The 501,754-nt window shown below is 40.9% G+C and overlaps 21 protein-coding genes and 3 long non-coding RNA genes across 62 annotated transcripts; 17 read left to right on the forward strand and 7 right to left on the reverse strand.

The window, feature by feature from the left end:
- Positions 1-11,725: 11,725 nt before the first annotated feature.
- Positions 11,726-56,432, reverse strand: tbc1d4 (TBC1 domain family, member 4). Of its 4 annotated transcripts, none has more exons than XM_032566882.1 (23): positions 55,110-56,432; positions 45,626-45,754; positions 45,308-45,539; positions 43,902-44,146; positions 41,780-41,869; positions 41,247-41,351; positions 41,033-41,165; positions 40,827-40,918; positions 40,555-40,665; positions 38,558-38,680; positions 37,974-38,033; positions 35,825-36,042; positions 35,235-35,372; positions 23,146-23,303; positions 21,791-22,003; positions 20,596-20,760; positions 20,325-20,483; positions 18,967-19,067; positions 18,722-18,865; positions 15,575-15,734; positions 15,277-15,446; positions 14,302-14,478; positions 11,726-13,688 (listed from the first exon to the last, which is right to left on the reverse strand). In XM_032566882.1, exons 1-23 carry the CDS (start codon positions 55,497-55,499, stop codon positions 13,458-13,460), a joined length of 3,744 nt encoding a protein of 1,247 aa, XP_032422773.1. In that variant the 5' UTR covers positions 55,500-56,432; the 3' UTR covers positions 11,726-13,457. The 4 variants fall into 4 exon arrangements, with proteins under 4 accessions (XP_032422773.1, XP_032422774.1, XP_032422775.1 ...); XM_032566883.1 differs by having other exon boundaries at positions 20,596-20,757; positions 55,110-56,431; XM_032566884.1 differs by lacking the exon at positions 35,235-35,372 and having other exon boundaries at positions 55,110-56,431.
- Positions 21,900-35,905, forward strand: LOC116722694 (uncharacterized). Its single transcript, XR_004339822.1, has 3 exons — positions 21,900-22,012; positions 35,514-35,598; positions 35,816-35,905. It is a non-coding gene; the product is annotated as an uncharacterized LOC116722694 (long non-coding RNA).
- On the forward strand, positions 25,263-26,285 carry LOC116722693 (uncharacterized). Its single transcript, XR_004339821.1, has 2 exons — positions 25,263-25,587; positions 25,906-26,285. It is a non-coding gene; the product is annotated as an uncharacterized LOC116722693 (long non-coding RNA).
- LOC116722692 (uncharacterized) lies at positions 31,799-33,928 on the forward strand. Its single transcript, XR_004339820.1, has 2 exons — positions 31,799-33,230; positions 33,549-33,928. It is a non-coding gene; the product is annotated as an uncharacterized LOC116722692 (long non-coding RNA).
- A 4,522-nt stretch (positions 56,433-60,954) lies between the features above and the next one.
- On the reverse strand, positions 60,955-64,581 carry LOC116723350 (uncharacterized). Its single transcript, XM_032568177.1, has 3 exons — positions 64,316-64,581; positions 62,399-62,541; positions 60,955-62,310 (listed from the first exon to the last, which is right to left on the reverse strand). Exons 1-3 carry the CDS (start codon positions 64,485-64,487, stop codon positions 61,144-61,146), a joined length of 1,482 nt encoding a protein of 493 aa, XP_032424068.1. The 5' UTR covers positions 64,488-64,581; the 3' UTR covers positions 60,955-61,143.
- A 542-nt stretch (positions 64,582-65,123) lies between these two features.
- commd6 (COMM domain containing 6) lies at positions 65,124-68,632 on the reverse strand. Its single transcript, XM_032568178.1, has 7 exons — positions 68,468-68,632; positions 67,460-67,518; positions 67,086-67,151; positions 66,909-66,985; positions 66,597-66,765; positions 65,782-65,934; positions 65,124-65,687 (listed from the first exon to the last, which is right to left on the reverse strand). Exons 1-7 carry the CDS (start codon positions 68,490-68,492, stop codon positions 65,637-65,639), a joined length of 600 nt encoding a protein of 199 aa, XP_032424069.1. The 5' UTR covers positions 68,493-68,632; the 3' UTR covers positions 65,124-65,636.
- A 2,801-nt stretch (positions 68,633-71,433) lies between these two features.
- Positions 71,434-75,692, forward strand: uchl3 (ubiquitin carboxyl-terminal esterase L3 (ubiquitin thiolesterase)). The gene is made up of 9 exons (XM_032568617.1): positions 71,434-71,583; positions 71,779-71,790; positions 72,146-72,274; positions 72,427-72,583; positions 73,456-73,541; positions 73,661-73,708; positions 73,811-73,886; positions 74,865-74,923; positions 75,064-75,692. The coding sequence occupies exons 1-9, from the start codon at positions 71,542-71,544 to the stop codon at positions 75,151-75,153; spliced, it is 699 nt and encodes a 232-aa protein (XP_032424508.1). The 5' UTR covers positions 71,434-71,541; the 3' UTR covers positions 75,154-75,692.
- A 1,276-nt stretch (positions 75,693-76,968) lies between these two features.
- lmo7a (LIM domain 7a) lies at positions 76,969-138,052 on the forward strand. Of its 12 annotated transcripts, none has more exons than XM_032568527.1 (30): positions 76,969-77,631; positions 87,375-87,445; positions 90,158-90,227; positions 97,328-97,434; positions 105,999-106,029; positions 108,704-108,817; positions 110,643-110,859; positions 112,324-112,573; positions 118,521-118,550; positions 119,149-119,263; positions 120,381-120,520; positions 120,839-121,496; positions 122,465-122,728; positions 122,949-123,063; positions 124,206-124,367; positions 125,136-125,320; positions 125,929-125,992; positions 127,305-127,346; positions 128,100-128,125; positions 129,402-129,512; positions 130,574-130,657; positions 131,084-131,475; positions 131,646-131,702; positions 133,421-133,476; positions 133,597-133,740; positions 134,930-135,113; positions 135,340-135,654; positions 136,815-136,923; positions 137,282-137,384; positions 137,454-138,052. In XM_032568527.1, the coding sequence occupies exons 1-30, from the start codon at positions 77,560-77,562 to the stop codon at positions 137,474-137,476; spliced, it is 4,311 nt and encodes a 1,436-aa protein (XP_032424418.1). In that variant the 5' UTR covers positions 76,969-77,559; the 3' UTR covers positions 137,477-138,052. The 12 variants fall into 12 exon arrangements, with proteins under 12 accessions (XP_032424418.1, XP_032424424.1, XP_032424421.1 ...); XM_032568533.1 differs by lacking the exon at positions 127,305-127,346 and adding an exon at positions 126,967-127,023 and having other exon boundaries at positions 76,970-77,631; positions 125,220-125,320; XM_032568526.1 differs by lacking the exon at positions 127,305-127,346 and adding an exon at positions 126,967-127,023 and having other exon boundaries at positions 76,971-77,631.
- LOC116723519 (LIM domain only protein 7-like) lies at positions 113,234-117,522 on the forward strand. Its single transcript, XM_032568539.1, has 3 exons — positions 113,234-113,785; positions 114,680-114,826; positions 115,240-117,522. Exons 1-3 carry the CDS (start codon positions 113,559-113,561, stop codon positions 116,030-116,032), a joined length of 1,167 nt encoding a protein of 388 aa, XP_032424430.1. The 5' UTR covers positions 113,234-113,558; the 3' UTR covers positions 116,033-117,522.
- Positions 138,053-165,020: 26,968 nt separating the features above from the next.
- Positions 165,021-169,086, reverse strand: kctd12.1 (potassium channel tetramerisation domain containing 12.1). Its single transcript, XM_032568732.1, has one exon. The coding sequence runs from the start codon at positions 167,585-167,587 to the stop codon at positions 166,727-166,729; it is 861 nt and encodes a 286-aa protein (XP_032424623.1). The 5' UTR covers positions 167,588-169,086; the 3' UTR covers positions 165,021-166,726.
- Positions 169,087-171,507: 2,421 nt separating this feature from the next.
- Positions 171,508-175,886, forward strand: acod1 (aconitate decarboxylase 1). Its single transcript, XM_032568598.1, has 5 exons — positions 171,508-171,662; positions 171,843-172,004; positions 172,173-172,262; positions 172,493-172,692; positions 174,488-175,886. The coding sequence occupies exons 1-5, from the start codon at positions 171,651-171,653 to the stop codon at positions 175,446-175,448; spliced, it is 1,425 nt and encodes a 474-aa protein (XP_032424489.1). The 5' UTR covers positions 171,508-171,650; the 3' UTR covers positions 175,449-175,886.
- A 125-nt stretch (positions 175,887-176,011) lies between these two features.
- LOC116723572 (glutamine amidotransferase-like class 1 domain-containing protein 3A, mitochondrial) lies at positions 176,012-179,336 on the reverse strand. The gene is made up of 4 exons (XM_032568599.1): positions 179,102-179,336; positions 177,632-177,803; positions 177,308-177,506; positions 176,012-176,471 (listed from the first exon to the last, which is right to left on the reverse strand). The coding sequence occupies exons 1-4, from the start codon at positions 179,297-179,299 to the stop codon at positions 176,276-176,278; spliced, it is 765 nt and encodes a 254-aa protein (XP_032424490.1). The 5' UTR covers positions 179,300-179,336; the 3' UTR covers positions 176,012-176,275.
- Positions 179,337-180,278: 942 nt separating this feature from the next.
- On the forward strand, positions 180,279-183,690 carry cln5 (CLN5 lysosomal BMP synthase). The gene is made up of 4 exons (XM_032568778.1): positions 180,279-180,498; positions 181,507-181,681; positions 181,927-182,152; positions 182,881-183,690. Exons 1-4 carry the CDS (start codon positions 180,395-180,397, stop codon positions 183,366-183,368), a joined length of 993 nt encoding a protein of 330 aa, XP_032424669.1. The 5' UTR covers positions 180,279-180,394; the 3' UTR covers positions 183,369-183,690.
- A 1,272-nt stretch (positions 183,691-184,962) lies between these two features.
- fbxl3a (F-box and leucine-rich repeat protein 3a) lies at positions 184,963-193,401 on the reverse strand. The gene is made up of 5 exons (XM_032567584.1): positions 193,128-193,401; positions 191,747-192,119; positions 191,506-191,628; positions 190,418-190,589; positions 184,963-189,190 (listed from the first exon to the last, which is right to left on the reverse strand). The coding sequence occupies exons 2-5, from the start codon at positions 192,116-192,118 to the stop codon at positions 188,550-188,552; spliced, it is 1,308 nt and encodes a 435-aa protein (XP_032423475.1). The 5' UTR covers position 192,119; positions 193,128-193,401; the 3' UTR covers positions 184,963-188,549.
- A 1,148-nt stretch (positions 193,402-194,549) lies between these two features.
- mycbp2 (MYC binding protein 2) lies at positions 194,550-266,998 on the reverse strand. Of its 14 annotated transcripts, none has more exons than XM_032567862.1 (84): positions 266,316-266,998; positions 263,627-263,702; positions 252,813-253,028; positions 249,330-249,483; positions 249,023-249,219; positions 247,839-248,081; positions 247,608-247,679; positions 246,575-246,671; positions 246,402-246,475; positions 244,767-244,905; positions 244,518-244,594; positions 242,549-242,753; positions 242,299-242,463; positions 242,029-242,187; positions 241,694-241,898; positions 241,442-241,587; positions 239,340-239,426; positions 238,914-239,018; positions 236,904-237,023; positions 236,744-236,825; positions 236,459-236,576; positions 235,280-235,638; positions 235,003-235,175; positions 234,558-234,683; positions 233,970-234,097; positions 233,715-233,806; positions 233,454-233,588; positions 233,284-233,367; positions 232,622-232,718; positions 232,327-232,519; positions 231,324-231,598; positions 231,020-231,241; positions 230,161-230,352; positions 228,663-228,869; positions 228,406-228,543; positions 228,131-228,309; positions 227,909-228,051; positions 227,716-227,816; positions 227,412-227,630; positions 227,112-227,334; positions 225,998-226,116; positions 225,478-225,565; positions 225,317-225,366; positions 225,053-225,225; positions 224,378-224,522; positions 224,046-224,252; positions 223,236-223,291; positions 223,051-223,166; positions 222,855-222,952; positions 221,636-221,752; positions 221,015-221,155; positions 218,611-218,688; positions 217,075-217,299; positions 216,045-216,177; positions 214,958-215,083; positions 211,588-211,797; positions 206,999-208,636; positions 206,742-206,911; positions 206,385-206,632; positions 206,127-206,294; positions 205,497-205,654; positions 205,214-205,413; positions 204,985-205,134; positions 204,748-204,908; positions 204,481-204,637; positions 204,171-204,395; positions 203,482-203,547; positions 203,008-203,247; positions 202,814-202,903; positions 202,646-202,726; positions 202,296-202,562; positions 200,704-200,987; positions 200,521-200,617; positions 200,230-200,349; positions 200,040-200,141; positions 199,824-199,952; positions 199,217-199,349; positions 198,958-199,061; positions 198,227-198,415; positions 198,019-198,126; positions 197,672-197,881; positions 197,477-197,584; positions 197,162-197,327; positions 194,550-195,966 (listed from the first exon to the last, which is right to left on the reverse strand). In XM_032567862.1, exons 1-84 carry the CDS (start codon positions 266,591-266,593, stop codon positions 195,851-195,853), a joined length of 14,268 nt encoding a protein of 4,755 aa, XP_032423753.1. In that variant the 5' UTR covers positions 266,594-266,998; the 3' UTR covers positions 194,550-195,850. The 14 variants fall into 14 exon arrangements, with proteins under 14 accessions (XP_032423753.1, XP_032423758.1, XP_032423752.1 ...); XM_032567867.1 differs by having other exon boundaries at positions 217,264-217,299; positions 239,340-239,450; XM_032567861.1 differs by having other exon boundaries at positions 239,340-239,450.
- A 7,669-nt stretch (positions 266,999-274,667) lies between these two features.
- On the forward strand, positions 274,668-289,206 carry scel (sciellin). Of its 7 annotated transcripts, XM_032567117.1 has the most exons (41): positions 274,668-274,797; positions 276,003-276,034; positions 276,693-276,789; positions 276,960-277,022; positions 277,136-277,207; positions 277,861-277,893; positions 278,082-278,105; positions 278,242-278,274; positions 278,540-278,599; positions 278,715-278,783; positions 279,021-279,083; positions 279,174-279,242; positions 279,348-279,404; positions 280,556-280,612; positions 280,745-280,798; positions 280,888-280,956; positions 281,062-281,118; positions 281,515-281,571; positions 281,704-281,757; positions 281,847-281,915; positions 282,021-282,077; positions 282,479-282,535; positions 282,668-282,721; positions 282,811-282,879; positions 282,985-283,041; positions 283,443-283,499; positions 283,632-283,685; positions 283,775-283,843; positions 283,948-284,004; positions 284,400-284,456; positions 284,590-284,646; positions 284,796-284,840; positions 284,926-284,982; positions 285,068-285,115; positions 285,203-285,244; positions 286,118-286,168; positions 286,257-286,295; positions 286,387-286,473; positions 287,155-287,263; positions 288,122-288,224; positions 288,327-289,206. In XM_032567117.1, exons 2-41 carry the CDS (start codon positions 276,016-276,018, stop codon positions 288,341-288,343), a joined length of 2,319 nt encoding a protein of 772 aa, XP_032423008.1. In that variant the 5' UTR covers positions 274,668-274,797; positions 276,003-276,015; the 3' UTR covers positions 288,344-289,206. The 7 variants fall into 7 exon arrangements, with proteins under 7 accessions (XP_032423008.1, XP_032423010.1, XP_032423012.1 ...); XM_032567119.1 differs by lacking the exons at positions 281,515-281,571; positions 281,704-281,757; positions 281,847-281,915; positions 282,021-282,077; XM_032567121.1 differs by lacking the exons at positions 281,062-281,118; positions 281,515-281,571; positions 281,704-281,757; positions 281,847-281,915.
- A 673-nt stretch (positions 289,207-289,879) lies between these two features.
- slain1a (SLAIN motif family, member 1a) lies at positions 289,880-301,704 on the forward strand. The gene is made up of 9 exons (XM_032567125.1): positions 289,880-290,583; positions 293,271-293,407; positions 295,589-295,705; positions 296,763-296,873; positions 297,055-297,204; positions 298,397-298,726; positions 299,342-299,530; positions 299,625-299,958; positions 300,837-301,704. The coding sequence occupies exons 1-9, from the start codon at positions 290,138-290,140 to the stop codon at positions 300,910-300,912; spliced, it is 1,890 nt and encodes a 629-aa protein (XP_032423016.1). The 5' UTR covers positions 289,880-290,137; the 3' UTR covers positions 300,913-301,704.
- A 3,128-nt stretch (positions 301,705-304,832) lies between these two features.
- kbtbd7 (kelch repeat and BTB (POZ) domain containing 7) lies at positions 304,833-308,519 on the forward strand. Its single transcript, XM_032567126.1, has one exon. The coding sequence runs from the start codon at positions 305,159-305,161 to the stop codon at positions 307,046-307,048; it is 1,890 nt and encodes a 629-aa protein (XP_032423017.1). The 5' UTR covers positions 304,833-305,158; the 3' UTR covers positions 307,049-308,519.
- A 1,051-nt stretch (positions 308,520-309,570) lies between these two features.
- On the forward strand, positions 309,571-313,165 carry LOC116722810 (ras-related protein Rab-33B). The gene is made up of 2 exons (XM_032567127.1): positions 309,571-309,852; positions 310,839-313,165. Exons 1-2 carry the CDS (start codon positions 309,595-309,597, stop codon positions 311,283-311,285), a joined length of 705 nt encoding a protein of 234 aa, XP_032423018.1. The 5' UTR covers positions 309,571-309,594; the 3' UTR covers positions 311,286-313,165.
- Positions 313,166-313,843: 678 nt separating this feature from the next.
- Positions 313,844-322,085, forward strand: katnal1 (katanin p60 subunit A-like 1). 4 transcript variants are annotated; one of them, XM_032568669.1, is made up of 11 exons: positions 313,844-314,020; positions 314,457-314,631; positions 316,164-316,318; positions 316,531-316,678; positions 316,955-317,079; positions 317,171-317,276; positions 318,417-318,575; positions 318,690-318,816; positions 318,990-319,124; positions 319,247-319,373; positions 320,872-322,085. In XM_032568669.1, the coding sequence occupies exons 2-11, from the start codon at positions 314,470-314,472 to the stop codon at positions 321,068-321,070; spliced, it is 1,443 nt and encodes a 480-aa protein (XP_032424560.1). In that variant the 5' UTR covers positions 313,844-314,020; positions 314,457-314,469; the 3' UTR covers positions 321,071-322,085. The 4 variants fall into 4 exon arrangements, with proteins under 4 accessions (XP_032424560.1, XP_032424559.1, XP_032424558.1 ...); XM_032568668.1 differs by having other exon boundaries at positions 313,844-314,003; XM_032568667.1 differs by having other exon boundaries at positions 313,844-314,000; positions 314,455-314,631.
- A 1,828-nt stretch (positions 322,086-323,913) lies between these two features.
- Positions 323,914-337,332, forward strand: tspan7 (tetraspanin 7). Its single transcript, XM_032567713.1, has 8 exons — positions 323,914-324,213; positions 332,060-332,248; positions 332,502-332,576; positions 332,662-332,757; positions 334,560-334,715; positions 334,905-334,988; positions 335,090-335,175; positions 335,272-337,332. Exons 1-7 carry the CDS (start codon positions 324,148-324,150, stop codon positions 335,156-335,158), a joined length of 735 nt encoding a protein of 244 aa, XP_032423604.1. The 5' UTR covers positions 323,914-324,147; the 3' UTR covers positions 335,159-335,175; positions 335,272-337,332.
- A 12,908-nt stretch (positions 337,333-350,240) lies between these two features.
- Positions 350,241-351,779, forward strand: LOC116723543 (mid1-interacting protein 1-B-like). Its single transcript, XM_032568567.1, has one exon. The coding sequence runs from the start codon at positions 350,577-350,579 to the stop codon at positions 351,084-351,086; it is 510 nt and encodes a 169-aa protein (XP_032424458.1). The 5' UTR covers positions 350,241-350,576; the 3' UTR covers positions 351,087-351,779.
- Positions 351,780-356,111: 4,332 nt separating this feature from the next.
- LOC116723364 (cyclic AMP receptor-like protein A) lies at positions 356,112-429,817 on the forward strand. 2 transcript variants are annotated; one of them, XM_032568198.1, is made up of 13 exons: positions 356,114-356,270; positions 359,813-359,865; positions 363,265-363,319; positions 365,205-365,261; positions 365,353-365,413; positions 370,217-370,304; positions 374,884-374,973; positions 375,329-375,367; positions 382,783-382,861; positions 387,394-387,441; positions 394,474-394,556; positions 413,408-413,555; positions 428,246-429,817. In XM_032568198.1, exons 1-13 carry the CDS (start codon positions 356,199-356,201, stop codon positions 428,411-428,413), a joined length of 1,041 nt encoding a protein of 346 aa, XP_032424089.1. In that variant the 5' UTR covers positions 356,114-356,198; the 3' UTR covers positions 428,414-429,817. The 2 variants fall into 2 exon arrangements, with proteins under 2 accessions (XP_032424090.1, XP_032424089.1); XM_032568199.1 differs by lacking the exon at positions 370,217-370,304 and having other exon boundaries at positions 356,112-356,270.
- A 12,791-nt stretch (positions 429,818-442,608) lies between these two features.
- Positions 442,609-485,035, forward strand: bcor (BCL6 corepressor). Of its 2 annotated transcripts, XM_032566944.1 has the most exons (15): positions 442,609-443,574; positions 453,133-453,753; positions 455,472-455,553; positions 456,367-459,495; positions 462,051-462,107; positions 462,658-462,832; positions 463,799-464,086; positions 466,018-466,305; positions 468,526-468,851; positions 469,907-470,185; positions 479,827-479,993; positions 480,960-481,105; positions 482,739-482,816; positions 483,858-484,011; positions 484,107-485,035. In XM_032566944.1, the coding sequence occupies exons 3-15, from the start codon at positions 455,551-455,553 to the stop codon at positions 484,435-484,437; spliced, it is 5,421 nt and encodes a 1,806-aa protein (XP_032422835.1). In that variant the 5' UTR covers positions 442,609-443,574; positions 453,133-453,753; positions 455,472-455,550; the 3' UTR covers positions 484,438-485,035. The 2 variants fall into 2 exon arrangements, with proteins under 2 accessions (XP_032422835.1, XP_032422836.1); XM_032566945.1 differs by lacking the exon at positions 462,051-462,107.
- The last annotated feature ends 16,719 nt before the right edge of the window (positions 485,036-501,754 follow it).

The raw sequence follows: 501,754 nt of genomic DNA on the forward strand, positions 1-501,754 counted from the left end.
AGAGAGGAGATGCGAATGTGATAGCAGGTGAAAGGATCCACCATGCTGCCGAGAGTGCACCACACTTCCCAAGTCTGCCCAAGACTTAAAAAGCAGAATGTACTCAGTGGGTTTAACTAAGAAGAGTGAAAAGGTTAATGAAGCACAGTGGGAAATCAGCCTTAAGGTGTCACAGATAGAAGATCAGAGTAGATGGACAGAGAGTTACAGAGACAGAGGAGGAGAACAGTGGGAAGTAGGCTTTGAGAGAGGAGAAAAATTAACCTCACAAATCCCTTTATATAAAATTTGTTTTATTTTTGATTAACTTTGTCTTTGTGTATGCAAATGACAAACTAGGCTTTTTTGTGTGTCATTGACACATTCATAATGCACTTTGATTACCTGTAACCTATTCACTCCTGAAAAAGAAAAAGATAAAATAATTTAATGCAATCTAATGTAAGAGATGGTATTCCTAAAACAAAGATTATAACACCTTTAAAAGATTTTTTTTTTTTTTGTCCAAAGTACAAGGTGAAGCTTCGCATGAAGGATTAAGGAAATAATTTCCAAAAGAAGACTGTCAAAAAAAAAACACAAAAATGACTAAGAATCTGCTCTGAAACACACTGTTCTGATCATCTCTTTGGTCCCATCAGTAGCCCACACAGACCATTAAGATGTGAACCCTGTTTAATTCAATTTTGAAAAAAAAAAAAATCTATTCAAGAAGACTGATTGGCAGGAACGCGTCATTCTACCTTCTCCACCGACGCAGTGCAGGTTGTTTTCTGGTATCCTAGTGGCAAGAAGAGCGGAGGTGAAGATTTGAGTCTGAACATGGATGGATGGACAGGTGGGAGGGCTGACAGAGAAGTGAGGTGAAAAGATGAATAAATATAAAAAAAAGGGTGTGGTGTTGTTTTGAGAAGCAATGTAGGCGGGAGGGAGAGAAGCAGGGCAATCTGGAGCGAGGCATGGACGGAGGAAGAGGCGAGGGAGGCTGGCATTAATGATGGGTGCGCCCGAGGCCACACAAGTACAGCTGTCTCCTCTCCCAACTTCAGCAATGTCAGATTGGTATAATAAAGCTCGGTGCGCTGGTCTGTGCTTGTAGCTGGGTGGCTTGGGATGGAGGAAAAAAAATAAACAAACCAAATCATTTTCATATCCAGCTTAGATTTGTGAATGAATCCACAATACAGTGACTGCAAACATCTGTGTGTCTTATTTTTATTTCATTTTACTAAGTAGTGCACACTTGTAAAGTGAAAGAAAAAATGATGCATGGTCTCCGTCATCTACTATGAATGAGAATCTGAAAAGTGTGGCGTGCTTTTAAATTCAGCCTCCCTGAATCAGGATTGTTTAGAGCAGGGGTCTCAAACTCCAGTCCTCGAGGGCCGCAGTTCTGCAACTTTTAGATGTGCCTCTGCTGCACCACACCTGAATAGAATAATTAGGTCATTAAGGCTCTGGAGAACTGATCTACACAAGGAGGAGGTAATTAAGCCATTTCATTCCAGTGTTTTGTACCTGTGACACATTTAAGAACTGTAGAACAGCGGCCCTTGAGGACTGGAGTTTGAGACCCCTGGTTTAGAGCCACCATTTGCTACAGGGAAACCTGGAAGTCCAAAGAATGTAGCTAAATGCAGACACCATTGTCACCACATTCACTGCGCCTCTTGGAGAAAATCCCCTCAGCATGATGCTGCCTGCACCATGTTTAACTGTAGCGATGATAGTTGGAGTGGTGTGCTGTGTTAGTTATGTGTGAAATATAGTGTTGCATGCAGGCCAATTTGTTGTTTGGTTTGACCTGTTCTATTATGGTATGGTCTAATGAAGTGCAAGTGTGTTGCTAATTTGGTATAAGACCAGTAAGATTTCAAATGCTCCAGATGGATGTCAGAGCCTTTAAATAAATAAGCAAAATAATAAAATTCACCATAAGAATCTGGAACTGGTGGCTGATGCTGTTCTTTGACCATTTGACTACACTACCTCACACACATGCACAATTTCTTTTTCAGATTTTGATTAGTTACAAAGCATGTCCAACCACTTCATTATGCAATACTTTATGGTGGGCTGTCACATAAAATCCTATTAAAATATGTTGAAGTTTGGGGTTGTGCCTTTTAAAAAAAATGTATGAAAAAGCTAAAGGTGTGTGAATACTCGGACAAGATACTGTATGCTCTCACAGATAACTGCAGCTAAGACTGACTGATGCTCTAATTTGCTGCCACCTCTGTTAGAACAAAAGCGCTTGCTTTCATGGAGTTTCCTGTGGCTGACGTCAGAGTGCGTCCAGAGTGCACTGAGTCAGACATAGATGAGCTCGGCCCACCACCTTGTCTTCGTGTTGTTCTCCCTTGTGGCCTCATGAAAAGGTAAAAACATCATGTCAGATGTTCCAAACTCAAGTCACACCCGGTCTATTATCATTACGCCATACACCCAAATCCTGCAGGGCTTGATTATGGACACACAAGCAAATAGAGTCAATCTAAGGACTGCCTCTGCAGCCTGTACTTGATCTTTACATGCACTTTTATTTGATGGACCGATGTGGGAGGATATCTGCTTGTTTGACTCACTCCATGTCTGTCTGACCACCCCCTCCCTCCTGGCCAGTACTTCAGTGTTGTGTCTTTCTCCTCCTTTTCTGTGTTTTTTTTTTCCTGATCACTGCTTTGGTGATGTGGTCCAGGCATGTAGCCACTGGATAATCTGATTAGCGCAGGCTCAGGCATAAAGTCTCCACTCTGATCACTTGAGTCACCTGGGACTTTGGTCGCATTTGTTTGGGGAGGGGATCCCCGTATGGGGGAAACAAATACGCTTGTGAGATCTTCTGACATGTTTGTTCTGGTGTGTGAACTTCACCTTCTTTTAACCCTGCTTTAAAGTACTCTGTGCATTCGCTTTGACATTTTTTAAATGCATATTCTGTCATGCAACAATCACAGATGTCTCTGTTTTCAATTGGGATTTTCTTGTGACAGACCATCACAAAATAATTCATAACTGTGAACTGAAGGAAAACATTGAGCTCTGAACATCTCTTAGAGCACTGTCAAACCCATCATATGATGAAATAGCACCACTACAAACCTACTTAGAAATTCATAGGTGTGCTCTCTTCCTCCCACAAAACATAAACATAAACATTACTTTAGATGTAATTGGTCTCTTCAGATGGCTCTAGGGTGTTTGTGAATGGTCATTTTTTTTGTGTGTCTCCATGCTGACCTGTGATGAACTGGCGACTCTGGCCCAGTCACTGATGGAGATGGGACAATGGAATCTGTTGGCCAAAATTGGTTGTGCACTCCTTAAATCTAGCCCTTATGGCCATGTGAAAAGTGGTTTGCAGTTTGTCACAAGCCACACAGAGGACGGAGGTGCAGAGAGTAAAATGCTACTCTTTTACTTACATGCATGGTGTAAGTAAAATGCACACAATGCATGGTGGAAAACCAACTTTGAAAATCACCCAGAAAACTCGGTCCTTACAATGGATCATCCTGGGGGAATGGAGTGGGTGTTCATCGTCCTGCAGGAAAACAGCCTTAAACGTTCAGCCAGAGGCACTTTGGATCAAAGTGTAATCAATTGTTAGAATGGTCTAGTCTCTGAACACACTTAAATCCAATTGAGAATCTTTTCAAGAGTGTAAAATTGATATTTGGGCATACCCCGAAAGACTTGAAGCAAAAGTCGTAGCAACATAGGGTTCTACAAACGATTGACTCAGTGGGGCTCGCTACAGTGTACTGGTCTGTCACATAAAACTTTACCGTAACACATTATAGTTAGTGGCTGTTGTGTGCCCCAATATGAAAACTTTCTAAAAGAAAAAAAAAAAACTTTTGCAAGGCACTGTATGGGGAAAAAGGGAGCAGAGGGGGGGTCAGCTTTCCTTTCAGAGATTGAGTTGCATCCTGATGCACTGTACAAACATGTAAATCTGTGATTCCCTTGCGTCAGAGGATTCAAAGTGTGTTCTTCAGGCCTCCAGAGGCTCCACAGATGTACAAAGCTTTTCATTAGGTAAGCCAGGCGTTATTCCCCAGCATGTTCTGCAAATGTCCCCGGGGGTTTTGTTGAGAGTGTGTGTTGTCAGACCGCTGAGGGGAAAAAGGTGGAGAGGGGAAGAGTGGCTCTTGTCAGGAAAGAGACAAGCAAGGCTTAGACATGACAGACATCTCATTAATCACAAGACTCTCCAGGCAGTATTTGTGGCCCCACACCTCCTCTCTGTGGAGGAAACCAAAGGACTGGACTGGATTGGCAATCGGAAGAGCGCGCGTGTTGGTTTAGTGCCCCGTTTCTTCGGTGGCTTCATTATTGCCCTTTTCCCTCTGTCATTCCCGGCAATGGTCGTGCACCATCAGCCCCTCTGGCAGCTCCATCCGTGACAGGTACAGACAGAGAGAAACACTCTGTAGGAAGCAAATCTGTCACTGTGCTAACTAAAACATGTCAGAGGGAAAGTGCTGCGTGTCTAAGAGCAGCGGTACCCTCGCTGCGTGGATGGCTGATTGGAATTCAGGCTGTTACAGCCAAGTGTTTATTTCACAGCTTCAGAAGAGGAGTAGACAATGAAAGAGCTCTGGAAGAGATGGAGCAGCCGGTTGCATTGGGGAACGAAAGATTTGGGGGTGGGGGAAGAAATCAAGGCACAGCTGAACTGTATGGCACAGTCTGCATGTGTGTGTGTGTTCCTGTCCTCAGGGAAGCCTGCTTCTCTCTCTAGGCTAGACTGAGCTCACCTGAGGCTCTCCTCCATCCCGGCAGCTGTTTCACTCACTAACTACCTTCACATCTCACCCCCAGTCTCCATCAGTCACACCAACTCCTGATCGCTTGTGTCTACAAGCCTGGCACCTCTCAGCCAGGCCCTCTGACATGTAGTGGTGTAATGTTTGAGTTTCTTCCACATTATTGACTTGAATCATGGAAAACTATGTTGGAACGTTGCAGCTGAACAGCTGCTGGGATAATCCACGACCTGTAATACTCTGCGCTGACGACTGTGGCCATGTGTTTTCAACTGAATTCACTCCAGCATGTAGACTGCTCCTCAAGCGCAGCGGTATAAATTCCCATATAAGGCAGGAAGACCCTTCCTAACCTCCTCCTCCTCGCTCTCTTCTCCCTCCTCTGACCCATAACTCCTTTACTGAAACTAGCTCATATGGTAACCTCCCTCAGACACACACATAAACACAGTCACATCATACAAAGAGCTGAAAACAGTTTGATGTTGAGCACCGGAGCTTGTTTCGGTGTGTGTCGCTATAAACCAGATACGGCTCGTTCTCCAATAGATCAGACTCTCGTTCTTAAATGGGTTCAAAAGCTCAGAGTTTGCCACATATTTAGCCTTATGTTTATTGAAGATGTTTTCAGTTTCCAGTTAGTTTGGAATCGGCTAATCTGTTTCCACTATTAAGACGCCTCCCCTGCTGTATTTATATACTCATCGGTTTTAAGGTTTGGTTTGTAAGTCCAATTTGGGAATCGCAGCACATCTGAATAGAGGGTCTACTTGGTACAAATTAGAAAACTACTGGGATTTGGGAATTGTTGTGGTGGGTGACTGGGCTATGGGCGTATTGCATATTCACATTAATGTTGGCATTGTTTTGTTTCTTCTCACAAAATAATGAGAAGAAATTGTAAACATATGGTGGACCCCTGCCTATTTGTGGATGGATTCAGCTATTCGCTGATTTTTCTGAGGCAAAGAACTTGAAATTACTCACAGAAACTCCGCCTATTTGCAGAATTTTTTGTAGCGCATATTAAAAATATTTGAAGGAAAGTGCAGCTAGGGAAACTTGACATAACCAGGTGCAACGCTACTTGACTCTACTGGCTGGCATTCAAAGTCACTTAAATCCTATTTTGTCACATTCTGATGCTTGGTCTGAAGATCAGCAAGTCTAAACGCACTGAGGCAGGGATTCGTTATTTGTGTTAACAAGTAGCTGGAACTGGTGTATCTAATAAAGTGGCCAGAGTGTTTTTAGCTGTAGCTCACATTCATACTTTAGACATCACTCAACACCGAAAAAACCGTCTTGACCTGAAAATGACCTGAGCAGATATTTTCACTTCCTTTTTAATGAAGACCAATATATTTTATGCGGGTAGCTCCCAACCAACTCTGCCTATAAGGGCACTTTGCAGTTGTCGTATCAGCAATAATATTGACCACAGCATATTGATGTTATTTAAACTGTACTGCTGCTACAGAGTATGGCTGACTGATTGGGTTAATTAAATAAATTATGAAAACGAACAAGTTATTGCTGCAGTGAAAACTCAGAAATAGACTCCCACAGGTCATCTGTCATCACAGGTTTTCAGGTTTTTTTCCATGTAATGTAAGAAACAAAAATTGAAAGCCTACCTTTTCAAATAATCATAGTGTGTAACAAACACACAACTGACTGTCTTTTTGTTGTCGTTCACTTTCACACTCTCTGGGGCTCTCTTGCCAACCAGTGGGAGGCCAAGGGTGAAGCACACGTTCATGACGTCGCCCAGCAATGGTTTCGCAAACAATGCAAGTTGGTAATAACATATTTCTCCCTACTTTATGTACTCAAACGCTGAAGGAATATACAGACAAACAGAGGCTATACAGTATTATATTCAACTGGTGATACAAACCATCAGAAAAGCAAATTAACAGTTTACTTGAGCAACTCTTGCTACCGTTATCTCCATGGCAGCCATATTGAATGCAGACTTCTGACTTTGGTGGGATTTGTGTTTAATTTTCCATCTTGTAACGCTGAATTTTTATTTATTTTTTTACCTCCAAGTACAAATCACACCATTAACATACGATTTTAAAGGATTTATTATACCATGAGTGAGTTTCACAGCACCAACTGCTAAGGTATCGCCTACAAAAAAAAATAAACACACTGGGGTTCAATGAAGTACCAGACATTTGTGCACACAAAAAAAAACAAACTTGAGCATAAGCTATTTAGTATGGAGGTAGCTTCATAGTCAGAGCTTTCTCAACCTCTAGGTTAACTAAGAAAATGTTTCTTTAAAAATAGAATAAACCTTGCTCTGTATTCTCCACACCGTTACATAAGAGCTGACTTTGTCTTGGGTGCTTTACAGAAAGACCTTGACACATGCTAATTGTGTTAACTGGCTAAAAACTTAACATATTTGTGTCCTGTACATGATTATGAAACAAAGTCCTAATCAGAAGGTCAGTTGTGGACGTGTGTTCGCCATCAAAAGTGTCAAAGCATCTTCCTCTTAAAGCTGCATCGGAAAGTGATCAATACCGAAGCTGGTGGGATGGACGGAGGAGAGTGGGAGCGCAGTGGGAGGCAGGGATGGGTTGAAGAATGAAGATAATAAAAAAAAAACACACAAGCAGAGCTGATAAGCCTTCAGCAGAGGAAGTGTTGTTCTGGGCCAATTCCCCCATGGAGACCCTGCATCCCACTGCTGCCCTGCTCCAGGATGTGTCCTCGTGTGGGAATACACAAGGAATGCGGCCCCTTTTGTTTAGCGTGCGATAGGCTTCTGGTTGGCGGTCATTTGTGTGTCTTGTGTGTGACGAGCTCCAGGCTTGGCAGAGGCTGATCAGAGCGACACTCCAACAGTCCTTTCTGGGTAAGGCCCTCCTGGGAAAATGATGACTGAGCTCATAGCTGCTATCTTTCAAAGCCCCTCCTTGGCCAGTTAGACACATGGTGGGTTTTCTCTCAGTTTTTTTATTTATTATTTATAAACCACACATTAAACAAATGGATAAGAGGGGATCTAAAGCTTGCCAGTATTTTTTAATTTTTTTTTTTTTGTTGGAATCCCCCCAAAGAGCCAGAAGAACTCAAAACCTTTCCCTGACACCTCCCACAATGTTCCACCAGTATGAAAGTTTTTAGAACTTGACGCTTCTCCTTCCGTCTGCAGCTAGTCTGTCTCTTCGGGTTCGCCAAGGACCCAATGCACATTGTGCTGAAAAATGCAAGTTTCTGTCTAAATAAATAGTCAGGAGTTACTTAGTTGGTGCTAAAACGCTTTGACTGTTGACTGTTTGACTGTTTTTATGGATACAGCGAACCTGAAAGGGAAAAAAAAAAAAAAGTTTGCACAATTTGCTGCTAGTAACAAAGCACTTCAAGATTTTTTAAAAAATGTCCTCTTGGCAAAGGTTGGATGTACTCCTGAAGATATTTTATGCTTAAATTATATGTTTAATAGCAAGAGGAATAAAAATAGAACGCCCATCTTAAAACAGCAGGGTATGAGGAATATGCTGACAATAAAAAGCAACCAATCTATAAACAAGGTCTTGACTTTCAGCAGTTGTATAAAGCTATTGCTCACCTTTTCTCAAAAGACAACAAGAGTGAGATTTGTTGGCAAGAAAATACATAGAAATGATGCATGGCAAAAAAAAAAAAGTAAAAAAATAAAAAATAAAAGTAGAGATTCTTTCAAGATGGAATAAGGCCTGTCCTGGATAAGGTGATAAATGTTTGCAGGCGTGGGAAGCACATAACTGAGATAAGTTGCACACAGTGTTTCCCAATAAATTTGTCTTTGGAAAGTTTAATTTTAAGTATTCAGTAATTCCAAAACAGAGAAAGTTATATACAGATACTGATCTTACACATTTATTTCTTCTAATTTTAAGGAAAAGCCTAAATTTGAATCGACTGAAAGTACTGCCCAATAGGCCTACATAAAAAAAAGAAAGAAAAAAAATCATTTATTTTGTCTAATTAGATGTTTTCATGAAAAAAGCATAGTTTTGTCTTTTAGTTTTTTGATTTTATTTACTAAGAGAAAAGAACATTTCAAGGATATTCTATTTCACTGAGATGCAGCGTCGGAAAATGTTTTACAAAACAAGCTCAACTAACCACATCATGCCTGGTGTAAGGAGGAGTTAGGAGAATCGTCAATAGTTTCTGAAATATTGAACAATCAGCCTTTTTAGAAAACAATGTAGCAGCAAAAGAAAGGAGGCACCAAACAATAAATCAACAAAAATCCACATTAGATAGGTATTCCTTTTGACAAATTACAATATATTTACAATTTTATATCAAAACCGGTGAAATCTGCCTCACAGTTTCACCTGATTCTGAGCTTGGAGAGAAACAAACCGGTGCAGTGAAAACTCCAGCAACACTTGAAATAATGATTAATCAACTTTGCTGTTACTGAAGATTGTTACAAGGCATTCAACGTGTTTTAATTCAACGTGGCTGAATTAAAACAATTCTGCATAGAAGAGTGGTCCAAAATTCTTACACGGCGATGACAAAGACTTTGTGACAGCAGGTTTGTGATTACTTTCATCAGGTCCTGTTGGCTCACATTGCGTTATTCCCCTTAACAATCAAAGCATCCTTTGAAAACAACAATCTGTATTCTGTCAGGTTATCTTTTCTTCCCACAGTGAAATTAACTTTGTCTGACATATTCAAGCGAGGGAAAATACTTAGTCACAGCGCTCTGTGACAGGACTTTCTCACAAACTAACATTTAAAACACGTGAAACTCATTGCTTCGTACAGAGCAGTGAGTCACACATGGTCGGGACGGGAAGTCAACTATTTGATTTAATCTTAAAAGTGAACAAGGCTAAACCTTTGACTTCTATTGAGATTTTTTTAAAAATAATCTTTTTTCGTACTTTCAGCTCGATGTGGAAATACGGTTTTATTTACCCAAGTTGCTGAGAAAAGAACAACTCCTAATAAAAAAAGCCTTTATATATGCTCATTGTGGATGTCAGCTTATGCTGGTCTTTAAGCAAGGTAAACTTGGAGTGCTAAAGGAACAGAATTTCTTTATTTGAGGTCGTGATGGGAAGGAAATACAATGGGACATACGGAGACGGAAAACAAGGCAAGGTGAGGTTTATTGACGTATTCAGGACAGTTTCTTTGCTTCAGTGTAGCCCTCATGTTGACAGCTGAAGCACAGTGATACAAGCACTAGTCAGCAGTCGAGATGCTGACCCCAACAGTGAGATTCTTAGGCTGACACGTCACCTCTATAGACCACACACAGGGTTCCAAAGCAGTCTGAAAAAGTATGAAATGTATTTTCATAAACCCATCCATCCACTATTCAATTTTCCATTTGTTCCGGTCAATCTTCCATAATTTTGACCTCTCGCTTTTCTGATTGTCCATTTATCCATTCATTTAGCTAATTGCCTATCCATCCATCCATCCATCCTTTTTTTTTTTATTTCCATATTAAAACCTGGGATTCTGTCATGAAACGCACAAGAACCCTGCATATAGAGCATTGTGTAGCTAAATAAAATAAAAGAAATGTGTAATGATGATAAAAAGACTTGACCTTGTTTTTTTATCGCTTACTCAAGTTTTTGTGACCAATATTTGGTATTTCTTCAAGTTACTGTTAAAAACATCTAGAAAAAAAAAACATGAATAAGGGAGACAGATTTGTTGAAAGGACCTGTAAAATATATAAAACACTGTGCCTTTTGGATGAATCCGTTCATGTATTTCCAGGAAATAAAGCACATCTTTGGTTCAATGGTCTTACATCTAAGACACACAAATATTGCAGTAGTACAAACTAAAGACAAAGGCTTAGTTTCCTCTCTACTGCATGCATCCATTAAAAGTTGTTGGTTTTTCTTTTTTTTTTTAAAAATGAGCCATTTGATATGTTTTGCGGGGTAAATCCATGCAGCTCATTTTTCAATAACAACTCAATCAACAAATTAGACGTTTGTTTTAGCCGGGAACTTACGGCCTTATTTACATGACAGCTAAAAACACTTTATGCGAATTAGCTGATATCACTCTCATGTAAAGACGTGCGTATGATTGATAAACAAACACATTGCATTGGCTGCCATTACCATGCATCTTCGGGGACTGAAGTAACAGAATAAAAACACTCAAACCAACACAAATATGTCACTTGTCTCCAAGGGCAGGACGACTGATGAACAACCTCTTGTTTCACGATAGAAGTCACCCTAATTTAATTGTAAAGAGTCCCCCCCCCCACACACACACACACACCTTTAAAGGACGAGGACAAGTTTTCACTTGAATAAAAAGAGATGACGGTGATTCAGACCTGGAGGTGGCAGAAAACAAAATCAAAGAGGGAGCCAGGGACAGAGCTTTAAAAGCATATAAACCGTCTGTCCATACAGTCCACCACTTCACTGCAGTGTGTGTGTGTGTGGGGGGGGTGGGTGGGTGTGTGTGTGGGGGTGTGTTGGTGTGTGTGTAGATGCAGTATATAGAATCCAAGACTCATTATCGTTGAGAGGGCAACTCAAGTGCCCTTAGGCTCATTTTAGCTCCTTTCTTATTTCTCTGCTAAACTAAACTCTCCAGTTTTGGACATTGTGCACGGACAACAATGCATCTAATTGAAATCTTGAGCACAATAAAGTGCCTTTCAAAAGTATTCATGCCCAGCAAATATTTCTGTACTCAATTTATTGTACAGATTTTAGATAACAGACCAACCCAACGTAAAGGGTAATTTGGAAGTGAATGTTAAAATTGCTTATTTATAAAAACCTGGAAAATGTGCTATGTACTTGATAAACTACAGATAGTTCATTATGTGATTCTGAAGGGAATTGGCTGTACCGCAATTTATTTAGGGGTATCAGAGTAAACAAAATCCACACTGCAAAAACACAAAATCTCACAAAGTATTTTTGGTCTAATTTCTAGTGCAAGTATCTCAGTACCCTTGAAATGTGATAAAACTATCTTACAACTGTTTTTTAGTGAGATATAGAAGTTTATTTTAAGTCAATAATTCCTCAATATTTGTTCCAGTGGCTTATTATTTCACTTATAACGTTTGAAAAATGTCTTATCATACGTGAAATAATCTGCTTGTGTAATTAATACGTTTTTGTCAATATTGAGGAATTATTGACTTAAAACAAGCTCCTATATCTTGCTGGAAAGTTGCTTGTAAGTTAATTGTGTCTTATATCAAGTGTACTAAGACATTTGCACTAGAAACTAGACTAGACTACAATACTTGGTAAGATTTTGTGTTTTTGCAGACACACACTTTTTTTCTGTTGAATGGCACCTTTGACTTTCTGCAAGATGGTTTCCAGTTTGGAGTGGTTTTGCTCTCTGTATGTTTGTATGTTCTCTTTGTGAATAGGTGGATTCTATTCAGGTACTCCAGCTTCTTCTCAGTAAAAAAACACGACTGTTAGGTCAAATGCCAATTGTCTGTTCTGTGCGTCACTCTCTCCCAATACCACCAGTACCAAACTCCCAACACTCCACCCTCCAGCCCTGCCAGCATAAGGGAGGAGAGTTGGATGGGTGAATGCTTCAATTTCCTCCTAATTCACAATTACATGCAAATTGCATTGATGTGTCAAATTCAATCATGAAAAAATACATTGTAGTTGTCACTGACACAATGTGAAACAGATCGACAGCTATGAATACTTCTGAGAGGCGCTGCAGAAACTAAAGCGATAGTGACTTTGCAGAGCTTTTTCTTTTGTTTTTTAAGTGCAGCAGCGTGTACATTCAGAACCCGTCTCCACCTCAGTCTGTTTAGTCTGCGCCTCCCGGGGAGCGCGAGCTCTGCCTCGGAGTCTGAAGGCGGTGCTAAAAGAGAGACGACTGACGTCTTACAGGAAGCCGAAGAGGCAGGCGACCTCACATCCTGCCTGAGATCTGGAAGAGACGTTTCCTGAGAAAACTGCACTCTGAACGATCTCTAGCGATGCCACACTCCAGTTCTGCTGAAGAGTAACGTCGACCTTCGCGGAGAAGAGAATGAACGCGATTAGAACGACCCATGAGGAGAAGTTACATTCATAAAAACTTCAAGTGATTAAAATGTAATAAAGCGAAGCTTTCATTGGAGACAAAGGAGTAAAAGAACAACAAAATGCTCCCCGATCAGACACTGGTAATGGCTGTAAATAGACCTCACAAAGTCTGAAAAAATGATGTCTCAACAGGCAGCTTCTGTGGAGTTACTCTGTCAGGCAGTAAATACATCCAGGCAGTGTGAATAAGGAAATTCCCCCATGAATAGAGTCAAACCTCCGACCATTGCAGGACGGTGTGGCCGTTGATTCTACCTCCTAAACGGTCGTGAATCAGATGAGAGAAACATTGGCTTTTCTGCGCTATGGAAACCCTGAAATCATCCTCCCACCACTCTTTTTATCTGCTCATCAAACACAACCAAGATGTTTCCCCATGCAGTCTGTCTGTCTCAAGACTTCAAACATTTACAAAACGCAGCCACACTTCATCACAGAAGTAAAGTGGAACTCGTCAGCTTTCCACCACTGAGCAGTCTTCACTTGACAGTTTGTGGATGTGAGTCGCTGCATCTGCCCAAACGCAGCCAACCCGCCTCCACCCCCCCATCCTCCCTCCATCCCCACCTACTCCCTCCTGTTGCCATCAGGGCTTCTTGGCTGCGGTTTTGGCTTTCCCGTTGGGTCCTGTTTTGATCTGGGTCATCTCCACATCTGTCAGGGCATCAGGGGGGAGGCTGAAGCGCATGCGTTCAATGGTCCTCTGGTAGGTTGCCCTCTCTTGCTCCAGGGAGCGAATCATGTGCTTCATTTTGCTCTCCCGAGAGAGGAAGTTCTCCACGCTCGTCTCCAGAGTCTGAATCTTCTGTCTTGCAGCCTGCAGGACAGAGAGAATGCACCTCAGTCGACGCTGTTGCAAAACGGACACTTAAATCTGAAAATCTTGAAGACTGCAACACAGGAAGTGCAATTTCGCACAGCAGCCTGGGAGGATAATGTCAGTAATCACCGTAATGCATCTAAATGTACATTTCATCCACAGTCTTGAAATAACTTGTTGAGTTTTATAGGAGTCGCGTTTCAGCTTCCAAAACATTGACCCTCTAGTGATTTTCTCTCGCTAAATCAGACACGAGAGCGCCTGAAGAACTTTTAAACCTCTATTAATATGAAGCTCATCAGGTGCGACTTTATCAGTCCTCCTCCACAGATTCACACTTCACTGAAATGATTGAAGTACGTGGAGAACATAACAGCTCTCAGGCCTTTTGTGTCTTCAACAGTCTCTCATTACCGCTGTTTTCCACTGATGTATTACTGCCATCTACAGGCAATCCGAGGCAATGACATTTTGCAATTACACACTTCTTCTAGATTGCACAAATTGGCATTGTTTCAACGAATCGTGACTCTTTGCACAAGAATATATCCTCTCAACAGTATTCTGGTTTACCATTTAAACATGTGATACTGCACTTTATCTCCCTTACTTGAAGTTTTTCCAGCAGATCCATGTTCTGTTTCTTCAGCTGCACGTTCGTCTTCTCTAATTTGTCGAGGCGCTCCGAGTCGTCGGGTGGCGGCCCGGCGTCCAACATCTCATCCTGCAGGACGTGGTACTCAACTTCATATGCATGCAGCTGCTTGGAGATGTCCATCTCCATAACCTAGTGATCCAGAATAAGCTCCCAGTGAGGTTGTTAATCCTTAACTTAAAAGTGTAAATTTTTCTACACTTTTTGTTTACACCAATGTTTCAGACATATAAAGCCTGGAGATAAAATGTGTATTGCAATAGCCTTATTTTGTTTGTAAAACATTGATTTTTGGGGGGCACACCTGTTGAATTTAAAGATGTCTAAAGTCCAAAAACATATGACATTGCTCTTTTTGATTGAGTCAGTGAATCACAATAAAACTACTGATGGGTGTCATGCTAAAGTTAAAGTATGCCGTTTGTATGTAAACCAAAATAAAAACATCTTAATTGTTAAGCTATGTTGGACTTTTGTTCTTTATACAGTCAAGAGTTTTCAAGGTTCTCTAGGAAAGCAATGACAGGTCAGGTTGAAAATTTTAAATGATCCATTTAGAGGCACAGCAGATGTGCTCCAGTCAGATGAAACCAAAACTGAACTTTCTGGCCTGGACCCAAAGTAAAGTGTTGTGGTGACAGAATCGTGCTGTGGGAATGATTTCAGTTAGTAAGAAAAAAAATATTCCCTGTCTTGATCCATAAAAAATAAAAATCCCAATAAAATTACACTAAAGCTTGTGCAAGGGGAGTGAAAACTTTTACAAGGTTCTGCATAAAATACATGTAATTGCATGTATACTTGATTTTTTTTTATATTCGTGTTCGGTGTTTGTCTTCACAAGTTGGCAAAACCAAAACAGATGCTCAATAACGAGAAAATTGTAGTATTACTTTGAATCAATGCATTGCATTAAACCCCTTACGGTACCTTGGTAATGGTTTGCTCCATCTGTGTTTGTGTGAGCGTGGGGAGTGTAGTTTTCAGGTAGTCCACGATGCTCTCGAAGCTGTCACATTCCACTATCTCCCTCTCATGGCTGCTCAGCAGACAGAGGGCCACTTTAAAGATCACCTCAGTACCCTGCACAAACACTAAATCTAACCACAAAAAACAGAGAAGAAGCATCAGAAAAGCGTTAATGCACTCTCCAACACTGGAGATGAAGCAGATATAATTCTGCTGAGGCATTTGGCTGCAATAAGAGAACCCTATGTTCTGGCTTTACCAAAGATGCGGGACACGAAGCCAAGGGGGAACTGTGAGGCGAAGAGGGTGAGGAACCAAGGCGCGGCGTAGAGGCTCGGCCCGATCTCGTACTCCTCCAGGTGATTGTAAAGTTCCCGGTGGTAGTCGTGCAGCAGCCTGGAGAGCTGGTACATCTGAATCTGGAGTACAACAGAGACAAAACGGCAACCTCAGGTCAGAACAAACTGGTAGAACTGGATCTGGAAGAGACAAGTTTTCCATAAGAAATTTAAGAGTCAATGAAGGATTTTTTTTTTTTCTCCCCCATTCAACCGCAACGCTGGTAAAGTGAAAGCAGTGTTGCTTTAAGGACTTGCTCAGACAAGGCTGTGCGTCTGATGAGCTGCAATAACTCTTTTTACAGTATGAGACAGCAAGCAGCGAAGACAGGAGAAGCAGAAGTTAGCTCGGGCTAAAATTAGACTCTCTGCTTTTACAATTTCCTCAAAGTAACAAAGACGACAACCGATACCTGAACCTCCTCCTGAAGCACAAAGGAAACAGCACAAATATGTCAGGGAGCTTCTTTAAAGACCAAGACCGCTGCAGGGAGGGAAACAGCAGGCTTCTGCTCGGCTGAACGGTTACCTGGAGGAGATTAAACATTACCCCCCCCCCCCCCCCCCCCACCCCCCACCCCCCCCCCCCCCCCCCCCCCCCCCGTCGATGCTTCAACTATGGTGAGGTCAGCTGATGTTTAACTGGAGCTAACAGAGCAGGTGTGGTCTGACAGAGAGGTGGAGACACGCTGCTGTCAGCAAATCACACCAATAAAAGGTGGCAGGCAGATGACCGCTATAAAACGAATGGAGGAGTACACTGTGCATGGTTTTAAACAGGTAGTAAATGTGATTTCTTTTTGTGTGTGTGTCTGTGCATTCAAAACACATTCACAAAAATGGAATCTGCACTTGTCACTCCCGTCAAAAGCAATTTTAAAAAAAGACAATAAAGACAAAAAGCATAAAACTGTAAGAAAGTATTTTAAAATGATACATAAATAATGCCACAAAGTCGACAAATGTTTGGTAAAACTAAAATCAACTCAGAAAGAATTCCTGCACATTCTCAAGCTTGTGATGGCATTACACAAGAAAACTGGGTAACACTTTATTTGACGGGTTGTGAATAAGACTGTCATGACACCGTCATGAACATGAGTAAGTCTTCATGAATATTTATGACTGTTGTCATAAAGTATCATGACACTTTTAATACAAAGTTGACATTATTCAAAATGTCTTTATTATGACAACTTGTCATTAACCAAGAAATCATGATCTGACATTATTTTTTTTTATAAAAGTATCACTGATTAAACTTTAAAACTTATGTAGCTTTATGTTATTAAAGCTAAAGTTTAATCAGTAATACTTTTACAACAAACGACCCGTCAAATAAAGTGTTACCGAAAACTGAATGGTGTGTTTCATCATCTTGTCTTCTCCACTTTTGGTGATAGAGAGGATCGGGCGCTGTAGTTTTTACAGTTAAATGTTTCAGTGTTTTATCCATGGCAAATGCCTAAAATATTTAAACTATGGGGCAGGTCTGGACTGCTGGTGTGCAAACTCGGGTTCTGGGCTGTTGTTAAGTTGCTCTAAATGTGCATTATTCTTAGGAAATAAATTGAAGCCATGTGCATTTACTGGATAACAGTACTGATTATAATGCAAACCACATTGTGCCTTTCCTTTTCCACTTGGAGAACGCAGGAGCAAGTGAAGAAGTAGTTAAATGTTTATTTGTTTACACAAAGAGTAATTTTCTCTCAGTCTCATAAAGACTGAAATGGTTCTGTCCCATTATTTTCTAAGGATTTCCCTTGTTTGTGAACAATGTTATGGAGAACTCAGCAGAGATTTTATTAATGAACAATTTTAAATGCTTAAAAATCTTAATGATTCAGTATTCATTATTGCAAACAGCACTATTTGTTACTGAGGGAAAATTATTTTGTTCAATGATACTATAAAACATTACAGTTTTGTTTTTTTGTAATTAATATCATCAGCAGCCTTTATCGAGTGTTTGTGACAAAATGTCCAAAGTGGCCAAACAGCAAGCAGGAAGGTCAACACAGGTCAGAACCTGAACCCTTTGGCAATGTTCCAATCCCAGCTGTTCATCCAGAACGACTCATCAGGCCCTCAGCAGTCGGACAAAACTGTCCCTGCAGTGTTTTGTAAAAGTATTCATGCCACTGGAGCATTTTTTTTTTATTTATTTTGTTTAGGGCCAGAATTTTAATGCGTTAATTTTGATTAATTAATTACATCTATTTTAACGTGTTAAAAATTTTTACTCTTTTTTTTTTGTTTGTTTTGTTTTACAAGCAAAAGCAAAAGACAACGAAGCCGCTTGTCTTGGACCTCTGGGGGTTGATTTTTGCCTCAATAAGTAACCTGATAGGACTCTGGAAGAGGCTGTTGTTGTGTGTACGTTGTGCATAAAGGAGTCGGCCTGTAACCGAAGCTACTCAAGCCCAAAATGCCATCTAAATGCAAAACATGTTGCCGCAGCACAGAAGTACCCAACGCTAATGCGAGTGTCCATGGTGCACATTTCTAAGTTTTTTTTTTCCAAAGAAGTTCCGTGAATGCTGAATGGATATAACAATGCTTTTGCCCGAATCTGATGGTTAAATAATACAAATAACAGATGAAAAGCAACAAATATCTTTGATGTTCAGCTCCTACGTCTATTTATTCAATGACGTAGCCGCAAAAAGGGTTTTTGAATTAAAGATGTTGCTTAATTCGTCAATATATGGTCTTCAATCAAATTGTGATCAATTAATTACAAACCTTGAAATTAACTCCATTAAAAATTACCACTAATTTCGTTACAGTACAAACACAAACTTTGATTAATTGTATTTATTATGTGAAAGACTAAAGCAAAGTAGTGCATGATTGAGAATAGCTGATGGTTTTCAAGATGTTTTGTTTTAATAATAGTAAAATAAAAATCCTAAACATGCAGACAATGCTACAAGAGAATATAAAAAAAACGCTTAAGTGCAAAAGCCTTCACCAGTTTTGATGTGAAAAATATTTCTGTGCACTCATGAGTTCGCTTTTGTTCGAGTGGCATGTCAAAGCAGCCGATCAGTGTGCGCGCTGACCTGCAGTGAAACCATGTCGGGTCGGTACTGCCGCCTGATGCCCAGGTCGTACATCAGGAACTTCAACAAGTCGAAAGCTTGCTCTTCCCTCATGTGGAGCAGCAGCACTCCGGCCACAAAGCTGATGCCCTGGCAGTAGCCAACCTGTGGAGAATAAATGAGAAAAGGACGATTTATAATGACGTTGAGGAGATCCTTTAGTATGAATGTTTTTGCGAGGAGAGCAAAAAGGACTAGAGGATTACCTCTGTGTCCATCAGAGAGTAAGCCTTCAGCAAATTGTAGAGGGAAAGTTGGCCTGCTCCAAGCTGGGCTGAGAAGTACTGGTGGGTGGGGAAGGTCCGGCCTGAGAAGGGAGTTGGATTTACAACTACAAACTTTTGTTATAAAAACAATGCTTCATGTGAGATCTTAATAAACTATTCGCTGTTTGTAATTTTATGCACCACTGAGTAGTGGGACCACAGTTTCAGTTTTCCCATTGAATTTATTCTACATCACAACCCATTTCACCGTGCACAGCTTGCAGACCTAATATAGGAAGTGACTGTTGGATTTTTAATCTAACCAATCGAGGTAATCACTAACAATATTAGTGGCTTTTACCCTGTTGTTGTTATAGATAATACGAGGGACTATATTGGCTGCTGCACCTTCCTCCAGACAGCTGTTGGTTTAGTGACGAGTGGCACAGAGAGCAGCTGAAACACTAGTCTTTAAATCTCATGGTGGTGAAATTCAAGTACTAAGTTCATAAACCTTTAAATAAGCTGTATTATCAACAAATTAAAACAGAAAGTAGTAACATTTTAGACAAGCACTTCAGAAATTCAAGACAATCCTGGAACCATCTGGACTGTGAGTTAAGTTGGAAAGAATTTAATTTCTAATTTAAACCATGTTTTGGAGTACTCTATGGACTTTGAGAAAATAGTAATTTCTGCTACTGTAACTTTAAGTATTCAGCTTAAGAAATGCAAGAAGCATTCAAATTCACTTCAAACTCAAATTCTAAAATTATTTATTAATCCCAAAGGGAAACTAAATAACTACTAAATTGTTATTTAATTATTTAAAATAATTATTTATATATATTTAATTACTATGCATTTAATTTAATGATGTAATTACTTTAAATAATTTAGTTACTAAATTCAATACTCAAGAATTTAGCTCAGCAGCAGATTTGCATTTGTGTTTTAAATCCAACATATTAACTAAATCTCCGCTCCATGTGTCAAAAAAGAAAATGTCTTTCTTCCTACAATTGTAGCAAAAAGAGAAGCATCAACTTCCATGTACCTCCGTTGTTTTTAGGTGCTTTTGAAAGCTACACACAACTGTCATCCGACTTCCTCACATCTCTTTCACCCTGGCAAAGAAATGTTTGCACAACTCATCGCAAGGAAAATCAGTCACAATACTAAACAAGACACACGGAAAGCTTTATTTCTGTTTCTTATAGACTTTGTTTTCTGATGAAGACTTCTGGTCGCTTCTGCCTGCAGTGGGGCATGGATGAGAATATTTCCCCTTTTGTTGTGTTTAATCCCAGTGGGGCCGCGTGGTTAAGCAGAGGTCACCTAACGGTGAGCACGCCCACCTAAGTCCACCAGAATGGCGTGCTGCTGTGCGGTGAGCTGCTTCAGCAGGTCGTAGTAGGGGGTGTCTGGAGCTTGCTGGCGCTGGGGCAGTCTGTGCTGCAGCCGATGCTGATGGGAAAGGAGTAACCAGACCTCCCCGCGTCTGCTCTTTGGAACTCCTGCAGAAAAACAAACAAATAAACCAAGTATAAGGAAGGTAACATTTAATGACGTTAGCCTTGTAAAGTGCATTTCAATCCACGCTCACACACCCATGCGCTTCCCTCTCACCCTGGCAGACGGCTCTGTATATGTCCTCCTTGTCCTGCGGGTTTGTGGTTCTGCCTGGAGCTGTTAGCTTTCTCTCCCAGAGCGCCTGAGCCTCCTTGGAGCAGGTACACACTTCCTGGTAGTCGAGCTTCGTTTTGCGGATGTGCAGCTCATCTCGACTCGCTTCGGTTGAATCAGGAGGACGAAAAACAGATAAGGGAAACAAACTGAACATCGCTCCGCTAAAGAGGGCATAAAAAGGACAGGCAAAAACCACCAGGAGAGGATGCAGACCATCAACCGTTTAGCTAAGATGGAAACACAAGACACAAATGCCACAATAACACCAAATAGAAACTGGAAAAAAAAAAAGTTGATCACCCCCCCACCGCCAACCCCGTAACATGCAGAAAAAAAAGGAAAGATGAATTGAATGACTCTTACAGCTAGCCACTAGTATCATGCAAAACCTCTTCCCTGATCCCAAAGGCTTCTGTTATTATGCTTACCTTCTATAGAAAACAGTTTTGTACTGTAAGGTCCTCAGACCAGCATTGACGTCAAAATATCAGACAAACAAGAAGAGATGTGTTGGTGTTGGATTAAAGTGCATTAAAGTGATGAACTCTTTTCTTAACATCAGTCTGTGTATATAATGGGATTCACTCAGTAGACGGAGTTTGAATAAATTAACTTTTCAAAATTATCTAAATTTATTGAATACTGTACAGCTATAGCAAATCTTTAGTTCATGATCTCACATTCAAGCTGCAGAGTTTGTTGACATGTTTCCTCTTAGGATGTTGTTGTGCTAAGCACTGATATCCAGGTTTGGATTTCAAACACAACATCATCGCTAATTGGTAACATTTCAGCTAATTTCTCAGCTGAGCTCTTTTTTTCCCAAGCTTTTTTCATATAAGTATAAGTTAGCCTAACAATAAGCTAAAACCTAAACATAGTTGAAAAGTTATTAAAGAATGACCATTTATGCTCTTTAAGCTGTGCTGGTGCAATGAAACTTTTTATACAGCATGTTACATTTTTTACAAGCTGAACAACAGGGAAAGAACTACTAGTGAGGGGAAAAAAATTCCTGTTTCAGCAAGTATGAGGACATCATAAGCACCATGTGTCCTTCATGTGACCAGCAAAGAATGAGCTGCAGGCTTTAAATGCCACTTTTTGGTGCAGTGGAGAGGGGATTTACGCTCACCTTCCAGCCTCTGATTCTCCTTTTCCATGCGCAGCAGGAGGATCTGCTGGTGGATGGCAGTTTTCCAGAGAGCTCTGTAATCGGCTCCTGTCTTCTTGGGCTTCTTATCGGTCGGCTGATCAGATGCCGGGGATAAAAGGCGCCTCAAAGGGTCCAGACCCGGGTCCGAGGCACGGGGAGACAGAGGCAGCAGCTCCGTGGCATCAGAGCCGTCTGCAAAAAGTGAGTTAACACAGGAACGCGTGCTTAAAATTCACTTTGCTTTTCCATATAACAATATGTATGATTTACTAGCAGTGTTGAGTCCGCAGAGGATTTTAGAGGATAGCGAATGCAGCTCCACACAGCTGCTTTTAATTTAGGATTTGTTGTCTGGAGTGGTTCTCAGCTATTAAAAGCACCTGCTTTCACACAGACAAAAAAAAATACTGACAAAAGTATTTAACTTATTCCAAAACTGACAGAAAAAATGGAGCATTTTGAAGTAAACAAAGATGTTTTCTGAACCCAGGGGATATTCAGTCAGAAACACACAGACAAGATACCAAATTAAAATCAGAAGGAGATTTATTTAATTTTTGCCTAGTCTCACTGATAAACAATAATGGATATGACTCTCATTGTGGTTCATTAGTCCGAAAGATGGCTTTGTAACCCTTTCAGTGACTTTGTTTCTTATCAGTGTTTCAGTTTCTTTAGTTTAGGGCAAGGTATGTTTCTTTTTGGGACATTATGGTCTTCTTCATGTTGCCAAACAGAGTCTATTTGGCTACAGGTCAGGTCAGTTACCAGGTCTAGTGAAACTGAAGGGGAAAAAAGTTAACTCTTTGTAAGTAATTACTGCATTAATGTGTAATCTTTTGCATAGACGTCTGCTGTGGTTAGTTTATTTAACTGGAATTACTATTGCAGTCTTTAAAAACGCATGTGCAGATTTATCAAATTTAAAAGTTGTCGCATTTATTTATATTTCATTTCATATTGATTTACAAAAGGAAATCTCACCGAGACACAAAACAAAATATTCTCTAAGAACAGAACTTTTGTATTGCAGAAAACATTTTCTGTGCACCACTACTCAGAGCACTGATATAAAACTGAGTGAAATGACAACAAATATTTCAATAACTCTAGCAATAATACTGTATTTTTGGAATATCAGCCAAAGTATACGCATATTATCAAAGTACCTTAACTTCATAGCTCTGTCATTACACTGACATTTGCACACAATATTCATGCTACAACATTTTCCTGTCGGTACATTGGCAACTTTCATTAAAGCAGAGGACACCGATTACATGTTGCACATAATGATTCCTTGTAAAACAGCTTAAAGGATTATGTTACCACACCTGTGTCCTGCATAGATGCAGATGGCTTGTTCATGGGTGAGGCGACCCGCAGGAAGATCTTCTGTCTCCAGGAGACCCTGCGTGGGGTCAGAGGGAGACCTCCGCTCAGAGAGTCATTGCTGCAGCTTGACAGCGTCCTTTTCCTGCCTTCTCCATTGCTACAAGAAAGGACAGATGTGTCAGAGACACCTGATAAAGGAGTCAGGTGTCACATTACACCAACTCTCTTCAACCCCTCTAATAATGGCAGACACAAACCAAACACAAGCACAACAGGAAAACTGATCCAGCTTTCTGGACAGCTCAGTTCATAAGTGGCGAAGCTGAACCCTCCGAAAAAGCAGCAGCCACACACCGATTCCCCAGTGTCCGTGTTAATAAAGCAGCAGTAAACAGAAGAGACATCGGCCACGGCTGAGGCGCATGCACTTCTGTTCTTTCTGAAAAAGAAGTTGATTGTCAGCGAAGGAGAAGAGACCGGTGATGAGAGTTTCCTAAAAACTTTACGTTCACAACCTGTCTGCAGACATCCCAGCTGTAGAAATACAATCTAGACAGTCTGACAGAGGTGGGTAAATACAAACTTCCACAATCCTGGTTACTAGAATATATAAAAACTTTTATGAATCCATTACTGTAAGACCATGGGCGGGGAAGGGAGAGGTCAGTGGCATAGCAAAGAGCATAGGGGAAGGTCCTGCAAACTGTGCGCTTGGTCAGATGTTCGGACTAAGCACACAGTTTTCCCAGAATGCCATACTGCACCTTTTATTGACGTGGAGGAATTTATTTGCACAATATTTACTTTGCGCAAATACATTTAGATATGTTAAATGTCAAATTTATTGTTTCTTTATCTAATCTTATACATTGTAAATCATTTTCCCTGACACTATGAGGTTTTTGAAGAATGAATTCAATGAGTGACAAACATTCAAAATAACTAAAGCCTTTAATGGGAAAGGTCAGATCTTCAACGGCAAATTGATTTCCAAAAATTAAAAAGAAAATTAACAAAGAGAAATAATTATTTCCACCTCTTGCTGATAGTCACAAAACGCTTGAGCAATCAGTAAGCATTGTCAGAACACAAAAACCTGCCTGAACATGTGAGCAATGGGAAACAGGAAGTGACCTTGGTTCAAGACTAATGTCACTGACACAAACAATCCGGCTCCGACTGCTACTCCATGCATGCCCCAGTCACTCCTTAAAATTCCTCCCATGACACATTTTCTCTAACGTTTCTCTGCTGTTAACTCAAGCAGGGCGTCGTCAGAAAAGCTTTGGGTGCCAAAAGGGTCTCAAAACACAATCAGAAAGAAAACCTCAGAGAGTACAATTCATATTCAGCACATTCAAAAACCAAGGCTAAAATATCTGATCCATAATCTGGGAACGACGCAGTTCAAGAATAAAAAGTTGATTCTTTGGATGCCACCGTGAAGTCTGGGTGCTCGGAGAGCAAACAACACCTCCCGGTCCGCTGCGCTGCATCTCATTTCTAATGGAAATGTTAACCTTTACTTTCTGCCATCTGGACATCCGAAGAGAGAGAACCCACTTCTCAGACACACCGAGGTCTATCCTGCTTTCATTGACTAACCAAACACGGTCATTGATTAGCCAAGGGTTGCCAACGACAACCTTCCAAAATGAGAAAAAAAAGAAAGAAGAAGAAAATCGCAAAGCTTGTTAGGTTTTGAATTGTGCAGCATCTTGCAAAAAAACTTCGCATCCTGTGTTGTTAAAACCAAAAACTTCAATGTGTTTCATGGTACCGATGAACAACAAAGTGCTACACTGTTGTGAAGTGGAAGGAAAGTGGTATATGGTTTGAAATATGTTCTTCAAATAAAAACGAGAAAAGTGTGATTTACTCTGATACCCCTAAATAAAATCTAGAGCACCCGTCTGCTTTAAGAGTTCACCTGATTAATAAGTGGAATTCACCTGTATGAGATTTAAAGTTAGCATAAATACAACAGCTCATAGAGAATATTAAGGAATATTCAGCATCATGAAGATGCAGCCTACAGTTCAGGGAGGAAATGGTGGAAGAGTTAAATGCAGGATTGGGTTTTAAAACAATATTCCAAGCTTTTGTAACCCACATGTATATGTGTGGTACTGTTAGTGGTATTTTATTTCTGTAGGATTTTGTTTTGTTATTTAATGTTCCCAGCAATTTAGTTATATTTTCATTTTGAGTTTTCTTGTCATACCAGAAACCGCCAGCAGGTGGCTTGTGAGTTACACTCTGGTTTAGACAGCAGAAAACTATTAGAAGAAGAAGAAAACCGTAGCTGGCTGTAGCACGTTGTGCGAATTACTGCATGCTATAAGATAAATTCTTGATTAATTCCGGTAACGGTTAAGAGAAAAGAAGATCCGTGACCTGATCCCTGGCAGTAAAACACATTTTTACTGTGATTTTCTCTGGTGAGTGTTGTAACGTGTTTTTGCAACCGAAATTAAGCTAATGCTAACTGGCGTCATAGGCATTACTGCTCATATATTCCGACAAGGAAGAACAGAGAAACGTAAATAAAACCAATCGGAGGAATGTGTGAGATTAAAATGATGATTTTCACTGTATTGCATTTTTTGTTATGTACAAACTAAGAGGTCGGATACAGTGTGATACGTTTGTTTTGCAAGCTTGCCATTAGTTGAATATTATTTTTGTGATAAATGGAATTTATTGCTTCCTGCATACTTTTGAAACTTAATAGTTAATTAAGTTCTATATATATGCAGGTGGGTTTTTTTAGAACCCCATTCAACTTTGAAGACTGTCCAGCTGCATAGCATCGCAGGCCTGGATTGGATTGCTGAGCTCCAGGGTTCAACTCAAGACCTGGGACTGCTGGATCCGCTGCCTACTTTGCACCGGATAAGATAAGATTTTGGATCCAAAGAAACACATGGCCATTTAACAAAGACTTGACTGACTGACTTAAATTACTGAACTAAGAAAACAAAACTTCCAAAGGACGAACTGAACTATAAGGAATCTGAACCAAAAGAAAATACACTGCCTGATAAAAAAGGTGGACACTTTATGTTGGAACAAAAAAAAAACTGTACCGTAATATTCTGTTTCAAGTTGTATTAAATAATCTGTTCATTCTTGATAATATGGTTGTTTGTACTTATTATCCTCCTTTTTGAACTTAGAAAGATAGACTAACTGTAATTTCAACATTGAAATCTAAGTTTCTCAACTTATCTATTCGTAAGTTACACTAGTTGGTTACATAAGTGGCGAGCCAGCCAGGAGGATTTTAGGCTATAAACAACCAATATAAATAATTGATTAGTGATCAGTGTGATCAAATATTGTCTGATAATAACCAGACAAAATATGGCTTCTGTTGCTGACATTGGTAGCGAGCATGGTGTAAATGACAGAAAATCAATCCTTTTGAAGGGCATACTTGATGATGACACAGATGGAGACATTGTAGAGGCTGTATCATTATATGGTAGTGTCAGTAAAATAGTGAGACTCAAAGACTTTCAAGTGATTGTTGAGTTTGACTCAGAAGAGTCGCTAAAGCTCATCAGTTTCCCCTCTGTGATACAGTCTCCTAAGAACCCAGCCTCAAAATGGTGTTTGGACAGAGTTGAGGTTTTAACTACTCCCACACAATCACAGTCAGCCATTGATGAAAACCCTGAAGCCACATGTTCCTTTAAAACTGTGCAGAATGAACGGGGTAGCTCAGATAGTACTGGAAGTGAATCAGACAGCAGTGGATCATCTGTTATATTCAGTCCTCAAAAATCACAACCTCCACCCAGTAAGCCATTAAAATCTGTCTCCAAATCACAAGGTGGAACAGAGAAGCTTAAGAGGACAAGAAAGGGACAGGCAGTACGACCAAAGGAGCAAGCCAAGGGCACTGCCACAACCCTAGACTCTGACATACTAAACCCACCAGATGTGCAACGAATAATAGTGGAGCATGTCATTAAGAGTGAAGCTACGACAGCTCCAGGCTCCAAGAGACTGCGTTCCTTCTCAGGCAGAGTTCCTAAACCGCCTGGTGAAGTGGATTTTGAAACATGGTGTTTACATGTTGAACTTATGTTTCAGGATGGCTATACAATGGATGTGCAGCGACGACTGATTCTGGAGAGCTTACTGTCGCCCGCAGCAGACATTGTAAAACAACTAGGCTCTCAGTCACCTCCTCAAGACTATGTAGAACTCCTCCAGTCAGCCTATGGCCTTGTTGACGACGGGGAGGAGATCTTTGCCAGGTTCCTCAGTACTCATCAGGACGCAGGTGAGAAAGCATCTGAATACATTCAGAGACTGCAGACACTTCTCAGCACTGCGATCAGACGGGGTGGTGTAAGTGAGGCCAATGCTAATAGACAACTTTACAAACAGTTTGTGCGTGGTTGCTGGGACCAGACTTTACTGTTGACCCTGCAACAGAAACTGAGAAATGATCCTGCCCCAAATTTTTCAGAGCTTCTTCTTGAATTAAGAACTGAAGAAGAAAGAAGATCTCTAAAAGTAGACAGAATGCAACGTCACCTTGGAGGGTTTAAAGCAAAACCTCTTGCCCAGTTTCATGGCATTCCAGATCCCACCCCCACAACTAATCAAGACACAGATTTAATGCAGAAATATATAACAGAGACTGAGAATTTAAGGAAACAAGTGGCTGAACTTAAACTACAGCTAACTGAAAAAAGAGCCCAAAGACGAAAGAAACACGAACAGAAACATGCCAGTGCTTCAGAACCTCAACCACCACATTTTACAGAACTGCAAGCACATCAACCTGTACACAGATCAGCTCCAAAAGCGTGGTTTTGTTTTAAATGTGGTGAAAATAACCACATTGCCCGAGAGTGCATAAATGCTCCAAACAAAGACCTTGTTGATAAAAAGAACAAAGAATTAAAGACGAAACAGCAAGAGTGGCAAGCTAAATATGCCCCAGCTTTAAACTGGACAGGGTTTCAGTAGAGGGACGCACTGAGGCCTTACCAGAGTTTAGTCCCAATTCGGAGCAAAGTCCAAAGCTAGCACAAGATAACCAAAAGAACAAAAGACTGGAACAAATAGATGACATTACCAACTCCTGTTCAGCATTATCGGAGGAGGCTCTTTTGAGTGCTCTGGTTGGGTCAAAACGTACTGCTAGCTTGACTATTGATGGGGTTCACAGCGTGTGTCTTCTAGATTCTGGCTCCCAGGTAACCACAGTATCAGAGACATTTCACAAACTACACCTACCTGCACGCCCGATTCAGTCTGTGGCCAAATTGCTTGACATAGAGGGCGCAGGGGGTCAGCAAGTACCCTACTTGGGTTACATAGAACTCAATTTGTGTTTTCCAAAAGAGATTACTGGGAGACCTGAGGAAGTGAATACCCTAGCACTCATTGTACCAGACTGCAGATCAAACCAAGAGATTCCAGTTCTCATTGGGACAAATGTTTTGGATGTGCTTTATGAGACATTCGCATCCTACAAAGAGTCAGACACAAGTGTCAGACATTGTGACAGCATTCCAGTGATCCAAACCATGTTCAACAGAATCAAAGTTGATAAGAGAAGTGGTAAAACAGGAAAAGTTAAGCTGTTGAGCAGAAAATGTGTCGCAGTACCAGCTGGTGAAAAAGCTGTATTGACAGGCTATGCCAGACATGTTGATATAAACCCAGGTAGTCCTCTGCTAGTAGAATCCACAGCATCATGCTTGCCTGGGGGTTTCCTATTTTGCAACTACATTATGACAGCTCCCTCAAAGGCTTCTTTTAAGCTTCCTATTCTGGTCAAGAACGAGAGTGCTCATACAATCAAAATCCCTGCTGGTCAAACAGTGGCTGAACTATATGCCCCCTTGTCAGTGTGCTCTTTAGCTTCAGGCTTGAGTAGTAACACAAGGACTAGCTCTCAGTCTCCAAAGTCTGTTGCTGAGTTTGATAACATCAGAACCACTACAGACAGCCCACTTAAGTTTGACTTAACTGATACTCCTCTCTCCGAAGAATGGAGGCAGAGAATTATGGAAAAGCTCAACTCAATGTCAGATGTTTTTGCCATGCATGATTTGGATTATGGACACACAACTGCTGTGAAGCATCACATTCGACTTTCGGATGCAACTCCATTCAAACAACGACCCAGACCTATACACCCCTCGGACTATGAAGCTGTCAGACAGCATTTAAAAGAACTTTGTGAGGCTAACGTTATTCGTGAATCTGAGAGTCCATTCGCATCACCGATTGTGGTGGTTAAAAAGAAAAACGGGGCCATTAGGTTATGCGTCGATTACAGAAAATTAAACAATCAAACCATCAAAGATGCATACGCCCTACCAAACATTGAAGAAGCTTTTTCAGCCTTAACAGGCTCAAAATGGTTTTCTGTTATGGACTTAAAGTCTGGATATTATCAAGTTGAGGTTGAGGAAAGTGACAAACATAAGACAGCATTTGTTACTCCTGTGGGATTTTGGGAGTTTAATAGAATGCCCCAGGGAGTCACCAATGCGCCTAGCACATTTCAACGTGTTATGGAAAAGTGCATGGGAAGTCTCAACCTCAAAGAGGTCCTAGTCTTTCTGGACGACCTCATTGTGTTCTCAAGTTCATTGGAGGAGCATGAGGAGCGCCTCATGCGTGTCCTGTCAAAACTCAGAGAATTTGGACTCAAACTTTCCCCGGACAAGTGTCATTTTTTCAGGAAGTCTGTTAAATATCTCGGTCACATTGTCTCAGAGAAAGGCGTGGAGACTGACCCTGAAAAAATAGCTGCCCTCACCACCTGGCCAAAACCCAGAAACATAAAAGAGCTCAAATCATTTTTAGGGTTTGCAGGCTATTACAGGAGGTTCATTAAGGACTACTCTAAAATCGCAAGGCCCTTAAATGATCTCACTGCAGGTTGTTACCCCCCCAGAAGGTCTAACAGAGCAGGAACAAAGCACAGCTCTATTATAGATCCAAGGAGACCTTTTGCTGATAAGTGGACGGCCAACTGTGACGAATCCTTCAACACTCTGATACACAAACTGACAACAGCTCCAGTTTTAGGCTTTGCAGATGCTAAACAGCCCTACATCCTTCATACGGATGCAAGCATTCATGGACTCGGTGCAGCTCTTTACCAAGAGCAAGATGGGCATCTGAGAGTAATAGCTTTTGCAAGCCGGGGTCTGTCCAACTGTGAAAAAAGATACCCAACACATAAACTGGAGTTCCTTGCCCTAAAATGGGCAGTAACGGACAAGTTTTTCGATTATCTCTATGGTGCCAAGTTTACTGTTGTGACGGACAATAACCCTTTAACATATGTCCTGACGTCCGCCAAGTTAGATGCAGCTGGTCACAGATGGTTGGCTGCACTTGCCACCTTTGACTTTTGTATTCAGTACAGGGCTGGAAAATCAAACCAAGATGCCGACGGTCTCTCCCGCAGACCTCATGTACAAGATGAAATGGACAACTCTGCTAAAGATGAGGACGACCGTATTGACCGGTTCATGTCTGACATCACTCAGAACGTGACTGTTTCTCCAGAAGTAGTACGTGCAATATGCCAACGACACATTGTCCACTCAGAATTTCAACCACAGTCTGAGTTGCCCTTCCTTGGCTTTATTGAGTGTGTTGCTATTGATGCAAATGCTATTCCACCAGATTACAGCCACACAGACATTTTGCCTGGCTCATGCACTTTACCACAAATGTCTCAACGTGACTGGGCTTTAGAGCAGAAGAAAGACCCATCCATCAGCAGGGTCATAACCTTGTTAATGGGGGGGAGGAGACCACCTCACAGAACGCAACAAAAGGAAGACAGAGAAGTCCAGCTCATGTTACGGCTATGGGACCAACTAGTTATGAGAGATGAAGTGCTTTACCGGAAAAGACTTCTAAATGGTGTACCATCTTTCCAACTAGTTCTGCCGAGGACTTTTCGAAATGAGGCTTTGGACAGCCTACATGACTGTATGGGACATATGGGTGTAGATCGCACCACAGATCTGGTTCGTGCGCGCTTTTATTGGCCACGCATGCTCACTGACATAAACAACAAAATACACACATGTGAGAGGTGCATCAGACAAAAAGCCAGAGCTGAACACAGTGCTCCTTTGGTGAACATTTGTACCAGCAGACCGCTGGAGCTAGTCTGCATGGACTACCTGTCCTTGGAATCTGATGAAAAAGGGTCAAAAAATATACTCGTAATCACTGACCACTTCACCAAGTACGCAGTGGCAGTACCCACAGTTGACCAAAAAGCAAAAACCGTGGCCAAAGCCTTGTGGAATAATTTTTTTATTCACTACGGCCTGCCGGAGCGTTTGCATAGTGATCAGGGCCGGGATTTTGAGTCCACACTGATCAGAGAGCTATGCAATCTGCTTGGAATAAAAAAAACAAGAACGACTCCTTATCATCCACGTGGCAATCCTGTGGAAAGATTTAACAGGACACTCCTTGCCATGTTGGGCACCTTACAAGAAGAGGATAAGTTAAGGTGGAGAGATTTTGTGCAGCCATTGGTGCATGCCTATAATTGCACAAAAAATGACACGACTGGATACTCACCTTATCAGCTCATGTTTGGAAGACAACCAAACTTACCCATTGACATTGCATTTGGACTCGACAAGCCTACTGGGAGGGGCGAAACACATAGTCAGTATGTAAAAGGCCTCAGAGACAGTTTGACAGAGAGTTACAAAATTGCTATTGAACATAGCGAAAAGACTGCCTCTTACAACAAACAGAGATTTGACAACAAGGTGAGGGAGTCTAAGCTCGAAGTGGGAGATCGTGTGTTAGTGAAAAATGTAGGTCTCCGTGGTAAACACAAGATTTCCAACAGGTGGACTGACACTGTTTACAAAGTGATTAAACAGATAGAAAACCTCCCTGTTTATGTAGTAGCTCCCTTTGATGATGTGGGTCCAGAAAGAGTCTTGCATAGAGACTTGTTACTACCCTGTGGTTTTCTGTCAGTTGCAAAAGAGCAACCTGAGCCCATAACACAAACCCAAACAAGGAAGTCTAAAAGACTGCAGTCAAGTGCGACAAAAAGAGGTGCTGGACATGAAGTTCCAGAGGATTCGCTGCTGGACAGCGAGGATGAAGATGTGGAGTATTATTACTATCCTCCAACAAAGATGGTGTCTGATGTTGGAACCCGAAACGATGATGAACAGGACAGAGACATGCAAATTGGATCTGAAGACCAAGTGTTGGACACAAATGAACTTGCCAGTGAGAGAACAGAAACTGACAATACAGAACAGGACGTGACAAACGAACATGTTTCAGTGCCATCACTTAATCCTGAAGCTTCACCATTTGAGCCACAAGAGCCAAAAGAGACCATATCAGAAGAGCAGCAGCTCAAGGGTGAGTTAACCCAGTCACCCACACCTCGAATGTCCATCCAACCACCAGACCATGTCATAATAGATATTGGCAACTCTGAAACATCTGAAACTGTTATCCCTATTGGAACGGACAACCATGAAGGGAATGTTGAAGTAAGGAGATCAACTAGAGAAAGAACCCATCCCAAGAGACTCACCTACCCATCCTTAGGAAACCCACTTGTGGTAGTTATGCAGTCTTTACTTGGTGGCTTAGACAACGCACTACAAATAGCCCTTGAACGTGACTTTTATGCCCCTGTATTTGATGCTTAGGAGATGTTGACATGCAGGGACGCATGCAATTAATGGGGGGGAGGATGTAACCCACATGTATATGTGTGGTACTGTTAGTGGTATTTTATTTCTGTAGGATTTTGTTTTGTTATTTAATGTTCCCAGCAATTTAGTTATATTTTCATTTTGAGTTTTCTTGTCATACCAGAAACCGCCAGCAGGTGGCTTGTGAGTTACACTCTGGTTTAGACAGCAGAAAACTATTAGAAGAAGAAGAAAACCGTAGCTGGCTGTAGCACGTTGTGCGAATTACTGCATGCTATAAGATAAATTCTTGATTAATTCCGGTAACGGTTAAGAGAAAAGAAGATCCGTGACCTGATCCCTGGCAGTAAAACACATTTTTACTGTGATTTTCTCTGGTGAGTGTTGTAACGTGTTTTTGCAACCGAAATTAAGCTAATGCTAACTGGCGTCATAGGCATTACTGCTCATATATTCCGACAAGGAAGAACAGAGAAACGTAAATAAAACCAATCGGAGGAATGTGTGAGATTAAAATGATGATTTTCACTGTATTGCATTTTTTGTTATGTACAAACTAAGAGGTCGGATACAGTGTGATACGTTTGTTTTGCAAGCTTGCCATTAGTTGAATATTATTTTTGTGATAAATGGAATTTATTGCTTCCTGCATACTTTTGAAACTTAATAGTTAATTAAGTTCTATATATATGCAGGTGGGTTTTTTTAGAACCCCATTCAACTTTGAAGACTGTCCAGCTGCATAGCATCGCAGGCCTGGATTGGATTGCTGAGCTCCAGGGTTCAACTCAAGACCTGGGACTGCTGGATCCGCTGCCTACTTTGCACCGGATAAGATAAGATTTTGGATCCAAAGAAACACATGGCCATTTAACAAAGACTTGACTGACTGACTTAAATTACTGAACTAAGAAAACAAAACTTCCAAAGGACGAACTGAACTATAAGGAATCTGAACCAAAAGAAAATACACTGCCTGATAAAAAAGGTGGACACTTTATGTTGGAACAAAAAAAAAACTGTACCGTAATATTCTGTTTCAAGTTGTATTAAATAATCTGTTCATTCTTGATAATATGGTTGTTTGTACTTATTATCCTCCTTTTTGAACTTAGAAAGATAGACTAACTGTAATTTCAACATTGAAATCTAAGTTTCTCAACTTATCTATTCGTAAGTTACACTAGTTGGTTACACTTTGAACGTATCAGAGAGCAACCTTTTAAAGAGTACAGCACAACTGCAAACCTAACATGGACGTGGACGTCCTCTTAAACTCACAGGCCCATCTGGTGACAGGACAAGTATTAGTCATGTAATCCTCTAATCTGAGCTTTCTGGAAGAAAGTCATTGTTGAATGAAGCCTATGTAAAGTCCAAAGGCAAAGCAAATGGATGGAAGAAGGTGATCTAGATGGATAAGAACAAAACTGAACTTTGGAACTAAGAAGTAAAACGCAATCACCATCTCGGTGGTGATGCACTGTGAAGGTGTTATGTTGTGGGGATGCAGTGGCAGCTGGTCCATAGGGGGCGCTGCCCTCCCTGATGTGGAGGAGAGGCAAGGGGGGGTTGGGGTCTAAAAATGATCTATAAACATGATTAAAAAATTTGTACTTTCCTTAATTTCTAGATCTATAGAATCTTATCACCCACTGACTCTCATTCATCAGTGAATTTTCCCCGACAGATTCCTGTCAGATAAAGCTGGTAGAGACAATCCGAAATAACTTACAGCCATATTTGCAAAGAAAGTATTGGTCACAGGGAATGAACACAAATTAACTCCATATCTCAGTTTCAACCCTTTTTACTAATGAAAAAGAGTTCTAAACAAGTTATTGATTTCCTTCCATTACTACAAAAATGTGATGCTTTGTGTTGGTCTATCAAAAAAAAAAAATCACAATAAAATACATTTTGTTTTAGCCTGGGAAAAAAAAAGCTTTAGTGATATTTTGCAAAGTACTGTCACGTCAGAAGAATGAAATGCAGTTAATGACGTTTGTTCATCTCAATGAAACACGCAGGAGTTTGTCGTGCAAAAAGCTTTAGATGCACATGCAAATGAAACAGAAGGAGGATGTATCAATATCCCGCTCTAAAGGGGAAGAAGGCCAGTCCATCTGTAGAGCCGAGAGGTGGGTTAAAAAAAAAAAGTCTTGAAATCCAGGAAACGAGAATAATAAGTTCTACTATCCAGTTGAAAAGAGACTGGAGAGTAGAGCTGCGAGTTACAAAGATTCAGCCAACACGGATTATGGCTACTGCCACCCCAGCAACAGGTCAGCTGTTCCCATCCCATAGAAGTCATATTCTTCATCATCAGCTGTCTGTTTATGCAAGGGAGGGGGGCGGGTGGTCCGAACCCCCCCGCTCACCTCTTGAAGCTCCCACTGTCCGTCAGGGACCCCAGCGAACCCTGGTAAAAGCTTTTCAGGAAAGTGGGAGCGGAGAAGGTGGAGGGGAGGCTGAAGGAGGACTCCCCCTCTGAAATGCTGCGTGTTCGGGACACGTGACTGGGCGGGCCCAGCGTGAAACGCCCACAAATAAAATAAAAAGAAAATAAAGAACAAACATTACATAAAGGAAAGGAAAACAGTGAGAAATGCATGTGGGTCCAAAACACTGACAGGAAACCTGTGATGCTATTGTTTCAGAGGACAGCAGGGGAACGAGGAGGGCAGATTTTAGACTGATCAAAGTGCTGCAAATAGATTACATTGTGTGCGCAGGAACCAAAAGGTCAGTGGAATACTTTGTTAGTTTTAAAGAGATTAAGGAGATTAAAAAATCGACTAAATCTCAAAGCTAATCACAACAGCTCATGTCAAAAGAAAACTGCAAAATGTGCAAAAGATTAATTCCTAAATCTGTAAAAAGAAAAAAAATAATAATAATAATGCACTTTCCTTTTTCAACAGTCTAAAAAAATAATGCACAAAACGACCAATTGTTTCAGGTATTTTACCTGGTCTGCAGCAGTTCTGGGTTGACGGAGTGCTGCCTGCGGAGCGGAGCCTGTTTGGTCTGGTTGGCCGGCTGGCTCTCGAAGGAGATGCGCTTCCTCACCGGCGGGTGGCTGAAGGTATGAGCACGCCGACGGAACTGCGGCCCGGATTCCAGCTCCTCGTCCGGGAAGGCGGGAGGCGAACCTGGCGGGGAGTGACCAGGAGACTCCTCATCCTGCTGGTTAGGACAAAATGCAAGATGTTGGTGTGAGTTTGCCGCACTTAGGTTGCAGATGTACCAAAATATTCTGCATAGTGACACAAACCCACAAAAAAAAAAAAGAAGTTGGAAATGAAATCTGCACTCACCTATTTCCTCACGATTAAACTGACTCCACGCTTAACTTCTCTACTCGCCACTATTGAACTCTGTGCCTCATGCCTGCTGGTACAACTCCCACATCTATTGTATTCTAATGGATGATGTCCTATGACTCGGAGCATCGCACACGATTGGTGGGGAGGACCTCACTGGTAACAAGTCAGCGCGAAAACCCTCCAATCTGCTCCTGTCCTGCCGTCAGAGACCTCCCTCTTGACTCCTGTCACCACGCTGGACATGCAGTGACATTTGTGCTGCCAGTTCCTATCTTTGAACACAAAATACTTCCATTTCAGTGCAGAGCAGAACTGCACAATAAACTGCCCTTTAATAAGGCCGTAAACAGAGACTCACTTCCATGTCTCTTTGTGTCATGATGAGGCTGAGCAGACAATGCGACAGACGGATCTCAGCTGAAATACAACTGGACATCCTGAGCGTTGTTTCCTGCTCGCTTGTACGTCCCATCCTCGTGAGGCACTCCGCAAAGCGCCTCATAAATCTATTCACGATGCAAACAGGTTTATCTGACCCACACAACATTACTTGGGAAAGCATCTCGTTTGTCTTCTACTGGGTAATGTAGGATTTTTCTGAGGAACTGTAAATCTGACTGAAGTATGCAAGGCAAAAAAATAAAATAAATCTGCAGCGGCTCACAGATTCTGAGAAGGTAGAAGATATGCGGCAACGATAAAAGAGTGAATGGAGTCTGAATTTCCTCAACTCGGCAGCTCCAGTTTTACTAAATATGATATGAGGAGTTTGAGGCAGGAGGTAAACTGGGTCATATCGGCAGATCTGAAGTGGAGGCTCTGCTGAGCTTCTGGAGATATTGCAGAGAATTTTTCTGCAGATTTCTGAGAAACGTTCTCCCGCTGATGAACAAACTCCACCAGGAGGAAACCTAAACACAGCGACGGCGTTGTTCAGCACTGCAACAACAATGTTGATTCTAATTAACCCGTTTTCGAATGGGTCCTCTAAAAACCGCTGTGAGGGCGGCAAATGGACACTCTTGATGTAGACCCTTCAAGTTTTTCCAGAAATGAAGGAAACGTTTAAAACTGATCTGGAGTAGTGTGACCAAAGTCCTACATGTACATATAAAGTCATATTTATTAGAACAACCTGCTGGCTTTGAACTACTTCAACACTTAAAACGCTTTTAAAATTTATGTCATGAATTCAAGAAAAAACTCACTCAATATATTCTCTCCTTATATGTATCTGATCATTTAAATAACCTTAAATGTTTATTTTGAGATGAAATCAATTAGGTCAGCAGTAATGATCCTGTATCTGCGGTTTGATCGAATCATACTGAATGCTTTTTTACAACCTCGATGCGGGTCATAAAAGCTACAGCGGCAGTGTGCTAAACGGACAAAATCCTCTTAACTTCACACTGACGGGCAAACGGGACTTCGTTTCATACTCACTTCACATTCTGCACAACAGCAACAAAATTCAACCGCTTGTTACAAGCAGCTCACTGACACCTCGGGTAAACACATTCCCGGTCAGCCGTACAGCTCGGCCTCTTGGCCAGTGGCCTTTAATCTTAAAAGCATCTGGAAACAACGCGGAGCAAAATCACGTCTTCAAGTTTGAAGAGCCCCGGAGAGAAAGCAAATCCATCACCCTGTTGTGATGCTCATGGCAAAGCTGGAGTATAAAAGGATTTAATAAGCCGGTGGGTTAAAAAAAAAAAAGAAGTGGGAATTCCCAGAATCCCCTGATAGACGCTCTGGGAATTCTCATGTTTCTCTCTCAAGGACACTTACTCTTTCGAAACTGCTAATGCTTCCCATGCTTCCCAAGCGGCCCCGCATTCTGCTGGCACCCTGGTGACAGATATCAAGAGACAACGTGAAACACAGTGCGAAACGATACAAGTGTTTGATAAAATAAACAATTAGGGTTTATATAAAATAACTGTTTTCTTTTTAACTCTTAACAATAAAACTGCTAAAGATCAAAAAAACGCACAGTCGTGAGGAAAATCTGAAATGGGAAGATACAAAGAGGGCCGATGTTTTCAGAGTTGATTGCATTCAGTGCGATTGCCGAGCTAAGGTCTAAGAGATAATAACAGATGGCAGCAGAGACTCTCTGAATGCCTGGATCCCTTCACTAAGGAATTATTGTGTTGTCTCATTGGCAGATATGGGTCAATCCAAATCCCTTTGGATGAGCGCGACACAGAAACAGCAAAGACTGAGCCGGGTGGGGCACCAGAGAAAAAAAAAAGGTGGTTACATCCAGTCAGGTGCAGAGCAATTGAAGAAACAGAAGCAAAAACTTGGAGAGAAAATATTTAACAAGGGGAAGGACTGAACTAAAAAAAAAAATCTCTACTTATTCCTACCCTTGCAAAGATGTTTTCCAGAGAGCTGGTGAGGGATGTGCGGGCTTTATTCTTGAGAATATCAAGTTTAAATCGACTGCCGGTGGCTGAGCCGTCTCCTGCAGCTGTGCTGTTTGCTGCATTCTGCAGAACATCAAGAAAATCATCATTAAATGACGTGGGGACGGTGGCCATTTTAGGTTAGAAAAGCATCAGATAAGAAGCAAATGTTAGTTGCCAAATTTAACATCCACTCCATTTTTTTCTAGTGTTTTACACCTCCATTTCTAAAGTTTAAGAACTTTACAGCATGAATTCACTTGAAGTCTAGATTTAGAAACTGTTTGTTTTAACAGAAACTTTCCCCAAACATAAGGGAATGTCTACAAGTTTCAAAGCTTAGTGCTATTTTTATTTTAGCCTCTCATATACTCACCCGATGATGAGCACTTAATGATAGTGGAGGGTTAGGATACTTGTCAACAGTAACATTAAAAGGTGTGTGATTCGATGGTTGGTAATAGGTTTCTGGGTTTCTCTTAATAATACCTGACAGAAAGAGCAGGGCGTTCTCTAAGCCTGTGGTGTAAAAAGCAGTTTTCTCCTCCCTGATCTGTTGCTGTGTAGAATAGCTATGAGTGGATTTACCCTGAACTTTTCCCCTTTGTTAAAAAAAACAACACCCCCCCCCCCAAATATCAGCTGTGGAAAACACAGATAGTCATGAGTTAGATTTCCTGAAAATCTGCCCATCTCGCTCTTTTTGGGTTTTCACTGCAGGGCCCTTTTTCTAGGAACCAGAAGTAGTTTTGTGAAGCCCATATTATTCCTATCTGTTTCCACTGCATTTACCAGATAAAACTAAAATAATACCAGGAAATAAACTTAGAAAAAGATGCCATGTAGGGAGGCAGTGTTTTTTTCCCATCTAACAGGAAGATTTAGCTAGATGAAAGACCGTGCTAAACATTTAAAATTGATAGATTATTTGCAGCATTCTAATTTACTCTTAACTCGTCAAAAGCTCATATTTTCTGTTAACTTTAAAAGTGATGTTAAAATCATCTGCATCTTTTTTTCAGGAATCAGTTGAGGAAAGGGGAACAAATTCTTTATTTTAAAAGGACAGCTCTGTGGTGAAAAGGAAATCAATTCCAATCCCAATGGATCATTGATGGATTTCTGACAAGCATTGTGTCGCCGTTATGTGTGAGGTTAATGATTCTTTGGGACACATTTCTCAGGTTTGCTTGTTAAGCATCTGTGAATACTCAAAGCTTCCTCTGACTCTGAAATGCTTTTAATACACTTTTAAAGTGTAAGCCCTGTGAAATCACTCTGTTTCTCCTTTTGTCTGCTGTTGGTACAAAACTTATGGCCTGAATAAAAAAACAAACAAAAAAAAAAACAACTTTAAAAATAGATCACAGTTACACCTTTCAGTGGATTTTATAGTGATTCCCTAAAAGAATTATAATGTGTCGTTGCTGCATTAGAATAATCAGTGAGAGATTCCTTTAAAAATCCCAGTCTATATTTTTAAGTCCTTGATCTCAGAGATAAACAAAAACCCTTATAAAGGTTTTTGTTTACCAGTCATTATACATCTGTGGATTTCACATTTTTGAACCCAAGAAAAAGTAAAAAAGCACAAAAGTGATGCATCTGCCATGGGACATTTTACACCCCCTTTCACAACTCGTGATTCTTCGATTAAATTCTTTTGACTAAATATACGTCATTTCTTTTCTATGTTTTCATTTAGAAAAAAAGAAAAACATGTATGATATAAACGCTAAATAATACAATTCTTTTCAAATATCCCAGCTTATTGGACTCATTGAAAACCATTCAAGTACTCAGTGCATCCAATGAAGGCTGGCCCTACTTCGAATCATCAGTAACCTTGAACGCAAAATGTTAGAAATTGCCAACAAGCATGAATGAGGGTAAAGTTCACTGGTTTAAATAACACTCCCATAACAGTTTTCAGATCCTTTTCAGCATAGAGAGCATACCTGAGGGGTTTCTCCGATATGAAGATGAGATTTCTGTTTGCTTTCACAGAGCTGCCTTAGATACATAATGGCCAACTCATTCTCCTCTTGGTCAGACCCAGGCTTCAGTCTCTGGAGAAACACACACACACACACACCCACAAACACCTTAAAGAAAACAACTAGAAGACGGTGTGCTTTGAAGCTAGTAAAAGGAAGCTGTGAAAACCTGAACAGCTCTCACCCAAAACCGTTAATGTGTCACTTATGGCAACAGGAGAGAGTGCGCTTACTTGAACTCGCTCGAAAATCTCTGCCTGCTCATTATCGGTCAACAGGGAGAGATATTTTTGGATTGCTAGCTTCGCTCGGGGTGGATAAAGACCTGCGGAGAGAAAACGGAGCTCTAAGAAACAGACTCATTAACGTACGGATCATCAGTACGAGTCGGGGACGCGGAGGGGTGATGGGGTGTGCTGCTCGGATTGCGGGGGCTCACCCTCAATCCTCTCGCAGAGCTTGTGCAGGTCGTGCATGGGGCACGCTTCGCAGAGCTGCACTGGGGTCTTGTTGCTCTGTAAGGCTGCGGCGGTGGAGAAGGCCTGCTTCAGGGTCAGCATCACCTCGTCAACCTGATACATAAACAGAAACACAAGCTCTTCACCTCTTGCGCTTCGGTGTAATTTTCACTGACATCACCCCGTGCAGCTCACCAGCGACTCATTGGCGCACTGGAAGACGTAGCACATGTACTGACTGGGACCAGACTCCGACTGGTCCCGGCAGATGAATCCAAAATGATCGGTCTGCTTGACGCCCTGTTGAAGACAGAAGCGAATAAGAAAAGTAATTTTAGAAAAAAACGACTTCGAAATGTATGTTCTCAATAAGCTAATGCTCACTCAACTGCAGTACAGAGTGAAGCATAATGGTTCACTCATGTCCCATTTTATCAGTAAATTACCAAAACCACAAGGCAGTCCATTAGCTCATAATAGCAGCCTCTTTTGATGCATTCAAAAAGCATTACATATGAAAAAAGGGGCCACATTTCCACAGTATTTCACAGATAAAAAGTTAATTCATTGTTAGTTTAAATGACAAACAAAAATCCATCTTGATCTGTGGCCTGGATCATCGTACTGCATTAAGTTACTCTGTTCAAAACCTGGAGCTGCAGCAAAAAAAATAAATAACAAATTAGGCTCTCCTGTGTAAATAATGAGAGACAAAAAAATGAACCAACCTGACAGCAGGATGAGATATCTTTGAAGTTCTTTTCCAGCACCACTGTTTTACTGTCTGGACTAATAAGGTTCACTTCAAAACGTCCAACCTGTGCAAAACATATAAACACAGATTCATTTAAAGCACTTAAAGGTATTCACCCCCCCCCAGAACACTCTGATTCAAGTCCTAGCTTCAGTGTGTTTTATTGTGGTTTTGATTGCCCAACAAAAAAGTGTGGCGTGGAAGTTAACTGAACGGAAAACATTGCAACAACTATTTTTGCCTTATGGCCCAGTGAGCTCATACTTTCTCTCCAAGTCTCTTGGGTTATATCTGCCAGCTTTGCACATCTAGAATCATTTGTCTTTGTAAAACAGCTCAAGTTCAGCCAGGTTGAATGAAAAGCTTTCCTATTAATCCTATCACATGAATATACTTTGATGTGAATCATTCCATCACAGCCCTGGCTGCATGTTTACAGTTGTGATCTCACTAGAAGGTGAAGCTCTCCCCCAGTCTTTCTAACCTATTGCAGCCTCCAACAGGTTTTCTTCTGAGGTTGTTCTGTATTTAGCAACCTGTTAAAGAATCCACACATCATAATGCTGTCATCCCCATATTTCAAGAAGTGGGTGGCACCTTCAGAGTGACATGCAACATTATTTTGCCACCACACACACGTCATTCTGCATGCAATTTGAAGTACAATTTTGCTTTAATCTGCCAATAGCCAGTCCCTCCAGAATGTTGCAATATTTTTTGTGACAGCTGCAACATTACTGACTTTTACAAAATGTTGCAAAGTTGCCAGTTTTTTAAAGCTTTTCTCATAACATTGTCTTACACACAAAAAAGCTGAAATTGCTGCTCATGGCCTTCCAAAAAGGAAATTATTTTAACATGGTTAAAGTGCAAATAATATTTTCAAGTACTTTTTGTTTAGAAATAGCACCGTTATTACAAATAAAATAATGTCCTGGAAGTTGTCAAAAGGCAAAAGAAGAATACCACATTGGCCATTAAAGTCAACATAAACTCTATACAGACTGTAAAGCAAAACCTACAAAACATCTCAAGATGCTTTTTGGAAAAAAAAATAAAAAAATTTAGAAATAAGTTTAGCATCAAACATGAAGGTTCAACTGTCAACGTAAAAAACAGTCAAATTAGAAACGGGCCAAGCAAAAAACATTAAGGTCATTTTTATCAGATTTGTATCTAAAAAAAAATTGCAACAACTGGTGAAAATTGCAACTGTAATTATTAACCAGGTGATTTCTGAAAACAATTGGTTGCACAGGATTTTATTTAAGCATATCGGAGATAAAGAATGACACTGCACACCACTGTTTTGTAATTTGTATTTCTAAAAATGTTAAAACCCATGTAGCAATTCCTTCCACTTCACTGTATGCAAACCTTTGTGTCGGTCTGTCACATAAAAACTCATGTAAAACAACCTTCAAGGGATATGAATAAATTTTTCTGTTGGCTGATTATGGTATTAAAGACATGGAAAAAAGATCTCCAAATCAAAATATCAAATGATACTAAATTGCTTGTTGATGGGCAGAAACACACCCGCTCCGACTCCGAATCAAGGCCAACGACACAGCCGGCCAATGGTTTTTCCAATAACTGGCCTCTGTGTGGAGTATCATATTGAGCGTTGTGCTCTAGTTTTTAAAATTAGCCTCATGAGGAAATGGGCACGGTGTTTGAGGAATGGCAGCTGGCTTGCGCTGCAGCCCCACATGTTTTCAATAAAGTGGCTTTGAGTTTACACAGGAGCAGGGATTTCAGTCGGGAGTTACAGCCGTAACTCCAGCAGGAGCAGAAATGTTGCTGAGAACAGAGCAAGTCTGTACATTACACCTGCCTGGCGCGTGAGCGTGGAAATGATTTGGCAGTAGAGTGAGACTGAGCATCCTGAATGCAGAGAGACTCGATGACAAGACGCAGCCAGGCACTAAGACAAACTCCAAGACAAAGTCCACAAAGAACGGACACTGCAAGCAACACATATATATATATATGTGTGTGTTTTTTGTTTGTTTTTGTTTTTTTGCAAAGATGCTTTTTTTTGTTACAGATCATTCAAATCAAAGCAACTTCTCTTTGATTTTTGTATCCTTTACCTGGAACAGCATAGTGCGGTTCTTGTCGGAATCGGACGGCTGGACGTTGTTCGGCGCACTAGCGTGTCTGCGACGCGTGGGACCCATGATGACTCCCTCCCCCGGCTTCCTCTGCAGGCTTCCAGCCAAGCTGCTGCAGCGCGTGCGAAACTCCTGAGGTTCCTCAAACCCAGAGTCCTCCAGGATGCACTCGGGGAAGGATCCTCGCAGACTGCTCTGACTGGCACTGCTGGGCAGACATATACCTGGACCAGAAAAAGAAAAACTTCACTCGACTTATTGCTTAGATAAAGATGAGGTTTTTCTTTAGACTTTAGATATCACTCTTGGGTATTTCTTGTTGCAAAGACTTGCTTGATTTGCAACCAATCAGACAGGTTTCACTGTGTTTAAACATGTTTCTTTTCTGTTAGAGTATTTGTTTTAGCATGGGAACGCCTGGCCTTGATTTGACGATAAGTGCTCAGCAATTTTTATTTTTATGCAAACTCAACTCAGACTGTTTAAGTACTGCATTTTCAACTTGAGCATTTTATTAAATTCTCTCTATCAGCCCCATTTTCTGCTTCTTTAGAAGTGAAAATGAGTCAAGTGTTTTTGAACCAGCTCCTGTTTATAGAATCGTGTAGCTATCTGGTTAATTTAAAAATTACCTCTGCAGCACAAATTGAGAGTAAGATCATCTAAACATACTGGCAGCAAACATTGTGGATCCTGAAAACATGAAATTACTCCACACGCTACACAGTAAGGTAGTTCTTGCTGATTATTTATACATGTTGAGAATAAAACAAACTGACTAAACTGATGGTCTTAAAATCTCTTCCTGTGCTTATTTTTGTCCTAATCCACTGCAGTTCTCCTCCCAAACAGCAAAAGGCACAACTGAAAACGATAATGACACTCCACATCAAAACAGTCCCCACAGGAGTTCATTCTCAAATGTCAGCTTCACCTGCACGGACTGAATTTTACTGACGCAAACATTTATTAGTTTACATAACTAGATTTCAGCTCAAAACTAAAAACTCAAAGCACCAGCATCACATCGGCCTACGGCTGTTAATTATGATGACTCACATGACCAGATATCAGTAATAAACTACATGGAAAATGTTCAGTATAATTAATCAGAGAAATTGCTTGAGATAAATGTATTTCCTAGCAGAAATATAAAATAAATATGAGCGATAGACCTTATGGCGTCTTTGATTGAAAATACAATGGCTCTAATCTGAGCGCCTCCCTCAGAAGTCTGACTTCATGCTGAAGTTAAGTTACTGCCATCTCACAACTACCCTATAGAATCCCACTTTAAAATAATTTGAGTTTTCTCTTAAACATGTGATTTGCAGACCAAAGGCTGTCAGTACTGATCTCTTCATTGATTGTTTTTTTTCCTTCACCTGTGATCAGGTCTTCTACTCCTGGAGCTTCCGGTTCCTCTGTAGTTCTGCTGAGGGCAGTGAAAAGCGGGTCTCCATCTCCAGCAATGAGTAAATCCACGGGGATGGTTTCTATAGACCCTCGCTGGCCGTTGAGAAGTCGCAGGCGCTTACGTTCAGTCTCATGTTGGCGAAATTTTTCCACGCAGTCATCAATGAGGGTCGACGAAGCTTTCTTGTGGCCCACAGTAACCTGGACATTGAAATCGGAAAGATAGACAACTTTCACCTGACGCTCATGAAACATGAAAATGTACGTCTGTTTATTCAGGGAACTACCTTGCCACAGTAAAGCACTTCAAACTTCTGAGAGTTGTAGAACGCCTCGTCGGCTTCCTGTTTGGGTTTGGCATCTTCCTTCAGAGCCGATTTGGACACTTGACGAATGCTGCTGATTACCTCTGGGACCTATGAGTAAATACAGTGGAATGAGAGCAGATAATGACTGAGGAGACCTTAAAATTTTTAATTAAAGTTCAGAAAATTACAAGAAAATATGAATAAAAATTATGGTTGAAACACAACAAATTCGAGAGACATAAATGTCTTTCCAACGCAAAAAGGTTTGAAAATGAAGTTAAACAAAGCCTAAAAAAATTGCTTTCATTGGATGATCACTTGTATGAAAAATAGGGAAATTATATTCAAATATTTTCTCTACTGAGTAAAACACAAACCAAAGTCAATGTGAATCACTAAAATTATGTTTTAATTTTAGTGATTCACTAAATCACTAAAATTTAGTGATTTAGTAACTTCCTGTATTAAGTCAGGAAATGTCCGACATTTCCTGACTTCATACATTATTTTGCATAACAAACATGTTACATAATAAATAACTTGATGCAAAAAAAAGAAAGAAAAACACCAAGGCCTTGGTGGAAAACAAGGCTCAAACAAACAGACTGAGCTCCAAAAGAAATAGGCAAGGAGTCATGGAAAAATCAATACGTTACTGGACTGAAGACAAAACAGAGGGCTGGAAGAAACCAGAGATCTGAAGGTGAGCCTGTTTGTGCAGCAGTGTGGTGGAGGAAGAGTCTGTGCTATCAATACACTCAGAGCAGCCTGGTAACATTCATACATGAGAAAAAAAATATATAAACACAGAAAACGTAAATTTTGTAAGAGAAATTCATGAGAGATATCTGGAAATGTAAGAGACATTTGCTTTGCTTCATATCTATACAAGATAAAGAAAAAACTGACCAAATACAAAATTATTATACAATATTGAGAGCTAAGACAGTGGATTTGTGTACTCTATAAATGTATTACAACACATTAGAGGTGAGACTAGTAGAAGCAGACGCATAAAACTGAAATGGAAGGAAAACAGGAAGAGGATGGTTGGGATTGAAACAAAAACATCCTGCAAAACACTTGACCGATTTCCCGTTGGGGCATCAAGAAATCCTGACAAGATTTCTTATAATTTTCCTGCAAGGAAGGGAAAGGGAGTTTGTGCCTTACATCTGGCTGCAAGGGTTAAAATACATTTCAAAAGCTGATCTGTGCCAAGATGTTGAAAGTAGGAAGAAAATTAGGGGTGGTCAGACATGCTTGCTAAGTGAAAAGAAAAGAAGTAATTATCTTTCTAGCGGATTGCAAAGCTTCTTTGTAATAATTCTTTGACATCTTGTGAGGCTGAAGAAGCCAATTTCCTGACATAAGTCATCAACGGTGGAAAAAAAGCTGAGATGAAATGAAGATGGCAACTTTTGGTCTGACAGACTGGACAGCAGACACCTCTGGTCTTTGAATCTAATCGATTCAAAGGCCTCGCTCAATCAAAGCAGCACTGTCTCCGCAAACCCCAAGGGGAACATGACTGGACCATTTTAAGATTTTAAGAAACTGCTTTACTATGCATGAGTAAGATGACGCAATAACACCATTTGGGCTTATCAATTATTTATAACCTACCCAAAATAGAGCCTGTAAAGCAGCTTGTTCCAGGTAGAAGGAGACTGACCAGGACAGAATTGGCTTTTTCCATTTAAAATCGGTTGAAATATAACCCCTATAATAACTCACTGTCAAGCTGATTTAACTTTCACCCATTTCTGCCTGGATCTGTGGAACCATAACAGTAATGTTGGGTGTGAGCAAGGAACTGTCAACATAAATGCCAGCAGTGAAGCCCAGCTTTTATAGTCCAGGAGAAAAGCAAATATTACATGAGCGGATGGATTGCGGGGTGAAATACTATGACCCCCCCCCCACAGTCAGTCGTAATAATATGAGATCATTTACACTGATCCATGCAGGATCAGTTTCTGCAGGCAAGCCAAGTTGGATTTCTTATAAAAATATAATAGGTTAGGTTGATACACAATAAGCATGAAAAAATAGACACTTGGATTGTCTATGTCCTAAATGTTTCAAATGTCCTTGTTAAAAGTCCAGTTTTAACAAGGACTTTTATTCCCAGTCCTTGTTAAAACTGGGAATAAAAGAAGTAAAAAAGAAGGTAACTGTATTTAAGATCCAGGATAATTAAGGAACTTGTATTTTTTTAAGGTTTATTATATTAAAATGGAGCCAAGGCTGCAACCTTCATGTCACAAAAAAAGACTAAACTGTTTCCTATTCTGCAGATGTGCTTCTCTATCTCAAGAACAGGCATTCAATGAACAGTTCAAAACAAGCAATAAAAGCTAAAAAAAAAAAACAGTTCTTTGCATATTTTACAACTGTGCTGAAAACATAAAACACTACATCACGCCATGCTTTATTCAATAAACACCGAGTCTAATTGCAGAACCAATGCATTCAGATTTCTTATTAACCATGAGCTGAAATAATCAAATTTTCCAAGACTTTGTTTGTTCCCCATATTTCTCACTGTTGTTTCAGCTAGTGAAGGAGTACCAACATTTTCTTCAAACAAAGGAGATTTTTTTTATATAGTATTTTGTCAGACAGCACTCATCTTCGCCACTGAAAATATGTTACGTTTTGAGTCCACGGACCCTGTCCAAATGTTATATTTACCAAGTTAAAAGTCAAGGTTGGTTAACTCATTTCATTAACCGCATCAAGCTTTCAACACCACAGTTAGACATCAATATCAATGGACATCTTTATGCAAAGGTCAAGTCACCTCTCACTTTCAGCCAGTTTCATATTTTTACAAGCAAAAGGCAACATAGAGCTCTCCATGTCTGTTCAATGAAAAACTGCTGAATGGGGTTGAATATGTCTTCTGTTGTGGACTTGCTGCTGTGCTTGGGGGCATTGTTCTGTTTCAGTGACACTTCAGCTGTTGCCTCACATCTGACTCCAAAATAATTCAATCTACAGAGGAGTTCATGGTTGATTCAATCACGGCAAAGACCTCTGGTACTGTAGCTGCAAAACAAACCTAAATCTTCAGGTCTTCAGCTCCTTGTTTGACAGTTGGTATAAGGTGTTTCGTGTTCACATAGTGTGTCTTGTTTTCAATAAGTAGTGCTGATAGTGATGCCCAAATGTCTTCAAGGTAAATTCTTCCAGAAATGTTATGGTTTATCCAGAAGGGTAGCAATGATTACATTTTTAAGATGATTCGCACTTTCCAAATCATCTGGTGACAACATAACTCAGTCAAACTACTGTTGTTGTTTTTTTTTATTGCAGCATCTAAATAGTATTTTAAACACTCCCAGTTTGAGTTTGGTATTTTTAATGAATAATTCAACTAGGTAATGTGTGGACTCGTTGTTTATGTTGGATAGAAACTGGTCAGATTATTTTTTAACTCCTCTTTCCTGAATCCACAAGACTGAAGACTCTGTGGGAAATGTCAAAGGTTACCTAAGAAGACAAATGGGGCAGTCGAATTTAACAACATTCATGTCCCAACATAAAACAGAAAGGCCCTTATGTCACCTTAGCACAAGGTGGAAGATTACAACATAATCCACAAAGATGGATGTGAAACAAAACAGGTTTTTTTATTTTTGTCATCAACTAATGTAAATATTGGGAGTTAAATATTGCGGCAGACGGCTATCGCCTCCATTTTCTATCGTCAATACTAAATTTCTTCATACTGTATGAGGCATCATCTCAAAATTACTCTGGAAAATGGAAATAGTTATGGGAACAAAAAGCACAACTAAATGCAGGTAAGAAAATTAGACAAAGAAACTACTTGTTCTGACTGACAGTGATTTAAAAATGAATCACAGACTACTGTATTGGACTAATTTAAGTGACTAATGGCCAAATGAATCATTGTGTGTGCGTCAGTTATTGTCTCAATAAAAAAAGAACAGTAATTGAGAGTTGGCCCATTTTACCTACTTTGGTCTATTAATAAAAGTTTAACTGTTGTGAAAATCTGGGTTTTTTTCAATATGTCACAAAAACTGCTAAAATGCCAAGCATTTTTGATTCTGTTTCAGCATTCAGTTTTCCTCTGTTACAGTTCATCTGATTTACCTAAAATAAAGTTCAGCGATGAACCTGAGTGAAGCGCTTCAAGTGGTTTTCAGAGTTCATCATAGCAACTAATAATATTTTCATGGCTTCAGAGGATGGACTTATGTCTGCTCTGGTCTTGTTAGATCTCACTGCTGCATTTGATACAATCGATCACAGAATTCTCCTACAAAGACTCAAACATGCTGTAAGGATCAAGGAAACAGCTTTGGGCTTGTTTTAGTCATATTTGTCGGACAGATCCCAGTTTGTTCATATTAATGAGACGTCTTCGTAACGCTCCAAGCTTACTTGTAGAGGACCACAGTGATCAGCGCTTGGGCCAGTTCTTTTTACTAGATGATTCCACTCATCCCAGCACACAGTATGGGATATAGCTCTTTATGCTGATGATACTCAGATATTTTTATCCATAAATCCCAATGAATCCAATAGACTACAGGCAACTCTTGGAGAAATAAAAACCTGGATGACTTGTCATTCTTAAATATCAACAAATAAAAAGCAGAAAACGGTGAGAGTTCAACAAAATTAATAGGGAGACATTATTTGTCAGTTCTCTACTAAACTGTAATCATGTTTAGCCGTGTTTGTGATTGAAGTCCCAGTTTTGACATTATAACTTGTAACTTGTAATGCAGCTTGACATTACAAACCCCTTTTAAAATACCCTTTTAAAAGGGGTTTGCACATTTTTGATAGACACTGCATAAATTATTCTAATTTGACTTCACAACAGAATTGTTGCTATGCCCTTTAATGACTACAACACCTGAAAAGCGACATAAATCGACATAGGGTGATGCCCTTTTGAATCTTCACTTCTCAAACAGAGGCAGCATGGCTGGTTATAATAATTTACTGCTCTCCACCTCTTAGTTTAAAGGAAAGGAAGTAGCAGAGTTCAATTTGTAATTAACAGTGAAATACGACTCGCCAATGCAGTACACTCCTTTAACCAACAACATTGGTAGTTTTCTCACTCCACAATGTTTCTTATGTGCAACGGCACGTGGTGCAGTTCAGACCCACCTCCGTTTTGTCTGAATATCAAGGGAGAATACAGATTCCAGTGGTCCAATTCCACTTCAGATCACAACTTAAAAAGCAAAGGAGCATGTGGCTTACGTGATGGGCAGGCTCAAGTTCTCTATTGTTGGCCTTATAATGCAACCATGCTATTGCAGGGTCAAAGTTAGATTTGTAACTGTGGCTTAGAGCTCCACACTAAATCTCGGAGGAGGTGAAAGGTAAAACTCAGTGGAATGTCTAACTCTGACTATGATGTTAATCTGACAAAACTCTTAAAGAAACACACCTCAAATATATTTTATGATTGGATATAAACTCTTATTTTATACATGAGAGCTAAAGTTGAAATTCAAGTCAAACCTGATTTGACATGTGACCAACCAAGTATAGAGACAGAACCTGCTTTCAGGGCATTTCCGAATGTTTAACTTTTTCTTTATGCATGCAAAATCAGATTTGCTGTTTGCCACAAGGCGTGCAGGAGGCCTCTCCCTATTTTATTTAACCTTTCCCTTGAATTTAATGCATGCAAGGACTCCTGACTCTTGCTTTACACAATGAGTTCCCACCATGTCCTCAGCTAAGAATAGATTTGGAAGCAGCTACCACTCTGTCAGCTAAAAGTCTGCAGCAATATTTCATTGTTTCTTTGAACTTTTCCGAGACAAACAGAAGCTTCCCAAAAGCACAAGAAGCTGGTTCTGAATAAACAGAGGATACACCTGGCAGATAATCGAATCAGTAACAATAGTCACAGCAGGGCGTTGTGCATGATGATGGCATATGGGTAGAAAAACCCGACCATCACACGTAGTCCACCTTTCATATGTTGCGTGCAGCCAGACCAGTTTTTGTTGCGTAATAACAGTGACTGAAGCATGTTCACGATGTCTCTCCAACTGTAGACTTCAGCTGAGAGGCCGCTAACAACTTCTACTCTTATTTTAGAGCGCAAAAGAGACTCTGTGCTCAAGCCCTCCAAATACCACTGGAAACATGATACAACACAGGCGCACTTGACATAAGCGCAAAACCCGAGCATATCCGTTTGTGAACATTATTTGTGAATGTTTCCCGGGTCACTGGGGAAACAAGACAAACACGACTGAGTGTGAAGCTTCAGATTGAGTGGCAGGCTGAGAAGGAATCGTATGTGAACATCCTGATGTTTAGATGTGCAAAAACAAACTCGCAAATTGCTCATTAAATTTGTGATTTTGTTTTTTATCCTTCTTTTTATAGCTAATTTACAGCCAGACAAAAATCCCAACATGCACCAGAGCTGCTGGGATGAACTCCTAAGCTCTTGGACTCAACAACCCGGTACGACCTTTCAGCACCGATAAGAAAGCAAGATAGCACATTGGTTTTCAAACACCAACTCCCACGTTCCTGGTTTTTGTAATGTTTTCAAAATTTCAGTTTATTACTCAAGACTGGCATGCTGATCAGCATGTAATTGTGCTGACTCAATATGGTGCCTGTTCAGATTTCAGGAAAAATGTCTCATCTACACCGATTGTGACAGCTCCAATTTGGAAAATACAAACCAACAACAAAGAGTTACTGTAGGAGAAGTGATAGGATGCTGACATCTGCAACAAATAACACATGTAGAGAGCCTCAGTGTGTTTCATTGGGACTAAACACCAGACTGTCACATAACAGTGAGTTATAAGGAAAATCATAAATAATGTAAAAATTTGCATTTGTACAATTTGCATTGCAAAGATGTACTTCTATTTAGCCCACTAAAGAGTTCTGTTCAAACGATTAACAATTGGGTATAATTTAACTTCAGCATAAATGCAAATAAATACGAAAGTTTGGTAGAGAAACGGGCAAGAGATTCAAGGTAACTCTGGAGGAGTTACAGAGATGTACAGCTCAGGTGGGAGAATTTGTTGCCAGGACAAGTACTAGCTCTCCATCCCACAAACATGACATTTAAGAAAGAGTGTAGGCAGAAAAGCAATTCCTTAATCAAGGAAAGACATAAAAATCCAGCTTGCAGGCAAACATTGCCAAAAGTCATGTAGAAGGCAAGCAAATATGTGGAAGAAGCCACTCTGGTCAGATGACACCTAAATGAAACTTTTTGGCTGTAAACCACTGAAACAACCATCACACACCTCCTGTAAAAAATGGTGGTGGGGACAAAAAATCTGGTTAGAGTTGATGGGAAGATGGAAGGAGCTAGCTGTTTTCTTGAAGAAAACAAATCAGAGGTTGCAGAGATTTCTTGATAGAAGTTCACCTAAATATTTTTCAAAAACCCAAGGTACACAGCAAAAGCTACACTGGAATGGTTTAGAGCGAAGCTTATTTATGTGTCAGATTGACCCAAAAGTGCAAACAAAGTCAAAGTGCAGATCTAAATCCAGTCAAGACATTTAAAATGGACATTCATTGTACTGTATATGCAAACTGCTTTGAAAACTGACATTTTTCTTCCACCTTCTTATTATGCACTACTTTTAGTTGGTCTACCACATAACATTCCATTAAAATACAAAATGTGGCAAAAATCAAGGGGTATGAAATTTTAAGCTAGTGCTTATTGTGGCACTGAACACCCAAAATACAGTTAAGCTTAAAAAAACAGCTGACCTACAAGTCATCATCACATGAAGTCATCCCAAAATGAGAAGTGAGAGCTGTAATGTCTGAAAGGCTTGCGTCTAGCAAAACAGCTTTACATGCATCACCATGCCCACACTTTTCTCGGACGCATGTATTTTATTGCTCGATTAATATCAATTATTGATATAATGCTTCCCAGTTACTATCAATTGACATCAATAACCCAGAAGGAGTTGGAAAACTATGCATCTCAGGACTGTGGAGGGTTACAGTGAGGATTTGTCAGCAAAAACAAGTAGAAAGTTCATTAGGTTGGAATCTGATTTGTGGCACAAAAAAAAAATACAAATAATTTAAAAAAAAATGAAGTATCTATTGCTATCTAAAAGCACCTATGAAATGTATGGGGAATAACAAAATACTGCAAGAATTGTTTGTGTAAAAAGGCAATCCAGGCAAATTCTTTAAAGAACTTTGTGTATGCACATATGTTATTTTATTTGGACTTTAAGGAGATTCCTAAACAAAAAAAGGACAGTGAATGGATTAACTGCCAAATATTATTCCCTCCAACCAGTGGCCTAAATACTTAATAGTACGATAAACATGTTTGGACTAAAGGCTAAAATAATACTGTGTTTGTGTGAGATTAAAAGGCAAAGTCTGTCACCCCATGGTAATCCCAACTTCCTTGTCTTATGTTTGGAAAATTATGAATCATGATAGATTTTTTTTTTTCAGATAATAGCTACTGTAACAATTGACATATTTCTTTTGGAAACACAAACTACACTTTGTGCACTTTATCTTGTGATATCTACCGTACATCTACTCATCAGTCTACAGCCTGTACAACACTTTAGACTATCATGTGCTGCTTCCATCCACCAGTAAAGTACAACATTTGATCATAATTACAGTTATTTATCAGTATTTACCTGTAAATACTAACACTTTTTTCCAAACATTGATATAATTATAATTTTCATTTGTACTTTTCAGAATTTCTGGAGACTTTTCTTTTTGTTGTTTGATGAAGATTATGTTTCTGAAGGAGACCCATGGGAAAAATTTAACTACAGGCAGACCTGGCCCAAGGCATAAGCAAACTAAGCCACTACTTAGCCCCTTCCTCCACAAATCATTGGGAAGCCTTCCATAAAATCTACATTTTAACACAAATCTAAAATGTCTTTGAGAATAAGGATTACATTGAATTTGGTTTGGCATTTTAGCATAGATACAATAAAATATTACAATTAGTTAGAAATGTAAACGTTTGTGGTACTAACATAATTACAATCTGATGCTATGACTATAAACTTTTCTTTGTGATTGACCTCAGCTTGATCACAAATATATCTTATCAAATAATAACCAATTATCTGTGGCTGTTTTTAAGCTCAGTCAATTAAACATGTGGAATATCACCTCCCAGATTTCACCAGATGTCTTGAACGCTACTAGCGGTGGTAATTCAACCGCCAACCCTGATTACAATAATTAACTAACTCATTAGCACACATAGATTACATATTTATGTATTACTGGAACACAACATTGACTCGTGTCTAAATTAGTTATGCATATTAACATTAAAATCGGGTCTATTTAACTACCAAAGGATGAAAATGGGGGTTGCATGTGGAGTGGCTCGCCCAGGGCGTCATTCGTGCAAGGATCGCCACTGGCTTGTGTGCCTAAACTTCAGCACGCCTACCTGGTTCGGGTCGCAGGCCTTGAAGACGTGACAGGACATCTCGGACTCCGGGTTGTCCGGCTGGCCCCGCAGCAGGTAGGAAAAACAAGTGAGGTCATTGCTGTTGTGGATGAAGCGCGAGATCAGCTGGGCTTTGTGCTCGAAGATGAAGACCGACGAGTTGCTGCTGTTGGAGGGGACGCAGCGGACGAAGGGGGTGTTGAGCAGCAGCTGAACTTCTCTGGGCTGCATGACGGGGCCGCAGTCGCCCCTCTCGCCCCTCCTGCGGATCTCGGCCACCAGCCACGGCAGCATGGGCAGAGTGGTGCGCCTGTCCAGCGAGCACCAGCCGACGTAAGTCAGGGCGAAGCGCTTGTCCGTCCTGCTCTCCTTCTCCTCCTGGATCTCCATGTCGACCCAGCACACTCTTCCGTACAAAACTAGCGAGACAGCGACGGGGAACTAAAAACACTTTCCAAAATATCCCCGTTGGACCATTCCCTGAAACCCCAATCCAAACGACGCTGGGTTTACTTTGTAGCAATTTCCATGTCCACATCCACACTCTAAGCCCTTGCAGCAACAACGGGGCTCTGCTACATGCACAACATGTGCTCGATCAGCTGCAATTCTCCATGTTATCCAAATGTCAAAAGTGTATCCGATGCACAGTTTTTCTTTTTCTTTTTTTTCCTCAAGGGATTTAAAGTAATCGCATGGGTGCAGTCTGATTCGCTGCTCCACTCCTGTTGGGTTAAACAGCTAAAAGTTTTCTGCACTGTGTGCTGCACTTCGTTCAAGATTGCCTGCTAAAACGTGGCTTTGGATGGTTCCTGTGTAAACACAAGGCGTTTGGTAGAACTTGATTTTCTGACGCGCTGAACGTCCCTCCAGGGTGCACAGATCGCGGCGCACTTACACCATCTAGATCCTGAAATCCTACAGCGCGTGGACTTGTGAGGTTGTATCAGTTCCGTGCATACGATCAATATATTGATGCTGGTAAATCGTCTTCAAGAACAGTCCCTTGATTGTGATCCTTTCTTCCCAAACGCCTTGGAGGCGGAGCGGCTGTGAAGCACCTCCCAGCCATCCCATGTGCTGGGGAAGCGGGTGGGTGTATGGCAGGCCGTTGTAACATATATTCAAAAGAACACCAAACTAACTTTTTTTTAAGGTCAAATTAGGGCCACACTAAGAAAATGTAAAAAATAATGAAGTCATCATATTACAAGAATGATGTTGTACGAGAATAGTCATAGCTGGTTTATTTTTTTTAAAGTTATGACTTTTTGCATTATTTCATTTTTAATCTCACAGTATTGTGGCTTTATTCTCATGATATTGACTTTAATATTGTGACAAAATATAACTTTATTCTCATATTATTTCAACTTTATTCTTGTACAACTTAATTCTCGTAACACAGAGTTTAGTCTGGTGATTTTATTTTTTATTAGTATGGCCCTAACACCCTGTTGTACAATGCCCTCCATATTTGCCAGGTTGTTCTGTTTGAGGTTTTATTTGGTCCTCCAGGTTTCAATTTGGAAATGAACAGTCAGCTCTTTAGATGCTCTTGGAGTTCATTCATTTTTGTCTCTGTGCACCACCCAGGTTTGTTTACCAGCTCCAGGTCCCGACCAGAACCCCTCAGTGTAAATTACCTTGAGGAATAATGAGATTTGGTTAAATAAAAAAAAACAGGCTTTAGTGCCGAAAAATGATTAGTGATCTGGAACAGATACAGAGTGACATCCACCATCCAGCGCTGGGCGTCACTTAGCACACCTTAGGGATGCAATCAAGTGAGGCAAAGATTGCAGTGTGAGTTTAGCTTTTATAATTCTCTGCAATCTGCACTCTCCCTAAAGTCTAGTCTAATCAGTTTCAGTCTGTTTACGTATGACTGGCGGCAGTCACACATTATGCGTGTGCTGATAAGAGAGATAGAAAAAAACAGAATCCATAACAATGCCCAGATGTTTGTATGCTGGATGAATGTCACTCTTGATTTGCCAGCCCTTCCCTTGACATCTGCACCGGTTCCACCTTGCTGGTCCATGATGCTGTCCAGCTAGATGAAAGACTGTGCCTCCTCCATAGGTTGTTATTAGAGTGATCTTAAGCATTTTGGTCTTCTCCTTGTGGTCGATGAGTCCAACCTATTCTGATGTGGCAGCCAACACATTTGTATTGACTTTTTGTATTCTGAAATAAACTGCTTCTTGTTATCATTCCGAATACATGAAAATACTCTGAAAATGCTGTTTAGTTGCTTACGACAGGATGTCCTTAATGACATTTCTATTTAAATGCAATATTTAAATGAAGTTTTAGATTTCAAAAATAAAATCATAAAGTACCAATAATTAATGTCATAATTCAAAAGTCTTGTAGCTGAAAGCTACAAAACACATAAACGAGAACATTTACGTTATGTCTTGCTTTTTTAACATTTTAGAAAGTTGAAATCTTTTGGTGTTAAATTATAAAATACCTTGCCATAGTACCAAATGACAGGACAGAGCTCCGCCTTTTCTCCAACAAAACAGAAGCTGTTAAATGGAAAGTGTTTCCCATGGCAATATGAGGAATGTTTGCAGCCTCTGTGGCACAGCTCCTCTGGGCTCCCGTTGGTTGTAATTCCTGAGGATAGTTTTTAATGAAAGCCATGTTTAAGGCCTATGAGTATTGAGTATAAGCTTGTAAACTATAGGTTTACTGTTTGCAAGCTACCCCTGCTGAATCATAGTATTACATAGCTGCTTTACGTAGCAGGAAGTTCCCATCTGCCAGACTACATAATTCCTAGAACTCCACCTATCCCTTTGCCATATATAACCTCACCAGTCAGCTAGTAGGGCCCTGCACACTAGACACCCCCCACACAGAGCTCTCCTATGTATCTTGGCTATCACTTATCAAGCACCCAAACAACAAAAAATCTTGGCTTGCATTTTATTGACATCTAGAAGAAATAATAAGGTTCCCTTTTTAGAATTTTAATACAAATTTAAAATACAAATTTATTAAAACAGAAGAGGCATTCTGCTCAAGTCTACACATTTCTGAGCTGGCAATAATATCCAGCACACACATTTACATATAAAATTAAGCTTTTATCTGTAAAATAAAAAAAATACTGCCGACTACCTCGCTTTGAACAGTCAAAGCTAAACTAGAGCAAAGTTCAGAGAGGAACAGTTGCTTTACATCACTCAGTTAAAAATGATCAAGCTCTGTTTTAGCTGCATAGATTAGGGGCCCGCACTCAAATGCTGTCACCACTGAGCTTTGAATGTCCAACTGTTTGGGAGACCTTACTACTCTGATTAAATACGGCTCCAAAACCTAAATATGATTTAAAAATAGAACCAAACACTGAGCAATAGGTAAAATTATTTATTTTTTTTTCAATTTCAGCTAAGACAACAAAAAGTTTAACTTCTCAAAGCAATTAATCCGAGATCAAATACAAATAAGATTTACATTTACGGAAGCAGTGCTCAATTAAGATGATCCACCAATAGAGGAATAGGCCTGCAACAGTTAAAAAAAAGAAAACAAAAGAATGTTAAAAATATTGTTTATTTACATATATGAAAAAAAATGGGAAAATTCTACATTTTTAATACAGTACCCAAGCTCCAAACCTACATTAATAAAGTCAAAGTAAACAGACATGATGTTTTTTATTGCTAAATTGTTCAGGCCTCAGTGGAATACAATATATCCTTCAAAAAGTACAAATTACTTGTGTCTGCACACAATCCTGGCCAATAGAGCTGACTCTGATTCCTAAGTGAGGAGCAAATTGTCCAAGTTTGGCAAATATGGATGATCCAGCTGATAAAAACAGTGACTATGTTTGCTTTCAAGCAGAGTGAGGCATTTACTGTAAGAAACCCTGAAAAGAAAAACAGATGAAACTGTGCTTTGTTCATTAACAAGGTGCAGGATAAAACAGGCACAAGTTTTTAAAATATGAGCCTCAATCAGGAATAGACCTAAATAAACCTGGAATGGTGAGAAAGAGAGTAAAGCAGAAAACAAGGGAGAAAAATTATATTATTCTATGATGTGAAGAGCAGCATGAGCAGGAGATCTGTTTCCACAACGACCAGCTGCTTAAGATGTCCCATCTCTATTGGCTGTGACCTGAGCACAGTGCAAGCTCCAAAGACTGAATGGTAAATGACGCATAATTGTATAGCACTTTATCTAATCCAGAAGACCACAAAACACTTTACACAACATTCAGTCACTCACTGATGGTGGTGAGCTTCGTTGTAGCTACAGAAAATGGCTGACACAAATGGAGCAGGGATTTGAACCTGCATCCTATCGGTTGCAACCAAACTCCTACCTCCTGACCCACTGTCGCCTCAGTACAAAGGAAAGAAAAAAAACAAAAAAAAACTGTGACATAAATTAATATTTGTGGTTCCAGCTTGATTCAAATGTGAAAAAATTCTAAAATGTATGAATATGTTCACATCCACACCTGTCAAGTCTCCCGTTTTGGCCGAGAAACTGGCGTTTTTATCGCCCTTTCCTGCCGTGCTCCCGTATTATTATTTTCCCGTAAATAATACACTGCCTGGCCAAAAAAAAAGTCGGCACCTGGATTTAACTAAGCAAATAGGTACAAGCCTCCTATTGGATAAGTTCTGCATAGGCGATTATCTTTCAGCTGGCAACAAGTTATTTAACCCCAGCTGATGCAATGAGTAACTCCTCATTTCTTAAACAACCATGGCAAAAGACACATCCTGTGGTCGTGGAAAAGACGTTAGTCTGTTTAAGAAGGGTCAAATCATTGGCATGCACCAAGCAGAGAAAACATCTAAGGAGGTTGCAGAAACTACTAGAATTGGGTTAAGAACTGTCCAACGCATCATTAAAAACTGGAAGGATGGTGGGGAACCATTGTCTTCCAGGAAGAAATGTGGTCGGAAAAAAATTCTGAATGATCGTGATCGGCGATTACTAAAAACGTTTGGTCAAATCAAATCAAAGAAAAACAACAGCAGAACTCAGGAGTATGTTTAATTGTGAACGCAAAAGCATTTCCACACGCACAATGCGAAGGGAACTCAAGGGGTTGGGATTGAACAGCTGTGTAGCCGTAAGAAAACCTCTAATCAGTAAGGCTAACCAGAAAAAAAGGCTTCAGTTTGCTAGGGAGCATAAAGATTGGACTCTGGAGGAATGGAAGAGGGTCATGCAGTCTGATGAGTCCAGATTTACCCTGTTCCAGAGTGATGGGCGCATCAGGGTAAGAAGAGAGGCAGGTGAAGTGATGCACCCATCATGCCTAGTGCCTACTGTACAAGCCTGTGGGGGCAGTGCTATGATCTGGGGTTGCTGCAGTTGGTCAGGTCTAGGTTCAGCAACATTGTGTGCCCAAAGAATGAGGTCAGCTGACTACCTGAATATACTGAATGACCAGGTTATTCCATCAATGAATTTTGTCTTCCCAAATGGAACGGGCATATTCCAAGATGACAATGCCAGGATTCATCGGGCTCACATTGTGAAAGAGTGGTTCAGGGAGCATGAGACATCTTTTTCACACATGGATTGGCCACCACAGAGTCCAGACCTTAACCCCATTGAGAATCTTTGGGATGTGCTGGAGAAGGCTTTGTGCAGTGGTCAGACTCTCCCATCATCAATACAAGATCTTGGTGAAAGATTAATGCAACACTGAATGGAAATAAATCTTGTGACACTGCAGAAGCTTATTGAAACAATGCCACAGCGAATGCGGGCTGTAATCAAAGCTAAAGGCGGTCCAACAAAATATTAGAGAGTGTGACCATTTTTTGGTGGCGACTTTTTTTTTGGCCAGGCAGTGTAATACGCTGTTATGTCAGTCTACATAATTAGTCTCGGACGGCGACATTTCCCGTTTTCTCAAGCCCAAAACTTGACAGGTATGTTCACATCACTGTGATGCAGGGATCATTGAGATGTAACATACCTAAAGTATCCTTTGCCAAATACCAGCTTGGAAAATCTACAAAGTGGAGGAGTTTCTGGGGTCAATCTAATTACATGGCATCACAGAGTTACATATATTGCAGAGGCCACAAGTGACTCTCATAATTTTATCAAGCGTTGACATCTTTACCGCTTGATCCGTGAGTAAGAACTTGATAGGAAAGGTGCTCCGTAAAATTGGGTATTTTTGCATTAGGTTGCCCAGAGCTCGGTCCATATTTATTCTAACTGATAAAAGTTTTTTACCTTCTGTGATTTCCCCATGCGGCAGCTGTTTGACACCTTTTGTGATGACAGGAACTATCAACCTCGCACCACGTAGTGCAACAATATCTTCAATATTAAACCCTTTGTTTGCAAGAACAGCATCTCCTGGAGCAAGATTGTTCAGGTAGCCACAGCTCTCCGTTACCAGCCGATCGGACGTACGGCCAGCCCATCCTTTGGATATAAAATTAATGAAACCTTGTGGCGTTACTGAAATTAAATACTTCATTGTATTGTGACTTTTATAATGTGAACTGTTTATGGTTTTGGTTTCAAGGTATGAAGGTCCTTCAGTTAATACCTCAAAACAGTCCAGTATCGAAACACAATCAGGATATGTAGCTTTAAAAAGTTGGGGCATTGTACTTTTTATCTGATCTCTTTCTGGCCAAAATACAGTAGAAGGAACTAATTTGATATTTAAAAAGGTGATCACATCAGAAAATGTTTTTGCAACTGTGCTGTAGTGAACTCTGAAAACATATGATAGGTATAGCATACTGACATTAAGTCTTAGCTTCATTAATGTCAATAAGCATTTGTGAAATGGCGATAAGGCCGAGTTTGGTTTCCGTAAACAAGGCATGATCAAATCCATGATGGTCATTAATGAGACAAATGTCGGTAAACCTGTGTAAACCTTTGTTTTTTCATCATTATCTTTAAACGATTCCTCAGAGAGGTCCATGATCTTTAGCTGATCAGTCAGCAGTTGTTTTTCTGAAGTCAACTTTTGAACTGCGGATGTCAAAATGTCAACATCTTCACCGCTCAGGTCAGTCTGAGCTTCCACACCCGTTTCTTCTTCCTCTTCCCCAGGCAGATCTGCTTGGCAAACCTCTTCGTTGTACAGGTCAACGTCTTCCCCATTGTCATCCGCTGTCCCACTGTTTGGTCCAGTCCCAGAAAGATCCAGCAGTGCAGTTGCAGCACTTATTATTTCAGTCTGAAATGCAACGCCAGCATTTAGACATTTTTATAACTTATGGCGACGATTTAAAATCAAACTTTTATATTTGATGCATTTCCCGTACCTGATTAGATTTGGTGCGACTCTTCTTCGTAGGTTCCTCGCTGTAGCTTGCTTCTCTTTTTATGACTCTCCTTTCAGCGGTTGGGGTATACGCAAAAAGAGAGGGTACATAATCCGGAGACAGAGGGTTGTTGCTTTTTTGTCCTGGAAGTGATGGCAGGAATTAAGCATTTGTGGACACAATCAAAAGTATCGTCCAATTTACTCATTCAGTTAAAATACCACTAATCAGGATTGTCAGGACACAAACCTTAAGAATCTACTAGATTCCAATTTTTCATATGTTGTGTCAAACCGGGTTTCCCTGCAAAGACATGTTTACCCACTTGTTGTGGTTCTACACATTTACAATGATGTATTAAGTCCGGGGTGCATTCAAGCAAATCTATACACTGAATTATCCATACTGAGCAAACTCCAAAATGCTTAAGTTTTGAAACATCTCAGCAAGGGTTTTTTTTCGGATTGCTATAAAATAAGATTCTTGGCTATTTCTTGGAGGCATTGGTTTTAGTAAATTATAAAAACACCACAGTTTTATGTGAGTCGCTAAGTTAAATCATGTAAATAGTAAAAAATGAAATCACTGCTTAAAACTTTAACAAGGTCTTTCTCTTAACCCCAATTGGAAGAAAAACCAACAGTTTGGGGAAGTTACATTGCAAAGTTTGGGAGTGTGTTACTTTACAACTTACAATTGTTTTTTCTTAGTATTTTTTTTTCTAAAATTCTCAGTTTTTCTCTGTCTACATCTCTTTGAGCTGTCAGATGAAAGAGAGTTATACTCCTGTCATACTATTCCTGTATCTGTGTTTCATTTAATGGCATAGAAAGATAAAGTGCTATAACAAAGTAAAGCCCCTGCATCACATTCCCACATATTTGTCTCTGCAGCATACACAATTTGATAACCAAATGCATCGTGCTCCCATTATTTTATTGAACATGTTTTATTGTCTGCTGTAAGTGTGTCACTGACATATTTTAGCATCAACAAAGAGTTAGTGCTAAACAAAGTCGATTCATGTAACAGCGATGACTAAATATTACCTAATCTCGTGCTATATTATGCTGTCTGACAGCCGAGTCCCTCAACTTGGGTTGGTGAATGCTTCAAACTGAAAGTGAAATCTACATCTTGACCTACTTTTTGATTTGGCTGAGAAATTACTTATCTCTTTGGTGCATATATAGACTATTTTGATATAAAGACAAAATTGTCTTTATGCCTTGGCCATTTCTTGGAGGCAAGATATGGCCTCCATATCTAAAATATAAAAATATTTTAGATCAAATATAAAATAAATATAAAATAATCTGATCCCATACCTCTGATCCCAACATAAATGGACCAATGTTAATCAAGGTACATCAGAAGACAAATAGGACTTTATTAGCAAACTATTACATTATTAATAATTAACGTTAATACTTAAGGATGCTGCTGCAGAAGTGTGTCATAATTAAAACAGGTGCTTTAGATGCTATTAATAAAAAACCTGCAGAAACTTTAGTATAATAATATTTTAAACATAACATTTTAAAATGTGTAACAGAAGATATTAGGTGTGAGTTTTGAACGTAAAACTGATCAATAATTCAAGAAGTACTGTACAATATTGTATTGACATTTGATGGCAAGAACATTTGTTAAAATATTCCTATAGATACCATAGTGAACACAGTGTACAACGTGAGGTTATCGGCCCTGAGCACAAAACGCGGTGCAGAGGCGCCATGGCGTGAGAGCAGTGCAGAGCTGGTGAGGAGGTAACTAGACGGTGGAACCAGACTCGACACAACACCCGTAACCCAGACGGTTAGTGAAAGCAATGTATAGATAAAATTATAAGTCAACGAGTTAACTAAATCAATCCAGCAGTATAATAAAAATATACACGTAGACTGGTATATCTACCCGAGATGAAATGTTTACTGCATATTCTGGAGTAGTCGGTGGGATTCCAGTTTCGGCGGCACACTGCTTGCACCCATAAAGTCCTCCTCTCTGGGTCTTTAGGAAAGCGGTAAAATGACAAGTCTTTTCTGTCTGATCGATTACAGCAGCCGACAGCGACACAGCAAGCCATTTCGTCTTCCTAAGACTTGTTCTTTATCTTCCAGCGCGTGTTGTTAAACAACAGAAAAAGGTATCCAATGGATATCCAAAATGGCGACTTAGGTCACGTGACTTGTGGTGTGATGACGTCGACACTGAATACATTTGGATTTTTTTCGACTTTTAAAGACCTTTAAAAGTCTTATATGAAACAAAGTAGAGAAATAGAAAATTTGAAATCCCAATACGAAAGCTTCTAATTTATTTCTCCGCAAATTATCTCTTTTGTTTGGCTTTGTTATTGGAATATTTAAAAAAAGAAAAGTCCGTCTAAAATTGACAAACCTGCACGTTTCTGATTCAGATTTAATATGACGAGTCGTTATTTTCCGCCTGCTTTGTTAAAATGTTGTTTTTTTTTACTTTTGTAATTTCTTACTCATTTTTATGAATCACAATATTTCACAAGTCCAAACATTAAATTAAACATTAAACATACCAACAACTTCCCCAATGCAGTGATTCAGGGCAACTTCTCTGTTCTGAATGCTTGGGCACACAACAAATTATTTTAAAAACTACAAATATTAGGTTTTTAAAAATACTATGTGGCACCCACATTTAACAAGGACCACTAAATGTATATTTTTTAAAAGTAAATACATAATAAATGGAACAACCACTTTATTATTTGTAAAGTGCATAATGGGTTACACAGAGAATTTCAATGAAGGCATCAAAACTGACAGAAAAAGCATACATAAAATGACGTAACAGTCATTTAACTTTAATAGAAATACAAAAATTGATATTTATGGCCAGAGTGCACAAATAAAAATATATTAGTCATAAACCAGTCACATTATGGACACATAACAGATGTTGCAAAACTAAGCAAACCACTCAGTGTTTTGCAGAAGAAGCAATAGGATAAATTACATAACCCTAAAAACTGCCTTTTTCAGCTGTTCTTATCTTAAAGGGCTTCAAATGCATCACGCAAGAGCTTATACAACCTGCAGAAAGAGACAAGCTGAGAGCTGACATTTACAGCAAGTCATGTCGACATTTTAAGACACCTGGCAAGAAAAAGAAAAGAAACAAAACAAAGATGTCAAGCTGTTCCTTCTTTCACTTTTATATAAACTGGTACTAACTGCACACTTTGGCTTTCTCGCCATCATACAGTCTCCATAATCGCTGCCATCTCCTTGAACTGCTTGTGAAAATTCTTAAGAGGCAAAAGCAAAAAAAGAAGAAAATCAGTGTCTGAATAATTCAGTTAGAATTAATATAGATCAAAGTCAATGTCGACTAACACCAACCTGGAACTGTGGAATGGTCATCTCGAAAGCCCTCTGGCAGATCTGTCCAGAGGGCTCGACGATCTTCAGCAGCAGAGACACGTATGGGGAGTTTAGAGACCGGCATGTGTCTGAACTCACCGCCATCCCCAGCTTCCACTGCATGTCCACAAGCTACAGCGTACACACAAATTAAATCTATACTGATTATCAGGACACATTTGGATACGTATTCATACCCTTTTAAGCTTCAGCTTGATCTCAAATTGTCACATTAAACCACAAAGTTCTGTTTGTTTTATTTGGGGTTTTACATGACAGACAAAGAACTGCGTGATTCTGAAAATGGAAGAAGTGATACATGGTCGTTCAACTTCACTGACACGCCAGGCAAGGTCCGGAACAATCAGAGAAGCAGCCAAGAGACCCTTGCTACACGTGAGGGAGCTGCAAAGATCTACAGCTTGGGTGGAACAATTTGTGGACACAACTGTTAGATACACACTCACAAATGTGGTGTTTATGAAAGAGAGAAGAAAAATGTTTTGGTTTTTTCTGACAAAACATGAGAAGAACCAAAGGTAGTTTTACAAAATATTACCTCAAACATCCATCTCTGTGTAATTAATCTATATGTTTGATTTATTATAAAGTTCCTAAAACAAATGGGCTGTGCAATAATATTCTAAATTACTGAATGGGTCTGTGATTTGAAATGCATCGTTTATACATATTTAGTACATAGAATCACAATAAGAAAGACTGGAGTTTGTTTTTGGACTGTGACCAAATGTAAGCAGTTCTTTAGATGGAAATGCTCTTAAGTTTGTGCGTACCTGACCGATGCTCAGCATGGACTGTACTTCCTGCTGAGCACGGACCGAGGCACCATGTTCACTCCACAACGTGTGCAAGATCTGAAGAGAAGCTTTGGACCATTTGCTGCTGCCTTCTTCCAGTTTGGACACAAGTTCGTCTGCAGAGAAGTTGTTCTTTCCAGCTGACCTGGAGATATAAACACCTGATGTTTCATCTGATAGCAGACTGATGTGCTCCTCTGTGTATGATTTGACATTTTGATTTGCTAAATAAAGACAAAATTAGCACTCGGCATCCAGTGAGGAAAAAAAAAACATGAATAATACTACCTGAATGTCAACAGAAGAAATCTGGTAATACCCTGGACAGCTTCATGATCAATTGTTACCCCGGCCCTCTGAAGGCTCTGTACAGATGATAAACATTTAAAGAAAATCAAGAAACAACTGGGGAAGACAGTTTAGAGGTTGTTTGGGGATAAAAGAAAGAAAGAAATCTTGACTCACAAGATCAATTTCAGCTGAATCTACTCCACTAGTTTGGCCTTGAAGATATGTCAGAATGTGCTGAGACTGTGAAGATTAAAAGATTTGCAGTTTAACCGTTCCAAAACCACATCCTGAGTGGTTTGTGCAGAAGGCGGCTGACATAAAAAAAAGCAATATTACTCAACTCTGTTTACATCCTACTGTTATCAAGGCAGACACATTATGCAGCAAATTATACCAGACATGTTAGAGTCTCCTTGCTTTTACTCGCCGCATTTGACAAGTTGCATGTGTGCAGTGGATGTCAGCGCTACGATGAAGAAATTACAACAAGTGTGCCGTTTCCCTTCACACCCAGAAATTAACTTAATAAGATGTTTCATATTACTTACTGTTTCAGTTAACACATATGGAGGCAAGCTGCAGATTTTGTCTACAGCTCTGCTGATGCCTGAAATTACAAAAGAACAGCTCCACATAAGGACAACTGCATTAATTATGACATAACTTACCATCTTTTCCCATTGCTTCAAGTGTCAGAAATTCTTGCAATCTTCTAAATTGATCACTTTTCAAATTTGGCTGCTTTTTATTTTGTCTTGTTCTTGTGCTTGACCATGACTGCATGTTGTACAAATTGTACTTCAAATGAGCAGAGGATATGAACAAAAGTCCACAAAAAGAACAAATCAGAACTAATGTATCAAGAAGCACTCGAACATACTGCCACCATGAGCAGCACGATTCGAGAGAACTTTCATTGCATTTCAAATTGGGTCATCTTGTTTATTTTTCATAGATGGTTCTTATCAAATTGAAACAAATTGTGTTTTAGTAACAACCTGCTACTAAAAAAGTGCCTAAAGATCCAGTTTATAGCAGGACTTGATGCAATCTGGTGGCTTCCTTAGAAGTAACACTTACCCACTTAACATCATAAGCCAAATTGAATTTGACTGCACTGCAACATAATCTGTCTATATGACTGGCTTATAATGAATTTATTTATACATTTCTATATAATTGGGTACGTTTTTTAACTTTTTGTCTTGTAAAGTACTTTGACAAGACATTTGTTGTTGACAGGCGCTATATTAACATAATGCAAAAGAATGAAACAAGGAAAAGCTTAGAGTAAATAACATAAAATGTGTCTGTTTTCTGTCTTGTAAATAAATGGAAGTGTTCTAGTGTATCTACAGTATATCCCCATTGTTTTGTATCGATGCATGGCTGAAATCAAAGTTGAGATCCAAGTGAGTGTTTCTATTCAGTCGGAAAAAAAATAGCTTCTGTCATTTTATTCTGAAACATTACAACCAAGATCCTACAAGTCTGTCACTGTTTCTATTTATCTCAGTAGTAAAGTTCTGACCCTTTTAGAGCCGTTCAGAACTCACCGTGTGATTCCTCTGCCGCTGGCATCGTTGTTTCACAGTAAAATACACTGTTTAAATTAAGAAGCTTTTTAAAGTCTAAACCTTTCTGTGTTTGTTTTCAATGAGGTACTGGAAACGGCAAAATGCACACTGCTGCTTCCCTAATGATTCTTCTTGTATGTTTAACTACATTAAAAACTGCACAGCGCCATCTGCTGCACGGGAGTATTACGACACAGGAAAATCCGCAATACTTCACTGAAAATGTTATTACTCTGTTTCTCGACGAAAACAAATATAAACTTTTGGTTTCACTTCAACCATCGGGCTGCCCAGTAAATTAGAATATAATTGAAAAGCTATTTAACTACTCAATTCAAAAAGTGAAACTCAGACAGTTTTCTGTTAATTCTTTTTATTATGACTTACAGCTATTGAAAATAAAATATTCAATTTATCAGAGAATTACATAAGGCTAACAAAGAAAGGTTTAGAATACAAAAAATGTCATAGATCCACAGATCTGGGATAGGGGCCTGGTACAGCTGCTCAACAAGCAGTCATTGAAAAACAAGGCTTAGTGCTAAAGAAAGACTTCAGGGAACCAAGAAGCAAATCTCACTCAAGAATTTGTGGAGACTGTGCCTGAAGTCAGCCCTTCAAGAGACGGCAGGCATTGACATAACATGTATGTTTCCTGCAACTGTCTCATTCAACAAGAAGCTCTGATTGGCCAACAAACTCTTCTGACATAAGCATTATATAAAACGTATAGAGTTTTGAGCAGAGGAAGAAGAGACACGCAAGACACAACAATGCAGACGGGCTGAAGGCCGCGATTGGTTTTTACAGCTTTAAAGCTGCCACGTTCAATATGGCGGCAGCGTTGACGTACGATGCCAAGTACACCTCGCTGCAGCAAACAGAATGGGGCGGGGACGGACAACTGTCAGTCTCATACCTTATATGGAAATGGGGGGGACGGACCACTGTCAGTCTCATACCTTATATGGAAATGGGACTATTTCATTCCGGAAATGAAGGGGGCGCTAGTGACACTATTTCCTGTACCGACCGTGTTATATTAATTATACTAATAATAACGTATTTTATTTGACAACGCCTTTTAAAACACCCAAGAAGACTTTCAACATTAAAAATACAAATTAAATAGTAAAGAAATGGCTACAAAACGTGATATGTCACGTGGTACTCTCCTCGTCTTCCATCGCCGGTGAAGCCCACAGTCTTTATATCACCGGTGGCAGGAAGAACACGTTACAACCGCAAAAGGAATCCGGTTTTCTGCCTTGAATGTTTTTGAAAATTTGCCTCAGTTGATCTCACCTGTTAATGAAAAATCGATTTCATGTAGTTGAAATCTAATTTCACATGTTTTAGGTGAAAAAAGTCAAAGGTCCTTACCATCCAGCCAAGCAAAGTGAGTCTTCTTCCTGAAAACTGGCTCAGACACAACGGCTTCAAAGAACTTGCAGGTCAATGCCAAGGTGAGGTAAGCTGAGTCTCCCTGTGCTGGTATCACCTCCTGGAGAACAGCTTCAAGAACATTCAGAGGCATCTGAAAAAAACAAAAAAACAAACAAAATAAAAAATCACATTGCACATTATGATCAGTAAAACAGTAGTTAATAATAGCCATTTCACCAAATACTTTGTTACTCTTACTAGTGTAGTTTATTGCAGTTACTTACTAAAACTATATTGAAGTAGTGCTACTCGTCATTAGAGTATCACATCTGGGTACTACACCCAAATATAATGGCTGCTGTTAGTTTATAAAATATATTAGACTTTCCAGAAATTTAACATTGGTGTACAAAACATATTTAAAAAGATTAACCTTTAAAAATAAAAAAATAAAAAACACTAGAAAACTGGTAAGTATGTAAAAAATATTTTATATTTTTCAAGTGTAGTTATACATACCGTTATGTTGAACCATAGCAGTTTGTGCTAAATGGTTCTGTAGCTTGTATGAGCAAAGGGAACAGCAATATTTATCTTTCATGTTGCAAATAGATACGTGGATCTGTATAATGAAAATAAAAATAAAGTTTGAGAATAAAATACATTTCTCAATTAAACATGTTATCTACTTTTCTATTTTTATCTAATGGTGTCCTGCGGGATAATAATTAGCTATGCTACATGCTAAAATTAGCCTTCCCCTGTATGAATTACGAATTTCACTAGTTTACAGCTGTAAATTGTATTTTCAACCTAATCTAGAAAAGCGTATTGATTTACTATGTGAAAAAATTTTAAAAAGGTAAAAATACCTTTTGTTGACTTTGTGAGTTTTGCATTGATCCGTGATCGTGCGCCGAACACCAGTGGAAGAACCTCAAACTTCTTTCTTTCTTCTTCCTTTCCTCTTAACCCCGCGTCTTAAGGTATTTATACTAGTGATTATGAAAATAGCGCCCCCTTCATTTCCGGAATGCAATAGTCCCATTTCCAAATAAGGTATGGGACTGACGGAAAGGTCCGTCCCCGCCCCTTTCTGTTTGCTGCAGCGAGGTCCTTCTCTACGATGCTGCCTCTACTACTCAAAGCTTCTACACGACACTTGAGCTAATCCTTAGCGCCCCCGTCTGGTAGCGAATGGGTATGAGCCACACACGAAAAGATATCCAATATCTAAATTTTTAAACTATCTAATTTTTTTTTCATGTACAATGTTAAAAACAATCGTGACTGAAACGGAATAATTTATGAAAAATAAGGCATAAAACCGAGGCATCTCTACAAACGAGCAACGCCCAAATTCTGGAATGATCCACCGTAAGGTTCAGAAAGGGGGTGTTAAACAGAAATATCTTTAATTTTACTGGAACAGTAGCCATTAAATATCAATAGAAATCCAACTATATTAATATAAAGAACGTAAAATTCGGAATCTTCTTAAATAATGTGTTTGTTGTGAGCTAAAACAATCGAACCACCCCGGTGACTCGCCTCCGGGTCAATGTGCACGGATTAGACACGGAAGCGAATCGCAGCTGTCAAACAGGTCTTTCTAAATCAGACTCAGCTCGCAGTTAGCAGCAGCATATCATCAAACTACACCTAAAATGGACTCTCCACGCTGGCTGCCTCTGGAGTCCAATCCAGAAGTATGTACCCCATCGGGTATTTTCACAGTTACAAGGTTTTATTCAAGCCATTCATTCTAAAGCGTGTGAGCACTAGCTACTGTGCTGGCTAGCTATAAGAACAAAAGCTGAGACCGGTGTAGGGGCTCTGCTAATAAATCATATTTATTTACCAATTTCTCTTTCTCTCTTTTATTATTATTTTTTTTTTTGCAGGTCATGACCAAGGTAAGCTCTTTTTGGTTCTATTTAACGGTAGTGCTTACAATAAAGAGTTGCAAATAGTGTTCAAATGTGCAAGGCCCACGCCACAATGATGCTACATTTACAGTATTGTTGTCATAAAACAATTTTTTTTTTAATCGCTGGTAATGCGGTTAAAAAATACTGCAGTGGATGTCCAAACTTAGGAAAAACATGTTTAAATAAATTAACTGTAAAACGCATTTCTGGTTCCACAACCTTAATATATGTCTACAAGCCCAGAAATATACTTTTTGGAGGGAGGGGGAGTGGGTTTTGTATTTTCAACCAGATTATGTAAGTGTATCTTATTGTGCATGCTAATTTACTCTGTATCTAGTTTGTCAGCTGTTTGGGCATGAAGCCATCTTGGCAGTTTGGGGACGTTTACGGGTTGGAACCAGAGCTTCTGAACTTGGTACCAAGACCAGTGTGTGCAGTGCTGCTCCTCTTCCCTGTAACAGAGAAGGTATGACATATTTATCCAGTTAGCAAACACATAGACGCTCTTGATTTTTAGGTGTCTATAGTTTATGTGCCATTAATGAATGTTGACCAGAAATATTGATGATCGTTTACATATTTCTTGTCTCTCTGCTGCTTTTTTTTTCTTGTGTCCAGTATGAGGCGTTTAAGCAAGAAGAGGAGGAGAGACTGAAAGGCCAGGGGCACGGAGTCTCCCCTGACGTATACTTTATCAAGCAAACTATTGGGAACGCCTGTGGAACGATCGGATTAATTCACGCAGTGGCTAACAACCAGGCACACCTGCAGTTTGGTGAGTTTTAACTACATGTGAATCACATTGGAGTGAAAAGTAGAACTGAACAAAAAGCAGGCAATTCACCTGGATCTGCTCACATTTTGTTGCACTACAACGGCAAACCTTAGTGCATTTAGCTGAGAGTTTAGATGAACATGAAGTGGTGCATAGCTGTAAGGTGAAAGAAACCTTTGTGGTTTAACAACAAGATTTGCACAATAATAAACATTCTGTGAAAATATGTAATGGTAATAGTAAGCATTTCAGTATTTAACACCATTTGTGTGAATATAAAAATGTTCCGTTGAAAAAAAAGAGAATATTTCCATTGTACAGTAGTCAGAAATAAAACAGTTAAACTGACAGCTGATTCAATACAGAAAACTGAACATTAAAAACAGTTTTGCCTAATCTTAATGTTGCCCTGATTAAATCAAACAATAAGAGAAAATTATAAAAGAAATGTCATCTGCTTTATTTTTTTCCTTCGCTCCATGTGTCCTGTCTTTCTTCCTTGTGTACTTATGGGCTTCCATTCTTCATACAAAGATACATACTTGGATCTTTTGTCCTCTTTGTGCCCACTATTTGTTCAATTCCTGTCCTTCCTTCCATCAACCCCTACCTCCTTCTCTTTCCTCTCCTCCTTTCTTACTGTTTCTATTTTTTATTTTTTTGGTCACTGTCTTTAGTATTTTCTCTCTCTTGCTTTTATTAATTTAACTTAAAGATTGAGAACTTCGGAAAGTTGCATCTGTAAAAATCTGGAATTTTTCCATAAATGTTTAGGAACCCTGACCATAGTAATAAGCGGTATAGTTTAAATCTAATCTTGTATTTTAAAGTGAGTAATCCTGTTCCGTTTATATTTTGCTCCTTCTTCACAGAGGCCGACTCTCCCCTTAAGAAGTTCCTTGAACAAACGGCAAAAATGACCCCACAGGAAAGGGCCACGTTTCTGGAAAAGGACGAGGTAGGACGAAGCTGAAGAGAGCATGGATGGACATTAATTTTGGAAACAAACCTGAAGGGACTGTAAAGGAGAAAAGTCAAATGACTGAAGTTGTTTTTTTGTTCAATTGTTTCCTCCAGAGCATACGTGTCACACATGAATCTAGCGCACAGGAGGGACAAACTGAGGTTTGGAGTAACTTTAACTTCATTTGTAACAGTAATTTGCACTGAATTTGACATGCATATACACAAATTAACCTCAACAAATTAATTTCTTGTCTGACATAGGCCCCGAGTTTAGATGAAAAAGTCAATCTGCATTTTGTAGCTTTTGTGAACGTCGGAGGACAGTTATACGAACTAGGTGAGTTCACCCCTCAAACCCCTAAATACAGCAGCATGTCATAAATTTTCATTGCAGTTTGTCACACTACAGCGCCCTACACAGGTACTTTCATGTACAAACTTTACTGTAAGTTTATTGTAAGTTTGTATTAAACTTACAGTAAGTTTAATACAAACTTATTGTAAGTTTGTATTAAAACTTACAATAAGTTGTAAGTTTTAATAAACTTACAACTTACAATAAAGTCATGTTTCTTTCAAGCTTACAAAGTCTCTCGGTGAAAAATTTAGAAAGGTCTGACTGTTAATTTGAGTTCATTTGTTTAGTTGGGCAAAAGAATCCCGTAAAATCATGGAGCCAAAGTTTGATACAGTAAAACTGATGCTTCAGTTCTTAACTTTTAAGTAGACCAGAGTCCCTAAGAGCTTTTATGCAATAATCCTTAACCTCCTTGTTCTGTAGGGAACAAATATGACGTTTCACAAACAGCCTATCAAAATGAGAAAGTAGGGCTGCACCGATAAATCGGCTCTGATTTTCCGTCATTTTGGGACATCGGTTGATCTCCCAAAACAATCTTCTTTATCTCTGAAAAGGATCTGAAAATCAGCCACTGTGCCTTTCTGTTATGTTGTGAGAGGGGGCTGCAGACAGACCTGCCCACCAGGTCACGTCTGCAGGTGCATGGTTAACAATAGTCACCATACTGTTTACAACTCAGCAACTTTGTTGCTATATTTAGTAGGCAAACAAAAATCTGTATCAGCCAAAATCGGAATTGGCAGATCAGAATTGTTAAAGATTGACGATCACCTACAAAACTGCAATTGGTTCACCTCTACAGCAAAGACAAGCATACGCGGTATTCAAGTAAGACTGGTGTTTACTGAAACAACTGAAGAAATAAGAAAATATCCACTTCCCGAAATGTATACACATATCTGCAGCCATGGTGATAATTAAAAGGTTTAAAGCAACAATTAATTTCATACATAGATGGAGGGAAGCCTTTCCCTATTGTCCATGGAAAAACTACAGAAGATACGCTCCTTGAGGTAAGATATTGCTAAACCCAATTACATATAAAGTTCACTTCTAGTTTTTATTATTACTTTTAGTTATTTATTTATAATGCTGGATAGTGAGAGTTTCCCTTAAATCTGTGGCAGTAAATGGTTCTGCTTGTGTGTTCCAGGACGCTGTAGAAGTTTGTAAGGTTTTCATGGCTCGCGACCCTCAGGAAGTCCGTTTCACCATCATCGCTCTGTCCAAAGACTCGTTCTGAGAAAGCTCTTTTTTCTTTTGTGTTTTTTTTTTTTTCAACCCCAGAAAGCAAAGAAAACATTACTGCCAAACATTCTGAAGTGCTGAATATATTATAAAACACAGTTGTTGTTGTTTTTTTCTCACAATGTTATAGCTAGCAAATCTTAAACTAAAAAAATACCAGGGATCAGAAATCTGCGTCGCTGCCTTGGATTATAGTTTTGCTTAATCTGTTTGTTTGAGGCTCTTTCTTGGGTGAACATTTAACTGCACTTATTCACTGTTTATTTTATCGTGTTTGGGTTTATTTTTGACAATTACTTCAATCACATCATGGAGATGATCGGTGCAGACACATTTTAAAATGCTTTAATTTCATTCTCTCAAAACACTTAAAGGATGATGATGTTTCATGAATTAATGCGTTATGAACCTCTTTAACAAAGATGACTGACTGTAACAAAGATAACAAACATCTAGTCTGAACTTGCGGGTGAACGGTGCCTACATTTTTGTTTAATTATGAGTTTGTCAAATAAAGGGCAAATTTAATAAGCACTTTTTTGTGTGTCCTTAGTTCATCCATGGACTGTGTCTTTATTATTCTGTTTATCTTCAAGTTTACATATAGTTTCTACTTAAATTAGCTCCCACATTAAATTAGGTTTAATATAAAAACTCCAAAAATGTTGTGGTTGTAAAAAAAAAAAACTGCAAGAGGCAGGTTTTATTTTTAGCTCTTATTACTATATACCCATAAAATGATTCAACCCTCTGAATAGATTTCTTCTAAGGAGCTTACATTTACAAATCAGGGTGTAGTCTCAGACATACCTGATGCTGCCAATCAAGATGCCTGTTTTAGAAATCTGGCTTAGTCGTGAGAATTATCTGAAAGGTTTAAGGGAAAATTATTGCATTGACAAAATGACACAAACGGACAACAAAGACTCTAAATGTTGATGATCCTAGAGATATTAAAAGTAGCCACGCTTAAAGATAAAGGAACATTGACTACGCCTCCAGGATGTGGCATAACTGACAAACGTCCAAGAGAAGTCTCTAATTGGCTCACTGTGGTATGAATTGGCATACAAGGTTATAAGATTATGTTCTGTGAATACAGCAGTATCTGTAGAGGAGGAGGACGTACTGTCATATGGTCAGATGAGGTCAAAATAAAACCTGTTTTTATTACAGTCTTCTTTTGCCATGTTTGGAGGAAGGAGAATTAGTACTACCCCAAGAACACCATTCCAACTGTGAAGCATGGGAATGGCTCCATCATGCTTTGGATGGTGGTTTTCTGCAAAGGGAGCAGGGCTAGTGTGTTGCTTACCCAGTCGCCACACCTAGACCTATTAAAACGTTGTTGGATTGAGCTGAAACTCTGGGTTTCCCAGCAACAGCCCCGAATCCTGAAAGATCTGCAGAAGATCTGTATGGAGGAGTGAGCCAAAATTGTGTGCAAATCCGGTCAAGAACTACAGGAAACGTCTGACCTGTCTAATTGGGAGCAAAGGATTCGCTACCACATTGTTTTCTATTGTATGAAATACTTACTTCATGCAAAAGAATGAACATTATTATTTTTATTCTGCCTCAGTTGAAGTGTACCTACGGTGAAAATGACAGACCTGTCCGTTCTTTGAAAGCGATGGATTAGTTTTCAGATCCTGTAATACTCAATTTCCTCCACTGAGTGGCGCTGTAAAAGCGCACGTCGCTTGGATGTCGATGGAGAGATCCGATGGCTGTCAGTTTTCCCAGGTGTTCAAACTTTTTTTTTTTTTTTTTTTTGGTATTTTCTTCGAGGGCCATCAGTCTACAGCTTGTACAATTTTCTTTTCAACGATTTTTGCCCGAGAAGTCTATTTTCTCCTTCTTCCTCCTCGCTTGAGGAAGAGGAAACTTCCGCACCTCTGATCTTTTGCGTGTTTTGTGTCGAAGCCCCCCTCCTCTGACGGTCTTTCTTGGGGTGAAATCGGGCTTTCGTGTTTACCTGGAAGCCGCAGGGGCACGGGTAGATACTCCCCGGACCTTGCCTCTCAGCTGCCCCCTCCCTGCTGCAGGTCTGCAGCTCTAAATGCCCTAAACTCTGTGAGCTGACGAAGTCGAGCTCAGGAAGACTTTGAGGACTCTTTTGATCGGCGCTTTGAAGAAAAGAAGCGAGCCACAGGTGTGTCGGATGAAAGGACAGGTAAAGCTGCTGCAGCGGCAGGGTGATGCAGACGGAATGTTCTAACCTCCTGTTCCACCTTGCATCCACCCTGCTGCAAAAGAACAATAGGAAACTTTTTTTTTTTTTTTTTTTGCTGAACAAGAGGTGTGATCACGAGGTCACCTGTATTTCTGGCTGTCCACGGGAAGACTTTTAAAGGCGATAGTTGTGATTGCATCTCATAACCTGGAGTGATAAGTCTAAATGATGGAGTGGCGTGAGCAGTCCTCCGTCAGCAGTGAGGAAGCATACTTAGAGGCGCAAAGATGGATCGAGGTAAGTCAAAGCCACCTGAGAATTGTTGTACTGAGGATGTTCTAACACTAGACGCTTTTATGCTCCGATGTATTAGTGATACTATTCTGGAAAGCTCATTTGTTTCAGTAATTCTACTCAAAAAGTCAAAGTAATTTATATTCATTATGATATATTTCATGCATTTACTGCTATTCTTTTTTTTTTTTTTTTTTTGACGATTTAGGCTTATAGTTAATGACAGCCATAAAAGTCTTTGCACAAGATCGTGTCATAATGAATATTACATAACAGAAATTACATATTATTATGACATACAATTCTGAAGAAAACCATTGGTTTAACATGAACTACTTGGCAGTGATGGTGAGCCCCAAAAGAAGAAGCTGCCTGTTAAGAGTCCTGTATCCAAACATGCTAATGGAAAATGCAGTGGAAGAAAAAAAGTGTGGTTTAAAAAAAAAGGTGCAGCTGTGGAGTCAGGGCTTCAAGAGCCTCCATACACAAATGAAGAACTTTGGGATACAACTGTTGCATTTGTTGTGTTAAGTCTTTGTAATCAAAGACAATAGTAGACGTGTCTTACCCTGCCTGGAGATTAAAAGGACTGGACTATTGCTCGACGGTCTAAAAGTCCTCTCTCAGATGAAAGTAAAGTATGCATTTCATGTGGAAGTCAAGGTTCTAGGGTGTGGAGGAGAAAGAGTGGAGAGGCAAAATACCTACGTTGCATGAGGTTAAGGGTGAAGCTTCCACTTTCAGTGATGGTTTGGACAGCCAGACAATCTCCAGTTGTTTGTCTACTGACAAGCTTTATGGCGATGATGAAGCTTGTCATCGCCATAAAGTGATGGCACTTTTCACCGGCCAGGCTTCCAAGACGACCAATATCTGCTTTAATGACAATGGTGACTGCTCCTTACTGGCCAACAAATTCTCCTGACCTAAATCCCATAGAAAATCTTTAGGGTATTGTCACGAGGACGATAAGTGACACCAGACACAACAATGCAGAAGGCCTGATGGCTGTTATTAAAGCAGCCAGCAGGATTGCAGCGTGCATTTCACCTAACATGGGTTCACATTTAGCCAGAGGCACGCGTATGGTGGAAACTGGCTTCTTGTAAAGTGTTTCAGTGTCTTTTAGTGAGATTTAATGTTAAAAGTTCAGAAGTCTTAACATATATCTAGGTCCATGCTGTTCCTTCTCAACAGGTGTACAATTTAACCAGTGAGATCTTGCTTCTGGAAAACAAAAGTACTTTCTCAGTGAACGGATGTCTTATCTTCTTAGAGAAAAGGTTACATTGTGTTGAACTCATTCCTCATTGCAGGCCTTGTCTTTCTTTAGATCTTGTCAAAACCTGCTCATCTGCTCCTCTGTTTTTAAGCTCCTGGGGCTTCAGGGTTCCAGTTTCAAGCAGAAAAAGATACAGAAGCATTAAGAAAAAGTGCAGCTTGTCCCAGTTGCCGAGATGTTAACAAATAATTTGGTATATTCTTGGTCTGTTTTGATCTCACACCTTTTTTGTGTGAGGAATATTGATGGAAAAATTCTTAAAGCAGTTGCACATCATGTCATGCAAATTGTTTATGATCAATTCAGGAAATTGGCGCTGTAGGATCACTGAAAATAACCGAAATAAAGAACGGCTAAGGTTTAGTAGTTTTCATGTTATTGGTTGATCAGTTGGATTATTTGATCCAGCAAACCTTGCAGTCAATTTTTTCGCTAACATGGTCCTCTTAGCTTGTCAAGTGTGCTTTTGAAGTGGTTTGTAAGAGCCATGACTGTGGATGTTTATTGCAACTGGGACTATTTTGTGAAACAGACAGAATGTGCTAGGGCAGCTGAGCAGCAGTGTGTAGTAGGTGGACTTTTTTCCTTATGATTAGGAAAAGACCATTCACTCCAACACTTTCTTTGGCTGAAAATGGTGTCTAAACCATACAAATGGTATGATAAAAAAAATGTTCTGTTTAAATCCTTGGAATACCTTAATAGTCAAAACACACTTCCCATTTCATGCAGTCAATACAATTTGACATATACCCTCTAAAATGCTAACAAATCTAAAATGTCACATTACATAAAGTTTCCACCCAACTTCTTGCCATACTCTTTCTTATCATCTAATTAGGGAGCCATTTTTCTTCCCCCCTCAATTTGCAAATTCTCCTCCCAGCGTGGCGGCACCGACAAGAAGCTGCTCCATGACTGTAATTAAACAAATATTGTTCTAATTTCATGAAGGGGTGAATCTGAATGCTTTCAATGTGACATCAGCGTCTCTCCCATTCACACACTGGCCCATTGTAGTGGCTTTGCCGGTGGGACCGGGGTGGGGGCCGCAGCGCTCAGCTGAAGGCTGCAGTACAAGAAGGTGAAGGTAAAGGCCATGGAGCTGCTGGATGAAAAGAATGTGAGAGAGGGCTGGCACAGTGGAAATAAAAGAGCAACAACAAACCATACTCTGGCACTAGAGGAGCTGTTTTCCCCCCTCAAAGAGAAAGTTTTTGTTGCTGTTGGATTGTGCCTCTGAATGATTAACAAGCTGCTTGACTTCACAGAGCTTTAAACCGAGGCATGTGTGCACTGCGAGGTTGGTGGTGGTGTTAAAAAATGAGACTAAATGGTCTGGAGCCTGTCACATGGACACATTCCAGGATTTGCTGCCATGGCTGTGAACGTGGCCCCCTCAGAGGCAGTCGGCTGTCAGCACAGGGCACGGGATTCTTCGACCACAGGGCTTGTTAGAATAATGGAAGCTCTTGTTAATTTAATAGAAAACTCTTCGAGTGTAACTGTTATGACGACCCTGAACAAGTGGTGGTGTTTGTGCAACTTATGGGTCAGAAGAGCAAGCATATGGCTGCTTGTAATGACAATTAGTGATAATAATAGTCTCCTTTCATTGAGATAGGTGTACTCTACTTCTGTTTGTTGTTTATTTTTTCAGGGATTTTATTTTTTTAGTATAAGCACTAAGATTGCCAAACTCCATTTTATGTTATACTTTGACCTGCTCATACCAATTTTATCTTAGTTAAATTTCTCTTTAAGAGCTGTAATTATCAGCATCCATGTGTTTTTTTCTTCTAGCTCTCTTGTAGTGAGAGGTTGTTTGTTTATATGAGAAGAGGTGACAACGTGCTGTGAGAATAAGAAATGATACTTGTAAAATAGAAAATTTGTATTTTTAAATTTAATTATATTTTTATGAAGTTGTCTTTCTTTTTAAACTGGTGTTAGCATCTTATATTAGCTATTAGCAGGGCTAGCACAGCTGGCATTACATAATAAGCAGTCCCCGTGTGTATTCGCCACAGAATATAGATCATTACTTTAACTCTTGAGATATCCTGGACAGACAGAGCTCCAAAGGATTAAATAAAGCAGTTTGCTATACCTCTTTATCAGCTTTCTTGCTAGCATCTAAAAGTCTTGCTCTCTCACACTCTATTGGAGCCTGAACCGCAGCTACGATTTGTCTTGTTTTTGAAAATAAGATTTTTTTTTTCTCAACAGTTTCTTAAATCTGCATCTTCTGAAGGTATTATATCACTCCACTGATACTAAAACTAATGTTTGAGTCTTATTCATCTTGCATTATAGTGAAAGGTGTTGCCGACTGCACGAGCTGCTAGCTGATAAGCTACACTTCTCTGATCATTAAAGAAGATTAGAGTTTTAATTTTTTTCCTATCAGTGGTCAGGACCAATCAAGATGAAAACTGGATTGTCCCACACAACCACTGATTTCTCAGCAAATGTATAGAAAATGTAATCCATCTTAAAATCTAACATGGAAAAGAACACACGTGCAAATTTTTGACCAAATTTTCTGTTTTTGTGATGTAAATATTTTAAGATGTAAAACATTTTTAAATTCGTTTGAAGTGAAAGCAGGAGCACAATTCAGAACGTTGAAAATGCAAAAGAGATGGTCCGGCATGTCGGTTTTATCAGTTTGTCAGGTTACAATCAGATTTTTCACTACACTGATAAGAGTACTTTTCATTCAATTTCTGCATTTAGCAGTGAGTTATTCTAATGCTTAGTACTTAAAATATATTAATATGTATATGTTTTTAGATATAGGCACCCCAAGTTTAAATACATAATAACCTTTATAAAAATAAAATTAAAAAATAAACATCATACTGAGTACTGCAAGATCTTTAAAATAAAAATTGGAAACTTATTTTATGAATATTAGAAAACCTTTATGCATGTTTAATAAACAATGTTGTGGAGCAGAACTGTTCTACTACAGAACCACACCCTACACTCTCATAAGTGTCATTAAAAATTATTTCATACCTTCACATTTTAAAATGTATCTGTAAAGTCTGAAATTGATTAGAAAAAAAAAATATTTTCTACACATTAGTCTGATGCACTTGTTTTTGTCCTGCAGCCAGTGTCAAAGGAAATACTTCACAGATGAAGGGAAAATTGATTTCCCTCCGTCAGTGGATCCATCTATTGTCTTCTGTTGTTCTCAGTGGGTGGGAACCCGGCAGTTGAGCTGGCTGAGAAAAAATATCTGATTTCCTATCTAAGGTAATGATCAAAACATTCCATGAGAAACAGTGACAATATAGAGTGGGCCTGTATAGCAATACATTATTATTAAAATACACTCAAATCAAAGAATATTAACCCAAAAAACAGTAGATAGTATTTGCAGAATTTACTAAAAATCTCATGGCATATGAATCCCTTCGCAGCTGTAAGAAACGGCAGATCTTCGGGCAGAATTTTAGTTTGTTTTATTCTCAAAAATGCTCAAAATAGTCAAGAATAGAGTAGGTTTTCAAGAGCAATACAAGCTGGTGGATCTAGAATTCTGAGTTGTATAAAGTTTCCTTCCTGTCCATATTATGCAGGAAACGAGAGACTTACCCAAGAACCAGCGTTCTGCTTCTTAATGTTACAAGGACTTATTTTTATTGGCTGCTATTCCTAGAATTGGGAAAACAAAGGTACTACCAGATTTAATGGCGTCCCACGCGAATCTTTCTGTCACTACCCATGAAAACTGAATGGAAAGGAAATTTACAGCTCCTCCGAAGCAATGTTTCCTGGACATTTTCCCGAATAAATCACAAAATATGTTTTGAATGGCTCTGCATTTGGAACAAGGTAGTATCAATCAAAACAGTAAGATGTCCGAGTTGATCCGTCTCGGTGGACGTTTTTTTTTTACTGGGTTTAGGGAATTAAATTATTAATAACTTGGAGAGGAAACAACTCTTCCTCTCTGGAGCTGATGTTGCTGTGTTGTTTACCACCATAGAAATTTTGATTCTAGACTGGCCTTTTGTCACCCTGAATGTTCCCTTTTGACACTTTTGACATGAAGTAATTAGTAATTGCGTTCAGAATCATCAACATGAAAACAAGCCCTTGCACAGGAAGCCACTCACTTTGGTGTTAAACAGTTGTAGCTCCATTGTAGCAGCGGTGATATTAATGGATTCCACAGCTGAATTTTTGTTTTCAATTCAAACCCCAAAGCATGTGGAAAAATGTTCCCTCTGTTGACCCATACTTCTATGCTCGAGACACAAAGAATGTCAGGAACAATTAGTGGTTGAGTGCTACATCAGTAACCAGATTGGCCTTGGTGTCCTGTGTGAATAAACATGGGCTCCTCAGACTCTTCATGCACTATCTGGCCCCCTGTTTGGTTTGCTGCTGTAATAATTACTGTTCCTTGCAGAAGTATTCATATGCCTTGAACTTTTTTCCATGTTGTCATGTTACAACAATGAACTATGTGTCAGTCTATTATGTAAAATCCTTACAATCACAACAAAATAGCTTATCATTGTAAAGTGGATGGAAAAGAAGGCGTGGTTTTCAAAATACCTTAAAAAGAAAGACTCCACCTTTTCCCTGCATTTACAACTGCAAGTCTTTTGGGGTGCGTGTATACCAGCGTTGCCTGTCTATAGAAGCAGTTTTTGGCTATAAATAATAAAGCAAAATAGCTCTAGCTCAGTCATATCATGATGGAGAGTTGACAGAGACTAACCAAGCCATTCCAACATATGGGTGAGTTTCTGGTTGCTGACCTGGAACTTTTAGATGCAACTGGTCCAAAGCAGTTGAATGAAGTGGCTGGATTACTTACTTAGCCTGAATTCAAGTTCTAGATATTCCTGCTTATTCCTAATTATTCGATTCAAGTATTTTGAGCAGATCATCCTCTCAAAACCCATGAGGACTGGATTTTCAGACCCCCCCAACTAAAGAATCCTCACCAAAATTTGTCTCACCAAAGAGGCAAATGCCTTCTTCCATCTAATCACTGTTTTTGTGTCACAATTCAAACTGAATTTCTCTAGGCTTTTTGTCCAGCAGATTTCAGAAGCTCATAACCAATTGTTTTCCTGTTGAGAAATTTGGCCACCTGAGCAATGGTGGGTTTCTTTTACAGTTCCCCCAAAGCTGCTATGTGTTTCTTGACAAAGGACGGACAGAGGGAAGGCTTTTTTCCCTTCACTACTGCATAACACTTGGTGTTGGGCTGGCACATTAAAACCAAATAAAATGCATTAAAGTCAGTTATTTGGAACATAATAAAATGTGGGAAAAGACGAAGGCATATACAAACTTTTGCGAGGCACAATTGTTTTGCTCGGACATCTGTCTTTACCCATGGTGAACCGGAACCATACCTCTGGAGCTTTCTGCATCGTAACTCAGTTGTTGATTCTGCTCCTATGTTTCGTCTCTGATAAAACCAGAGCGCCCGTCTGCCGTTCCAGATCAGACCTGTTGATCTTGATGGTTGATAATATCTCTAATGATAGTGGAGCAGACTGGTTTCCTGTTACAGCACATCCAGCTTTGTGCCAGGGTGGTTCCCACACCTAATACCCTAATTGTCCTCTTTCAATCAGATTAGCCGATGTCACTTTTGATTAGAAAATGTGAGGGGAGAGCAACATCAAAGTAACACCCTGTGGAAAGAGGATGAAAGATGTAATGGTTCACACTGAGCTGTTTCCTTCTCTATTGTTTATTTGCATGCAAGTGAATCCCAACAACTTGCCCGCGCATCCGTGGAACAGTAGGGGTCAGGATTTCATATGCTAAATGCACAGCCTGGCTGACTGCTGCAAGTTGCATAAGGTTGTTTTCACTCCTTATAAAATAATGGCTGCTCTCCGTGCCTCTCTCATCTTCCTGTTTGTCTTTTTTTTTTTCTTGTCTGAGGGTTTAGTTTGGATAGTAATTTTGTGAATGATAAAGAAAGAAGCAGACTGAGCTGAAGTATTTCTTACCATGTAGCTCGATTCCATCGTGCAAAGACACAGAAGTAGGCAGTGGAAGTGTGAGAACTTTATTCTTGTTCATGTATCTTGGCATGGTCTAATTCTCTTGGAATGATAAGCATTTGAGGCTGTGGCCATCTCTGGTTACCCAGGGCGTGTTCTGAGGTGTAGCGCAAATTGTTTGAAAATAATAATAGTCACGTTTAAACGCCTTTAACTGTTTCGCTTTTTCCTGTCTTGTCCCTAATTATGTCCTGTACTTAACTTTGCAAGAGTTTGTCTCAAGCTTGCTTTAAAACATTTACATAATCCTTAATTGTAAATGCCAACAAGCCTGCTTATTTTTACAGTGTAATATAGAACACCCTTTTATAATATGCTTGAAACCTACTTTTTTAAGGACATTTATTTACTGATTTAAGTAGAGAGTGTTGTTGCATTTTGCTTTGATCCTTTTTGAGCTTTCTTGCAACACTTTGTTTTTACACCTAGCAATTCTGGTTTAAAACAAAAACAGAAATCACAAATCAAAACCTTTCTATTTCTAATTGACCGATAGGACGAAAGGGGGTAGACGTCAGCACACCTGTGTTACACCCCTGACTGACCATGGGAGGTAATCACAGGCCCACATCAGGCGGGAAAGTCTTTGCAGGGAAAGGGAGGGATGAAGTGAACACATATAGTTTCTTCGACTAAGCAGTCACAGGACTGGATAGTGCAAACAACACTAAGAAATGATTTGTAACAAGAAGAGCAAGAAGTTCTTGGATTCAAAGTAGAAGCATTAGCTCAGCCAATAGCAGGATCGTTAAACTGAGTTCCTCTGCCAGCGTTGTTTTGAAGAGAAGGGAAGCCTTCTTTCCCTACCCCACACTTTATTTTTGCAATTTCACAGCATTGCAGGACACAGCTGAGTCCACTTGACTTCCCTGGCTCTATGTGTATTTTTGCAATAACATGAACATCACAGGAAGTGCGGAAGATTGAATTTAGCTGTAAAACACGTCAAGCCACATTATAAGCATGGAGGAGTCAACAAGCAGTCAGAAGCTACTTTTTAGAATCAGTCCGCATTGAACTCTGTCCGTCAATCCGTCTGCCTGTCATGGTACACAGGACACAAATAAAAGACATTTTAACACTTACTCTTCTATAAAAGCAAACATTGTGAAAGTAGTTATAAAAATAGATTGAATATTGGTCCATATTATCTCTGTGAATTAAAATTCCACCATTTCAAATGAGTGTTATGAAACTTTAATGTTTCGATTAGGGGTGCATCAATTGCAGTTTTCTGGCCAATCAGTGATCTTTAAAAAAAATTTTACCTGGTGATTCCGATATTGATTTTTTATTTCTCCAGATTTTAACCACAAACGTGTAGATATGACCTGATGTTTGTCAGAGTAAGTCAGGAGGGAGAGTGACTGATTTTCAGAACTTTGCAGAGGCACATGAGACAGATTTTATTTGTAAGTATTGGCTGATCCCAGATCTCCCAAAATTAAGTAAATCTGGTCCAATTTGTCGATTCACCCTACATTTTAAAGTTCCCAACATATTTATGGACATTATTTATGTAGCTATTAATACTATCACTTTTTATTTATCAATCTATTTGCAAATTCAAACATTGTTTTAGAAGCACAGTGTTGTATTGAAAGCATTGAGCAGGACTGCTGAGTAAATACAGTTTTTTAGTCACTTTGTATTCAAGAGATCCAGATTTAGACTTTATTAGACCAGGAAGCATTCCAACAAAACACTGCAGGAATCAGGGAGTGGCTAACATCATGCACTTTGTTGCAAAACATAAAAAAATAATTGTGCTTTTTTTTTCACATAAAAATGCTGCATGAAGGAGAAGCTGCACAGGAAATGTAGTAAATGCACGAATCGCTGTAGAAGTCTTGCATGTTTTTTTCAGTTGCTCCACTTCATATGTTCTTGTGTTTAAGGCTGCATGTCAGGCGTGCATGCAGTGTCCGTGTTTGCTTACATAATGGTTCCTGGTGTTTCTGCAGCGGCGGTTTGAGATCATGGGAAAAGCATGAGACTGTAACACAGCCGCTGTGTTCCTTCAGTGTTCCAGCCTTGTGGCTTCTGCAGACTGACTCCAGTACAGTTTTAACACAGCCCGCACATTTCCCAGCAGCTTCCAGCACTAAAGTGAGAGGAAATCACCCACTCAGGACCCCCCCAGCTCCCTGAGGAATACCTGGAGGACCTTACTTAACGTTGGCCCTCAGAGACAGTGCAGGAACTCAGAAGGAAATACCTCTGACTTCCTCTGCTACTGTTCTCAACATCCTACCTTTATTCTCCAACGCTCCCCACCCCTCATCACACTCTGCCCCCCAGACCCCCACCTCCTCCTCCTCTCCTTACCCAACCCTTGCTGGCTGTTTTTGCTCACTGTTCTTGTATTCTTGCTTCTTTTTTCTTTTTGTTTTTTGTTTCTCTCTCCCCAGGCAGCAACCAAGAAAAAATTTGGGAACGGCGACTTCCGATCAGCCCTGGAGAATGGAGTTCTGCTGTGTGAGTAAGTACTCCTCTTTTCCCAGGCACCTCTATTAGGCCACTCATTCATAAGGAATCCCTCCGCTCTCCTCCACGTCTGCTCTCCCAACGTAAGTGTTGCTGATATTTCCCAGGCAGACCCCCTGCCAGGCCACTGTTTGTTTGTTAGCTTGCATAAACGGAGCCAGGGTTGTCCAGACGGAACAATGGAGGCAGTTATTTGTAGTTATTTGATGCTATCACGATCAGACTTTCTCTCATGCCTTGCTGGATAGGAGAGCAATGTCTTTCAGTTGTGTTGTCTGTTGGACAGATGTTATGGATCTGTGGACTGGGCTGCGTGCCGTCCTCGCTGTAATGAGAAGCTGTGCAGTGGATGAAAAAGTTTCAGTTTTGACCACAGGAAGGTTCAAAGCATGCTGCTTTCTAATTTCCCCGAATGGATCTGGGATGAGCCAACAAGTCAGTTTTAGGAGTCCTGTCTTTGCGACATTTGCTTTTTTTGCGTTAACTCAATAACTCTTGTCAGTCAGGACATTTGTAAGGCAGAGCATAATGAAGCAGCATGCATATGTGCAAATTGCTTAACGGACACTGCGATGGGATTTGCACATATCAGCATGAGGCTGATAATTAGCAGCAGCCCGTGCAGAGTTGTCCAAACCTTTATCGGCAGCCGCTCGAAGAAGAAGAAGAAGAACCGCCTCGCTCTGCTGATTGGGGCCTGACTCTGACGAACAACACCGTCTGCAGTTTTTTTTTCGTTTCTTTTTCTTTTCAGTCATCAAGCTGTCCGTGTTTTCTCAGCACGAGGAAGAGGAAGGCAGATTAAATCACCTTCACCTACAAACCCAACCCTCCTGCTCCCATTGTGTTGCAGATATCTCAGTTTCTTGCCCAGAAAGGAATGTCCAGTGTTGCTCTCACATGATTATATCCTACTCAACCTTAAGTATGTGTCTTATCTCATGAAAATCCATTGTTTTGCTGTTAAATGACCAGCATGAACCCAAGTGCAGCCCCCCGACCCCCACTCCCCCTCCACACTCTTTCTTTAAGTCTATTGTCAGCCTATCCCATCCGCCTACAGCCAGAAAATGGATTCATCTTATATGGAGTTCAGTTTCTTTAAAACAATGGCTTCTTTAGTTGCATGTTTTCAAAAATATTCCCACAACTTACTTTTTAAGTTCATTTATGCAGTTGTTTCACTATAACTAGTCGTTGTGGAAGCCGTGCAAAATATTTACTGTGCAATGACTGTATGATTAGCATTTTTTGGGAAAAAATAACATATTTTGACTTGGATCGTTTTAATAGAAGACTTGAGAGCTAACTTTTGCTTGAATTAAAGTACATTGGTACATGCCTAAAAATGTAGATTAGACAAATATAGACATATGCCTTTTTTAGCTAAGTTCTTTGTGCTTTATGGTTCCAACTGCTGTGTTATCCTGAAGACATCGAATGATTGATTTATCTCCAAAGTAATGATCAAAACACCGATACTCAATCATACTAATTGGATTAAGATAAACTAGGTTTGGTGGTTACACTTGGTTAAAATAAGATAATGTACAAAAATGTTTCAACTATCAGGAATAGTCATGGGTAAGTCGGCTCAGAAAGAGAGTCGGTTCCTTTTGGTCTTCGGTCACGGTTCTCATCTAGAAGAAATGGGGTTCCACATTCTGGAAACTCATCCCAAGAGAATGACTTCTGAGGAATGTTGCTATTTTCTGTTCAGCCTTCTTATTATCTGCTAAAAGTCATTCTCTCTTGGACTCTCACATTAATCACAGACATGTCCCAAAATGTTGTGGAAAATATCAATCCTTTTGAATAGCTTCTTTTGTGTCTCTTGTGTTTCTTTGGCCTCATTACTAAACATCTCATTGTTAGCAAAAATAGTTAACTTCGAGTCCTGGCTGTGCTTATATGTGGTGGGTTCTTTTGTCAGAAAACAGACTCACAGGTTTCTGATCAGGAAGTCACTTCTTGATCATCCGGGAGCATCAAGTTAATTGTCATCCTATTTCAATTAACAGCCCATTTCTCAGTGTATATCTCATAAATATCTTAGCTGGATAATAAAGACTAAGGTATGTTTGACTTTCCCCTCCTGATCTGTTAGATGTGCAACTTGATCTCATATATGCGGAAGATGGATAATTACTGAAGTAAATTGTGCTGGAAATATACAAAAGTACAGATGAGACTGTGAAATTATCTGTGGTTAGTTTCTGTGCTGTTGTTGTGAAAAACAATTTGTGCAGCAGAGTAAAAAACCTTCTTAAACAGCCTTACTACAAAGGTTGTCATTGCATGCAATTGTTTTTTATATATATCTTGTTTTATATTGACTCTTACTCTATAACTTTCTTTCAAAGTGGTTTAAACGGCACCACAAGTCCATTATCCCCTACCTAAAACCATACCTGTTTTCCGACTTTAAATGTGGTTGTTCAAGTTTGTTTTGAGGTTACTTCTGCTGTGGAGGGCATGTTTTTGGAAGCACAAGGGCCCATTTTTGTTTAAACCATGGCGCGGCACCGGTGATTTACTAAACTGAAGCCAGGTGGCCACCATTAAACCAGGTCGTAAACACACAACACCACCAGGACTGTGCATCAAGTCCTGCTCATTCCTTCGTAGCTGAGGCAACAATGAACGGGTGCTTTCACTTACCTTTTAATTTCCCCTGATGTTCTGCGTCTCTTTCCTCTGCTTACAGTCTGATAAACAAGATCAAGCCTGGCACCATCAAAAGGGTCAACAGGCTCCCTACACCTATTGCTGGACTGGTAAGTTGTCTTCTGTTCTTGTTTAGTCTGGGATTGTGTTCTCAAATTATGTCAATATAGCCATCAGTGAAAGCATTTCTAAGCTTACACCACATCATTTTCTCACGTATTCTTCATGTTTGTAATGCTCCTGATGTTCGATGTTGTGAGTTAAAGCAAAGGGAATATGAAGTTTGACAGGTTAAGGTAATTGGATATGTGCTTCTTCATAGTTGTCCAGTAAGTTTGGTGAATGAGGAGCTGCTTCAAAGGATGCAAATCCCTTACTTAACTATTGTGTTATAATTATGTCAGACAGTCTTGTATAGTAGGATTTACAAAAAAGGAAGCCTGGTACTGATTCATTCTGAAAATAGGTTATGATGAGTCCCCTTTATGTTGGCAACATCCAGACTCTTTAATGACAGACAGAGATTAAAAGATGAAAAGGATAAGACAATCAAAAAAAAAAAAAGCAGTAGTTGCAACAGCCTAAGTCCTGGCTTATTCCATCTTGGTTAGACAAAACATTTCCATGGTGGGATGGAATTAATTTCCTCTGGCAGAAATAAACAACTGCAGCAATTGTAGTTGAGCCAAAGTCTAGATTTTGGTTGTTGCAGCCATTATGAACAACTGAAATGCTGACTTTGCTTCTTCTTCCGTCAGTAACAGCCTTCACACAGAAGAGGGTGGAAGTGCAACACAGATTGACTATTACAATCTGATTATTCCCAGTGGATGCTCTGTTCAGAATCAAATTTTTGAGTTTCCAACAGGTTGGTCAATTTTCAGGACTGGTTGGCCCTATGGGTTCGATTACATCTTTTTTATTCGCCTCATCTTCTTTGCAAGGCACTAAATCCCAAATTGAACTTCATGCTGCACAATTAATGTATGAATGTGTGTGGATTTGTGAGTGTGGATAGCTGCATGTGACTCCAGTGTAAAGGTGTTTTAATTGGTCAGTAGAGATTCAAAAGTGCTATAGCTTAGTCTGTTTCCCATTTAATCAAGTGCATCTCCAATGTAGTCCAGTCAGGTTTTATCTCTTTCTTGAAAACTGGGCTTTTGAGTGATGGAGCAGTGTGTCTTTTAAACTCTTTAAGATGCAACATCTTCCAGTTATAAATCCTTACTGGAAGATGTGGCATATTGCTCATCTTCCAGTTAAGGTTTTTGGGCCACCATGGCTCTCTGCAGATGGATGTTTTGGGAGTGCCTGCAAACAAGTTCTCGGGAAGTAGAGGCTTGAAAACCTACCTAATACCCATCCCTGAGAAAGCCCTTTCTAGTGGGAGTAATTGAGTCCAGCTGTCTAGAGGAATTATGAACATAACTCTCCCAAGCAGTGTGTGTGTGTGCGTATGCGTGTGTCTCAGCATGTTCACGAGACAACGAACGTCGTCAGTAAAATAAACAGACTGTAAATCATAAAGTGTCATATGTGTTTTGTGACAAAATCAACTTTTTTTTTCTTTTTTTTTGCCATTTGCTGTGTTGACGTAAAGGCTGGGCACCTGCTGAGGTAATGGGTACGGCTCCATCGCAGCATTTGTGTGGTATTTCCGAGACTTGGACGCAAACCTGAAACCACTTGATCATAAATTCCCCCTTCCAAAAGCTTCTGGCTGGCTTGAGGCTATCCGTTACTGCCGGCCACATGGAGCGAGGCTGAATGCTCTCCCAACAAACATTACTCACTCTCGCTCTGAGAGTTGTTGAGACTTTACTCCCTCAGCAGTAAAGTGGTCTTCCTATCTCCAGTCTTTAAAAATAGCAGTGAGTGTGAGAATGGCATAAAGTGTTAGGCAGTGTTTTAAGTAGGGAAACACCGATCACTGACTTCCAATCTTCATTATTGTGAAACTCTGATCTGTTGAGGGCAATTTTAGCTGGAATGTGCCACTGTATGCAATGTTGACATAATGAGGGCTTCAGTTGGACTTATTGGGCTATTTTTCTAAACAAGCATTTTTCCTTCATTCATAAAATTAGATCTACATCTGCAAAATATCTTTTATTTCAAGCCAGAATACTCTTATACTTATGAGCCACCAGCTGATGGTGATAATGTTTGCTCAAACAACAAAATTAAGAAGAATGCTTTAAACATGCATGGCTAAAGTGGAGCTAGGCTAAAGTTTAAATGCTACCACCTAAAATAATGTAGAATCTTAACAATTTGTGCTATTTACAAAAGGCTGCCAACATTTCCAAGTCCAACATGTGTCAAAACAGAATTTAAAAGTTCAAAAGGATAAAACAGAGCAGCTTAGCTTTAATGTATGTTTAGCCTACATGACATCTGTTCATGTTAAATTCGGATCAGTTCATCTCTTTGCCAAGTGGGTGAAATTTCCTCACAGTGTTATGTGGCAAAAATACCCAATCAAAAGGGGAAAAGACAAGAAATGGCAAACCATTTGTACAGTTCCCACCAGAAAATTGTGCTCTCCCTCTGCATTTAGTGGGTGGATTTGTCAGCTGGGGGCGGTAGCTCTTCTGATTGATCAAATTGGTCAGATTTTCAGTTTAAATCCATTCATAGTCTGCACAGGAGAAGAAAAAGGCAGAGGAAGACAAAGAATAAGAAGGGTAAGGAAAAGGAAAGGATAAATCAAAAAACTTTCCTTTTCCTTTCCTTCTTAATCCTTTTCGTCCTCCACCACCTTCTCCTCTTCTTCTACACTTTGATTCCACATCATGTCCCCCACTACTCTTCTTACAGCTGACCAACAGGAAAAGGAATGTTTTTGGCTTTTTATTTCCTACTTTGTCAGATTGGTTGTTACTTAAAACCAATCTGACAAAGAAGAGCTATTTGTAACTACGCCTCATTGCCACTTAAATGTGAACATTTGCCATCATCATCATCATCATCATCATCATATGTTCTTTTGCTTTTGCTGTCTGAAGGATTTTAAATGGCTCAAATTGATACCAGCTTAAAACTCTGGCAGAGCAAAATGCCAAGGGAGGGATGGGAATATTTAGCAATGCTGGCTCCCAACCTGGGTCTATTCTTTGGTTTTACTTGTGTCCAAGTGTTTTTTTTTGTTTTTTTTTCCTGTCAGCACATTTCTGTTCCTGAGTACTCTGCAGGCTGTGGGTTTGGACCATCTCAGCCTCAGCTTTGGGCCTGGTTCTGCCCACCCAAAATACACAGTAATTGGTATGGTGCTGGATGTCCTTTGCACACATCAACCCCTTGGTGAGTTGAGGTACCAGAAGGAGGAGACAAACAGGCAGTTTCGATAGGCCCCAGGGTGTCTTTACACATGTAGATGTGTGTGTAATCATCTGTGCAATGACAGGCTTTCGACCATGCTTTGTTACTGTGTTTATCTTCTATGGGTGCATGTTATGACTGGATAGGACTGCTGGAACTGTCTGTCTCAATAAAGCCCTGTTTGAGGAGTGGCAGCATGTCAAGTATTCCATCTCCTCTTAGTTTCTTTTCCCAAGATTTGGAAATGTGTAGCCTGATATTTTAAGCATAGTTTTCATCCTCTGTTTGCTTCCTAGGTCGTGTGAGAGTAATCTCAGAGTAATCCTTGTTCTTAACCCAGTGAACGAACCAAGGGAGATCAAGGTGCACATTTAAGGATAAAATGCCAAGTCAGACATCTGTGAGGCAAATCTTTTTATTCCTTGTTGTGAAGTGCTTCAATCAGGGTTTTTCGAGTGTCGAGATTACCCTTTTTCAGCGATACACTGACTAGACAACATGGATAGGTAATGAAATATGAACTGCCGCTGTTAAAAAGGTTTTTTAAATGCCCAATAAATAAAAAAATAAGTTCCATCTCCTTTTTATGTGCTTGTGTCAATTACATTGGTGCACAAGTAACCAGCTGAACAAAAAGTGTTGGTCAACAGTCTGGCGGATGAGAGACTTTTGACCAATTTTGACGTAAATTCTGTTGCACTTCAGTCGCACGGGGTTCAACTTTACATGTTTGAACCACAATTTGACTCCAGTGACCTCTGAGCCTTGCTAGATGTCGCCGTAGAAAGCTAGGATAAACGCTAACAAGGACATCACCCTTCCTAATAACTTGAACTTCTACTATTGTCGAGCGATAGGATTTTATTAAAAACGTGAAAAAGAAATGGGAAACAAAACACAAAGGATACATATTTATGAATGTGCTCAAACGTAATTCCAGTAAGTTGCCTGCTTCCTTTTGTGGCATCACAGGAGGCATATTGGTTTTTGAGAGGGTGGGTTTTTATTTTATCTACTGACAGTTTTCAACAAAACAGAAAGACAAACGGGAAAACCGGACAATGTAATGTAGTTGACGAGCTATGTAAAATGAGTTTGACTGATCTGATGGTTTGCAGCTTTAATATGTTGGGTCCTTTTATATATAATTATTCATAAATAATTATGTTGACTTGAAGATGTTTGTCATTTTTTCAGACAAATCCCCTTTTCAAATTTCTGCTATGCCAGAAAAATGACAGAAGCAAAGTTGAATCTGAAAACAAGTTTTCTTAAGTCTAGATGCTGCTTCTGATTTTGGTACCGCTTGACTTATTAAATAGGAGTCCTCCAACTCTGCATTCGAACACAATGGCTGAATTACAAGGAACAGGAAGAGCTGCAACCCATTGTCAATAAACACCACAGATTGTTGGCAAGTCCATAAGGACAAAGGGAAGCAGTTAAGATCCTGTAATCAAGGAAGAACAGAAAAAAAAACAATATTTTGCTTTCGAAACCACACTGACTGGTTTCCTCATATTCCACATACTTGCATTGTCTGTAAAGATGGAGGGTGTGCAACACAGTTGAAAACATCCACCTGTCCTTTCATTTTCCTTGTTGTGTTTTCAGTTCTGTGTGTGTTTGTGTGTTTGTGCTGGATTTCTAATGGTTTAGTTCTGGAGGTGGAGTTGAGTTACAGAGGCCACCAAGTTTTTAATGTTTCGAGGTGTTGATGATTCCGCTTGCCTTTGAAAAAGAATCAGGCCCCAACATCTCAGGTCCTCCACCATACCTGACCTTTTTAATTGTCAGTCAGATTGTAGCAATTGGCAAGTTTAGGCAAATTACCTTAGCTATTTTTCAGACCTACGTAGATCAACAAACATCTGTCATACTTAAATGTCGTGCTTTTCAAATTTCAACAGTGTCTAAGAGAAAATAGCCGCTATCATTTCCTGTTTATACCATTGTGAAGCAGGAAATCACACATTGCTAATTAGAAGTTTCTCAACATGAATGAATTTTAAGTATAAATAAAAAAAACATCAGCTATATTTGTAGAGGTGTGATTAAATATTAGAGCTAATATAAAAAAATAATAGAATAATATTTCTTTTTTTATTACTGAACAAATAAATTTGTTAAGTTACTTTTCATAGCTGTTTAAATTTGTATCTGTATTTAGTTAAGATATAAAAAAGTAAACAGTAGACATTTTTGGCATCCTTTTTTATCTAACATTTAGTTAATATTAAGTTTTTATTTTTTCTTTCCATTTCCATCTTTGTGTTTATATTTAGATTTTATAATTGTCAATACATTCAGTTAACATGTAAGGGATTTATGGGGTCATTTTATTGACACATAGAACTAACATAATCCAGTTTAGCAATGTAATCACCTAAATGCTGCGTTAGAGAGTTGTGGTGCTTTTGGAACCATAAATAGTTTAAAGCTGTGCTTTGCCAGCCCTTTCCTTGTAATTTAGCTATCGTGTAGTTTTAGTTCAGTCAAGGCTAATTATGTCTGTCTGCTGAGACATTTATCTCATGCTTTCAATACTGAAGGTGTTGAAAGGTGTGTAAACATTTTAAAGAGAGTTAATGGAGTTAAACTTTCCAAATAGGTAGCTCACTGTCATGTGTCCTTTGCTATTTGTGGTTCACATACAGGCTGTACTCTTGATGTGTCATAAATTTAGGGTCAGTGAAATGTACACAGGAGAGGCATGTAATGACAACAAACTGGGTTTGGTAAGGGCCTGAGAAAATCGCTCAGCTTTTGCTCTAACAACTTAAAGCCTTATAAATATTGCAAATGTTTTAATAGTTTTTGTTATTACATTAAAAAAAGAGGTGAGAACATTTTAACAGTGTCATGATGCGTTCAGGGCAACAACCTCCCCCGCCCCCTGACTGATCCATCGCCCCTCAGTAAACTCTTCAACTTGTTTCCTAGGTATTAATTAAGATGCAAGTGTTGGGAGGTTAGATGCCTCTTTGACCAATTACTAATAAGCATGTTTGTCACATAAATATAGAGCCATCCAGCCCTTAATTATCCCAGCCAGTGTTGTGATCACATCAAAACCCTTTCGAAGCAAAAAAACGAAAAAAAAAATAAAAAATCAGAATCCAGAAAAGCAATGGTGCTTTTGTACTGGAAGGTTTATTTTAAACTCATGAGACATGTGGACATTTATAGCACAACACGTCCTCTGGCTCACATCTGTGCAGCTCCTGCGCTCAGACATAACCTTTATGCAATGTGACTGACACGGTGTCGGAAGACAAACCGTCTCATCCACTCCCACATTTTCATAAATAGCTATGGGGAAATAGTTGTCCGCCTCTGTCACCCGACCTCATGTTTCATAGCAACTGAATGTCTACAAAATACTACTCAGGTATGTTTTGATTAAAAAAAAGGCTTGGCAGGGAGGACAGGGTGCAGTTTCTGGGTGTGAGAAGAAGTAGCAGCAGAAGGGCCATGTGCTGCTGCGTGCGTCACTTTTGCACTTGCATGGCAGGTTGGGTGGGACTTGTACATGCCTCTGATGTCATTCTTCCTGCTTTGGTTTGGTCCCCACCCTAATCCATCCCACAGGTGGCTTCGCCTCTGTCACTCAGCTCCTGTCAGGCAACCCCCGCCTCCTCTTTCATCTGTCTCTCTCTGTGTGAGTGTGTGTTCTGCTCCGGGTCACTTCTTATTTGCTGCACTCACACGCTCCTCCCTGCAAGCCGCTGTTCCCTCTGGTGACCTGAACTTTGGAAGCAATCAGTTGTAGGCTGCTCCCTGTCAGAGAGTTGTTGTTGTTTTTTTTTCCCCCACCGTTTTTTGAGTGATTATTTTCTGCGTCTGAGCACGGGGGACAGCAATCACCCCTGCTTTGTTCTCTATCCAGGACAACCTTAACGTCTTCCTCAAGGCCTGTGGGAAGCTTGGACTAAAGGAGGCGCAGCTCTTTCACCCCGGGGATCTGCAAGACTTATCCACCAGAGTGACAGTAAAGTAAGTTTTGATTTTGTGAACGATGCTTTACACCCACTCACCTCAGACTTTAGGCTAAACTTTATATTAAGAGAACCATCTTTCACCATACTCACACCTTTTACTTTAACTTGCCATGAAGTGTGATTCCAGCTGTATTTAGAAAAAGGTCAGTGTTATTTTCAGCTTGCTTGTGCTTCTTTCAAATGGAATGGCTTTTAATAGGCAGGAGGACGTACACAGAGGTGTACTGATGTGAGTGATATCATAATTTAATTTAACAGTTTGATCAGACAACATGTTGCTTGAGTTACACAGTAGGCTTGTTAATTTTCCGTTTCAGGCATCGTTTTGTTTTCAGTCACCCACCTATCAGAGAGGCACGTTGACCAACCAGTTCAGTTTTGCTCTAACTTTCACTCTGTCTGCTGAGATGGACTGTTTATACAGTATTTTGCTGTGCAAGCAAAAACAAAAACACTTGCTGTCGAGGCACTGAGTCCTCAAAGCTGTTCTAAACTTAAATGAGGTACAGTGTTTTTAGACAGTAATTAGCTGAGGGATTCATTCAAAGTTAGTTAGTTTCCCTTCAGTTGGCACCAGTGTACTTTCTGTCAGATAAGTCACACCTAACTTGGTCACATAATTGAACCATTAATTTCACTTCAGGCATTATCACCTTGAGAAAGTAGCTCCACTTCCTGGAGCGTTTTCTTTGCTTTGATTCCTTCCAAAGTGTCATCCTAATAAAACAATAAAGCATGCGCAGTCTGCGTGTGTGTGTATATATGCACTGTCATATAAGATGTACTGTTCATGGAATGGAATATGGACTCCAAATAAGCAAATCTGTCTTCCATTTTATTGGGACACACCCTCGGCCCACAGCAGATGACACTCTGTGTTCAGGTGGAGCTCACTAAACGTCTGAATCAGGGCTGTAAATGTAACGATAACCCTTTGATGCGCTGAGTGTTGCATAAGATTTTCGCAGGATATTGGCTGTAAAGCACTCTCGGTATGACAGCAGAAAATTATCTTCCTTTTAATGGCAGCCAGATGAAGCAAACCAATATATCAGTAGGCAAATGCGGATAGAGACAAAACATAAGCGGCCTCAGAGTTCTTCTGCTTCTGTCGAGCAAGTTCCCCCTTGATCTATTCTTAGTTCGAGGGGGGGATCACTTTGACAAGCTGGATTGATTGGAATGGTGTCAGCACTCACAGTGGACGAGCTTTTAATAGATTATTGGTACGTTCTACTCTGGCGTACAGTCGTTCAGAGCACACCTGTGTTTGTTTGCATGTGGCATTTAAAGTCGGGTTGGGTTTTAGCTGCTCTTTCATACAGGATTGTGGACATTGTTGCTGCTGGAAAGCATCACGTTTAGTAAATTAACCTGAAGCTGTTTGTGCTTTTTGTTATCGTTTTTTCTTTCACTCTTTTGAGAATAGATGAGACTAAAGGTATAGTTACGTTGCTGCAGTCAAAGGGACACGGCGCACAAAGAGGTAACATGAGTCGAAAATGCCAAACAAGGCTGCAGACGTGCATCCAACGGCTTTATTGCTGTGCAGCTTATCAGAGTCTAGGCAAATTAGCTCCAGAGAGAGAGAGAGAAAGTTGTCTCTATCAGCTGTCTGAATCCTGGTGTTTGTCCAGCCTCCACTCCCTTAAACCCAGTCTGACAGGTGCTTTGCTTAGCGCTGTTGGGTTTTGTAACAACAGAATAACTATTGTTATTCTGTTTGATTAAAGATTAAAGATTTTCTTTAATCTTTTTGCTCTCATTTTGTCATCAGAATATTTCACTTTTGAGTGGGGATGAGGATAATCAAAACTGTTTGGGATTACTGTCTATAAACATCAGCCAGAATGTGTATTCACCGAAGAATGAAGATCATTAATGTACTATTTCTAAATCCAGCATAATAAATAGTAAACTGAAGTTTAAAGCCTAAATCAATAAATTGGGATAATTTTAATATAATACATTTAGCCTTACTATTATTTATGTGACGAAGGAACCGCAGATATATCTAAACATATGTAGAAAATAACATTTAGTGTTATACCTCTGTATCTATTTCTGCCTCCTCTGTTATAATTTGAACAGATTACTACTGCTAAAAAATGCTAACTTACACACTTCACTGAGCTGAAAATCTTTTCATTCCGGTCACATCTTGTACTATTATAATTTTTAATTACATCAGATATTGTTACAGATTCAATCATTTAGACAGTTAACAATCAGATAAAATCAGGGCTATAAAGCTTTAGACAAGCTTATTTCTAATCTTTGGCTTTTTTTTTTTTGACCAAACAACTAGTTGGTTACTTTGTTAATTTAGTTGATTTGTTTATTCCTAATCATGCAATTGCTTTAAATTTGAGTAGTTTCAGTGAAAAACAATCCTCATTGATTTTTCGGTGATTGGTCTTCCGTATCATTGTGGTGTGATGCAAAGCTGGAGTCAGATATTGACTGACACAATGTGTGCTGAGAACACAGTTCAATTCATGCAACGCTCTTGTTACGACAGCCATAAACGCAGATTGAATATCTTCCCTGACCTTTGAGCTGTGAAGATGCTGTAGTATTCACCTTCCTGCTATGCTGCACTGCTTTGTGTTGTGCAACGTTTGTCCTGATAAAGACCTTTATCAATCGACTGCTCAGTCAGTATCAAAATTTTATTGCAGCTAAACAAATTCTTGTGATTGAGCAACACCCTGATAAGAAGGGATAGCTGTGCTGTTGGACCAATTAAAGATTCATAAAAATACCAAGCAAACGTAACACCTTTGTTTAAAATTGTGACCAGACTGGATCTGATGCATAATAGGAGACTGTGATTCACTAAACCAGCATTGCTACATTTCATCATCTTCGCAGGAAACTGCAGCAATCCAGATGAGTCATTGAATTTAAAGATATTTGGTGGAATTCAACACCACCCACTGCCTGTTGACTCGCAGATTTATTTTGGGAATTATGCTTCATAGGCTGCACAACTGAGACTAAAACCCTGGAGAAATAAAGAAGGAGCAGGATGTAGAGGGGACTATACCTACGTAATGCTGGGAAACATTGTCTCAGCTGGGAGGGTTGAAACCTGGCCTGTAGCTTTGCCTCAAATCTTGTCTCGCTTTCTTAGTTCAGTATGTCTTAGCTCTATACTGAATAAAACCCACCAGCCAACCAGAAAGTGCTAGTTTGTAGCAGCTGAGGAACTCTTGGTTGGCTTACTGCATCAGCTACTGGGACCTTGTCTCATTGGCGATATTTTGTCGAAAAACTACAAAATTTTGTATAAGCCATTGAAGTGTTTTTCCTTCTAACAACCCATGTTACAAAACCTTACAAGCATCAACGTCATAAAGACAATCTAAGAGATCAACCAGCATAACTTTATTAAAGGTTCTCATTGATCAGAATTGTATAGCAGGTTCAAACTTGTTGTAGGTACAATTAATGCATAAATTAGTCAGAAGTTACTTGAAATACGTTTTGCTGCCTGTAAGTGACCAGAATGTAAATTTTTCACTCATACGTGTTTGTGTTTGTCCCTTACGTCCCCTATTTAATTCAAGGTCATTAGAGGTGTTGTATATAGTGGAATCTATAGTTTGGATATAAGTTGGACTGTTATTTTTAATTGAATAAGAAACCCAGGCATCTGCTTATTGACCCCAGTGACTTAGAAAATCAACCCCCTGCAGAGAGGTTCAAAGTCTCGTTTTTTTCCAAAGTTTGATTGAGTAAATTATTGACAAGATGTGACTGCTGCTCTCCCAAACAAAAAAAAAAGGAAACTACTTAAGATGGACAGGTACATCAAGGTTTATGCTACCATTCAGGAATTTCAAGGGCAAATTTTACAGAACAGAGGAGAGGAGGGCCTATGCAATGTGGTTTCATTATGTAATGGCTTTGTTTGGCTGCAGACCAAATGTCTGCATTACCACAAAAGAACATTTTTGCTTTTCCTCACAAAGTTTCATTCACCACACAGAATGTATTTAAGGTGGATATATACTGTACCAAATCCTGTGCGGGCATGATTTAGCTGTGTAAAATTAGTAGCTAAGTTTGACTTCATAGAAAGAGCGAGAGTCACGCCTAGTTTGTTGGTACTGAGGGTGTGGCTCACTGTGCACTAATGGTGTGAAGACGATGTTTCACAAAACCATTAACCATTTCACAAAATAAGTTTCATGGTTTTATGTAAAAGGCACGGCCATCACTGTTTGTCCAATTGTGAAACTGAACAAGGAGCAATACCAAGCAACCTTTAAAGTTTCCTGCTCTGCCAGTTGTGACCCCAGCTGTACCAGGCCAACACAAGGGTTGTGTTTGTGCTATGTAGCTGGCTGGAGAGGGAAATGCCAGCCTCACCCTGCTCCTTGCCCACAGAGGCTGCTGTGTCTCAGATAAGCACGCCACAATGATGTCCAACACTGTCACAACCACAGCTGATTCCACTAATTAAACTGAGCGCAACTTTGTTTTTAGCACTGCTGAGATTGTCTTGGATGCTTGCTGCAAGCCGCAGCAGACGTTTATAAAGTGGAGAAAGAGAAAAAAAAATCAGATTCATTTCTTATTTGTATGTTGAGACAGATGTTGAAAGAGTGAAAGATTTTCATTACTAAGGTATGTGTTTTTGTTATAATTGTTATTATTATTTTTTGGAAGTAGCTCACTTGTCTTTGTGACGTTGATGAAGCTGAGCAGGTTTGCTGGTATGTTGCTGTTTACTCTCAGTTTCATGCCATGTAAAAGGTTTCACCTGCATATATTGCTCATCACACAACTGTAGATCTTAACATGCCTTTTCACTTGTGTTAGAGCACAAGCGGAAATAGGAAATCGGAGAGAGAATTTCCTTTGCTCTCTGTTAAGAAAGTCATTTGTCTAAAATTTGAATAGTAGCCCAAAAAAGGACGTTTCTTTACTTCCTTTTTTGCATTTTTGTTTAATTTATGTGTTGGCACAACTCACGTTCACTCCTCGTGAAAACGATTTAAAAGACTTGTAAAATGTTGATGGTTCAGTTTTTTTATGTCTGGTTTTTGATGTTCTCTGGTGTCTGTCCTCAGTAAAACCTATTTTCATGTCACCATGACTACGTCACAGATATTACCAGTAATATTAAAACTTATCCATTATGTGTGTATGAATTTTAACTAATTTGTAAAAAAAAAAGAAAAAAAAACATCCAATAGCCCACCACTTTATTAGGTATTACAAATAAAGATTCAGCCAATCACATGGAAGCTGTTCAGTGAATTTAGGCAACTAAGGATGGAGAAGATGACTTGCTGAAGTTCAAACCAAGCATCTGGTGTACCTAATAAAATGGAAAATGGGTGTATGCGTGAACATGATGCTGTTTTGTCACTTGGTCCTGTATCAGAGGATGTTTTTTTTTGAGTTGTACACTCTGTGCTGTTTTCGTATCAGACTCCTGATGTGTTTTTTTTCCCAGTGATTTTGCATCATCATATGAGAGCTCAGCTGATTCTAACATCTATGTGCGAATCCTGAGGCACCGGAGATTTTAAAAAAAGAGATGTTTTTGTTTACTCCTCTGCTCAGCTGCTGCTATTCCCAATGCGTGACCTTAAATCTCCTTTTTATTTCCAAGTATAATACTTCGTAACTGTTTTATAAAAAACAAGAAAGGGTTGTTTTATTCTTTCTTTGCCATTTCTTTTTCTTTGCCTATAAATTTGTTCAATGCCCAACTGAAAAAAAAAAAAAACGTCCACTTCAATTTTCACTTCTGGCAAATGACCGTGTTGGAAACTCCTCGTGTGAGATGACGCACACTGGTGGGAAAGGGGATCTGTCACCCATCCAGTTTAAATGCCATAAGTGGTTGAAGGTTGCAGTGCTGCAATCACAGCAGTTTGACTCTCTTAAGAGGAAAGAGTTCCATGTAAATACACAACATTCACTTTTGTCATACAAACAAAGAGCTACATGCTCCACGGAGCACATTAGTTGGCTGTAAACTCAACGACTTGACTGTATTTCTCTTTCTGACACAACACAGCTGTTTTGAGGGGGGGGATTGAACTTTACAGCCAACAGAGAAAGTTCCCAACGACCTGGCAGCTTGCTAGAGAGACGACCTCACCAAGTGTTGCTGGTACAGACCCAGGATTTAGTCCAGGCAGCTGCTGTGATACTTAAATGCATTTGCCAGGTGGCAAAAAATACATTCTACATAAAAAGTCTTCATCCTCAAATGCAGATGAGTTAATATAGTTTCTCATAGTCTCATATAGTTATAGTGAAGTTAAAGCAATATAGTTTAACCATCTATGCTGGTAGTTTTAAATGCATATCTGCCGTGCTCACTTTTGGGCTCACAAACGTATTAGAAACTTTACTATTGTACAATAAAAACTCTCAAAGAAAACTACAGCTATGCAGGCGCAGATGTTGGCAGTAGTAGTATTATGAAGGGAGAAATAAAACAAAAATAACACTGCTTCTTAACGACAAACTGATGTTTGCCCTGCAGCTCAGCTTGCTGCTGCAGGAAGCTAGAAAAGTAGCAGTTTTGACATGTATTATTGCTTTAGAAAAAATAAGCAAATGGCATTTTTAATGCTTTTGGATATCTGCTCTATGCCAAATATTATAGAGTGTATTCATTAGTGCCTCTGCACATGTTGAGCTACCATTGGCTAATTTTAGGAACAAAGTTGAAGATTTGTTGGCCAGTGTGTTGAGTGCTACCAGGGTTCACCATCGAACTAGGTTAGTGAAAAACTTGTGAAATTGTCCCCACATTCATATAAAAATATTTTTGTATGTGCTTATAGCTGTGCTTTGTCAATAATTCTATGGTAAATAGTTCCACTTAGTTTCAGCAGAAATCCTTCTTGCAATTTCCAAAAGATTTAAACGTACTGATGACACATAATGACGAATAATAATAGTAAATGTGTTTGTATTCATATCTCACTTTGCTTTGAGTGCAGAAAACAGACGTTCAGTTCTGTGATCTTTGTCTCCCATGTTGCCCTCTGCTCTGTTGTTGAGTGAGATTAAGGTGTGTTTAGGATTATTATCCCATGGTTACAGCACCATGTTTGCTGGTGTTAAATTTCATCCTTTCTATTCGTTTGACGATAAATAACTCTCGTGCCACTAGCTGTAACACTACACCAAAACACACTCTAGTGAAAATATTTTTTCCTAAATTCTGCTGCTTTTTCTCCGCACATTCCTGCCAACATATTTTACCTGTTTGCTATCTTGATTTATTTATTTATTTATTTTTTAAGATTTTTACAATGAGGTGCAGATCGTTTATAGTTAGATTTTTGAAGGTGGGGCTGTCACTTCGAATACTTCGTGTATTTCTACTTTAAAGATCTTCAGCAGTGTTAGTGGGGCAGCAGGGGATTTATTTGTCTTAAATTCCTGTTAGCACTTATCTGAAAAATGACTGTTGCTTTTCTTAAACTCAAACTTGTCACAACTAGTTCTTGGTTGTAAAACAACGATGCAGATAACTGAGAAAGTCATATTCACAAATGTGAATTTTTGAACTCTTAGTTATTAGGTTATAAAAGTCTGTCATTTACAAGGAAGCCTTTTCAGATCAGAAGTTGAATATGAAGCTGCCTGTTGTTGAAGCACTTACTGTAAACATTATGGGGATGATTCCAAAAATATTAACAATCAATAAGTTGTTTTTTTTTTGGCAGGGGTTGAATCATAATAGTAAGCATTTATCACTCGACATACTTGGGGGTGTTATTTGAATTTTACATCACTCTGTGATTATGGCCTCAAAGGCGCATACTTTTAGTCTGCTTTTTAGCTATTATCAGCACAACTGCATTAAATCAGGAATGTGTTGGATGCAGCAGAGATGGAAGCAAGGCTGTAAATCATTTCTCATTGTTGCATCTGTTGCTGCTGCTGATCGCTCTTCAGTGGCCTATATACCGACACATCTGTCACCTTAAGTGACAGGTAGACATGAAACGCACAAAGGTGAGAGTCATACGGGGCTTCCAGGATGACACTGAGGGTTTTGCTTTTGTCTCCACAGGAACTCAGATGTTTCCCTTTTAGGTGATTTACTGACAGTCAGGCCAGACTGCTGAGCCACAAAAAGAGAGAAAGAGCTCAGCTAATTCTTCAGAGAGTTCATTCTCCCGCAGCAGGGCTGCGCTTTATATCACATTTCCGGTTGTTAGTTTTATTCCCATAAAAATGACAATCAAGAACCCCTCTTCAATGTCAAACAAATGTTTCGAGTAGCTTATTGTTAGTTCTACATATTTGAAAGCTAAAAAAAAAAAATCAGTTTCTGGTGTGCTTTGATGTTATTGTTTTTTGTTTTTTTTCCATTTCAGAAATGATGTTTGTTTTTCTCTCTGCCTCTGTGTGTTGTTGTACGGAGGGCTGACAGGAGTCAGGACTGTGCTCTCAGCTTCCAGCTCTTTCACTGCCCAGCTTACATAAAGCTCACAGCGATGCCCTCTGCTCTTTTATTGTCATTTGCAGTTTTACACAAACATCTCTCCTTTCTGCTTTTTTCCCACACAGGCACCAAGAGACAAACAGGAGGCTGAAAAATGTGAGTTGTTTTCTCATAAATCATCTGTCACTCTGTGAATTATTAAGTAATTATAAAAGGTAGAGCTTGATTTATTTCAGGTACGGTGCTGTCAGTGACAACATGAAGTTATGGTTTCTAACACATATAACTCCTTGTTCGTTTCTACTGTAATATTTGATATGTTTTACAAATGATAGAGGAGAACACAGAATCACTGCTTGTTAATAAATAACTCTGTGAAAAATGCTGACTAATAGAGACAGAGTCTATTAATTAAATGGAGAGCCAAATAAAACCGAATACTAACGGCAATGATCCTTCCTCTTATACGGTTAATTACATAAATACAAACAATTACAATAGAATATAGTATTTAAATGCAATTGTCATTTCCACATCAATAAGGTTAAACTGCCTCTCCTGCTGTGGAAAACACAGAAAAGCATTTCTAATAATGCAAAGGTGCTGGCCATTTCACCTCACCGCACAACTCATACTAGAACAATCAGCAAAGATGGTTTAAGCTATAACCATAACATGCCTGACAAGGGATAGATTGAAATGTAAGTAAATGGTAAACACTGTGTCTTATGGTGCATAGTCTATGTAAGATTAGATAAAACAGGTACAGTATGTGCCTAATAAGCATTTGATTTCTTCTGCTCTCTTTTGGATAAGTCGTAGTAGTAGTTCTATTTTACATTTAGCACAATTTGCATTAAATATTTCAACACATCATGAGGATATTTTTGTTCACCTACTTCCTTTTCTGTTTGGTAGCTAAAATTTTAGCTCACATGTTCAAAATAACTGTTTCATTCATTCAAATAGTTGAAAGAACAAAAGGCAAAAGGAAGATATTTAAAAACAGATTTTTATCCACTCTTATTGGACAAGTTAAAGTAGACGTGGACTGAACAGATTTCTGACCTCCAGTAAAGCTTTGACCTGAAGATAAGTGTTTTAGCTGATTCTCATTCTCTGTTTATCAGTGTTCAAAGTATTTTTCCTAGACTTCCTGACTCAATGTATGATTGATTATTTGTTTGTAGCAGTGGTGAGGAATCACTGCAAAAAAAACAAAACAAAAAAAGGTTTTGGTTATTTTTTTGAAAGGCGAAAAATAAAATGATTAAAGAGCTGACCTTTTACATCATAAACAATTAGCTTGGTTAGCATTTACCAACTGTAAACAAAAGCATGTCTGTGTACTCAATAAAGAGTGTTGATGCTGATTTCAATCTTCAAAAAATCTGCTAATATTTTTCAAATCCAACAAACAGCATGACAGACAATGCCTAAAGCTCAAAAGCATAAAAACAGTCAACAGTGTAATATTTTGTTCTTGCTAAGAAGCTAGCTTTGGTAGGGCTAACTTTGAGAATTCTTTCTTCAGTCACAACATCCACACTGAAGAGAGACTGTCGGCGTGGCCTGGAAGGGCTTAATGTTAGTGTTTACTGAAGGGAAAAAATATTTTATTCCTGTATTTCTGACAAAACAGTTACTGTTCAGGCCTGGTCAAGCTGAAACTTTTGGTCACCAGCTGATTTTTCTTTTTTTTTCAGTGTGTCTGCAATTACATGTTGCCAAAAAGAAAAAACAAATTGGAAGGTGTTTTATGCATGCTTGCACAAGATATGAATGCTTCTTGTTTACCAAAATCTCTGGTATGCATTTGTGTTCCACAATACAAAAGAAAATCCAAAACAAGAAGAAAATTCAAAACAAAATGAAATAAAGTGCAGTATATTAATACGAAAGGACAGCTCAGCAGGAGCTCTCATGGCTATTATTATCACAGTTTTGCAGTAGGAAATTGAGCATAGCTTTATCTAAAAAAGTAAGAATGTGCATATTTAACAACTGCAACAATTTCCCACATCGTATATAAACACAGATACAGGACAATAGTGGAAACACTATAAAGATGTGTTTTATGAATGTGTTTTGATGGATGTTTGTCAAAAAGTTTTGAGCTAAGTTTCAAAATGTCCCTATGTCAATTTGGCCTATGTGTATTTTGAACTTGTCCTCAAATGTCACAGAAGAGCTGACTTAGGGTTTAATCTTACATGTCACTGAGAACCTCATTAAATGTAGGAGGCTGTTGATGTGTACTTATGTGTTGGAGAAATTGTATACTTAGCTGTATGGCTTTTTGATGTGCTGTTTTCTAAATGAGCCTAGAAATCAGACCAGAACAATCACCTACCTTAGCACAGCATAAATCATTCACCACTGAGGGCAAAAGTGCTGCAATTGCTTAATAAATATACATCTCTGGAACAAAATAAGAGACCATTGCACGGAACCCCATTGAAAACCTCATGGTTATAATGGCAAATATTAATTTCTGAACACTTCCTGAGTTAAAACTTTAGTTTTGTTTCTAAATGAATATGAACTTGGTTTCTTTGCATTATTTGAGGTCTGAATGCATTTGACAATTTCCCATTTTCTGCAAATAAATACAACATTTTTCCTTGGAATTTCAGAGACATGTTGTCAGTAGTTCGTAGAGCAAAAGAACTATGTTCATTTTACTCAAACATATACCTGTAAAAAGTAAAATCAGAGACGTTGAGCATTTTAAGTGGTCTCTTAATTTTTTCCGGAGCAGTATATTCTCTGACAGCTATTAAATTTTGCTTTCTGACATTTTTTATTTACTGTCTTTCTTTGTCTCCAGGTTTTAATCACCATTTACTGGCTGGGTAGAAGAGCTCAGAGTGATCGTTTCTATGATGGACCTTACCTAAATTTCAAGGCCTTTGAGGGATTATTAGGCACCGCACTATACAAGGTGAATTCCTTTTTGAAGGTGTAATTATACCTCTGGGCTCTATAACCTGTTTAAAGCTTTGTTGTCAGCATGCATTGAAATCCTCTTTTACAGTCACTGCTCAGTTCATTTGTGTATCCTCCCTGGTATGTGGGCTATGCGTGAGGACAGCCACAGACGGCCGAGGGGGCCGTGCTCTGGTGGGCGGTGAAACCAGCATTGCGTTAAGTCATAAGTGACCTGATCCCTTGACTCAGCTATTTTCATCTTGTTTACAACGCGGCACACATAGTTCACATGTTAAAATAGCCACTTCTTTTCCTGAGAGAGGCATTCCACCCTCCCGTCCTGCCCGTGCCAGTGTTGAACTTGGCACCTTGTGTTTCGCGTGGATTTATAGCTTGTGTGCGAGCCCTCTGTAATCCAGTTCACTCCAGGGATTTTTGGTAATGGGAGTTGGTCAGGGCACATTTTGTACATTTAGCCACGTTAATCCAAGTTCAGTGGCTCTTGAGGTTTGCCTGGGTTTAATTTGTTGACCTGTATTGTCTGGCAGGATTCGGAAGATTACAGATCAGAAAACCGTCTTTCTCTTTAAATCGTCTGACACGTTTTGGCTTGTTTGGTGCACTTGTGTTTGAAGAGGCTTTTATGTGTTTGTGTGCAGTGACGTTCTCGTCTTGTAGTAAACACAGTCATTAAGGGAGTGGGGATGAAGTTTGTTTTGACAGAGATGGCAGGGAGGAAGAAATAATGATGTTTTTTGATGTAGATTTCCCCATCCATCACCCATTATAACTCATTGTATGTTTACAGTAGCCAAGTCAACACAGACTTTAAAATCTACCTGGGAGATCTCGCACACCTCCGCCCCTTTACACGCTCAAAGGAGCTAAATATTAGAATTGGCACAGTGTCATTTAGATGTGTTACTGACTGTGTGTTTAGGCATAAAAAAGGTATTAAGCACCCACATTATATCTGTCCGTTTGCATACAGTCACGTCTGGCTTAAGTACTTTTGAGGCTTTTAATTCTTTATTGTTTGGATGTTTCTTCCTTTCTCTTTTTAGCTTAATATTTGAACACTCTTTCTATTCAATGAAGAGTTAATTTAAAGCAGATGGTTTCCTGCCACTGACTGGGCTATTAAACAGGGTACATTTGTTTTCAGGGGCTTTAGGTTAGCTCTTTGGGAAGAGAAGGTTAATGTTAGCCTGCTTTAGTACCGTAGTTTAAGCCAGTTTAAATGTCGGTTTGCGGTCGTTTATGTCATTGAGTCCACACAGATCAAGCTTTGTCTTCTCTAGCCATGAACCCTTGAGGGTTCATGAGGGCAGCTGCCAATTTTAGTTGAGTTGGAACTTGTTGAGTTGATAGCAGTGGCTTCTTTCTCTCTCAGCACCCTTTCGGTCAATGGGAAAACTTAACGTTAGTCCACTTTATCTCTTCCCACAACATTTTTGATGTATGTTTGGTGTCATAGTCCTATTTGAAGTCCACATTGTTACCAAGATTTTATTGTCTGGATTTTGATTTGATTTGAGATTGCAGATTTCAGAGGTAGCACTTAGTCTTTGCATGATGCTATGACCACCACGCTTGACAGCTGGAACATTGTTGTTAGGTCTTGGCCAATGGCCAAATACCTAAATTTGTCTCGTCTACCTGCAAAACTCCACAAGACACTTAGCTTGTCTGTACTGGAAGCTCTTGAATGGTTAAAAATTTTAATCAGATGAACCAGGGTTCCCGATGGACTGTAACAGAGAAGCTAAATATTATAACTGGCACCCTATTATCATCAAATGTGTGACTGACTGTGTGTGTTTATGTATGCATGAAAGACTCTGCAGGAATCAAACAGTCAGAAGAGCTCCAGTGTTCGAGACAGCGGTTTTGGAGACAGTTGGTACTCTGAGCGAGAGGAGATCTATTCACTGAGAGGAGGTGGAGGCGGAGGAGGTGGACACAGGAGGGACAACTCGTTGGACAGTTTGGACTCGCTGGGCTCGAGACCCCACAGCATCTCATCTGACGTCACTCTCAAAGGCAGCAGCGAGGGTACAGTAGATAATTTAAACCACTTTTCCTTACCTTTGTGTCGTTCGTCCAATAAATTGACTGGATTTTGCTTTTTAAATCTGACTTTCACTCTAAATAGTAGAGGTAATCACGGAGTCTCTAGATCTATACCTCTCAAACTGTGGTCCAAATACCACTTGTGGTACTCTGACTGTGAACTATTTATAAGTTAATTAGTACTAACATAGAGTGAATGCACCCCAAACAGACAAAAATATGCTGTGACCACAGTGCTTTGTGCACTTTGATCTTTGTTTCAAAAAAGCAGTGCTCACAGAGGAAGTGTAGTTGAGAATATTTTAAAATAAAAACTCCAAGAAAATGAACCACAAACAAGTGCTGGTGTCTACTTGTCTTGTGTCCTATTTTCCTCTGGATGAAACCAGTAATATTTGCTGTTGTTCTCATTGACCGTTCATTGGCTAGTTACTGCAGCACTTTGAACTGCCTTGTTGCTGAAACTGTGCTATATAAATATAATTACCCTACCTTGTCTTATTGTTCACAATAAGCTGCAGTCCAATGGCAATGGATCATTCTGCAATTCAAGCACTAAAGAAAAAATCTTGGGACATAGAGGTTTTTTTGCTTTGTTTTGTTTGTTCATTAAGAAATAAGCCACCAGAAGTAAAAACAGGAAGTTTCTAACTGCAGCTTAAACAATTATCGGCCATGTTGGATTTTTAGGTTAAATTGGTTTACCTTTTACCAAAATCTGTCTTTGACTGTTTCAATTCTCACTTCAGAGGGCATTTCTTCTTTATTTCTTTATTTGTGTTTCTTTGCTTTGCTCTTCCTTTCTTACTCTTTTTCTCTCTTTTTTGTTGTTTCTCTCTTTCTTTCTTTCTTTCTTTCTTTCTTGCTGCAGCTCTTGTACTGTTTTAAAAGGTTTGGATTGCATAGAACTTGGAACACCTAATATTTCGTGAGGTAATATTTATTTTTCTTAAAAGCTAAAGAACCCCTGGTCTAGACCTTCTTATCTTGTGTGTTTGCCTCAATATTTCAAATCCATTTCATCGGTCTGGACATTCAAATATTTGCGAACTGAGAAGACCCACTGTCTTGGAAAGCTGACTCCCATTTGTGAAAACAAACGTCTATTGCCATCTAGTGGTAGGCTTGTGGAAGTTTTTTTTATTATTGTAGAATATCAAAGTAAAAAACTTTGACACTTATTCTCTGGTAATGGACGTTTGTGCTACCCAGCAGTTCTTTTGTGTAACTAGGGCAGTGAGACATTCCACAGCCGTCCACAGCAGCTTGTAAATGAAGAGGCCTCTGTTCCCCACCCTGCACCCCTCAGTTACTCCTCCAAAGTCACTCCAAAACACACACACACAAACCTCACTCTTTTCTACATCCTGGCTTTGTTTGTCTTCTTCTCTTTTCCCTCCTTCTGTCTCACACCGGTTCTTGATCCTGTCCTGGTTCTCGGTCCAGGTTGTTGCAGCGACACTGAGGCAGACTCCATCTTCAGGATGGCTGACAACAAGAACAGCCTCAGCTACCGCAGGTCACTAGTCATCACGCCTAAATCCAGCGGCCAGTTTAACCAGTTCCTGCCCACTAAAGACAAGCAGTCGGGCTACGTGCCAGCTCCGCTGAGGAAGAAACGGGCTGAGCGCAACGAGGACAGCCGGCGTAGCTGGGCCAGCTCCAGCTTTGCAGAAGATGAAGCCACGCTCACCAGGTACATCATTTATCCACTTAAAGGTGCTGTTCCTTATTTAATTCATGTTGGTAAAATATTTGGCTTGTTTAGTTGCCGAAAGTTCACAAAAGTGTTGGCATGGTTGCTTGTGTTTTTAATTTTTATGCTGTGGGATGACGATCTTAGTCAAGAAAAGATTTCCGCTCCTGGCTATGGTGGCAGCCATGTCCCCCAGAGCGCCTTACCATCAGCTCTTCCCCGCTGGGAATATGGCTCAGAGAGCGGAAGCGACTCGGACCCAGACCGACCGGACCCCGATCTCGTCCTGGACGATCTGGCAAGCAGACGATTCCACAGTCCCTCCCCTGCTCCTCCCACCAACTTTGCCGTGCCTGACAGCCCCTCAGCAAGGGGAAGGGGAGGTTGGGGTAAAGGCAGCCCCTGGCCAAAGGTCACTGTTTCCCCCACTCAGCCAAACGTGACCTGTGACAGGTCAGAGAACATGAAGATGCAGTGTGGATGTGCCTGTGTGATGAGAGATAAAACCCAATGCTCCTCTTCCTCTCAGTTTGCATGGTTTATTGCAGCCATGAGCAACATCTTTACCCAAAGTATTCTGCCTCTAACACAGCTTCAAACACTTCAGTTTGATGGATTTTGGGGGGGGGGAGTGATTTACATATTCAAGCTGCAGTAAAACCATGTTTGTTCCTTCTAAAGAAAATTGTGGGCTTTGAGTTGGAATTAGATTTTTTTTTTTTGGCATAGAACCTAAAATTGGTTTCTCAGTTTGCCTTGAGCTTGCTTGGGTTTCCTAATCCTTACATCATTTGGTTTGAGGCTGCTGTGCTTTTTTTGCGTGACTTTTATGAGCTTGGTTCCTGCAACGAGTGATTTTTAATTTGGCACTTGTGGTTGGCTGTCTCCTTTGAGCAGCAGAAGCAGGAAAACGCAGTCCCTCGACCGCAGCTACGTGAGGGTGGACCACCGGCGGGGCGTGTGCTCTGACAGCCTGTTCAGGTATATGTGCGATGATTCTGAAGAGGATGATGATGATGAGGTGGGCTATGCCGATCCTGTCCAGGACGATCTCTATGCCCGTAAGATAGGTGCCAAACCTCAGCGGGCGAGCAGCGTGTCTTATAACAAGTTCTTACCAAAGTTCTGGACGCCCGAAGAAGACGTTCATATACAGAAGATCAAACTGGGCTCTCAGAGGAGGCCCTGGTACAAGGAGATGCAAGGCTTCAGGTGTGTGAGGGGGTGACGGTGTGTGTGTGGCATTACTGGGGACCAAAATGCAACAGGGAATCGTAACATGTTAGCTACACCTCAGCTTACCCAATGCTTTGCAAGAGTATTCGTACTTCTTGAACTTTTTCCACATTTTGCCTATACAACCGTAAACTTTTAGTGTAAAATAAAATAAAGATTTTGTGGTCGGGTTTACATTTTGCCCACTTTACTCTAAATAAAATCTAATTAGACCACCTAATCTGTATACAGCAGGGGTATCAAACTAATTTCGAACTGTGGGACACATGAAGATCGTGAAGGTCCTCAAAGAGCTGGGAGTGATAGAATGTAAAACCAGATAAAAACTGTTTTGATTTGACTGATTAAATAATATCACAACTGTTATCTTGAAGGCTCTAAAGTCTAGAAGGCCACATAAAAACTTACGGTGGACTTGACTTGGCCCGCTGTCGTTGAGTTTGACACATATACCATTGAGTAGCAACCCGGAGTGCAACATTTGTATTCCTCCCCTTGTTGCACCCAATCTCCTTCTAACTCCAGCACACACCAATAAAAACACCATCTCCACAGTGAAACATGGTGGTGGTAATATCATGCTGTGGGAATACTTTTCCGGTCAGAGTGGACGTGGTAAAAAGTGACAAAGTTCAAGGGGTATGAAGACTTTAGCAAGGTGTAAGTCATATTGCTTTGTTTTCTTCTTGCTTAGTTTTCTTTAACTAACTGCATGCTAATATAAAATATTTGTAGTTTATTTAACAACACATTTCTTTGCAGTACAGCTTCCCGACTCCTATGAGTCCTACTTTTATCCTGTGATTGCACTCCCTCTGCTCTGTTCTAACCTCCTCTGTCCCTCTCTCTTCCTGCTCTTCTCGGCTGTAGCCATCAGAGGTCCGGCTCTTCGTCTGACGACTCGGAGGGCAGCATTGGTCCTTGGTTCTCTTCTGCTCCCCCTTCTTCTGCAACCTCCCCCTCTCACTCCCACAAACACGAGACCCCAGCTCAAACCATCCATGTTGTCAGGAAAAGGTCGATACAGCTGCACGACTGCGATGATGCGAGTTCGCTTTAAAGCATCGCATTTTAAAGGAACACTACTCCATAAGGGGCTGAATTGATTTAAGCTGCTTTCTAATCGACTAATAAAGTAGTTGAGCTGCTGGGGTTGCCTTAACAAGCTCTAACAAGGAGTTTGCGTCCCTTTTTTTTGGAAATAGGCTGTGTTATAGTTGTATTTTAAATTTATTACAGCTTCTACCCAGTTTTGCAATCAACTTGCATTGGTATTATTTTGCAGTTGTGTACATTTACTAGTAAAAACCTAATTTGATCAGCATCTGTTTGAATCAAATGTCCCCCTTTCCACCTTTTCCTTCGATCCAGGTCCCTTGCATGTGCTCATCATCTTTCTATCCTTTTCTCTCCTTCTGCTCACCCTGCAGTCCTCATGTCCAAGCACACCCTCCCCCACAGCTCCCCAAGATAGAGCCCCCTCTTTTAGAGATCCCTCCTCTGATGTTTGCCCCCGTGGACCCCACCTCAGGTCCCAGACTGGTCAAATGTGAGAAGTGGCCGCTTCTGGGGCGCGAAGACCCCAGAGAGCCACCGGACCCCATTGACTATGAAAGCATTGACCCGGACTTGGAGAACGATGACATGTTCGCCAGGCGGACCCTGTCGTTTCAGTCCAACGCGGACTTGGCCGCGTTCAAGACTCGGCTCCCCGCCAAGCGCAGACTCCACTCGTCTGAGCCGCAGCTCAATATCGTCACACGGCAACACCTTCACGGAGACACAGAGGAAGACGATTTTCCAGACATTGAGCGGGACGATGTCGTTTATCGCAGGGAGAAACCTCAGGGGCAGCGAGCACTTTCAGGGGCCCCAGACAACTATGCCCCCATGCACATCCCGGAGCCCTGGGCCCTCCCTGCTGATCTCAAAGCCAGACTCCTCTGCGCCCCCTGCCCTCTGACTCAGGAAGCGACCGCAGCTGAACAGGATAAAGCTAAGAATGAGCTCCAGCCAGAAAAGGATGACATGCTGGTTCGGAAGCTGCGAGATTGTTCCGATCATAGTCAGCAGAGAGGCCCGTTGGCCGGTCGCATGACTCCCTCCGTACCTTCCTCCTGTAGCGAAGGCGACCTGCAGAGGTGGCAGGCAATCAGGGAAGCCTCTCAGCTAAGATACAAGAGGAAGCTTTTATTGGCGAGACTAGTGGCTCTGAAGGTGTAGAAGCAGATTGATGTAAAACTTCTGATCTGTGTACCATTTACTACCCCTGTGTCAGATGATACATGAGTTTTGATGGATGTGGAGTCAGTCGGAGGTTGAACTTTTATCCAGTTGTGCTCTTGTTTAAAATGAAAAGCTTCTTCTTTTATTTCACTGGGTCACTTTAAAACATGTTGCTACAAGCCACATAGAAGGAGATATAATGACATTTGCTGTAGAAAAAGCCTATTTAGTTCTTGGCATGGGCTGGTATCACTTTGTCACTGTTTGGTGACTTTGAGTGAAAATACAGTCTGACGGTATTTATACAAGAAAGTTGAAACGAAAAGACACAAAATAATCTACCTGGTTAAATTGCACCATAATATTGCTGTTGTAATTACTATTGGTTATAATGCAATAATATGCTTTTGCATTTTTCTTTTGACACATTGGCTTAAGCAAAAATACAGTAATAAATACCAACTAAATTTAGCTAATTTTTTTCAAGTTAATAGTAATTTGTGCTTATTGCCCAGAATAGTATATGTGTTTGTCGTTTGGCTCCTTATACAGTAGCAGGAATGGATCTAACTTATATCAGCTGTTTAATTAGTTTGGCAATCAACTCATAGGCAATAATGCAGTATTTTGCCAATAATGTAAGAAAGGTTTAGGTCCTTCAGGATAACAACATTTTGTCAATAATTAAATTGATTAAGTTATTACTTTATTGTTGTAGTTCCAAGAAACACAGGGCTTTATATGCATTATACGACTACCCACTGCAGTGATTACATTTAAATTAGTTTTTTAATTCTGAACCAAAGAGGTAATAACTTTTTATTTTCTTACTGGCAATATAGCAGTTTATTATTAGATATTATAAACTTTATTACATTATTGAAAAGGTATTTGTGTTACTAGCTTTATTATATTTGGAATTTCAAAAATGATCACTTTTTTTGCTGTTATTATGTTTTTGACAGTGAGCTGCTCATAGCTTACCTGTAGTTTTAAAATATCATAAGAGACTGACTTTGGGGCTGAAAATATTTACACTGACAGATATGTCTTGTTAGCGTAGTCCTCTTTTCAGCCAGCTGACCAGCGGTGTGGAGTAATGGAATCTTGTTAAAAGGGTTTTAAACCAAAGCAATGATATGATGGAATATTTTTTAAAACATTTGTCTTTCTTGCCCATGAGAAGTTTCAATTTTGTTTCCTCTTATTTTTAGAATTAATACTTTATTATTCTGAAAAGGGTCACGGTTCAGAGGTGCATGTTGTTTACCTTCAGCTTGAACTCCCCGGTCGTGCAATGAACATACTGCTCCTGCGTGTGGGTGTGAGCAAAAACCCCAAACTTCTCTTTGGTCAGAAAGGATTTCATGAACAAACTGGTCCCATATATTTTCATCTTTAGTTTGTTTTCTTGGGAGTCTGAATTTGCCTGTAAATTGTAAATCTCTATATTTCTGCTTAATAAAATAAAAGAAACAACTTCATGACTTTGCATTGGAACCAGTTGAATTTATCCCCGAGCCATGAATCCGACCCGAGTTGAGTGCCGCCTCTTCAGCTGCAAAGAACTTCACGCCAACATGCGAAACTCGCAGTGCAGCAGCAAGACGGGGCAGACACGAAATACAGCACCCCCGATACTGCAACACATCAGGCAGTTTAATGTGCGGCAACATTTATTAGGGGGTAAAGAAATTCCCCACAGCTCTGAAAGTACATGCGACATGTGCGCTCTTTTGGTGAGCAGAACTCAATAGTTTTCACCACAGGCTGGGCACACAATGCAACCATTTAAGCTGAGTCAAGCTCATCTGGATTTACTTCGCTGCCATGTGTGAAGTTACGTTTGCATCATGGAGTCTGTGGAGAGGATGTGTTGCTTTGAGGGAAATCCAAACACACCTCTATTAAGTAAGGAGCTCTATACAGTAGAGTCAATTTTGGTTCTTGTATGAATGGAGCTTAGGAAGCTTTCTCCACTCCACTAAAGCCTTTTAAAATGCAGGAAATTATCTGTGATTATGGGGTGTGATTAAATATTCCATAGAGCTCTGCACAAAGCACACTGGCTAGCCTGTTTTTGTTTTTTTTTCTCAGCAGAATGAGAAAAAAAACGTGACATACAGAAAATGCAATTCATTGCAATAGAAAACTTTCTTAGCTGACTTGACAGATAAGTAATATTTTTTACCAGGTGTTCCTGTGCCTCCCTTTTTTAATGCTTCCCTGGGCAACTGCCCATAGAATTCATACTTTCAAGTCAGCTATGTCACTCTGTATCTTCTGCGGGCAGGCAGCTACAAATTTTAGACTTTGGCAAGCGGAGTCATGTTTGTGTCTGGTTTAAATACAAATGAGTTTTAATAAGAGTCTCCACCTGGCCTCGAGCTCTTGACCCGAGTACTGTCAGTCACACTGTGGAAAATAAAATCCGGCCTACAGAAATGTGACTTTTGTTGTGTGTGATTCTCTCTGGTTCCCCCAGACAGCAGCAAACGCAAGAAAGTTCTGATGGGTGAGTTGACGCGGGCGCCCAGAAATGTGGCATGTTTTGGATTTGCTCGGACCTCTGTCCAGTCGCACCCTGCCTTTTGATCTGCTGTTCTCACTGCTGTTTGCTGCTAACTTTTTACATGCGATATTAAAAACAGGGGGAAGTCCAGAGTGGGAGGGACGAGGGTCTGCAGAAAGCTCTTTCTTAAAATTAAATTTTTAAAAAGCAAACTGCAGTGTGACTGTTATGACTGGTTAGAGGTCTGACATCTTTGTATGACATCTTTAAAGGGAGGTTTTTTGTCAACTGTGACCCTTTGGAGACTTTCTTTTGTTGCATGATGGTGGGGATGATAGTCGTAAATTTTATTAACCCACTAATTTTTTATAACCTGTTTTATTTTTTTTCCTGGCTGGTCTTCGTGGTGTGCATACTAACTCCGTAACATGAAAGTCTAACATGATTTCCAGTATTTGCAGATATGGCAGTATGGTAAGCGACGATGCATGCATGAAATGTTTTTAATTGAAACTTATGAGGTAAGTTTTCATTTGGAGATTAGCAATGCAAAGAAGGTGACTTTTTTTGTACTATTTCCCCCACTTTTCTCGTCCCTCAGGAGCAAATCAACAAGCGACATCCAGGTGGACCCCTCAATCATCCGGCAGAATCGCTTCGAAGAGCTTCAGAAGTACCGCGAACAGATTAAAGAGAGTGAGGATAGGTGGCAAGATGTGAGTATATTTGATATCGGTATCTTGCACATTACATGTGCCTTGCAAAAGTTTTCCACGTTCTTTGTCACATTACAACCATGCTTCAGTGTGACCATTTATTTTTATATTTCCAATTAGCACAATGTAATGGTCAGTGGAAACTAGTTTAACTTTAGCCGTATTTGATTATATGAGTTCCCATGGCAATTGGTTGCACTGGACTTTACTTAGGGTTACCCAAGTGAAAGGGGTTAAAACTGATGTACGGTGAACTTCAGATTTCTTTTTCTTTAAAATCATTTTCCTCCCACTTCCCCAATTACTAGCTTCAATAAAATACACTGAAGCTGGTAATTATAATGTGACAGAATGTGAAAAGGGCACTGTCTAGTACATGCCTACGGCCATCTTTCCCATAAGTTTTCTGCATAATCAAGACAGACAAGAAAGATGTTTGCTTCTGCCAGAGATAATGCTGAAGTGAAAGACGAGCACATGATCTGTGAGATTAGACTTTCAGCTGCTGGCTGAAATCAGAGCCGTTTGGATTGAAGTCAAAGAGGCAGGAACTGGTTGGTGCGGTGCTGCCCTCTGGCTATTGACTGTTCTCATCGGCAAATGTCCCTGCTGGCAAGAACAACTCCACCAACATATTCAATATGAAATATTGTTATGATGTAATAACGATGGGGAAGTTGCGACATAGAAAATTACTTCAGTTTAACAAAAGAACAAAGTTTTCTTGAAAGTGATGACAAACGGCAATTATGTACCTGTTTTGTCACTTACTTGATGAGTAATAAAATGTCTATTACAAGATAGATGTCTTTAAGTACTCGCTGTTGTACCTGCCTGCTGTCTGATTGATGTCACAGTGAAGTAATGGAGTCCTGAAGCAACATTTAGGTCACACAGTCCCCAAACCACAGGGGAAGTGAGGCGGGAGGAGCTTCAGGCTCACAAATAGAACACCTTCAAATGCAGCTCTGTTTCTTTTTTTCTTTTTTTTTTCTTCCCCAACTTCTCCATCACACCCCTAGCTGTCCACGGCAGCCTGTCGCTTTAATCCAAACCCAAGCTTGAATGTGTTAAAGATGCGACACATTAGGTGAACTTGGATATCTTTTATCCGCAGGACCTGAGCAAATGGAAAAACCGGCGCCGGAGCGTGAACTCTGATATAGTGAAGAAGAAGGAGGAGCGGGAGAAGATAGAGCAGATCACGTACGGCAGCGACGGCAGGTCCAAGTCCTTCAAGGAGGTCCAAGAGGAGAGGTGAGCAAAAAGGGAAAAATAAGCACACCTGACCAGGCAGCTGAGATGGTCCAAGTGTAGTGCATCAGGGTGGTTGTGGTGCTTAATAAGTTTATTCTTCTTTTTACCCTCAGAGGGGGGATACTTTGCTAAGGTAATAAAAGGTGAAAATGCTTTTCTATGTTGTTGAAGAGAAACTGCATGATTGTCTTCAGTGTGTAAATAAGAATCAGTTTATTATACCTCATCTCTTTGCGTCATGCTCACCTCCTCATCTCTAATGTAGCCCCCCTTCCCACTCACTACTCTCACCTTTTTCTTCCTCCCTTCCACCTGCAGAGAGACTAAAAAAAAGAACAGCATCGGCAGCCGCCTGTCATCTCTCTCGTACTTGGACGACGACGACGACGACTTATTTGAGAAACCCGCAATTCGCGCTCCGATCCGATCGCTTCCATCCAGAAGCTACACCATCGACGTTCTCTCGTATTCCCCAGAGCCCTCCGAGCCCTCTCCGAAAGCCGAGGAGCCCCCCACTGCTTTCCCACGCACTCGCAGACTGCCTTCGCCTCCCACTCCGCAGGAAACCGTGGACGGTCCTGCAGCCAGAAACTCCCCCACTACCACCAACCAGTCTCCAGCAGCTGCATCCTATCAGAAGAGTCCAGTGGAGGAACGCGACCCCATAAAATACACAGAGAAGACTACAAGGGACGTAGCCCCCCACTCCTCCTTCGCCTCCACCCAGAAGGAGCTCGAGCCAAGGCCCTCATTGTTGGGAGCACCGATTGGGGTGGAGGCCCCCTCTTCCAGCTCTCTGGACAGACAAGCACAGTTGAGCTCGATGGAACCCAAGCCTCCCGCCGTGTCTCGGGTTTCCGCCTCTCTCCCCAGAAGTTACCAGAGATCGGATAGCGCGCGGCTAACCTCGGTCATCGCTCCGAGGCCCTTTGGGACCCAGCCGTCCCGCATCTCCTCTCTTTCCAGAGCCCACACGGTCAGTACAGCAAACCGTATACCAGGCACATAGAGGTGCATCTCAATAAATGAGTACTGTGCTGAGTAGATTACCTGTTACATAGATTCATTACACAAAGAGGGTTTAGTTCTGCTCATTTTGATGATTCTGGCTTACAACTAATAAGAACACAAAATTGAGTTTCTCTGACAAATGTTCTATTGCGTGTGAAAATAGGTTTTGGAAAAAGACGAATGTTTATAGTCATGCTGAGAGTAATTGATGAAAAGTTGAGTGGAAGAAAAAAGTCTTGTGGTAATAGAAGTACAAGCAGCAGAGATAATAAAACAGCAAAACGTGCTTGGGGTGTGCTAGGAAGAGGAGGGAGAACAAACCCAACAATGCAGATGAGGTGAAGACGGATATTAGAGCAACATGTGATTCCTTCCCACCTCAGCCATTGTTGCTCTGGCCGTAGGTTTCAGGTTATTGTCCTTTTGGAAGGTGGACGTCCGTCTCAGCCTCAAGTCTTTTCCTGCCTGGACTTCCATCTGTGTAGCTCCAGCTATCTTCAGCTTTGATCAGCTAGAGCTACCGATCAATCTGTGACTTTGTATTTTTGTGTTTCTATGATGTAAAGCACTTTGAAATGCTTTGTTGCTGGAATGTGCTATACAAAAAAACTTGATTGATTGATGCTGTCTCTGATGAAGGCAAGGATCCCCACAGCATGATGCAGCCAGTACCATATTTGCTTATTGCTTCCATGCCTTGATGCAGGAATTCATGCAAAAGGAGGCCCAACTGAGTACTTTTTGTACACTTTAAAATTGTTAAAAAATACTGTTCGAATATAGAATAAAACTAGATTATAAAGATAAATCGCATTAAGTAATAGAACAAAATTACAGAGGAGGTTTTGAAATAACAACCAGTTCAATTATCCTTTTTTTTAACATTTATTTGTGAAAAGTCGCTCTGACTCGTTATGTGTTAATCCTCGCCAGATGGACGAATCCCACAAGGGTGTCAATGGCAACGTCGATGTTTCTAAGAAGGCGTCAGTGCCGAGCCGGTATCACCAGTACATGACCTCAGAGGACGAGGCTCAGTCCAGTTCTGCACACAGCAGCGATGAAGAGGAGGAGGAAGAGGAAGAGGAGAAGGCCACAGCGAAGGGCCTGTCCTCGACTCAGAGCATCAGATCTCTCTCGTCTCCTGTCAACAGTGAAGTCTCAGTCAGTCCTGCTCCTGGCAGAGAAACCAGCAAGGTACTGGGATTTCTTCTTCTGGTAACATCAGATATGTTTATTTGTTTTATAATTTAAAAAAATCAATGAAACTAAAATCAATTTATCTACAGTGGTTGCTGACTAAAATGGAGCAGCAAACTATTGTTTCAGAAGCTTTTCTGGCCAAATCAAAACAATAGACAACATCTGAAAGGTAGTCCATATTCTTATTACTCGCCTGCTGTTGTGTGATTTCCAGGAGGATTTCTGTGAGATGCGAATCAGCCTGAACCAGAAACCCAACAGCAGCCGAGACTTTGGCTTCCAGGCTGCCTGGGACTCAACGGGAGCTCGGGTCACGTCCATCCAACCAGGTAACCAAACACAGCTGAGCTCGAACCTGAACCTTTCACATGAAAAGGCAGTGTTTGTATGTTATTCACGGTAACATGTGGTAATACTGAACACTGGTGCTTTGGTTCTGTTTCATCTCACCTTTAAGCTCTGCCTGTTAGCCGTTAGCAGGTTTTCGAGTCCACTGCAGTTGTGATGCCAGAACCTTATGTAGGGCAGCGTCTATCTGGGTCAGATCTGCTGGGTCTGAGCCTCTCTTTTCTGCTGCAGCTCCCCACCAGCACATGAACAGTAGGCCGTGTATTTTAAGCTATACTGACATCTCACATCAATTCAGGAAACCTGCCCCAAACCTTTCTTTATGCAAACTTAATTCTGTTTATTCACATAGCTTTTTTAAAGTTTTCACCTACATTTTCTTCTGCTTCTTTTTTTTTCTGTTTAAAAGAATCACCTTTAGCGACGTAGATGAGTTTGTTGCTGTTTGTTTGAAAGAAAATATTTTTTTCCCTACAAAATCAGGTAACAGATCTAATACGTATCTGTTCAGTTGGGGGAAAAAATGTCAGTGTTAGGAAATATTTGCTTTTAACAAAATTAATGTTCTGTTTTCGTCAGGTACAGTTCTCTCAGTCATTTCTCAAAAAGGGAAAGACAACATCTCATTTTGGTCCTGATAACTCAGTCTGTCGCTCAACTTACTCATCTCTACAGTGAGACAAATGTTTAAAAAATTTGAAACAACTGGGTAGGAGTTTATGTTGCCGCCACACACGATGAAGAAGATTGTGATTGAGGTAAAAAGAAATCTGGATGAAGAAAGGACAACACTTGCTCCATAGCAACACTTGCTATGGACACATGTGTGAGATGCTATCTGCAGTACCTGCTAACTGGTTGTTTGGGAGTGTTGGTAAAAGCCTCCTATGTTCGACCATCACAAACAAAAATGTGGAGTTTGCTCATTTCTACTGGGTATTTTAACTGTGTGCTTTGCTTCTACTGTTCAGTTGTCATAGCTGAAGATGCTTCTTTTGTTTACTGATGTTTGAATATGAGCAGAAACCCTGGACCAGGAGAACTGGAAAAGCCGGGACTACTCTGGTATCGGTTCCAAAACTGTCCCTTCTTCTTATAAGCCCGTTCTCCCTTTAACTTTCAGGTAGCTCGGCCGAGATGTGCCAGCTGCAGGTCAGGGACGAAGTGCTGACGGTGAACGGGCTCCGGGTGGCACAAATGAGTTACGAGCAGTGGAAGTCCAGCTTGGAGGAGGCCCTGCAGAAGGGCAGCCTGGTCATGGATGTGCGCCGTCACGGCCAGCACTGTGAGTCATATCCGCTGTGTGGGTGTGTGTGTGTGTGTGTGTTTGATTGCTGTGACAGCAAAGAGACTGAACACGAAGGAAAGGTTCAAGGGTTACTCTCCTGGACTGACACTGCTGCTTAAGCTCTGGGCGTCGCTGAACAGTTTTGACACTTTAAATTGGTCCGTAAACTATTGTGAAGTCATCCATGAATGATATCATGACAGCTAAATGACGAAGGACCTGCTGACGGAGGGTTGGGTGTGTTCTCACCTCTGTGGTTTATTTTCTTTTCCCCCCTTTTATTTTAATTGGCTGGTTAAAAATGTTCATGTTCCATCTTTTTTCCCTGATCATTGTTCTCTTTGCTGTCCATTTTTTTTAGTATCTATAAAACATTTCCCTTTGGAGAGCTAACCCTGTACTGTTTGTCTTTGCAGTCCTTCACTTATATCAGTGTCACTGCAGAAAAGAACTAAACTACACAGTCACTGAAACTAACATAAATGGCTTGTTGAAAATCAGTTTGAGTTTATGACTTCTTTGGGCTGCATGGCTGGGGAAGGTGGTTTCTCTGTCGCCCCCTGCTGTTCTCTACAATAACACCATAACGGCACCTCTTGGTCCCCCTGCTTTATAGTGGTGGTGTGTGTGTGTACATTCTGCCTCCGGATGTCCGGGGTTCACATTGACAGATTCACGGACTCACATACACTTACATGCACAGATCATGGGTTTATCTTCAAGCACACCATCTATTTTTTTTGCCATTGCATTTACTGCATGCAGACTGGGACAGAGATCAACCTTCCCTGCCATTTAAAAGCCATAAGACCATCAATCTGACCAGTACGGATCATCCGACACTTCTAGGTCCCCCTGAGACAAAGACCGCCAACACCAGCCTGGATTTCACTTCTCGTACCGTCACAGAATCGGTGCTGGCTAAAGAGCCCCCCACTCTTCCTCTGGTGGTAAGTGGCGATATCTACTCGGTTGATGTGAATTTAAGCCGTTTTACCAAATTCTTAACATTTTCTCTAGCCTTCCAGTTGATTGGTCAGTCATGGTCAGGGTAGGTGTCACATGACTACAGACATAAATAAAGACAAAATGATCGGTTTGCATTTTAAGTTCTCTTTAGCGTAAGAGTTAGCTTTACTAACTATGAAATCCAGTCTCTGTGTGCATAGATTGCCAGTTTCCATATCCAGCATGTTTTATTACAGAAGGCAAAAGCTTAAGAGGCTAAAACAGAGCAACTGTGATAATCTATTAAGTCTTACTGTTATCCGCTGAAATGCTTGCTCTCTCTGGCTCTCTCGTTACCTAAACTTTGCCTCAATATGTTGTAAAAAAAATATTTTTAACTTCTTACATTTCTATCCTCACTGATTCTGAAATAGCCAACAATGAGCAATTTGTTAACACTTAGCTGTGGTGCGTTCATTGAATCAAAAGAAATATGATTTTTGAATTTCCAACCTGCTGGTCACTTATTAGGATCAGTTGAGCTGAAACTTGCTTAGCGTTTCCAGTGTTTTTCATTCATTAAGTGATGACCTTAAGCCTTTCCCTGCAGGATGTGGCTTCAAACAGAGTTAATGGGGACTTCCAAGACCAACCAGTGACCATGAGGAACAAAGGTAATTACCGGTGCTAAAAGTTGGAAAGGTTATGGAATTGATCTCTGAGATTATTTCTGACCATAGCAAAGATGTGGAAAATAAGCAAACCTTAAACAGAGATGTCATTTATGACCGTGTGCTGGAAATAGAACGGACAAATTTGTTGGTAAGCCTTGTAAAGATACGTAAAAAGCCTTTAAATAGGTTCACTTTTTATTGCGGTATCACAAAGTCCTTCTGCAAAAAGGTGGGAAAATGTTACCTTTAATTTGTGTGCCTTTATTCAGAGGGAAATAATCCCATTTTGATTAATAATTGTTTCTAACAAGGTAGCACAGTTATTGATGGCCTACCCTGTTAATTATTTATAAATTTCCCTGTTGCCAGTAGAACAATGTTTAGTTTTCTATAAGATTTCACAAGGTTGGAGCGGACTAACAGACCTCTGACCATTCCTGTTTAACCCAGTCTTTCTTTCTAGACTATTTTAGAGTCTTGGGCCCTTTCTTAATGGATAAGGTAAAAGGATTAGGATTGAGTCAGGTTTGATTTGGCCATGTCATTCAGATTGTTATCCTTTAGAAAGACACATTAGGGGTAAAGCTTCACTTTTCCAGCAAAAAACACCAAACTTCTTACGCTCCTGGTGTTTTTCATCCTTTGAAATAGAAATATGTACACAGATCCTCCACTATAATTAACAGTGAGAATGAGGTGCTTACTTATGTTTCAATCTTAATTCATTCATTTTTAGGTGGCTATAATTGTACTATTTGTAACTTTTTTAAAATGCAGTTTGTTAAATTTTTCCCGTACTGAATGAACACACCCAAACAAAAGATTGAGTTTTTGCAGATTATTCAGTATGAAATTACCCTTTACATAGGGTACCAACAAATCTGTGTGCATCTGTAAGTGTACTCTTCTCAGGTTAAACTAATTTCTCTCTTCTGCTGTGTCTCACCTAACCCTGTTTTCCATTTCTCACATAGAATCAGAACCAATATCTTTGAAAAACTTAAAACGGAGATCAGAGTTTTTTGAACAAGGTAAAAATCAAAGCGAAGAAGCGACTGAAAGGGATGAATGTGGTTCCTAATGCTGACTCTGACCTCTGTGTATTCTGATGGCCGATCTCTGTGCGCTTTTTATCTGTCCGAATTCCAAGTCGGAGGAGCTGCATGTCTTCCTGTCCGTCTCAGACTTTCGTTCTGTTGATAAAAATGGGACCCTGCTCCCAAGGTTCCTTTTTATTATTATTTTTTTTTTTCCCTTTTTCCTGTCTGGTGTCAAAGCTTAACCCTTGTGCTGTGCCCCTTCCCTCTCTCAGGTGGCTCAGGGCCCAGTGTCAGTGCGCTGGTCTTCCTCTGTGGTAAACAGGGTTCATTGTGTGCAGTGAAGTCCTCACCCTTGCTTGGTACAACTTGGGATTTTGACATCCTGCTGAAACCTGAGCAGTTTAGTAATATTCTTGTCCAACTTGATGCCATGTAAAAAAAAAAAAATTGAACGTAAGCTACATTTTGAAGCAGTGCGTGCTGCTCCTAAAGATCTGCAGCATGTCAGCATCCCAACATACCAACCACAAAAGCACATCTCTTGAATCCCGTTGCATTTGTGGTATTACACAGATTAGCGCATTGCTCCACTCTTCATGGAGTTTTAGGTATTCCTGACATGCACGTATCGAAGCATCTGTCTGCCTTTCGTGCTGCCTGTCTGCTGCTCCTCCTGTTGTTGTTGCTGCTGATGCATGCATATTGCTGATTTAAGCTTCTTTGGTCATGTTTTTGCAATCAGTTTATTGATTTTCCTCTCAGAAATACTGAGGTGCAAATGTCAATAAGTTTGTGATCTGCCACCAAGAGACCAGATGAATCCTAATTAGTGGAAATTGACCTATGGTTCCCTGAGGCTTGGTGAAAACATTAATTACTGTTTTGCTTTGAATTTAAATTTTAAAACACACATCAACACTTTTTAATTGAACTGGAATGCTAACAAGCCATTTTGCCGTATTGCCATATTCTCAGGCCTCAGGGTTAACTTGTCTGTGTACATGTGCTGCTGCACCGCTCCGCCCGAGCATGCCTCTCGTACTGACTCAGTGTTATTTCGTTCCCAGGAGGATCGGAGTCTGCGATGCCAGATGTGAGTAGCGTCAGTGCATCAGAGGGCAATCTTCTATCTGTGTTATGTTTATTCTATTACCATGACAACATCTGTGGAAGCAGACACTGTTAATCTGTGTCCATGAAGCCCAGACATACTATTCTCAACAATACTCAACTCACAGAGACAGGGTCGTTTAATTAGTGTCGATGTTTTTGCGTGGAACCAGTTTGAAAAGGTAAAAGCCGGTAGACACATAGCCCAAAATAGTTATTTGTAGTATTCACTTAGCGGAGGTGAACTCAAATGTCACATGTATATATATACAGTACAGACCAAAAGTTTGGACACACCTTTTAATTCAATGAGTTTCCTTTATTTTCATGACTATTGACATTGTAGATTCACACTGAAGGCATCAAAACTATGAATAACACATGTGGAAATATGCACTAAACAAAAAAGTGTAAAACAACTGAAAAGACCCCTTATATTCTAGTTTCTTCAAAGTAGCAACCTTTTGCTGTGATTACTGCTTTGCACACACTTTGCATTTTCTTGATGAGCTTCAAGAGGTAGTCACCTGAAATGGTTTTCACTTCATAGGTGTGCCCTGTCAGGTTAATAAGTGGGATTTCTTGCCTTATAAATAGTCATGAAAATAAAGAAAACCCATTGAATTAGAAAGGTGTGTCCAAACTTTTGGTCTGTACTGTATATATATATATTTTTTTTTTTTTTTGCTCATTTTACAATTATGCGCCACTTTGTGTTGGTTTCTTATTAAAAATAGAAATTTTTAATAGAATCATTAAAATTTTCTGATTGCAACACGAGAAGTTGTGAAAATGTTCAAAGCACGTGAATGCTTTTCCAACACACTTGGAAGTACATCTTAAAAAGTCAGTGCCAATAGCTGGAGCTGCTATCCTACAGTGCAGTGTAATCCTAATAATCCCTCTGCAGCTACACTAAAAATGGGTTGCTGCCGCTCCTGATTGCACTCATTGCTGTAACATCTGATTGCTTTAATTTTCAGATTTCCTTTGCTGCAGAAAAAAACATCATGTCAACCAAATTCTTTTTCCCTCTAAATGAATGAAATTCATGTCATCTTTTGGTTTTTGGAGATCAAACTTTTTTCTTTTCTTCTTTTCACCGCTAAGATTGGCTTATTTTGTAGCATGGAGATTTAGATTTTCAGGAAAAAGGCTAACTCTCCAATAAATCAGTGTGTGAAAAAACCAGTGAACACACCCATCACTATTAAATGTATAGAATAGTGACGGTTTTTCTTTTCTCTGGTGGCCTCCAGATTCCTGTTCCTGCAATCACTCCAACTTCCTCCAGCCGCTGGTCGTGGAACCCAGAAGAAGAACGCAAGAGACAAGAGAAATGGCAGAAGGAACAAGAGCTCCTCCTACAGGTTTGTAGGAAGCATATTAATATAACTATATCACAGTATGAACTGAAATAAATTATCACCATCATCAACTTTATTAAAGACACAAGTAGGTCCATATGAGGAAAACATAATAATAACCCAAATTATAAAATTCATAACTTTTATCTGTTGGTTTTCTTTGTCAAAATTAAAACTATGATGTTTCAGGTACTGATTGTAATTAAGAAAGAATCTTCAAACGAACAAAGAGCAAAGATTTAACTTAAATTATTAATAGTCTGTGTTGAAAACAAGAAAGCATTCAAGAACCCAGAAGTATGTGTTATACATCCACGATAATTAGAGCCTCTATGAAGCTAGGAGAATCACATTTTTTGAGACAGGATTTCCTGATAAATCTCAGAGGGTTTCTTGTTTCAGTAGTCTTCATCCCTGTTTGAAAAACGACCTGATTTCAAGATGAGCCGGGACTCATCCTGCCAAGGTGTAATAGGTTCGTCAGATCAGGATTCTTTGAACGGTTACATGAGATATGGGTGACCTCCATATCCACAAACCTCCTAGCAGGCTGTCTTGTAAAAGTATTCACACTACTGTTACGTTTTCACATTTTACAACCACTAACTCTGTGTATTTTATGTGACAGACCCACACAGTGGAAGGAAATGATTTTTGGGGGGTTTAGGGGGTTATAAATAACAATCTGAAAATTTGAGTTTCAGATGTATTCAAACCTATTTACTCTGATCCTTCTAAATTAAGTTACCTTCAGAAGTCACCAAAGTAGTGAGTAGAGTCCATGTGTGGGTGTTGTAATCCCATTACAAGACAGCTCAGAGGTTTGTTACAGAGCATTAGTGAACAAACAGAAAAGACAAAGGAACAGATCGAAGTAACTTTCAAGAGGTTAAAGTCTAGGAATGAATATATGCATGAAATATATCTAAGTTTTTGGTTGTAATTGTCACAAAATGTGAAAAAGTTTAAGAGATTCAAGCATTTTTGCAAGATACAGTGCATTTCTGCATGCTGTGTAGCCAAAAATGGTGTTTATCATTATAAAAACGCTTTCTACCCATCAGGAAAAATACAAGCGTGATCAGGAGAAGCTGCAGGAGGAGTGGCTCAAGGCTCAGCAGGAGATTGTCACAAGCGTGGGCCACCAGGTAATGAATTTCAGTTCTCAGGAGTTATGGACTTCTGCCTGAAATATTGTCTGAATTGTGCTAAAAGGGTGGCAATTAGTCATGAGTCACAGTGGAAATTCATCTAAATGTATCCAAAAAGCTTTAGTGAACAGAAATCCTGTAATTATAAAGCCATTATGTGTCCTCGCAATCTTGTATTTGACTTTTATAAAAGCAGAACAATTTCCGATAAAAGGATGTACCAAAAGTGAGGTGAGAACAAGGATTAGTCATGTGGATGCTCGTAATATTGCTATTATTTTTACTCTTAAAAATATTATTATTGTTGTTTAATATTAGGGAATTTGTAGAGATTATTTAACAAGTGGCTCCTTCTGATGTCAGTGAGGAATGAGGCTGCTGAAGGCCGTTGTGTTTATATGTGTTGTATTAATGTTTCTCCAGGTGAACAGCCACGGCGTCAGCCCACACTCGCCCCCGTCTTCTCTCCAACAGCCCACTCTGTGGGAAGAGGAGGAGAGGCAGAGGAAGGTGGAGCAGGAGCGCCAGCGGCAGGCGGAGGAGAGGAGGAGGAGGGAAGAGGAGGAGCGGGAGCTCCAGCGACTCCAGGAGGAGAGGAAGAGAAGAGAAATGCAGGCGGAGGAGGAGAGGGAGAAAAGGGAGGTGGAATTGAGAATGCAAAGGACGAGAGAGGAGGAGCTAAGAAAGAGGGAGGAGGAGCAGAGGAGGAGAGAGGAGGAGCAGAGGAGGAGAGAGGAGGAGCGGGAGAAGGAGCAGAGGCAGCAGGAGGCGGCGGAGCAGCAGCGCAGGCAGAAAGCCTTCGAGCAGCAGAGATGGTCAGTGCCGTGGTGCTGCTGCTCCTATCACACACACGTGTCGTGTCACTTGATGCGCTTTGTTGCCTGTGCATTAACATAGTGCAACTAATGCATTTGCTGTGCTTTACTCTACTTCCCCCCCTGCTTCCATCATCCCACCTGTCTGCACACACTGCTGCTCACCAAAGGGCCGCTGTCTCCCACGACTTTGAAAGTGCTCAGCCACCACTGTCCTTTACTGACAGGTCAGTGTTCCTGCTGCCATTAACCCATCCTCACAGCTTTTACAATGCTTCATGTCATGGCTGTTTGCTCCGTAAGCTACTAACACCAGTGTAGGTTGATGTTTATATGAAGTATTACAGGATCCATCCATACCACGCAGCTTTTCTTCTGTCCATTTAGTCACCAAACATCTGTGCATACGTCCATATATCTGTTTATTCATCCATCAATCAATCCACCCACATATCTGACCATCTTTTCATCCATTGTTCTGTTCGCCCATCCAGTCTCTTAGCAGTTCTTTTTGCCATTATTGTATTTAACGGTCAAAACTCTGTAGGAAAACTGTCCAAAGATGGACAGATTAGTCTGCACATTTGAATCCGAGGAGTTTTAAAACGAGTAATTTTGACACAGAAAATGTCACATTGATTGTTGAGATCTTAAACTAAAGACAACAACAACAAAAAAAGTTTGTGTGGAGAGCTCAGGATCGGTTCTTGTTTAAAATTCTCTCCTGTTTAGAGATATACACGCTGCACGCCTCTCAGTATATTACACAACCAAAAAGTTTGATATCATGTGAAATATAAATTATTGATTGAGAGCAGCTGTGATCCAACATCTGAGTTTCTTAAAGTGGCATTTTTGTTGCCTGTGTGATTTTTATAATTTGGGTTCAAATTTATTTTGACTCGTGTTTCAAAAGAACCACCTGGACAACAAATGCAAACTGAAAAAATTGTAATAAGAAAATTTGATCACTTAGGAGCTAATAATATATTGAAATAAAAAAAAAAATTCCATAGCATGTTGGACCTCAATGACACCTACTCTGAATCACAGGTCATACATTTCCAATAGATTTGGGGTTTTCCATAACTTAGCTTTCCTTAATTTCTATTCTAAAACCAGGTTTGATGTGTTTGGGATATTGGAACGTCCAATTGCACCATGGTCTTTACTATTTGACACAAACTGTCACTCTTAGGTGTCATAAAATTAGTTAAGATGTTCAGGAAATATCCAAACCGTCAAGACCCATGTCCTCTATGAACTGGAAAGTTCGGTTGAAATAAACTCTACCAGTTTTGCCTGGAAGAGAGGAAAGATATCCATATAAAAGCATGTTAATGGCTTCAAAAACCTAGTTTTATGTAGAACTATGAACCACAAATGAATGGGGATGTTGTACTACAACTTTGACCATGTGGTGAATGGAGAAAAAAACCCTGTATTCAAACTTGTGCACCTAATTTTTGTCTAAAACAAATGTTATTTGTTAATTCCACCTTTAAAAAAATGGGTCAAGTGCACCATTAAAAGCCTAAAATCGGTATGACATTTTTCCCTGTGATGTTGATGTAAAGTTAAAGTTCTAAGTGTATGTTTATAATTAGACGTCTTTTAATTAAAGTCAACTGAAAAGTGTTGGATGTTTACCTAAACGGGGGGAAAAAAAATTGCTTTTTTTCTCTGGAGTTAGCTACTTTCCACTTCAACTTTCTAAATTTAAAAAATGAGTTTAAATGAAAGTTTGAGATATAAAAATGCTAATAAAGTGTCTGCCTTCAGAAAACAAAACATAAAGTTCAAACATTTGACATGTTTTATTGTGAAAATAGTAGGAAAATTTATTGACGAGAATTGTACGTCTCCCATAGCTTTTTATTGATTATTGATTAATTTATAGTTAATCATTTCTCACTAATTATAATATTAACCTTTTGTTTGACAGGACAAAATCCCAGTCGTCTCCCCAGCTGGATGACGACGACAAGCCTCAGAGGAGAGGTCAGTTTGGCTCATTTGTTTCTTCATCAGGTTGTTTTCTGAACGGCTCCACGTAGGGCTGTTGTGTGTGGGTGTGTGTGTGTGTGTGTGTGTGTGTGAGCCCTGTCCTGCTGTATGTAGGCTTGCTACGGCAGACAGAGGACTTGTCTCTCAGGCTGCTGGAAGAGGAGTTGAGGATTGCACGTAGAAAACACCTCCAAAGCCAAAAGGCTGCATCAGAGCTGGAATGGAGAAACTACCTCAGATACACAGAGGCAGAGAGAGGTTGGCTTCGTCCTGGAAGCTCCACTGCCTCTGCTTTTTTTTTTTTTTTTTAAGTCAATCCCTCTCAGTCTCTTTCCATTATGATCGACTGATTTGTCGTTTCACCAAATCAAAACTTACAGCTGATTGATTTGCATCGGACTGGCTAAATGGCCGCATTAATCAGTTGCCTTGCACTTAAAGTGACTCAATTACTGCACTTGTGGCAGAACAGAAGCTTGTTGATTGCAATAAAATTACTTTCAGATCGGCGTAGTTTTTTTCCCCCAAACATGCCCCGCCTCTCGCCTGGAACGTAGCTGGAGATAGGCACCGGCAACCCTCCCGACCCCATTAGGGACAAAGGGTGAACAGAAAATGGATGGATGGACATGATTGAAGTCTGATTTGAAATGATTTGAACAGGGCCTTGGAAAAGACGTTTGTGTTTTGTCACGTTAGAGCCACAGTCCTCAATGCTTTTAATAGGAATTTTACGAGAAAGTAAATCATAACTGTGACGTGGAAGGAAATGATACAAGGCTTTCAACATTTTTGCAAATAAACAGGTCAGGCAAGGAGGGTATTAATCAGAGAATCAGCTGCGAAGCTCATGAGGTAAATGAAGGTAAATACAGGACAAAAACAGATTAAATTCACAACCACATCCACATAAAACGGTCTAGTTCAAAGCATATTTGTGTGTGAGAATGGCCCTGTCAAAGTCAACAAGACCTTTATCAAATTGAAAATCACTGGAAGCACTTCACTTTTTTTTTGTACAGACTTTTTCCATCTAATCTAGCTTAGTTGAGCTACTTCTTAAAGATGATTGAGCAAAGAAAATCAGTATCTGTGCAAAGTTGGTGGAGATATTCAGACCAAAAAAATTGCAACTGCACAGAAAGGTAGTTCTGGCATGTCGTTACACAGCAATAATAGAAATTAAAAACAAGGTGTAATATTTTCTTTCCATTTCACAGTTATGCATCACTTTGTCTCTATGAAAGACATTGAAGCTTATGGTTGTAACATGACAAAATATAAAAACCTTCAAGGGGTATAAATACTTTTGTCAAGCATTTTTGGTGCGCACTGCTGCTGTATGTTAAATAGTAAACTCATATTTAAAAAAATATGTAGTCTAATAAAAAAAAAGTTCTTTTCACCAAGCATAATTACGCTGTTTATCTCTCCTCTCTCGGTGCAGTGGTGGGAAGCACAGCTCCTGACGGGAGGAGTCAGCAGTCGCAGTCGCAGGCCGAGCTGGAGCGCCAGCAGATCCTGAATGAGATGAAGAAGAAGACGGCGCTTCTGACAGACAGCAGCTGGATCCGCCAGCGCTCCACCAGCACGGCCGTCAACAGGGACAGCGACATGCCGCCTGTGCGCAGGTAGACACCTCTTATGTCCCAGTTACTGGTTTACTGGTTGGTTCTGTACTTTTACTAACGGCCCTGGGTCCTAAAGCGGAAACGTCTAACGATCTGGCTACCACACCGACACTGATTTGGCACATTCTGTTAGAAAAACTGAAAGCGGTTGGTAGTCAGATGGTTTTTACTTCTTCAACTAACATCTTTTAACGGAGGGGTTGTGTGGTGTGGGTTGGCTTTACAGAGGGGAATCTCTTGACAACTTGGACTCCTCCTATGACTCTCGGCGTTCATCCTGGACTCCCAGAAGCAGCTCTTTTGCCTCAAACTACTCTCGGCCGTATTCTGGCTACTCTGGCAGCTCTTCCTTTTACACCGGCGCGTCGGGGCCCCGCCGGCCAGTCTCCTCCACCCTGCCCCCCTCCTTCTCTACGGGCTCCCTCCGCGGTGGGGCAGGAACCTACTCGTCCCCTTGGTCTCGTCCGTCCCCCACCCCTTCCACTCCGTCACCAATCACCTCTCCAGAGCCCACACCTGACGCCTATCAGCAGCGGAACAGGTAAAAACCAAACGCGCCGGGTTCCTAAGGCCCCCAGGAACCTGCTACTACCTGACTACTGCTATACTGGGTTGTATGTGTTATGTCTATGAGGTGAGGAGTGGTTGCTAAGGGCATTCTGGATCTTTCTCCTTGATGTACTTCTGGTTATTTGTTAAGTCTGCTCGGGGAAGTCAAGTCTGCATGGGGGAGCCAAATATCTTCTGGGGAAAAGTTTTATGGTTTGACTTATTTGGCCATGGTAAGTTGAATATTTGGAGGAGTCAAAGTGAGGTTTTGTAATCTTAAGAACCCTGTACAAACTGAAGTATGTTGGTGGCAGCATTATGCTGAGGTGCGGTTGCATTCCACAAGTGGATGTGACATTGAAGAATGAGTTTCATCCACAGATCCATCAGCTTCACCTCTAATCAACAGCTAGCTAATTAATACTTGAACATAAATGCCAATAAATGAAAATGAATTTCTGACCAGCACTGTAAAAGATTACCTTACATCTGAATCAATTTCTATAATTAAATCTTTAAAAGATGGTTCTGGATCTACAGCCAGGCACAAAGACAATCAACAGGCCAGTCTTGGTCACATATATTTATAACATCGTTTATCATTTATTGTGATGCAATTTTTCCAAGATAAGAATTTAGATTCATTGTTGCCACAATAAACTCCAATTAATTACGTTTAAAATCACCCAAAACTGTCCGTGTTGCTGGGATCGGTATTTTCTCCGAAATACTGGAGAAATTTGAACAAATAAGGAACTGTTTGTTCTTTATTTGAACTGTTTGTTCAAATAAAGTATCAATAAATACTAATGAATTTTAAAATGTGACTAAATGCACTTAATGTGGGTTCTATAGTAACACAAGTTACAGTTATTTTTGTGACTATTGGGCTGTGATTGTTGCGCCATGCAGTCACAGCCATAAAGTCGCCTAAAAAATTAGTAATAAATAGTTCTTATAATCACTTTTATTGTTACCACAAAATATCGTGATAAAACTTTAGGTCTACATCGTCCACCCCTACTGAAAAAAATTGTGCAGGAATTCAGTGTAAATGTATACCAGTATGTTTTGTGTGTGCATGCAGTCACACATGCCATGTCGCATGTGTGCTTCGGCTCTAAAATCACAGCTGTGGATTCTGTAACCCAGGTCAGTGAGTGGCAGGAAAACCTGCACGTTCTGTGACACCCCGCTGGGAAAGGGAGCAGCCATGATCATCGAGTCCCTCGGGCTCTGTTATCATTTGGGCTGTTTCAAGGTGAGAGCCGGGGACTCCTTTCGCCACGGCGGAGAGTGTCGTCTGCACGCCTTTGCTGATCTTCACAGACTAACTCGGTCGATCTGAACTTGTTTTCCTGGTTCTACTAACTCGGGGATTGGGGGATATCCTGATTTCTTCCCAGCAGCTCAAACTTTTTAGCTCTCTACTTATCCGGGGACTTTGACCTTCAATCAGATCTGATCTCCTGCACCTGTGTCGTTACTTTCTATCATGATGCATGTCCTGTGACTACTCTAATCATTTGTGTTTGAATGAATATGGCCTTCGGTCTGTCTGTCCTCACCACAGCCTCCGCGGCTCTTCACCTCTCCCCTCTCTCTCTAAACCCACACAGTGCATCGACTGCAAGTCCGACCTCGGAGGCTCGGAGGCCGGGGCCGAAGTCAGAATACGAAACAAGCAACTCTTCTGTAACACCTGCTACATGCGAGTCAAAAGTAAGAAATTGATCCGGCTCACGCGACTTTCATTTTCCTTTTAAATTAAATTATGATCCTTTTTTTTAGCTGGCCAGCCAACATCCATGTGATGCAGGCGTGCTGCAGCAGATCGACGAGGAGACTACATGTGACAACAACCCATGAACTTTAAAGTGAAAGCCATTGCAATAATAAGCCGGACCTCTGGTGTCTTTAATTGTACTGATGAGATAAAGATTTCAAAAGAAGTTATCTACTTTTATCATGATATCGTATGACGCATTATAACTGTACAAATGCTCCACATTCCCTATCTATATTTTATTTTTATTTTTTATGTTTCAGCCATAGATTTATCTCTGCGAGATTCCAGGAGAGCTTGCTTTCCCGACTCCATTTAGACAGATTTTGTAAATGTGGTGAGAGAAAACTGCAGGATCATGCTTCTTTTCTATGCGTGTCTGGTGGTATTAATTTGCCCATTAGGGGGGGAAAAAGGTATGCTTTACACATATGTGGCTTTGTATTTGTAAGAGACAAAGGAAATAAAATTATTAGGATTCTTTAATGCATCGTGTTTGAAAATGACGGCCTGCTTTGACCGCACTTTTTATGCTAAGACTTCACCTCATTCTGTACTGAATTAAGGCAAAGAATAACCCTGTAAATAAATGACTAAATCCTCAGCTGAGATGTCTGGGGTGTTTTATTCTGTGTTCGAAAAGTATACGAGGCAAAAGCATTTACACCCTTTGACTTTTTTACATTTTGTCACTTTCCAATTACAGACTTCAGTGTGTTTTATTGACATTTTAAAGAGGATGGAAGGAAAAACTAAAAGGGAATTCATATTCGGCTAACTCTGAGTCAAAACAGACAAAAATGAACATCACACTTTTTCATTTTTGTTTGTAATCCGATTGACTTTTGCAACATGTAAAATGTGAAAAAGTTCTGAGGCTATTAATACTTTTGCAAGGTAATTTAGTGCGATAATATTTTAGAATTTGATGCGAAGGTTCTCCAGCCTCTGTTATCTGAAATCATTACTCATCCTCCTTTTTTTTTTCTTCCTGTCTGTCGCTCCCGTTCTGTGCTTCTCTGCAGAGCGACGCTCATAATGAAAGGAATCTCAATGAGCTCCTCTTTTTTATTTTCTTTGCTAAGGTTCAGAGGGCCGGCATGCTCTGAGTTTCCCAAAGCCAATTTGTCATGCATATTTTATTCAGTGCACATGCATTGCACTTGATTATACTTTGATAGGCTTTTTTTCCCTCTCGCATATTCCTTTGTTCCTGCCTTTCCGCAGGTGTATTTTGTGGACGTCCATATTTAGTCTGCAGCTCCCAATTGCATTTGCAATACAAGGTAAAAGACAGTGGAAATGAGCTCCATTCAGGCAATTTTACTTTGAGGAAATAGGTTAGACCGAGCATTGATTTCTCTGTATTCTCTGAGGTGAAGCACAAACAGTCCTTGGAGGCGGACGTCTTAAATTCTTAGATTCTTTTTTTAGATCTCTCTTGGCGCTTCTATTGCAGAGAGATTTTAGTTTTGAAAGGAGCCAAGCACAGCTGAAATGCTGGCTGGGAAATCTAAAGTCATCCAAAATAGGTGTTCTATGTTTTTTTGGGGGGTTTTATCTTTCTTTTAAAGCCAGAGCCAGCTTGTTACAGAGCAGAATCGAAGAGCCTGTCTGTGTGTTTGAGTACAAAGGGAAGCAGGATGCTTCTCATGTAGGTGTACTTACTAAAAACCTTGCTTTCCTAACTGATCCCCCCTGTTAGGAGAGCGGGGATCTCCCAGCAGCGGGGAGATCCCTGCTGTTTTTAAGGTAAGGAGGTTACCTTAAAAACTTCATTTCAGTTTTTAAGGTATGACTCCCATAGATCAACAACTTCACTCATTTTAACACCAGTCCTTGAAAATTGTTTTGTTTCATTCTTTAGATTGGCCTTAAGGGGGCAGTGTAGGGTAAGATTTTTTATTTTTTTTATTTTTTTCACCAAAACAGACTGAATTGATATTTTAGCTGCAGCTGAGTGACAGCTGCTGTTGGTTGCACCACATATGTAAATGCATGACATTTACATGACATATTTTCTGAGACGAGCTAGTGCAATTGAAACACAGCAAATCAACAGTTGAATCTGCAGCAAACCAAAATATTATGCCTCTTATAATTTGCAACATATTCTGATTTCAGCCGTCACTAGCTTAGATGTCGGGTTTTGGTGTTTTCATAGTTAAAAGGCACATTTTCGACACGGTAACAGATATGTAATCATCTTCCAGGTTGCACATCCTGCCCCAGACGGAATGCCTCTCTGAATCAGGAGAAGCCATCAGGCTAATTTACATGCAGCTTAAACTGATGCTATAATTAGACATTTAATTGCAGACACAGTCTCCAAAGACCTGTTGCTACAGCTCACTGCATACATATTCTACACCTCCAGCTGGCAACAGGGACTAAAGAAAATGCCCTTCCAGTAAATCTGTAAATACTCGGTGCATCAAGGAGGATCTTTCAATCTTGGACTTTAGGTCTCACTGGAGAGGCTTTCGCATTAAAACGTGTGACAGTTTTGTAAGTTTCTTGAAAGTTTAAAACACAAGACCACAAATTGTTGGCAATGTCAGTCTTTTTTTTATTTCATTGGGACAAAATGATCCAGGTCAAAAAATACGATGTCAGAAGACATAATTGTTATAGAAGTCATGAATGTTTTGTAGAAGAAAGTGGTGACATTGAATTCAATGTGGGTGTGTGGGGCTCAGATTAATTCAAAGTGCAATAACATCATCACAAATTACGCATATCAAATATAACAGAAACACTACTACTTTTAGTAGTATGTCTGATAATAGTAATGACAATAATCAAGTATAATAGTTCTATAAGATCAAATATAATACTTAAACAAGTAACTAAATAAAATTTGTTCTATTAGTTTTTTATCCACGACCACATAAAACTGGTCACAAAAACTGTAATAATGTTCTTATAAAGCTAGTCCTTAAGGTACAAAGATTATAAGATTTAATAACCTATTTTCAACTGCAAATCTTAAAGGTTCAAATTTATCACTGAAAACTAAATGTGCATCGCTAAGTTTTTGCTACTCTATTGCACAAATCCAGGAAGCTTTGCCCTACAAAATAACAGGGACATAGAACTGTGCAGACAATAGCTGCTGATAAGCCACGGTACATAAAATGTACACACAAACAGTTTCAGTAAATCTTCTGGACATGTTACTGCAAAACGTCCCACCAGTGTTCAATCTGGGAAAATCAGCAGCCAGGTCAAAACCTCAAACATGCTGCTGCGGTCCATGTTCTAATTTGGCTCTGGTCAAACTTGCTCAAATCATCATGACTTGTCCTCAGTTTAGTCTCTTCAACAGTTTGTCCTCTACCACTTCAGCTTTCAGTAGTCGTGTTGCCTGAGCAGTTACATGTTTTAGGTGTTAGTCATGCAAGCTTGATAATAATCAACAGAACTTTCTAGTTCGAGACGGAAAAGTAGTTTCTTTGTTAATTACCAACAGATTATTAGTTCTCGTCTGCGAGCACGCACATATTTTTTTCAACTTTTATCAGGATCATTGATCTGTGACCTTTCGCGAAGCGAGGGAAGGATCAGCTTAGATCCCTACTTGTCTTCATTAAAAATGCTGCCTCTAATCCCCCACTCACAAAAGGGCAGCGCTCATTCAAAGGAGACTCGACCTTATAAAAGAGGTGTGTTTGTTTGCTCTCTTTTTTTCTTTTTTTTTTTAATTTGACAGTTCAGCCCAGCTTATTTATCCAGCGCCCATTCCCAGCAATTATCATCTCGAGGTACTTCATGAAACACATTTATTCCCAGTTATAAAGAATCCTGTTTGGGCCTTCTTCGGTTCATCTCATTAAACCTGTTCATATAGTCAAGTTCAAATCTGGTTCCGAATTATGTTGCAACATAATTATACTCACTTGATGATTTGGGTACCTGGTGAAAAGCCAATTGTCAATTGATCTTTGATCAGCGTGGCGCAATCCCTCCTCCTGAGCAAGCATGTGGCAACAGTGGAGAGGAACTACTTCCTGTTAAGAAGAAGAAGGTTCCAGCAGTACCAGGCTCCACATGAGCTGCCATTTGTCATTACTAGCTGGGTGTTAGAAGGACAGGAAGGAGACACAGAAAAAAACACTGGACTAGAACGGAAACCCTGTAAATTCTAGACACTAAGAGGTACCATAGAATTGCACAAAAATCCGTGAGGGACAGTGGAGTCCCTGCTCGAAATTCTGTGAAAGAGGTGTACGGAGCCTCATGCCAGAAGCCCATTAAAATGCTGTCTGCATTGTTTTAAACTGTGTGATTGTGAGCGTGAGTTGGAATAAAAATAGCAACAGGTATTTTGTTCCATATAACACAGTAGGAGTTTAACTGGTAAACCTTCTATGGATGCAAACTCGACTAAAAACCCACCTGTTTAGGATTGTATTTGAAACGTAATCAATTACAAATTTATTGATGGAACCTGACTTAATGTCGTGTTTTGATTGTTGATTCTATGTTGCATTGTGTTTCTGTGTTTGATATGATGTAAAGCACTTTGAAATGCCTTGCTGCTGAAATGTGCCATACAAATCAAATTTGATTGATTGATTGATAGAAGCACTTTCTACGAGGAAAAGGTGCTGTGTGTTTTATGTCAGCAGTAGTTCTTTCATTGCATGTTTGAAAAAGCTGACATTTGTTTCCGTTTTTTTAAATATACATACACGTATTGTAGAATAAGGTGTTATCACTACCTTGGTAGCCTTTAATAACCATTCGCCAAATATCAAAAGGGTTAATGCCATTAGATGCCTGGAGAAAGTTGGCTGTGGACGTTTGGCGAACATCTGGCAGAAGTCCCGGAAATGTTCACCTAACGTCCGCAGCTGAAGTCCTCCGGATGTCTAATGGTGTTTCATTTTGACGTTCAGAGAATGTAAGCAGACGTACGTTCACCAAAATTTCATCGCAACGTTCAGGGGACGTCGTCTGAGCATTCATTGCTAGGAAGGAAGGACAAAAATGCTCTGTCAATGGCACCATCCGCAGCAGAGATACATCAGAACACAGAAGCACTGAGTCATAACTCCTTTCTATGAAAATGTAAAACAAAAAAAAATCACACATAGCTCATGACAGCAGCATCGCCATCAATGACTGACGCTAAACTGCTCAGTTGTGAATCACTGGGTGAAGCGTACCCTTTGTGAAAAGAAAAAGGAAATGTGAATTGAGCCTTCTGCATTTTCTACTTGCGTATTCAAGTGAACTTGGTCTGCCTGAAAACAACCAAGAGAATAATTCATTTAAGTAAAAAAATGATAAAAGAAACTCCCTACTCACCCATCTCGGCTTCCCCCTGCAACCATGTTATAATCAGGAATAATAATGTGCCAGAATTTCTGCTTGCGACCTTAAAGAACACTCTTTTTTTCTTCTTCTTCTTCTTCTTTTCTCCCCTTTACGTCTTAAACACTGTAAGGAAAACCATTCCGGGTGATAAGATGCCTTTGAGTTGCTTTTGCAGTTGGCAGGCAGAAAGAGAGGGAGTGTTACATGGCTGCAAAATGATAAGCCTCCATGGTCCCAGCTGGGGCACCCAGATATGTTTGAGACTGCTTTGTGCCTTGGGTGACAGGGGACCAAGTTTTCTATCCTGATATTAATTCATCCTGCCTCAGTACTACAGCAGAGCATGAGCTAGAATACAGATTCTTTGTTAAGTGTTTTCTGCTCTTTATTTGATGCTTTGACCAGGGACAAGAACTGAAAAAGACCAATCGCTTAGCAAAAACTGAAAAGAACAATGCTCTAGAACCACATTGCTGTTTGCAATATGTTTTAAAGCAGTATGTGGACAGACAGTCATACCTAAAGTTGTAGTTTGCTCCAACGCTAACTGTCTGCAGATTCGCAGTCGTTTAACTACACACAGTTCAAACTTGCCGATCGGGATTGAAGTTAATTGGAATATGTGCTGACAGATGATTCGCTGTGAAGTGTAATGCAAGCTGTGATTTAACCAGGCACCAACAACCTCCAGCCCACTGCCTCTTTACACATCAGCTGACAGACAACAGAGGAAATATCACATTACCTGCAGACTTTTTTTTTTTACTGATTGCCTTTCCAAACTCACGTTTAGGATCCTGCACAATATCTGATACGTTGGCCTCAATTTCTACTGAAGAATTACATTTTTAAGATGCAAAATTTATGATTTGCTCCCTTTCATTTAATTCTCCTGTTTTATGGTCGGTTTATATCACTCTTTTAAGTCCTGCTCGGTTTTCACACGTAGGGAAGCATCGCCGGTTGCTCTAGTTTCTAAAATGTAAACCTCAAAATGTCACAAAAATATTAAGTGACCTTCAAAATATTTCTGCTTATTTAGCAATCTCCTTTGAACAAACTCTCTATTTGCATTCGTCAAAAATCTAAATTATTTGTCCAGTACATTTGATTTCACATAAATTATCCCCAGAATTAAGCACCACATTCGACCTCGTGGTACATGAAAATCAGTACAGAGCTGCCTTCATTTAAATGATTGAACTCTTCATTTTAATGAATGTTTGGCTGTTCTCACTGAGATTTATTTTTTTACTCACATTTCACAGTGAAAGCCGTGGTCTGCATACAGGAGGAATCTCATTGTCAAAATATACCAACCGTCTGGGGGAAAAACACACACAAGAATTGCTAAGGGAGTAGATACAACATAAAACACCCGAAAACAGAGACAATGTGAGTGCAAGGAATTGGACTTTCTTCCAAAACCGATAAAAAGACAAGAGGAGAACTTGTAAGGGAGGCTGTCAAGAGGCCTATTGCAAAATTAAAGAAGGCGTAGATAATAATGGTAGTCAGATTCATGTGAAAATCGGCGATATTTTTCATGTGAGGTATGAAAGACAAGAGCCTTTTCTGACAAAGAAAAACGGCAAAGTCAGGCTAAGTTTTTCAAAAACACATTAAAATTCCCTCAAAAGCACGTCGGTAAATGTGACATGATCTGATGAATTACAGGTTAAGACTTTTAGCCTAAATCTCCAAATTAAATCATAATTAAACTCCTGCTGTGAGAAAGCTTCAGGTCTGTAGCTATGTTTGAATCTATACCCAAGTGTGTTTGATTTAGTTCTGTTTAGAAGGTATTGAAATAAATTCAACCAAAGTGGGTTGACATGACTTTTGTTTAAAGTGCAATAAAATTAAACTGAATTATTTTAAAATTATTAATATTCTCGCCATTGTGCAAATTTTGTCTGACCCCTTGCTTAGGTTTTTATGAGTTTTGATATATAACATAAAATTAATTAGGAGAAGACAAAAACATGCATGTATCTCACTAATTAAACAGAGCAAACCTCAACTCACTTAATTACATAATTATAAGTCACAGACAGTCATTACAAGAACATGGAATAGAGGGAAAAGCTGCATATGTCCCCAAAGATAGGATAAGCTGTTAACCTTTGCTTATTGTTTCCCAGATAAATTACAAACTCCAACATGCCATCATGAAGTTACATGTTTTTGTTTTGTTTGTTTGGGTTTTTTTCATCTGTGTTAACCTTTTAAAACTAATGACGGAGGGGGAGATTATCTTGCTGACTATGTTAAGTCAGACAAAGAGTGCGGCATAACAGAAAAGGTGAATTGTGCAGGACCCACTCGTAGGTGGAGAGACAAGTCAAGTCACAAACAGGCTGAGGTCAGGTGAGGGTCAAATGTCAGCTGTGCAAAACCTGACTACAAAAAACCGAGAGCTGATAAATTCATTGAAGGCCAGAGTCACTCTGTGAGCCTGAAGGGAGACATAGAAAGTGACTGTGCATGAGTGCTGCTCATTCTCACCTGAGGCAAGTACTCCCAGGATCCAGTTTTGTGCCGCTCGCGCTCTCGCTCGCCCTCTCTCTCTTTCTCTCCGGGAGTCACCATATGGCCAACGCAGTAATCCTCTTTCTAGCCTGAAGCCAGCCTGGGGCTGAAACAGCCTGGATAACTTGCACTGACTGGAGCAACTCCACTCTCTTTGTTTCAGAGACGAATTTAAGAATTCAACGCACTGCCATCAACCCTAACGTACAGCTGACGTCTTCCCCCTTGTTCACTTTGCAACCCACGTTTTAGCATCAAGTGGTAAATATTTAAACAATTTAGTCAAACTGGGGTCAATATCTCTTTGATCTCCTCTTTCATTTGTACAAAAATAGCATCTTTTTTTTGTTATTATTTAGAAGTCATTCCAGCTGTGTAGGAACCTCTAGGGGTAATGCAGTGGTAAATATTTCACTGACAGTTGGTTTTATCGGGTGTGTGAGTAAAACGAATGCACCTGGTGATCTGTTGCACAGTGGAGGCAGCATCATGCTGTGGGTATGCTATTCTCCACCTGGGTAATGTTTACAGGACTGAAAACCTCAAAAGGCTTGCAAAACACCTAAGATTAGAAGGGTGGGTCACATAGGCATGCCACACTTTTCAGATCCATTACCAAAGCATTTTGAACGCCACCACCAGTTCCCAGACATGAACCGTTTTGTGTTGATATCTCACTTGAAATACCAGCAATATAAGCTTACATTTGTGGCACTAAGGCAACAAAATGTGGAAAGGATAAAGAGGTATGACTACTTTCTGTGGAGTTTTTTTGTTTGTTTTGTTTTGTTTTTTATATATATATATATATGTATATAAATGTTAAACAATGGTATATTAAACATGTCAGTCAGATGAGGACTTCAGCAAACTTTTTTCCTGCATGTCCTTTCTCAAGGTTAAGCCTTCAGCTCAGCTGATAAATATAATTCACTATTGGCAGGTAAAGTGTGAGATATTCTGTAGGAGGAAATAAAGGTTAAGTTAAAAATCTAACAGTATATTTAGAGTTTTTCAAAAAATTTGACTCGCAGGGGCTTACTGTGTAACTCCTAAATGTATAAGGAAGACCATCTTCCTTTTTTCTTGATGGAATCGATCCGCTCTTGCTGTTCCATGTCGGACTATGTGGGAAGCTGTTTTTGGGGGGGGGGGTTCTACATTTCTTTGATGTTCTGTTGAGACCAGACCGATGACACATCAGAGCCGAGCGTATTTTTACCGGCAAACAGTTTCCGAGCCGCAGACATCACTCACGCTCGCTTTATGTTCTCGACGGTGAGTCAGACGCACACCGTGTAGTTTTATTTTAGCACCACAATAAATATCTCTTCCTCTACTTTCCAACCAAGACGCGACACCGGGCTGGGTCCTGAATTTTCTGCTCACGCATTGATGCATTCGGTTTGTAGTTTCTTCATATTTGATGCCTTTTCTAGTTTTTCTGACCTGTTGTTGACCTCATGGAACATTTATTGTTGCTTTGCCCATAGGGAAGAAACAAACACAAAAAAAACCATTGGATAATTCCTGACCTTGAGGAGGGTAAAGCACTCAACAGGAGAGAAAACAGTAATTTATGTTTATTTATCTCTCTTTGTGGGTAAAAGCAAAGATCACTCTTCATCCTGTGCGCAGGTTCAGGATTTCAAAAGACCTCCTGAGTCACTCTCTCGTGCTGAATTTGCCTTTTTGCCCCGTCTTCATGTTTCTCCAAAGAACCTTACGGCTGCGGAGTGAAAAGACACCTGAAACGGTGCGCAGCCAGACAAGATAAGACTTCCCTATTGTTGCGAGTGCAGCGAGTAGACGGCTCCTCATCTGAAAAGCACTGCTGTGGCTGTGAAGCTGTATGTCTGGGCTTTTGTCTGTAGTCCATTCGGTGTCATTATCGCTGTTGCAAAGATGTAATTACTGTATGGAGAATAGCTTTCCAGAACCCATCATTTCCTGCTCTGTAAGCCTCTTGTTTTGTTCGGCCCATAACGGAGGTGCCGAGCTGTTGTCAATATATTCATATCAACAGTTTTCACAACTGTGATGCTGGGGGGAGATTTGTGCATGTTGCTTTGGACCTATAAAGATTGGAAATGGACTCGAATGACAAATTTGAAGATGAAATAACTCTGAGACATTGATATTTGGGGGGAAAAAATCTCATTGCTGCATACTTGAGGAAACCCTTGCTATATTATATATATATATATATATTTAAAGATATTTTGTGGACAGAGGTGAAGAGTTTATGTAGACCTAAAAAGTTGAACTTGCTCAGAGTTTTGCGCTAGAGTCCCAGGCATATGGGTCATCAGTACGCCTAGCTGCCGTTTTCTTCATCCTTGACTGAAGGCCCAGGAGGGAAAGGAAACTGGAGCTGGAACCGTACGCCCTTCAGGAATTCCTCACTAAATCACAGTTTGACAGCTTGTTTGTTTTGGATGATTGCTCATGGTTAATATTAATGTTCTTAGAGGTCTCAAGGGAAAAGGCATATCAGTAATCTCTTATTGGTACAAATACACACCCTTTCACACTCCTCCGGTGAATGAAAAGCAAGACGCAAAGATGCATTCTGCTTTTTGTTGCAATACAAAAGTACACTGGTGCAGAATTTCAGTCATCCAGGATCCCAAGTGCTTAAAATGGAGGGAACAGGACTTCTTCTACTGATTCTCTCAGACCCAAAATACCCGAAAAGTACCCAAAAACTCAAGTAGCACTTCTTTCATATGTTTTTTATCCAAGTACCGTAAAAGTAAAATATGGTCATTCGAGAAATTACTCACACAAGTTACTATGTAGCTGGTCATAACATCTCATTTGATATTTTTACAATGATGCCATCAGACTTATAAAAAAATGAGCAAATTGTTGTGTTTCAAAGACTAAGTTGAAAAAAAATGTATGCAAAATATTAACCATAAAACACACTTTTGCACAATTTTTCTTCATTTAGTGAAGTGAGTATTGAGGAATTTTATTCAAGTGAGAGTAGCAATAAAAAGTAGTGTAGTAAAACTATTCCTAAAAGTTGTTTTTTTTCTTTCCAAAAAGTTACCCAAGTAAATGTAACTACTTTTTACCCACATCTGCTCTCAACCAAAATGCTTCTTCGGTTCTGAACATTGGTTGGACTGCCTGGAAAAGCCCGATACTCCAGAAACGTCCAAGAAAAACCGATTATGGGGTAAACAGGCTGTACTTATGTATCATAAGATCATTATTTTGTTGCATCATATAAAATAAGTGCCAGAGGTATGAAAATGGCGCTTCATAATAGAAGGACATGTCCCTGTCTCACATTCATCTCTATTTAAGTCAACTTTACGTATGCAAGCAATGTCCTCTGGTGAATTCATGTTGTCAACATTAAGCTGTTGTGATTAAACACTGGTGCAGATTTAATTCATGCAAAAATCTTTCCACAATTCTCTCTTAGCATGCTGTCCTCCAGATTCACTTGAACAGTGGAGAAACTGTGTAATGTTCTCAGACCACTCAGTCATTACCACAGTTCATCATTAAGTCCTGCAAGGGCTTCATTGGTCACAAAGCAAAGAGACAAGCTGAGCTTATTAAGAGTGTTTGGCTTGTTAACTTGCTAATGGCCAGGGTGTTTGCTCATGAAAGATGTAGCTTATGTCCTTTTGTCTCCAAACTCAATTTCATGCCCTCCTGAACTGATTCTTTATGTCCTCAGAGGAGGAAGATATGAGGGTTTGAGCAGAGTAGATCACTGCCCGGTTGCATATGCTGCAAGTTTTGCACTGTTCATAATTAACACTTTCAGCTAAGATCTAAAAGTTTAGGGGGAAACTACAGTAAATCACTGCTGAGGCTTTTAAGCCCTTAGATCTTTCAGTGTGTAGCTCCACTGTTTTGAAGTCATTTTCTTCCATTTGCCTCTTTACGTTGAAGCTTGAATGTGGCTTAACTCTGCCTGGTTATTTTTAGAAACCATGAGGGTTCATTTCTTGTTGACTTCTACTCAGCTTCGGGATTTAAGTGGAGACAGATATGTCTTAGTGACATTTGAAATACAAGCAAGAAGGTGTTTGTGTTGAGACTTTATATTTAATTTCAGGACTTCAAACGTAACAGAAGCAAACATTTTTTTTTTTTTTTTGCCTGACAGATTGCTGCTCAGTTTATATGTTAGTCAGGTTTTTGTGTCATCTGAATTTTTTTATTGTAATAAAATTACAATTTGAATTGCTGCAGTGACGATAATTCAAGCATTATGACACAAAACAATCAGATTTTAAAGGATTAAATTATTTTAACAGGATGTTATTTGTAGCCCGCGTTTGTTTCGTAAGATGTGTTTACTTGCTTAATTCTTGTGGGTCATGACCGGAATGATGCATATCTCCAGTGGTAAGTGGACAATAGATATGGTAAACCTGGACAGGTGGAAACATGGAGACAACCACTTATGGACATGGTCAGACCTAATGGCCAATTAACCAAACTTTCTGTTTTTGTACAGTAGGAGGGATGCTCTTAGTGGCACACTCTACAGTTATTATTAGATGCATAATGATACCAAAACAAGACAAGACCAGACACATCCGAGTTCACAAGAATGACATGGGACGAGATTTTAATTATACGCTAAAAAACAAACTTTAAAGAACCAATTTATGCTTCAAAAAGCACTTTATTGACTTTTTACACAGTTCCTTTATTTTGTTACATCCCTTTTAAATTGAGTTTTAATTTAGTATAAGTGATTGGTCACTAAGTTACTGATCAGTCTTGTATATATTGTGAATAGTAAAAAAAAAGTGAAAAGCAAGTTGTGAGAAGGAATGTTTTTGTTAAGAATTGATATATTGAGAATATATACTATAGAAAAATATTGTACATAATTTCTGAATAAGATGGTTGGGAAGACATTAAGTTGCTAACCATCTAATTATATGCACTTTGATCAGTCACCCTGCTCCACCCACATTCTTTATTTCAGGTAAATCTCTATATCGAGTTAAAGGGATTAACAAACCAAGGCCTTAATCTGGAAAACCGTTGTCCAGGTTGTGTCCCTAATTTACCCTCCGTGTTATTTTAATTGCGGAATCTTTTCACAAATATTACATATAATACAACATTTGTAATTGGGTTAGTTTCAGAATGTCCTGTGCAAAAATGTTAAATCAAATCCATCTTGTTCTTGGACATGAAGTCTTGGATTACAGCAAGTAATCCAGTATCAGTAGTTTTCCTTAAATTAAACAGCACAAATTCTCTGCATGAGTGAAAGTAAAATGTTTTTTATTGTTGTTCTCGTTAATCCTCTTTTGCCTCAGTAATCTCCTTCAGCTGGCCTGATTTCTGATGGAGAGGCAGCTGTTGACCCTTATGATAGCGTTACATTTAACTATAACAGATTATTTAAAGAGCCGATTGTTGGAATTTTTCTCTCTTTTTTTTTTTTCCAATCGCAGGTATTGCCAAGCAGGCAGCTTTCTGCTGATTCGCCAGCTGGATCACAGCTGCAGCGGGCAGCATTTCCTACAAAACACCGCCCTCGATCCTCCTGACAAACCCAGTCTAATCTAATAAGTAATCGATGCCGCTAATAAACGGGCCCGTCAGGCATCAGTCTGTCCACAGAATGTCTTCTATTGGCTCAATAGATCCCAAGGTGGACTGAGATTAGTTGGACTTAAGTGTGCAGGAGGAGATTTATTCTCTGTGAAGTCGGCGGCTTGCCTCCGTCCTGCACGCAGCTGGTGGAGCGCTGATAGGGAAACCTGTTACCCTCAGATAGAGCGCAGCTGAGGCATGAGGGAGCAGACATGTGTGCCCTTTGGTGGAAAAAAAAAAAAAAGATAAGAAAAATATGTCAACCTGAATAGTAAATCCTCATGAAGTGCGATTTTGTCACTCAGAAAAAAAAATGTTTTCTTTCTTCCTCAAAAACTGCCTGAAAAACTGAATCCATGTTCCAAAAATAAAAAAAAATAAAAGACAATAATACACCACATAAAAAGACGCACAGCAGCTGCTCTCAAATGTTAATGAATGTCAATCACATGTCTGCCTACACTATTATTTGATCGTTACATCATTTATTATATAATTGTTCTTGCTCCTTAAAGGCTTTAAAGGAGCCAAGCCGACAGACATATTCCAGTCACCGGTTGTTGCAACTGTCACGTAAATCAGCTTTAATATTACAGTATGACCCAAAATAAAAATAAAAAAATTAGGCACCACAATATATATCGTTGCACATTGCTCATTATAATCCTGTTCCTGCAGCATGGTTTGCTCCTTGGTGACTCACTCTCTCTAAATCCACCTCTGCATTTCAGCATCATATGTTGGGCCTTTCACTATACCGCTCTGAATGCATATTTCATGGCTCAATGTGTGAAGAATGGAGAGTTTCCCAAGTAAAAAATAGCTCCTTGTAGCTGCCAAAGGATGTAAGAAGAAATGCATGTTTTCTCTTTCATTATAAAAACGTCTCTTTTGAATTGGGGATTTGCTGAGGTTTGCGTCACAGCACAGTTAAGAAACTTTCTTGCCACTCTAAATTGCAGCAGCATTGTTGAAGAAGCGTGGCTCCCGTGGAATTCAAAGGAGAGATTTTTAAAAGCTGGACTTTGAGCTCAACGTAATCAATTCAAAAGAAGGAAATTGCAGGTTGTCACTGCAACTGCACTCGGAAGCAGAAGCCGGTAATTGTATTTCAGTAAATACAGTTGACATCCTCAACGATTTAAGCCAGCATTAATTGTGAGGGTTGCACTACTCATTGCATAGAGAAATCTCTCATAATTGGTTATAAATTCAGTTTGAATGACCAGCTGTGAGTTGCTGTCAGCAGTGAAGGACTGCAGAAAGAATTAGTCCTCCAAGAATTTCACCGTTTATCAAAAAAAAACACACAAAAAATTGCTACAGTGCCTTACCAGAAGGATCCCACCCTATTTTTACTCTACAGCCACAAACTTGAATGTATATTATTTGGACTTTGTGTAACAACACAGAATGACGGAGAAGGAAACAGCATCAGCAGACAGTTCAAGTTAAGTTTCTCCTTGGAGGATTTTATTTTCCCAACATCTTGGGATTATGACATCTTAACCTCCCAGTGGCCAAAATCTTACTGGATACACACATAATTGGAGACACAGCTGCATTTCATTAGTCTGTACCATTAGAAAATAGGTCAAACCAAACGACAAGTAAACAAACTCATGTTTACCACTAAATGATTTTCAAAATCAAACATTTAATAAAAGTTTTACCTTCAAGAGAATAAACAATGCAATACAAATAAGAAAACCCTGCATTTGTTTTTACCAATGGATGCTATCAGCGACATCATACACTAATTTAAACAGGAAATGGCGGCCGGCCCCGCCCACACACCTGTCCTGACTGTAGTGCTCTAACAATGGTAAGTATTAAAGAAACAAACAAGTAATTTGGAATAAATTTATGATGTAACAGAAGAAACATCCAAATAAATGTAATGGTTTAGCAGTGTTAGCTTTACAAAACATATGCATGGATGTAAACTGCAACATAAAGCCACCAAAAAACGAAACCGGGATAATAAAGTGAAGCAACAAGGTTTAAGTTGAAGCATTATGGCCAACTATAGAAAGAAGAAACGAGTTAGAAATAAGTTTAAAGAGCAAGTGGTAAATAAGTACAATCATAATCACTTTGTCACAGGGGAAAAAATGATGAGTGGTTTATAATTTTAGAGCTAACAGCTTGAAGAAGTGTGCAGTCAGTTACTATTTCCATTTAATCTTTTTATTATTATTATTATTATTATCATTATTAGTAGGCTGGTGACGAAAACTGCCAAAATCCACGTGAGCGCCGTCTGTATCTGTTCAGCATTTTCCAGCGGATTTTTCTGTGAGCTGTCAAAATATGTCGGCAGCCTTCAGCAGACATGTGAGTTTATGATTGGTGCTTCTGATTAAAGGCCAAAATTAGATCCCTCAAGGCTCAGCGGGCTAAGTAGGGAACAACAAAGGCAAGAGGGGAAGAGAAGTCCAATGTTGGTGATGAGGAGAACGTGGTGTTAACATTGGTTTAACTGACTGACTGGTGGTTATAAAAATGCCTGTCGATCAGGGCTGTGTTATTGATTTATTGAACCTGTAAACAGTGACAGCGGACAGACATATTTGATTCCCAATAGGGGTTAAAGGAGCAGAGGAGCCTGTGGTTGTTTTCGTCCTCTGCATCTATTTATGGTCCAAATATTGACACAAGGCAGAGCACTGAGTATCACTAGATGTATTTAGTATTAAATTTACAAAAGTTAATCAGAAGAAATCTGGTGAGCTCTTTAATATCTTACAATTACAGTAAAAAAAAAAAAATTAAATGGACATGGTGAGGCAGAGGAGTGAAGTGTTTGCTTAAAATAGTCCAACTGGCTTGGCAATGATTTCCAGAACATACACAAATGCAAGGAACAAACTGAACTCTGTTTTATTTCTCTAGACAACTATTTTCAATGAATAAAAATCAAATTTTTTTTCAACATCTATTTTGCAGTACCTGCACAATACTTACAGCAGTTTTACTAAATATAGTCCTAATGAAACAAAAGAACATTCTTCATCATTTTTGAGAATCCATCTACGCAAATTTCATACATAAATATGGTCATTCTTTTAATGAGCAACCATTAAAGTTGATTACTACCAGAATTGCAAAGGCAAGAAATCAAATAAGTTAAACGTACCTGGCGGCATGTTGTAAGTTAAAATGTCTCCAGTATCAACGCAGCACAATTCAAAGAAATTCTAAAATAGACAAGAAATCAAGTATGTGGTAACTATTAATCAGAACAGGGGTTACAAAGCCGCTTCTAAGCCTCTTGGACTCCAGGGAACTAAAGTGAGAAGCTCAAGTACTGCATAAGCAGAAGGAAAATTATTAGAAAAGCAGCAGCAAAACCACCTCAAAACAATCGCAGAAAAAAAGATCTTGATATTTTTTTGGAGCACTCTGGTGAAATTCTGGAAGACACTGTCTCAGTCACATTTAAGGATCTCTGATGGGTCTTAAGTAAAACATGTACAGCAAACCTGTATTAAAATACTAAAATTCTCCACAGTGAGGTAAAAGACTCATTTAAACTTTTTGATGAGTTCTTAAAGGTAATTATTTTCGCCCAGGTAGACACAACCAGCTTCAGAAGACCCAAGCTATTATTGGTTTCTTATACATTCACCTATTTGCATCATATTTTTCTGCCTAATGTTACTCCAAATTATTTGCAGAAAATTTGCTTATTTGGGTTTGTTGTTTTTTCATGGCCCATATGTGAATTTTTTTATTTTATTTTTTTAAAAGCAACTTAGGAATCTGACACACTATTGGCTGATGCAGCCAATCCAGGAGTGGCCTGGATTGGCTGCTATACAAGCCAATCCTTGGTGGTGATTGGCTGCACCCCCAAGAGTGGACATAAGGGAGGAAGTTGATGTTAACTTCTGCGGTTGTGCCAAGATGGGCTCCACTGTACGCATTGATGTACATTAAGATACTGTATATTTGATGTTTGAATTGTTAAAATAGACAGTTAAGGATGTTTTAGATTAATCTAAAAAATTGAAGAATTTCATCTATTTGTTGGCCATTGTGGTCCTTATCTATCACAAATACCAAGGGGTCACCGTATCGGGTCTAGAGAGTGAATACTTTTTCACAAATGAATGAATGGCTTTTTTTCTGCAATAACTAAAATCCTTATTTGAAAGCTGCATTTTGTATTTACTCATCTGACATTAAAATGTCTGACAACAGAAAACACTGAAATGTGACTAAGCGGCAAAAACAGAAGAAATCTGTAGTACTTTCTTTTACACTGTGCTATGTGTTCAAAAGACGTCAAGTCGGCTTATCATTTGACTCCTGTTCTTCCACCCTTGTTAGTATTTTTAGCCAGCCATGCATTAGGTGACCTTTACACTTGGAGAAACATCCTTCTCTGCTGTTATGTCACTTAAAGGTCATCTGTCTCAGAGAGTTCTGTGTTTCACAGTAAGGTAGAGGAATGTGCTCAGAGAAACTTTTCAGACCACCTGTCGCTCTGTCGTCATCAACCCGACGTGATGCATCAGTGTACAACAAATATTTACAGCTCGGCCAGCACTTTGCCACCAACCTCAGGCTTGTGTTCGTAGATCTGATGCTGAGCAGAAAACGTGAGAAGACGAGGGCTGAGTTATTAATCACATTCATAAGTAAAAAAATATTTGAGCATTTCTGTCAGCAGAGCAGCCTTTTGAAATAAAGAGCGATATCAAAACTGGCAAGGCTCTTCTTCGAGCTGTTAAATCTTTCATCTCAAAAAGCATCTCATCTAATCTGCCGCTTGAAATCAATCCAGCTAAAATGATGAAGGAGATGCTGTCTTATTGCACTCAATAGTTTTAATTTTACTGCCATTTGGAAGAAGATTTTAATCCTTGCAGTATTCTTACATCAACTTTTACTATGGAACATTTCGCAAAGATTAACGAAACGAAGCTACAGACATTTACCTGGAGGGTAAGATGCATTCCTAACAAATTGGCGCATGTTAACAGGAGAATTACCTGCTTATGTAGTTGCTTTGATGGCCAAGTAGGATGCCTGATGATTAATCTGTGCAGTGTAACTCAAGTCTGTGGGTGTGAGAGAATACCAAGCATCGTTACATCTGCTCAGCCACCAACACTCTAAAAGTCTGATGTTATGACTTTTAGCACCTTCTAATTAAAGCTATACAAAGAAATGTGAAATGCAGAGAAGTTAAGCACCAAAAAAGTAATTAAAAATCATAAGTTTGGAGATACTGTATGATTATGGTTTACTCAATTTATTATTTGTACCTGCTTGATGTTACTTTAATGCCTACACAATTTCTTGTGCAGCTGTAAAGGAGCAACAAAAACAAAAAGCTTTGCCTGGGACGTTTGTGCAATGTTTCTTTATTGCAGTCTTCATGAAAACAAAACCTTTTGAGCAATGACAGCTCGGGGCCTCACTGTGCTTTGTGTTTAACAACACTGCTGCTGGAACACTGCAAAGATGCAACGTTTCCAACTTGAATGGGCAGTGGGAGTTGTCGTCAACTTTCTCTCATCGCTGTATTGATGTCCTGCAGCAATTTCCCTCGCCAGGGATTTTAGACCGGAGTGTCTCTCAGCAGAAATCCTGCACAGCCGCAGAGTTTTGCTTCAACATTAAAAAGAATCCCAGTGTAAAAATAACTGTATTTTCTGTTCATATTTTTTTTTTGTTTTAACAAGCCTCAGCAATTAAGCAAGGATCAGTGTAATTTTTCAGACTTTACATGAACGGTGAGAAAATGTGCACTTCACAATCCACGTTTTTGGATTTGCAACCAAATGAGCTAAGTTGAGGCACGTGGAGTTTATGGGACAAAAAGATCCTGTCCACTTTAGATTTATGGAACAACACTTACCTTGTCCTTTAATTTGAACTCTGCTTGTTAAGTTATAACTTATATTGCAAACATGTGATGTTCTGCATATGTGATGAGCAGAAATATCAACATGTCACCGAAAGGGAGATATTAAACATGTTAGCATTAGCTTAGCACTTCAGAACTGTTCAAACAGGGAGGAACGTATAATAGAACTGCAACAAAACCAAAGTTTTAATGCTTTGAAGTTTCCTTTTCTATTTACACTTGTTTTTATTTCCTTTTTTCTTGTTTTATTGCGAATATGTGTCAATTGTTTCTTCTCCATCCTTTCTTGACTTGTCAAGGAAGGACAAGTAGATGATGGAAAATATGAGTTGTTGCCTTGAAATGCATCTTCAAGTGTGACTCCATTTATTGTCTTTTTTATACAGTGTTTGTAAACATCTGCTTTCAACAATAAATACATTAAAATGAATCTAAATATTTTACTTTATCATCCTGACCCACTTTCCCTTGCAATAGAAGGTCATACGTGACCTTTGACCTGATTACGAAACCAAAAGAAAAGTGAATAAACTTAAGAAATAACATCACTTGCACTGAAATATATCAATAACCTTTCCATTCAAAACAACAACAACAACAAATATTATTTAAAAAACGCTCTGAGTCATCCAGGCATATGTCATTCAACATGCCGTGTTGTTTGCTCCATGAATTTGAAAAATATCAAAGAACGCAGAGAAGATACAGAAGGTTGTTACAAACGCATGAAGGATGGAAACACATGAGCACATTTCGTTGGAGGATTAGGACAGCCGCGCTTGACATCAAAAGAAAATAGAAATTATCCTTTTTAATATCAAAATAACTCCACAGATGCTTGCCAGCACCGACAGTCTAAGCTTCGCCTGAAGGATGTAGCTTCGGCCGAGCAACATGCACACGTTCTGCCAAATAGAAGGGAAAAAAAATCTCTGCCTCTCTGCGTAAGAACAGCAACGCTTTTATTAAACGTTGGAAACACGACAAACTCGAATGTTCCCATCAGCTTCCTTGGTAGAGTATATGTAAAAAAAAAAATAGATAAATACAGAAGCTTCTCGTTGAACTTGTTTGAAAATTAAAATATATCTGAACATACATTCGACCTAGTTGTCTAATCAGGCTGGAAACAACTTCAGCAGAGGAAGCAGACATCTGTCAGTGGAGGAAAACAGATGTTAGAGTTTTACCATCCTCTATTTCTACATCCCTTTCCTCACTTTTTATTTCCTCCACTATCCTTGTTCTGAACAAGAAATCTGTCAGAGCTCATGCACCAGCATCAACGTAAAGCACAGTCCATGCTTTAATTGCATTGTGCGGAAATCAAAACCCATTTAGTCTGATGTGAATGTTAACAGTAGAAAAAAAAAAAAAAACTACTCTAATTCACCGGTATGCTGCCAATGGCGATTGATATTGACTTAGCATGTCTTACGTAATATCTGTAGAGGAATCCGTCTCTCGCTGCGGTGTTTGTTAAACTCCTAGATAAAGGATTGTCAGACTGCCAGTGTACAGATGAGTAATATGGCACGGCTCAAAGCATGGAGGATGAAATCACCTGTGAATTGCTGTGTACAGAACATTTTTTCTCCCCCACCAGTCATTGCTTTGAATCAGATATGACACACAAAGACTTTTTTTTTTTTTTACTATTTTATCTTTACACCCCAGTCGTCTCTGAGCTTGTATCGACTTCTTGAAGGGTTGTTCTAAATTGAACCCTTGATTTTCGGATCCTTCAGGTTCTTTCCCATTTTTTGGCTTTAGATTGGGCCGGCTACCAAAAGCTTCTCTTGATTATTTTAAATATTGACAAAGATTACTTCTAGGTAATGAGAAAGGGAGAAAGAACTTGTCTTTGCTCGTTTGTTTAACCCTGAAGTCTTGAAAGTATTTTATATTCTTGTGTGTTTACAGTAGGAGCCGTATGGAGAATGCCAGTGTGACATTAATAAATGAAGACTGAATTATTTATTAGACTCAGGTTGAGCTATGAATGACGGATCTACAGCTCTGTTGTTGTTAAACACCCCTGTTAAAATGACGAGACTTCATTTCCAAACTTTTTCCACATTTAATGCAACATGTAACCTGTAATTTACAAAGGTACATCCACTGCAGGCAGGGCACCGAGTACAGCAAATGGAAAAGAACCAGAATCATATCTACATTTCAGTCAGAAACATATTTATCCTTGTACTGTTTTTTTGAGGGGGGGGTTTACCACAGCCAATCGATTTGCATCTTTGTGTGGAAACGTATCTCTAGAAATCTGTTCCACAAAAGTGGGGAAACTCAAACAAAACAGAGTAAATATTTTCTTTGATTGAAATAATAATACTACTTCTTTCTGTGAAAATGAAGTTCATTCAAGCTCTTTGAAAAGATCGGAGTAACACTGGTTGCCTCTGTTAGCTGAAATATTGGCAGTCAGCACTTAAAGGATCATTTTAAATCCATAAGTGACCCAAATATTTTCCTTTTTTTTGTTTCTATTTGATCCATTTCATTAAAAAAAAATACTTGGGCAATGTAACGTTCAATGTAAGATTGTGTTTCTCCATCAGGAACAAAAAGAAGAGTTTTTTATATCAAGTGAAGCAGTCTGAGCATTTGCTCGGGTTTTGAGGGATTAGAATGACTTATATGATCTCAGAAAGCCAAAAAGGATTATAAGAAATAAACCATTTATTTTATTCTACCCCTTACTCACATGAGGCTTCTCTAGATTACCTTAGATTACCATTCAGATAAGAAATTAAGCTGTTTGCTTTTGAGAATACTCACCAGCATATGATCTTAAAAATTTATTTAAATATTGTTGACAATTGCTGAACAGTTAGTTGATTGTTTTTTTTATCTATAAAACTAATGCAATATGAAGATAACCAAACATTGTGCCAACTGTACTGTGCCATGAAAAAAAGTCAAATACTTTTTGATGCCCACTGTATGTATTCATTTTATGTTTGTGACCATTTCCCTTTGTTTTTCGTTTAAATGTCATCGGGGACATTTCTGATGTGGCCCAACGCTGTAAAAGAAACAAAATGCCTGAGTTTAGGCACAAACCATTATTAATTCTTCAACCAAAGCGGTGCTGATGTTTACTTTTAAATCACTTTAAAGGACAAACTGGACGATTTAAAGACCAGAAAAGAACAGGAGTTGACTTATTGTTCCTTTCACAACAGAACAATAAGCTGTCAGTGCACTTACTCCTATAAAGTCGCCTCAAGGTGTTTTATGCTTCTCTCTAAACACTTTCTGTCCACAGCGACTCAGAAATACAAGTCTTACCTTATTTTTACGTCCTCGCCCTGCCAGTCATCAGTTGTCCAAAAGAAAGCTCAACTAGCTCACAAACACGTATTCTGGCGGAATTTAGCTTAAATTCTGAATTTTTTAAAATGTGAATCACAAACACTTTTGACATTATAAGCCTTAAAACTTTATGAACATTACACATTTTCTTTATCCTTTTCCCAAAGCAAAAGAAGAAAAATACATCTTAACCATTTAAAAAAAAATTTAAAAAAAATCCAACACAAACATCACTGATTAATTCAGGACTCATTGAGATCTCATAATAAAGTTGCAGCGCTCCTGAAAGAGCAACTTAATGTACCCTGATTGGTGCTGAAGTCCAGTAATTGGTCTTTAGGGCAGCAATCAAATATGAGAAGCATAAAGGGGAGTCTGCTGCTGCCAGGTGCTGCCTCACATGAATGAAAAAAATGAGCACGCCACTGAGCAAATAACACGCCGCTGATTGGCAATAACCCTCCGAATGCAGAGGAGACTCGACTGTGGGGCTTTGATGTGAGACGAGCAGCGGTGTATATGGGGAGGCTTTTACAGAAATGCATTGCTGCTGCAGGAAGGACATTTTCTTTTTGATGATCGTAATTTTCAAAAGGACTCAGCAGCCATGAAAGGTGGCAGGTTTAATGGCCGAGCGCGTGGATAGCATCTCGGCTCAGGTAATATCAGGACGCGTTACATTGATGTGGAGCCTGGTGATCGCAAATTGTGGCATTGGCAATCGTCCAGCAGGGCTGGGATGCACACGAGATGGATTTTAATGCAACATGTGCTTTTCCTGGTGTTAAAAAAAAATGTGCACTAAGTGAATTCAATTGTTTCATACTCTGCAAGACGTCATGTTTTTTGCTTCTTTATACAATGTTTTGCGGTCCCTACACAGTGCTCATGTGCAACTTTTTAAACTTCTATTTATTTGGATGCAACTCGTAAGCATCCATACACACTAGGCTGAATTTTAGATGCTGCTCTACATTTTAAGCCTCTTACTTTTCAACCTGAAACACATGATTAGCTTTGTTATTTTAAGAAAAATACTACGATAAGTAGACAATTTGATGTGGCAGTAGTGTACAACCTTCAAGATGAATGTTAAATAGATATGGTTTCAATTTCTTAAAAATAATATATAAATAATATTATACAACTTCAGGGCATTTAGTGGCCTAATTGGAAAAAGCAGCATCCAAAGATCAAAGAGCGTGCCAAAAACAATTTAGCCGCAGACTTTAAAGCAGCTTAAGGTCATAAAACATTTTCCAAGGCTTTGAAAATCTCTCAGATGACAGTTCAGTTTGTCGTTGGAAAATGGAAAGATTGCAGAGCAACTGCCAACCTGCCGAGACATGGCTGTCCACCTAAATTGCCATGCAGGGTAAGGAGAACATTAATCAGACATGTGTAGTCGTCACTCTACACATCTCACCTTTATGGAAAAATGACAGGGAGTTTTCCACTGTTGAAATAAAGCCATTTGAATTCCTGTTTACTTTACACTGGTCCATAAGCCATATAGGGGAGGATCTGGGATTTTGCTGTGTGCTGGTTCACCAGGACTGTACATCACCCTAAAAACACATTATCCGCACCTTAAAACTTAGCGGAGGCAACATCATGCTGGGGTATGTCATGTCTTCAGCAGGGACATTAAAGCTGGTCAGGAAAAACTGTGAAATACTGAAGGCTGGAAGAGAGGTTTACCCAAAACATAACCCAAGAGCAAGACTTAAATTTGTATGAGAATCTGCAACAAGCACATGATGGATGGACGGACGGACGGACGGACGGACGGACGGACGGACGGACGGACGGACGGACGGGAGGGAGGGAGGGAGGGAGGGAGGGAGGGAGGGAGGGAGGGAGGAAGGAAGGAAGGAAGGAAGGAAGGAAGGAAGGAAGGAAGGAAGGAAGGAAGGAAGGAAGGAAGGAAGGAAGGAAGGAAGGAAGGAAGGTATGTTTTAGTTTCCAAGTCACGCTTCTTAATATAGTTTAGAAATAAATGCAGTGTCTGTGTCGCAATTCAACATTTACTTCGTGGGTGATTTATCACTGCAGTACGGCAACGGGGGGCATTTTTAAATAAAGTCATTTTGGTGTCTCTTGTTAAAGTAGTTTCTTGAGAATTTAGATAAATAAACAATTATATGAGCAGAAAAAAGTAAAAAAGACCTAAATAAACTGATCAAGTTTAAAATGCTATGCAGTTGCCACACAATGACATCGCAGATATACTATGCTTCACTAAATTCTCCAATTTTATTTTATTGACAGAACTGATGAATGAACAAGAACTAGCTAATGTTGTGACGGGGAATTTAGTACAGAATGTTTAGATGGTGGATTATGAATCTAAAACAAATATGTAATCTTAACCATTATAAGCAAAATTAGAAGTAGTTCTTATTCAGGGTGACCTTACATAATGTATTCATGCTAGCCACCATAAGTCCTTCCCTTTGTGTTTGGGAGATTCTGGGTTTTGGACTTACCTTAGTTAGCTACTCACACAGGGGAGTATCCTGGATCCTGATTATTATAGCAAATCTTTAGTGTATGATTTATATAAAGCTTTGAGAAATGCACTTGACCTTTTCTAACAATCTCTTTGAACAACTCTCAGTTCTATCAGGCCAATTATGTCACCAAGTCTGTGGATTTGGTAACATTTGTCAAGAGAGGTCACACCTACTGCGAGTGAGTCCAAAGATGCTATGCAGACATAAAGATTTCATCACACAATCACACAGACTTTACTTGTTTCTTCCTTTTTCTTCCCGTTTCATAATCAGTGAGTAATGTTCAGTCATGATTGTTGCTTGAGATTTATTCTCCTTTCAATAAAATTACAGCCAACATGCATGAATCTAAGGAGCTATGGGAAACATGCTCTATGGCTGAAATACTAAGCAAGTGCTGTGGGACTGAATTTGCATGTGCTGCAACAGCTTGAACAATTTGTTCAGTTGTGAATGATAGTTCCCTGCACATGTTCAATTGGGTCCCAATCCGCAGTCTCAGAAGAGACAAGTGTCACAGCGGCTGAGGTGCTGGTAATATTTCATGAGTAAACATGGGCATGAGTCAGTTGTTTGCACCCAGAAATCGATGATGGACTGGTGACTAATCCAGGGTGTTTCCAAGGAATAAATGTCATGTAAAAGAAGCCAGTTCTAATAAATGGCAATGTTGTCCATTGTCTTGTGCATCTCTGATGCAAAAAAAAAAGAATTAAAACTAGTTATTTATTTTTGAAGCATAAACATTTCTCAATGTAATACCTAGATTTTGTATAGGAAAATGTTGTGAGAATATAACTTATAATGTGCTTCTTGTAAACCAACATCTCTACTCTAACTATGTGTCTATTAGCTCTCCGAGAGTGATTTTGACTTGTTTTTCAGGGTGGACCATTTGTAAATAAATGGTTTCAGAGAAATGCAAAAATAAGAACTGGGTGAACAAGTTTTTTATTTTAGATTTTCCTCTAAGTCCACAGGATCGCAACTTCTATACAGACTCAAATATATCAATGAATCCTCAGTAATATTTCATTAAATGTTTCTCAGCAAATTGCAACTCAAGCTCTTCTGTTGGAACACCCAGTTTCAAAGCACCAGACCCAACATATCAGACTTAAGTGAAAAAAATGTCTTCAGGAAGAGTTTAGGACCCACAAAATCCCCAACTTACCATGAATGGAAAATTACTACACCACCAGTGTCACTGTCTAATGAAACCAGTTTCACATTGCCATGGTGTGAGTGTGTGCCAATCAAGAAAGAAGACTCTGCTCCAAACTCAACTCTTTCAAGCTAGATTGAAATTTGCAGGCACCAACAAGGACATGGCAAATGTCTTCTCTGGAAAGTCATTTGGATGATTTTGCCACAATGACACAAGGCATGTTTGAAGGAGTCAGTGGGAGGCTTTCGGACTACAGAGCGCTGTACAGTCACTCTTCTTTTAGAGCTGTACCAGCTCTAAAATAAGTTGTACCAGCTCTTCTTTTACAAATTTTGAATTATGAAATTACCTAAGAGTATAATGAATTTGACCTAAAATAAGGCTAAACCAGTACTGAGCTGCTGAATCTCACTAAATAAATTTTAGTAGAGAAACCCGCTGTGACCATTGAGATGCCGGCCACATTGCTTTTATCAAATGTGCAAAACATAAATTTAGAATGAAAATACAGAGTAGAGATTAAAAATGTGATACTTGTTTAAGGTAAATATGACTGAATTCACACAATTTCTACATGGTGGCTGAAGAAGACCTAAGGTCTTTTTAAATGATTTAGCCAAAAGATCATCTCTGCCGAGCCCCAAAGAGGGCCTGTTGTTTGTTTTCTAATCCCAGCCACATTGTGAAGGTGTAACAATCCATTTTCTGAGTCCGTTTCAAGCGAGAGCTGGCTGTACTCTGGCCAGTCACTGACTCTCCATTCAGCCACAATTCCTGGCAGACGGCACCCTCCTATTTGTGTGCAGCTGGACCCTTTCATTATTTACACTTGAAATGATAATGGCGTCATGTGTGCGCAGCTGCATTATTTGCATCCACACGCCACGCTGCTGAATTCGCGTGACAAAACAGGAGCGGCACATCCTCCTGCAATATTTAAACGCCAACGACATTCAGATGTGGAGGCTTTCTTCTCGTGAGGTTGAAAAGAAAACAGAGTACATCCAAGAAGCCAAACATGAAAGGGAGGAAAATGTTCAACGTTAGGCCTTTAGGGTTTCGAAAAGTGAAACAAATTTCCCCAGTGCCTTTCAGGGTATGTCTCTCTTTTTGAGACTGACTCTTTGATTCCCTGTGGAGTAGGGGTTTGAAATGCAGGGGGCATGGAGTGGCAAAATGCCACTAATGTTAACAGATAGTGCAGATTATAAGAGGAACATGATTGGCAAAGAGCTTGGAGTACAAGAGAAGAAGGCTTTATTTAGGTCTGAACACTGTAACAAATATAGCCAACATTCCACGTATACATTTACGGTCACTGCAGTGGTAGAAACTGCTAGAAGACACTACAAAACCTGGGCAAACAAGTCAGCCCTGAATGTACATTGACACTGAATATTAATCTTCGCTTGTCAGCTCCTTGATATCAATCAGTTAAATCAGCTGGGACTATATGGCGATGTAGACGATGGCGGTTGCTTGTGCCATGCCACGCAGCACAAACACCGGGGCGCCTCCAGAAAGTTTTCAAAAGATGGCAGGGATGGTTGCATGTCATTTCTTCCAACTCCTTGCCAAGTATCAAGTCTTTAAGGAGCAGGTCTGAGTCAGGTCTCAGGTTACTGAGCGCTAAGACAAAATCCTATGGGGCCAAGTCCAAATTAAGTCTTGAGTTCACGAGAGGCAAGTCCAAATAACGTCTTAAGCTACTAAGGACTAAGTCTAAGTTAAGAGTCGTTGTTTTTCAGGAGCAATTTCAAAGTACTGTCTGATCTTGAGGGACAAGTCCAAGTCAAGCCTCAAGGGTTAATGATTAGAGGAAGTTCCCCACGCAACAATCCACGTCACAGCTGTCCTGAGTTCAATACCTGGTCATTGGGTGCATGGCTACCCGTTTCTCTCTGGCCTCTTTCCCATCTTCTGTCAACAAAGGCCACTAATACCACAAAAAAAATCCATGTCTCAAATCTTTTGCCATAAGTCTAATCTCATTAACATTTAAGTCCAAGTCAAGTTGTCAAATCAAGGTCTCAAGTTACTTGCGTCAAGTCCAAGACGAATCTTAATTATCCATTGACTCATTCAACATTTTCACATCAGCTGCATCTCATCTAATTGAACACACAAACATTTGTAATCTTTACATTTTTGAGAAGATTCAATTCAACATGTAAGAAAAAATATTAAATACTGCTGTATTATTTATATTAAAAAAATGAAAATGGTAACATATTTACCTGGCTAATAATATAAATATGCAGTTATGTTCTATGAAAAATAGCAGAGAAAGATTAACATGAATTAACGTTGAATTTCTGCACTAAATAAGTTAATACCTGTTGCTTAATACCCTTGCTTTGAAATGCTCTAGCTCTTTATGGTCTGTTATGTTGAGTTTGGAGGATTTTCTTCTTACTTTGAGTGGGATGATTTAAAAAAAATTATTAGGAAACCCTCTTAAAAGCTTTGCTGGCAGGTCTAAACCATGGTCTCCGATTTACGGAACAAATAAAAAAAAAGAGAGATTTGTTCATTTCTGTTTAAATGTAACAACTTGTGCTTTTCGTTTTGAAGAATCAGAAGTGCCTTTGTCATTTCTAAGTTAAGGTCTGAAATCATGTCACAGACTTTAGGTGAGAAACTAAATACCCACATGTTGTTTGGACACTGGAAAATGAACATTTTTAAGGATAACCACTCGCCCCCCTCCCTTACTTTGGAGGCGCAACTACTCATGTGATGCTCAATTAACAAATTCAAATTGATTTTCTCGGTTAAATTCAGTTAGAACCGTCTCTAGAATCTGTTTCCGAGTCGAGTTACCAGTTTTCTCTCTGCCACTCGCTCCCTACAATTCAGAACAAGAACTTTTGAAAAGACAGTCCTTTCCAGATTTTGTTTTGCTATGTACATTTTTACATCGAAATGGCACGAATGAGCTTATTCCCGACAGAAGACATATTCGGTGTAGCTTGTCCAGATCTTGTCCTCGTTTGGATCGTTGCTGGTGTAGGCGCAGGTACCCGTAGAGCTGCAGGCCACCATGTGAAAGCCCGCCTCTGTCAGCTTGTCAAACGCCTGCTCCAGAAAATTATACTTCAGGTAGTAGCGGGAGGTGTACCTCTCCGGGGGCCTGTCCGGGTCCCTGCTCTCGTTCAGCGTCTCTCCGAATACCTCTTTGGCCAGAGAGGTCTTGCCGCACACGGTGATGCGCGCCACCCTCCGGAACTTGGCGTCGGTCTGGATGTCCCTACCGATCGTGTAGGAGCCGCGGTATCCTATGGTGATGTACCCGGACTTTCTGGAGTCCAGAGACGGTGAGCGCATGGCCCCACTGGCGGACAGGGCGCGCAACGGCTCCCCGGAGGAGGAGCAGCACTGCGCGCCGTCCTCCGTGTCGCTCTGGCTGATCTCCTCGCTGATCGAGTTGTCCTTACTCACCCGCGGGCGGAGGCGCTTAGCCAGGTCCCGCAGCAAGAAAAAGTCAGCCTCCCTCTGCAGGCGGCTCTTCTCCGGGAAGTAGTCCGGAAGGACCAAGTTCAGGTCTCTCAGGTAGTCGAGGATGTATCGGAACAAGAAGCCGTCCCTGTCCAAGAAGAAGCGTCCCTTGCTGTCTCTCGCCAGCTCCTTGGGGGACTTCTTGCTGAACATGTTCCACAGGAGCGAGTCCGGCACGGCGATCAGAGTTTTGTGCCTGGTCACGTACACCTGCCCGCCGACGTTCAGCTCGATGATCTCTGAAAACGGGGAGCCCGAGTCCCCGCAGCAGGACGCGGCGCGCTCCGTGTCGGCCAGTGCCATGTTCTCCGAGCCGCTCTGCGCTGCAGCAGGAGGATCAGTGGGAAGGAACAACGAGGTGCCAGCGGTGGCAGCCTGCTTATGAAGACTGGGCTTACCATGTGCGTGTGTGCGCGTACTCACAGGGGTGACTGATAAATTAACATTTAACTGTTGAGATGCTGCTGTGAGGGGCGTCTCTGCAGCTCCTACTCCCGTTTTCTTGCTCGCCTCTCACACGCAAATACAAATACGGACAGACAAGGATGGAGAGGAGAGGATGAACGCAAATGATATCCTCAGGTTTCAGGGGCGTTACCTCAGAGAGACATGGAGGGGCATTTCCCACCCCTTAAATTTTAAATAGAACATCACCAAAAAAAAGTTCATTTATTTCGGTAATTCAGTTATAAAAATTCAAAGTGGTGGATTTCAAGCGTGTACTAGCTGATAAGTCAAAGTCTTATCTTCAGAAAAGTCATTTTCTCATATAAACTGGCTGTTCACACACAGGGAGCTGTTTCCACATGTTAACAGAAGGTTAAGTGCAAGGAGAAACTCCTTCCACATGACAACCAGAAAAAAATTCTGAAGCAAATATTGCATTCGAGAGTTTATGGACAAATCAAATCGCATGCACTGCAGCTTGACTCAACTTCAACGTCAGGGGTCATCTTATCTGACTGAGGAGGGAAAGATGGCATTACTGCTCGGTGCTGCGAAGTCCTCTTTTTAGCTGAAAATAAATGTTGCATTTATGAACATCCCACAGTCTGGAGGGAGTGGGGAACAGAAAGTCACAGGAGGCCTAGAGTGAAGTTTCCATCATATCCAACGTCAGTGCAGATGATGGTGATTGGATGCAGTGTAAAACAGGGACATATTTTAGGTTGATTTCTAAAGCAAAAAAAAAAAATTTTTTAAATGTATTGCTTTTACGGATTACTGTAATTTTCTGAGAAACCGAATTTTAGGTTTTCTGTATCTGTAAGCCATACTTATCAAAGTTAGAGGGAAAATGTATTAATTACACCACTATAACTTTCATTTTTTTAACTAAATAAGTTCAATAAATTAATTTTCAATCTGTATATGGATAATATACCTTAATATAAATTTGAGAAAGGAGAGAACAAGATCAAAGAAGTTGCTCTTAGATGTTTTTTTTAATTATTATTTTTATTTTATTTTATTTTTTGAATGCCTACTGTATGCATTTTTCGATCTTAACATTTTGTCTGTCACTCGCTCATGGCTTCACCCTTTCCCCTCCTTAAGTATCACAACGTGAAACTCTTAAACCCTCTCAAGGCTCATTATGGTTCTTGATTATCGGAATAATCCAAGAAATGTCCAGAAACATTCCAACTGATATTTGTTACTCTCAGGCAACGGACATGAAACATGGAAAGAGCGACACCTATCGTCCTGGAGATGGAAATGCAGCCACTGAACACAAATCCTGTCCTTATTGAGTGGAGAAGCAAAATCAGGCAATGAGGGGAGGGCTTTCATCTTAGTAACAGCAAAAAATATTATTATTATATATACCTATTATCTACGATATATATAATTTATTTGCATACAGTGATTTTTTTCCTGTTCATAATTGGTTATTGCAAAATACTTGAACACATTTTACGTTTCTTAATCTAAGAATGACTAGTTATATAGTCAAAAAATTCATGTCCCTTGTCTTTGTTTCCTGTGGCAACAGCTGCAGTTTCAAGTCAGGGGTGCCGTATAGGGGGGAAAAGTTATGACAATTCTAAGGACCCCTGGCCAACATATTTATATATATATATATATATATATTTGTTAAAACTGTCATTATGTTGTGACAGTAAGGTATGAGAGATAATCTATGAAAAATCTATTTCATCTGCTTTCTCGTTATCAGTATTGGACCAAAGAAAGAAAGGCGGTTGCAAGCCTTTAAAAGCTGCGTGGGGGGGGGGGCCCAATTTAAGTTTTTGTCAGGGGGCCCAAGATTCCTGGCAGTGCCCCTGTTTCAAGTTGCACAATATGCTCAAATAAAGGCATTTAAATGGTCAGAATCAGACCTTTTATAGATAGTAGAAGTGTAGTTTCCCTGGGATAGGGAGAAAAGAAGAATGCATAACATGCCAGTGAATTTGTTCTGCAAAGTTATATTTAACGTGAGACTGGAAAAGGAAATGCATAAGATTTAGCTGAGGTTTGAAACCAGAGGAAGTCTTTGAGGAAGTTGGGGACTGGATTGCTCGAAAGCGAAATAAAAATTCCTGTTATCAGAGGACTGATGGCATGCTATCGCCAAACTGAATTTTCTTAGATGTATTCAAGGCATAAAGGTAATAAATGATCATCTAAACAGACCTTGGTTAGTCATTGTGAAAAATTCTATTTAGGACTCTTGTATAAAGATGGGGATAGAATGAAACCACAAAGCCAGCCTTAAACAAAATATGTTTAGAAGAAAAATTAAAATGAGAAAATTTAAAATGTTGCGGTGTACTTGCGTTGCAACTCAGCAAGAGTATAATACCAGTAAAGAAAATATAAATAATACTTCTTGGAAATCTTCACAGGAGGCTGAGTGTTGCTGTTTTGAAACCATAACTTGTCATTTTTAAAGTTGCGTAATTTTCCTGTGCTTGATGTTAATTACACAGAGTGCAGAAAATATTCATACACCCTATTCATTAACGTCACATAACAAAAAATTTTAAGATTGTCCTTTTTTGTGAGCAATTGTCTGCTTTTCTAATTTCTCAATTTCCGTCTGTAGCTGTTTGAAGTCAAACAATCTTTGTCAGGTGACTGTTGGTTGACTGGTTTAGACTCGTGACAAATTTTTCTGTATAGAACTTCCTATTTCAAAATACTGAATTTCCATTGTCTGCCGTCTCAAAAACACACATATTGCGAAAGACAAGTCTTTTTATTCCGGGTTATGAGACAGTACGGAAGGTGAAGTAGCTCTTTTTGAATCTATTAGTTCTGTATGAAAGTCGGAAATAAACATTTGACAATGTTTTCATTACAGGTATGCTAGAAAATCATGCAAGAATAAAATGTTTTTTTAAAGGTTGAAAAGACAATTAATGTATTTAGATACAACTGAAAACGGATGACTGCATTTATATTTCTCTTTCTCACTGACACACAAAAGTGTTCCTGTTTTAGGCCATGTGGGATTATGATATATAATAATATATGAAATTGTATGTATAATATTATTTCTTTTTACTAAGTGCCAGACTAATAAATTGAATCTTTTTTTTTTTTTTTTACTTTTACTTTATTACTTCTTTCACTTTCAGAAGTTTACATATGTTTCCTCATTTGGTATTAGTCCGTTCATGCTGAATAACTTAAGTCAAATGTCTTGCGTAAAGACAAAGTTTCACAACACTTTGTTGGGAGTTTTGATTCATTCCTTCAGTCAGAACTGGTGTAACTGAGTCAGATTTGCAGGCTGCTTTGCTCAAATACGTAATTTCAGATATTCCCACAAATTCTCTAGGACTGAGATTAGGACTTTGTGATGACTTTGTTGTCCTTAAGCCATTTTGTAACTAATTTGGTTGTTTAATTAGTGTCACTGTCCATTTGGAAGACTTATATCAACTTCCTGGCTGATATTTTACCCATTATTTCAATATTTCCTCACAATGTTCTTTCCTTGTCATACCATCTAATGCGTGAAGTCCAAGTTGTCTCTTCTTCAGCAAACACCCCCACAACATGATGCTGCCACCCCCGTACTTGACAGCAGTGATGATGTTCTCAGGCTTGCAAGATTCACCGGACCGCATGACTTGTCTCCAAGCGTTATATTATTATATTTATAATTGAACATGCCATTGAAGAAGATGATAAAACAAAAGCATAACACCTAGCTGCACATTTTCCCAAACAGTCAGCAGAATCAATAAGAGGATAAGGCAACATCCAGTCATTGTGAAAGTACACACTTCTCATCAAGGGAGGATTGTAGCCACTTTGGAAATTTGGCCGACCGGCCCTCACGCGGGCGAGCTAACTATAAAAGACGAGGGCTCTTAGAGGTTTTGTCAATTCAGAGCCTGGCTGAGTGCGAACAATGCTGCGGAAGGTATCGCAGATTTCTTATACTTACAGATTTACATTTTCTCAGCGTTTCCTCTGCAATACTTTCTCAACTTTTTTTTTTGGTATTTTGCTCTATTTGTTCCACATTAAGCTTGTTTGTTCTCAAGCAGCTGTGTTTTTTTTTTTTGTTTGCTTGTTTGTTTGTTTGTTTTCACTTCTCCAGGGTATTACTGAGAGCTTTGGAGCTGCTATCCATGCCCTGGGTGCCTCTCAGCTGACAGATGGTGTGATTAACAGGAGCAAAAGGATGATGCTGGACACCCTGGGTGTTGGGCTGTTAGGAACCCGGACAGCTGTCTTCAACAAGGCTCTTAAGTACAGCCAGGTAACCCGAGACGAAACGAATCATCCGTTTTCCTAACACCAGCTCCATTTACTCCTGCTCTTCCTCACTTGACCCATTCATGCTGAGATTTTGAGGCTTTGAGTAAAATCTGAAAACGAGCGCTGCTGCTCAATAGAGATCACTTTTCGTGCATTGGTCTGATTACAGCTGTTCACATCGGAGCGCAGCAGCAGCATTTGGGGAAGATCAGAGATAACGCTGCCTCCTTGTTATGCCGCGCTCGTCAACGGCATCGCAGTAAGTTTCGACGCAGAAATGCACCATAATAGAAAGTAAACACTCCAACTCGATATTTTCCACATTTTATCACGCTCCAACCACAGCTTTTTGCAACTGGTTTGTATTATTGTGTTGGTAAAATCATATTAAAAGTGTGTTTATCAGACAAGATGCGAACACTCCTGCAAAATTTTGTGCATTGTATGATTTGTCTCTCTTTTGAACTTTGGTGACCCCTGTGACTCAAGGTTCACTCCATGGACTTTGATGACACTTGGCATCCAGCGACTCATCCTTCTGGAGCCGTTCTGCCGGCTCTGCTGGCCCTGGCAGAGACGCTGCCCAGCCGGCCTTCTGGTCTGGACTTGCTGCTGGCATTCAATGTTGGCATCGAGGTGCAAGGCAGGCTGATGAGATTCTCCAGGGAGGCTTACAATATCCCCGAAAGGTGGGAAACATTTGACATTTTCTAAAACCATTAAGTATACTTTCAGATTAGTCCCACCCAGTTGCAAGTGGACGAATCCTTGAAGACATTTGAGCCTTAAAAGGCTTGTCCATCCAGTTATAAAAAATTTAAAAAAAAACTGAGTCATAAAAAGTGTATCAATAGTGCAGGAAGTTTTTTTATTATTATTACATTACAGTTTTGTTCACCAGGGATTACAAAACTGCAAAAGTTTTTGTAACCCTTGAATTTTTTCCTATTTTGTCATGTTGCAATAACTTTTAATGTAAAGTGAAAGGAAGATGATTTATGACTCAAAATCTGAAGTATAGCATTTTTATTCAGCCTTCCTGAATATATACTTTAGACCAGTGTTTTACAATGTAGGGGCCGCCAGGGGGTGCTATAGTGGCCTCAGAAAGTTGGAGGGAAGGAGAGGGGGGGGGGAAATGCAATGATAATAATAATAATTTAATCTAATACCTTTTTTAACTGACATTTTCGTCATAATTTTAGTTTTGCTTTTCGATAATTAAAAGAAAAATCAAATTTAAGTTAAAATAATTGATTTAAATGTTATTTCTGACGCTCGTTTCTGATTGGGTGCCATTCAAATTGATCGACCTGCTTTGCTCCTCAAGCTGGCGTAGCAAGCAACAAATGGAAAAGTTTCTGACAAGAAAAAAGGCCATAGAAATTGTCCAGCAGCCCTGTTGTGGAGGACAGTGCTGCTAATAACCATAGGAACTGTGGAAATAAAATTAAACTTCATGTGGTTAGTAAAACATATTACAGATTTTTTTATAATCAAAAGAGGGGGCTGTAATTAAATATTATATCATCTGGAAATAAAGTTAGATATTTTCTGCTAACAAAATTTTCCACCACAGTACTCATAAACTTCTAAAATCAGATGTATGAGGCGGTATTTATGCTAAGTGAAGGAGAAAAGAAAACATTCTAAAAGTTATTGTTTCTTTATATATTTTGTGGCATTGTCTGTGGATTTTCAAAGGGGGCCCCTGGTCAGAGGTTCATGTGTTTTGAGGGCAAGGAAAAGTTTGGGAACCCCCCCTTTTACTGCAGATAGGTACAAATTCAAGTCTTTTGTCTCCTCTTTTGCAAAATGGCTCAATTTAAGTCAGATTGGGTGGAGAAGCTCTGTCAACATCCATTTTCAAGTTTCCTCATTTGGATTTAGGTGTGGCCATTCTAAAAAAGAGAGAGAGAAAGAGAGAGAAAGAGAGAGGGAGGGAGAAATTAGTGTGTTTTCATCTAAAATGCTCTGGTTGTGAGTTTCAGGTTGTTCTTCTGCTGGGAGATGAATCCTAGTTCACCCTAGTCTGGAGTGTTTTGCAACCTTTTTTTTCGGTGTTTTCCATGTTCCTGATGAAGAATAGCATCTCATCTGACCCGAACACCTTTTACCACACGATTGCTACATATCCTGTGTGGTTTATGGCGACATGCAAACAATTCCCTGTCGCTTTCTTATTAAACTGATTGTCTTTACTATTTCAACAATCTTCTTGCCTGGTGTTTCACCTTTGGTTTGACATGCTGATGTGGTACAACTGCATGTTTCTACTACTTTGTGTTAGCCCATCCTGATAAAATGCATCGTATTATAGTTGCAACATGACAAAATATGAAAAGTTTAAAGGTTTTGAATACTTTCGCATTTAACTTTATTTGATGTATTGTTCTCTCAAGATGTTTCTATGGTTTACGAGCACAGGGAATTGTTTTATTGTCCACAAATATTCTAACTTGACCCTTTGTTTTGAATCCTCAGGTTCCACCCTCCCAGCGTAGTTGGAGTGATGGGGAGCGCCGCGGCCTCAGCCAAACTCCTCGGCCTGTCTCCTTCTCAGTGCAGTCACGCGCTGGCCATCGCAGCCTCCTCTGCCGGGGCGCCTTTGGCCAACGCCGCCACTCAAACCAAGCCGTTCCACATAGGGAACGCAGCTCGGAGAGGCTTAGAAGCTGCCTGGCTGGCACAGATGGGACTGGAGGGAAACCCTTCCATGCTGGACATGGACGTCGGTTTGGGAGTTTACTACAATGACTACAGCCCTTCCACGATGCCAGATTGTGCCTCTGGTGCCTTCAGGTGGATCCTGGAAGATCAGGATGTGGCATTCAAGCGCATCCCTGCTCACTTGGCCATGCACTGGCTGGTGGACGCAGCTCTAGCAGCACGTGGGAAGCTCCAAGAGGCGGCCTGGAACTTTGACCTCAGCCAGATCCAAAGGGTCACCCTGAGAGTGCCTCCGTCCAAGTACATTAACTGCCCCTTTCCCACCACGGAGCATCAGGCCAGGCACTCCTTCCAGTTCAATGCCTGCTCGGCCCTGCTGGACGGCAAGGTGACGGTGGCTTCCTTCGATGCAGCTCAAATTAACCGTCCCGCTCTGAAGGAGCTCCTTTCTAAAGTTGAGGTGAAGACGCCGGCAGACAACCATCCCAGCTTCGACAAGATGTACTGCGAGGTCCAGATAGAGACTGCTCAGGGGGAAAGCTGCACAGCCAGATGCAATACCTTTTACGGCCACTGGAGGAAGCCACTGAGTCAGGAGGACCTGGTGGAGAAGTTCATAGTTAATGCATCGTCGGTATTGTGCACGGAGGGAGTGGAGGGAGTGATTGATGTGATTGGGAACATTGAGAAGGTGACGGAGTGCTCAGTCTTGGGCTCGTATCTGAGGATGACCAGTAACACACTCGAGCAAGTGTACAGCACAGGAATGATCTGACTGCGTAATTTAAAGAGACAGTGTTATGCAAAATATATTTGTCATGTTATAGTGTTATTCCCTCATCAAAAGCATACCTGAAGTGTTGCTTAGATTTTGTTTCATGAATGATTGTGGTCTAAATAAGCGCTGCCTTTCTCACCCTCTCCTGCTACCCAGCAGCTCAGCTCCTTCAGACTAGACAGCAGCAATTAGCAAACACCTAAACTGAGCGTCTACTGAGCTAATAAAAGGAGTTACTTGCTATATGATGAGATGCTGGTAAAATCGTTGAAGGAATTTTGTGATGCTAAATGCGACGTGTTGGAAAGAGCAGGAGCTTCTTAAAGAGACAGAGGCCCAATTTCAAGGTGCTAAATTGCAAAGTCGAATTTCTTTTAGGTCATGTTTTGTATATACATCTTTTTTTAAGTGAAGCTAGGAGTTACTTGATTGTACTTTAAAATGCCATGACATGTCTGGAAAACACATAATGCTGCCTCTTCATATTTGTATTCCATAATCTTGTAAGAAAATGTAAAAATTTATTTTTTTTGTTGCCAGAGTGATTTGGGTGAAATAAATTGAACTGCAAAGCAAGTTTTCTTTATTGATCCTCAGAAATTTAATCAACAATGAGTGTGTTTGAATACAATGAAATAAATCCTTTTTTTGTGAACCAAAAATTTCAAACATGATGCAGATGTCAGAACTATCCCCACAAAGCTAACATTTCAAGAGCATCTGTTTTTAATCGAGTTTAAATCTCCTTGACGTCAACTCAGCAAGCTGTCTACAAAAATAAATTGGCAAATCTACACAGCAACATTCTGCGGTCTTCTGCCGATTCAGGCCATCTTCAAGACGCCCTGCACCATGGATCCGATCCCGTCAAAGATCTCGTGGATAGGAGCGTCGCACATGAAGGCGCATGTGGTGACCAGCTTGTTCTTCTCGTCCACGTGGCTCTCGCCGACGCCCTTGCTGACGTGCTTGCAGCCCAGCTGGTTGATGGCTTCGGCCGTGCCCGCCGTATCTGGATACCTGAGCGGGGAAAAAAAATAAGAGTTACTTGCTGCGTGAAGCGACGGTTTAATTGTCAGACAATCAGATCAAACCTTTCCTTTTTTTTTTTTTAGCTAAATACCAGATTTTTTTTCTTTTTACAAGTTCTAAGTACTTTAACATAACAAACTGTGGAAGTGATTGGTCATTACGACCATCCTTACATCTGGACTAGCACAGCAGAACCTTGTAAGCCTGAGATTAACCATTCCAGTGTGCAGAAAATGTCGGATGGTTAAAGTTTTTACTTTAGCTCAGTGAGGGAAAAAAATGTATCTATGCTGCAGAGAAAAACTCAAGATCCTCCATAATGGAACCTCTTGGTCCTCTAGTCTGTTCTTTCATCAGGAATATTTTATAGTTTGACTCCAGCTTCACCTCAGATGTTTTGATCACTTCTAAAGTCTTGAAAGTTTAAGTTTCATTGTCACACAGAGATAAAAACTGCTATGAAATGGCGTGCGTCATGAGATCCATGAGTACAACTTGATTACTGTAAATGATCATTTGCCCGACATTGTGAAACCATCCCTGCAGCATTTGCACGTTCCCTGAAAATGCTTTCCTCCTTGTCAACGTGAAGAATCGGCATCCTGCCAAAACTCTAGTGGTCATGCAGTTACGCTGTTCTGAACGTCCAGAGGAACTTGGGGTTAGGAGAACTGCTCAATTTCTCTTTCATATGTAGTTATGAGAAAAGAGACAGAATTTTTTTTTTTTGCAAACCTGCAGTTTCATTAGGGATTAAGGGCCAATGGAAAGGCATTTGCTTCATTCCAGTGATTTGTACGCGGTCCAGAGCGTTTAAGACTCACTTGCTGTCCTTCTCGATGCCGACGGTGACCTCGCAGCCCGGGAGCACCTTGGCTGCCAGGACGGGCGAGATGCAGCAGAGGCCGATGGGCTTGCCTTCGCTGTGGAACGCCTGCAGAGCGGCCTTCACCTCATCGTTGACGGAGCAGTCCTTCCCCTGCACTGCCCACGTGCACAGGTTCTTCGCCGCCCCAAAACCACCTCAGAAAGGACAAAAAAAAACAGGGAGTTACAGCACAACTTTCACTTCCACCGCCCACAGTAACATCTGTCGGGAGGGAAAGAAAGCACTGCAATCAAGGAGGCCGTAGCAGTGGTGAATAAACCTGGGAATATGATGGCATCATGGTCTTTGGTACTGAGCTTAGACAGATCCTGGATATTCCCACGGGCGAGTCGTGCGCTCTCCACCAGAACGTTTCTCTTCTCCTCAGAAGGTTCACCTTTCAGGTGATTGACTACGTGCATCTGGTCGACGTTGGGAGCAAACATTTGCACCTGCAAGCGAGGAAAAACACAGAGGAAGCAATTTTTATTAACAGAACACAACCAGCATCGCAAACTGAAAACTTACGCGAGTAAAACTAAGATTTTGAAAAAAATAAAAGGATATCCGATTTCTTGAGGAGCTTTTTATATTTTCTTGTTTTAAAGACTGACATTTTAACGTCCCAGCTGCCAGTGAATGCATCGTTGACTGGAACACCCAGAAGAAAGAGGAAAGCCGGCAATATGCATGAATGGCAAACATTTTGTGTTTTGGGCTTTTAAATATGGATTTAAACCATTCTTTTTCCCAGATGGAATAATTATGCAGTAAAATTAAGTTTTAAAATGGGTTTATTTTCTCCAATCTACACAGGGTCAAAAATATACTTGCATGTTTAAAGCTACAAGAGCAAACAGTAAAATTTGAAGCTATGCTTTGCATCAAGTTTCAGTAAAACCTAGCTTTTGCTTATCGACAAGCGTCAGGCATAATTCTGCCTGAACACTCTTTATTAGAAATGGTAGAGCACATTTAAACTCTTCTTTACTGTTATATTATATGTTACTCCACATTATTAATATTTGACTGTTTAATCCATTAGAAAACTAGTTTTAAGTGGACTGGAGAGGTGAGCACACCCTATGGTCCTCTCAGCTGTTCTCTCAACGCATTGCAGAGTATTTTGATCCTGAGCACTTAAGTTGTCAAACCAGGCTGTGATGCTGCACATGTCTGGCCTTCCTCCAAAGGAAGTGAAGCTGTGGTGTCTTCACTTCAACAACAATATGTGAGAATAAAGACTAAGAAAGTAGTCCTTCCTCCAAGACGGACCTCTTTAAGATTAACTGAAAATTTGAGCAAAATTGCTCCTGGAGAAAATTTCCATTTTGAGCTACAATGACAGGAACAATGTTTGAGGGGGCCGGCAGAATCTTTCAAACTGGGTTTTATTGATTCTCCCTTTAGTGGAGAATAATCTAGTCCTAATTTAAAGAGTTTATTTGTTGTAGATTTTTTTTAAAGCTAGTTAAATTTCATTTTGGTGAAAACGAGTGGAAATTGCTCTTTAGCTTTAGTTCTCCGAACCGGAAGCTAACTTCAGCTTCCCTAATGTCACCAAGTATTGCTGCACAGGTTATAGAGGTCAGGTCGCTTTCACGCAGATCTTATCAGCACTCTGTGTAATCCTGACTTAATGAAAACCTCTGATTGACTTCAATATGGCAGAGTGACTAATTCATGCTACCGCCAACTTCACACCTCAAACCACACAAGGGGTCAGACCCTGCAGATAAAGCAGACTCACAGTGGCACCTCCTCTGCTCAGATGGACCAGAACAGCCGAGGCCTCATGGATTTCACTTCCATCATAAACCCCGCAGCCCGCCAGCACCACAGCTACGCGTTTAGCCATCTGGGAGGAATAAAAGCTTTTATTCAGAGTCTGGAGCGTCCTGAGAGTCAGCAAGCTGCGACCAGTGTGCTGGAGAAGGCTGAGCAGCATGTCGGACGGCCCCTTTCTAACACCGCTTCCTCTTCTGTGGATTTATAGGGGGCGTGAGATGGATTTCGGGCACGTTAACTCATTAGCGCCCTCGTGTGTTTGAACAGGAGCGTCACCACGGTACGTTTGAGAAAATATCCAAAAAGCATAATTTTTTTTTTTTGCTTTATCTAAACACAGTTTTTGATTTTTTTTTTATATAAGCAAGCACTAAAATAAGTTATATTTTTACTTTACATAATGTGTAATAAAATACAGTTGAATTGTGCAGCGAATACAATTTTGAATTAAGTTTAAAAAAAGGTTTTTCTTGACATTTACATGAAAATATTAAAATAAACTAGCATTAATTACGTTTTGGTATTGTGCGATTTCAAACTAAAACCTCCACCAGAAAAACTATTTTTATTCGCTGCAGGAAAAAAAAAGTTTTTTTTTTCGTTCGGTTTTTACTTTTAAAGCTTCAATCTTTAAATCAGCTTCACACCTAATCAGAAGGATTATAATTACTTATATACCAGCAATGTCGAGTTCTAAAAAGGTGTGAGCAAACAAAAAATATATTTTAAGGTATTTTTAAATAATAGGGGGTAAAAAAAAAAAGATAAAATCCCAAACTACAAACAAAAGACTAAAATATATCTCTTGTTCTTTTTTCCATACGTATTTTTTTTTTAAAAATATAATAAGGTAATCTATCTTTTTTTAGTTGTTAAAATTTGTATAAGGTTTTAGTACGGAGCCCTTCAGGCTTAGAAGAAGCGTTTTGCTAGGAAGCTCGAAACGGATTCCATTAATGATGATAATTAATATTATTAAGTCTAGGTCACGATTTCCCACGAGTTATTAAGTCAATTTTTATTTTTTTTATTTATTTTCTCCCACGTCACCAGAGGTGGGAGCTAAGTTAGAAAATCCTGAACAATCAACGAAGTTTATTTTCTTCTCCCGTTTCAGTGACGTCACGTGATTACGTCGCATCAACAAACCCACGTGACCCCGTGAAAGAGGAAGTCGGCTCAGAGAGGAAGAATCATGTGAAAACAATCACCTTAACTTTCTCCTTATTTTAGGTTTGTCTGTCCCGGCTGCGGCATGTCCCGCAGGGAGGTCTCCGTGTGCGTGAAGCTGCTCCTTTCCCTGCATGCTGTTGCTCAGTTGCGGGCTGACGGACCACAGCAGTGGCCTGTTCCCTACAGGTATGCAGTCAGCTCATCATATGACCGATTGGACGGCGGGGAGAAAGAAGTGCGTCTTTGTTTTGCATTCGCTTAAATTTGATGTTAGCTGCAGCAAAAATGCCGAAGCTGGGCTGAGTCACGAATGTAACTTTTGGTGAAAACTTGCTTTAGTTCAGCTGCATTGATTTATTCATCTGTTTTCAACGTGATTCTACTTTGTGTCACTTTAAGGAACTGAGTGAAACTAATGTCTGCTTAAATTGCCGGTATTAGATTAAAGTGTAGAATTTCCAGCAAATAGAATTATAAAACGTTTGCATCAGTAATATTTAGTGTCGTACAGTAAAAAAAAGAGTTTACTCCCCAATACACAATTGGAGCAGAGGTCGTTTCCCAGGGCGGCAACACTAAACAGACACCCAGAGCATAGTGGGAAGGTTTTAGATCATGTGCTAGAATGACCTAGTCAAAGTCCAGATCTACATACAACTTGAAAATGAATGTTCTCCATCCAGTCTGAGAGAACTTGGGTTAATTTCCAAAAGAGAATTGGCAAAAACTTCAATCTCTAGATGTGCAAACCTTTTAGAGACATAACCCAAAAAGACTTTAATGAAAGGAGGTTTCACAAAGTGAAAGATTTTTAATAGTTTAAGATGCTGAAATATTTTTCCTCTTTATTCCTAGGTAATCACCACTTTGTTTTGGTTTATCACACAAAAATACAAATTCTACAAGTTGAATTTTGTGGTTTTTTTGTGTCAAAGCACAACAAGGTAGCAAAAAAATTGAATTGGTAATTTCAGTTCTTAGAGCTGACTTTTTTTTATTTAGAAATCTTGAGATCATTTACAGAAGGAGATCTAAAACTGTGACATTGTTGGCCCCTGAAAGTGTGTAAAAAAAAAAAATCTCATTTCATTTGAAGTTTGCTTATTATTTTGGTAGCTGTAGAGGTTGCTGTTAAATGGATCCAAAGTGACGTGATTATGACTCTCCGTTCCTCATTCCTTCTGTTCTCATCAGGCGCTTTGACCAGCGACCTCCTGCGGACTCGTACTGCGAAGCTCTCTACCCCTTCTGCCCCACCGGAGACCGCGATGGACGCTTTCCCTCCGTACGAGACAGCGACGTCATCTCTGTCTACCGGCTGCAGACGCCTGTGTGGGAGTTCAAATACGGAGATGTCCTGGGGAAGTTTGTAAGTGCGTCGATCTTTGATATTTCTATTTCAGATATTTCTCTCTGCAGCTTTCAGTTGATGTAACGTCTGAATTGGTACGAAAGAACTCTGTATTTCACTCTCGTACTTTCGAAACGATCCGAAATAGCAGCATTGTGGAAGCTGAGGTGCAGCTGCGTTTGACAGTATTAAAAGAAACGCAGCTGCACAACTTTCCTCCCCCGTGTCTTCTCAAGCCAAAGTTTCTGTGTTGCGTCTTTCAGCACATCATGCACGATGCCATCGGCTTCAGCAGCCTGAAGACTGGGGCCAACTACACCATGGAGTGGTACGAGCTTTTCCAGCTGGGCAACTGCACGTTCCCTCACCTCCGGCCGGAGATGTTCGCCCCCTTCTGGTGCAACCAGGGAGCTGCCTGCTTCTTCGAAGGCATCGATGACCTGCACTGGTTGCAGAACGGGACCCTGGAGAAAATAGGAGAAGTGACAGGTGATATTTTACGACTTTGTTTGTGGAAAGACCTGTTGGCGATCTGCGTTTGTGACTGCCCCAAGGCTGCAGCTGCACCTCCCATCGCCCAGAAATAAATGCAGTTCTCAGAAAGAAAAAAAAAAAAGGTTACAGACAGATCTCTTCGGTTTTTGCTTTTCAATCGATCGTAAACGTGTCAAACGAATATCAAATTTTACATCATATCAAATAAAACCTGAGCAAACTTGAGGTGGTGGTTAATGTTTCACTTTATCACCAAAGGCTTAGAAATGAGAGATGTCAATGACTTTGTTTATTACTTGTTTTCAAATTCCTTTTAGATCTGGGTGTGACTGCTGTTTGACAGTCGTTAGTCTACTTCATGTTAGAAGAGTTCCATCTATGATGGTTGTGATGACTGAAATTGAATAGAAAATGTGGTAAATCACAGTGAGTTCATTATTTATGTGGGGTAGGTATATATTCACATGTAGATTTCAACGGCCTTTTCTAAAAATATATCTAAATTATTCTTAGAGAACATAGTTTAGCATTTACTCAGGTTATCTTTGTCTGATATTAAAATTTGGTTGATAATCTACAGTAAAACACGTGAAGGCAAAAGCAGAAGAAATCTCTAAAGCGGTACACAGTCTTTCACATCGCTGTAACGTCGATGAACATAATAGAGTTCTTCCACCATTATCAGCACTTACTTTTCCTAAACCCTACTTTTTGTCCTGCAGGGAGTCAGTTCAACGCGATGGCCCAGTGGGTCCAGGACGACAACGAGACCGGGATCTACTACGAGACCTGGACCGTTCGCTCTGACCCCAGTCCGAACGCAACGGTGTGGTTCGAGTCGTACGACTGTTCCCAGTTCGTCCATCGCACGTACAAGAAGCTGACCGAGCTGGGAGCCAAGCTGTCCAGCCGCTCGCAGACCAACTACACCAAGATCTATCTGTACAGCGGAGAGCCCAGGTACCTGGGCAACGACAGCGCCATATTCGGGCAGCCGGCGCTGAAAAACCTCGCGACGGACATCCGGCAGTTTTACCACCCGTTCAGGCCGCACCAGTCAATCTTCGACCTCGCTTTCAGCCTCCTGGAGGCTTACAAGGAGGTTGTGCTGGACAAGAGCTTCTACCTGTACTACAACTTTGAGTACTGGCACCTGCCAATGAAACATCCATACGTGCAGATTACGTATGAAGAGGTCCCTTTGCCTTAACAACCAGCGTGTACACTTCAAAATGTTTTTATTTCTGTTTTTTAAGTTTAAAATTCATGACTAGTCCTGCCAGCACTTGCTAACTTTCATGCTGAGTTGGTTGTTTTGTTTTAACACAGTAACACTTTCCCTTCTCTGCAGGAAGCAGGCTGGTCTGATTTCACCTTTTAAAATATTTGCTGTGGATGATCCTTATCTGACCACTAGGTGGAAACATTGTTTAAACCAAACCTGATCTAACTCGTTTGCTATATTTATAGAGATGCCATAAATGTAAACTTTCATGCCTCACAGACAGGCAAATAAAAAAAAAGTTAAAAGATCTGATTTAAACAAAAATGGCCTGAGTTACATCTGACGTACCAGGCATACCTGATAAAAATGTGCTGAGGTCCTTAAAAGAAATCTACTTCTAAGATTTATTCCAACCAACATTTTGCAAGTATTTTTTGCAACTAGTAGCATTGCTTTGGCATCCATAACAATTTCACATATATATTTTTTCTAAATAACTTTTTATGTTGATGGGCGTGCTGTGGTGGCGTAGGGGTTAGCGCGACCCATATTTGGAGGCCTTGAGTCCTCGACGCGGCCGGCGCCGGTTCGACTCCCGGACCCGGCGACATTTGCCGCATGTCTTCCTTCCCCTTTCCTGTCAGCCTACTTTTGTATAAGGGACACTAGAGCCCACAAAAAGACCCCCTGGAGGGGTAAAAAAAAACTTTTTATGTTGATCAAATTGTCTAGAAAGTTTTAATTTATAATTCAGATATAAAATGACACAGAAGCTCCTTTCCTCTGTGTTGTTTCAAAATGGGAATGAGGAACATTTTCTACAAGGACTACAGTTAAGCAATGATCTAATACCAATAAATATCTTTCAGATATTTAACTAACTTTCATGTTCAGTGTAAATGTACCAAAATCAAAGGTTGAAGTTTTCTTTTTATGTGGCTTTATTCTACTGACTAGGTTTTTGGGTGTGTTGCACATATTTTGTAGGGATGACGGTAATGGTGGAGGGCACTGGAATGAGTCAGTGAGTTAACTAGAGATGACGGCATAAAGGAAATCTTTCAATCCTGCCTGTTGTGGCTTCTTCTTTAAAATTATTGCTAAGCCCAATTATTTCATTTGGAAACTACAATTGGTCTTTGAAGATTTATTTCATTTCACATTATCAGCGCACCGAGTACAAAGACTTTTTTTTTCTAGTCTGTGAAAAGACGCCTTATTGACTTTAACCTGATTAATAAAAAAATGCTTACAGCCGTGGCTGACATCGTGAACTCTTTGTCCGACGGCCCTTTTGGCTATGCAATGCGACGCTGTGCAACAGCAAAAGAGGAAGTCCATCATGTCAGATGAGGTCATCACATGGACGGTCTGCTCCTTTTTGTCCAATTCACACCTATGATTTGATTTTGCATCAATGCATAACATGAAATGGAAATAAATTATTCTGTGGTAAAAAAAAAAACTGACAAAATAATAAAAGATATTTTAGTGTATGAATAATAAATTCACAAGTGGGTAGTATTTTGTCTTCGGCTAGAGTCACTGTTGGAAATGTCTAAATACAAGGTGCAACAAGTACATTCAAAATTGTTTATTTCTGGAGAAGATCACAAGTCCCAAACAATACCTTTAAATTAAAGACAAGTGACCAGCAAAGCAAAGTAGACAAAGTATTTATTTTCCATAATTACTTGCCGTACAGAAGCAAAAATAATAATAAAAAAAACAACAAGAAAAACAGCACTAACTTAAAGTATTAAAGTTTAGGAAAACGCAACAACAGTTACGTTTTCCTAAACTTTAACTAGAGTACTCTCTAAACAAAACAGAGATCAAAACATTTTCTGACGGTCGGTACTTAAAAATGCAAGATAAATAATTTCCCCTCGAAAAGAGTCACTTGTTCAGCTGAATATTCAGATGAAGGCGACAGTAAAAATCGAATGCTCTGGTTTCTTTAACTGAAGTAAAATCACAGCCCTAAATCCAAAAATAATCAGGTGATATGTTACTGTATTGATGACATGAACACAGACGGTACAGCTACCTACTTCAATGAGACTTGATACTAAAAGAGTCTAATAATGACTTGAAATGTCTCCTTTTTAGTCTAAATATTGCCAAAAGTATTCATATGTGGACCTTCACTCACACAAGATCAAATTCCTAGGGTTTAATATGATGCAAGGCAACTTTTGAAACTAACAGCTTCAACTCATTTAGGTACGCTTTTCAGGTCTAGAAAAAGAAAAATCTTAAAGAGGCACTAACATTCTTCCAGAAGCACATTTGTGAGGTCAGACACCGATGTTGGACGTGTAAATTTGACTCACAATTTTCACTGAGGTGACCACTCGGGCTGAAATCAGGATTTCGTCTATTCCACACCAAAAATATCTCATCCAGAGGTTTATGAATCTGGTGCGAAAGTAAACTGGTGCTGAGTTTGGAGGAGTAAACAAATACTTTTGGCAATATAATGGATTTCCTTTTTCTTTTGTTTAAAAAAAAACAACAACAACACATTAACAAGATCTAGTGACCACAGCAGAAGAGAGAGACCACCACTCAATTCCTTACATTTTTTTAAGGACTTAAGTATTGTGAAAACCGTCATAGTGAACTTGAGGACCACCTGTCTGCAACGATACCACGATGACAACCAGAAGTATAAAACATAAACAATGATCTTGTTGCTGATCTACATTCAATACTAACTCACAAATTAAGTTCAGCGTAATAATTAAACAATAAAGCGTAACTTCTCGAGGGTCTATCTGAAAAAGAAAAAAAAAAAGGCAACTACTTCAGCTTAATTTGGACTCCGGTATTACCAAAGACAAAGAGCTGCTGGTTGAGCAAACGTTGAACCCGACAGGGTGAAATAAAGAAATAGGTACATTTCTATTCAAAATAATCAAACACACAGCGTTTTATATACAAGTGAATTTGACTTCCTTCTTAAAGGAAAAAAAATAAAAAGAATACGTTCCACTCATCTGACTTGCCACATCTCTTCTGACTGTAAAGGATGAACGTGGGAGACAGCAGCAGACTTCTTTGCAAAGAATAACTCTGCTGCTCCTGTTTGATGCTATTAAAGAAAACATCAGTAATAAGAGGGTGGCTGGTATGAGAGACTGACAGGATGTAGAGCTTGACCGGGCAAATTGCAGAAGATAAAAACTGAAACCTGAGAAACAATAAAAAACAATTTTAAAAAAAAGGGTTGAGCTCTGCGTTCCCAACGTGCATTTAGCAGCAAGAGCTGCAGACTATTATATTGCTGATTCCAAAGTAAACTGAGTGCAAAGAGCGGAGGCACACCGAAGTGCACCGACACTTCTGGACGCAATCGGGATTCACACAATACTTGTAAATGACTAGAATGCTTGTATGAATGCTTGTAAAAGCATACGACCTCGGCTTTTTCACACTGTCCGACTGTGAGCATCATCTTTTACAAATAAAAATCTGAGAAGTGTGGCGTCTGCTTCTACTGTTACTCCAATGCCCCTAAATAAAACCAATAACCTTTATAAGTCACCTGATTACTAAACAGAATCCACCTTTGTGCAATGCAGGTGCAAGTTTTTAAATATCGACTCAGGGAGGCGGAATATAAACGCGCGCCACACTGTTCAGATTTCTGAGTTTTAAAACAAAGAAGCCTGTATCTTTTACCTGTGAATTTAAACGTTACTTTGTGTTGTTCTGTCTCAATAAAACTTAATGTGACAAAATTTGGAAAAGCTCAAGGGCTACGCGCTTTTTTCACAAGGCACTGTAAATTGATTGCTTCTCTTCTTTTATTATAGCCTCATTATTTTAGCATACGGTATCTGGGTGCTGATTGAGCAGAGCTTCGGTTCAATACAAAAATGCATTATTTGGCCGTGAAGACTCGGTTCGGCCCAGCTGTCATTTGGTTTCCATGTAAGGTGCGTAGAAAAAACCTCTCACTGTACAAAAAACCTTCTTTCATCAACACAAGAAAAATAATTAGTGTCTCAAATATACAGTGTGTGATGAAATACAATTCAGGTACGTTACTGAACACTGTACACCTTCACGTCACAAATATCTACCGTATTTACACGTTGCTCTCTGGCCAACGTCGGACATCTGCAACAAGACGTTTTGTGATTCATGAAGTGCAAAAAGAAAAAAGAAAAAAAAAAAGGCTTCCGCTGCTTCTGTTAAAAGCGTTAAAAAACTCCTTCAGCCTCGTCTGAAAGAACAAAAATCCCCATCTGTTGCTTTCTTCGCATTTCCGCTAATTCAGAAACCTCAAAAGCTGCTTTGTTTTCAGAGTGCAGGGCGTCTAAAAAGAGTGAAGTATGTAGGCCGAGTGGTAGCGTGACGACATGCAACGATGCAACTAACCGGATTTCCTGCCAAACGTCTGACGTGTAAAAACACACCTGAGCCTGTGCTTGCAGACGCACAAGGACTGACTTCTTCCCTGATGCACAAAGTGGAAAAATGTCCACATCAGGGCTGCAGCTAACGACTATTTTAGTAATCGATTGATCAATTATTCTGACAATTAATCGGATAAAAAATGCACACATTCTGCAGATTTATCATTTAAGCCCTAAAGCTTTTTTTTGTACAATATTAGAAATACATTACAAGTTGCAAATAGACAAATAATTAAATTCATTTTTAATTAAGAAAATAAACATTTTATTGCCTAAAATACAATACCGTAGCATTCCTTTTGTAAATCTGAACCGGGTGAAGATAAAACTATACCACTTGAGGAGTTTTGGCTGAAGCATATCTACAGAAAAATATGTTTTTATTTTAAATGCAAAATGTATATATATTTTTTTACATACTTGGTTTAGTTAACCGCTCTGAATATGTTGGCCTCTTTTAGAACCTGTGTACTCCGGTTAATCGATCACTATATTAGTGGACAATTATTTCAATAATCAATTAATCACGATTAATCGTTTCAGCCCTAGTCCTTTTAACTCGGCAAGTTGTCGTTGCTCTTGCTCTGAGTTTCACTCCAGAGTCGATTTCAGGCTCTCAGACAGAATCACATGACATCCCCATTTTGTTTTTACTCCAAACAGACGCTCAGAGAAGTTTTGCTCGTCAAGTTGGCACCTAGCAGTTCACTACAGCGGCTTTTCAGCTCAAAACAGCCGTCTACCAAGTCGGCATCATGTCCGGGAACCAGACTCGGCCCAGATGTTTGGACACCTCCCAGTGAATCTCGTCCAGGGAGTATTTGTGATCCGGGATCAGCACCTCCTCCATGATGGACAGCTGGGACAGCCTCCTGCCGCACATTTTCACAAACTCCACGAACGCGCTGCAGGACACCTCGCACTCCCCCAGGCCAATGGCGGACAGCTGCGTGCAGTGCTTGGCGATGCGGATCAGCTCCTCGTCGAGCGGCCGCAGCCCGTTGGCGCACACAACCAGCTCCACCAGGCGGGGGCAGTGGAGGCCCACGCGACCCAGCACCTCCTTGCTGACGGAGCGACCAAAGTAGAGGTGCGTGATGGGGATCTCGTCGTTGAAGAAGGGGCCGAACTCGTCCTCGTAGAGGAAGAAGTACATGACCAGATTGAATTTGGGCGAGTGGCGCACCATGGCGTCCCAGCTGCTCTTCTTGATGGTGTGGAAGTGCTGGCCCGGGTTCTCGCTCACCACGTCGATGCGCAGGTGCTCCAGATGGACGTGTTTCTCCGAAGAGAGCGCCAGCAGGAGTTCGTCGCTGAGGAGGTGGTAGTTGAGCGCCAGCTCTCTCAGCCCGTGACACTGGTCCGCCACGCACAGGATCCCTGCAAGCACAGACGAGATTCTTTATTTTTAATCCCGCCGATTGTTCGGGCCTGGTTTTAAGTTCATGTCAAGAACAAAACGGCTCATTGTGTTTGGCAGGAAAGCTGTGGGTTGAATCAACAGAGCATCGAAAACCCTTCCAGGAAAATGTATGTCACAGCAAGAAACCACAGAACAAGTCCCTTCATAATTACCGCCACAGTATGAAGTCGCATTAGAGAAGAAAAGTCTAAATCATTAGAATGCCGCTTACTCGAAGCTTCAAAGGTCGGGTACATTTAAATGTTTCTGTCACATTATAACCGCAAACGTCAATGTTTTTTTATTGGGATTTTATGTTTCAGACTAATTTTAAGTTGTTTTTTTTCCACAAATACAAATATCATTTGTTTCAATATCATATATTAAATACTTTTTCAGATGAGATTGTTACTCATTTTTGGTTGTAATATAGCTCCAGCTCTGTCAGAATGGCTCAAGAGTTTCTGTTAACATCAAAATTTAAGACTCCCTGCAGTTGGATGTTGACTGGACGGCTCTAATTCATAACTACGCTTTGATCTAAAGCGCTTGTATTGGAGCTCTCTGTGTTTTGGGTTGTTGTCCGGACGGAAGATTTACCTCCACCCACTACTGCCCTATAATTAGCACCATCCCTTTTCCCATCCATATAAAACCATCATCATAACGAAGCCAACACCATGATTCACCACGGCGAGGATGTTTCTGGGAGGATTTTCAGTGTTGGGTTTTATTACAGCAAAGAAAACCGGCAAATAAAGTTTAATCGTGTTTCTGTTTCCACATGTTTGCCAAGTCCCCTACCTGCCTGTTGCTACCTGGACTTATTATGGCTTTCTTCTAGCAATCGCACTTTTTAATTAAGGCCAAATTTGTGGAATGTGTGACTAACAGGCGTGCCGCTCCTCTATAAAGTTTACTCACACTTTCTTTGAGGCCCTTCACATTCCAGCTGTATTTGCGATGGGAATAAATTATACGACGGTAGTCTCTGTTTACTAATCAGGTGACTCGAGAGGAAACTGGTTGCACTAAATAAAGGAACCCAAAACAAGGCTATAATTTTCAGATTTTTATTTGTTTTTATTTTATTCGCTACACTACTTTGTGCTTTTCTCTTGCATACAATCCCAATAAAATACTTGGAAGTTAGTGGCTGTGATGTGAACAAAAAAAGAGAACAATATCTCTTGATGACAATGTACCTGCAGGGGACACATGAGGGCAGCTGCTCATCTTCAGCAGCTTTAGGGTGTCGCTGTTGTTGGCCACCAACACCTTCAACGATGGATCATCCACCGGCGTGTCGTCGATCTTCAGCGAGGACAGTGACTTGGAGTTGACGAACACCACCGTCAGCGCTGAGATGAAGTGAGACTGAGGAAGGAAAAATGCGGTCATTCCTCTGGATTTTCCTCAAACTTAATGTAGTTCTTACTACACAGAGTTCAATAATTCAGCTCTAAAGAAGAAACAGTGATGAGGCTCCATTACTGCTGAAATAACCGGATTCATTTTCATACGATACGCAAACAACACCGATTACAGTGTGAACGTTAATATCTACTCGTGATGACAGGAAAATGTGACAGAATCTGACTTTAGGAACACGACTATGCTGGTGAAGTGTTTCAAAACCAACATCAGTAAAAGTTTTCCAGATCAATCCCAGCGCAGCACAGAAAATGACAAAGCTGTGTCAAAAAGTAGAAAACAGATTAATCAAAAGGTAACATTAATAAACAATAACAAACAAAATCAGAAAGAAAAACAAAACTCCGAGTTTAAAATGTATAGAATAAAGATAATGACTCAAATAAAATAAAAAATCTATTTTAACAATAACTCAAGCCTTACAAAAGAGTGAAGTTCATAATTTCTTTAAAAAAAATAGAAAAAAATAAAAAATGTTAATTTTTTGTGCCCAAAAGGGCAGAGAAACCTTCAGGCTTAAATTCAGTCAGCATTAAGGGATTGTTCAAGGGTTCAGAAAGAGATCACTGTGCACAGAGGAGAACTAAATAGTGGTTTATTAAATAACATCATGTTCTGTTTTTGAGGCCAAATAACAAAATTCTGACCTTGTTAATGTGTGAGACAGACTCTACTCGGAGATAAGGTTAGACTCTACTGTCTAACCTTATCTGTGGGTGGGAATACTGAAAACACTATCTTGTCAGCAAGTGAGTAAGAGAATTAAATGTGTCAAAGGTTCAAGATAAACTGGCCGTAAACCTCATCTTTTTCTTGGCTAATACGGAGAAAGGAAATTCTTGTTAAGTGTTGATTATACCTTAGGAACCTCCATGAAACTGGGCCTAGCTGTAGAGATGAGCCCCAAGGTCTTCAGGGAGCAATTCACCAGCTGCGACAGAATGTCACATGCTGCCTCTGCAGACTCTGTGCTACTGTCCACCTGACGAGAACAAACAAAGACTGGCTATCATTTCAGGAGGACAAAAATGACATTTTTCACGTCAACATTTAGCAATAGCAATAAAATCAGACAGACTCAACAGGGATTGGATTTTTACCTTAAAGCTGACGTACTGGAGGTGGTTGGAGTGCCTCTTGATGATCTGCTTGATGAGGTCCGGGTGCGTGGCTTTCAGGTACGAGCTTGCTGGCTGATTGAGCTCGAACTCAAAGCACCTCCACAGCTCGGGCATGTGGAAAGCTTCGTTCCAACCGCGGCACACCTGCGAGGCGTAGGCCCGGTCCAGCAGCGGAAGGTACTGGAAGATGTGCAGCAGGATCTCCTGAGGCAGCAGCGACCAGTCACACAGCGGCGACTCACCCGCTGCCTTGGCCTCCGACTCCTTGCTTATCTCCGTGCGGAGCTTTTTGCAGGCCTCTGGCGGACTTTCACCGCCGCTTGCCTCCTCTCCTCCTTTGATCCGTTTCATCCTGAAACATAAACACATGCTGGTTAAGCCCAGTATATAAACTCAGAAAAAAAATATTTAAATGTATATAGATTATAAATAGAAGCGTCAGGAAGTTATTTGCTTAATGGTACATGTTTGACATTTCTGGATGCTGACAATAAGCTAGGTCCATTACTGAGTCATTAGAGTTTTCTTAATTTTTTTCTCATGCATTACTGTATATGTGTAAAGCACCAACATAATACCAGTGTCCTTATAATGACTAAACCACTGTTGTATTTACGTTTGCAATACATTTCATGAGTCATCAATTTCGGAACAGGATTGTTTTTCTTTTCTTTATTATTCTAAGAGTTTGGTGGATGATCCTTTAATATTAAACTGTAACGCCCTCAACCAGTCATCAAATAATCTGCTGAGAATAGATTTCATGTCAGTTCAAAAACTCATGTTTTCTTTGGCTCCTTTCTAATGTTGTATTCAGCAGCAATAAATCTAACTTTGTTTACATTTTCTACACATAACAAGTAGAGCAATTTAACACAGCTACAATCAAGTACCGGTTTGTAGATTAACAGTCACAGGTAGAGCTGTACGGAACATAATAAACCCGAGTGATAAAGAGAAAAGATGCTAGCATTTTGTTTCTGACTGCTAAACCAACGTGACCATGACAATGTGACGTCACGTTTTCAACAGAAAACGTGAGAAACGTGACAAAGACTATAAATATGACACTGCAGATAACACATGTAACGCTAGCTTTAGGTTTGAATTTGTATCACATGAAGACAAAACTTGTCATGTAAAATGGTCTAAGGCGTTTTCCTGTAATTCGCAACAGCGTCAATGAATGTAGCTGTTAGCTAACTTTACATTAGCTTGTTTTAAATTCACTCTAACAGTTTTTCAACACAAGTTAGCTACACGCACCTCCCTGTAACGCATTGTACGTGGCGTGAATAGTGCTTTGTCGATAAGGTGACATTTACTAGTTAAGCTCCAGTTCAGCCGAGAATCATCCTACCTTGTTGTTTACACGCACAGCTAGCTCGGTAGCTGGACGAAGGAAAATCCGAAAGCCGACTTCACTCTTCAACCCGGGCCCACGAAGGAAAAACTCATCCGCGACAGCCAGATAACTCGCATCGGAACCCAATTACCGAGCACACCGACGTCAGAAAATAAGAAACTGCCACCTCCGCTCAGCTGACCTAATTCCCCCTCCCTAACCCTGAAATGGCGAAGTGTTTTGACAGCGGCGGTGCTCCACGGGAAACGTAATGCGAAATGGCTGTTGGAAAAGATCGTGCATACTCGCGAGATTACTCACTCTGCTGCAAAAACCTGCTTTCTCTCCATATAACCCTCGCCTACAGATATATAAATAAATGAGCATCAAAACAGTGCGACCCTTCGTTATTATTAGACGAATTCTCTTTCAGGTAAGTTACAGCCTCTTTGTTAGTCATTTTTAACTAGAAAAACATGATATTAAGTCATGACTGAAAAACAGTAATTTTGACTTTCATTCACAATGTTGAGAAAGACGAGTTTGAAAGTGAATTTTGGTTGTAAAACGTTATTTTTACGGGCAAATTAATATTCATGGAATCCAACATCATAAATGTTAGATTCAAAGGCATACAGTGATTCTGATTCTGAGATCAAAACTCAGAATCAAATTTGAGTTTAAATGTCATCAGGATGAAATTGAAACACAACTTTGACCGTCAAGGTCATAATTGTGTATCAAAGTTAGCATCTGTTGAGAGATTTTGTTGTAATTGCAGCTCTCAATGTCGCAATCATCAGTAGGCTAATAGTTCAAATGAAATCCTATGATATTGTCACTTAGTCTTAATAACTACTTTAAATTCCACAATTATGGATTTAAATCTCCAAATAACAACTCTTGTCATTTTTTTGTCTGAAGTGATAAACTGTACCATAGTTATGAACACGTTTTAAACGAATATAAAAAAAAAACAGTAAACCATGTAGAGTACTAAAAATGCTACCAGAGTGATGCATCTTTCGCTCATTTTTATGAGTTCTTCTGTTTGCATTTAATTTACCTTGTCTGCATATTTTAATTAAATCCCTCCTATAAAATTATTTTTCTTGCATTCTGTATGGCTTCTGCAAAAACATTTGAGTTGTATTTGAAAATACTGAATGAATTTCAGTAACATTTTGCAAAAAATGTAACAATGTTCCTTTTTCTTCAAAAGAACAGGGAAGATTGGAATGAAAATCCAAAGCTTCAAAAAGCAACCTACACATTTTGCTGTGAAAATCCATAATTCATTTCCACTGGTTTTTAAAAAAAAATTTTTATTGTGAGTGCACGTTAGTGAAAGAAAGAAATACACCACTGGATTGCATATTTAAAGTCCAGCAGAAATTGTATTTTGGCGTACTAATGAAAAACTGATGACACATTGTATAATTTGTGAAACAGAGAATCTGGTTTATTACCATTCAACTCCATCCACCACAGATATTACAGAGCAGATTCACAAGTAATAAGCTTCTTATTTAACAGCAGCTGCTTCTTATTTTTTTATTTTTATTTTTTATCCTCACACTCTGCTTCTTTGACCCCCAAATCTCTTTGCCACATACTAGGAAAACGCATACAGGTGCACAATTGTATTTGGTGTAAAGACTAGACCCTTGAATCCTTCAGCTGTAACCACTCCTATCAAGAGTTTATTTTTTAAATTCTTGTATTTAGGTAGGATTTTGATGCTTTTTTTAATTTATTTATTTGAGCTGGAAACAAAATTTACATCCAACATCTTTCAGAGCAAGTGCCAGACTCTCTTTTCCAGACAGCAATCGAAGAGAACCGACACTAAGAAGAGGGAGGGCGAGGACTGGGGGCGGGGGGCTACGACTGTATAAAAATGTACAGTGGTTTTTATTTGACATACATTCCAGATGAAACAGCTGCAAAATAGGAGGCACACCCAGTATTGCACTTCATTAAAAGTTCTGGCTCAAAACAAAACCCAGAATACCAAACAACTGAAGAGAGCAACTTCGGAATACAGCTACTTTGAATAGTATCGCTATATACAAGATTAGATAAATCGTACACTATTTCGATGTTCTTAGCAATATTCTTAACAGTCTTAACAACCAACTCACCTTTTTGTTGTCTGTCAACTCATGATGCACTTGACAGAGGGGAATACTATACAAGATTACGAAAAAATGTTTACATACAACAATATTTTAAATTTATAGCAAGGAAGCTGGAAATATGGCCCCTTCCTTTGTTTTTTCCTTCCCCTCTTTTTAAACTCACGCTCATCCTCAGTTGCGTTTAAGCAAATTTATTTAATCTTCAATGTTACATCGTTACAGTTCAGTGATTGGGAGGTGTGCAACGTCTATAGAAGCCGAGGGATTACAACGGCTGCATGCAAACACGTCACAAGTTATTTTCTTTTTTTTTTTTTCCATTCTTCTTCTTTAAAAAAAAAAACCAAAACAAAAAAAACCTTTTTTTATTATTAAGTTTGCTCTGAATCGAAAGGAGCAACAGCTTGCGCTCGCAGCAGAACCTAGATCCTGATGTTGGTGAAAGAGCAGACCTGACAAACTTGGCGTAGAACGGAAACCTGGTCTGCGGTCCAGAAGACTCAAAGCCAGAGCCGAGCTTCATCGCTGAGTCTCAGCAGCAGCGGCGGCTATAAAAATCACAGTAGACCGACTGGTTTTCAGCGAGTCTCTTAAAGTTTAGAAGGTGTGGGCATTCCTGCACACTCCACAGCCCAGAGCAAACTCTTCGCCCGTCGGAGGGTGGACCACATGCAGGGGGCACTCAGTGCCTTCAAGCTGCTTGCCTTTTGGCCCTGTAACACAGAGATAGCAATTAAACCTTTTCCTTCATTGCTTATTTTATCAATTTCTTTGGAGGCATCACAATAAAAACAGCACTTAGGTAGTTTATTATATTTCAACCACAAACACGAATGGATACTTTTCTCACAGTAAAATTCAAGCACTTCTCAAACATTTTCAAGGCAAGTTTTCAACATCACACTTGGGAGATAAAAACAATAAAAATAAACAAAAAATGTTCAAGTCATTATTACATTATATATTTGTGATAGTATTCTATGTTTTACCGCAGGGAAGAAAGGTAAACTAAAATACAGACAAATTTCATATTTGAAATATATCGTACACACACAAACCATACACCTGATTGGTCAGAGAACAAAATGTTAATTTAACACAAAAAAAAAGATGTAATTTCAATAATGTTTATTGTATAAGATATATGATTATCAATAAGTCACTAAGTCATTATAAATAAATGATAAATATTAATAATTCAAACAAATCTGGTTTGGACTGGATCTGACTTTCCTGTCAAAATTAATTGCTTACACACAATATACAAAGAAAGTCACAAAAAAATGTTCTCTCTACATTTTCTGGAATTTAGAAAATAGAAATTATTTTTGTCATTCTAACTTGCCTAAAACAAGAGAAGTTCAGTTTGATTTAACTTCAGAGAGTGACAAAAAAGTTTGTGTCTTTCTATTCGGTGTTTGAAAATATGTGGCTTTAACTGTAAGTAACATTCTCCAAAATTAGGCTTTCAAACAAGCGTTAAATTGCACTTTATTACAATACCAAACATTTTGAAGGACTTTAGGCAAGGATTTCAACCACCTGTACGAACCCTGTTTAGTGAGATTTTAAGTCTGTTCAGAGTGTCAATATTCTCCAATACGAGTCGTTTCTCTGGTTAATGCTCTTGGCTAATTCTCCCTTCACAGAGAGCTTTAAAGAGGAAATGTTTTACACGAAAGAACAAACGTTTCACGGAGGGCAATTAAAAGTCTAACCAAAATGGCAGATCAGGAAAATCAAACATATATTCAAATTTGTTTGTGTAAATATAACAAAAACTAAAAGAAAACACATTTACCACTATTTAAAGACTTTAATTGTTACTATAAGCTAAAATAAGACTCCTGAAACTTTGAGGAAAAGGTAACATCATATTATTGTTTTCGAGAGAAACCATCCAGTCACCTGCAGGACAACGAGGGAGCTCCTCCTTAGGAACGCTGGTCATCCTCTGGAAGTCGTCATGGCAGGCGTTACAGAAGTGTGTGGTTCCAAAGCAGAAGAAGACGGCCACGGAGCAGCAGTAGCGACATTTATACTCCAGGAAATCTGTGCCGTGTTTGGAGCACATCTGATAAACGCACACGGGAGAGAACATTAGGCGGATTTCTGGCAAAACGCAGAATTTTTGGAAACCATTTTCTTGTGCAGCAACCCCCGCCTTAATCGAGATCTTCTATCTAGCATAGCTGGGATTCTTTACGGGCATCATTCACTCACCTGTGCCCTGGAGACATCCGAGCATGCTCCACAGATCAGTTCGCTGGGGTCATAGTCATCACCTTGTCCTGCTTCTGCATCACAGCGAGCCTCTCCTCCAAAATATGCCTACAAGAAGGGACACTGTTGATTTTTTTCTCAATCCATGCAAAACATTTGAGTCCAAAAATCAGATTAATGGAAGTCATTTGTGACCTTTTTGCACTTGTAGCAGACGTAGTACGCATATCTGTTCATAGCGAAGCCTGCGGGGTCGTTGTGGAAGCGCGCTCCTGGTGTAGTTATCGCCTCGCTCTTGTGTAGCCCCTCGTACTCCAGTCTCATCAGAGCTTTCCTCCTCACGTCCTCATACAGCTCCTTAATGGGGTCGAGGAGGTCTTTGATCACGGAGTGATTGATTTTGTTCTGTAGAGGAAAAAAAAATCACACACACAATAAAACTTCATGAAATCCTTTTTAAATACACCATGTAGAGTCTGAAGATCGCCATGTCTAGAGATGGTAACATTTTTAGCAAGCTACTCTTAAATATTGTGCAATACCTTGCAAATTGGACACAGCATGAACCCAAACGTAATGCGTGGCCCGAGCCAGCGGTTTTCAAGAACACGTCGAGTGCACTGAAGGTGAAACACGTGAGTGCAGTCCAGCTGGAAGCAGAACCAACAGATTAATGTTAAGGCGAGCTAATTTAACTCCCAAAACATGATATATATTTAAAATAAAAATAGAAGCTAAACTCAAAGCTACCTGTACTGCAGGAGCTGCCGAGAGAGCCTCTGTAAAGCAGATCATGCACATATCATCTGCATCCTGTTTCAGGCAGCCGGCGTTCTTATCGCATCCATGCAGACACGGCAGACAGGTCTCCTCGTTCTTGACTCCTCCACAGGGGTGACCGCAGGGATGAGTTTTACTGCAGGCCAGCTTTGCATATTCCTGAGAGAGCCGACAGGAAAGGAGGTGGTGATGTTTATAAAGTACAATACAATACACAATACATATTTATTGACTCAGCGAGCCAACGGCAATTTAGGGCAGTAACGGCTGGTCAGCGGAGACGCTCACTGTCGCTCTTGTCCGTGTTAACAGCGTTCAGAGAATAAAAGAACCTGCGAAAACCACACTGCCTAATTATTAAGTGTGCAACATAACTTTTATGTTACAGGAAGACCATATGTTTGCGATTTCCAATTAACTTGTAAGCTACAAAACTGCTTTGAGCTTGACCTATAATTGTTTAAAACGCTAAATTTGATTTGTACCAAAAAAAAAAAAGTTGGCAAAATTTACAAAACAGTCAAAAATGTATCAGTATGTTCTGTTTTTTTTGTTTAAGTAGTTTTACATTGAGAAAGTGCGAGAAATTCTTGATCTCTTTCCTTCCCCTCCTTTCCGGGGGGGGAAAGGAGGGGGAGGAAAATAAACTATCTGCATAGTTTGTTTATTGTGGATGATTGAGCTTAGTGAATCCTCCACACCTGACAGTCTGGGTCTGAGCAGACGCTCCCCACTGCAGACAGTTCGGTTCCATTTCTTGTACCACAGAACCTGCAGGCATCTGAGCTGCTGGATGCTGGTTTACCTGCAAAAATATTAAATATGTGAGCGGAAAGAAGACATAAGCCTGAGAATGCAAAGACTGAGAAATTTAATAATTTATTTTTCTCTTATAATTTTGTTAGTCTTCTGACGTGAGAATGTTAGCGATTCCCATTGTCATGCTCTATGCTAAGTTACCCGTGTGCTCTCTGAACTCCACCATGGCCTTCATCGTTTTTGAATCAGCGAGCGCCATGAGCCAGAAGAGCTTGGTCCTCCCACAACCTTCATGGAGGTCGACCTTTATGGCCTCCTCTTCCTCCTTAAACACCTGAAGAGCAGAAGAACACAAAGCTGAAACCAATGAACAAAATGCCCACCCAGATAGAAATCAGCTGGAACTGGAATTGACTTGGAGAAATATGATGGTGATGAATTAACCTCTTGCAAGCACTATGAACCTGTACTTTGCCATTTTTCATATCAGTGAGAAGTTTAAAATTGTAGTCGGACGAAGCACAGAGATGTAAGAAGCTATATAAGTGAAAAATGTATTTAGCATGACATGTTCAGAAATGTGCAAAATAAATAATTGCAGCTTACAGCAGAAGGATTTGTTAAATCTGCTTTGAAAGCCGTTTTTATTTCCTATAAAGTTCTTAAAGAGAAATCTAAAGGGCCAAAACTGGAACCACAAAATTCAACTGGAGATAATAATTTGGCCACAAAACTCATTGCTTCTTAACCTCACCTTATTAGCAGTGACAAAAACTTACTGATGTCAAAGCAAACTTCCGACACAAACCTGTCTCTGGTGGGAGCGAGTGCGTCGGTGAAGATGGAGGAAGCGGTCGCAGTCGGTGCAGAGGTTGCCACATATGTTACACAGGATAATAGCTGCTGTCTCGCCGTCATCGTGATTGTCACACATGGGCTGTGGGTGGGGAGAGAAGGGAATAAATTATTACCCTTTTATTTAGCCTCATACGCTTTACGTTTCACGCCTATTTATAAATCTAACCATCTGCTTCTGCTGTCCGTCTTTTCCCATCCAGCGACCAGAAGAGAGGCGGTCTACGTGATCCTGGTCAAGAACGCACAGTGATGCCAAGGCGAGCCACAGCTGAAGGAAGAGAACGTGAAATACTTACAGCACCGTCAATAAACGACATCTCTAATCACTGATTTGTGCTTCTGAATTGCTTTCTTACCCTTGTTGTTGCTATGCAGCGAACAGGAGACCGATGCTCCTCCTCCATTTTAGTCAACGCTATGATGGTCTCAGCAATTGCGTTTTTGGTCACTCTGGACCAGGCGTCCGACAGGTGGCCCTACAAACAATGTTTTGAAGGGCTTGTGTTACTTTAATCTGTGTAGGTCTGCAACTAACAATTATTTTAGCAATCAGTTATTCTATTGATTAATTTAATAAAATTAAATTTAAAATCTATTCAGCGGTTTTAGCCACCGATCTGAAATGTAAGAAAAAATTAAATACTCACCGCTGCCATATCTTTGACCAGCTTTATGATGATCTCAGCTATCTGCGGAGGCGTGGACCCTTTCATCCACCAGTGGCTCTCACCCCTGCGAATGTAGCTGCGTACCAAAAAGAGAGAACGAAAATGTAAACAAACTGACGTCAACAAACCCATCTCTTGAGTCTTCGAAAAACTCCAGCTCACCTGGAGTTGAAGATCATCGGTAGAGTGACGGTTGTGACGCCCTTCCCTGCGACGGTGCCGCCCGTCCCGGCGATGGTGGTACCTTTGGCTTTCAGCTGCACAGTGAGGGCCTTTGCAATGCAGCCCAGGAACATGTCAAGGATGCACAGCTTGTTCCAGTCGCCTTTCTCTGTGGAGTGGATAATGTCGCTGATGTCTGCCGGGGGAAGAGCCTTAACCCCGATGATGCTGGCGAGGCGGACCGGCGTCACCTCCGGCAGGACACGTCGAAGCAAAGATGTCACCTAAGAAGACAACGGTCAGGAGGTAAATGTTAATAAAGTATTATACAGGTAATATTTTATCCTATGAACAGTTCATTTGAACCATCAACCGTGAAGTCTTAAAATCTAGTTTCAGCTCCACAATATGGATGGGCAATAAATCGATTTTATACAGTTGTAAAACAAAGTTTAAATAAAATGAGAATTAAGTTTTAATATTACCAGAATAAAGTTGTAATATGAAGTAGTTATTTTATGAGAAATCCGACACAAAGTATAAAAAATTTAAATGAGGAATGTTTAGCATCTTATGAAGTTTTACTTTGATATTAATTTAACAGATAAAGAAATACTTTTTTAACACATCAGCATAAAATTATTATTAGTAGCAGGACTTTGTGCAAACAACTGAATCTATTTTGAAGAAAGGTCAACATACAGTGAGCTGGTCATGCCAGATCTCAATAACTCTAGAAGCTTTTTCTCATTAAAACAACTTCTAGTAAAATTGACTTTTTTCTGATAATATGACTATTCTCATTATTAAAAAATGAGCAATAATTTTGTAACTTGGCCCTAATACTCTGTTGTACAAGTCACAAAGGGACGACTGATATAAAAGTCACTTTTTGAAAATATTCTCTGTTATTTATAATTTCTTTTTTAGAAAAAGAGAAAAAAATAAATGTATTAAAATTGGAAATCAGATATTGTGTGAAAAAAGAGAATTTATTTTTAAACCATATCGCCCTACTCAGCATACATCTTTAATACAAGAGTGCGAACTAATCAATTTCTCAAACATACAATCAGGAATTGGGCTAAGAGGGTTGGCATAGCAGACTTATGCTCTACTAGTGTGTTTTGAACTGAAGTTTTATAACATTTTATATACTAATTTTATTCCAATCTCAATGTACATGTTTGTCCAGGACTTATTTAGGGTGATCAAAACAACCATTTTCCCACGTGTCATTTTCCCAATTTCACTTCTTCAAGAAAACCTTACAGGAACATTCTGTGTCTAAATGTGTGGAAAAAACAGAAGGGGAACGTGTAACTCAATTATTAAGAAACAGAATAACAGGTTAGAATGTTTTTTTGATATTATTCAACCTTTCTATTACTACCCAGCACACAGAGCTACACGTGTTTCAAACAAGCACTTTTCCAATGTTATGTATGCTGCAGTTAGCTTCATCACCAGCTGGTGGAAGTATTTCCATAAAGAAATCCCAATGAAGAAGTACATGCAGTTTTCAGGAAATATGTAAGCTACCACGAAACACAAATTTGCATGTCGGAGAGTGTGTTCATATTCATGCCCACCTGTCTCTGCACCCTCGGAGAAGCAGTGTGCAGGAGAGAAAACAGGTCCTGCATGAGGGTGAGCTGTTGTGCCAGATACTGGCGGCCCACGTTGGAGCCGCTCAGAGCCAGAACCATGGAGAGGAGCTCGAAGCAGTAGGCGTCGGATGAGGCATCGTCGTCGCTGGGCTGGGAGTTGGCGTTCTCCTTGCTGGAGATGGCGTGTTCCCACTCCTCCCTCACACGTGTGGCTTCCATGCGGATCGCCTGAACGATATGTGCGCACACCTGGAAATAAAAGACAGCAGTTGCATTGGTTTGTGGATGCTTTAAAGATCTGGGGGTTACTTTTGAATGGTTTGAATGTTTACTTGTTTCTGTAGGTTGGTTAGTTTGCTCCTGCTGAAGATTATTCCCACCATGTGCTCCTTAAGATCAGCATCAGATGGTACCTGTTTACGGAAAACAAAAAGATCAAAATAATCAGGAAACAATGCATCAGTTGGGAGGAAGCTACACGGAACTGAATTTCTACAGACCTTATCCTCTCCTTCTGGAGATGAAAGCAGATTTTTCTCCTCCTGCTCTGGCGTCGGCTCTGCATCTCCACAAATTAGTTTGCCAAAAACCTAAATGCAAACCGAAGAATTATACTCACGGTTTCAGTTAAATGTATTATCTGCTAAAATAACCGCATGACGAAGACGCACGCAAATGAGCCAGATTGACAGACCTGTGAGGTGATGAGGCGGAAAACTCGGAGCGTCTCGGCTTCACAGTTTTTCTGCTGAGCCATGCTGGCCGAGATTTGTCCAAGGATCTTGATGCTCTCGCCCTCTTTCCAGCCAAGAACCTTCACCTGGCGAACCCTCAGAGTGTTTTCGGGGCCTTTTAACTCCACCTTGATCACATGATAATCGCCTCCAGGGAGTTCACTCGTCACCCAGCCCATGTGACGTGAGTCAAGGTCAACCTGTAATTTAAAAGAATAAATTAATTAAATAATAAAAAAAAATTTACAAGCATAATCATTTCATCTAGCTATTTTTCATTCCTTCCTTATAAAAAAAAGTCAACACAAATTGGAACACAGCCAAAGGAACAAGTCAAAACTACCAAAATTTTATAGAGTGAATATGCCATCTATTTAATGCCTAAAATCGTTTTTAAATCATTTCTCATGTTATTTCACTGAAACTGCACATACCTGCTTGATTCTGCAAAGATCCTCTATGGCTTTTCCGCAGAGAAACGTTACTGATGTGACTTTGTTCTGTTTGCACAAAATACAAAATATAAATTCCCTGAAATCCATAATACGACATATTTTCAGTCACTTAATTCTCAATTATGCCAACACATTAAGTGGAATTTATGACTTGTTCTTTTGATTAGTATCATTTTACTATTTGTTTTTTTAAAGCTCAATATAAACAGTAGCATCAAAAAACAGCGTACGCCCGGATTGGAAGCATAGAAATAGAGAATTACAAATTAGACCATAAATAAAGGATGCCAGAAAAATTGACTTAATGAACAAGTGATTTCCTAGGATTCCTTGTCTGACTCCTCTTTTTAGTGGATTAAAAAATTAATTTAAAAAAATCAGCACACTCCTTGTTGTACTGAAACTGCTGCTAATTATTAAAAACATATGCTTGAAATTGAAACAACCATCTTGTTGTCTCTAAAACGAGAGCTAATCAAGCACATCTTACTCATTTTAAATAAAAATGTCTCAACTTGTACAGTTCAACTCCACGTGACTTTAAGACTGAATCCCAAATTTTCCAATTACTGCCAAATGTTGGAATTCCACAATGGATCTTATTGTGAATCAAACAACACACCAGTGTCCTTTAAAACTCTACAGCCTGGTTTGGTGTTGCTCCTTACCCCGATGTCTCTGGAGTTGTCCACATGGACAGAAACTTTGGTGGCATTTATGCCTTTCACGCAGCTGAATGTTATGCTTTTGGTCTTGTTCTTGTCCTCATCTCCAGACTCCCAGAAGGTCTCCGTGGAGCCATCAGTCAGGCTGCCAATCATGGCGGGGCGGCTGGAAGTTTTAATGTCTACTACACTGGTCAGGTCCTTCAAGCAGGTTACCAGGCAGAGATCCTGTAAAAACACACATTTTCTCCTGGTTTCCCAAATGGACAGCAGATGAGCAGTAATAAGAACTAGAACTGGTTTGTGTTCTTGCCTGGCTCATGGCTTCATAACCCGACTGGACACTGATATTGAAGCTCTCCTCGCTGTCCCCATCGTCTGACTTGGACAGTATGTTGTTGATGTGATGGAAAACATTGCTCTGATGAAGGAACTGGTGGTCAGACTGCTTGAACTTGAGACTCCAGCACCTAAAGTGACGAGACACAGCCAACGAAGCTTAATGTTCACCTGTTTGAAATCAGAAGACAATCTGGCAAGTTATTTCCATGACAGTGGGATTCTGGAAGCAGAGATTTACCTCAGTGCCATCTGCTGCAGTGCACTGCCACTAGGAAGTGACATCATGAGGTCAGAGATTGTCTGAAGAAGGCGGTGGAAAGTGTGGGGGAGCGGATGGGCTGCCTCTCCGGCAATCACTATGTCCGACAGAGGGTGTTCACAAACCCCAAGGTCTCTTTCCTATATAACCAAGGAGATACTCATGATTAAAAAAAGTGACAAATAAAAGGATCACGTAACTGTAAGCCACTCTTGCCTGTTCTAAATTTTCTTTGTTCCCCTTATTCTCCTCATCTTCCTCATCCTCTGGCTCACAGGGTGATGGAGTGAGAGATGCTACAAAATGCCAGAGGATGTCGTGCAGAGAAGTCGTCTGGATCACATTGCACAGAAGCCAGTTGAACGCCTGACAAGAACATAAAAGGGAAAAAAATTGATCACATCTGACATTGAAAAGTAAAATTTCACAGCCACAACATCCATACCTCCATAGCAAACACCCTGCAGGCAGACTTTCTCAAAGCATGCTTCATGGCCACCTCCAGGCCTTCAAGGTCATGGTGTTGGATAACGAAAGCCAGAACGGGCCACTGGAAATTCCTCTCCCCTTTACTGAGTGAGCCATGAGCTGAGATGAGGCGGGACAGCTCAGGAGACGGGTGGCGCAGCAGGGAGGAGCCCACTTCTATGTGGAAAACGGAGCGGTTCATGAAGAAATAAGGTCACCACTCACTCTAAGCAACACAAATCACTTTCGCATTGATCTACCTGCATCGCCGCTATGAACTCTCCGTCTGGGCACAGCTTTGACTCGGGCTGGAGAGGGCGAGTGTTGTTTGTCATACTCTGATGCTACAACGGAGTAAGACCTCTGAAAAACGGTGCGCTTTGCAGTGTCACTATCTGTGATCGGACTAGTTTCAAGACTAAAAGGAAATCAAGACAAACAGAGTAAAACTTTGGGTTAGAATATCCCGAAAGACAACAATTTAAGCTTGTTCTGTTGAGGTATGTTATTGGCTGGTTAATGAAGTGGTAGACAATATGGACGTCACGAGATTTTTAACTAATTCAGTGCCTTGCAAAACTATTTATGCCCACTGAACTTTTTCAATGTTGCAACCACAAACTTCAGTGCATATAAGTAGCAGTCCCTCCAGTGTTTTGAAATTCTGTAATCGCAGAAATTCTCACAATATTAAAGACTAATTGTGAGTCTATTGCAAATTTTTTGCAAAAATTGTTAAAAACATGGGGTTTTACGTGGCTGCTAACTCACCAACTGCAGGTGGCAGTATTTCTTACTTCTATTACACTTTTACCTCAGCCTTACTTTTATAGTCTGTGACTAATATGGAGTGAATAAAAAGTCGTAAGGAGTTCGCACTTTTTTTTTACCTGGGGGGCATTGATTTCATATTACTCTCTGGTTCCTCAAACACATTGGGACAAGCGTCTGGTGTGACAGAAATGTAGGGGGCAGGAACGGACGTTGACCGCAGATACCTCATCTCATCCTGGAAAAGGTTGTCATCTTGATAAGCTCCGAAGTTCTCAGTGTGTTGCCTGAAACAAAAGACAAAAAACCAAAAACCATTATTGTAACCCTCATTTTCTGTTTTCGCCAGAAGAAAGTTGAAGTCGCCCTATAACTACCTGGCTAGTGTTTGCAGATAGAGGCAGCCCATTTTATTGGGGAGTTCCTCTGACACGCCCTCCTTCAGGCTGGGGAGCAGGTGCGAGTGAAGGGGGCGGGGAGGATGGTGGCAGAGCATGCTGGGCTCCGCTGCACTGCTGAGGGACAGCAGGAACAACGCGTTGGCTCGGATCACCTGGTGGGCTTCCATGGTGGGTAGAGCTCTAGGAGTCTTCACCTGCAGAGGCTTCTTCCTCGACTGTTTCACCTTTAAGATTATGTTGACCGTATTAGCTTAGATATAAAAAAAAAGTATCATAGAAGCAGAAAACAAAGAAGAAAGCAGATGGAGATGACGATTAGTCGACGTCTGCTACCTTTTCCCTGGCTGCCGTCTGTTTCTCTCTCAGGTATTTCTCTCGACAGCGATCACAAACCAGGTACCAGGTGCTGCCTCCTATGCCTCCATCTCCACAATTCCCAGCCCAGCCTCCACAGAAATGGCCGATACTGTTGTAGCCCTGACCCCCGGCATAACGACCGCAACCTGAATTGGAAATGTAAAAGAAGCTTGTTTGAAAACACATTGGCATGGGTTTACAGTTAGTAAGGAAAAGAACTTTGCTCTTCTCACCTGGATGAGCCTGTCTCATGTGGTAGGTGACAGGATAAGGGTGAGATTCCCCACACAGTTCGCAGATGGTGTCTTTCTCCGGTCCTCCCATGGCGAGTTGAGCCATCTCGCCAAACAGATTCCCTCTTGGACGTACCTCTGCCTTCTCCCTTTTCTTTTTCTCCTTCTTTGCCTTTTTGCTGTCCTTTTCGTGCTCCTTCTTCTTTAAGATGGCACTGGACCCTGGGCTGGGAAAGATCATGTTCTGGGTGGCTGCTTTGATGGTGGCCATTGAAATGTCTTCCCAGAATGCAACCAAGTGCTGCAAGGTTAATGGCAAAATCGACTTTGGCCTCAAGCAGGGGTGAGAGGTCATCTCATAAGACGAGGCCTCCCCTTTCCCATCCTCGCACTTCTCTGGCAGCGGAGGCTCCTTCAGCATGGATAAGACTTTGTTTTTGTTGATGCTGCCCATTTTGGAGATGTCTGGGCCGTGGGGCGCAATATTAAACATGTTGAGTGCAGAAGAAATCTCCAAGGAGTGACGGTTTTTCAACTTGCTCTCTTTCTCCTCGGGTCCCTGTCCGCCCAGGGAGTTACGAATGGGGGCTTGCTCTTTGGTCAAGTCAGGGTTAAACTTGAGGAAGGACGAACAGGCCATGGCGTCATGGACGATCCCCTCGTGCCAGAGGAATGCGGCGAAAACCGCACGAGCGCATTCAGCTACAGAGGGAGACATGGCCTGTTTGACGGGCTCTGCGATTCTCGATGTGCTCTCAGCTTTGAACAGAGGCCCAGATTTGTCTTTCTTGGGACGCGTGTGTCGGCTGGACGTTTTGCGGCTGACTTTGGGCGACGAGCGGCTCTCCAGCTCCTCTTTGACGGGCGCTTTGCCGATGCTGAAGTGGACTTTGCACGAGCCTTCCTCCGAATTGAGGCGCTCCGCATTCTCGTCGTTGATATCCTCATTAGAGAGGAGAGCGCTAGAGGTGCAGACCTCCACTACCTCACTGTGGAGATTTTCCTGGGTCACATGTGGAGAGGGAGCACGGTTTTCTGCATTACTGATCACTTCTTTATTGGGATCTTTAGGAGACAGTTTAGATTTAGGAGACGTAGACCTTCCCCTCAGCGGCTCTGTGAGGGGAATCTTCTTCTTCCTGAGTGTGTCAGGATCAAGAGTGTACGAGTCTGACTTGGATCTCTCCCTGGGAGGATCCAGTTTTGCTTTAGAAGAAGGGCTGACCTTGGGGGGTAGGTTTTTGTCATGGTGGCTCGAAGAGGAGTGCTGGGATAAGTTGCTCGAGGGACTGGATCGTCCCGATGAGGATACGCCTTTTTGTTTGGGAGAAGAAGAGCGAGAGCCTGGATTTGGCGACTCGGCCCGACTACCCGAGGTTCTACCGTCCGCCTTTAGCGCCTGGAGAGTGTTGTGGTTGGGTGAGTGGGAGCGGCTGTGAGAGTCACTCCTCAGTTTGGCCGTGTCAGACCGCAGAATGAGAGCTTCGCTGGCCGAGAGTCCGCCCTCGTTAGTTTTCACCCGGCCCTGTTCAGAGGAGCGGCTTCCTCGACTCTCTTGCTTGGGGGAGCGGTTTTCCTGACGCTGTTTACTGGTTTGGGACATGGAGCGCGCAGAGGACATCAGATTCCCACGTTCACCTAAAAGCATTGATGATTCAAACACAAATGAATTAGAAAACATGCTATTTTCATTGATGAGTCATAAAACAACAGCAACACACAAAAAACTGTAATGTTGTGTCAAAACAAACAATAAAGAGAACTAAAGACTTGAAGATGAAAGATGTTAAGATGTTAATAAAGGTTGTTAAAAGCAATTTTTAAAATGAACTTAGTCAGTGGACAATGAAAGCATTAATGAAAGATGGTTTCCAATCCAATTTTGGGGAAAGCTCTATCAGAAACCAAAATGGTTTACCAGACAAGTTTGCAGACCTCATTCCTACAAAAACTAAATCTCTGTCTCTTTATGCTCCAACCTTATAAACTATTACATCAGAAAACTAAATGCTGTCCTATTAGCAATAGAGGATTGTAGGTATTACCAGCTAGGTTAGCAATAACTGTCACTGTTGGTTTTGTAAAACAATTTTGGACAAAATGGGATTTCTTTCCCCACCAGTGAATAAATGTGCTCAAATTAAAGATAGTATTGCTTTAAGTTTTTCAGTGTAAGATTATTGTTATGAAATTAAACATAAATTTATTTAACAGCTTTGTATACGTCTTTTCCAGAAGGATCTGTCCATGTTTGTCACTTTTGCGTTGAGCAAAATGTAGGCAATCAATATTGTCAAACAAAGCGTTTAAATTTTTTTCATACTTCTACTAATGCCCTGAGCCCTACTGTCTAAACAGTACACCCAGATTCCAAAAACGGTTAATCATAACATAAATACAACAAGCTCCTCAGAGGAGGTTTTTCTCTGGAGTTCATACCCACCCTCTGTTGAGTCTGAAGGGAGCATGCAATCTGTGATTACCCACCCTTTTGCCTTAGAGCGAGAGATGAGAGAGCACTACCATGACCAGCCACGGACACACTGCTTTTGTGCACACGCTCACGAGAAGCAAGGCTGCGAGATGAACCATCTACTGCGGGAAACAGTGGAGCAGGTAAACAGGCCAGACATGAAATGCAAGACAGAAAGAAAGAAAGGGAGGGAGGAAGAACAGACGGACAGAAAGGAAGAAAGAACGAAGAGGAAGCCAATGGAGTCATATCATGAAGCCAAAACAAGAAAACAACAACACACAAACTAATGGGAAGATATAGATGGAACATGAGAAAACAAGACACTTAGAAAAAGTCAGTGAAGTCACAGAGGCCTGTGGGTTTAGTGAAATTTTGCACATTTGCTGCTTAGTAAAGTAATAAAAAGCATTAATTGATGCAGATCACCAGAATGAATGTTTGTTTTTAAATATTAGTAGCTTTTGATGGAAGGAATTGAACCATCTTCAATAGCCAAGAGCCTGACATGCACACATCTACAGAAACAAAGATGCACAAATGGCAAAATGTAAATAATGGGCCTGGGGAAAATGACCAGAAAAGTCTTAAATCTGCCATTTGGAGCTAAACTGTTTCCCCAGCAGCTTTTTTTTTTATTAAACTCTGACCTGAAAATACAGATTTGTCTCCAAGACATTTAATTATTCTTAAATGTGGGGAAACACTTGAGAAACATTTTTAAATATTAAAAGAATTGTATCATGGCTATTTTTAGATTTTTCTTATGTATTCTTTCAAGCGATAGCTACATAGAATTTGCATAACAGAATGGCACTAATGATTCAAAGAGTTCTCTTTTGCATAGTTATTTCCTTTTGCCATTCGGCTGACTAGAAATTCTTTCTTCATTTTCCATAAATTTGGAATATTTCAAATAAGAACTTTGTTTTATTGTATTTTTTTCTAAAATTAGAAAAAAATTGAAAAAAATCCAACAAAAAATCTGTACTACATTTGGCCATAAAACTAGATAAATTTGTCTCTATGACAACTTTTGCCTACGTTGTATGGCTATACACAAATTTTATTTATTAAGAAATAGGATAAAAATTTCTCTTACAATTGTAAAGGAGGCTGTACTGTATTATTGTGTGATAACACAAATGGTCATGCCAATTGACTTCCATTTTTACACAAATTGTTCGAAAAGGAGCCGGTGAAATTTAGAGGAAACACTGGATTATTCCCATTTAGGCATCAACAAATGTATTCCTGGGGAAAATGATCTTTGCATAATTTTTCATAATCTTAAAAAGGTGAGTATGTTTAAGGTGCTAAAAAAATTCTGATAGTATTTCACTTTCATGCATGCATCACAGCAAAAAAACAATGCAAGTTATTCTGTATTTAATCTGCTCATCGCTGACAATCATATCTATTTTTTAATGACCCTCACAGGACTCTGCAGACAGACAACACAGAACCAACAAGAAAGCAGAAAGCAGCAATGCTACAAAATAAATCAACATGTGCAAAGAATATTACTTCAGCTGAATCCTCCAAGGATCTTCTAAGCTGACTGTCTTTCATATTGTCATACATTTTCATTTAAATGATCAAGCTGGCATACAAAAATCTACACAGGCCACTGCTCTTAATACTTAGATAAAAGTCTCGGGCTGGCTGAGGTGGGAAATGAAACAAGACACTTATGTGGCAATAAACACCATGAAGGAAACGAAGACGATAAACAATTGAGCAAGCACAGCAAACAGAAATCAAAGCAACTCAGCCTCTTATGTGAGCACATAGCAAAAATATTCATTTTACCAAGATATTAAGTCTAAGTATTTCAGCTTGAAATCTTGTTTTCTTATGAGTGTGTTGTTTTTTCTTAATTACGAACCATTTATTTTGACTAAAAACAAGATTTCAGCAGTAAACATTAGACACGTAAGCTTGTTAAAGATATTTCTGCGCTATAGAGCAGTAGCGTTATGCGTCACTTATCACCCCTCTTCACCACATAGAATATTTAACATGGAGGAATAAATCAGGAAAACAAAACATAGCAAGGTTAAAAAAGATCAACACCTGTGTGAGCAAGTGCTGTCAGAAAGCAGGACAGACTTACTCAGAAGCTGTGGTTGTGGCTGAGACACTTGGGAGGGGGACTGTCCAAACACAAATGGGCTGTGAACAAGGGAGGAGGAAGAGGAGGAGGAAGAGGAGGAGGAAGAGGAGGGAGGTTGGGCAGCTTGATCAAATACGGAGGAAGAAGAGGGAGCTGCTGAGAGGAAGGGCCCAGACTGAATGGAATTCAGTATGGCACTTAACCGGTCACCTGCAAATATGAACACAGAGGAAGTGGAGAAACTGCAGCTTATACTCTGGTTTTGAGGAAGTCAGGGGGATGGGGGGGGTTCAGGGTTGTTTTTTCATTTTGTGCCAAATCATTCAGTTACCACCACAGAACAGCAGATTTACAAAATAGGAGGAGCCGAAATGGACATACAGTTTCCTGGAAGTCCTTTTGTTAGATGTGCAACCAAAGGTCCTTTTATTAAAAAGTTAAAGTATAAAAGACCATCTAAGAAAAAATCCAAACCACATTATATTTAACTGCTCAAACTATATCATGTTAACCATACTCATTCACAACAAAAGCCATCTACTACAACTAATCAGATAAAGTCAATAAATAAATTCCCCATTCAGTACAGTTCAGTCTATCTTGTTTTAATTCAATTCAATCTCAGTTAAATTTTTCGATATTACAAGGTGGTAATTGATCAAATCAGATGATGGAGGTCAGTAATGGTTGACCCTATGATAGAACCTGCTTTGAAAAGGGAGGTCAGGGCTCCTTCCTGAAGCCAAGATCCACAAAATGCTCACTAGGGGAAAATTAGAGCGTTGGCTCCTGGGGCTTGGCTGAGCTTAGCCCAAAAATGCTACAAAAATCCCCTCTCACACTGCTCACAGCTCACCCTGCATGTGACTTCAAGGTCAGGTCAGGCACAGTTTGAGCAGAGGTGTCATAATGTAACTTTTAGGACTTTAAATGTTACATCACTCATAGGAAAAGAGTAGAAACTGTGTGTGGTGGTGAGCACCTTCAAACACAGCCTCGACTCTGGGGCCTAGCCTGCAGAAATGGGGTGGACTCTCATCTTCTCTTGAATTTCCAACCAAGACAGTATTCGGTGGGTGCAGGGATGCTCACACTATTGGTGTTGACCCCTCCACAGGGTAGACTCTTTGGAGTCTGTTTTTTGTCTGTGCTTAGACATGGAAAGGTAGCTCAGATTACACAGCCTGATGATGATGACCTTACCTAAAGGGATATGATTGGGATGAACAGCTTCCCAAATCTGAATATGAACATTAAGTTACTGAATTTCATTATAAAAAGGATCGCTATAACAAACACCATGTTTCAGCACAAGGTGGTCTATGTATCTTACTTATCATCACCCAGTGGTGAGCAGGATCTGGTGGATGGGGAGGCTGCCAGACAGACCTTATAAAACTAAACAATGCTTAAAAAGAACTTATAATGTCTAGAAGAAAGATGTTTTCCTCGTTTTCTGAGATTTTCAGTCATAGTTTCTTTCATGTTTCATGTTTAATCAAGGGATGAGGCTGATTGTCATGGAAGTTCAGCTGTCCATTTCACATGCTTTTGTGGATCTGGATCATTTTGTTGGGGGTCCAGCAAGAGTATGCAATGCCAGGGACGCTTGCAAGGGTCATCCAGTCCTTGTATAGCCACAGTAAGAGCTGTGATCACATTCTTAGCACAAAGCCAGTCTCGTTTCCAGTGCAGGTTGGACTCTACCTGAGCTGTCCATACTCAGTGACACTGTTTAAAGACACATTCTCAAGAAGTAGCCATGGGAATGAAAGTGTCTACCTTGGAAACCCTCAAGGTCTTAACTTTGCTCTTTACAGGTTATGTAGTTGAGTCGATATCTGCAAGTCAAGAACTTCAGCATTTACTGGGGTGGTTCGCAGCAGAGTGTCACATGGCTTGAATGAGAGTCAGCTACTCTAAGTCTAAGGTATTCTCAACCTCTCTCCACCTTGGCGTAGAGTCTGCTTCAAGAAGGAGAATTCAGATACTGTCTCATCTTAAGTAATGTGGGCAGTTTGATGTGGTGAAGAAAAACCAATACACCAAAAGCAAAGTTCTCAAATTACTGGTACAACTACATTCTGATTTTCCTGTATGGTCAAAAAGTGATCGATGAACAAAGGATTGAAAAGAAGGTGCCTCTCTCTTTAAAGTGCATTGGCCATTGGGATAAACCTCGAGCTAAATGGTGGAACTATAAAACCCTTTTGGCCTGGGAACACAGTGGGATTCCACTGTACAGAGTTGCTGGAAAGAGGGATTACTGGGTTTCCCTGCTACTTGTTACCCCATCTTGGATAAGTGAAAGACAATGAATGTAAGGATGGAAAGATGGTTGAACGTTTTTTTGTCGAGAAACCCAATAGATTTCTCTGTATATTTATTTCATTCTCTAAAGAAGTAAATAAGTCGCACCTATGAACTGCAACATTTGGCAGTCAAACATTGTGTTGTCACTGTACTCGATTATACATACATTGTTTTGTGAATGACCTTCAATCTGATTCTGAACTACTAAACAGTTGAAGCCTAAGACTGATTTTTAAAACCATAATTCTCTGGAAAACCTCTTAAGCCAAGTAGGGTAGAGAAAATTACTGTAGGAAAACTGTCATGACAAAGGTACAATATTCAAGCCAAAAAAGGGGACAAATACACTTTACTGAGGCTACAGCTGCACTGTCCCTGAAGTGATGCTCACTGTACTTCACAATTAGTTGAAGATAACTGAATAAATAAAGGACTACATATTGTAAAGGAGACTTAACTAAAACAACATAGAGAAAGGGGTGAGAGGGGTGGTCAGAGCCAGCTTCTGCATTAAACTGAAAAGCCCACAAAAGTTCAAATGACACTGACTGGCCCATGCATGCAGACATATGCCCAACACTGCAGAGATGTGAGGCATGACACAGCAGCATTAGACAAATTAAAAAGCATGCAGAAACCTCAAAAAAGAAAACAGAAATAAAAACAGATGACACCTTGGGATTCGAAGAGAGCCACATATTTAGAGGAGATCTCACTATTTGTAAAAAACATAACTTTTCAATATTTCTTATCAAATACAGCAGTGATATTTTGAGATATACAACAGCTTTTCCTGATAAATATGGCCCTGAAAAGCTACAAACCGAGAACAAGATTATAAATGATTTAAACATTCCACAAGGGAGAGAGTTAAAGAAACGGTAAATTGTAAATCCATTGATGATGCTTTCAAGCATTTTCAGAAGCAAGAGAGAAGCATGACAATGAGCTATGATAAATGTATAAAGATGTATATTTATATTAAGGAACATTATGTTCAGATAATGTCAGCTCATCAACTGTTTTTGTTAACAAAAGCTATCTTTAGTAAACTCACCTTTGTTGTTGGAGATGCCATAATCAAAGCCCTGTGCTCCATTTGAAGTAGTTGCTCTGTTGAAAGCTTGCACAGAGAACGGACTGGGAGGGGGGGTCTGATTCCCATGCTCGACCAAAGCTTGTTCTGAAAAATCCAAGTTAGATCACCTAGTCTTAACATTCATTCTTGAGATATTTAATTAGATAGAGAATCCTCCAAGGTAACCAGATTACTCTGGTAAGATTGCATAAAAACACATTGAGATACATTTATCTTAAGAGCTGTTAAATTCTGTCACATGTTGTTGGCACACAATCTCAAAGAACAATAAAATTTAATTTGCAATAAACATTCAACACTGGATCTCAAAGACATTTTAAATGTCCAAAATAAATGAAAATAAAACGACAAATAAAATGGATACAGAGGGTTCTGTAAACAAAACTGTCCTTGAAAAAGAGGCTAGTTGAGAACCAGATTAAAAGCTTTTGTCATCTAATCTTTGGTAAAAAAGAAAAAAAAAAGAGAAGAGGAAAACAGAAAAGTCATGCAAATGGAAGTTATCAAGCTCATTTTAATTTATCATTCAATTAACTGATTTATTGTGACGGGTTTATGCACAACGTGGATGGCAGCAAGACAGAATAAACAGTAAACCAAAACAGTCTTTACCCACATAACATAAAAAAATGAGTATGAATAAAAAAAAAAATACAAATTTCAGATGCTTTTATTGTGAGGAACTGTCACGGATTCAAATAAATGTGGCACAAGCGATTTTGTTAAAAATAAAATCTTAACATATCCCCCTCTACTGCATAAATGTACTAAAATTAACAGTTGAGTACATGGTTCATGGGTAGTTTCTCGTCTACTCACGAACAAGGTAGGCAAGCATACACCTTTTTTGGTAAATTATGGGTTTGTAAAGTAGTATTTTCTTTTGTTTGTATGAGGTTGTCAATTTAAAAAAATAAAGTGAAAGTATTTTTAATCATTATCTAAGGATTTATTTATATATATATCTTTATTTATTAGTGGCACCAATAAATTTCAGCAATGTTTCAAATTGCCACCAAACGCTATAAGGTCAAGTGAAACTCACCATCGTCATGACGGAGGTACTGGTTGCCGCCACGGTCTCTAGCCAACGACCACGCCTCGCCTTCATCACTCTCACAGAACTCCACTACACTGTTCTTATCCAGCTGCACCCAGGTTCCCTCTGAGTTCACAACCTGATGCACAAACAATACGTTTTATTCATACTCTCACACGTCATTCCAAGCCACTCTGATCCATTTCACTGTTCACCCACTCGACATTCAGTTTGTTACGGCACATACAGAAACCAAGAACAAATCTCGGCTACAGAAGGATCAACAACATGCAAGCAGTTAGGTCATCTCAGAGGCACAATATTCATAAGCAGAAGATTACATGAAATTGATTTCACCAGAAGATACTGCTGGACAAAACTGTGGTAAAATTAATTTTAAAAAAACAACAACTTACTCTAAGATAGAGGTGTTTTATTGAAAGGTAAATGCATGAAGTTGTGTTTTCTCAACGCCCTGGAATATTATTGTTGTGGAAAAACATACACAGATGGAAGTATTAGTAAATGCAGGGAGCATTTCCCACATCCACACAGGGCATTCAAGAGCAGTCTCAGAAATCTACTGAACAGCATGACACGCCACAACAGCCAAGGATGAAAAAGAAAGGAGGCTCCGCATGGACAGATCAAGGGAAACCGACGTGTTTAAATCAAACTTACAGAGCAGTTAAAAGAACAAGAAAAGTGAAGTCAAGGTACAGGAAGGCTACTGGATTTGGCAATCAGTTTTTTTTTTTTTGTTTTTTTTTACCAACAGCCCTCAAGGCAGCTGAACTTGACACCCTAAGATCACCATAAATTTACACATATGCTGGAATTAGTCAGGTGTTAAGTACTGCAGCCACAGAAGTTTATTAGACCTCAGAAAGTGCAAAGGCAGAGAACAAACCCCATGCCCCGAAGCTACAGAGAACAGCGTTGAAAGTAAAGTAATAATGTAAGAAGATCTACACAGACTAAATTATTGAGCTGCAGCCACAAAAACACATTGTATTATTTGGGGGTGAGTGCGTACCTCGCCTATGGCCTTGACTTTGTTGCCAAGTACTAACATTCCAATAGGGATACCCCTAAGGTTTGGACAGCTTCTGATGTTGTGACCAGAGGGGCCGGTCTTCACTACCTTATAAAGCCCCGGGCCGCCGCCCTGCCCTGCCCTGTTCTGCACCCGAATGGGAGCCTCGTGGGAAGGGCAGCTGCTCACCTCCTTTACGTTCTCCTCCGACTGGCCCCTGACCTCCTGCAAGACGTAAAAGCACAAATTTAAACACAGCAACAAACAGGTCTGAAAAGCTTTAAAAAAAAAAAAGAAGGCTGGAAAAAATGCTGGGATATTAAGTATTCACCCCTTTTTGTGTTAATGTTACAACCACAAACTTCAATCTAGTTTGTTGGAATTCTATACTGAAAGACCCTCACAAAGTAGATTACCATAATGAAATGGAATGGGTATGAGCTATGCGTACACAAGCATGATTGACAACCAATCATGCAAAGACCTTCCTCCAGTCTCTGCTAGGTTGTTCCTGACTGAGAGCGATGCATTTCTGCAGATGGCAGTAGGGCCACAATGAGAAGGTGGGGCCACAGATTATCCGTCACATATTGTACTGTCGGGACATAGTGACACTTTTAATGTGTAAAAAACATATTTTAATAAAAGTTACACACTGCAGGTTAGAACCTCAGCATTTCCATTTGCTGCAATGGTCCAGTCAATATCCAGGACTAAATCAGCTTGAAAAAATCTTCAGAGAAACCTGCTCTCTATTCAATCAGAGTTTTACCTGTTTTGCAATGAAGAATGAGCAAAAATTTCAGTCTCTGTATGTGAAAAGCAGCAAGAGACTGCCCAAAAGACTTGGACCGGTGTATAATTTTTCATTCCCCCTAACAATCATACACTACTTAGTATTGGTCTATAATATTAAAGAATACATTCAATTTAATGGTTGTAACGGAACAAAAGGCGAGTAAATTTCAATACCTTTGCAGCACAAATACACAATCCATTAGCCAAGCTTGGCTTAAAACCCTTAAAACAAATACGGTAAGTCATCAAAAACAAGCTAAAAATAGATGTTTTTGGTTCAGCTAATTCTAAAAGAGCATACGCCTCATTCTTTGTGTTTGGGATCACAGACTTCTCAGCACACACACAAGAAATCAAGATTCTATTCAACACTGAAATAATTCTGACAAATAAACAATGGCCTACTAAAAAGCAAAAGGCATTTTTTTTATACAGCTTGAAGGGAGTCATGCTCAAACATGGGTACTGTGTTTTCATATCACAAAATCTCATGCAACAGACTAGACATCAATACATGAGACCCATGCAACTACCAACCCTTTAAAGCATTTACGCAAAATTTCCAAACACCAACAATGAACTCGGATACAGGGAAGTATGAGGTTGAAATGTCATAACCTCAGTGTTCTGACAACCATGCAAGTATACTTTTGACGTCTGACTCACAAGGGTTTCAAGGCGACACGTGGAATAACACACAAACCGTCAAGCTATTTATCCCTGATTCAAACGACTCACCTGCGGTGGGAATATAGATAAGGGGGTCCATGACAAAAAGGCGATATCCCTGACTCCTTGGCTTGCGTTAAAAACAGTCTGAGCAAATCGTGAGAGAGTCAAAAAACAGTAGACGACTCAGGAGGAAGAAAAAGTAGAAACAGGGCGGAGCGGGGGGAAGGTGCATGTATTTTTTTGGAAGAAAAAAAAAAAGTTCAACCCTGGGCATTCTGGTTTTACTGCTTTAAGAGGTTTATTTGAAGAAAAGAAGAATATTGGTTAGATTTGGGTGGATGTTAAATAGGTGGGATTGTGTGCATCACCAATAAAACGGCCCAAAATGTTTGCATACTTAATGCAATAACAGAAGTTCCCTGCAAACACTTTGGGAGATTTCTTTCCCCAAAAAATACAATAAAATATAGATAAATAGGAGACTTCCAAAAAAATCCCCCACTTGGATGATGTAGTGTGCCATGCTGTTCAGACAGAGACCTTTCACTAAAGCCTCCTAGCAACTAAAGCATCCCAATGCAGAGGTGGAGTTGTAATGCAGTAAAGTTAAAATGTTACACATATTCTTTTTATGGACCATTGATTAATTTATAGCAAGAAAGAAGAACCGTTGTAATATTGACCTTGTTTTTAAGAAGAAACACTATGTAATAAGCAAATTCCAAGAAAAACAAAGTGCATACCCTTAAGAAAGACAGTTTGCAAGTCAGACTAACTAAAACACCCTTCACTACAGAATAAACCTGCACCACATTTAATTGTTTTTCCTTCTCCTTGTGAATCATTTGCTGCATTGGGATTCTCACTAATGCACAAAACAAAGTGGACACTACAAATCAAGTGTTCCTCTAAGGTGTTCAGCTAAACACGGAATGAGACATCAGTTAACACATGCACACTGATTAGCAGTTACGTTGCAGTGTTAGTGAAAGTTTCATACTCCGGTCTTTCTCAGTTATACGGTTCCCTGAGCAAGTATTCATTCCTCTTGAATTCTTTTTCATATTTTTGTCACATTGCAGCCACAGAAGTCAATATATTTTATTGGGATTTTACATGAGGGAGCAACGCAGAGTTGCAAGTAACTGGGAAGTGATTGTAACGTGCTGTTCAAACTTGTTTTACTAATGAAAATGTAAAACAATTTTCATTGCTTTTTGGATTTACCAAAGTGCATGTGGCATGCATTTGTATTCAGCTCACTTAACTACAGTATATCGCAACAAACTGTCTTCATAAATCCAGCTTCATCGTGAAGCCTTTTTTTTTTTACATTAGACGTATATTAAAAAACATTTATAATTCAATTCCTTTCTTATACAAGAAAATAAACATGTTATTGCTTAAAATGCAATAACGTAGCATTCCACTTATAGCAAAGGATGCAGCTGCAGCTAAAAAATACTTCTAACATCAACGTGAAAAGCTCAGCTTTTTCTGCTAGACTTCGCATCAATGGAGCGTCGCTTCGAACTTGTGATTATTTTTTGGATTTACCAATTCATAATTTGATGCCAAAAGATGCTAAATAGGAATTTTTTTTTTTTTACATAATATGAAGCTAAGTCTATGTCGCTTGAGTTCTGGGTAGAGCATATTTACCGACAGAGGAGTTTTTTTTATCTATATTGTAAAATGTATATATGTTTTTGTACAGTCTTGTTTTAATTATTGCTCAAAATATGTTGTTCTTTCAGCTACTGGCCTTTTTTTTGAGTCTGTATACTCTACTTAATTAATCGAACCCTAAACCCTATCAAACCCTAACCCTAAATTTGTTAAGTGTAATTTCAAAAATTGATTCATCATGATTAATTGTTTCAGCCATCGTTAAAATCTCCCAATTAAAGTCCAAACACAACGGAGAATCTGAGACAAGCTGGGAAAACCGATGTTCCCAGATATTCTCCATCCAATCTGAGACTGAAAGGAGAACAGGCAAAGATTTAGATCTGCAAAGCTGGAAGAGACATGAGAGGTTCTACTCAAAAGGGTGGCAACTGTAGCTGAAGTGAAATCTATTTCTACACAATATTGACTGGTGGAGGCTGAGTGCAAAAAAACAACACATTTTTCTGACTTTCATTTGTACAAAGTGGTGAAAATCAAGTATCTTTCTTCAACTGAACTTTTATTTGTCTATCACTTAAAGTCCCATGAGATACATGGAAGTTTGTGGTTGTAACGTGACACAGCGTTCAAGAGGTATGAATAATGTTACAGGACACTGCATCATGCACAAAAACACCCCGAGAGCTGCCCTTTCAACTGACCGCTTACCATGCTACCGGGACATATAAGCGCACCATTGCTATATAACATAGCTGAGCTCCTTCCCAAATCAACAGTGCATGAGTCTGTCATCGTCAGACTGGGTGAAAGCTACTCAAGCAGGCCGCCTTCTACTTACGTCAGCTGGGACCAGTAGGTTCCTGCCCAGGTGCTGATTAAAAGAGAGGCACCAGGCTTCTGTGTAACCATTCATGTTGGGAACATACTTCTTTACTGTTTCATCATTGAGCCTGAGCCATATTCCATCATCATTGTGGATCTAAGGGGGAAAACAAGCAACAGAGCAGAGCACAGCCATGCCGGCTTGTTACTAAAGGAGAGAGAAGGGGAATCACCCAGATCACAAACATCTGACATCTCTGAGGCTGCAGGAAAGTTGTTTTTTTTCTTCTATGAGAAGCAAATCAGGGAAATCAGCAGAAATCGACTCTAGAATATGTAGAGAGCTAACAAATTTATTTAACGTATTAGAAAAAGCACCAGAATCTTTCATGTGGCCTCAGAGTGTCTTGCAAGATGAAATGAAGCAACTTAAAAGAAGAACATCAAAGTTATAAAAAGCAGTAATTATTACAGAGAAATGATTTTGTTAAACATACCAAAATTACAGACAAAGTCTTTAAGCTTGACATTATTTGTCTCATTTTCTAATCTGAATTTCTTGATTTAAAGAAGAAAAGCTTGGATCAGAGTAGTCCAGCTTCTACGTCTATGATCTTTTTTTTTTGGTTTTCATTACCTCGTCAATAAAAGTGATGGTGCCATTGACGTGCACTATGCCTATCTGTTCACTCTGCAAGGAGGGGTGACTACGGACACGCAGGCCCGCGCTGTCCTTGGACACAAATTTGCGGACCTGATAGAGTCAGAAGGGAGATGGAGATCGAGATCAGCGGAAGCAAAGAATAGAAAGAAACTAACAAGAAGGAAAGAAATGTCAAGGGAGGCACTGATGGTGGGAGTTCACATGCAATTTGTCCCCATACAGAGCCTGCTTTGCATTATATGCATCATCACAGCAGAAGACGACAGAATATTAGGAGGTGGATTTTCAGTAGGATGAGTCGGTGCTTCTTTAAACTCGCTTTTATGGAACACAAGTTCCAAAGCTTGTTTATTTTATTTTATTTTTTTTAACAAAACCGAACAACACACATTGTTGCTTGTTTCCCCATTATGACTTTCAAAAAAGTTAAATCAGTTTCACAAAATGATGATGAAATCAAATTGGATCTTATTAGTTGAAGGCATATTCTTTAAGATCTTTCCAGCTTAAATGGCAACTTATCCCTCAGTATCAACAAACTAACTCACATTCAGGCCTTGATTCTGAATTTTCTCTGGACAACATGCTACAAATGTTTTTTTGTTTGTTTTTTTAAAGATTCAAATCAAACTTGTCTCTTCTTTTTCCTCACCTACTGGAAATAAATGGGTATTTTTGTTTACTCTGGGATTCAAAATGGTCTAGACAAGAGTTGCTATACATTAAAATGCACTTTTTGAGTTAAGCAAAGCAGTCTCAAATCAAAAGGTACTTAATACTTAATATACATTATAACTTAAATCCTGAATATGTCAATACATTTATTAAAACACCGTTGGGCTCAAAACAGAGTAATCCAACCTAAATGTGAACTCTTCAGACATGTTTTTGCAAGTTTTCCCTGTGCATCATAGGGACTCCAGCTTCCTCCAAAACCAAGACTGTAACTCTAAATTTCCCTTAGGTAATTGCATTTAGGGTTATCGTCAGGAATCTTTGTGTTTCCCAGTAACAGACAAGCAGGGTGTACCCTGCCTATCGTCCAGTGACAGCTGGGATAAGCAGGTGTAAGACAATGGATTGAAAAACAAATAATTCTTGTTTTAGATGCTCTAAAACATTTTATTTGTGTGTGTGTGTGTGGGTGTGTGTGTGTGTGTTTATGTTCAACAGAAAGAAAAATAAAACTCACCTTGCTAGGCTGAGGTTCAGCCTTTTGCTTCACCATCTGAGTCCCAGGTGGTATCATCCCTTTTGGAGGATCTTTGACTTCTACCTCCAACCCAGCATCTTAAATAAAAAACGATTCAGAACTCAGGCACACACTGCACAGATGTTAATCCGAGCGTTCACAGAATATGCTCAAAGTTACACCAATAGGTGAATACCTATTTCAATGCCATCGATGGTGACATGGATTGTATAGAGGCCGACGGCTCCTGGGGTCCAGTTAGCGCTGTAGGTCCCGTCGGTGTTGGCACGGATGAGCATGTTCTCACTGGGTCTGTTGAAGGAGGAATCAGTGAGAGCGCTGCAACTCAGTGGAAAGTGTGGTCTGCATGCTGCTGCTTACCTCTTTGGGGTGGGAGAAGCAAAACGCAGCTCCTCAAAAGAGTAGTTTTCATACACCTAAATGTAGAAAATGAGTTTGAAGGTAACCAAACTGTACTTTCTGTAATCTTTGTATTAAATGTTATTTCCTCAGGTAGTTATGATGATAATTTTACTCTGACATCTGGCCAATTACTATTCGGTAATTGGCCAGTTGAAAACTAAACGAATGCCGTCCTTTTTTTTTTATTTTAGATCCCTGGACACATCACCCAGAAAATAACAGGATCAGATAACAATACTTTTCTGTGGTAAGAAAGTTTTTAATGAGCGAAGGAAATACAGATAGCATGAGCCAAAGGTTTGAAAAGATTCTAGAAAGGACGATTTTAATTGAGATTGCCCAAATTAACAGTAAGTCATGGAAAGAACTGGATTTAGAAATGTTGGCAGGTTCTGAAACCAAGAATATGTCATAATTACACAATTTTTTCCTTTAAAAGTGTTCCCTATCTTGAATAGATTTTCCAAAAAATGTGGGATTGGCACTCTTCTTTATTTTGAGGTGTGCAGATAGAAAGAAAGTGGTCAACTAAGTGTAGTTTTATACAATAGATGAACCGATTGCAGTTTTCTGACTAATCACTGACTAATCTTTAGAAAGCCTTACCTGCTGATTAAAAAAGCAGGAGACACGCTAAATCAATTAAGAAAAAAACATACATATGGAACCCTCACCTAACTGACAAGCAATCAGATCCCTCCTTCAAGAATCCACAACCCTTTTTTACGAAATGAAAATATAAATGGAGAGTGAGTGAGTCATGCTGACCTTCATCATAGTAATGGCAATGTATCGAGCTTCTTTCACTATGACCGGCTCATAGGTGGCTTCCAGCTTAGGCGTTGGCAGACCTCCAAAGGTGAGGTCAGGGCCAGAGGACGAAGGAGAGGAGCTTCCAGGAAGCCTCTGCAGCTTCTTCATATTGTCTGTTTGAACCGACTTCTTCTGGGAAACTGGAACAGCCTTTACCTCTACCTACAGGTAAAGAAGATAAAAGCTTTGTCTAATTGGGCAAAATAACAATATTACACATTAATAAGCCACTAAAATCAAAATTTTCCCAAAAGGAGGAAATAAATAAAAAAAATGCATATCCTTACCTTCATGTTGGGAACATGAACCACATCCCCATACTGATCCTTAGTCTGTACGACCACAGTGGCTGGCCATCCACAGCGGATATCATCTTTGTTCAGGATCAGAGAGGTCTTTTGAGGATCTGCATAAGAGTCAGGCTGCAGCCATCTGGACAGAGCAAAAAGTTGAAAGAATTTAAGTCAAGTTTATCTGCACAGCACATTTCAGCAACAAGGCAGTTCACAGTGACTTACATCATAAAAACATCAATTATGGCACAAGCAAGAAACAATATATTTTGTCAAATGCCATCATTAAAATGATCAAAACACATCAAATATGTTGATCAGTGTTCCGGTTAGTACTAATCAAAGACAATTCTAAACAGGTGGATTTTTAGCCTTGATTTAAAAGAACTCAACTATTTCAGCTGTTTTGTAGTTTTCCAGAAGTTTGTTTCAGATTTGTAGTGCAATATAAGTTTTGTTTTGCTCTGAGGAGGTGCTTTGGGCCCTGCAGCATAGTGAGGAAAGCTAAAAATGGCATTAGAGGGCTCTTGTTTCATATATTTGATCTGTTTGCTGTTATCCTACGATCTATTTATTCTCACACTAGTGTGTTTTTGATTTCAGCAAAACAGTGCAATGGCAATAAAATGACTTGAGTTGATTTGTCAGCATCAAAGAGCAGCTACACACCTGGCTAGTCGCCCTCCGCTTGAGTTTGATACACAGGTGATAAAGTCCTCCAGAAAAGAGTGCTCGTTTGTTTGGATGTGGAGGGGTAGATTGCCCTCAAGGGCCTCCAGGATGGTAGGAGAATGAGAGAGAGCCAGACCTTTCCCCAGAATCCCTGAGTGGGACTTACACACCTAGGAATGTGAGGTAAAAAAATGTAAGTGCTTAAGAAATGTATACTTTTACATTTAACACACCTCAGGATTCATTTTACAGCTAACATACCTGAAGGGAGGCTTCCTCAAGAATCTCAAGATCTTCCTCCAACTCGTTTCCTAAATTAGAAACAGGATAAAACATAGATTGATACTTAAAAATAGAAAAACAGATTTATTAAAAATAGTCATAAGGGACAAGAACAATCCATTATGCTCCGTTGCTCATACCAATAGGGAGGGCTAAATCTTTCTTCATTAAAGCTGCAGCACACACGCTGCCCAGGAATGCCAGCTCTTTCTCTAACTGGATTATACCCTGAAAGCCCAAAAACAATTGGATGAGAGTTCACATTCACCTTTAACAGAACGTTGTCAACAAGCCACAACATCCAACCAGTGTTCAGACTTGCAGTGGACCAGATTGCAGAACATTTTAAGCACAGAGTGTAGAGGGAAAGAAAGAAAATCAGAATTTTTCTATGAAACTGAAAATTATTAATTGGTTGACCTGGAATACCAGAAACAAAACTGCAGTTCATAATGTGTCACAAACAGTTTGGGTCACAGCTTTGCAAATATTTAAGTGATGCATGCACTTAAAACATGTAAAATGCTAACATGTGCGATTTCTCTTTTGCCACTCTCATTTTAATTTTAAAGTTCAACTGGGTGTCATCTTGACGGTGCGGGGTTTTTTTTTTTACTGAATCCCCTGTAGAATTGTTTCAGTGAAACTTTGTGTCTTTACCTCATCGGGACCGGGATTGAATTCATATCCGATAGCCACACACTTAAAGCCGTAGAAGCAAGCTTTTTCGTCTTTCACGTAGTCTGAGGCCGTTTCCAGTGAAAAGAGAACTTCGTTTCCTGAAGGGAGAGAAGGCGTTGAAATTAAGAGATTTATATGTTCAGCAAGATGCCTGTGACAAATGCTGTATAATAATCTCATTTACAGCTAAGAATACTCACTGACTGATAAATGAAAAACATACTACTGAACTACTGTCTTTAGCATGACAGTGATTCATTTTTCTACCACATTCTTTGTCTGAGATGCTGGCAATACTATTATTAAACTGTACCAAGAAAGCATGTGTGTTTCCAGTCTCCTATAATATTTTGTCCCATCCTTTCTGATACTTGACATCACAACATAATTGACTATTTCACGATTGTATTTAAATCCTCACAGCACGATTGTGGCAACCCTCCTGAGCTTGGACATCAGCAGTGTCACACAGACCTGAGGCTAATAGCTGCTGTCCTGTTAGATTAGTATTGACAAAGTAGTAACATAACACTCTGTGTTCATTATTTGTCAAACCTTGTAGGAACAGAAGACAGGGTTTGCATAAGCTACCAGAATAAGAGATATGGTGTCTGGGGAAACATGGAAGCAAGACACAAGGAAGTAAGGGAGAATGAACCTCAGGAAGAAAAAACAAAACTATACAAAAAGGAGTGAGAGGAAGGAAACAAGAAAGAAAAGAAATACATATAAATGGAAAAAAAGGGAGAGAGAAGGGAGGAAGGACACAAGAAAGACAACAGGAAAGTAGGGAGGATAGGAAGGAAAAACCCCCAAGAGGGATGGAAGTAAGGGCACAAGGAACAGAGGAATGGAGGAAGAACTTGTGAGAGAAAGGACAGGAGAAGGACACTAGGAAAAGAAAGGAGAGAAAGGATAAAAGGAAAGAACATAAGGAATAATGGACACACATAAGAAAAGAAACATTTATCTAAACTCATCAAGACCTAAAAAACCCAGAAGTCAAATTCCAGGCCTTACCAGACTATGTAGGAACCCTAATTACGATTTTTAAAAAAACAAGAACTGCTTTTCCCAGATGTAATAATCTCACCTGGAAGCACCAGCACAGTGGTGGGCCAGCCAGTGGAGCCTGAGAACTTCCTAAGTTCAGTCCATGTGTTGATGGTGTCGTGGATCAAAGGCTTCCCGCCCAGGTTTGACAGGTGGAGCGTGCGGCTGGGGATGAGCAGCCGAAGGGCGTCCTCCGGCTGCGCAGTTCCGCACTGCGGATCAAACTCTATGGTGGTCCACCGAACGCAGTCTGGGAAGGAGACCTGAAAGCAGAAATAACGATTTAAACGCCTCGCTGCATGTTTTGATGATTTATTGGTATGGTTAAAAGGTGAAGTACCCTATATTGTGTGACCCCAGCTTGCTTGTAAGGGTGGTCGCTCTCGATCACAGAGTAGTGGTTTGAAGTGGTGCAAGCCGACAGGCCGATCTCAGGCTGGTTGCCGGTAGTGCTGTCAGTGGATTGGTTGGGGTTAAAGGAGGGCGGGGCGTATTTTTGGTTGAGGGCAGAAACGGCGGGTAGCAGCTCTTGAACTAGGCCAAAGACCTCAACAGCAGCCTGTAAGAGGAAGAGGAGACATTACAACTCATGATATAAATTAAAGGATTTTTTGGTAGCACTGCTCAAAGCTTGTATTGTCCACCTTTGGCACAGAGGCAGCAACAGGTCCAATGTAGGCTAGAATGAGTGGCAGCAGCATGGAGAAGAGGCTGGAAGAACTTAACAGCTCTGGAATATCATCAGCTGCAAAGAAGAAAGGACAACTACTGTAAAAAATCTGAATGCATATGTCTTCAGCTCCAAAGTTTCTCCATCATATTGGCTTTTGCACTTACCATCAACTGCAAAAGCCCTGTGGAGAAGGTCCTTTGCAGCTCTGACAACAGCACTAACCACAGACAGAGCTCTGCTACAGTTCTTGTCCTCCTCGTTGGCTTTGCTGAGCAACTGAGACTGGAGGTCTCCATCATATTCACTCCTTCAGTTATTAAACAAATGCGTTAAATAAAAAGCAACTTTGTAGACGATATACAAGAACAGATTGGCTCTGTGTTTACCTGTAGTAGAGAATCTGAGGGATCTGACCCCTGGTCTGATTGGTTCCATTGCTACTCAAGCTGCAAGTGCTGAAGGTGAAGGAAACGCCGTCTGAGCACTGCACTGTTGTCATACCGCCGTCCCCATTGGCTGTCCTGCTGCCGTAGTTACGCAACCGAACAGCATATTTCACCCCTTCCTACAGCAGAAAATAATTTACACTTTAACACTCGGTTGCAGATCTTTGAAGCTTGACAGAAATCCCTAAATGGCTTGTTCCAGAATGATCAAGTACCTTTAGAGGCACTGCCTTGTCCAGGCGGATCTCCGCAATATCGCTGGGAGAGTCATCAGTGCTGTAGGTGCCCTTCACCAGCTCTAAAGACGTCCACCTGTGAGAATGTGCTGAGTCGCCAGGGTGTTCCGTCTGTGCCTGAAGGACACGTGTACAAAAGTTGGAAATACTTTTTTTTTTTTTAAACCGGCCTAGCAACAACACAGCTAAGAGTTATAAAAAGCTAATCAAGGCAGAAAAGATTTATGAGCGCTTACGTCATCAGCCAGCACCTCCAGCTCGTACTCATGGATGCCCCCTCCTCCGTAGACGCAGACCCCGACCAACACAACGCCTGGCTTGTCCACCGTCAGACAGATGGCGTCCGGGGAGCCGTTGCCTGTGTTCCAGCTGCGACCTTGGCTTGTTTTGGTGAAGCGGTTTGGAGATGCTTTCACAGAGTGGAGAGAGTTCAGTCCATCAACCTAATAAAAGAAGCACATACTAAGACATGTATCCAACAGTTTGAGTTTATTAAGAAATTAGTGACAATGGTTATAGCAAGGCAAAACAGATTTATATAATAAGTGACATGGATCAGGTCGAATGTTAAAGAAATAAATACAATATACAACTAGGGATGAACTGATACAAAACATTTGGGTACCTATATCCAATACATATTGCCTTTATGGCTGATAACCAATACGAGATGCCAATTGAGTTCAAAATATCAACTCAATTATTTTGTCTTTGTTTTAAAATAACAGTGAATTTTGATTTACAACAGCGACTCTCATAGACCACAGACAGTGAGATCTCTTCTGCTACTAAAATAAATAATGGTGGTTTATGACAGAAAGGCTAAAATGGAATGCTCTTAATTATAACTACTATAGAGAAATTGGATTTAGCTAAAACTGTTTTAGCAGGTTAAGCCTGTACAGTAATTAAAACCAGAAACCAACAAGAAATCTCTGATTCCAAATGACAGGATTACAGAAAACTATGAAAATATACTATCAAATAAACTTTATCTCCTAATGATTATAAAAAAAAAATAAAGTTGCTATTTCTTCCACCCTGATGAGACTTAAGGACCAGACAACTACTGAGATACATAAGCGGGTACACTGGGGAGGAAAAAGTTGTTTCCCTGACAACAGACTGAGGAGAAAAACATTGCTGTGGGGGGGCTGCTGTCAAGTGACATTGCTATGGCAACAAGATTCCTGACTGCAGCGACTGATGATAATAATAGGGAGTGTGCATGCAAGAAAGGCTGACAAACATTTGGTCACTCCTATCTAATGACTCATCAAAACATAAAGGACAGCAGAATGCCCCTCCGCCCCCCGCCCTCCTTCAGTTTGTTGCCATTTTTTTAAGAACAGGAAGGACAAAGTGTCCGTTACTGTCACAAGCTAGTTTGGTGACAGTTTAAATTGAATTAAATGGCAAAAGATCGCTAATAAGCAGAGGGAAGAAAAGGTCTGGGTGTGACATTTGATTAAATAACGAGGAAGAAGATCCAAGTCATTTGATAAACTAAAAGAGACAGAAACATGAGATGAAAATGCAAAAAGAATAAATATCAAAGTTACGTTAAGCACTAAAGATTGCTTTTGTGTATGTGCTCTCAAAAAAAACAGGTCACTGAGTGAACATAAAGCTCGTGATGATGGTGAGGTGTTTGCCAAACCTAAGCCTCGAGGCAAACGCTCTTGTTGTTTGTGTTTTGTTGCTCTCAGTGAAGTGAAGTGAATGTGAAGCTACCTCAGAGCCCATGGCGGACGCGGTGAGCTCAGAGACGATGGATGCCAGCAGCCCGCAGGTGTTGGAGACCAGGTGAGGGGAGAACAGCTCGACTTCCTTCCTCAGAGTCTTCCTCACCGGCAGCACCACGATCACCAGCATCTTCTCCAGCACTTCTCGGAAACTGGTCATACCCATCAGGTTCTCTTCGGTCTGAAACAGTAAGCCACGTTACACATAGGAATTTTCTTAAATGCTTATATAACTGAGTTAAAACACATTTTTCTTTCCATTTGAAAACTTCATACTTGTCTAGATTAAAATGTTTAGATTTTGGTCTATTTTAAATTTTTTTTACTTTATTATCTTTATGTCCTGGAAATCGTGAAATTATACAAATGAAATTAATCAAGTTGGCTCCTGATTTAGTATAGAAAATTCAAATCTATGATTTGGTGAAATGGATAAGTCGACTACTAAATACAGATTTTTTTTTTTAAGTCGAGTTCTTAACCTGGGGTTACTGGGATATGTAGCTGTTTTAATTCCTTTTTTTGGCATCAATTTTTTGGTATCCATGAGTCCAATTGAAAACTCAAAACAGGTGAAACGACCTTAGGTGATTTTTGAACGAGCATGTATATCACTGGGTTTCCTATTAGTGACTGTGACAAAACTAAATTCGCGAATTGTCAAAAAAAAAAAGACCAGAATATATGTAATTTCCATATAATTGAGTAAGCATTTCTCTGTAATTGGTTTTCGTCTTTCCACACTTATCCAAAAATTTAAAATGATAAAAACAAATTCCATAGAAACAGTTACATAAGATTTAAGAAAATCTATTCACAGGGTGAGTATCACTGCTGTCAAAACTTACATGGCTTAGTTTCTCCATATGGGCCACCAGCAGGGGGAAGCGATGAGCCAGGGCAGAGTCATTCTCTGTGCTGACTTGCTTCACTAATGAACGCAACAGCACTTCTCCATCGTATGCAATGGGCAAGATGGATGTCAGCTTGACTGAAGTGTTACAAAGAGCTGACATTACAGCTGCCAGCAAACGGCTGCTGGATGTGCGAAAATTTGCCTCAGCAATGTCCTGGATTACAATGAGAGAGAGAATATTTTTTTTTCTCAGAGTGAAGGTAATTTTAGCTTCTGGAAGAATGAAATCCTCCTACCTGGTCTAGACAGTTGAGCAGATCACAAAGACAAGCCCACTGCAGAGCTGGAGTTGGGTAGAAGGAGTGAAAGCAAGCGGTGAATGTGTTGTGGCACTCCTGCAGCACAGCTTCCAGCAAGGTAAGAGGCTGAGACAGGTAGCCCTGAGGGTCATTATCCAGTTTAGTCAGGCAGTTATCCATGCCTTCTGACAGGATCTTCTTCAGCAGGCTGCGCGTCTTTCCCACACACTCGGCCAGCTTGCTGGACTCCTCCACCACAGCTTTGGTGCTGGCTGTAAATCAAAGACAGAATAGAGCATTATCATTCTTGTAATCGGATTAAGTAGTTTCTGTGTCGCAAAGAAATGTTAAATATTCAACATTTTTCATTCCAAGTAATATGTGTTTTGAACATTTGTTCTCAAATCTTTTTAGCCCCATTTTAAAGCAAGAGTACAGAAGTTAATGAGGAACTTATAGTATATATTTTCTTCATTGCTAAGTCTTTAAATATGCAAGGTTCCTACAATTTGTCAATTTAAATATTTTATACTTATTATGCAAGCATGTTTTTTCTAGATTTGTTCAACAAGTTTTTATGCAATTCTAGACATTCGAGGACAAAACTCAGGATCAGGAGTGTCAAACTCCAGTCCTCAAGGGCCGCTGTTCTGCAGTTTTTAGATGTGCCACAGGTACAAAACACTGGAATGAAATGGCTTAATTACCTCCTCCTTGTGTAGATCAGTTCTCCAGAGCCTTGCTAATGACCTAATTATTCTATTCAGGTGTGGCGCAGCAGAGGCACATCTAAAAGTTTCAGGGCAGTGGCCCTTGAGGACTGGCGTTTGACACCTGTGCTCAAGACTACACATAGGAACCAAGAACATGTAATGGATGGATGCATTTGAGAAAGAAAATAAAGTGTGAAAAAACATTTTTCTGTACTTTGTTTTTATCTAGACCTGAAAAACATTTAGATTAAACAACATAATTTTCCAGACTCTACAGGCGTCCCTACCTGCAATGGGGAATATCTCACAGATGTAAACCCTGAGTAAGCGGAGGCAGCACGTGCCAACAAAGCGGAGTCTCTCCAGGTCCAGCAGTGTTGCTGTGTATTGGAAACCCTTCAGGCCTCGAAGCTCCTCCACTCCCAACACCAGGGTGGTCCAGCTCCAGTGAAGAACACTCAGCAGAGACTCAAAACACTCCTACAAGCAAAGTGATAGTCAAAAGCAGTGGCAAAAAAAAGAAGAAAAAAACACTTACAAACATAGTCATTACCAAAACACAAATAAAAAAAAAAAACTCACCACCGAGACCGTCCGAGCAAATGACCGCTTCAGGATATGAACTGGTTCACTGGTTTGCTGTTTGCCTTTAGAAGCGTTGCCATCATGGGATGGAAGTCTAGTATTAAACATCAAAATTAATAACCCATTTCTTTATTATATTTACCCAGTTGCTCTTAAATGTGCAATATAAATAAAGTTGATTTGAATTTGAAATTGAAATTTGATAAACCTACAGGCAGACACAAAGCCTTGAAAGTAATAAAACCTAAATTGTACATGTTGGTCTACATGCAAAAAATTGTGTGGTGGAAAAGAAACACTTTGAGTATATTATGGTGGTGGCAGCATGATGCTTTGGGGATGCATTACTTTAGCAGAGAAAGATAGAATTGTCAGAATGATAGAAACATTGAGAGAGCTAAATACAGGACAATGACGGCAACGCTTTCAGTCTCACCAGTGTGCACACCACACTTTTCAGATTTCCACCTACTTCACAATTATGTTTTACTTTGTGTTGGACTATGTGATTAAAACATGACAAAAGTGGAAAAATACAAAGCAAATGAATACGTTTTTCAGACAAAGTGTGGAAAAATACAAAATATATGAATATCTTTTCCAGGCATTTCGATACTTAATTAACTTTCAACAGAATGTAGAAATGTAGCTCTGCTTGCCTGTAAAGCAGCTGAGGTATCTGACCCGCATTAACATCTGTACCATTGTTGGATTTCTTGGAGCTTTTGAACTGGAAGACAACACTAAAAAAAGCAAAAAAACATATATTTGATACACTAATTCAAGGGTTTAAAATATATTTATTAGCTTAAATGTAATAATGTTTCACCCATCGTCAGTTGTGATGGTTGCCTGTCCGTGGGAACCGCAGTCGCTGCTAGGGCCAGAGACTCTGGCCCACGCCACGTACCACCAGCCCAGCTGCAGCAGCACCGGCTCGTCAAACATCATGGCGTATTTCTCCCTGGAAACAAAAAGAACTGTCAATTTAAGCAATGCAAGAAGGCAGATTACAAAAAAATCAAAGGACATTAAGGGGAACCTAATGTACTAAGGGGGAAAAAAAAAAACAAGGAAACGTCATTCTTACCTGGCAGCACAGTCATAAGCCAGAACATCGGTCTCAGCTAGCAGATCTCCATCAGTCTCATGGTCGCCTCCGTCGGGTCCCAGCTCAAAAAGCTACACATTTTGTTTAAGAAAGGAGTCTCTCCTTATTCTTTTTTAAGAGTTTGAGTACTACATTACAACTACCAACAACATCTACATGTGCAAAATACTCTAAGCAGAACATGTTAAGAGGTTAAATGATCAGCTCTTACAGAAAATTACCAAAATTTACCACCTTGATCTTGGCCGTGTACTCCCCTCGTCCGCCGAACAGGCCCAGCCCACCCAGCAGGATGTCGGCATCAGCACAGAAACGGATGGCCTCCACAGAGTGAGCCGAGTAACCCCAGCCACCTCCGTGACCTATGAGATTAATCATGGCATCAATGAAGCTAAGCTATACCGACTAAAAAGAGTTCATTAGCCATTAGTTGTAAATTGGGTTCCTCAGAGTTTATTGGAGTTTTTTCCAGAAAAATTCCCTAGTACTCTAGTTTCAGATTCGATTCAAGACCGTTTTTAAAATATAAATGAAAAACAGGAGTCTCTGACACTTTGACATGCACAATGTGCAAATCATCAGGCTTCAAATATAGAACCAGCAAACAAAACTGAACAGACCGAAGGACAGAGCTTTAAAACAGGACTAGAAAAAAATCTAGTAAAAATGCCAGGTGAAAAAAATCAAATAAATGTTGATAGGTTGGTTTATAAACTGAAGACATAAAACTTTTTATTTCTGGATATTTTTTTCAATAATTCAAGGATGCAACAACCAAAATCTGTGCATTGGCTTTCACTCTGAGCATTAACTCCATCTTACTTTCAAAGCGGTTTACAACACTGTAGTCCTCCTTTGAGTAGACCTTCATCACTGCCTGGGTTTCTTCTTCTGCGCTCGCTACACCCATCTTCAGCTCCTGCATGGCGGCTAATGTATCCAGGCAACCTGCAGCGAAAAAAACAGTTTTTCAGCACGTCAACTAATTCCGATCACGTTAGTTTACCCCGTAGCTCACAAATAACACTCTAATTTTGCTGAAACAAAACAGTAGGTTTGAGATAAAATTAAAAATCTGAGAAAAAGCTCAATATCGCAGCATAATAATAAAATTTACAAGGATTTAAAAAAAAACAGGTGTTACTTACTTTTACAAGATGCTTACATGGTAATACTTATAATTAAATATAATTGAAAAATTATAAATAAATCACTGGAGATCTTAACAGGCGTTTATTAAAAAATATGTCAGGAATATGAGGATTACCAAGAATGTGTAGAGCTCCATGGGAACGAGTGGTGGTTGCATGGGATCCCGAGGGCAATGCAAGTTCTGGACTGAGAATGCTGCAACGGGCCTGTAGATCTGTTGCAGAGGGCATCCTAGCATCGGCTATTACTGCGTTGTAACACCACATCTCTTTTGAAGCCGGCAGGAACCTTCAAAAAATAGTTGGGGTTAAAAGATTTTAAAGTCCAGGTCTTATTTTTACAATCAAGCAAACACTGAAAAGCTGTTTATTTAAAAGACTGCAAGGATTTACCTCCATATGACATCATAAACCGGGTCCAGACAGAGGCCGAACCCCTGCAGGTCCTCCTGCTCAGAGTCGTTGAATGTTCTGCAACTTCCGTCCATTTTGTTGATCAGCAAACATTTAAAAGGAGGCGGCTCAGACACAGAGGATGGAACAAGCCCAATGATGTGCTTGCTGGCAAAGATCTCAGAAGTAGCCAGGACGTGAGAGTTGATGAGGGCCTCATCGATCCGCAGGAACGTCTGATCTCCGCTGGCGCCGATCCAGGTGGCCTTTCGTCCGTATTTGGCACCAATGTTGGGCATGGGTGACGGCTTGGCGTTCCAGTAGGGCATGTCCAGGATGGGCCGGCCCAACTGCCCTTTCTACAAAGTAAGCAAACATTCAGACTGAAATGCAAAAGAAATGCACTCAAGCAAACAAGCGCTTATTATAAAAAGATCTGAGCCAGGTACAGTTATTACACTAAAGTTTTGAACATTACAGATTCAAAAGTTCTTTTAATAAGATGGGAGAACTGATTTTATTGTTGTTGCCATTTGACAAAATAAATTAGATCACATTATGTTTTTGTTTCTTATATTAACAGGATATCTGCGGGATTCAGCAAGTCAAATTCAAGACTTTTTAAGGCCATCTTGAAAAAAATTTAAGGCAAAAATACTATAAGTACAGGGGGTCGTTGGGGGATTCTGCTGTATTATGATCAAACATCTCAAAAACTGAAATTTTTGGGGTCTGTTTGTGGCTCTAAGCAGCAGCTTTGTCCTTCTCACACAGCATGTTGCTCTGTAAAGTCTCAACCTCCTTAGTGCCTAACGTAAAAGTTTTTATTTTGTTTGCTTTAGTCTCATATAGGTTGGTAAAAGAAGTGAGAAAGTGGCAAAAACAATAAAGACGTCTGCACTTGACTCAAACTTTTACCCAACAGAAATATTCCTCGAGAAAAAAAACACTACCTAACTCTTCAAGATTAAACAGTCCTGCCACGACAAAATGTAAGACCTGTAACGTACTTAAGGCCAACTTGCATTTTCCCAATAAATTTAAGACATTTTACGGCTTTTTAAGGATATACGACCCTGGTCACTACTGTCAAATCATAATTTTTACTCAACTTTATCATGCCATAAGAATTATCCAGACCATGTGTAGGAAGAAAACTATATTGCTACATTTTCTCACCGAGAAGCTCCCAAAAGTGAAGACCTGCCCATCCATGAGGAGAACGGCCGTGTGGTTACTGCCTGCCGTCACCTGGACACTCGGTCCCGGCAGAGCCTGAACCAGAGTCGGAGAGCCCCTGCATGGTAGAAATGTTGAATTAGCTGGCTAGTTTGAAGAACTGCCTGTGTTTCAACAACCTAACCCATTAAACAGATCTGGGCTCCAGAATGTAGCTGCAGAACTCCAGCTATTGTGGCCATTCCTATAAATTTCTAACAACATTGCAAATCATCAATCTGTTACCTGGAGTTGACGTCTCCATGACCAAGCTGACCGTGTTGGCCATACCCAAACGTGAAGACATCTCCATTCTCCATCAGCACCACTGTAAAGCAAGTTTTGTTTATAGCAACCAGACAAAACCATCAAAGGGCTAAAGCAGCAACGACAAGAAAGCGCTTACCTGAGTGGTGAAAACCGCAGCTAACTTGAACGGCTCGCAGCTCACTGTCAAACCTCACCGCCCCGGGGGGATAAGTGGTAATTTTGCTGGCGTCCTTCTCTCCGCGCTCACTGCTACCATCTAGAAGATAAACACTGAAGTCAGCATATCCGAGTGGAGAGTAAATACCGAGAAGTGTAGTGGCGGCTTTAGAGCGCCGAGGTGGGTGTCTCTGCAGAGTCCTGAGAAACAGAGCTGGAGGGGAAAGAGGCATCAAAAGAAAATGAGAGGAAAAAAGGGGAAAACATGCTGGAATAGAAGGGAGGGGCTAACGGTTGTGCAGGAAAAGGGCCGTTTGGCATCAGGGCATTTTAAATTCAAAATTTCTTACATGCATTAGTCCAAAAAGAGAACAAAAAAAATCACAGGGCGAAAGTATGACTGGACATTTTCTTGATCTTTTCAAACCTGGAGCTGTTTAAAAAACAGATTTTACAGTGAAGGAATAATCCTCTGCTTTCTTCAACGCTCTCACTCAGCAGCCTATCCCTGCTTCTTTTTTTTTTTTTTAGGACGAGGCTCAGGGCACAAATTTCTGAAGACTCTGGATAATTCACCAACTAGCTGGGTCTGCAACGCTACAGTCCTCTGCAAATCTGAACCGCTCACCAATCAAGACACTTTCAAAAACGGGCAGCTCAAAACAAACTAACAAGCATGTGCTGCATGCAGTAAAATAAACACTCTGCAAATTACTAAAATAAAAACACAAAAAGGAAGAGCGGCAAAGTACAACAATATCAAAACTTTATAGAAGAATGGGAAAACACACATGACAAGTGTCATAGTATTGCAGGGTATTTTCCGTAGAAATTGAAGCTAAACCATTTATTAATTCTGACTTTTGTCCTTAGAAAACCATTTTTAAAAGTGCATAATCAGCAGATGTATTACAGAGACCGATTTTTCATTTACCAATAACAGTTTCCCCAACTAAACTCATCTCCTGATCCATGTTATCCAGTCACATTTTGCTCAGCCAACGTTTTACAATAACAACCTTCTTTCGGTGTGCAGAACTGACTTTGCACATTACTTTGCTGATCTAAAAAAAAAAATCTGTATTTTCCCAAAAAAAGTTGAAGTATTTTTTTAAATTATTTATAATGGTGAAAAAGAGAAACAGTGTTGGCTGCAGCAGCTTTCTGTTTCCACACACTGTACACATTTAGGAAAGATCTGCTTAAAGTGCAACAAGAACACCAGCTGTCAATTTTACAACTTTTAGAACAAAGTAGTATGTTTATAAAGCAGGGAACGGCTTTCTGTATGTTTTGTCTGCACACTTTAGGTGGATTAAGTGAAATATGTTACTTGTATAACATCTACAGAAAAAATAATCTTGCGTCTAGGAATGGTTAATTATCGGATTATTTATAATTATTTTGTGAAAAGCAAGTTATTTTTAAGAGTGATAATTTTGTCTATGACCTTTAACTATTTGCAGGGATATACAATGACATACAAATTCTAAGCCGGTGTCCGTAAATTTGTCCAACTAAAACTGCTGGTCATAAAAGCCTCAGCAGGAGAAAGTCATTACTTTACTGACGACTGGCTGTACGTGTAAAATCAGATGCATTTTTAGAAACAAAAAGGTTTTACTGAGACAAAATATGTTGATGTCAAGACAAATGGCTGCTGCAGCATCAAGGATGTAATTGATGATAACGTGAAACTGATTTAGAAATGGTTTACGCATAGTATTGTTTTAATGAAGCATGTCAGTATCAGGGACAAGAAAAAACAAATGCTAATCAGCAAAGCCCTAATAATAAACCTTTTCTGTAAAGAAGTCTTTAACTAGCTCTACTGAGTTTACAGTCCTCCATGCCAGCAGGTGTTTATCCTGGTGCAGACTTTAAAGAGTCCTTCCTTCAGAGAGTGAAAGGAGGTGGACGGGACAGCCAGATTGGGAGATGGGTCAAAGGGGCGTCTCCGCACCCGCTGAATTAGTGAAGACCATAGTACCTTTGTGCTTGTCCCGTTTATGCCTGAGTGCCTGAAGGGGTCTTATTCTGGCTAGGGCCTGCTCACGCTGGTTCATAAAAATGGGACCAGGAAAAACAAGGGGGCCTGGGGGAGAAAAAAACTTTCACATGCATGCACAATGCTCACAAATGGGATAGAAATACATGGTAATACTACATCACAACAATACACAGACAAGGAAAAATATGTGACAAGGAAGAGGGAAGTCACCAAGGCACACAAAACCCAAGCTCTTGCCTCACATCTGTAAACAATCCAAAACTATAAAGGATAGACCTACTGTCAGTCAATCCACATTTTTATAATCCATCCCAGCAGCCAGGTATCCTGAATATCCCCACCAACACTTTGAAGCATTAAAACGTTATTTCCAAACCGCATTCTTCTCCATCTTTTGGCCCATACCTCTTCCCTCCTCCAACCTATGCCGGCGGTTGATTCTCTGACGCTTCTCCTCCTGGCGGATCTGAAGGTGCTCCTCGATGTTAACTCCTGGAGGGGGAGGGACAGGCACAGCTGAAAACATAAAAGGCCCCGGGGTAAAGGGCGCCCCAAACGGGATGAAGCCGGAGGTGGGAGGATGAGGCAGAGCAGAGCAGAGCAGAACAAGACAAACATCAATGAGCGAAGGAGGGACTTGATGGAGAAAGCAAGTGACTGTGCAACACAAGCATTTTAACAGAGTGAACACTGACAAGTTTATGGAATACAGCATTCAGACAACTGCAAAGAAGAATGTAATATTGGTAGCATATTGTGTTGTGTACTAATGGCCTTAAACAACAGTTCATGTATCTTGAACTTTTTCACATTACGATGACAAACTAAACAGTATGTCTTTGGGAGTTAATGACTCAATCAAACACAAACTAGTACATGATTGTGAAGTGGAAGAGTTGATTTTCTACTTAAAAAGAAACTAAAAAATATAACTTAGATCTGTCATCAACCCTCTTGAGCCAATACTATGTAGAACTAGCTTTTACTGCAATTACAGCTCTAAGTCTTTTGAGTTAAGTTTGTACCAGCACAGCACATCTGACTCTGGCTGTATGTCTTGCAGCCTCAAACTGATTACACATGCAATACTTTCCCAATCTAGAAAATTATTTATCTTTTTTATTCCTCTTCCCAATTGTGCATTACTTGTTGACTCACAACGTAAAAGTCCAACAAAATACAGCAAAGTTTGTCACTGCAATGTGATAAAAAGTTAATAAGTTCAAGGGCCGGGGATGCTTTTGCCAGGTACTGTGTGTGAAGGCAAGTGTTCATGAAGAGCTCAAACACACCACTCACACACGTATGTACAGCACTAGCAAAAGGCTTGGTCATTTATTTAAATTTTGTTTTAAAGCAGAAAACTTTTAAAGTACATTTCAGCCAAAGTCTCAAAATCTTTCTTTTCCTTTCATTTCTGCTTGGTTCTTTGCTCAATGCTTCCCCCTTGTCGGGTTCAGAGTCTGCACACAATGGAAATAGTGGACAAGTAGCAGACAAAATAAACAGAAAGGGGCCTTAAAACACACTGTATCTACAATAAATGATCAGCATCTGAAACTGGTATCCTTAGGAAAATGTAAGAAAGAATAACAAAGGCTAGACTGAAAGCAAGTTCTCTTATTGTCTGTTTTACTTTAGGAATGTCTTGATGTCACACTTTGTTTTATTTATTTATTTTTTTTACAAATTTAACAAAAGAAATGACAGGCCTGAAAAACACAGCTAAGACAGCTCTAAACAAATTCTAAAAATTCATTATACAAGCGATGAGTCAAAGCTTTTGTACATTGCTCTAATTTAGACAGTAATTTTCTTTTTCCTAATCAATTTTAGAGATGCTATTACAACAATAAACAATTGTGCTCAAGATTGTAACATGAATATGAGCCTGGATTTATGTGAGACACAAACAAGACGAGTGATGAGTCCGCTGCAAACCATTTATGCACAAAGTAAAAAAAAAAAAAGTAAAAAATAAGTGTGAAAATGCAAGAACGAGAAGAAAAGTTTATTTAAAGATATTTCGAGGCTAATTACTTAAGTAAATTAAAGTCACTTTTTATAAATATAGCAAATCCAGGTGAGTTTTTCCATTTGTGAGTTTTCTTTTGCAAAACATCAAGATAAACTCTATCCTCCCAAAAACAGACTTCTACAAGCACATAAATTAAGTTGTATTATATAAAACAACTGAAGAGAGGACTTTTTAATATATTAATTTATATTTTTTGTATTACATTCAGATTTCTTGAAAAAAGGGAAAAAAAAGTTTAACTTCACTTTTGTAGAGCTGTAGCAAAACGTTTGAGTCGTATGTGATGATATGGCATGAATATCAGGATAATTTGGCGACAATTAAATTTTTTTATTTATTTATTTTTTTGACTAGAATGCATTCGACCTCTAAATGGTAGGCACTTGGAAACATCCGTGCTTATATTTTGTCTGTTTGCATGCTTAATTAAAATGAGGCATAAAGTGATAAGACACAAGTGGTGAAATACCTAGCAGCAGATCCAGTGGAATCATCTCCTTCACAGCATCAAAGATCCCCCGCTGCCGGGCTTCCTGACCGTCCAGCTCCCTGGCGCAGGCCTTACAACAACCACACGCTGAGCAGCCAGACTCTCCAGACCCACAACCACAGATACTAGCCCAAAGACAAACATAAACAGATAAAGATCATTTATTACATTATAATTAATAACTTTAAACGTACTGCATGTAAACACGTTCTTATTCCATCGCCAGCTTACCCTCCTGGTACTCTGTCTGGCCGCCCACTGCTGACACAACTGGCACCGTACCCGGTGCAGTCTCCACACACAGTGCAAACCATGCACTGGTCCAGCTTCCACTTGTGCATGCCCGGCTGACACATCATGCTCTTCTCTTCCTTGTCCTCCAGCTCGTCCTCCAAGTCCTCATCCATGGCCGTGGCCATGCTCTCAACGCCAAATGCTACAATAAACACGAGCACCAGCAGAACGATAAATTAGTCTGATGACATCGCAGTGCTAACGTAAGTCTATTAGAATAGCAGGTGTGTATTGTAATGGCTATTGGTTTAGTCTGCCGTCCATCTGCTCACCTTTCCCTGCCTGGCTCATGGCTCCAGTGTCTCTGCCACACTGGCCCTTGTTATTAACCCCAAATGTCCACACTTCTCCATTCTTAGTGAGCACACACGTATGAGCCTTTCCCATGGCAACCTGAGTTACAAAATGGCCTTTAAGATCTGTCACTTGGCCTGTGGAGAGACATGAAGTGATTATGACAAAACAAAAACAAAAGAAATCCTGTTCAAGCGAGTGTCAAACTTGTTCTCAAAAGAAAAGCTGAAATACTCCTGTCAACTTACAGGTGCTGTCACTGTAAATGGCATCCTTGCCAAACATATAAAGCTCTCCATCCTTTGTGACGATGCTGCTGCTGCCGTTATTGCAAGCAGTACACACAGCTGTCTTTGTCTCCAGTTTTATCATCTTCTTGGGTTTGTACGGCTTGGGCTGCCTGCGGCTTTTAGCTGCAAAGGGAAATAAGACGTCTGCTTAAATCAACACCCAATGTTACTTTACGAATGTTTAAATGTAGTTGGGAATATATCCTACTGGATTCCCCGTCCTCTCCCTTGCTGGCAGAGCCAGTGAAGAAAACGCTCCCGTCTTCAGCCACTAGAAGGGCGTGGGAGCCATCATGGCCGACTGAGAACTGAATGATCTTCGGAGACTTTGTGATGGGCAGCTCCACCCATTTACCGGCTGATGGGCCACCCTGCTTAATACCGAGGCTCTGGTACTTTCCTGTGTAGTAGATCTGAGAAAAGAACATGTTGCAAGATTGTTGCAGAACTGCTGACTATGCTTGTTGAATATAGTTAACATTAAGTTTTAACTATATTAGAAAGAGAATTTTCGCACACACTATGGTAGAGTTTCAACCTCAACAACAACAAAAGAAAATCAAGAAATAAACTGTTACAGGCTTGATAGTCTGAAATCAGCTTTTTTTGTTTTGGTTGGCAACTCACTAGAGCCTGCTGCATGCAGGGAGCGAGACCAGATGTAAATTTGCAAGAACAACAAAGACAAGAAAAGGAATAAAGCTGCAGCTTAGTCGTATTCCTCACTTTGCTCTTTATTCATCGCTGAGGTAAGTATTGGCAAAGTAATAGCATGGCTGATATCATTTATGAAGAACAACAATGCTTCAGTTCTTTAAAAGTGGCCAATATTAAAGATCATATGCTTAAAACGATAAAATTTCTAATAAAAAGTCAGTATTATTTATCAATCATAGGAAGTAGAGTTATACTCTAAAATAGAAAATAGAAAAATATGTGAATACATATTCACAATAATAATTTTGACAAATTATTACTAAAAATGTATTATTTATAATTAATTCTAAATTATTATTATAATAAATTAATATTATTCCCTTTGCTTTATGTTAGTAGAGTGAACAGGAGAGAATAAACCAAATAACAAACCAAAGGTCATGTTGTTTTGCTAGATGACAGTAATCCAGATGCTAACTAATGTGTTGCATCATAATAGATTATTTTTTTAATCTATTGTTAAAAAATAATCTTTTTTTATTTCATTAAAAATTATGAGTGAGATGCCATCTAATTAATTTAGTTCAGACTGTTTATGTATTGAAAAATTAATGTGAATTAATTCAGTTTAAACCTCTGAATGTGCAGCTAGGCATTGACTATTATAAATAATAGTCATTATTATTATAGACATTATAGATTATTAAAGACATTAATATAGACATAACAAAGATGGTGTGGGGGAGGGGCAACTGCGGATAAAATGCTTTGAAATCAGGCACATAAAATGTGCACAATGTCACTAACATGAGCTGCTATCTGCAAAACAGGCACACTGCACCACACCTAGACTCAACGTACAACCAACCACACCCTCCAACACACCCTAAACCAGTGTTTCCCAACCCTGGTTCTCAAGGCACACTGCCCTGCATGTTTTAGGTATTTCCTTGCTTCAGTCCAGCTGATTTCAATTGATGACAGATTAACAGGCATTGGTTGAACTGCAATCAGTTGAAATCAGGCACATTAAAGCAGGGAAACCTCTAAAACATGTAGGACTGTGTGCCTTGAGGACCAGGGTTTGGAAACACTGGTTTAAACCACCTACATAGTAAGCGCTCTCATCAAGATGAGACACTTTCAAAATATGTAAATGATTTACTTCAACTTAGTACTCACTGAATGTGCTCCAAAGAAAATGAGTTATCGTACACATGATGCAGTTTCACCCGTAGGGTCTTCAATCTTTCTAAAAACATGCTACTAGGCTTAATCAGAAAAAGAGCCTCTGAAAAAATGAATTCCTATCTCGGTTAATACAGCTTCTATGTGCCAAGTATATGTTATTTAGATGATTATTAATAGTATCTGTAAAGTGGGGGAAAAGTGAACTGAAATTACTTACATAAACTTTTAGAGGCAGAGAGTTTGGCCTACCCTTATCAAGATAAAAGCTTAGCTGTTGACGCTGCGCTAACTTTCATTACTCTTAAATGTTCAGACACCCGACTGCTCACCTTTCCAGAGGCAGTTTTCATCAGAGCAAACTCCCTGCCAGCTCCAAGCAATGCTGCCTCTTCATCAAAGCCAGTGCCTAAGAGAAAAACAGATGACTGAAAAAAAACATCCTGCAGGATAGCATGAATTAAAAAAATAAATAAAAATTTTCCAGCCTATCACACACCCCTACAACAACTAAGTACTTGTTGCAGCTGTAAAGCCCCATATGACACTCAGCACCCACAGACTCATTTTGTATCACTTACTGATGATGTGTAGATCCTTTTCAAGGTCGAAGAGAGAGATGCCACAGGCGTGCAGGCATTTCCTCGCCAGCTTCAGCTGCAGCTCCTGCTGCAGAGCCGGGTCTGTACTCATGGTGTAGATCCGCACAACAAAACCGTCCTGCAGGAGTGAGGGCGTCACAGGGGGAAACGTTGTTTGACTTCACAGCACAAAACTGTTACAGTTTGACATTTAAGGCATATTAAACATAAACACTGTCACTGAATGTTGTTTACCCAGCTGCAACCATTTAAACAACCAATAAGTTCCATTAGCTGCAGAAAATCTGGGTCAACATAATGAACTTGTGGTTTATATTACAAATATATGCACAGTCTTTTTTTTTTTTTTTATTAAAATTATTTCTAAGAGATCAAAGCATCTCGACTTAAATCCTACTTGACTCAGCTCTGTGGCTGTAAAATGATATATCTGCCAGAGACGCAAGTGAGGCAGTAAAGAAATGTAGACAAAAGCAACTATTTACAGAGCAGAAAACAAGAATCGACTTCAAGTGAACAGAAACTATAACTCAGCATAGCAGTGATCACAGTCATGTATTGGACATTCATCCAATCAATTAACTGTAAGTGGTCTGTGCAGCTTTTGCAGTGACGAATGCAGACAAACTCCTCCCCTCCAAACAGTACTCCATCCATACAATTAGCTGGGAAAAAGGCTTCTTCTTACAGTGGGTGTATGGATTTCACGTATTACCCTGCCCCCACTCCCATTACAAAGTGCTTTCGCTAGAGAGGTTAAGCTCTCTGGAGAGTACACACATGTGGGGCCGCAGCTGCCACGCCCACACACATCTAGATGAAGGGATACAATGAGAGGCCTCTCTGTGGCACAGCTGATGATCAACTGAGGATTTCAGGGAGAGAAACATGTGATATACATAGAGAATAAAGAGAGGCAACTAACCTCAGTTTGACTAAGAAAAATACTATTTGAAGTCCATTTACATTCATTTATTATCCAAGAATATTCTTAGTTGAAATATAGTCTGAATGTGATTCAATTTTTATAATCACCTTAAGTTTAACTGGTGCATTCTAGTAAAGGGTAGCCATGGGTTGGTAGTGGTATCAAAGTATAACAAGATTTTGTTTTCTTTTTTTTTATTATTTCAAATTTGAAACTGCTAAAATCTTCCATCATAATGTTTAAATCTTTTTTAATGAGGCACCAGAGAAAGTGCCAGAACAAACAGAGTTTTCTCTTGTTTTATGGAGAGTCGACTAATTCAGTGCTGCCCCTCCCTCACTAGCTGCTGCGCACTGCCAGTCAGCTGTCTTAAAGAACTCTCCAACACCTTCCCTGGATAATAATGAAGACAAAAGTTAGACGTTTAGAGATATTCCCAGGGACTATTTGACTCTTTTAAACATCCGAGAATAAGGAAAACTGATTGACTTTACTTTTTAAAGCAAGTTATCAGCTTTCTCCATTTGGTGTGCTGCTTGAGTTTTCTTTCCAGGATTAGTAATAAAAAGTTAGGGACTCTTATAAATGTAGCTTTAAGCCTTCTTCTGAAAGATGTGGAAAGCTTGAAATATTTTGCTGTTATAGTAAATACAATGTAAGAAGAACAAAAACCTATAAAAACTTACATCTTTGCAGGCTGCTATTTGGTTAATGTACTCTCCGTCTGTGAATATGATGTTTTGTCCATCCGAATGTTGACCTACAGCAAGAGACAATGTGAATATAGTCTTGTTTAAGTTAATGTTGGCCTAATTTAACAGCACATTGATGAAAGCATGTAAATGTGTTTCCTTTGTACCTGGCATGGTGACCACCCCCTCATGTTCCAGGGTCTCAGGGTTGATCTTGATAGCCGACATACTGTGGTTACTTGTGTCCCGATACAACAAGTACCCCTGAGGACACAACACAGACACTATTACTCATCTGAAATTACAGCCGACTCTTCTTAACAGGACTGTCACAAAACATGAAATTAGGATTTTAAGTATCATTTTAAGTATTTAAGATCTTCTTAAAAACAGATTGCTTGATATTTGTTATTATTAAATAACAAATATTTATTGTATTCAACAGCAGGGGGCACTGGTTCCCTCAAAATGTGACATTATTGTCAAACTAGAGAAAAAATAAAAAATAAAAAAATTGCATTAACTCTACAGGTAATGTCTGAATGCCACAAATTGAATGGGTGGACTGCTCTCCTAAAAAAGCTAAACTGAAACAGAAAGAATTGCTGAACTTCAAGTGGCAGCCGTAAAAAAAGAAGCGTTATCCCTAAAGTAGGTAATACAACGAAAAAATAAGTTTACAATTTTGAAATCATAATGAATTCCTCAAAAAATAATCAATAGCTTGCAGGTTAGCCTGAAATTAGCCAACAATAGTTCAAGTGCTAAAAGTGGCACTAGCATTGGAAAGAAAAAAGCAACCGCCAGCTAACATGCTAAAATCATTATGTTAGCTGACTTTAGCGACCACTAGCCAATATGCTAATAGAAAGTGCTTTGCAGCATTACCTATTATGCTAATGTTAGCTTAAGAGAAAATAAGCTAAATATTTTCCTATAAAAATAGGAAAATATCTCAATGGATTTTCTTGCTTTAAGTAGAGAAAAGCTACTTAGATAATAAGCTTTTAAACAGTAAAAGAGATTTCGCCATAGAGATTTCTTTAAAAAACATGAATAGAAAATGTAAAAACAAAAAACATTTTAAGCCATGACTTGAAAGACCTGAACAACTTGATATTTGATACTTCACAGCAAAATTGATCATATTAAATGTTTTTTTGAATATTTCTTATGCAAAACAGAGGCTGTACTAGTTACCTGAGCAAAGCCAAGCCATGACCTTTTCTCCTTTCGATTCCTGATTCGAGAAGTGGAGTTGTAGACGTGTCCCTGTGCGGAATTGAGCTTCGGTAAGTTGACAACCTCCACTAATGCTTTGCTGAATGTAATTTTTTCGAAGTTGCTGAAGTTACATGCTGTGGGCTTCTCTAACCTCTTGTCTTATGTTTCCAACAACTAGTCAAAAGCAAAACTTGAAGAGTCACATACCCTGACGGTACCACTATATCCAGATCCAGCTTTGTAGAGTCCATCCTTGCAGAGCAAATACAAGAAAGAACCATCAGTTTGTAGAAGACAGCGCTCGTCTTCATCGATGGATACTTCCTTTAGGACCCATTTGTTCATCAGTGCAGCACGTTTGATGCCATTTCCAAACCAGTCCTGGATTTGTATTTTCCCCACCAGGACAGCCTGGACACTTCGCTGTAGTGCATTCAATATGGTGGGGACCTGGTTTGATTGAACAAGACAGGGAAGTAAACCTCTGATTAGAAAAAGGTGGAACTTCCTGATATTTACATTTGCAGCAGATCTGAGGCAAATTGTTCTAATGTTTCGTAAACTGTATGTTTACATTTCTGTCTAAATGCATTTTCACACAACACACAAACTGACACCATTAACATGAAAGTGACTACAAATGCCACTGATCTCACAGATGTTTACCCATGCACAACCAAGCAGCACACTTTGTACCACTCCGACATTGTGATGATTCACAATTCAGGTAATACATAAAATATACGCGCATTTATTAGCATAGAAAGGGATAAAATTTGTGAGTCTAGAGAGGTCCGGTGAATTCTTGATCAAGTATAGAGTTCTTTCTACATACAACTGAAGCGGGTTTTTTTTTTCCTTTTAGGCCGAAACAAAACAAGAGAAAGAGGATGCAGAAGCTGAAAGGCAGACGCAAAAAGAAGATTAGCTAACCGACAGAGGAATTCAAGCAGAGTAACATGATTAAAAAGGAGAATCAGAGCAGCTTGACATTTTACAAAACTCAATTTGAGCTGTCCAGACATGGCCCTGAGCATCTGTGCACAGAGGAAATGGACGAAGGCAGCTAAAGTTATGTTTTGTAACCCAGAATGGACTGGAGAAAAAAAAGAAAACTTTATGCTACACCCAATTTTTATTCATGTTTTTCCTTCCCATTTGGGACTAGGTGTCTTCTTATGAAATATGACAGGTAATGACCTCTAATTAGAACAAAATAGCTCTGAGATACCTCCTGCAGGTAGATAATCACTATTGGAATCACTCAATGGGAGATTGGCAAAATGATCCAAAAGATTTAAAATGGATGTTGTATAATTTTGAGGATAAGGCTGATCTGTCAGACTACCTGCTAATTTGAACCTGTTAAAGTAAGCTTAGTGGTTAATTACCTGTATAGTCTGACAGGCATGGCTACCATTATTTGTGAGAATGGCAGAAACAGCCTGCAGGATTTTGCCTGTATCTCCCCAAGCCACCACAAGGCTGAAAAGGCATGCACAAGACAGAGCGGTGATGTCCTGTCCAGTTGGGTCGTTGGGCCCTGTGCTCCGGACCGTGGTCTCCAACAGCAGCTGGAAAAGAGACTCTAAAAACAAAGCAAAATAAAAAAATAGTGGAGGACTTAGATATTTGGAAAATAGAATAGAATAATAAGTAATTACCATTATAGAAAGGCAAGTGCAAGTATAAGTTTACCTAACACATCAGGAGGCTCTGTCTGAAAACCCTCTGGCTGTTGTCCCTGCAGCATGTCCAACAAAGCCTGAAGGCTGCGCAGGCACAGTAACGGGTGAGAGAACCGAGTCTCTTTAATCAGCTCAAAAACCCCACACAGGCCGATGCCGATGATCTGCAGATGAGGAAGAAAGCAGGTTTGTGTAAAGGGTCAGTGAGGAAAGATATTGGACATTTTGCTAACACAAAATGTTTTTCTTCCTGCATATTTTAATGCAAAAGGTAGATTAACAAAGGATTGGAATCCTGCTCTGCTCAATCTCCTATAGTATGCATAGTTAATTGGGTTAGCTTAACCCTCTATGGTACAATGTTGCTATTTGGCAACAAATCACTTGAAGCCCTTCCACACACATACAGTACCTCCAATTTTACAATGTACAGCACTGAAAGAGAGATGAGACCCTAAGAAAAGCAACAGCAGTGTTTAAATTTGTCACATAACTTTATGGAGGGAAATTTGACACCCTTTTCTACAGACCTCTTCACAGGGAGGGGGGCTCACCATTTGACTCCTCAGAAATCATGAAAAAAAGTCTTTTTATGACATTTTTTGACCAACAAAAAAAATACATACTCAACAATAAATGAGATAAGCTCACTATTCTGTGATTCATTGTGCTGTATTTGATAATTTAATAATAATAAACTGTTAAAATGTTGATGTTGCCATATGGCAACACTGTACCATTAAGGTTGCATTGTATTGCTAGCCCAGCATATTGATCTTCTAGTCTGCAATAATCTTGTGAGTCCTTTCCATATTGCATATGACTATATTTGATACTCTTTCTTCCGTTTACATCACTAATGCAACAATGTTTTATAGTTTCTTAGGAAGAAAACCATTCTAGCAGTTCCTTTTTTATGGTAGTGATGATGCATTAGGATTTAGTGTTGAAGAAAATGAGCAGCTTGCAACTTTACAATGAGACAGTGAGGATGATGACGACTATGAGCCAACAATGAGGATGAACGTGCAATTATTTCTTGTGTGTTGCATTAGACTGGCATGTTCATGACATACTAAGGGTATTTGTTTGTTTTCTAGATCCACCTCTTCACTGGAAGCTGAGAGTAACTGCTTCATCAGCTTCCACAAGCAGTAAGGCAAAGACATCAAGACACTCAAATCAAATAAAAACCATTATATCAATGAAATATGCCAATAAATTAAATTGTTTTTAGCTTTCAAATGAGTTTCATTGTTTACTAGTATTGCTACTGGAGACTATTTAGATTTAAATAAAGGTTTTTTACAATAATAAGCCAAACTCTCTTGTTTTCATTAATTTCCGCTATGGTACAGTGTTGCCAAGTCAACAAAAAATAAATGAAAAAATAATATTTTTTTAAAATTTGTCTTTATTATGTTTACTTGGTTTATTTTATGTAAAAAAAAACAAAAAAAACATTCCAAACATTTTTTTTCCAACTTGCATCATTATGTGTACCATAGAGGGTTAAATATCAAATTAGTACATTGGGTAGAATGTCAGCTGAAATTGGATGTTTACATATGTGGAAGAGTTTGGCCCAGAAACAGATGTCCTTTCCCATCTTTTTTAACCAGGCTTGTTAGACAACCAAATAATGCTGCAATACCATTGAAGACCTCTTCTTCTCTAACTAAAAAATAAGCTTTATTGCATAAAGGTCCAATAAAAAAAAGACAAAATGGACAGATTCAATGATAACTTCTGAATTAATTTTAAAAACCTATTTCAAGAATTGTTTTCTCAACACATTCAGGTTGTTAGCATTGCCAACACATATTTGCAACATATATCTTGGCATCAACAGTTACAACACGATGGAATTAAAACTAAATCCTAAAAAGCATTGTATCATCAAAGAGTTTGGCTCAGAGATTATGTAAGCATGAAGACTTACATCTCTTTATCATAATCCATAGTAAAATAATCTACATTGCTGTGGAATATTTACATGGTAAACACTGCTTCAGTAACAGTTTTAATGATACAGTGGGTCAGATTCAGGAGAGGCAGAGTGGCCTCCATGCTGGGGTGGAACGTCTGAGCTGAGGAGGGTTTGGGTGGCATTAGTTTTCCAGTCAACGAGTGTTTTTTGGACCTTGTTGACTGGTCTCATCTTTGCTCTTTGCAGACGATGATCTGTTAGCATCTTCAGTGTGCAGTGCAAACAGAAAGAGGTGAAGTGAGTCACAAAAGAAAGGGATTATTGGGTTTCCATCTCTGATGCAGTAATTCACTCAAGATGCAATCTTGTTCAAGCGAAAAAGAGTGAATGAAAGATGACTTCCGAAAAAGGAACATACAAAAACTTTTTAATCGGTACCGCACAACGGGAGATAATTAGCATTTACTTTTCAGGGGCACATTCAGGAGTGACTGTATTAACAAAATGTTAGTCCAGTTCTGCATTTGTGAGTCCAAGCCTGCACCCATATTTAAGCTCAAACTGCATGTATGCAAAAATAGCACAACAAAGTGACATGTTAAGAATCAGTAGACTGTAATTTACACATGCTAGATTTCTGGTAACTACAACTCAAGCCACAATAAGCATAAATAAGACTGATTGTTCCTTTATTAACAGCACTTACAAACCATCAGGGACTGGGGATAATGTGAGTGACATGTGGAAAATGTCAAAACAAATAAAAAATATATATTAAAATATATATATCCAGTACAGACCAAAAGTTTGGACACACCTTCTCATTGAATTCAATTAGAAGAAAGTGTGTCCAAACTTTTGGTCTGTACTGTATATATATATACAGTATATTGTTTTCAAAGATTAAAACATTAAGTTATATTTCTAACCCAATTTCCACAAATGGAAAACATCTTTTTACTTATTTTCTCTGTTGTCAGTGCACAACACCTGTCAAGCACTAAACCTATTTTTTCCCACCAGTGAATAATTGGCAGATAATTGTGTGCAGACAGTTTGCTTGAGAGGCTAAGTTTACCACCTTATTGTCCCTGCAATAGCTGTAAACAAACATTACAGACCCTTAGTCTCCAAACAGCTGCTTTATTCCTGAGTTCTGATAACCGCATGAAAACAAAAACATGATCACCTCTAGCCATGTTGTCTCACATAAGAAAATATTCCATCTTGTTACAGTAAATGGCAGTGGCTAGGTAATTACCCAGGCACAAGGGTCATACGTTAATTACACCACTGCCATAGCAACATGTCAAAAGTCCACAGGTTGACTCTGTTCTAAACCAAGGGGAAAAGTTGTAGCAAAAACAATTCTTCTTTGATCAGTGCTTAAAGGTATTCCTGGTAATATCAACAAAATTACAAAGTTTACAGGTCAAAAAAAAAAAAGTTGAATTTGCACAATTAGAGCCATCAAAAGCTCATCAAAACTACAAATGTCTCTGCCAAGACACAAAGCAATGACACCGCTACAAAAAAACAAAAAAACTCCTTCTTGGTTCATACCTTTGGCAGCTTTACCGCCGGCTCACGGTACTCTTCCTCCTCCTCGCTGTCCGAGTCGCCGCTCTGCACCGAGGTTCTGGAGGCCAGAGCTAGGGAGGCCTCCTTCTGCTGCCAGTCCAGAACACAGTGTCGCACATTGCAGTAGACATTAAACGCAGAGGGGTTACTGTGTAGTTTGATGTCTGGCACGAAAAGAGCTCCATCTAGACTCTCGGCCTGTGGAAATAAAAAACAAACAACAAAGATCTATAAATACTTTACTTGGTCACTATGTTCTCAATTAGTGCATTCACAAGTACATAAACACTGAAAGGAAACAAAAAAAAAAACATTTCCACAATGACAATTAAATAGAAATCCCAACTTTTATTCTTGTTTCATTGCTGAAAGAAGTGAGGAATTCCTCCTCCAAACCAAACATATTGGTAACACTTTATTTGATGAGGTGTGCATAAGTCTGACATGACACTATCAAAAACATGAAGGAGTCTTAATGAATGTCTATGACCATTATCATGAAGTGTCATTCAGTAAATAATGACACTTTTAATGCAAAGTTGCTCTAAAAGTTGCATTGAAAGTCCATTAAAAGTGTCAACTTTGTAGCATTTACAAAATAATGTCGCTTTAATGCAAATTTGGCACTTTTAATGGACTTTCAATGCAACTTTTAGAGCAACTTTGCATTAAAAGAGTCGTTATTTACCAAATGACACTTCATGATAACAGTCAGATACTCATAAAGACTCCTTCAGGTTCATAGCAGATGTTATGTCATGTTTATGACAGTGTCGTTTCAGTCTTATGCACATCCCGTCAAATAAATTGTTAACATATTTTTCAACTTACATCTCGAAAATAGACATGTAAGAAATCCTACATCTAAGGTAAACTTCATATATGATCTCTGACTACAAAACATCTGTATGTCTAAAACGTACGTCGACCAAAGAGACTTCAAATTATTTACACAAACTAAATAATTTGACGAAGTTACATCACTTTGTAATTGTCTACTCAGAACAGACAGGACAATCTATATGAACATAATGTGCAAGCTCTGTCAGCATCAGCTGAACAGAAGTTACCAGATACTCTGCATGTTAAGCCAGGATTCCTTTAGATAGCAGAATTTTTATTTCTAGCAAACCTAACCACCATGTTGTAAGCAACCAGAAATATTCTCAAGTGGTCTGTGGGTGAAGTATTTAATGTTATAGGGCCAGACACCTATCTGTAATGTAGAATGAGTTGGCTACATTATTAGTAATCTATCAGTAATGTGGCACTCTACTCAAAAATTTGCACATCTAGTAAATAGTAGTAATTTTTTTTTAATTAGCTAGCAGTAAAACCTCACAAACCTGCACATTTGAGAAAAATCCAGGTTATAGCTGGAATAAATTTATTCATTTGGTAAGAGTCTATCATAACAAGTGTAACTTTTTAAAGATGGGAAAATATTAGCAAATTTGCCATATAAATATCTAACAACCAATCAACTCTGCCAATTAAAGTTAAACAACTAACTGTATCAAAGTTGAGTGAGGACCTATGTTTGTCTTGCCACCGCAAACAGTAATGAGGGCGAGCTTTAAAAAAAAAAAGGTCAATAAAAGGTTAATTTAAGGGTTTGTGTAAATATTTGCCCAGGGTGCCAATAGTTTGCTGAAGGCCCGGAACATAGATCTCTTACTATCGGAAAGGATCACACAGGTCTAATGAAATCAAAGTGAAAAGCTAATTTTTTATACTCTTTTGCAAACAGTACGATATGATAGGCTGTACAGAATTTGGCATTGTGACATATATTGTTCATTGAGCAACAGATTGGGTGTGAGTCACCGCAGCGTGTGGCCGCAGTCTTTTTGTTTGGCAACAGCAGTGTCATCTTAGAAAAGGCTAAAGGGACAGAAGGGAATATAGTTCCATAGTTTAACAAAATTAAACAATTTAGATCATTTTGCCTGTTAACGCGAGTATCGTCAGCAGTACCTTCTTACTACTAGTGAATAGTGTTTCAGAAATAAACATTTAGCCAATACTGTCACTTATTTTCCTATAATAAGAAAAATAAAAGATTTGGAAATCAGCTACAGAAGAAATGATAAGGTGCTGTAAAATTTAGACTGGACACAGTTTTTTTTCCAAGAAATGGTGGTATAGATCACCAAGTTTAACTGATTTATTAAGTTAGCTTTAAGGCTGAAAAAAAAAAAAATCTGTTAGCTTGTCTAGAGCAACTAATGCAAACAATTCGAAAGCTACCTTCTGCTATTTTACACTCCATTATTGAAGGCTACACAATATCTAGGCGTTGCCTAAAAACTGAATTTATAGACACAGTACTCAGAAAAATATTTCATGTATTATTAGCAATATTCAGTGCTGATTATTGCCTCATTGAATAAAGAAATAAAAAATAGAACCTGTCTGGTAACATGAAGTATGTCAAAAGAGCTTAAAATCATGATTGGATCTTAAAAAAGAAATTTAAATAACTCATGAAAAATATAGTCCTTGAGATCTACCAGTCTTGAAAAACATCCAACCTTTCTAAGGCTTTGTGTTTTCAACAAATAGTGAGAGCCACTATACACAAAATAAGAAAAGACTGAAGAGATCATGCTTCCTACGGGTCCTTCCTACTAAAATTACTCCTGGACGCCATTAGTCCAGATGGTTGCACTACTGGAAGCACTGCAGGCCTCAACTGTCTCAGTCAAGGTCAGAGGTGATGATTTAACAATAAGAAGGACATGGGGCAAAAATGGCATCCGGACCTTGAGAGGTTAAAACTCCTGCACACCAAAAAAGAATAGAAAGTGATCCTTCACATTTGGCACAAAACATCAAAATGATCCAAAACTTTGGTGTGGAATTTTTAAAAGGTGTGAGTCAAGCAACAAAATTGCATCTGGAAAGTAAAAAGAAGCAGATGGGGAAGAGAAAAAAAAAAACATGGTGGTATTAGTGTGACAATGTTGAACTTCTTTGCTGGTTCAGGACCTGGACAAATTGTTATAATTGACTGAATCAGAAATTCTGGTTTCTGCCAAAAATCCAACAGGTTTCTTTAGTGGTCTAGTCAAAGTCAGGACTGTAAACGGATTAAACGGGTCGCTCTTGCTTCAAAACCCATACAGTGTCACCTAATGAAAACAAATCTGCAAAGAAGAGTTGACCCAAATGCCAACGCAGGGATGAATTGCTTTGAATATTACTTATTTCCCAAAAAAACACCTAATATATTTAAAATTTATAGCATATTTATTTCATATAGATGACAAGAGTTGATGTTTCAGCAAATATCTTCTGAAATGGACATCAAGCAGCTCAACGTAACAACTCTCCTCCATTACTGAGCTTTTACAATACGAGGAGTTTTTTGTTTTGTTTTTTTTAATTGATTTTACTCTCAATATAAATGAGGAGGGCAGCCCACCTGGGAAAAATTGGATTAAAATAACTATTCAGATTAAAGGTTTTCTATAATCATTATTATCAGACAAACTGCAGCTGACTGGGAAACTCGATAAACAATTTAACTAATTGCTGACTGCTTTCCCAGTCCCACCAAGAGAAGTATTTTAACCACATTCCTGCTGCGAGCTCTAAAGAACTGCATCGATCCACCCAGGATCTCTCGCACTGCTGTGCTTCTGGCATCATGGTCGCAGGAGGTGAGGTCATCTATTGAAGGGGAAAGGGTCATTTATTATCAACTAAAACCTGCGAGGAGGAGAATGCTGGCTCCACACTCCCCAAACAGTGCTGTCAGCTGGTCTTTTGCCACGTTAGTAGCGTAACCTTAGTGACTCAGGCTGCACAGCACTCATGTAGCAGAATTAAAGCGTGGAGATATTCAGAGCCAGCAAACTAAATCATGTCAAACTTGTGCAACAGAGAAAATAAAGCGGAATTCTTTAATTATTTTCTACCTGCAAAAGGAGTGTTTCATAGGGTTAGACGCAGAAGCTCCAAGCAGATCTGTGAGTTTTATAAAGTTCACAGGAGCAGCACTCATTAGTGAGAACGATTAATTGTTTAAATATGCCAACGAATAGCCATCCATTCTATCTGAAAGCACACAAGAAAATGAAAATCCCATTATGCAATATGCAAATCCAAACGGCACACTCATGGGTTTCTTCTCACTATGCTAAAGTACAACGCATGACTCCAGCAAGCTGCTCAGAGGGTTTCTGTGTTCTCCACACTGCTGTGCACTTAAAAGTTTTACAAAGCCACTGCCAGACATCCAAAGGCACACTTTGTCGAGGAAGCATTTTAAACTAATAGAAAATTGAAAACAGAGGGGGTGCAAGCCAACATGGTAAGCTGAAATCAAATTATATAACGGGCTATTTCATGAGTAAAACACGTGAAATCGAATCAAAGAGCTCTGTAGTCGCTGTATCGGTTCATGCTAATATCAAGGGGCCCAGGTGTCCTGTTTCTATTTTTAAGACTTGTTTTGAAGTAAGAAAGGAAGAAGTTCTTAATTTGTGCTGTCTTGTTGATGAAAAGCAACACAGATGGACAGGTCAAAACTATCTATGAATCGATTATTGTAATAATCGTCAACTAATTTAGTAATCGATTAATCGTAAACAGGTGTAAACACACTTAAAAACATGCAATTTGCTGAAGGAATAACATAATCAGAGAAATTACAAAGCAAAACCATACAAAGATATATATTCTTTACTACAAATGATCAAGCGTTCACTAATGTTATTACATTTTAGGCAATAAAATGTTTATTTTCTTTTAAAAGAAGGAATTGAATCCTTTGTTTATTTGGATATTTAAATGTATTTCTAATTATTGTATGAAAAGGCTGAAGCTGTGAAATGAAAAATCTGTAGAAAGTGCCAATTTTTTATCTGATTAATCAATAAATCGTCAAAATAATTGATAGAATAATTAATTGCTAAAACAATTGTTAGCTGCAGCCCTAGTAAAAACTGGACTCCAATATCATAGAGGGATTAATACAGTTATTATCAATGCAGTTATTTAAGAAATTGGAATACAAGTCCAAGCAGTTATGCCTGTTAATTAGGATGATTTTCTGTTTAAAGCTAATAAAAACATGACCACTGAGATTAAATATTGCACTATGCCAATAAAAAAACATTTTAAAAACAGAAATATGGGCTTAATGAAAAGTATGTTTAGTACCTGATTAAAGGTTATTTTCAAAAAGTATTTTTAATCTGATAAACAAGCCTCATCAGAACGCATATTGTAATTTATTCCATATGACTGCATACTGCAAATTCTTCATAGGTGCGTCATCACTGCAATCACAATATCAGATGGTTATTTAAGTATGACGCATTCAGGCATTTTATGGTAGCGATGTGATTGGTGATGCTTATTGTTTAATGCAGCATCAAAATGCTAGAGAGTAAAGGGTTTCTGCAGAAACACGAAGCACTTTTACTTGCTTGCAATAATCATATCATTATTGCAGCATTCAGTGACACCGCCACATGTTGAATGGCTTGCTGATAGCATAAAGCCCTAATATCAATTATGATTAACTTGCATTTTCTGCCTTTGCCATTATACAATGTGCAACATGCTTAATATCTCAGCCACTAACAACATACTTGAGGCGTGGCCATATCTTTTCTGATAGCACGGTTGCACTCCTTTGCAAATGCTATACTGTACATGCTAATGCTGAAATGACAACTACAACTAGATTGATATCGCACTTGTAAAACCTTCGCTGTGTTTGTGAAAGCCTAAGTCCTTCTTGGTTTCCTCCGAAATATTGTCAAAATCTTATCTTGTTCTTTTTAATTCAACATTGTGTATTGTCTCTCCTCTTGTGCTCAATGTATCTTTACATCACTATTACAATACAATTCATTGAGAAAATCCTAATAAAAAGCAATTCAATAATACCTTATGATGTTAACATAAACCATGTCAGTTTTTTAACCTTTAAACTCAAGCCTGTGCTTCTCAAGTAGTGTTACAGCTTCACTCAAAAAAAAAAACCAACGTCATTTTCAGAATGTGCAATATCACTTCTAAGCTTGTTGAACCATTTCAAGGAAAGACCGTTCTGCCTACAGCGCGGAAAAGAAGATTGTTTCTTCTTTCCAAGGATCTGCTCTATATCTAACTGGCTGAAAGCTGAATCTCTTTAAATATTAAGAGCCACAAGTGAGAAAAGAAATTTACTGTAATGTTTGAGTCTGCATCAAATGATGTTAAACGATGGATGAAGATCACAACAACACATCTAAAATATCTGTGTACATGACTAGAGAGACATCATATCCATGTCACGAACACACCAATTATGGCTTTGTGGAAATAAACCACATAAGAATCTCAAGTATCAGAGCAGAGTCCTGATTAGGAAACGGAGATAAGGACTCTAAATGTCATCACGATGCTTTGCAGTATTTATATCATCGCTTTTTTGTTATCAGTAAAGTATTTAAAAATTAATCAGTAGAGCTACCACTGCATGCTGTTAGACAATCACAAACACAGATGCTGCTCTTAAGATATATTACACTCATTAGCAAATCGTTTACTTCAGCACACAAGCAGTTACATTTACTGCAACAGTGGAGGCTGAAATAGCTGAAACACTAAAACTAAAACAATCCCAACCACACCGTCCCATTCTTGCAGACATTAGGAGATTTTATTGATTGCAATCATACCACTTTTAAAACTAGAAAATTTCGGAAGAAATTTAGCCGGGGCCTGCCAAGGCGCGCCCGTCGGGCATGGGCCCGGCGTCGTCACGCTACAAATCGGCATCGACGCTAAAGAACGCCGCGACGTAATCAGTGGCACGCGGAGAATCGCAAGAACGTTAAGTGAGGCGGACGTGCACCGTTCAGTATTATAAAGTAAGTATATCAGCTAAAATCAGCAGAAACGCTAATGTTAGCGTCATTGCTTTCATCAGTATGTGGGAAATCACTAGGATATTTTCTGTAATTGATTTACTCCATTCAGTATACTAAACATTGCTAAAAAGTAAAATAAATAGCTAATAGCTTATTGAAGCTAAAATGCTAACGCTAATGAACCTTGCATTGAACTGTTTAGTAACAGTTCAATGCTCATAAACTGCAGGAAGGCAGTTCATTAGCATTTACCTAATGATTGTCACAAATATAAATTTTCAATAACGCACACACACAACATATCACAGTTTAAAAATACATATTGACCTTATGTTAAAGATTTCTACAAACTTTTTACAGGTAAAGTTTACAATGAACCAAAATTACAACATTTAAAGAATACCATAAATTTAAGAATCTAATGTCTCTGCAATAAAAAGAAATTGCTATCTTTTCTATTTTTAAACAACACCTCATATTGTTAAATAACTGATTTTATGTATTCAAGTTTTAAATATTACATTTGAGTTTGCATGGATGTAAAATTACTGCTCAGTTTAAAAATTACAGTATTTTTAAACTGAGCAGTTTAAAAATATGGCACTTACTTTCTTCCGAAAGTAAGTATATCAGCTAAAATCAGCAGAAACGCTAATGTTAGCGTCATTGCTTTCATCAGTATGTGGGAAATCACTAGGATATTTTCTGTAATTGATTTACTCCATTCAGTATACTAAACATGGCTAAAAAGTAAAATAAATAGCTAATAGCTTATTAAAGCTAAAATGCTAATGCTAATGAACTGCCTTGCTGTGCAAGGCAGTTCCCTAACCTCAGAGAAAAAGATAATGCAGAATAATATTATTGCACCGCCTACGGCGGTGCACTAACCGCAGGGGCATGTTGAGGCTTTTATTTTGAAATTTTTGTTAAGCTTAATTTCAAAGGTCCAAACTAATCCCATGTCTAATAGTCATTGGGTTAACTCAGTTATATAATGCTCAAGAGCAATTACGTAATGTAAAATTTCTCAAGGCTTTTATTTTGAAATTTTTGTTAAGCTTCATTTCAAAGTGCCAAACTAATCCCATGTGTAACAATTGCTGGGTTAAATCAGTTATATAATGCTCAAAAGAGCAATTATCTGATGTAAAAATTGTCAAGGCTTTTATTTTGAAATTTTTGTTAAGCTTAATTTTAAATTGCCACACTAATCCCATGTGTAACAGTGCTTTGGATAAAAAAGTCACATAAAGCCAAAAAGAGCAATTATCTGATGTAAAAATATTCAAGGCTTTTATTTTGAAATTTTCAGTAAGCTTCATTTTAAATTGCCACACTAATCCCATGTGTAACAATGGTTGGGTAAAAGCAGTTATAAAAAGCCCAAAACACAAGCAGTTCTAAAGGCCAGCTCAGTCCTCCTCTGTAGTAACTAACAGTTCCACCATGTTGTAGTTCTGACATTCAGCTCAGACCTCTTTTGTAGGCACTCAGTGTCCGCCATGTTGTAGTTCTAACCTTCAGTCATTGTAGTTCTAAAGAGCAGTTCAGAGAGGCAGACTAAATTCTATGTCTATTTTGAGTCTAACTGACACTGTTTTGTGTCAGTTAGACTTTTGTTTTGAGTTAAATTTGGCTCGTTTTTTGTTAATTATGTCGCCACAGTTACTCGAAATGCCAACAAAAGTAATAGCTCCCCTCACGGGATTGAGCCTCACGTTTTGATATATATATTGTGAGGGGACATGCAGCGGTACGAGCCGCATTAACGGTAGTAGGAAGCGGCAGTTATTTTGAGGTGTAGAACAATAGGTGCCTGCCATGCAATGCATAGGGATTACATCCCTATGCATTGCTATGGGCAGGCCCCAACAATCATATCCCCCATAGTGTTGTGATAATTCTCAAACCTGGTCTAGATCAAGACCTTTTTATAAGATGGCAACAATTACGCTTCTAAGAGCGTCTTACTCTCAACAGAGAAAGTCTACTGCCTTCAGCAGTTCCTTGTCTGTCTGTGTGATGTCACCTGCTCTGACCTGTGCTGTCTAAAAGTACTAAAGCAGAACAGATAGCAGCTGAAACACCAGTCATTTAAATTGTACAATGTTCAAATCAAAAGTGCAAAGCTTACGATGCAGGAGAACCTTTTTTGTATGTTTTGTCCATATACCATGACTTGGTACCACATTTACCAAATTGATTTATGTTGCATATATGTCAATTATCAATGAGACACAGAAAAACAAAGTAAACATGCCAACGCTAGCATGGCATTTTAGCAAACTGCTCTGCATGAAAACATAATCAGCTGGAGAGTAGCATGATTTTATAAACTGCAACCATGTGTAGAGACACAAATAATAAAGTTATGCTAATATTTAGTAGCACACTAAATTATTTAATGCCATGATGCAGTAGTATTTTGTAGCGGTCCTGCTGAAATTCCAGACGGGGAAAAAAAAAAATCTAGATCCACCAGGTACGTCCATGGCATTCATTTTAATTCCTTAGTATCATAATTACTCCGATCTGCATCTAAGAAAGAAATTCTCATCAGTACATTCCTACTAATAAGTTATAGAAAAAAAGCTCTAATTCAGAATGTAAACAAACATTTTCAAAGCTCAATATCAATGATCACTTAGCATAAAAGTACTTTCGGGAAATATATACAAGAAGGAAGCCACCAGAAAAGGGATGTAAAACATTTCTATCATTACATTTCCAAGATACTTAAGAAAACTAGAAGTTTTCTGGTGATAATGACTTCAAGCAACAAATGCATGATGAGGAAATTGCTTAGCATATCATAGCAAACATATTACTATTGCAATTAAACACAATTGTGATATGATTTTAACGAAAACAAATCACACATCTGCCTACAAACAAGATGTTACATAATGACAAGCGTGCGTGTTTTGCTTTTTTTCCGTTTTGTTCTTTGCCCTACTTTCATGTTTCAATGCAGCAGCAGAAGAGGAGCTGAAGAAAATTCAAACCACTCTACTGTCTGACTACTCCAGTGTCGGAGGCATGACAGAGCAAGAGTGAGCGTGACAAGTACAAATACGACATGACTGCCCAGTGTCCATGTAACAACAACCCACAGTTCTTATGCCTCCCTGATATCCAGCCTCACTTCTCTGCCTGTAGAGGTTGTCACTTAATTTTAAGAAATCATCTAAAAGGAGTATTTTTACTTGAAGAAAACTTGAAACATTATCCCATTTTAGACAGATTCTTTTTTGTAGAATGGAGCATCAGGACATATTTTCCACATCTCCTTGGAGACCTACTCTCTTAAAGAAACAGTGGAAAAGAATAAATATAACCTTCAGTATAATTCATCTCCTTATGAGTTTGAAATAATTTGGGATCAAAACACAAAACAACACAACGGCATCCTTTTATCCAGACCTGGATCCTCCTTCGGATGAAGGAGATGGAGGCAGGAAACTGTTGCTGTGGAGATGTGGAACACATTAGGTCGCTTGGCAACAGCCCATCATGCACAAGTCAGAGCCACTCCCCGAGTGCTCCACATTCAACCTCCCCAACTTCATGTTTGAAGGGGGTAAACTGCACCTGACTGAACTTAAAACCAATAAAAAATAATTATCCTGACAAAAAAAAAGACAGATCTGCAGAAAACCTGTCCTCGTCTTTAATCACAGCATCAGTTCAGACACTTCAGCAGAGAGGATTTGTCATAAGATTTATCAAGAAACATTGTGTGACATCTATAGATTATGTCGTCTCCAACTTCCTGGGAGGCTTAACAACAACAAATAAGAAAAACAGTGAAGCTTTGAGCAAATAAAACCCCAGAAAGGAGACATAAAATAGAAAAAAAATATTTTTTAAATCAAGTGTAGTATTAAAAAAAGCAAAATAGAACATCTTGGCATCTCTTACCTTTGTTCTTGATTTGACTTTTGACTTGACTTTTTGTCGCCGTTTCAATTTCTTCTTACTCAAGGCCTTCTTCCCCCTGGAAGTTCACAGAAACAAAGCGGATAATGTAAAGCAGTTCTAAAGTTCTGGGGGGTGCTTTGACTTCTTGAGCTGTCTGAATGTCCATGTCTGAATAATAATTTTTCAGTTCTTTTTATAAGTTTAACAGACCTTTTAAGTTTCAAGTCTTTAGGAGATTTGAAGAGAAATTAGGTTCTTTAAGAATGTTCTCATAAAAACTATTCTTCAAACTGGTCAGGTCTTTGTCATAAAATATATCCTTCATGACTATTATTTCAAAGGTAGTTGCTGCAGTAGAATTTAAGGAGTTTAAGCACAGGATGCGTTTTAGTTTTTGGCAACAGCCCTCGTGGTCAAAGTATAACTTTAGCAGAAGGTACAGAAAGGTTTTAAAAACAAATGACTCCAAAACCGCCACACTTTATCATAATAATGGTCATGCAGTTGATGGGTCTTTTCACGACATCTTCCACCTCTTCCTGCATACTGCTGGTCAGCTGGCTAAAAGAAAGGCCTCCCCACTGATTACAAACAGAATAGTCTAGCGGCTTTGAAATACAGCTGCCAGTAAGTTTCACAGAAAATCTTTACTCTTCATTAGTCAACCGACTGTGGTTCTGTGGGTAGAGTAGCTGTTTTGTAATTGGAAGGTTTTTGGTTCAATTTCCAGCTTACCCCCATGGCATGCCGATGTGCCCCCGGGCATAGCACTTTACCGCAAGTTGCAATCTGGTGAATGTAAAGCGTTTTCACTTATCAGAATCACTAGAAAAGCGCCATATAAATTCAGTCCTTATAAGGCATTACTTAGTGGTATGTTTGGATATCAGGATTAAAATAAAAATAAAGACACATTTTACATTGTTATAAAAGTAATAATAAACATGTTACATATTTCAAGGAGCATAATAAAATAAAATGTATTCATTTTCATTTAAATATTTGTTTAGATGCTCAAAACTCATAACTCAAAATGATTTGATCATGAAAACCTCACCAGCGCTTGTTTAGTACATGCCTTTCTTTAATTTACAGTCATACTCAATAAATTTGAATAAAATAATTCTCAATGTGTCTCAGTTGTCAGAGATTAAAAGTATCTTTTGAAAACAAAAGTTAGTTAGGTAATAAACTAATGCTTTTCATTTCTGTTTTTGAAAATAGCTTCTTTTATTGGCGTAATCTAATATTCTAATTTTAAATGTCAATTTCATTAGTTTGAAGCAGAAAATCATCATGATTAAGAAAAAAATACAGGTGTTTGACTAATCTACATGATGTGTTTCACTTGATGATGGAGTACGGTAACTGTAATGGGCTTTTCAATAATATTCCAATTTATTGAAAGGGTTTGTATCTAAAGATACAAGAAGATGAAGATGAGAAAAAAAGGGAAAGATCTGCATTATGCCACATGTTAAAACAAAAACATGATTTTGGCTTCAATTACAATCCATTAGTCGCCCCTGCGCTCTGAATAACTGACATCATCCATTAAAAATCTCTCTCTGGCCTTCCATTAAAACCAATACTGAAGTAATATCAGAAACCCACTAATATAAATGTCACTAGACAGGATGACATGTTCATTTATAGATGTTCTTGCACAGTCTTATGGGCATATCAATTAGTTGTAATAAATAAATATCAATGCAACAATCAGACGATTTATTAATTTGTCAGACTTTACGGTCCAAAATTAGAGATGAATTATTTGGTTTCTGATCGATCATCAGGTCTTATCAAACTAAACAACCTGTCTAGAATGACGTAAGAGTATTATGACAGAAAACCAGATGAGTTCATTTTGCTGCCAACACGTCTTCATCTAAACATGTCTCAAATTGCCATTTGGGTTTGTTTAGATGTGATGTGTGTATATATTCATAGTGTTATATCCACGTTTACTATTATCACCCTCTTTTCTGTAGAACTGACATGTTTAGATAACATAGAAAGGGGCTGATGCCAAACGTTTGTTAGCCGGCTAACAGTGACGCTGTTGGGCCTAAAAGCATGTACACGGCAACACTAAACGACTAAATTGACAAACGCATGTTGTCAAGCCAAACTGTAACGATTTATAACATGCTTAATAAAAGAAACACGTCAAAGATTAGGGATGAGTTTGTTTACGAGCAGCAGGGTGTCACCCTCTGTCCAAAACAAACTGGCAGTCTGCTGTAATGACAGCTAGCTAGCTAGCTAGTGTGAGTGAAATCTGCTTTTATTCCCTATGCATTAGGACCCAACACTTGTATTTAATAATTTATTCAGCTTTGAATCACCGCTTAATTAAAGTCACATTGCCCGGAACACCCGGAATAAAAAGTACCCACAGAAAGGTGAAGCAACGTAATGCTAGCTGTGATTGCACCCCTAAGCTAAGGAAGTCACACAAATTTAGCAAATAACAAGATGACTCCGCAAGCAAATTATTGAATACACAGCATGCTTGTTTTAATATTAAATACGGAACATTAATAGAAGTCCCACTAATATATATTTGGTTTAAAATATTCGACTTAGCACCGCGACGAAAGGGTTAAGGTTAGCTTACAACCGCTAGCCCTGTTAGCCCTTCAACTGACAGAGCAGCTCCGTGTATCATTTTCTGTTGGCCACTTACCTTCCCTGATTTATCCCCTGCTCTTTATCATTGATGGCGGTGGTATAAATCCGTCTGTATCTTTCCGCAAGGGCTCGTCCTGAGAGTAAAAGCTGGTACCGAGTCCGACAATCCGACTGGGCTCCGAGAGTCGGGCAAGAACCCATTCCCGAGCCGATGGTGGTGAGATCGGCTCCCACTCCAGAAATTACCCTGACACCCAGCCCCATGGACGGCGATAAAGAGGGCAAAATTCCCCCTCCACCGGCGGCGGCCGCTGCCGCAGCAGCACACATCATCGTTTAGCAGAACAATGCATATATCACACAGTCAGGTAATATCCAGCCATTAGATGCAATCCTCTCAACGTCAAACCCGCCACATGTCACATCATATGTCCGCTTCGAGCTGCAAAAAAAAGCCGCAATTGGCATCCACTGTCTCGGTTATTACAGACGCAGAGTAGGAGCCTTTCTGGCGGTGCTGCTACGGGGCTCCGATGCGCAGTGTCAACACGTCGTTCTCCTCCCGAAGGCAGACCTCCTCAAGCCACGAGAAGAAAATGTAGCAGAATAGAAGAAACGAAAGTCCTCATGAATAAAACTGCTGTGTTTCGGTTTCATTCGTTCTTTGAATATTTCTTGACCCCGAAGAGGCAGCACCCTCAGCAGGGCTGCCATCTTAGCTCCATCATCCCGCCCCTCCCAGACTCAGTCCTGCGTCGATAGCATGTTGGGATATTTTCATATGACCAAACTGAGCTGTGCTATTATTGATTTGCCTAACAACTTACCGCTTTGTGTAAATAATTCCGGTTTTTTACAGAGCCCTGTAAATTATATCGTCATTGAAAAGTAAACTTTTCGCAGTTGTGCTCAAAATGTGCAACTCATTTTGATTATGCTTAAAACCAAAATTCAGTTTCCCAGAAAAGTAGAATATTATACAACTGTTCTGACATCAGATTTCATATTTAAATATCAGATTTCATTTTTTTAAAAAGCGTAATCAGACATAAAGATGATGTACTAACTCTGGTATTTTAACAAATCAAACAAAACATTACTAAAATAGCCTAAAATCGTTACAAAAAACCCAGCTCAGAAGAAACACACACTTACATAAAACCATTTGAAACCAGTACATTCAATAGGGAATGTGTATATATTAGAACACCACACAGTGCTTCCCGTCAATCCTTTTTCCTGCATGTTCAGTTGACCTCCAAATGGTCCAGCAGCCTAGAAAATAACATTAAAATGATAAAGCTTGTGCACAAATAGGAAGTCTCACTTTAACATAAATTGTGACTGAGTTCCTCCAGCATCACCAACTGACTTCACCCTGGACTTTGAGCAACTTGGACTCTGTGTTTCTTCTCTCTTCCTCCAGACGCTGGGACCTTGGCTTCCAAATTAAATGCAGAATGTGCTTTCCTCCAAAAAAGAGAACTTTGGACCACTGAGGAACGGTCCAGTCCTGTTCCTCTTTAGCCCAGATGTCTGAAGTTATCTTTTGTTCAGAACTGACTTAATACAAGACATGATATGATTGTCTGCGATGGACTGGCGACCTGTCCAGGATGTGCCACGCCCCTGCCTCTCGCCCATTGACAGCTGGAGATAGGCACCAGCACCCCTCCTGACCCCAATGGTAAGAAAATGGATGGATGAATGGATGGATGGATGAAATGGTTGTAACCCATGTTCTGAATGCATCTGTGTGAGGTAGCACTTGAGGCTCCGGCTCCAGGCCCCAGGTTCCATCTCCGGGCTATACCTTGTAAATCAACCCTAAATATTTATATTTGCTCAACTATTCTGTCAAAGCTGTGGTTATCTCTCTTGCTTTTGAGCCATTTCCCTCCAGCACATTTTCCTTCAGCTTAACTTTCTATTAATATTGGATACTCCTCGTTTTTCAGCACTATCTGCTGGACAAATGTCACGTCAGCATCCCATGCTTCCATGATTGTGTAGGCCATAAAATGCCCATAGCGTAACATTTCTGTTTTGTTTTTATTTACTGGTCTTATCAATATTCAGTTTATTTTATCGAAGTATTAGGAAGTAGAAGTAGAAGGATTTGGGGCTTTTATTAGTCATAATCCATAATCATCCAAATTTAGGGATACTTCTTGCAAAATGACTTGCTTGAAACATAAATTAACATAATACATGTTAAATGGAACAATGTAAATAAAACTGCAACTTAAAACTGTGTAAAAACAAACTTAGGAAAAAGATCTACTAACCCCAAATAAAATATGCCGGCAAAATGATGACAAAGTGGGACAAAAGTATGAAAAAGCAAGGGCTCATATAAATTTGCATCACCAGATAGGTTTATCAAGGTTTGTTATCCATATGACCTTTAAAAACAAGGTTGGATTATGTTGAAACTATTTTGGTTTTATATAGCACACCGTAAAATTTATTTATTGGTCAACAAGATCAATATTATGTGCTTGTATAGTTCACCTTTCCCTAGTGAACAGTGAGACTTTGACCTCAGACATGCCCTCTTACTGTATTTGCATAAGAGTTGTAGCCACCCTTTGATTTTGTAATTATCCTGATAAAATCACCCCACTGATTTCTTTTTTAACCACTGAAGATGTATTCATTTCTGTCTAAACATTAAAAAAGATGGATCGCATTTCTGGAATTCTTAGAAATACAGAACAGAGGTTCTGATTATATTCAGACTTTCTCTTGTCAAGGAGCGACAGAAGGATGGGTGCAGGAGGGAAACTGTGTTCGACAACATCAGACCACCGCTGGCGTGTTGCTGGGCTAACCAGCGGGACTTAGTTATACACGTTCCCGGTCCTTGTCACTACCCCTGAAGCTGTGTCCACCTTTAGCCGCTCATAAAAACATACAGATGTTTAGCCGAGCATCACGAGGCGATATAATTCATAGTTTTTAGCTGTTTTTCATTTTTTTCCTCTTTCTCCTCCTCCAGCTCCAGCTTTGAATTGAGTATGTTTGAGTTAGGTTGCTCGTACCCAATGCTGTGCGCTGTTATTTACAGACCCCCTGGATATAATAAGGACTTTTTGAATGATTTTTCTGAACTGTTGGCATATGTTTTGCCTCTATATGATCAAGTTCTTATTGTTGGAGATTTTAATATTCATGTTTGTTGCCCGGACAAGAGCAGATTTAAAAATTGCTAAAGAGGGGGCCTGTTTTACCAACATAGGTAAAGAATTCCAAAGTTTGGGAGCTGCAACAGCAAACGCCCTGTCTCCTCTCTGCCTCCTGGAAGTCCTCGGCACTTCCAGGTTCATTTGGCTCGCTGATCTAAGAGCTCGAGGAGGACAGTGTATATGTAGCAGCTCAGAGAGATAGGAGGGAGCAAGGCCATTTAAAGATTTAAATACAAATAAAAGAATCTTAAAATGCACTCTGAAATGTACCGGCAGCCAGTGCAGAGAATATAAAATCGGGGTAACATGTTCTCTCTTCCGCGATCCAGTTAAGAGCCGAGCAGCCGCATTCTGGACCAGCTGAAGACGGGACAAAGAAGACTGGCTGACACCCACATATAAGGAGTTACAGTAATCCAGTCGTGTTGTGATAAAAGCATGGATTAATATTTCAAAATAATCCACTGGTACAATATTCCTAATCTTAGCAAACCGCCTCAAATGGAAAAAGCTCGTTTTCACAACGGCACTGATTTGTTTATCCAACTTAAAATTTGCGTCCATTACAAAGCCCAAATTTGTAACAAATGGCTTTACGTAATGTGATAGCGGACCCAAATCCACAGGAGTGGACTTGCAGGTAGTACCAGGGTCAAAAATAATAACTTCCGTCTTTCTTTCATTAAAATTCAAAAAATTCAGAGCCATCCAAGTTTTTATGTCATCAAGGCACTCCAATAAAATTGGTACTGTATTGACTCCCTTACGATTGAGAGGCACATAAATTTGTGTATCATCCGCATAGCAATGAAAAGCAATATTATGTTTCCTAAATATTGACCCAAGGGGAAGCAAATATAAAGAAAACAAAAGAGGTCCAAGTATCGAGCCCTGCGGTACTCCACACAATAAAGGAGCAGACGATGATCTAAAATCATCTATGTCAACACAGAAAGACCTATCCGTCAAATACAACCTAAGCCACACTAAGACTGTGCCTTTGAGACCTACATAATGCTCTAAACGGGAAAGTAAAACATCATGGTCCACCGTGTCAAAGGCTGCAGTCAAATCTAAAAGAACTAAAATCACTGGATCTCCAGCATCAGTAGCCAAAAGGATATCATTAAACACCCTCAACAATGCAGATTCGGTGCTGTGTAAAGTTTTAAAACCAGACTGAAAATCCTCAAGAATATTATGTACATCGAGATAGGCCTTTAATTGATTATAAACAACTTTCTCTAAAATTTTAGACATAAATGGAAGCTTTGAAATAGGCCTAAAATTAGATAACAGAAAAGGGTCTAAGCCAGGTTTTTTAATCAGCGGTTGAACTGATGCCTGTTTAAAAGGTTTTGGAACCACACCAGTGATCAGGCTACTATTTATAATAGCCGTAATAGAAATCCCTAAAACAGGAAGAACCTCTTTAAAAAGTCGTGCTCTTAAGACTTACCTTTTTTGGTTGGCCTTTGATTCAGTTTGAGATGCTGCTTTTCTGTATTTATCTGGGTATGTTTATGTATTATATAGAGTGTTTTATGTCACTGCATTGTTGGTTTTTATGTGTTTTAATTTTGATTTTTATTTGTTTAATCTTGTGATTGTACAGCACTTTGGTCAGTGGTACTGTTTTAAAGTGCTATATAAATAAACTTGCCTTGCCTTGAAAATGTCAGTGAAGGCCAAAACCCTCTGTGGTGCAGAGGTAGACATGAACAGCAGGTACATGAAGCAGACATTATCATAATGTAACACGTGCAATGTTTGCGATGTGCGAAGATGTATTTAGCACGAAATAAATCCTCCTGGACCTTTCTCAGAGGGATGTCTCCTGCTAGCATACATTCACATTTGCTGAGGCAGGGAGTGGAACAGAGATGCATGCGGCCGCTTGTGTTGTTTTATTGGCTGCGAGGCATTGCATCGGCCCAATGACAAGGGGAGAAGTCCATCTATATTGTCTCTTTTCATAGCAACCCAGAAAGCATTTAGTGGATATCATCGTCAGTAGCAGCGTGTAACACTGATGATTTAGAAATCAAGGAGCAGTCTCCTTGAGTTTTTAGAAACATGTGACAAACAGAATCCCTGAAGAGTATTTTTCTGTTAATCCTTAAATAGAAGGAGTGATTTGCTTTTGTTTGTGTAATCTGAGCACACATCCACATGAGGACTCCAGTGATTTAACCCCTGGTTGTATCATCTCTCTCTCGTTCCATCAAGGAGGAGGAGGAAGATTATCTATGCCAAGTTAATGCCACAGACTAGACAGCACAGAAGAATATGGCAAATATGACAAAGGATTTACATGTTTTACACAGATTTACAAACCAGGTCGGATGGAAAACCCAGAGCTCGCTACTTATAATGACAAAGGAATACTATTATCTCAGTTTTGCAGTCTGCTGTTATCATTATTCACATTGCAAAATGCATTGTAGTTCGAGAGCCATCAATCAGCTGGCCAAATAAACATTCTGTAAACAAAAGACATTTATTTCGTTATTGTAAACTGGGCACCAGTTGCTATTTTTAAATGTACATCAGTTATGTTCACCATCACTTCTATATACATTAGGAACATGTCAAACACACACTTTAAAACTTATTTGAAGCTTCTTACACTCATTTCATGACATTTCCACATCACGTTTAGGCTAGCATTAGTATGAAAATTGATAGGGCTGCAAAATAAGTCACACAATCAAATCCTAATTCACAGCAGTCAGTCACATTTTGTAATTCAGTTAGCCATAATTGATTGAGCCATGATTTGTTCTCCCTGCCATAAAAACCTTTAGACTGTGACCTTAAGCTCATGCACGAATGAAGAATGCCGCAAGACAATGATTCAAAGCGCACCAACTTGTCCATCTTTTAATGCTTCATACATAAAAAAATAAGATTTGCACATCTGACTTAGTTACAAAAATATTAGATTTAATAAAGAGCTATAGAAGCTACAATAAAAATGTTATCTTTAAAAGAAATTCTCTGGAGGAGCTTGCAAAGTCTGACCAGCCAAGAGACAACAGACGCTCCAAGTTGTAAGCATCACATTGTGATATTTTGTTTAAGCTTTACATAGTTTTAAAAAAAAAAAAATCCAGAAAAAGGAAGATTGTTATGTTTCCTGTCAGACTCCAAGAGCACAAAATACATTTCAGTAACAGAAACCTCTGAACATTTGAATAAATGATGCAAAAGTCTTCATATGGCAGAGTCTACCTGGAAGTTTTCTTGAACATCCAAGTTCAAGCATAGTTGAACTTGGATGTTCAAGTATGCTGTATGAGCTTGATATATTCGCCAGTAGAGGGCAGTGTGGCGTGTTCATTTGGAGGGAACCTGGACCAGTGGAAATGCTTTGCAAGAGATGAAATGTTTTGGCTAGAAGTGGTTTGCTAAATAAATTTTTTTTAAAAACTCATTCTGTGGCAAAAAACATATTAAAAATATATTGTCAGACATTGTGATTTCACAAATATTTATTATTTTCATTTTATAGCATTTAATACAGTATAATGTTCAAATTTATTTCTTCAAATAGAGAATGTAGCACATATCTTGAATGATTATGGATATTTTGACATAAAATCTCTTGCCTGACTCCAATTAAAATAAAGATATGTATTTCACATGTTTTTAATCAGCTACTATGGTATTTAAACAATTAAAAACTTCACTTTTCAGAGTGTCTGTGAGTTTTTGAGAGAAAAATCTGTTACCAATGAGTTGGATTAACATTTATTTAGCGTTCATTCTGAGTTTTGCTGTAAGTATTGTCGTCATTACAGGTCCTGAGCAACTTAGGATCTATAATGACAAAGTAGTCAATGTTACTAATGTTTGGGGATAGCTGTAATGGGCAATGCAGAGTAAAAACGCATGTGAGAGCCTACAAGTTGATATTCATCAGAACACTACTTTATAAAGCCTGAAATTCAAAGGAGCTTAGAAAAATAAAAGGTTGTGTGGAGTTTTTCTTTCACAACTGGTCACCGATAATTGTCCAAAATTGACAAAAAAAAAAGAAAAGGTTTCAACTGTCTTTGACACTCACCTCTATTGTTCTGTCATTCTGGGCCAGTCTGCATTCCTTCTTCACTGTCAGTGACCGGGAGGGGTTAATCTATCAGAGACATGCAGTCACACCCAAGCCAGGTATGAAAGTGACTGAGCACCTGTCATACCTCTGATCACCCAGAACATGGCACACCCAATGGCACATTTCTCGCTTGCTCAAAGTCTGAGCTTTTTCAGACTGATATTGGCACCCCTGATCAGAAACCAGTCTGAAAATGTTCACATCTTACTTGCATAGTGCATCATATATCATGGAGGTAGATTTTGAACTTCTGGGTTCTCTGAGATCTGTTCTTCACTGCCTCAAATCTAAGTCAGATATCGTATTTGTTGGAACTAAGAAAGAAGCATTGATAAAATAATCAAGCCCTGCTCTGGCTGTGTGTTTCAACCTGTTGTCCCTTTATATCCTTTCTCTGCTTTTCTTCCATTTGGCTACAGCCGTCCGCCCCCTGGTTCTGATTAGCTTCCCTGCTGAAGAAAAGCATCCCCACAGCATGATGCCGCCACTACTATAATTCATTATGGGAATGACATGTTCAGGGGAGAAATTTGGTACTTTAACTTCACAAATTGTGTCTTTCGATGTAACCCACAAGGTTCACGTTTAAACAGCATGTTCATCTACGTGTTTACGGTGTTTAAACAAGACTTTTCATAGCTTTCTTTGTACCACCCTTCCTTGAAGGCCAGGTTTGTGGAGTTCCCAGCTAATTGTAACGAGCACTGTAGTACTTTTATCAGCACGAGTAAAGTACAAAGTCTCATCTTAGCAATAATGCAGTAAAAGACCAACTCCGGCAAGACACTGGTAAGTAATCAAGTTGCAGAGTGGCCTATTGAGGTCACTCTGCTCACTTTATGGCCACAAATTGTGATTAAAAATGCTTCAGAGGTCAGGGTTTAATAGAGCTGATTCGTTCCAGACTATCCTAGAAAGACATACTTCAACACCAAAGCTGAGGAGCAGGTATTTCAGCACTCCACCCAGTTCCTCTAAAGCTCAGCCTGCACGCAGAAACTGATAATTAAGAGGGAAATGATGACGATGGAGGAAGAAACATGTAGAGTGACATGAAAAGAGGAAAACTGTTTCTTTGAGTCCTCTGCAACGCCACTCCCAAAGGGTGGCCTCCCCTTGAAGTTAAAAGCAGAAGGAATGACAAAGGTGTGACTGTGTGTGATAGACAGGTGTTCAGACCTGAGCTACAGTGAGGATTTTACCTTTAAAACCCAGGAACAGAGCTGTCTCCAGAGGTACGGATCACATTTTCTGTCATAACTTTTCCCTCAGTAATTTTGTCATTTTTATTTTTATTATTTACGTTTTTTTAGTGATTACGAAAAAAGTTCTAACCCTCAAACCTTTAAAAGAAAAATACAATTTATTTTATTTAACATGGTCTAAAGATAAACAATAATGCAAAGGTGCCTAAACTCAGTGTCAACTCGCAGTTTTACTGAACATGTTTGCCAAACAATTTAAAACATTTTTCTGGCACCCAGACACTTTTTCCATGGGGAAAAAAAATATAATTATATCAGTTTTAAGAGCAGCAAATATACTTTTCCTTCGACTGATACCTTCAAGATGCTGAAAAAAATTCTTTAAGTGAAAGCAGTTTTAGTTTGTGTGCCGCTCATTGAATGGTTTCCCTTTTGAAGAATGAATCCTCCTTACTAGAGACAGACGTAACACTCTGAATCAATTCAGACGACGCACATAAAGTGATAGTTATTTCTCTAACAGTTAAAACCACTCTTGCTCTGGCTGATACAGTAAAACAGCAAACCGTTTTCATCCTGTACAGGGAAAGCACGGATTTACTCCTGCTGCTTTGTGTGATGTTAATAGCAAAGGGATTAAATGAAGGAAAATAAGCATGAAATTCATATTATTGAGCTGAGCTGTAGGATCATAGCTGCATCCCAATTTTTGTTTTCTATTGTGAAGGGTTTTTCTTTCTTCAAGTTCAACTCAAAAACACAGAAACCTCTTACAAAATACTGTTTCTGGACTGCATGACTGATAATAATTTCACTTGATTATGTCTGCCTTCTGATTCTTTTTCAGTAGCATTTAGCACCTTCTTGTATGTTATTGTACGCCCCTCTTGTTTTGCTGACAATGGTGTGTTTGGAGAAGGAGTGTTGTGGAGGGTGGGTGTGTCTACATGTGGGCATAGATCAAGACAAACCAGTTTACGGCTTAATCACTGAGCCTGGGCAGAAGGTGCAGCGACAAACCCAACAGGGTCATTAACGTAAGCTGCTCACAAAACGCTCAGAACGAGAGAAAATGACAGGAATGCAGAAGCAAAGAATGAGTAATTTCAGATCAGAGTTCCTAGGTTCATTCAGTTCATGTTGAGAGTCAACAAGTCGCCTCACATTCACTTTCTTAGGCTGCAGTGCCACCTAGCGTCCATTTAATGTGCTCTATTTTCCTCTGTCATTTTCAGGTGAGAGTCCAAAATGAGCTCCTACTCAACTTGTAAGTATTTACACTATTACGAATAATAACAGAATCATTGAAACTGTTGTGTGACATTACTGACAATATCTAGAAAATCATATTCTATGCTACGTGAAATGTTTGCCCCTCGCACATTTCTGCTGTTCTCACTCGGCTGTATAAGATCATCAAACCAATTTTAAAAGTAGACGAACTTAGCAACAGCAGTGCCAAAACAGGCTGACTTTAAAACTGGTGGAAGGTGGGGCTCATCTAGATTCCACTCCATGACTGTGTTTTTCCTCACCAGAAATATTTCCAAACAACTGAATCTGTTGACTTTGTAAACAACAGAGCCTTAATTAAGCACTGCCAGCTGGCCTGCAGTGCTTAGCAACAAGTGGGGGACGGTCAGCATGACATCATTTTTGCTTGCTGTGGCATCTCATGAAAAAGACTTTCAACTGAAGAATGATTTATGGACAATTTTTCCTGTTTTGAAACCTTAACATACTATGAAACTGATACTTAATGAAAACGATAGTAAATAAAATGAAAAAATACAAGTGTGCACAAATTTTTCACTCTGTTATGACTTCTTTTCACATTAAGCTTTAAGTGGACATAAGATGTACTTAAATATACAGAACATGGGCTCCTGAATGACTGTAGATGTTTCTGTTTTGTTTGTTTGCAGCCAAGACCAAAGCGCTCGAGGACAGCAAGAAGAAAACCTCTCTGCTGAAGGACAACAGCTGGATCCGAAAAAATGCTGATGAAGACGAGCCCGTCGAGTAAGTATACAGATACTGAAGGCAAGCGGGCTCACACCCTTTTGGATTGGCTGGACAGACGAGAGTTACCTGTACCAAGCGCACCTTCAGACACGCTCGCATTCCTTTTGCGAGTCGCAGTGTTGACTCATAACTGCATGGATGAATGATTTCTCTTTCCTCTCCCACAGCCAAGACCCAAACTTTGGCAAAAGTGTCTTGAGTCGAGTGAATAACACTGATACTACTGACAGGTAAAACAAACATAAATCTCCATCGCAACCAAAGTATTAAGTGAAACGGACTACATCTCAGTGTTATTTGTGTCATTTATAAGTAATGCATATTGTCTTCATGTTTCACACAGTGGCTCAGAACCCAAGTCAACAAGAACAACTAAAGCAAGTTCATCCTCATCTGTTCAAGCTCTCACCAAGAGGTAATAGCACTTTAGTGTGCTAAAAGGCTTTTAAGAGTAAAGCTTTTTTTTTTTTTTAGCTTTACATCATTATATTATATTGTTACAATGTTACTCCCTCATCAAAAACATACCTTGAGTGTTGCTTTGATTTTTTTTATGCACGTTTGAGAAATCCTCGAATCGCCCATTGGCAGCCATTCATTTGGCAAAACACCTGACAAAGCACTGGTTATTTCCACAAAGCTCCTCCTTGTAGCTGCAGTCTCCACCTGAGCCACTCAGCTCCTCCAGACTAGCGGCAGGAGTGATTACAAACACCTGGTGGAAGTGCGAGACTGCTGAGCTCGTTACATGAGCTACTTCTCGGTCTAATGCTCCTACAAATGGTCGTAAACATTATAACGGAGGAATGTTGTTGTGACGAGGTGTCAGAGGGAGCAGCAGCTTCTTAAAGAGACAAACGTCTAATTTCAAGGCATCAAATTGGAAAGTCTTGCAAAGATGTAAAGTTTGATATATAAAATTTTTTTTATAACAATTGAAGGCAACATAGTTACTTACTTGTGCTATAAAATTGCGTCATGTGCCTGGAAAATATATAATATCACACCTCTATCAATTCGCTCATAGACTACAACAAGAGCCTTAACTTCTGAGTTCTCTCATTGCAGGTTCAGTGGAAGCACAGATGACCTGAAAACCATGTTAGTGCCATTATTATTATTCTACCATTATGTTTTTCTGCTAATATTATTATTATTTTATTAATAATAGTAGCAGTAGTAGTAGTAGTGGTGGTAAATACACAATTCTACTGTATTTATATCATTACCTAATATGTTATTTCATAATATAAACCCATGACTAAAATATGGTTTTCTTCTACTGGCAGGACACCGTCTTACTACTCAAAAAGGTACATTTTCATATCTGAGCTCATTTTATAAATATATACACAGTTTATAGTGTGTGTATGCATGCACACACTATATATGATGTTTTATGTGGATATGCAAATGCATTTTGGTATAATCCACTTTCTGCTTCACTAGAACTTCCGGTGGGAAGACAGAAACATCCAGCCCGTAAGCTCTTGTATTTCACAAAAATTGGGAGATTGTATTACTGCAAAGATGAATTTATTTTAAGACTTTTTACACTTTTTTTTTTAACCAGGAGAGCCAATTATTGTGTAGAATGCTGTATAATGGAAACATAATCAAATAAGAAAGCATTTGATATTTAATTGCATATTTCTAATGCTATTGCAGGAACATACAGTAGAAGATACACATAGAGAAAAGTGCGGTAAAGGACTATTTTATGTATTGCCTTTTTTCCCCCTTTCAGCACTAAAACCACAGCTGTGACTAAGGATGGGACAACTGAGACCACCACCCAAAGTGTCAAGTAGGGAATAAAATATCAATACTCTGAAACCGTATGATTTGTTTCATCATTACATTATATCTATTTTATAGCTATTTTCTTATTATCGTGACTTTCAATTTTTGTCTCCTTACAGGTCTCCTGTGACCAAAACACCCACTAAAACTGAGACGTTCATGGAGCGCGTCAAATCCTCAAGCAGAGAGTAAGAATTAATCTAACCGTGGATGCAAGACATATATTGACTAGAGATAAACTATAGTGTAATAGGAATTTTACATTTTGTTACTGGTTATTTATACTTCTAATCTGTTTTTATTCATTTATTTTCATTGAACTATTTTAGAAATCTCATACCACAAACTGCTAATTGTCAGTGGAATAGCCATTTATGTAATTTATGTGTGAAAATGAAGGTCATCTGTTGTGTTCTCACATCTAGGTCACAGTACTCGAGCTACTCGCCTACCAAGACAACAAAACCGACTATTACCACCACTAAAGAGTAAGATTTAAACGTATAAAATTTCCCGGTTATTATAATATGTACTAATTTGTATTAAAATCTTTTACCTTTAATATTTTTCCCACGCAGGGCAGACGACCAACTTTACAACTCACTGAAACCCTCACCTTTGAAGGACGACTCCCTAACTAAAGACAGGTGATATTTTCATTCACCAAGCCTAAGGTTACAACAAATGTGCTTTGATACACGGGAGTGTTTGAATTTATACTCATTATGATGTATTTTTTTTCTCCTTTGTAGCAAAACAACCGTGCCCACAACTAAGACTGTAACGGTGAAAAGTAGCAGTGATGCAATGTAAGTTTAACACCATACTTTGAAATAGTGTCATCAAACAGCTGACCTTAATACACTGCAAAGTGATACAAAACTACAGAATAAAATGCAATATTTTGCAATGTAATAGATGCCATGCAATTCTAGACAATATGTTAGGATATAAAACATGATGTGATGCAGTGCAATGCAATATGATACGATACATTATGATGCAATACAATAAGATCCAATAAATTGTGATAAAATGTACAACTCTATGTGATCTTAAACAATCTGATGTAATATGATAATATTCCCTATGATATAACAGATGATGCAATGCAATACTCTGCAGAGTGACAGTATTATGTACAATATTATGTACATAATACTGATCTGACCAGTATCAGATCAATATGGTCTATGTCACAGTACAATGAAATGCAATACAATACTACAGTGCAGTACAATATTGTATTGTATTGTATTGTATTGTATTATAATAAATGCACATGAAAAGTCACAGCATATGATTAAATAATTATGGCAGGCGATTAATTCTATTTGTCTTCATTTGAAGACTAAGCTACACAAAAAACAACCAAGGTGAAAAAAAAAAAATCCAAAAATCCAAACGCAAACTGGGAAATATATTGTCCACAGATTTACTGCATCTCTAGTTAAAACTCCCTCTGATTAGGCCTTACATAATGCATTTTTCATCTGTTGAAAAAAAATGTAGGCTAATTTGATGCTCAGCTGGTCTGTAGGTGTGTGAACAGTGGATGTGTGAGGGTGCAGTGTCCTTGGTGACTTGCTCAGTGTGTTACTGCTCTGTACAGCCACAGAGCCAGCATTATAACTAATGGGCACATTAGGAAATGTTCATTTTTATAATTCAGACGTGGATTTTGAATGTTAAAGTAAGACAGTTTGGTAATGAATCGTTTCAGAGACTTACTTCAGTTTTTAAAGCTTTTAAAGTTCAGAGGCTTAAACATTCTTTAAATATGCATTATTAATGCAAATGTGTATGAAATGTGATGTGAATTTGTTGCCACATTGGAAGATGTTTTGCAAAATTTACAAAATTTCCTCTTCATATTTCTGTTGCATAGATAGATAAAAAGAAACAACAGTGTGGTACACTACTGGTCAATTAATGATCTTGTATTTATTTTTTCTTGCAGTGCTGAGGACAAACTCTATGACACACTGATCCCCAGTGCTGTCAAGAGTGGAGACAGGTAGGTTTTTCTGTACTGTGCATTTCAGCTTTCTTCAATATAAGTTGCTTAAATCCCAGTAATGCCATGATAATGTGGGACATTTGTTATAGTTTCATCTGACCAATTATTGGAATACTTTTTTACTTACAGCAAAAAAACACCTGTGTCCAGCAGTGAGACTGTGACGGTGAAGAGCTCCAAAGAGTAAGATTTAAACGTATTAAATTTCCCTGTTATTATAATATGTACTAATTTGTATTTAAATATTTTACCTTTAATATTTTTCCACGCAGGCCAGAGGACCGACTTTACAACTCACTGAAACCCTCACCTTTGAAGGACGACTCCCCAACTAAAGACAGGTGATATTTTCATTCACTAAACCTAAAGTTACTGCAAATGTGGTTTGATACACGGGAGTGTTTGAATTTATACTCATTATGATGTATTTTTTTTCTCCTTTGTAGCAAAACAACCGTGCCCACAACTAAGACTGTAACGGTGAAAAGTAGCAGTGATGCAATGTAAGTTTAACCCCATACTTTGAAAAACTGTCATCAAACCGCTGACCTTAACCTGCAATAATTTCATGTGGGGTGCCTCAGAAAAATTCAATGATACAACACAATACACTGCACCATGATACTAAACTACAAAATAAAATGCAATAGTTTCAACGTAATAGATTTACTTCAGTTTTTAAAGCTTTTAAGGTTCAGAGGCTTAAACATTCTTTAAATATGCATTTTTAATGCAAATGTGTATGAAATGTGACATGAATTTGTTGCCACATTGGAAGATGTTTTGCAAAATTTATAAATTTTCCTCTTCATATTTCTGTTGCAAAGATAGATAAAAAGAAACAACAGTGTGGTACACTACTGGTCAATTAATGATCTTGTATTTATTTTTTCTTGCAGTGCTGAGGACAAACTCTATGACACACTGATTCCCAGTGCTGTCAAGAGTGGAGACAGGTAGGTTTTTCTGTACTGTGCATTTCAGCTTTCTTCAATATAAGTTGCTTAAATCCCAGTAATGCCATGATAATGTGGGACATTTGTTATAGTTTCATCTGACCAGTTATTGGAATACTTTCTTACTTACAGCAAAAAAACACCTGTGTCCAGCAGTGAGACTGTGACGGTGAAGAGCTCCAAAGAGTAAGATTTAAACGTATTAAATTTCCCTGTTATTATAATATGTACTAATTTGTATTAAAATATTTTACCTTTAATATTTTTCCACTCAGGCCAGAGGACCGACTTTACAACTCACTGAAACCCTCACCATTGAAGGACGACTCCCCAACTAAAGACAGGTGATATTTTCATTCACCAAGCCTAAAGTTACTGCAAATGTGCTTTGATACATGGGAGTGTTTGAATTTATACTCATTATGATGTATTTTTTTTCTCCTTTGTAGCACAACAACCGTGCCCACAACTAAGACTGTAACGGTGAAAAGTAGCAGTGATGCGATGTAAGTTTAACACCATACTTTGAAAAAATGTCATCAAACCGCTGACCTTAACCTGCAATAATTTCATGTGGGGTGCCTCAGAAAACTACGATGAGACGACACAATACACTGCAACATGATACTAAACTACAGAATAAAATGCAATATTTTGCAATGTAATAGATTTACTTCAGTTTTTAAAGCTTTTAAGGTTCAGAGGCTTAAACATTCTTTAAATATGCATTTTTATCATGTACAGATGTGTATGAAATGTGATGTGAATTTGTTGCCACATTGGAAGATGTTTTGCAAAATGTACAAAATTTCCTCTTCATATTTCTGTTGCATAGATAGATAAAACAAAGCAACAGTGTGGTACACTACTGGTCAATTAATGATCATGTATTTATTTTTTCTTGCAGTGCTGAGGACAAACTCTATGACACACTGATTCCCAGTGCTATCAAGAGTGGAGACAGGTAGGTTTTTCTGTACTGTGCATTTCAGCTTTCTTGAATATAAGTTGCTTAAATCCCAGTAATGCCATGATAATGTGGGACATTTGTTATAGTTTCATCTGACCAATTATTGGAATACTTTCTTACTTACAGCAAAAAAACACCTGTGTCCAGCAGTGAGACTGTGACGGTGAAGAGCTCCAAAGAGTAAGATTTAAACGTATTAAATTTCCCTGTTATTATAATATGTACTAATTTGTATTAAAATATTTTACCTTTAATATTTTTCCACTCAGGCCAGAGGACCGACTTTACAACTCACTGAAACCCTCACCATTGAAGGACGACTCCCCAACTAAAGACAGGTGATATTTTCATTCACCAAGCCTAAAGTTACTGCAAATGTGCTTTGATACATGGGAGTGTTTGAATTTATACTCATTATGATGTATTTTTTTTCTCCTTTGTAGCACAACAACCGTGCCCACAACTAAGACTGTAACGGTGAAAAGTAGCAGTGATGCGATGTAAGTTTAACACCATACTTTGAAAAAATGTCATCAAACCGCTGACCTTAACCTGCAATAATTTCATGTGGGGTGCCTCAGAAAACTACGATGAGACGACACAATACACTGCAACATGATACTAAACTACAGAATAAAATGCAATATTTTGCAATGTAATAGATTTACTTCAGTTTTTAAAGCTTTTAAGGTTCAGAGGCTTAAACATTCTTTAAATATGCATTTTTATCATGTACAGATGTGTATGAAATGTGATGTGAATTTGTTGCCACATTGGAAGATGTTTTGCAAAATGTACAAAATTTCCTCTTCATATTTCTGTTGCATAGATAGATAAAACAAAGCAACAGTGTGGTACACTACTGGTCAATTAATGATCATGTATTTATTTTTTCTTGCAGTGCTGAGGACAAACTCTATGACACACTGATTCCCAGTGCTATCAAGAGTGGAGACAGGTAGGTTTTTCTGTACTGTGCATTTCAGCTTTCTTGAATATAAGTTGCTTAAATCCCAGTAATGCCATGATAATGTGGGACATTTGTTATAGTTTCATCTGACCAATTATTGGAATACTTTCTTACTTACAGCAAAAAAACACCTGTGTCCAGCAGTGAGACTGTGACGGTGAAGAGCTCCAAAGAGTAAGATTTAAACGTATTAAATTTCCCTGTTATTATAATATGTACTAATTTGTATTAAAATATTTTACCTTTAATATTTTTTCACGCAGGCCAGAGGACCGACTTTACAACTCACTGAAACCCTCACCTTTGAAGGACGACTCCCCAACTAAAGACAGGTGATATTTTCATTCACCAAGCCTAAAGTTACTGCAAATGTGCTTTGATACACGGGAGTGTTTGAATTTATACTCATTATGATGTATTTTTTTCTCCTTTGTAGCACAACAACCGTGCCCACAACTAAGACTGTAACGGTGAAAAGTAGCAGTGATGCAATGTAAGTTTAACACCATACTTTGAAAAAATGTCATCAAACCGCTGACCTTAACCTGCAATCATTTCATGTGGGGTGCCTCAGAAAAATATGGTGATATAACACAATACACTGCAACATGATACAAAACTACAGAATAAAATGCAATATTTTCAACTTAATAGATTTACTTCAGTTTTTAAAGCTTTTAAAGTTCAGAGGCTTAAACATTCTTTAAATATGCATTTTAATGCAAATGTGTATGAAATGTGATGTGAATTTGTTGCCACATTGGAAGATGTTTTATAAAAATTACAAAATTTCCTCTCCATATTTCTGTTGCACAGATAGATAAAAAGAAACAACAGTGTGGTACACTACTGGTAAAGTAATGATCTTGTATTTATTGTTTCTTGCAGTGCTGAGGACAAACTCTATGACACACTGATTCCCAGTGCTATCAAGAGTGGAGACAGGTAGGTTTTTCTGTACTGTGCATTTCAACTTTCTTGAATACAAGTTGCTTAAATCCCAGTAATGCCATGATAATGTGGGACATTTGTTATAGTTTCATCTGACCAATTATTGGAATATTTTCCTATTTTACAGTAAAAAAACACCTGTGTCCAGCAGTGAGACTGTGACGGTGAAGAGCTCCAACACTGTGTGAGTTAATTTGATTCAAAAAATGTATTGAAACATCAAAAGTGAATATATTGTATATATTATAACTATTAATAACGGTATTAATATTAGTGTTTGTTATGCCAGGAAGTCTATTTAAATGTTGTTTTTATTCTCATTTTGATTTCAAGAGATGACACCAAGACACCAACAGTCACTGTAAAGTCCTCCTCAACGTAAGCTGAAACCTGTCCTCCATTTTTAAGTAGCACGCCTCACAGTGTCTGAATTACAGCCGTGATGATGTCATTGTTTTAACAGGCCCAAGGATAACCTCTATGACACCCTCCTGCCTAAAGCCATCACACCTCCTGTCAGGTGAGATGTTTCAGTCAATAAATGAATAAAACAGATCAGTTTTTTATTACGTTGGTAAAACATTAAATGTTCATCCTCTCAACAGTTCAAGCAAAACCGAGAAGGATATTATCACAGTAAACACCAAAAAAGAGTGAGTGGCTCTTTCTTTCTTTTCAATATTGGACAAAGACATACTGTATGTTCTGACATATTAGTGTTTTTTACAATTTTTCATCAGAGTCGAAACCCCATCAACACCATCGTCCACGCGCAGCGTCAGGTGAGAAAAGACCGCAACCCTAAAACCTATAACGTAAAAAAGAAAAAAAGTTGCTAATTTAAATCCCTACACATTCAGCCAAGTTGAAATTACAAATTTGTATTTTGTATTTTGTTACAATTTTACGTTCTTAACATTTTTATTTCTACGTGAGTTGTTCTAAGCTTAGAAAATGATTTTAGAACCTAGCCCTGCTTTAAGCTACTCTATAACTTAAATCCCAATAATTAACACATGAAGAAGAAGAAAAAAGAAGCTAGCTACTTGCTAGGTTTTGCAAACATGTAAAGAAGTATACGTAAAAGCGCTAACCCTTTGTGCTGTTGTTCACAAATGCTCTCTAAAAAAAAAAGCACTAAAGCCCTCACTATACAGCTGAATTTAAATTGACATCAGTTTATGTATGTGGAGAAACTATTTACTAATTAGGAAGGTTCTTGAAGCAAAATGGTTTCTAATAAGAGCTGTCCAGGTAGGGGTTGACTACAATGCAGATCTTATGTTTTAAAACATTGGATTATTTTCCTTTTCCTTCGTAATTATTCACTATTTGTGTTGTTTTACTACATAAACCGAGGTTTGTGGTTGTAAAGTGACAGTGAAATTGAGGTGTGAATATTTTTGCCCAACAAGCTTGCTTCTAAATTTTCCTTTTTCTAACCGTTGGAAATATCCTTTCAGAGGATTGTGTTTTGTTTTTTTGTTTTTTAAAAAAAAAAAACCTTTTCCAATAGTGTAAAACTTTTAAGCAAGATATTTTTATCAATGCACAAGTTTCCTTTGTTGTATTAATAAAAGTAAAATAAAATATTTTTTTTTACTGCATCCAAATAATGTCTGAACTTTTTCTTTTTTTTTTTTTTTGATGAACAGCTACAGCTCATACACTGACGATACTCCCTATACTCCCACCAGCTCATACAGGTATCTAATGTTATCTACTGCAATAAAAATATACGTGTGGCGTTTCTGTTATCTTTAATTCCTTTCTCTGTTTGCACAAACACAACAGTGACTATAAAACCTACTCCTACTCCAGACCAGACTCCAGGTGGGTGGCAGAGGAAGTGGACAACAATCGCTCGGTAAAGAATAAGTGCAACAGAAAAGTAAAATGTGTCTCTGGTTCTGTCTTCTTGCAGCTATGAGTATAGCAGCCTCAACAGCCCCTCTCTCTACAGCTCCACATCATACTCTTCCACAAAGAGTGCTTATCAGTCCCCTGACAGGTAAGAAAAGAACACCGCCATCATCTCTTGATTATGACATTTATAGCACAAAGTAGCTGCAAAATGCTAAATGCCGAAGTCAGCAGTGAATTTGTGTACCACCAACATGCTGACGTAAATCCTTACTCAAGTTTACCGTGCTCATCACTATAGTTGCATAACACATAACATGAATTTTCAAGCCTGAGAAGAATGTTTGAGTTTGAGCCAAACAACGTTAAATAAACTGCGACCAGTTAGTTACGGCGTTGCTAGGCAAGCCAAGGGTAATGCTTAAAGCCGCCCATCCAACAATCGTTTGAGGCAAAGAAAGTGTCCACCAAAGCAGCGTTTCACCATTTTGACAGGTTCAAAATGTCTTCATAGAAAATTGTTGAGGATCTTCTACATAATTGCAATGAATTTATCTGAAATATGAAGTATCACTTAGGGCTCGCCTAATTAGTTGAGGCTTTAAGGACCACGAGATTTATGTTGGCAGAATTTCTTGGAATATTATTGCAAATCCTTTAAGCTGGTTTACAAGACTTTCACTAGCAATGAGCTTAGGAGTGAGTTTAAAGGTTTCATGAAGGGTCAAGGTCAAGGATAGGTGACCCGAGGAGACTTGCTGATGGACTTTTTACAAAGTTAAAGTTAAGCTAGCATGTTTTGAACAGCAATGGTGTCTTGTTTGAACAGGCCTGTGCTGGAGAAGGACCTGTGCACCACCTGCCGAAAGCCCTTCACTGGAGACGCCAAGATGGTCCTGGACGACATGAAGATCAACTGCCACGCCACCTGCTTCAAAGTGAGACCTTCAGTTTCAAGATGCAACTTTTATTCATCAACTTGAACCTTTCCCCCATTATATAATATTACAACCACAAACTGCAATGTGGTTTTATGGGAATGATGTGTGACAGATCAACACGGAGTGGAGCATAAGCGAGAATTTTCACATTTAAAAAAAAATCAGATCCGAAAATTGTGGCTTCCAGTTTTATTCAGCCCCCTTCATTCTGGTACCCAACACAATTTCTCCAGAGATCCCTTAGTTATTAAATAGAGTCCAATTATTTGACTGGATACTCAAAGAGAGTATTACGTGAAGCTCAGGATAACTCTTGACTTATTTTTGCAACAGGTCATGTAGAGAAAGCAGCTTAAATGTGGAATAAGATACTGCAGTTAGATGAGAATGACCCTGAACACATCACGTGCATGTTAAAACCTGGCGGTGTCAGAGTCATGCTCTGGTGATGCTTTTCTCCAGCATGAACAAGGAAGCTGGTCAAAGTTGATGGCAAGTTGGATGAAAAAGAGTTGAAACGTTTATGGTTGGGATGTGGCAAAGTGTTTAAAAATGTGAGGGTCATTACTACTTTTCCAAGTCTCTGTCAATACTGGGTTTCGATAGGTTTGCAAGCAGCACAGAGAGGCTGCGCAGAAATCCAGGACACTTCCTGTCAATACATGTAAAATATGTGAAATACATCACCGAAGTCCTCCTCTGGCCTTATCCCCTCCGCTCAGCTTTGAAATCCTTACATAAATGTGCTTAGCGACATTTATCCAGAAGATGTCAGACATTAACAGTCATCAGCCGGGCTGCTGTGTACTAAGCATGATTATCCGTCTTCATTTAAGCGTCTGTTTGTTTTGGCAGTGTGATGTCTGCAACGGCTCTCTGGGCTACATGAAAGCTGGGGACAGCATGTGGATCTACAAGCGCAAGGTGCACTGCGAAAACTGCTTCGAGAGCACCAGAGGTAAATGAACAATCTCTTTGCTATTTTTTGTTGTTGTTGTTGTTGTTGTTCAGCTCTTCAATCAATAAATGTGAATAAACCCAATTCCTTTCCTCCTGACAGAAAAATGGCGCCGCTGAGCCTCCTCACAGATTACTGCATTCTGATGGTGTGGGTGACGAGGGTCTTACTAAGACGTCTTTAAGTGGGTGCTTTGGACAAAAAAATCACAGTTACATAATGTAAATTACGTTTTCATGTGACTCTACAGGCCACACATGGCATGAAATCTACTAGTATATCTGTATTATAATACTCCTGTCTCTACCTCTACACTGTAAGTCTTTCTGTGCTCTCTTTAATGTGTCACTTCTCGGGGGACTCTTGTGAGTAACATGACAGGGTATTCTACAATATTGAGGGCCGGGGTTTTTTTCTTTGTGCAATAAGGGCAAATTTCTAAAAAAAAAACTTCTTTATTTACATTTTTTCTTGAACGTCCCTGTTCTTTGGGTCTATGTTTACTGCTAAATTATTATGTGATAATACAGAAAAAAAAAGATAATAAAGAAAGGCTTGTACTTAAATAAAATTTTAAATTACTGAAGACTGTGTTGTTGTTGTTTTAAACCAGATGCTAAAATCTCAAGTAAAAGGTCAGGCTGTCTCTATTGTTAGAGGGGAATTTAAGAATATCTGTTTGCAATTCTCTATACAAGTGTGTCTCTGCCTTTGCCAAATAAAGTTAATGCAACAATGTATGTTAAATATACTTTTCAAATTATTAAAGCACTCTGCAATGTTGTTTTTGTATTTTTCAACTGCAATGGAATATATTACGTATTGGAACAGCAAACAGCATTTGATCAGCACTGTGTCTACTGCTAATTGAAAGACAGCCCTAAAGAGCAATAAAGTCACAATACTTGGTATGTATGTAAAATACTTGGAGTACATTACTTGTTTTTCAATAACTTTGTCAATAAACTGAATTCAAAATCAACTTGCTATTATGTCTTTGCTGGCAATTTACCCAATTCCTTGGGAGAGCCGACCCAAGACATAAGCAAACCAAGTTTGGGCCAGTAGGGGGCCAAAAGTTCGTCAGACTAAAGATGTCAAAACATGAAATTTGTCAATAAGGCTAAAAAGACTGAGCCCACATTTATATTTGAGTTAAAGATTTATGAATAGCAAAAAATGAAGTGGCTCAAGATAATAAAAATAAACATTTTATTATGTGTTAGGATATCAGAAAAAAAATATATTTTAGTAATAATACAACAGAAGGAAAGTTTGATAGTTAAGTTGTGCATCATGACACGTCATTAGGTATCAATGGAGATCTATTTAAGAAACAGTGTAGCTGCACACCGGTCAGTAAAAATGCCAATTTTCTGTGTAAATTTGTTCTTCTGCATTTCAGACACGACTGTCCGAACAAAAGAATAAGTCAGAAAAATTACTCTGTCTTCACAAATGTACTGCTAGTTAAAACAAATTTAATATGTTCTAATTGTAATATGGTGCTGCAGTTTGTCACTGTATGGGTTAAACGCAAAGACTGGGTTCCTATTTAATATCAAATTTTAGATCAAAAAGTAAAAAGCTACAAAAAAACAAAAAACAAAAACACCTGCCAGTAAACAAAGATATTGCACATATCTTTGCTTTTAAATGTCTTCAGAGTGGCTATAATAAACACCTCCTCGGTGGTGGTGTGATGGGAATTTAACTCGAAGCTGCTGACCAATGAGATGCAGGCTGCTGCACAGCCTGCATCTCAAAGAGACCAGCAGCAGCAGCAGCATCAGTGTGAGGCTGTCTGTGAGTAGTAGCTTTAAGGGGGGAATCTGGACACCCTCTCTGAATCGAAAGAGACCCTCTGCCAGCAGGCCGTGCTTTCCGCTCCTCTCAAATGTGCTTGTTAGCAAATGGAAGCAGAGGTGCTGAACCCCCAGAGGATGGCGGACGTCAACGGCAACACTAAAATCGCCAACGCGGAGCTGGAGGTGCTGAAGCTCCAGGAGCTGGTCCGAAAATTGGAGAAGCAGAATGAACAATTGCGGAGCAGAGCGAACGCTGTAAACAATTGCTCCGTCGGCCCTCATCTCCAGACCTCGTTGTCGTGTCTGCACGGGGCCACGGCGTGTCTGAGTGACAGTTTCTCCTGTAAATATGACGCTTCGAGTCCGACTCGCCCGTGTTTCTCGGCGCCACGGGCGCCGGCGGAGGAGCCGTTCGCGTATTTTCAGCCGAGCTCCGCGTCTCCTGGTGCCGCCGTGGAGGACAGCAGCGCCGCCGGTGCCTCAACCGTGTTGGACGAGGTCGATGTTTTGGACCTGAACGCCGTGCTCCCCATCGGAGAGCCCGATAGCTGGTAACCACTCTGTTTTATGTCAGACAGCTTACTGTAGACACATCTTTGCATAAATTCATATGGAAAACTCTCTCACTTGTGTTTCACAGACGTTAATAGGCAAGACATGTTTATTTTTATTTTTTCCCCCTCATATACAAGGTAATGATTTACAAAAAAGAGAAAGGAACAAAGGGAAAGAAAATTACATTAAAAATATTAGAAGAATAATAAGACAGTCTGAGAATAGAGCTTTGAGGAACCCCACATATGATCTTTGTGTACTCAAGATTAAAACTTATGAGGGACACAACAATTGTTGCATTGTGACCAAAACACAATAAGCTAGAGGTTTATTTTTTGGTTAATATTTTCTTTTTGATTATTGTCTGGGCTAGCCCGTGGCACAAGTGAACAAAGCTTTTGTTTTGAGACGTATATCAAAACGACTTACTTGTAATTGCGTTTTTTTAAGAGTAAGCTGACCATAAAATCCATTTTGACGCTTGCTAAAGAGCAAACTATGAACATAATCAATTTACATTTATTTCAGATTGAAAAGAAGTTGCAAACATGTTACTTTAAATCATCCAAGGGGAGATCATAATAGTCTGATGGTCATACCTGAGATGCACCAATCAGTTGGCCAAATCAGACAATCTTCATCAGTGATCGGCAGGTTGAATACTGGAAAAGTAGATGGGTTTTTATCTCCTTCTGGCCTTTAAATGCGCCAAGCGTAATAAATCTCATCGTGTTCAGTCTTTAAATTAATCAACCAAGCCCTTGTACGTTGATGCACGTTTTTGAGTTGAATAAAAATCAGACAATGTCAGGGTCATACTTTGATGCACAAGTGGGGACAGTCTTGCCATCCCTAGATTTTTAGGTGGACTCAAAGCTTGTGCCGTTATCAAAAATCCCACAACAGCTTTGAAGTCTTCTATGTGTTGCAATCCCTAGAAACACTGGCAAAGAAAACTGAAAAGTAACATTGGCCAGGAACAGTCGGATTACTGCATCTCTAGTTATGTCAGCAACTATTATTTAAAGCTACAATTAGTGTTTGTTTTGTAGACAAACAAGGGATATTAATTGACACATTTGGTCTTAAGCTGCTGTAAAGATTTGTAAATTAAAAAAAACAAACAATTTCTTTGCTGCTACCAAGATCTTAAACATTTCATACCAAAATCTTATTTATATGATGTGACTGATCACATTCTCCAAGACCCTTGAATTGAAAGAATTCATTGTTCGTCCACAACTTGACTAACACAAAAGTGCAAAGGATCGAGCTTGCAGAATTTCTAAGACATGATAGCAGTGCTGTGGTGACTGGTGGGTTATTGGCAGAAAATGGCCCCAAAATCGATTTCTTCCTCTTTGTGCCTCCTTTGATAATGGTGTTTACTCTTCTCATGGATTACACGTAGAAACGCTGGAAAAACAGTGTTTTTATTTTCACGAGGAGCTACAGTAAAAATAAACCTGAATCTTAGGATGCAGGGTGCAGCACATGTTCTGGGATGAATTTAGAAACAATGACCCCCTTCAGTCTATGATCAAACAGCTCGGCTTTGTGTGTGGTGTTCAGCCCCAGGCTGAGCTAGTGCGGAGCGCCAGAGCTGCTGACTTGGGTTGCTCTCAAACTGACATGCTGACTACTGAAGCAGCTTTATGTATCTGATGTGATGATGTGGAAAATGTAGCACACAGCTGATTGCAGCACTGATGGGGTACGGCGCTCATCTCCTGCCCTATCTTTTTTCCGTCTAGCATGACAAGCTGACCTTAAAATCACTCTAACACTCTGGCCTAGTTGTTGAATTTAAGGTCGCTCCTGTCTTATTTATGTTCTCCAACTTTGGAGAGTCCGGGAATAGATCCTTGCTAGATTTATTTTAGCGCTCTGTCGAGAAGGAGTAGCAGAGCTAACAGAGAAGCAACTTTTATAATTTTAGATGTGTTTTCTTGTTTTCTTGAGATTGTTACATTTCTGTAATTTCTCCATATATTTATCTATAACAGTTTTGGTCGGAGGTTTGTATACCTTCATCGTTGATGTGATTCCCATATTAATGTTGGACTTTCCATCATTTGCGTAACTGCTATTTTTGTGGATGGATTATTAACTCCGATTATTACGACGTCAAGCCTCAAATACATACAACTCCACTATTATCTGGTCAAATGTCCCATTTTATACTCATTATTATCTTCTGTAACCATCGATTTCTGATGTAGCTCTGGCTGGATTTTTAACCAATCCTCTTCTCAGAGTCGGCAGACCTCAGTAAACTTGGTTGATTTAATGTGATATATGAACTGTAAAGCATGGTTCATCAATTTTCCAGTGACAAGAGGCATGTGACTTTTTATCTCTTTAATATTACTGATCATTGCAAAACCCATTTTTAATGTGTTTGGGTCACTGCCCAGTTGGTTCAAGCACACAGATGCTGATTTGAGCTGAATTTGAAGAATATGTACATAGATATCCTTTTTGATTGTTGCACCAAACAGAACAAAACTCAGAACACCCTCTGACATTTGGTAAAAATACATAAAGCACTCACTATGTTCGGTTTTGAACTACTGGTAGTGAAAGATTTCTCTGTAAAAGACTAAGTACCGCAGCAAGTGAGATCATTTAAAGGTTGTCTGTAAAGGCTGCAGAACATGACTGAAGTGCTTCTGTGTCTCAGGCTGTATGTGAATCCCAGAGCCAAGCCACCTAGTGAAAGCATGCTCAGCCCTCTCCAGTGGTGCAGGCAGGTCCTGGACCACCCTGGGCCGGAGGTGGAGCTGGCCAAGATGACGCTCTGTCACAGACTGGACCAAGGTACAGTGTGCTTATCCTTCAGACAAACATAATTAATCTACAATCACATTTTATATATGTACATGATAGGAGATTTGAACTTCCTATTGCGCAGATTACAGTGCAACTTGGAAAATAATAAAGAAACAGAAAGTAAAATAGTGTATGGAAAACCATCGGTGGCTCCTGTCTCTGCCTCTTCCATTTTTTAACAGCATTCAAATCAAAATTTCTGATATTTCTGAGCAAGATTCCTTTTGCATATTAAAAATAAAAATGCCTTGTGTGCTGGGTAGATGTGAAAGAAACAGTCCTGGTAAGATATTTTAGAAACCTGGCTTTGTTAATTACTGTGCAATGTTTATTCCTGAACTTGTTCCTTCAAGTTCTCTCAGGTTTGAATTCATAAACCTGAGAGAAATACATTGTTGTTTGTTTGTATTGCTAATTCTAGCTAGTGCCCATGAATTAGCAAATTGCACTGTTTTCTTCTGCTTGCAACTAAAATGAACTCAAATCGGGTGTGATGAAACATCTAACTGATCAGAGTTCTAACTTTAAACAAATGAAGCGCAAGATAAAAACATTATCCAGCAGGTTCTCTAGTATCAATAGGTAATTATGCATTCTATTTGAACTTCAAAGTTGCATTTTTCAACTCTTATGATGGCAAAAGTTAAAATTGAACATCTCCAGAAGTCAGAAATTTAATTTGGATAGTCGGAGGTTCCAAATTAAATTTGTTTATCATCAGCTTTTCTTACTAATGGTAAGCTTAGCCTGGACACTGAGCACATCAGTTAGTAAATCCCACTATTTTTCCTACTTGCAGCTATAGAGTGCGCTCATTTTCCACAGCCAGCAAATCTGTCATTTATGTGCTAATGTAAGTCACATAAACAATTTACAATAGACCAAATCTGATTTCTGCCCATCTAGAAACAGATGGACAACCTCTTACCACTAAGGCCACAATCCAGTTTAAAATATGTTATCAATATCTGGGACAAGGGATTATTAAAATTACCAAAAAAAAAGATATTATCAGATCAATTTATATAGCTTATATGTATATAAATGCAATAACTGGTACATATGTGTGCCAATAAATAACATTTGCTGCTGGACTAGACCCTTAGCTGTAATGCGTGGGGATGTTGTTACCATAGAAACACCGGTTACATTAAATGCACATTTGAAGCAGATTTCACAGTTTCAACAGCCTGCTTCAGAGAGTCTTATGCGGTGAAAGCTCATACAAGATGTTCATGTATGTGGTTTTGTCTACAAAATATTTCCCCGTGATTAAATATTCTCACACTGTGGTCTTGGGTCCACCCTGTGACTCGGTAATGAGCATCGATGTGGACGTTTCAAGGACGCGTTCTTTCTCTCAAGTTGGCTCTCCTCCTCGGGGTCCTGAATACACCCTTGTGTCTTGAACAAACCAGAAGCAGTTTTGTAACTTGCTGTGAATGCCGGTTTTATTCTGTAATGGTTGCGCCTAATTGTGTAAGGAATGCAAAACACTCCACTTCGTCAGGAGAGCACCTCTCAGACTGCTAATCAGCGAGGATGGACCCGGCGTTTTACACATTGGACAGGTCAGACAATGAAGACCAATTTACTCAACATTTGAGGGTAAAAACAAAAATATTACCGTCTGCAAAGGTTAAGGGTTTGCTCATGCTCTGCTAAATTTCAATCGACCTTAATTGGAGGTATTTAAGTTAGGCGTTCAGCTAAGATATTAGGTCATATTTGACGAAAATTAGCAATATTAAAAAAAAATGTAATGAAATGAAAAGCATTGCAGTTTTGCGACTTAAAAGATTTGAGACAAAATAGATGTAACCTTAGATTCTGAAGCAGTCCATGGATATAATTTCATTTTTGGATTGTGATGTAGCCTAAATGCACAATCCCTGCTTAACCTAAGACCCATCTCCAAAAAAAAAAAAAAAAAATCTGTGCTTTAGTATAGCTCAATAAGCTGCTATTGGAGGCTAAACCCTGTCTTACCATCTTTGCTTTTCCTGATCCAATCATTTAAAATATCAATTCTGATCTGTAAGAGGCAGATTAACATGGGCCTGAGTGTGTCAAACTGTATTAATCAATGTGCTGTGTGCGAGTGCGTAACATAGGGGGAGGGCAGTCCGTCTAACATGTCCTTCACTGCATGTAATCTTGTTTCTGTAGCAAAGCGGTGGCGAGGAGTGTCCTCTGTCCGTCCATACAGCTGCATAGAGGGACTGTCCACCCTCAGCTGTCCCGTCCTGCCTTACGCTAAACCTGCTGCACTAACGGAGACCCCAGGTAACACAAAGCTGTGCACGTCACCGCTGCTAACCACAGGAGTCACTCCAGGATGATTCCATCAGAATTTTGATTCCGTTAAACCAGACTGAAGCATCCGACTGAGGCAAAATGCTTTACGGAACCAATAAAGTCAATCCATCCTGATCGTTATGATTGGATATCTATCAGATTTTTTGGTGTGGTTTTACTAGTGTTATATTTGCATTAAGTTTATCATTACATAAAGGCAGGTTTTCTGATGTTCCTGACACTGCTGTGCTCATCTCCAAATAAAATATGAGAGCCAAATAGTACTTGAACATTTTTGCAGGGATTATGGGATACGGAGAAGAATGATCAATAGGTTGTTGTGTCTTGTGCGATTATTCATAGCCCTTCAGTTTTTAGCACCACAAGCCTCAGTGTGTCCTATTGGGATTTTATTAAATCGATCAACACCAAGAAGGACGTGATTGAAATGTGGAGGGAAACTGATATATGGTTTTAAAACTTTTATACAAATAAATACTTTGTAGAACTGCATTTCACCGCAGTAATACCTGGAGTCTGAATATCTCTGAACATCTGTGAACTTTCAAATCTTGCCGCAGATTAAAAATGAACACTTTGACTGGGTCGTTCCAAACCAATGAAGGTGCTTTGAGCTAAATCTTTACATTTATCTTGGTCTAACACACAAAAGTCCATTGGGTATAAATAGTTTTGTTCTTGCACTTTGATTATTTACAGTCCACTAGACTCTGTGCGTAATGATCAGACGTAACCTTCTTCAGTTTCAAATTCATATTCTAATCCAAACTAATCTGAAAGTTGTGCCAAAAGCAGTTGTTGCTTCCGTTATTGACATAACCCAGATTCTCGAATAACCTGCTTCGTGCTGCTTGGAATCAGATTACATCGAATTCCAGAGAAGAGATTATATAGTCAGACCCAGACGATGTTTGGAGATGACCAGTCTCATGTTCAACTGGAGAAAAACTCAATCCAGCATAATTTAAGGTAGAAATATCAGTAAAGCAAGGCTTAAATATTGTCTGTTTCATTTCCTTTGAAGCCTCAGTGCCATCGTCAGTCCAGCCCGTTGTCCAGCCGGCTCCCCCTCCCAGGGCCAGCTGCAGCCTCAACGACAGAGCGCCCACCTTCCTGTCAAACTCATCTCTCCACAGTAAGACCTCACTGACCTCATGAGTGACTGTTAGTCACTCATCTCCTTTAATGGGAGTGAATCAATTAGGGATGATTGCATGCACACACATGCAAGTATTATCTGTCCACGGAGCGTCTTTAATGGGTGTTATAAAAAAAACAAAAACTTTTGAGAATGAGTGTCGCCTTCATCGTTTTAGATGTCGGTCGCCGCCACGCAGCCATCACACCCCAGTCTTCACTGGACAGTGACATAGGTGTGTCAGAGCTGGAGGAGGACTCCATCTCCATGAGCTACAAACTGCAGGACATGACAGACGTGGAGGTCATGGCACGACTCCAAGAGGAGAGTGAGTCACCTATAAACTGAAAATATTTATTTATTTATTTTTTAATTATTTACTCTTTATTTAGCTAAAGTAACTCACATAAATTTAAAGGATCTTTTTAAAGAAATTCCTGAGCAAGGCACACAGCAGTACAGGTTAAGACAGGACGAGTTACAACAGTCTAAATATTTTCATACGCACAAATATAAATACATATCCATAATCAGCGTTTTCATCAACATCAGGAATACATCTACATCTTTCTTCTACTAGTAGAAAGCTCAAACACTTGCTAGTGGAGTTAAATTCAATTGGCAAACCTTAAGAAGTGGTGACTGTTGGCAGATTGACAACATTTGAATTTGAGAACAACTTGAGTGTTTTCTCTGAGTTTCCAGCAAACATAAACTGACAAATAGTTTTATTGCATACATTGTAGAGTACAAATCTGCAGCTTTTACTTTAGTTTTTGACCCATAACTCTCCTGTGTATCGGTAATAGCCATGATGAGCAGAACTGACCCAAAGACCAGACCCGGAGGGACAACAAACAGGAACTTATCTAACCGTCCAAAAAAACAAAAAAAACCCTTAAGGGCCGATATATGGATGTCATGTGTGTGTGAATGATTATCTTGTTGTGAAAGATTACATAAATAAATACTTTCCATCATGTGAGAAATCTGTAGAAAAACTAATATTAAGCTTTCAAATTTGTGAACAAAAACTTTTTTTAAAATTGCAGGAATTAATCGGTGGTTCAAAAACTAACTACCAAATAATAACGACACAACATACAGTAAATTGTAATGTGAGTCAGCCAAATTGTAGCAATTTTTTTTTTGCCCATTTGACCAAAGCATTCAATAATTTTATTGAAATGAAAGATGGATTTACTCCAAGGATTTTTAAGTACCTTGTGGACGGTGCTGTATCTCCGCTCATTCTGTCTGTGGCCCACAATGAAAATGCTGATCCGTGGTTGTATGGAGGGACTGAGAGGGGGTATGTGACCTCTGAAACGTTGACTTTGAGTAGCCAGCTCATTAATTATGCAGACCATTTCAGAAATATGCCCTATATCAGTCTGGCTTACTTATACAGCGACTAAATAATAGATGAGTGGCGCCTCTATTCGAAATATATCATATACACCATACAGTTCAGGCTCGTATTTTTATCAGGATAAAAGTATCGATCCCCTCTCCTCTAGGCCTTCGCCAGGACTACGCCTCTACCTCAGCCACAGCCGGCCGTCGCAGCTCCAGTTTCTCCTTGCACTCCCTGAGGCGCTGTGAGTTGGACCTGGAGGAGGAGGACGAGGAGGACGAAGGCTACGACCAGCTGCCGCCTCCCCAGCCTCGACTCTTTCGCACGGGCTCTATGCAGCGGGGCAGCATGTCCCACTCTCACACTTTCTCCAGCTTCAGAGACTGCAGGCGCACCTCGGCCGGCCCGCAGTTTTCACTCAGCGGACTCTCTCAGCTGTCCGGACCCTCCAGCCTGATCGCAGACACACACGCAGCCTACAGGAGCGGCACAGGTGAGTGTTTTCTGTTTGAAAAATTCAAAGCTGAGTTTGGACTTTTGCACGCAACACCTATTTTTTTTTTTTTTAAAGGTTTTTAATGCAGTAGTTCAATACTGCAAGATCTGAGCACAACTGTTATTACTTATTTAATTAATCTACAATTTAAAACGAAGGGATGATATGCTGATATAAACAAAAGTTCTGAATGAAAAAGAGTAGTTGGAAGAAAAGCATCTACCTAAAGCCCTAACCCTTCTCTCAAAGGTCAATTCATTATACCGTAAAAACTAAGCATCAGTCAACTATAGAGATACACCTTTAAGCACAATATATATATATAAAAAGTAATAATAATGAAAAAAGATATCTTTTCTACTGAGTGAATATGCCACATTTTACCTTGATAGGGTATTGTATATTATTTTCTTAAAATCTACTCTCTTTGGGTTTTTTTGCCAGATTGCTCCACAGATTTGTTCCATAAACAGAAATACAATGTTCCATTTGTTGAGTTATAGTTTTGTTGCTGTTGTTTGTTTTTTTGTAAATTTCACATCTTCTCAAATTATAAGTGCTATTTCCTTTAAAAAATCTTTTTTGCTAACGTGCGCTAACGTTGTTGAATAGACAAGCTACGGAGAAGCATGCCCAACCTGATCCGAGCTCCCAGCATGCCCAGTGTTCCCAGTATTCCGTGCCTGGCCTCCCCTGTCAACCCACCCTCCAATGGCCCCTCCTCTTTACCACCAATGGCCTCCCTCCGGAGCAGCCAGAGCTTTGACTCGTCCAGTGGGCTCCTTCGACTCCAGTCCTCCAGTAAGACCCTTGTGTCTACCGATAAATCAGCCACACGGGGCTCGGTTCTTTCATAATTCAAGCCTGTCTTGTGTGTTTCCCACTGTGTTTTTAGTCCCTTCCCCGGGCCAGCTCACCCAGCGAGTCCAGAGCATTGGAAACTTCTCCAGCACTCCACGACAGCAGCTGAAAGCCACAGCCTATGTCAGTCCCACGGTGCAGCAGGGTCCCACCTCCACCTCCCTGTCCACCTCCGCCAGTTTGAGCTGCATCCTGAGCAGCACGGCACTTCCTCAGCCCCTGAAAGCCAGCGGAAGTTTGCTGCCGCACGCCCTGAAGACCGGCATCAACCAGTCGGCCGCCCCGCGCAGCTCGCTTCCTCGTCCGGCTTCCTTAGTGGGGGCGAGCGGACTTCCACGTGCGAGTAAAATCATGCAGCCCACGCGCAGGTATGGTTTTTTTTTTATTCATCTTTTTGTGTTGTTGTTAGGTCAGTAATTTTTCTTTTTGTTTCATTCTCAGATGCAAACTTACTCGGGAAGTGTTGCGTTTTTTTCTTCTTTTTTTAATGTAAAACTTGAAAACAAAAATAAAACTGGGTGTCCTAATCATTAAACTAAATTTATGTGGTAGGTACTCATAAATTTTGATCAGTTATCTTTTTCAAAGGATCGTATCAAGTTAATTATGGTGAAGCAAATCCCTCAATTTTTAATTTTTTAACATTTTTGTATTGTAAAGGTTACTGACCTCTGTTCTGGTACAATTATGGCTTGGTGTGGTCCTATAGTACAAGTGGCACTTCAGGATGCTTTGTTCTGTAAGATATAAAAGCATAAAGCATTGTGTGATTGATGTGCACAGTCTTCATGTCTGTTACTGAACTTTACTGCTTAAGTGTGCTGCAATTAAACACAAGTCAAACTTTAAACCAAACAAATCCAGCTAGTGACGCAGAAAGCAAAGCAAAGAGAGGAAAAGAGGGAAACAAAGCGAAACGATGTGAATAGCATTTCTAATAGCTACAGATCAAAAGTGATAACTGAGCATCAACGTAGTTGCAGTAATTATCTCATGCCAGTAGGGGGCGATGCTGGCTCGGGTCTATATACTGCGTGCCCATGCTTCTACATATCTTGTCCTGCATCCCAGAACCTTAATTCACTGTTTTGAATGAAGCCTGATAGCACTAGCAGGGAGTCACCACTTGTTCCCTCTGTGTTCTACAAGTTTCATAATCTTCTTGTCAGTGTATTTGATTTGGTTAATCGTTTATTTATTACGTGTTTATCAGATGCTCAGTAGACTTGCTTCCTTCTTCCCACAGTTTGCTCGCTCCTCCAAAGAGCCTGGCTGCTCTGAGCGCCCTGAGGGACGGCAGCTGGAAAGACGGCTGCTACTGAACCCAAACGGACTGAACTGAGGTGAAGTCTGAGGGCTGCACAGGGCTACTCTGCATGGGAGCAAAGTGCTGTTCTAAAAATGATGCTGCCAAGACCTCCCAGAGAAAGTGACTGTTAACGTGAACACAAAGACTGAGAAAAGTGTGGATCCAGCAGGCTGGATCTAAACTACCTGCTTAAACACTGATGACACAATGATAACAACAGGCAATACTCTGATAATAAGACGCTAAATGTGAAAGAAGAAATTCTCTTTTATGTTGATTTTTTTCTTTTTTGAATTTTCTTTGTTGATGATTATTACTTTTATTCGTTAGAATGGAAATTTCTCTCAAGCCTAACGCTTCCGTACATGCTTTGAATGCTTTCAATGGTTTTCTGTGGTTGATTTTCCGAGTAATGTTATTTTATTTTTCATTCCGTGGTAAGATATAGAAGAAGACTCTCAAACTGGAATGAAGTTACTTCCTGTTAAACAGTGTTGTGTTTCTTGATAGTTCTGTTTTATGGCTGGACCTTACAGCACTTTAGATGGGAATTATGATTCACCTGTAAAAGTAAATCATCTGTTTTTTTTTTTTTTTTTGATCAAATATGATATTATGATATAATTTGTGTCGGAGCACACATTTCATATTGAGGCTACTTTCTTTCATTTTCTGTAATTACATGAAATCTTTACAGTTGTTTCATAAATTTAATTGTTGCAGTAATATTGCACATGCTTTTTATGGATCACAAGGGAAAAAAAGAGGGGCTTAATTTTTAAAATGAATAAATCATTTCAAAGCATGTTTGTCCGCTCTTTCTCTCACCCGATGTGGTAAGGAACAAAATGGATTCAGAATCTGTTAAAGCTCAAGTTGAGCAGCAAGTTTCTGTTTTGTTTCCATGTGTAAAGAGATGTCACTACATCTGTTTTACAACGTCTAGATCAGTGCTGTTTACCCAAAACTGTTTTTCCTAACAGGGAAAGAGATACTCTAGCATTTTTAATTCTTAGGGCACAAGACATAGTAAAAACTGACAAGAGATGAAGTAAGATTTAACAGTAAAGCAGCAAAGAACATGGATCTACTCCCACTAAATATTTCAGTAAAATTGTATTAAGAAAGAAAAACAATGACAGCAACACCTTGAAGAAACATACCTTTCAAACACATTTTATCTAAGATTTAGATATTTGTTTGTTTTTACACAGATTTGAGAAGCCAAGAGAATTACTGAATTTATGGCATATCACTTGGGTGCTTTGGTTTTCATTTGTGTTTGTGTTTTGAGTTCCATATTTAGTCTTCCCATATTCAGTTCATTTCTTTGTGTTAGTTACTCACGTTGCCTTAGTTTGCCTGTTTGTTCTCTTCCACAGCTGTTCCTAATTCCCTTATTTATTCACTTGTGTTCAGTGTCATTCTCCACTCTCACCTCAGTATATAAGCTCTTCGTTTTTTTGTTGTTATTTGTTTGTTCTTCCTATTGCTCTGTCCACTTTCCATGTTCTGTCAGCCTTGTTCCAGTTCTGTAAGTTTATCATTAAGTCCTTCGCTGTGTTCATTCCTAGTTCATGTCTGCATTTTGGTCCTATTCACAATCACAAGCTACAAAATATGACAATAATCTTTCTATTCTATTTTTCTGTCCTTTTTTCAATCAAAATTACATAGGATGCATAAAACATCTTGTGTTGAAATCAGATTCTGAGCAAATTGTTGATTCAAAACAAATATTTGTTTTGATACAAAAAAAAATGATTTGGCGGATTTTAAATAACTTTACATTAAACCCAATTATTGATATATTTATTTTTTAGCCTAATGCTATGGGATACATTTTATAATAAATGCAGAAAAGGAATGTTGAACTTTTTATATGGGCTGTAAAAGTGAGGCAGAGCATTGAACCGGACAGATGTTTGCTGCAGCGAAGACCCTGGATGAGCTGAGCTGACTAATCTTTAACATGCTTGTGTTTTGAAGGGAAGTCTCCAAAGTAACGTTCAGGCTTGTACAGTTAAGAAGCCATAAGTATATTCTCTTGCTGTTGGGAAACTTGCTCTGTATGTGCTAAATCCTGGCCCAGGAGCGGAAGTCCGGTATTTCTAAAAATGCCTAACAAAGCTCAAGAGGTAAGTTTTAAGCCTTTTTTTTTTTTTACATATAAGCTTGACATACACTACATCTAAGATTGATAGAGCGTTTATCATGCCTTTTTAAAAAAAAAAATCAGGATGCTGTGACCAACCTGAGTACGCTGCAGGAGATTTCCCAACAACTGGGTTTTGAATGGGCAGTTCTGGCATCTGAACTTGGTTTCAGCAGGGCTGAAATACACCAGTTCCACACCAAATCAACAGAGAGGAACGAACAGGCCAGGCTCATGTTGGAAAGATGGTACTTTATGTGTGGGTGTGGGTGTTGGTGTGTGTCTGCTCATTCAGGTTTCAGAACTTGATCTTTTTGAAAGAAGAAGAAAAAAAAACACAATTTTAATGTCACAGTACTTTTTGCACCAAATTTACTTCGTATCATTGGATCCTGTTTGGGATAAAAACATTAGAAAATTTTGCACCTCTCTCCTTTTTTCTGATATTGGATTGATTACCAGGTACGAGAGGTCATGGGACAAGCCAAATAAGACCAAATTACTCCAAGACGCACTGGAGCGAGGAGGTCGGCGTGACCTTGCAGAATGGCTGCGCTGTCTCCACTGGGGTCATCAGAAGTTGAGTAAAAAGGTGGAACTGCCCTCAGCATTCCCCTTCATCATCACCGTCCATAAGACCATCCGCAACCAAGACGCCCTGCGCAGAATCAACGACCTCAACCGCAGATTCACCTAAAAAAATGCAGTTCTGGTCATATTTATTACTGATCTTAAATGACATGCATAAATTATAAACCTAGACTAGATTAATATCACTGACCAAACAATAGAAGCATCTTATGTGGAGCGTCTTGTCTTGTAACTAAATAAATACTTTGCAATAAAGCTACAAAGCAGTTATTAGGGCTCCGAGTGAGTTATTTTAATTCAAAGTTTATTTGTTAGTCTTTAGGACTTCCTTCAACTTGTAGATTGGTGTGATGGGTAAGGGGGCCAATTTTAGGTACATAAAAAACCAGCAATGGATGTATTGTTAAGAATAAAATGAGGTAACCAAAATCACTCACGTTAGGGCTGATATTATTAATCAAAGCAAAAATTAGGATTTGTTTATCTTGTAACTAAAAGCCCAAAGGCAAGTAAATTATCCCAGAAATCAAATGGTTTTAACCATAGTAGAGTTAAGACGAAAGTAAATATAGTGTGCAGTTATGCTTATGACATTTTGTGAATCATAATCGTGCTGTTCAAGTTTTGGGTCATTACTGGTGTTTCGCTTTATTAGGCTATCCATGAGTAATTTTGTTAAGATTCGTTCATTGATCATTTTGTATCTATTTACATCATTATATCTTTCATCAGTTGTAGAAGATGATGTCATATTTATCCTATTCCATTTATTATTAGGACTTGTTAAACGATACAAGTCTGTTTAGTCATCTAATTCCTTAAATTATTTATGTCTTTCGCGGGGAAAGAATATTTCTCTAATAAAATAATTAAAATACTTAATTCATTGAATCTCGGTCAACCTAACCCGAATTGACACAGTTTTGCAAACCAATCAGAAGGTTGAGCTGTATTCCAGCAAGGTTGTGAGAGCGTACAAGTTCAGCATGCAGTAAGGCTTCAAAATAAGAGATTTAATTTTCTATTTTTGAGTTAGAAAGGTTTTGATTTTAAATAAGCAAAGTAGCTAATGTTGTAAAATAAAATTATAGAGCATTATAAGGAACTCGCGATTTGGAAATAAAGCGGGAGAATAAGCAGTATTTGTGATAATTCACAGAGAGGGCACATTATTCTGAAACTCCTTCTCCGGAAGTAAGAAGCAGCCCACTCCAAACAGACGCCTATTTAATCGTATTGTAGCTATCTGCTTGCTACTATCAAAACAAGAAGAAAAAGCTTTGACAGCGACATGAAGCGATGCTTTGTTTGTGATTAGTAGATTATATTTCATTCAGAAGTGAGACTAAGCTCATTTGGACACCGAGAAATGTTAGTTTCTGGACACTCAGGCGGACGTTCGGCTGTAGTGTATTTAACCAGGTTTGATTTTCATCGAAGAGTAGGGAGAGGCGCAGCATGTTTGCCGCCTGACAACTTGTGACTTGGGCTTTAAAAGTGCGAGTTTGCAGTAATGGCCTCATCGCTGGGTTGCTTCAACGGTCCGGAGGTGCTGGAGGACGTGAGCCACGCTCGGAGCTTGATGCACGAGCTGAAACTGATGTACGACTCTCGGTTGCTCGGCGACGTTACCATCGGGGTTGAGTGTGACGACGATGAGGAGGACGAAGAGGAGTTATCGCTGGAGCACCGCGAGGGAGGAAGAGTTGACGTGGGTCAAGCGTTTCTGTGCAGCCGCAACGTCCTGGCCGCTGCCAGCCCGTACTTCAAGAGCATGTTCACGGGCGGGCTGAACGAGAGCGCCCAGGAGAGGGTGCTCATCCGCGGCGTGGACTCTGAATCCATGTCGGTCATCATCGATTACTGCTACACGGGCAGGGTGACCATCACGGAGAGCAACGTGCAGCGGCTGTACGCGGCGGCCAACATGCTGCAGCTGGAGTACATCCGGAAAGCCTGCTCCGGCTTCATGACCAGGAGGCTGGATCACTCCAACTGCGTGGGGATGCTGAAGTTTGCGGACACCTACGACAATCCGGAGTTAAAGGAGAACGCCCGAGCCTTCATTGCCAGGAACTTCAATCAGGTGTTTAACGGAGGGGATCTGTGCGAGCTGAACTCGGATCAGTTTAAGGAACTGTTGTCTCTCGATACTTTGGACGTGGACTGTGAGAAGACGGTGTGCTCTGCAGCTATCCAGTGGCTGGAGGTGAACGCACCTGTGGATAAACAGGACGCCCTGCAGGTGCTGAAGTGTGTGCGCTGGAGCTTGTTCAGCGAGAAGGACAAGTGTTATCTGGAGAGCCTGGCGGCGAGGCCTTTAATCGAGACATACCTGGCATCCTTCTTCAGCAGGTCTGCAGAGGACGGCTGCGCCATGTCTGCACCTCTGGACGCACCGAAACACAGAATAGGCGTGAGCGCGAAGGAGATGATCCTCTTCTTTGGCCTGCCCAACGACAACATCATGTGCTGCGACCCTTACTCCGAGGACCTGTATTTTATGGCTCCGCCTTTGGAAGATCTCAGCAGTCAAGATTACAAACGCTCCACCATGGAGTCGCTCATCGTTTGCGCCACGCCGGACAACAACTTGTATTTGGCTTCCCACCTTTCCAAACACTTCTGGCTGTACAATCCCGTCCTCAACAGCTGGCAGGAGTTGGCGGAAAGGCTGCTGGGCAGAATCCACTCAGGGATGGGCTACCTGAACGGCCACGTGTACCTTCTGGGAGGAAGAAATCCAGTCACAGACGTCAGATTAAAGGAGGTAGAGTGCTACAGCATCCAGAGGAACCAGTGGACGTTGGTGGCCCCGCTGCCTCACTCTTTGGGGAAAATGCAAGTGGTGGCTCTGCATGATCACCTGTATGTGGTGAACAAAAGGAGAATGCTCTGCTACGACCCCAAGAGAAACCGCTGGCGCCACTGTGGCTCGCTCAGAAGGGACAAGCTTCACAAGGCCTGCGTCTTCCAGGAGCAGATCGTCTGCGTGTGCGACATCCCCGTGGTCAAAGCCTACAGCCCTGCAAGAGGGGAGTGGAAGAGGCTGGGGGACATCCCCATCGACAGCCGAGCGCTCAACTACCAGGTGATCCAGCACAGCGGCAGGCTGCTGCTCCTCACGCAGACGCTGCTTCAGCACAACAAGAACAGGGTCCTCATCCACGAGTACGACCCCGCTCGGGACGCGTGGAAGAACATCATGGCGGTGTACGTGTCCACCCTGGGGCCCGTGTGCGTGTCGACGCGCGTGTACCCGGCGTGCCTCGGGTCCGCTCACAGCTTCTCCACGGAGGAGGACGACGACAGCGGCTCCAGCGCCGACTGGGACCTGGACGGCTTAACGGATGCAGACTCCGATTCCGGCAGCTCCAGTTCTTTCTCTGATGAGAACTGGTAGGGAACCGATGTTCCCCTGTCAAAAGAAGTGTTTATTTATAATGGCTATTTATTTTTATTGGGGATTTTTGTTTGCCACTGGTGATGTTTCAGTATTAAAGTAGCCATTTAACTTGAAGACATAAGTTAAAGACTGGGAGAGGTTTTTTTTTCTTTCCATTTCACCCACTTACAGTATTACATCATTTTGAGATTAAGTAAATACAACAAACATCTCTGTGTAATGACAGACCAACACACAAGGGCATGAATTGGAAGGGAAAAAAATCATTGTTAAATGTTTTTACAAATATTCTTAAAAGTGTGGCACACATTTACATCCTTTTCACTCACAGCACAGGGATTGACACCTTTTTCTTGCCATTATCTGAACACTACTTTTACCATATATGTGTCCTTCCTGCTTTCACAGGGACAAATCTTTTTTGTCCCTTAAGCTGTTAATTTTTCAAACTTTTTCATTATATGCTCGCCTCAGTGGGAACGTCGGGATACCTACATACACGTGAATAACGTGGGATGAAGAGTGGACTTTAAACATTTGAATTAGGGGTTTCGTCTCATGCTTGGTGCTTAAACATCTCTCAGATGTATTCATGTCCCTGTTTGCAAAACACTAGACTTCATTTGGCTCCGCCAAAGCTGTGGGAACTCTGGAACTATTTTTTTTTTTCCTATTTATTATTTTTAAACATATGGACAACTATAGAGGGTAGTATTTAATTATTTGTACTCTGAGTTTTGTTCCATAATGACATGTTTTTGATCACATTTGTGTTTAACTTGAACATGCGCTTGCACGCCAGCTTCAAATTGGCGTAAAATCAGAACTTTGAGGTCTGGCAGCTTAAGTGCCTCTCATTTATGACTCCAAACTAAACTGGACGAAAAACAGGGCTTTTTCTATGCAGATGATGTGATTCTGCGCTCAGTAAGTGGTTGTGAAATTTTTAGTTTGAAACCACAAAGTCAGTGTTTGCTGCAGTCTCAGGTTTGGGCTCAAAAGCCTTCTAGCCACGTTCGACTTTCTTTTTGTTGTGATTACGAGTGGCTCATTTTACGATATGTATTCAGAACTATGTGTTTTTTATGTAGAAGGATCATTTAATTTCTGCCTTCCAAAATGAAATGAAATGTATTATTGTTTTGCTTTATCAGCAGTATTTGGTCCAAAATGCTGAGAGATGGTAGAGGCATTAAATGGCTTTTGGGAGCATAAAATTTGCGAAATGCAAGACCAGCGAACTGCTTCTGCTTAAACAATCATGATGTGGAGATGAATCAGTATTTCTGTCAGCATACAACAATGCAACAGTAGTAACAGTGGGTTTTATTTTACCCAAAGGGTCCATAGCGATGAGTGTCAGCTTGACTCTACATTTTACTTTTACATTTACTTTTCACAGATTAGGAGGTGATTTTATTGTATATGTCAAAAATAAACTGGTGTCCATTATATCTAGAAAATGTCATTTTGGTGTCTTTTGTATTAAACCACCCATGTTGATAGCAGACTTTTCTGACACAGTCTGAACAGTACATGGAATTACAGCACAGAGAACCATGTGTTAACATGAAAAACTGGCTTTCTAAAAATAAAAAAACAGCAGTTTTAACAATGAATTTAAACAAAAGATGGACCTTGTGACATGTTTTGACCAGTTAATAATAAAATAGGAGAACCAACGCTGACTATTAACGTTTTTCTTGAGGTAAAATTGGAATTTTACTAATTTTACCTCTATATGGGTAAAATATAGTCACATTTTCAAAAATCTGAAATAACCATGAAAAATTTAAATTCAATGTAACTTTAGTGTTTGGAGAGCCCACACATGCTCATGCTGTGCAATTATATATATATATATTTTATATATATATATAAAAGCAATGAGCAATTTTACTTAAGAACTTAAAGCATCGGTAAATGTCACCCGTAGCCAAGAGGAAATCATTGGAAATACGCAAAATCTGCCTGTGGTTATTGTTTTATTGTTTTGATTTTAGGGAGTTCTTTGAGGTAAATTAGCAAACAGACTGTGCATATATATATATATATATATATATATATATATATATATATATATATATATCGGGGTGGGCCAAGATTAGATTACCCCCATATGACCTTGAGATGTGATAGTTTTCCATATGGCAGTATTTATATAAAAAAAAATAACCAAAATGTGAGAAAGAATCTAGAAAAGCAACAATTACTCCTTCAGTTACCCAAGATATGTGGAAGTTTTACATTAAACTGTAAAAGAAATAGTGTGTTTTAGTGTATAAATTAAATGAAATAAAAATACATTTAATTTAAACAACACAAGTGATTTTCCTTTTCATCATTCATTGCATATAAATGTGCACAGTCCGTTTGCTAATTTCCCTCGGAGAACTCACTAAAATCAAAACAATAAAACAATAACCACAGGCAAGATTTAGCGTATTTCCAATGATTTCCTCTTGGCCACGGGGGACATCTAGCGACGCTTTCTTAAGTTCTCGCGATATCTCACCGCCGTCCAGACAGCAACGAGATGAGCCATGGCAATAGAAAACAAACCAGAGGAAGAATTTGACACAGTTTTCAATCTGAATGATTCCCTGGAGCTATCCGCTCATTCAGAGCGTGACTGTGGAAAGGCGCGCATCTTCAAGATAATAGTCATAGGAGACTCAAACGTGGGGAAGACGTGCCTGACTTACCGCTTCTGCGGGGGCACTTTCCTGAAAAACCCAGAGGCAACTATCGGGGTGGATTTCAGGGAGAGGACGGTGGTGCTGGACGGAGAGACCATCAAGGTGAGGTGACACACGTCAGCAATTATCCACAAGAAACGATAAACATGCTCTGCCTGGTGTATTGGTTTTATTGGAAGATTAGAGGAAAAGCGTTCTAATCGTCACATGAAATTATAGCTTCTTTAGTGAAAAACGGGCTAATGGGCTACAGCTTTCCACAATTTAGGATTTTATATTTTACTTTTAACATTTTTTCAGTTTGCAAAAGTCTATAATTAGAACTGTTCATTCAACAGTTTTCTCTTCGATGTTCTCATGGAAGGTAAACAGCTGCTACATCTCATGACACAATGTCTTGCAAAAATATCAGTATTCGTTACATCCTCAACCACAAATCTGTCTTCTTTGACTTTTACACCAACAAAAAGTTGTGTTAAGACTTGTCTCTACCAGCTTTGTGCATTTAGAGACTTATGTTAATGCCCATTCTTCACAAACTGTCTCATGTATAGCATCTATAGACATCCATTTTGTAAGGACTTTGACTAGGCCATTCTAATTCGTGGATTTGCTTTCATTTAAACCTTTCTATTCCTATTCTGGGTGTGTTTACGTTTGCTTTCACCCTGGAAGTGAAGGTTTTAGCTTAATAAGTATGTTGTTTCTCCAGCAATTGGCCTTTGTTGAGTCTACTACAAAAAAAGGCCAGTTAATGATTAGTCGGCTACTAAATTAGTTGACAGTTATTTTAATAATTGATTAATCACAATTAATTGCTCCAGCCCTAATTTCTATTTCTTCTATAAATACTACGACAAAATACTGTAAACCAGCTCAGTCCCAAATCACATGTCAAAGGTCTGTCTTCATCATTACAATACTGATTCTTGCAACCAAACTCTGCAAACCAGACGGTGACCAAACAGAGATTCTCCATGTTGTCGTTTGTTTTCTTGTCCCGATTGATTGCTCGGTAAGAAAACGACAGCGTCACTCTTGCTGTGCGCGCTGAACAACAACGAATCTGCTTCTGCCCCCTTTTCCAGTTGCAGATTTGGGACACAGCGGGTCAGGAGCGTTTCAGGAAGAGCATGGTGGAGCACTACTACCGCAGCGTTCACGCCGTCATCTTTGTGTATGACGTGACCAATCTGCCATCCTTCGAAAGCATCCCCGAGTGGATCGAAGAGTGCAGCAAACACTCCGTGGGGCCCCTGGTGCCGCGCATCGTCGTGGGAAACAAATGTGACCTGAGGGAACATCGGCAGGTGCCCGCCTCTGCCGCTCACTGTCTTGCCGACAGCTACAACTTCCCCCTATTCGAGACTTCGGCCAAAGACCCCGCTGAGAAGGAGCATGTTGACGCCATCTTCCTGACTTTAGCTTATCGGCTGAAGAGCCACAAGCCCCTGAGACTGAAGCAGCTGAGTGAGAGCTCTGTTAGGGAGCTGAGGAACCAGAGAGAACAGGAAACGACATTTTGTCAGTGCTAAGGTCTACTGTGGACTTGCAGGGTGGACAAAGGCCACAGGATCCGTCTGAACATCTGTTTAAAATCAACATTGTCACTAAATTAGTGAGCGGCATTTCAAAAGTAGAAAGAAGCTTTCTGTTATTTCTAAAATGCTCTCTGGCTGATGTGAGGCACAGGTCACGGTCATGGCAGCAAAGACCGATCGGTTGGAGCAAAAGTTTAACCGATATTTCTACAAAAAGTCAATGTGGAGATATGTCAAGTATTTGCACTTCAGAAAACAATTATGATTGACGAGAAATGTCTACGTCGATCTCTCTCTAGTAGAATTATGTTCTGTCATTGAATTACTTTGCTGACTGCTGGACAGAAAATCAAAATAAAATGTTTAAAGTCACCAAAGCAGATAGAATGACAATGGAACTGTGATGAAACTTGCAATCATTTTCCTTTTCTGTATGCATTGCAAACACAAGTCTAGAATAATGTTACACAACAAATGAAAAAGAAAGAATGCAAGTTGTAAAATGCTGCTACTTTATGGGTACAAAATATAAATTCATACAGCTGGCCTGCAAAGCATATCTAGAATAAGCTCTGGTTCCTAGGAATCGACATGAAATGTATCAAACATGACTGATAATTAAGTTGCATGTAAACTGTCTAAACAACATGTTACAAAAGCATAGCAATTTGACTATTTGAGTCTGAGTGATGAAGAAAACGCACTTTACTATGCATTATTTATAGAACTATGAAGGAAGCTGAAACTTTTGGATCAGTGCAGTGTCATGATTATTGTCCTATCAATGTGGATCTGTTGTGATCATTAAATGTGCAGATGATATCAAAGTAGTGGGACCATTTCATGGTATTGGAAGCCAAAACAGCTGGAGGGCTGGTGCAGAAACGACCTCACTGAGGACAAAACAAAGGAAACGATCGTCTCGTTCTGAAGGTCGTGAGCCAAACGCAAAAGCCTCAGCATCAGCGACCGTCCAGGAGAGAAAGTGAATGGGATTTAATTTGTCGGAGTGCGGCTCTCTGATGACCCCGAGCTGATCGAAGAACATCACTGCTATTGTGAAATGGGCCAAGCAGAGACTGCAATTTCTGGGGGAACCTGAAACCAAAGTCGCTCCTCCCTACCAGCATCTCACATCATCCCACAAGGCTGTGGTTTAGTTGCGGTTTTTGATGGGGTGTTACAGATCTCTTCCCAGAGCAGCATGCAGAGAGTGTAGCAAAAAAATTTAATTAAATTCTGTAAGTTGAGTGTGAAAAGGGTTTTCTAAGGCTCAATTGTATGTCCAGTTACTTGGAACAGTCATTTTATTACTTAGACAAGTTTAAATTGGATTTGCTCAACCCCAGTTTAACATCTGGCCTCATTTGTCTGGTCAGCACAAATGCATAGTATTTTGCTTATTGTACACTGAACAGTTGCGTGTTAAAAACAGTTAAATTTACAGAACCTGTTTCTACTTTTGAAAATACAAAAAAAAAGTGTTTTCAGTGTTTTCTTGCAATAAGCAAAATCGTTGAAAAGCATGATGTATAGAAACTTGTAAAACCTGGATTTATATTAGGAGGGCTTCTTATTCATTGTATTATATCTATGGATTTTCAGTTAGATTTTCTTTCTTTGGGGGGTTTGTTTGAGTGAGGGGCAGCATTCCTTTAAGAACCACCACAGCTCATGATACTCCAGCTGCAATGACAGAAAAAAACAGTGCTGCAGTGAATGTGAATGTTAATATGTAGTTAAAATGTCTCTAGAATATCTGTCAGAGCTACTGCAGGAACAGGGCTCTGAAAAATGTTACTTTTTAATGTACTTTTAAAATGATGTCACCAGTTAGATAAACAATTAAATGGAAATAAATTAACTTGATTTAATTTCTTGTGTTATTGTTGTCACGACCGACAAGCTCTATTATATGGGGGCTGGTTGCACAGTGGTAACACTGTTGCCTTGCAGCAATATGGTCTTGGGTTTGAATCCTGGCCTGGGATCTTTCTGTTTAGAGTTTGCATGTTTTCTCGGTGCATGCGTGAGTTCTCTCCTGGTACTCCAGCTTAATCCAAAAACATGTTACTGATCGTTAATTGGTCTCCAAATTGACCAAAAGTGTAAGTGTGTGAGCTGGTTATTTCTTCTGTGATGATCTGTCGAGATTGTACCACGCCTGTCGCCGCTGGAGATAGGAGATAGGCACCTGCTCCCTGGCGACCCTTCAAGAACAAGCGGAGAATGGACGAATGAAAATAAAATGTCTCTAATGTTGAGACCGTCTCACCCAGATTTCAATATTTGACCTATTTTCAGCGACGACTAGCGGCCATCTCTTGCGTAGCAACAACCCTGATGAAGCGTTTAATAAACCCCGTGCAAAAATAATTATTTCAGTTCAGTCCAGTCACTAAAAACGAATAGACTTGTTACATGTGGAAAGCTGACGTAGATACATTTTCTCCATCGATTCTTTAGCTTTTCCGCCTTCCCAATTGGCCATTCTCCTGATAATCTCTCATTCATGTGCAGTGTTCTCTTCTTTACCATTTTTTGAACGCGTAAGTGAAAGCATCGCGGCAACCTAGACTGTCCATGTTCTTCACGCGGCGTCTCTTTGCCCCCATGGTAACACCTTGCTCAACGTTGGACTGCTAATTCATAAACTACCTCACCCACAGTCGCATTTTGTGCAGGTGTAAGGAACACTTTCGCAAAAAAAAGGTATTGTTAAATGCACGGTATGTGTCTCTTGTGGGAGGATTATGGGAGTGTTTGCTTACTGACACACGGCGGCCAGTTGAATTTGTTTTTTTGTCTGTCGCCGTCTGACCGCGAGTTAGCAAAAAGCTAACGTCAAAGTGGCTGTAAATATGTTCGTACAGTAATTTGGGTGTTGAATTGTTTTTATTGTATTTTTCCCGAGCTGTTTGTTCACCCGCGTTAAAAACGAAAAACAAATCAGTGTCCCTGTTATCAGCTAGCTTATTTTCATGTAGCAGGTGTTGCTGTATAACTGATTGCAAGCTGCATAATTAATTCAATCTTTTGGCCATTTAACATGAATGAGACTTAGTGAATTATTTGTAGAGTTCCGTGGACTTTTCAGTAACTAAAATGTACAAACTCGTTGTTAAATCGCGCGGTTAATTCAGGAGATTGTTTGCTTTTCTACAGCTGTTTATGAAGCATGAATTTGGCAGAGATATGTGACAACGCCAAGAAGGGCCGTGAGTATGCCCTGCTTGGAAACTATGACTCCTCAGTGGTGTACTACCAAGGCGTGATTCAGCAGATCCACAAGCACTCTCAGTCCCTCAGAGATCCAGCTCTGAAAGTTAAATGGCAACAGGTCAGTCATCCTTCTTTTTCACTTGCATTGACAATGAACTGCAGATCAGCAGGACAAATGCACAGGAGTCACCCTGGATTACGGCTTACTTTCCTGCTTTCTTTTTGCATAGTTTGAATGTAGGGTTTTTATTTTTACTACTACTATCAGGCTAGATATATTTTTTGTTCTATTATAATTCATGATCTCCCATCTAACATGCTGGTTATTGGGTTTCTGGGAGTTTTTCAGTAGGGTGCTTATGCAGCCTATAAATCCATCTTTCCATCCATCTGTCCAAGCATTCACACATGCACTTGTCCTTAGATGTGTCTACCCTTTCATCCATTTTTACTTGTTCAACTTTTGTCTGTCAACTCTCATCAATTTGTCCTTCCATATGTTAATCCACCTGTCTGTTCATCCTTACCATTTCTGGTTTCTGCAGGGTATATTTAAAGCAAGAGCACCATATAACTATCTGTAGTAATTTAAGATGGAACTTTTATACTTGCACTTTGGCCAAATGCCCAAGCTGATTTCAGCCTGAAAAACATGGAAAATCTACAGGAACCCTGTAATGTTTTTTTTTTTTTTTTCCTAATTCTCCACACATTTTCTAGAGATTTTGAAATATAGATAAAACTAAATAATAACAAGACTATATATTTATCAAATTTGTACAAATTCAGAAATGCATGAGGAAGATGAGGCCGCAACTGTTAACACTGAATTTAAATTAGCTGAGTAAAAGAGTCCCTTGTGCTTGACTCTCTCTCAGTTGGAGAGCTGGACAACACAACAGGAAATGACCCCAGATCATGAACAGAGCATTGAACCCCCCACACCCTCACCCCTGCGAATCTGAGACAAGACAGACATCCAGTAGCCACTCAACACAAGTGGGTAGCAGCCCTGTTGAAAACATCTGAAGAGGGAAGAAAGCTGTGATTACATAAAGCTAAAAAAGGGATTTTTCTTAGGGGTTGCCACAAAAGTACAGCACAAAGAGCTCTTGGATCAAGACCGATGCATTCAGAGCAGTGATTCTCAAGGCTTTTTTTAACAGCTACCACTTCAGTAAATACTGTACCCAGATTTCCATGTGCCACCGTTTTGAGATACATTTTAAAATAGTACAGTTTAGAGGACATGGACTTGTTTGTCATAAAAAGAAAAAACAAATAGTTTCTGTCCCACATTTACTCTGAAGTTGTAATTTTTGAGTTTTAAGATAGAAAAATTAACAAAAATGCCCCTAGAAGTTAGACTTCTTAGTGGAAAAGTCAGAAGTTTCTCACCTCTACCTCAAAATCCAATATGGCTGCCTGGCATGTAGAATTACCTGATAGCTTTGGTGAAAAATGATCATTTGTATCTTATCAAATCCATTACAATCCTGCTACAGTGGCAAACAATAGATAAATACATTGGTATTGGCTTAAACTGCTAATATTTGTTAGAATGGCCACTCATCTTATCAATTAGCAAACTTAACTTAATGTTAAGATTAAGTTAAAATAAATTGTTTCCTTTCTTCTCTGTGTGAGCAGCTCAGACAGGAATTGACTGAGGAATATGAGCAGGTGAAAAGCATCATGGGAACCCTTGAGAGCTTCAAGTCCGAGAAGCCAGTCGACATCCTTGTCCCTCTGGAGCGACCAGAGGACCCAGTAGTTTGGCCCCCACCCATCCCAGTGGAACACAGGTGAGTGATGTTGTATCTGAATTGGCTGTGTGACAAAACGACACAGGGTGTGATTTTGCATAGTCGGTTTTATCTCTACAGCCTCACTGCATCACTATTCCACTTATAGGTCTGGTTTTGAATGTGGGGGGTGATTTCCTGTCTATTATTATTACCACTGTTTCCCTGTCAGAAATGATCGTTGGTATGTTTAACCATCTGTGTATTTGTAGGAATCCCGTTGTGGTGAAAAGGCCTAACAGCGCAATAAAGCAGCACAGGAAGGATTCTCCTGGCATGCAGCACAGAGGAGGACGCGCTCAGGCCAACCCTAAAGCAGAGAGGCAGGCCAACAGGGCTGCAAAGGCCAAAGATGATAAGGTCTGACAGCTGCTGTTGCTCATGTTTTGGTTGACTAGTAAATTAATATAGGGAGTTAAAGTTTATATTTGTTTATATATTATATGTATTTGTTTATATATAAGTTTATATTTGTTTATATCTAGTCATTTTGAACTATCACTCTTAGGTATATATATATATTTTACAAACTTTGTCTTTATTACCTAAGATGGAGTAGCTTTCTACAAATAAGCAATTTCCCCTTGGGGATCAATAAAGTATATTCTATTCTAAAGGAAAAATATTTTTTTTCAGCAGGGTAAGAAAGTGGATTCATTGGCGGAAGGAGAACAGAAGAAGTTTGATGGTACTGGGTATGACAGCGACTTAGTGGACTCACTAGAGAGAGACATCATCTCCCGTAATCCTAATGTACACTGGTGGGTTTCATGTGTATTTCTTTACAAGTTTTGCTATTTTGATGGATTTTGTTTTATTCTGCTTTCTGACTTTTTTTTCTGTGATTTGTAGGGATGATATTGCTGATTTGGAGGATGCTAAGAAGCTTCTGAGAGAAGCTGTTGTGCTCCCCATGTGGATGCCTGACTTTTTCAAGGGAATTCGTCGACCATGGAAGGTAGGTCTGCACTGTCAAAAATATTGATACCCCCGTTTAGAATTTAAATGTATTTTTTCATGTTTTCACTTCAGTTTATATTATTTAGATTTATTTTTTTGCCAATAAAAATATAAAAAATGTGACGTGCATTTCTATTGATCTTCCCCCATTAAATTGACGCACCTAAATAAAATGATTTGTAAAAAATTAGCCTCAACGTCAGCGGACATACTCCAGAAGACTTGCAGTGAAAGCTGGTTCTGCAAAGCATTGAGTCAACATTCAGAGATGAATTTGACTTTCTTTTCATATTTTTGGCAAAAAGGTTTATGTATCATTTTCTGCCTTTGTAAGATGTACACTACTTTGTGTTTTTAGGTTTGTCACATACAATTTTTGAAAATGTTTTAGGTGTATGAATGAATTTGCTCATGCATTATGTGTTCACACAGTTCTAAGTACTTATTAATGTCGGACATGTATGAGATGAGTGGATTGGCTCTGTTTTAGATGTGCTGTGCCTAACTTCTTTGCTTTAATCTATTTTTTTCTAATTTATCAAAATCCTTTGAACCCCCAGCTTTTCTCCCATCATCATCTTATGTGTCGGCCTCTCCTTAGCCTCATCATGTGAGACCTTTTCCCTTCAGGCCTGCCATTTCAGAGTCAACACTTTACTGTGTTTTACAAGAGCTCAGTTATTATCTTTTTTCTACTGTATGCACATGTAAGCATTTCTAGTTGAAAACAAAGCAGCGCTTATTTCTCTTAGAATGCTGGAAAGGGAGCAAAATGTTAGTTCAGAAAAAAAGTTAAGTGTCATTAGTTTTAGCATTCAGCCATATTGGTCCTTAATATTTATAACCATTATGCTGATGGTCTTGTCCGTTTGTAGTGTTTTACACTGGAAATCTAACATGTGGCTAGAATTTTAAGACTTCAATACATACAAATGAACTAAAACACTTCTTGTATAGTCTAATATGTAAAATCTAATATTTGTTTTCCTATCTGTGGTAGGCATTTCAGATGCAGTTGAACAGTTTTCTTATCGTAGTACCAGAATACTGATCCTCCCAGTGGGACTCCTCATCAGCTACCTTCAATTACCTGCAACAGTCTATCTGATTATTTTCTTTTTTACACTGTTCTCCTCAGGGCGTACTAATGGTTGGCCCTCCAGGAACCGGAAAGACAATGTTAGCCAAAGCCGTGGCCACAGAATGTGGGACTACTTTCTTCAACGTGTCCTCCTCCACCCTCACCTCCAAATACAGGGGCGAGTCAGAGAAACTTGTCCGTCTGCTGTTTGAAATGGTGAGTGTTTCTGCAGACTGCTTTTCTGGCTGGAATATTAAACATTTCCAACCTGACTCTTTGTTTATCTGCATGTGTAAAGAACTGTTTTCATCTTCTTTTTTTTTTCCTTAGGCTAGATTCTACGCTCCAACAACTATCTTCATAGATGAAATTGACTCCATCTGTGGCAGAAGAGGGACGTTAGATGAACACGAAGCCAGCCGGCGTGTTAAATCAGAACTTCTGATTCAGATGGACGGTTAGTGGGCCACAGGGGGGAGGTGTTGTGTGTAGTAGGTGCTGATTGAGTGGATCGGCCAAGAAAAAAAGAGAGGATTCAAAGTATAAAACCTGCCACAATGTGGGCTTTTATACTTTTAAAATTAGAACTACCTTGGCAAAACTTCATTTGTAATTCTGTGCGTTTTTCAGGTGTTGGCGGAGCCTTGGAAAATGATGACCCTTCTAAAATGGTGATGGTGCTCGCTGCCACAAACTTCCCGTGGGACATCGACGAGGCGTTGCGGCGACGGCTGGAGAAGCGGATCTACATCCCGTTGCCCACAGGTGACCTTTCAAGCCACCGTCGTCCAACTTGTTTTCACGCAAGATGAGGACGATGCATGCTGATAGATCCATTTCCTCTTGAAGTCTCACCTTAACGCCTGACCCGTTCTGTCTGCATGTAGCCGTGGGCCGTGTGGAGCTTTTAAAGATCAACCTGAGGGAGGTGGAGTTGGCTCCTGACGTCAACCTCGACCTCATAGCGGAAAAGATTGAGGGATACTCGGGAGCGGACATCACCAACGTCTGCAGGTTTGTGCGTACTCGGGACAACGTGATCAGATGTTACAATTGAAGATCTGTCTTATACACAGTAATGTGAATGCTGTTTTAAATTTCATCCTCTAGTATTCAGAGCCTTCTTTAAAACAGTTGTAAAAAGTGTTCACACACAGTGGTGTTGGCATTTATCAGCAAGGACATTGAAACTGATCAGAGTTAGAGGCTGCATATGACTTGAGACTGGGACAGGGGTTAACTTTGCAATAGTACAACCAGCCTAAACATGAAGCCAGAGCTGCAGGGCAAGTCTAACTCATAATCTAATCTGTGGCTGTATTTGAAAATTGATGTTCACAGAGGTTTTTTATCATGGATGACCGAACTCGATCTATTTTACACAAACAAATGGGCAAAAGTTTCACTCTCTAGCTGTGACTACAAATGCACCACCCAGTTTTGTGATATTTAGGTGTAAAAACATGTTGAAAACATTTAATCCATTTCACAATTTTACATTTCATTGTGTTGTCCTCCCATGTAAAATCTCAATAAAAATGCACCTTGTTTAAATTTCTTGACCAAAAAAACCCAAAAAAACACACATTCCAACTTTTTGTGCAACAGAACTCGGTAAATCACATTAAGGATATGATATGAAGTAATATGATGTGACTGACCCAAGGTGAGTAGTGAAGGCTGAAAATCTAGAGGTTCAGTCCAGAACTCAGAATCGTGTAACCAGACTGTTAATTTTTTGCAATTCTCTGTCTTATGTTGGAAACCAATTACAAATAAATTTAGTTATTTGATTTTTCCACATTTATTAGTCTGTTTTACGTAGTTAATCTTAATATATCGACATGAATTCTATTTTAAATTCTTGTCACTTAAAGAACAGCTGTGCCTTTGTGAGACACAGCTTCAGGGTTTACAAAAAAAAGAAAAATGTTTAATTATCTACATAGTTTTATTTAAAACAGAAAAGCACCTACTGGTGCTGAAATAAAAGTCCTGTTATTACACTTATAATACTTATCGATTAAACTTGTTTTTATTTTTATGCAAAAACAAAATATTTTTTAGCAACTCATTTCTCAGAATATTTCTATTATGTTTCTTTCCAATTGGAAAACTTCAGAACAGTCAAATTTTCTTGTAAAAAAGTTGTCATTAAACCACGTCACTGGCAGTTCCTAGCAACAGATGGGAGAGGGGCACCACTCTCACAGCTCTCCTTTCCATTTTTGGAAATTAATATTATGTAAATAGATTTAGTTTTCTCTTAGTCTGTGGATTTGTTTTGCAAAAGCTGTGCAGAGGATTTCAGGAATGTTCTGTTCTGAAACGATCTCTGTTCATTTCTTAATCATTACTTCAGTGACCTTGTGTACTTCATCTAGGAACAGCCTCTAGCTTTAGGCAGCATTTCTTCATAGAAACCACGCCATCTTATTTTTGAACATTTAAGTCTCAAAACACTGAGTTCCAGGATACCTGGTAACCCTCTTTTCTGCCATGTCTGCATCAGAGATGCATCCATGATGGCCATGCGTCGTCGAATCCAAGGCCTGAGCCCGGAGGAGATACGAGCGCTGTCTAAAGATGAGCTGCAGATGCCTGTTACCATGGAGGATTTCACCATGACTCTGAAGAAGATCTCAAAATCTGTCTCTGCTGCAGACCTGGAAAAATACGAATCCTGGATGGCAGAGTTTGGCTCCGTATAGAGAATAGATGCAAACTCGCACAGTTGGACCAGAGGGTTGAAAAGAGAATTCCCAGCTTTGAAGTGTAAAGGCTTTGAAGAGGAGGAGAACTGTAGAGTGAGCCAAGAAGCACATCAGGGATGTTGGAGTCCACATCAGAAGGCTGGCATCTTTGACAGAGCTTCATAAAAACTTTGAGAAGCTCCACTTCTGCTCTTTTTACATCCCCCCCCCCCACCTTTGCACTATATAGGAAGACTTCTGACATCTTCCACCTGGGTAACTTGAGGGATGTCAATATTATTAAGCTAAACACTTCTGACCTAAGAAAAATCTAGTAGTTGCCTAAAAGTCAAAGAAAGGAAAAATGTATTTGTTCTTGTGAAACTTTCAATCTTGTTCAGCTCTCATTAAAAAGGAAAACAATGTCTAGCACAGAGCATCGGACCTTACTTCTGATGACTTGATATACAATAAATCTACAATTGTAATCAATATTTCAAAAAGAAACTGTTAATGTATCATCCAAACAAAGCTAGAACAAAACTGTCACTTTTAACAGCAAAGGCAACTGTTGACATTTTTTTTTTTTTTAGCAAAGTTCAAATTGTCACCAATCCTACAAAAAAGTGGTCAGCTTTGCATTTGCAAGATGTTCTACGAAGCATAAAGTTTATGTAGAATAATTCAACACTTGGACTCAAGTGTTGTAATAATTGCTGTTGGCAACATAAATCTGTTGTATTTGTATGAAGTCTTACTTCATTCATAAAGACTGTTGTCTTAAAGAACTATATATATATTCAGCACTTTAAATGTATTTTCTTAAAACTTCCCTGTGTTGACTACTGACTGAACTCTTGCGTTTTAGTGCTATGTGTTTGCTTTGTTGTGATTATTTTGTTGAGCTTTTTTTAATTTGTCTTCAGTTTTAGATTAAATTTGGACAAACAAATATATGGAGAGCATAAAGATGTGTTTGCTTACTTGTGTTTTTGTTTTTTCATTTTTAAATAAAAAGAAACATTTGTTTTGACCTAAAACTTTGCCTGCTTCAGTTCACCTGTAGGCGTACCTCAAGGCTTCATTTCTGAGCCACTTTTAATCCACATTTACATGATCCCAATAAATAGACCTTGTTTACTTTTAGTAGGCTATGTCATTTTGAAAGTGTCTCCACGGGACAAGCAGTTCATCCAAAATGGTGAAGCCAAGAGTCCTGACCATCACCAGCTTAAACTGTGTTTTACAAATAAACTTGCCTCGCCTTAAAATAGAAATAGGATGGGTTTTCATGGTTCTATAACATTGGGTGTAGTATTTAATTTTGGGTATTGGTTGCTTAAAGTCAACAAGTATGTTTTTAGATTTTACAGTTGAACAGACAGCAGCTGTCTGTTAATAGAAATGCATGTATCATAAACTTTGGGTTAAGAGAATTACTTTCATAAGTCATAGGAGTCAAATGAATAATGTAACAGAGTGACCTGGTCTGGGAGCCTTGCAAGCTACTTGATCACTCAGACTCTTCTATTACACAGCCATGCTGTTGTAGCCTGATACTAGACTGAATATTTAACCTCTTCCCCTCTGTTTACACAGAGCAGGGGCAGGTATAGAAGTCTGGTACATTTTGTTTTAATGTTTGCAATGTTTGTCTGTGTTGCACTGGAATGGCAACATATGTGAAATGAAGAACTTATTAAGTTCAACATTAATGCAAACGTTGATTGTACCAATTATGCATTCATGCTACGCCTTTCCTTGAACTCTATTTTTTTTTTTTCTGAAATCTGATTATTCAACATGTTTTAGCTGCACTTTTCCTTCAGCTGCTCTCCTGAAGTTTGGGTATTTTTATTGCTGCGTTCTACGATGGCAAATATTCTGCTTTTATGTTGTCTTTCATATATCGTTCTCTTTGTTCGTGTCTGCTTTTCTATATTCAGTCATTCAGTATAAAAACATATGCACCATCTTCGTATTAACTCTGACAGCTTCCCTGTCTCTGCTGAAGAAGAACATCCCCACAGCATGATGCTATCCCTACCATAAATCACAAAGCACATGGTGTGTTCATGGCAAAGAACCAAAGAAGATTTTATAGAACAGCAATATTTAAACTGGGATAACGTCACACACACTTTGGACTCTAATTACTACTTAGATCACTTCTAAAGAGAGATGTATATTTTTTTTTTTACTGAATGTTATTTTAGGTATTAGTACGAAGAGGACTGAACACTAATGTACAGCATATATTTTCTATTTTCCTTCATAAAAACATGGATCAAAGTATGCATCAATTTCTCTCCACTTAGGTTCATAGAAATGCACTACTTTGTTGGTAACTTAAAATACCAATATATGAATGGGATTTTGTTATTGTAATGGGACAAAATATGCAAAAGTTCTAGAGTGGTGGACGCTCGATTTGGCTTTTTCATGTCTTCTAGTTTAAAGGCAAATAAAATTATTTGAAATTAACATTAATTTGACAAAATACGTTCGTTATTCAAAAGGATAATGCGTATTTACATGTAATAAATTATTGTCTTCATCACTGCTACCTATACCTCGCTAATTGCACGATGACTTCACCTTTTTTTTTTTTTTACTGTTTCAGGTTAAACACATAGATTTAAGTGACAGGGTGTAAACAGATTGGTTTGAATATGATTATTGTTTTTATGGAAAATGTGACGAAACGAAATTTTAAAAAAAACTGCCCATTTTGAATATATTTCACTGTTCTGGTCGAGTTGGTTTTGTTTTTATGTAACCCACAAAACCCTCTAGTGCGCATGTAGGGGTGTTTTCGATGAAGCAGAGGGGTCTATATGTTCCTCCGCCGCTCAACAAACCCCATGCTTCCACAATAGGGACCATATTTGTCTCCACGGTGTCGGAGGAGGGAGGAGGGGAAGAGCTGTTTGATGCAGCAGAGAAACTAACGGCGCAACCTGCGGGCGGACAGTGACGCCGTGCGGCCGCATCCGCGAAGGACGCAGCGCAGCGCGACCAGCCGCGGAGACGTTTCTGTTTTTTTCCGCTCCTGTTATTATCGCCACAGCGGCTCGATCCGACACAGCACCACAATGGAGACCAAACCGGTCATCACCTGCCTTAAAACGCTCCTTATAGTCTACTCCTTCGTCTTTTGGGTATGTAGCCTCTCTCTCTCGGTCTCTCTCTCTCTCTGTATATATATATATATATATATTTTTTTTTACTCCTTCACCTTTCCTAACCGAGAACAAATCTTGCCGCTCCGCCTCCGCCGCTGCTGCTGTGCGTGTTTTTGTTGTGCGTGATGAAAGGCCGCTCGGTGCCAGCATCAGCGATGGATCCGTGCTGTTGACTAAGCCCCCCCCCCTAAATTTTTTTTTTTGTAAATCACGGACTGAGACTATTAACGCCGCGACTCTGTTTTTAGCGTTTGGAATCGCCCGCAGTAACTCCTTATGTAACCGGGGGTCTAAGGTTGCTCATTTATTGGCTGCTGGGCGTCAGCGCGTTTTTATCTCACTGTAGCATCATGGTCGATGTGAGCGAGGTGGAGGGAGGAAAAAAAAAAAATTAAAGAGCAGCTTTGAAGGCGCTGCATGGGAGGCTGGCCTGTTTTTTTGTAGGATACTGTGCATTTTATTGTGTCTCCTATACATTCTTAAAGGGCCCCTTTATTTGCCCAGCCTCAGTGCTGGAATGTAACACCTTTAATAAAGCCCACTTTCACTTTGAGTGGGATTATCCCCACAGGAAATCTCTGCTTACACTACCATCATTGAATATATATTGATTGTATAGCTAAAAGCTACTATTTTATCCTAGCGACCTAGCCTCTACCAAAATATGACGCTGCGTATAGCTCAAATACATTTTAATAATTGGGTTGCTTTAACAAAAATAGGTTGGGGTTTATATACAGCATCCTAATAAACATTAGTATGCTATTGTTAGATAAAATCAACAACGGTATTGTCTATAGTCCTTTGTGGACAAAATAAGTTACAGATGAGGTGGAATTAAAAGTGAAACCTGCATGAATATTGTGCTGTTAAAGTCCCAGCTTCACCCCAGTGTCAGTGTGTGAACGAGAAAGAGACCAGCCCACAAAAACAGAAACTCAATCTGGGTACACGACTTTCCCAATCTTCACAGATTTTGCAGACACTTGGAGTTTGAACTAACAAACAGGTTTTTGCCCTTTTTTTTTCTTGTTTCACAACTGAAAGAATGAGAATCAGACACTTAACTGGATCCCAGACTTCAGGGTTTATCAAACCAACTAAAGCAAAGGTCTAACTTAACATACCAGTTGACTGTGTTGAGTTTCCGCTTACAAGAAGATGTCGATTCTTTGACAACTAAGTCCTAACTAAATCACTGGTGAAATAACCTGCTTTACTTTAGAATTTGCTGAACCGTCTTAATTTAAGAGCATGCTGAGTTTTCTCTTTATAATTAGAAAAATGCATCTCATTATTTATTTTAGACATAATTCTCTCTGCTGTGTGTGTTTTGTTTGTTGCTTATCTCATTTATCTCTAAGCATTTTGCTAAGTTTGATACAGTAATTTAAAAAGTTGGGTTGTAGTTTGTGTGGTAGCCCCTGCAGTTTTGAGTTTATGGTCGTATAGTTACAAATAAAGTAGAAAAAAAAAAAAGAAAAGGCTTGAAAATCAAACCTAACAAAACCACCCGCAGCTGATGTTGTGTCCCATCCTCTATTGTTTATTCGCAGTTGGCAACATATCTTGCTGTTTAGGTCGACTCTCTCCCTCCCAACTGTGTCCATCTACTGCAGACTGATTGTGTATTTTCCCAGCTGGGAATTATGGGTAACAATGGACAAAAAAAAAATCTGATCATTTGTCTCCAGTCTACGACAAATCTGTCATCTGGTGGAGCTTAAATTAGAGTTGCTGCTCCATCACATCAAAAGGAGTCAGCTGTTGTTTTGGTGTCTGATCAGGATGGCTGCTGTCTTTTTGAGGTTTTGTCCCACTGGAAGGAAACCTTGGGGAAAACCCAAGACAATATATCCTTCAGCTTATGCAAAAATATAATATGTATTTCAGTGCTGTAGAGCCTCCTTTAGGTGGTTCACAGGACAAATGTCATATTAGAGCCATCGAAATCTGTGAATAATTTGCACCTCTTTAAAACAGGAAGTGAGTACCATATAAGGATGATGATGCGTTATCAAACTATAGCGATGGGCTATAACTGTACATAAGGCACAGACAGTTTATTTTTATTTTTATTATGCAAAAATGAACATCTAGAGGTTAAACTCTTGGTATTTCTTTTACTGTACCATTGCTTGAATCTGTTCTTGACGCTCGGTGGCTGTGTCGCATTCCATCATTATTTTGTCTAACATGTCAGCCGCACCTCTTTAACAAACTCACCATGTAAAAATCTTTCCGTAATTACACAAATGATTGGCAGATTGAGTTAGGCTGCATGGTTTATGCATCAAACTCGTCCAGTTTACATCAGCTTAAAAATAAAACCCAGAGAATTTACCAAAAAAATTAATGAAACCAAGACCAAACAAAACAAAAAATTACATTAGGATTGGTAAGGCTATATAAGTAGCATGGTGACAAGTCTGAGATAAAAGAGAGGAAAGTGGGCTTCCTTTAGAGTGTGTACCACTGATTTATCTGCACTGTCTGGCTATCTTGCTGTTCTACAGCAGAGGAAGCAAAACATAAGACACACCCTGCAGTGTAATGCAAACCAGTACAGCACTATGGGACGTCTTTTATTTTTCCATCATATTGAGTCAGTACATCTGGATCATTTCTATAAAGGTTTTATACTACAAATCATTAATAGGGTTTTGTTATTATGCAAAACTGCATTCATCACTCAAGACAAGGCAGATGTAACATATTTAGTTTCTTTTTAATAAAAAACCCCCTAAATGTAACATATTTTGTTTAAAAGAAAATTTAAAAATTCAGCCAGATTCTAGTTAACAAGAATCTCTTGGGTTTAGAGAAGTTATCTCAGTGTTACCAACCATGCCACTGTGTCCCCCAATACAATTGTGACAGTCGATAAAAAATATGCTTACTGTATTGCAGTCTTATAATCGACACGGTTGTATTGACCCTTGCAGCAGGAAGTGAACAGCCAGACCACTGAGGTGACTGCAGTGGCTGTTGATGGGCATGCCATTTATTACATTAGTGCTCACCGCTTTTACTTTATATCCATCCTCTGTTAATATCAAAGCCACCGTAGAAGTTTGAAAATCACTTTCAGTCAGTGAATTTCAGTTTATCGGGACTTTAGCTGATTTTGTTTCTTCTGTGTCTGAGCTAAGTGAAAAGAGAGAACTTGCCTGCCACTGCAGTCTGTAGTTGACAAAGTTGTATTGATTATAAATTGTATTGATTATAACTAGAATCAAGAATCACTGAAGTTACATTTCTTGCAAAACAATTGAAGTGTTCATTCTGAATAAATTCGACTCCTGGGAAATATGGATAAACCTCCTCGAATGCTGTATAAGTTTCATTGGAAATGCCAAGAATTTATTCTTCAGATTGATTTGTTATGACACTGAGTGGTTTATAAACATAAGTCTAATATAGCATTTGAATATAAAATTAAAATAGTATAATCTTCTTTTAATCTATTTATTTAACTTTCCTTTGGGATCAATAAAGTATATTTGAATTTGAATTGAATTGCGACCATGCAACTGCAAGGTAAACAAGATGAGTTATCGGGGTAATCGCAAAATTTCGTTGGTTTTGGTACAATTCTTCTGACACAGGTTCCTCTGACTCATTTTCAGGAATAAGGTCATTTAATTAATCTGGAACTGATTTACCCATCAATAATTGTTTTAAGAACTCATTATTATGCTTCCCACGCTCTCTGTAAACCCCGACTAACATGATTGAATACCTTTTCCTGGATCTCATTAAAGCTAAATGTTATAGGAAAGCTGTTTTCAGCCGTCAGGTTTGAGTCCTGCAGGGCTGAGAGACGGAGCTGAGCAGAGCCACAGTCACAGACGTGAACTTTTTATATTTAGTCGGTGGTCCACGGGCGCACTCCACCATCTAGAGCGTCGGGTTTCAGGCAGCCAGAGTGGAGGAGAATCTCAAGCTTGGCACAATTCCCACCCACCCCTCCACTCCTCTGAGGGGTGAAACGCTGGTTCGAAATAGGAGAGGTGTCCAAGTCCTGGGCTTGTAGGCTTCACTGTCTCAAAGCTTTGTCGTGAGCTTGTGAAGAAGTGGCACCATTCTTTAAATACACGCCAGGGGACAGGAGACGCAAAAAAACGCGGAGCAGGTGTTGCAGTCGGCTCCTCGTCCTTCGTGAGCATATTTTGTGATCGCACCTTCTGTTTCTTTATCAGGCCGAGTGGGAGGCGAATTGAAAGAGAAGCGAAGGGAGGCGGGGGCGGGTAGGAGGAGAGGGGAGGGTGACCTGTTTTAAACCCAGCGCTGTAACCACGGTGGTCGGCGTTGAATTTCAAACAAAACATGCGAGAGGGGGCCGAGAGGCGACGAGGGGTTGTGGGGCTCAGAAAAGGGAGGAAGAAAGAGCGTCTCAGGGTGTGTGGAATTCAGCCTCAGGCGTGCAGCTTCAATAATCCTCCCCAGACTTCAGCCCCTCAGCGGCATGGAGAGCTGCTCTCCAGCAACGACACCAAATTGTTTGTTTGTGCGAAGCAGCAGCTGTTTGGAGGACAGGATCGTGTGCAACATGATTAGAGAGATTATGATAATCAAAGGCAATACTCACTGACATAACTTTCTGTGCTGACCGGCTCAATCACTGTTAATAGAAATACTAATAATATTACTGACAAATTAAATCATCAGCCTTAAGCCCTGTAGTTTATCAGGGCGTCGACTAAATGGAGTGGAAGGCTTTACTTAAAAGTGCTTTAGATGTTTTGTTTGTCTTCTATTAGATGTTATTTGACTTCAGACCAGAATAATAAGCTCCTGTCTTTTAATTGTTGGATTGGAATAAAAATGTTTACATTTATTGGCAAAAAAATATAACATGTAAGCATGCTATTTTATGAAGGATTTTTTTCACATCAACAAAATATTAAAAACTAAATAAACTAAAGAAAAAAAACTTTCTAGAACCACCTTTCACTGCACTTACAGCTGCAAGTCATTCGGGCTACTGCTCTTTACACTTTCCACCTCTAACAATTGAAGTTTTTGAAAAATAACTCAAACTCATTTACGGTGGTAAAGTCTACAACTGTTGACTTTATAGCTTGTTGATTTTCCTATCATGTGGATGAGTCACTTTCAATCGTCTTCACCCGTTAATATTAATGTAAACAAAACTACAAAGACTGAAGGAGCTGGTTTGAAACCTGGGATTTTATCAGCTCTTTTTTTTAAAGATCAGAAGCAGAAAAACTATTTAATAGTGGGAATATTGTAAGACGCACTTTGCATGAAGATGCCTTCACCTTGAAAATGTGGCACTTAAGTTATTTTATTCTTGTTGGGTTCCAACTTATATTTTGTTTTGTTTTTTTGCAATTTTAATGCAAAAATTGGATTTGATTGGCTGTTTTCGATTATGTTGAAATGAGGTTTCGTCATCTTTTGTAGAAAGTTGCCATAGCAACATGAGCTTGTTGATGGAGGAGGTACATTCTTACGGGTGGTGGAAGCTAACACATGGAAACTGTTTTTGTTTTGAGGTGTCTTAAATTACTAAAGTAAAATGTCTGACAGGCTCCACCAATCAGAGGATTTATTTAAGTTTTTTTGTAAACTCACACTGATACAACATGTTACCCACAACTTCTAAGAAAAATTAAACTAACCTTTTAAAGCAGGCCTTTCATTAGCACAACTTTTATATGCAATTACTCTTTGATAAACCGTTCCGTTGTAACTCTGGTTGTATATTTTGAGGTCGTTGAACTGATGGAAGGTGAACCTTCACTCCAGTCTCCAGTCTTATTCTCTGGATTGCTCTGCCCATCTTTCCATCAACTTTGACCAGCTTCCCTTCCCCAGCTGAAGAAAGTCATCCACCACATTTCCTACAGGGGAAAATGCTGTATTGGTGTGTACATTTAAATGTTTGGAATATAGGCAAAAAGGTTAAAACTGGGTAGGTTTGGTATGTCCCTCTACATCTAGGGTAGCAAACAGGGCCCACATGGTTACTGACAAACTTTGAGCGGGACTTCATCACTAATAGTTGTCCTGTCAACACATTTTTCCATCCTCTCATTTGCTAGTTGTTTGGGGGTTTTTTTGTCCTAGTTTAAGAATTCTGCACCAAGATATAAGAAACAACAAAGATGTAAATATACAGGCGCTCTCTCTCTCTCCAAAATTATTCATACCACATGTACAGATGAGAATACATTCATTTTTGTCGCAGTCGTATCATCCTACCCTGAGAATCTGATGAAGATCCAACCTTCGGTTTGTGAACAGAAATAAAGACCTCGACTGTGTGACGACATCCTGTGTGGGCATCCTCGCCTCTGCATCTAACTGCCCACAAGTTGTCAATAACGCTCATTTTCACCAGTTTTGCTTACTTCAAAAAAATATTCCTTTACGTGAATAATATCAACACACACACAGTGTTAAGACTGAAAGGTAAAACAACTGATAGTGGTATAGCAATATTAAAAAATGACTAAATATCTTCAGGCTTTTGAACTGAAAACAAGTAAAGCTGATCATGTAATGTAAGGCTTTTTAAAATACCAAAGCAGCATTGGGTTAATCATCACTCAGACTAATCATTTCCAGACATAATTATGACTCTTTCTTCTATACCTGTTCTGGAAATTCATGCAAATTTATATGAGTGTCCACATTGTATCGCAACACATTAGTAAGGCCCTTTCGTAAAGGTGCAGGTTGTAGAGATAGTTGTTAGCCTCTTTTGCAATGTGTCAATAAGTGCTTGACACATGTTGACATATGCTTGCAGATCCAGCTGCAGATTCTCAGTTGGATTTAGGCCTGAACTTTGAGTAGGCCATTCAAATACATACGTATGCTTTAAATCAAACGCCAGGAGTGCTTTGCAACCTCCAACATGTCTCCCTCCTGAATTTATTTTAATTGCATGTAAACCAAAAAGAAACATAAGGTGTATCTGTTTATGTTTTTTTATTAGCGTTTTTTAAAGTAAACCAGAAAGATTTTGTCTCGTCTGACGAAATCTTGGAAGAAAGTAGCCTCTTCCATATTTACTCTTCCCAATAAAATCTAAAATAGCTCATTTTGAAGAAAGCCCGCCGAAGCTACGGACAAAAGTAAATGCGAGGAGCTCCGGTGCGTTAAATAAAAATAATTCTGTTCCTTTTTGTCTCTGAACAGCACAGTTTAGAGGAAGGGGCCGTTAAAGGTAGGGAGGCGAGTGTCGTGCTCACATCAGTTTTAAAGGAGCAGAGAATATTAGCGCCGCGCGTTCCCTTTGTAATCAGAAGGTCTGGCAGCTGGATGTTGAGCAGCCTCGTCTCTAGCAGACAATGGTTAGCAGGATGAGGCATCCCTCGCCGGAGTCGGATCATCCGCAGCCGTTCACCGCCCCGCTCTGTTTCCAGCGCCAGCGAGACAAACCCAGCTGAGACACACGCTGCTTCATCTGCCTCGAACAACGCGCTCTTTTATCCGCCGCATTCATTTGAAATGCTAAAAGAGGCGCAACAGGAGGAAGCGTCTCGCCTCGGATCAAAGAGCTCCTTTGATTTGATGTTCTCGTGCGTGAATGTAGGCATATTCACAGAGCAGGTGATTGGCACCTCGTGCTCCTGATGATTTTCTTCTTTTTTTTTTTGTCTGCTATCTTCCGGCTCCTCCTCCTACTATAATTGCTCTCCTTTTTGTTCCACCTTGATCCCCATTTCTTCGTCTCTCCCCTTTGCGTGCCGCAGAAACACAACTGTTGAAATAAGTGTCGAGAATAAGGCCTCTCCTTCCCTGCTCTCATTCAGCTCCTTGTGCCATATCTCTTTCATCCTTTTAGATAACGGGAGCCATCCTGCTGGCAGTGGGAGTCTGGGGGAAGCTGATGCTGGGCCCGTACATCTCCCTCATCGCCGACAACTCGACCAACGCCCCGTACGTCCTCATCGGCACCGGGACTGTCATCATCGTTTTCGGCCTGTTTGGATGCTTCGCCACCTGCAGAGGAAGCCCATGGATGCTGAAGCTGGTAAGAACCTTTAGGTGTTGTTCTGCAGTAAGAGTGAGAAGTACTGATGAATTAACCGCAGGTCACATGACTTGCGGAACAATGCCTTACCTTTATCCTGAGTGAAGATATGAGTTATTTAGTAGGTCCTTCTTGGTACCTTGTTCGCTTAATCATGGTGATGTGAGAGTAAGCATCGAAAGGCAAATGATATTCACCTCAACGGTTTCATGTTATCAATGCAAATCTCCCGCTTTCGTTCCTCTTTGTGTAGTACGCCATGTTTCTCTCACTGGTCTTCCTTGCGGAGCTTGTGGCGGGGATCTCTGGATTTGTGTTTCGTCATGAGGTCAGAGTCGCTTCACTGCAGCTTTGCAATTTGTGCAAGTCTGTGTTGACATATTGGACTTAAGTGTGTGTCCGTGTTTTTGCAGATAAAGGGAAACTTTCGCAGGACTTACACCGACGCAGTCCTGAACTACAATGCTAAGGATGAGGCGAGCCGTGCTGTTGACTACTTGCAGAACAGCGTGAGTGATAACATAAAGCCGAGTCACAGACTCGGAAAATGATACTGTCCACACTTTAAAAGGTTGGTTACCTTTGATGAAGTGCTTTACGGCCTGCTTCTTAATCACACAGGTATATGAGATATAGTAGACTAGCCTGGAGTACACTCAAAAACGTTTACAAAATCTTAATAAAGGAGCTGAAATGGAGACTTTGCAATTTCGAGTCAAGTTGTGCTTAAGTTGAAAAATCAAACATTTCAGACATGACGTGGAATTGCTTCCGCCACACGAATCAGATGTTAGACTTGACTTAGACTTACTCTCAGAAGATTCTCCACCTAGAGCATCGACGTGCAGTGAGGTTCATGGCTGGTGAGGCACTGACTAAATCAAAATCATAAGACCCCCTGCATGTTACTGTTTACATATGGAAATTTCTCGCATACGGACAACATTGAAGGGCAAAAAGACTATACTTTCACATGCCATCCATAGCCGCGCTGCCAAGGTAGAATAATACAGTTTACTCAATGAAACTTGGAAATATAGATATGATTAATTTAGTGCTGTGCTGCACAGCAAAGGGAAACACATTGAAATACAACTCAAAACCACCTTTTTCTCGCTCTCTGTATCCGCCACGCTACACGTAGACTCGTTGCGTGTAGCTTCACTTATTTACTGTATGCTAGCTCGCTGTCTCTTACTCTGCAGACGCAGAGTCACAATGTCTGGGATCATGAGCGCCCCCTGCCATGAAGCAAGAGAACTGCCTGCCTCACCTCTAATCTGTTCTCTGCCGTTTATGATCGCTCCTCAGTACCCGAATCACCTTTACACACACAGTTGGTAACAAAAAACACTGTACATTATATAGATAAGCTAAATTATGGAAAATCAGTTCATATATTAAACCTTTTTAAACCATTTTATTGGCGACGTACAGACAGGAGGAACATGCTCTCATAGAATGGCAGCCAGCGCAGTTAGCGAGAAGTTGATCAATCCCAAGTGAGGCTCAGCTCGCTGCTGCCTCACCGTCTTCGCTTCTGAACATTTGAATTGGAAATTGCGAAAATTCAGCGATTTTGAAGAAAAAAATAATCAAAATTGGTTAAGCTAAATGAAAAATAAATACTTCATAGTACAAACCACAGTGTGAAAATAGCAATATAAGATATTTTATCATTATATTAGTCTTCCATGATGACAGGTGAGGCAGAGCCTCACCTGCCTCCCCTGACTGCACGTCACTGACCTAGAGTCAATGTCTGGCACTCCATTGTCAGTCTTAGTCTCAACTTGCCTTTAAGTTCCACAAAGACTTCAAACTTGAATTATACTTGTTCTCTAATGACTTGAGTCTCAACTTGGACTCATGTCTATGCTGCACAAGCAAAGAGTTCAAATTGGCTTTAGACTGGTGCTCTAAAGACTTTTGTTTTAACACCAAGCTCAGGCGCTTGAGTTTTCTAAACCATGTTTATCCTGTGCAATTGGGTGAAAACACGCCAGTGAGCTAAGATTATTTGACTAAATGATTAATTTGGTCCTCTCTGAGTCACCATAATGTATACAAATTATTCTGGTTGTCATGGTAATGGTGCACACAGTATGTATGCCAACCTGTTTGTGTTTGTTGTAAAATCGAATGTATGATAGAGGAAGACTGGAGGAAGGTGCATTTCAATAAACAATAGCACCATACTCCCAGAAAACTCCTAAAAGTTGTCAGTAGTAGTGTTGTTTTTATTGTAGAATATTTTCCTGTATAATTCTGAGGAATAAGTGCTTTTTTTTGTTTGTTTTTGGGTTTGTAGCTGCGTTGCTGTGGAGTTTATAACTACACCAACTGGTTTGGCAGCGTGTTTTACCCCTCCAACGGTATCCCTGCCAGCTGCTGCTTTAACTCCTCTGATTGTAACCCAGATGATCTCCGCAATGCAACTGTAGCGCCAAGCAAGGTCTACCACCAGGTAGGTTCTGATTGTTCACCATTTTCTTTGTGCTTTTCCAAAAATAAATGAATCTCTTCAAAACCTCCCGGCTTCTCCATACACTAACAGCTGCCTCAGATACTCTCCCATACACCCATCTTGCCTTTACTTTGCGCATATAACGTGTCCCTGTTTCCTGTGCAGACTAACATGCCCCCTTTGTTTCAGGGCTGCTTTGAGTTGGTCACTTCATTCATGGAAACCAACATGGCCATCATTGCTGGCGTGACGTTTGGGATCGCCTTCTCGCAGGTGAAGGAAGAAAAATGTTCCCAAAAAAAAAAAAAAAAAGGTTCATTATGATTTGCAATGGTTCATTGAAGCTCACTTTGCGTGTGTTTTTCTGTTTTCAGCTGATTGGCATGTTGCTGGCCTGCTGTCTGTCCAGGATCATCACAGCCAATCAATATGAGATGGTCTAGCTGATGTGACGTGGCAGGTGAGACGCAGTTATTAAAATTGAAGCACATCTCCAAAAAAACATAAAAATAAAAAACAAACTACTCCAAGACTAAAATGATCTTTATCTTATCAGGGAGATGGAGAGAAGAAGAGACAAAGTCTTTTGTCGCAGGACTGAAATGAATTCCCAAAACTCCCATCACACACCTGCATCGGAAGCTGCCGCCTTTCGTCTCTCTGCCTGTGATCTCAGTGTAATATCTTTATGTAACTTATTGTAAAGCACCATTTCTTGACTTGCTGCAGATGCATCAAAGCTTTCTGTACCACGCACCACATCAACGCTTGATGTAAAAGTTGCTCATTGGCGGGTTTTTTTTTGGTTTTTTTTGTTCTCTGATCGGTGTGGCCCTGAGAGGCCAGGGGGGAGCAGAGCGGACAGCCTCAGAAGGGCATTACTTAAAAACCTGAAAGTAACCCTTCCATTGGTAGGTTTAGTTTTCCATTTGTTGTTGCTCATCACTGTGTATTCCCGTAGGGGTTGTAGTCTTTTGTTACTTGATTATGTGCACTAAGGAGGAGAGGTTATGTTGCTAAAGGAGGCGAAAGGGGAAACTGCTGTAGAGTATTTTTAACCACAATAATGAAAAATATTTTTTTGCCCATAGTATATGAAATTTAGAAAGCCAAATAAGTTAACAAATTTGATTTCTTACGTTTTAATTCTCACTGTGAAACAAGAAAATGCATTTAGGCATAAGATGGGTAAAAAGGAACTCATATTTAAGCTATTTAATCAGTTCTACATGTAAAAATGAATTAATCAGAGTTTGAAGAGCCCATCAAACCTAATGTCGACACTAGGCATAACCTAGGGAATCTTTATTTAGTGGTATCATGAAAGTTACAATATTAAACATGTCCCGCTGTTCGTATGACTTAAAGGAACAGAAGAGAAAAACTCCTTTCTGGTTATTTTTTGTCATCCTTCCTGGCTTGATCCAAACTGACCTAGTTAAACATGACAACTTACACCTGGCATTAAAATCTGGCCTGCTAAACTCTTGCAGTTTTGGATAAAGTTGTGACCAGGTCTCTTCAGACTCTGAATGAATTTTGTGACTTAGCCATATTTTTGTTGTCGTTACCATTGTCGCCTTGCGCAGGCACCTACGTAGGATACTGTCAGATAAAAAGAACAACATCTGAGAATCACTGGTTTGGATCTGAACATACGTAGTTCATGTTAGGACTCTGTCGTGTGGTTGGTAGGATGTGGGAAGAGATTTAGATCGCAGGATGCTGCTTGTCGATCCAAGAGTAGTTTTGCATTTTTAGTGAAGTTTTGCTAAGCTTTTGTAGTGTTTACATTTTAGCCGTTGTGGACAATTTTCCTCTTCAAGCGATCGGGATGTTAAGTCATTTTCTTCTGGTGAAATATTCAGCAGTCTGTCTGCCTGCGAGCAGAGAGATCAGTGGGAATCACTCGGCGAACATCGACGACTTACGGTTGTTCTGTGTAACTCATCGACCTGCTGCTGCCATCATCATCATCATCCTCATCTGTAGATATGTATGGGAAATGTAATTTATATGACGTGTTGTTTCACAATCTAATATGCTAATCAGTATAACTGTCGTGTCATGGTTTTTCAATCCACGCCGAGCTCTCGGAGTCGGTACTTGTTTGATAGTTTGTAAGAAACTTGCACTGAGATAAAAAAAAAAAACAAACAAAAAAATAATTGTGGCTGATGTTTAGTTGAGAAATAATGCACACTTTAGCTCTAAACTTATTATAGTTTGTTGGTATTTAGTTTGCAGCTTCGTCCAGATGTTTTCGATCTCTCTTTTTATGTCTGTGTGTGGGCGTGTGCGTGTGGGTCTGTAAGTGTGTGTGCGAGCATTTAGTAGATGTTGTGGCTCCAGCTGTGATTTTTATTTTTATTTTATTTTGCTATTTTGGTCAGTATTTAATTGTGGCGTTTCCTTATAAAAATCTGTAAATTTGATTTGTGGATGTATGTTTTCCTGCGCTCTCTTCTCCAAACTTTTGTTCTGTAAATACTAAACTGTAATACCATCCATCTTACACTAGGGGTCACTAGAGGCCCAAGAAGAACCGCACCATGCTGTCTACTACTGACTAAGTCACCATCAGTGGTCTTATTATCAATAAATATACAGAATAACAGTTTTGCTTGGTGTAAATTAATTTCTGCTTTGTATAGATTGCTTTTGCATTGCGACACAATCATTTATTGTCTATTCAAATCACTTTGCATATAGAAAACCTGCCACTGCAACACAAGTGAATTAATTTGTCACATTAACAATTTATTCCTGTGATTTTCTTTGGGGGGGAACATCTTTACTTTTAGTTCCTTACTTAAAATATCATTTGGGATGTACGGGGGTGGCAGCATCAGGTTGCAAAGGTGTTTTGCTGCAGACGTCATGAGACGTCCATAACGTCTGTGGAAGAAATGAACCAAAACTCCAGCAAACTATTTAGACAAAGCTTGAGGAAGGACGTGTGAATGTTTTTACTAAATTTGGATTTAAAGTTGTTTTTTTAAAGCTAAGATATTTACAGGTTAGGATGATTTTGCAACAAAGTTTCTCCTCAAGAACCTCTTGGCGTTTCATTAGCTGACCTTGCCTCAGCCTGCGGGTTTTTTAGGATAGTCATGTGTGGGTAGGTTTTCATGTTTCCCCTTAACTGTGCAGATCCGACATCTTGTCACTGACACGTTAACGTTTTGAATGATGGATGAGACAACTAAAACCTCGTAGAGTGTGAGTGTCTACGTCAGGGGTCTCAAACTCCAGTCCTCGAGGGCCGCAGTCCTGCAACTTTTAGATGTGCCTCTGCTGCACCACACCTGAACAGAATAATTAGGTCATTAATTAAGGCTCTGGAAAACTGATCTACACAAGGAGGAGGACATTAAGTCATTTCATTCCAGTGTTTTGTACCTGTGGCACATCTAAAAACTGCAAGACTGAGGCCCTCGAGGCCTGGAATTTGAGACCCCTGGTCTACGTCCAGCAGTCAGAAGACGAGAGGCAACACAGACTCTTATGAGGGTAATTCAGAGAAACAAATTGACCTGTTGATAGGAGGAAGATGGAGTATCCAGTGAGAACTCACGCATGCATCAGGAGAGCGTGCAAACTATGTGGAAAGGTTTCAACCCCGACGGATTTTTTGGGGTTTTATTTGTTATAAAATACACGCATTATGTTCTTTATTTCTCTGGTGGCGTTTGTCCATCATTTATAATATTCCATTAAGATACGCCGAATTGTGTTCATAATGTGAAACAATGAGCAAAAGTTCCAGGAGTGTGAGTACCTTTGCGAAACACCGTCTATTTTGTTCTTCTTCTCTGCTACCACGCATATGCGTTGGCGGCTGTGCCGTTTTTGTCCACATGATGGCGCTTGAGCATCAGCGGAAAACGGAACCTCGGAGCGAAATAAATGAAGGGAAACGGAAGGCTGCCTCGCACACACGCGCGCACACGCGCACACAACACACACGAGCGCGCAAGTGCACACACACACACACCCACACACACCCACACACAACACACACGGACAGGCGCTTAATCTCCACCTCTCTCTCCCTTGTCTGTCTATCCTCCTCCGCTCCTACGGGCTGCATCGGAGGCAGCGCGGTGACAGGCGGTGTGAACACGAGGAGCAGAGAGGAGAGCAGCTCCGCTCGGTCAGACCGCGGCCAGCCAGCGGAACTCGCTCCAACCTCGTTACGCAAATTACCGGCAGAGCGGCGCGGCAGTGGGTCCGCTAATGGAGCGTGCGTGCTGCTGGCTCTCCGCGCTCCTCCTCGCCCCTCGCCTCCGCCTCTCCGCGGCACATAATGGGCTGTGGGCTGCAGGGAGGCATTCACCGGGGAAGCGCTATTACTCACTCAGACACACGCACCCACACAGAGGCGTACACGCACACACATACACACACACACACACACACACACACACACTGAAAGGACTCCGCAGCGCACAGACACCTCAATGTGCAGCCAGACTAATTATTAACAGGGCGAGCGCACTTACACCCACCATTTTTGTAACATCAAAATAAACAACAAGGAGATTTACTTTTTTTTTTTTTTTTGTAGAATGAAAACATGCTTGCAAAAGCAGTTTACCTCGAAACTCGGCTCTAACGTTTCAGTCCATTTCAGCATCAGAGGGCCTCAATAACAGAACCACCTGTCTGTATATTGGATTACATGTCACGAGCCCCCAAAAATAACCTATACTGTTGATTCAACGGCTCTCCAAACAGCTTCACCGGTGACTTAGCAAGATTTACTTTGGGAGTCTGGATTTCAACTGCTTTATTGTTGTTGTTTTTTTACCTTAGCACGTTACTTTTTCAACAGACTGTGTTCGTAAAATTTACAAAAATAGATATTAATAATTAGTAATCAGTACAAATTTTCCATTTCAAAATGTCAGACTTCTCCATATTCCATTAAAATATAAATTGATCTAGAGAACCCTTTTACTTTTCAGAAATGCAGCTTTTTGTTGTGTGCGGGTTAGGTCAATGTTTTCCAAACCTGGGCGGGGGATCCCACTTTGGGTCCTGAATAAACATGTTTGGGGTCTTGAGAGCTTCTGCGTAAATTAATCAAAACGGAGAAAAGGATTCACTAAAAGCACACTTATGTTTAAGATGTTGAGATTAAAAAAGTTAACATGAGTGTTTTAAATGATTTAGTAAAAAACAGTTGAAAGGTGAAAACCTGGCAATTGGACTCTAATGTTCCTTTCGCTGGTCTTGCGTGAGTGAAAAGCTAAACTTGGAGATTCTCAAACATTTGACATTTTAAACCACAAAACAACGATCAAACAATTACGACCATGACCCTTGACCCTGGTTAATGTTTCCAATTACAGCAAATAATCAGTCATAGCTACTTCTGCTGGGGTTTTTTTTTTCTTCTTGTAACGATTATAGTCAAAAATGTAATAAGTTATCGTTTAAAATACAAGTGCTGATTAATTTTACGGAATACCTCTCAATTATTCTCTAAATTTTCAAGGCACAGTCAGAAAGAAATGACAAACTTATCCAATCAGAGCTTATCTACGTTTTGAAAATGTTATCTTAAAAGACACTGCAGTTCATTCATAATTCAAATAGTTTATAAAAAATAAAAAATAAACAAAGGAGTGGCTTCTGCACTTGGGAGTCTCGTTTCATTCATCACCTATGAGTGTTTAATAAAGAATTCTTGGCATCACATTTGAATACACAGTGTACTTTGGAGTGAAATGCGTCAGGTCAGAGACAAACATTCTCTGACTCTTGTCACCACTCCGGTATCCATCACATCAGCACACTAAAAACGTGAAGAAATGTTTGCTGCACAATGTTTCATCTAAAATATGCTTTTCATTATTTTCGCTTTAAAGGAAAAGATGTTTAACTGGAGCTTGCAAAGCAGTGCTACTGTTCTAACCGAACTGGATTTCTGGATTTTAAGCTTAAAAAAAAATCAATAGATCATTAAGTGATGGTATGTAAAATAATTACATTACACCCTCACACTAATACTTAGAAGCAGTGAGTTTTCCTGAGTTTCCATATCATCCATTTTTGTGAATCTGATTAAGCTGTAATAAACTTCACCTGTCTTAAATGGGCTTTTTTTTTTTGCATTCACATCCTTAAAGCCATAGTTTGCAGAGAAGAAACAAAGGATCAAAACGATCTCATCGTACAAAGGCTTCAATCAGGTGAGAGGTCCACCAGTTCGCCACAGCGAAGCAATGTTTTATGGTCTAATTGAACCAAATTTAAAGTTTTCTCCGCAATTTGAAAAGGGCAAGAACTGGTTCAAATTAGAGTAAAGGTAAATATTAGTTTATTTATGTTTTACATGAAAGAAACCCAGCATTTTATTAGGGGTGTGTACACTCAGAATCACCTTACGTAACATACACACACATCCACCCCCACACGCCAACAAACACACACATGTACGATTTCCTTTGATATCCACCCTCTTATGCGCTTACAAGGGTTTGCTTGTACACGAACCATCCTTGAAAGCCTGCAGACTCAATCTGTCTGGAACTAATTTTCCAGCTATTTGGTTTGCCTGATGAGTATTTCTTCACTCCTTTTAACAAATCCCACAACATTTTTGATGCTTAAACGGGCAGAACATTCGGCTAGCACCAGGAAGCATCAAGATCCTGATGTTGATAGCTTAAAGGAGTGCGTCCTTGGATATATGCAACATCTGTTATTTCTAAGAGGCAATAAAAAAAAACAAAAAACACAATCCAATGCTTTCATCTCAATAGGAAAATCAGTGTTTTAAAGGGGTAGTGTTATTTAAAATGGACTTTTTTTTAGCCTTACATGATGTTATTGTGTTATTCCCTCATTAAAAACATAACTGGAGTGTTGCTTTGATTCTTTCATGCATGTTTGAGAAATCCTTCAATCTCCCGCGGCAACCGTCGAGCTGGGTGGAACTAGCTCCGCCTTTGAGACGCAGCTCCTCCTCAGACCGCCGTTTTCCAAGCTTCAGAGGTTCCGCCTCACAGAGCTGCCCGCCCCCACAACTCACTCACTCAGCTCCTTCAGACTAGCCGGCAGCAATTAGCAGACACTGGAACTGTGCATCTGCTGAAGTCATTACGCAAGCCACTTCTCAGTGCAAGGCTGGTGAAAACGTCGCTAAATGGTTAATGGAGGAGCCATGTTGCGATGACTTCCTGGAGTTTGAGAAAGAGCAGGAGGTTTTAAAGAGACAGAGGCCCAATTTCAAGGCGAGAAATGAAGTAAAATCTATTTTAATTCATATTTGATTTTTATAACAACTGAAGCTAACATAATTACTTGATTGTGCTGGAAGACGGTGCTATGCCCCTTGTAAAACATTAGAGTTAAACATGCTAGGTGTTGCTCATGACGAGATTTGACAGGTTTTGTCAAGATCGCCATTTTAGAATGATGACATAAAGACGTTCATGATGCTGAGAATAAATCTGTCTTTAAAAAAATGCCAGCTTAGTCACATCAAAACGTGCAAAAGGTCCAGGGAGCAAACGACTTTGCTTCACAATGGTCTTAGTGCAGATTTGATTTTGAAAGGCAGCAACCCAGCCCTCCTCCCATCGAAGCGCAGAGACAAAGACAGACACTCCCTCATGCATGCCGCTAAAATGCCTCATTTACTGCCTTATAAAGTAAACGTAGCCAGCCTGTCTCACTTCACCTTCCTGCTTGCGATGGGAGCTGTTATCACTGCTGTTTTTTCTGCTGCTGTTGTTGTTGTTGTTCTAATTGCTGTTGCTGCTTTGCCTGCAGCCTTCCCGCTGACACCCCTTGCCTCACGCTTTCCAGCAACACGCCGCCGCGATGACAAGTACTAGAGTTCCCACTCAAGCTGCCTGTTCCTGTAGCTCAACGCACCACTAACCCTCATTCCCTCTCCACCCCACCCCACACCCACCCATCTCCTTCTCCCCCCCCCTTCTCTTCCTCTCTCCCTTCCTTCGCCCTTTGAAGCCTCAGAGATGATGATGATGACACCCGCGGTAATCTGTGGATGCTCAGCTTTCTGACATGACACACAATTGAGGAACCCTCCCGACTTGATCCGGGTTTTGCTGTTGCATTCAGGCACGGCGCGTCCTCCCTGACAAGTGGAGAGGCCTTTTTTTTTCCTCTCCTTTTTTTTTTTTTTTTATTCCGCAGGAGAATAGATGAAGTCAGTGAGGTGGGGCGCATGATTGACAGCGCTGTTGAGAGCAGCAAAGCCAGCCCCTGTTTCTCTCTGATCTCTGCTCAGCAGCTGTACACACTGGCTCTGCTGACCTGGTTTAGTCTTTCTGTTTTCAGGCTGAATCTGGGATCAGCTAATCTGCAGAGAGGAAGCCGGGAGACTGTTAGTGGAGCTTTGTTCCTGAAGCAGCAAAAAGAAAAAAAAAACAGCTTCAAACTCAGGAGAAAACCTAATAATCACATTTGTCCGTGTAGACCGCTGGAAATGGGCACCGGACCTGCTGTCTACAGACCCCGCACCCCCTTAAATCTATCTGAATTAGACAAATTCTGTCAAGAAGAATGGGCTGACAGAGACAAGCTCCAAAAGAGTTGCTGGTTCAATTGCAACTAAACGTGGCTCTACGACTCGGTAACTCAGTGTTTCATTTTTGTGAGTTGGTTTGAAAAACACTTTCCTCCCGTTTTACATTTATGTTCCACTTTATGCTGGTCAGTCACATGAAATTGTCATGAAACGGTGTGAGGTGGAGTGGTGAGGCAGACGCTGTAGACCCAGGTAGGATGAATAATGAATTTAATAAAGAATGTCCAGAATAAGTCCACACAACCAGGCAGCACGACTGAGCAGAAGCCAGGGCTCAACGCCGGTAGCAACTGGTAAATTCAAATGGACAAGACAAAGGACTAAACGCACATCCGACACTGACAAGACAAGGACCCGACGAGGAACAAGGAACACAGGTGGAGTTAAATACATGGGAGGGTAATCACAGAAACGAGACACACCTGGGAACAATCAAGGGGAGGACAGGACAACGAAGAGACTTAAGGACACAGAAAACTCTAACTAAACACGGAAAAACACAGATCCTGACAGTACCCCCCCCTCAAGGGCGGCTACCAGACGCCCAAAAAAAAAAAAAAACCACAACAAGGGTGGGCGGAGGGGCGCCGGATGGGGGGCCAGAGTCCAGAAAAAACAAAAACACAACAAGGGTGGGCGGAGGGGCGCTGGACGGGGGGGCCAGAGCCCAGAAAAACAAAAAACTACCCACCATCGTGGGCGGAAACACAAGAAGGGCCAAGAGTCCATAAACAAACAAAAAACTACCCACAGGGTGGGCGGAGGCAAAGGAGGCAGGAACCACGGAGGTGGTCCGGCGGTCGTCCGCGGCGGCGGGAACCACGGAGGCGGTCCGGCGGCCGTCCGCGGCGGCGGGAACCACGGAGGCGGTCCGGCGGCCGTCCGCGGCGCTGGAGGCGGGAACCACGGAGGCGGTCCGGCGGCCGTCCGCGGCGCTGGAGGCGGGAACCACGGAGGCGGTCCGGCGGCCGTCCGCGGCGCTGGAGGTGGCGATGAGTCCCGGGGGCCGCCCACAGACGGCGACGACGAGCCCCCCGAGGCAGGGTCTCTGGTGGAGCACAGGGGGTCTCGGTCGGAACGCTGGGGGTCTCGGTCTCGGGTGGAACGCAGGGAGTCTCGGTCTCGGGTGGAACGCAGAGGGTCTCGGTCTCGGGTGGAACGCAGAGGGTCTCGGTCTCGGGTGGAACGCAGAGAGTCTCTGGAGGAACGCAGGGAGTCAGAGTCGGAACGCAGGGAGTCTCGGTCTCGGGTGGAACGCAGGGAGTCTCGGTCTCGGGTGGAACGCAGGGAGTCTCGGTCTCGGGTGGAACGCTGGAGGTCAGGGTCTCAGGAGGAACGCAGGAGGTCAGGGTCTCAGGAGGAACGCAGGAGGTCAGGGTCTCAGGAGGAACGCAGGAGGTCAGGGTCTCAGGAGGAACGCTGGAGGTCAGGGTCTCAGGAGGAACGCTGGAGGTCAGGGTCTCAGGAGGAACGCAGAAGGTCAGGGTCTCAGGAGGAACACTGGGGGTCTGAGTCTCGGGTGGAACGGATAGGGACTGGGTCTCCGGTGGAACACTGGGAGTCTCGGTCTCGTGAGGAACGCAGGAGGTCTCGGTCGGAACGCAGGGAGTCTGGGTCTCGGAAGGAACACTGGGAGTCTCGGAAGGAACACTGGGGGTCAGGGTCTCGGAAGGAACGCAGAGAGTCGGGGTCTCGGAAGGAACGCAGAGAGTCGGGGTCTCGGAAGGAACGCAGAGAGTCGGGGTCTCGGAAGGAACGCAGAGAGTCGGGGTCTCGGAAGGAAGAGTCGGGGTCTCGGAAGGAACGCAGAGAGTCGGGGTCTTGGAAGGAACGCCGGCTGGAACGCCGGCTGATTCGGCCTCGGGTGCGCCGGCTGGAACGCCGGCTGGAACGCCGGCTGATTCGGCCCGGGGTGCGCCGGCTGGAAAGCCGGCTGATTCGGCCCGGGGTGCGCCGGCTGGAACGCCGGCTGATTCGGCCTCGGGTGAGCCGGCTGGAACGCCGGCTGATTCGGCCTCGGGTGAGCCGGCTGGAACGCCGGCTGATTCGGCCTCGGGTGAGCCGGCTGGAACGCCGGCTGATTCGGCCTCGGGTGAGCCGGCTGGAACGCAGGCAGGAATGCCGGCAGGAACGCAGGCAGGAACGCAGGCAGGAACGCAGGCAGGAACGGCTGGTCCCGGAGATGCTGGAAGCTCCGGAGGCGCTGAGACAGCGGCAGCAGAGACTGGAGGTAGCGCCGGAGAAGTAGGAGCTGGAGACGCAGCCGAGGCGGGAGGAGCTGGGTCTGCAGCGAAGGCTGCAGCAGCGGCGAGAGGAGCTGCTACGGAGGCTGGCACAGGTTCGGGGGCTTTGCTCTGAAGGTATTCGTCGTACAGCTCAAAAACTAGTTCTAACATAAAAGAGTTTCTCTTAAACTGTCCAAAAAGAAAACAGAAATCGTCCTCGGAATTTATTTCAAAAATGTTTGATGGAAGTGACGGTGAAGCGGTTGTGGTGGCTGTCGGGGCGTGATTCTGGCCTTTCGCTTGGTCGTAGTCCGACTCCATACCCATTTCTTCCAGCAGCAGCGGAGAAGGCAGGATCTCTACATCCCGGTAGAGATCCTTCTGTGCCAACTCCAACTGCTGCTGGATCCACTCCTCTCGGTCCATAATTAAGCGAGCCTCACCTCGGTTTGGGTCGGGTCCTTCTGTCATGAAACGGTGTGAGGTGGAGTGGTGAGGCAGACGCTGTAGACCCAGGTAGGATGAATAATGAATTTAATAAAGAATGTCCAGAATAAGTCCACACAACCAGGCAGCACGACTGAGCAGAAGCCAGGGCTCAACGCCGGTAGCAACTGGTAAATTCAAATGGACAAGACAAAGGACTAAACGCACATCCGACACTGACAAGACAAGGACCCGACGAGGAACAAGGAACACAGGTGGAGTTAAATACATGGGAGGGTAATCACAGAAACGAGACACACCTGGGAACAATCAAGGGGAGGACAGGACAACGAAGAGACTTAAGGACACAGAAAACTCTAACTAAACACGGAAAAACACAGATCCTGACAGAAATCCCAGTAAAATATATTGAAGTCTGGTGCTGCAGCGTGACAAATTGCTCAAGGGGTACGAGCACTTTGGCAAGGCACTGTATATACTTTTTGCACTAAAAAGGAATGCAGGTGCTGACAAGGAGAAAAGCAGAAGCCAGCATTGAATGGTAAGACGAAATTTTTTAAGGGTCTTCACTTTGCATATTCTGGATAAGAAATTCTGAGTTATACGTCAGTTTGAAAAATACAAAAATTGTATTTACGGAAGAAAGAATTGTCAATGCTACACTTTTGATGTGTTTTATTGTTCTTTCCAGGCCACAGGACAACCATTTCCCATCAGTGACCTCATGTGTTTATATACAATTTACTCTTGTTCAGCTGCAGCCATAACTGCATGAGTAGCAACCAGTTTTGACTGGTTTGTGTTGAACTGCTTTTCCTGCTGACCACCTGAAATTGGTGACATGAAGAAAGTATGACATCACCGGAAAGAAAAAGGATAATTTTGTCTGGCCTACAAAACTAGGCCGTGGTTACCCAATCTAGTCACAAAAATATAAAAACACAGTATTTTAACGTTGCATGATGGTCTGTTTGTGCATTCCGTAGAGAATCTGATCATCTTTTAAAGACACGGTTCAGTGGTTTACTTTTTTCAGCTCCATAACACAGTTTACACCAACAGCAAAAGCACAGCCGAGAAATGACGAACAGTGACTTTGCAAACTCCGTAGTTTTAAAAAGTGCACTGAAGAAAAATCAGTTTCTTTCTGTTTTGTCTGTGCTTGGGTTGGTGACATCACAAGAGGCCCATGATTCAAGCCAATCAGCTAACATTTGCAAATATTGCACCATTCACTTCCATTTCAGTGCACCCCCTCTTCACAATCCACATCCATGTTTTTCATCCCAAAGACACTGCTCTATACATTTTGGATTTTTATTTGTTTTTTGTTGGGGTTTTTTACAGGATTTTGCTCTGAAAATTTGAACATCTTTCATTAAAGCCCACATTGCATCTCTTCCGGCTTGCCTTACTTTTACGTTTGGGTCTCTTGCAAACCATTAAACATGCCATGCAAGAGCAAAAGCATTCGTTCATTGTGCAGTATTTTTTCGTAGTGGTATTGTTACTTTGCTCACGTTCTGACACTTCTTCATTAGCTTCTAACAAATGAAATAATGAATGTGGATAGAAACCTATCTTGTTTGAAAACAACAGACATCACAGTTGTAGGTTTCAGTGTCCTAATGCACTTGAATGCAGGTTATTCTGGTTTATCTGAGCTATGTGAGTGGTTAACCTCTGGTCTGCACTGGTTGATTCTCGAGCTGCTTATGCTGTTTGCCCCCTGGATCTGGAGTTTAATGTTAAAAATGGAGACATCACGAGAAAGCATGAGCACGAAACTGGGTCAGACAAAAGTTATGCAAGCATTTAAGAAAAATAACCAACACAGAGCATTTTCCCATATGATCTATGTCTTTTGTAGTTTGCAGAGGGTCAAACGTCTTCCAATAGTAAGCAGATCAGCTAGCCTGTTCTTCTGTTATATCTATATATGACATAAACTATTTACACATAAACTATATACATGTTTTCCATTGCTTTTATGCATGTGTAGTACAATTGTGGGGGAGGTAAGGGGTTTGATGCATTTTGTTTGAGAAATCATATGACTTCCTGCATTTCTACTGGTTGGGGTCACCGCATTGGACGGTTTTTGATCACAAACAGTTGGTTCAAATCTCAGTTGGATTTAAACCCAGACTTTGACTAAGCCATCGAAAACGGGAGTTTTTTTTGTTTAGATTTTTTTGTCGCCTTTCAGACTTAGATTTCCTTAAGGTGCTTTGGATTATTGCCCTGTGGTTAATGGTCAATAATTTCAAGATTTAAAAAGAAGGGCAACCACATTTTCACACAAGGCCATTTTAGTTTAGATAGCTCTTTGACTCTCAATAAACAACCGCATTATTGGAAAACCTCTTTTTTTAGAACTCATCTTTATGTAATAGCTTAGATTTCATCGGATGTTTTATGTGAAGTCTTTAAGTCTGACGTGACAGACTTCCGCAGCCCCAATTGAGGGTAGAAATTTAGGAGAACAATAAACTTCTTCCAGAAGTAGCCTGGGACCCAGAGACTGAAACCAGCCCAGCAGGTTTTACCACCTCAGAGTTCACATTCCCTTAATTCCTACCCAGCAACAATGTCCAAATATTTACTCATCTCCACCCATGCAGAACAACCTGTGCTATCAGCAAATAGTCTTGGTCAGCCCGCCTCGCTTCCTGTCCAGCTTCATAGCAAGTCTCCGAGCTCATCCTCTCTTATATAACACTGACCTGTCTCCACAGTCAGGAGACAGGTCAAGTTAAATGACACATGTGTCATTTAACTTTCAACCCGGGGGTGGGGAGGAGCCCTTCTATAGTTTCATTTTGAGAAGCGGTATTTACAGGAGCTCAGATTTCAATCGGAATCTTCCCACCAAGCTAGTGCACATACAGTAACAAGAACTGTTCCAGAGGCTATTTTTGTGGCAGGAGTCGTGGAAGTCCCCGTGTTTACCACGCAGCTGAAGGGTAGTGGGGGGGAAGCTCAGCTGTTTACCTTCTCTTCGGGAAACCGGCTGGTGCAACAGTTTGGGTGTATATGTAATTTAAAAATCCAGTGGACTGCAGTCACCCTATAAGAAAATACCCAAACATGACTGCCACTGGGCACGTTCCCGCACCTATCAAAATGGAAAAGTTTTCCCTATATAACTATTACATACTCCATAAGGATATCTTTCAAAAGTCATTGGAGCTATTCTGACTGTAGTTGGAAGTTGACAGCTATGTTTGATCCAGAATTTCTAGTCTTGAAGTGGAAAAAGTCCAAATCCCGCTGCCAAGCGATGTTTAGCACTGATTGCTTTCAAGTTTAAGACATTGTTTGGCAGTTTTACTGAATACCTGCTAGATCCGTGAGTTGAAGTTGCCTTGATAAAGGGGACACATATCCAGTTAAGTCATATATCCTACATCCAGTTAAGTCAACATAAATCCAGTCGGCCTACACATAATTTTGGTCATGAGAGGAAATGTACTTTTTTTGACCAAGGAAAACATCCAAAATCAATAGCTGGATGCATTCCCAAAGGCTACAGCAACAACACTAAAATGTCTGTCATTGAAGGTTTGCTGGACTTTACTGTACTATAGGCACATCGTCCTGCTATAGGGAGTTTTCGCAAGCAAAAGTTTGAATTTTGTTGAGGTTTTTTTTGATGACTTTCAACAGCGCATGCTAGTGTTTATTTTTTTGCGTTGGTCTGTCATATAAAGTTCCAATAAATATGCTGAGGTCTGTAGATGTAACGCTCCAAAATGAGGGGAAAAAAAAGTTGAAGTGGCTTAAATGGTTTTGTGAAGTACTGTATTAGCCCAAAATAGATCACTGTGACACTCTCTGAAACTGATCGAATGACATCAAGCTGAAACGAGTTCAGGAACCTTCTAGTTGACAAACGTGTCCTTTCTAAGTTTGGATCGTTTTCATCCTTCACTAGAAGGGAAAACACGTGTTGCAGGAGGACTACACTGGCTTCACATTGGTGCACCTTGCTTTTGGCCCGCCCCGACAGAAACAAACCCCGGCCCGTGATTGGGCTGCCGTGCGTCAGCTCAGTGGCCTGATTTTTCTCTGTGGCTGGCACTCCCCGCCCCGGCGACATCCGTGAACAACTTCTTGCTCATCAGAACAGAATGTGTGATATGTGGATGAAATCTTTGCCGTCTTTCACCGGAAGGGAAAGTTTTCAAAGATTTACAGGACCGGCACTGAGGTAGTAGGACGAGTTGTGGGTCTAAAACTTTTGTGCATTTAAAGCAAATATTTTTATGAAGTTTTTTTAAAAAATCGTTATTATTATTTGCATGAAATCTGCACCTGTTTCTGAACGAATCTTCTGCAAAGAAGAGCCTGTCCAACCGGTCCGAGCGGGCAGCCACTGTCCCAGATCCAGGTGTTCATCTGGCGTTCCTGTCTCTGTGCTACTTACGGTCATCCGGTTCAGGTTTCAAACGTGACAAACAGGTTTAGGAACCGCCTCACAAGCGGCTATAAGAAGGGATCCTCCAGAGCTGCGAACCACAACGAAAGAGAAGAGCTCACAGAAGCCTGATAAGAAGAAGAGAAGCAGAAACAAAACAAAAACAAAACAAAAAAAAAATCAGAGCAACTTCAATCAAGATGATGATGATGATGCAGCTGTCAGAAACCTCCAAGCAGAAGAACTCGCTCTTCAACGCCATGAACCGCTTCATCGGCGCCGTGAACGACATGGACCAGACCATCCTGGTGCCCAGCCTGCTGCGGGACGTCCCGCTGGAGGAGGACAGGGAGATGGGCGTCCTCAAGTCGGACGTGGAAGACGGGGACATGTTCAGCTACTACGAGCTGCTCAAGTCCATCCGCAGTGACATGGAGTGGGGCGTCCGGTGCGCGTCGGCCGACGAGCGGCTCAAGGAGAGCATGAAAGTCACCCGCTCGCACTCCTCCGCCTCCACCTGCTCCTCCGTGTCCTCTTGTTCGGCGTCGTGCTCCGAGGAGGAGGACGAGGGAGAGGACGAGGACCTGCAGAAGCAGTTCAAGTACCACCTGACCGGACTGCAGGGGGTTCTGTCCAAGCTGACCCAGCAAGCCAACTCGCTCACCAAGCGCTACAAACAGGAACTTGGCATCGGAGGATGGGGCCAGTAAAGAGAGGCGCGCGCACAAACTGGACTGTCGATTTTTTTAAAATATATATGTATATATATATATATATTGAACAGTCTTACTGGCTGAACTGAACTTTCTTCCTGATTTCTGCTGCTGATGAAAACAATCATCTGAAAGGTGGTGAAGAGGGCAGCGGCCACGTGGTCTTTGGTCCTGATTAAAGCATTACTGAAACTATTTAAGCCTCTATTTAACGTATTTATTACCTCCCGTCGTGTGCTCGAGCTCCACACGGAAGCTCGTAATGTGGGGAAGAAGTGGACTGAACCAAGACTGACAAAGGACTCGTCATCTCCTCTACCGAGATGACGGTGATGTCAGTGAGTTCACGCGGATTTGTCCTTTGCCGACTCTCTCGGCCTGATGTTTTGCTTAGATGTCGTTCTCTTTGTTTAGAAGGAGGCAGATGCTTACTGTACAGCTGCCCGTGATCTCTTCGTGTCCTACATGGTCAGTGAACTGGAATCAAATGATAATTCTCCTGCCAGGAGAATGATGAGGGTTTCCATGAGACGCTTGTCTCTGTTGTTATTGTCGCTTAGCCTGTTCGGTATTATTGTTATTGCAAGGTCCATCTGTCAAAACAAGCAATCACTTTTGTATGCACCTTTTTCTTTCTTTTTTTTTTCTTTTTACATATGTACATGTACTTAATAAACTTTTATACAAATGTACTACTTTTTGGAGTGTCATTTTTCTACCTGACTGCATTTATGTCACACGATAAGCAGCTTTCACATTTCACTGCGCCATATTATTCTCAACTGTTACTGCAACATAAAAGTTAGCTTTTCTTTTTTTTGGTAATGATGTCACACCTAATAAGTGCTTGGATGTTAAAAAAAAAATAGTCACATACATTGCCTGTTATATTTTTAGGATAGGGATCTAACTAATAGAAACTGACTGTTGTAAAAATGTATTTAAAAACTTTGAAACATTTAGCTATAAATTTAAATGTGCCGTAAAACCCACATTTGCACCCGTAGAGAGTTACACAAAAATTACTAATGATGATTTGTTTATTTCTTAGAGAAGACAAGCTATCCAGACCAACATAAGTGAAGTACACCTGTTCTATTTCTAGAACTTAAATTTACTATGATTTATCCATTTTTGTGTGAAGCTGAGTTAGGTTAAACTGGCCTCATAGTTGCATTGCTACTGTAAATTCACAAAATCACTCAAACGAACCTGTACGATGACAGGAAGTATAGGCAGGAAGATCTAAAAAAGCAAAACATTATAATCCAATCTAAAGAAACTTCAGTACAGATTAAAAAAAAGGTCATTCCAATAACATCAGTCTGGAAAGGATAAGTAATTTGTAAGGTTTAGAAGCAAAAATCATGTGTGTGGAAAAGCTCCAGCACACCAAAACAAAAATAACCGCTAACCAAAAAGGAATCAAAGACTTGACTCAGATTAATTCAAAAGACATTTTGACGTTGCCCAACACTTCTGGGAGAATATTCCATGGACTGATGAAACAAAAGTGAACCTTTTTGGGAAATAAACCTTCCATTACATTTAGTGCAAAACTAACAGCATAAGAAAAAGAGGACTGCGTTATGATCTGGATCTGTTTAGCTGCCTGTTAGCAGTCTTCTTGTCCAACTCTGATCCCTCGTCATGATTAATCTCAAACGATGGTCTGCTGAAGAACATACAATAAATAATATCAGTATTTGTACCATTAATGTTCAAAATACACTGTTAAAATTTGCCTTGGTGCAATTTCACTGTAACACAATTAGCTTCAACGTGTTGGACATTAATTTTGGTGATAAACAATGCTTTGCGTAATTGAGTTCTAACAATATACCACTGACTGTGTTCTCCCAAAACAAGCTGTTAGTGGGGAAAGGTGGCTCGTGTGAGGACAAAACAACAACAGGAAAAATGACTTCATCTGTTTATGGTTTGGCTAAATACAGTAGCTTTGAAAGAGAGATACACATTTTGTGCAAGTTTAATTCTATAATTTAGCTTGCAATCATAGGCTACTTTATTTGGTAACAGTATTGCCAGTAGTTATATTAATAGAAGCTTTGCATGGTCACTTACTATGCTGAGTGTGTTTAAAGAGGGCTGTGACTAAATGGCTAGCAGGTTGAGAAACATTCCCTTTGTGTTAAGTTTCAAGTGCCAACACCTTGAACCACCGATACTCAGAGAAACTGGAGTCAGTTTTGGTATGTTTGATGCTCCATGCAAAGGTGCAAAGGTGATTGGATCTAGAAATACATTTCTTTTCTACTTTCAGATTTCGCAGCTGAATAAAAATCAAAATGCCTCAAACCTCTGTGATGTGAGTTGGGTTAAATAACTTCACTCTGTTGAGAAGCGTTGCTTCCGTTTCTGAATCTGAGTCGCGTTGTCTTAGTTATGTAACGCCGCAACATGAAAAACAGGAAAGAAATTCCAGGTTTCTTTCATTATTTTGCGGCTGACTCGCAACAAAGGTCGTGCGGGTGCAGCTGGACGTTCGGTGGCGCCATGAGTCAATAAAGTTCAACACCCTCTTTCGCCTTTGATTGCCTGGCATTATGGCTGCACACAAACAAGAAATAAAGCACAGAAAAGTCAGATTTAGCTCCAAGAGTTGGTCAATTTATTTTTACTATTACCATTAAACATTGCAAACATATATTTTTTAAAAAGCTCACTGTATGTGTATTAATGACCAGCAATGAAGCAATTGTATGCAAAAGTTGTGAATTCCTTCCATTTTAAATAACATCTGTTGAACAACCTTTGCTTTCAAGAAACCAGACTTTCTTTAAATCCACTAAAATTCGTTTTGAGGAATATTTTTCAAGGTTTTTGCCGTTTTATTTTGGCATGTACTGCTTTTTACTTTTTTTTCTCATTTATTAACTAAAAACCTGACATGCCTCAGTATTATGTGCAGTGAATTCCTTCAGAAATTGAGGATTTTGGATAACTGGATAACAAAATGAAGGAGCAGCATGTCAGAAATAAATGGGTTTTAAGAAATAAATGGGATTTTTGTCATTCTACAAATGAATCTGAACCTGAAATAAACTCATGGATGCAACATACATCAGTCTATTTTTATGCAAAGTACCTGGCTAATATTGTTCTATAGGAACATAATTGCTTATATAACAAACTTTGCTGTCTTTTTTAAAAAAAAAAAAAAAGTGTACTGATGTAACAAAAACAATAAGTATAAAATGTATTTCTCTAGTACAAAGGCTTAGTAATAAACTAACAAGCATGAAATATGGATGTTACTTTAAAACGGTCTCCTGAACCAGATGTCTGTTGTATTTTAACCTCTGGAAAATAATTCATCTTAAATCTCACCCTAAATAAGCTTTATAAATAGAGTTTGATTGAACGATTGTAAATTAGTTTGCTAGTAGAACAGATACCACCACAAAGATAAGTGTACTGAATTGTAAAAGGAGGAAGTTATAAATAACCATATGATTAACGACAGAGATAATAGTGTTACAAAGTAAAACAAAAAATCTGGGCGAGGCATATTACTGTAAATTGTAGTTTTGTGTACCTATTGTCACCGCTCGTATCACCAAAAATGAATCTTTTCAGGAAATAAACGGTAAAACAACAAATCCTGCTTCTGAATGTAAACTTACACTGTTTCGTCGAAGTTAAGTGCTTTTTTAAAAAAAATACACAGTTCAATGGAAATTTAACCCCAGACAAATTTGGAGTGTGATCAAAGTTGATTTTCCCAAGAACACAAAAATGAATTTAATAGACTGATTAAATCCTAACATGTTAAGTAAAAGTTAACATGTTAGGAGTGGCTTTATATGATGTAAAAACTACTGTTAGAAGGCCAGCGACAACAAAAGCTTCAGGACAAAGACCCAGTATAACACACCTGTAGGCAGTTCATCCATGTTTCGTAAGAGTGGTTAGACGACTTTTCACCTCTTACAGATATAATCTTAGTTACATAACAAGTTTGTGCTTTGTCCTTATGGACATTTATGGTCATTACCTTTACTATATAAATCCCTACTCATTCGTAGCAAAATAAGAGGTTAATTTAAGAGTATGCCAACAATCAACATGCACTAATGCATACTATTCAGACTGTAATGCATAGTTTTTAAATTGCTTTACAGAAATAGTGTGATCTTATTTACTCAGAAGTGACCGGGCAAGTGTTCAAACTATGTGTAATTTAATCGGCGTATAAATATGAATACAGGTGTTCTGTCGAGACATCCATAGTAACTCTGGAGGAGCTGCAGAGATCCACAGCTAAGATTGGAGAATTTGTTGATGTTTAACTTTTAGTTGTGCGCTCCGTAATTCTGGTTACGTCGCTGGCAAGATTTTACGTGATAAAGAAAAAATGGCAAAGAGAAAGCAGTTGTTGAAAGGAAGTCATAAATGTCGCCTTTGGAGGTTTACACAAGCCACAGCAAACATGTTGGTGAAGTTGCTCTCATAAGAGAGATAAAACTAAGCTAACATTCTATATGTGGTAGAAGCCCTGGAGATACCACAAATTTCATGAAAGGTACTGGTGGCAGGATCATGCATATAGTAAGCTGGCCTAGCTCAATTGAAGGCAATTCTGGAAAAGGAAAACATTTTTGGGAGGTAAAACCGAAACATACAGTCAAAGGAATTCAATCCATTTTGTGAGAGACCCAGAATTTCAGTCTCCACATGTACAAAATTGGTGCAGACCTATTCAAAAGTACTCTATCACATAAGATCCCAATAAAATACATTAATATTTATGTTTGTAACATAATTACATTTGGAAAAGCTCAAGGGTTACAAATTCTTTAGGTCAGGATTCGTAGGACAATTTTATTTAAAAACTTAAGTTTCTATACTTAAATGCTGAATATATAAAATGTTTTCCTCTGAGTGGAATTTCAAAAGAACCCAAAAATATTTCAAGCATGTTTGAACTTGCAGAAATGTTTTTCCCCCTCATGTCACAGGGTTTCATCGGAGTTTCCCTTTGTGTCCCTTCTCGCGCACGGTAGTAACAGGAAGTAAAAGGAAAGCTACAACCAAACCATAACAAGCTGAGCAGAAATATTTATTTTAAAGACGTGTTGTCTTAAAATGGACTCTCGGAGTTTCATTAACGAGTCACGCTGCATGTTTTTTAACTCCTCCTCAAAGGACAATCGATGTGTAAGTAGCCACTGTTAAGAGTAGCAGCAGCTTTAGCTTTGGAGCTAATTAGCCACATAATCACGTTGCTTGTCAGTTTGTAGTAGAAAATTATTGTTATTATTAACATGAGTATTATTTATCAATGATGGTTTTTTGGGGGGGAGGAGGTCAGTGATTATCAGTTGGCCAATTGATGAACGGAGCTTGATAACTGCATGTTTTCTCATGCTAATAATAGCAGTGAGCTGCCAGGCATCCTGAATAATTAGCATCATTTCACCGTTGCTCATAGGAATCCCACTGAATCAGCGCCAGTTTTCAGGTATAGGTTTATTAACCCCGAAAAGACGTCGATCTGTAAAAATACCCAGCAAACACGGGCTACAAAACAAACTAATACTGTAAATGGAGCTATAACTAACACCTCATTAGCATCAGGAAGTGAATGATTTTATATATGTTCAAGAGACATGATGACACAGAAATTTAGTTCTGTATTTCCCACAATTGAGAGTTTGAATTCATTGCATTAGCTGTGTGAAGCTCTTTCACAAATGCAGTTCCTGTCAGAAGTTTGTACATCACAGTCATCACCATTAATTTGGGCATTTCATTTTGACTTATTTTTCATAAAACTTCATTAAAACTGAAATACAAGAATAGGTTGCACTATTTTTAACTTATTTAGGATTTTTTTTTCCTAATCCACGCTGTTTCAAAACTAAATTTACGATTTTAACGATAATAATGATATTAATAATATTTTAGTACAGTAATAAGTATTATTATTGCCATCATGAGTATCTGTCATAATTCTGGATGGATATTTGAACTTTAATGATCAGATATGGTAGCAGTCATATAAATGGGTTGGTTTTCTGGCACCGACGTGCCATTCTAGCATATTCTAAATATTTTCAATAAGACTGGGGTTGCGGCTTTAAGCAGGCCTTTCAGGAAGCATTCCAAATCCAGTTTTGATGGGATTGACAGATTAATGTCTTTTTTTCAAATGATCAACTTCTCCAGGTATTAACTAACCGACCCAAACAGACAAACAAGAAAATCACTTAGGATGTTCAGGAACAACCTAAGAACTACTAAAGCCTGTCATGAACTGGAAGTTGCTAAAGTGCTGCTGTCTTCAGTAAAGCAGCTGTTACATCAACATGGACTCTGAAGGTACTAAGCTAGAAAAAAGCCTTAAGCATGACTGGAATTTTGCGGCTACCTTCATGGACAAGCCAAACGTCTTCCAGATAAAACTGTATTGATTACAAGAGACAAATATTGAGGTTTTTGGCCACAAGTACATGGAGTAGATTTGGAGGAATCAAACTGGGAGAGGCCTTAAGATCAAGCACGGTGGAGGGACCAGCAAGCAGATGATCTTTATTCTTGCTTCCAGGAATATCATTGCACAAGGGTTCGGAGAGATGATGAAGGAGGACTCTAAATATCCAGCCAGATCTATTACATAAGCTTGTTGAAGTTTACAAATAGCATCTGGTTTCTCTGTAACTTTCCAAGAAATGTTTACCCGAATGTATATTTGGGGTTGTATGTAAATATTAGTAGTTTAGCATTGCTTGGATCAGAGAAAATTCACAATACATTTAAACTTGCATTCCCAGTTCTTGTATGTAAACTTCTGAGCGGCAGTATAAGTGATGTCTTACATCAGAATTAAGAGTTCCTCTGTCATGGCTGCCGGGTAACTGCTATTTGAATTAAATAATACTTTACTGTGCATAGATATGCTGAAATTTTTTTTTTAAACAGCCATTAGAAAGGATTTTGGTTCAGTTTGATAGAAAAAGTTGGTGTATTTAAAAAAGTACACATGACACAAACAGACAGTGAAGGCCATCAGACACAGTAAACAGTAAATGCCTCGTAGATGTATCACATTACCATCATGAGGCGGGACGGTGTGTGCCCCACACTGTATGTGTGGGGCACACACCGTAGCCCAACATCGCTGAGTCATCTGGACCGAGTCACTGAGTGAACTGACTTCAAAATAATTCATTTGAGTTAAGCATTTGAGTTTTGTTAAGCAGCCCTTTTTTTTGGGTAGTTTTAAAAATGTAACCTGGTAACCCCTGGTACCAGCAAACCCTCCATACTTACTGGGAATGCACCAAATCACTTTTTTCACGGTCGATACCGATACAGATATCTGAGGTTTAGTATCAGCTGATACCAATCCAATACAGTCCAAAAACAGTGCTGAATTGACTCAAAACATCTCTTTTTTTAACACATACATAAATGTAGTAAATTACGGTAGTAGTAAATTACAAATGTGTTTGATAACTCTGCACCAGTACAGCACACTTAAATACACCAGTAGCTTCATAAGCTTAGTCAAACATGTAAAAAGAACACAGCTTTAATTTGTTCAGTCAGTGCAATTAGGAGTATAGCAGTGAATGTGAAACTAATTATAAAAAAACTGAAATTGACAAAAACAATAGGTTGACTTATCTTGGTCAAACATGTAAAATAAATAACTTTATACCATGATGTCGCTCAGAGCACAAAGCATAGAATTAAACTGAATAGATCTACCCTTATGGATCTGGCATGATGCCACCGATCCCCGTTCTGAAATCTTCTCCAACATTGGGACTGATACCAATATTAATATCGAATCGGTGCATCTCTAAATATGGAAGGTGTTTAAATTATTCAGTAGATAGATGTTTTGTAAAAACAGCAACATGTTGCAGTAATGCTTTTTTCCCCCCGGGCCTTTATATAGATTATCAAAGTGATCGAAGGATGTTTTCCTTTTCGTTTGCTTGTTGACGATGTGGCTTTCCTCACATACTGCTGCTAACCGTGTGTAACACAATAACAGCGACGTTCCAGATCTGAGCGCGTGGGCATGCCCTTCTCTGCTTTGCATGCGAGACGTCTGCTGGCCTTTTCATTTTCCCCGAAGCCCGCCGGACTGAGTAGCAGCTTTCTCATTCTCTTCATTCCTCGGTGCTTTTCCTTTCATTTCGGCGCGCCACTATCCTCTGAGTTTAGCAAACATGCAGAGCGTCTGGTCCCTAGCTCTGCTCATTATCACATCTGCCTGCGTCTGTACGTCGTGTGTCTCTCAGCTGTCACTAACCAGCACCCCCTTCCCACATCCCCCCTCTTTGTTTGCTGCCTGGCAAAATAGGTCGGATTCGTGTGGATGTGACATCCGCGAACACCTTTGAGTACACGTCTCAGGTGTCAGTACATTGCAGCTGTTTATGTTTAGTGAGCTGGAGTACTCTGAGTGCAAATTAAATTTTGCAATCCCTCCCCAGTCTCTGGTGTGTTTGCATACACAAACACACACACACACACACAGGTAAGCTGGAACAAATGGCAGTCTTGTCGTCCTGTTGGCGTTTAAGCTCGTGATTATTATGATGATAGCGCAGCATTTTCTCCGCACTTCCGAATATGTTTCCAGAGGGCTTTACCTGAAACAAATTGCAAAACACACGGTTAAGTGTGCCAACCATTTTAATATGTCGTGAGCCATGGACTAATCAATTGTTTCTGTTTCACAGGCGGTGATTTTATCAGTAAAACGAGCCACAGGAACCTTCTCCTTAATCGGATGGTGAATATTTCCCTGTCTTTTATTCTATCAAATTAGCTGAGCAGGAAATGTAAAGGGGATTTGTGTTTTCCCAATTTAGAAAGCCTGTTTATTTCCCTTTAAATGGTTCAACATTTGTAATGGGTTAATCAGCAGAGGGGGTTGTGCCCACTAACAACTTGTCAAATTCTATTTGCCAATACCGAGTAGGTCTCGATGGAGGCAGTGGGATATTGTGAGGAGGCATCTTCCTTACTGGAAACATAAGCAATCGACGTAGGGTTGGGCAAAATGACTTCAAAATAAAATCTTCAATTGTTTTATACCAGGTCTGAATTTCGATTTTAATCATTTTTTATTCTCTAAAGAAGAAATTACAAATGACAAGGGATATTTTCAAAAAGTGGCTCCATCATCCCATTAAATCATCCCTTCTGTGAATTGTACGGTAGAGTATTAGGGCCAGAGTATGAGATTTTAAAAAAAATTTTATTATGAGAATATAGTCATATCATTAGCAGCATAAAGATGCAATTTTACCAGAAGAACATCTTAAAATTATGAGAATAAAGTTGTTTCAGTAAAAAAAAAAAATGCTTGGGCAATTAATTTTTTATCTTTTGTGTTAGAGTTCTCATGAGATTACTGTTTCATTCTACTAATATTAAGACTTTATTCTCGTAACATTAACACTTTAATATATTCCAGAAACATTATGACTTTTTATTTTTGTTAAAAACACATCTTAGCCTGACCCTTATACCTTGTGGTAGAGTTGGCTTGAATTCAAAGTCCAAATAAACAGAAGCTGTAAGCCTGCTTGTCAACCAAGATGGCCGCCCTGGGTGTGCTGATATCACTCTGAACTATTGAAACCCAAGGACCGCTCAAATAAAATCCAAATTTTCCAAACATTTTTTAAAAAACAAAAATTTGATTAATCGATAAAACCGATTTATCGCCCAGCCCTAATTTGAGGGAATCACAATGCAGAGAAATGTTCAGATGACTTCCCTCGGCCACTGTAATCTCACATCCCAGCTCTTAGCGACTGAGCTCTTTCTCTCTAGAAGTCACAGTGATTTCCTTCCTGTAGCAGGGAGTATCAGAGACTACATCCAGAATTTGGGAGTTGAGACGATGGACTGCAGTCTTGCTTCCACTGCCGTGATGAAGTCTGGATCTCTGAGTTTGACTGTTTGTGCCAGAGTAACACATCCTAAATGCTGGTTGAAAAAAGGGATGCCATCCCACAGTAGAGCGAGACCAATCTGGTGACCATTGTAAAGAGAAGGTGCCAGGCTATTGTGGTTATGTGCTGTTCTCCAAAGCAATACAACACCTCCTGTTTGCTAAATAAATAAATAGTTTGTCCAACTTTATCTGTCTGATCCAATTAACAAGCGTCAAAAAAGAGTAACAGAATAGGTTGTGATGATTTTATGGGTGAAACCCTTATGCACAGTTTTGCTTCTCGAACCAGAAATGCTTCTTTTTTTTTTTTTTTACAATGTGCTGCTGTTTAAAGGGAAATAAACAGGCTTTTAAATGGTACATTATTTTTAACAAGAAGCATTGCTACTGCAAAGCAATAATCAGGCAAACAAAATGTTCTTACCTTTTGAGCTGTGTTTCTTAAATGAGCTGTTGAGTTTTTCTTCCTAAAGAAAAATAAAGGACCTCATATTTCGCATGTGTAGTAAACATATATGTTAAATCTGTGATTGAGACTCTGAAATTAGTTGTATGTGAATTGCATTCATCTGCCAACATTAGGGCGGCACCGTATCAGAAAACCATGCAGTGTTTCTGAAAACATTTTACAAGTCCATTAAATAAATTATATTATTGAAAAATCTATTTATTTCAAGAACTTTAGCACTAAGTGAAACACTTTAAATAGAGTTGTTTCTGTTCATTATGATAATTTTCTACTTGCAGTTAATGAAAATATGAAACAATATTTTTTAGTAATAAAAAGTGGACTTATTGAAACGTATCCTTAATACCATCTTAAAGGTTGTTCTTTGCAAAATATGCTTCAATCTGACAAATGAGCCTTATCAGAAAGCATATTCTAACTTATTCAGTATTAATGTATACATTATATGTTTTGAAATGCCACAAAAGTTTTCATAACAATCTGGTGGAGTCCACCACAAAATTAAAAAAAGAGTCATCATTTGATCTGTCTTCCAAAAAATAACGATGCAAACAGATTGACAGACTGACAGAGAAATGGTTTACCAGGCAAAAACAATCTTCTTCGGTGGCCATCTTGGTCACATTCTCCAAAGAGGCGCAGGCCAGGCTTGTGAAATGCTAAGGCCACTGATTCTATACACTAAGGGCTGGCTAATTGGCAAAGGTGGTGTGAAAAATATTAAGAGCAAAACAATTATTTCTTAACATGATATTTTTTTGCCACTCAAATTAATGTTGGATAATTCCAAAATTGTCAGTGCGAGATTATGCTGTTGCAATAGAACATTCATTTATTTACAGGCCCTAACATGTTAACCATGGGTGCCAATAAAAGAGACAATTAAGAACAAAATAACAAAGAGGAGTTAGTGGTTATAAGTGGTTGAGTGATAATTGTCGGTGCTCATTAAGGACATGGCAGCACCTGTCTTGGCCGTTGTAAATAAATTGTGTCATCTCGGCAATAATTGATGTCATTCTTAAAGGGAGCATACCGTAGTCTGCAAGTTTCAGTAACACCAGCTGCAAACGATTCATATTGCAGCCAATTTATTACAACTTCAGGCTGCACTGCAACAAATAAGCAATAAAAAGTAACAAGGTAAATAAAGTTTGGGGGGGAAAAAAAGAAGTCTTAACGAAAAGAACAATTAAAAAAAATTTTGTTCATTCAGGCTTAAAGCCTAACATCTGAGGTGCCTGGAAACATCCTATACTTAATCGGTTGTGCATTTGCACGAAAATAACCTAAAGAACCGGATACCATCCAATGAGCTCGGATGAGATTTGTGTTATAGATCTGAGGTGTGGTGGGCCGGATGGAACAGTTAATCATGACATTAACCTTTACAACCAAGTTTTAACCTTTATACTAATCATGTCATAAATTCGATATTCATAAAGCGTTTAGCTCTTTTTAAATCTTAACGTGGTTGATTGATTTCTGGAGGACTGGGGGTGCTGTGTATGCGCCACACCCAGCGCCGTCAGGTGTGGCATTAACTTAATAATGCATAAAATGCTCATGGAGGGTGCTCCTCTCCGTTTTCTTGATTAAGTTGAAAATATAAGATTAATTTCGGCGCTCTGGAAGTCCCAGTCCAGAGCAAAAGTATTTATAAAACCCTTACTTTAAAAGTTATTATTAAATTAAGTAGAAGTTTAATACCGCAGTGTGTGAATCTCATTATAGTTTTCTTTTCTTCCTCTCCTCAGTGTTTTCATGCTGTTTGTAATCTGGCTGCTCCGACGCTATCAGTCCTTGGCTCAGGTAAATTTGCACTACACTGCACGCTGCCTCTCCGACGGTTCTTTTTTTCTTTTCTTTTTTTTTTTTCTGTTTGCTCCATTTCCACTGGAAATCTGTTCAATTAGCCATGGTAAATCTTGGCGTAATTGAACCCAATTAAAATGCACAGATTAATGAATCGGGGGGTGTTAATTGACTCACGGTCATTCTGTGATAGCGACTGCCGTCCCGAGCTTCTTTTTTTTTTTATTCCCCCAACATCCCTCCCCTCTTTTCAAGCGAAGCTGTTTAAATAAACGTAATATTTATGGATTTCTTCCCCCACCTTTTCACTCTCCCGCTTCCGAGTCCCTCTTCTTTATATTGAAGGGATTTAGCTTTCATAGAGAGTTTGTTTGCGGTGTTGCTATGAGCGTGCAGCTTCAGGATGATTTTGTGTTTTCTGAACCCGGTCCGGCGGGTCCGTCTGGTTTAGCCGCGCGGCACGCTATCCTTGTAATCTGAAGTAAATGACAGTTTAGCGTGAAGCTCTCCGACGGAAACCCATTACCTCTGGACTACATTCCTGAGAGCGACCTCGCGTCCCCCTACGCTTCCCCTCCCCCACATCTCATTCCTCCTCCTCTTCTTATACAACATAAACCTTCTCCTTACTTGCATCCTCTCTGAAAAGGTTATCTGTCAGTCAGTAGTCTTTAGTGCTCTCAAGGCCCTCCTGCGCGCTTATTGTGTCTTCCCATCCCTCCCCCACCCCCTTCCCGTAGCCTTGGCAGGGTCACTGCAAGACATGAATTGATAAAGGGCTCTGTGTGTGTTTGTGTGTGTGTGTGTGCACGCGCGTGTTTCTCTCGCTGTGTGCAGCCGCAGATTATTACCGCCACTGCAGGGAAATATGAGTGGTGTGTACCATGGTTCCTGTAGTCTGCGGATTATTGATTTGTTTTACATAAAATGAACAATTTCAGAGAGGAAACAGGAGAAGTGCGTCTGCTGTGATAATTTTCCAGCGTTGTCACGGAGATGGCATTCAGCAGACTTCCTGGACAAGTACGAAGCATATCCTGTAGTATCATAAACAGTCTGTCTGTCCACCCGTAAAACCAACTATGCAGCCAACTATCCAACCATGTATCTGTCCAACCATTTCGAATCAATTCTTCCTTCTGACCTTCTGTCCGTCCAACTATCCATTCATTCATTTTAATTGTCTATTCAACCATCCATTCATCCATCCATCCGTCCTTCACCTTTTTGCAGATTCTGTATTTAAACGTGGGGGAGCACTGTTGCTTCACAGACAGGCTGTGTGTTTTAATGCATCTGGGCTCTGCATGGAGGTTGCAGGTTCTCGCTGCGGCTGCGTGTTCTCTGCGTACTCCGGCTTCCTCCAAAATAACAATATACAGAATGTGAGGTGGTAATTGGTCTTTCTAAAATGCCCTTAATTGTGTGTGGGTCAAGGCCCTGTGATGGACTGCGAACTTGTTCAGTGTGCATCCCGTTTCTCGCCCAAAGACTGCTCAAGATAGGCAACCCCTTCCTGCAAGGTTAAGGGAATTTGGACAATTCATGCATGCAGATACATTTACAGTCAGAGGCAGAGGTCAGGCTGCAGTCCCAGCAGAAAATTCATCGGGAACTTCTGTGCTTATACCTTACAAATTGAAAGTGGTAAAAGAAAATGGACAGAAAGTCGGCAAATATGATTCTTTTAAAAGTATGGGATTTTTATATGAAAAATGAGTAGAAACGCGGCTACGCCGAGCTGTCGGCTGCATTAGAAATCATTCCAGCTATAATTTGTCGTCCTCCTTACGCGAACATAAATGCACTCGGGCATTTTCACTCAGGGTGTTACATTTGAAATTCCTTCTTCATGTCTTTCTCTTAAATTTTCACGCCACAGAAGATGATTCTCAGCCTGACTGTAGCCGCCTTCTTCGACAGCGTAGCATATGTCATGGTGAGTTACTCTTGTCTGTTACACTCAACGCAGACTGTGGCTGAGCCTTTTTTTAAATGCTTTCCCATGCTGCTTCTCGCTCGTTCTCCAGGGCGAAACCCATCCGAAGGGATCTCTCTGCAACTTCCAGGCCTGGTGGCTGACATACTTCGGTAAGGCAGACTTAAATTAATTGCTCGCTGGCACGGCTTGCACGAGCCGAGCGAGGAGCGGAGAAAATAGCTGCGATCTAACACACGTCTGATGCCGAGCTCATACATCACCTCAGCAAATAATATTGCTTTGTCATTTCCTTTTTATTGCTCCTGAGCAAAATGTGCCTAAACAAGTTGGGAGTTGCTTCCAGAAATGATGCAGGTCATTGTGTGAGTTTATTACATAATAAACTGATGGTTTCAGTTGAAGACTCTGGTTTAACTTCATAACACTATTTTGGACAAAATTCTTGGTAGCTTATAGCATGAGAAGCACCAACCTAGCAATCCAGTGAAAACTAAATTTTGGTCTTGCATTTGGGCACGACATGTCCACTTTCCGATCTATTGCTGTTGGCGTTATGTCTGATTGATTTGATGTTTACTGACAACAAATCTGAAAAGGGTGGCTCCAGCAACAACAAAACAAAGAACAGTTTTAGATGTAAACCCAAATTTAAGCTGGTTAGTCTTTCAAAAGGCAGAGGAGGATAATGGTTTCAATAAAACTGTAGTGTTTCTTGCAGGATGATTCATCCCCCCCTTGAACTTTTCCGCAGTCTGTCACATAACAGCGGTAAACTTTAATGTATTTTATTGCGAATTTTATGGGGGAGATCAAGACAAAGTCGTGCATGACTTTAAATTGGAAGAAAATAGATACATCGTTTTCAGAAATCCCTTTACAAAGAAGGTGCATTCAGCCCAGTGAGTCGAGGCTTTGTGGATTCACGTTGTGCCGCAGTTACAGCTGCAAGTCTTGGGGTATGTCTGTACCAAGTCTTGTCGCAGATACTCACCTGGATTGAATTAAGGTCTGAACTTCCTTTCATTCTCAAGTTTTTTGCTGCATCCAAGAGGTTTTCTTTCGTGTTTGACTCCAGCCAGACCGTCTGATATATCCGTCACTCTGGAGATGGTTTGTTCAGGGTGAAGTGCAGTGTTAATGTGGCATTTTGTATTTAGACCAAAGCACTTTCTTTCACATGTTTGCTGCCTCCCTTGACCTGTGGTAAACTGCAAACTGGACCACTCTTCTATGAAAGCCCGATATGCGGAGTGCATAGCCTCCCTGTTGACAGAAACGTCCACCTGAGCGGTGGATCTCTGCAGAACCTCCAATGTTACCATGGGCCTATTGAGTGGTGCAGGCATGAATGCAGTGGACAACCATGTCATTTTTGCCTCGTTATTTAATGATTTATGATGGCTTAGTCAGCAGCAAATTACACACTATCTAAAACAAACAGGAGCTCAGAAACTTAACAGAAAATAAATTATTAAAAAGCTTCTCTGGTAAGATACAGATTATTTATAAAGATTTCACACAATTCAGTTTTACTTTCTGAACAGTTGACCTCTTTTTGCTTAAATTTAAGTCTCACGTAGTCTCATGTTGTTTAGCACGTCACATCAAGCAGTCATTGCGTAAAGTTTTATTACAAAATAATTTTCTTTCAATACAACTCCATGACGACTTTCTGAGTTTCGTGAGGGATTTCAGATGTAGTTTCTAGGCTACATATAGTTGTGCACAATAATATGGTAGTTATTGCAAGTTGATAATGGTGACAGAAGGGCAGCTTCTCATAATTATAAAATTGACTGTTCAATAGGTTTACAAGTGCTTTCCTCTGCAGTCATCCGATATACTGCTTTCTTGGCAGGCTCTTATCAAGTATTATGGTGTCATGTCAAGGCATGAGCCAGAATGAGATTCTCACAGTTTAAAAACTATAAGAAAAAAAAAAGTTTCACAGTAATGCGGTTTTTACAACCAATTTAAACTCAACTTGTATAATGTGAACTAAATGCTTTTATTTAAAGGAGAGTAAAAAAAAAAATCCTACTTCTGCTGAAAAAATGTTACGTATTCATTCACAGTTATTATAATATAATAAAATCTTGCCATTCTGCTCTTTATAAAGTAACACTTTACTGATGTCAATTTTGATGGCAGCTGGTTAATTAGTCAGGTAACATTCCTGCACAGACCTGCTCCCTGAAGCTGGACAACTATTGTTTTAAAATGCTGTTCCTTAAGAGATTGATCTGCAACTCTGCCTTAAATTTTCACACCATGACTATAGATGTTTTTTTATGATGGAAAATATCAGCAAGCAGCCATGTTTTTCTGTGAACTTGGGAAAAAGGCAGAATATGTTTTGTAGGAATCTCACAGGCAGTGTGCAGCAACAGGCACTTAAGTGCAGACAGTGAGATCTCTGGTCTACGTGGTGTAGCATGATGGAAAATTTTTGTCATTTTTTTCTTCTTTTTTTTTAGACTATGGTATCCAGCTCACACCTAGTTTTGTTGTTGTTCTCATTCTTGGAAAACTAAGGTAATACGTGCTGTTGTTGTTGCTTTTAAGGATCGCAATTAGTGTGCAAATTTCTGTAACGTGCTGTGATGTTAGGCTTGCATTAAAAAACCATTTAAACATGAAAAGTTGCTAGAAAACTAAGACTTAGATTTGAGAAAAGAAAACGCGTGCTTTAGCCAACTGCTAGATCATTAGTGTTGTTTAAAGATGATCAGAGTTGCTGGCCTGGCATTTTGATGTGTGCAACATTTCCAACATTTTTATATTCTTAAAAAAATTCAAGTAAATTTGACATTAAGGAAGTGGCTAAACCAGCATTTCTCTGGAATGTTCTCTCAGCTGTGCCAGAAATTGCCTTACCGACGGTGAGTCAGACCTTGAGACGCCCTGAATGAGGCATTTCAGTGCTTCATCATCATCCTGTGTATGAGGAGACGGCTATTGTTCAATGACAGAGTGGAACGTTGCTATGTAACTCAGAATTACCTGGAACCTTAAGAGGTGGAACTAAAGTCTCTGAATTTTTGCCAAATTTATTTTCCAGGAAAAACATTTTTCTGTGTGCGCAAGTGGCGTTTCAGGTTTTAGCCTTAATTGGCATGAAGGACTATTAACCGAGATTGTTGAATCGTGCAGCATAATAGCCAGAGGGTCGGTGCTGAAGGGATAGTTGGAGGCATGAACATCAGCAAGTCTAGCTGGAGAAGCAAAACTCAAATCAGCTTTTAAACTCTGACGACCAAACGTTATTAAATGTGCTTGGAATGATGGAAGACGGCGGGAGGAGGGCAGCACAAGGACAGGTGGCGAGGCTGAGCTCGGCGTCGTTAAGCTAAAGAAAGACTTCAGCTGCTTTCTGGTTACATAATGCACATTTGCAATGACAGTAATTGTGACTTATTGTGATAATACCGCTTCTGGCTTAGACATTGCTCATTTCAAATGCTCCTTAAGCGCAAGAAGAGTGTGGGTGCTGTACCGTATGGTTGTGCTTGCTTGTGTTCAGATAAACAGAAGCACACACTGACTGTTTTAAAGGGGCTAAAAATTAAGGTAGAGAAAAGGTTTTAGTACTGAATGCAATGACTTGGAAAAGTTTTAGTGCTCATTTTTTCACAGTACAACAAACTTTAGTGTATCTAAATGGGATTTTGTTTGATATAGCAGCACAAAGTAGGACGCAATTCTTAAGTTGAAGGAAATTGGCCTGGCTTTAAAAGCTTTTTGCATGCAAAAATGACAGGCTTCGCTTCTCCTCCTGAAGGAAAACATGCCCATATTCTGACACTGTCGCTACTGTGTTCACTTTTTGCATAAAGTCTATACTAATACTAATATCTTTAGTTGCACAAAGATATTAAACCAAACCAGGAGGATAGAGCACATCAACCCAGTTCTAAAATCCTCACACCGGCTTCCTGAAGCTCAGAGAATAAACTTTAAAATACTTCTCTTAGTTTATAAATTACTGAACAACTTGACAACATGTTCAGTAACGTCTTGTTGTTGTTGGTGATATCAACCTTCCTGACCACTCAGGTCTTTTGGTTCTCGTCTGCTTTGCATCCCCAGAACCAGAACCAACCATGCAGAAGCAGCATTCAGTTCATGTGCACCACAAATCTGGAACAAACTTCCACAAAACTGCTGAAACCCCAAGCTCCTTTAAATCAAAATTGAAAATCCCACCTTATTTGAGCTGCCTTTGACTCATAACAACTAGAACTATATTTGATATGTATTTGCTTGATCATTTTGATGATGGCATTAGACAAAATGCAACTTTTATTGCTTGTTTCATAATTGGTGACTGAATTATGTTTTTATGATGTAAGGTGCTTTAAACCACCTTGTTGCTGAAATGTGGTATATAAATAAACTTGACTTGACTTGCATGTTGACTAAAAAGTTCAGATTTGTTCTAAATTGATCAGAGTGCCTTCTTGCATGCTTCTTGTGTCTTGTGCACAAGACACAAAAATGTGTCTTGTGCATTCCTTGTGGCAAACTGAATAATAATTAAAAAAAAAAACAATAAAATGTGTACGTGACAAAAAGTGTTATGGTATGAATAGTTCCCGCACGTTAAAATTGGCGTCAATCTGACTGAATGTTCCTCCTCCTCCGCTCATGTCCGCTCTGTCTCCCCGCCCGCTCCCATCCTCCTCTCTCCTGTTATCTCCTCCTGCGTTTCCACAGTTCATCATTATCTCTCCGTGAGCTCCCGCCTCTCATCCATCACCCAAAGCTACAGGTTTCCCTCATATTACTGCAGAATGGGCCTTCATTTATCAAAAGTGGAGCGCACGCATGCATGCACACACGCTGTCACACACAGGCTCGTTTGTGTGTGTGTTGGGACACACGTCCGCAGGTGCGCGGTGTGTGGCGGCGAGCTGGGCTGTAATTTGACCTTGGTGTTTTTCTCTCTGCAGACTGGAGTGCCTTGGCCTGGGTTTGCCTCATTACCCTGAACCTGTATCTCAACCTGGTCAGGGAAATAAGCACCAACAGATATGAGAAGTGAGTAATTTGGCCCGCTATCGCTTTAAGAGTACCTATTCAATTTTTTTAATGCTTTAAAGCTGATTTTAAAACTGGGAGAAAAATGTGCGACGAAAAAGCCATTAAAGACGAATTAAGTCACTGACCAGTTATTAATCGCTGAATGATTTCCATATCTGCTTTCCAGTGGCGCTTTCTTCGTCTCCCACTCTGCATGTATTTGTTTCCTGTTTTGTTTAAAGTGCGTCCTTCTTTATGTGTTTGTGTTTTGTGCATGTGTTTGGTCTGCATTAGCATGCGTCTCCCCACAGAGCTCAGATAGGCGCCTCCCCCTACCTCCGCCGCCTCCTCTTCTTCCTCTTTCAGCCAGCTGACACTCTAATTGAAATGGGAGTGAGTGTCAGCCGTTAAGTGTGACACTCACACACCATCATTCTCGGTGTGTGTGTGTGTGTGTGTGTGTGTGTGTGCGTGCGTGCGTGGTGTGTGCCCAGCCGTCTTCACGCTTTTTGGCTCCGTGTTGTGGTCGCTCATACTCCCATGAGCACTTTTCACAGCAAAGTGTGAATTTGCCTTTGTGTGGGGTGGTGTGTGTGTCTGTGTAATCTTCCCTCAATCTCCATACTTAGTGCCCAGCTCTGTTGGTAGAAGCACACATTTAAAAATATATGAAAATTAAAGGCAGAAAAAACAAACCACCTTCATTACAAGTTATGTTTTTACTTTCAGCTGGGGTAAAAAGACACCTTATGTGCTTTAGAGTGGGTTCCCTACCACCACCACTCATGGGAGTTTTCCTGCATTGATTAGTAATAAGTCGGACAATATAATGGTGATATAACTCATGAGTAGATGGCTTTATGTGCGCCCTGGAAGGGCAAAGTAGGAGGCGAGAATCAGTTTGATTCAAAGCCACACATGTCCTATCACACTAGAGTGAGGACGGTGGGAGGAGATTTGTTTGTCCAGTCATAATGTGGAGGGGGGGGGTGAAGGAAACTGAGGTTCAGATGAGTCAGAGACGAGGCGTCAGTGGAGCTGCTGTATGCTGACCGAACTTTGATAACAGGGTTCTGACACGGAGTCGAGAGTATGAAATATGATTCAGATCTGGAGTGTGGAAAAAATAAAGGATGGATGGATGGATTTTTATCCATTCATCCATCCCTTCCTCCATCCATCACTCCCTACCAACCAACCAACCAACCATCCATCCATCCATCCATCCATCCATCCATCCATCCATCTATCGAACCAAAGTTGGTTGGATAGTTGGTCATTCCAATTCTGACCACTGCAGAAAAGATCGGTCTTGAGTTCATAGCAAACCTTTATATTTACACTTCAAAAACATTCTTAAAATGGACTGGAAAAGCGTGGAATTATGGCAGGAATAATACATAAGAAGCCTGTGATAAGTTTATGTGTTTTGGCAGGTGGGGTTCAGCTTTGCATGCATGCGCAATTACCCCTCGGGCCTCTTTAACCCAACCTTCCCCCCGCGCTCTGGCTTTCACACCCACAGTATCGCTCGACTCAGTTGACGGCTCAGCGCGATGGTTTATGAATGAACAAATCGCCAGAGGAGACGGAGAACGGAGGCTTTATGATCTAAGAATGATTGAAGCGGATGCAAGAGCGGGTAGGGAGTTGGATCGTGTGTGCGAGGGTAGAGCTGTGTATGTGCCTCTAAAAAAGTAGGAATCCAGGGAAAGTGAGCGTGTGATGAGGGAAGAGAAAGATGGCTAAAGACGGAGGAGTGGGAGAGAAAAGGTGGTGCGAGGCGGTGGGAAATGAGATTGTGCCTTGTGAGGGCTGCGTGTGTGTGTGCGTATGTAAAGCTGTGCGCAGTGCCGTCCTGCTGTGCCTCATTAAACCCATGTTGTGTGCAGCTTCGGACCTCGTCATCTCCTCCTCAAAGGCCCTGTGAGGTGTTCGTGAAGTTGGGTTGGGGCGAGGAAGTAGCTCTCGACAATGATTTCCTAACAACCACCCTTCTCTGCTCCCTCCCCCCACACCGAATTGCAGCCATGTGCTGGCGGTACAGATTTCCCCATTTTTATACATCACGTCGCCTCCCTGACTCTCTGTTTATTATTTCTTTTCTGTGTGCCTTTCGTTCTCCAAATGTTTCCCATTTCCTCCCACTGCTTCCCAGGCCCTCTCATGTTCGTTCCAAACACAACCTCCATCTGGATTCCCTCCCACCCACCGATGTGCTCTATTTAAACCCGCCGCCGTCACTTTTCCTCCTCCACCTGCCGAGCGCGCTGTGCGCTGTCAGTCAGAGGGAGGCGGAGGGCTTCGAGGGGCTCGCGGCTCGACCCTCTGACGTAGAGTGACAGAACGTGTGTGTCTGTTTGGCACACCACTCGAGGGGAATCGAAAGCGTGTCAGCCGTGTCACTACTGCTCGATTGACCGTACTCGGAGCAAGTCAGGGGAGGACTTCCACTCTATTGACCAGGCGACGCTGTACGCTCTATAAAGTATCGACTCCCAACACAGGCGCCCAAGTCACAGGGCCACACACCTTGTCTGTCTGACACACACACCCCCACACACACACGCCTACTTACACCGACATCTTGAAAGGCTGGTGCTATTGTATTTCAGTTATGAGTCTCTGCAGCCTCTTTAACCTTTTCCCTTAAAAATAGTAAAGAGCTAAAAACTTTTACATGATAGAGGCAGACTGGTTCTCACATTTTAAGATTTCTTATCTTGAACGTTTTTACATTCATGTTATATTATAGCCACAAACGTCTAAGTATTGTAATAGGACTTTATGTGATTGACCATGACAAAGCAGCTCATAATTGTGACCATAATTCGGTCTAAAAAGTGTGGAGTGCAAACTAGTATAACGAAGTCCAATATCGGTTTTGTCCTTCATCCAAGTACAAAAACAGTATAGCACTCGCTATACCTACCCAGAAAATGGCCGCCCAGCTTTACTGACTGGCCAGACAATTCAAAGAAGCCAAGAATCTCAGGGCAACTTTGGAGGAGGTTGTGTATGAATCTGTTAATACGACAATTACAGTTTTATATTCCACAAATCTGACCTGTTATGGAACATCAAGAAGAAGGATATAACTGAAAAAGACAGAAAGATGTATGAGAAGTGCTCTAGTCAGATTCATAATAAACTTCTTGACCTTCAAACAAAGCACAAGGTGTGGCAGAAAACTGACTTTGCACATCACCCTGAACACATCGTCTTCACAGTGAAATATGGTGGTGGCAGCAATACACTTTTAAGAGTTGAGTGGGAGATGGATGAAGCTTAATACATGACGATCCTGGCAGAAAAGCTGTTAGAGGTGGAAGTTCACCTTTTGGCTGGACAGTTACCCTAAAATTGTAGCCTAAACTTCAGTGGAATGGTTTAGATCAGAGCATGTTCCTGTTTTGACCTAAACATTAGCCTGGCCATTGCCTTACTACGCAATTCTGCTCAATTATCAACTTCCATCAGTGCGCCGTCAGATTTCTCCCAATTGGGAGAATTTCAGTAGGACCAATTGGCGAACAGAAAGAAGACTTGTGAACAGTGACTTTGATTTTCTGCGCTATTTTTGAATTAGAGTCTGCTAGTCAGGAGTATAGATTGGCAATGAAAGCAGAGGTAGTGAACAAGCTATTAAAGTCAGACCGAGAGGAATGCTTAAGACATCTTGTTGCTGTCAAAGATGTTGTTCGGCTCAGCACTTCTCTCTTTGTGGTGGAGGGGGGTTGTTTACAGCGCATGCAATTTCTGGTAAGCTTCATAGCAAAGCGGGCACTTTGCATGCGTCATGGTCAAACATTAGGGATCCAGTTGTTTAAAACTTCAACAGAGTCCACGCCTCCAGCAAGCAATCGTTTCTCAATAGCTGAGTGTTTAATCTCTCAAGCGAACAAGGCGCTATTTTTTAACCAGGCTACCTAAGTATACATTGGACCTAAATGTAATTAAGACTCTGTAGAAAGACTTGAAAGTGATATTCAGAGATTCTTTCCAACTAACAAGACTGAGCTGTAGCTATTTTGTGAAGAAGAACGGGCAAAAATGTCTGCCTCAAGCTGTGCAGCTGTGGATGCACGTATTCCAAAGTATAGGCTCACATTCATGCCAAATCTATAAAGAAATGCCATGCATGAGTTTTCCGTTTTCCTCAACTTCATAATTGCACACTATGTCTTCTCGGTCTATCATTGGAATACCCAATGAAATACACTGAAGTTGGTGATTGCAAAATGAAAATAATGTGAAAAATTTTGAAGAGTGTGAATACTTTTGCAAGGGACTGTACATCACCAAGACTTGCTGAGTGAGAACACACCCTGTTTGCCTCTTTCATCCAAAGATATCCTCTGAAAATCATCTTGTCCCCAACAGTTAGGCTAATTATAGTTTATATCAGTGTGAGTAATTGGCTGTCTGGCTGTATAGATGCTGGTTGGCATGTGAAAAATGACCCTGATGGCAATGCCAACAGAAGGGATGAACTAAAGAACGAAAACACTGATTTGTACTCGGACTGTATTTTCCTGAAGTTATTATTTTGGACGAAACTGCTTTTGTAACGAGTTAAATGTCTGATTTTTGTCAGGTTTTACCATCTGATGGCGTGGGGGGTACCTCTGGTCATGGCCTCTTTGCCGCTGCTGAAAGGTTACTACGGTCTCGCAGGAGCCTGGTGGTGAGTTTCCTCCTTTTGCTAAGGCCCTTGTCCTATCTCTGGATTCCCTTAAGTAGGAGTTTTTAAAAAATTGGCAATTATCGACGCATCTGATGATAGTCAACTATCTGCTGGAAGGTTGTGAGAGGGGAAGAAAGTGGGAAGAGGCCGAGGTGAGGAGGCGGCAGAATGAGAATTGGGACAGAACCGTATAATCTCCGGGCTCGGCTCTCTCTTTCCACTCTCCGCTTATTAATAGCTGCAGCTGCACGGCTTTTTCCTCTCCGCAGTCACACAAGTCTCCCCTTCCGCTCTCCCCGCAACCCACTCATCGCTCTCCCCTCTCTGTTTCTCTCTCTCTCTCTCTTCTCCCCAGCTGGATCACAGACGATCACGTAGCCTGGAGATTTGGGATGTAAGTAGACCCTTTCAGCGCTGCCATCAAAGCTTTTCCCCCCAAAGCTGTAACGGGGGTGGGGGTGAGACTGGGAGGAGCAGGGGGAAGAGAAGGGCTGTCTCTGCGGGGAAATGTGAAGGGTTACATGTCAGGGGAGCCCACCCCCGACTCCTTGAAGTACGTGTGTCTCCCTCCGCTCCGTCCGATTTAGTGGGAGCCGCTACGTTGTGGTTTTAACTGTTTAGGACGGCTATGACGGATTACGCCTGTCTGCTGCTTCTGCAGCTGGTCCTAAGCCTGCGAGTGCCCTGCCAATCCCCGCGGTGCGCGTACTTAAACACACATCCGCGCACGTGCACACGGCTCCCCTCTACGAGCCAAGGTAATCGCATTGCTGCTTGCAGCATCAGCAGGGAATCAATCTTTTAAAACAAATAAGCACACATACACACACACACACAGGCAGGCAAACGGAGAACAACACACAGCTATCAGGCGTGCTAAAGCGAGCTCGTGTCTCTTTTATCAGCGCTCCTCTCTGCTCCCCGGCTCTGTCTGGTTTTTCCGCGCTGTTGTGGCCCAGGGGGACGCGGCACTCGGAGGATCAGGGAATCTTCATTAGCTCTAATTACATCAAACCAGACGGGAGATTAGAGGCCAAGGCAGCACCCGTCAAGAAGACTGGGGGCGGGGGGAAACACACACACACACAGCCTGCCAGCAGCATGTGGGAGGGCAAAGTGTGCAGTGTTAAAGGTGAAAAATGAAATAGGTGGGAGGGATGGCATACGGGATACAGTCAGTGAGACAGGGAATTACTCAGTACGAGAGGAGGAACGTGCGGATGCGGAGCAGGACAGGAGGGAGAGCGAGAGAAATAGATTGTCCTCGTTTCTGCCCCCCCCACACCCCGCCTCGTACCCCTGTGCCCCCCTTGCTTCGTAGTGTGTCTTCATCAGAGCTCAGCGAAGCGCGCAGACAGAACAGAGGAGACAGGGGAACTTTGGAGGAGGAGGGTGTGAAAGAGGATGAAAAAGGAAGGTGAATAAAAAGCAGAGGACAGTTTGGTGTGTGTGTGTCTGTATATATGCATGGGTGTGTGTGTGAGAGATGGAGGTGCAGAGTTTCAGGGGCTGAGTCAGCAAATGGAAGCGCCGGAGCTTAGCTGAGTCACCGCTCTTAAGAAGTCCCTAGTTGGTGTGTGTCATCGGTGCCACTGACATACAGCTGTGAAAATGACATTCACAAATGAATCAGTTGGACTTTTTAAAAGAAAAACTCTTTACTATATTGCTGTGGAAATGGAAACATTGCCATTTCAGTAAATACATCAGCCCAGATTGGGACATATTGAGCATGTTGTGATGTTGAGACTTCAGCTTTAAATGAACTTCCTTCAATGCCTTAAGGTGTGTTCAAGAGATTTACACTACACACTTTAACTTTTGTGTTTCCAAACATAGGCACTCAATTACTACAAGACATTCCAAAGGTTGACATGTTGCATTATGTTACAATCACAAACTTTGTGGGCACACATACACACCTATCTTACCAACAGGGGACTGTCAGCCTAATCTGCCAAGAGGGGACTTCTGTTTCCAGTTTGTTGAAAAAGCAAAAACCCGATATAAAATGTACTTTACAGCTGTTACCATAATATAACTGAAGATTTGACTTTTAATCATTTTTAAAGAAATTACCAAGAGGGGATCTGGATCTCTGACCGGATTTTACATATCAATTAGTTCTATTACATACGGCAATAGAACTGTCTGTACCCATTTTTTGACCTAAAGAGTATTTGCTTACTACAATGAATTACTTCAACTCTTCCAAGAAATTGCTGACTTAACTTGAGTGATATTATTTAATCAGTTGTTTTCAATACAAATATTACCCAAAAAGTGAAACTATGGCCACATTTATTGGGATTTTATGTGATAGACAATCACAAAATATTGCATTAAGTCATTTCGAGTATGTGTTTTTTTTTTTGCATATGTAGAGTTCGAAATGTTTCCTCTTTATTTGCAAAGTTTAAAAGTCAGTCAGATTGAATGGTGAAACTATGAGTACATCACTTTTTAACCTCTGCTGCAGATTTTCAATCGGATGAGGCCTAGACTTTGAGTGGGCTGTTCCAACACATGAATCTGATCTAAACCTTTCCGTTGTAGTTCTGGTTCTATGTTTTGAGTGTGAACCTCCTGCCCGTACTCAAATCTTATACAACCTTTAACAAGTTTTCTTCCAGGATTTTCCTGTGTTTAGTTACGGTGTTTAGTTCTCTGACCTTTCCTGCATCTGCCAAAAAACAGTATCCTCACAGCATAATGTCACCACCACCATGCTTTGCCATGGGAATGGTGTGTTCAGGGTAATGTACGTTGTTAATTTTGTTTTCCACCATCCATAGGGTTTAAGACTTTATTTCAACAATAGTTTTCTTCTTTCCACTGATTTAGTTATTAAGTGATTTGTGATGTCAGTTGTACACACTGGACTTTTTTAGGGGTGTTGGAATAAAGATGTCTGAATTAAATTTATTTTGCACTCGACAACTATATGTGACTTTCTGTTGATCTAAAAGATAAAGTCCCAATAAGTTACATTGAACTTTGTGGTTGCAAAATGTGGAAAAGTTCAAGTGGTGTGAATACATTTGCAAGAAACTATACAACACTGCATCCAATAATGCACAACCTTCACTTTACAAACCCTGCCTTTGTTTTCCTTCTTTTCAGCTGTCCTTTCAGGTCTAAGTGGATGAACCAGTGCAGCAAATAATTTAATATTTCAGCAAAACGTTTCACATGCAGATACAAGACGCTAACTTGGCACACTTGTTCCCAGGTGCTTGCTTTATTGAAGAAAAAAAAAAGATTGTTCTTCTGATCACATAAAAATTAAATTAACATTAAGCCACTAAGCATATAAAAAATTAGTAGAGGCTAAGAGGCTAACACTACACTGCTAAACACATAGAACAATTAGCGGAAGTTAACGCTAACCATTAAGATGACTTTCTCCGAGTCTGTGCCGCACATCTTCATCTTCACCAGTTGTCAACTGGTGTGAGACTCGCAGACAGTCTCAGTTTCAGTTTCAGCATCTGATTTTGCTACGTTTTATTATTTTAAGGTTGCATGACTACGATGACTAAAGTAAAAAATAAATGTGACATAAAGCTCACCCAAGTCTTCAAAATGGGTAAAGTTTTATGACAATAATTGGATGGCGGCCATCTTGAAAAATGGCAGTCATCCTGAAATTCAAGTGGCTAGTGAGAAATATGAAAAATATATGAGGTGAGGGGTGAGCATGCAAATTGTTATGCTTGTATCCACAGTTTATTTTTTTACAGTAATATTCTGCGTTAAACAGAAAAGCCAAAATCTTGATGGCTGCAGTTAAGCCTCCTCTATACTGAACCTCTCAGTTGGGCCTTATTCTTCTCTTAAAAGCAGCACTGGGAGACGAGAGATAGTATCTGTTCTTATTGATTATGATCTTCTGACATGCTCATGCCATCCACAGCATCTCTCTGGTCATCTGTATTTCATGCATGCTCCCGTTGTCGATCTGTGAGGATCAGCATCTTTCTGCTGCTGCTTTGATTCCCACCTTCACCCTGTTTTTAATCACCAAGAATCGCTCTCTCTCTCTCTCTTTTCTTCCTTTCCGATCGCGAGCCACAATCCACCGCCTATTCCTCCACCTTTATGTCCTCACCTCTATTCATGTCCTCACTTTTATCATCTGCGGCCCACTCCGCGCTTCTGTTTCGTTCCCCCTCTCTGTCTCCCTCTTGCTCTCTTCGGGTAGTGCTCAGCTGTAGAGCACAGCGGACTCTAATGGCAGATCATTATCATGCTAATTAGAGCACTTTGTAGCTGCCGCCCGTCATTCTCTCCTCCTCACAGCCCCCTACACTATCGTTAAAAAGGCCACCCCCTCTTCCCCCTCCCCTCATATCCCCTCTCCGCCAATCCGCCCTCCTCCCCACCTCATCCCCCCCTGAGCTCGTCTTTCCATCATTAACGGGACGGGCGCTGGCGTAATTGGACGCTGTTTATTCCAGCAAGCAGGTTATTAAATCACACAGAGGTGACGCTCGCGCAGGTCTCCCCTCCTTGAAATGCTTTTATCATCGTCCCATGGCTGTGATCAGCCGGCGCCGATGCGTGCATGCCGCAGAGGTCCAACAATTTTTTGGGGGGGAAAAATTCATACTTGTCCAGACTCAAATTTCCTCTCTTCTCAGTCCTTTACATCTGTTCTCAAATAGAAAATTTACTGTCATTATGAATAAATAGGGAACCTGGAAACAACACAGGCAACAACGAAGGAAGGAATGTCACAATAATAGAAGTAAGGAAGGACACAATGAAGGGAAGGAAAAAAGGGTCAAATGAAAGAAGGAATGTCTTCATAAAGGAAGGAAGGACACACTTAATGAATAAAGGGAAAGTCTCAAGGGACGGAGGACACAATCTAGTATGGGAGGAAGGAAGGATGGACAGACAAAATGGTGGAAAGGACCATCTCAAGGAATGAAGGAAAGGAGGGGGAAATGACGGGGAAAAAAGCAAAGGAAGGACACAAGGAAGAGGAAAAACAGGACACAGTGAAAGAATGGAGGAAGTGTTTGACAAAATGAAGGAAGGGTCTTTGGAGGAGGACACAAAGACGGAAGTAAGAAAGGATACATGAATGACACAAGCATGAAAGGACAGAGCAAACACAAGGACCGAAGGAAATTGTGAAGGACACATTTATTAATAGGGTGTAGAAAGAGACATGTTTTCATGCCTACAGCCACACACCAAAGTTTTTAAGGCAGGGAGTATTCCTCGGGATGCTTACGTTCTCTGTTAGATCAGAATGCACAGACATGTAAAACATAGGTTCCCCCTCTTCATGCCGCCGTCCCAGATTCTCCTTTTAGAGAAAAGTTTAGGTCGATTGTGCTCAGTGAGTTTCTTCCCATCCTCAGGCATGGGACTCAAGCATGGGCAAGTCTAAATTAGGTCAAGGACCCAGTATTTGCCTTCTGAAAGACTTCTAAAAGATGCTGTGTGGAAGATTCATGCCAAGGACTTTCCTGGCACAGGAATCTACATTTAATCCCAATCCATTTTCCTTTGAAAAAGTCTGGCCACACATTTATAGGTCACAGAAAAATTCAGTCTTCCTCTTTGTTTTAAATGTCACTTCAACATTTTTCTCCTTTTATAACTTCCAGTAGCCGTCCTCCGCTCTACCTTGTATCTTTGCAAGATAGAGTTTTCCAGTGCCAAATTCTCAGAAGGTGCCGAGCGGCGCGGTCGTGACTGACTCTGAGTTACTGTGGCGACCAGGAACCTGTCTATCAAAGCAAGACAAAGACCTGTTTGGTGAATACAGGGAGAGGCTGAAACTCCTCGCGGCTTACATCACCTCCCAGGAGGTTGCACAACACAAGACTGCCACTCCAACAAAGCCAGCCTCTCATTTCCTTTGCTCGCCTCATTCCCTTTCATCCACTCACAAAATACCTGACATATTATGCACCCACGCCTCCTCTGATTGGCAAACCTCACTCCCTTAGGAAGGTGGTGTATTTCCAATATTGTCACTCTGCTGGCTTAATCTTTTATTCTACCTCTCAACGGTCTGTAACTATGCACTGTGACATCTAGAGGTGCTTAGTCAGGGCTTTTCCGACTGTCAATTTACATGCTGTGCGTCCTCCTTGTAGCACTTATTTCACATGTGGCGGTGTAGTGTTAGCCCTCAACACTCGTCTCAGAGAATCGTCTTAGAGTCTTTTAGGGCGTGACCTGAAGACGCTTGTCCGGTGGACTCAGTTTGATTGCAACTTTTGTTAAATTTTCAGCTGGTGTGGTTTTTTCACAGAGAGTTTTGTCAAACTAACCAAACCCTTTGAAAAACCTGTTCCCCCCCCCCCTCCTTGCCTGTGATGGCGCTGCACTATGAACCACTGAAAGAAACAAGATGAAAACCTCAGAAGAAGACATGAGTACAACTTTGTCCTTTACAAGACGTAAACAGAATGGCAACAGATTTCAGTGGTTGTGGGATTTCTCTTTCTTTTATTGGCTAAAGACTACGAGCCATTTCTCCCACTAGCGTTAGATTTGCGTGTTTGTTTTAGTTGCATTTACCAAGAATGCCATGCACAGTGGTACAGTTGGCACAGGGCTAAGTGCTTTTGGAGGACTCTCTGGTCCACTTGGTGTTCACATGTGCATTCGAACCACACCAGAGTTCACGTCAACCAAGCTGAGACCTAGGTTTTTAGGCAGACCAGAGCTCACTGCTTTGGTCCGCCTCAGAGCTTGATTGCACATTCACACTTCCCCAAATGAACCTGACTGTCAAGGCAAATGAACTAGACTCTAGAGTTTGATTAAAGCTGACTAAACAGGGTTGGTGTGAATGCACCTTTAGACTGCAGTTCCTTGAAAAATTCTTCCACAAAATTGTGTTTTTTATTGGGATTATATATGACAGACCAGCTCAAGATAGTACATAATTGTTTTTTCTCATCTGACCAGACAACCTTCTTTCACGTCTTTGCTGTCCCCCCCCCCCCCCCCCCCCCCCCCCACTAGTTAATGCTTTTGCAAGTCACTGTGCATTTCTCAACAAACAATTATGTAGTTAACTGGCTGCACTGCTGCTGTGAGTAGAAACTGAATACATTTCAGTTTCTTTTTACTCTGTTTTGGTCATGATAAACTTTTAACAAAGATACATTTTCTTCAAACCCCACATACCTCGCTACGTTCAGCACAAAGCTTTTCTCTGTTGTTTGGTGTTGGAAAAAGTGGTTTTCCTGCAGGGTTTCAGACCTTTTCGCTGAAAACAGCTGCCTGCTTGCAGCAGCGAAAGTAAAAAGACATGCTGACCAGACATCTATAAAATGAGGTTACTGTTACTGTTAGGGGGGCGACTGTGGCTCAGTGGTGAAGTGTAGTTGTTGGGTTGATTCCAGCTTCCTCCTTTACCACGTGCCCTCGGGCAAGGCACTCCAAATTGTGTAACTCTGTGAATGTGGCCGCAGTGTGAAACGCTTTGAGTGGTTAGCATGACTGGAAAAGTGCTAGAACCATTCAGTTACTGTGAAAAAAAATGTAGCAGAGAGTATCAGTTTCAAGTTGAAAACAGAAGTGAAACTTTTGACCAATACTTGAACCCAAAACCCATCCAAGAAAGACCATTTCAAATTATATTCCTGCTAAAAAGCATCTTATTATTATCCAAAGTAACATTTTATTACCAGATGCCTGTTCTGTCTTAACATGATGTTCCTTGAAGTCTTTAAGGAGGCCAAGTAAACTAAATCACAAATAACACAGCATCAGATGTGTTCTGGTTCCCTTTGCACATTTTGTTTTTCATCATTTCGTGTCTCTGCTTTGCAGATGGTACGTGCCTCTCTTCAGCCTCATCTTCCTCATGATCTGCTGCTATGCCAGAATCATCTGTGTGGCCAATAACAGAGTAAGTGATCGGCATGTTTCCCCACATAACACAGTAGAAACAGAGTCCAATCAATTTGATTCTGAACTTTGGGAAATAAATCAGAAATTTAGTTGTATTTGTGTTTTAGTTTTCTTTTTGTCATGACTTTTAACCCTGATGTTCCTGCAATGGTGTCGACAAGGTGACAAACTGGATCTCCTACATCTGATGGAGACAAAAATAGCTCGGGTTGGAAACAAATCAGCACTTTAAATACAGTATCTTGTCTGAGCTGCTTTATTTGGAGGTAAAAGTGTCAGTCAGAGATGCACCCAGCAGTCAAAGATAATTAGACTCACCTAATTAATTTAGATGAAGCAGAAATGCAATCATAATTTACTTGTATTTACTTATAGTTTCCTTGGTTTTTTTTTCTTATCTGTAAATACATTTGAACAGAAGACAATCAGGGAGTGGTTAGTTTAGATCAGGAGTCTGCAAGCTGTGACTCTTTAGTCCCCCCACAGGTCTTGGTAAGAAGTTTGGTAGAAATTATACAGATATAAGGATCATTTTTATCTAAAAAAAAAGGTAAAAGGAAAGGTTAGTTCATGCAGTTCCTGTGTTTGAAGAACTGCATAGAAATAATGTTATTTCTATATACATTTGAACTATAATAGGTTTTTTTTTCATAAGATCCAGTAGATTTTGCTGGTATGTATAAACTTGATTTAATTAGAATGAAGGGAATTTTTATTTTGGTATTGTGAATGTTTCTCATCCTTGAACCAGGTTGTACTTTAAAATTGCTCAATATTTATCTGCAAGGTGTTGTGTGCTTCATGGATTAAATATGAAATTCGTTTTGGCCAGAACAAATTCAATAATTCTTCTGTGCTTCACAATGTGCTCATAATCATTTAACCTTTTTTACATGTTTGTTATAAGACAAAAAACATTTTAATTGGAATTTATATCAATCAGCAGCACAAAATGGCACATAATTGCGAAAAGGAAGGAAACTGATACATGGTTGTTGCATTTTTCTTTACAAATAAAAGTCTGAAAAGTGTGGCACCCATTTATCCAATGCAACCTATCATCTTCAACGTTCACCTAATTGGTAAATAGAGCCCAAGGACTTTATGATATAAAGAAACATGTGATTGTTATAATATTGCTAAATAATGTGACTACAAGATTACAATTAATGCACATTTTCTTGATCCTTTTTGATCACACTTTGTCACAAAGTGAAACAATGTTAACCATTTTTGGCCTTATTTATTTTTTACGTTGTCATATTAGGGATGAGGTTTTCCTGAACTTTGCTTTAAAACAAAAAGGAATAGCTGTCAAGTCTATGCTTAGGATTTGTTGTTGAAGAAAATCACGTCTCTCTTGTCTTTTTCTGACAAGGAAGTTTTCTGTTTTAAGCATTTTTAACTCGTTCGGGTCGGTTTGGTAACCAGTTCATGAACTAATTTATCTCCTTGTTGATCTGCTCTACAATTTGGCTTGAAGGTCCGTGTAACTTTCCATGTTAATGGTGCAGCAGGAACCCGGAGGCAGCGTTATACAAATTGCACGTAACTACCATTACCCAATCTAACAAAACACCACTGAACATGAAGCTAATGGACGAACAGCGTTACTTTTTGTTTTGCTTTTAATTTATTTTCTTGTCGATTCCCGTCAACCAAACACAAAAGAAAAGTAAAAGAGAAGCAGGCTGAAACCTCATAAGCCTCGCAGCGGCCTTTTATTATGAATGCCCGCATTCCTTCTTCAGGCGGCGGTGGAGTGAGAGAGATCTCGCAGATAGCCAGGTAGCAGGGCGACGACAACAGAGAGCGACAGCAGGTAGCTGAGGGGCAGGGGGAAGGAAAAGAGGCTACGCAGCCCTTTATCATGGCTGTGATAACGAGGAGGGAATGAATGTAGCTGAACGCGGCTGCAGCTCATAACTCATTCAGCTCACAGCGTTCAGCTATCGCTCCCTCTTCCTCTCGTCTCCGCATCTGTCTTCCACCTTCCTCATTTCCTTTTTTTTTTGCATTCATATGTCTCTCTCGCTCTCTCTCTGACTGTACTCCCACATGTTCTCTCTGTCTTCCCCCCCTCTCTCCATTCCTTCCACCGTTTTGCTTTCTCTGTCATATTTATGAAGAGCTCAAGCCTTATCTTTTTTCAGCTGGAGGCTGTCTCACTTGAAAGAATTTCACAGGCTTTGAAAGCGGGGTAGGTGGCGACTCGCCGCTAGAAAAGGATAAAGCAGAAGAGAGCCGGGATGCTCGCCGGACACGGAAGTTCTCGCACTTTCCAGACGGAAAAGATAAGGGAGATGGGCGGACTTAAAAGACCGTGCAGATCACTGGTTTACTGGTTTTTGGAAAATCTTGGACGTGATGCTGCGTGACTGTGTGAGGCTGTTCTAACTAGCCTCGCACAGTTAGAGTTTTTTTTTTAAGCTAATGAGTCATTTCTGGCCACGCAAACACAGAGGTCTGGGAACATGGTGGCATGTTTGTAGAATGATGCGATTTGCTCATTTGGTTTTAAAACTATCCATACCCCTATTTGTAACTTTTTTCACATCTTAAGCTTGAATTTATTTTTATTCAGACTTTCTGCGATAGATAAGCAAGAACAAATTATCTTTTGAGTGATGTTCAATGTTAGTTTTTCACTACATGTAGCATTTTACTGCAATTCTTTGCTGACAGAGCTGCAAAACAATCAATCAATTTTATTTATGAAGCACCTTTCATACTTAAAGCAACTCAACGGGCTTAACAGATCAATAAAAACAAACGCACAAAACAAAACAAACAATTATCCACCACACCCCCAACATGGAAAAGTACAGAAACATACAGAACTGTATGGAAAATGCATAAACTGAGCGGAAATTATGTTTTCTTCCAATATTGTCCTGTATTTAGCTCCGTGCCCACAGCATAATGCTGCCACCACCATTTTTCTACAGCAGCATGGTGTGTTCAAGTTCTAGTCCACCACACATTGCAGTTCACTTTGTGACATGGAAAATATATATATTTTTCTTTCAATAATCATTCATTCAATAAAGCTCCACAGAGCTATTACTCTGTGGAGCAATAGCTGTCTACGTATACAAGCGCAAAATTTCACGAACACGAGTTGCAATGGTCACTTGGATGGAAGAGGTGCTACTAGCGATTGTCGCCTCATCGCAGAAGCTACATAGGAAATGAATGGAGAGGGATCGACGTTGCCTAAGCGCAAATTTATTACCATTTGGCAGGATGACTGTCATTTTAGGCACTGGCTCGCTTTGGTTGCCGATCCATACGAGGCCAGGTGGATTCTGTGCAAAAAAATCTTTTAAGCTAGGCATTAATGAGGCTAAGGCAGAGAGTCATTTCCAGTGTTGAAAGGACAAAGCTTTATATTTTAATTTTGTCTGTTTTAAATTTCATTCAAGTTGGCATTAAAAAGTTTTTAAAAGTCTTAAATATTACTTTCTGAAACCCGCACATCCCCTGTTTAATACATTGAGTTTTGGCATTATGTGTGAAAATATAAAAAGGAATAGTGGGTGTGATTACTTTTGCAGAGGACCGTAGCTGAAGTTCCCACCCTCTGACTGCAGCTAAAGCGTGTTTGCACTCAGGAGACCTGGCCGCGGCTTAATGATATTGCCACTTATTATCAGCATTTGTTGATTTTGATGGATGGTGCTGCTCAGCTGGACAACAGAGGGCTGCTGTGGAACAGCTTCAGTCTAATGGCCAAATGGCTGCACCCCCCCCACACCCACACACACACCCTGCTCCACCATTCCCCACAAACATACCACAGTCACACACACACACAGATTTACAATGACAATCACGTCAGCACGGAGAAACCATGGCAACATTGAGTTAATAAATAGCAGAACAGAGGAGCTTTTAGTGCATACTGCTCATGCTGCCGTTTTTGTGTATGCGCACGAAGACCTCGAGTTTCATCTTGGGTTAGATAAACCCCCTGACTTCCAGTTTCCTCCCCTCCCCCCCTCGCCATCTCAACCATTACAAATCCCAGTCTTGTGCGCGCCGTCTTTATGTGTCGCACGCACGTTCCTGTTGACATTTTCCCCCGCATTCTCTCCAGAGAGGAAGAGCCAGGAGCATTCCCACGTTCCTAGCCGAGATCTCACATCTGCAGTGTTTGCCCCCCCGCCCCCCCACCTCCTTTTTTAAAAATATTCTTGTTTCTCTTTGCCCCCTCTCTGCCTTGTTTTCCTCTTCCCTTGTTATAGCGTGTGTGTGCGCTGGAGCTGATCCGTTTTAGTGAGATGCTGGGAGCTGTTTAAGTGCTCCCCTCTGCCTCTAAGCTCCGCGCTCTGCTGTGAATTGGGCAATTTGGCAGGGCCGCGCGAGAGGGCGGAGGGATTTTGCATCGCCGTGATATTTGTTCCAGCTTGTCACCACAGGCACTGACCTCTAAACATTCCTCTCTAGAAAGAAAATCGCAGAATTTCCTGCGTTTCCTCCCCCATTGCCCCCCACTAATAATTCTCTCTTACTATTGTGCGTCCACAGATGCAGTCCTGGCGGGGAACCTTCAACCCCGAGCGCGAGAGACGAAAGGTAACTCTCCGGCCGCCGCATTTCTCAACACACAATTATGCGTGCGCGCCGATCGTGAGGATTACAGATTCTGCAGGATTAGTGCTCACCCTGCTCACTGGTGCAGGTGTCAAGCACGGCAGGGAGCAATTTGACCCCTTGACATTATACCCCTGGGAGTGCTTGTGCATGTGCATATGCACGTGTAGTCGCGCTCGAAATGAGACCCTTCGGGGAAATGCCAGGGATCAGAGGTGCACAGCTTGTAGGAGGGGCACGTAAATTACGCTAAGTTACATCAGATAGAGCACGGCAAAATGGGAAACAGAAATGAAATACTGGTCTGCGGTTTCTTCAGCGGTGAGTTGGTGTAAGTGGTAGAATTTAACGCAACAGGACAGCTCCAGAAAGAAAGCAGGAACTGATTAATGATTTTAAATAGTTTGCATTAAAACAATTGCCTACCCCTTTGTACAAAGTAAAAATCCTTCATAGTCTTAAGAATTTTTGGAAAAGTATAGAATTAGGTCAAAATATAGCTCAGGCCTGAGTTAGTTCAGAAAATTAATGTTGAGTATAAAATATGTTGGCATGTTTAAGATGGTGGCATTGCAAACTAGTGCAATATATAATTATAGAAATGCTAAAAATGCATTTGGAAATCTTTCATTTGTATTTGTAAAAATGTTGTCATTCTGAGATGGGGAAATCCTGCAAAATGGTTGTGGAACACCGAAACACAGGAATAGTTTAACAATACTTTTTGTATCCAGTTACGTTGACCCGATTGAAAACTGTTTTTCTGCCAGAATAAGTCCTAAAGTTTTTAAAATGCATCATGAAAAGCTGCATTTCATTTGATATTTAAAGAGGTGTTAATTCTCAACTTGTTCCCTTGCTGTAGATGCTGTTCTCCAGAAAATAACCCCTCAAAATCAGGGATTTTTCACTCATTTTCACTTCAAGCCACATCAAGATCATGAATGGCCACTAAGGGCCGGTTATAGCGACACGTATTGATAAAACCACCTATCAACAAACCGTTAAAATATTAATAAATAGCTGTCTCTATATTTGATGAGTACTTTCTTGATATTAAATAATAGTAAACCTCTTTTCATATTTGGCTGCAAACAGATAAAAACGGCTTCGATTTGATTGATCAAATAATATTTAAGCGCACAACTATTTAGTCCAGAGGGCCGCGCAAAAACTTACGGCGGGCCGGATTTGGCCCCCCGTCCTTTACTTTGACACATCTTCAGATGATGTGTTATTCAAAAGACAGAACGGAAATGTTTACTTTTAACACCTACTCCGATAAAGGCATCTTCCATCAGCAGTGTAAAGCAAAACAGAGGCTTACGTAAAGTTAGCAGCATAAAAGCAACCCTCCGCTCCTGTTCTTCCTGTTGTCTCCACCCTGCGGAACCAGGTGTGCAGTTGAGGTTAGGGGGTAAGGTTATGTAGATGCTGCCCCTAAGTGGCAGGGATAATTACTGCACAATGAACTGGCGTAACCCTCACGGCATCCTGTGCACGTGTGTGTTTGTGACAGCAGCAGCACACACTCCTCCTCATGTGGGCTAATTGCTATGTGTAGCACAGAGTGTAAATAAGTCAGCAGCGGTTTTTATCACACTCTTTCCTCGTATTTCTCCTTCCCAGTCGCTTCCCTCATTTCCATCTTCCCCCCCCCCCCCTCCCTGCCTTTTGCTTTGCGCTCTCTCTCTCTCTCTCTCTACCTCTCTCTCTCCCTCCCTCATCTACCCCCTTCCCCTCCCTTGCCGTCTGTCTATCTCAGTCTTGTACTCATACGCAGCATGAATAAAGCAGCGAGCCAGGTTCATGGCCATGAATATTTATGAGAGTTTATGCGCGCGCTGCGATGCTTTAAAACAACAACAACAGCCTCCCAGATTGCTCTTGCCATGCCAGCGAGCTGCGGTTCATGTGTGTCACGAGTGTGTAGCAGCAGGTGTAAACTACAGAAAGCGATTCCTGCAGGTTGTCTAAAGACCGCCGGCTCTGGGTCGTGTTGCCGCCGCCGCCCCCACCCTCCCCCCACCCCGCTCTCTAGCGCTTGCACACGTCGCTTCCTGAGTTTGTCATTCTTTATTCCTCTCCCTGGCACCTCGTGGCACCCTCTCTTTCCCTCTCGCTGTCTACGGACGTGCGTCTGTGCAGAGTGATGACGTACATTACTGATGCTGGCAGCTGTCAGGGCCATAAGTCAGATGGTTGTGACCTATCTCTGTGTGTGTGTGTGTGTCTATGTCTGGAGCCGTTTGTCGGCAGTCGGGCTTAAAGATGTATTCACGCACACACACACAAGCGCCACGAGGTCTCGCAGCAGCACAGGTCATGGAGAGCATATTCAAAAGGAGGTTTTTAAGTCATCAAACCACAGACACACACACACACGCGGACGCACACACCTTTAAGCACATTTGCACACGCAGCAGCTCGGTCCCGTCGGGTAGCAACAAAACTGGCTGTGCAAACAGCGAGCCGCTTGTTCTCCGTCTTCTCGAGGCGTTTGTTTACAAATCCACACAAGCTTTGCCTTGAGTAATAACGTGATGTGTCTGTGCATCTGTGTGTGTGTGCGTGGGGGTGGGCGTGTGTGTGTGTGTGTGTGTGCTCCTACATCCCTAACCTTGTATCCCACTGAGCTTTAGCCCTGCATGAGTGCCTCCTCATTAATCCACTTAGTTTTGATTTTATTTGTCTCCGACAGCACAGGTCTGTGCGAGCAAGGTGCAGTCAGCCTCTCAGAGGTGCAGGCCTGGTGAGAAGTTTACATGCCTCGTCTTCGGGGTTGGGACTGGGGGGAGCGACATTGGTTTCATTTTGAGCTTTTAAAGAAGAATTTGAACTGTTTTAGTTTTCGGGGTGGAATTATTGTACGACCCCAGACTTCGGTGATTGAAAAAGAAGAAATGAGTGCACAGGTTTGAACTTTTTTATGAATTTTCTCTACTCCACACACACACACACACACGCGTAGAAGCTCAAATATTCGTAAACAGGCTTTTCAATACTTTGATAAAAACCATTCATCAGGTTCAGATCATTGTAGAAGCCTTATCCCTTCCAAAACCAAGGTTGATGTGATTCTTTTTTTTTTTTTCTTTTTGGGCGATGTTCAAGCTTCAACCATCTACTTGAGTTAATCAGGAAGTTGACTTGTTTGGCAATAGTTTTCCACCTCTTTCATCCTTGCGTTGTCTGTACATAATAATAGATCAATACCGCTTGCAGCGAAGGAAACCCTCAGCATGATGCTGTCGCTACCGTTCTTGACAGATGGAAAGTTTTCAAAGCAAACAACACTGTTCCACCAACACATCAGGGAAGTCGCAATGCTTATTTGTAAAAAGGACGTTTGCAATACAACATTACTTCCCACATCGCTTTTCCTATTGTTTCACTAAAGAATCCGTTCATCTTGATTGATAGAATATTCGTACCGCTAAAACTCCACTCCAGGTTTTCCAGGTTACTCACAACAGCTCACCGCATTGCATGCTCCAAGCATAAACAAGAAAAGCTTATCACAATTGCAGTATGCTAAAGACTGAACAAGGAAGTCCGTCTCACTCGCATCTCAAAATGTCTATCTTGTGTCATAAAACTTTGTGGTTTAACTGTGCTAGTGGCTCAGTTGAAGTGGCTACAAAAGAGACGACTGAACTGCAGACGTGTGGAAAGCATCTTTGCTGGAAAGAGGAGGAACGGAGGCGGGAGTTGATATTTTTCGAAAGATTTTTCAAAATAAAATATGCCACAAACTGCAGTTAATACGAGGACCTTGACAGATGAGTGAAGTTGACGTAAGCCGCAGAGGAGAGAAAGAAAAGTGTTAGCCACTTCCTAGCCAAAGTGTCCTCATTACAAATGCAACTTTTCGACATCAGATTTTGTCTCGAAAGGACAGTAGCACCAAAACTAGGTTTTGGATGGCTAAAGAAGGCTAATATTAAGCTTCTGGAATGGCCCTAACTTTAAGACATTGTGGACTAGGCCTAAAAGCAAGTCCATGTCCAAGAAACCAACCAGTTTAATGGAGCTTTACCATGTGATCAAATATCGAACATGAATCATTGTTAAATTTATACAAAATGCAAGTTGCATAACTTTTCAAAGTGATGAGAAAGTAAATATCAGTGGCAGTCTGCCACTGATATTTAGCTTGTATGTCTAATTTTTCCAGATTGGAGAAAAACAGTCAATTCAAAGTCTACCTTGAAAAGTCTAAAATGAATATATTTATGCCTACACTGACTTCTCATGTATCTTCTCCGAGTTTTACCACTCCCCGGTTGGCATCTTGATGACTTTAGCTGTCATCAAGGAAAAGGAAAAATATTTCTTTTTCCATGTTGGAAATATGAACATATTGTCATAATTTTTTCTGTGAAAAAATAACATTTTATTATAATTCTTTTTCAATAACATCCTTATTTTGTAGAATTGCGGAAGTTGGTGTTAATTGAGCTCAGATCAATGCTACCTAAAATGTAAAAGTTGCAGGCGGGAGTTTTCAAGAATGCGTTGCATGCTCTAACCCACGTCACATAAATACGACTAATCCCTTTAGTGATTATTCATGAGTAGTCGAAGCAACGTTGCCCTATAAAAAAAAAAAATCTGAATATTTTAAGAGTTTCCCAGTGAAAATCCTTAAAACGCCGCCGAATCGGATTGTACCTTCAGTAAACCCGATGCGGTTATTTTTAGAGGCAGCTTGTTGTGAGGCGAGCGTCAGCCGAGGCGATGGGGTGATTGCTGTGGGTGGCGGCGGTGGTGGGAGGCAGCGGGGGGGAGGGGCGGCTCGCGATAACTGTCTGTAATCTAGTGAGTGTCATTAACGTTGGGAGCGCTGCGCCCGCGCCGCATAATTACGGTTTCATTCCCCCTCTGCCTCCCGAGCTGTGCAAGGGGCCTCTGACACCGGAGGACTGTGATTAAAAACACGAGGCACTTCACCCGCACTCTTCCTCCTCCTCCTCCTCCTCCTCCTCCTCCTGCCAGTCTACATCCTGTTCTGTTGCTCGCTGAAATTCCTCCTTGTTGGAGATTACCTGGCTTGATCCGGTCGTTAGAGCGTTTTGTTTTTCCAGTTTGTTTTTTTTTTTTCTTCTTTGCGTCCTTCCCTTTTTCCTGCGGTGTGACTCATGCAGTGACACATGAAGTTAGGACGACAATAGGCAGATCTTACCATGACCACTGATGCCAGAGAGTCCCATAATAACAGACACTAATAGGGCTAAAACTAGCGTCTGCCTTCGGGTCGTGCTGTTACAGACAGTGATGCAGAAATACGACCGACTTCCTCTCCGTTGATCGTAAGCAGGCGACGTTTGTGTGTACGCACACACACACGTATAAGATAAAATACCACCAGATTTTCATTTGAATTGTTTAAAAATGCCTGCGTTAAAGCTTGCATGCCTCAGGGTCTTTCTGGTGAGTAATTAATTTCCAGCATGTGGGGGTAGAGACCGGAGCTCGTGGGCCTGCCTCCTGGCTCCGAGCGTCGGTGTGTGTGTGTGTGTGTTTCTGTGTGTGTTACAGAGAAAAATAAAAGGGAGGGAGACTTTGCGCTGCCTCGGATGCTGCATCCGAGCCTGGAGGAGGGAGAGGGGGGGAGAGGAGAAAAAAAAAAAAACAACACAGCGCAGAAAATCGATCCAGGGGCCGCTCTTTTCAGCCTCTTCCGGATGCGAGAGTCCTCCTCTCCCGGGAATTAGATAACGGCTTGTAAAAGCTCTCCAGCACCGAGCTCTTTCCACCCTCCTCGACTTTTAGCTGCTGCTGCATCTTTCTGTCTTCCTGCCTGTTCGTCCGCAATATTGCCTTCGCCTCCCCTCCTTCGCACAACTGCAAAGTATTAGCCTCTGGTTTAATTGGAATTCCCGTTTCTTTCTCATAACTTGTGTGGATATTGTGTATTATCTGCATCTTAATATTTTATTAGGTTCTAATTGGCCTTTGTTGCCTGCCTCTGTGCTGTGATCTGCCCGTTAAGGCGCTAACTACGGGTGCTTGTGTGATTATCAGCCTCCTCGCGAAGGTATTCTTTTTTTTTTCCACATTGCAACCACAAACCTCGGTGTACATAATTACGATCTGGAAGGAAAAAAAGATAGATGATTTTCAAAGAATTAAAAAAAAAAGGTTATCTAAAGAGTTGGTGTGTGTTAATACTTTTGTAGAACCACTTGGCTGCACTCGTATTTTACGTCTGTACCAAAACTCTACATCCACAAAACATTTGTTTTACAAAATCACTCAAGCCCAGTCAGTTTGGATGTGGGTGTTCTGCGAATAGTATTTTCAAGTAGGTTTCTACTTTGACTGGACCATTTCTAATAAGCTTTGATTTAAACCGTTCCATTGAACTTCCTTCTACAAGGTGACCTTTCAAACATTTATCGAGTCTTTCCGGCCTCTATCATATATTCTTTGAGTACTGCCCTGTATTAAGTCACGTCTACGTCTCCATGAACCGAGTATTGTGCTCGTTCCTGCTTCCTCGTTTCCTGCTAAAGAAAATGACCCCCACAGCATGATGCTGCCAGGTAGCCTAGTAGTTTTAATTTTGGTCTTGTGTTATTCCACATGTATGTTGCGTTCCCTGCTTGGGGTAAACTCTACACAAAATGTATTTTATTTATTAGTACTTTAAACCTTTCCCCAACCGTTTTCCTGACCTGTCTGCTGTGTTTCTTGGCCTTCATGATGCCGCTTGTTCTCTAGTGTTCTCTAACAAACCTCTGACAAACATCACACGTGGATTTAGATCGAAGCCAAGTTACACAGTAGTGGACTTTTTTCTCCATACAGGTGATTTATGAACGCAATTTGTTGCACTGGGTCTCATTTAGGGCTGTTGGAGGAAAGGGGGTTTGAAAACCAATGCATGCCAGCCTTTTCACATTTTTATTTGTGAAAAAAAAAAATGTTTAGGGGTGGGAACTCTTTTGCAAAAAGTGTTTCTCTGCTCAGTGAAGTTAACCACGGTTTTATTTTTTATTTCTCCTCCAGGTTTCCTTGGCCGAGGAGATCAAGCCGCTGAAGTGGTATCCGTCCGTTTACCTGCTGGTGTCCACCTTCCCGCTGGTTAACAGGTAGCTGCTTGGCCTCACCTGGCCGCCATATAAACCCTGTTGTTTGATTCGCTTTGTTCCGCTCATCCTATCTCCTCCTCCGCTGCCTTAGCATATCTCGTCCTTTGTTCTCCCTTATCTGAGCTCTCACAAAGACTTTGCAGTACGAGCACTATAAAGGAAGTTGTCGCGCGTGTGTGAGAGATGGAGGAAGAAAGCATTTTATTGCCTTTTTTATAAAACGGGAGTTTCATCAGCTGAGGTGAGGTCCGGTAAATGATACCCCCCCCTCCCACCACAGCACCGTTATCACTCTTTCACCCGCTTCCCTTCCCGTCCTCCAGCTCTCCCTCCCCACCTTCCCTCACCGAGCCGGTGTGATTGACAGGTCAGGGTTACTAAGTGATTAGCTGTAGCGGCTCTGCTTGTCGCCACAGCCATGTAGGCGGAGACACAGGTCAATTACAGGGTCAACGTCTTTCAAAGGCTCGGCTCAAACACTACCCCCCTCCCCCCTACATGCACCCTCCCTCTTTCGCCCCCTTTACCCTTCCTCTCTCGCCGTTCACCTCTCCATCTATTCCACTCGTTCCTCCTCCCTGGCTGTTGGCTGATGAAGATGACAAACGGCATCCTGTGTTAACCTCCCTGCTCTCCTTCCTCTCTCCCTCTTTTACGCTCTAAAAGTCTGTTATAGCCCCCATATTTTTACTCCTCCTCGCTCGGGCTTTCCATCTTTCTGCCTCTATGTTTTTATGTCACCCCCACCACCACCACCTCCTTCCTTCTCCTCCTGCACTTTTCCACACAAAGCCCCTCTCTCCCTCTCCTGAGCAAATACGCTCTCGCTCGGCTCCGCTCTGCCTTCCTCCAGAGAATGAACGAGGGGAAAACAGGAATGAATTGCTCTCTCGTCGTCGCCATCCTCCTCCTCCTCCTCCCTTGGTTCAGCAGCAGCAGCAGCGGTGGCAGCAGCAGCGCTGGCTGTATATATCTCCGGCTCCTATTAATTTGTTAGCCCCCCCGCCCCTCCTCCCCCCCTTCGTCTCCCCGGCTCATATCCTCTTCCACCTCCTCGCCTCTTTTCCACAGTCTCTCCCTCCTTTTCCTTCCCTCCCCTCGGCTGAGTGCCGGAGTGTGTAAAGTGTTTGTCACGGTGCCGTGCCGATGTCGCTGTGCTCTCGCTTCCGCTCCGCCTCGGCTCCGCGTGTGTTGTGCTGCGCGTGCGCGTAAAGTGGGTGGCTGGTTTTCTGTGTCGAGGCGAATGTGCTGTCGCTGCTTGTTGCTGCGGAGCGCACGGCGTGTTTGTCCGCTTCAACTCGAGAGTGTGTGTGCGCCGCTTATTTTCCCCGCTGCTTGTGTCTGCCTGCGAGCTCTTCTCCACGCGCCCGCGAGCATGTGTGGGGGTGTGTGTGTGTGTGTGCGTCTGAGTGAGGGATTATTTCTATCTGAGCTCCAAAGCCTCCTAAACAGGGCTTAGAGAGACGGCCCAGGGCAGCAGCAGCTAAAGCCGGCGGGTAGAGCAGAGCTCTCTCTTTCTCGCTCTGCTCTGCGCCCCCTGTCTCGATGCCATTTCTGCCTGCCCTGATCCATCGGCAGGCACTCCCACACACACGCCCACGCACCCCCGCACACACACACGCACACACACTCTTGTTTTGGCCCTCATCTGCTGCCACACTCGCAAACACACGCATACATAGTCAGACGCCACACACAATTTTAATCTGTTCCAAATGCTCACTGGTAAATGTGTTAATTCGACACCAGCTGTTGCGAATTGAAATGGGAAAGCGCTCCTGCTTTTTTTTTTTTCCCTCACACATGCATGGACGAGCCATTATACATCATTTTACCATACACATCTCTCTCTCTCTTTTTCTCTCTTTCTCTCTCTCTCTCTCTTTCTCCTTTCTCGCACTCACTTGCCCTCATTTGGCAACGCAAAAGTAGCACCAGACACCCACATCTTCTCACTTCTGCCTCCTTCTTATCCTCCCCTTTCTCCTTCGGCGTCTTTCTCCTACTCTCTCTTGCTCTCCAGCCTGGCTCGGCTTCTTTCTCTCTCTCGATCCGTGTGTGTGTGTGTGTGTGTGCGCGCTTGTGTGTGTGGTAGCACTGCCCGGGCACGACTAGAGTTTTCACAGTCTGCTTCTCACATCGCCTCCCCTGTGTGCTTTACGGTGTGGGTGTGTGTTTGTTTACAAGGCTTGTCTAGATTCCTACTGTGCGTGCTTGTACGCTTGTTTGCATAAATAAGCCCTCTCCTCGGAACCTGGCTGCTGATTTCAGAGCGGCGTGGTGGCTCCGTGTGCGGCTCCTAGTCTTTTGCGAGGCCTTTTTGCTCCATTTGTGGCGTGCGGAGGCCCGGTCAAGGTTCTCTGTGGGAAAAACTTTAGGAAAAGTAGCACGCTTTCACGGGATTTACTCAAAAAGTTCAGACGAAATGTAGAACATGGAGCGACAGTTCTGGGAACGAGTTTTTACCCCTTTACGGATTTTGTCTGTTTTTACTTTTGTGTCGCGCTAAAATGTTTCGGATCATCAAACTAATTTCAATATGAAACAAAGACAACCTGAGTAAAAACTAAATGCAGTTTTTAAACTAATCAAGTGAAATGAGATACACAAACCAACCTGGTCTTGAGTGAAAATGTAACTACCCCTTAAACCTCAGCCACTTGAATTAAGCATTAGCAATATTTGGCAAAGTTGTTGTAATCACTGCAGAGGAATTTTGACCCTTTCTTCTTAGAAGACTTACTTTAAATCAGCCTTATGTCACAGAGTCCCAACTTTAACTACGTCAATCCAAGGCCATTTTGCCATTCAAAGGTGGAGTTTCAGATTAATTCATTCTATTTTACTTAGAAAGTACATCTAAAGAAACATTACTCAAAGTGCCATAAAGTAGGGACAGATGAAACAGGTAATAATAATAATAATAATAATAATAATAATAATAATAAATATAAAGTAAAAGAAAGTAAGAAAAAGACTAAATTAAAATGCTAACAGAAAGTGGTGTAGCTGTTGCAATACAGGTTTTCTTGATACCATTTATCCTCAATTTAAATCGAAGACAAAATCTGCGGTTCAGCTATACTCGTAGGATGGTCTGATGAAAAAGTTGGAACCCTGAAGTTGCATTCTCTCTACTCATCTAAGCTGTCTTACTGGTTAAAAAATAAAAAAAATCTTGCGATGCAAATATTTCAGTTTAATCGATTAGTTTTGATCGCTAGGTCATGAACATTCAGATTGGATTCTCAATGCGAGACTGAAGACACTTTGTCAAGTCTAAAGCGAAAGCAAAGGAAGAAGCAAACATCAGACTTTCTGTGTGTAGGCAGGTGCTGAAGTCAGCCTGCTCACTTGAGGGAAATTTTGCATCATTCTTCTGCACACTTAAAATTCGTCATGTAAAAAAAAAACGAAAAAAAACCCAGCAGCTTCATACTAGTAACCGACCCAGACCTCGCCTAAACAACCCCTCTCTTGTGAACGAGCAGGAATAAAGCCTGGCCCCACATCCACCGCCTGCTTTTTCTCCTTTTTCTGAGGGCTTGTCTTCTAGTCTTTCTCTGATGTTGTTGTTTTTTTTTTTTTCCTTTCCGTCTGAGCTCGATGCCTTTGAGCAATCAGAGTTACGTGCCCAAAGGAGGGTGCTTCAGCGTGGATAAATTGGCCCTGGCGGCAGAGCTTGAACCGGTGATGCGTCTCTAACCTTGAGTTCACCCTGTCACCCCAGGAGGTAGCTTGCATCCTCCTAGTTATTCTTGGTTTCCCTCGATGCTGCCTGTGGGTTTCGTGGTGTCTGTAGACCTATACGTGCTTGCAGGGGATTTTTTATTTTTTTTTGGTATGGGCTGCCTACAGCGTCAAAGCCTAACCCCCCTTCCTTTCTGCCTTTCTCTAGAGGAGATCTGATTTCCCTGCTCCGGGCGAGCAGCGAGTACAAGACAAAGTGTGCGTTCATCTGTGTGTGCTTCGACGCACGCCGCACGCTCGTGAGTTCGCGCGCACAAACAATCCGGGCCAGGCAGACCTTCCACATCCCCGTTCTGCGCTTTGAAAAACGAGGGAGGAAATCTCAGAGCAGCAGTTATTATTCATCCCTCAAAGAGAACGGGGAAGAGTGGGAGGTGGAGGGGGGGGGGAATGGATGGAGGGAGGAAGACAGAAAGAGAGAGCCAAAGAGGAGGGCTGAAGAAGGGGTGTGTGTGTGTGTGTGTGTGTGGTGGGGGGGATACATTAACTCTTATCTCACTGTATTTGGCGTTCTGCATCCCAGGATGAGCTCCCTTTCTCTTTCTCTCGCTCTTTTGCGTTCCTTCCTTTCGACAGTCCCTTCCTTCCGTTGCTTGCCTCTGCGCCTCGGAGTGTCTCGCATTCAGAGCGGCTGGATGTGTGCTCGCGCCTCTGTGTCTGTGTAGGCTGGTGTGTGGTTTGCTCTGCCTACCCTACTGTCTTTTTGTGGTGTTTTCTCAGCTTCAGCAAGTAAACGGAAGCTGAAAGGCAAAATGCAGGGTTCGCACTCGCATCTTTGAGAATGTCAGGACTCTCTGGTTTTTATTGCTTTGAAATTACATTTACAGATTTGGGCAAATTTTGTTGACGACCCTTCTAAAAATGTGTAAAAAGTCTTTTTTAAAAAAAGCCTCTTCAACAGCTGCAGCATTACATGATAATGGAAATTGCAGATAAATCCAACCTTTAAGTCGTCTGCGTTTATTCAGTGGAAAATTCTCACATTGAAACAATAATTTCTGACAAAATTCCTCTACTTTGTACCCCTCTTGTTAACACTTTATTGTGTAAACCCCCCGAAGCCAAGAGAATAGCAAGTACTCTTCGCTTATAACCTTTCACTGGGTCGAAGCATGCAGAGAGAGGGATATTTGATCAATCCTGGATATACTCTTTCTTGATCAGCCAGAGTCCTGGTTAATAACCATGGAAGAACACTGATTTTTGTCATTTCTGTTTTGTTTTGGATTGTTATTCTGCTCAAAAACATAAATCGTAACGTATTTTCAGTCTTGTATTAAAGGCCACCAGATTTTTATTCAGGATTCATTATATTTAAGGTTCCTAGAGCCACAGCATCATAGATCCCCCGCCATACTTAACAATATGCATGAGGTTTCTTATGGCCTTTTCTGAAGCACCAATGTCCATGCTCTAAATCAGTGTGGTCAGGAACGGCTCCGCTTTGTCAGTGTTCTGATCATCTGTGCTACCTTGTCAGATTTTGCGGTGGAGAGACAAGTTAGTCGGCAGTAAGGGTTTAACTAAATGAAGACCTTACCATGTCCTCAGGTGCCCCAAATCAACAATCACTGTTGCAAAGATAAGGTAAATGCTCAACCTAACCACTCCTTCTTAAGATGGTTTCCCAAAGTGATCCCCAAAACAAGATCTTTCCACTCCCTTCCAATTTTACTGCACCCTGTATGCAATTCAATACAATATTTCCCTATTAAAATCCAGTGGGTGACTTCTAAACAGTGCAAACAACAAAACATGAAATTTCATTGTTGAAAACCAATTGACCAAATGCATAGAGGGATGAATCTTATGGAGATTGATACACAATTAGACAAACATTCCTCACTTACAATGATGGCAACAATAGACCAACCAAAAGGAGTGCGACAATAAAACAAAATTCATCATTTACAAAATTATCTCACACAAAAAACATAGCAGCCAATAATTAGAACCAGACAAGAAATGTTGTCGCTACAACACAAATGGTCACACACCAAAGGTGGTCCAATATTACATTAATAAGGCAACTAAATATTCAATAACCAACAAAACATGGAGAGATCACCATCCACTACCACATTTAAAACCATTGCTTCTACACAACCAACACTAAAAGTGGGCTGACCTCTTCCCAACACCAAAAGACTCTTCACAGACACAAGACCGGCACTCTTCATATTGGCACATTTAAACACACATGGTGTATAATAAACTGCTTTACATCTTAAATTTTACCATGACTTTAAAGGATGGTCACAAATAATTTCTTTTTCAAACTGCAATGAAAATGAATTGCATGATTCCTTTCAAATTCAGTTGACTCAGAAAACAACTAAAGCCAAGAGAATTCCCACGAACTGCCTCACAAGATCTGACTAAAGCTCATCCTTGGTCTTGAGAGGTCGGGTAAGCTTAACATGATGGTAGAACATGCCCGTCAATGGAGACTTGTTGACCCGTATGAAGTCACACTTTGATGCAGTCATATTTGGTGGAGTTTCTTTTTTTTTTTTACCTTCTTTACCAACACATTTCTGTACGCAGTGACACATTAAACCTAGGTTGTTCTCCATCGTAGTAGCTAGTAGCTGGTTGGTCCTTTTAGTAATTCTTGACTTTCTCTTCCAGAAAGCAAAAGGATAGTAAAATTTAAGAAGAATCTTCATTTACAGGTAATGTATAGGACATGTTCGGAGCACAAAGAAGCATTATTTTGTGTTACAAAACAATTTTTTTTAACATTGTATTTTTCTTCCTACTGGATGAATGTCTTGACAAGCCTTGAAGTAGATTTTACTGTTTTCGAGTATATAAAAAATAGCTCCCAGACTTTACATCTTACTCAATTATGGAAAAGATAAAAAATTTGGAATATATGTAGATATTAGTTTTTTCAGTCGATCATTAAAAAATTTTCAGATTAATCACACCCTACCGCTGTTATTGATCACTATTAATCACCATGCTTAACTTTGTAAGCCTGATAGGTAAAAAAAATGCAGGTTGTCTTTTGCAATATTTTATTGTTTCAAAACAAACATTTCAGTTTTCCTGGTTTTTATGTACCGGACAGTCTAAAAGAAGCCATTTTGTTTCAAACATATTTTAGAAATGTTAACTATAAATTGACTGGTGCTTTGGACTGTGCTTATTCAACATTGCAATAAGTAGGCAACAAACTACCGTAGTTTTATCCAAACGTCCACTGCGGTTTTTTAAGCAAAATTTGCCACTGAGCACACCAGTCTGACTCTCCTCATTCATCTTTTCACTTGTATTTTCGACTCTCCATTGCTGACCGCAGTACAAGACCATACTGCTGTGTAGCCCCTACAGGAGAAACGCTTTTATAATGCGATTAATGTGCATTATGTAACATTAAAGCGTTAAACTATTTTGATTAATCGCATGCATTAATGTTAACATCCCTAATAAATATTTATTTATTTATAGATTTTTCATATGTATAAAATCTTGAATAATCCAGGCCAGAGTTTTTCTCATACTAATCTTAATATGTTCACATGCTTAAAAACAGGGACATAACCCTTTAGCATGTCATAAAACTCAATTAATGCTTAAGTATCCACAGTCTTATTAAAACTGGAAAATTCTGGACTTTCAGAAACCCTGAATTTGGGCAAATGAAAGGTCTAATTAAGGGGTTTCCAGCAAAATCAGGCGTTAATGTGGTTGTATTCTACAGCAGTTGGAATATTAAAACACCCCGCTGATCATCAGGTTGGATATTTCTATTATTTTCTTATTAACACACATTCTGTAAATCCAAGTGTGTGGTGTCGCATGTCATGCTCTTTAAGCAGCCAGCTGCACCAAGCCGCATACGGCTGTGGGGCCCAGCTGATATTTGGCGGATATGTGACAACACCTCCTGCGTGCGCCTGAGCGAACGCACTTGTATATTAAATCTCAGGCAGCGTGATCGCTCCACAATCCGTCTTCAGACGGACGGGTGACCTGCAGGCAGCACTGTGTGAGGTGCACACACACACACACACGCACACAGACTGGGCTGGAGGGAAGATGTAGGCTGCATTTTAAATGTATTTGCGAGCATGCGGGCGATTTTTGTGCAGACACCAATCACCAAAAACTGTAAACAAATGTAGATTTGTATTTAAATCAAAGCATTTAAGCTGGGATTGGTTATAAACTGATGTTCCAAACTGATGACTTGAATTGGGCTGTTTTGTATTTTTTGATAAACACCATTTGTATCTATTGACCTTGATGCATTAAATTACATGTCAAAATTAATAAATAAAAATTGAAAGATAACAAAAGCATTTAAACTGTAATCTGGCCAATAGTTAGGAAATTAGTGTAAATTAAAACATGCGCAGAGGTGCATAAGGCAGCGACATTGGTATACCTGCACGTAAATTCAAAATTAGATGGTAAAAAAACGAAAACCTTCCCCGCACACGCATTCACAACCAAACACAAACAGGCGCGCACCCGCCCAGCTCCCCCTCCTCCTGCTCTTTCAGGCACGTCTTTAAATATTCATCACTCTGGCTGCTCTGAGAGTGCCGTAAACGCTGCCTCACACTCCAGGGAATCGCTAAAGCCTACTCTATCATCTGCTCTCCCTCCCTACTCTCTGTCTCTCTCTTTCTCTGACACACACATACACACGCATACACTCACTTTTAGCCGCAGCCGCTCACAAGGATAAACCCATGTGCGGAAACACTCGAAGGCACCGTCGGTGGCGTCAGCAGGCGCACAGCCGCATGCACGAAACAGTGAGACGCTTTCTCAGAGGCCGACGACGGACAGATTTTGTGTTTGTGCGAACGAGTGTGTTTACTGGCTCCCAGTGCCGCGAGTTGAGCGGTGTTGTGTTCCAGGAAACAGGATGTCTCTTTGTTTGGGTTTTATTCTGGTGGTGAGCGCTGGCTGCTTTCGTCCCCCAGGGTCTCCGTGTGCTTCCATCCGCCATTGCTGTGCATCTGTGCCCATGCAGGTGTGCCTGTTGGCGTGTTTCTGCGTAATTTTTTTTTTCTCTAAACAATCTGCGAAATGTTCACACATGACACTGACGAGAAATAGAAATGCACAAAGTGCCTTTGTAGGTCTGTCTGGAAAGGGATTCACGCCCTCAGTTGTTACCCCCATGCTGACCTCATGATCAAAGTATGATCAAAGTAAATGATATACTGTAGATAAAGATCTGTTTATTTAAATGTCATTTCACGCGACATAAGGAAGTTTCTCTTGTCCAGGATTGAAGCAGATTAGTGATTTTTTTTTTTCCCACACTTTTGGGTGGCTGATCACATGCTCTTAGTTAACAAAGGAAAGCTTGTCTTGAGGGGCCAGCAGACAACAACTCAACCATCTAAAGAGAGGCAATAAACTAGACGATCAAATTATTTTCAGTCACAACGTTGGGTCATAGTGGTTATTCACAGCTGATAACTCGTATGAGCGGAGCTGTATCTTGTTTCTGGATCTTGGTCTTGTTTTATGTTGTTTTGAAAATCAGTTCTTTTCTGTCGGAGTAAATTGCCTTTAGCGTGCCATTAAAGCTTTTTGATGTGTTTAACTGACAGCCAGATAATGGGGAAAAAACAGCCTTTGGTTAGGAGGAGTCAGATGAGAAGTTGCACGTTGAGTGAAAACTGGCAAAAACCGGCCCAAAGAATGAACATGAACAATACTTCATTAATACACAAATATAACAATTTATCTCTCTATGAATAGCAGGGTTACAGTGTGTGAGTACATAACGTCTTATTGCATTGCACAATACGTTATATCCAAATCCACTCTAAATTGCTGCAGAAATGTTAAAACTCAGCCGGCTGGGGCGTGCTGTGGTGGCGCAGGGGGTTAGCACGCCCCACGTTTGGAGGCCTTAGTCCTCGACACGGACGTCGCGGGTTCGACTCCCGGTCCTGACGACCTTTGCCGCATGTCTTCCCCCCTCTCCTCACCCTCCTTCCTGTCTGCCTACTGTAGAAAAAAATACGAGCCACTAGCGCCGCAAAAACTCTTCGGAGAAAAAAATGAAAAAAAAAAAAAAAAAAACTCAGCCGGCTGACAACAGTGTGATTCCCTACAACATGGCACCCCCGCTGGACCGCAACCTGCAAAAAGCTGAAATTCACAAAAACTTGAGATCCCCTCCAAAGACGCTTATAACTGATTATTTTAACAGTTCAAACACCAAGCATACCTTAATGCGCATTGATGCGCAGAGTGGAAACCGTCTTGGCACAACCACTGAAGCTAACATCCTGATTTCCACTGTAGGGAGTGCAGCCAATAGTGTGTCAAGTAGCATTGCATCTAGGTATTTCAGCTTCCAAAGTACATCTTTGTTGAAATAATTTAGATACGCTTTATGAAAAAAATCTGCATATAGGCAAATTTTCCGCGAATAATTTGTAGATGTGTTCCACAGAAGAATCAGCGAATAGATGAGACGGTGAATACTGAACCACAAATAGGTGGCGGCCCATTGTACAGGATTTGTGAGAAGTTTACGTGCATTGTTTGCAATTAATGAAGTCAAAGGTAGCAGTTTTTGTTTTCCTCAAAGAGTCTACAGTTTTTGCGAGCTGAGCCCTAGATGGTTGCGTTGAGGATTAGTAGCCTACATATATGGGAGCGCCTGCTTTATCACATCAACACCTAGCAACCCAAATCATCACGTAAACACGATGCAAAAAAGGGCTGAACATGTCTTTTTATGCACTGCCTAGCTTTTGCTATATCTAAGTAAGCCATTGTTGTTTGCGGGAAAGGCTAATGACTGTGCTGAAAAAGAAAAAATTATATTAGAAAAATATCAAGCTAAAAGCACTCTGGTTGAATCACCTGCGGTGCTTTGGCAAGGCTTACCTTTTTAAAGTTGCTTTTCTTCCTTTGTTTTCATGTGTAAAATGCAGAATGTTGCATGTACAAATGCATTTGCACTACAGGCTCATATTTAAATTGAGATTTGGCGATCATTTTTAAAAACTCTTTCTAAAGTTGTTATGTCTTAGGGATTAGATAGCCAACGATTCATCAGAACAACGAGTAAGAGCTCATATACCCACTATTTTCTTATATTTATTAGAAATGCAGCAGTACAGCTATTTTATTGACTTTTACCATGTTCTAGTAATGTTTTCTTGACACTTGCAATAAAAGGTATATGATCAAGAGAAAAATGGAAAATGGTTTCACAAAAAATATGAGCCACACCAGACGAATCTGTAGCCTAGCACTGCTTTAGCCATGCTTAACGTTGCCGTCTTTTGAATTATTTCCTTATGTCGGTGCCTGTTGACAATTAATCTTATGCTACTGCTTTTTACATTTTAATTAGGGATGCACCGATGTGACAATTCCACCGATGTGATATTAATATGGCAGATAACCGATATTTACAGATAGTAAATATTTTTCCCTACCCTTTTAACACCAAAAACCTACTAACATTTCAGCAACAAGAACTGCCTTGTTGCTGAAATGTGCTATGCAAATAAACTTGATTGAGTGCATCTCTGCTTCATTTAAACATTACCCAAATGAATACCACATGACCAAACCTCTCTCCTCCTTAAACATACACAAACAGCAATAATATGGAAATAAATACCGGTTATTAACATCAGCACATTTTTACTTGTCGGGCCGTTACCTATATGTATTTTTTAAAAGACTAACGTCGGCCAAACCAGATGTTAATTCTGATATATCGTGTTTCCCTACTTTTAAGTGGTTTAAGTAATAATGCATTTGCGTTTAGCAGCAGAATTACATATGTACCTTGCATCTACATATCTCATTTTGTTCGGTGAAGTTTATGGATTGGATGAAGAAGTCTGAAAGAAACGTGCTTATTGGCAATTAAAAAATAAACTTCTTTAACAGAAAGGAGCCTCAGTGATGTGTGAAAGTACCATTCACTCTCACAACAGCCTGGCACCTGCTCTTCATTCTGGTTGCCAGCTTGGTCACGCACCACTATGGGATGGTAGCTCCATTCGTCAACCAGCATGTACCACAATTCAGCCAAAGTCACCCGGTACAAACAGCACACCCAAGTTGTGCCTAGAAGCTAGAAGTATTCAATGGGGCCGCATATTTAAATAATGGAGGGCATCTCTGTAAAATCTTGCTCTGTCGGTGCGATCGACATCCTGAAGGAGTGGAGACACGGGATTGCAGGTTACGGAATCTTATCTTATCTCTCTGCAGTGAGATTCTCTTTAATGAAGCCAAGCCATTTTATTCCCAGTGAGTTGCAGCGCCGCATCATCATCACTACCTACACCAAAAGTTGTTTGAAACTGGCAGAGAGGATTTGGCAGGTCTGTCATGGGTGGAAGGCATAGTCAACTCCGCTGCCCACAGATGCAGCTTTTTTATAAATGAAGGACCATATAAGGTGAAAGAAACAGAGTCTCCAACATGCGCGATTTATTGCAGCAAGTTATGAAATCTGTTTAAAGACTCAACTAGGCTTTAGGTTAGTTTACTGTTTTGTTTCAGAATTCAAACCTCTAACTTTTGTGTCCGACAGGTTTTATAGCTGTATCTCGCCTATAACTTAGACAGAAACCAGTAACTTTTGTCACCAGTATCCCTCGTACTTGGAGAAAAGTTCAGAGAGGTCATCAGCAGAATAACTGCAGACAGCACGAGGGGCTCTCTGTCGGAAAATGAGGAAGTAAAAGGCAGTCAGTCTCGAGAGGAGGAAGTGCAATCGAGTTCAGGATGACTTCTCTGTCTGGCTGCCCTTCCACGCTTCAGGAAGGAGTTGTCCTCCGAGCCGATCAAGTGCCGTTCGCACACCGCTCCGAGGATGTTCGGCACAACAATTAGAGGCAGGCGAAAAGGTGAACTCTGTCAGAGAGGGGTGGGGGAGGCAAATTGATGGCTTGGGTAGTGGTACGGACTGAATGGCAAGGTGGGATATTGGAGGAGATCGGGAGAGGTGGCAAATGAGGGATTTAGCGCAGACTCTGGAGGGCGCCGAGAGACGCTTTCAAAGAGTGACTGACAGCATGATAGATGGCGGGTCTGAATAAGTGAGCGAGGCGCGGAGATGCCGTGCGAGTGCTAATGATTGACTGCGCGCGTACAGTCGGTGGCAGGCCGTCGCTACGGAGAGCGGCGTAGCGCTCGTGCGCTCCTGCATGTTTATGATCCCTACATGTGTGTGTTTATTATGGTTGACCATTTGCTCCTGATATTGTATACACAATACCATCCCTGTTGCGAAAGCCGCCCGACTCCGGCACGCACGCAAACCTTGTCAGGCCTTGGACACACACACATACGCACACACACACACGCATGCACAGCAGGCTCAGCCAGGCATCGCCCGCAGCCACACTCTCCTTCCCACCGCTGCCTCCCTCATTCATCTTTCATTAGCCTGGCTCACACAGGAGAAACAGCCTGCCTCCCCCCCTCCTTCACCGCACGCCTCCACCCTTCTCATCTAACCTCTTTGCCTTTCTTTCCCCTTCTTGTTTTATCCCCGGTTTTCCCGCTTGTTTGTCTTGCAGCCTCCTATTTTGGAAATCCGTCTTCCTTTGCTCAACCTCACCCCTTCACCTCTTAGCCTTGCTCCTACTCATTTTCACTTCTTCATCACGCTCTCTTCTTCTTCTTTCCTGTGCCGTGCTGTTTTCCCTGACACTCTTCTCCCCCTCTCTCGCTCCCTCTCTCTCTCTCTCGCCTGCTCTCTTTTTTCCTTTCATTTTGCTCTCCGTCTCTCCCTCGATGGAGGGGAAAAGGCTCTTCGCCTCTAATTGCGGCTGTTCCGTTGCCATGGCGCGTGTTGCTCAGCGCTGCGAGGTGCTGTCTGAGTGGTGTGTGTATGTGTGTGTGCGCACGGCAGGCAGATGATTGCTTGCTGCCAGCTCTCGTTTCCCGGACGCCGATCGTGTTTCTTTGCGGCAGCAGGGAAAAAAAAGAGAGAGAGAGAGAGGGAGAGAGAGACGCCAGAAATAGCCCCCCTTCACACAGACCCAGTCACTCTCCTCGCTGCGCTGTCAGATACTCACACATGCAGAGGGACGCACACACACGCAAGCACACACACATACACAGCGTTTCCTCTCTTTTCTGATATTTTCCATGCATGCGATCCAGGTTATGCCGTGTGCAGACACCTTCTAGCACACACACGCGCGCACGCCAACACAATCACACTCACACAGGCATTAATGCGTGTTTAGTTCTGTTTGCACACGTCCAACTTCCTCTGCCTGACGGTGAGTGTGAGTGTGTGTGTGCTTCCTTCGTCTCTCCGGAGGTTCTGTGGGGACTCTGATTTATTTCACCTTTAATGGGAAGTGAAATGAATGTGAGCAGCAGCTGGTCTGGTCCTCGGAGATACCGCGGTACGCTAACCCAGAAAACAAGCAGCGTAGCTCTGAAATGGCCCTCACTCTGACAAGCGGCAACACACGCCACTCTACGCTCCATTGGCTGCACTGTTGGTTTTATTTAAAGCCGTGCGCAGACACTCCGTTAACACCCTTACCCGGATTGACGGAAAAGCTGTGGGCTCTCTTTAACAGGTGTATCTCCAATCTCTGCCCATCCAACTTTTCGGGTTTGCTTTCTCCACTCACAACTTTTTATAAGGGGAGTTGTTGGGAGGTAAACGGAGACAGATTAATAGCAAATAAACCTTGAAACCTCGACGCCGTAAAAGAGGATAAGGGAGGATTATAAGCAGATTTGTGGACGAATCGCTCTAATCATCTGCTGTTCTGTTCTCCCGCAGTTGTCGAAAGGTTTTAAGGGAAAGAACAAGAAGAAGAAGAAGAAGAAAAGCTTCTTCTTGCTAAGCTTAGTTTTACAGATAGAGTGCCTCTTATTTTTGATTTAAAAAGAAAATACTAAGCTTTTTATACTCCCCTCACTTCATCAGATTGCTTTATAGATGTTGTTGTCGGCAAAGTTGCAGGGCCCAAAATCCTCAATAAATAGGGCTTGTGTTTTGCAGAGAAGACCTTGGGCTTGAGCTAACTCAAGTGCATTACTTCACTTAACATTTCAGTGAAACCTTTTGGCATAATACGTCTCTGTTGGTTTGGTTAACATGCTTTAAATAAAGCGGAAAAAAATACAGTGTGACAACATTACCAACAAGTCGAAGCTTGTTGGTAACATTTAGGTTTGATCTTGTGTTGGAAATATTCATCCACTACTCTTTTAAACAGTCTCAAAATAAATGCAGTTATGAGGATTGTTGTCTGTAACACACTTCAGAAGAACTTGCAGATTTTAGTTCTGGACTTTGGTAGATTATTTATATAGCGTTTATAACTTTGATGTTCTTTTGGGGAAGCCATTTTTTGATGTGCTTGGAGTGCTTTCTCTACCGAAATATGAATTCCTTTCTTCCCAAAACTGGAAGTGTTCACAATTTCATCCACTTTTGAGGAAAATTACCAATTGCAGCTGAGTAAAAGGAACCCCAGACCATGACACTGCCACCAACATGTTTCTCTGAACATGTGGTTGTTGTTGTTTTTCTTAGAGCTATTTGTGCCAAATGTTTTTGGAGTTGTGGACCAAAAGTAAAACACATTCCAGATTTTGACGTTGTTTTCCTGGTAGAATACTGTACCTGCCTGAAATGTCTTTATCTCTTCCCGTGGATTTTTTTTTCTACCCTTGCCCTGACCCATTCTTTAAAACTTTGAGATTGCTTTATTCCTTTGGATCCTATGACTTTAGCTGAAGTTTTGCAATGTATGGAAAGTTGTACTTGGATAGCTGAACAGGAGATTCTTTAGTCACAACGTAGTTTAGCAACCAGGTTGTTAAACCTTATTTTTGCCCCAAAACAGATTTGTTTTTCATCTAAGATGTGCAGTAAATGTCACTGCATATTTTAGGTAAGATTTCAGAAAGATTTATTTTTATCTCATTTTATCAGGGGTGTTTACAATTTGTAAACTGCCATATGTTGCATCCATGTGTTGCGTAATCAAAATAATTTGAAGTTCTTGTGATCCTATCAACTTTGAGGCTCACAAACAAATGAACTGCAAATTAAAATGTAAAAACTGCGCAGTTTTATGACGTTTGTGGAAAAATGTTTACACGGCTGTGCTTTTGTCCTATGCAGTCATTCATTCATGTTAGAAAAGCTTCTGACTAATTGTCCTAAGAGGCGAGAGCTCCTGCCACCTATAAGTACGGAATATTACACACTGATAAAAGCTCTGCAGAGGCTCCTTTTATGTGACAAGAAAAGCTCTTTTCAGAGGAAAGCTCAGAATTGCCCTTTCCAGTAACTTGCCATGTTTTGTACACATGTTATTGTGAATATTATAAATTTTGGCAAATTTCCAACTTGCTTATTTCAACTTTTGTGTGACATAATTGCATTTTGTACAATTTTTAAAAACGATTTTCACAATTAACAGTGAGCTTTAATATCTCATCCTTCCATATTTTGTCTTATCTGTGCCATTGGTGAAAGTAAAGGTTGATCTATTTGATGAATTGTACTGCGATGTTTCCAATATTGCATCATGAGAGTAAATGGCGTTAACATAAGACTAGTTTTTATTGCTTCAAGTCTCTTAGGATAGACTTGACTTGGGATTTCTAATATTAAGTTAAATATTTTAATTTGATTAATTATTTGAACAAGCCTTTGAGATTTTAACCCATCAAAAACACACATGTTCACAGTTCCACACATGCACCATGCACACACTGTACACTCCCACACAGAAAAAAAGAATAAGTGTAAGCCATTCACACATTTAATAATTTGTTTATTTTTTCCATTACTCATGCAGCGCTAATTATTGTAGCTCAAAATATGGCAGTACAACAACAAACTAATCTAGCTAATCTTGGCAAAAGTACAGATTGTTTCTTCTTACTCTTTCTTATCTCACCTTGTATGATTTTATTCAAGATTATAAGGGGAAAAAATCACACTTTTGGTGGAACTTCAAGGACTGTCCCAGTGATTGAAGTTTGTGTGCCTCTTCTGAAGGGTTCCTGTTTTGAATAGTTTGCATGTTTTAGGATGAAAGGTGTAGAATTCAGTAAGTACCTTTTTGCAAGGCATTATTTGTTTTTTAATAAAAAACCTTTGCTTCAAAATATCTGCATCTAGTGTTTCTAAAGTTGCTAGATTTCTTAAATTTAATATTGGGAGTAATTGTTGTTCAAATCTCCAGTGCCCTTTTGTTTCCAGAAACATATTTTGGATTTTCTTTGGTAGGTTGGGTTTAAGTCCTGATGTTGGGTTTCTATTCTTGTTTTTACCTTTTGAATAATTAAAAGTATGAATATTGAAGAGGTGTTGGTCATTTCACTCCTTTATCTCAAACTTTTGTAGATTTAGTCATGTAGAAACTGTTTGCTGTTGGGTATGTTGCAGTCTAAACTGTACCCAGTTTCTGTCATATTTCATCATAACCAACTGGCCCAAACAAAAATCAGTTCAGTGGGGTGTAATACAAAGTTTTCAGTTTTCAGAAAATAAACTGAAATCAAATTAAATAATTAGTGAGATTTGATTAAAAAAATTGTTTGTCCATAGTTCCGGAAAGAACTAATTTAGAAAGAAGAATAAACGTGAAAGCAATAGCGTAAGTACACTGGTATAAAATGGAAGTAGGAACAGAATGAAATGACAATTCATCTGTGGGAAATGTGTCTTCCAGTCAAGTCTGAAGTTGTGTCGCAATGAATGATACTGCTGCAGGAAACATTTTGGACGGCATGTGGGCTCAAAACTTGGTGTGCGCACGTTGTGTTTTGTAGCTTTGCTGATGTAATTGCAGCTGCGAGGACTCGTTGTTTGTTCGTGCTCATGTGGTGCTGGTTCCAGAGATGTCACAATGTTGGCAACACGGTTATGATATGATTCATGGGGAGGATAGTTGAAACACAACAATGGTGTTATTGCCAAAGATTTCACACACACACGCAAAAAAAACAAAAAAATCATTATCACAGAAAAAGGAAACAGATCTTCTTTTCTGGCTGTCAGCCAGTCGAGACGAGTGACTGTAGAGTCTCACGTAACACCTTGTAACCACAATACAACAGTGTTGCTTTTCCGCCAAATGTTTGGTTTGGTGTCTTCCTTCCCCGGCGGGGACGCAGGCGGTCTGAGGATAACTTCCCTGACCCCAGAGGTCAACAGCTGTGGCCACTTAGATCCGGGTGCACACCCAACCCCTGAACAACGGCGCATGCAGGAAATGCCATGAGTCGCACACGGTTTGATTCTCCGGCTAATAGATCAATAAAAGACATTAGTGGCAGGCTAACCCAGCGAGCAGTGCTAATACAGGGTTAATCCAGGGTTAATGGCTGAGCAGCATTGTTCGCGGAGACGGCTATTAGTTCTCCGCAGCATCTCACAATAATGCTTCCCCCCCTTGTCGTACCCCGGCTTCACAGGGACAGAAACACAACTAAAATGTTGGGTGGTGGGGGACAGGCGGGGAAATGTACGCGATCCTTGTCTTTGAAAATGAAAACACACATCAATGGTTAAACACGAACGCGCAGGGGAGACGGAGTGTTTGCAGAGGATAGGTCAAGAAATTAGCGTGTGGTAATGAGAGGAGATGCATCGTTGAAACTGTGGTCTGGAGAGGTGGAAACGGAGCTGAGAGAAAGTGGTGAGAAGGAGAGGAAGCGAGTCGAGCGCTACACATCTCCCCGTCCTTGTAAAGTGCTGCGTGCTGTCGGAGCAGCAGCCAAGAATGTGTCAGCCCAGCCGTCTCACGCTGCCTAATGGGCTCTTAAACGCTGATATAAAGCTCGCTCGCTCTTTCACCCTCCCCTTTTCCCTCTCTTGCTCCTTCTTTTTCTGCCTCCGCCACTTGCTCTCATTACCTCTCGTTCTCACCCTGTCCCTCACTCTGTCACTCACTTGTCCTCTGCCTCGCTTTCTGTTGCTCTATCAGGCTCTTGCTTTTTTTTTTCCTCGTCCTGTAGCTGTCTTTCTTCTCCTTTAATTACTTCGTCCTCACCTCTTTAGCTCTCCTGCAGGTTGCTTCTTTTATTTAAAACTTTTCAACATTACAACTCAGCACTTCCCTGTGTCTTGTCCTGTCCTCCTCCACCAGACTCCATAATGCCTTCTACCCTGAAGATCCTTCGTTCCCTCTCACCCTTTTGCACGTCCTGTCAGCACCTCTCCATGGTTTGGCCAATGCCTTTGTTTTTGGCCTGGATAAGGAGTGGTGGAGTCTGCTGAGCCCAACTGGATTGCAGGTACAGGAACTGCACACACACAAACATGCTTGTATAGTTTCGTTTTGTAACAATGCTTTGTTGCTACAGAACACAGGATGTGCACAAAGATGAGCTCCCAAAATGGAGGTCGGTCTGACTAAATGTTGGACCCCTTGTTGTATATACACCACCCTCAAACTATTTCACATTTAGACATATTTTTTTTGTGATTTTGCATATAAAAATCAGAAACTTGTGCTGTGCATTTGTACTCCTCTCATATCCCTAAATCAGATCCGTCTCTTTAAGAAGTTCATGGTCTTTCTGAAACTCCGCCTTCATGTCATCACATCAATATTCATCTTTCAAGCGTTTAGAAACATTCGTCATAGCACAGGACTGATAAGTAGCTCACGTAATGAGCTCAGCAGATGTGCAATTCCACCAGGTGTTTGCTAATTGCTGCTGGCTAGTCTGAAGGAGCTGAGTGGTGGAGGCACTGGGGAGAGATTAAAGGACTCCTCAAAAATACATGAAAGAATCAAAACAACACTCCAGGTACGTTTTGGATGTGGGAATAACATTATCACATGATATAAATCTAAATAAAGTTAAATACTGCTCCTTTAAGAACAAAGCAAATGAATGTGTTAAAATTGCCTATTCAAAGCCTGGACCAAAACCTAATTGAGAGTTGGTGGAGATTTATGCTCATGAATGCTTTCCATCCAATCTGACTGAACTTGAGTTATTTTGGAAAGAAGAATGGCCAAACAGTTCAATCTCAAGGTCAAATTGCTAGAGTTGGCCTCAAAGACGTGCAACCGTAGTTACAGTGAAACATGACTCTGAAAAGGATTGGCTCAGGTTGGCTGAATAAAAATGAACACAGCACTTTATTTGGAAAAAATATATTTTTTATTTCTTACATTAAGAGGGTATGAATACTTGTGCAAAGACATACACCTGTAGAGATAAAGAATCACATTTGAACAAACACGGCTCCTGCAACAATCTGTGTTTCCCTAAAACAGAAATACAAGTTAAAGGGTCACTTATACGATGCATTTTGAATGTGCATCTGCAAAGAGCCAGAACAGGTTTTCTTCAGAGCATTCTAAGAAGCTTTCTCTCTGCAGGCGTGACAGACAGTATGATTACAAGGCTCCTTAATTTATTGTTTTCTGCAGGTATTCCTGAATGGCTGAAGCATATTTTACATTTTTGCCTTTGCAGACAACGGCAAATTGCACTTGTCGCCTTTTTAACCTTGGCGAGATTCTAAGCGGTGCTTCACATGGCGCCACTCGTTCATTCATTCACACGCTCATTCTGTTCGTGCGGTGCTTTTCTCTTTCTCCCACTCTTTACTCACACATACTAACATTCGTCACATCAATGAGCGCATTGTGAGAAATGTGGAGTTCGGTGTCTAACACAAGGTCTCTCAAACATGGGTGGGGGAGGGGGAGGATATTTGACACATTTGGAGGAGACCCAGTGTGTATGGGTAGGTGGTCCGAGTCCAGTTTGAATGGAAATCTTTTATTTTTGTTCCTTTCTGGTGCAGTGTTGAGTTACTGATTATTTTTAACGCCGGCTTCCGCAAGCATGTGAGTGTAACTTAATCTAAAAACTTAATTTGACTTAAGTGTAAAGAGACGAATGTGACAATGTGTACTTATCTAATCTTTTTAATTAAATGTGCAGATTTAACTCAGTACTGCAGGTCATTTCACACCTATTAATTACCGATTGCAATGTATTTATCTCCTTAATTGCTACCATTCCTTGTGCCTCTGATCGGTCACTTAGCTCAAGTTGCGGTAAATTGCAGTTTTCCTACCTGCCTCTGTATGCATAAAAGCATCGCTACTCTTCAATCCCCAAACTATCAAAATAAATGAAAGTTTATTTAGCATGGCCAAAACCAGGCTAAATGGTTTTTAGCCTGGTTTTGGCTAAAAGGTAACATACAGGTTTCATCCTGACTCGTTAGTTCCACGTGTTGACTTGTGGCTAGAATACACAGAGCTGTACTTTGTACTGAAAACCTAAGCTGTCCTAATGCAGAGTGTAATTCAAAACACCACCCACTCATTAATACAGTCTTATTAGAAAAGGGGTGGAAAAATGCAACAGAAACTTAATTCAATTACCAAAAGTTTGTACATGCTAACTTTATGATTTTTTCTAAGTAATATAAAAAAATAAAATTGCACAAACATTTGCCAATTTAAATGTTTCCATCTCGTTGCAGTTGGTGTTGCTGTTTCAAGTAGGATGCCCTGCCATGTTGTGGCATTTACTTGAGCATAATAGTGATGCACCTCTGGTTTGGGAGCGTGTTTAACTGAAGCGGAGAAGCAATGTCAGTGGTGTGGTCATATTTTCAGAGAGAGTTGAAAGGATAAGCAAGTACATGTATATGTAAATTCTTTCAAATCTGCATAAATCTGTTCAAATGTAAAACCTAACACATGGCTGTAGATGAATGGTCAGGGGTCATTAGTTATGAGATTCTGCACCAAGTTTGACAGCAGTCCATCCAGCTGTTGTCAAGACACTTCAGCCATTAGTGGGACTTAATGGTGGTCTTAGCTTAACTGGAAGGAATCGCTAAAGTGGCTGAGAGGAGTAATGTGTCCGATGGAGTTGCTATTGTAGATTCTTTCCGTTTCTGTTGAACAGTTTGATGTTTCGTCAGAGTAGTTATGTCGAACGCATACTAGCATGTGTAAAAATAAAAATTTAAACCTCTAAGTGGGGTTTGCCTTGCACCCTATCCTTGCTTTTTTCTTTTAGGGTCTCCGGTGGCTGCAGTACATGAACGCATGCTGTAGATGACAGACCACGAGACTGAAAGGCTTAATTGTTTTTTGTTTTTGCTCGTACATGCTTGAGTTCCTGTAGCATATCTCGCTGTGATATGCCACAAGCATCTACCAGGCAGGCTTCTATTGTCAGGAGAAGGAAATGGCACACGGCGCCTTTTAACAGTGGCTGGGTTCTACAAAGTGCTTCACTGCATGATTTTCATTCATTCTTTCACACGTTCCTTCCCACAGTGCTCCTTTCTGGTTTGTGCCGGGATTTTTTTTCCCTTTCTTTCGCACATTGATGAACACATTGTGAGAAATCCAGAGTTCAGTGTCTGCCCGGTGTCTTGTTAACACCCAGAGAGGCGGAGGGACTCAACGGCAGAGCCTCCTATAGCTGGTCTCTACTCTACCGCCCAAGTGGAAAGCGCTTTACGTTGCCTTCAAACCTCTGTTTTGAGACCGTTGTTGAATACTGAGATTATTAGTGTTGACTAGTTTTGGCTTTAAGCTCTTTAGGGCTCTGTAAATTGGGCCTGTATAATCAGGTGGTCTGCTCAGTGCCTGACTCTTTGCAAGGCTTAACCATTTAATGTTAATAACCGGAAAATTTTACAAAAGCGTCCCTGCTGGGTTATTTCTGACCAAGGTTACTGTTTATTCTCTCTGTGAATAACTTTTTAATTCGCTTTAAGGATTAGTGACAGTATCAAAGAAATGATGGCTACTGTTTTGGACGCTATTAATTCCTTGTGGAATATGTAAAAGCTGAACATTAAGAGCACACAGAAACTCTTCCACATGAAAACATGAAACTCATCGCGGTGAAATAAATTTTCAAAGTCACCAATCTCGGTGACTGATAAAGTAATTGTTGAGTTATTGATATTGATTGGCCAGCTTGTAGAGCTGTCATCAATACATTTACTGAAGTGTTTTCTCCCCAGGAGGCTTGTAATGGACGGTGTTTGACAGATGTTGATGTGAGCAATTTTCCGACGAGAGAAATATCTTATGGCAACTAATTCAGAGATTTTACGCAAGTGAATTATGAGATGTATCACTCGTAATTTCATTTGAAAATACAATTATTACTTACTGGAAACAAAACTGCCGTGCCGTGGTCAATACTCAGGGGAAGTAAGAGAGGTAATTGAAATGTTTTATCAGCTAAGCATGGCTAATGACAAAATTTCTTGCGTTTTAAGAATTTTATGACGATCAGGTGTCAACTTTGGGTGCTGCTACTTGAGTTTGCCAAAAGAAATTTGGCATGAAATGAAGGCTGATCAATGTGACACTGGTGCCAATGAGTGAAAATCAAAACACCCCATGTTAAATGGGGTGCCAGTCATTTTACCGTTTATTTCTAACCTTTTAGAGTTTTGATCATTCCATATCCCAAAAAATGCACTACTAATCTCTGGATGTTTTGTCCTGGATGTTTTGGATGTGTACGCTGTTGGATTGTTTCATATCCATTTTGATAATCAGTGATTTGAGATAGTTAATATACTTCTTGTGTACTGGGCGTGTATGAGATTTTGATACGTATTTATAAGTCTCAAGTGGCAACTGTAGGTATTTTGTTTGATCAGTGGTCCTGATCTCGTATAGTGAAAGTTTTGACTAAATCAATCCATCAGATTCGCAGTCGTTTATATTAAGGTGTAACCAGAAAATACTACACATTTAAATTGCATTAAGCAAGGTAATGGAGCATTTTATGAGTATTTTGGGACTGGGAAACAACCAATAAGTAAAGAAATTTAAAAAAAAACAAAGACAGGCAGAAATATATTAGGAGAGTCTAGCACGCCCAACCAATCTATACAATAGAAGTGCAGTGGGTCCAAGTGTTTTGCCGATCTAGCAGATATGTGAATGTCTAATGTGTACATGACCCAGGAAATAATGTGGAACGCTGCAGTGCTCCGCTACAATTCAGCTGTGAAGAAACCATTTCTCAGTCTTTTGCTTCAGCAGCTGATGCTCCGCGGCTTCCTGCCTGAGAGGAGGGGAACAAACATTGTCTTTGTCAAGTATATGGAGTTTTTCATAATGCTGAAATCCCCTCAGGATTTAGTGTTAATTGTTCCATGTGCATATCATTTTGCTTGTAACCCAAAATGTTGAATTGTGGCCACTTTTGTGTTGCGTCTCTTCCACAATGTCCGTACTTGTGGAGATCACGACGACTGGCGACAGATTCTCCAACCTAGCCTTCATGTTGCTGTTTGTTCACTAATGTTCTGCAACAAACGTCTGAGGCCTTCACAGGACAGCTATATATAATGCATGCCCTTTTTTTCAGATTTTTAGTAGGCAACAAATCTGCAAACCATTTCTTTCCACCCCCAAAATTTTATACTGTTTAATGTTGGTCTATCGTATCAAATTCAAATACAATACATTGAGGCTTGTGGTTGCCAAGTGACAAAATATGAACTGTGCTTTGAATACTTTTGCAAAAGGCTCTGTGTGTGGCTAATATGGCCATTAGCGTTCCTTTAAAAGGAAGTTAGTTCCCTCAATAGGATGCCCATGGTTGATTTGTGGTTTCTTTATCTCTGTCAGCAGATTAAATAGTATAATATAAAAATTCAACTATTAAACCAAAATGACCAATAATGAGACCAAGTAGTGCAATTTCTATCTTTTAGCTTATTCTTTGCAGCTCAGGTATTGCTCCAGATCACAAAAATGCAAAGTGAGAGTTCATCTATTAAATTGACTGAAGATGAATATATAAACTAAAGACCGGAGTATATACTTTTTTCAAAACGTCGTTGAGAGACTCCTGCTTTTTTAGTATTACGTTTAGCATCATTTCAGAGTTTTGTGTAATGCCTGTCCAGGTTGACTTAAAAAATGAGCTATTATTGTCAGATGTTATTTTTCTTAGCTTCGGAAGAGTAATTGTTAGGGATTCACAGATAGGAACATTTTAATGCAGATCCATCTCCTATTAACACTGCTGTTATGGCAATTTACTAATATTAAATCTTTTTATTACTCATTAAGAATAACTAATAGACTGCTAAAATAATAATTTATATCAGCATAAATAATTATAATATCAAGATGCAGGATTTACCATTGAGTTCGCTGCAAGAATTTCACTGCAGCAGGACCTTATAAAATCCCATTTCAGTCAATAACTTTAAATATTCACAAAATTCTGATGACACAAAGAGGTGATCACATTTTATTTCCATTATATCAAGGACTAAGTCTTTACAGATGTTAACTGCAGTCTGCCTGGGTGGCAAAGGTATTAGCTGCTTATAAGTCACTCATTTTTCCTGTAATCCCTTTTAGGAATCCTGAATACGAGCAGCTCTAATACTTGTAATTTTACCTTAACCAACGTTTTAATTGCTCTCACGCTGGAAAACGATCACCGCCAATAATTGGTACCATGTGTGGCAGCTGTTCGTCTGAGATAATTGCCGCATCTAATACCGAAATCTACTTTTCCTGAGCGAAATTACCAATGTAGGACCTCATTTCCTGTGTAACATTGAGAAATTTAGCTTTTAGGAAAATGTAATGAAGCGAAGCTTATCAGAAATATAATATTGCCGCATTTCAATCCTGAACATCATCGGTTGCATTTCAATAAACACCCCAATCAATAGAGTTCTGCGCACATTTGTCTCAATCTGCAAACATTGACTGTATCTGCAGCTACGAGCTGGAGCTGATATTGAACAACAAGCAAAAAAAAAAAAAAATCCTCTGTGGTCGTGGTTTAGTTGTGCGCAAACACACACGCACGCACGCAAACACACGCATTCATGCATATTGCCACCTCCTCGGTTTCAGCGGCCACGCTGATAACAGGTCACGAGCTCAGCGTGGAAGAGTGGAATGTGCGGTGTGACCTTCAACCCAAATGTCAGTGTTGCGCTGTGGCGAGCGGGGTGAAAGAGACAGAGAGACAGAGCAGCGAAATTGAATCTCAATGTGTTCGTAAATCACGGGGAAAGCGCTGTTTGTGTGTGTCAGGCAGAAAGAGAGGAAGGCGAGGAAGAAGACGACAGGGAGAGACGGAGGGAGGGAGGGAGGGAGGGAGGGAGGGAGAGGGGAGAGACAGGCGGCGTGTGTGTTTGTGCGCTATCGTGACTAACAGCCGGTTGTTATTCATCTTGGCATGCGGCTCCCAGCAGCCCCCACACATCAGGTGTGAGATTGGCGGGGGAGAGGAGGGGTGGGGGAGAGGAGCGGGTGCTGATGGGGTGACAGCGTCAAAACATTCCTCTCTCAAAGCAGAGAATCTGTGCTTTCCTCCTCCCAGCACCTCCTAACCCAGCCTCATCGTGTTCAAGTACGCTCTCCCTTTAAAATGCCTGCTTTTCTGTATTTTATTTATTTATTTATTTTTTTTAATCTTTCCTTACTTGAAGGTGTCTTTGTACACAACTCACGCTCCATATGTACATTTTGATAGAGCTGCTGGCTGCAATCTTTTGTCATTTTCATATTGGTACCGACTCGCTCCTGTACCATCGGAGTGAGCGGAGAAAGCCAATACATATAAGATTTGGGATGTCCCTGCTTTATTATTTTGATTGATTCACAGACACAACAAATAAATTGCTGCCTTGTTAGCAGTTTTGGGTTGACTAAATGACAATAGCATGTAGCAGTAAATTCCTCACCTAAGTCCCTAAATTTTCTAAGTTTTTCAAGTTTCTCGTTGGCTTTTAGGACAAATACTCCTTTACTCGTTCAGATCGCAATTTAATCCTTAATCTGCAAATGTTCCACACACCCTGGCAATGATCTATAGGCATCTACAAAGAGTAAAGTAAGGGTAAGACCTACTTGCCCTACTTCTGCTTTGCCTTTGCATCTCAGGAGGCTGTGGAACAGTTAAAACTCGAAATTAGATTATCAAAGATTTGTGGTTGACTTCCGTTTGGTTTAAAACAGTGAAACAGACCAACTTGGCACTAATCTATAGTCTTTGTGGTAACTACTGATGTTTACTTCAGGTGGTATCACTTCTATGCAAAATTGAAATAAATGTACTCAAGGTAGCTCCGAAGTGTTGACCTGTTTTCTAACCATAAAATCTAAAAATAAGCTATGTGTACTGTAGAAAATACTTTTTAATCCTCCTGCTGTTTGACACTTGGCAAGAGCACAGAAAATGTAACGGTCGGACAGCGACGAAGCGGGAGGGATGTCCTGTCAGCCCATCAATTTCTGAAAAAAATTGACACACACACACAAAAAATTTGTAAAAGTGCACACAGGGTCAGTGCAACCCCGCCAGACCGCACACAGAATAAAAAACTTGTTGGGTCTAAATAACGCTGCCTCTTAAGACCATGTGAGGGTTAAATAGCTTCTTACAGCTTTTGTGTCAGTTTCTCAATAACCTAACAATAAGTGTAACTAAACTGTTAAATTTGAAGACTTCTTCCCCCAGTAACCACTTCCATACTGAAGAGTGTTGTGGTCACCATGACCTTGGTCCATTCACTGATTTTGGTCTGGTCAGCATCGTGTGATTACGATCCTTTTGCTGATTTCTTTGCGTACTTCTAGACAAAACATTTTTAATATCAAAGATATGCAAATTTGTGATCTAGGGTGTTGTAGTGTAAGAATCCGCTGGTGTTCGCTTAATCTGCTGCTAAATTTTAAGGCATTTCTGTTTGGTTTAGCGAACCAAAATCCAACCTTTTGTCGTTATACCTTGAAATCTCCAGTCAGGCCATCATAGAGACAAGTTGGGGAGTAGGTGTAAAGCAAGGGACAAAATCTTGAGCCAGCTAACGTGACAGTTGTGACTCGTGCTAATGAAATGATCCAGCCTTTAATCCAAAAGGCTCTTGGTGCTCTTTGTTGTCCCTTTTTTTGTTCTGGGAGTGGTTTCCATGGAGTTGGACTGACACAACTCCTAAAAAATGTTTTCCTAAAGTTTATGGTCCTTCGTGGCAGAGATGTGGACCAAAAAAAAGGATTTTCAGTCTGAAATGATCTTTTGGTGAATGATTACCTCCCCTGCTCTTTCCTCTTGGAATTTATTCTGTAAGGTCAAATCCTTGCAGAGTCCGGGCCACTTAGGCTACAGGGAAGCTGTGGAAGGAGTCAGTCTCCCGTGTAACAATTTCTTCTTGCACAGCTCGTATCTGCTCTTTTTGTTAGGGTTTCCACTGCAGATGTACTGATATGTGTTGTTAAAGAGGTAAAAAAGTTCAAACGAAACTCACTCGCACCGAATTCACCGCAGCTCGGGAACACAGTGAGGTACTTGAGGAGTACCTCGCTGTGTTAGTCACTGTGATGTGTTAGTCTTGTACAGACCAGTACAGTTTGAAACAAGTTAGAAGCTGCAGGCGGAATAATGCTCTCTAATAGCAAATCAAGGAAAATGACAGCCTGTTAGGTCTTGCATGTGTGATTCTCGTGACCATTATGTTGGAGCAAAGTAGCGTGCTTTTTTTATATGCTTTATAGGCCAATCAGAGGTGTGGAGGTCTGTATTGACTGAACGTGTTACGTTTTATGGGAGTTGCATGTCAAGGTACAGGGAAGCTAGTTTACCACAAAAGGTACACATCAGCTGTGTTGACTGTGTTAAACCACCAGTTTCAGGTTCCTCATTTTTCTTATCACCCTTCTTTACATAGTCCCTATTTCTATCCAACATATCCAAATCTCCTCATCAGTGTTGAGTTTTCATGACCGAGGACACCTTAATGATAAGGATCCTTTCTTACCACATTGGAGGTTATATCCTTTTCATCAGGTATATTATCTTATTTGGGGCTTTTTTTTTTTTTCGGGGTGAACTTTTTAACTGCAATGATTTTTATATCTCGTTTAGATTTCTGGTGGATTTCTCTTGCACAAACAGGCTCAAAATTAAACATACAGGCTCAAATACTTTACACCTCCATTAATATTTGTTCATATGCCTCTTATCAAGTTGTAACTCGACTGCACACTTCCTAATTTGTAACGAGATCCTGACATAAACCTGGATATGTGACCACTCCTCTTGGCAGAGTTGATAGAAGTCATTCTAGAAGCTTAATCTGAACCTGCTAAAACTACTCTTGATATGTGTTTGGGGTAATTATCCTGTTGGAACACTTAAATCTGTCCAAGTTTCAACCATCTAGCTCCGTGGCGTCTAAACGTTTGGCCATGAGGCCCAAAACATTCTGGTACCAAGCCGGGTTTGAGTTAAAGTTCTTGGATGCTTGTATTTAATAGAAAATTAAGATGGCTAAGGAATGAGAAGATTTTATTTGTCAGTGACGATGCCGCCCTCAGTGTGCTGCGGAGCCACATTTTGTACTCCCCTGTTCTAGCTGATGATTTTTGATTAAGTCAAGCAATTTGGAGTTGGTCAGTTTGTGAAACACAATACCACTGGCAATGAAAAAGAACCTCAGCATGATGCTACAACCACCATGCTTGAAAGCTACTGTGGTTTCCTACATTTGAAAGCAACTTCTCAATCCACGTTGATGCCGAACTGGCGGAACTGGACGGCGACACTGGTGTTCCAGTTCCTACCAGTGACCTTTAATTTCTCTTCATCTGATTGTTGCGGTTTCAATCTGGGGTTTCCAACAGGATGAGAAAATGTTTTCAACTGGATAAAGCCGACTAACATCAAACTTTGCATTGAGCATTTTGACTTTGCTTAAACACATTCTTAAACTCAGCAGGAGCACCTAGTTGGTGTAACTACTGGTTTTGTTTTATAATGAAGTTTTTGTTTTTTCCTTTTCGCCAGCTAATTAACTATTGGGGGGGAGGAGGAAGGGGATGAAGCAAGCACAAGTGATTGCCTTACGATAACAAAACAAATAAAATCGCTGTTGAAGGTTGACTGAGGATGATTCCACGAACAGTTGCTTGAGACAATTTAAAGCTCTCTCCAAGCTCACAGTTCATCACAAGATTTAATCATCCGGTATTCCCAATGCTGGGGTCATATCGGTTCTCTATGAGTACCGAATAACAGGACCCTGGATGCCCTCAAATAATGAATGTTTAGCTCTGATAAAATGGGCATTTTCTTCTCTTCTTGTAGCTAAGTTACAAAATCTATCAGTCCTTTTCTAGGTTACTGCAAATATTTCCAAGAATACGCTTTGATCCAGCGGAGTTAGGAGACCAAACCCAAAGTAAATAGTTTGGGCTCAGAAGGGTTTTTTTTTTTGGACATAGATTATGTCCTGAATCCCAACATTTACTAATACATAGAAAGTCTTTTTCCTTGCACATACTGCCAAAAACAACCCCCACACATTTATCAGATTTAAATCAGGGAACTCTGTTGTCTTCATTAAGCTTCCCAGGTGTTTCGTAGCTTCCCATCAACCAATTAAGACTACATTATTCTTAATTCCTTGTTCACTGTTCACAAATGCCCTTAAGAGGATTTACAGACAGTTCCGGAAACCCATCCACTTTGTTCTCTTTTTCTATTACGGACAAACCTGGAAACAGATAAGAGGTTGTGGAGATTGTAATCTATTAAATTCCCTTAATTGTAGGTATTTTGTAAGAAAAACAAAACTCAGGATAAAGAGTATTGAAATTTTTGTTTTTAGATATTTCTTCAAATGACCTCAGCAAATTTCCTGATTTTAAACTTTTAATATCTCTAATCACCTGAAGCTGAAACCAGCTTTATTTGTCAGTCCAACTAGAGGGAAAACTTATACTGGTTGCAGATCAGATATATTCAAGTAAGCAAATTATTACGGAGTGCATTGATCGATTGATTTGTTTCCTAACTTCTTTGATTAACGTGTTTTTTGTGTTCCTCTCTACTCTGCACCTCTTGCTTTTCTTGTCTTCTGCTCTTCCCTCCCATGAGCGGCAGTGGCGGCGTTTTACTCTTCTCCTCTTCCGCCTCGCCTGCTTTCTCTCCGTTCCATACGTCTTCTCTGTTCCCGCTATACCCCGTTAAAGCATCTCTGGCATTTTATCTCTCTCACATTATTTTTCTCTCCCTTTGTGCTGCATATCCCTCCCACCTATCCATTCTCCATTTCTCTCTCTCTCTCTCTCTCTCTCTCTCTCTCTCTTTCTTCCACTCTTTCCCTGATATTGATCTGCATTCTAGCCATACAGCTGAACCGCCTTCGGCTCTGCAATGAGCTCACAACACTTCTGCCTCTGCATGTATGCCAGAATGCATGCAGAGGAGAGCCGCCGAAAACACCCCCTCCGTTCGCCTCAGAGCCGCTGCAAACGTAGCACACACGTATATAAAAAGTTTATTCCTAGAAAAGAAGGAAGAAAAAAACAACGTTTGTCCATGAAGCTATATAAAAAGTCCCAGAACCGCAGCCCGTTTGTGGCTCAACAAGCCAAAAACGGTTTATTTCATTTCCACCTGTCCTTTTTTTTCTCCATATGCCTTTTATGTCCCAGTCACTAAACGCTCGTCGCCGCTCTGCGCCCTGGGTTTACTCATGCAGGTCTCGGAGCTGCTGGTTTCACGCCATCTTCCAGTGAATGACGACTGGGCCCTTTTATCGCTGCGAGGCTTGAAATTTCAGTCCTACTCTCCCGCATGATCCCTCAGTGGTGGATTGAGTTACTAAATTTCTTTTACTCAGCAGAAACCCTTTTTGTTATCGGGTATCGCTGAAAGACCTTGCTCTTCTGAGAGTACTAAAACACATTAGATTTCCTTTGTCTGACTGCTCCTCTGTAACGACTGTTACTTTAAAAAAAAAAGAAAAATGACGTGGGGGAAAGAGGGCAGCTCGTTTGCTTCATGCACCTGTATGTATGCATTGCAAACTACATTCTTTAATTGGGATTTGTAAGTGAACAAAGTTTTGAATCTTATATTTCTATTACAGGCAGAAGCAAACATTAAAGCTGCCGAGGTTAGCTGACTTTAGAAAAGGGAACAAAGTCAATCATCTTAGTCATATTGGACGAAATTTGAGTAATGTTCTGTTTTTATTTGAGATCCTGAAATTACTAATCTGTTACGTCACAAAACATTCCCAAAAGAGGTAGTCGGGTTGTTTTTTAATGCAGGGCTTAAGGGAACATTATGAGTTGTTAGTATCTTAGCTGCTGCAGATGATCTCAGTTTGAATAATGTGAAATTAAAACCATACAGGAGAGTGAGTTAGAGCCAGACCAGCTCCTAAAGCTGACTTCTCGCTTTTTTTTTTTTTTGACAGCTTCAACATAATGTGGTTGGTCTGATTTCCTTTACTGTGTGGGGGGGAAGGAGGAGTTGCTGATGGAGCTCCTCCTTTGTTGTATTTTTGACGTTGGTCAATTCAAGGAGCAATAACCCATATTTAGGCAACAAAGAGGAAGGTTGAGGGGAGGTACAGCAAAACAGAACTCACAAAATCAATAATAAACCAGTGAAAGAGTTTGAAGTCTGCATGTTTTATTGTAAGTTCATCTAACGTCAGTTTCACTTCACATGAATAGTATAGTAGAGAGGTTATCGATGTCATTTCATGTGAAAAACACATAGCAAAGTTGAATGCGCTAACAATGGCGTGGCAAGAAAAAATTACCACGTGCAAAGTCATGCGATGTGAAAGAGTGAATGTTGTTTTATCATTACAGATATTTTGGTTGTACCCGTCACATTTAGGGGTTTTTTTGTTGTTGTTTTTTTTTTTTGAGGGAAAGTTTTGGTTCCTTACCAGAATTATTGTTGCATAATTTTAAAGTACAAGGAAAGCAATATGTAGTTTTCATGAGGGTTTTTACAGTAAATATCTAAGAAGTATCACCTCAACTTTCATCGAATTCCCCCAAATGAAATCTAGTTCAACAAACCGCCTAGTCACCTAATTATTAAATAGAGTCCCTAATTTAATCTCAGTGTAAATACAGCTGCTCTGTCAAAGTTTCGATCGGAGGTCTGCAACCTTTATCATTGCAAGAACCTTTTAGTCCAGCTAAATAAAACATTAGACCTATACATGTTACATAATTTTGAAAAAAGACTAATTATTCTTCTAAAGAAAATTTGTTTTGATGTTTAAAGAACCATCATTTTATTTCTGTTTTTAGAATTTAAAATAGCGACAACATTTTTGCAATAAAGTGAATGGATACATTTTTCTTTTAGGGTATGTTGATATTTGTGAAAAATGCTGCAAAACATTCTTTATTTTGTTTATTTAAATAGGCTTAGCATCTGTACGCTCTAATAAAGCTGATTTCTGATTGTGAAAACATGCAAAGTTTCAAAGCTGATGACAAAAATGGATTTTAAAAAAAGTATTACAGGTTATTTTAGAGTCATTCTTTTGGGAAATTTACTGCAATTTTTCATTCAAAAACTGAAAAAATTGTTCAACCCTGCATTTATATGTTAAAACAGTCGGTTCTTTAACACTTTTTCCCCAAAGGTATTAAGAGCACGGCGGTGGCAGCAACATGCTGTGGGGAGTATTTTCCCAGATATTAGAGAGACAGATCAATACTTTGATCTAGAATGTTTTAATCGCCCATTTGAAGTTCAAATGAGAAATCTGCGGGTCTGAAAATTGATTTTTATTTGTAAAACGTTTAGAAAGCTGTGTAACAATATCCTTCCACTTCACGGTTTATCACTACTTTGTGTTGATCTATCTCAGAAAAAAAAAGACACTAAAATACATCAAGGTCGGCGGTTGTGAAAAGAAAAAATGGGAGAAAGTGGAAAGGATATCAAAACCTGTGCAAGGCGTTGTTGGGAAATGTCCAGAATGGAAACAGGAAAAGAGGCTTTTTTGAAGTTAGCCATCTAAACCAGGGCAAGTAGGGAAAACTAATTCAAATCTCTGTGTGTGTGTGTGTGTGTGTGTGTGTGTGTGTGTGTGTGTGTGTGTGTGTGTGTGTGTGTGTGTGTGTGTGCGCGTGTGCGCGTGTGCGTGTTTGTGTCTGCTTTCTCAGCTGGCTCTGCAGTCACGGCTCTGCGACCGAACGCGAATCGGAGAGTACTACCCCGGGGCGGTGCGCTACACACAGGCAGACCTTATCGACCCGAGCGATGACGACGACGACAACACCAACGTGCTCTTCTACTCGCCTGACATGACCCTGAAAGATCGAGGTCCTTGAGAGAGAGGAAGAAGGGAGACAAAAGAGCTGGAGGGAAGAAGCACAAAGGAGGGTCAGAGCCAGAGAGAACCGCGCCGGATTAGAAACTGAGAGGGAAAAAAGAAAAAGGGGGAAAAAAAAAAAAAACGAGGTAGGGAGGGAATGGAAGAGAAGATTGTGGGGACGGTCAGGCAGATAGAAGCCGGAGATGAGCTGTCAGGTTCCATTATTAATCCCCATCCTTTACTATTTAATATCCTTAAGACACCCTCCGCACACACACAGAGCAGAGCTCCATTTCTGTGCAACACGACTATCTGAGAGCTCTAAAGATCAGCCTAATGTTAAAGGCATCTGCTGCATCCCAAAAGGACTCCGGAAAGATTTACCTCCCCGAACCCTCTGTTTTCCACCGCATTCTGCAGCATTTTAGCATGCCAGAACAAAAAAGACAAGGGGAAAAAAAAAGAAAAGAAGAAGAAGAAAAAAAAAAAACACAAGGCACTGCTGAAAGGCAATCATAACAAGGTGCTTCTTAAGCACTCGCAGCAATCACCTTTTCAGTTCCCCACAGGAGATGAGTTGAAAGGCAGGCCTTTAAAAATCACCCTGTGTGTCAGCGTCTCACTCTGCCATTAGATTGATCCCGGTACTACATAATTTTCCTGCCAATAAGGAGAAGGTGGGTGTACAGTGGAAATACAAAAAGAAAAAGACGGGAAGGTGGGATGGGGGGGGGGTTAAAAACAGTCAAAGTGAGTCAGAATTGGGGAAAAACAAGTCCTGAAGCAACGGGCTCTCTCCTCAGTCAGTATTAGTTTTCAGGCTGTCTCTCTGCCTCGAACGTTGCAAGTTCTGCACAAGTGTTCCTTTGAGTTTGTATTTTTGATGAAATGCTACACTTTTGATATACTGTTTTTTTATTACAAATCGACGTACTGTATATGTTTGAATGCACTATCTATTTTTATACTTTTGTCTTCTTCTGAACGCAAAGCCTTATTTACAACTCTATTTTAGTCAATTCAACACGCTGAAAAGTTTACGTACATGAGTCGTGGGCATGAAGTTCATGTTGATTTCAGGCTTTTGATGATGTCTTAAAATCAACACCCACTTGTATTTGGCTAAATGTTCTTTAGCAAGTTGCAGTAAAACCAGGAACAAGCCGACGGCGTAACTCGATCTGGATATTTGACCACTCTTCTTATCAGAAACTGCGGAGCTCATTTGAATTGGTTCATATCCTGGCACAGACTTTGCTTTAAAATATTTTTAACAGGCTTAGTGTCTCGGCCATCCAAGAAGCTTAACGTTGGCCAGAGTTTGTTTGTTTTTTTCATTTCAACACCCAACTGTGTCAAACACCTGCTCACAGTTACAACCAAGAACGAATAAAGGCGAGGTCTTCAAATTGCAAAATTATATACCTGTGGCACTCTGAGGGTCTTTCTTCACTTCCATAGGTACTGGCATGTTGCACAAAAATGACTGGGAGGATATAAATGAAGGAATCACTTTGAAACCTTCATCTTAAATAGTTAGATGGTTGAAATTTGGACTCAATTGGTTCTGAGCGAATGGACAAAGAAGGCTAACATTAAGGTTCTGGAATACTCTCAACTTCAACCCCTATAAAAGGTTTATACGTAAAAAAAAAAAAAGTCTGTTACAGGAAAACAAAAATATTCAACAGAGCACGACTAATTCTGACAAGAACGATGGTCAAAGATCCGTCCAGAATTATACCAGAGGCTTGTTAATGGCTCCAAACGTTTGTGGTTCCTCTGCTGCAAATATATGCATTTCACCTTATGTGTATATATATATATATATATATATATATATATATATATATATATATATATATATATATATATATATATATGATTTTGAACCTTTGTGAATTACAAAAATTCTCCATTTTAATTCAAATTATCCATATTCCACATTGCAAAATCCTTCCACCTGGAGGAAAAAAAAAAAACGATGCAAAAGCATCAGTAAGAGCCCAAAGTAATGCCGTCCATACAGATGAGTGTATGCAAACGTCCGACCAGCGCTGCGCACGCTCCTGTTTGTTTCTAGGGTCGCAACGCATCAGCAGGAGGTGACACACCAGACACCTGCTGCCTTTGTCAGCTGAGCCGGCAGAGCCGAGGTGTGATTGGCAGGATAATGGAGCCAATTTATATTCAAGCACAGCCCATTTGCCAATATCTGGGTGATCTCATTATTATCTGTGTACTCTGCCGACAGTCGGATGCCTTTTCTTAGAAGTTTGAGAAGAAAAACAGTCACTGGAGTTTCTGAACTTTTCTGCTGAGCGTTTGCACCACTCACAACGTGGCCCCTATTTTTCTAAGCAGTTGCGTTGGCTTTGGCTTGACTATCACACACTCAAATAAATAAGAGTCATTTCAGAACCAAACTGAGACTGGGCGTGTTTGTTTCATTTTTATATGGATGCCATTCTTCACTTCCAATCAAATGTCACTGGTTGGCTACAACGCCTTGCAAAGCCTCCGTGGCCCTTGAACCTTTTTTTTGTCATATCACAACTACTCAGTCAGATTTTATGTGAAGTGTGCAGGGACATCGATTTTCAGCTCTGACCGTTTGCTTATCTTTGTTGTCTCTGCTGAAGAAAAGCATCCCCACACCATGATGCTGCCACCAAAATGTGACTGTTAGTTTTTAGTATTCAGCAGGTAGTTCAGCTTTGGTGTTATTGTTAAACATCTCCACAACTTTGTTGTTGGCCTGTCTTCATGTTTACTTCTATGTTACAGACCCTTAAGATCCTTACTGAGCAGCTACAGCTGTTTTTTTTAACACACATATGAATTACTGGACTAGATTTTATTTAGGGGTAACAGAATTAAAGAAGCTGGAAAAAATACACCACCATTTTGAAAAGCCTTTATCTACAACCCTTTGCAGGTTTTCTTCCAGTTTTGCTCTGATCGGCTTCCACATTGATTCATTAAACCTTCGTTGAGACTTTAATTTCCCTTTGGGATTCATGAAGTATTTCTGAATTGAATTTCATCTCAGTGATGAAGAAATTCGTCCCCACAGCATGATGCCGCCACCATCATGTCTTACAGTGGGCATGGATGTTGAGAGCGATGCCCTTAGTTTTATGCCACACGTTTTACATATAACGTAAAAGCCGCGAATTTCATTTGTATTAAACGGGGCTTAATTCAAAGACATGCTACATTTTTCAAATTTGTATTCGAAGACGGAAACCAGGCGCACACTATGAAATTTGTGGCTCGAGGGCGCTATGTCTGCGTGTGTCTGTGCGCGCGCGTGTGTTCTTGAAGACATCTTTTAGGACCGAGGCTGGCTGCTTAAATATTGGACATTAATTATGAGTGGGACCCGACTGGCCCGCGCGTGTCTCCATATATGGCTAACAGGATTTTGATTAATGGAAAATGTGCGCCATGTCCTCCAGGAAAAAAAAAAAAAAAAAGGCTTTTACCTCCACGCGCAGCAACACACAGAGCTCTTCCTGTGCATGTCGAGCCCACCTCCCCATAAACCCCCATGTATATACAGATCACGTGAAATAAGCGAATCTCGCTGTCACGCAGGAGGAATTATTATTCCCCCTCCCCCATCCCACCCCCACCCCTTGTCTTAACGTCGCATGCGCCGTAATTGGATACAATTTAACACCCGCGGCCCACGGGCATGTCGGCAGGCGCGCTGCCTACTATTAGCTCTCCTCGCCTCGCCACCCTATCATTTGTCAGATCTGTGTTTGTGTGCTCCACGGAGCCGGCCTGCCTTTAATGTGTGAGCGCGCGCGCGCGTGTGTGTATGTGTGTAGCTCCAGAAACCAGAGCCATTGTTGGAGTCCGGCCATGACCTAGCTGTGACGCACAGACACGGAGAGAAGAGGCGACAGCAGCAGCAGCGGCGGTCCGGACACTGAAAAACAAGCCGGAGCTCAGTTACCTCGGAGCGGGGAGAGAGAAAGAGGGAGGTGGGAGGTGGAGGGGGGAGGCCTTCCACCGACAGCCTCGCAGTATATTTACAGGCGGGGGGTGGTGATGGTGGGGGAGGATAAGCCCCATCTTACCCCCTTCTAAACCTGCCTCCCTTCCGTTGTTAGCAGGATGAAAGCAGCCCCGACTCGGTAGCCATAGTAGCTCAATGCGTCCTACGTTGTTGCTTATAAAATATTTAGAATAGGTTTAATATTGACTGGAAAGCATTTAAAAGTTTAAATTATTAAATATTCAATCTGTTTCCGTTTATATTATAAAAAAAAAAACAGTTAAAATGCTTCTTTCAGTCACACAAAGGTTTCGGGCAAGTAGCGTTATTAGCCTTTTGGGGACTTTACATACCCGGTACTTTGTCATCCGTAGCTGAGAACAAACGCAGCATAAACACTAAACGCAGCATCTCGAGATACGGCGGTGGCAGCGTCATGCCGTGGGGTCGCTGTTCAATGTTGATAGGGAGAAAATGGGATGGAGCCGAATAAAAGGTAACAAAAGGCAGACGAAAACCCGAGAGAGGCTCTTAAAAGATTGGTGACTGGGGCCGGAAAGACCAAACCTGCAAAAGAGCCGGACCGGGGTGAAATGACCAGCATTCATTCCGTCCCACATAGCAGCAGAAACTCTTTAAACTCCAGTTTTATTCCACCATTGCTTGTTCGTGGCTCTCTGGCGTCGTTTCATCGCCGCTTTGGCAGCTAATTCGTGTTGATTAAAGCTTAGCGGTAGCTGTTTGCCTTAATGGGCATGTAGAACACGATGATGACCATTAATTTAAACTATGTGCTTTCATTTCATACGCGACTTAAACACTTGCACATTTCTCCTCCTCTTTCCGTTTTGACGGTGACCTTGAGTTTTGTGCTGTGCTGCAATCGGCGGGACTCCACATTCCGAGTTGGGATGAGTGTGAAACATCGCTTCCAAAGTGGCAACTAAAAGATTTCCGTGCTTAAAAAAAAACAATCAAAAAACCCATCAGGAATAGTCTATTCGTTTTGTGAGGAAAACAATAACAACAGTGAATTATGGCGCCTTTGTTTGGCGGATGCTACCTGTTGAAGGACAGAACACGCTGCTGCGTTGCACCTCATTCATTCTAAGTTTAAATCATTGCAAAAATGTGGATCACATATGAAAAAGCTGTTTTTTTTCTTCTGTCAACTGAACCGATCCTGAAAAGGACAGCGTGGCCTTTTCCTTTTCTTGCGCACAATTAATATTTCGGAATATTTCAACTAAAATATATATATATACTCGGACTATGAAACTAAAAGCCAACAAACATCCGCGCACGTGTGTGGAATAATGCCCCCCACCTCCCCAAATTTCCAGGCTCAGGCTTTCAGCGCGTCGTGTTTTTCTGTCCCTGTATTTTCCCAGCGCGGCTGTTTTTCTGCCAGAGCGCAGCAGCAGCGCAGCGGCTCTTTCAGCGCTCCGATCCGCCCCCGAAAGGGTTAAATTAATCTCTTTCTCTAGCTAGCCTCTCTCTCAACACACACACAGACACACACACACACGCAGACACACAGCCTGCCACCGCCCCAGATAACAGAGGGGCGCCTCTCCCCAGCCAGCCAGCCTCCGCTAATCGCAGTGGCAGGAGGGGGGGAGTAGGGGGGGAGTGGAGTGCCGGCGGCCTCTCACAGCGCTGGGCTTTTTATTGACGCTGCCTGCATGTGTGTGTCATTGCAGCGAGTGTGTGTGTGTGTGTGTGTGTGTGTGGTGGGGCGCATGCTGGTGTGTGCGTGGCGGAGCGAGAGAAGCTATAAAGAGGGGTGTGTGTGTGTGTGTGTGTGGGTGTTTGTGTGTGTGTGCGTGTCCCTCTCTCTGTCTGGTGTGTGTGTGTGTCTCTCTGTGTGTGTGTGTGTGTTAGTGTGTGTGTATGTGTGTGCGCTTCCCTGCCAGCAGCGGAAAGCAGGGAGAGGCGGGGAAGTGGGAGGGTGGGTGGCGAGGTTATGAGCGGAACTCGACAGAGGCCGACAGACGAGAGAGAAGGAGGGGAAAGAGGTGGAGGAGGGGGGGAAACGGGGGGAGAGGGAGGGAGGGGAGGAGGGGGCAGTCTTTCTTGTGCTGCGCTGAGAGCCGCCGCCGCTTCTCCTTCCTCTCAGATAAGCTTCGTTTGAAGGTTTTCATCTTTATCCTCTAATGAAAACCGACGCCGCTGTTCGGTGTTTCTGCCCTGAGCGTTTATGACCCCTCCCCCCCCTTCCCCCACTCCCCCCCCCCCGGCCCCCCCCCGGCCCCCCTGCAAGGTCGGAATAAGACAAGTGTGACTGATCGCCTTGGTTAGTTTATGTCACGGTCACACACATACACACACCCTCGCTGATTGATCGCATCGATGAATTTAGCAGCCTTATTGATCCGGGCTTGATCTATATAGGTCCGCTCCTCTCAGTGCTCCAATTATTGGAGGCTCTCCATCTCTCTCTCTCTCTCTCTCTCTCTCTCTCTCTCTCTCTCTCTCTCTCTCTCTCCGAGTCTCTTCTCGCGAGCGGCGGCGTTTGGCTCGGAGCCACGCTCGCCCTGCCGAGCCAGGCTGTAATTATCCCCGGTGAGGCCGCGCTAACGCAGCGTGGCGCGCCTGTGGGGAACCGGTTAGCCCTACAACACCGGTGGGGGCGCGGAACCGCGTGCTGGGGTGCGCGCGCGCGCGTGCGTGTGTGTGTGTGTGTGTTGCTATTGCTCTAGCAGCTCCTATCACAGCGATTTCAAGCCCGTTCTTTCATGAATACATTAAAAAATCTGAAATAACAAGTAGTCCCTCCGAACTACCTTTAATCCAACGCGCCTCATTAAGGTGAACAAAGCAGCAGAAAAAGAGCGTGTGCGCGGTTTTTTTTTTTTTTTTTTTGTCTTTTAAGAATGTGTTTTGCAAGCCATAAATCTATTGATTGCGCACATGCCCGCGCGTCTGGACGTGCCTGAGAGTGTTCGGGCAAGTTTCTGTGTGTGAGTTGCAGTAAGCGATCCATAACGATCTGCAGGTGGATTGTGCTGATTAGTACCGGCTGCTGTGGACTGAGCTGCGTGCAAAGAGCTTCCTGCAATCTGAGCCTGCCGACCGAGACTCTTTTTCTCTGTGTGTGTGTGTGTGTGCGCTGAGTGTGTGTGCTCTGTGTTCGCCTGTGTGTTGGCAGGCAGCCCATTTTTTTTTTCCTCTAAACGTGAGTCAGTCGGAGCTGTGCGGTTTTGTCTCTGTTTTAAGCATATCTGACGAGACGTGCACTGAAGGTGCGCGCGCCTGCTTGCGTTTTTGAACTTGCCATGCGAGCGTTGTGGGTTTGCCAGGCTTCTGCTGAAGCGTTTGAATGCAGCAGCAGATGGCTGGATCGCTGAGTGTCTGTCAGCGGGGTTTGTGTGTGTTCACGCTGACAGGACAATGAAAAGCGAGGAAACTGGATCCTCGCTGTTAAGCACGTGTGAAGGCAGTTCGCGCCGTTTAAAAAGTAAAAAGTAAAAAAAAAAAACAGTAGTGGTAGCGTCATGCTGTGGGACTGCTTTTCTTCACAGACAAATTCCCCGGTAAGAGTTGAGGGAGTGATCTCTGCTCTGGTTTGTAAATATCTCCCTGTGTGAAAGTTGGTGGTGGCAGCAGCATGATGTGGGGATGGATTTTTAATCAACAACAACAAAAAAGAATTTAAAAGAAGAAAACAAACATGGGTACAATAATCAGTTGGGGCCGGTGTAGAACTGAAACCTGACACTTCACATCACTCTTATCACACCTTCGCCATTCTGAAACATGGTGGTGGCAGCATCATGCTGTGAAGAAGGAGAAATACAGAGTGATTCTGGAGCAAAATCTGTTAGACGCTACAAAAGACGAAGTGGGGCGTGCTGTGGTGGCGCAGGGGGTTAGCACGCCCCACGTTTGGAGGCCCTAGTCCTCGACGCGGACGTCACGGGTTCGACTCCCGGTCCAGACGACCTTTGCCGCATGTCTTCCCCCCTCTCCTCACCCTCCTTCCTGTCTGCCTACTGTGGAAAAAATACGAGCCACTAGCGCCGCAAAAACTCTTCGGAGAAAAAAAAATATATGTACAAAAGACGAAGTGGTTCAACAACAACTCTGAACATCCGGCTAGTGCAAGGATGGAGTGCTTTAGGTGAAAGTATATTTATGTGTGGAAAAAGGCCTAGTCAAAGTCTGGTGTTCAAATGGGCTCTCCTTTCAGACTGACTGAGCCCGAGACAGAAAGGTTTGGGGAATCTTTCAGTTTTAGAGTGTGTGAGTCTGTGTTGACACTGGGTTTGGTTTTTACGCACGCACACACACGCACATACAGCTTTACGCATGAATCATCGACACACAATGACGGGATCCCTGCTTTTAAACACGTTTCTCAGTCACCAGTATCCACCAGTATCCAGCTCACACCAGCAGAGTGAGCGTTTTCAAAGCCACATGCTGTTCAGGGTCTGGTTTTTCTAACCGCAAAGTTCACACAGAGCCAAAAAAAAGGGTCTGGTCGGTCCTGTCTGTTTCTGTTCCCCTCTTTCCTCCCCTAATTTCCCCTCCCTTACACACACTCAGCAAATGTGTTTCTTTCTTCTTCTTTTTTTTTTTTTTTTTTTTTTTTATTCCAAAACTACGCCGGTGTGCTTTTTCGCCAGAAATCTGCTTTGCCCCTTGGTTTCTCGGAGCAATATTCATCTTAATCCAGTTTTCCGTGAGTGATGGGAAGGGCCGTCTGGCTTCAGCCCCCTTGGAGGCTGAGCGGAAAGGGAGAGAAATGAGGGAAAGGCCTGATGTGTGCTGCAACTTCTTTTTCCAACACCTCTCTGACCTTTCCGCATGGTTATAGGTGGGTCATTAGCAGGAATTTGTTTGAACCGCACAAGGCTGTTTTCAGCCTTGTGCGAAAGCAGAAGGCTTTCTCACACTACTTGTGAGAAAGCCTCTTTGCTGGACTTTCAGCTTGCGATTAAATTGTTTGGGGGGGGGGGGGGGGGGGGGGCGCTATTATAATACAATGAGGGACACATGTTTGATTTGGGTGCATTTATTGCAACACAGACCGACGGTACAAGAGGCACATGGAGAGCTAACGTGTGGATATGTAAAATTAGTCTTATACTGAAAAACTTTTACACCAAAATAACACCTCAGTGCTTCTTCCATCCATCTGCCATAGTGCAGAAACATAAAAAATGTTTACGTTAAAGTGTATTAAATGCTCCAGTTTCAAGTTTGTTGGGCTAAAATGCGCTTAGCTCTTATTTTTGTTTTTTGTTTTTTTCAGTCGATGTTGTTTTGTTTTAACGCCAGAAGAAGTGGCCTCAAGAAGATGCCTTCTGTTAATGCTTTAATAAGTCAGGGTGAAGGTTACCCATAGCATGTGCAGTAGTAAGAACATTGGACATGTGTGCTGATAGTCTGGTCTCGTTTAAACCTAAAAAAAAAAAAAAATCATTTCTTTTTGTTTTTTCTGCCTTTTACAAAAATGAATTTCAAATGTTGGCTAATCGCGCCCAGCTTGTTGCCGCTTTGCCTCGGTCTGAATCAAAAATAATTTAGGTTCAGAGAGTGCAGCGTTTCTTGATCTTGTTAACATGGGTTTCCTTTTTCCTTTGTGGTTGGGTTCAAACTTGTATTTTTCGCTCTCAACGATGAACGGTGTTGACTGACAATGGCTCTCTGGATTATCCCCTTGGCCGTGCGAGGATTTCCACTCGAGAATTGCATCTGATTTTAATTCGGTGTTGCCTCGGGGCCTTAGGTTAAAAAAAAAAAAAAAAAAAGAGAATATCAGGGCTGTTTCTTCCTGGCCTTGTCTTGGATAAAGGGACTTCTCATGAATTTCCAATCACTGAATCCAATTTTTTTTTTTTACACAGGGAAAAGGAACCGTCTTTACTGCTTGTCTTTGGTGCAGCAGCAGAGGAGTTCGCAGGGTGATTTTGACGCCATCACAGCTTTTTCAGGTGTCGTCAATGAACAGTTTTCTGTCTTAGTTGGGTTTTGTTCCCCGTCCACCCCACCGATTCCTCTATAGCGGGAACCCCTGCTGCGGAAACGTATTTACGCAGCGGGGGTGTTCACTGGATCCACTGGCGCTAACGTCACGCTGAAAGCAGAACTGAGTATCTGATCAAAGTGAGGAGTCAGGCTCGACCAGTTCTGGCTTTTCTTTCGCCTGAAGCAGAAATGTAAATGAACAATTTTTGCAAACAAAAAGTTAGTAGTGTTTCTGAACTGATGTTGCCTGGACATTTATGGTTATTAATAATTATAAATATGTTTTTAATCAATGAAAAATTCAGCTGTATGCTAGCCTGATGAACGTGCCCTGGAAAAGCATTTCCATTTCTCAAACTGCTGGTAACGTTTTCATATTCTTATCACAAACTTCAATATGTATTTCTCTGGGATTTATGTGGCAGATCAACACAAAACAGCACAAAATGGCGGAGGGGGAAAGAAAACGGTTCAAGGTTACTTAAATGTATTCATATTCAGCGTTGCGTGCTCTGAATTTAATACCGCGTGGTATACCTCTGTCCCCCGCGATCTCTCTGTGTCTCTAGTGGTTTCAGACGACGCTAGGGCCAGCACAGCCAAACTATGAGGGTGTTGGCAGCATCGTGCTGTGGCAATGCTTTTCTTTAGCAGAGGCAGAGACGCTTAATACGTGTCAGGTCTGGAAGAAAACCTATAAAAAGCCTTGAAAGAGTTGGGATTTGAGGATGGAGCTTCTCCAAATAATGAAATGGATTAGATCAAGGAATGTGAATATCCTCTTGGCTCTTAAATCCACGTGAGAATCTGCGGCTTGATCTCAGGAACGATCTCAGTCTGACTTCATTTGAGCCGTTTTGCAGAGCAGAACCATCAAAATGCCCAGTTTCTAGAGCTGCGCGGCGGCGTCCCCACAAAGCTGCAGCTGACATTGCGTGAAAATGTGATCTTAAAGCCCTTTTTGACCCAGACCACCCACAACAACAGCAAATGTTTTAAAATGTCACAGGTTCAGAGATGTTGTACTCCATCTTGGTTTATCACGGGAAAAAATGCACAGAAGTTCAAAGAGTTTGAATAATCAGGTAAGGCTAATGGGAGTGGATTTGAGTTTGTCTTTAACGAAGCCCTTTGTACGCGCGTTGACCAGCAGTGTGAGTATATGACCCCCCCCTCCGCCCCCATCTCTATGTTGTGGTTTAGCAGCTGTGGTCAAAGTGAACGACTCTCACTTGATGAAAGGTGAGGAGAGGGAGGAGCTGAGCTGAGCTGAGCAAACATGCCCGCTAATTCACCCTGGATTTGTTTAGGTTTTAGAGAGTTTTTTGCTTTAAATCTGCGTGTGTCAGAAACTCCGTGCTGTTTTTTTTTTCTTTCTGCGGAGTGGAGGTTGATGGAGGGGGGAAGGAAGGAGAGAGAAGAAAGCGGAGCTTTTGTTCTGGATGCAGGCGGACGCCCATCCTGCTACCTTTCCACTGAGAGAGGAAGCCCTGCGCTCCACTTCCACCGGCCTCCTAATCCAAACTTCTGGACAACTTGGCCTTCAAGATGAGCTTAGCTTTTTTTAAACGCATCCATATGCGAGTGCTCTACGAGCTTTGTGTTTATTTGTGTATGGCTGTCTGGTTTAACTCCCACTTTCAACAGCTGCGGCAAATACAGCCAGACCTTCTATTGCCAAGGCTCCTTCTTACTCCTACTCTGCTTCTGTCTGCCTCCAACGTCTGTCTGTCTGTCGGCCGTCTTTCTTTCTTTTTTCATGTCCACCCCGCCAATCTCCCCCGACCACTCCCCCCTCAATTTCCCCAATACACACACACGCGCGCGCGCACACACACACACGCAGGCCCATGATGCACACACCTCAGGCTTGATATTCATAGCCTCCTCCTCCTTTGCTTGACATGGGAGCTTTAACAGATGTGCCCCAGCCTTGAGCTGCCTCCCCCCTCTGTCCCCCGCGCTCTCTCTGTGTCTCTAGTGTTTCACAGAGATATCTTTAGGCTTGAAAGAAAGAAAAAAAAACAACAACAAACAAACAAAACAAACAAACAAGGGAAATTGATTTGAAATATATTCCCTAAGTGTCAGCTGAAAAGGTTGAATGTGAAGAACGGTTAAAATCTGTGATGGCATTAAGTAGTTCTATGTTGTGATCATTGAGGTTCTGATAAAGACAAAAAAATAGTGTTGTATTTACTTGGACTATAAAGAAATTTCGCTAATTTGTTGAATATACAGAGCCAGCCTGAGGCATACATGAACAAATCTGTTGCTTATGTCCTCCAGGCCTTCAGGGGGCAACCAAGAGCACTCAAGTTCTCATGTATCGAGCTTAAAACTTAACATTCCTTTTACATATTTTATTATCGAACGATCAGTATGTTGATAGCTTAAACATTTCAGCCGTGTGTGTGTGTGTGTGTTGTGCAACTGTTAACTAATCAATAGTAATAATAATCCAGACACAATTGCCTGTAGAAGAAATAACCTTATTTTCACAATTACTATTTATTGTTTCCTAATTTATTACAATGTAGAGAACTTATATTTTTGGTTAATCAGTTCAAAATTTGAACGTTACATAGCTTCATTCTACACAGAGTGATATATTTCAAGTTAATCCAAATGATTATTGTTTATAAGCCTAACAAAAATCCAAAATTCAAATTTCAGGAATTCGGGATATTACATGAAAACAGTAAAACAAAATATTGGAATTAAGGAATGTCGGACTACATCGAAAGAATAGCAATGTTCTGTTCACTGTCTTCAAGCAGTATTTTCCATGAGTTACTGCATCAGTGCTGCGTAGCATGGACCTGATTGGCCTGTTTCCGAGGTGTTTAAAGATGGCGGCCTTCCGGTCATCTGCGTTGTTGGCTCTGGTGCCTCTCACCCTCCTCGTGACAATACTCCATAGATTCTCTGCTGGGATTGAGGTCAGAGCAGCGTGTGCTGCTCACTCGAGCACAGCGACACCGTGGCCAAATATAGCAGGTACTAGTACTTCTGGCAGGTGCCAAGTTCTGCTGGAAAAATAAAATCAGCATCTCCATAGCACTTGTCAGCACAGGGAGGCACGAAGCGCTCTAAAATGTCCCGGTCAACAACAAGATGATGACACGGCTGGAACTCAAGCAGCTCGGAGTCTGTGGCGCTCCACTCGTCCTTGGCACTGATTTCAAATTAAATTCAAACGAAATGCAAAACCTGCTTTCATCTGAAAAAGAGGACTCTGGCCCACTGAGCGACGGCCCAAGTCCTTTTCTCACCTCGGTCCAGGTGACATTCTTGGCACAATGTCTCTGATTCAGGACGAGCTTCATGAAAAGAGAATGTGACCTTTACTCTCCACGTTTAGGGAAGCTCCAGGTCCAGCTGCAGGCCACAGTTTGAACATTTGTCATTCATTCTTTAATGGGTCTCGCTTCCAAATGCCCTAAATGCTTGTTCACCTTTATCTACCACATTTTTTTTTCCTTTCACTAAACTTTCCATCGATGTGGTGGGAAGGAGGGGATAGAATACTATAAGATGAAAAGCCAGCTGCGGGTCAAATCATCACATTTCTTTAAATAAAATAAAATAAATAAAAAACATCATATTGTTAATGGCGTAATCTACATTTTCTGAGAAACTGCATTTCGGGAGGGAATTTGTATTTCTGTAGCGAATCTATATCATATATTAATTTCACTTTTTAAATTCAATTACCGGAATTAATTAACATGTCGATGACGTCCTAATTAGAGTAGACGGGCCTGCTGTGTGAATTGAGATTAGGGACCCCCAAACTAAATCCTGCTTGGAGCTCCATACAATAACGGGCCAGATATATTTGTCACACAGCCAAAAATAAATAAATAAATAAATAAGTAAGTAAATAAATAAATAAATAAATAAATAAATAAGTAAATAAATAATACTAACGTAGAAAAAAAACCCACCGAGATTTGACGCTGCTTTCTAACCTCACGTCGCCTTTCATATTTAGGTTCTATTTTCTATCAAATTATCCACGTGCCTCATTTGCCTCCTAATGTGTGTTTAAACCCAGCAGAGCGCTCTTTAGGACTTTCAGCGGAGCCTTCTAGGTGTGTGTGCTTCTCTCTGAGCGAGTGTTTGTGTGTGTCTCCGTGTGCGCGCGCAGCCAGTGCCGTGCGCTGGAGGCTTATGGTAATTGCGGTCTCCCGACTGGCCTTCTGGGTAGAGTCTGCGCGAGTGGGAGTGGAAGCGAGTCGCTCAGTCTCGGCAGCGTTCATCCATTCTCTCTCGCTCTCTCTCTCTTTCTCTGTGTGTGTGTGTGTGTGTGTGTGTGTATATATATATATATATATGTGTGTGTGTGTGCGTGGGTGCGTGTGTGTGTGTGCGCGGCACTCCCCGTAATCACACAGCTCTGTGTGCGTCCTCGGTGCGAACCGAGGGGCTCCCGACACGGGCTGTTCTCTGCCACTCTGGAAGCGAGAAGAGAGTCGGAGCAAGAAACAGAAGGAGAAGAAGAAGGGGAAAGAGAAGAGAGAGAAACTACACGGGATAGATTCTCTCCGAAGCCGCCTTCTTGTCGCACGGATTCCGCTGCTGGAAGCAGGGAGGGTGGGGGACGCGCGGAGCGGAGCGCAGCGACGCAAAGCGGGAGGAAAAGGGGCTTTTTCCGAGCACGGCGTGCTCCGTTCAGACCCAACATGGCGCTGCTGCGAGGTACGGACGAGCTGATTTAATTTCTCCGCCAACCTCACCTCACCACCTGTGTCCTCTGAGCGGCGCGGACCGAACAGTTTTTCTTTCTTTCTAACTGGTCGGATCCTCTTTTGTGGATTTTTTTTCTTTCTTTCAGGATTTCCCCCTCCGTCTCTCTGTTTCGGCGCAGGATCTTTTTGTAGCTCTATGGAAGCTCCTAAAAAGTCCGCTTGAAATAGAGAGTAAAGGATGAGAGTCGGCTGTAGACAGTAGAACACACATTGAGGGGGTTATTTACAAGATTTGCCTCGTTTCGTGACAAGTGGATAACCTGTTAGACACTTTTTTTTTTTCGTTCTTTATTTTTCCTCCTCCTGGTCGGGATCGTCTGTCTCCAGCAGACGGGACCGTAACCGGGGGCCAGTCTACGTATATACGTCCACGCACTGGGAAAAAAACAGGACAAAAGACTTGAATCGGACTCTACGGAACTTGCACCATTTAAACAGGTGAGCCGAAAACAAAAGACTAATTTGAATGTGTTTTATTTCCCCATCACCATGTGTGAAATCCCCCTTTTTCCGGAGCCCCGGAAAAAAGAAAGAAAGAAAGAAAAACAAAAAACGTGCTCCGCTCTTTTTATAATTGTGCCCGTAACGGTTTTGGCTGTCTTGCCTGCTTCAGTGTGATTTTCATGGGAAGAAAAAATAAAACAGAACAAAACAAAACAAACAAACAAAACAACAACAACAAAAAAAACCCAGACTGGCTTCTGATCGCGATGATGTGCGCAGGGACTGTGGGAGAGGATCGGACCACTTCTAAGAATAGCGCATAGGGTGGTCTTTGTGCGTTTCGGCGGGGCAGCGGCATGTGGTTGATAAACAACGCGCACACACCGCACACACACACGCGCGCGCGGACACACACACACACACACACACAGCTTGCGCTCCCAGCGTCCTGTCAGCCGGACGGAGGTGAGAAGGACGTCCCAGAGATTAGCGAACTTGAAAGTGGCGCCGTCCTTGGTTGGTGTTGGTGGCGGCGATGCCTGCTCGGGCTTTTCGCACCCCGTTGTGTGTGTGTGAGAGAGAGAGAGAGAGAGAGAGAGAGAGAGAGAGAGAGAGAGAGAGAGAGAGAGAGTCTGCCTGTGAGGGGCTGGTGCGAGTGCTCGTGCGCGCACACGGAGCTTCTGCGCTAAACAAGGTTACAGGAATCCAGCCTCGCCCTGTACCAAAGGCAGCGCGAGCGCCGCTCCGATGAGACAGTCCGGTTCAGTTGGAGGGCATCCCCCCGCGGCGTGTGCGCCCCTGCTGCCCCCGCTGCTGTCACCGCACGGCGTGGAGGTGTTGGAGGGGGGATGAGGTTAAAAGGGGTAGAGGGGGGAGGGGGACTTTGTTTGGACAGATCGGACCCTCATCAGTCCCAGAGGTAGTGTGAGGCGTGTGTGGTTGTGGACCGCTCACCTTCCTGTCTATAGAAGTTGATGGAAACCGCTCTGGCTGCGTGCCACCCCCCCTCTCGGCCCCCTCTTTCCTCTCAGCGTGTCTCGCAGGTGTTCTCGGGTCTGACTTTGCGCTGCAGCGTGTTGTTTCTCTTCCCCTCCTTTCCCGCACGCAATCTCGCCCCGCGCGGAGGATTAATGCCCCCACCCCCCACCCCCCACACACACCCGCCCCCCCACCCCTCTACATTCTCCACAGGATCCCCGGAGCTCCGATGCGCGGTTCCTTTTACTCTTTATATCCAAACAACCTACTTTCCAAACAGCCATTTATCACTGCCACTATAATTTCCCTAATTGCTTGGTGAGTTTCGCGTTGTTTCCACACCAGTCTCGTTTTAAATTATCCTTTTTTTTTTTTTTTTTCTGTCGCCGTGGAGCGCATCTTGCAGCCTGAAGTTGCAGTTTAATTGAAATAAGAGCCGCAGGGCTTGTTGGATGCGTTCCAAACTGAGAGTTTAAAGCTCATCTGCGGGCTACGCAGACTGCTTTCAGACGATACCGTTAAGCAGGGGATCTTTTTTTTCTTTTTTTTAAAAATTATTTCTCTTTTAGGATCGGAGTCCCGGTCCAATAATTAAGGGGACGCTCTGCTGTCCTCTCCTCACAGGGAGATCGATGCGCTCCCATATTGGCTGGCTTCAGCTCGCTGACTGATTTTAGCAGCGACAGAAATACCTCTTCATCCTTCCCGGCGGCCAATCTGCGCAGATTAGACCTTATAGGCTGTATAGAACATCGCGCGTATAACGCGCGAACAGATTGGAGGAGCAGGATCAGGACCTCGCGTTTATGGGACGTTTCCAAGGAGCAGAGAGGAGGGGGGGGGGGGGGGGGGGGGGGTAGGTGGTGGTGGTAGGGAGATTAACTAGTGGGGGGTGGAGGGAGGTGGAGGCTACTTCAGTGGGCTTTGATGCAGAAAGAGAGCTTTGTTGTGTTCGGATTAAAACCGCGGTCTTAAATCTACCAACCCAGACTTTTCAGTAAAAATCAATCAAACTGACTCCAGACGTCGTTCGCCACCACCGGACCTTTCTATTTATTTTAGATGTAAATCAGTGTTTAATCAAGATAAGACATACTCAACGTGCCCTTGATGATATCACTTTAGGTACAACAGTGCTTTTACTCGTTTTGCCCGTTTTGAACGAAATGCCCCCCCCCTCGTCAGGGTTGTGTACTTGTACCCCGCACGTTTGAATTTCAGGAAAGGTTGGCAGCAATGAAACAAAGAGAAGATTTTCAGGAGCGGGGGCTACGGATAAGATCTGGTCTCAAATCCTATGTCGAAATCTGTTTTCCAGTCTACCCTGATGTTTTCCTCTTTCCTTCCAGCTCACCGCTTGTACCTCACGTGACGTCATCAGCCCAGATGCACCTAAATCGGAATTAGGTTTTTAGTTTGCCCCCCTCCCGCCCCCCCCCCCCCCCCCCATTTCGCTTTGAAATTTCCTTGCGTTTTGTGCGAGCCCGTCTTAGAAATCCATACTTTTATCACACACTCTGCTTTGCTAGTGGAAATAAAGTACGCCATCCAACTGTGTGTTTCACTGGCGACGTGAACGTCACCCGGGAACCCTGAAATTTTGTGGTGAAACAAAGAATTCGCTTCATTCCGAAGTTGTACACTTTAATTTGAACTCTGATTGATTTGCGTGAAGCTGCCCAATTATCAGTTTCCCCGCCACAGAAAGCGCATCTTCAATCACCTTCCATTTGAGCAAACCTTAAATAAATAAATAAATAAATAAATAAATAAATAAATAAATAAATAAATAAATAAATAAAAACAACATCTCACACGGGCTCACGCTGTGGACGCCCCAAAGCACAACTCTTCACATTTTGTGTGGGCCGAGTTTATTTTTAGCGCGGCCCCGTCGGACTGTTTTGCGCGTCATTTTTCCACTGAGCGCGCTGTGAAAGTCGGTGCGGGGACTGATCTGTTCTCCAGGTGTTCGCAGCACAGACGGGGAGGTGCTGTTTTACTTTCTATATAATTTTTATTTCTCTCCCCTTTCCCGCGTTCGGGGAGCTCTGCCAGCCCCCCCGCCATAAGCGGTGGCTTTGATTTGCGCTGATGTGCGTTTGTCAGGTTTCATTTGGTTCCAATTTGGATGGCGAGGAATCCTCACAGATCGCACTCACCTGTCGGTGTCCTCAAAGTTAATGGATTTGGGGGAATTTCAGAAAAGGGAGGACACCGTTTCCAAGCAGCTTGTTGGATTTGCATGGTTGAGGGGAAAAAAAAAAGAAAAAAAAAAAAAATCACCTGAAGGCAGTTCCAGCTCGGCTCCTGCTGCTGGGTGTGGGAGGGAGGGCTCATTGTCATGGTGAGTGATGTGTGACAGTGGTTGTGTCAGCGTGGTGCTCCGTGAGGACCTGCTGCGTTAAAGAGAATGGGAACAACCACACCGCCTCCATTCTAAACCCATTAGCCTCCTGTTTGTCCCCGTTTTTTTCTAATCTGGGATCAATAGGGACCACGGCGGGGGGAAAATTACGCACGGGGAGAGTGCGTCGATACAATCACGGAACGGCTTTTTGCTTATCAAACCCATTGTGTTAGAATGGGTGGGCGGGGGGGGGGGGGGGGGGGGGGGGGGGTTAAGGGGGGGATGGGAATAAATTAGTTTTAAAAGAACAACCGATGTTCTGTTTTATATCCAGACGGAGTTAGGAGGCTTGTTTTTCTTTCTTTCGTTTTTTTTTTTTTTTTATTGTTGCCGTGCTTCTCTCTTCTCCTTCACTCACGCTTGGATATAAAACAACAGTCTCGTCGCTGCCGGCGCTGCTCTGCGCTGCGCTGCCGAGTCGAGATGCGTGTGAACAAAAGCTGAGGCGCGACAGAGAGCCGCGGTGAGATCGGTTTTCCAGGCGCTGCGCTGCTCCCGGAGGAGACGTCACGGTTTGATTGAAGCTATGCTCCGTGTTGGTCTCCCGGGACTTGGCGATGAAACAGGAGAACCCTCCTCCTCTCCCCTCCTGCCTCCTTCCTTCCTCCCCCACACAAAGCCCTCAATCTCCCTCCTCTCCCCTCCCTCCCTCCCTCGGCGCTCCACAAAGCTTTTTGTTTCGACGAGGTCTGGAGCGCACGGGTCACTTCCCCGCAGAGATGTGTCGGGGCCCCCAGCGCTGCTGTTTTCACCCACCGCACCGGGAGCAGGGAGCCAGAGCGCATTATTCACGAACACAGCGGCTCTGTGGCATTTTCAGATCAGAAAATACAGACGCGCATGAATTTTGCTGTCACCCCTCATGCTCCCTCCACCACCACCACCCCGTATGAATGCGTTAAAACAAAAGCCTTGAGATGAATTCAGGTTTTATCACTTGAATTTCTGTGCCGCGTTTAACCTTTGCTGTCAGAGCGAAACCCCTCACCTCACAGGACCTAAAGGGTTTAGGGTTTAGGGTTTGTGGCGGACATGGAGGAAGGCTGATTCTGTACATTCTGAGCCATTTCATCTACTTTGGATTGCAGTGACCCAGTGGAACCTATTTTCACTTTTCTAGCAGAGGCCTACTGGTTTGTATTTGAAAATGTCCCGGTACTTCAAACAGTTCTTGGTGCTTTGTGCTCCAACGAGATTCTTAGTGTCCTTTGGAAGAGACGCAACCCCACAGCATCATAGATCCTCTCCTATGTTTAATAAAGTGCAGAAGTGTTTGTTGTTCAGTCTTACTTCTCTCGTTACTGAAACACGTGGTTGCAGTTAAAGTTGAGCTTAGCATACTGAATGTTGGCGTTTGTGATGGTAGGACCAACTAAAGGCTTCTTCAAAATGCCGTCTCTGTGGGTGGATTAGGTTTTATGGTCGCTATGGAGACTTGGTGACCCTGGAGATGCCAGCAATTCTCTAGCAGTGATTTGGAGATGTCTTCTACCTCGCTTCTTGCTACTGTGCGCCATACACACAGTCGTTACTTTATACCCCAACGTAACGACAAGTCCTGGATTACTACTCAGAAGAAGTTAGAAGAAACTGATCTACTCAAAAGATTAAACATGCAAAGCAGGATTTTGGTTAAACTTATCTTTAAAGAGATTGTTTTGTGCCACCGTTAACCTTTGCTAAAAGCCAATTGTTTCTTAAATGAACGAACGTCCTAAAATTAAAGGTTGGGCTTTTCAACCGACCCCTAAACACGTTTATCAAAGGCGCCACTGCCAACAAATCTGTCCGTGTCTGTCAATTTAAGTCGACCTTCAAGATGTTAAGTTTTTCCCTTCTTAATCCTGGCACCAGAAGGAAGATTTGTTGTTGTTGTTGTTGTTGTTGTTGGGAAATGCCAGCTGCAGGGATTGGATGTGAGGAGACTACAAAGGCTGTAAAGAGAAAACCTAAACCTCCCCCTAAGACTGCGCTCGGCTTCACCGGCCTCGCTGTGGCCTATCGGAAGATTGATTTGGCAGAAGAACGCTGATGACATGCATACCTCCCCTCCTCTGAAGCCCGTGCAGGCACAGTCTTGATCAAGGCTCTTGGTTTGTTTTTAGACCTCGGTGCCTCGGGCATCGCTGACGAAACCCCACGGATTTTTTTTTTCTTCTTTTTTTTGGCAGCGCAGTGGGGAGGTAGCCAGAGGAGTTTATTGCACCACGTAGCCTTCAAAGCAGGAATGTGCTATCTGCCGTTTGGCTGGAGTTCATGTTGGCTGCAAAGCTTTTGACCTGCCGTTCTGGGGCTTTTTATACAACAGAGTCAATAGGCTGCCTATAGGGTTCCCTTCAGAATTGATCACGTATACCTGTTTTTTGGCTTGAGCATCAGAAATACGGCGTGGGAGGGTTTTAATTTATTATTTCAACCAACAGTAAAGCTACCCTGAACTTTTCTCCCTCTCTGATTCTAATCACCCCAAACATTTTAAGGTGCCTGTTCACCGCAGGAACGTTTTCCAGAATACAGGGCAGTTTTGTTGTTTTTTGTTTTTGCTCTGTTGCTCTGCTCTACAGGAACCAGGGCTAAATCAGATAACCAGGGTAGAAAACCTTTGAAAACAGCTCTGTCAGAGAGGTAGTACTTTTTGAATGTCTCTGCCCTGAACTACGAATGAAGTTGTTTTACCCTGGCTGTTTGGTGTTCACGTTTTGAACAACCAAGCTACTTATGTAAATTACTTCTGTGATGACTGGCGATGCAACATGGGGGAAATGTCCCTCCTATTAGAAAGGTCTGGCCACCTCCCATGACAAAACTTCTCCAGAAAAGGTTCGGGGTAATTACAAGGACAACTACCTTCCTATTTGGTTGTTTTCATCGAGGAGTGTTTGCCCTGAAAATGACTTTTATAACTGTTTCCTGTGCTGAAAAGGACCCAGAAAACTAGTCTGGTTCCTGAAGAATAGATCGACCCTTTCAGTTTAGAAAGTATTCATCTGCCACCTTGTTTAATATATGTCGGATGTCATGTGGAAGTATTGTTCCTATAGCATATCATGACAGCGAGCCCAGCTTCTGAAAAAAAAAAGCGTCAAGCAAGCTCCGGTAAATGCCGGACGACTTGTGCATGCGCATCTCTATTACAATCGTGTCCTTTGGTGGCATAAAGAGCCATTTAGTCCCCCATTTGGCCCGCGATGAATAGAGCCAGTTCAGTGGCCGCCACCCGGGCCCCTGTGACAGCACCAGGGGTGGAGGCGGTGCGACGGGGGAGCGCACAATGCCTCCGTTGTTGTCGACCGTGACGCCGAGGGGTAGGGATTGAACCGAGCACCGACTTGCGTGCGGCTGTGTAGCGGGCTCCGGGGAGGACGCATGCAAGCGGGCCCCCCTCACTTGTTTACAACTCGCTCGCTAATAATGTGACAGTTGAAGAGCCGCCGCCATCTCCCTCCAGCTTCTCCCCCTCCGTGCGTGGTGCGCGCGCGTGTGTGAGTGTGGACGCACTCCACTCTCCCTCCCCTCTCCCCCTCCTTTTTTTGGCCCCTCTGAGCTCCCATCTAAAATGAGAAACAGCTTGTCAACTTTTCACAGGGTCTTCATTGTGACGATCAGTCGGACCATTTGGCACGCGTCAGCCTGATAATCAATAACAATTAAAATTGTGCCGGCGTTCTGTGCGCCTGAGCTTCTTGCTCATTATAATGCGGGGTGTCGGCGCTGGTGAGAGTGTGGCCCGAGGCGGAGGGGAGTTTGCCGCCAGGCAGCACTTCTGCCCCTCGCTCGTGTTGTATTTTCCTCAGATTTGTTCCCCACTGCTTTCCGTTTTGTTCACCTGCAGCGGCGTGCGCGAGTTTCCCTTTTCTCTCGTGTGTGTGTGTGTGTGTGTGTGTGTGTGCGTGCGTGCGCGCGGGCGGCCGTGCTCGCGTTTAATCCATGTTTATCCTCACCCCACCCTCGTCGCTGCGGAGATTATCCTGCGTCACAGTGCCTTTTTTTTTTCTTTTTTTTTTTTTCCGGAGCTGATCGGAGCTCTGCGCTTCAGAGAGCCTGCTGGCAGCGCTCCAAGGACAAAGAGCGAGAGGGCGCGCGCAGTTAGACCTACATTCCCCGGTCTGCCGTTATTCTAACGAGCTTTAAAGCAGGACACGGCAAAACGCTGCTCGTTTGCCGCTTATTTTTGCTCCGCTCGTGCATTCCACTTGGCGATCAGATCCCGCCAGTATGAAGATAAATAAGGCTCTAAATTGTGGATCGCATGCATGAGCTGCATGCGCGCGCAGGGGACACACAAAGGGCCTCAGCCATGCAGGAGGAGATGATAAGCGGAGCCCGGTGTTTGTTTTTGTTTCCACACCGCGGGTCACTGAGAGTTCAAGGCGCTGTCACCAGAAGGAAGAGACAAAGAAAAATAAGCATTGTGTTTTTTTTTCTTTATTTCTTTTAATCTGTCAGTTTTGAACTTATCGGTTTTCCGCGAGAATCAGCGCAGAAATCCGAACCTAATTACGTCCATAAAGGCTGGTGAATGCTGCAGCCCCCCCCAACCCCCCTGCTACTTCCTTCAAACCGCCTCCCCCTCCTCCCGCTGTTGCTGCATGCTGCTGCCGGCCGTGCAGTGACGGATTGGTTGGCCCTCGGGAGTTGTTTGTTGCCCCAAACTATTCTTAGCTGCAGGGATGGGCGTCGACGCGCTCCCCCCCCCTTCATCTCAGGTCGCTCCTTCCTCTCCGTCCGCTCCACTCGTGGCGCGGTATTATGTTCGGATTTGGACCCAGAAAAATCCTCAGCCACCAGACTCACTGGCTTCTAACTGCAGGCCCGTTTGATATCTGACACCCTCTGCAGGCCCGCAGCTCCCTCTCTTTCGCTGCCTTTACAGGCTCCACAGTATTGATGTGAATGTTAGAGGGTCAATATTTCCCGACAAAACCAGCGTTGCTCAAATGATCGACAAATAAGTTGGACATTTTAAATAAAAAAAAGGGCTTACATCTCAGTTTGGTGATTAATTAAAAAAACAAAACAAAAAACACTTTTATTGCTCTTTTAAATTTGTTCTTTACTCAAAGTTTGGGTTAAATAGGACATTATTTAAGATCACTTAATTTTTCGTTGTAGTTAATCATGTGACGATTTATGTAAATCTTTTAGTTCATCGTAAGAAATGTCGCCACGACTCCAATAAATAATAGACACCAATAAGAAGACTAGTTATTTTAGTTTGATGAGGGTAATAAGAGTCATCTGGCAGGTTTTTTTAAGTAGCTATTATACAATTACATTGAATTATGCACGAGGTTTGAGCATTTTTATGATAATTTATGTCAAGAGTTCGAGGAAATACTTAATTGAAATGAATATTTAATACAAATTAAATGGTCCAAGTTTGTTTACAGGTAAAAAATTGGAAGTAGGACGTGACAAAACAGCAAAGTGTCAGTTCGGATATTGAAAGTGTGGGGTAACTACTAAATGGTGTCGTTCACAACAGGAACACCACTGTAGCACCACGGGTCATGTTCTAGCTGCCTCGACTAAGGATTATGATAAGAAATGCGGGTTTATGACTCCAATAAATAACACAGGAAATCAGGAAGTCGCTTATTTTGGTTTGACCAGGCGACCCAGTCTGCCATATTCCACAAATGCCCCAAATCGAGATCAAAATCTAAATAAAAGAGAGCAGGATACTGTGAAATTTAAAAGATGTGATAAATGAGCATCTTTATAATTTAAAATCAATGTAACTTGTAGGGGGTAAACACTAAGAAGGACAAAACATGCAAAGGTTACACGACAACGCAGTTTATTTACAGGCTTGACACGGGAAGCGGCTTGTACGAAAGGAACAAACTGACCCAAAGCCTTCATGTCTGCAGCTTTCCATTTCGAAACCATGTATCTTAACACATTATAGACTTTAGATCATCATTTGTCAAAGCAGGAGCTGCAAAGAAAGTCACAGTCGGAAATGAAACTGATGAAATCAGGAAGTTTTTCCCTCCCTTCCTGATTAATATTTTTATTGTTCTGTGCTTTTAATTATCATTATTTTTATTTTATTTTATTTTTTTTAAATCACAGCTTCGCTAAAACGAAAGAAGGAACAAAATAAGTGAATGGCTGAAGGTTTAGTTTAGATTTTGATTGATTCCTGGTGTTCTGCGCAGACTTGTCAGCGCATGAGGAGCCGTTGCCTGCCAGACTCAGACACAGAGAGAAAGTGTGTGCATGTGACGCTTCACGCACGCAGCACAGGAAACTGGAGAGAGAGAGAGAGAGAGAGAGGTGATTTCTCAACAGCGTCTGCGCTTTCGGAACGGAGCCGAAACGCACACGTGGCCCCACGCACACGTTCATCCCGCGCCAGAAAAACTCACGCACGCACGCCCGCGCGCACAGCTCCGTTTCGGTTCCGTCAGATGCGGATGTTGTTGAAGCAGAACGGACCGACCAGAGCTGCTGGGTGAGGAGAAGGAGGGGGTGGGAATGTAGAGGAGGAGGAGGAGGGGGTCTCTCTCTCTCTCTCTCGCTCTCTCTCTCTCTCTCTCTCTCGGCAGGCTGATTAATGTGCTCCGGGTCACCGCAATAAAAAAAGTGGTGTGCCAGCGGCGCGGCAGCGAGGCGTTTCACCGCGATGATCGAGGAGTCGAGCTTCTCTGCTGCTCTCAGCTCCGGAGAGCTCCGCGGAAGGCTCACTCTTTCTATTTAAAGCAATTGCTGCCTCTCACTTTGCTCCCGTGGAGGCTCTTCCAACCGGACTGCCTTGCAGAAATACCCACATACTGAAGGTAGCGTTCAGACTTTTAGCTCAAGGGGAAGCTGTACTTTCACATCTCCTCGCTGCTGTTTTGATGAAGCCTGTAGAAATTTGGCAAACCACTGAGGGTGTGAAGATGTCACTTAAAGGCTCATAACTGTTCAGTAATCCTGCGGTTTTGTCACTTAGCAGATTTATGAGTAACTAATTGCTGTCTTTTCCACTGGTGGCCTTTTTTTTTTTTTTTTAAGTTGGAAGTATGGCTCACTGCCCAGGGCGGCAACAGATTTAGCTGCTGAGGTTAACCTGAAATCAAACAAATCTCTACTTTTCTTAACAGATCAAATTAAAGCTGCACAGACCAGTAGGCCAGATAAAATGATGGTCATTTACGAAATTTTTACTTTTAATTTTTTTAAAATTTAAAATAGATTCAATTTTGTTCCCATTAATTGAATCCATCGAAACTAAGGCCTCCCATGATGTTCACTCTACTAACGCATCGACCAACAGCAACATTTTGGAATTGCATCATTTTGGTTCTTTTCAAAGCTACCTTCAACATATTTCCCCAATATTTTATCTCTTACAATTCTTCAAGTAAAAATCAGATCTTTCAGGTCAGAGTCCCAAGTAGTACGGAAGGTAGTATTGGCCAGTGAAAGCTTGATTAGTGCTTTGCTAAAGTGCACAGATGTTGGAGGCATGACAAGTAAAAATGGATTGAGGTTTGTGTAGAGAGCTGCCACTGATCTGTCCCAACCCCCAATCTCCAGTTTGCTCTCCCATGAAAACGTGTCATCTTGTAATCAACTTACAAGGACACCTTTTAGCAAGTGTTTGTTTATATTACCGCATCAATGCAAATACAGATGAAGAAAAGGGAATCTTTCCACTGCAGTCTCTTCAGGTTGTGCAAATCTAAACTGTGTGAGTGAAATCACAGGTTCACGGAGCCAGTTGTGGAACTTATTTCAGAAATATGTAGAAACATATAATCGATTTTCTCTGGACTTATTTCAGAACGTATAATAATACTCGTACACTGTAGTGTCTGATGAGAAATTCAAACTTATACAAACACGTCAGGATTCAGGGACATTTATTTGTGCCTTGATGGGTTTCTTTTTTTCTTGTCTTGCAATTTGTTTTTTGAACAAAAGTCTTTTCACTTAAATCTTCACCTGTTTTCCTGCTATGCTGTTTCAGCCTGAGTTTATTCCCCTCTATATGTGGCTTCTTTTCTCCTACATGCTCTACCTCCGTGCGTGTTCTGGTGCGAGGGTATTGTTGATCTGAGGCTCTGTGTTGGCGGGTGGTAAATGGGCTCCCGCCGAAGTGCTCTGCGATGCATAATCTTCCCTCGCTCTGCTGGCTGAGGCAGCCGAGAGAGCAGGTCAAAGAGGGCACAGAGAAACCGGTGTGTGTGTGAGGGGACGTGACTGAATAGACGTGGCCCCACAGGGCTCGGCTAGCGAGCCCCGCTTGGGGGACGCTGAGAGGAGGTGGGGGGGCACTATAAGGATGAAGGGGTGTTGATGGATGGGAGGGGGCAGAGCTATTGTGGCTGTCCGCTTTGCATTTTCACCCCGTCATGTTTCACTGTTTTCGGAATGAAGCTCAAGTACAACACACTGTCTGTTTGAGATTTTATGAAATTTCAGTGGCAGTGTCATGGAATTGCGTCTGCAGTGTGTTCATGTGGCAGAGCCAAGGCGCTGACTGCTAACTGTTTGCTCATCTCCACAGGGCAACATCTGTTCGTGATGTCGATGCTGAGACACAAACTAACCTGGCACTAAGACGAGGAAACGACATCACACAAAATATGGCAAGTTCCTGTGGTTTGTCATTTGTCACTTTGAGAACAAAATACATGGTTAAGGTCGGTTGGTTAAAGTCTGAATGGACCGCATGTAAAAAAAACACCCCAAAAAACAACAACTGTCATATTTTAATCCTTTTTTATATTTAAAGGTACTAGCCAGACTAGCTAAATTAAGTTAGTCAGATTCACATTAAATATAGTAAGTCATATGTCATAGTCAGTTCCTCTATTTCTTATAATGTAAAATCTGCCCTCATAAACGCAAGCACATGCCTCTGGTGACACCACAAAAGGCATAAAGAATCTGATCAGAGTTCATTTCCTACATCCCAATTTTTTCTTGTTTTTCTTCCTTATTTGTATTTTTAATCACATTATTTCATTCTCAGGTGTTTACTGTACAGCTGCAGGAAAACATTTGAGCTTTTTGGCAGAGCATTGCATGGACTTCAAAATTTGTAAATGTGTAACCTCAAAAATTTGTGTCCAAAAAATGAAAACTAATTTCTGAAGAGAACAAGGAAATGCCTGGAATGGGACTTAAAGCTTCTGAATCTATGTTGAAATCTCTCAAAAGTCACTGGTCGCCCACTGATGCTATGTGGTGGACTCCATTCTCCTCCCAAGTACAAACAGTAGCATTAGCATTAGTCCTTTTTAAGAGAGTATTTTAGGAAATCCTTAATTGAAAATCCATACTTCATTACAGCTGTGTTTAAGGTATCTTTGTATTGGAATAAAAACATTTCACTAAATAGTAGCTGTAAGGATTAAACTCAACTAAATGCATTTTTTTTCTTTCTTTCTTTCTTTCAGGTGGATGCAAGGTTGACGCCCCTGGCTGCGATGGGGCTTGACCGAAGCACTCTGATACACGACAGCCTCCGTCTCCATGGTGGAGTCGTATACCCAGGGATCAGAACCCTCTCAGCGGAGAAGAGCAGAGAGACACCCACTCTCCCACTCGCCTACAGTAGGGATGGTCTCCCAGAGCTAATTTACAAACCCGACAGCCCCCTGGACAGTCGTAAGCCTGCAAATGGTTACCAGAGCCTCTACAAGGGCAGCCACCCAAGCCTTCACAAGCCTGTGTTGGTTACTGGAGCTGAGGGCCTTGGCTTGGAACGGCGAGTAGGGCCTGGAGAAAAAGTGTCAGAGCTGGGGCTGGCTGGGGCGGGTGGCAGCTACCTCCGCATGCCTTTGCTAAGCCCATACCCGGAAGCAGGCATGTATCCCTTTATGGACACATCCAAGTATGCTGCTTTGAACATATACAAAGCCTCCCTGCTCACCCAACCCAGCCCCTACCTACCCCAGCACCTGGCCTACCCACCCCTGTGTGCAGCCCAGGGCGCCAATGTTACATCTGCTGCAGCTGTTTCTGCTGCTGAGAGGCTCTACTACATGCCTCCTTACCCTCCATCTCCCATTTCTTCTCCTCTGGTGGCCCCTCCCATGAGGATTCCTGCGGTCACAGTGACCCCCACTTCGCTGGTACACTGCCAAGACAAAGGGCTCGGTGTTACATCTCCGTTTTCACAGCAGCTTCATCAACCCTCTCCTCATCCTCAGCACCATCAGGCAGCCATGGATAGAGACCGTTCTCCGAGCAGGAGCAGCAGACCAAGCAGACCTCCGTCCAGGAAGGGCACAACCAACAATAGCACCAGTAGTACCAGCACCAGTGGCACCACTGTCGGGAATAATAGTCTGCCTGCTGATTCTTCCCACATGTCCTCCCGCCTCCCCCAGCCTCACCCTCTGCCTACTCTCCTTGACAAAGCACTGGATTTGCAAAGGCCAGTTGCCAGAATAGGACAACCATCCGTCTCTTCTGCAGCTGCAATATCTGCATCCTCTGCCTCTACGCAGTCCATTGCTCACCCTTTTTCTATTAGCAGCATGGCATCAGAGCAGGCCTCCTCTGCCAGACCCAGCCCCCACAAACCCAGGTCACGAGATGGGACCTCTGAGAACAGAGGTGCAGGAGTGGAAAAAGTACGCAGCAGGTCTCCTTCATTAGTCAATTTTGAGAGGCCAGCTAACCAATCTCAACCAACCAAAGACTCTGCAGAGAAGCCTCTGGATTTGTCCGGAAGAATGATTGAGTATGGGCTGCCTGCCAATGGTTTCTCAGTTAAGATGGACTCTGTGTCATCTGGCACCCGTTATGGACTTCCCTCCGGTCGAGAGCTTCTAAATGAAAATGTATCCCTCTCCCCTTCCTCCCACCCTCATTCTGTGGTCTGCAGCACTTCTTCAAAGGTCTCAGAGAGACCAGAAATGATCAGCACTTTACACTCATCATGGGTTGTACCAAGCCCATCTCCCTCACATGCACAGCACACGTCGGGTTTGCCACCCTCTCCGAGGTCAAATGCAGACCTGGGCCTTTCACAAGCCAAAGGCGCCTCGCCCTCTGTCATCAAGAACAAGGGCCTAGAGAGGGTTCTCCCTCAGCAGCGAAGCTCGTCCTGTCCAAGGATTGGAGAGCCCAACCTCAGTGTTCCCTCCTCTCAACACTCTGGCTGCTCTTTGATCAGCTCCAGGGCTCTTTCCCCGAAACCTAACGGTGAATGGGTGAAACACAGCCCCAGCCAGTCAGTGCATCACAGAGAGGGAACAGAGAAGTCTGCCCAGACGAATAAGAGAAGTGAACCAACTCCAGACCTGTCATCATACAAGAGGCCATGTTTGGAGAATGGTCACCCTCCTCCCCACCTTTTTCTTTCTCAAAGTGAAGCTTATTTGAACCACAGCTTGGCTTATGCTAACAGATATCTGCAGTACCCCATCCCTGATGGCTTGGCGCTACACTCCGTCCCAATTTCAGGAAAAGGCCCAGTGTACCCTAACCCCGTTCTGCTTAGCAACAACGGCCTTTACCCAACCCACTTGGCTGGAAAACACCCTTTAACCTACCCAAATCTCCCAGCTGGTCCAGGCACAGAATACCTCACTTATAACTCACAGGAGATGGCCCATCCGCTGATGCAGACACTCTCTGACAGCAAGCTGACAGACAGGGCAGATGCAACACTAAAACCCCGGGGACAGGACAGACCACGGGGAGCTGTCGAAGAAGGCGGGATCCACAGAGATCACAGTGCTGGGAAAGAGACAGGCGAAGGCAACCAAATGAAGCATGATAGGGAGGTAGGCGTGCAAGGACAGGGTGGCAGTCAAAGCAAAAACCTCCCCTCATCTGCGGCGTCCAGAGAAAAGATTGTCTGCATTGACCTTGTACACTCAGACACAGATATCGAGCCTACTCCAACAGTCTACAAACAGCCTTCTGCTGAGACTAGCAACAAGGGGAACCAAAATGAATGTCATAGCAGTCAAAACCTGACAAACACTGACAGTGAGACTAAACACCAAGCACATCTAAGCCACTCTGGACAGACCCCCAACCTGAAGGTGAACAACACTGATGGGCAGCAAGAAGCTTTATTTGGGAAAGGAAAGATTCCCCAGGAAACACCCTGTCTTGTTGAGGTATCAAGGACGTCCCAGACCAGACCAGAGCTCTCTGATGCAGAAGAAAGCACAGAGGAAAGTAGCCCCAGCCCAGACCCTGGGGATCAAGATCAGAGCACTTTACGCTGTGCCCGCACCTCAGGGGAGCGTAGCTCTGGTAAGGACAAAAGAGATGGGAGCAGCTGCGCTCCTCTTGCACAGCACAATACAAATGCAGTAAAGGAGTGTGAGAGGGAGGCTGAAAAAGAGGACAATATTGTTGATCTTGGGGAGTCCCAAGCAGAGGGAGATGATGAAGAGGAGGAGGACGAAGGTACCCAGGCTTCATCTAAAAACTCTCGTAGGTCCAGCTTGGCCAAACGGATCGCAAACTCCTCTGGCTACGTTGGCGACCGCTTTAAATGCGTCACCACAGAGCTGTATGCTGACTCTAGCAAACTGAGCCGCGAGCAGAGAGCATTGCAGGTAAGTCCACAAGTTTATCTTTACACCACAGATTGTATTGGGTTGTTGTCATGTCATGACCAGACATTTCAGACTTAAATGTATAACCACACGAGAATAAACATCCAAGGGCCACTGCCTTTATTCCCTTTGCCTGTTGAGCAAACCTTGCATGAACTTTGCAAACTTTGCATTTACGGCCTGTAGAGAATAAATTGTCATGCTACTGTCTTGGCCACTGGTTTGATCTTCCCCTTTAGTTTATCATTGGCTTGATTTCAGACACTCTTTCAGGGATTGTCGGTTCAAAGTTTAAACAGGACCGCCATTTTTGTATGTTGATTACCGAGCAGCCATCGTAAAGGTTACTCTGTGTGTGTTTGTGACTCCGTACGTGCCTCTCCTTGTGTGACTGCCTTCAGGCTAAAGCATGTAGTGCTGACTGTGCTATAGACAGTGGATTCAGAGCATGACCGTGACAACCTCAAAGATCACATCGCCTTTGGCTGTGCTTAACCCCAAGTTTAGGAGACATAGGGTTCTTGCAGGATGCTTAACAACCAACAGCTGCCATTTTTGGGGCTCGTTTAAAGCTGTGGTTCTCAAACTGTAGTCTAAGTGGAAATTATGGTGCTTTGGCTGTCTTTGATGGTTCTCTGATTAAAAAAAATATTAGTATTCATTTAGTAAATGTGAACAAACTGGCTTCTTATACAGTTTAATTTACCTCTGAAGTCAAAACCTGGAGTCTGAGATGATTTACTAATTGATTTTCCCAGTGATCAGGACAACTGATATTAGCAGTACAGGAGCAGTGATTTTGCTCCTTCAAATGTTGTAGCAATATGTTCACCAAAAACGAAACATACTACAGATCGTGAGAAAGAGTTGATAAGCTACAAATACTCAAAAGTACAAATAAAGAAAGGTTTGTATGCCGGACGGCCTTATTAAAATTAGCAGTTTGGGTAGGTGAGAATCTTGACTTTCACACAAAGAATGACCATGTCTTGGGACTTTTCTATGAATTTGTCTACAAATTGGGATGTTAGAACTTCTGAGCAAAACTGAAATGTCGATTGAAAATGCCGTTTAAAAATACCCAACGGTAGCGTGATACTTGGAAACCTTCATATTTACTGAAGTGGTACTTATAATAGAAAGCTTGAGAACCACTGCTCTAAAGCTCTCTGCATGCCCCCTGTCTGCCAATCACAGCCCTGCCCCCTAATCCCACCTTCTCGTCGGCCTGAGCTGCCCTGCCTGGTCTCTCCAAGGTCATAATCCTCCTCACCCCACTGGTTGACATGCCTCGTCTCCTAACAAGCATCATATGACCTCTATAAATGTAAAATCGTAACTCATCCACTATCATGTAGGCACACAGATTAAGTTACATGTTTTAAGCAGTTGTCTCTGGGGTTTCATGTGCTCAGAAACACGAAGAGAGTATTTTTGTTATTATCCACTGGCTCTGAGGCAGATATCTTAATAGGTTGCTCATGTCTGTCTATGTCGCGAATGCATTCGAGAAAACGTGGTTTTGTCTGTGTCATGCTTTTTAATTCACAACTGCAACAAAGCTATCAGACTTTGCATTTCTGCGAACGTGTAAACAAAGTGATGGCAAAACTGATTTTGTGTTCCCAATTGTGGTAATATTCTATGTAGAGATGCACCAATCAATTGGTCACTTTAATGCACTTTTTCAGGCTTAGTACAAATCAAATTGATGCAAAAGTATCCCCAACTCTTAAACGTTTTTTTACAATTTTGTAAGGGTCCCCAAACTGAACTGTATCTTCTTGGGTTTTCCATCAATTTTGAGTTTAACATGTTGAGGAAGGTGCTCTGGTCAGATGATGGGCAAAACTCGATTAGAGCAAACTAACCCTGAACTCGTCATCCCCATGGTGAAATATGATGGCAGCAGCATCATGGTGTAGGAGGCTGATTCTGACTGGCACAGGAAAGCTGGTTAGAGTTAATGGGAGGATGGATGGAACTAATTACTGGACGAAAATCTGTTTGAGGTTAATCTTCCAGCGAAACAATGACCCTGAATGTACGGCCAGAACTAGGAGATATCGGAGCATATCTGTGTGTTTGGAATGGCCGAGTTAAAGCTCAGACCTACATCAAATCGAGAACTTGCTAACGAGCAAATCCTGTAATGTGACACAATGGGGTAGTAATCATTTTGCGAGGCACTTTAAATTTGCACTTGAATCTAAGACCAGTACCTTGACAATGTGGCTGCGGTGTTCTTCTTCAGCAGGTCAGACCTTCAAGAAACCTGAAAATCGGTACGGGCTTAGAAAAGTCCGATTGGTGCATCTCTATTTGTTTTCTCTCTCTCTCTAATTTGTTATCAGTTTGCTTCAGAAATGACCTGATGGCTTTGATGCACATTTGATTGACCTGTTGAGTCACTTTACTTTGTGTCATTATGTGGGACTGTGGCTGCTTATTTATGTGTGAAGAATTATGTGGAGAAACAAATTCATTTAAGAAAAAAAAAAAAAAAAGATGAAATGCTGGACAGATATATTGAGCCCCCCATTCTAATTGCTTAGATGGAAGTCTTATCACGAGAGGAGAGTAATATAAGCCAACCTGCAGCTAACTGGGAGGTCAGTTCTTTACATTTCTTATCACATCTGTCTCTGACAGGCTCTGTCTCCTTTTGTACTCTGTACCGCTGCACACTCCTTCTTTTTGCCTCCCTTCTTTCCTCTCTCTTTTTTCCCCCCTCTCATCTCCTCTCTCTGCCTCAGGGCTTAGATGTATATGTTTCCAAGCCATGTTTATGTTTCAGGAAAGGGAGATGCCAGGACTTTAAGGCCCAGAGCGCATGGACTCACAGTGGCTGCAGTAGTCTAACCTGTGTCTTGATGCCATGCTTGTGATTTATCTGTCTTCCCCCCTTTTTTGTCTTTGTGTGTGTTTGTGTGCGTACGTGGGTTTAATTTATTTCTTTGGCATTTTCTTTCATATTAAGACAATGTAATTGCTGACGCAATATTTGCTTCTATAGCTGTTGAGGCCAGATTGAGGCTTAGAGAGGTGTGTGTGTTTGTGACGTGGGCAGATGAGTGGTTTTCATGGGTTTTCTCTGCTTCTTTTCTTCCTTTTTTTTTTTTTTTTTCTTTTTTGTTTTGTTGTGTGTTTGTGTGCGTACAGCGGGCAATGATGCGGTTCTCCGAGCTGGAGCTGAAGGAGAAGGAGGGCGGCGGCGGCGGCGGTTTGTGCGTTTCTGCCTCGGTAGCGGCAGCAGGACGGGAGCTGGCAGACGGCCAGCGCAGAGAGAGAGCGCTGGAGCACTGCCAGCACACCACCAGGCAGGCAGAGAGGGAGGGTGAGTAATGCACACACACACACACGCACGCACACACACATATGTATATGTAAGAGGACAAGACACACTCATAAAGGGACTCATGCAAACAATGGGTACGCGTGCACACTTGCAGCAAAAGCTGAGGCAAAACTGGGGTCACTCTATGAAAAAAAGAAAAAGATGCTCTCTCCTGCAAAAACACGCAGCAACTCTCGCATAAACCGGGCGTGTGGAAGGGAAAAGGCGAGGGGGGAGTTTTTATTTTCAAGAAGCCTTTTGTGCTTATCTGCGCAGAGAGAGCGAGCGAGAGAGAGGGGAAGCCAAGAGAGGAGAAGGAGGGGCAGAGATTGCGTGAGTGAAAGCGGGGGGAGTTAGCGGGTGAAAGCGGATGGGAGAGCGCAACGGAAAGAGGAGGCGAGGGGGAGGGAGCTGGCGGGGGTGGAGAGGTGAGGGAGGGTAGTTACGTTGGCCAGGAGCCCAGCTGTGTGTTGGAGCAAGGCCGCGGCTGACGTGTGAGCCTAATTATGGCACGGAGAGGGAGACGGAGAGAGGGAGTCGAGGAGAAACGGAGGTGGGGTGGGGGGGATAGAGTCACGCTCTGTGTGAGAAGGGCGTGGCTCGGTCATGCCGTGGGGGAGGACAGAGAGAGAGAGAAGGGATGTCTTTCCTCTGTGCTGGAAGTGCAAGGAACCATCAGGCCCCGCTGGCTCTGCTCTGCTCCGCTCGCATCAGATTAAAAAGTCTTTACCCCATCAAAGTTTTACTGCCTGTCTTTAAAGCAGAATAAAAGCTGGCTGGTGTTTAACCGCCACTCTCCCGCTCGTCGATCCCTCACATCTTCCCGCCCCACCCGTCGGTTTCCCCTGCCCGCTCTCGGTCTGTCTGGTTTGTGGTCTGTCTGCATTCCTGGGGTCCCCTTTCATCTTTTCTTTTTTTTTCTTTTCCATCTAACCCTGTTCTTCCGTCCCGCTCTGCTCTGTTCAGGTGTCCGTCCGCTGTACGCCAACAACAGAGTTCCGGTTCTCCAGAGGTGCGTGGCGCCGAGGGACCTCGTGTCCCCGGGTCACCTGGCTCAAGATGGAGCCAGGAATGCGGCGACGAGAGAGTCTGAGGAGGGACTGTGCATGCCTCCCACTCTGACGCCATCAAAGGAGTTCCTGGACGAAAAGGTCGGCCTGGGCTTCGGAGCTGCCAGAAAACGCCCGCTCATCAAGGAAGAGCAGGACGACTCGGAGGAAGGGGAGCGGGAGAAGAGAGCTAAGCTTTCTACGGGTGAGAACTTCAGAAACGTGCCGCCTCACTCACACTTCCACCTCCCACTTCTTTTTATGTCTTTTTGCTGCTACTTTGATACTCCAGGCTTTATTCCTGTTCGTTTGAAAAAACAAACAAACAAAAAAAAAACTCACATTTTTTTTTTTCTACAATCAATCCTGCCTTGAAGCTACCAGGCAGACTTTTCTGTAAATTCAATCAAAGTCATTAGATCCAGTCTGTCACCTACTTGTCATAGTCAGTTTTTTTCTGTTTGTTTTGCTGGTGATATGGCTCTCTGTCCAGGGTGGCACAGTCTCCGGGGCTCTTTAGCGAAATAAAGAAATGTGTCAGACTCATAAGTTCAATTAAAGAAGCCATAAGAGAGCACAGAGGAACGATAAGCATGTGGAGAATCCTTTGTCAGTACCCTTTAAAACACAAAATCAGCTGTGGTTTCTGAAATGGGCGATATGACTCAGTGCCCAGGGCAGCATGACTTTAGGGGCGACCAAGCGCTCAAAAGCAATTCAATTTTTTCTTTTTTTTAAAGTTATTTGTCAGTTAGGTTCCCAGTGCTTGCTTGCATGTCCTCTGAATAAAAAGTGACCCCGCACCCTCTACTTGTGTATGCACTTTGTTAGCATTGTGTTAAGTTCCTGTCTGGTTTGCGTCTTCTAATTCTGTGTTTCAGTAAGCAGCTGCTTAAGTTTATTTTTTTCCAAATCTGCCAGACAAGCTTATGTGCATAACTAATCAAAATCATGTTCTCTGTCAAATATTGAACAATCGCGGTTAGCTTGCTTACTTTTGTCTTGCTAATTTATTGTAAACTACAATTTATCTACGATCCTAAAATATTCCATTACTTCCTGGTGACAAAAGGAATAAATGTCACTTGTGTTTTTTTTTTTTTTTTTACTTTTCAGTAATTACATGCTTTTAATCACATTCGCCCTTCTTGAGCAAATCGCGTAAGGCTGCAGCAAAACATTTAAAGCGAATGTGACCGTCCCCCTGAACGTAAAATTTTGCAATTTGGGAAAGATTTCCGAGCAGCTTGGGATGGACGTCAAATAAATTTGTCAAAATGTCTCAAAAGTTCCCCCTCCGTCATAGTTTTTACAAATGCCATCTGAACAGCTTGATTCCTGTGCCTCTTGTGATGCAATCGACACAAAAGTAAAACACAGCTGAGTTACCTGGGGATCCCCAACCCCCCCCCCAAAAAGCTTTGTTCTTTGCAAAATCTTACAATGGAATCCAAAACGTTATTATTCTGTGTTTTTAAAGTCATTGTATGTTTGACGGTTGAAAAAAAAAAAAAAAAAAAAAACACTGGATACTGTCTTTAACCCCAGCACCACCACCCGCCCCCTCCTCTTCCCACTCACTGTCATGCGCTTCGCTCTGTGTGGCAGCCAGCTCCGAGGGGCGTTTAATCCTTCCCTTTGAGCCAAGAGCGCGCAAGAGAAGCGAGGAAGAGGGACAGCCATTCTTTCTCGCTTCTCTTTCAGCTCTGCTGTTCCTCCGCTGTGCTTACCCGCCCTCTTCAAAGCTGCTCTTTTTTTTTTCTTTCTCTTTTCATCTCTTTTTTTTTGCCTCATCTGTTTGGGTTTCCTTTTTTTCTTTTTCGTCTGGCATGCAGTATCGTGCTTGCTCTCCTCGGCACTGGCAGACAAGTCAAACACCCGTCCCTTGTGAATTTCGGATTGGAGCAGCCAGTCTCGGCTTCTTTGGTCTTTATTGGTTTGTTTCTCCCTCATTTCTTTCCTCCACTGCTCTGTCTGTCGTCCTTCTTCCCTCCCTCCCTTCCTTCCTGCATGAATGTTATGCATGAGGCTCAGACGTTGTCATTAATGCTGTTTTTTTGGCACTCTTGAGCTCGCGAGCAGCACTGTTCGGGCACTGCAACGCGAGACTGAACAACGCGTTTCACTTGTCGGCAGATGAGTGCGAGCAGGCCAGTCCCGATGAGGATGACGACGATGACGAGGTGCGAAAGCTCAAAGTCCGCATTGAGCTCAAGGGACTGCGACTCAGCAAGCCCACGGCGGGCGCAGCGTCACCCGACGGCTCCCAGTTCAAGCAGGAGAGGCCCTGGCCCCTGCCTCGCATGGGAAACCCAGCACAGACTCAGCGGGAGCGCAAGATCCGGGCGGCAGAGCCCGAGGACCGGGCCGCGGCGCAGAGGAACGACATCAACAGGAAGTGGGGCTGCGAGAAGCTACCTAATGGTAAGAGCGAACCACCAGACGCACTAACCGCCGCCTTTTATTCTCCGAGTTCAGCTAGGGTAACGGAAATCTATCTTTGGCTCACGTTTCACTTTCTTGTTGAGCAGGCTGTCTTTAGGGGATTTCCCGAGAGCAGTCAGAGAGGCGAGGGGGGGGTGGGGGAGCGGTGAGGCAGAGGAAACGGCTCGGGGGACTCGTCTTCCTGCCAGCCAGAAGGGTTGAAGGGGTCTGGGGACCACAAGCTGAAATGTACAAGCCACGACCCCACCCTCCTCCCCCGTTGTCCCACCCCCCCACACACACTCTTTATTAAATGTTCAACTGGTCTGCGTCAAGCTCTGTGAGGAGGATGAAAGGGAGGAAGTGGTCGGCAGAGATGCGCAGGTGCGCTGTGACTAATGTGTGATCAGTGATTTTTTTTTTTTTTTTTTCCTCTCGAGACCAGTCACAAGGAGCACTGAACGGGGGATTTATTGGTGTGTGCTGTTGAAAGGGGATGGCTGTTCTCATTAAAACTGAGGGTTTTCCCTTATTCTTGTGCTGAAACGGGAAGCTGAAAGTGGAGAGCAACTATATATATGGGGGAAAAAAATAATAATAACACAAAAGCAGCCCATAAGCCTTGATTGGTCGCTGACTTATCATTTTTGTTGAACATTTTTAGATATCATCACCCTGGCAACACATGGGTTTAACGCCAAGTGTGTGGGTGTGCATTTCTTTACCATAATAAACCCAACACTGTTAAACTATTTAAACTGTCATTAATGATCGGACCACACAAGGTTTTTCTTCTAGCGTGCATGAGATGCAAAGAATTTCTCTACGTAAGCTTTCCTCAACTTTATCTACAAATGAAGGATTTGGTGGAATTTAAAACTTGCCAAATAAAAGTTGCGCGGCGGCATGAATCAGACCGCAGACTGCAGACACTGATAATGGTTTGAGTTTCTGATTAAAATGTTTCGAGGTATTTGAATTTTTGTGTTCGCACTTGCAAAGTTTGTTGAATAGCCAGAGGTGTCCTTGCTGCAGGAAATAAGTGCATATGTTGCTTTGCGATTCCACTGCGACTAAGTTTTGATTTTGTGTGATACACCAACACAAAGTGGCTCACAGCTATGAAGTGGTAAAACCTACGTGAAGCATAGTGGTGGCGGTGTCATGCTGTGGGGGATGCACATTTGACCTATCAGCACATGGAGCTAATTCAGATGATCACGATTTATAGGTTTTTAGGATCAGATCCTCTCAAATGGAAAATGTTCGGTACAACACAGAGTATTTCTTTTTCCTTATTAGCCATGTTTTGTTTTTTTTTTGTACTTTGATTCTAATATCATTGAAGTCAGGCCACAAACATCCAGAAACTTTTTACCCAACAGACACAAACCCCCAGTCATTAAAGGCAGCAAAGAAGCTTCTAATTTTTGTTTCTGTTTTGTAAATCAGTAAAACGGAAACGGCATTCAACCAAAAAAGTTAGAAAACCTGTACATCTTTCTGTCATTAAGGAAAACATCCGAGACCGTTGTTAGGACCTGCAGTAATGATTCGTTCTGTTTTGTAACTTTGTTTGCATGTTTACGTCACAAAAAAATAAAAATATTACAATAAATTGTAGCATTTTTGATTTGAGAAAACATGGCTTCTGAGTGGTTCAGCGTAGGGATTTTTGACGCACACTCCAAAACATTTTGACACCACTAGTTTGGGTCAAAGCACAGCCATGTGAGTTAAATTCAACTGCAAATTTGCAGCTTAACTTAAATTGGTCTCCAGATTTCCTTCATCTCGCCGTATTTTACAACGGAGAAGGGACAAAAATGTCAGTGACTAAATGTTGAAAGTTGTTAGAGAACCTCCCCAACCCCCAAGAAACTGCTTTACTGTTGCAGCAAAAAGGACTTGCAGAACACTGACTACTACTTTGTGTTGGTTCATCATGGAAAATCCTTATAAAGTACATTTAAGTTTGTTGTTACATCAATAAAGTAAAAACGAAAAGGATGTGAATAATTTCTTTCCGTATTTTTTTTGTAATTGGTATATTTTTTTCTTGGCTGGGTAGACTCATGTGCTCCCAGGCAGCTCACAGTGCTCATTAATAAACCAGCAACGTGTCGGGAGATGGCCTTGCAGTACCTTTCTGTCCTCCTCCTCCTCCTCGTCTTCCTCTACCAGCTCTTATTCCCTGTTCTCCCTCTGCTCCCGTTCCAGGAGTAGCTGCTCCCGCCCTTCCCCCCAGCCAGCCGAAGGACAGGCCACACCAGCCGAGCCTCTTCTCAGGTGACCGCGGCCTTAAGGAGCCGAAGAGGGGGCCCCCGTCGCCGGCCCCGGAGCTCTGCCTGGGAGGCGTCCCTCCCCTCAAATCCCGTCGCCATAGTGACACGGACAAACCCAAGGGCAAGCGGCCGTGTAAGACCAAGCACACGGGCCAGCGAGACCGAGACAGAGAGAGGGAGCGGGAGAAGAGGAAAGAGGCCGCGCCCACCAGCCCCGGCCAGCGCTCGGCGCCTGATCTGGGATCAGCCGAGGACGACAAGGTGAGCGTTGATAGGGGGAGTTGGGCTGCGATGCGGCCGTCTGGATGTTTTGCAGCAGCGGAGTGTGTTTCTGTATGCCTGTCGGCGTCTCTCATTATGCAGCTGGGGAAGGGAGGGAGGGACAGAGGAAGGAAGTATGTTTACAATGTTTAGAGGGCTGCGGGAGCTTTGACCTCCCCGTGCCCTTTGCGACTCCCTGAGGAGGTCCCGCTCGCTCGCTTGTGTTTGTGTGTGTGTGTGTGTGTGTGTGCGCTTCTCTCTGGCCTTAATTGTCGAGCGTGTGTCATCTGGGCTGTTTTTTTGTGTGTGTGTGTGTGTGTGTGTGTTTTTTTTGTTTTTTTTGCGTGTGAGCCAGCGATGTGAGTGTCCTGCGTGTTGGTGAGCATTCCTGACAACAAAACCCCGGAGCAATTATGCATCTCGCTGCGTCCTGAGTGAGTGTGAGGAATGTGGCAGCCATGGTGGAGCACATGACGCTCATAAGGAGGAGGAAGAGGACGAGGAGGGGAGGGAAAGGAGCAGAGGGGAAAATCGAGGGGAAAAAAAGAGGAGTCTAGGCTCTTTCTCTTTTTTTTTCTTTTTCCGCCTGTGCTGCTTCCGTCCCCCCTGCTCCTCCTCAGGCTGACAGCTGCTCCGACATGGAATTCCACTGAGAGGGCGCCGCGCCGCTCGCACGCACTCACACAAGAACGGGCAGGCAGCTCCCACTGCTCTGTGAGGGCTCTGCGATTAAAGGAAAGGGGCATGGCGGCCTTTAGCGTTCAGGGTGTGAACGCTCGCTGTGAAAGATGTCTTTTTTTTCTCTCTCTCTCTCTCCCTCATTAATGGACGATGTAACCTCCAAACGCAATTTAGAAAAGTCTTGAAAGCTTCAGAGGTTGGGGCTACAAAACTTGTAGTTTTTCTTTTAAATAAAAATGTCATGCTGTGGCTATTTTCTTGTCATTTTTTTTTGTATTTAGCACACACAAAGCAGAATTCTCTTTACATTTCTGTGGTTTTGTCCGTATGCCCTTGAGTGTCCCTCACACTTTCCTCTCCTCGTCTCCCGTCAGCCGGCCGAGCAGCGCAGCGTTCCGAGGAAGAGAGCCGCCTCTCCTAATCACTATCCCTGCTCTCCGCTGAAGCCCTGCTCCCCCGCTGCACTCTGCCCGCCCGCCCTGCTGCCCCAGGCGAACGTCAGAGCTCCACCGGAGGTGCCGCCGGGGCTGCACAGGACCCCCCCTCTTGAGCCCTCCGCTGTGCGCCCCATCCCGCCGGAGGCTCGGCGGCTGATCGTGAACAAGAACGCCGGCGAGACTCTGCTTCAGAGAGCAGCGCGGCTCGGATACGAGGTAACACGCTTCACTTGGCTCATCCTTCCTCCTTATCTCTCTCTTGCTCTTTCTTTTTTTTCCTTCTTCTTCTTCTACATTTTACGCTCTTACACTTCATCTCCCCCGAATCTCGGCCCTCTTTTCTTAAATTGAACTCATTTTCTTCCCCGACTGTTCCTTTCTACGACTCCGGCAGACGCTACTCTGGATTTTTTTTCTTTTTTTTTTGAGAATCCTTCCTCTCACACACATCTCCAATACTACCTCTTTCTAGCTTCTTTTTTCATTTGCTTTTTTCTCTCATCTCACCTTTACTCACATTTTCTTTCTCACATGCTCCATCTTATTACTCTCCTCGCCTGCTACTCTCCTCCTCTCTCTCAGGTTTCCACCATCTCCCTCTCTCCCTCCCCCCTTCCTTTCCTCTCGGCGCTCTCTTTCTCTTCCTCTCTTTGTGACTCAGATTGTCGTTGGCACCCCCCCCCCCCCCCCCCCGCCCTTCCTCCCTCCCTCTTCTCCTCCTCCTCACATGTGCACTCGCTCACACACAAACACGCCGCCGCCTCCCCTCCTCTCGCCTCGCACCGCTCTCACATCTCATTAATTCTCCGCGAGGCGAAGTGTGACACACACATACACACACGCCACGCACGCGCACAGGCACACGCGAATGAGCGCAGGCAGCATGAGGGATCGTTATACGGAGACGGATGCTCGCCAGCTTCTCTCTCTCGCTCTCTCTCCGGCATCGGGGAGGTTATTCCTCCGTCTTTGTGCGGAGCTGCCGATCATTCTTATTCCAGCGGCGCCACCGGGGGGGCAGAGGGGGTTTCTTCTGCACGTATCATCGCATGTAAATACGAATTTAAGGCCAATATCCGTTTATGTGAGTTGCAACATTTATCGAAAGCATTGTTGTGTTTTTTGACGTGCCACCCCCATCCCATCTCTCCCGATCCGGTCACCTCTGTTAAAACTTTCTCACTTCCCCACTTATCCTCTGCACATTGTAAAGAAAATGGGGAATGTGTGTGTTTTGGATGTTCCCCATCTAATTTGAGGGTTCTTGGCACATCGCTGGTGTTGGCAGGTCTTACAAATTGATGCGGCTCATGTCGTTCCCCTACTTTATTTTAACAGTGCCCGACCACAGTCTGTGTAGTTTGTTTGTTTGTTTTTTAGAACAACTGTGAAGTGTAGGTTGATCCAGTCCAGATTTGAGTTTTAGATGCAGATTTCTCAAAGTTGCTTCCCAGTGGTTTCCTTTTCGCCAGCAAATGTACGCTGATGATGGGAACCGAGTCCAGCCACGAGGACTAGACTTTCACTTTGCGATTTTTACAAAATACAAAGAGCAACATAGTTTACCCTGCGTTGTGTGTATTTGAATCGGTGACATCACAAGAGGCAAATTGATCTGATTGGCTGCACCGGCAGAAAAGACACTGGGCTAGCTCATTTTGACAGATCTTGTATGGATTCTCTACTGCGACCCCTTTCACAAACCTCTCCCATATGCTTCCAGAATTTGCCGTAGAGCTCTGGAGTACGGCTCAAACGTGTTCCTGCGGCCGTGCAAAACAAAAGCAAACGCCTTTGAAGGCGGTGCTGGATTACACATGAAGAAAGAGCAAGTGGGGGAGGGGGAACACAAGAGATGGACGTACCTGAAAGTATGTGTGGAAGGAAGCTGGTGTTCGGGAGGGTGGATGTCATCTTAACTCACTACGCTTCCTCACAAAATGGCAGAATAAATAAAAAACTGACCATGAGGTGTTCTAAAGGTGGCAGAACATATATATAACAGGAGTTCACTTTTACAATAGCGTCTTGCTTTATAAATTGCAAGAAAATACAATTTCACTGAAGCACAGCGCTGCAAGTCGGCGTCGACAGGACACGCAAAGAAGCAATAGAAAACTTGCTTAGGGCACAATTGAGATAGCTATTTAAAACATAATTGTCAAGTGCTCAGCCTCCCCCTCAGGGCTATGACGCCCTGGGCAGTGAGCCATATCGACCTCATCTGCTCCCATGTGTGTTTGCGTGCTTTAATGGGGGGGAGGGGGGAACTCTGGAAACCGGTATCTTGGTGCCACGCTCGTTCCTGCCTTGCTTTATAGTTGCGCATGTTAGTTGGACACATTTATGGTGATGAGGGAAGTGTGTGCGGGTGATTATGTGTGTGAGGCTGAATGGGAGAGAGCAGGAGTGTGAATGAGAGGTAAGCACTGGGAGTATAATCGCGTTCTAATGGCCCTCTAATGTGCCGTGGTGACTGTGGTTAGCAGCGGCGGCGGCTGTTTTTCTCCCTGGCTTTCCGCGCGCGCGCACACACACACACACACACACACACACACAGTCGGGATGCAGCGCAGCAACAGCAGCAGGGCTCAGTCAGCCGTGCTCGAGTGAAGCTGGCTCGTCTCTCTGATTTATGCGTCTCTCTCGAACGTTTTTTTCCCTCCCTCTCCTATATTTTTTCCTCCCCTCCTCTCCCGCTTCGCTTTGCCTCCCCCCTTTCCCCCCTTCCACCTCCTCTTCCTCCCTCTCTTCCCCTCGTGCGGAGAGGCAAAGAGGAGAGAGGGAGGCGGGGAGGGGGAGGGGAGGAGAAAACCTGAGACTACACAAACAAGGCGCTGACCGCTGCGCAAACAACACCGCCGCCCCCCCTTACCTCCCTCCCACCCTTTCTTTCTTTCTTTCTCTCTCTCCCTCTTTCTCTCTCCCCCCTCGCTCAGGAAGCTCGTCTCTCACTGCCTGTGTGAGATAAGCCCGGGGCAGGCCCCTGGGGCTCCCACGCACACGCTTACACACACACACACACACGCAGACAGTGCGCATGCAGAGACACACACCAGTTTATGCATTCTGTCTCTCCTATACACGCACACACATCCACACAGAGACACACAAGCCTGTAGCTGCACAGAGCGCTTGTCTCTCACTGGTGTTTTAGCGCCGCGAGCTCCGGGCTTATCACACGCAGGCAGAGAGATACGAGGGCCTGCGAGACGGAGGCGCACACACACACACGCACACGGCTCACATGCTGATTATGAAGCATGCAAGGAAATATGCGGAAAGAAACACCCGCTCTGACCCAATAAGCACACGCACAGACTTCCCTGACGTGTTCCTCTCCATATGCTACACCGAGAGACGACTCTTCTTCTCCGCGCTCTCTGCAACAGCCGCCGCCGCCGCTGTCGCACACCCACACAAACTCGCACGCGCGCACACACACAGAGACACGCAGAGCTGCGCGCTAAACGTTTCGAATAACTTCGTGCACAGACGTACGCACGCGGACTAACAAAAAAAAAAAAAAAAAAAAAAAACGGGGATGGAGAAGCGCGGTTTGTTGGCTCAGGCGTCCCTTTTGTGTGAAAACCTGTACACGCAGCAGAACGCAAGAATTGTCGCGCGTGCGTGCGTGCGTCAACCCAGCGCGTTCCGTGCAGCTCCCGAAGCCCCCCGTCCCCGGCACCGTGCATATTTCATGTTCATTTAGTTTCGCAATCCGTGCCTCTGCACATGAAAGCCCACTCTCTCTGCCTTCCTTCCTCCCTCGCTCTCTCGCTCGCTCGCCTTTTATTCTCGCCGCTCGCTCTGCCTCGCTCGCTGAGCATTTGAAATGCTAATGAGGAGAGATTCTGCGGATGTCTTCATCCCTCTCGCGGCGCTGATCGGGGGGCCCCTCAGCTCTGCCCGCTGAAGGCTCAGATAAAGGTGCAATCTGTCATTTATTCTCCTCCGGTGAATCGCTTCTGAGCTCGGCTGTCAGATCGATGCGATCCAAGCAGAAGACAAAAGTTAGGTTTCACCTGAAGCGCCCTATTGGACCGGCTTCTGTGACGGCGAAACTTTGAAGGGAAGTCTGTGCAGTGGCGGGGTTTGGTTAATGTAGAAAGGCGCAATTGCTTCAAAGGTCATGAGACTGACGGCAGATGGTCTGATCTAAAGGAGTATTGAGGACAATCTGCCATAACAAGGTTTTAAAAAGTTAATATTTTAGAATATAAACTTAAATAAAACTACATTACTGTTGGAAAGGTTTTAAGCATCTTTAAAGAAAGTTCCCTCTAGCTGAATGGAGTGTAGATAATAACCCAGTACTGCCCCTCCCCCACCTGTTACTGCGCACTGCGAGGTGAAACGATGCTGCCGCACTTTCTCCTCACTTTCAGAAAAGCCAAATTCTGCTGTTCTGATATATAATCGCCATAAAAAATGCTGACATGGCAAAGGCGAGCCCGTCTCTGAACTGCCTCTGTGTGTTCATAAATCACGGATCACGCTAGCTACGCATGTGATCGCTTAAAAAAAAAAAAAAAAGTAAAATGAAACCAACTTCTCAGAAATCAAAGAAAGCACAGAGAGAAACTGCATGGTCTAAACAGAAAATAAGTGTAAAACGTCGTTCATTTGAAATAGTAAGCACGTCATCGGTCACATTAGTTTTCTAATTTCTACTGAAGGAACTACCCTCTGCTGAAATCCAGCTATCTGTCTTGTTTTGCAGTAATTCAGAGCTTCTTGGTGTATGCGCGAAAGAACCCGTGGTCATCTTAGTTTGTTTTCGCCCTAAATCCCCCTGCCAGCTGCTTTCACTGACAGCTTGTCATGGCTACATCGCAGCATTGAGCGCGGGAAACCTACTCAACCTACTCCCATCCCCCCTCTGTGTCGACTGTTGTGGGACCGTGACTAACTTGCTCGGAGGAGGGCTGACTTGAACCCCCCCACCCCATCCCCCCCACCCCCCCACCCACTCTATCTTGGTCCGGACACAAGAGCAGATGAAAAGCAGTCTAAATTTATGTTTTGTGTGTTTTGAGAAAGAGTCTGCTGCTGAAAAACTGCAAAGGAAAAAAAAAAAAAATCCACCATATTATTCATATGACTCATTTCCTCTCATTTCCAGTATATATATATATATATATATATAGATGAGAGTTTCCTCAGATAGTTTTGACCCTCACCCACTTGTTGCTGCACACTGCTGAGCAGCTGGCAGAAAAAAACTGGCTGCTTAGATATAAATGAATGTGTTTGGGTCGTGAAAAACACAGTCGTCTGTAGAAGCTAAAAGGCACCACTCATCACCATTTCCGATATGAGCAGCTTGTGTTCAGCAGCCTGGACCCCTGAGCAGATAGCCCAACTAATTTAACCAGCCATGACAAGCTGTCAGCTTTTTATACTCCAAGTGGTATTCTACGAATAGAAGAACAACAAAAGGGACAATATTTGGTGCAATAAGCACTTCAGAACCACTGCTAAATTTTGGGACTATTTATAGTTGGACAACAGCCATTCCGATCATTTTCCATTTTAAATCAATGCTTAGCTAGTTTCCTTTTCGGCAGTGTTTGTAGTTTGCATGTGTAGATTGGTCTTTGGCTCTTGAAGTCATTTACGTACAGACGGAAATGTGAATATTTGGACTGCACAGACTAAAGGCAGTCCTGCTGCAGATAAGCCAGAGCTGTACTCATGGAATTGGCTATAAGGGAAGACCTTTACACACTTTCACCGCCTATTTAGATCAGAGGATAGCTTTTTTTTTTTTACTAGTGTTTTCCTCATATCTATATGATATTCTAATTTTGTTACAATTTTGTATTTGCCTGTATTACAGAAGAGAGACCTTAACAACATAAATCCCTTTGGAAATTGTGTTTCCTGATGGGGATTTTTAACAATACAGCCACAAAATGATTGTTTAAAAGCCTTCTGTTGCCATCAATTTATTTCCATTTCCATAGCCGAGTTATACATGCTGGGGTTTAATATTAGTAAGACTCTGGTACTAATAATCGACTTATTTTTTTAATGATTTATTAATTTTTTTTAAAAATCTGCAAATGATTTTATTTGGACTAAAGCAAGCCCTTTGAACAACGAGGCTGCGCAGATTAATTTGTTTTCAGAGCCGGGCTCAAGAGGCCATTCAAGGAACTTAAATGGATTTTTTTTCTTTCTCCACTTTGGTGTTTGCTTCGCTTTCATTACCCCGAAGTCGCCGCCGAGCGTCGACATGGAAACGTCCAAACAGGCTTATACCTGGGAGCTGGAAAGTTGGCGAGCAACCAGGTTTAGCAGTCAGCAAGCCGTCATCCCGAGCTTTCACCAACTTCTTTTTGTTTTGTTTTTTTTGTTTTATTTTTTGCCTCAGTGGCTGTCTGACGTGCCACCAGAACAGACAGTGACTCATATTAGGCCCCTTGAATCACTCGTTTTGCATTTGGATGAGGGGGAATACGTGGCGCAAATTACTGCTTGAAAAGGAGGGCATTTATCACGGCAGCCAGAGGTGACTTTTCTCTCTCTCCCTTCCCCCCCTCCAACACCCCATGCCCCCCCCCAACCCTCCCTCCACACACACTTTTCTCCCCTTTTTCTTCTCAGCTTTGTTAATAGAATCTGAGTGGCTCAGTGTTAGATTAATTAACTGTGAGATCATCATCAGCGGCGGCAGCGCCTTCAGTCTCACTGAATCCTCACCCCACCCACACGTTTCACTTTTCCGAGCACGCACCAACTTTCCTTTTCGCCGGAAAACTCCAGTCTGGCAGATTCGCTCATGCATCACCTACACATGTGACACGCATCCAACGCAGGCAGCGCCGGAAGGGGTTAAACGTCTGAGTGATGCATTGATTGCAGGGGAGCGCGGGGAAGCATTCTAGAGTGGGAGATTAGAGGACGGAGCGCGAGAGAAGAGAATAGAGGAAGCAGTGGAGCGGAGGGGAGGTGGAGGGGGGAGGTTGTCTCGTTTTACTGCGGAGGAGTGTGTGTGTGTGTGTGTATGTGTGCTCGCGTCTGGCGGGAAGCCGGGGCTTTCGTGCTAAGCTCCTCGCTCTCTCCCAGCGATATTAAACACGGCTCCGGAGGTTTAGCGCTGCGCCTCCTCCACAGCCACACGCGTCAGCAGCACAGAAACACACACACACACACACACACTTTGGCACGCTGCATATCAACACTCCCTAACCGTCAGTCTCTCTAACACTTGCTCTCACTCTTACACACACACACAACACACAACACATGCATAGAGCGAGTGGAATCCCCCAGAGGGGAGCTTCGGCACAGCGCTCCTGAATCTCTCTCCAGCAGGCAAACAGAGTGTTGGCAGCGAGAGAAAACCAGTTGGAGCGTCTTCCCACCCTCCCCTCGTTTCTCCACGTTCACTCTCACTCGCTCACTATTTTCTCCCACTCCGGATTTCCACTTCTACCTCCTCTTCTTCGGCATCATCTCTCCGCCCTGGTTTCACTCCCCTCACACACGCACACACACCCACACACACACACGCACGCACACCCCACCCTTTCATCTCTTGTTATTATCAGCTGTGGCCCCGAAGGACGGCCCCGGCAGATTTCCTCCACGGATTCATTCATCTGTCATCTGCCGGGTTGTGCTGCCTCTCGTCCCCTCCGTCCTCTGCTCGTCCCTCCCGTCCATCGGCCTGTTTTCTCTCTCCACTGCCGTTTTTTTTTTTCTTCTCCACCCTCCAAGCGCTGAAAGGGTGGGGAGAGGGAGCGCGATAAACACTTGGACTTAGATGGCTGGCCAGAATTAGCATAGAAATGGAGGCTTGGTGTCGTCTACCCAGGTTCAGATGAGCCGCTTTGGCTCCCCACGGCAACAGGACCGCTTGCAGAACGGAGTATGAATGCATCTGGATAAACGAGCCTTGCATTCACATGCATATATAAATATTTAATAACGGAGCGGGGTTTTTTTTAGGATCCTGAAACACGACGGGGGTGCGGGGGAAGGCCATTTAGAAATAGTTGGATTTTCGCATCTTTTTTAGTACTTTCGTGTAAAAATGTAATTTCCGAGGTGAGTTAAAAGAAAAACACGTAAAAACCAGATTCCTTCCACCCCCAAATTCGCTGTTTTTTATTTTTTTTATTTTACTCATCTGCTCTAAATAAAAATGTTCTCACTGTTTTATTTTAAACGATGACGTCAGATGAACATTATGTTACCAACTGTCTTAACTTTTGTCTGATTGTTTTCCAAGTCCTTTGGTTATGAAGTTTTACGTCTGGATAATATCTTTGCTTCATTTCTCACATAATAACTTTTTTTTTGTTTGTTTTCCTTTATCAATTGTTACAGATACTGACAGAAGACACATACATTTGCACTCATTTAAAAAATAAAAAAGGGTAATTTATCTGCTTTTGGCCTCCAGACCTTCTCAGATCAAGGTTTTACTCTAAACCTGTAGTTCAGAGTACTTAAGCCTCTATTTTAAGTTATTACAAACAATATAAAGGCGTCACAGATCACAAAGTGTGCTTCAAAGAATCTGTTTATTGTTGAATAATCCGCTCCAGATTTAACCCTAACAGTTTGTTATGGGTTTTGAAACTGACCTGAGCTAAGTTGATCCAGATGCCTGCAAAGATCAGTGGAATAGCCCTGCACCCTACCGCCGAACAGGAATCCAGCTTGTTGTCTCACGACTAGTGTGGATTTTTATTTTTTATTTTTACGAGAGGGGTGTAAAAACTTATGAGAAACGTGTCATTTCACAGTGGAAAATTCGCAGGAACCATGATCTGTCCTTTCAGTCGACACGGATTTGTTCAGGAAGCAGCTCGGCTGGAACTGCAGCAGCAGAAGGTTCCGTTTTCCCCACCACCAGCCTCAGCTGCACGTCTCTGCCTCACAGAAAAAAAACAAACAAAAAAAACCCATCTTAACTTACTTGTAACTCCTAAGCTAATCAATGGCCGTGTATAAATGCGTTTGCGCTTTCACGGTGCACAAAAAACGCTGGTCTTTGGCGCAGGCCTATTCAATGGTTTGTGGAGAGGATCTTTGATTGTATGGAAAACAGAGAAAATTCGTGCAAGTCTGCTTGAATTTTTTGAAGCTTTGATTTGGGAGTTTAATGTATGACTTTACATGTCTAATCCAAAACAAACAAACAAACAAAAAAAAACAGCATTTATGCTTATTGAAATCACTTTAAGCATGTGCTTCTCCGCATGCTGCATGTTAATAGCGTAGAAATTCTCCGTCTGACCCAAGCAGACCTTGTATCCACACGCTGCCCAGAAGCTTCCTGTCTCTGTTTCCTCTCTGCCTAATGGCGGCAGACGCTGCTCCCGTCCAATAAAGACCATTCTGACTACTTAGCGCCGGACGCCCAACTGTCACAGCCTTAGACCAGAGAAAACGCTTCCAGCTCTTAAGCGCCTCCATCAAATCTCTTTGTTCCGCTTCCATTATGCCGCGCTCGGAGCCCAGCCATTGTAGCTGGCTGCCACGGCGGCGTCCGGGCCCCAATCACGCTGCACACACAAACACAAAGGCGCGCGCGCGCACACACACTCACTCGTGCGTGCGCGAGCAGAATCTGGCAGGCAGAGCGCAGTTGAGTCACTCTCGGGCTCCTCGATGCGTTTGGCGCCAGCTCCGGTATTATGGAGCGTTTGTGCGCCTCTGCGTATGTTTGTCCGGCACAAGAGCACACTCAGTTCTTCCTCTCCCGTCATTCCTCTCCCACAGGAACCGTAAAGGGGAAAGGCTGCGACTGCTCGTGCGTACTCATTGTCATCACGCGTAGAGAAACACCCTCTCGCGCTGAAAAGCGGCTCACCGTTTTGTTTTGCCGTCTCTCTCAGGAGGTGGTGCTGTACTGCCTGGAGAACCGAGTCTGCGAGGTCAACCACAGAGACTACGCGGGCTACTGCGCACTCCACGAGGCGTGCGCCCGGGGCTGGCTCAGCATCGTTCAACATCTGCTGGATTATGGTGCCGACATCAACTGCAGCGCACAGGACGGGACCAGGTAAATTAAAAAAGAAACGCTCCCCCCCCCACCCCCCCACTCATTCCCCTCCAGTGTATTCAGTGCCTATTCTTCTATGTAAAAACAGCTGTAGCTCTGTCAGAGTAGATGCTGAGCTTTTGTATATAACAAATTTCAATTGTTGCCACAGAATTATATATAGTTCTAGACTTTAACTGGGCTATTTCATTGGATGCATACATTTTGATTAAGACTATTTTGATGTAGCTGTAGCTACAGTTAAAGGTCATGAACCTCTTTCCTCCTTCAAGTTTGTTGTCCTGCATTTCCCATCTTCGCAGTAAATATCATCCTTATTAGAGCTGAAGAAAAGTATTCCCACAGCATGATGCAACCGCCACCATGTTTCCAGGGTCATGTTACATTTTAGAGATGCACTGATCCGATATTAATATTTGTATCGGTCCCTATCTTGGTGGGAAAAATGTTTTTCATTGGCTGTTATACTCGTTATTGTACTATAAAAGTTGTTTTTACATGTTGACCAAGCTTGTGGAGCTATTTGTGTATTTAGGTGTGCTGTACTGGGTCAGAGTTGTCAAATAAATTTGTAATGCAGTCCATCTAAGTCTGTGTTTTAAAAAAGAAACATTTTAAGTAAATTCAGCACTGTTTTTCTGTATCGGATTGGTATCGGGCAATACTAAACCTCAGATATCCGTATCGGTATCGGAAATGAAAAAAGTGGATTGGTGCATCTCCATTATATTTAAGGGTATCTGAGTAAAGTGGGGCAAAGACAAAATGCAGGAAAGGACAAGGCTTATTAAAAGCAACTGTAATTTTCAGATTAAATCGTTTTAAACTGGAATAAATAAGGTGTATGTTATGGGGGCAAGGCAGGTTAAAGGAGCATAAATATTAATGACACATGCTGTAATTTCTCACCAAGCCCCCCCTGATCCCGTGTAACCTCTGTCTGTGCATCATCGTGCGTGTGTTTAGACCCATCCACGACGCTGTGGAGAACGACCACCTGGACGTAGTGCGGGTCCTGCTGTCGTACGGAGCCGACCCCACTCTGGCCACGTACTCTGGCCGCAGCCTGCTGAAAATGACCCGCAGCGACGGCATGGAGCGTTTCCTCACCGGTGAGTGTTGTTTACATTTTCAAACAAAACTCTAGTGTAAGGTTATTAAGGTTCCAAGAAAAAGGGAGCACACAAACATGTATGTGGACATTTTTCTAAACGGACCTTGTTGTATTGAGTGGCAACAAATCCAGAGAGAGAGAGTTGCACGTGATCGGCACAAAAACATAGCTTTCTCAAAAATTTCAAAAAGTGGAAACTTAACCAAAATCAAAATGTTTCCGGACTTTTCTTTTTCTCTGGTCTGAACAGACTGGGATTAGAAATCAAATACCTTTAATTTCATTTAAATGAGAATAATAGTAATTTCAGCTGCTGAGAGAAGAAGCTCAGAAGAGTGGCGATCAGGGTTAGGGCCGGGGGTAAACGGTTTAAAAGCTTGGTCACCAACCCTGTTCCCAGTGCCCCCCCCATGCCTGCTCCCTCTGTTTGCTGTTCTTTCACTGCACTGACCTCTGCTCAACCTGCTGGCAGGACTCCCTCTCTGTAAATCCTCCTCTTCCACCTCGGAGCAGCAGCAGCTCCACACGTCCATCTCTGTCATCTCATCTCCCCTCAGGCGCCCGCCTCCTCCGCTCCGCACTCCTCTCCCCTCCCTCGGCCACCTGTTAGACAGGGATTCTCGGCTCGCCGGGGTGCGTGCTGCCGCCGCCTCTCGGCTCCTCTATCTGGTTACCAAGCAACGGCCACTGTGTTTGCTCGGCGTACGTGCGGAGGGGGGGGAAAAAAAAAAAGGCTTCGCTCTGGCTGGAGAGCGCCTGTCGTTTCGCACGGCAGCCTCGCTGGAGTCTGACACGCTCTGTGTTTGGAGTGTGTGTGTGTGTGTGTGTGTGTGTGTGTGTGTGTGTTGCGAGGGCTCGTCTGGATGTTTATAGTTAAGTTGAGTCAACACGGCTCTGTGTGCGGGAGGAGAGGGAAATGAAATCATGCTCAGCTGCCTCTCGCCGCCTGAGCGCCGAACTAGTTACGACCCGTCGCGCGAGGGAGAAAACGGACAGGTGGCGGTCGGCGTTGAATTTTGAGGCGACGGGACGGATCGATGTCGGGAGAGCTGGAGAAGATGGAGCGAGCTGCGCGCCGCCCTCCCTCCACCTGGTCCCACTCATCTGGAGGCTGTTAATCCCTCCAAACACACGCCAGACGCCCCACGCCTCAGCGCTGGCACAGAGCCTGGCTCTCGCTCTGCAAATGTGCGCGCGCGTGCTGAATACACACCACGTTGCTTATCCAGCTCCCTCTGCTTGTTTGTTTCTCTCTCTCTCTCTCTCTGCTGTGTGTGTGCGCTCTTGCTCTGAGCGACTGTGTGTGGTTCTTGTTTGATTCCTGGCAGCCGTCTGTGGCCCCGCTCTGAACTGAGCCGGCTCTAACCCAGCAGAGACGGTCGTTCTCCTCCCCCGCCGTACAGCCCCTGGCCTCTGACCATCACCACCTCAAAACATTTCTCTGTTTGTTTTTCTTTTCACTCTCTCTCTCTCTCTCTTTCTTTCTCTCTCTTGACGCTCCCTCTCCCCCTCTGTTTTACTGTGCTCTTTATCCATTTGTCTTCTGTAGTCTCCAAGGGCAATTGTATTTGCCTCGTTGCCTGTCCCCAGGCGCCCGGCTCTTGAATAACAGGCTTCTCCTCTCTCCACAGATTATTTTGCTGACCTTCAGGGCCGCTCAGATGACGACCCAGGGCTTTATTGGGAGTTCTATGGCAGTGCTGTGTGTGGTGAGTACTGATCAGCGCTCTGTCTGTCCTGTAATGCTTAAAAACGGTGTAGTTCTACCGCGAGGAACCTTTTATCTCCCCCTGGCCTTGGGTTGAGTGCGTTTCCACTCTGTCTGCAGGGATGTTGCTGCTTCAGTTTTGTTCCAAAACTGTGAAACTAGACCAGCCTTCATCTCAGATGTACAGCAGTTATGGTTTAAAACCTGAGTAAAGTCACTTCAAACTAAAACTGGGCCGATCTCAACTACCGAGTGTGAGACTACAGAAAGACTCTTCTGTTTTTGGAAATAAAAATCTACAATTTTCAGCACTAAAACCGATGGATGGTTTAAAGCGATTACACTCTACAACTTACGCGGAGTAACTTGAAAACTCATCGAAAGATTCGTCTATTCAGATGCAGTCTTCCGAGGCAGTAATTACGCTGTGAAACAGAATTAAAATCTCTTAAAAACCTGAGGCAATTAACCATGTGTAGCTTTCATATTTGTGGGAGTTTTAGTTGTTTTTATTTGGGCCTGGAACATAAACAGAGTAAAACATTGTACGTTACTGGTTTAAGTCCCTAAAACTGATCTGAGTGCAACGTTTACTCTCTTTGAAGTCTCAGATGATCCACGCTTCATTGAACTTATTGATCGATATTTTTTGGCTGATCTTATTAACATAAACTCTTGTTTAAAATGAGCTTCTGGGTTTAAGTACTACTTGCAAGCAAAAAATAGCAATTACTCCCATAGCATTTTTTTTAAAGATATCTGAAATTATTTATGAATGTAAACAAAAAGATGAAAGATTTCTGAAAAAAACCCCCCAAAAAACTCAACTTGTAGTTCAGTATACTCAAAAGTATAATCTGGTAATCTCTTTGGGGCTTAATTTAGAAACTAAAACATCACCAGAAACTACCGGGGGAGCTGGAAAAGGTTCTTGCAGTAGGAACACACCGTTTGCTCCGTCAGCAAACCTCTTCTAATCAAGGCAGCTTCTTTACGACATCAATAATCACGATGCCAACTCATGTTGTTGTTTGCATGTCAGAATCTGCCGAAGAAGGCGGTGTTTACAACATCCTGGCAGACGCCCCCGGCCCAGACAACGAGGACGAGGACGAGAAAAGGGAGGTGTTTGAGTTTGAGTTCTCTGACCGACCTCTGTTGCCGTGCTACAACATCCAGGTGTCCCTCTCCCAGGGGTGAGCTTTGATCTCTGAAGCAGACATCACTACTTATTTTTTATAGCCTCCGCCCGCTCTCATTCCTCAACTTCTCCCTCCCGCCCCTCTTTCAGACCAAGAAACTGGCTGCTGCTGTCCGACGTGCTCCGGCGCCTGCGCATGTCCGCCCGCGCCTTCCGACAAGCCTTCCCCCACATGGAGGTCGTGACGGTGGCCGAGGCCGAGTTCTACCGGCAGGCGTCCCTGTCGCAGCTCTTCTCCTGCCCGGAGGAGCTGGAGGGCTTCCACCCGGACAGCAAGGACCTGCTGGACCTGGTGGAAGACAGCGCGGAGCTGGCCGCTCTGCTGGGCTCAACACTGGAGTGTCTGGACGACCGCTGGGACCACCAGGCGGACAAACTCAAGGATAAAATGAAGGCGGCGGGCAGGCTGGCCTCATCCTGACCTTGTTCCTCACCGAGTGGCGTTTGCTTTAGAACCAATCAGAGGTTACAGATATGCCTTAGCGTGACCCTTAGTTCTCTCGGCTTCGGCCCGGTCCTGGACCAGCACTGGTGCACTGTACAGACAGACTGACCCACCGGCTGACTGGGCGGCGGAAACATTTCTCTCCGTTAACTAAGGATCGACACATTTCTGACTCAAGAGACTTAATAATGGTCTTATTTTTATAAATTAATATATGTATAAATAAATATATACAGTATATATGATATGGAGAGCTTTTTCCCCCCCTTTGTGACGTTGCTCACTGCTCCTCTGAAAGCTTTTTTTTCCTTTTTTTTAATTGAGCAGTCGTGCTTTCAGCGACTGAACAGAGTGTGTGAATGTACAGCGCACTGTGCATGTTTCATTGTACAGAATAGTTTTGAGGCTGTGCTGTTCAGTCTGATATTTGTGTTTATAGAAAGCACATGATGTCCATTTTTTTTCCTCCCCTAGTTCTCAAACTTTAGTGCTCGCTTGAGCCTCAGGGGCTACTTTGTTGTAATTTTTTTTTTTTTTTCCTTTTAAGTTTTCTTTTCAGGCTGTAATTTAAACGTTCGAAACTGCAAAACTGTTTGTATAATAAAGTTTTAAGATGGTGTTGATATTCCCCCTGTGGCACAGAGCTTGTATATAACGGGGAAGGCTACTGCAGTACGGTCATTTTTTTATTTTATTTTTTTTCTCAGCGTGTTCATTTTTTTTTTTGTTTTGTTTTAACTTTGTAATTAAAATATCCCATAATTTGTATTTATATTTTACAAAAGAAGTTGCTTTAAAATAAATATACAAACTGCAAGTTGAACCAAACTCCCAGTTTTTGTGTCATTCATTAATCTCAGATGTCAGCTTCTGATGCGTGTCAAAACCGCTTTTCATGCCTAATTACCCAGCATGTGACCGCGGTGTGAACACGGTGCTATATTGCCCCCTCTTGGAAAATGGATGCCTGGCAACTTATTGCCGCGGCCTTGAAAGACCACTGCCGCCCCTCTTTCGACTAGAAGCGGAATCTGTTAGTCTCAAAGCGCCCTCTGGTGGACAGAACCGAAAACAAATTATAAATGAGACTAGTGGAAAATCCGGTCTCCAGAGTTGAAGTTTATAATAATAGCCTTTAATTTGGACCCAACAATAGCATCTTAAAGAAAACAAAGGAGCATGTTGTGTCTTCACCTGTATTGTGAAAGAGGTTTTTAAATCTCTCATGTCCTGTGTTTGCTATTTTGAGATAGAAGACTCCTAAATACCTTTCGCATGTCTTGCCTGAGTTAAATATATTAATTGCTTTCTTCTGAATCAAAGTGGCAAATGTATGAAGATTTGGGGCCTTTTCCTGACTTACTCCACAAAGATTTGACTTAAAAAATATGCTTGATGCTGTAGGATTTAATTTTATTTTTTACCTGGGCCTGAGTAAGTGTCATGCAGTAATTTTCCATTTTAAATCGTTACCATTTTCTTGTCTGTTTTGTTTCTACAACTTGACTCAAGCACAGGATAAAACAAAATGTTTTAAACCTTTTTAAATTTGTCATTTAACACAGTAAATAATCCAACACATGCTGCTACTGTGACTATTTTATTTTTTGCATCTTTATTTTTTTAAAAAAGCAAAGATGAGGTAATTGGAAACGCCAGATAAGGAGCATCTTTTCCTTGCAGGGATTCCTGGTACCATGGTTCTGTCTGTCTCTGTTGCCCTGTGATGGACTGGCAACCTGTCCAGGTTGTACCTGCCTCTTGCCCAAAATGTCTCACTGGAGATAGGCACCAGCACCCCTCCTGACCCTTTGTGTTTATAGAAAGCACATGGGATAAGGATGTAAGAAAATGGTTGGATGGTTTAGTGGTACCTCCTAAGAAGGACTCATCACAGACTGTTTTTGGTTCATTCAGTTGGTTGAACCAAATGCAGCTTCTCCACATAGACATACATACATACACACACACACACACCCACACACACACATATAAATACATATATTTCACTTAAATTACTTTATTGTTAATTTATTTATTTTTCTGGAACCTGAGTACAAATTTCGTACCACAAATCCAAGCTGGTATGACAATTAAAAAAATAAAATCCCTGAAATCCTTGAAGGTGAAGAGCTTTGTGAACTACTCATGGGTTCATTGGACTTCATCCAATAATCCACTCTGGATTTATCTAACAGTGATTGGCTGCACATCTTGAGTAATCTGTTTTCCTCTGTCATGACTTTAGGTCAAAGGTTGCAACACTGAAAAACCTTTGAGTAGTGTACCGTCACTCAAATGAAGTGGTTAGAATCCAAACCCATGGGCGTAAATCAAGGGGAGTTCGGGGGTCTGGACCCCCTCAAAGAAATCATAAAACAAACTTTTGTTTTTAAAACAATATCAATATAAAAATGCAATAGAAACAAAGAACAAAGTAAATCTGCCATTTCTCTAAGAAAAAAAAATAAATTATTTTTAGGCCCCACCATTGTTAGAACAATGGTTCAGTCTGAAGTGTAGGAGGAGCAACAGCAGGCTCCTGGAGCCGCTCAAGTGAGGAGTTAGCTGTGGCTATACAGCACAACTAACAACCCTCCTGTAAGTAAATACTTAAAGCAAAAGACATGTAAACACCTCCTATTTGTTTTCACTGCTCCAAAGGAAGAAGCACATTAACAGTAAAAATCAGACTGCAGTTCGTCATTTTATTACTTTGGCTGAATCATGATGAACTGCCTTGTTATGCTTTGGAAATCAAAACTAGCAAAACTGGCTACATTGCTTTCATAGACTTGGTTCCTTTTTCTGTCGAAGGTAGCCAATATTTCAATTATATTTAGCTCTCTAACTCTTATTTTAATGGGAGTTTGAAATGGGAGAGAGCGGCTGAGCATTACCACTAGCTGACAACTCTGTACGGGAGCAGAGGGGCTATTGCAGCTGACAAAACATAAAGTATGTCTTTATTTCTTATCTTCAATGTAGAGCCTTTAAAACCAATAAAATCTGATTTTGTTTCTAGAAAACTCTGGTGCTGACCTGGTGCCCAGCCATCCAGGACATGCGGGGGGACAAAACAAAACAAAAAAAGTTTAAAGCAACTTAAGTTAAATTTCAATAACACATAACATGTATTGTACGGAAGAGGATTAGGGCCACCGACAAAAAAAAGTTAGAATTCTGAGATTAAAGTCAGAAAGTCAGAATTCTGACTTTAATCTCAGAATTCTGACTTTAATCTCAGAATTCTGACTTTAAACTCAGAATTCTGACTTTAATCTCAGAATTCTGACTTTAAACTCAGAATTCTGACTTTAATCTCAGAATTCTGACTTTAATCTCAGAATTCTGACTTTAATCTCAGAATTCTGACTTTAAACTCAGAATTCTGACTTTAATCTCAGAATTCTTTTTTTTTTTTTTTTTCGGTGGCCCTAATCCTCTTCAGTAGTATTGAGAACCACTGCAATAAATCAATATTTGAGCAATTTTATTAAGTGGAGTCACTCATTAAGACTTTTCTTTAGTTAGAGCCTTAAATTTTTGTAATGATGTAGCAGAGACAAGATTAGTGACACCGAACCAAACTCGTATCTGAGCGACGTTTGAATCTTAGTTTGACTTCTATGGGTCTCCGGTTGTTTACTGAGAAAAACACATTTGATATGCATTGCTACATACTAGTAATTTTGGTCCTGCAGCTTGAACACACACACACACACACGCACACACCCACACACACACACACACACCCACCCCCACACACACACATACACACACAAAATATAAACCACATTTTACGTTACATTTGACTGCAACTTTGCCGACCCCCCAAAATCACTCTTCAAAAATGCCCGTTTATTGTCCCCCACGCCCCAATAATGAGATGGGATTTACTCCCATGTCCAAACCCATTTCAACCTTCTTTTCAGATATCAGTGGATGTTACAAATTGCCTAAAAATGTGGTCATATAGTCTAGTTCTACAACACTGAATACTAAATAAATGATATGAACTAAAGTATTTATATACTTTGCGTTGAAGTCGGCATGTATGAAAATGAACGTGGAGTGAAAATTTGCGTAAATATACGCAAACTTTTGACCTGCTGTGAAAATGTGCGGCAGCCATGCAAACTTTTTCTGTTAACAAACTACAAAGCGTTAAAGCTCACCTAAATACACCGAAGTCTGACTACATTCAGTGCTTTTTATTACGAGTGTAATAATTTTCAGTTTGTCTGCGTTACATAAAGATGTAACGTGCGCCGAAGCGCATGAAAAGCATCTGCGGGCTAATTTCATTCTGTCTGAAAAAGAAAAGGCGGGTAGGAGATAATTGGAAAAAGCAGGTTTGATTATATGTAAGGTGATCAAGGTGTGTGTACAATCACACAGATACAAGTACTGTATGGGGCGTGCTGTGGTGGCGCAGGGGGTTAGCATGCCCCACATTTGGACCCGCGGACTCCCGGTCCCGACGACCTTTGCCGGCATGTCCTCCTACAAAAATGGCGCCGGCTCAGCTGGCTGCCTGCAGACGCAGCTCCTGTCGTGTGCTGTAACTGCGAAATAATTTCCCTGCTGGGATGAATAAAGTAATTCTTCTTCTTCTTCTTCTGTAGTTGCGCAAAGGTGTGCTGCGTAATTGTGGAGCGCTTTTTCTCTGATGGAGAACATTGCCAGTCTAGGGATTCAGAGGGAGCACGTGTTCAGAGACCATGTTGATCTGCTGGGAAATGTTGATTTATCATCGCTTAAATTGCCCACGCTGATCATCCTGGAAACTGAGCAAAACTTAAGGAGCTGTGCGTTACCGGTGCAACTGCAGTCAACCTTGCCCGCTCTGTGAATGCGCCTTTATGGACCGAAAGCATCTCTGCTCTGAAAATACAACTCATGCACATGATTTCTCCATTTAGAATAAACGTCCACATTCCCCACTCAAAGGACTCCGACGCGCTGTCTGTCTCTACAGTTCAAACAGGCATCTGCACGTTTGAATCTCTTTTTTTATTATTATTTGGAATTTTTCCTGTAAAATGTATTTTTTGTGAGGTGACCTTGTTTGCCCCGAGAGCACATTTTGAATAAAATATAAATATTTATACTGCTACAAATAAGGACGATGCCATGGTTATTGCTGCAAGTGGTTGCAAACTTCCATGTATTTCTAATTTACATATGCATTTATGGGTGGGGACAGGGCGGACCAACAGCTGCGCTCCATTTCAAATATGTGCATACGTACATTACGGCTGTTGCTGAACTCCTCAGTCAGCCTCAGAGAACAAAAATGTACAGACCCTCCTGCAAGACCAGCCATAAGTACAAAGACAGATGCCATTTCACTACTTCAAACATTTGGTAGAGAGGTTTCCTGAAACTACCCCATCAGAGACACAATCCCCTCTGAAGGGCTGGTTCACAGTAAATACCTTTGATAGTAAACAGGCATGTTACTTTAGGCTTCCCCTGAACTTCCAGATTGCGCTAAATGGGTCAGTTGACGCGTTGCGGGAGGCGTCTGTCCATGACACCACTACTTCTACCTGAGAGAAAATTCCCTTTCAATTCTTTACTTTTACAAACCTTTAATATCCAAAGAATTAGGATTTTTACCGTGAGCATCTTGAATCAACATGGCGCCTCTTGACACAAGTTTGGTAGTAATCTTTGAGTATATTCGTGTTTAAATAATAACAATCAAACACTTATGTTTCCAAAATCATCAGAGAAACTTCTGTGTATTCATCAAAAATTTGAAGACATCTTATGCTGTACATGTGAAACAATCTTTCTTTAATTTCTCCATCACAACAAAAAGTACCACTGTGTGAAGTGTATCAGTAAAAGTAGAATGCAGTTTAATCACTTTGATTATGTGTATTCAGAAACCATAAATCTGCAATAATCTGTTGTTGTTCGTTAAAAAGGGAAGTTGGTTTTAGTGAAACTCTCATTGCTGAGTTTGGCCATCACACATCTTCTGCCTCAGGGTTGTGATTCAGTATTTAGGGGATGTGAAGTTCAAATCTTTCACTGAAATGTGTTCTGCACGTAAATTAAAGAGCTAGTTTGGATGAGTTGCAGAGATCTCACAGATCCTAAATTTAATATCCATAAAAAATCTAACAAGTATTTAAAGGTGCACCAGTCAGATGGAGGTTCCTAGTTTTCTTTGAGGTCTGCTCTAAACCTCAAAGGTTTGGGTTTGATTTGTGTTGTCTTTTTTTATTATCCTTGTTTCAACTTTGTTTTTAATCAACAATTAAAATCTAAAAACAAAAGTACATAAAACTAAATGCTGTACCAGAAAATCGTTATCGTTTTACTTTTTTCAATGTACCCTTTGCCAGAAGTGGAAAAGTTGTACGTCCCCACAAGATGGCAGTAGACCACTGAATAGGGACATATACTGACAACAGGCTTTTCTCACTGGAAAAATGGAATCTAGAAACAATCTAACTGTAGGAAAAACATTTTACTGTCTCTTTCTCTCTCTCTCTCTTTCTAAAAATGAAGCACAAAGGTTTTTGTGCAAAAGTTTGCATTTTTAATACTTGAACACTGAATTCTGGAGGAATGTTTGAATGAGGAAAAAGGAGAAATAAACTCTAAGTGAGCTACCTTATGTCAGCAGGTGTAGATCTAGACAACCAGCTGTTGTTCGCCATCCTCAAACTGGATGGTGGTTCCTATTCTGGTGCTAGTGTCTGAATGTCTAGTCTCTAGACAATAATTTCAGAGTCGACAGAAACAAAAACAGTTTCTTTTCATTGTTTTTGTTTCAATGTAGCCTTTGCCAGAAAGGCTACATGGGGTGAGTTTGTGTGGACCCTGAGCAAAATTCAACAATGGTACTAATTTACCCATTACCACAGATGCCAGATGCAGATGGACTTTTGTTTAAAATGTCTTTCAAGTTGAGATTTTACTAGAAATGTTAGGTACAGTACAAATTATTTCTTATAAAAATCATGTCTTTTATTAGTTTCATATTAAATAGGACCACAAACGGCTAGTAGAAAATTTTCCTCAGGCAAACTTGGTAACACCCATTCACTAAACTCAGCAAGACTTTTCAAAGAAAGTAACAAGCTAAAACATTTTTTCTGGAAAACAATTATTCCACATCTTAGGAAATCAGCTTTCTTTTATTGAGGCAAAAACCCTTTCAATATTTCTGATGTACAATGAGCTACAGATTTTTTTTTTGTACAAGAATCTGACTACTTTGCCTATTAAGTTTGATTTAGATAGGTAAAAAAAAAAGAATCTAAGTAAAAATGTTTTGTGTTTTTAATAAAAAACGACTTTTTACAGCCTACAAATATTTTCTATTTGAAAGCCTGAGTTGCAGAAACTGTACAATTCATTTATAAGAGGAAGAGCTGAGACTACACATTGCAGTAGCTCCTTCAATTGCTCTTTGTAGGAAAGCAACAAGGTCAAAGTCACAATTATTGATTCAATTCTATCCTATATGACAAAAATTAGAGATAACATTGCAATATTAGCAGCTGTAACTCAGTCAATAGCCCCTTCTACGAAGGAGACACAGCCAGACACACGGGTCATGTATTTTGTCTGATAAATAACAACAACAAAACAGAAAGAGAAATCTAGGCACGGTATCAAACATTTCAGCTGAGTGCTGTCTGTTAGCTCCAACAGCTACCGGACAGCTAGTGAGAACATTTTCAGCCATTGTGTTTTCAATTGCTTCGGTTTTATTCTTGCAGCTACATAATCTGAATGTCTGTTTCAAGAAGTTAAAAGTTGTAACATATCAATTTAAAGTTTGTAGTTTGACCCTCTAAAGATGGTTGTTAAATTCAACCTTTGCAATTTAAAAAGCATATTATATTAAAACATATAAGCAAAGATAGATACATTTTCTTTACCCTGATTTTAATTGCGGTTGCTGTTGGGACAACAGCACCATCAATTGGTTGATTTTCAAATTACATGCAGGTTTTCACAGAGACGTGATAGATCAGAAAAGCAACAGAAAAGCCAAATATTGCACCATGGTTGTGTTAGAATATAATATTACATTGTTGTAACTTATACGTATGTCAGGTAGTCTACTGTGCATTTCAAAAAATGTGTAAATTGGTGGAGAAGAGTTGACCAAGAACAGAAAAAGTTTAATAATCTTGATGTTCCCCTTAAGCACCTCTTCCTATAGACCAGCAGATAGGTCATGCTGGAAGTCTCTGATAATTTTATGTGCTCATGTCTTGCAGCATTTCTTAAGCAACACTAAATTGCTATGGACAAGTAAAAAACATAAACAATGATTTAAGCATCAAAGACATGAGAAATGATATCCCACCTTATGGCTGTTACATCCTGTTTTAATCAACTAACGGCTCCAACAAAAACATTTAGAATGAATTTATTAATTAATAAAATTTTTTATTAACAATTAATTAAACAGGATTCACAGCAACCTTGTGATTAATCAGATTAACTGTTTGGCACCCCTAAAAAAACATTAAAAAATATAAAATATATATATTATATTACATAATTGTAATATAATCTTGTATTGTTCAATGAATAAATTAAATACAATTAAATACAATTTATTGCAGCACAAAAATGTTTCACTGAAAACACTTTGAAAACAATTAAGCACATTTATTCAATGGTGAAGAAAGCCTACCACTGAAAAGTATAGCTATAACGAAATCAGAGGTATCCCAATTATTTACTTCTTGGTAACAATTTGTGGAAAGCGTTTTAATAAATTCCTCTTGTACTACAGAGCCGTAGTGAAAAGCGAGAGAAAAAACAGTTGCTTCATTAAATTTATTCAGCAAGGCTTCAGACTAAGTAGGTATACAGACTGAGGGACTTTCTGAGAGGAGAGACAATTAGAGTCTATGTGCTGCAGCTGTACCACTTGCAGACTGTATTATTTAAACCTTGGGATTTGGTTGTAGCTTCAGGTTGTGGAAGGCATCATGGGAGGTGGTGTGGTTGTGGGTTTTAAGTTTGGTGGCAGTTCTGCTAAACAACGGTTTCTATGGCTTTGATGAACAAAAAACCACTCTGAATGCAGTTTCCTGGTTGCAGGGTTAGGTTTTCCCATTGAGGACATAAACAGGGGATCTGATGACCAATGGACCAGCAGTAAGCTAAGTGTGGAAGAAAAAACTCAATGCAACTTGTGAGGTTTGCAGTACTAAGGTGTCTTTATGCTTTCAGTCTTGGTAAATTACATGAAGAGTGTGTCCTCTCTCCAGTCAATGGATCCCATGTCGCAGCACCATACAAAAGGAGGTAAATGGAGGTTTTCTAAAATAGTTGCTTGCTATGAAAATGACTGCTTTGACAACCTAATTGTGTGGACCAGTGGTTCTGAAGAATTGGTCCACTATCCTTCATGTTGCAGAAGGATAGTGGACTAATGCTTGGCAAACCTCATGAAAATTTTGACGATACAATCTTTAGCACAGTGTTGTAATACTCGAGACCCTATTTGATGGTCTCATCTTGGACTCAACCGCATTTGGTCTTGGACATCAAGGACTTGGGATGAGGATTATGGGTCCCAAATACTAAGTATGAGAACCACCTAATATGATTGCCCCTAATGTAAAAAGTCATTTCTGAACTTTCCAAGATTTCATTTCAATTTCCGTTGACTAGCTCTTAACATTTATTTACACAAAGTGGGAAACCAATAAAGTGGAAGTACTGGTGCCATAGACCAATGCCTCCCACAACGTGTCATCCTCTGTCACTGTTTAACACGAATCTTTTAAACTGGAGTAACGCTTGACTCTGTCTTAAATTCTGGAAGGGTTTAGAGCACAACCTTTGCTCTAACGTGGAGTATCCATTAAGATCCAAGGTTTTGATGACCCTTAAATCTGGGTTATTCTATGGCTATTAGCTTTGACTTTAAAGCTGCTGTCTAATGATGCATTCAAACTCTGAGTATTGAGACTCTGACTTGCATTCAATCTTTGGATTCATCGGTCCCAGCATATTTCACACAGCTGTATATGAATATAACATCTCTGCAGCTGCATTTTAATATTTGTCATGATAATTATCGACTGAATATTTTCTGAAGTTGTTTAAATTCTGACATATTTGTGAAATCAGGTGTTTAAAGTGGGCTACTTCCATTGAATTTGGGACTTTTTTTTTTGTGCTGTACAAAATGAGATATTGAATGTCTATTACTGTATTTGGTACATTTTGAGCTGTGGACTGTATATTTACTATTCTCCCAGCTGGTAAGAAACACATGGTGTCACCAAGATTTAAAATAACTCTTTGTCACCATTTCCAGTATATATTAAGTTGTTGAATGGAAGACATAGTCTAATTACAGGTGCATGTATAAAGTGAGGCAAGTTATAAATTGTTTGTAATTCCAGAAATGGGGAAGGGAAAGACAGTTTTTTTGGGATGTGTAAATCACCAGAATGCTCTCTGTTTGTCTCAGGTCAACAAAGAATCCCATCAGCATTCCACACATACTATCACGTTCCTGCAGAATACCCTACCCATAATGCACAACAAAAAGCAACTGTGTTACAACGATTCATACAATACCCTCCAACTCAGATATTTCTGCCACTTTGCTAATATTATGACTAAAAAAAGCAATAAGAACTTTGGCATAAGAAACTCTTTATCCAAGATGGAGTTTGTAGGTTTATCGCTAAGAAAATAAGCTATTTTGAATCTCAAACACATTCTATGTTTATTTTTTTCAGGTTTTATTGGCTCTAGTGGCCTTTATTTGATAGTGAATTGACAGGAAAGGGAGGAAGACATAACCCCTGCGCCACCGCAGCTCCCCAATTCCACATTTATCTTTAAATAATTTTGGAGAACAAAATCCACTATTCTTAAGCTGAAAACACTTTTCAAAACTGTAGTTGCTAACCCAAGAGAGTTATCCAGAACTAACTCCTCCATTTAGACAAAATACTAGAAACCACTGGTCAATATGATTTAGATCTAGGAGTTCTCTGACCACAGCTGCAAGGCACACTCAACAATGAGAACCTTGACGTTCTGGTTCTGATGAACCAAAATAAACCCAAATATTTAATTTTGTCCCTCAGAATTTACTAAATGGTGTTGTGTTTTTTTTTTTTTTTACATCCACAGAACATCTAAAAAGTTTTGCACACATTTGATGAAATGGTGACCTGTCCAGGATATACCATGCCTCTCGCCAAATGACCGCTGTAGAATGAAAAATTCACTCTTTGTTCAATCGGATTCATCTTGCAATATTTTATAAATGAGAATTAGCAAAAAGGGTGCCATGTCCTTTCACTTCATCATTACATGCCACTTTGTGTTCTTCCGTCATTAATATTCTCAGCAAAACGCACTAAAGTTTGTGTTGTAACATAAATGTATGGTTTAAATAGCCTACCACCCACACAGCAAAAATCTATTTATTCTGTCTCTTTTATTATGGTGCAATACAAAATAAACATGTTATGTTGTCCATCACGTTTTATGACCAGCATGAAGCGCAGATAAATATTGTTCTTTCGTGACTCAGACATGCAACATCATCTTGTCTTTAGATTCATCATAGACAGTAGACTTAAACTCAAGCAAACACAATGTCAACATGTGGGTTGTTGGAGCTGAAAACAATGTGCAAGAATTGACACAAAGCTATGAGAACTATTAATCACACAATGCCAGCAGAAAAAATGTCCATGTGAAGTCCATTTGTGTTTTTGTTGGTGCTCATGTCTGGGTCACCTATGTCGTGATCCTGGTTAATTTGCAGCTGTAGTGCCAGATAATAAACTTTTCATTTGCAACACAGAAGGAGACGAGAACATAAGTATTTATGATCACTTCAGTATTTCAAAATGGAAGCAGCTGTTTACAGTCACACATATGATACAGCAACTTTGATTTGGATTAGAGGGAGACGTAAAAGAGAATTAAAAACCACCACATATTAAGAAAATGTACTTGGTTCTATTTATCGTTCTGTGCGACCTTGTCACTCCTGCTCAACCCTCTGCAACAACCTCAAATATGTTTGTCTGCCAGTCACTTCTTTCTTCCACTTACCAAAAAATCCTACAAAAATAAGTACATGAATCACAGGTGACAGGAATCGACAGACTGTCTGCCTCTGTTTGGCATATCCCTCACAGAATGCTTTTTCCTGAGCTACAAATGCTGAGAAAAGCAAGACAAGGCAGTCATGCATAGAAAGGAGAGGTAGTAAGATGGATGCACATTGTTGCTACTACAGTATCTTTTGGATCTTAGAAACAGTTTTGTAAATTTAACTTTCCACTTCCCAGCTGATCACTTGCACTAGCAGAAAATTTGTGAAAAGAACATAGAAAGAAACATTAGTATGTTAGCTATGCCATGTCTCTATAAGGAACAATGTGTAAAATAGTCACCAGCAAGAACTCCCTTTAAAAACTTTAATAAGACATTCATCCAGGCATGCAGCTTAAAAAATGTTCATGGATAACTTAGAAGGTGTATTATTTTGTGCCAAATTGCTGGGTTGCTAATTTGATGAACATCCGTCCATCCCTTTTCTGTACACCCTTGTCCTGAGCGGGGTTGGGAGGGGTGCTGGTGCCTATCTCCAGCGAACCTTTTGGGCGAGAGGTGGGGTATTTGATAAACATGTCCACTGGTAATATAGAGATGAGAACAAATAAGAACCTAATTTCAAGGACTGGAGGACTCAGAATAGTCATTCTCTGATGGTCAGATGACAGAATTAGCTTTTTAAAAAGATCTTCATAATTCTCATTTTAAACTGTGTGATTATCTGCCATCATGGGAAAAATCTTCTCTAGTGAAAGAAAATCTCTGGTTGCGAGCTTGATTCAGAGGTTTGTGGTCTTTCAGGTTGAGAGCAGCAGCACCTGCTGATTTAGCTCCCACAACCAAAGCCGTCCAATGTCAAATTTCAAGGAGTATCCGCTATTTTCTCGGAACGTCGTGCCGTTTGACTTTTGCTGTGATTGATTCCTCTTTTGCCCAGCAATAAATACCAGACAATTAAATAAAACATGTTAGTTATTTTCGAAACAAATTTCCTATTTCTTTATGTATGTGCAGTCAGTGGGAGTTGGCATCCCTGCATACTGAACAAACAGCCGCTGCTTGCTGCTGAGAATAGGAAGACGAGGTCATGTGCTTTGTGCAATTACAATATTTTTTTTGCATTTTATTTGGCTCGGAGGTAGCAGAAGGTGCAGATTACAAGACCCACCACTGTTAATAGACATCACACCGGCATTGATTGATTGATTTATTTTTCTCCCTAGTTACAAAAGCATAATTAATTCTGTAAGGTTTGAGAAAACATTTAACTGAGATAAACCACTTTTTAATATGGTCCTCCAGATAATGAATCTTTTCAATGAGTCACGACCTCCTCGTACCATGCAAACCCATCTCTCTCACATCACTGACGTCATCACCGGACAGCCCAGGGTCAGACAGTAATGTGACTGACTGAAGGATTGTTAGCCAGGTGATGCATATGGTATGGAAAGTAGAGAGTTCATGGAGGAAACACACTGAACATGTTTGAACATGAGGTGGTGTACTGCACTGAATGTGTGTAAGGTTTTGTGTGCCACTACTGTGTGAAGACTCGTCTCCATTCAGACCATCTGAGTGAGAAAGTGCACCCCCATCCATTAAGAGCAAACTTTCTGAGCTAAACACGGCGTTTACACACAGAGACACGCATACATGTACATTATGACCCTCTTAAGAACATTTGTGCAGTCAGGCCCAGCAGACTAAGAGGAGACGTCCCTGCTCAATGTGTCCGTCTCTAAGGAAAGGGAGTTTTCATGTCTGAGTTGTTGTTTGAAGTTGAAGCAGATTTTGCTAAATTAAATGTAATTGAAAGGCTGGTGTGATGCATGATGCCCATTTAAAGTGAAAACTGGGCAATATTTGCTACATGTTTGGTCTTCAAGGGGAAAATTGAGGGTCTTGGGATGCTGACCTCAATGGAATGCCTCCCACAGATGGTGTGGAGGTCTGCAAGAGAGAGGGATACTGTGGTATAAGTCCTGGGAGGCCAATAGTGTGAGCGGCAACACTGTTTTCTTAAAAAATGGAGCAACAAACCTCTGGCCTTTTTGACATTGAGGTGGACATTTTTACATGACACAGGAGACTCTTTAAGCAAATTATTTATGTCTTTTAAACATACTGAAGACCGAAGAATAAGAAATATCCTTACAGCACATAACAGGTTTGAGGTGAAGTCATCCCAGTCAGTGAAGAAATGGAAATGGTGGTAAATGACTTAATAATCATGTAAAATAGCTAGACTAAATGTTACATTGTTTGGTAAATTAAAACAAATGTATGGTTGGATACTATGTACCTCAAAATAGAAGCAGAGTATTAGAACATATTTTTGACTCTTTCAAAACTTACCCTCAATAAAGTTTTTCACACCCTGAGAATTACGGAAGTTTAAGTTTGAGGTTTTGAGTAGAATCAGTCATAAGACATGTTGCAAAGGTCAACAAGCCGGGACTTGAACCTGCCACGGCCTCTTTATATGGGTCACAAGCTTTCACCGTGCACATTCCTTGAGTCACAGTAGTGCAGTTGGTAGCCCTGATGCCATGAAGCAACACGGTCCATTCTTTCTGCATGGAGTTTTCTTGTTCTCCTATTGCATGGACGGGATTCTCTGTGGGCACTCTGGCTTCATCCCACACTCCGAAGACATGACTAAGACATGAAACTAAATATGGCAAAATCACAACCTGATGAAGCCAATAGGATCACATCATCTTCAAAAAGCAAAGACGAGATCCTGAGGCCACCAAAATGGATCTAATCAACAGGCTGTGCCTAGAAATTCTGTCCATAAAGGTTATCAACAGAATCGGTAACAATGATGACCTTGACGGAGTCCAACTCTCACCAAAATGGAGCCCGGCTTACAGCAGTGGAACTGTAAAATATATTCTGTGTTATTCTAGACCACTGCCCTTCGACATGTATGCCTTCACTGCCTTGAAGAAGCCCAAAACATCTGTCACTGATTTCTTATAACATTTGCATCTGATTGTCCAGCCTTACTATTTCCTCCATCGTTTGGCACTCCTTTGAAAATGTTACTATGCTAATCATGAGGTCAAAGTATTAATACTTAATATATGGCAACAGCTGAGTTAGAAAAGCAAGTATCAGGATCTCCCACATTCCCAGAAAATACAGAATGTAGAACATGGAACATTTACCGCTGCTCTTAGCGCGGTGAATATTATTCATGCACCAGATTTTTTAAAGCATATTTTCTACTTTCTTGGTCTGTCAAAATCTTTTGACACAATAGACCTCATTGTTTTGGTAAGCAGATTACAATGCATTAGATTGTAAGTTAGTTGGTGCTTGGTAAGGTAGTTGGTTAGTTGCCCAAAGCTGCTTATAATAATTGGACTTGGCGAGCGAAACTCAAAATAGTTCCTGTTTTATCAGCAACAACATGCGCATCTCCCTCTTCCCTCCATTGTTTATGTTTCTGTCGCTGCTGATACTGTCACATAGAAAAGGCGGTCACTCCCCAAGACGCGTAGAGGAAATAAAATTAAATGACAAAGGAAAATTTTAACGCACAGCAAAGCAAAGTGATTTCGATAAGTAACTGACTACTGGATTTGAAATAGCAACGCGTTAGATTACTCGTTACTGAAAAAAAGTGGTCCGACGTCACGACATCGCTTGGGTCTTGTTGCCTTCCTAATCATGTCTCTCTTGAAAAAGAGGATATTAATGTGAATATTACATTATATAAATTGAATGCCTTGAAATTTTCATTGTAGCTTTGCAAAGGCGCAAGGAGTTAAAATACCAAAAGTGGAATAAGAACGGAGCTGATTAGTTGAAAAGCATAATATGACCTCAACAATGTACTTGTTCTTGAAAATGTTCTCTACTGGCTGAGTGACATCATACAGACATAAATAATAGCTCACTCTTTGAAAAGATAAACTTGTGTTTCATCACAGAGCATATAAATAAATGGCTAATTAAAGGTTAATGATCCAGGCTGATAAGGTTTATCATTCACAAGTATTATAGGACGTCTAAATTCCACAACTCTCTGTGCCTGAAGATGAGGTGACACAGACACTTTTAGATGTTTGCTTCTGTTTACCAGGCAAATTCCAGCATTGCCTCATGGTAAAGAAGAACGGAGCAAGGAATGCTGGAGCCTTACCAGCTCCCCAACATAAACTCATCCGAAAATGTGACCAAGCGACAGTTCGACAACTCATAAACTGCTACAAAAAAACTCAGCGTTGCTTTCCTATGGGTTAAATAGTAAAGCAATGGGTCGAATGAACGCTTTTGCATACACAAAAACAAATATCATGGCACACTGCATTATATTGCCTAATATCCACAGCTCCCTTCATCTTAATAACAGTTTTAGGTTTTGTACCATTGAGATTTTGTATTTACCTGTATAACAAGGTGATCATGTATAAGTGCCATGATGAGGTGTGGTGACCCAAATGCAGAGAAGCAGAGAGAGCAAGTAGATGAAGAATGTTTAATGAAAAACAATGAACAAAAACATGAATCCAGGAGCAAAAAGTCAGCAGGGAAGTAATGGGATTTAACATGAGGAACCAGCAAGGAAACGCACCTGGTCTGCTTAAAGAGAGAAACTAAGGAACACAGAATAATAATGAAACTAGAATCAATAAGTCAATCGGACCTGGCGAGCAAAACTCAAAATAGTTCCTGTTTCACAGGAACTATTCCAAACAACATGAAAGCATATTTTATGCTTCTTGTTGTGTCAGAAAAGTAAATTTTAAAACATTGTTTGCCCGTTTAGAATAGGGCAGCTGTCTGGGCGGGGCCATATAAGTAACTGCGAATGTTATTGAGGACTGCACACTGTAGATCCATGTCAATATTTCAGAAGAAATTGCATTTATTATTGTCTACTTGCTATTGCACAACTTTTAAAGACTGCCTAACTTATCTTTTTGCAATTTTCTGAAATAATATCAATTAACCCCAGTCCTTACAAATATTTAGGAGTTTTCAAAAATAATTAACCGCTTATATATACCAGTTTTAACAATAAGCCTCACAATTTTGTTTTTGCAAAAAAATAAAACAAGTTGACAGACAGATTTATCCATATGTGTACAAGAAAGTCTACATTTTTAGACTTTTTATTCTTTTGTTTAAATGGTGATGACTGATCTGAAAACACCAATAGGCTATTCTAAATAATTTATATTTCAGA

The sequence above is a fragment of the Xiphophorus hellerii genome, chromosome 7 (assembly GCF_003331165.1).
Source record: "Xiphophorus hellerii strain 12219 chromosome 7, Xiphophorus_hellerii-4.1, whole genome shotgun sequence".
In the NCBI taxonomy this organism is placed as follows: Eukaryota; Metazoa; Chordata; class Actinopteri; order Cyprinodontiformes; family Poeciliidae; genus Xiphophorus; species Xiphophorus hellerii.

Excerpts from the sequence above, each read along its gene's own strand:
- LOC116723572 (XM_032568599.1), bottom strand. The coding sequence starts at position 179,299 with ATGCTGCTCAGCCTTCTCCAGCACACTGGTCGCAGCTTGCTGACTCTC. Across the intron at positions 177,804-179,101 it reads TGAGCAGAGGAGGTGCCACT|GTGCAAATGTTTGCTCCCAA; the intron begins GTGAGTCTGCTT and ends CCTCGCTTGCAG. Across the intron at positions 176,472-177,307 it reads GGCATCGAGAAGGACAGCAA|GTATCCAGATACGGCGGGCA; the intron begins GTGAGTCTTAAA and ends TTCCCCGCTCAG.
- uchl3 (XM_032568617.1), top strand. The coding sequence starts at position 71,542 with ATGGACTCTCCACGCTGGCTGCCTCTGGAGTCCAATCCAGAA. Across the intron at positions 72,584-73,455 it reads CCAGGCACACCTGCAGTTTG|AGGCCGACTCTCCCCTTAAG; the intron begins GTGAGTTTTAAC and ends CCTTCTTCACAG. Across the intron at positions 73,709-73,810 it reads CACAGGAGGGACAAACTGAG|GCCCCGAGTTTAGATGAAAA; the intron begins GTTTGGAGTAAC and ends TGTCTGACATAG.
- tbc1d4 (XM_032566882.1), bottom strand. The coding sequence starts at position 55,499 with ATGGAGATCCAGGAGGAGAAGGAGAGCAGGACGGACAAGCGCTTCGCC. Across the intron at positions 40,666-40,826 it reads AGATTTTCGAGCGAGTTCAA|AGACTGAAGCCTGGGTCTGA; the intron begins GTAAGCGCACTC and ends GTGTTTCTCCAG. Across the intron at positions 15,447-15,574 it reads CTTCGTGTCCCGCATCTTTG|ATTTAGTGTTTGTGCAGGGT; the intron begins GTAAAGCCAGAA and ends TTTTGTGGTTAG.
- commd6 (XM_032568178.1), bottom strand. The coding sequence starts at position 68,492 with ATGCCAGCGGCAGAGGAATCACACG. Across the intron at positions 66,766-66,908 it reads TTTCTTCTGTTGACATTCAG|GTCAGCTGGAAAGAACAACT; the intron begins GTAGTATTATTC and ends TTATATCTCCAG. Across the intron at positions 65,688-65,781 it reads TGACCATTCCACAGTTCCAG|AATTTTCACAAGCAGTTCAA; the intron begins GTTGGTGTTAGT and ends TTGCCTCTTAAG.
- LOC116723543 (XM_032568567.1), top strand. The coding sequence starts at position 350,577 with ATGATGATGATGATGCAGCTGTCAGAAACCTCCAAGCAGAAGAACTCG.
- LOC116722810 (XM_032567127.1), top strand. The coding sequence starts at position 309,595 with ATGGCAATAGAAAACAAACCAGAGGAAGAATTTGACACAGTTTTCAAT. Across the intron at positions 309,853-310,838 it reads TGGACGGAGAGACCATCAAG|TTGCAGATTTGGGACACAGC; the intron begins GTGAGGTGACAC and ends CCCCTTTTCCAG.
- mycbp2 (XM_032567861.1), bottom strand. The coding sequence starts at position 266,593 with ATGATGTGTGCTGCTGCGGCAGCGGCCGCCGCCGGTGGAGGGGGAATT. Across the intron at positions 221,156-221,635 it reads CCATCACTTTTATTGACGAG|ATCCACAATGATGATGGAAT; the intron begins GTAATGAAAACC and ends TTTCCCCCTTAG. Across the intron at positions 218,689-221,014 it reads ACCTACTGGTCCCAGCTGAC|ACTGTTTTTAACGCAAGCCA; the intron begins GTAAGTAGAAGG and ends CGATTTGCTCAG.
- kctd12.1 (XM_032568732.1), bottom strand. The coding sequence starts at position 167,587 with ATGGCACTGGCCGACACGGAGCGCGCCGCGTCCTGCTGCGGGGACTCG.
- cln5 (XM_032568778.1), top strand. The coding sequence starts at position 180,395 with ATGTCCCGCAGGGAGGTCTCCGTGTGCGTGAAGCTGCTCCTTTCCCTG. Across the intron at positions 180,499-181,506 it reads CAGTGGCCTGTTCCCTACAG|GCGCTTTGACCAGCGACCTC; the intron begins GTATGCAGTCAG and ends TGTTCTCATCAG. Across the intron at positions 182,153-182,880 it reads GAAAATAGGAGAAGTGACAG|GGAGTCAGTTCAACGCGATG; the intron begins GTGATATTTTAC and ends TTTGTCCTGCAG.
- bcor (XM_032566944.1), top strand. Across the intron at positions 462,108-462,657 it reads AACCTGCAGCTAACTGGGAG|CGGGCAATGATGCGGTTCTC; the intron begins GTCAGTTCTTTA and ends GTGTGCGTACAG. Across the intron at positions 464,087-466,017 it reads GAGAGCTAAGCTTTCTACGG|ATGAGTGCGAGCAGGCCAGT; the intron begins GTGAGAACTTCA and ends ACTTGTCGGCAG.
- LOC116723350 (XM_032568177.1), bottom strand. The coding sequence starts at position 64,487 with ATGGCTTGCTGTGTCGCTGTCGGCTGCTGTAATCGATCAGACAGAAAA. Across the intron at positions 62,542-64,315 it reads CAGTAAACATTTCATCTCGG|GACAAAAAAGCAACAACCCT; the intron begins GTAGATATACCA and ends CATCACTTCCAG. Across the intron at positions 62,311-62,398 it reads GTCGCACCAAATCTAATCAG|ACTGAAATAATAAGTGCTGC; the intron begins GTACGGGAAATG and ends GTTGCATTTCAG.
- acod1 (XM_032568598.1), top strand. Across the intron at positions 172,005-172,172 it reads AGGCTCTTAAGTACAGCCAG|CTGTTCACATCGGAGCGCAG; the intron begins GTAACCCGAGAC and ends GTCTGATTACAG. Across the intron at positions 172,263-172,492 it reads CGCTCGTCAACGGCATCGCA|GTTCACTCCATGGACTTTGA; the intron begins GTAAGTTTCGAC and ends CTGTGACTCAAG.
- LOC116723364 (XM_032568198.1), top strand. The coding sequence starts at position 356,199 with ATGGACTCTCGGAGTTTCATTAACGAGTCACGCTGCATGTTTTTTAAC. Across the intron at positions 374,974-375,328 it reads GGTCTCGCAGGAGCCTGGTG|CTGGATCACAGACGATCACG; the intron begins GTGAGTTTCCTC and ends TCTTCTCCCCAG. Across the intron at positions 375,368-382,782 it reads GTAGCCTGGAGATTTGGGAT|ATGGTACGTGCCTCTCTTCA; the intron begins GTAAGTAGACCC and ends TCTGCTTTGCAG.
- lmo7a (XM_032568526.1), top strand. The coding sequence starts at position 77,560 with ATGATGGAGTGGCGTGAGCAGTCCTCCGTCAGCAGTGAGGAAGCATAC. Across the intron at positions 127,024-128,099 it reads ATCAGAGTTTTTTGAACAAG|GAGGATCGGAGTCTGCGATG; the intron begins GTAAAAATCAAA and ends TTTCGTTCCCAG. Across the intron at positions 129,513-130,573 it reads AACAAGAGCTCCTCCTACAG|GAAAAATACAAGCGTGATCA; the intron begins GTTTGTAGGAAG and ends TCTACCCATCAG.
- tspan7 (XM_032567713.1), top strand. The coding sequence starts at position 324,148 with ATGGAGACCAAACCGGTCATCACCTGCCTTAAAACGCTCCTTATAGTC. Across the intron at positions 332,249-332,501 it reads GCCCATGGATGCTGAAGCTG|TACGCCATGTTTCTCTCACT; the intron begins GTAAGAACCTTT and ends CTCTTTGTGTAG. Across the intron at positions 332,577-332,661 it reads GATTTGTGTTTCGTCATGAG|ATAAAGGGAAACTTTCGCAG; the intron begins GTCAGAGTCGCT and ends GTGTTTTTGCAG.
- LOC116723519 (XM_032568539.1), top strand. The coding sequence starts at position 113,559 with ATGTGCGATGATTCTGAAGAGGATGATGATGATGAGGTGGGCTATGCC. Across the intron at positions 113,786-114,679 it reads AAGGAGATGCAAGGCTTCAG|CCATCAGAGGTCCGGCTCTT; the intron begins GTGTGTGAGGGG and ends TCTCGGCTGTAG. Across the intron at positions 114,827-115,239 it reads ATCCATGTTGTCAGGAAAAG|TCCTCATGTCCAAGCACACC; the intron begins GTCGATACAGCT and ends CTCACCCTGCAG.
- fbxl3a (XM_032567584.1), bottom strand. The coding sequence starts at position 192,118 with ATGAAACGGATCAAAGGAGGAGAGGAGGCAAGCGGCGGTGAAAGTCCG. Across the intron at positions 191,629-191,746 it reads TCCAGTACGTCAGCTTTAAG|GTGGACAGTAGCACAGAGTC; the intron begins GTAAAAATCCAA and ends TGTTCTCGTCAG. Across the intron at positions 189,191-190,417 it reads CCCTCATGTGTCCCCTGCAG|GGATCCTGTGCGTGGCGGAC; the intron begins GTACATTGTCAT and ends CTGTGCTTGCAG.
- slain1a (XM_032567125.1), top strand. The coding sequence starts at position 290,138 with ATGGAAGCAGAGGTGCTGAACCCCCAGAGGATGGCGGACGTCAACGGC. Across the intron at positions 293,408-295,588 it reads CTGTCACAGACTGGACCAAG|CAAAGCGGTGGCGAGGAGTG; the intron begins GTACAGTGTGCT and ends TTGTTTCTGTAG. Across the intron at positions 299,959-300,836 it reads ATCATGCAGCCCACGCGCAG|TTTGCTCGCTCCTCCAAAGA; the intron begins GTATGGTTTTTT and ends TTCTTCCCACAG.
- katnal1 (XM_032568669.1), top strand. The coding sequence starts at position 314,470 with ATGAATTTGGCAGAGATATGTGACAACGCCAAGAAGGGCCGTGAGTAT. Across the intron at positions 317,277-318,416 it reads GAATTCGTCGACCATGGAAG|GGCGTACTAATGGTTGGCCC; the intron begins GTAGGTCTGCAC and ends TGTTCTCCTCAG. Across the intron at positions 319,374-320,871 it reads GACATCACCAACGTCTGCAG|AGATGCATCCATGATGGCCA; the intron begins GTTTGTGCGTAC and ends TGTCTGCATCAG.
- scel (XM_032567117.1), top strand. Across the intron at positions 279,084-279,173 it reads ACTATTACCACCACTAAAGA|GGCAGACGACCAACTTTACA; the intron begins GTAAGATTTAAA and ends TTTCCCACGCAG. Across the intron at positions 287,264-288,121 it reads GCCACGCCACCTGCTTCAAA|TGTGATGTCTGCAACGGCTC; the intron begins GTGAGACCTTCA and ends TTGTTTTGGCAG.
- kbtbd7 (XM_032567126.1), top strand. The coding sequence starts at position 305,159 with ATGGCCTCATCGCTGGGTTGCTTCAACGGTCCGGAGGTGCTGGAGGAC.